Source organism: Ischnura elegans, chromosome 11, assembly GCF_921293095.1.
Source record: "Ischnura elegans chromosome 11, ioIscEleg1.1, whole genome shotgun sequence".
Lineage (NCBI taxonomy): Eukaryota > Metazoa > Arthropoda > Insecta > Odonata > Coenagrionidae > Ischnura > Ischnura elegans.
Genome location: NC_060256.1, coordinates 56,969,675 through 57,546,390, shown reverse-complemented (window position 1 = coordinate 57,546,390; position 576,716 = coordinate 56,969,675). Strand labels below are relative to the sequence as shown.

Sequence of the window (576,716 nt, the reverse complement as noted above, 5' to 3'; positions counted from 1 at the left end):
TGAATGTTGAAGGAGGGATTTTCGGCTCACAGTGATATCAAGTAGAGTTGCATATGTTACAAACGGTCTTCACATTATGGTTAATTCAAATACATGTCCGGGACGATGATTTCCTTAAAAAAATGTGTTTCACTTCTTTCCTTCGAAGTGTATTCGTCCTGGAAAGCGGTATTTATTGTTCACAACATGTAGACGGGTTTTTCAATGCCGCAAGGAGTATATCTTACCTTGCATATGATTTTCTTCAAATTCGTTCTTGGACTCGTAAAATACTTTCTCAATTTTTGGATTCTTACTTTCCTCCTGTGAAAAATAGCTTATTCTATTAATTGATAATAATTAATGGTCACTCACTTGATTTTAGGTGATAGTGTTAGGACAAGTGGATTGCTCTTTGGTTTATTTTCTTGATTCAATGGTGTAGTAAAATTGCTTTTATAAATTCTTGAAATGTTCTTGAAATTCGTGAAGAGCAGTGTGACATAAACTTCTTTAAAATATGCTAGATTTGGAGGCACGTAAAGAATTAAATAAGTATTATATATGGATAATATCTTGCAGGTATTGAATTTATGTGCAATATGAAAATAACTTACCTAGTTAAAGGAGTTTGCGGAGTTCTCATTTTTAACTAGATGAATTAATGATTGTCCGAATATGGTATTGTCCTGTGAAAAGTGATTAACTATACTATTTTGTAAAGGTATAAAAAGTACCTCTTACTTGAATCTGAGTGTTGAGGGAGTGGACGATATGCTTTCACAGTACTGAAATGCCGAGTTTGAGGGTAAATGTTTAATTTGGGTGGATTTTTTAGTTTGCTTTTTTTCTGGAATTACATTTTTAATACAGCTTTTCAGTAAGTTGTGTCTGGAAGAATGATGAACTGGATGAATATTTTTTACCGTGAAGACAGACTATCCAAATCAAATAAGGATAATATTGTCTTTGCCCAGTTCCTGTAAAATGATATTTTTATAATTCAGACACTGCTATTGTGATGGTTTAAAATATTAAAATGGGTGCAGGTGCAGGGGTCATGCGGACACTACATTTATTTGAGACTGGAATACTTTTTGCTTACTTCTCATGAATGTTGTAGGAGGAATTTTCGGCTCACAGTGATATCAAGTAGAGTTGCATATGTTACAAATGGTCTTCACATTATGGTTAATTCAAATACATGTCCGGGACGATGATTTCCTTAAAAAAATGTGTTTCACTTCTTTCCTTCGATGTGTATTCGTCCTGGAAAGAGGTATTTATTGTTCACAACATGTAGACGGGATTTTTCAATGCCGCAAGGTGTATATCTTACCTTGCATATGATTTTCTTCAAATTCGTTCTTGGACTCGTAAAATACTTTCTCAATTTTTGGATTCTTACTTTCCTCCTGTGAAAAATAGCTTATTCTATTATATGAGAATAATTAATGGTTACTCACTTGATTTTAGGTGACAGTGTTAGGATAAGTGGCTTGCTCTTTGGTTTATTTTCTTGATTCAATGGTGTAGTAAAATTCTTTTATAAATTCTTGAAATTTTCTTGAAATTCGTGAAGAGCAGTGTGACATAAACTTCTTTAAAATATCCTAGATTTGGAGGCACGTAAAGCATTAAATAAGTATTATACATGGATAATATCTTGCAGGTATTGAATTTATGTGCAATATGAAAATAACTTACCTAGTTGAAGGAGTTTGCGAAGTTCTCATTTTTAACTAGATGAATTAATGATTGTCCGAGTATGGAATTGTCCTGTGAAAAGTGATTAACTATACTATTTTGTGAAGGTTGAAAAAATACCACTTACTTGAATCTGAGTGTTGAGGGAGTGGACGATATGCTTTCACAGTACTGAAATGCCGAGTTTGAGGGTAAATGTTTAATTTGGGTGGATTTTTTAGTTTGCTTTTTTTCTGGAATTACATTTTTAATACAGCTTTTCAGTAAGTTGTGTCTGGAAGAATGATGAACTGGATGAATATTTTTTACCGTGAAGACAGACTATCCAAATCAAATAAGGATAATATTGTCTTTGCCCAGTTCCTGTAAAATGATATTTTTATGATTCAGACAGTGCTATTGTGATGGTTTAAAATATTAAAATGGGTGCAGGTGCAGGGGTCATGCGGACACTACATTTATTTGAGACTGGAATACTTTTTGCTTACTTCTCATGAATGTTGAACGAGGGATTTTCGGCTCACAGTGACATCAAGTAGAGTTGCATATCTTACAAACGGTCTTCACATTATGGTTTATTCAAATACATGTCCGGGACGATGATTTCCTTAAAAAAATGTGTTTCACTTCTTTCCTTCGATGTGTATTCGTCCTGGAAAGAGGTATTTATTGTTCACAACATGTAGACGGGATTTTTCAATGCCGCAAGGAGTATATCTTACCTTGCATATGATTTTCTTCAAATTCGTTCTTGGACTCGTAAAATACTTTCTCAATTTTTGGATTCTTACTTTCCTCCTGTGAAAAATAGCTTATTCTATTATATGAGAATAATTAATGGTTACTCACTTGATTTTAGGTGACAGTGTTAGGATAAGTGGCTTGCTCTTTGGTTTATTTTCTTGATTCAATGGTGTAGTAAAATTGCTTTTATAGATCCTTGAAATGTTCTTGAAATTCGTGAAGAGCAGTGTGACATAAATTTCTTTAAAATATCCTAGATTTGGAGGCACGTAAAGCATTAAATAAGTATTATACATGGATAATATCTTGCAGGTATTGAATTTATGTGCAATATGAAAATAACTTACCTAGTTGAAGGAGTTTGCGGAGTTCTCATTTTTAACTAGATGAATTAATGATTGTCCGAGTATGGTATTGTCCTGTGAAAAGTGATTAACTATACTATTTTGTAAAGGTATAAAAAATACCTCTTACTTGAATCTGAGTGTTGAGGGAGTGGACGATATGCTTTCACAGTACTGAAATGCCGAGTTTGAGGGTAAATGTTTAATTTGGGTGGATTTTTTAGTTTGCTTTTTTTCTGGATTACATTTTTAATACGGCTTTTCAGTTAGTTGTGTCTGGAAGAATGATGAACTGGATGAATATTTTTTACCGTGAAGACAGACTATCCAAATCAAATAAGGATAATATTGTCTTTGCCCGGTTCCTGTAAAATGATATTTTTATAATTCAGACACTGCTATTGTGATGGTTTAAAATATTAAAATGGGTGCAGGTGCAGGGGTCATGCGGACACTACATTTATTTGAGACTGGAATACTTTTTGCTAACTTCTCATGAATGTTGAACGAGGGATTTTCGGCTCACAGTGACATCAAGTAGAGTTGCATATGTTACAAACGGTCTTCACATTATGGTTAATTCAAATACATGTCCGGGACGATGATTTCCTTAAAAAAATGTTTTTCACTTCTTTCCTTCGATGTGTATTCGTCCTGGAAAGAGGTATTTATTGTTCACAACATGTAGACGGGATTTTTCAATGCCGCAAGGAGTATATCTTACCTTGCATATGATTTTCTTCAAATTCGTTCTTGGACTCGTAAAATACTTTCTCAATTTTTGGATTCTTACTTTCCTCCTGTGAAAAATAGCTTATTCTATTATATGAGAATAATTAATGGTTACTCACTTGATTTTAGGTGACAGTGTTAGGATAAGTGGCTTGCTCTTTGGTTTATTTTCTTGATTCAATGGTGTAGTAAAATTGCTTTTATAAATTCTTGAAATTTTCTTGAAATTCGTGAAGAGCAGTGTGACATAAACTTCTTTAAAATATTCTAGATTTAGAGGCACGTAAAGCATTAAATAAGTATTATACATGGATAATATCTTGCAGGTATTGAATTTATGTGCAATATGAAAATAACTTACCTAGTTGAAGGAGTTTGCGGAGTTCTCATTTTTAACTAGATGAATTAATGATTGTCCGAGTATGGTATTGCCCTGTGAAAAGTGATTAACTATACTATTTTGTAAAGGTTGAAAAAATAGAATTACTTGAATCTGAGTGTTGAGGGAGTGGACGATATGCTTTCACAGTACTGAAATGCCGAGTTTGAGGGTAAATGTTTAATTTGGGTGGATTTTTTAGTTTGCTTTTTTTCTGGAGTTACATTTTTAATACGGCTTTTCAGTAAGTTGTGTCTGGAAGAATGGTGAACTGGATGAATATTTTTTACCGTGAAGACAGACTATCCAAATCAAATAAGGATAATATTGTCTTTGCCCAGTTCCTGTAAAATGATATTTTTATAATTCAGACACTGCTATTGTGATGGTTTAAAATATTAAAATGGGTGCAGGTGCAGGGGTCATGCGGACACTACATTTATTTGAGACTGGAATACTTTTTGCTTACTTCTCATGAATGTTGAAAGAGGAATTTTCGGCTCACAGTGATATCAAGTAGAGTTGCATATGTTACAAATGGTCTTCACATTATGGTTAATTCAAATACATGTCCGGGACGATGATTTCCTTAAAAAAATGTGTTTCACTTCTTTCCTTCGAAGTGTATTCGTCCTGGAAAGCGGTATTTATTGTTCACAACATGTAGACGGGTTTTTCAATGCCGCAAGGAGTATATCTTACCTTGCATATGATTTTCTTCAAATTCGTTCTTGGACTCGTAAAATACTTTCTCAATTTTTGGATTCTTACTTTCCTCCTGTGAAAAATAGCTTATTCTATTAATTGATAATAATTAATGGTCACTCACTTGATTTTAGGTGATAGTGTTAGGACAAGTGGATTGCTCTTTGGTTTATTTTCTTGATTCAATGGTGTAGTAAAATTGCTTTTATAAATTCTTGAAATGTTCTTGAAATTCGTGAAGAGCAGTGTGACATAAACTTCTTTAAAATATCCTAGATTTGGAGGCACGTAAAGCATTAAATAAGTATTATACATGGATAATATCTTGCAGGTATTGAATTTATGTGCAAAATGAAAATAACTTACCTAGTTGAAGGAGTTTGCGGTGTTCTCATTTTTAACTAGATGAATTAATGATTGTCCGAGTATGGTATTGTCCTGTGAAAAGTGATTAACTATACTATTTTGTAAAGGTTGAAAAAATCGCACTTACTTGAATCTGAGTGTTGAGGGAGTGGACGATATGCTTTCACAGTACTGAAATGCCGAGTTTGAGGGTAAATGTTTAATTTGGGTGGATTTTTTAGTTTGCTTCTTTTCTGGAATTACATTTTTAATACGGCTTTTCAGTTAGTTGTGTCTGGAAGAATGATGAACTGGATGAATATTTTTTACCGTGAAGACAGACTATCCAAATCAAATAAGGATAATATTGTCTTTGCCCGGTTCCTGTAAAATGATATTTTTATAATTCAGACAGTGCTATTGTGATGGTTTAAAATATTAAAATGGGTGCAGGTGCAGTGGTCATGCGGATCTTCATTTATTTGAGACTGGAATACTTTTTGCTTACTTCTCATGAATGTTGAAGGAGGGATTTTCGGCTCACAGTGACATCAAGTAGAGTTGCATATGTTACAAATGGTCTTCACATTATGGTTAATTCAAATACATGTCCGGGACGATGATTTCCTTAAAAAAATGTGTTTCACTTCTTTCCTTCGAAGTGTATTCGTCCTGGAAAGAGGTATTTATTGTTCACAACATGTAGACGGGTTTTTCAATGCCGCAAGGAGTATATCTTACCTTGCATATGATTTTCTTCAAATTCGTTCTTGGACTCGTAAAATACTTTCTCAATTTTTGGATTCTTACTTTCCTCCTGTGAAAAATAGCTTATTCTATTAATTGATAATAATTAATGGTCACTCACTTGATTTTAGGTGATAGTGTTAGGACAAGTGGATTGCTCTTTGGTTTATTATCTTGATTCAATGGTGTAGTAAAATTGCTTTTATAAATTCTTGAAATGTTCTTGAAATTCGTGAAGAGCAGTGTGACATAAACTTCTTTAAAATATCCTAGATTTGGAGGCACGTAAAGCATTAAATAAGTATTATACATGGATAATATCTTGCAGGTATTGAATTTATGTGCAAAATGAAAATAACTTACCTAGTTGAAGGAGTTTGCGGAGTTCTCATTTTTAACTAGATGAATTAATGATTGTCCGAGTATGGTATTGTCCTGTGAAAAGTGATTAACTATACTATTTTGTAAAGGTTGAAAAAATCGCACTTACTTGAATCTGAGTGTTGAGGGAGTGGACGATATGCTTTCACAGTACTGAAATGCCGAGTTTGAGGGTAAATGTTTAATTTGGGTGGATTTTTTAGTTTGCTTCTTTTCTGGAATTACATTTTTAATACGGCTTTTCAGTTAGTTGTGTCTGGAAGAATGATGAACTGGATGAATATTTTTTACCGTGAAGACAGACTATCCAAATCAAATAAGGATAATATTGTCTTTGCCCGGTTCCTGTAAAATGATATTTTTATAATTCATACAGTGCTATTGTGATGGTTTAAAATATTAAAATGGGTGCAGGTGCAGTGGTCATGCGGATCTTCATTTATTTGAGACTGGAATACTTTTTGCTTACTTCTCATGAATGTTGAAGGAGGGATTTTCGGCTCACAGTGACATCAAGTAGAGTTGCATATGTTACAAATGGTCTTCACATTATGGTTAATTCAAATACATGTCCGGGACGATGATTTCCTTAAAAAAATGTGTTTCACTTCTTTCCTTCGAAGTGTATTCGTCCTGGAAAGAGGTATTTATTGTTCACAACATGTAGACGGGATTTTTCAATGCCGCAAGGAGTATATCTTACCTTGCATATGATTTTCTTCAAATTGGTTCTTGGACTCGTAAAATACTTTCTCAATTTTTGGATTCTTACTTTCCTCCTGTGAAAAATAGCTTATTCTATTAATTGATAATAATTAATGGTCACTCACTTGATTTTAGGTGATAGTGTTAGGACATGTGGATTGCTCTTTGGTTTATTTTCTTGATTCAATGGTGTAGTAAAATTGCTTTTATAAATTCTTGAAATGTTCTTGAAATTCGTGAAGAGCAGTGTGACATAAACTTCTTTAAAATATCCTAGATTTGGAGGCACGTAAAGCATTAAATAAGTATTATACATGGATAATATCTTGCAGGTATTGAATTTATGTGCAAAATGAAAATAACTTACCTAGTTGAAGGAGTTTGCGGAGTTCTCATTTTTAACTAGATGAATTAATGATTGTCCGAGTATGGTATTGTCCTGTGAAAAGTGATTAACTATACTATTTTGTAAAGGTTGAAAAAATCGCACTTACTTGAATCTGAGTGTTGAGGGAGTGGACGATATGCTTTCACAGTACTGAAATGCCGAGTTTGAGGGTAAATGTTTAATTTGGGTGGATTTTTTAGTTTGCTTTTTTTCTGGAATTACATTTTTAATACGGCTTTTCAGTTAGTTGTGTCTGGAAGAATGATGAACTGGATGAATATTTTTTACCGTGAAGACAGACTATCCAAATCAAATAAGGATAATATTGTCTTTGCCCGGTTCCTGTAAAATGATATTTTTATAATTCAGACAGTGCTATTGTGATGGTTTAAAATATTAAAATGGGTGCAGGTGCAGTGGTCATGCGGATCTTCATTTATTTGAGACTGGAATACTTTTTGCTTACTTCTCATGAATGTTGAAGGAGGGATTTTCGGCTCACAGTGACATCAAGTAGAGTTGCATATGTTACAAATGGTCTTCACATTATGGTTAATTCAAATACATGTCCGGGACGATGATTTCCTTAAAAAAATGTGTTTCACTTCTTTCCTTCGAAGTGTATTCGTCCTGGAAAGAGGTAGTTATTGTTCACAACATGTAGACGGGATTTTTCAATGCCGCAAGGAGTATATCTTACCTTGCATATGATTTTCTTCAAATTGGTTCTTGGACTCGTAAAATACTTTCTCAATTTTTGGATTCTTACTTTCCTCCTGTGAAAAATAGCTTATTCTATTAATTGATAATAATTAATGGTCACTCACTTGATTTTAGGTGATAGTGTTAGGACAAGTGGATTGCTCTTTGGTTTATTTTCTTGATTCAATGGTGTAGTAAAATTGCTTTTATAAATTCTTTAAAAGGTTCTTGTAATTCGTGAAGAGCAGTGTGACACAAACTTCTTTAATATATGCTAGATTTGGAGGCACGTAAAGAATTAAATAAGTATTATACATGGATAATATCTTGCAGGTATTGAATTTATGTGCAATATGAAAATAACTTACCTATTTGAAGGAGTTTGCGGAGTTCTCATTTTTAACTAGATGAATTAATGATTGTCCGAGTATGGTATTGTCCTGTGAAAAGTGATTAACTATACTATTTTGTAAAGGTTGAAAAAATACCACTTACTTGAATCTGAGTGTTGAGGTAGTGGACGATATGCTTTCACAGTACTGAAATGCCGAGTTTAAGGGTAAATGTTTAATTTGGGTGGATTTTTTAGTTTGGTTTTTTTTCTGGAATTACATTTTTAATACGGCTTTTCAGTTAGTTGTGTCTGGAAGAATGATGAACTGGATGAATATTTTTTACCGTGAAGACAGACTATCCAAATCAAATAAGGATAATATTGTCTTTGCCCGGTTCCTGTAAAATGATATTTTTATAATTCAGGCAGTGCCAGTGTGTTGGTTTATAATATTAAAATGGGTGCAGGTGCAGGGGTCATGCGGACACTACATTTATTTAAGACTGGAATACTTTTTGCTTAATTCTCATGAATGTTGAAGGAGGGATTTTCGGCTCACAGTGACATCAAGTAGAGTTGCATATGTTACAAATGGTCTTCACATTATGGTTAATTCAAATACATGTCCGGGACGATGATTTCCTTAAAAAAATGTGTTTCACTTCTTTCCTTGGAAGTGTATTCGTCCTGGAAAGAGGTATTTATTGTTCACAACATGTAGACGGGATTTTTCAATGCCGCAAGGAGTATATCTTACCTTGCATATGATTTTCTTCAAATTCGTTCTTGGACTCGTAAAATACTTTCTCAATTTTTGGATTCTTACTTTCCTCCTGTGAAAAATAGCTTATTCTATTAATTGATAATAATTAATGGTCACTCACTTGATTTTAGGTGATAGTGTTAGGACAAGTGGATTGCTCTTTGGTTTATTTTCTTGATTCAATGGTGTAGTAAAATTGGTTTTATAAATTCTTGAAATGTTCTTGAAATTCGTGAAGAGCAGTGTGACATAAACTTCTTTAAAATAAGCTAGATTTGGAGGCACGTAAAGAATTAAATAAGTATTATATATGGATAATATCTTGCAGGTATTGAATTTATGTGCAATATGAAAATAACTTACCTAGATAAAGGAGTTTGCGGAGTTCTCATTTTTAACTAGATGAATTAATGATTGTCCGAATATGGTATTGTCCTGTGAAAAGTGATTAACTATACTATTTTGTAAAGGTATAAAAAATACCTCTTACTTGAATCTGAGTGTTGAGGGAGTGGACGATATGCTTTCACAGTACTGAAATGCCGAGTTTGAGGGTAAATGTTTAATTTGGGTGGATTTTTTAGTTTGGTTTTTTTCTGGATTACATTTTTAATACGGCTTTTCAGTTAGTTGTGTCTGGAAGAATGATGAACTGGATGAATATTTTTTACCGTGAAGACAGACTATCCAAATCAAATAAGGATAATATTGTCTTTGCCCGGTTCCTGTAAAATGATATTTTTATGATTCAGACAGTGCTATTGTGATGGTTTAAAATATTAAAATGGGTGCAGGTGCAGTGGTCATGCGGATCTTCATTTATTTGAGACTGGAATACTTTTTGCTTACTTCTCATGAATGTTGAAGGAGGGATTTTCGGCTCACAGTGACATCAAGTAGAGTTGCATATGTTACAAATGGTCTTCACATTATGGTTAATTCAAATACATGTCCGGGACGATGATTTCCTTAAAAAAATGTGTTTCACTTCTTTCCTTCGAAGTGTATTCGTCCTGGAAAGCGGTATTTATTGTTCACAACATGTAGACGGGTTTTTCAATGCCGCAAGGAGTATATCTTACCTTGCATATGATTTTCTTCAAATTCGTTCTTGGACTCGTAAAATACTTTCTCAATTTTTGGATTCTTACTTTCCTCCTGTGAAAAATAGCTTATTCTATTAATTGATAATAATTAATGGTCACTCACTTGATTTTAAGTGATAGTGTTAGGACAAGTGGATTGCTCTTTGGTTTATTTTCTTGATTCAATGGTGTAGTAAAATTGCTTTTATAAATTCTTGAAATGTTCTTGAAATTCGTGAAGAGCAGTGTGACATAAACTTCTTTAAAATATCCTAGATTTGGAGGCACGTAAAGCATTAAATAAGTATTATACATGGATAATATCTTGCAGGTATTGAATTTATGTGCAAAATGAAAATAACTTACCTAGTTGAAGGAGTTTGCGGAGTTCTCATTTTTAACTAGATGAATTAATGATTGTCCGAGTATGGTATTGTCCTGTGAAAAGTGATTAACTATACTATTTTGTAAAGGTTGAAAAAATCGCACTTACTTGAATCTGAGTGTTGAGGGAGTGGACGATATGCTTTCACAGTACTGAAATGCCGAGTTTGAGGGTAAATGTTTAATTTGGGTGGATTTTTTAGTTTGCTTCTTTTCTGGAATTACATTTTTAATACGGCTTTTCAGTTAGTTGTGTCTGGAAGAATGATGAACTGGATGAATATTTTTTACCGTGAAGACAGACTATCCAAATCAAATAAGGATAATATTGTCTTTGCCCGGTTCCTGTAAAATGATATTTTTATAATTCAGGCAGTGCCAGTGTGTTGGTTTATAATATTAAAATGGGTGCAGGTGCAGGGGTCATGCGGACACTACATTTATTTAAGACTGGAATACTTTTTGCTTCATTCTCATGAATGTTGAAGGAGGGATTTTCGGCTCACAGTGACATCAAGTAGAGTTGCATATGTTACAAATGGTCTTCACATTATGGTTAATTCAAATACATGTCCGGGACGATGATTTCCTTAAAAAAATGTGTTTCACTTCTTTCCTTCGAAGTGTATTCGTCCTGGAAAGAGGTATTTATTGTTCACAACATGTAGACGGGATTTTTCAATGCCGCAAGGAGTATATCTTACCTTGCATATGATTTTCTTCAAATTGGTTCTTGGACTCGTAAAATACTTTCTCAATTTTTGGATTCTTACTTTCCTCCTGTGAAAAATAGCTTATTCTATTAATTGATAATAATTAATGGTCACTCACTTGATTTTAGGTGATAGTGTTAGGACATGTGGATTGCTCTTTGGTTTATTTTCTTGATTCAATGGTGTAGTAAAATTGCTTTTATAAATTCTTGAAATGTTCTTGAAATTCGTGAAGAGCAGTGTGACATAAACTTCTTTAAAATATCCTAGATTTGGAGGCACGTAAAGCATTAAATAAGTATTATACATGGATAATATCTTGCAGGTATTGAATTTATGTGCAAAATGAAAATAACTTACCTAGTTGAAGGAGTTTGCGGAGTTCTCATTTATAACTAGATGAATTAATGATTGTCCGAGTATGGTATTGTCCTGTGAAAAGTGATTAACTATACTATTTTGTAAAGGTTGAAAAAATCGCACTTACTTGAATCTGAGTGTTGAGGGAGTGGACGATATGCTTTCACAGTACTGAAATGCCGAGTTTGAGGGTAAATGTTTAATTTGGGTGGATTTTTTAGTTTGCTTTTTTTCTGGAATTACATTTTTAATACGGCTTTTCAGTTAGTTGTGTCTGGAAGAATGATGAACTGGATGAATATTTTTTACCGTGAAGACAGACTATCCAAATCAAATAAGGATAATATTGTCTTTGCCCGGTTCCTGTAAAATGATATTTTTATAATTCAGACAGTGCTATTGTGATGGTTTAAAATATTAAAATGGGTGCAGGTGCAGTGGTCATGCGGATCTTCATTTATTTGAGACTGGAATACTTTTTGCTTACTTCTCATGAATGTTGAAGGAGGGATTTTCGGCTCACAGTGACATCAAGTAGAGTTGCATATGTTACAAATGGTCTTCACATTATGGTTAATTCAAATACATGTCCGGGACGATGATTTCCTTAAAAAAATGTGTTTCACTTCTTTCCTTCGAAGTGTATTCGTCCTGGAAAGAGGTAGTTATTGTTCACAACATGTAGACGGGATTTTTCAATGCCGCAAGGAGTATATCTTACCTTGCATATGATTTTCTTCAAATTGGTTCTTGAACTCGTAAAATACTTTCTCAATTTTTGGATTCTTACTTTCCTCCTGTGAAAAATAGCTTATTCTATTAATTGATAATAATTAATGGTCACTCACTTGATTTTAGGTGATAGTGTTAGGACAAGTGGATTGCTCTATGGTTTATTTTCTTGATTCAATGGTGTAGTAAAATTGCTTTTATAAATTCTTTAAAAGGTTCTTGTAATTCGTGAAGAGCAGTGTGACACAAACTTCTTTAATATATGCTAGATTTGGAGGCACGTAAAGAATTAAATAAGTATTATACATGGATAATATCTTGCAGGTATTGAATTTATGTGCAATATGAAAATAACTTACCTATTTGAAGGAGTTTGCGGAGTTCTCATTTTTAACTAGATGAATTAATGATTGTCCGAGTATGGTATTGTCCTGTGAAAAGTGATTAACTATACTATTTTGTAAAGGTTGAAAAAATACCACTTACTTGAATCTGAGTGTTGAGGTAGTGGACGATATGCTTTCACAGTACTGAAATGCCGAGTTTAAGGGTAAATGTTTAATTTGGGTGGATTTTTTAGTTTGGTTTTTTTTCTGGAATTACATTTTTAATACGGCTTTTCAGTTAGTTGTGTCTGGAAGAATGATGAACTGGATGAATATTTTTTACCGTGAAGACAGACTATCCAAATCAAATAAGGATAATATTGTCTTTGCCCGGTTCCTGTAAAATGATATTTTTATAATTCAGGCAGTGCCAGTGTGTTGGTTTATAATATTAAAATGGGTGCAGGTGCAGGGGTCATGCGGACACTACATTTATTTAAGACTGGAATACTTTTTGCTTAATTCTCATGAATGTTGAAGGAGGGATTTTCGGCTCACAGTGACATCAAGTAGATTTGCATATGTTACAAATGGTCTTCACATTATGGTTAATTCAAATACATGTCCGGGACGATGATTTCCTTAAAAAAATGTGTTTCACTTCTTTCCTTTGAAGTGTATTCGTCCTGGAAAGAGGTATTTATTGTTCACAACATGTAGACGGGATTTTTCAATGCCGCAAGGAGTATATCTTACCTTGCATATGATTTTCTTCAAATTCGTTCTTGGACTCGTAAAATACTTTCTCAATTTTTGGATTCTTACTTTCCTCCTGTGAAAAATAGCTTATTCTATTAATTGATAATAATTAATGGTCACTCACTTGATTTTAGGTGATAGTGTTAGGACAAGTAGATTGCTCTTTGGTTTATTTTCTTGATTCAATGGTGTAGTAAAATTGGTTTTATAAATTCTTGAAATGTTCTTGAAATTCGTGAAGAGCAGTGTGACATAAACTTCTTTAAAATATGCTAGATTTGGAGGCACGTAAAGAATTAAATAAGTATTATATATGGATAATATCTTGCAGGTATTGAATTTATGTGCAATATGAAAATAACTTACCTAGTTAAAGGAGTTTGCGGAGTTCTCATTTTTAACTAGATGAATTAATGATTGTCCGAATATGGTATTGTCCTGTGAAAAGTGATTAACTATACTATTTTGTAAAGGTATAAAAAATACCTCTTACTTGAATCTGAGTGTTGAGGGAGTGGACGATATGCTTTCACAGTACTGAAATGCCGAGTTTGAGGGTAAATTTTTAATTTGGGTGGATTTTTTAGTTTGGTTTTTTTCTGGATTACATTTTTAATACGGCTTTTCAGTTAGTTGTGTCTGGAAGAATGATGAACTGGATGAATATTTTTTACCGTGAAGACAGACTATCCAAATCAAATAAGGATAATATTGTCTTTGCCCTGTTCCTGTAAAATGATATTTTTATGATTCAGACAGTGCTATTGTGATGGTTTAAAATATTAAAATGGGTGCAGGTGCAGGGGTCATGCGGACACTACATTTATTTGAGACTGGAATACTTTTTGCTTACTTCTCATGAATGTTGAACGAGGGATTTTCGGCTCACAGTGACATCAAGTAGAGTTGCATATCTTACAAACGGTCTTCACATTATGGTTAATTCAAATACATGTCCGGGACGATGATTTCCTTAAAAAAATGTGTTTCACTTCTTTCCTTCGATGTGTATTCGTCCTGGAAAGAGGTATTTATTGTTCACAACATGTAGACGGGATTTTTCAATGCCGCAAGGAGTATATCTTACCTTGCATATGATTTTCTTCAAATTCGTTCTTGGACTCGTAAAATACTTTCTCAATTTTTGGATTCTTACTTTCCTCCTGTGAAAAATAGCTTATTCTATTATATGAGAATAATTAATGGTTACTCACTTGATTTTAGGTGACAGTGTTAGGATAAGTGGCTTGCTCTTTGGTTTATTTTCTTGATTCAATGGTGTAGTAAAATTGCTTTTATAAATTCTTGAAATTTTCTTGAAATTCGTGAAGAGCAGTGTGACATAAACTTCTTTAAAATATCCTAAATTTAGAGGCACGTAAAGCATTAAATAAGTATTATACATGGATAATATCTTGCAGGTATTGAATTTATGTGCAATATGAAAATAACTTACCAGTTGAAGGAGTTTGCGGAGTTCTCATTTTTAACTAGATGAATTAATGATTGTCCGAGTATGGTATTGTCCTGTGAAAAGTGATTAACTATACTATTTTGTAAAGGTTGAAAAAATAGCACTTACTTGAATCTGAGTGTTGAGGGAGTGGACGATATGCTTTCACAGTACTGAAATGCCGAGTTTGAGGGTAAATGTTTAATTTGGGTGGATTTTTTAGTTTGCTTTTTTTCTGGAGTTACATTTTTAATACGGCTTTTCAGTAAGTTGTGTCTGGAAGAATGATGAACTGGATGAATATTTTTTACCGTGAAGACAGACTATCCAAATCAAATAAGGATAATATTGTCTTTGCCCGGTTCCTGTAAAATGATATTTTTATAATTCAGACAGTGCTATTGTGATGGTTTAAAATATTAAATTGGGTGCAGGTGCAGTGGTCATGCGGATCTTCATTTATTTGAGACTGGAATACTTTTTGCTTACTTCTCATGAATGTTGAAGGAGGGATTTTCGGCTCACAGTGACATCAAGTAGAGTTGCATATGTTACAAATGGTCTTCACATTATGGTTAATTCAAATACATGTCCGGGACGATGATTTCCTTAAAAAAATGTGTTTCACTTCTTTCCTTCGAAGTGTATTCGTCCTGGAAAGAGGTAGTTATTGTTCACAACATGTAGACGGGATTTTTCAATGCCGCAAGGAGTATATCTTACCTTGCATATGATTTTCTTCAAATTCGTTCTTGGACTCGTAAAATACTTTCTCAATTTTTGGATTCTTACTTTCCTCCTGTGAAAAATAGCTTATTCTATTAATTGATAATAATTAATGGTCACTCACTTGATTTTAGGTGATAGTGTTAGGACAAGTGGATTGCTCTTTGGTTTATTTTCTTGATTCAATGGTGTAGTAAAATTGCTTTTATAAATTCTTTAAAAGGTTCTTGTAATTCGTGAAGAGCAGTGTGACACAAACTTCTTTAATATATGCTATATTTGGAGGTACGTAAAGAATTAAATAAGTATTATGCATGGATAATATCTTGCAGGTATTGAATTTATGTGCAATATGAAAATAACTTACCTATTTGAAGGAGTTTGCGGAGTTCTCATTTTTAACTAGATGAATTAATGATTGTCCGAGTATGGTATTGTCCTGTGAAAAGTGATTAACTATACTATTTTGTAAAGGTTGAAAAAATACCACTTACTTGAATCTGAGTGTTGAGGTAGTGGACGATAGGCTTTCACAGTACTGAAATGCCGAGTTTGAGGGTAAATGTTTAATTTGGGTGGATTTTTTAGTTTGGTTTTTTTTCTGGAATTACATTTTTAATACGGCTTTTCAGTTAGTTGTGTCTGGAAGAATGATGAACTGGATGAATATTTTTTACCGTGAAGACAGACTATCCAAATCAAATAAGGATAATATTGTCTTTGCCCGGTTCCTGTAAAATGATATTTTTATAATTCAGACAGTGCTATTGTGATGGTTTAAAATATTAAAATGGGTGCAGGTGCAGTGGTCATGCGGATCTTCATTTATTTGAGACTGGAATACTTTTTGCTTACTTCTCATGAATGTTGAAGGAGGGATTTTCGGCTCACAGTGACATCAAGTAGAGTTGCATATGTTACAAATGGTCTTCACATTATGGTTAATTCAAATACATTTCCGGGACGATGATTTCCTTAAAAAAATGTGTTTCACTTCTTTCCTTCGATGTGTATTCGTCCTGGAAAGAGGTATTTATTGTTCACAACATGTAGACGGGATTTTTCAATGCCGCAAGGAGTATATCTTACCTTGCATATGATTTTCTTCAAATTCGTTCTTGGACTCGTAAAATACTTTCTCAATTTTTGGATTCTTACTTTCCTCCTGTGAAAAATAGCTTATTCTATTAATTGATAATAATTAATGGTCACTCACTTGATTTTAGGTGATAGTGTTAGGACATGTGGATTGCTCTTTGGTTTATTTTCTTGATTGAATGGTGTAGTAAAATTGCTTTTATAAATTCTTTAAAAGGTTCTTGTAATTCGTGAAGAGCAGTGTGACACAAACTTCTTTAATATATGCTAGATTTGGAGGCACGTAAAGAATTAAATAAGTATTATGCATGGATAATATCTTGCAGGTATTGAATTTATGTGCAATATGAAAATAACTTACCTATTTGAAGGAGTTTGCGGAGTTCTCATTTTTAACTAGATGAATTAATGATTGTCCGAGTATGGTATTGTCCTGTGAAAAGTGATTAACTATACTATTTTGTAAAGGTTGAAAAAATACCACTTACTTGAATCTGAGTGTTGAGGTAGTGGACGATAGGCTTTCACAGTACTGAAATGCCGAGTTTGAGGGTAAATGTTTAATTTGGGTGGATTTTTTAGTTTGCTTCTTTTCTGGAATTACATTTTTAATACGGCTTTTCAGTTAGTTGTGTCTGGAAGAATGATGAACTGGATGAATATTTTTTACCGTGAAGACAGACTATCCAAATCAAATAAGGATAATATTGTCTTTGCCCGGTTCCTGTAAAATGATATTTTTATAATTCAGGCAGTGCCAGTGTGTTGGTTTATAATATTAAAATGGGTGCAGGTGCAGGGGTCATGCGGACACTACATTTATTTAAGACTGGAATACTTTTTGCTTAATTCTCATGAATGTTGAAGGAGGGATTTTCGGCTCACAGTGACATCAAGTAGAGTTGCATATCTTACAAACGGTCTTCACATTATGGTTAATTCAAATACATGTCCGGGACGATGATTTCCTTAAAAAAATGTGTTTCACTTCTTTCCTTCGATGTGTATTCGTCCTGGAAAGAGGTATTTATTGTTCACAACATGTAGACGGGATTTTTCAATGCCGCAAGGAGTATATCTTACCTTGCATATGATTTTCTTCAAATTCGTTCTTGGACTCGTAAAATACTTTCTCAATTTTTGGATTCTTACTTTCCTCCTGTGAAAAATAGCTTATTCTATTATATGAGAATAATTAATGGTTACTCACTTGATTTTAGGTGACAGTGTTAGGATAAGTGGCTTGCTCTTTGGTTTATTTTCTTGATTCAATGGTGTAGTAAAATTGCTTTTATAAATTCTTGAAATTTTCTTGAAATTCGTGAAGAGCAGTGTGACATAAACTTCTTTAAAATATCCTAGATTTAGAGGCACGTAAAGCATTAAATAAGTATTATACATGGATAATATCTTGCAGGTATTGAATTTATGTGCAAAATGAAAATAACTTACCTAGTTGAAGGAGTTTGCGGAGTTCTCATTTTTAACTAGATGAATTAATGATTGTCCGAGTATGGTATTGTCCTGTGAAAAGTGATTGACTATACTATTTTGTAAAGGTTGAAAAAATAGCACTTACTTGAATCTGAGTGTTGAGGGAGTGGACGATATGCTTTCACAGTACTGAAATGCCGAGTTTGAGGGTAAATGTTTAATTTGGGTGGATTTTTTAGTTTGCTTTTTTTCTGGAGTTACATTTTTAATACGGCTTTTCAGTAAGTTGTGTCTGGAAGAATGATGAACTGGATGAATATTTTTTACCGTGAAGACAGACTATCCAAATCAAATAAGGATAATATTGTCTTTGCCCTGTTCCTGTAAAATGATATTTTTATGATTCAGACAGTGCTATTGTGATGGTTTAAAATATTAAAATGGGTGCAGGTGCAGGGGTCATGCGGACACTACATTTATTTGAGACTGGAATACTTTTTGCTTACTTCTCATGAATGTTGAAGGAGGGATTTTCGGCTCACAGTGATATCAAGTAGAGTTGCATATGTTACAAATGGTCTTCACATTATGGTTAATTCAAATACATGTCCGGGACGATGATTTCCTTAAAAAAATGTGTTTCACTTCTTTCCTTCGAAGTGTATTCGTCCTGGAAAGCGGTATTTATTGTTCACAACATGTAGACGGGTTTTTCAATGCCGCAAGGAGTATATCTTACCTTGCATATGATTTTCTTCAAATTCGTTCTTGGACTCGTAAAATACTTTCTCAATTTTTGGATTCTTACTTTCCTCCTGTGAAAAATAGCTTCTTCTATTAATTGATAATAATTAATGGTCACTCACTTGATTTTAGGTGATAGTGTTAGGACAAGTGGATTGCTCTTTGGTTTATTTTCTTGATTCAATGGTGTAGTAAAATTGCTTTTATAAATTCTTGAAATGTTCTTGAAATTCGTGAAGAGCAGTGTGACATAAACTTCTTTAAAATATCCTAGATTTGGAGGCACGTAAAGCATTAAATAAGTATTATACATGGATAATATCTTGCAGGTATTGAATTTATGTGCAAAATGAAAATAACTTACCTAGTTGAAGGAGTTTGCGGAGTTCTCATTTTTAACTAGATGAATTAATGATTGTCCGAGTATGGTATTGTCCTGTGAAAAGTGAGTAACTATACTATTTTGTAAAGGTTGAAAAAATCGCACTTACTTGAATCTGAGTGTTGAGGGAGTGGACGATATGCTTTCACAGTACTGAAATGCCGAGTTTGAGGGTAAATGTTTAATTTGGGTGGATTTTTTAGTTTGCTTTTTTTCTGGAATTACATTTTTAATACGGCTTTTCAGTTAGTTGTGTCTGGAAGAATGATGAACTGGATGAATATTTTTTACCGTGAAGACAGACTATCCAAATCAAATAAGGATAATATTGTCTTTGCCCGGTTCCTGTAAAATGATATTTTTATAATTCAGACAGTGCTATTGTGATGGTTTAAAATATTAAAATGGGTGCAGGTGCAGTGGTCATGCGGATCTTCATTTATTTGAGACTGGAATACTTTTTGCTTACTTCTCATGAATGTTGAAGGAGGGATTTTCGGCTCACAGTGACATCAAGTAGAGTTGCATATGTTACAAATGGTCTTCACATTATGGTTAATTCAAATACATGTCCGGGACGATGATTTCCTTAAAAAAATGTGTTTCACTTCTTTCCTTCGAAGTTTATTCGTCCTGGAAAGAGGTAGTTATTGTTCACAACATGTAGACGGGATTTTTCAATGCCGCAAGGAGTATATCTTACCTTGCATATGATTTTCTTCAAATTGGTTCTTGGACTCGTAAAATACTTTCTCAATTTTTGGATTCTTACTTTCCTCCTGTGAAAAATAGCTTATTCTATTAATTGATAATAATTAATGGTCACTCACTTGATTTTAGGTGATAGTGTTAGGACAAGTGGATTGCTCTTTGGTTTATTTTCTTGATTCAATTGTGTAGTAAAATTGCTTTTATAAATTCTTTAAAAGGTTCTTGTAATTCGTGAAGAGCAGTGTGACACAAACTTCTTTAATATATGCTAGATTTGGAGGCACGTAAAGAATTAAATAAGTATTATGCATGGATAATATCTTGCAGGTATTGAATTTATGTGCAATATGACAATAACTTACCTATTTGAAGGAGTTTGCGGAGTTCTCATTTTTAACTAGATGAATTAATGATTGTCCGAGTATGGTATTATCCTGTGAAAAGTGATTAACTATACTATTTTGTAAAGGTTGAAAAAATCGCACTTACTTGAATCTGAGTTTTGAGGGAGTGGACGATATGCTTTCACAGTACTGAAATGCCGAGTTTGAGGGTAAATGTTTAATTTGGGTGGATTTTTTAGTTTGCTTTTTTTCTGGAATTACATTTTTAATACGGCTTTTCAGTTAGTTGTGTCTGGAAGAATGATGAACTGGATGAATATTTTTTACCGTGAAGACAGACTATCCAAATCAAATAAGGATAATATTGTCTTTGCCCGGTTCCTGTAAAATGATATTTTTATAATTCAGACAGTGCTATTGTGATGGTTTATAATATTAAAATGGGTGCAGGTGACGGGGTCATGCGGACACTACATTTATTTAAGACTGGAATACTTTTTGCTTAATTCTCATGAATGTTGAAGGAGGGATTTTCGGCTCACAGTGACATCAAGTAGAGTTGCATATGTTACAAATGGTCTTCACATTATGGTTAATTCAAATACATGTCCCGGACGATGATTTCCTTAAAAAAATGTGTTTCACTTCTTTCCTTCGAAGTGTATTCGTCCTGGAAAGAGGTATTTATTGTTCACAACATGTAGACGGGATTTTTCAATGCCGCAAGGAGTATATCTTACCTTGCATATGATTTTCTTCAAATTCGTTCTTGGACTCGTAAAATACTTTCTCAATTTTTGGATTCTTACTTTCCTCCTGTGAAAAATAGCTTATTCTATTATATGAGAATAATTAATGGTTACTCACTTGATTTTAGGTGACAGTGTTAGGATAAGTGGCTTGCTCTTTGGTTTATTTTCTTGATTCAATGGTGTAGTAAAATTGCTTTTATAAATTCTTGAAATGTTCTTGAAATTCGTGAAGAGCAGTGTGACATAAACTTCTTTAAAATACCCTAGATATGGAGGCACGTAAAGCATTAAATAAGTATTATAAATGGATAATATCTTGCAGGTATTGAATTTATGTGCAATATGAAAATAACTTACCTAGTTGAAGGAGTTTGCGGAGTTCTCATTTTTAACTCGATGAATTAATGATTGTCCGAGTATGGTATATTCCTGTGAAAAGTGATTAACTATACTATTTTGTAAAGGTTGAAAAAATAGCACTTACTTGAATCTGAGTGTTGAGGGAGTGGACGATATGCTTTCACAGTACTGAAATGCCGAGTTTGAGGGTAAATGTTTAATTTGGGTGGATTTTTTAGTTTGCTTTTTTTCTGGATTACATTTTTAATACGGCTTTTCAGTTAGTTGTGTCTGGAAGAATGATGAACTGGATGAATATTTTTTACCGTGAAGACAGACTATCCAAATCAAATAAGGATAATATTGTCTTTGCCCGGTTCCTGTAAAATGATATTTTTATAATTCAGACAGTGCTATTGTGATGGTTTAAAATATTAAAATGGGTGCAGGTGCAGTGGTCATGCGGATCTTCATTTATTTGAGACTGGAATACTTTTTGCTTACTTCTCATGAATGTTGAAGGAGGGATTTTCGGCTCACAGTGACATCAAGTAGAGTTGCATATGTTACAAATGGTCTTCACATTATGGTTAATTCAAATACATGTCCGGGACGATGATTTCCTTAAAAAAATGTGTTTCACTTCTTTCCTTCGAAGTGTATTCGTCCTGGAAAGAGGTATTTATTTTTCACAACATGTAGACGGGATTTTTCAATGCCGCAAGGAGTATATCTTACCTTGCATATGATTTTCTTCAAATTGGTTCTTGGACTCGTAAAATACTTTCTCAATTTTTGGATTCTTACTTTCCTCCTGTGAAAAATAGCTCATTCTATTAATTGATAATAATTAATGGTCACTCACTTGATTTTAGGTGATAGTGTGAGGACATGTGGATTGGTCTTTGGTTTATTTTCTTGATTCAATGGTGTAGTAAAATTGCTTTTATAAATTCTTGAAATGTTCTTGAAATTCGTGAAGAGCAGTGTGACATAAACTTCTTTAAAATATCCTAGATTTGGAGGCACGTAAAGCATTAAATAAGTATTGTACATGGATAATATCTTGCAGGTATTGAATTTATGTGCAAAATGAAAATAACTTACCTAGTTGAAGGAGTTTGCGGAGTTCTCATTTTTAACTAGATGAATTAATGATTGTCCGAGTATGGTATATTCCTGTGAAAAGTGATTAACTATACTATTTTGTAAAGGTTGAAAAAATAGCACTTACTTGAATCTGAGTGTTGAGGGAGTGGACGATATGCTTTCACAGTACTGAAATGCCGAGTTTGAGGGTAAATGTTTAATTTGGGTGGATTTTTTAGTTTGCTTTTTTTCTGGAATTACATTTTTAATACGGCTTTTCAGTTAGTTGTGTCTGGAAGAATGATGAACTGGATGAATATTTTTTACCGTGAAGACAGACTATCCAAATCAAATAAGGATAATATTGTCTTTGCCCGGTTCCTGTAAAATGATATTTTTATAATTCAGACAGTGCTATTGTGATGGTTTAAAATATTAAAATGGGTGCAGGTGCAGGGGTCATGCGGATCTTCATTTATTTGAGACTGGAATACTTTTTGCTTACTTCTCATGAATGTTGAAGGAGGGATTTTCGGCTCACAGTGACATCAAGTAGAGTTGCATATGTTACAAATGGTCTTCACATTATGGTTAATTCAAATACATGTCCGGGACGATGATTTCCTTAAAAAAATGTGTTTCACTTCTTTCCTTCGAAGTGTATTCGTCCTGGAAAGAGGTATTTATTGTTCACAACATGTAGACGGGATTTTTCAATGCCGCAAGGAGTATATCTTACCTTGCATATGATTTTCTTCAAATTGGTTCTTGGACTCGTAAAATACTTTCTCAATTTTTGGATTCTTACTTTCCTCCTGTGAAAAATAGCTTATTCTATTAATTGATAATAATTAATGGTCACTCACTTGATTTTAGGTGATAGTGTGAGGACATGTGGATTGGTCTTTGGTTTATTTTCTTGATTCAATGGTGTAGTAAAATTGCTTTTATAAATTCTTGAAATGTTCTTGAAATTCGTGAAGAGCAGTGTGACATAAACTTCTTTAAAATATCCTAGATTTGGAGGCACGTAAAGCATTAAATAAGTATTATACATGGATAATATCTTGCAGGTATTGAATTTATGTGCAAAATGAAAATAACTTACCTAGTTGAAGGAGTTTGCGGAGTTCTCATTTTTAACTAGATGAATTAATGATTGTCCGAGTATGGTATTGTCCTGTGAAAAGTGATTAACTATACTATTTTGTAAAGGTTGAAAAAATCGCACTTACTTGAATCTGAGTGTTGAGGGAGTGGACGATATGCTTTCACAGTACTGAAATGCCGAGTTTGAGGGTAAATGTATAATTTGGGTGGATTTTTTAGTTTGCTTTTTTTCTGGAATTACATTTTTAATACGGCTTTTCAGTTAGTTGTGTCTGGAAGAATGATGAACTGGATGAATATTTTTTTCCGGGAAGACAGACTATCCAAATCAAATAAGGATAATATTGTCTTTGCCCGGTTCCTGTAAAATGATATTTTTATAATTCAGACAGTGCTATTGTGATGGTTTAAAATATTAAAATGGGTGCAGGTGCAGTGGTCATGCGGATCTTCATTTATTTGAGACTGGAATACTTTTTGCTTACTTCTCATGAATGTTGAAGGAGGGATTTTCGGCTCACAGTGACATCAAGTAGAGTTGCATATGTTACAAATGGTCTTCACATTATGGTTAATTCAAATACATGTCCGGGACGATGATTTCCTTAAAAAAATGTGTTTCACTTCTTTCCTTCGAAGTGTATTCGTCCTGGAAAGAGGTATTTATTGTTCACAACATGTAGACGGGATTTTTCAATGCCGCAAGGAGTATATCTTACCTTGCATATGATTTTCTTCAAATTGGTTCTTGGACTCGTAAAATACTTTCTCAATTTTTGGATTCTTACTTTCCTCCTGTGAAAAATAGCTTATTCTATTATATGAGAATAATTAATGGTTACTCACTTGATTTTAGGTGACAGTGTTAGGATAAGTGGCTTGCTCTTTGGTTTATTTTCTTGATTCAATGGTGTAGTAAAATTGCTTTTATAAATTCTTGAAATGTTCTTGAAATTTGTGAAGAGCAGTGTGACATAAAATTCTTTAAAATACCCTAGATATGGAGGCACGTAAAGCATTAAATAAGTATTATAAATGGATAATATCTTGCAGGTATTGAATTTATGTGCAATATGAAAATAACTTACCTAGTTGAAGGAGTTTGCGGAGTTCTCATTTTTAACTCGATGAATTAATGATTGTCCGAGTATGGTATATTCCTGTGAAAAGTGATTATCTATACTATTTTGTAAAGGTTGAAAAAATAGCACTTACTTGAATCTGAGTGTTGAGGGAGTGGACGATATGCTTTCACAGTACTGAAATGCCGAGTTTGAGGGTAAATGTTTAATTTGGGTGGATTTTTTAGTTTGCTTTTTTTCTGGAATTACATTTTTAATACGGCTTTTCAGTTAGTTGTGTCTGGAAAAATGATGAACTGGATGAATATTTTTTACCGTGAAGACAGACTATCCAAATCAAATAAGGATAATATTGTCTTTGCCCGGTTCCTGTAAAATGATATTTTTATAATTCAGACAGTGCTATTGTGATGGTTTATAATATTAAAATGGGTGCAGGTGCAGGGGTCATGCGGACACTACATTTATTTAAGACTGGAATACTTTTTGCTTAATTCTCATGAATGTTGAAGGAGGGATTTTCGGCTCACAGTGACATCAAGTAGAGTTGCATATGTTACAAATGGTCTTCACATTATGGTTAATTCAAATACATGTCCGGGACGATGATTTCCTTAAAAAAATGTGTTTCACTAATTTCCTTCAAAGTGTATTCGTCCTGGAAAGAGGTATTTATTGTTCACAACATGTAGACGGGATTTTTCAATGCCGCAAGGAGTATATCTTACCTTGCATATGATTTTCTTCAAATTCGTTCTTGGACTCGTAAAATACTTTCTCAATTTTTGGATTCTTACTTTCCTCCTGTGAAAAATAGCTTATTCTATTATATGAGAATAATTAATGGTTACTCACTTGATTTTAGGTGACAGTGTTAGGATAAGTGGCTTGCTCTTTGGTTTATTTTCTTGATTCAATGGTGTAGTAAAATTGCTTTTATAAATTCTTGAAATGTTCTTGAAATTTGTGAAGAGCAGTGTGACATAAAATTCTTTAAAATACCCTAGATATGGAGGCACGTAAAGCATTAAATAAGTATTATAAATGGATAATATCTTGCAGGTATTGAATTTATGTGCAATATGAAAATAACTTACCTAGTTGAAGGAGTTTGCGGAGTTCTCATTTTTAACTCGATGAATTAATGATTGTCCGAGTATGGTATATTCCTGTGAAAAGTGATTAACTATACTATTTTGTAAAGGTTGAAAAAATAGCACTTACTTGAATCTGAGTGTTGAGGGAGTGGACGATATGCTTTCACAGTACTGAAATGCCGAGTTTGAGGGTAAATGTTTAATTTGGGTGGATTTTTTAGTTTGCTTTTTTTCTGGAGTTACATTTTTAATACGGCTTTTCAGTAAGTTGTGTCTGGAAGAATGATGAACTGGATGAATATATTTTACCGTGAAGACAGACTATCCAAATCAAATAAGGATAATATTGTCTTTGCCCGGTTCCTGTAAAATAATATTTTTATAATTCAGACAGTGCTATTGTGATGGTTTAAAATATTAAAATGGGTGCAGGTGCAGGGGTCATGCGGATCTTCATTTATTTGAGACTGGAATACTTTTTGCTTACTTCTCATGAATGTTGAAGGAGGGATTTTCGGCTCACAGTGACATCAAGTAGAGTTGCATATGTTACAAATGGTCTTCACATTATGGTTAATTCAAATACATGTCCGGAACGATGATTTCCTTAAAAAAATGTGTTTCACTTCTGTCCTTCGATGTGTATTCGTCCTGGAAAGAGGTATTTATTGTTCACAACATGTAGACGGGATATTTCAATGCCGCAAGGAGTATATCTTACCTTGCATATTATTTTCTTCAAATTCGTTCTTGGACTCGTAAAATACTTTCTCAATTTTTGGATTCTTACTTTCCTCCTGTGAAAAATAGCTTATTCTATTAATTGATAATAATTAATGGTCACTCACTTGATTTTAGGTGATAGTGTTAGGACAAGTGGATTTCTCTTTGGTTTATTTTCTTGATAAAATGGTTAGTAAAATTGCTTTTATAAATTCTTTAAAAGGTTCTTGTAATTCGTGAAGAGCAGTGTGACACAAACTTCTTTAAAATATGCTAGATTTGGAGGCACGTAAAGAATTAAATAAGTATAATACATGGATAATATCTTGCAGGTATTGAATTTATGTGCAATATGAAAATAACTTACCTATTTGAAGGAGTTTGCGGAGTTCTCATTTTTAACTAGATGAATTAATGATTGTCCGAGTATGGTATTGTCCTGTGAAAAGTAATTAACTATACTATTTTGTAAAGGTTGAAAAAATACCACTTACTTGAATCTGAGTGTTGAGGGAGTGGACGATATGCTTTCACAGTACTGAAATGCCGAGTTTGAGGGTAAATGTTTAATTTGGGTGGATTTTTTAGTTTGCTTTTTTTCTGGAATTACATTTTTAATACGGCTTTTCAGTTAGTTGTGTCTGGAAGAATGATGAACTGGATGAATATTTTTTACCGTGAAGACAGACTATCCAAATCAAATAAGGATAATATTGTCTTTGCCCGGTTCCTGTAAAATGATATTTTTATAATTCAGACAGTGCTATTGTGATGGTTTATAATATTAAAATGGGTGCAGGTGCAGGGGTCATGCGGACACTACATTTATTGAAGACTGGAATACTTTTTGCTTACTTCTCATGAATGTTGAAGGAGGGATTTTCGGCTCACAGTGACATCAACTAGAGTTGCATATGTTACAAATGGTCTTCACATTATGGTTAATTCAAATACATGTCCGGGACGATGATTTCCTTAAAAAAATGTGTTTCACTTCTTTCCTTCGAAGTGTATTCGTCCTGGAAAGAGGTATTTATTGTTCACAACATGTAGACGGGATTTTTCAAATCCGCAAGGAGTATATCTTACCTTGCATATGATTTTCTTCAAATTCGTTCTTGGACTCGTAAAATACTTTCTCAATTTTTGGATTCTTACTTTCCTCCTGTGAAAAATAGCTTATTCTATTATATGAGAATAATTAATGGTTACTCACTTGATTTAGGTGACAGTGTAAGGATAAGTGGCTTGCTCTTTGGTTTATTTTCTTGATTCAATGGTGTAGTAAAATTGCTTTAATAAATTCTTGAAATGTTCTTGAAATTCGTGAAGAGCAGTGTGACATAAACTTCTTTAAAATACCCTAGATATGGAGGCACGTAAAGCATTAAATAAGTATTATACATGGATAATATCTTGCAGGTATTGAATTTATGTGCAATATGAAAATAACTTACCTAGTTGAAGGAGTTTGCGGAGTTCTCATTTTTAACTAGATGAATTAATGATTGTCCGAGTATGGTATTATCCTGTGAAAAGTGATTAACTATACTATTTTGTAAAGGTTGAAAAAATCGCACTTACTAGAATCTGAGTGTTGAGGGAGTGGACGATATGCTTTCACAGTACTGAAATGCCGAGTTTGAGGGTAAATGTTTAATTTGGGTAGTTTTTTTAGTTTGCTTTTTTTCTGGAATTACATTTTTAATACGGCTTTTCAGTTAGTTGTGTCTGGACGAATGATGAACTGGATGAATATTTTTTACCGTGAAGACAGACTATCCAAATCAAATAAGGATAATATTGTCTTTGCCCGGTTCCTGTAAAATGATATTTTTATAATTCAGACAGTGCTATTGTGATGGTTTAAAATAATAAAATGGGTGCAGGTGCAGGGGTCATGCAGATATTCATTTATTTGAGACTGGAATACTTTTTGCTTACTTCTCATGAATGTTGAAGGAGGGATTTTCGGCTCACAGTGACATCAAGTAGAGTTGCATATGTTACAAATGGTCTTCACATTATGGTTAATTCAAATACATGTCCGGGACGATGATTTCCTTAAAAAAATGTGTTTCACTTCTTTCCTTCGAAGTGTATTCGTCCTGGAAAGAGGTATTTATTGTTCACAACATGTAGACGGGATTTTTCAAATCCGCAAGTAGTATATCTTACCTTGCATATGATTTTCTTCAAATTCGTTCTTGGACTCGTAAAATACTTTCTCAATTTTTGGATTCTTACTTTCCTCCTGTGAAAAATAGCTTATTCTATTATATGAGAATAATTAATGGTTACTCACTTGATTTTAGGTGACAGTGTAAGGATAAGTGGCTTGCTCTTTGGTTTATTTTCTTGATTCAATGGTGTAGTAAAATTGCTTTAATAAATTCTTGAAATGTTCTTGAAATTCGTGAAGAGCAGTGTGACATAAACTTCTTTAAAATACCCTAGATATGGAGGCACGTAAAGCATTAAATAAGTATTATAAATGGATAATATCTTGCAGGTATTGAATTTATGTGCAATATGAAAATAACTTACCTAGTTGAAGGAGTTTGCGGAGTTCTCATTTTTAACTAGATGAATTAATGATTGTCCGAGTATGGTATTATCCTGTGAAAAGTGATTAACTATACTATTTTGTAAAGGTTGAAAAAATCGCACTTACTTGAATCTGAGTGTTGAGGGAGTGGACGATATGCTTTCACAGTACTGAAATGCCGAGTTTGAGGGTAAATGTTTAATTTGGGTAGTTTTTTTAGTTTGCTTTTTTTCTGGAATTACATTTTTAATACGGCTTTTCAGTTAGTTGTGTCTGGACGAATGATGAACTGGATGAATATTTTTTACCGTGAAGACAGACTATCCAAATCAAATAAGGATAATATTGTCTTTGCCCGGTTCCTGTAAAATGATATTTTTATAATTCAGACAGTGCTATTGTGATGGTTTAAAATATTAAAATGGGTGCAGGTGCAGGGGTCATGCGGATATTCATTTATTTGAGACTGGAATACTTTTTGCTTACTTGTCATGAATGTTGAAGGAGGGATTTTCGGCTCACAGTGACATCAACTAGAGTTGCATATGTTACAAATGGTCTTCACATTATGGTTAATTCAAATACATGTCCGGGACGATGATTTCCTTAAAAAAATGTGTTTCACTTCTTTCCTTCGAAGTGTATTCGTCCTGGAAAGAGCTATTTATTGTTCACAACATGTAGACGGGATTTTTCAAATCCGCAAGGAGTATATCTTACCTTGCATATGATTTTCTTCAAATTCGTTCTTGGACTCCTAAAATACTTTCTCAATTTTTGGATTCTTACTTTCCTCCTGTGAAAATAGCTTATTCTATTATATGAGAATAATTAATGGTTACTCACTTGATTTTAGGTGACAGTGTAAGGATAAGTGGCTTGCTCTTTGGTTTATTTTCTTGATTCAATGGTGTAGTAAAATTGCTTTAATAAATTCTTGAAATGTTCTTGAAATTCGTGAAGAGCAGTGTGACATAAACTTCTTTAAAATACCCTAGATATGGAGGCACGTAAAGCATTAAATAAGTATTATAAATGGATAATATCTTGCAGGTATTGAATTTATGTGCAATATGAAAATAACTTACCTAGTTGAAGGAGTTTGCGGAGTTCTCATTTTTAACTAGATGAATTAATGATTGTCCGAGTATGGTATTGTCCTGTGAAAAGTGATTAACTATACTATTTTGTAAAGGTTGAAAAAATAGCACTTACTTGAATCTGAGTGTTGAGGGAGTGGACGATATGCTTTCACAGTACTGAAATGCCGAGTTTGAGGGTAAATGTTTAATTTGGGTGGATTTTTTAGTTTGCTTTTTTTCTGGAATTACATTTTTAATACGGCTTTTCAGTTAGTTGTGTCTGGAAGAATGATGAACTGGATGAATATTTTTTACCGTGAAGACAGACTATCCAAATCAAATAAGGATAATATTGTCTTTGCCCGGTTCCTGTAAAATGATATTTTTATAATTCAGACAGTGCTATTGTGATGGTTTAAAATATTAAAATGGGTGCAGGTGCAGGGGTCATGCGGATCTTCATTTATTTGAGACTGGAATACTTTTTGCTTACTTCTCATGAATGTTGAAGGAGGGATTTTCGGCTCACAGTGACATCAAGTAGAGTTGCATATGTTACAAATGGTCTTCACATTATGGTTAATTCAAATACATGTCCGGAACGATGATTTCCTTAAAAAAATGTGTTTCACTTCTGTCCTTCGATGTGTATTCGTCCTGGAAAGAGGTATTTATTGTTCACAACATGTAGACGGGATATTTCAATGCCGCAAGGAGTATATCTTACCTTGCATATGATTTTCTTCAAATTCGTTCTTGGACTCGTAAAATACTTTCTCAATTTTTGGATTCTTACTTTCCTCCTGTGAAAAATAGCTTATTCTATTAATTGATAATAATTAATGGTCACTCACTTGATTTTAGGTGATAGTGTTAGGACAAGTGGATTGCTCTTTGGTTTATTTTCTTGATTCAATGGTGTAGTAAAATTGCTTTTATAAATTCTTTAAAAGGTTCTTGTAATTCATGAAGAGCAGTGTGACACAAATTTCTTTAAAATATGCTAGATTTGGAGGCACGTAAAGAATTAAATAAGTATTATACATGGATAATATCTTGCAGGTATTGAATTTATGTGCAATATGAAAATAACTTACCTAGTTGAAGGAGTTTGCAGAGTTCTCATTTTTACCTAGATGAATTAATGATTGTCCGAGTATGGTATTGTCCTGTGAAAAGTGATTAACTAAACTATTTTGTAAAGGTTGAAAAAATAGCACTTACTTGAATCTGAGTGTTTAGGGAGTGGACGATATGCTTTCACAGTACTGAAATGCCGAGTTTGAGGGTAAATGTTTAATTTTGGTGGATTTTTTAGTTTGCTTTTTTTCTGGAATTACATTTTTAATACGACTTTTCAGTTAGTTGTGTCTGGAAGAATGATGAACTGGATGAATATTTTTTACCGTGAAGACAGACTATCCAAATCAAATAAGGATAATATTGTCTTTGCCTGGTTCCTGTAAAATGATATTTTTATAATTCAGACAGTGCTATTGTGATGGTTTATAATAATAAAAAAGGTGCAGGTGCAGGGGTCATGCGGACACTACATTTATTTAAGACTGGAATACTTTTTGCTTACTTCTCATGAATGTTGAAGGAGGGATTTTCGGCTCACAGTGACATCAAGTAGAGTTGCATATGTTACAAATGGTCTTCACATTATGGTTAATTCAAATACATGTCCGGGACGATGATTTCCTTAAAAAAATGTGTTTCACTTCTTTCCTTCGAAGTGTATTCGTCCTGGAAAGAGGTATTTATTGTTCACAACATGTAGACGGGATTTTTCAATGCCGCAAGGAGTATATCTTACCTTGCATATGATTTTCTTCAAATTCGTTCTTGGACTCGTAAAATACTTTCTCAATTTTTGGACACTTACTTTCCTCCTGTGAAAAATAGCTTATTCTATTAATTGATAATAATTAATGGTCACTCACTTGATTTTAGGTGATAGTGTTAGGACAAGTGGCTTGCTCTTTGGTTTATTTTCTTGATTCAATGGTGTAGTAAAATTGCTTTTATAAATTCTTGAAATGTTCTTTAAATTCGTGAAGAGCAGTGTGACATAAACTTCTTTAAAATACCCTAGATATGGAGGCAAGTAAAGCATTAAATAAGTATTATACATGGATAATATCTTGCAGGTATTGAATTTATGTGCAATATGAAAATAACTTACCTAGTTGAAGGAGTTTGCGGAGTTCTCATTTTTAACTAGATGAATTAATGATTGTCCGAGTATGGTATTATCCTGTGAAAAGTGATTAACTATACTATTTTGTAAAGGTTGAAAAAACCGCACTTACTTGAATATGAGTGTTGAGGGAGTGGACGATATGCTTTCACAGTACTGAAATGCCCAGTTTGAGGGTAAATGTTTAATTTGGGTAGTTTTTTTAGTTTGCTTTTTTTCTGGAATTACATTTTTAATACGGCTTTTCAGTTAGTTGAGTCTGGAAGAATGATGAAATGGATGAATATTTTTTACCGTGAAGACAGACTATCCAAATCAAATAAGGATAATATTGTCTTTGCCCGGTTCCTGTAAAATGATATTTTTATAATTCAGACAGTGCTATTGTGATGGTTTAAAATATTAAAATGGGTGCAGGTGCAGGGGTCATGCGGATCTTCATTTATTTGAGACTGGAATACTTTTTGCTTACTTCTCATGAATGTTGAAGGAGGGATTTTCGGCACACAGTGACATCAAGTAGAGTTGCATATGTTACAAATGGTCTTCACATTATGGTTAATTCAAATACATGTCCGGGACGATGATTTCCTTAAAAAAATGTGTTTCACTTCTTTCCTTCGATTTGTATTCGTCCTGGAAAGAGGTATTTATTGTTCACAACATGTAGACGGGATTTTTCAATGCCGCAAGGAGTATATCTTACCTTGGATTTGATTTTCTTCAAATTCGTTCTTGGACTCGTAAAATACTTTCTCAATTTTTGGATTCTTACTTTCCTCCTTTGAAAAATAGCTTATTCTATTAATTGATAATAATTAATGGTCACTCACTTGATTATAGGTGAAAGTGTTAGGACAAGTGGCTTGCTCTTTGGTTTATTTTCTTGATTCAATGGTGTAGTAAAATTGCTTTTATTAATTCTTTAAAAGGTTCTTGAAATTCGTGAAGAGCAGTGTTACATAAACTTCTTTAAAATATGCCAGATTTGGAGGCACGTAAAGAATTAAATAAGTATTATACATGGATAATATCTTGCAGGTATTGAATTTATGTGCAATATGAAAATAACTTACCTAGTTGAAGGAGTTTGCGGAGTTCTCATTTTTAACTAGATGAATTAATGATTGTCCGAGTATGGTATATTCCTGTGAAAAGTGATTAACTATACTATTTTGTAAAGGTTGAAAAAATAGCACTTACTTGAATCTGAGTGTTGATGGAGTGGACGATATGCTTTCACAGTACTGAAATGCCGAGTTTGAGGGTAAATGTTTAATTTGGGTGGATTTTTTAGTTTGCTTTTTTTCTGGAATTACATTTTTAATACGGCTTTTCAGTTAGTTGTGTCTGGAAGAATGATGAACTGGATGAATATTTTTTACCGTGAAGACAGACTATCCAAATCAAATAAGGATAATATTGTCTTTGCCCGGTTCCTGTAAAATGATATTTTTATAATTCAGACAGTGCTATTGTGATGGTTTAAAATATTAAAATGGGTGCAGGTGCAGGGGTCATGCGGACACTACATTTATTTGAGACTGGAATACTTTTTGCTTACTTCTCATGAATGTTGAAGGAGGGATTTTCGGCTCACAGTGACATCAAGTAGAGTTGCATATGTTACAAATGGTCTTCACATTATGGTTAATTCAAATACATGTCCGGGACGATGATTTCCTTAAAAAAATGTGTTTCACTTCTTTCCTTCGATTTGTATTCGTCCTGGAAAGAGGTATTTATTGTTCACAACATGTAGACGGGATTTTTCAATGCCGCAAGGAGTATATCTTACCTTGGATTTGATTTTCTTCAAATTCGTTCTTGGACTCGTAAAATACTTTCTCAATTTTTGGATTCTTACTTTCCTCCTGTGAAAAATAGCTTATTCTATTAATTGATAATAATTAATGGTCACTCACTTGATTATAGGTGAAAGTGTTAGGACAAGTGGCTTGCTCTTTGGTTTATTTTCTTGATTCAATGGTGTAGTAAAATTGCTTTTATAAATTCTTTAAAAGGTTCTTGAAATTCGTGAAGAGCAGTGTTACATAAACTTCTTTAAAATATGCCAGATTTGGAGGCACGTAAAGAATTAAATAAGTATTATACATGGATAATATCTTGCAGGTATTGAATTTATGTGCAATATGAAAATAACTTACCTAGTTGAAGGAGTTTGCGGAGTTCTCATTTTTAACTAGATGAATTAATGATTGTCCGAGTATGGTATATTCCTGTGAAAAGTGATTAACTATACTATTTTGTAAAGGTTGAAAAAATCGCACTTACTTGAATCTGAGTGTTGAGGGAGTGGACGATATGCTTTTACAGTACTGAAATGCCGAGTTTGAGGGTAAATTTTTAATTTGGGTAGTTTTTTTAGTTTGCTTTTTTTCTGGAATTACATTTTTAATACGGCTTTTCAGTTAGTTGTGTCTGGAAGAATGATGAACTGGATGAATATTTTTTACCGTGAAGACAGACTATCCAAATCAAATAAGGATAATATTGTCTTTGCCCGGTTCCTGTAAAATGATATTTTTATAATTCAGACAGTGCTATTGTGATGGTTTAAAATATTAAAATGGGTGCAGGTGCAGGGGTCATGCGGATCTTCATTTATTTGAGACTGGAATACTTTTTGCTTACTTCTCATGAATGTTGAAGGAGGGATTTTCGGCTCACAGTGACATCAAGTAGAGTTGCATATGTTACAAATGGTCTTCACATTATGGTTAATTCAAATACATGTCCGGGACGATGATTTCCTTAAAAAAATGTGTTTCACTTCTTTCCTTCGAAGTGTATTCGTCCTGGAAAGAGGTATTTATTGTTCACAACATGTAGACGGGATTTTTCAAATCCGCAAGTAGTATATCTTACCTTGCATATGGTTTTCTTCAAATTCGTTCTTGGACTCGTAAAATACTTTCTCAATTTTTGGATTCTTACTTTCCTCCTGTGAAAAATAGCTTATTCTATTATATGAGAATAATTAATGGTTACTCACTTGATTTTAGGTGACAGTGTAAGGATAAGTGGCTTGCTCTTTAGTTTATTTTCTTGATTCAATGGTGTAGTAAAATTGCTTTTATAAATTCTTGAAATGTTCTTGAAATTCGTGAAGAGCAGTGTGACATAAACTTCTTTAAAATATCCTAGATTTGGAGGCACGTAAAGCATTAAATAAGTATTATACATGGATAATATCTTGCAGGTATTGAATTTATGTGCAAAATGAAAATAACTTACCTAGTTGAAGGAGTTTGCGGAGTTCTCATTTTTAACTAGATGAATTAATGATTGTCGGAGTATGGTATTGTCCTGTGAAAAGTGATTAACTATACTATTTTGTAAAGGTTGAAAAAATAGCACTTACTTGAATCTGAGTGTTGATGGAGTGTTGATGGAGTGGACGATATGCTTTCACAGTACTGAAATGCCGAGTTTGAGGGTAAATGTTTAATTTGGGTGGATTTTTTAATTTGCTTTTTTTCTGGAATTACATTTTTAATACGGCTTTTCAGTTAGTTGTGTGTGGAAGAATGATGAACTTGATGAATATTTTTTACCGTGAAGACAGACTATCCAAATCAAATAAGGATAATATTGTCTTTGCCCGGTTCCTGTAAAATGATATTTTTATAATTCAGACAGTGCTATTGTGATGGTTTAAAATATTAAAATGGGTGCAGGTGCAGGGGTCATGCGGATCTTCATTTATTTGAGACTGGAATACTTTTTGCTTACTTCTCATGAATGTTGAAGGAGGGATTTTCGGCTCACAGTGACATCAAGTAGAGTTGCATATGTTACAAATGGTCTTCACATTATGGTTAATTCAAATACATGTCCGGGACGATGATTTCCTTAAAAAAATGTGTTTCACTTCTTTCCTTCGATTTGTATTCGTCCTGGAAAGAGGTATTTATTGTTCACAACATGTAGACGGGATTTTTCAATGCCGCAAGGAGTATATCTTACATGGCATATGATTTTCTTCAAATTGGTTCTTGGACTCGTAAAATACTTTCTCAATTTTTGGACTCTTACTTTCCTCCTGTGAAAAATAGCTTATTCTATTAATTGATAATAATTAATGGTCACTCACTTGATTTTAGGTGATAGTGTTAGGACAAGTGGCTTGCTCTTTGGTTTATTTTCTTGATTCAATGGTGTAGTAAAATTGCTTTTATAAATTCTTGAAATGTTCTTGAAATTCGTGAAGAGCAGTGTGACATAAACTTCTTTAAAATACCCTAGATATGGAGGCAAGTAAAGCATTAAATAAGTATTATACATGGATAATATCTTGAAGGTATTGAATTTATGTGCAATATGAAAATAACTTACCTAGTTGAAGGAGTTTTGGAGTTCTCATTTTTAACTAGATGAATTAATGATTGTCCGAGTATGGTATTATCCTGTGAAATGTGATTAACTATACTATTTTGTAAAGGTTGAAAAAATCGCACTTACTTGAATCTGAGTGTTGAGGGAGTGGACGATATGCATTCACAGTACTGAAATGCCCAGTTTGAGGGTAAATGTTTAATTTGGGTAGTTTTTTTAGTTTGCTTTTTTTCTGGAATTACATTTTTAATACGGCTTTTCAGTTAGTTGTGTCTGGAAGAATGATGAACTGGATGAATATTTTTTACCGTGAAGACAGACTATCCAAATCAAATAAGGATAATATTGTCTTTGCCCGGTTCCTGTAAAATGATATTTTTATAATTCAGACAGTGCTATTGTGATGGTTTAAAATATTAAAATGGGTGCAGGTGCAGGGGTCATGCGGATCTTCATTTATTTGAGACTGGAATACTTTTTGCTTACTTCTCATGAATGTTGAAGGAGGGATTTTCGGCTCACAGTGACATCAAGTAGAGTTGCATATGTTACAAATGGTCTTCACATTATGGTTAATTCAAATACATGTCCGGGACGATGATTTCCTTAAAAAAATGTGTTTCACTTCTTTCCTTCGATTTGTATTCGTCCTGGAAAGAGGTATTTATTGTTCACAACATGTAGACGGGATTTTTCAATGCCGCAAGGAGTATATCTTACCTTGCATATGATTTTCTTCAAATTCGTTCTTGGACTCGTAAAATACTTTCTCAATTTTTGGATTCTTACTTTCCTCCTGTGAAAAATAGCTTATTCTATTAATTGATAATAATTAATGGTCACTCACTTGATTATAGGTGAAAGTGTTAGGACAAGTGGCTTGCTCTTTGGTTTATTTTCTTGATTCAATGGTGTAGTAAAATTGCTTTTATAAATTCTTTAAAAGGTTCTTGAAATTCGTGAAGAGCAGTGTTACATAAACTTCTTTAAAATATGCCAGATTTGGAGGCACGTAAAGAATTAAATAAGTATTATACATGGATAATATCTTGCAGGTATTGAATTTATGTGCAATATGAAAATAACTTACCTAGTTGAAGGAGTTTGCGGAGTTCTCATTTTTAACTAGATGAATTAATGATTGTCCGAGTATGGTATATTCCTGTGAAAAGTGATTAACTATACTATTTTGTAAAGGTTGAAAAAATCGCACTTACTTGAATCTGAGTGTTGAGGGAGTGGACGATATGCTTTTACAGTACTGAAATGCCGAGTTTGAGGGTAAATTTTTAATTTGGGTAGTTTTTTTAGTTTGCTTTTTTTCTGGAATTACATTTTTAATACGGCTTTTCAGTTAGTTGTGTCTGGAAGAATGATGAACTGGATGAATATTTTTTACCGTGAAGACAGACTATCCAAATCAAATAAGGATAATATTGTCTTTGCCCGGTTCCTGTAAAATGATATTTTTATAATTCAGACAGTGCTATTGTGATGGTTTAAAATATTAAAATGGGTGCAGGTGCAGGGGTCATGCGGATCTTCATTTATTTGAGACTGGAATACTTTTTGCTTACTTCTCATGAATGTTGAAGGAGGGATTTTCGGCTCACAGTGACATCAAGTAGAGTTGCATATGTTACAAATGGTCTTCACATTATGGTTAATTCAAATACATGTCCGGGACGATGATTTCCTTAAAAAAATGTGTTTCACTTCTTTCCTTCGAAGTGTATTCGTCCTGGAAAGAGGTATTTATTGTTCACAACATGTAGACGGGATTTTTCAAATCCGCAAGTAGTATATCTTACCTTGCATATGATTTTCTTCAAATTCGTTCTTGGACTCGTAAAATACTTTCTCAATTTTTGGATTCTTACTTTCCTCCTGTGAAAAATAGCTTATTCTATTATATGAGAATAATTAATGGTTACTCACTTGATTTTAGGTGACAGTGTAAGGATAAGTGGCTTGCTCTTTAGTTTATTTTCTTGATTCAATGGTGTAGTAAAATTGCTTTTATAAATTCTTGAAATGTTCTTGAAATTCGTGAAGAGCAGTGTGACATAAACTTCTTTAAAATATCCTAGATTTGGAGGCACGTAAAGCATTAAATAAGTATTATACATGGATAATATCTTGCAGGTATTGAATTTATGTGCAAAATGAAAATAACTTACCTAGTTGAAGGAGTTTGCGGAGTTCTCATTTTTAACTAGATGAATTAATGATTGTCGGAGTATGGTATTGTCCTGTGAAAAGTGATTAACTATACTATTTTGTAAAGGTTGAAAAAATAGCACTTACTTGAATCTGAGTGTTGATGGAGTGTTGATGGAGTGGACGATATGCTTTCACAGTACTGAAATGCCGAGTTTGAGGGTAAATGTTTAATTTGGGTGGATTTTTTAATTTGCTTTTTTTCTGGAATTACATTTTTAATACGGCTTTTCAGTTAGTTGTGTGTGGAAGAATGATGAACTTGATGAATATTTTTTACCGTGAAGACAGACTATCCAAATCAAATAAGGATAATATTGTCTTTGCCCGGTTCCTGTAAAATGATATTTTTATAATTCAGACAGTGCTATTGTGATGGTTTAAAATATTAAAATGGGTGCAGGTGCAGGGGTCATGCGGATCTTCATTTATTTGAGACTGGAATACTTTTTGCTTACTTCTCATGAATGTTGAAGGAGGGATTTTCGGCTCACAGTGACATCAAGTAGAGTTGCATATGTTACAAATGGTCTTCACATTATGGTTAATTCAAATACATGTCCGGGACGATGATTTCCTTAAAAAAATGTGTTTCACTTCTTTCCTTCGATTTGTATTCGTCCTGGAAAGAGGTATTTATTGTTCACAACATGTAGACGGGATTTTTCAATGCCGCAAGGAGTATATCTTACATGGCATATGATTTTCTTCAAATTGGTTCTTGGACTCGTAAAATACTTTCTCAATTTTTGGACTCTTACTTTCCTCCTGTGAAAAATAGCTTATTCTATTAATTGATAATAATTAATGGTCACTCACTTGATTTTAGGTGATAGTGTTAGGACAAGTGGCTTGCTCTTTGGTTTATTTTCTTGATTCAATGGTGTAGTAAAATTGCTTTTATAAATTCTTGAAATGTTCTTGAAATTCGTGAAGAGCAGTGTGACATAAACTTCTTTAAAATACCCTAGATATGGAGGCAAGTAAAGCATTAAATAAGTATTATACATGGATAATATCTTGAAGGTATTGAATTTATGTGCAATATGAAAATAACTTACCTAGTTGAAGGAGTTTTGGAGTTCTCATTTTTAACTAGATGAATTAATGATTGTCCGAGTATGGTATTATCCTGTGAAATGTGATTAACTATACTATTTTGTAAAGGTTGAAAAAATCGCACTTACTTGAATCTGAGTGTTGAGGGAGTGGACGATATGCATTCACAGTACTGAAATGCCCAGTTTGAGGGTAAATGTTTAATTTGGGTAGTTTTTTTAGTTTGCTTTTTTTCTGGAATTACATTTTTAATACGGCTTTTCAGTTAGTTGTGTCTGGAAGAATGATGAACTGGATGAATATTTTTTACCGTGAAGACAGACTATCCAAATCAAATAAGGATAATATTGTCTTTGCCCGGTTCCTGTAAAATGATATTTTTATAATTCAGACAGTGCTATTGTGATGGTTTAAAATATTAAAATGGGTGCAGGTGCAGGGGTCATGCGGATCTTCATTTATTTGAGACTGGAATACTTTTTGCTTACTTCTCATGAATGTTGAAGGAGGGATTTTCGGCTCACAGTGACATCAAGTAGAGTTGCATATGTTACAAATGGTCTTCACATTATGGTTAATTCAAATACATGTCCGGGACGATGATTTCCTTAAAAAAATGTGTTTCACTTCTTTCCTTCGATTTGTATTCGTCCTGGAAAGAGGTATTTATTGTTCACAACATGTAGACGGGATTTTTCAATGCCGCAAGGAGTATATCTTACCTTGCATATGATTTTCTTCAAATTCGTTCTTGGACTCGTAAAATACTTTCTCAATTTTTGGATTCTTACTTTCCTCCTGTGAAAAATAGCTTATTCTATTAATTGATAATAATTAATGGTCACTCACTTGATTATAGGTGAAAGTGTTAGGACAAGTGGCTTGCTCTTTGGTTTATTTTCTTGATTCAATGGTGTAGTAAAATTGCTTTTATAAATTCTTTAAAAGGTTCTTGAAATTCGTGAAGAGCAGTGTTACATAAACTTCTTTAAAATATGCCAGATTTGGAGGAACGTAAAGAATTAAATAAGTATTATACATGGATAATATCTTGCAGGTATTGAATTTATGTGCAATATGAAAATAACTTACCTAGTTGAAGGAGTTTGCGGAGTTCTCATTTTTAACTAGATGAATTAATGATTGTCCGAGTATGGTATATTCCTGTGAAAAGTGATTAACTATACTATTTTGTAAAGGTTGAAAAAATAGCACTTACTTGAATCTGAGTGTTGATGGAGTGGACGATATGCTTTCACAGTACTGAAATGCCGAGTTTGAGGGTAAATGTTTAATTTTGGTGGATTTTTTAGTTTGCTTTTTTTCTGGAATTAAATTTTTAATACCGCTTTTCAGTTAGTTGTGTCTGGAAGAATGATGAACTGGATGAATATTTTTTACCGTGAAGACAGACTATCCAAATCAAATAAGGATAATATTGTCTTTGCCCGGTTCCTGTAAAATGATATTTTTATAATTCAGACAGTGCTATTGTGATGGTTTAAAATATTAAAATGGGTGCAGGTGCAGGGGTCATGCGGACACTACATTTATTTGAGACTGGAATACTTTTTGCTTACTTCTCATGAATGTTGAAGGAGGGATTTTCGGCTCACAGTGACATCAAGTAGAGTTGCATATGTTACAAATGGTCTTCACATTATGGTTAATTCAAATACATGTCCGGGACGATGATTTCCTTAAAAAAATGTGTTTCACTTCTTTCCTTCGAAGTGTATTCGTCCTGGAAAGAGGTATTTATTGTTCACAACATGTAGACGGGATTTTTCAATGCCGCAAGGAGTATATCTTACCTTGCATATGATTTTCTTCAAATTCGTTCTTGGACTCGTAAAATACTTTCTCAATTTTTGGATTCTTACTTTCCTCCTGTGAAAAATAGCTTATTCTATTATATGAGAATAATTAATGGTTACTCACTTGATTTTAGGTGACAGTGTTAGGATAATTGGCTTGCTCTTTGGTTTATTTTCTTGATTCAATGGTGTAGTAAAATTGCTTTTATAAATTCTTGAAATGTTCTTGAAATTCGTGAAGAGCAGTGTGACATAAACTTCTTTAAAATATCCTAGATTTGGAGGCACGTAAAGCATTAAATAAGTATTATACATGGATAATATCTTGCAGGTATTGAATTTATGTGCAAAATGAAAATAACTTACCTAGTTGAAGGAGTTTGCGGAGTTCTCATTTTTAACTAGATGAATTAATGATTGTCCGAGTATGGTATTGTCCTCTGAAAAGTGATTAACTATACTATTTTGTAAAGGTTGAAAAAATCGCACTTACTTGAATCTGAGTGTTGAAGGAGTGGACGATATGCTTTCACAGTACTGAAATGCCGAGTTTGAGGGTAAATGTTTAATTTGGGTGGATTTTTTAGTTTGCTTTTTTTCTGGAATTACATTTTTAATACGGCTTTTCAGTTAGTTGTGTCTGGAAGAATGATGAACTGGATGAATATTTTTTACCGTGAAGACAGACTATCCAAATCAAATAAGGATAATATTGTCTTTGCCCGGTTCCTGTAAAATGATATTTTTATAATTCAGACAGTGCTATTGTGATGGTTTAAAATATTAAAATGGGTGCAGGTGTAGGGGTCATGCGGATCTTCATTTATTTGAGACTGGAATACTTTTTGCTTACTTCTCATGAATGTTGAAGGAGGGATTTTCGGCTCACAGTGACATCAAGTAGAGTTGCATATGTTACAAATGGTCTTCACATTATGGTTAATTCAAATACATGTCCGGGACGATGATTTCCTTAAAAAAATGTTTTTCACTTCTTTCCTTCGATGTTTATTCGTCCTGGAAAGAGGTATTTATTGTTCACAACATGTAGACGGGATATTTCAATGCCGCAAGGAGTATATCTTACCTTGCATATGATTTTCTTCAAATTCGTTCTTGGACTCGTAAAATACTTTCTCAATTTTTGGATTCTTACTTTCCTCCTGTGAAAAATAGCTTATTCCATTAATTGATAATAATTAATGGTCACTCACTTGATTTTAGGTGATAGTGTTAGGACAAGTGGCTTGCTCTTTGGTTTATTTTCTATATTCAATGGTGTAGTAAAATTGCTTTTATAAATTCTTTAAAAGGTTCTTGAAATTCGTGAAGAGCAGTGTGACATAAACTTCTTTAAAATATGCTAGATTTGGAGGCACGTAAAGAATTAAATAAGTATTATACATGGATAATATCTTGCAGGTATTGAATTTATGTGCAATATGAAAATAACTTACCTATTTGAAGGAGTTTGCGGAGTTCTCATTTTTAACTAGATGAATTGATTGTCCGAGTATGGTATTGTCCTGTGAAAAGTGATTAACTATACTATTTTGTAAAGGTTGAAAAAATAGCACTTACTTGAATCTGAGTGTTGAGGGAGTGGACGATATGCTTTCACAGTACTGAAATGCCGAGTTTGAGGGTAAATGTTTAATTTGGGTGGATTTTTTAGTTTGCTTTTTTTCTGGAATTACATTTTTAATACGGCTTTTCAGTTAGTTGTGTCTGGAAGAATGATGAATTGGATGAATATTTTTTACCGTGAAGACAGACTATCCAAATCAAATAAGGATAATATTGTCTTTGCCCGGTTCCTGTAAAATGATATTTTTATAATTCAGACAGTGCTATTGTGATGGTTTAAAATATTAAAATGGGTGCAGGTGCAGGGGTCATGCGGATATTCATTTATTTGAGACTGGAATACTTTTTGCTTACTTCTCATGAATGTTGAAGGAGGGATTTTCGGCTCACAGTGACATCAAGTAGAGTTGCATATGTTACAAATGGTCTTCACATTATGGTTAATTCAAATACATGTCCGGGACGATGATTTCCTTAAAAAAATGTGTTTCACTTCTTTCCTTCGAAGTGTATTCGTCCTGGAAAGAGGTATTTATTGTTCACAACATGTAGACGGGATTTTTCAAATCCGCAAGGAGTATATCTTACCTTGCATATGATTTTCTTCAAATTCGTTCTTGGACTCGTAAAATACTTTCTCAATTTTTGGATTCTTACTTTCCTCCTGTGAAAAATAGCTTATTCTATTATATGAGAATAATTTATGATTACTCACTTGATTTTAGGTAACAGTGTAAGGATAAGTGGCTTGCTCTTTGGTTTATTTTCTTGATTCAATGGTGTAGTAAAATTGCTTTTATAAATTCTTGAAATGTTCTTGAAATTAGTGAAGAGCAGTGTGACATAAACTTCTTTAAAATACCCTAGATATGGAGGCACGTAAAGCATTAAATAAGTATTATAAATGGATAATATCTTGCAGGTATTGAATTTATGTGCAATATGAAAATAACTTACCTAGTTGAAGGAGTTTGCGGAGTTCTCATTTTTAACTAGATGAATTAATGATTGTCCGAGTATGGTATATTCCTGTGAAAAGTGATTAACTATACTATTTTGTAAAGGTTGAAAAAATAGCACTTACTTGAATCTGAGTGTTGAGGGAGTGGACGATATGCTTTCACAGTACTGAAATGCCGAGTTTGAGGGTAAATGTTTAATTTGGGTGGATTTTTTAGTTTGCTTTTTTTCTGGAATTACATTTTTAATACGGCTTTTCAGTTAGTTGTGTCTGGAAGAATGATGAACTGGATGAATATTTTTTACCGTGAAGACAGACTATCCAAATCAAATAAGGAAAATATTGTCTTTGCCCGGTTCCTGTAAAGTGATATTTTTATAATTCAGACAGTGCTATTGTGATGGTTTAAAATATTAAAATGGGTGCAGGTGAAGGGGTCATGCGGACACTACATTTATTTGAGACTGGAATACTTTTTGCTTACTTCTCATGAATGTTGAAGGAGGGATTTTCAGCTCACAGAAACATCAAGTAGAGTTGCATATGTTACAAATGGTCTTCACATTATGGTTAATTCAAATACATGTCTGGGGCGATGATTTCCTTAAAAAAATGTGTTTCACTTCTTTCCTTCGATGTGTATTCGTCCTGGAAAGAGGTATTTATTGTTCACAACATGTAGACGGGATTTTGCAATGCCGCAAGGAGTATATCTTACCTTGCATATTATTTTCTTCAAATTCGTTCTTGGACTCGTAAAATACTTTCTCAATTTTTGGATTCTTACTTTCCTCCTGTGAAAAATAGCTTATTCTATTATTTGAGAATAATTAATGGTTACTCACTTGATTTTAGGTGACAGTGTTAGGACAAGTGGCTTGCTCTTTGGTTTATTTTCTTGATTCAATGGTGTAGTAAAATTGCTTTTACGAATTCTTGAAATGTTCTTTAAATTTCTTGAAGAGCAGTGTGACATAAACTTCTTTAAAATACCCTAGATATGGAGGCACGTAAAGCATTAAATAAGTATTATAAATGGATAATATCTTGCAGGTATTGAATTTATGTGCAATATGAAAATAACTTACCTAGTTGAAGGAGTTTGCGGAGTTCTCATTTTTAACTAGATGAATTAATGATTGTCCGAGTATGGTATATTCCTGTGAAAAGTGATTAACTATACTATTTTGTAAAGGTTGAAAAAATAGCACTTACTTGAATCTTAGTGTTGAGGGAGTGGACGATATGCTTTCACAGTACTGAAATGCCGAGTTTGAGGGTAAATGTTTAATTTGGGTGGATTTTTTAGTTTGCTTTTTTTCTGGAATTACATTTTTGATACGGCTTTTCAGTTAGTTGTGTCTGGAAGAATGATGAACTGGATGAATATTTTTTACCGTGAAGACAGACTATCCAAATCAAATAAGGATAATATTGTCTTTGCCCGGTTCCTGTAAAATGATATTTTTATAATTCAGACAGTGCTATTGTGATGGTTTAAAATATTAAAATGGGTGCAGTTGCAGGGGTCATGCGGATCTTCATTTATTTGAGACTGGAATACTTTTTGCTTACTTCTCATGAATGTTGAAGGAGGGATTTTCGGCTCACAGTGACATCAAGTCGAGTTGCATATGTTACAAATGGTCTTCGCATTATGGTTAATTCAAATACATGTCCGGGACGATGATTTCCTTAAAAAAATGTGTTTCACTTCTTTCCTTCGAAGTGTATTCGTCCTGGAAAGAGGTATTTATTGTTCACAACATGTAGACGGGATTTTTCAATGCCGCAAGGAGTATATCTTACCTTGCATATGATTTTCTTCAAATTCGTTCTTGGACTCGTAAAATACTTTCTCAATTTTTGGATTCTTACTTTCCTCCTGTGAAAAATAGCTTATTCTATTATATGAGAATAATTAATGGTTACTCACTTGATTTTAGGTGACAGTGTTAGGATAAGTGGCTTGCTCTTTGGTTTATTTTCTTGATTCAATGGTGTAGTAAAATTGCTTTTATAAATTCTTGAAATGTTCTTGAAATTCGTGAAGAGCAGTGTGACATAAACTTCTTTAAAATATCCTAGATTTGGAGGCACGTAAAGCATTAAATAAGTATTATACATGGATAATATCTTGCAGGTATTGAATTTATGTGCAAAATGAAAATAACTTACCTAGTTGAAGGAGTTTGCGGAGTTCTCATTTTTAACTAGATGAATTAATGATTGTCCGAGTATGGTATTGTCCTCTGAAAAGTGATTAACTATACTATTTTGTAAAGGTTGAAAAAATCGCACTTACTTGAATCTGAGTGTTGAAGGAGTGGACGATATGCTTTCACAGTACTGAAATGCCGAGTTTGAGGGTAAATGTTTAATTTGGGTGGATTTTTTAGTTTGCTTTTTTTCTGGAATTACATTTTTAATACGGCTTTTCAGTTAGTTGTGTCTGGAAGAATGATGAACTGGATGAATATTTTTTACCGTGAAGACAGACTATCCAAATCAAATAAGGATAATATTGTCTTTGCCCGGTTCCTGTAAAATGATATTTTTATAATTCAGACAGTGCTATTGTGATGGTTTAAAATATTAAAATGGGTGCAGGTGTAGGGGTCATGCGGATCTTCATTTATTTGAGACTGGAATACTTTTTGCTTACTTCTCATGAATGTTGAAGGAGGGATTTTCGGCTCACAGTGACATCAAGTAGAGTTGCATATGTTACAAATGGTCTTCACATTATGGTTAATTCAAATACATGTCCGGGACGATGATTTCCTTAAAAAAATGTTTTTCACTTCTTTCCTTCGATGTTTATTCGTCCTGGAAAGAGGTATTTATTGTTCACAACATGTAGACGGGATATTTCAATGCCGCAAGGAGTATATCTTACCTTGCATATGATTTTCTTCAAATTCGTTCTTGGACTCGTAAAATACTTTCTCAATTTTTGGATTCTTACTTTCCTCCTGTGAAAAATAGCTTATTCCATTAATTGATAATAATTAATGGTCACTCACTTGATTTTAGGTGATAGTGTTAGGACAAGTGGCTTGCTCTTTGGTTTATTTTCTATATTCAATGGTGTAGTAAAATTGCTTTTATAAATTCTTTAAAAGGTTCTTGAAATTCGTGAAGAGCAGTGTGACATAAACTTCTTTAAAATATGCTAGATTTGGAGGCACGTAAAGAATTAAATAAGTATTATACATGGATAATATCTTGCAGGTATTGAATTTATGTGCAATATGAAAATAACTTACCTATTTGAAGGAGTTTGCGGAGTTCTCATTTTTAACTAGATGAATTGATTGTCCGAGTATGGTATTGTCCTGTGAAAAGTGATTAACTATACTATTTTGTAAAGGTTGAAAAAATAGCACTTACTTGAATCTGAGTGTTGAGGGAGTGGACGATATGCTTTCACAGTACTGAAATGCCGAGTTTGAGGGTAAATGTTTAATTTGGGTGGATTTTTTAGTTTGCTTTTTTTCTGGAATTACATTTTTAATACGGCTTTTCAGTTAGTTGTGTCTGGAAGAATGATGAATTGGATGAATATTTTTTACCGTGAAGACAGACTATCCAAATCAAATAAGGATAATATTGTCTTTGCCCGGTTCCTGTAAAATGATATTTTTATAATTCAGACAGTGCTATTGTGATGGTTTAAAATATTAAAATGGGTGCAGGTGCAGGGGTCATGCGGATATTCATTTATTTGAGACTGGAATACTTTTTGCTTACTTCTCATGAATGTTGAAGGAGGGATTTTCGGCTCACAGTGACATCAAGTAGAGTTGCATATGTTACAAATGGTCTTCACATTATGGTTAATTCAAATACATGTCCGGGACGATGATTTCCTTAAAAAAATGTGTTTCACTTCTTTCCTTCGAAGTGTATTCGTCCTGGAAAGAGGTATTTATTGTTCACAACATGTAGACGGGATTTTTCAAATCCGCAAGGAGTATATCTTACCTTGCATATGATTTTCTTCAAATTCGTTCTTGGACTCGTAAAATACTTTCTCAATTTTTGGATTCTTACTTTCCTCCTGTGAAAAATAGCTTATTCTATTATATGAGAATAATTTATGATTACTCACTTGATTTTAGGTAACAGTGTAAGGATAAGTGGCTTGCTCTTTGGTTTATTTTCTTGATTCAATGGTGTAGTAAAATTGCTTTTATAAATTCTTGAAATGTTCTTGAAATTAGTGAAGAGCAGTGTGACATAAACTTCTTTAAAATACCCTAGATATGGAGGCACGTAAAGCATTAAATAAGTATTATAAATGGATAATATCTTGCAGGTATTGAATTTATGTGCAATATGAAAATAACTTACCTAGTTGAAGGAGTTTGCGGAGTTCTCATTTTTAACTAGATGAATTAATGATTGTCCGAGTATGGTATATTCCTGTGAAAAGTGATTAACTATACTATTTTGTAAAGGTTGAAAAAATAGCACTTACTTGAATCTGAGTGTTGAGGGAGTGGACGATATGCTTTCACAGTACTGAAATGCCGAGTTTGAGGGTAAATGTTTAATTTGGGTGGATTTTTTAGTTTGCTTTTTTTCTGGAATTACATTTTTAATACGGCTTTTCAGTTAGTTGTGTCTGGAAGAATGATGAACTGGATGAATATTTTTTACCGTGAAGACAGACTATCCAAATCAAATAAGGAAAATATTGTCTTTGCCCGGTTCCTGTAAAGTGATATTTTTATAATTCAGACAGTGCTATTGTGATGGTTTAAAATATTAAAATGGGTGCAGGTGAAGGGGTCATGCGGACACTACATTTATTTGAGACTGGAATACTTTTTGCTTACTTCTCATGAATGTTGAAGGAGGGATTTTCAGCTCACAGAAACATCAAGTAGAGTTGCATATGTTACAAATGGTCTTCACATTATGGTTAATTCAAATACATGTCTGGGGCGATGATTTCCTTAAAAAAATGTGTTTCACTTCTTTCCTTCGATGTGTATTCGTCCTGGAAAGAGGTATTTATTGTTCACAACATGTAGACGGGATTTTGCAATGCCGCAAGGAGTATATCTTACCTTGCATATTATTTTCTTCAAATTCGTTCTTGGACTCGTAAAATACTTTCTCAATTTTTGGATTCTTACTTTCCTCCTGTGAAAAATAGCTTATTCTATTATTTGAGAATAATTAATGGTTACTCACTTGATTTTAGGTGACAGTGTTAGGACAAGTGGCTTGCTCTTTGGTTTATTTTCTTGATTCAATGGTGTAGTAAAATTGCTTTTACGAATTCTTGAAATGTTCTTTAAATTTCTTGAAGAGCAGTGTGACATAAACTTCTTTAAAATACCCTAGATATGGAGGCACGTAAAGCATTAAATAAGTATTATAAATGGATAATATCTTGCAGGTATTGAATTTATGTGCAATATGAAAATAACTTACCTAGTTGAAGGAGTTTGCGGAGTTCTCATTTTTAACTAGATGAATTAATGATTGTCCGAGTATGGTATATTCCTGTGAAAAGTGATTAACTATACTATTTTGTAAAGGTTGAAAAAATAGCACTTACTTGAATCTTAGTGTTGAGGGAGTGGACGATATGCTTTCACAGTACTGAAATGCCGAGTTTGAGGGTAAATGTTTAATTTGGGTGGATTTTTTAGTTTGCTTTTTTTCTGGAATTACATTTTTGATACGGCTTTTCAGTTAGTTGTGTCTGGAAGAATGATGAACTGGATGAATATTTTTTACCGTGAAGACAGACTATCCAAATCAAATAAGGATAATATTGTCTTTGCCCGGTTCCTGTAAAATGATATTTTTATAATTCAGACAGTGCTATTGTGATGGTTTAAAATATTAAAATGGGTGCAGTTGCAGGGGTCATGCGGATCTTCATTTATTTGAGACTGGAATACTTTTTGCTTACTTCTCATGAATGTTGAAGGAGGGATTTTCGGCTCACAGTGACATCAAGTCGAGTTGCATATGTTACAAATGGTCTTCGCATTATGGTTAATTCAAATACATGTCCGGGACGATGATTTCCTTAAAAAAATGTGTTTCACTTCTTTCCTTCGAAGTGTATTCGTCCTGGAAAGAGGTATTTATTGTTCACAACATGTAGACGGGATTTTTCAATGCCGCAAGGAGTATATCTTACCTTGCATATGATTTTCTTCAAATTCGTTCTTGGACTCGTAAAATACTTTCTCAATTTTTGGATTCTTACTTTCCTCCTGTGAAAAATAGCTTATTCTATTTATTATATGAGAAAAATTAATGGATACTCACTTGATTTTAGGTGACAGTGTTAGGATAAGTGGCTTGCTCTTTGGTTTATTTTCTTGATTCAATGGTGTAGTAAAATTGCTTTTATAAATTCTTGAAATGTTCTTGAAATTCGTGAAGAGCAGTGTGACGTAAACTTCTTTAAAATACCCTAGATATGGAGGCACGTAAAGCATTAAATAAGTATTATACATGGATAATATCTTGCAGGTATTGAATTTATGTGCAATATGAAAATAACTTACCTAGTTGAAGGAGTTTGCAGAGTTCTCATTTTTAACTAGATGAATTAATGATTGTCCGAGTATGGTATTGTCCTGTGAAAAGTGATTAACTATACTATTTTGTAAAGGTTGAAAAAATAGCACTTACTTGAATCTGAGTGTTTAGGGAGTGGACGATATGCTTTCACAGTACTGAAATGCCGAGTTTGAGGGTAAATGTTTAATTTTGGTGAATTTTTTAGTTTGCTTTTTTTCTGGAATTACATTTTTAATACGGCTTTTCAGTTAGTTGTGTCTGGAAGAATGATGAACTGGATGAATATTTTTTACCGTGAAGACAGACTATCCAAATCAAATAAGGATAATATTGTCTTTGCCCGGTTCCTGTAAAATGATATTTTTATAATTCAGACAGTGCTATTGTGATGGTTTAAAATATTAAAATGGGTGCAGTTGCAGGGGTCATGCGGACACTACATTTATTTGAGACTGGAATACTTTTTGCTTACTTCTCATGAATGTTGAAGGAGGGATTTTCGGCTCACAGTGACATCAAGTAGAGTTGCATATGTTACAAATGGTCTTCACATTATGATTAATTCAAATACATGTCCGGGACGATGATTTCCTTAAAAAAATGTGTTTCACTTTTTTCCTTCGAAGTGTATTCGTCCTGGAAAGAGGTATTTATTGTTCACAACATGTAGACGGGATTTTTCAATGCCGCAAGGAGTATATCTTACCTTGCATATGATTTTCTTCAAATTCGTTCTTGGACTCGTAAAATACTTTCTCAATTTTTGGATTCTTACTTTCCTCCTGTGAAAAATAGCTTATTCTATTATATGAGAATAATTAATGGTTACTCACTTGATTTTAGGTGACAGTGTTAGGATAAGTGGCTTGCTCTTTGGTTTATTTTCTTGATTCAATGGTGTAGTAAAATTGCTTTTATAAATTCTTGAAATGTTCTTGAAATTCGTGAAGAGCAGTGTGACATAATCTTCTTTAAAATACCCTAGATATGGAGGCACGTAAAGCATTAAATAAGTATTATACATGGATAATATCTTGCAGGTATTGAATTTATGTGCAATATGAAAATAACTTACCTAGTTGAAGGAGTTTGCGGAGTTCTCATTTTTAACTAGATGAATTAATGATTGTCCGAGTATGGTATATTCCTGTGAAAAGTGATTAACTATACTATTTTGTAAAGGTTGAAAAAATACCACTTACTTGAATCTGAGTGTTGAGGGAGTGGACGATATGCTTTCACAGTACTGAAATGCCGAGTTTGAGGGTAAATGTTTAATTAGGGTGGATTTTTTAGTTTGCTTTTTTTCTGGAATTACATTTTTAATACGGCTTTTCAGTTAGTTGTGTCTGATAGAATGATGAACTGGATGAATGTTTTTTACCGTGAAGACAGACTATCCAAATCAAATAAGGATAATATTGTCTTTGCCCGGTTCCTGTAAAATGATATTTTTATAATTCAGACAGTGCTATTGTGATGGTTTAAAATATTAAAATGGGTGCAGGTGCAGGGGTCATGCGGATCTTCATTTATTTGAGACTGGAATACTTTTTGCTTACTTCTCATGAATGTTGAAGGAGGTATTTTCGGCTCACAGTGACATCAAGTAGAGTTGCATATGTTACAAATGGTCTTCACATTATGGTTAATTCAAATACATGTCCGGGACGATGATTTCCTTAAAAAAATGTGTTTCACTTCTTTCCTTCGATGTGTATTCGTCCTGGAAAGAGGTATTTATTGTTCACAACATGTAGACGGGATTTTTCAATGCCGCCAGGAGTATATATTACCTTGCATATGATTTTCTTCAAATTCGTTCTTGGACTCGTAAAATACTTTCTCAATTTTTGGATTCTTACTTTCCTCCTGTGAAAAATAGCTTATTCTATTAATTGATAATAATTAATGGTCACTCACTTGATTTTAGGTGATAGTGTTAGGACAAGTGGCTTGCTCTTTGGTTTATTTTCTTGATTCAATGGTGTAGTAAAATTGCTTTTATAAATACTTGAAATGTTCTTGAAATTCGTGAAGAGCAGTGTGACATAAACTTCTTTAAAATATGCTAGATTTGGAGGCACGTAAAGAATTAAATAAGTATTATGCATGGATAATATCTTGCAGGTATTGAATTTATGTGCAATATGAAAATAACTTACCTAGTTGAAGGAGTTTGCAGAGTTCTCATTTTTAACTAGATGAATTAATGATTGTCCGAGTATGGTATTGTCCTGTGAAAAGTGATTAACTATACTATTTTGTAAAGGTTGAAAAAATAGCACATACTTGAATCTGAGTGTTTAGGGAGTGGACGATATGCTTTCACAGTACTGAAATGCCGAGTTTGAGGGTAAATGTTTAATTTGGGTGGATTTTTTAGTTTGCTTTTTTTCTGGAATTACATTTTTAATACGGCTTTTCAGTTAGTTGTGTCTGGAAGAATGATGAACTGGATGAATATTTTTTACCGTGAAGACAGACTATCCAAATCAAATAAGGATATAATTGCCTTTGCCCAGTTCCTGTAAAATGATATTTTTATAATTCAGACAGTGCTATTGTGATGGTTTAAAATATTAAAATGGGTGTAGGTGCAGGGGTCATGCGGATCTTCATTTATTTGAGACTGGAATACTTTTTGCTTACTTCTCATGAATGTTGAACGAGGGATTTTCGGCTCACAGTGACATCAAGTAGAGTCATATGTTACAAACGGTCTTCACATTATGGTTAATTCAAATACATGTCTGGGACGATGATTTCCTTAAAAAAATGTGTTTCACTTCTTTCCTTCGATGTGTATTCGTCCTGGAAAGAGGTATTTATTGTTCACAACATGTAGACGGGATTTTTCAATGCCGCAAGGAGTATATCTTACCTTGCATATGATTTTCTTCAAATTCGTTTTTGGACTCGTAAAATACTTTCTCAATTTTTGGATTCTTACTTTCCTCCTGTGAAAAATAGCTTATTCTATTATATGAGAATAATTAATGATTACTCACTTGATTTTAGGTAACAGTGTAAGGATAAGTGGCTTGCTCTTTGGTTTATTTTCTGGATTCAATGGTGTAGTAAAATTGCTTTTATAAATTCTTGAAATGTTCTTGAAATTCGTGAAGAGCAGTGTGACATAAACTTCTTTAAAATATGCTAGATTTGGAGGCACGTAAAGAATTAAATAAGTATTAAACATGGATAATATCTTGCAGGTATTGAATTTATGTGCAATATGAAAATAACTTACCTAGTTGAAGAAGTTTGCGGAGTTCTCATTTTTAACTAGATGAAATAATGATTGTCCGAGTATGGTATTGTCCTGTGAAAAGTGATTAACTATACTATTTTGTAAAGGTTGAAAAAATAGCACTTACTTGAATCTGAGTGTTGAGGGAGTCGACTATATGCTTTCACAGTACTGAAATGCCGAGTTTGAGGGTAAATGTTTAATTTGGGTGGATTTTTTAGTTTGCTTTTTTTCTGGAATTACATTTTTAATACGGCTTTTCAGTTAGTTGTGTGTGGAAGAATGATGAACTGGATGAATATTTTTTACCGTGAAGACAGACTTTCCAAATCAAATAAGGATAATATTGTCTTTTCCCGGTTCCTGTAAAATGATATTTTTATAATTCAGACAGTGCTATTGTGATGGTTTAAAATATTAAAATGGGTGCAGGTGCAGGGGTCATGCGGACACTACATTTATTTGAGACTGGAATACTTTTTGCTTACTTCTCATGAATGTTGAAGGAGGGATTTTCAGCTCACAGTGACATCAAGTGGAGTTGCATATGTTGCAAACGGTCTTCACATTATGGTTAATTCAAATACATGTCCGGGACGATGATTTCCTTAAAAAAATGTGTTTCACTTCTTTCCTTCGAAGTGTATTCGTCCTGGAAAGAGGTATTTATTGTTCACAACATGTAGACGGGATTTTTCAATGCCGCAAGGAGTATATCTTACCTTGCATATGATTTTCTTCAAATTCGTTCTTGGACTCGTAAAATACTTTCTCAATTTTTGGATTCTTACTTTCCTCCTGCGAAAAATAGCTTATTCTATTGTATGAGAATAATTAATGGTTACTCACTTGATTTTAGGTGACAGTGTTAGGAGAAGTGGCTTGCTCTTTGGTTTATTTTCTTGATTCAATGGTGTAGTAAAATTGCTTTTATAAATTCTTGAAATGTTCTTGAAATTCGTGAAGAGCAGTGTGACATAAACTTCTTTAAAATATGCTAGATTTGGAGGCACGTATAGAATTAAATAAGTATTAAAAATGGATAATATCTTGGTGGTATTGAATTTATGTGCAATATGAAAATAACTTACCTAGTTGAAGGAGTTTGCGGAGTTCTCATTTTTAACTAGATGAATTAATGATTGTCCGAGTATGGTATTGTCCTGTGAAAAGTGATTAACTATACTATTTTGTGAAGGTTGAAAAAATAGCACTTACTTGAATCTGAGTGTTGAGGGAGTGGACTATATGCTTTCACAGTACTGAAATGCCGAGTTTGAGGGTAAATGTTTAATTTGGGTGGATTTTTTAGTTTGCTTTTTTTCTGGAATTACATTTTTAATACGGCTTTTCAGTTAGTTGTGTCTGGAAGAAAGATGAACTGGATGAATATTTTTTACCGTGAAGACAGACTATCCAAATCAAATAAGGATAATATTGTCTTTGCCCGGTTCCTGTAAAATGATATTTTTATAATTCAGACAGCGCTATTGTGATGGTTTAAAATATTAAAATGGGTGCAGGTGAAGGGGTCATGCGGACACTACATTTATTTGAGACTGGAATACTTTTTGCTTACTTCTCATGAATGTTGAACGAAGGATTTTCGGCTCACAGTGACATCAAGTAGAGTTGCATATGTTACAAATGGTCTTCACATTATGGTTAATTCAAATACATGTCCGGGGCGATGATTTCCTTAAAAAAATGTGTTTCACTTCTTTCCTTCGATGTGTATTCGTCCTGGAAAGAGGTATTTATTGTTCACAACATGTAGAAGGGATTTTTCAATGCCGCAAGGAGTATATCTTACCTTGCATATGATTTTCTTAAAATTCGTTCTTGGACTCGTGAAATACTTTCTCAATTTTTGGATTCTTACTTTCCTCCTGTGAAAAATAGCTTATTCTATTATTTGAGAATAATTAATAGTTACTCACTTGATTTTAGGTGACAGTGTTAGGATAAGTGGCTTGCTCTTTGGTTTATTTTCTTGATTCAATGGTGTAGTAAAATTGCTTTTATAAATTCTTGAAATTTTCTTGAAATTCGTGAAGAGCAGTGTGACATAAACTTCTTTAAAATATGCTAGATTTGGAGGCACGTAAAGAATTAAATAAGTATTATGCATGGATAATATCTTGCAGGTATTGAATTTATGTGCAATATGAAAATAACTTACCTGGTTGAAGGAGTTTGCGGAGTTCTCATTTTTAACTAGATGAATTAATGATTGTCCGAGTATGGTATTGTCCTGTGAAAAGTGATTAACACTACTATTTTGTAAAGGTTTAAAAAATAGCACTTACTTGAATCTGAGTGTTGAGGGAGTGGACGATATGCTTTCACAGTACTGAAATGCCGAGTTTCTGGGTAAATGTTTGATTCGGGTGGGTTTTTTTGTTTGCTTTGTTTCTGGAATTACATTTTTAATACAGCTTTTCAGTTAGTTGTGTCTGGAAGAATGATAAACTGGATAAATATTTTTTACCGTGAAGACAGACTATCCAAATCAAATAAGGATAATATTGTCTTTGCCCGGTTCCTGTAAAGTGATATTTTTATAATTCAGACAGTGCTATTGTGATGGTTTAAAATATTAAAATGGGTTCAGGTGCAGGGGTCATGCGGACACTACATTTATTTGAGACTGGAATACTTTTTGCTTACTTCTCATGAATGTTGAAGGAGGGATTTTCGGCTCACAGTGACATCAAGTGGAGTTGCATATGTTACAAATGGTCTTCACATTATGGTTAATTCAAGTACATGTCCGGGGCGATGATTTCCTTAAAAAAATGTGTTTCACTTCTTTCCTTCGATGTGTATTCGTCCTGGAAAGAGGTATTTATTGTTCACAACATGTAGACGGGATTTTGCAATGCCGCAAGGAGTATATCTTACCTTGCATATGATTTTCTTCAAATTCGTTCTCGGACTCGTGAAATACTTTCTCAATTTTTGGATTCTTACTTTCCTCCTGTGAAAAATAGCTTATTCTATTATTTGAGAATAATTAATGGTTACTCACTTGATTTAAGGTGACAGTGTTAGGACAATTGGCTTGCTCTTTGGTTTATTTTCTTGATTCAATGGTGTAGTAAAATTGCTTTTATAAATTCTTGAAATGTTCTTGAAATTCGTGAAGAGCAGTGTGACATACACTTCTTTAAAATATCCTAGATTTAGAGGCACGTAAAGCACTAAATAAGTATTATACATGTATAATATCTTGCAGGTATTGATTTATGTGCAATATGAAAATAACTTACCTAGTTGAAGGAGTTTGCGGAGTTCTCATTTTTAACTAGATGAAATAATGATTGTCCGAGTATTGTTTTGTCCTGTGAAAAGTGATTAACTATACTATTTTGTAAAGGTTTAAAGAATAGCACTTACTTGAATCTGAGTGTTGAGATAGTGGACAATATGCTTTCACAGTACTGAAATGCCGAGTTTCAGGGTAAATGTATGATTTGGGTGGGTTTTTTTGTTTGCTTTGTTTCTGGAATTACATTTTTAATACGGCTTTTTAGTTAGTTGTGTCTGGAAGAATGATTAACTGGATGAATATTTTTTACCGTGAAGACAGACTATCCAAATCAAATAAGGATAATATTGTCTTTGCCCGGTTCCTGTAAAATGATATTTTTATAATTCAGACAGTGCTATTGTGATAGTTTAAAATATTAAAATGGGTGCTGGTGCAGGGGTCATGCGGACACTACATTTATTTGAGACTGGAATACTTTTTGCTTACTTCTCTTGAATGTTGAACGAGGGATTTTCGGCTCACAGTGACATAAAGGAGAGTTGCATATGTTACAAATGGTCTTCACATTATGGTTAATTCAAATACATGTCCGGGACGATGATTTCCTTAAAAAAATGTGTTCACTTCTTTCCTACAATGTGTATTCGTCCTGGAAAGAGGTTTTTATTGTTCACAACATGTAGACGGGATTTTTCAACGCCGCAAGGAGTATATCTCACCTTGCATATGATTTTCTTCAAATTCGTTCTTGGACTCGTAAAATACTTTCTCAATTTTTGGATTCTTACTTTCCTCCTGTGAAAAATAGCTTATTCTATTATTTGAGAATAATTAATGGTTACTCACTTGATTTAAGGTGACAGTGTTAGGACAAGTGGCTTGCTCTTTGGTTTATTTTCTTGATTCAATGGTGTAGTAAAATTGCTTTTATAAATTCTTGAAATGTTCTTGAAATTCGTGAAGAGCAGTGTGACATACACTTCTTTAAAATATCCTAGATTTAGAGGCACGTAAAGCACTAAATAAGTATTATACATGTATAATATCTTGCAGGTATTGATTTATGTGCAATATGAAAATAACTTACCTAGTTGAAGGAGTTTGCGGAGTTCTCATTTTTAACTAGATGAAATAATGATTGTCCGAGTATTGTTTTGTCCTGTGAAAAGTGATTAACTATACTATTTTGTAAAGGTTTAAAAAATAGCACTTACTTGAATCTGAGTGTTGAGGGTGTGGACTATATGCTTTCACAGTACTGAAATGCCGAGTTTGAGGGTAAATGTTTAATTTGGGTGGATTTTTTAGTTTGCTTTTTTTCTGGAATTACATTTTTAATACGGCTTTTCAGTTAGTTGTGTCTGGAAGAATGATGAACTGGATGAATATTTTTTACCGTGAAGACAGACTATCCAAATCAAATAAGGAAAATATTGTCTTTGCCCGGTTCCTGTAAAGTGATATTTTTATAATTCAGACAGTGCTATTGTGATGGTTTAAAATATTAAAATGGGTGCAGGTGAAGGGGTCATGCGGACACTACATTTATTTGAGACTGGAATACTTTTTGCTTACTTCTCATGAATGTTGAAGGAGGGATTTTCAGCTCACAGAAACATCAAGTAGAGTTGCATATGTTACAAATGGTCTTCACATTATGGTTAATTCAAATACATGTCTGGGGCGATGATTTCCTTAAAAAAATGTGTTTCACTTCTTTCCTTCGATGTGTATTCGTCCTGGAAAGAGGTATTTATTGTTCACAACATGTAGACGGGATTTTGCAATGCCGCAAGGAGTATATCTTACCTTGCATATTATTTTCTTCAAATTCGTTCTTGGACTCGTAAAATACTTTCTCAATTTTTGGATTCTTACTTTCCTCCTGTGAAAAATAGCTTATTCTATTATTTGAGAATAATTAATGGTTACTCACTTGATTTTAGGTGACAGTGTTAGGACAAGTGGCTTGCTCTTTGGTTTATTTTCTTGATTCAATGGTGTAGTAAAATTGCTTTTACGAATTCTTGAAATGTTCTTTAAATTTCTTGAAGAGCAGTGTGACATAAACTTCTTTAGAATATCCTAGATTTGGAGGCACGTAAAGCATTAAATAAGTATTATACATGGATAATATCTTGCAGGTATTGAATTTATGTTCAATATGAAAATAACTTACCTAGTTGAAGGAGTTTGCGGAGTTCTCATTTTTAACTAGATGAATTAATGATTGTCCGAGTATGGTATTGTCCTGTGAAAAGTGATTAACACTACTATTTTGTAAAGGTTTAAAAAATAGCACCTACTTGAATCTGAGTGTTGAGGGAGTGGACGATATGCTTTCACTGTACTGAAATGCCGAGTTTGAGGGTTAATATTTTATTCGGGTGGATTTTTTATTTGGTTTTTTTCTGGAATTACACTTTTAATAGGGCTTTTCAGTTAGTTGTTTCTTGAAGAATGATGAACTGGATGAATATTTTGTACCGTGAAGACAGACTATCCAAATCAAATAAGGATAATATTGTCTTTTCTTGGTTCCTGTAAAATGATACTTTAATTAATCACACAGTGCCATTGTGATGGTTTAAAACACTCATGATGGGTACAGGTAAAAGACACTACATTTATTTGAGACTGGAGTACTTTTTGCTTACTTCTCATGAATGTTGAAGGAGGGATTTTCGGCTCACAGTGACATCAAGTAGAGTTGCATATGTTACAAATGGTCTTCACATTATGATTAATTCAAATACATGTCCGGGACGATGATTTCCTTAAAAAAATGTGTTTCACTTCTTTCCTTCGAAGTGTATTCGTCCTGGAAAGAGGTATTTATTGTTCACAACATGAAGACGGGATTTTTCAAAGCCGCAAGGAGTACATATATCTTACCTTGCATATGATTTTCTTCAAATTCGTTCCTGGACTCGTAAAATACTTTCATAATTTTTGGATTCTTACTTTCCTCCTGTGAAAAACAGCTTATTCTATTATTTGAGAATAATTAATAGTTACTCACTTGAATTTAGGTGACAGTGTTATGATAAGTGGCTTGCTCTTTGGTTTATTTTCTTGATTCAATGGTGTAGTAAAATTGCTTTTATAAATTCTTGAAATGTTCTTGAAAATCGTGAAGAGCATTGTGACATAAACTTCTTTAAATAATCCTAGATTTGGAGACACTTAACATATTAATTAACTATTAAACATTGATAATATCTTGTAGGTATCGATTTTATGTGCAATATGAAAATAACTTACCTAGTTGAAGGAGTTTGCGTAGTTCTCATTTTAACTCGATGAAATAATAAATGTCCGAGAATCGTATTGTCCTGTGAAAAGTGATTAACTATACTATTTTGTAAAGGTTTAAAAAATAGCACTTACTTGAATCTGGGTGTTGAGGGAGTGGACGATATGCTTTCACAGTACTTTAATAATAACACAGTGCTATTGTGATGGTTTAAAATATTAAAATGGGTGCAGGTAAAAGACACTACATTTATTTGAGACTGGAATACTTTTGCTTACTTCTCATGAATGTTGAAAGAGGGATTTTTGGCTCACAGTGACATCAAGTAGAGTGTCATATGGTACAAGTACCCACACAGCACAAATATATCCATTGGATATCCAATGGATATCCATGTTGGTTGCCATGACATCCATTGGATATCCATAGATTTATCCAATGGATATCCAGTGGATATCCAAATGTCCTCTATCTGGATACGCCATGGATATACATTAGACATCCATTGGATATCCAGTGGATATCCATTGAGAATGCTCTGGATTTGTAGTGGATTTTCAGTGGATATCCAGTGGATATCCAAATGTTCTCTATCTGGATAGGCCATAGACATACATTAGACATCCATTGGATATCCAGTGGTTATCCATTGAGAATGCTCTGGATTTGTAGTGGATTTTCAGTGGATATCCAGTGGATATCCAAATGTTCTCTATCTGGATAGGCCATAGACATATATTAGACATCTAGTGGATACTCATCGAGGATCCTGTGGACATTCATTTGATAACCAGTGGATATCCACGATACTTAGGTATTCAATGGATATTCATTACAAATCGTCTTGAATTCTAAGGGATATACAGAGTCTAGGGAAAATCTTGGAGATCCCCAAAAATTGGCATGCTACCTACAGGATATTGAGTGGATCCACCAAATATCCACAACTACACTGTAAAATAGAAATTATACTTGAGTTAATGCCTTAAATTTTTCTTTGTTTGGCTACATAAATTTAATGCATTCTTTTGCAATGAATAAGTAAACACACCAAGCAGTGATTGAGAACCTTGTATTAATTTAACAGACTAAGATTTTGGATATCACCAGAGGTATTAATGATGGATGAAAGAGCAATAACATTCTGAAATGAAATTTATTTAACTTATGACTTTTACAATACAATGCTATTTTGTTTTAATTAGAACATGTATGAATTTCATTATTTAAACTCAATTATTATTAACATTATTATTATTATGTGCACCAGGTTCCTGGATATTCCTGAAATAAATAATAGAGCTTGTAAGTAACTAAGGTTAGTGCTCTAACAATTTAAAATTATTCCTTTACAGTAAGCTCAGAAGTATAAATCCAATGTCACGTAGCTGAAAATTGTGTTTTTGTTTCAATGAAAAGGAACTCCATAGTAGGAACAATAATGCAAAAGTCTAAATAATTTAAAGATCATCCTAGGCCACCATCATAATTAATGACAGACTAAAATAGGAATAATGATATGCTCTCTGTATAGATATTTCTGTGAGTTGTAATATTAAATAAATAAGCCAAATATTAATAATGAACATAGTAATTTCAGGACTCTACCAGAATTGTTTACCTGGCTTCATTGATGGCCCTCGCCTTTCCGTGTCGCAACCAGTTTTTCACAGAATCAATTATTACTTTGTCCGTAATTTTTTCATTAGGGAAATTACCTCTAACACCGCCTATAGCAAAGAGATAAAAGTAAATAATCATAACATCCAAAAAAAAAGGGGCAAGTACATGATAGTTAATCTTTCAAAAAGACAAGGTCCACTATGATGTGCACGTAGCACAAATTATAATAATAGTCGCTAAGCTTATTAATTTAGATGCAATCTTTTTCTAGTACTGCAAATAAAAGTTGGTCACATTTTGACTGGTAAAACTATTAAATGATGATCAAGAAGACATAATTACATAAAATCACTTCAGCGAGGTTAAGTTTTGAAAATATTTCTTTTTTCTTTCCCCCTGACCAGCTATTGTTGGCTGCAGCCTCATTGGTTAGAATTTTCTTAAGAATAAGCTCTGCGGTATTATTCTCGGTATATATCTCGGTAAGCTCTGCGAAATTATTGTCTTCGCCACAACAAACCGACCTGGTAGAAACAGAAAACAAAGAATTTCATCACACACCGAGGTAATCGATCCATTAACACATTTTCACAATAAGATGCCCGTATTTAAGATTTACCGTACCTCTTCCCGTCTCTTACATTTGTTTTGTTGTTTTTTTGCTCTTAAATTAGGGCATCGAAAACGTTATTAGAATATAAAAAATTTCGTAGCATAAAAAGCGTGGTTAGGGCCGAAAAAACGTAATTGAAACTGCATGAAAACGTTCTGATGCCACATGAAAAGGCATTTAAAGGCCTACGTCTTTAAACACGTGTTTATGGTCGAGAAAAAAATGTTTTCGGGCGGACTTAATTACTTACTGTTTCAGTACTTTTTTTTAGCTGTTTTTGAAACGCTTTCATGAGATTTTTGTGCTCTCTGGTATGTTAACGAATATGGTCAGCTATTAATAGTACGCGCACACTTACCTTTAAAAACTTCCGTCGAAATCTGGCGGAGGAGTCCAGCAAATGCGTCACACAGAATGAACTAGTGACAGCAGTTTAAAATTCACTCGCGAAAAACGAAGTGATGAATATAGTTTTGTCGCACTAGCCTCAATAACTGACACTCGCAAAGACACTAGTTTCGAAAAACGTGGTCACTCGGATGTCAAGTCAAAAGTAAAACCAGTAAAACTGCGAAAAAACGTTTCCCAGCTTTCCCCCTTTCATGACGGTCGCGGGTGTACGACGTCTTTGTTTCGGGACCCAATACTGCGGGGTTTAGGCTTTACCCTCGGAGTCCGGGAGCAACTACCCTGACCCTTCGCCTTTATTACCCCTCTTAGGGGTAAAAGGGACCGCGGTCATGCAATTGTTTATCCAGTCAGTTTTCTAAATAAATATTTGTTCTTTTCTCAATAAATATAAACTAAGAATTGAATTCTTTGTCTTTTGAGCAGCGTTTACAATTTTTAAACGAAATTTTACGATAAATATTAACTTATGTTTCGAGTTCTTTATAAACATCAACATGGAAATTGATGCTGCATTAAATGCGTTAATATTGACCTTAGAACTTCGTTTAAAATTTGACAAGGCTCAGAAGAAAACGAGGAATTCAATTCAAAGTCTGCAATTTACGTGCAAGAAACAATTGTCCATGTGCCAAACACATATAAGCAACCCATGAGTTGACCTCGAACCGATGACACTGGTAGGGTCGTAAATCCGGAGAGGAGGGAGCACATGTGCTCCGTCCTCTCCGGGGAGAAGGGAGCACATGTGCTCCCCCCTCCCGTGTGATTATCGGCGAGACACTTTTTAACGAATGTCCTCCAAAAATGCTCCGTACCAATGGCGCAGCGAGGGGGAGGTTTTGGGGGGATAAACTCCCCCCCCCCCGCGCAGAGCTCAGAGAAATTTATAAGTTTATAATTAACAATTTAGCCTCCGTGTAATAATAATATAAACAATTTAAATGGTTTCATATTGTTTTCTCACGTTGCCAATGTTACGCGATCTTATTTAATCGCGCATGCCGCAACATGCCCGTGTGGAAAATATGAACTAAATGTCATCATTTGCAGAGTAAATGACGAACTTTACGAAACTGCTGATGCCATTAAAACTTATTTTTCCACATTTTTAATCAAGAAAACATAGATTGATTTTTACGTTCATACTGTAACTACTCATTATAAATAATTATTATCCATGGGTGTCCTCTGATGAATATCCAATGGATATCCACTCTTGGATATCCATTGGATATTCATTGTTGTACTCTGATGGATATCCAGCCATGGATATCCATTGTATATACATAGGATATATCCCGTGGCGATGGATGTGTGGTGGACATTATGGATATCCAATGGATATACAGTGGATATTTTGTGCTGTGTGGGTAGTCTTCACATTTTGGTTAATTCAAAATCTGGGACGATGATTTCCTTAAAAAAATATGTTTCACTTCTTTCCTCTGATGTGTATTCGTCCTGAAAAGAGGAATTTATTGTTAAGAACATGTAGATGGGATTTTTCAAAAGCCGCTAGGAGTATATCTTACCTTGCATATGATTTTCTTCAAATTCGTTCCTGGACTCGTAAAGTACTTTTTAATTTTTGGATTCTTACTTAATTCCCGTGAAAAATAGCTAATTCTATTATTTGAGAATAATTAATGGTTACTCACTTGATTTTATGTGACAGTGTGAGGACAAGTGGCTTGCTCTTTGGTTTATTTTCTTGATTCAATGGTGTAGTAAAATTGCTTTTATAAATTCTTGTAATGTTCTTGAAATTTGTGAAGAGCAGTGTGACATAAACTTCTTTAAAAAGTCCTAGATTTGGTGACACGTAAAGCATTAAATAAGTATTATACTTGGATAATATCTTGCAGGTATTGATTTTATGAGCAATATCAAAATAACTTACCTGGTTGAAGGAGTTTGCGGAGTTCTCATTTTTAACTAGATGAAATAATGATTGTCCGAGTATCGTTTTGTCCTGTGAAAAGTGATTAACTATACTATTTTGTAAAGGTTGAAAAAATACCACTTACTTGAATCTGAGTGTTGAGGGAGTGGGCGATATGCATTCACAGTAGTGAAATGCTGTGTTTGAGGGTAAATGTTTAATTTAGGTGGATTTTTTAGTTTGCTATGTTTCTGGCATTTCATTTTTAATACGGCTTTTCAGTTAGTTATGTCTGGTAGAATAATGAACTGGATGAATATTTTTTACCGTGTAGACAGACTATCCAAATCAAATAAGGATAATATTGTCTTTGCCCGGTTCCTGTAAAATGATACTTTAATTATTCACACAGTGCTATTGTGATGGTTTAAAACACTCATGATGGGTGCAGATAAAAGACACTACATTTATTTGAGACTGGAATACTTTATGCTTACTTCTCATGAATGTTGAACGATGGAAATTCGGCTCACAGTGACAACATTTAGAGAGTCATATGGTACAAGTAGTCTTCACAATTTGGTTAATTCAAACACATGTCTGGGACGATGATTTCCTTAAAAAAATGTGTTTCACTTCTTTCCTCTGATGTGTATTCGTCCTGAAAAGAGGTATTTATTGTTCAGAACATGTAGATGGGATTTTTCAAAGCCACAAGGAGTATACCTTACCTTGCATGTGGTTTTCTTCAAATTTGTTCCTGGACTTGTTACATACTTTTTTATTTTTAGATTCTTACTTTCCTCCTGTGAAAAATTGCTTGTTCTATTATTTGAGAATAATTATAGTTACTCACTTGATTAAAGGTGTTAGTTGTGGGACAAGGGGCTTCTCTATTGTTTATTTTTTTGATTCAATGGTGTAGTAAAGTTGCTTTAACACATTCCATGCGGCCGACAAAATTTTGGGTGTTCCAGGTGACGGAATTTTTTTATTTGAATTTCCAATAGATTTCACTTTATAATGATTACCTTGATATGTAAAGTTGCCAATAACATGCGGGAAATATTTTTTTTTAAACATTTATTTCGTGACATCTTAAGATGTCGTTCGCCATGGCGAAACAATGTACGTATGCAACCGGCAATACACCAATACCCGCTAATTCTATTTTTCAAATTGCAACAAACCCCTTCCTATTCTAAAGATCATTTCAATTTTAATTGCTAACATTAAATAATAATAAGCACTGGATATAATTTTGACAGTTAAACTGCAATATTTTATGAAGTATTTGTAGCTTACTGCATATCGAACACAAAACAAATGATTTGTAACACTGCAATGGTCCGGGCAATGGTTATTGGGTTCTCTACAGCAAACTTACATTTTTTCCCGCACATTTGGCAATTCACAGTAGAGAACCTGATTGGCTAGATACTTCCAAAGTAATACTTCGAGGTAGCCTTAGCTAGGAAGCAATATAAGTCGATGAAGAAGAATACACATTTTTCTTCAATTTTTTTGATTCCAACAATTTTCTGTAAGCTTTCTCTGCATGACCAATACAATGCTTTCTTGAACGTAAACCGTTACTATCATACATTTTTAATATTTTATTTTAGTTTAAAGTAAAATACATTGTTGTAAAAATATATATAGCACTTATAATAAAAAGCATACAAAATAAAGAGTAACTTTTTCATTACACTTAAAAATTCATATTCGTTATTTCTCTGGTATCTTCCCATGATATTCAATGAAGCAGGGACGAAGACATAATCTGGGCTCATCCGGACAAACTGGACAGAAAGTGGTGACGGTCTTCCTGACTCCTTTGGTGTGACAAACGCGGCATCGCTTTTGTTTCCGTCTATCCCCCTGTCGGCAGGAAAGAAAGTGGAAAAATGAGATTCGGGGGGCTTCGGTGTGGATGGGCGTGAGGTAGGGCCTGTTTGTGCTCCTACCAGGGATCGTATTAGCCCTATGCGGAACTCGTACAGTGTTTTTTTGTGTCCACTGTATTTTTGATACAATAAGTAACTATTTATAATGATCAACTGAAAGATGTCTATTCCTAATTTCTTATACCACTTGACCGATTTATGCTCACAGGGGTAATATGCTAGCATTTGGTCGCTGTGATCAATGCCTCTCATAAATTTGTTATACATAACTATCGCCTCCGGTGTTAATTTCACTATTCCTTATCTGTTCGGGACCTCAAGCAACTGGCTCCCATACTCGAAGGTGATGACCAAAACGTCCCATTTGTCCCTCCATTTCAAGACACAGATGCCATCATGGCTCCACTGCTTTACTATTTCACCCTTCTTAATTTTTTGGGACACAATTTCCTTGGGATTCCCTGCTCTGTTTACCCGCAATGTGCCTGTGCAATATATTTCCCATCCCAGAAGTTCTCCAGACAATTGCACACTGCTGTAGTAATTATCTAAATAAACAGAATGGCCAAAAACCTCTCGGCCCTGAAGTAGTTTATGTACTACATTTCTGACGTGCCCCTGCCCTCCTACTTCCTTATCTGCAGACCCAGTGTATACCAGCATTCGAATTACTATTCCGGATGATTCCATTAACAAATAAATTTTAATGCCATATTTATGAAGTTTTCCATGCATGTGCTGTCGAAAAATCAGACGGCCTCTCCATAAAACCATTGATTCATCCAACGATAAATCTTTAGCGGGTGAATAAATGGCATGCATTCTAACTTGAAAATGATTATTCAATGGCCTGATTTTGAACAATTTGTCCTCTGGTAGAGGCTCATTTTCCGTAAGTTTTGCAGCGAAATGATGGGTTTGCAAAAAGCCAAGAAACCTACCCCGAGGCATGTACCGTGAAAAGCACATTAAATTGAATAAATCATCCTTTTTCCAATAATCCTGGATTATATTAAGCCTAATTGTTCCCATGTGGAACAATAAACCAAGGAACTTTTGCAATTCGTCTCTCGACATATGTTTCCAGTCGGCTATTCTGGCATGTGGCGATACATTTGTCGATTGGAGGGTCTCAGCCAGCCTGTTGGTTTCTGAAACAAAGAGGTCGTAAAATACCTCATTGGCTATGAGGTCAAAATAATCGCGTGGGTGAATGCCAGCTGGGGATTCCTTCAACCCGGGACAACCAGTAAATGGCATCCGTGTGATAGCAGGCTGCTAATTTTTCCACATTTCACAAAATCTATCGTTACCTGAGGGGTTCGGTGCCATGGTTTCAATGATGGAATCAGTTGCAGAAATATTGGTCCTGTCACGCTCAGAATCTCCAAGATCCTCGTCCTCGCTCTCATCTTCGCTGTCGCTGATTTAAGAATGGAAGTCTTCCGTGCTTTCCTCCCATAAATCCTCATCTTCTCCCGAAGAATCTGTCTCAGATAGTAGCCTCATCAAGTCGTCTTCGGTCAATCTCTGTGTTAGGGCTCGCGAAGGATCATTCTTTGAACATCCTAGTTATTGATTGAAAAAATTATTTAATTATTGCAAAAAATAATAATATGTTTAAAATTGAATAAATTTTCCAAACTGCACTCGCAGATATTGAAACTCGCCGGAGACAGTAGTCCTCTTTCTGCTTCAGTTTTCTTGCCATTTTCATCTTCTTCCACCTTACTCTTTCTCCTATTTCCTGCTCCTTATTATACAAATATAAATACATTATTAAGATATTTATCCTACAGAACATGAAATAATGAGTGTTGAACACTTACCAGAATTGAGCACGGTTGTGGTGGTATCTTCTGAATGGGGGATATATTTCTTCCTGTGTATTTCGAACGCCTACACTCGAAAACACAATATCTCACGGCAGCACGTATGTAAGCTGAACTCTTGAGCTGATGAGGTGCAGAATCAGAATGCCGTGTGGTAGGACAGAGCACCATTCGCGACTAACATTTGAAGGAAGCATGTGTGGAATAGTGTGTAGTAATGAAACAATGTTTCAACCTCCGGGAGTAAGCCCCGGAACAGAGAATTTTCCAGAGAATTTGTAAAATGGACTCTTCATTCGAATGGATGGAAGGAGTAAGGTGAGCGAGGTATAAGAAAAATTATATGACCTCCTGCGCAGGAAGCTCAAATTATCATGTGCTGTTAACGTTTTATAAACACCGGATCGGTAATTGTGTGCTGCATTGGAGCGGAGGAACAAGGATATGTAGCAATTTTGGAGCGAGGCAAAAAAACTCACCATGAAACTTATGACCAGGTGAAACACCTATGAGTTTCTCCCTGCCCATTGTTATATCAATACACAAATTTCACGCAATGATAACAAAGAAATAAGAAAAAAATTCATGAGGTGACGAAGGGCATGACCCAAAATATTGAAAAAATTGCGAAAAAAAAAAAAAGATAAGAGGTAGAGGATATAAAAGATATCAGAAACGGATAATACCATAGAAAAAAAGAAATCTAAATTTACTGAATTGCGTCAAAAAAAGACATTCTGGATAAAACCGAGAGCGAAAAAAAATAATGAAACGATGTACTACTGATGACATCTTATGATGTCACCCGCCACCTGTGGAAGACATTCGTGACATCTTATGATGCCACCCGCATGGAACATGTTAATAAATTCTTGAAATGTCGGGGGTAGAAGGGGCTTGCTCTTTGGTGTATTTTCTTGATTCAATGGTGTAGTGAACCAACTTCAATAAATTCCTTAAATGTCCTTTAAATTGGTGAAGAGCAGTGTCACATACACTTCTTTAATTAATCCTAGATTTGGAGACACTTAAAGCATTAAAAAGTATTATATATGGATAATATTTTGCAGGCATTGATTTTATGAGCAATATGATAATATCTTACCCAGTTGAAGGAGTTTGCGTAATTCTCATTTTTAACTGGATGAAATAATGATGGTCCGAGTATCGTATTGTCCATTGAAAAGTGAGTATCTATAATATTTTCTAAAGGTTTTAAAGAAATAGCACTTACTATAATCTGAGTGTTGAGGGAGTGGACGATATGCTTTCACAGAAATGAAATGTCATGTTTGAGGGTAAATGTTTAATTTGGGTGGATTTTTTAGTTTGCTTTGTTTCTGAAATTTAATTTTTAATACGGCTTTTCAGTTTGTTGTGTCTGGAAAATGATGAACTGGATGTATATTTTTTACCGTGAAGACAGTCTATCAAAATTAAAATAAGGATAATATTGTCTTTGCCTGGTTCCTATAAATGATATTTCAATTATTCACACAGTGCCATTATGATGGTTTGATAAATGATGGGGACAGCTCATGGATACTAAGTTTATTTGAAACTTGAATACTTTATGCTTACTTCTCATGAATGTGGAACGAGGGATTTTCGGATCACAGTGACATCCATTAGAGTTGCATATGGTGCAAATGGTCTACACATTTTGTTAAATTGAAACACATGTCCGGGACGATGATTTCCTTAAAACATGCTTTTCACTTCTTTCTTTCGATGTGAATTTCCCTGAAAAGAGGTATTTATTGTTCACAACATGTAGATGGGATTTTTCAAAGCCACAAGGAGTATATCTTACCGTGCATATGATTTTCTTCAAATTTGCTCCTGGACTCGTAAAATACTTTTTAAATTTTTGGATACTTACTTTCCTCCTGTGAAAAATGGCTTATTCTACTATTTGAGAATAATTAATGGTTACTCACTTGATTATAGGTGTTACTCTTAGGAGAAGGGGCTTGCTCTTTGGAGTATTTTCTTGATTCAATGGTGTGGTGAACTAACTTCAATAAATTCCTGAAATGTCCTTTAAATTGGTGAAGAGCAGTGTCACATACACTTCTTTAATTAATCCTAGATTTGGAGACAGGTAAAGCATTAATTTTTATTATATATGGATAATATTTTGCAGGCATTGATTTTATGAGCAATATGATAATGTCTTACCCAGTTGAAGGAGTTTCCGGAATTCTCATTTTTAACTGGATGAAATAATGATGGTCCGAGTATCGTATTGTCCATTGAAAAGTGAGTATCTATAATATTTTCTAAAGGTTTTAAAGAAATAGCACTTACTATAATCTGAGTGTTGAGGGAGTGGACGATATGCTTTCACAGAAATGAAATGTCGTGTTTGAGGGTAAATGTTTAATTTGGGTGGCTTTTTAGTTTGCTTTGTTTCTGAAATTTAATTTTTAATACGGCTGTTCAGTTAGTTGTGTCTGGAAGGAAGATGAACTGGATGCATATTTTTTACCGTGAAGACAGTCTATCGAAATTAAAATAAGGATAATATTGTCTTTGCCCGGTTCCTGTAAAATGATATTTCAATTATTCACACAGTGCCATTATGATGGTTTGATGAACAATTGATGGGGACAGCTCATAGATACTAAGTTTATTTGAAACTGGAATACTTTATGCTTACTTCTCATGCATGTTGAACGAGGTATATTCGGCCTACAGTGACATCAATTAGAGTTGCATATGGTGCAAATAGTATTCACACTTTGTTTAATTCAAACACATGTCTGGGATGATGAATTCCTTAAAAAAAATGTGTTTCTCTTCTTTTCTTTGATGTGTATTCCTCCTGAAAAGAGGTATTAATTGTTCACAACATGTAGACGGGATTTTTCAAAGCCACAAGGAGTATATCTTACCTTGCATATAATTTTCTTCAAATGGGTTCCTGGACTCGTAAATTACTTTTTCAATTTTTTGATTCTTACTTTCCTCCTGTGAAAAATAGCATATTCTATTATTTGAGAATAATTAATTGTACTCACTTGATTAAAGGTGTTAGTCATAGGACAAGGGGCTTGCTCTTTGGTTTATTTTCTTGATTCAATGGTGTGGTGAACCAACTTCAATAAATACCTGAAATGTCCTTTAAATTGGTGAAGAGCAGTGTCTCATACACTTCTTTAATTAATCCTAGATTTGGAGACACGTAAGGCATTAAAAAATATCATGTATGGATAATATTTTGCAGGCATTGATTTTATGAGCAATATGATAATATCTTACCCAGTTGAAGGAGTTTGCGGAGTTCTCATTTTTAACTGTATGAAATAATGATGGTCCTAGTATCGTATTGTCCATTGAAAAGTGAGTATCTATAATATTTTCTAAAGGTTTTAAAGAAATAGCACTTACTACAATCTGAGTGTTGAGGGAGTGGACGATATGCTTTCACAGAACTGAAATGTCGTGTTTGAGGGTAAATGTTTAATTTGGGTGGATTTTTTAGTTTGCTTTGTTTCTGAAATTTAATTTTTAATACGGATTTTCAGTTAGTTGTCTCTGGAAAATTATGAACTGGATGCATATTTTTTACCGTGAAGACAGTCTATCCAAATAAAAATAAGGATAATATTGTCTTTGCCCGGTTCCTGAAAAATATATTTCAATTATTCACACAGTGCCTTTTTGATGGTTTAATAAACTGTTAATGGGTACAGCTCAAAGATATTAAATGTATTTGATACTGGAATACTTTTTGCTTACTTCTCATGAATGTTGAAGGAGGGATTTTCGGCTCACAGTGACATCAAGTAGAGTTGCATATGTTACAAATGGTCTTCACATTATGGTTAATTCAAATACATGTCCGGGACGATGATTTCCTTAAAAAAAGGTGTTTCACTTCTTTCCTTCGATGTGTATTCGTCCTGAAAAGAGGTATTTATTGTTAACAACATGTACATGGGATTTTTCATATCCACAAGGAGTATATCTTACCTTGCATATGATTATCTTCAAATTCTGTCCTAGAATTTCAAAATTTTTTTTAAATTTTAGGATACTTACTATCCTCCTGTGAAAAATAGTTTATGCTATGATTTGAGAAATATTAATAGTTACTCACTTGATAATAGGTCTTAGTGTTATGACAAGGGGCTTGCTCCTTCGTTAATTTTTTTATTTCGATGGAGTAGTAAACTTGCTTTAAAAAATTCTTGAAATGTCCTTGAAATTCGTGAAGAGCAGTGTGACATAAACTTCTTTAAATAAGGCTAGATTTGGTGACACATAAAGCATTAAAAAGTATTATACATGGATAATATCTTGCAGGTTATGATTTTATGTGCAATATGAAAATAACTTACCTAGTTGAAGGAGTTTGTGGAGTTCTCATTTTTAACTCGATGAAATAATGAATGTCCGAGTATCGTAATGTCCTGTTAAAAGAAGAGTAACTATACTATTTTGTAAATGTTATAAAAGAAAAGCATTTACTTGAATCTGAGTGTTGCATGAGTGGACCATATCCTTTCACAGTACTGAAATGCCATGTTTGAGGATAAATGTTTAATTTGGGTGGATTTTTTAGTTTGCTTTGTTGCTGGAATTACATTTTTAATCGGACTTTTCAGTTAGTAGTGTCTGGAAGAATGATGAACTGGATGAATATTTTTTACCGTGAAGACAGACTATCCAAATCAAATAAGGATAATATTGTCTTTGCCCGGTTCCTGTAAAATGATATTTTAATTATTCAGACTGTGCCATTGTGATGGTTTCAAACACTCAAAATGGGTGCAGGTAAAAACACTGCATTTATTTGAAACTGGAATACTTTTTGCTTACTACTCATGAATGTTGATCGAGGGATTTTCGGCTCACAGTGACATCAAGTAGAGTTGCATATGGTACAAATAGTCTTCACATTTCGGTTAAATCAAACACATGTCTCGAACGATGATTTCCTTAAAAAAATGTGTTTCACTTCTTCCCTTTGATGTGTATTCGTCCTGAAAAGAGGTATTTATTGTTCTCAACATTTAAACGGGATTTTACAAAGCCACAAGGAGTATATCTTACCTTGCATATGATTTTCTTCAAATTCGTTCCTGGACACTTAAAATACTTTTTAATTTTTGGATTCTTACTTTCCTCCTGTGAAAAATAGCTTATTCTGTTATTTGAGAATAATAAAAGTTACTCACTTGATTAAAGGTGTTAGTCGTAGGACAAGGGGCTGGCTCTTTGGTTTATTTTCTTGATTCAATGGTGTAGTAAACTTGCTTTAATAAATTCTTGAAATGTCCTTGAAATTCATGAAGAGCAGTATGACATGAACTTCTTTAAAATATCCTAGATTTGGAGACACGTAAAGCATTAAATAAGTATTATACAACGATACTATCTTGCTGGTAATAATTTTATGTGCATATATGGAAATAACTTACCTTATTGAAGGAGTTTGCGGAGTTCTCATTTTTAACTTCATGTAATAATGATTGTCCGAGTATCGTTTAATCTTGTGAAAAGTGATTAACTATACTATTTTCTAAAGGTTATAAATAAATAGCACTTACTTGAATCTGAGTGTTGAGGGAGTGGACGATATGCTTTCACAGTACTGAAATGTCGTGTTTGAGGGTAAATGTTTAATTTGGGTGGATTTTTTAGTTTGCTTTGTTTCTGAAATTTAATTTTTAATACGGCTTTTCAGTTAGTTGTGTCTGGAAAATGATGAACTGGATGAATATTTTTTACCGTGAAGACAGACTATCCAAATCAAATAAGGATAATATTGTCTTTGCCCGGTTCCTGTAAAATGATACATATTTCAATTATTCACACAGTGCCATTATGATGGTTTGATAAACAATTGATGGGGATAGCTCATAGATACTAAGTTTATTTGAAACTTGAATACTTTTTGCTTACTTCTCATGAATGAGAAATGAGGGATTTTCGGCTAACAGTGACATCCATTAGAGTTGCATATGGTGCAAATGGTCTACACATTTTGTTAAATTCAAACAAATGTCCTGGACGATGAATTCCTTAAAAAAATGTGTTTCTCTTCTTTTCTTTGATGTGTATTCCTCCTGTAAAGAGGTACTTATTGTTCACAACATGTAGACGGGATTTTTCAAAGCCGCAAGAAGTATATCTTACCTTGCATATGATTTTCTTCAAATTGGTTCCTAGACTCGTAAATTACTTTCTCAATTTTTGGATTCTTACTGTCCTCCAGTGAAAAATACCTTATTCCATTATTTCAGAATAATTAATACATAGTTACTCACTTGATTAAAGGTGTTAGTCATAGGATAAGGGGATTGCTCTTTGATTTATTTTCTCGATTCAATGGTGTAGTGAACCAACTTCAATAAATACCTGTAATGTCCTTTAAATTAGTGAAGAGCAGTGTCACATACACTTCTTTAATTAATCCTAGATATGAGACACGTAAGGCATTAAAAAGTATCATATATGGATAATATTTTGCAGGAATTGATTTTATGAGCAATATGATAGTATATTACCCAGTTGAAGGAGTTTGCGGAATTCTCATTTTTAACTGGATGAAATAATGATGGTCCGAGTATCGTATTGTCCATTGAAAAGTGAGTATCTATAATATTTTCTAAAGGTTTTAAAGAAATAGCACTTACTACAATCTGAGTGTTGAGGGAGTGGACGATATGCTTTCACGGAACTGAAATGTCGTGTTTGAGGATAAATGTTTCATTTGGGTGGATTTTTTAGTTTGCTTTGTTTCTGAAATTTAATTTTTAATACAGCTTTTCAGTTTGTTGTGTCTGGAAAATGATGAACTGGATGCATATTTTTTACCGTGAAGACAGTCTATCAAAATTAAAATGAGGATAATATTGTCTTTGCCTGGTTCCTATAAATGATATTTCAATTATTCACACAGTGCCATTATGATGGTTTGATAAACAATTGATGGGGACAGCTCATAGATACTAAGTTTATTTGAAACTAATACTTTATGCTTACTTCTCATGAATGTGGAATGAGGGATTTTCGGCTCACAGTGACATCCATTAGAGTTGCATATGGTGCAAATGGTCTACACATTTTGTTAAATTGAAACACATGTCCGGGACGATGATTTCCTTAAAACATGCTTTTCACTTCTTTCTTTCGATGTGAATTTCCCTGAAAAGAGATATTTATGGTTCATAACATGTAGACAGGATTTTTCAAAGCCACAAGGAGTATATCTTACCTTGCATATGATTTTCTTCAAATTGGTTCCTGGACTCCGAAATTACTTTTTCAATTTTTGGATTCCTACTTTCCTCCTGTGAAAAATAGCTTATTCTATTATTTGAGAATAATTAATAGTACTCACTTGATTAAAGGTGTTAGTCATAGGACAAGGGGCTTGCTCTTTGGTGTATTTTCTTGATTCAATGGTGTGGTGAACCAACTTCAATAAATACCTGAAATGTCCATTAAATTGGTGAAGAGCAGTGTCACATACACTTCTTTAATTAATCCTAGATTTGGAGACACGTAAGGCATTAAAAAATATCATATATGGATAATATTTTGCAGGCATTGATTTTATGAGCAATATGATAATATCTTACCCAGTTGAAGGAGTTTGCGGAGTTCTCATTTTTAACTGGATGAAATAATGATGGTCCGAGTATCGTATTGTCCATTGAAAAGTGAGTATCTATAATATTTTCTAAAGGTTTTAAAGAAATAGCACTTACTATAATCTGAGTGTTGAGGGAGTGGACGATATGCTTTCACAGAAATGAAATGTCATGTTTGAGGGTAAATGTTTAATTTGGGTGGATTTTTTAGATTGCTTTGTTTCTGAAATTTAATTTTTAATACGGCTTTTCAGTTTGTTGTGTCTGGAAAATGATGAACTGGATGTATATTTTTTACCGTGAAGACAGTCTATCCAAATCAAAATATGGATAATATTATCTTTGCCCTGTTCCTGTAAAATGATATTTCAATTATTCACACAGTGCCTTTATGATGGTTTAATAAAGAATTGATGGGGACAGCTCAAAGATACTAAGTTTATTTGAAACTGGAATACTTAATGCTTACTTCTCATGCATGTTGAACGAGGAATTTTCGGCTCACAGTGACATCCATTTGAGTTGCATATAATACAAATACTCTTCACATTTCGGTTAATTCAAACACATGTCCGGGATGATGAATTCCTTAAAAAAATGTGTTTCTCTTCTTTTCTTTGATGTGTATTCCTCCTGAAAAGAGGTATTTATTGTACACAACATGTAGACGGGATTTTTCAAAGCCACAAGGGACATATCTTACCTTGCATATGATTTTCTTCAAATGGGTTCCTGGACTCGTAAAATACTTTTTCAATTTTTGGATTCTTTTTTTCCTCCTGGGAAAATAGCTAATTCTATTATTTGAGAATAATAATAGTTACTCACTTGATTAAAGGTGTTAGTCGTAGGACAAGGGGCTGGCTCTTTGGTTAATTTTCTTGATTCAATGGTGTAGTAAACTCGCTTTAATAAATTCTTGAAATGTCCTTGAAATTCATGAAGAGCAGTATGACATGAACTTTTTTAAAATATCCTAGATTTGGAGACACGTAAAGCATTAAATAAGTATTATACACGGATACTATCTTGCTGGTAATAAATTTTTGTGCATATATGGAAATAACTTACCTTATTGAAGGAGTTTGCGGAGTTCTCATTTTTAACTTTATGTACTAATGATTGTCCGAGTATCGTATTCTCCTGTGAAAAGTGATTAACTATACTATTTTCTAAAGGTTATAAATAAATAGCACTTACTTGAATCTGAGTGTTGAGGGAGTGGACGATATGCTTTCACAGAACTGAAATGTCGTGTTTGAGGGTAAATGTTTAATTTGGGTGGCTTTTTAGTTTGCTTTGTTTCTGAAATTTAATTTTTAATACGGCTGTTCAGTTAGTTGTGTCTGGAAGGAAGATGAACTGGATGCATATTTTTTACCGTGAAGACAGTCTATCGAAATTAAAATAAGGATAATATTGTCTTTGCCCGGTTCCTGTAAAATGATATTTCAATTATTCACACAGTGCCATTATGATGGTTTGATGAACAATTGATGGGGACAGCTCATAGATACTAAGTTTATTTGAAACTGGAATACTTTATGCTTACTTCTCATGCATGTTGAACGAGGTATATTCGGCCTACAGTGACATCAATTAGAGTTGCATATGGTGCAATTAGTATTCACACTTTGTTTAATTCAAACACATGTCTGGGATGATGAATTCCTTAAAAAAAATGTGTTTCTCTTCTTTTCTTTGATGTGTATTCCTCCTGAAAAGAGGTATTAATTGTTCACAACATGTAGACGGGATTTTTCAAAGCCACAAGGAGTATATCTTACCTTGCATATGATTTTCTTCAAATGGGTTCCTGGACTCGTAAATTACTTTTTCAATTTTTTGATTCTTACTTTCCTCCTGTGAAAAATAGCATATTCTATTATTTGAGAATAATTAATTGTACTCACATGATTAAAGGTGTTAGTCATAGGACAAGGGGCTTGCTCTTTGGTTTATTTTCTTGATTCAATGGTGTGGTGAACCAACTTCAATAAATACCTGAAATGTCCTTTAAATTGGTGAAGAGCAGTGTCTCATACACTTCTTTAATTAATCCTAGGTTTGGAGACACGTAAGGCATTAAAAAATATCATGTATGGATAATATTTTGCAGGCATTGATTTTATGAGCAATATGATAATATCTTACCCAGTTGAAGGAGTTTGCGGAGTTCTCATTTTTAACTGTATGAAATAATGATGGTCCTAGTATCGTATTGTCCATTGAAAAGTGAGTATCTATAATATTTTCTAAAGGTTTTAAAGAAATAGCACTTACTACAATCTGAGTGTTGAGGGAGTGGACGATATGCTTTCACAGAACTGAAATGTCGTGTTTGAGGGTAAATGTTTAATTTGGGTGGATTTTTTAGTTTGCTTTGTTTCTGAAATTTAATTTTTAATACGGATTTTCAGTTAGTTGTCTCTGGAAAATTATGAACTGGATGCATATTTTTTACCGTGAAGACAGTCTATCCAAATAAAAATAAGGATAATATTGTCTTTGCCCGGTTCCTGAAAAATATATTTCAATTATTCACACAGTGCCTTTTTGATGGTTTAATAAACTGTTAATGGGTACAGCTCAAAGATATTAAATGTATTTGATACTGGAATACTTTTTGCTTACTTCTCATGAATGTTGAAGGAGGGATTTTCGGCTCACAGTGACATCAAGTAGAGTTGCATATGTTACAAATGGTCTTCACATTTCGGTTAATTCAAACACATGTCCGGGATGATGAATTCCTTAAAAAAATTGTTTCTCTTCTTTTCTTTGATGTGTATTCCTCCTGAAAAGAGGTATTTATTGTACACAACATGTAGACGGGATTTTTCAAAGCCACAAGGGACATATCTTACCTTGCATATGATTTTCTTCAAATGGGTTCCTGGACTCGTGAAATACTTTTTCAATTTTTGGGTTCTTTTTTTCCTCCTGGGAAAATAGCTAATTCTATTATTTGAGAATAATAATAGTTACTCACTTGATTAAAGGTGTTAGTCGTAGGACAAGGGGCTGGCTCTTTGGTTAATTTTCTTGATTCAATGGTGTAGTAAACTCGCTTTAATAAATTCTTGAAATGTCCTTGAAATTCATGAAGAGCAGTATGACATGAACTTTTTTAAAATATCCTAGATTTGGAGACACGTAAAGCATTAAATAAGTATTATACACGGATACTATCTTGCTGGTAATAAATTTTTGTGCATATATGGAAATAACTTACCTTATTGAAGGAGTTTGCGGAGTTCTCATTTTTAACTTTATGTACTAATGATTGTCCGAGTATCGTATTCTCCTGTGAAAAGTGATTAACTATACTATTTTCTAAAGGTTATAAATAAATAGCACTTACTTGAATCTGAGTGTTGAGGGAGTGGACGATATGCTTTCACAGAACTGAAATGTCGTGTTTGAGGGTAAATGTTTAATTTGGGTGGCTTTTTAGTTTGCTTTGTTTCTGAAATTTAATTTTTAATACGGCTGTTCAGTTAGTTGTGTCTGGAAGGAAGATGAACTGGATGCATATTTTTTACCGTGAAGACAGTCTATCGAAATTAAAATAAGGATAATATTGTCTTTGCCCGGTTCCTGTAAAATGATATTTCAATTATTCACACAGTGCCATTATGATGGTTTGATGAACAATTGATGGGGACAGCTCATAGATATCAAGTTTATTTGAAACTGGAATACTTTATGCTTACTTCTCATGCATGTTGAACGAGGTATATTCGGCCTACAGTGACATCAATTAGAGTTGCATATGGTGCAAATAGTATTCACACTTTGTTTAATTCAAACACATGTCTGGGATGATGAATTCCTTAAAAAAAATGTGTTTCTCTTCTTTTCTTTGATGTGTATTCCTCCTGAAAAGAGGTATTAATTGTTCACAACATGTAGACGGGATTTTTCAAAGCCACAAGGAGTATATCTTACCTTGCATATGATTTTCTTCAAATGGGTTCCTGGACTCGTAAATTACTTTTTCAATTTTTTGATTCTTACTTTCCTCCTGTGAAAAATAGCATATTCTATTATTTGAGAATAATTAATTGTACTCACATGATTAAAGGTGTTAGTCATAGGACAAGGGGCTTGCTCTTTGGTTTATTTTCTTGATTCAATGGTGTGGTGAACCAACTTCAATAAATACCTGAAATGTCCTTTAAATTGGTGAAGAGCAGTGTCTCATACACTTCTTTAATTAATCCTAGATTTGGAGACACGTAAGGCATTAAAAAATATCATGTATGGATAATATTTTGCAGGCATTGATTTTATGAGCAATATGATAATATCTTACCCAGTTGAAGGAGTTTGCGGAGTTCTCATTTTTAACTGTATGAAATAATGATGGTCCTAGTATCGTATTGTCCATTGAAAAGTGAGTATCTATAATATTTTCTAAAGGTTTTAAAGAAATAGCACTTACTACAATCTGAGTGTTGAGGGAGTGGACGATATGCTTTCACAGAACTGAAATGTCGTGTTTGAGGGTAAATGTTTAATTTGGGTGGATTTTTTAGTTTGCTTTGTTTCTGAAATTTAATTTTTAATACGGCTTTTCAATTTGTTGTGTCTGGAAAATGATGAACTGGATGCATATTTTTTACCGTGAAGACAGTCTATCAAAATTAAAATGAGGATAATATTGTCTTTGCCTAGTTCCTGTAAAATGATATTTCAATTATTCACACAGTGCCATTATGATGGTTTGATAAACAATTGATGGGGACAGCTCATAGATACTAAGTTTATTTGAAACTAGAATACTTTATGCTTACTTCTCATGAATGTGGAACGAGGGATTTTCGGCTCACAGTGACATCCATTTGAGTTGCATATGATACAAATACTCTTCACATTTCGGTTAATTCAAACACATGTCCGGGATGATGAATTCCTTAAAAAAATTGTTTCTCTTCTTTTCTTTGATGTGTATTCCTCCTGAAAAGAGGTATTTATTGTACACAACATGTAGACGGGATTTTTCAAAGCCACAAGGGACATATCTTACCTTGCATATGATTTTCTTCAAATTGGTTCCTGGACTCGTTAATTACTTTTTCAATTTTTGGATTCCTACTTTCCTCCTGTGAAAAATAGTTTATGCTATGATTTGAGAAATATTATTAGTTACTCACTTGATAATAGGTGTTAGTGTTATGACAAGGGGCTTGCTCCTTCGTTAATTTTTTTATTTCGAAGGAGTAGTAAACTTGCTTTAAAAAATTCTTGAAATGTCCTTGAAATTCGTGAAGAGCAGTGTGACATAAACTTCTTTAAATAAGGCTAGATTTGGTGACACATAAAGCATTAAAAAGTATTATACATGGATAATATCTTGCAGGGTATGATTTTATGTGCAATATGAAAATAACTTACCTAGTTGAAGGAGTTTGTGGAGTTCTCATTTTTAACTCTATGAAATAATGAATGTCCGAGTATCGTAATGTCCTGTTAAAAGAAGAGTAACTGAACTATTTTGTAAATGTTATGAAGAAACGCATTTACTTGAATCTGAGTGTTGCATGAGTGGACCATATCCTTTCACAGTACTGAAATGCCATGTTTGAGGGTAAATGTTTAATTTGGGAGGATTTTTTAGTTTGCTTTGTTGCTGGAATTACATTTTTAATCGGCCTTTTCAGTTAGTTGTGTCTGGAAGAATGATGAACTGGATGAATATTTTTTACCGTGAAGACAGACTATCCAAATCAAATAAGGATAATATTGTCTTTGCCCGGTTCCTGTAAAATGATATTTTAATTATTCAGACTGTGCCATTGTGATGGTTTCAAACACTCAAAATGGGTTCAGGTAAAAACACTGCATTTATTTGAAACTGGAATACTTTTTGCTTACTACTCATGAATGTTGATCGAGGGATTTTCGGCTCACAGTGACATCAAGTAGAGTTGCATATGGTACAAAGGGTCTTCACATTTCGGTTAAATCAAACACATGTCTCGGACGATGATTTCCTTAAAAAAATATGTTTCACTTCTTCCCTTTGATGTGTATTCGCCCTAAAAGAGGTATTTATTGTTCTCAACATTTAAACGGGATTTTACAAAGCCACAAGGAGTATATCTTACCTTGCATATGATTTTCTTCAAATTCGTTCCTGGACACTTAAAATACTTTTTCAAATTTTTGATTCTTACTTTCCTCCTGTGAAAAATAGCTTATCCTATTATTTGAGAATAATTAATAGTTACTCACTTGATTTTAGGTGTTAGTGTTAGCACAAGTGGCTTGCTCTTTGGTTTATTTTCTTGATTCAATGGTGTAGTAAAATTGCTTTTATAAATTCTTGAAATGTTCTTGAAATTCGTGAAGGGCATTGTGACATAATTGTCTTTAAATAATCCTAGATTTGGAGACACGTAGAGCATTAAAAAATTATTATAAATGGATAATATTTTGTAGGCATTGATTTTTTGAGCAATATGATAATATCTTACCTAGCTGAAGGAGTTTGCGGAATTCTCATTTTTTACTGGATGAAATGATGAATGTCCGAGTATCGTAATGTCCTGTTAAAAGAAGAGTAACTATCCTATTTTGTAAAGGTTATAATAGAAAAGCATTTACTTGAATCTGAGTGTTGTATGAGTTGACCATATCCTTTCACAGTACTGAAATGCCGTGTTTGAGAATAAATGTTTAATTTGGGTGGATTTTTTAGTTTGCTTTGTTTCTGGAATAAATTTTAAATACGGCTTTACAGTTAGTTGTGTCTGGAAGGAAGATGAACTGGATGCGTTTTTTTTTTACCTTGAAGACAGTCTATCCAAATTAAAATAAGGATATTATTGTCTTTGCCCGGTGACTGTAAAATGATATTTCAATTTTTCACACAGTGCCATTGTGATAGTTAAATAAACTCTTGATGGGGACAGCTCAAAGATACTAAGTTTATTTGAAACTGGAATACTTAATGCTTACTTCTCATGCATGTTGAATGAGGGATTTTCGGCCTACAGTGACATCAATCAGAGTTGCATTTGGTGCAAATAGTCTTCACTTTTTGGTTAATTCAAACACATGGCGGCGATGATGAATTCCTTAAAAAAATGTGTTTCACTTCTTTCCTTAGATGTGTATTCCTCCTGAAAAGAGGTATTTATTGTTCACAACATGTAGACGGGATTTTTCAAAGCCACAAGGAGTATATATTACCTTGCATATGATTTTCTTCAAATTCGTTCCTGGACTCTTAAAATACTTTTTCAATTTTTGGATTCTTACTTTCCTTCTGTGAAAAATAGCTTATTCTATTAGTTGAGAATAATTAATAGTTACTCACTTGATTATAGGTGTTGGTCATAGGACAAGGGGATTGCTCTTAGATTTATTTTCTTGATTCAATGGTGTAGTGAACCAACTTCAATAAATACCTGAAATGTCCTTTACATTGGTGAAGAACAGTGTCACATACACTTTTTTAATTAATCCTAGATTTGGAGACATGTTAAGCATGAAAAAGTATTATATATGGATAATATTTTGCAGGCATTGATTTTTTTAGCAATGTGATAATATCTTACCTAGTTGAAGGAGTTTGCGGAATTCTCATTTTTTACTGGATGAAATTATGAATGTCGGAGTATCGTAATGTCCTGTTAAAAGAAGAGTAACTACAGTAAAACTTTGATTTTACGCAGTTGGAGGGACCGAAATATGGGCACTGTGTAAAATCAAAGTGTGTAAAATCAAGAGTTGGTGTTGAGGAGTAGTATAGTTTTCAGGATAACACTTGCTCATTATTTTTAGAAGGCTTAGTCATACGCTTTAGTATAGTTCTGATTTAAGCCAGAACCGCAACCAGAAAAAGTCTCATATGTGAGGTTTTATGGTAAAAGGGTATGGAATCCTTTTCAATCGCGTCAGATATATGTTTCCCGGATTCAATTACTCATTTGGAGGCAAGAAAATGAAGCCTAATAATCTTATTTACTCACAAGCAACACCACAGAGGGCATGTTACCTTAAGAGAAACAACGTTGCATTCCTGAACAATTTTTCCCATGGTTGAATTGCTAGCATTTCTGGCACTAAGATTACTTCTGTTACCCAGGAGAAATTTCGGAATGGTGATACTAAATGCTAGCAAAGAGGCTGATTTTCGAAAATATTCTCATTGAAAGCAGTTTTCAGGAAATCTGTTTAACCACCGGCAGACAAACAGAGATTGGAGGTTGAAGAAATGAGGTATCTGATGATAGTCATCCAAATTAACCCCATTAACAGGGAGCAAAATTTTGCTAATACAGTAGATTCCGTTTAATGGGTCCACCGGTTACTTGGGGCAGCCGCTTAATTGGAGCAGATCTTGAAGAACAGAACCCAATAGAGGAATATCCCAGAGTATACTCCGCTTAATTGGGACAGCTTGCCGCTTTATTGGGCCATGAGTCGGCGACATAGACTCTATACTCGTGACGAAATTAATTTTTTTTGTTTTCAGAATACAATTTTCTTTAAATTTCCTCCTTTGATTTACTCTTATTTTTCACAAATGTTCCTATTCTTGCCCTATTTTGAAAGCTCTTGTTGTTATACTATCCGCAAGAGCATAAGACTTTTCTTTTTTAGGGCTTAGTAAAAGACACTCATTCAGCGTCGCCTGAGCCTGTGAAAAATATTTTTAACAAAAATATTATAATTCTTTAAAATGATAATAAATTAGCTAAACTCGCTGATTTATTAATCAAATTAATATTTTAATAAACTTATGTTGCATTATAAACATTCTTTAGTCTACTTTCTATCATTTCAACGTTTGTTTATGCCCATATACAAGAGAGTTCGCCTAATTGGGGCAGCCGCCTAATTGGGGCAAAAATCACAAGTCCCGATTTGTCCCAATTAACCGGAATCTACTGTACATCACTAAGGCTTTACACCCTGTGAGCCTGGGTTCAAGTCCTGGCAGTAGCAGAAACTTATCAGAAATGGCCCTATCCCTATTTGAGGGTAATGTGGAGGGCACTTACAGTGCACCACTCTGTCCAGCAGATGGGACATTAAGTCCTGGTCCCTTTGGAGCCTATCATTACAACATACAGGGTTCCTATCCCCCAGCCCTTACTTTATGGCGCTAAAGGCCCCAGCTGTCGGTTACCTCCTTCCAAATTATAGCATACCATAGATAATACCACTCAGGACCCGGGATATTCGGAAATTTAAAATTTTCTGGTGTTTGGATCACATTTTTTAAGTGAGCCATTTAAATAACCGCCCAACTTCCGTCATGCCGCCAGTGACGAATAAAAAAATTATTAATAGTACGGAAAAATTTTCCCTCTTTATAAATTTTACGCATTAAAAAAGCATTTTCCGAAGAAATTTTAGCATTAGTAGATTGAATCTACCGGGTATAGCTTCTCTGTCGGCATTCTTCCGCGAATTCAGCGCCGGGACCGTCGACTTACAAGCCGTGTGACTCATCTTCACGTAAGATTTTGCTTCCCCATATCTGATAACAACACCGGACACTTTTTGTATTTCGATTTAATGGTGCTAAGCCATTCCTGAGTTTAAAGGGACTGCCATATCACTCACGTCTTGAATTTGACTTTAATGATTACATGACGATTGACGACGCGAGTTATTCTCCGAGGGCATTAACTCAGTTAAAAATAAACGCTTTCCACCTAGCGGAGTTAAGCTAATAGCTATAAAGTTCCGATCATGTTTCATTAAAACCCACTGGCAATGAGATACAAGTTGAGTCAGTTCTGAAAAGTGCGCCGCGCAAGCAACTTTCCCTCGCCTCCATTCGTCCCGCAGATGTGGGGTTAGCCCGCGGAATGAGACAACGCATGCTGCTTTTACCATCGTGTCGAATCACCATTGACTATCTATGTCCATACTAGAAGTACGACTCTCTTTTTTGGATCACCTTGGAAGCCAAAATTTTGGCACGGGAGGATTTTTAACGACTCATTTCGCCGTTATATTTCGCTGGGGCGACGGAAAACATAGCGTTGGCAAAATTCTACAAAACCTTCTGTTAGGGATAGATATTCAGTAGCTCATAATTTCGGATTAACGACCATCTACTGTAATTACAATAAATATGTTATAAACAGTGTCGATCAATAAGCCGAATAATAAACGAAAGGTGATAATATTAATAACTCCGGCGATCATCTGTCTTAATCAAAAGTAGTTACGCATAGGTACACGTCGATTGCCGTATGTTTTAGGTTTCGATATCCTTCTACGTCAAATTTGAACTAAGAGCGATATTCGAGTTCGTAAAGGAGCCTGAAATATTACTGAGAGGGCGCACGGGGAAGCAATTATTAGATTCGCGATGTTTTTAGTTTCACGCTCAACAGCGCTACGTCATTTCAACCGTTCCTGTATTCATTTTTGCAACTCATTGAGACGAATAAATAACCTAACTTCATATTGCCCCAGTCGGAATTTTAAAACAAGTCGAAAGACAACTGCGTAAAATCAAGATTAGCGGCCCCTTAGGGGCTGGGGTTATGCTGCGCAAAATCGAAAAACTGCGTAAAATCAAGAAAAGATGTAAAATCGAAGTTTCACCATAGCAACTCCCTATGCTTTCCGGCCGGACTTGAGTGTCGCTGCGTAAAAACGAGACTTGATGTAAAATCGAAGTGCGTAAAATCGAAGTTTTACTGTATACTATTTTGTAAAGGTTATAAAAGAAAAGTATTTACTTGAATCTGAGTGTTTTATGTGTGGACCATATCCTTCCACAGTACTGAATGCCATGTGTGAGAATAAATGTTTAATTTGGGTGGATTTTTTAGTTTGCTTTGTTTCTGGAATTACATTTTTAATACGGCTTTTCAGTTAGTTGTGTCTGGAAGAATGATTAACTGGATGCGTATTTTTTACCTTGAAGACAGTCTATCCAAATTAAAATAAGGATAATATTGTCTTTGCCCGATTACTGTAAACTGATATTTCAATCACACAGTGCCATTGTGATAGTTTAATAAACTCTTGATGGGGACAGCTCAAATGTACTAAGTTTATTTGAAACTGGAATACTTTATGCTTGCTTCTCATGAATGTTGAACGAGGAATTCTCGGCCTACAGTGACATCAATCAGAGTTGCGTATGGTGCAAATAGTTTTCACATTTTGGTTAATTCAAACACATGTCCGGGATGATGAATTCCTTAAAAAAATGTGTTTCACTTCTTTCCTTGGATGTGTATTCCTCCTGAAAAGAGGTATTTATTGTTCACAACATGTAGACGGTATTTTTCAAAGACACAAGGAGTATATCTTACCTTGCATATGATATCTTCAAATTCGTTCCTGGACTTTTAAAATACTTTTTCAATTTTTGGATTCTTACTTTCCTCCTGTGAAAAAAAGCTTATTCTATTAGTTGAGAATAATTAATAGCTACTCACTTGATTATAGGTGTTAGTCATAGGCCAGGGGCCTTGCTCTTTGATTTATTTTCTTGATTCAATGGTGTAGTGAACCAACTTCAATAAATACCTGAAATGTCCTTTAAATTGGTGAAGAGCAGTGTCACATACACTTCTTTAATTAATCCTAGATTTGGAGACACGTAGAGCATTAAAAAGTATTATAAATGGATAATATTTTGTAGGCATTGATTTTTTGAGCAATATGATAATATCTTACCTAGTTGAAGGAGTTTGCGGAATTCTCATTTTTTACTGGATTAAATGATGAATGTCCGAGTATCGTAATGTCCTGTTAAAAGAAGAGTAACTATCCTATTTTGTAAAGGTTATAAAAGAAAAGCATTTACTTGAATCTGAGTGTTGTATGAGTGGACCATATCCTTTCACAGTACTGAAATGCCGTGTTTGAGAATAAATGTTTAATTTGGGTGGATTTTTTAGTTTGCTTTGTTTATGGAATTACATTTTTAATACGGCTTTTCAGTTAGTTGTTTCTGGAAGAATGATGAACTGGATGCGTTTTTTTTTACCTTGAACACAGTCTATCCAAATTAAAATAAGGATAATATTGTCTTTGCCCGGTTCCTGTAAAATGATATTTCAATTATTCACACAGTACCATTGTGATGGTATATTAAACTCATAATTGGTAGAGCTTAATGATACGAAATTTATTTGATACTAGAATACATTATGCTTACTTTTCATGATAGTTGAGCAAGGGTTTTTCGGCTCACCGTGTCATCAATTAGAGTTCCATATGATACAAATAGTCTTCACATTTTGGTTAATTCAAACACAATTCTGGGACGATGATTTCCTTAAAAAATTGTGTTTCACTTCTTTCCTTCGATGTGTGTTCATCCTGGAAAGAGGTATTTATTGTTCACAACATGCAGAGGGGATTTTTCAATGCCGCAAGGAGTATATCTTACCTTGCATATGATTTGCTTCAAATTCGTTCTTGGACTCATAAAATACTTTCTCAAATTTTGGATTCTGACTTTCCTCCTGTGAAAAATAGCTTATTCTATTATTTGAAAATAATTAATGGTTACTCACTTGATTTTAGGTGATAGTGTTAGGACAAGTGGCTTGCTCTTTGGTTTATTTTCTTGATTCAATGGTGTGGTAAAATTGCTTTTATAAATTCTTGAAATGTTCTTGAAATTCGTGAAGAGCAGTGTGACATAAACTTCTTTAAAATATCCTAGATTTGGAGGCATGTAAAGCATTAAATAAGTATTATACATGGATAATATCTTGCAGGTATTGAATTTATGTGCAATATGAAAATAACTTTCGTAGTTAAAGGAGTTTGTGGAGTTCTCATTTTTAACTAGATGAATTAATGATTGTCCGAGTATCGTTTTGTCCTGTGAAAAGTGATTAACTATACTATTTTGTAAAGGTTTAAAAAATAGCACTTACTATAATCTGAGTGTTGAGGGAGTGGACAATATGCTTTCACAGTACTGAAATGCCGAGTTTCAGGGTAAATGTTTGATTCGGGTGGGTTTTTTAGTTTGCTTTGTTTCTGGAATTACATTTTTAATACGGCTTTTCAGTTAGTTGTGTCTGGAAGAATGATGAACTGGATAAATATTTTTTACCGTGAAGACAGACTATCCAAATCAAATAAGGATAATATTGTCTTTGCCCGGTTCCTGTGAAATGATATTTCAATTATTCACACAGTACCATTGTGATGGTAGATTAAACTCATAATCAGTAGAGCTCAAAGATACTAAATTTATTTGATACTAGAGTACATTATGCTTACTTCTCATGATAGTTGAACGAGGGTTTTTTGGCTCACAGTGACATCAATTAGAGTTGCATATGATACAAATAGTCTTCACATTTGGTTAATTCAAACACATGTCCAGTATAATTATTTCCTTTAAATATGTGTTTCACTTCTTTCCTTCGATATGTATTCCTCCTGAAAAGAGGTATTTATTGTTCACAACATGTAGACGGGATTTTTCAAAACCACAAGGAGTATATCTTACCTTGCATGTGATTTTCTTCAAATTCGTTCCTGGACTCGTAAAATACATTTTTTAATTTTTGGAACCTGACTTTCCTCCTGTAAAAAATAGCTTTTTCTTTTTTTTTTGACAATAATTAATACTTACTCACTTGATTATAGGTGTTAGTCGTACGACAAGGGGCTTGCCCTTTCGCTTATTTTCTTGATTCAATGGTGTAGTAAACTTGCTTTCAGAAATTTTGAAATGTCCCTGAAATTTGTGAAGAACAGTGTGACATAAAGTCCTTTAAATAATCCTGGATTTGGAAGCAGGTTAAGCATTTAAAAGTACTATATAAGGGTAATATCTTGGTGGTATTGATTTTATGTGCAATATGATAATATCTTACCTAGTTGAAGGAGTTTGCGGAATTCTCATTTTTAACCAGATGAAATAATGATTGTCCGAGTATCGTAGTGCCCTGTGAAAATAGAGTAACTATACTTTTTTGTAAAGGTTATAAATAAATAGCACTTACTTGAATCTGAGTGTTGAGGGAGGGGACCATATTCTTTCATAGAATTGAAATGCCGTGTTTGAGGTTAAATGTTTAATTTGGGTGGAGTTTTTAGTTTGCTTTTGTTTCTGGAATTACATTTTTAATATGGCTTTTCAGTTAGTTATGTCTGGAAGAATGATGAACTGGATGAATATTTTTTACCGTGAAGACAGACTTACCAGTTCAAATTATGATAATATTGTTTTTACCCGGTTTCTGTAAAATGATATTTTAATTATTCACACAGTGCCATTGTGATGGTTTACTAAACTCATGATGGTTACCGCTTACTGGTACTAAATTTATTTGAGACAGGAATACTTTATAGTTACTTCTCATGAATGTTGAATGAGGAAGTTTCGGCTCACAGTGACATCAATTAGAGTTGCATATTGTACAAATAGTCTTCACAATTTAGTTAAATCAAACACATGTCCGGGACGATGTTTCCCCTTAAAATAAATGTTTTTCACTTCTTTCCATCCATCTGTATTCGTCCTGAAAAGCGGTATTTATTGTTCACAACATGTAGACGGGATTTTTGAAAGCCACAAGGAGTATATCTTACCTGGCCTATGATTTTCTTCAAATTCTTTCCTGGACACATAATATACTTTCTCAATTTTTGGATTCTTACTTTCCTCCTGTGAAAAATAGCTTTTTCTATTTTAGAGATTAAATAATAGTTACTCACTTGATTATAGGTCTTAGTCAAAGGACAACGGGCTTGCTCTTTGGATTAATTTCTTGATTCAAGGGTTAAGTAAACTTCCTTGAAATGTCCTCCAAAATCGGTGAGCAGTAGTATGATATAAACTTCTTTAAATAATCCTAGATTTCAGTCAAGTTAAGCATTAAATAATATTTACATATGAATTATATAGTGTAGGTATTAATTTTATGTGTAGCAATAGTTTACGGTAATATCTTTTCTAGTTGAAGCGGTTTTCCAAATTTACATTTTTAACTCGATGAAAGAATGTTCATGTTTCCAATTATCATGTGAGCAGTAAATAGCTATACTTTTTATTAAGGTTTCATGAAATTAGCTCTTACTCTAGTCTGGATCTTTAGGAAATGGACGGTATGCTTTCTCAGTACTGAAATGCCGTGTTTCAGGGCACTTTTTTATTTTTATTGAAAATTTTATAGTGCTTGGTTTCTGGAATAGCCTTTTTAATACGGCTTTTAAGTTAGTTTTGACTTTAAGAAGAATGAATATTTCTTACTGTGAAGACAGACTATCCAAATGAAATAAGGAGAATAATTTCTTTGCCATAGTTTTGCAAAAAATATTTTAAATGTTCATACATCGCCAATGTGGGGGTGAATGGACCCTATTTTTTAAGTAAAGTGAACCTTAATCCATGTACTTTTTCATTTTAATGGGACTATTCCACCTGGAAACCTCAGCGCTATATGAATCTTAGGGGGCATTCTGGTTCATCGAAGGCCAGGAGCCGGCAACCCGGCTGACACCCGCGGCGATGTACCTTAGGACTGATCCAATGCCGAAATACAGTTTTATGAACGGGTATGCCAAACCAAAACCCCCGTTAGGAGGGCAGAGTCCGCGGGCTATTGTTTTGCCTTGAGCCAGCCCTATCGAGGGCTTGTAGAAAGTTTCCAAAAGGCGCGTTTTCCAAGGAATGACTGTAACTATGATCGCCTGAGTCCCCGTTGGTGTTTTCCCGTGCTTCTGAAGCGGGAAATGGAGGAGTCTCCGAACTCTCGACCTTCGCATGGGCATGAGAGATTAAATTACAGGTAAACAGCGGTGAATGTTCTTTCACTTTTCCAGTCAGCTTATCATTCTTGCCCTGTGAAAATTTCAATTTTCATGAGCTACACGCCATGATTTCATTGGATTCACCGGCAAAGAATCGCTTGCGACTGCGATGACCACTCACCTCTTGGCACCGTGATCGCTCAGCGATCAAAGTAGAGATAGAAAGAGAGGTATACAGTGAGGAATGTTCTTTCACATTTCCACTCAGCGTTTAAGTCTTGTCCGGTGAAAATATCAATTTTGTTGAGCTATGCGGCATGATTCTACTGGATAAACCGGCAAAGAATCGATGACGACTGCGATTCCCACTCGTCAGGCTCCTATCGCTCAGCGATCAAAGTAAGCGACTCTGGCAATCATTGTGTGAGGGAAAATGGTTACATTGAAGCACAGCGTATACAGTGTTTCGCCATCATCGCTCAACGGTCATCTGTCCTGTATAGACGTACGTACCTTAAGTTTGCCGGGGAAATCGTGAGCAATGGCCCGAAAGCGTCATCAATTCACTCGCGGCAGCAAGTTTTTTATGAAATAGAAATCTAGAAGGGAAGCGCTTCTGGTTGGTCCCAGAATAGTGCGCCAAGTCGGCGCCCAAATACAGTTGACACGAAGCGTTCGCGTGGACATACTTGGATTAATTAAGTAATAGTTTCTTTATGAGGCGAGGGAGCACTAAAATAATCCCATTATCAAGTTTTGACCGCCAATGTGTTCGACTTTTCTGTGATTGCTAACTGTTTTCAATAATTTGACAGAAGGGATACTGTAATTATTCCACTTACGGTTGATTAAGCTGGTTTTGAAACTGTTCTCTTTATCGATTTTAAGGGGCAGCAGTATTCCTTCATTGCAGGTTTAGTTCAGTGTGGAAATATTTTAATGTGGAAATACTAGTTTTCTCTTTCTTCGATTATACTCCACTGGTATTATTTATTTTGTCGATCCGTGTCGAACCAAGTGGTTGTAATCAACTCATTTCAATGTTTTTTTCTGAAAAAAATAGGCATATGTCATTTATTTATATATACTTCATTCAGTCTGAAGTGTAAACTACGTATTTCTTCATGCCTGTGCCTATTTAAATTCGAAACGGTTGGTGAAAAACAATTTGTGCCTGCTCATGGAACCTCTCTATCCAATAATCTTGACTCAAGTACAACACATAGGCATTGAATCTCGTGTTATTTCGATCGGATGATAACTTTTCAGTCTCATAATTTATTAAATTAAAAATATTTTACATATTATGTAATAATAATTGTAATTTAATGGAATTGTGCTCATATCCACCGAATAAGTGCTTTGTTTATTTACAACAGGAAAATTTCGTACCCTCGTTCTAATGAGATTATCCAAATGTTCATTTGATGAGAGTAATGTATTAACTTGGTTAATTTTTACCTAGTTTTATAACATTATCCACTGGTACGTAAAAGCAGCGGTCGGAAATTATTTTTTCTTCTTTTTCTCGAGTAAAATGCAGTTTACACTCCATGGAACACAACTCCACCCTGTGAGAATGTTTCTAATTCAGTTCTGACTCGAACATTAAAATGGGTTACCCAGCAACCTTCAATGTCATTGTTGTCTAGTAACTCTGCTGGAAGCAATGGCTTTTTCGGCTAACCGTATAGTCAAAGCGGACCTTGGTAGCTCATTACTTATGATGGCTCACTGTGCAGGTGAAGTGAACCATCAGCAAATGTCATATCCACGAAATAAATGTTCTTAGCCGTATCGTACCGTTCCAGGGTTAGCTTGTGTAACTTTTCCGTTCGGGAAAGGGTAAATCTTACGAAATTAATTTTGATTTTTTTACTCACGATCCGGGTTACATCAAATTATTAATTATGAGTAAAGCATTAGGAATAAAATTGAGATTTTAACCCCTTTCCAATCAGCAAAAAATATTGCATTGAATTTGTGGAACCAGCTTAACGTTGTTCGTCCAAGTTAATCTGCAATTAAAGCCCAACTATGAGGCACTAAAGGTCTTTAATAAATGGAAACATTCGCGGGATATTCTTGGACTGCTTAATTGTAATGATTATTGTTATTATTCAAAGGGATCTGCTGTTTAAGTGGTATTTCTATTGGCAGGAGAATTCCTACTACCACCAAAAGGTGTCCTTTTCTTTGTCTTTTTCAGCTCTTTGAGTAGATGTCTAGTGTTCGCCAATCCTTATGGTATTTTGCGAAAGAGACTTTATTTTTTTTATTTGATTTTTCTCAGTGCATAAAACCTGAGAAAGGTCATTCCTTGAATTTCAACACGTACTTTAGTATGTATTCTGAATGTATTTCAGGGAAAGAAAAAGAATTAACGGTCCATGCACATCATAAAATGAGGAGGGTTTTTGATTGTAAGTATTTGGATTCCCCGAACTCCTGTCTATAAAAATAAATGTTCATCCATCCTCTGCTAATGTTTTCGATTCATTAAATGATTTACAGTCGACATATTTTAATATTTACCTCGAAATTTTGAATTTAGGTGTAGGGCTACAATGTTTTATTGGAATAACTATCTCGAATAGATGCTTTAGCCATTACTCTTGTCGCACGATATTTCCGATTTATTCGAATACGTTTTCCGATAACGTTAGCGTCAATTACAGTAAAACTGTCTGGAGGTCAGTCGTCTGGGGGGTATAAAATGTCTCCCAGGGGTTGAGCGCCCTCCTCCGGAAATAAGAAAAATAATCATGGAAATTCTGTGGGTCCAAAAATCGCCAAACTTACCTTACGTAATTAATGGACGCCGCAGCAAAGGCAATAGTGGACTGGGAATCTGTTATGAGGAACAGAACTGTGGATATATGAGGTACAATTCTTGGAGAATGTATATTAAAGGCCAGTGGTTCTCAAAGTGAGAAATTTCAGTAAAGTGAGACTTTTCAGTAAATAGTGGTAATCTATATGCATCCTGAAGGACCGCAACCCACATAACGTCGATTTGCGCTGGGCTCTACCAATAGTGCCGCTTTCATCCACGGCAGTGGCGTACGGATCCCCCCTCCGAAATATAGAACTACTATTACTTTGCTTCATCAGAAAAGACAACAGAAGAATGAAAAATCATGAATTTACAAAATATTGCTTTCAAAAATGAAGTTTTTCGAAAATGAAAAGTGTTAAAATTAGTTTAAAACCTACTTTACACCCTGTTTTTTTTCAAAAATTTTCCCCCTGATTTTGTATCTCCCCGCCGCCGAACGAAATTCTGCTACACCACTGATACACTAAGAGGATATTAAAGTATTGTGGGCATTCTTTTCTTTTTTTGGATCAGAGTCCTGGGAATATCATCCACCCAAAACAATTCAATCCGTACCCTCTGATAACTTCATTATTCATGTTAATCCAGCCCCTTCACCTTAACTTTTATGGAGAAATGCATTGAAACGCATCAACATGCATGGACTAGTATCAGTCATATCTTAAGGCTTATTGTTAGACTGACAGATGTGTTCAATAACCTTTTTTTCGTATAGGTCAAAAAGTAAAATGTAGAAGCTAGGATTCGCTAAGCTGAATTTGGAGGGGTTTTAGGAGCGTTTTGAAAGAGCGTTGTTTCTTCGTACTTTATCGCCCACACTAATGAATCCATAAAATTAATACATAAAAAAGAAAGTTGCTCAATCCGTCCAAACCTGCCTAGAGCGGACACGGATAAGAACACCTTAGCGGCTCTTTTTGTTTCTATGTCCGAAAGAAACGTGTAAAATTGCCATCTTCACGGTGCACAATTGCAACGAAATGTGTGACGCTCAATGATTTTCACGCATAGTTACAATGCTTTAGTATGCCAGAGACAGCGTTTTAGTGTGTTTGAATCAGAGCGAGGTTGAAGGGTTTATGACTTCACTGAAAATCGCGTTTACATTTTGGTTCCGGTATTCACCCTGTAGACCACACATGAGTCCCCGAGGACTGAGTTGCTGAGCGGAGAAATTAAGTAGTTTCTAATTAAGTGTTTTATCGTTTGATTTGTTAACTGTGATTATGTACTACGATGGTAGTAATCATAAATACTGGTAAGTTAAAATAAGCCAATGTTTATCGTTTCGTAAAGAATCGCGAGGTAGGAATGTGAGGCTCAAGATTGAGCAATGACTCTAGCAAGTGGAGCAGTTCAGCAATTTGATCAACACCCTAGAGGAAAACCGATACATCAGTGAGAACATCAGGAAGAGAAACGTCAAGTATGTCTGCAAAGGATAATTTTATGAATAGGGGAGAGTTACTGAGAAGATCGTTGTATAAAAGTCAAATGAAAAAGTGAAGAAGTTAAGGGTCTGATTCGCTCCAGATTGACTTATTCTAGCGCTTTTTGGTGCAAAAAAAGCATTACTTGGACCTTTGATTGCATTTTCAATTACGATAATGATTTATAATAGAGGTCTATTTTTCACAGGGAAGAACCTCTAATTTTCTATTCGTAGGTACACATTTTTAATTATTCTTACAAGTTCTGCAATTCCATGAATTTAATGTTTAGGTCAATCAATTACATTTTCTTTGTATTCCAAATGACTAAAAAAACTAGCGCATTTCGTTTTCTGGGCCAAGAACTAAAATTGATATACGCGCGGCCATTCGTTCTCCATCTTTGAAGTCACTTTCTTTCTCCAGGCTGCACGCGGTGCATGACTTATTGAAAAAAATGATCTTGTCTCCGCGTTCATCATTCGTTTAGAACAGTGGTTCCCAACCCTTTAAGTCTAGCGGCCCATCCTTTTAATTTTTTCCATTTTCGCGACCCACCCCTACCCCACCCAGGATTACACACACACATACAAATACGTATGTATGCATATTGTACACTTAATTGGTATTAATATACATTTGGTCAATCTTATGAAATGGAAACATACTAAGTTTTAAAACTTAAGGATATGGGTAATGTAAATAAACAGTTAAATTTGGTACATTTTCAAGAGCCACGCCGCGACCCACTTAAATTCCGCCCGCGACCCTCAACCCCTGGTTGGGAAACGCGGGTTTAGAAAACAGAAAACATTGTATTTTGTCTCCGGAAACACGCAGAATTTTCGGCCGACTGTCGGTGAACTGTCGCCAGACTGTCTACGGACATGGCGAGATACAAAAGGAAACGCTGTGGAGACAGTCGGCCGACAATGTTTCCAGACAAGTCTGTACGTGTGGTAAGACGCTAAATAGGCATACGTGTACCTTTTAATTCTGGTAGGGTGTAGACACATATTACATAATAATCTCTTTAAAGCTTACACCTTCTGATGAATATAACATAATGGGTGAAATATGAAATAGAGGTTGGGAAAATTAAACACATACCTAGCAGAATGCCCATCATTCATTGCACCGTGGAGGAGGTTGCCGTAGTCCTTCATTGCTGTCCTCCCGCCAGGTCCTCAAAGGAGGTTACAAAGCCGCCTGAAGAACTCGACGCTATCCGCATATTAATGAATTCGCATTGGAGGAAAATTCTCCTGGAGAGGGAATCGAGCAACGGACCACTGCGCAGACGACTAGACCATTCGGGTTCCTGAATTCCCATAGCAATTTTACCAAGGCTCATGAAAGGCAAGGGACACGGCAGGCTTCGAAATATTACGGAATTCGAATAGCTGAGGACATTCGGGTTCATTGAAGGCATATAGGAAATTTCTAAGATGGCCAGGTAAGCAATAGCCCACCAACGCCACTCTTTCTCCCACGATAGTAGATTTTTTATGAAAGAAAAAGAGGTTTAAGTGTTTTTCATATTTGTTTTGTGATTCCAGCATTGCGAAAGCAGCTTGGAATGGTTCAAATTCGCGCCTCTTTCATTTTCGATGCTTTTTTGTTCGGGGCGGGTGTTTTGTAGTAACAAGTGTTGCTGAATAATTAATGCTCCTGCCATGATTAATCTTGTGTTAATCGATTATGCAATTACAAAGTAAGTAATTAGCGCGCGTGAAGACCACGAGAAAGACCTCCGGCCCTCCATGACGATTGGTGGAGATTTCAGGAGCATTTTCGTTGCCAAAACTAGATTAGCCTTGTCGGAATGCCAACTGAAAATTACCGAATGATCTCGATTTTCACGAATGTATTCTAATCGGGAAACGATCACATTTTGAAGGCTTCTTTCTTATCACATAAAGGATTTTAGTGGAAATTAACCTCTCAGGTAAGCATAATTATCTCTACTATTTGCTTTGTTTATATCTCATGGAAGCTTTATGCGGTAACATATAGAGGATAGCATCGAATGAGGTTCTGTTGTCTTGAAATATTATTTTAAATTTATACACTTTGGCAGCTGTTGCAATTTATTTGTATGTATTTGTTTTAAATAGGGAAACAAACCGAAACTGATCGAAATAAATGATGATGAGTTATAATTTAAGACAGAGAATAGTATAAACAGTTTAGGCATTTGTATGTTTTCACTTCGTAGTATAAATAATATGTGTATAAAAAATTTTACCTACCCTTGATGAAGCTGGATTTGTTACGTTCCTCTTCTGTGTCGAACTTCACTGAGAAACCTCCACGCGCTTCCTTCGAGGTAAGAGGTGTTGCTGGGGATTTTAATATGCGGTGCTTCCAATATCCAGTCTAATTCCCTCGGGCAGTATTTAGTTTTGTTTATTCGTGGTTAATCCAGTGACTGCAATTTACTCATTTCCAACGTTTTTTTCTGAAAACAATTAAGCATATGTCATTTATTTTCATTACTTTAAATCTGAAGTGTAAGCTACATATTTCTTCATTCCTGTTTCTAATTAAAGTGGAAACGGTTGGTGAAAAGCCGCTTTTTCCTGCACATCTACCTTTCTACACAATCATTCAGGCCTGTAATCTCTTTTCACACTGTCTTCGGATATAAATTTAACCAGACATAATTTATTAAATATATAAGAATTGTTCATAGTTTGAAATAATCATTTTGATTAGCTGAAATTGTGCTCATATCTTCTATAGAAGTGATTTGTTTATGTAATATTTTATTTACAACTGGTAAATTACGTACCCGTGTTCTAATGAGCACTATCCCGATGCGTATTTGTTCATACCATATGCAAGTATATCATTAATTATGAACTTTTTGCCCATACTTACTAATTAGTGTGTAAGTACAGTCGTTGATAGTCTATTTCTTCTCTTCCGCAATGAAAATCCTAAGTTTCGTCGCATGAAACCCAATTCCACCCAGTGAAGTTTTCATTTCGGTTTTGACGGGAAATTCAAATTAGGTTGCCCAGCAACTTCCGATGCTATTGTTGTCTAATAATATATGCTGGAAGCAATGGGTGGCTATGGGGAGGCTATCCGTACCCTTAAAGTGGACCTTGGTGCTATAAATGACTTATTGCTTATGATGCCTCATTGGCCATTGAATTTAACCATCAGCGAAATCGATACCCTCGAACACAATGTTCTTGACTATAGGGCACTTTCAAGGGTTACCCTGTGTATCTTTTCCGTTCTGGAGAGGGTAATATATTGAATTAAATTTTGATTTCGTACTCGTGGTCTGGGTTTCAACAAATATTATATCTTGATTAAATAATTTTGAATGGACTTGTTATGTCAAATACTTTTCATTCAGCAAAAAATATGTGCATTGAATTTGTGGATACAAGGTGAACGTTGTTGGTCCAGAGGTAATCTGCAAGTAAAGCCCGACTATGAAATATTATGGCGCCTTCAATAAATAGAAACATTCATGCAATTTTCTAGGGCTGCTCAGTGGTAATTTTTATAAATACTATTAAGTCATCAGGCGTTTCAGTTGGATTTGTTGGTTTTTCAGCTTTTTGAGTTGATTGATGTTGGGTTCGACAACCCTTCCGGAAATTTTCGAAGTATACCTTATTTTTTGTATGCTTTCCTTCGTTAATTAATGACACGAGCAAGGTTATCCTCTGACTTTAAACTTTAGTTAGGCACATTCGTATAAAAATAATTAACAATTCGTTCAAGATAGGGTAGTTTTGCATGCAGCGTTTGCGAATTATTCCGGCCGTCTCCCATTCCATCACCTACTAACCTCTTGATCGTACTACCGTCTTTCGTTCCTCGTATAAATCCTATTCTCTTCCACATCTCTGTCACCTATCAAGGATCTAACGATTTGATCGTTGGATTATTCTTCCTCATAGAATAATCCTCCAAGGTCGTTAGTATATTAATTGCGTATGCTTGGTTTCGCTTATAGTAGGGCCCGCCCGCCTTTGTGACGGTGCGGTATTCCTCGTCCCCTCCCTTCCTTTCCTATCCTTCCCCTGGAGGTGTCGTCGGGCTCTCATCGCGGCGATGCCTCCATTCCTTTTTCCTTCCGCTGTATTCCCCCTCTCGAGAGGCACGTGCGTATAAGTCTCTGACTTGGTTCCCGGTCCTCCAGACCGTAACCTTTGCGGGGCCCGCCCTGGGACCCCCCAGATCCATTGTCACCTATTAAGGAAAATCCACTAGGATCGGTAGAATATTATTTGCGTAAGCTTGGTTTCGTTAGTAGTAGGACCGGCCCGCCTTTGTGACGATGCGGGATTCCTCGTCCCTTCCCTCCTACGCTATCCCCTCCCTGGAGGCGTCGTCGGGCTCTAATCGCGGCGGCGCCTCCTTCCTTGTTCCTTCCCGTCCTTCCCCTTCTTGGTGAAGAGGATAAAAGCTAGCGCTTACAGTCCCTGCCCCAGGAGTGTATCCTTGCGAGCTCGCCCTGGAGTCTCGTTTCCACTGTCACCTATCAAGTAATTTTCCCTCTAGGCTAGGTGAGAGTCCCTGGGGGATAACTTCCCAAGAGAATTGGGGGTCCGGGAGGCAGCGAACAAAATTGCCATTTTATATTCTGTAAATTGGATGACCTAGGGTGGAGACTTCAGACCCTGCATGGATACGCCTGTATTTCCCCGTTCAGTACTCGCTCCATTCTAACCCTTTGCCTCCTCCATATCTTATCTAGAAGCTTTCAATCCTCGCTCAGCATAACTACTGAATCGTCATTCCTCCTCCTTTCCACTTCATCTCTTCCATTCTCCTTCAGACCCACATCTCGAACGCTTTTTGTCTCCGTTCGTAATCCTTCCTCAACGTCCACGTTTCCGCATCGGAAGGCACTACGCTCTAGATCAGACTTTACACTAGCCTGTGTGTTAATCACTACATAGCGATGCTCTTATCATCTCTTTCCTATTCATTATCGCCTCCATTCCTAACGCAATTCTTTTCCGAATGTACTTTCCGTATTTCTATGAATTTGCCATCCCAAGGGTTGAACGGCTCCACGTGAAAAGGGTGCTGCAGAGGCTGAAGAACAGCTGATTCGAAACGTGAAAGCATATACTTGGGTCTCTGCTTCCATTACCATGTTGGCTTAAAATATAACTCGTGTTCCCCCCTCTCTGCGTCACTGGTTCGCAGTATGGTAAAAACTTACTTTCGGTACTACGGCCATAAACTGATTTAAGTGTGAATGATTATTCTAAGTCCGTGGTGTGAATCAATCTCCAGTTAACAGATCACGATGTGTTTTCCTAAGGACAATTGACACATGCGCTACGCAGGTCAGTTGCGGATTGTGTCCGATCTGTCGTCGATAAATACGTCAACACTTGCAGACTTGAGATCAAATACATGTGTCTTGTGTTCGTGTTTCCCATTCTTTTGGAAAACAAAACATTGTATTTTGTCTCCAAAAAAACGCATACTAGTAGGCTGACTGTCGGCATATTGTCTGAAGACATCACATCAAGGAGGTTGTAAATATTTACCATCTCCTGGCATCACATATAAAAAAGGAAACACCGTGGAGACACTCCACTGACTTAAAAGGCTTTCGTGTAACTTTTCATTCCCTTAGAGCAGCGGTTCGCAACCGGCGACGAAACGGTTGGGAGTACGACGAATATAATCGATTGAGAGGGATTAGCAGTTTACGGGAGGAAAAAAGGTTGGGAAGCGCTGTGTAAAGGTGTAGACACGAATATCTCTAGAGAGCATACCTTCTGATAAAAAGAAAAGAATGGATGATATATCTGTTAAGAGGAAGGGAATATTAAACACATACCTGGCAGAATCTCGAGCATTTCTTTCGTCGTGGAGCAGGTACCCGTTGAGCCTTTCACCCCGTTCTCCCAACTGGTCCATAAAAGAAGAGACAAAAGCCCGCTGAAAAACTCAACGCTATCCCCATATGCATGAATTGCCGAAAGAAAAAAAATTCCCCCTTAACGGGAATCGAACCACGTGCTGCGAAGACAACTGCGCAATCCAAGTTCCTGAATACCCATATCAATTGTAACGAGATTCTTAACAGGCAAGGACGCGGTAGGCTTCGAAATATAACACAATCCGAATAGCTGGGGGCATTCAGGTTAATCGAAGGAATAAAGGAAATTTTATGACTTGGCAAAGCAAGCAAAATGCCCGCCATCGCCACCATTTCATCTGCGGCAGCAGGCTTTCTTTTATGAAGTATGAAACTAGTAAAAGTATTGTTTATATTAATTTCATGATTCCAACATTGCGGAAGCAACTGCATTATATACGCCTCGTTCAAATTAGCGCCTCTTCCATTTTCGATGCTTTTTTGTTCGGGGCGCGTGTTTTGTAGCAACAAGTGTTGCTGAATAAATAACGCGCCCGCCATGATTAATCTGTGTTCGTCGGTTACGCTATTTACAAAGTAAGTAATTACCCTGCGTGAAGACCAAAAGAAAGACCCTCTTCGATCCCATGCGATTGGTGACAATTTCAGGAGTAGTTACATTGCTAAAACTAGATTAGCTTTGTCGGAATGCTCACTCAAGAATTATCGCGTGTTCATAATTTTCATGAATGTGTAATAAAAGGGTTACGAATACATCTTGAAGATTTCTTCCACATCACCGTAAGTATTTTACAAGTAAAATCTTTCTCTTTTTAGAATAATTACCTTTCAGATTTGATCATTTATGCATCAGAGTAGCCTTATGAGATAACGTAAGTAGGATAGCATTGAGTTACGTTTTTCTGTTGTATTCAAATACTATTTTTTAATTGATACACCGTGGTAGATGTTGCAAGCGATACAGAAACCGCAAATTATATGTATCTATTTATAAATTCCAAAAGAAGCGTCGCACCGGTTCCTTAAAAAAAGATGTTTAGAGATAATTGAAGACAAAGAATAGTCAACATATTTTGGGCGTTTGAGTGTTTTCATTTCCCAGATTAATAAGTAATTTAATTTTTTCACTTACTCTTGATGAAGTTGGTAGGCAGGATTTTTAACGGTCTTCACTTCTATCGAACTTCACTGAACAACCTTCAACTCGGTGCTGGTCCGCCGTCGTAAAATATATTTATTTGCGATGTTATTATGTGGTGCTTTCGCTCTTCAATCTGATTCTCTCGGGCAGTATTTGATTTTGTTGACTCGTGTTTAATAAAGTGGCTCCATATTCAATGTTTTCTGAAAACAAATAAGCACGTATTATTTATTTACGAAGACTTCTTTCAATCTGAAGCATGAACTACATACTCTGTCATTCCTGTTCCTAATTTATTTCGAAACGGTTGCTGAAAATCAACTTGTGCTAGCTATAATTACTTTTCTACGCCATCATCTTAGCTGTAATACTACATTCAGGCCTTTAATCCTGTTTAATTTCCATCGGACAATATTTTTTTCAGTCTAGCAGTTTATTTCATCCTTAATATTTGTACATATCACGTAAAAATAACTGTGATTTCCTGCAATTGTGCTCATATCCACTTGAGACATGATTTATATATTAACTAGTTCATTTACAATAAGTAAATTTCACACCCGCGTTCTAATGAGTGCTATCCAGATGCTTATTTGATGAGTTTATATGCGTATATATCATTAATTTTGAAAAATTTACCATTACTTGCTTAAAAGTGTATTAATTTTATCGTTTTCAGTCTACTTCTTCTTTTCGTCAAAGAAAATCCGTAGTTTAGTTGCATGGAACTCTACTTCACTGTGTGAAAATGTTTTCAATTTGGTTTTTGACGCGAACTTCAATTAGGTTACCCAGCAACATTCGATGTCATTGTTGTCAAAGCCGTAAAGAGGACGTCGGTACTATTCATAGAAAATTGCGTGCTTAGCAGATTAAAGTACGTTTCTAAAGAAATTAAATCCGTGATTATCATGCACACAAACAAATCGTGCAGCTTATATCCATGAAATAAATATTATTGGTCATAATGTAAGATTTCAGGATTGACATGTGGGATTTTTTTCGCTCTTGAAAAGACAAATCTTCCGAATTTTATTTTTTATCTTACCGACGGAGCGGATTTCAGGAAATTTGGTGTCATGGAGAAATAATTTTGAAAAAAATTGAAGCACTTTTATTTCAGAAAAAAACGTTAAATGAATAATTAACGTTTTTTTCACCGCTGTAAATAATATTTTCCATTGAAATTTAAATGCGTCCCAGATTTTCTGCATTTTAGGGAAAGTTAGCAAAAAGTATGAAACCTAAATAAGTCCTTGTAATTGTATCCTATGATAGTCGTTTCAACACACAATAGGATTTGCAGCAACTGTCCCTCTTATTTGACAGATATTTACAGATACTTTTCAGTATAAAGGAAAAGTTTGCAATTTTTTGCCGGAATAATATCCTCAAATCCTAACTCTTATCGTAAGTATCCGAATCATTCAAGTAAGTAAGGAAAACCACCTCTCCTTGATACGTTAACAGTGAGTCATCGAAATTGTTTCGTCCCCATAATCTAGTGCTCGTACTAGTATTCGGATATCGAAATTGTTTCGTCCTCAGTATCGATTGCTCGTACTAGTATTCGGATATCTAAAACGTGGATTGGTCAAACGTCACCATCAATGAAATGTTAACATGCCGCGAAATAGTATATATGTCCCTCGGAGGATAGCCCGCATTTGATTACAACATACTTTTACGTAATTCTATTTTTCATGATGCTAAGATTATTTGAATAAAGACGTGGAGTTAAAAAATAAATTCGTGTTTCGTAAAGCTAAAGCCTCAAAATTGAAAAGTTTTGCGTAATTTCAAATTTTCACTCGTTAAGAGTTACCCATGACTTTGGTCTAGCATAAAGCGTACGAACAATGTGCTAACAGTCACGTCTCTCGTATTCACGCATTGAATGTAGAGTCGCTAGTGCATGACTAGTCGGTCCGAATAGCTTTGGCCAGATAGGTATCTATGATGTGTTGGTTGCGTAGCATCAGGATACCGCTTTGCTAGCCCATACCTACTTATCCACTGCAAATTCTCACTTTGAAACCTGACTGCCTCAGTTATACTTGTTCCCGAATTAATATCCCATATTGATCAATTTTTATCCTCACCACGAGATCCCTATCCACTATCGCTTTCGACCTTATGAATTTGTAATGAGGTTTAGGTGTAGTGCGTGTTGCCTACCTTCGCATTACCGATGGATTATTCTATTAATAAGACCTCATTTTATTCTCCATATAAATGTCCCGTGCCTGAAAAACGGGTGTTCAGTAGGTTTGCCAACCTTGTCCTGGTCGTATTTTTTAAGCCACTGTCAGAGTGAAGAACCTCTTATTATTACGCTGGTCGGCAACGGCGAATTTCAAAGCACTGCATGAAACAAGTGACTTAGTATGCAGTTACACGCATCGGTGCAAAGTTACATACACCAAAGGATGAAGCTCGCTGTGAAAACATGTTTCACATAGTCCAGGAATCGAATCAGAGAAATGTAATTGAAAGACTGGAAGGGATTAGACCTATTTGGGATGGAATTGAAAAAGGACGTCAAAGTTGTGAAGACGGACAGGTAGAGCTAACTAGCAAAACCCTCCATGAAAACCTACTATAACCATTAGAATACTATATTGATAATACTATTTTTACGAATTTAACCGCATTAAATTTGCTAAACCTGAAAAGAGTAAAACAGAATAAGAACAGGTGATTTGAAACATAAGAAAGTCTCCTCTGATTCCAGTTTCAATAATGATGTTGACCTAAAATAGAGCTCTTGTTTAACTGCATTGCTGAAACAAATCTTTACCATATGTACTTTTTTTAACTACAACAATTGTGTTAATTCAATGTCAAGAGTAATCTGTTACACTTTCTTTGTTTTTCAAATAACTAACTAATGCATTTTGTTTTCTGGGCCAAGAACGTAAATCAATTGAGGAGCATCCATTTGTTCTCCATCTTTGAAGTCACTTGAATCTTTTAGGCTGCAGGTTGTGTGTGGTTTATCAAAAAAATTATCTTATCTCTGTGTTTATCATTCGGTTAGAAAATAGAAAACATTGTATTTTGTCTCCAGAAACACACAGAAATCTGATTGTCAGTGAACTTTCGCCAGGCTGTCTGTATTCATCGCCAGATAGAAAAGGAAACACTGTGGAGACTGTCGGCCCATAATATTGCTGCAGACAAGTCTGTAAGTATGGACGGGGCTTAATACACCTTTAGTAACTTCTTATCCTGCTAGAGTATAGACATATATATCGTTACAGCTTACACCTTCTGAGGCAAAGGAAAAAAAGGGGGTGAAATATTTGTTATGAGGTAGGAAGTGTCAAACACATACCTGGCAGAATGCACATCAGCGTGGAGCCGGTAGCTATCTAGGCCGTTATCACTGTCCTTCCGTCAGTTCCGTAAAAGAAAAGACTAGGCCCCCTTCAAACCTCAATGCTATCCGCATATTCAATTGCCATAAGAAAAAAATTCCCTGGACTGGGAATCAAACAACTAGCCACTGTGTGGATGACTATACCATTCAGGTTCTTGAAATCCCATAGCAATTGTACCGATGCTCTTTACAGTCAAGGATGTGGCAGGCTTCAAAATATTAGGCAACCCGAAAAGCTGGGGGAAGTCAGGTTCATTGAAGGAATGTAGAAAATTTCGAAGTTGGCCAAGTAAGTGATAGGCCTACATTGCCACCCTTTCACTCACAACAGTAGGTTTTTTGTTAAATGAAATATAAAACGGGTAAAAGTGTTGCTCATATTTGTATAGTGATTCCAACATTGTGGAAGCACCTGCATCATCTACGCCAGGTTAAATTACCACCACTTCCATTTTCAATGCTTTTCTGTTCGAGGGGCCTTTTTTGTCATCAGTTACGCAATTTACAAAGTAAGTATTTACCCTGCGTGAAGACCACAAGAGAGAACTCCTACCATCCCCTTGTCCTATACTGTTGAATTTTTATGAAGTAAAAACTCTACTATCTACATACTGTGTTGTTTCCATTGGTTTTGAGATCCCAAATTTCTTTAAAATGGTTTCTTTATCTTCACCACGTTCAAATCCGCACCTCTTTCATTAGGGAAGTGCACTAGTGTTTCAAATGCACCAAACACATTTTTTAAATTAGAGTTCAGAATATCATAATGTCGTAAAACCACAGTTTAAATCCTAATCGTGAATAGTTGATTCGAGATGACCGTCTGAAATATGGAAAAATTCAAAGGCCGCGAAAACGGGTGTCCATGTTGAATATTGGCCGTGACGTCACAAGGCAGTAGCAGAAGGCAGCTTCTACACCGTTTAGTTCTACCACTATTATTGCACAGAAAAATTACAGAATTTGAGGGTATCCGTTTTTTGCTGTCATAAAATATCTTCAGATTATATATGTGGCTGCTTCTCTTTTGAGTAAACGAATTCATCATTGCGTAATATATTAATATTCATTTACGTGTCAACTTCAAGTTTGGAAAGAGTAGTACGAATAGCACATTGAATCTTTAATAAATGCATGATGGCATTTATTTTTCGCTGGGTATATTTTGGCACAATGCCGTTTATCATGCCAAAACTTTTTTTGTAAGAACCGAGTCAAACTAATAAACCTATTTCAGACGTTTGCTGCAAGACTTATTCGTTGCGTATGTATTCACGCCGGCCGGAACGTTCGCCCTTCGCTACTAGAATCATGGGATGTTAGCCTTATTTCCGGGCTGGCTGGTTGTTGCAATGGTTCGCTGTCCAGGATGGGTTCAAGAAAAGATAATCTTGGTTGGGAGAAGGAAAATTCCAACGATTTATAAATGGTATACCAAACTTTGATGTATTTATGGTTACTGAATTTTTGAATAAGGAGGACAGGTTCAACGCTCCATAGAAATGCGAGACGTTAAGGCTAACAAGGGGAGACCGCGTACCTTGCTGCATCTTTTTCAATTAGGGCGTTAGTTAGTCTGTAATTAATTAATTTTCATGCGTTACTTTTTACAAGTTATATATATAAATCCAAAATATCCACAATTTACTAATGGGTCGGTTGGGGTAGTGGTAAAGTGCACGCATCAAAGGAAAGATCCGAAGGACTGAGGATGCCATGACGTGGTTCAAGTCTAGGTCATGGCATCATTTTTTGTTGCCTTCATTGTGATCATACGGCGTCTAGTTTATCATTAATATAATAAGTTTATCATTGCAGCAATCATTGACATGAGACAATTATTTTATCGTCATTATGGCGTTTAGGTATTTTAGCAGTGTCATTACAAACGCCGAGATACGATGACTACAAGGGTTGGTTGCGCTAAAATGTTAATTTTTTCTTTGCTTATACTGACCAACTTCCACATTAAAAATGAAAACCACTCTTGCAAGAGCACATACCATTAAAGGCTCGCGGCAAGCAACAATATGCGTACAGGCATAATTAATAAGAACACAAAGCGAATATAAAATGCCATACATCTCGAACACTTGTAATTCACATTACTCCAAAGGGAGTTTACTTACTCAGTACCTACCTCAGTACCTTGTACTCAGTACCTACCAGTTTACCTCAGTAGCAGTGCTAAAAGAACCATTCTGAAATATAATTTCAACTAACAAATAGGATGAAATAAAAGTTGATAACCCTGGACCGGGCGCGCTGGCGTATAAAATACGTCAATCTTTGAAAACCAAGGATTTCGACATTGTACGTACATTCTGGGCTATAATGGTCTCGTGTATTCTTACAATGTACTTTGACTGCCTATATTGCGAGTTTTCAAAGTTCGAGGTATTGTAGCTAATTTTTTAGATCAGCAAGATGAACCCGTCACCAGTGGAGTACAAATTACGCCGCGCGACCTGCCGTACCTTTATATCTGTATCACCTATAAATGTACTAATTTCAACAAATAAAGATTAACTTTAACAAAAATCGTTTGTTATCATATATGCACATATCATGGGCAAAGTACGCATTTTGCCCGGTCGTGTAAAAAAACAGTCGCGCCATAATTCTTTATCAAACTACTTTCAGTTTATAAATTACGTAGGTCTACGCGGAAGATGCTATATTATGACTCAACACACTTTCTGATGTGACTGAGGTACCTATTAAGTAAATTATTATAATATAAATATCAATTTGATCTTACAATACCTTCAAATGATCTTCAAAATAGAATATCATCGATAGGTAAGAGTCAGGAGCAGCCTTGAACCATTTATTCCGTATAGCTTGTGCTTAAGGCACGGGAATGAATATCTTCTCCAGGCTTTTGTTTCGACGTCGAGATGAAATTTGGAACAAAAAATCATTTATAATTCTATTTTGAATTCATGTTTTCGGTACTAGACGACATTTTTAGGAAGCAAACTCCACCGATTCCCGGAAACTCTCGCCGCGCTAAAGAAGGCGACGGAATACAGCGATACTCCACTGGTGACTACTGCCTTGTGACGTCACATCTCAATCAAGATGGAGGCACTGTGTTTCAGCGCAACATGAAATTTTCCGACTTTCAAAACGTTTTAAAGTGCATACCCCAGATGCAGAAAATAAAAGTGACTATACTAATGTTTCTTTTTTAGGCTAAACTTTCAAATTCAGCAATAAAAAAAAATTAGTGCACTTCCCTATTTTCAATGCCTTTTGATCGGGGCGTCCATTTTGTAGTAACAATTGTTCCTAAATAAATTACGCACCAACTATGATCAATAATGTGACGAATACGCAATTTACAGAGTAATAATCCTGCATGAAGACCAGGAGATGGACCTCCTCCAGCCCACCGTTGTTGGTGACGACTTCTGGAGCATTTTTGTTGCCAAAACTAGATTAGCCTTGTTGGAAATCTCGCTGAAAAGTACCGTATGAACTCAATTTTCACCAAGTATACTTAGCGGGAAAAAATCACATTTTGAAGCCTTCTTTCTTATCACAGTGAGGATTTTAGTGTAAATACCTCTCTGGTAAGCATAATAATTCTAGTATTTGCTTTGTTTATACATCATGGCAGCTTTATGTGGTAACATATAGAGGATAGCATCCAATGAGGATCTGTTGTTCTGATTTTTAATTTATACACCTCAGTAGGTGTTGCATTTTATTCCTATCTATTTTTTTAAGTAGAGAAACATGCCGAAACTGTTCTTAAGAAACGAAGATTAGATATAATTAAAGACAGAGAATAGTAAAAACAGTTCAGGCATTTGTGTGTTTTCACTTCGTAGCATAAAGAATATTTTAAAGTTTTTACTTACTCTTGATGTAGCTGGTTTTGTAACTGTCCTCTTCTGTGTCGAACTTCACTGATGAACCTCCACGCGCTTCCTTCGAGGTAACACATGTTAATGGGGATATAATTATGTGGTGGCTTCCATTGTCAGTCTGATTCTCTCGGGCAGTATTGAGATTTGTTCATTGGTGGTGAATCCAGTGACTGCAATACACTAATTTCCAATGTTTTCTGTAATCAATTCAGGACATGTCAATTATTTACGTATACTTCTTTCAATCTGAAGTATAAATGAACATATTTCCTCATATCTGTGCCTAATTAAATTCGAAACCTTTGTGAATATTAACTTGTGTTAGCTCATTTACCTCTCTATACAATCATCTCAGCTCTATTCGTACTTTCAGCTCTTTAATCTATTTTCATTGGCATCGGATATAAATTTAACGGGGACAATAATATATGAAATTCATGATATTTGCACAAAATTTGTTATAATAATATCAATTTTCTGAAATTGTTCTCATATATTGCATGTAAAGTGTTGGTTTATTTAATATTTTATTTACAACGGGGAAATTACGTACCCACATCTAATGAGTGCTATGGATTTTCTTAGTAATTGATACTATATGGATTTATGTCATTAATTTTGAAATTTTTGGCAATACTTACTAACTTGTGTGTAAATACAGTCGTTTAAAGTCTGCTTCTTTTTTTCTGCGATTAAAATCCTTAGTTTTTTTGCGTAGAATATATCTACACCTAGGAATAATGTTTTCATTTCAGTTTTGACAGGAACTTCAAATTAGATTACCCAGCAACCTTCGATGTCATTGTTGTCTGGTAATTCTGCCAGAAGCAGTGGGTGACTATGCGTACTCTTAAAGTGGATGTTGGTGCTTTAAATGATTTAAGAATTATTGCCTATGATACATCATTGGCTGATGAAAAGAACCATCAGCAAAACTCATATCCTCGAACACAATGTTCTTGACCATATGGCACTTTCCAAGGGTAGTATGTTTATCTTTTCTGTTCCGGAAAGGGTAACATTTCGTAGCTTGAGAGTGTTTTCCTAATCCTTATTTTTTTATATTATCCTTTAAGGATTTCCATTATGCACAATTCACCTGTGAAAAGTCATTTTTTCTAGATTTTTGATATTTAAAAAAAATTAGAACTTACTTGATTCTGAGTGTGATGATAATGGAGACATGATTTTCACTGTTTTTCATGAATTTCCTGAAACTGTGCTTTTCAATTTTTTATAGGGTGTGTATGCATCCTGAAAAAACGGTATTCCTTGTGATCAAAAGATTGACAGGATTTTTCATTCCACACACATAATATCTTACCTTGCAGGTGTTGATTTCAGAATATTTACTTTAATTCCTGTAATGCTTTTTCCATTGCAGTTGCATAAGTTTTTCCTGTGAAAAATGACTTTTTAATTTTTATGAGAGAATTAATTATTACTTACTTAATTAAAGTTTTTAGTCTAAGGGCATTAGACATTAACCATTCAAAATATCCTTGATTGATGATTTAAATACATTTTTGTAAACTCTTGAAATGTATCATGAATCCCTGGAATAAAATTTGATTGAAATTTCATTTCATAATCCTTTTATATGAGATTAGTGAATCTTGAATGAATAGGAAATGAGGAATATAATGGATCCAACATGCAGGAATGGATTATAATATTATGAGGATAGTATTGTACTTGCTTGATAGTGTTATTCAAATCCATATTTTTATTTGGTCCTTTATGGATTGCAATTGTGCACAATTTCCCTGTGAAAAGTAAGTTATTCTTGTTTTTTTTAATTGAAAAAAAGTATCACTTACTTGATTCTGTGCTTGATGGGTATATGCATATGACTTTCAGGGTGTTTCTTGATTTTCCTGAAGCTGCGTTTTTCAATTATCGTCCTTGCTTGATAGTGTTTTCCAAATCCATATTTAAAATACAGTCCATTATGGATTGCAATTGTGCACAATTTCCCTGTATAAAGCAAATTATTCTAGTGTTTTTGTTACTAAAAAAAATGAACTCTAACTTCATTCCGAGCTTAATGAGAATATCCATATGTATGACTTTCACGGTCTTTCATGACTTTCCTGAGGCTGGGTTTTCAATTCTTTCATATGAAGTCCTGAAAAAAGGTATTACTTGTAATCAAAATATGGACAGGATTTTTCTTTCCACAGAGATTATATCTTACCTAGCGGATGTTGTTTTTCAAATTATTTTCTTTAATTCCTGTGATGCTCTCTTCGTTACAGTTCTGTAAGGTGTTCCTGTGAAAAATAACTTCATTCTGTTTTTCTTATGGAAAATTAATTATTACTTACTTATTTATTCTGTTTAGTCAATAGACAATGCAATTCACTGTTCTAAATTTCCTTGATTCATGGTTTATAATTAATTTTTATAAACTCTTGAAATATCTAGGAATTCCCTGGAATTAAATTTGATTAAAATCATTCATAATATTCTTTCATATTAGTTTAGTGAACTCTGAAATAAGGTATATAATGATTGCATCATGCAGGGATGAATTATAATACACATGTATAAAGAGGATAGAGTCATGCCTGCTTCAAAGTGTTTTCCAAATCCTTATTTTTTATATGCTCCTTTATGGTTTGCCATTGTGCACAAAACACCACTGAAAAGTAATTTATTCTATTTTTTTATTATTTAAAAAAATTAACACTTACTTGATTCTGAGCATACTTAAAGTTGACAAATAACTTTTACGGTCTTTCATGACTTTTCTGAAACTTAATTTTTCAATTCTTTCATATGAAGTGTGTCTATCCGGAAAAAAATAGGCATTCCTTGTAATCATAATATAGACACAATTTTTCACCCCACACATTTTATATCCTACCTTGCATATGTTTTTTTATCAAGTTATTTGCTTTGATTCCTGTGATGCTCTCTCCATTGGAGTTGCATAAGGTGTTTGTGTGAAAGAAACTTATTCTTTTTTTCATCTTAGAAAATTAATTATTACTTATTTAATTATTGTTTTTAGTCAATGGAAAATGGAATTTCACTGTCAAAATTTCCTTTATTCATGGCTTTTATAAATGTTTGAAAAATCTTGTTATATCTAAAAAAAATCCCTGGAAAAAATTTTGATTTAAACTTCTTTATGTTATCCTTGTATATGAGATTAGTGAATACTGAAGTGAGGAGAATAATGATTCTAACATGCAGGGATGAATTCCAATATTGGGACGACAGTATCGTACCTTCTTGATAGTATTTTCCAAATTCTTATTTTTAATAAGATCCTTTAAGGCTTGCCTGTGTGCACAATTCACCTGTGAAAGCAATTTATTCTAATATTTTGTTGTATAAAATAATTAATACTTACTTGAATCTAAATTGGAATTGGCTAATAACTTTCACGGTCTTTCATGACTTTCCTGAAACTGTGTTTTTCCATTCTTTCACATAAAGTGTTTGTATCCTGAAAAGAGGTATTCTTTGTAATCAAAATAGAGACGGGATTTTTCATTCCACACAGATTATGTCCTACCTGCAGATTTTTAAAAAATTATTTGCTTTAATTCTTCTGGTGATCTCTCCATTTGAGTTGCATAAGGTGCATAATACATTTTGAAAAATAACTTATTCTCTTTTTCTTATGAGAAAATTAGTTATTAATTATTTAATTATTGTTTTAAGTGTATGGAAATTGGACTTAAACCTTTGAAAATTTCCTTGATTCATGGTTTAAATGGATTTTTATAACCTCATGAATAATCTAGAAAATACCTGGAATAAAATTTAATTGGAACTTCTTTACATAATCCTTGTATATGAGATTAGTAAATCCTAAAATGAGGTATATAATGATTCTAACATCCAGGGATGGATTCCAATATTATTAGGATAGTATTGTAATTGCTTGATAGTGTTTTCCAAATCTATATTTTGATACATCCTTTATGTATTGCAATTTGCAACTGTGCATAATTTCCCTGTGAAAAGTAAGTTATTCTATTTTTTTGTCACTAAAAAATTAACTTACTTTATTCTGAGCTTGATGAGAATATCATATGAGTTTCATGGTCTTTCATGACTTTCCTGAAGTTGCGTTTTTCAATTCTTTCATATGAAGTCCTGAAAAAAGGTATCCCTTGTAATGAAAATACAGACAGGATTTTTCATTCCACAGAGATTATAATTTACCTAGCAGATGTTGTTTTTCAAATTATTTTCTTTAATTCTTGTAATGCATAATTTGTTCCTGTGAAGAATAACTTTATATATGTTTTTATTATGAGAAAATTTCTTAATCTATAGACAATTGACATTTACGATTCAAAATTTCCTTGAGACATGGTTTAAATATCTGGAAAAATCCTGGAATAAAATTTTAATGAAATTTCTTTAAATAATCATTGTGCATGAAATTAATATTTACCCCTTTCCAATCAGCAAAAAATGTTGCATTCAATTTGTGAAACCAGCTGAACATTGTTCGTCCTAAGTTAATCTGCAATCAACGCCCAACTACGAAGTACTAAAGGTCTTTAATAAATGGAAACATTCGGAGGATATTCATGGACTGCTTAATTTGAATGATTATTAATATTATTCAAAAAGATCTGATCTTTAAGTGGTATTTCTTGGTAGGAGAATTTCTTCTGCCACCAAAAGGTGTCCTTTTCTTTGTCTTTTACAGCTTTCTGAGTAGATGTCTTTTGCTCGCCAATCCTTCCGGTATTTCCGGAAGGGACTTTATTTTTTATTTGATTTTTCGTAGTGCATAAAACCTGAGAAAGGTCATTCCTTGAATTTCAACACGTACTTTAGTATGCATTCTGAACGTATTTCAGTGAACGAAAAAGAATTAACGGTCCGTGCACATCATAAAAAGAGGAGAATTTTTGATTGAACGTATTTGGATTCCCTGGTCTCCTGTCTTTAAATGTAAGTGTTTGTCGATCCTCTGCTAATATTTTCCATTCATTAAATGATTTTCAGTCGACTTCTTTTAATATTCCCCTCGAAATTTTGAATTTAGGTGGAGGGCTACAATGTTTTAGTGGAATAACTATCTCGAGTAGATGCCTTAGCCATTAGTCTTGTCGCATGATATGTCCGATGTAATCGTAGGATCTTCGATACCATTGACGCGATTGCAGAATTACTTTGTGGGGGTCAATCATCTGCGGGGTATGAAATATCTCCCAGCGGATTGGCCGCTCCCCCCCCCCCCCCCCCCCGGAAATAAAATAAATAATCGTGGAAATTCTTTTGGGTTCAAAAATCACCAAAATCACATCACGTAATTAATGGACAGCTAAGGCGATAGTGGACTGGGAATTTGTTATGAGGAAAAAACTATGAATAAATGAAATATAATTCCTGGAGCATGTATAGCAAAGGCCGTTGGGTCTCAAAGGGAGGCTTATTAATAAAAAATTATTTGGTACTTAAGTGGTAATACATCTACATCCTGTAAGCAAGCAACCCACAAAACATCTATCCACATTGGGTTCAACTAATATTTCCGATATCCACGGCAGTGGCTTCCGGACCCTCCGTCCGAAATACAAAAACACACTTAATTTGCTTCATCATAAAAGAAAACAAAATTTTGAAAAATCATGAATTTACAAAATATTTCTTTGATCTCTGATCCTTTTATCCTGATTACAGTTTCCATTGCGATAAGCATTTAAAATAAAGCTCTTTTTTTAAGTGGGAAGAATCTCAAATTTCTTATTCGTAGGCGCGCATTTTTAAATACGAAGGTTTTCTTATAAGTTATGCAATTGCATGAATTTAATGTTAAGGTCAATCAATTTCATTATCTTTGTTTTCCAAATTACTATAAAACAAGCGCATTTCGTTTTCTTGGCCAAGAACTAAAATTTAATAACGCGCGGCCATTCTTTCTACATCTTTGAAGGCGCTTACATCCTCCCGGCTGCAGGATGTATTTTGTTTATGGAAAAATTTATCTTGTATCCGCGTTCATCATTCGTTTAGAAAACAGAAAACTTTGTATTTTGTCTCCCGAAACACGCAGAATTTTCGGCCGACTGTCTGTGAACTGTCGCCAGGCCGTCTGTAGACATTGCCAGATACAAGAGAAAATACCGTGGAGACTGATGGCCGACTGCATTGCCGCAGACAACTCTGTATGTGTGGACGATGCCTTAAAAGGCCTTCGTGTTACTTTTTATTCTACAAGAGTGTAGACTTATATCTCTTAAAAGCATACACTTTCGCATACAAAGAACATAAGGGGTGAAATCTTTGTTAAGAAGTAAGGAAATTTAAACACATACCTAGAAGAATGTGCAGCATTCATGTCGTCGCGGAGATGGTAGCTACCTATGCCGTCATCGCCGTAATTCAGTCGGGTCCCTAATGAAAAATCTTACACCCTTTCAGAACTCAACGCTATCCGAATATTTATGAATTGCCACTAGAAAAAAATGGCCCTCTACCGGGAATCGAACCGCGGGCCACTACGCAGACGACTAGGCCATTCAGGTTCCTTAATTCCCATAGCATTTTACAGAGGCTCATAATAGGCAAGCACAAGGCTGGATTCGAAATGTTATGCTACCCGAATATCTGAGGGCATTCAGGGTAATTGAAGGAATATAGGAAATTTATAAGTTGGCCAAGTACGCAAAAGCCCACCATAGCCACCCTTTCATCCGCGAGAGCAGGTTTTTTTTATGAGGTAAGAAACTAGTAAAAGTATTGTTTATATTAGTTTTGTGATTCCAACATTTCGGAAGCAACTGCATCATATACGCCTCGTTCAAATTAGCGCCTCTTCCATTTTCGTTGCTTTATTGTTTGGGGCGCGTGTAATAATTTGTAGTAACAAGTGTTGTTGAATAAATGACGCGCCCGCCATGATTAATCTGTGTTCGTCGGTTACGCAATTTACAAAGTAAGTAATTACCAAGCGTGAAGACCACGAGAAGGTCCTCCGCCGGCCTCCCGTGGTTGGTGACGATTTCAAGAGCAGTTTCATTGCTAAAACTAGATTTGCCTTGTCGAAATGCCCACTCAAGAATTATCGTGAGAACACGGTTTTCACGAATATATGCTTAACGGGAAACGAGTGCATCTAGAGGACTTCTCTCGTATCACAGTAAGGATTCAAATGGAAATTACTAGCTCTTGTAAGCATTATCTTTTCCATTTTCTTTGTTTATACATCATGGCAGCTTTATAAGGCGATGGAAAGAGGACAGCATCTAATTAGCTTTTTCTGTATTATTCTAATTATGTACTTAATTCATACACCTCGGTCGCTGTTTCAATCAATACCGAAGTCGCAATTAACTTGTATCTATTTTGTTAATGACAGAACCACCGCGGAAGCGGTTCTTAATGAACGATGGTTAGAAATAATTTAAGACAGAGAATAAAAATAATTTTGGCGTTTTTGTGTTTTCATTTCGTATCATAAATAATATTTAAAAAATTTCACTTACTCTATATGGAGCTGGTTTTGTAACGGTCCTCTTCTGTGCCGAACTTCACTAAGAAACCTCCACGCACTTGCTTCGAGGTAAGAGATGTTAATGGGGATATTATTATGTGGTGCTTTCTCTCTTGAGTCTGATTCTCTCGGGCAGTATGTAATTTTGTTGGTTCGTGGTTAATCCAGTAACTGCAATCCTCTTATTTACAAAGTTTTTCTGAAAAAAATTAATCATTGGTATGTCATTTATTTTTATAACTTCTTTCAATCTTAAGTCTAAGCCAAACATTTCTTCGTTCCTGTTCCTAATTAAATTCGAAACGGTTGGCGAAAAACAATTTTTGCTTGCTCATGTACCTCTCGACACCATCATCATAGCCGTAATACTACATTCAGGCCTTTAATCTCTTTTCATTGACTTCGGATATTAATTTAACCAGACCATTAATTTATTAAATTTATAATATTTGCACATAACTTGTAATAATAACTTTAATTTGTTGAAATTGTGATCATATCTTCCATTGATGTGATGTGTTTATGTAATATTATATTTACAAAAGGCAAATTACGTAACCGCGTTCAGATGAGCTTTATCCAGATGCTTATTTGATGATATTATATGCAATTATGTCATTAATTTTGAAATTTTTGCCCATACTTACTAACTAGTGTGTAAGTACAGTCGTTGTTAGTCTATTTCTTATCTTCCGCTATGAAAATCCTTAGTTTCGTCGCATGAAACCCAATTCCACCCAGTGAAAATGTTTTCATTTCGGTTTTGACGGGAAATTTAAATTAGGTTACCCAGCAACTTTCGATGCCATTGTTGTCTAGTAATATCGCCGGAAGCAATGGGTGGCTATCCGTACCCTTAAAGTGGACTTTGGTGATTTAAATGACTAATTACTTATGATACCTCATTGGCCGTTGAAATTAACCATCAGCAAAATCGATACCCTCAAACACAATGTTCTTGACTATAGGACACTTTCCAGGGTTAGCATGTGTATCTTTTCCGTTCTTGAAAGGGTAATATGTTGAATTTGATTTTGATTTCGTACTCGTGGTCTGGGTTTCAACAAATATTATTTCATGATTAAATAATTTAGAATGGAGTTGTTATGTTAAATACTTTTCATTCAGCAAAAAATTGTGTATTGAATTTGTGGATACTAGGGGAACGTTGTTCGTCCAAAGGTAATCTGCAAGTAAAGCCCGACTATGAAATATTATGGGGCCTTTAATAAATGGTATTATTCATGCGATTTTCTAGGGCTGCTTAGTGGTAATTATCATTAATATTATTAAATGATCTGGTGTTTCAGTAGGATTTGTTGATTTTTCGGCTTTTTGAGTAGATGAATGGATTGATTGGGTTTTTGAGAGGAGATATGAGTGGATGGAGATGGACGGATTAGAATAGATTTTGAGTAGGTGTGTTCGCCTATTATTCTGGAATTTTTTTAAGGATACTTTATTTTTTATGATTTTCTCTATTATCAATGGCACGAGCTTGGTCATCTCGTGAATTCAAATTTAACTAAGGCACATTCGTGTGAAAAATAATTAACATTTCATTGAAGTTTTAAATAAAGGAGGATTCTGTATTGAAATTATTTGAATTCCCTAATCTCTGAGGATAGAGTAATACTTCAATACTAATATTATCAAAGGCAAAATTAGAATTCTTCCATCGAGTGGTAATATTCCTATTCATTGTAGGTTTTTCAGTCGATTTTTTTCAAAGTAATTCACTCAAAATTTTAAATTTCAGTGGATCACTACGACGTTTTTACGGAATAACACCCTCAAATAGTTAGCTGTTTCTCTTGTCGGAGGATATGTTCAATTTATTCAAACGTCCTATGATTCGTGCTCTACCGAATGGTGTATTAACAAGGACAAGGGAACTCGCTCTTAGAGCGTACCCATTTCATGACGGCATTGTGGCATCGCGGGCTGCAGAATGTACGTTGGGAAGGGGCAGCATTGCTTTCGACAAAGCTGGCATGCCTTCACAGCACCTGTATTTAGGCTGAGGGTCACTGATCCAATTATTATTATTATGAAGGGTTTCAAACAGTTTGTGCAGTTTTGCATGCAGAGTTTGCGAATTATTACGGCCGTCTCCCATTCCATCATGTACAACCCTCTTCATTTAACTACAAGGCTAACTTCCTTTCATTCGTTCCGTTTATAAATCCTATTCTCTCCCCCGTCTAAAAAGAAATCTTCCCTCTATCATGATTTTTATCATACTTTCCCGCTGTAGCGGACCCAGAATAGGGATAGTTTTGCATTATTTTTTGGTCAACTATTACGGCTGTCTACAATTCTATCACAGACTTCTCTCTTAATTTCACTACAAGGTTAATTCTCTTCCGTTCCATCTTTTATCTTCTCTTTCTCCCCCCACCAAATAAACTACCCTCTATTGCGATTTTTGACATCTTTCCCCGCTGTGGCGTATCCACGATAGGGAAGAGGGGGGCTAATTGGGTGTTACCTTTCCACTCAATATCTTTCAATTACCGTATTATATAGTGTAAATTGGATGCCACTATGGGATTTATAGCCCCTTTAGCCAGTGGGGTAGCACGGAATTTTGTTCGGGGGTGGATCCGAAACCAGGGGGTTAAATTTTTGAAAAACAGGGTTCTAAGTAGAGGGTTTTGAACTAATTTGTAACGCTTTTAATAATCGAAATAACTTCATTTTTCAAAGAAATCTTTTGTAAACTCATGATATTTGGTATTTTGTTTTCTTTTCTGAGGCAAAGAAATTGTTTTTATATTTCGGGGGGTCCGGATCCCCCACCTCGCCACTCCACTGCCTTTATCCCTTCACTAGATCCGGCTCTGCTTCCCCGCTCAGTACTCGCTCCATTCCAACCCTTTGCCTCTGCCGTATCTCATTTAGAAGCTTTCTCTCATCGCTCACCGTAACTAGAACATCGTCATTCGTCTTCCCCTCCGTCCTCTTAACTTCCTTCTCCAGACCCATATATCGAACACTTCTAGTTTCTTCTCGTCTTCTTTCCTCAACGTCCACGTTTCCGCATCGGAAAGCAAAGCGCTACGCTCAACATAAGACTTGACACTAGCTTATTATTTTAATCACTACATGACGATGCCCTAATCATCTCTTTTTCCTATTCATGATTGTCCCCATTGCTAACGAAATTCTTTTCCAGATGTCCCCCTCAGAGCAACAAGATGCCAACAGATGAAAAAGAGCACTGCACCCTGTGAAAAAGGGGGAAAAATGGGACACCTGAGAAATAGCGAAAATGTCGTAATTCAGAAATTTATAATTTATTTGCATTATGCTTTGATATATTCTACCGTGGATCTAATTATCTCGAGCAATTTTGGCAATTTTACCAAAAAAAAACCATAAAATTCCATGCAAGGACATAGTTCGAAACTGTTATTTCCCATTATGAGTCCCTTTACTGAGGCAATGTTTTTTTTTCCTCATCAGTCCACTGAGATGAAGTAAGAGAAAGTACCCTATCTGCATTTGCCTTGTGCCCTGTAATGCTGAAATTCCGAATTTTTAAAAAGTTCGGAATGGCTATGAGTAGATGTCTTAAGTAAATAATCATGGGCAGGGCACATTATGCGAAGACAGCAAGAAGCCCCATTAAATTACAATCCGGCCGTCGAGAGTTGTCCGATGACAGTTCAAAAGGAGGGGCGGAGAACCCTGCGCCTGCACGGTTTGCAGCCAATTGCTGTCCCCCAAACGCACCTCATACCCTCGCCCAGTCATACAACGTTGTCTCATGGATATGAAGCACTGAAACAAGCCTGAGCCACCAAAACAAGCCCTTTCTGAGAATCGCCAAAACAAAGGAATCTTCCTTTGGGTCCTTCACGCTCGTCGTCCCTTCTGGTTCCTTTCTTAAGGGAACCCTTTTGTTTACGTGTGGTGTGGGCGTTTCCATTTCTTACCTGGCAACCTTGCCCCCTTCTCCTTCTAGCTGTCATCGGACAACTCTCGGCGGCCGGACTGTAGTATGGGTAGAAAACCCTGATGAAAGCTACCTGACGACCGAAAAGAAGATAGGAGGATCAGGTAATGATTGCTATGGGGAGAAAGTGAGTCAGCGAGGTGAATGTATTAGACAAGGAGAATTGGAGGCAGACAGTTGGTGAGGTTTAATACCATCTAGGGTATAAATGGCCATGGGAATAAGAGTAAGTAAGAACTTGGAGGGTTGAAACCGATAGGGAACAGCTGTCTCTTACCTATCGGTCTATGCATGCCCTACATTGTGTGGTCCAGGCCAAATAAAGATTATGTACGACTCGCCTCTTTCTTTATCCCGCTTTATACCCATTTTCATGAGAATATATCATAAGCTCAAGCCAGGTTCATCTATCGACCATTAAATAAATTCTATCAAATAAGCTCACTCGTCCTGGTTACATTTTAGGTCCCTCTCTACCTGGGCTCTCATTTTGGCTATCGCTTAACGTTTTGACTTTCCTTTCCTGAAAAATATACTATAAAAAAATATTTTTTCATGAAGCATAAAAGATTTAAGTAGCAGCGTCACAAGCAATTAGCTTTTCTCAAATAACTTCCCTAGTTACTACGCTGCGTAATTTAAGGTACTCCAAGAACCGTATCTCTAAAACCTCGTCCACACTTGGAGACTGTGTATGCAGACAGTCGGCCGACTGTCTGCCTGTTGCGCAGATTTGTCTGCTGATTGTTTCTCGACCCAGTTTTTGGTATAATATGCCATTTTGATATGCGAACACACTACCCTTCCAGCGTTTGTCGATATGGTGACCTAAGAAACGTGGCTTACGCTTCTCTGTGATTTAATTTCTAAAAGCATGTGGCTTAGGAAGGGGCCTAGGAAGGGGCGATGGCACACCTGCAAATTACTTGAAGACGGTTCGCACTATGGTAAAAACTTAGTTTCGCACCTAGGATTAGAAACCGATTTCAGTGTGAATTAATTATCAGTTAACAGATCACGATGTTCCTACGGACAACTGACATTTGCGCCACGCAGGGCAGTTGTTCGTGGTACCCGGTTGGTTTGTCGACAGACTCGTCCACACAGGCAGACTTGAGTTATGAGTTACTTGTACCTTGTCTATGTGATTCCCTTTCGTTTAGAAAACAGAAAACAATATATTTTGCCTCCATAAACACGGAGAATTATCGGCCGACAGTTGGTGGACTGTCGTCTGAATGTCTGCAGATAACACCAGATACAAAATGACACCATGGAGACAGTCGGCCGGCAATGTTTCCGAAGACAAGTCGGGAAGTGTGGAGGAGGCTTAGTCGGCCTTCGTGTAACTTTATTCTGCTAGATGGTCTAAGTGCTGGACATACGTATCTCTAAAGCTATAACGTTCGAATGCAAACAACAGAATGTGTGAAATATGAGTGGAGAGGTAGGGAATATTTAACACATACCTGACAGAATGTCCAGCACTCATTCCGTAGTGGAGAAGGTGGCCCTCTTGGCCTTCATTGCCATTCTTCCGCGAAGTCTATAAACGAAGGGACAAAGCCCCCTGCAAATCTCAACGCTATTCGCACACGTATTCATGAATTGACATAAGAAAAAATTCCCCTGGACTGGGAATCGAATCACGGGCCACTGCGAGGACGACTATGTCATTTAGGTTTCCCATAGCAATTTTACTGAGGCTTATGAAAGGCAAGGACGCGGTAGGCTTCGAAATATTACGCTATATGAATAGATGGAGGCGTTCAGGTTCATTGAAGGCATATAAAAAAGTTCGAAGATGGCCAAGTGAGCAATAGTACGCCAACGCCACACTTCCACCCGCGATAATAGGTTTTTAAGAATTAAAAACTAGTAAAAGTTTTTTAAATTGGTTTTATGATACCAACATTGGGGAAGCAAACGTACATGTTCTACACTTCGTTCAAATTACCGCCTCTTGAATTTTCGATGCTTCATTGTCTCGGGCGCGTGTTTTGTAGTAACAAGTGTTGTTTAATAAATGAAGAGCCCGCCATGATTAATCTTATATTCGTGTGTTACGCAAAACATAAAGTAAGTAATTACCCTGCGTGAAGATCAAAAGAAAGACCTCCTTCGGTCCCATGCGATCGGTGACAATTTCAGGAGCAATCTCATTGCTAAAACTGGATTAGCTTTGTCGGAATGCTCACTCAAGAATTATCGTATGTTCATAATTTTCATGAATATGGACTACACGGGAAACGATATCATCTTGAAGGTTTCTTCCAAATAACTGTAAGGATTTTACTGGTAATATCTATCTCCTATTAGCATAGTTATCTTTTCTATTTTCACTGCTTATGCATCGGGGTAGCCTTAGGAGATAACTAAAGGAAAATAGATCGAATTAGGTTTCTCTGTTGTATTCAAATACTATTTTTAATTTATACACCTTGGTAGCTGTTGCAAGTGATGTAGGAACCGCAAATTAATTGTGTCTATTTTATAAATGCCAGAAGAAGCGTCGCAATGGTTCTGTGGAAACATGTTTTGAAATAATTTAAGACATCGAATAGTCAAAATATTTTGGGCGTTTGTGTGTTTTCATTTCCCAGATTAATAAGTAATTTAATTTTTTCACTTACTCTTGATGAATCTTGTAGGCTGGAGTTTTAACTGTCCTCCTCTGTGTCGAACTGCACGGAAAAACCTCCAACTTGGCGCTTTTTATTCGCCGTAAAATATTTTTTATGGGGATATTATTTTTTCCCTCTGTTTAGTCTGATTCCCTCGGGCATTATTTGGTTTTGTTGATTCGTGTTTAATCAAGGTGCTGCAATCCATTCATATTCAATGTTTTCTGAAAAACAATATTAAAAATTATTTATTTACAAGTTCTTCTTTCAATTTTCAGTGAAAACTACTTATTCATTTATTCCTGTTTCTAATTTAATTCAAAACGGTTGCTGAAAATCAACTTGTGCAAGCTCATTACGTTTCTACGCCATCATCTTGGCTGTAATACTACATTCAGGCCTCTAATCCTGTTTAATTTCCTTCGGACAATATTTTTTTCAGTCTAGTAATTTATTTCATTTATAATATTTGTACATATTACGTAAAAATAACTGTGATTTCCTGCAATTGTGCTCATATCCACTTGAGACGTGATTTATATATTAACTAGTTCATTTACAACAAGCAAATTACGTACCCGCGTTCTAATGAGTGCTATCCAGATGCTTATTTGATGAGTTTATATGCATTTATATCATTAATTTTGAAATATTTACCATGACTTGCTAACAAGTGTATTAATTTTATCGTTATGTCTATTTCTTCTTTTCGCCAAAGAAAATCCGTAGTTTAGTTGCATGGAACTCTACTTCACCTTGTGAAAATGTTTTCAATTTGGTTTTGACGCGAACTTCAATTAGGTTACCCAGCAACCTTCGATGTCATTGTTGTCAATTAAAGCCATAAAGAGGACGTCGGTACCATGCAAAGACCGTCGCACAGTGGGCTGAAATCGAAAAAAGCTGGCCAAAAATCGCTGTAGTCTTAAGTATTGCTAAATGAATAAAACTTTTTGTGAATTGGTATTGTATGGACACAATGAAACTAATTTAGGATGATTCAGTCCAAAACATTGTTTAGGAGGGCAATAAAATTTAAAAATAGGAGAAAGTTATGCGGGAACCATATTTACCCAGGGGCAAGTCGAAATTTTGATATGGGAATATCAAGGGAAATTCAGAATATCTTCCATTTTCTACTATGTTTAAGCTATTTAGTAGCTTCTCATACGGTATGTGATGATTGAAAATTACTATTGAGTCTTTTAAACCTGAAATTTTGGTAATTGAAGGGTAATAATAAAAATGAATACCTTTGACAAATATTTTTATTGCAAATTTCTCAAAACAAAGGTGTGCCGCATTAAATTCTATTCTAAGTCAGAGAATAAAGACTCCTCATATTCTAAAATATTTTTGCTATTCATCAGAAGATTTTTTTCATCTCCTCTGGTAAGTTTTTTACTTTGCGGGGAACCCCCGCAGAGCAAGAAATGGAAGGATCTGACGTAATCAGAAGCCTATGAGAAAGGTCACAGTTTGTGGCAATTCTAGAAATTTTCCTTGTGCCTTTAACGCGAATTCCATGGAAAATTCTACACTTGATTCCTATAGAGAAGTAGAACTTCTCAGCTGTATTTTTTTTCTACGTTTAGACCTCTCACTTGCACCATCGAAATGCGGTGACGGTCTTCTATGAGGAGTGCTTTCAGTTAAGCCTAAAACAATGACAAATTACGAAATAATTACAATTTACGGACTAAGTCAACAAGGAATGAAATACTCGTGCAGTTGTATAGGCGTGTAGTACATATTATCATTTATCCGTAAACATTAGCATTCACCTGAAGGAGACGACCATGGGAGATATTTTAATACAGCGTCAGGAAGTTTTTTTGGCTGTTTTAACCAAATATGATTCAACTTCAGAAATCTACAATTAACTCTGGTACACGCATCCTACTTTCGAAAGTATTGACGAAAAAACACTTTTTGAATGAAGGCCGCAAGCAAAGGTTTTAATTTCTCATCTCCTCCCAAAAAAGTTTTTAGTGTTAAAACTCCAGATTTCTTCTGCTTAATGGTCCCCCTTCTATTTGCCAACATCACACTATGTAAATCTTGGCGAGTCACTAATGCTGTATCCATAACTGGGGAACTAAACTATAAACGTCCTTTGGCACACACTTCAGCAAGGAATACTGAAGTGAGACTGAAGCTGAGCACTCGGCTAGAAATGAGCGTGCCAATCGCATAGATGGCATATTTTTGGAAAACCCAATTTGTAGAATGGAAACACTTGCACGTGTTTATAGTAAAAGAACAAATCTGGGTGCATAGGGGTAGCCGCTGAGGACAAAGGGCTTGGAGAACGCGCGAACTGTTAGGTTTTTTACCATCCGCATGCGGCCCCCGCGGAAAGACCCAGGGGTATTATCGTCAGAAGATGGCACAAATCATAAATAAAAGCAAATTACAAGTAGTTGAGTACAATGCACTCACAATTAAGGGAAAATCCAGTCTCTCAAATGGACTACGACGCATGTCATCCTAAGTTCCCGAGTGCCAATGCCGTGTATTGCGGGTCATGGGGCGCGACACCCGCCCGACATCATTTTGCTTTACCACGAAAAAATCGGAGTGGAGAAAGTTGGAGCAAGATTTTTCTTTTCCGTCTAATGATATAGACTTCATTCTAACTCTTGGCGTAAATATCTTAGGAGCGGCAAGCGGTGGTAACTACTTTTATCCTAGCATTAGGTAAAAAATTAACGAAAAACGGTGATATTTTTAACAATTCATAAAGTTAATAAATAACAATTGACTAAAACAAAAGTTTGCTCTTAATTAACTGAAAGAGTGGTACTATCAATAAATATACTAAAAAATTCCGAATTATTAAATGTATTCCATTACATGGGGAACAAACGTTGAACTTTTACGTATAAATCGCGCGCTCACGATTTCATAGATTTTTATTGATTTTTGGTGAGCTATAAAAATTAAACAAAAAATTTTGACAGAAAATTAAATTCAGTTTTATATGCCGTTGACTTTCTAAAATGATAATATAGCATTCTCGGTTCTAAATGAAAAAGTCGATATTTTGATTTTTGGCCAGCTTTTTTCGATTTCAGCCCACTGTGCGTCGGTACCGTGCTTATCAGAATTCGTACCGCTCTTATCCATGAAATAAATATAATTGATCATAACATAAGGTTTCAATTGTATTTTTTTAATTTAACTGAATGAAGATATTTCAGTAAAGTTTGTGCCATGGAGAAATAGTTTTGATTAAAATTCAAACAATAAGCATTATTCCAGAAAAAATGTTACAGTGATTTTCTGGAATCAAGGTTAATGGTGCTATTCCAAAGTTTTATCCTCAATTTATGCCTTATATCAGAGGCCTTTTTCGTGAAAGTAACGTTGATGGGATTTTCCTGGACTGGTTGTTTACAATTATTTAAACATGCTGTTTATTAAGTGAGAATTTCGAGGAAGCAGAATATCTATTGCCTTGAGAAGCCTCTCCTTTTCTTATCTGTCTTCGGTCTTTGGATTCCATTTGTGAGTAGAAGGTGGATGGTAAAAATACTTCTGGTATTTTTCGGAGGAAGCGGGTCTATTAAATGATTTTCTCAGTTTAATAATGAAAATGGAAATTATTAATGCTGTGAATTTCAGCTTTGGTAAGGTATTTACTTTGAACCTTTCCTGCATACAGAAAAAATAATGCTTCGTTCACCGCTGTTAATAGTATTTTTATTGAAGTTTTAATCAATCTCCAATTTTCTGCATCTTATAAAAAGTTAATTTGGAACCTGAAGAATTCCTTCATCTAATTATATCCTATAGTAGTCGTTTCAACACACGATATTATTTGCAACCACTGTCCCTCTAATTCGACAGATATTCACAGATATTTTTCAGTCTAAAGGCAAAGTTTGCAATATTTTCCGGAATAATATCCTCGTATCCAAACTCTTTTCGTATGCACCCGATTAATTCAATTAGGGAAAACCACCTCTCCTTGATATGTAAAAAGTGAGTTATTGAATATTGTTTCGTCCCCAGAATCTTTTGCCCGTACCAGTAAGTGGGTCGGTCCAACTTCACCATCAGTGAAATGTTAGCATGCCGCTAAATGGTATATAGTATGTTCCTCGAAAGTTAGTCCGCCTTTGATTATTTCACACTTTCAGGTAATTCTAATTTTCCTCGGGCAAGGATATTTGAATGAAGACGTGAAAGGTGTTTTAAAAAATTTCGTTTAGAAATTCGTTTGCGTAATGATATAGCCTCCACATTTAAAAATTGCGTTATTTCAAGATATCTTCACCCTATTTATTCATCCTGTATGTGAGCTAGATTTTTCATCTCCTTTCGACGAAAAAAAATCAATACATGACACACTTTCGATCCATTAAAATAATATTGAATTCAATTTATTTTACTGAGCGAAATTTACCACTCTCTTACCGTTTACTTAACTTAAAAATACTGGGTTGTATCAGTAAATCCCATTTTTTTTAAATTATTTCAAATTGAATTGAGAAGGTCTACGATACAAGGATTAGTTGTTTATTAGAAAAGGCTATTGACTTTAAGTTTTAAATTTTTTCGATATCCTTTAGGTATTGTAGTTTCCTTATTGTTATAAACATTCGCTTGAAATGCTTTTTACAAAGAGGCAATTTGACATTTTAAAACAAATCAATCAGAAGGTCAATTTAAACAGGACTTTCGATATATCATTTATGTCTACCAAGCCTTTGGAGTTTGTGCCAAAAACCCCGCAGTTTTGCTTTAGTTTAGACAAAATCAACGTTTTCGTGCCATGGTACACATATGTACCTATGGACCATAAGGAAGGGAGGCTTGGTATTATTTCACGTAGACTGATTTGTAATGACTGAATGGATAAAGAAATTGGCACCGTCTGAGCGGTGACTGCGGCTGAATGCAATGCTCCACATGGAGATGGGTTTTAATTTTTGCTTTTTCACTGTTGCGGAAAGTGGCGTCTATGATGAAGTACCTACAAAGAAATCCTCAATAATGCATAACCTATTCCCATGTTTTTTTTCATTTTTGTTCTTCCGTAAAATGCAGATCATGGGCATATAGCCCCTACACTGTCGGCTATTATCACCCCTGTTCACGCCACTTATTTTATCCATCAAAACAGGGGTGTGAACACCAGCCGTTTACAATGAAATTGAAAGCGTGAGTTGAAAATATTTTGCTGATGACTCCCACGCAATATTTAATGAAGCCCTAATTTTTTTATGTTATCATTTTTGTCAGACCCAGTAAAAAAGTGAGGTTCTAATATGATATTCTCTGTTTCGCTCTGTAAGATATTGTTCTTAATAGCGCCAGCAATCTAAACTTAGGACGTAGCTTCCGAGTCTCTGGCAGCACTCAGCCTAATTCGTGTAAAAGTAGTCTATAGGCCGTTTTACACGGTACACGGAATTGCGCAGTCTGACGTACGTGTGAAGGCGCAATCAAAATTGCGTCGTGTAAAGCGGTGAATTGCTAGAACACATGCGAGAAAGCGTGGATGCGAGACGGCAAAATAGCCCCTGTTCTAATTCCGTTCATGCATTCGCGCAATTCCACGCCATTTTAGACATTAATGCAGCTCAGGCCGTTTTACACGGTACACGGAATTGCGCAGTCTGACGTACGTGTGAAGGCGCAATCGAAATTGCGTCGTGTAAAGCGGTGAATTGCTAGAACACATGCGAGAATGCGTGGATGCGAGACGGCAAAATAGCCCCTGTTCTAATTTCGTCCATGCACTCGCGCAATTCCACGCCATTTTAGAAATTAATGCAGTTTTAACCTGCGCAATTCCGTGTACCGTGTAAAACGGCCTTTATCAATGTAGGCGAGTGAAAAAGAACAGAAGTTTCGAAACAAACTGCTGACTGAAATGAGCCAGTTCGAAAATGAACTGTTCTTCAAAACTCCCTGTTCACCACTCCCCGACGAAAAAGAACAGTTAAACTACCAAACACTTCTGAGATATTTGATGGAAGCGCCAACCCATCATTTTCGTAGAAGTTAAGAAATTACTTTATCAAACGCGTCGATTTTGTTTGATGACACATGTCATTTCATATTTTCCTGAAATAATGTTGTCGGCACGTCATATAATTGACGGATCATAGCTTATTCAAATTATCTATGGGCCGAAACGAAGAAAATTTAATAGGAAAAAAGCAGTGCTCCAAGACCTTGCAAGAGGCGTTCTTATACCTTGATCCGTAAATTTGTCTATTTGGAAAAGGTGAACGAAGGAAGCTATTTTCATTTGAATAATGCATTTGAATTCATACTGCTGATCAGAGAAAACGCATAAAATCTTGGTGATAGGTGATTGGATTCTGAACACAAGCTTAGGAAATTTTTCTTATTAATTTACATATAATAGAGAGAGGAATATATAAGTTGAAATGAGTTTTATAATGGTGAGAACATTATAACTATAAATAGGAGAAACTGAAAATGTGTTGGGCTAATGAGATACCCATCACTTAGGTCTACCATAAAGCACACAAACAATATGCTAACAGTCACGCATGTCCTATTCACGCTTTGGATGTTAAGTCGGCCCAAGTAGCTTTGGCCAATACGGTATCTATGCTCTGTTGGTTGCGTACCATCAGGATACTGCTGTACTTGGCCATTTCTACTTAATCACTGGGCAGTCTCTCTGTGAAACCTGTCTTCCTCTGTTATGCTTGCTCCCGAATTAATTACCCATATTGGTCACTTTTTCTCCTAATCGCGAGATCCATGTCCAATGTCGCCTTTGACCGTATAAATCTGTAATTAGTTTTCGGTGTATTGTGGGTTGCGTACCTTCAAAATACAGAATGGAATTCGCCATGTTTTCTTTTTCGCTGCAAAGTTTCAGTTTGAGTCCTTGCGGCATTCAAGACGGATATTCCATTCATGATACCCCATTTTATTCCTCATAGATATATCCCGCTGCTTCAATACGTGTGTTGAGCAGAGTTGCCTACCTTACCCACGGCTATTCAACCACTGTTGGTATAATGTATACATTGTACAATGGCGGTAAAAATTAAGCTAATTGGTGCCTGAATGCGTTCAGATGAGAAACTACTTGAAGACATCTGTCTTCCATAATTTTGTCCTCTTATGCTCTCATAAAACTAGAAATTTTCAATATGCATTCCCTTTACACCGCGGAAATTCTTTTATATGCTTCGCAGCATGACAATGCTTTAAATGCCCAACTAAGAATTCTTCCTTATATTCTCAGAATTATAACATCCCTCAGGTCTCACCTAGAATGGAGTTTACTCTAATGTGGAGTTCTGATAAATCAGTCAACATGCTGGGCATTTAAAATAAGTAAAGTAAAGTAGTTTTTGAAACGTGGATGTTGAGATAAATGGGCGATATTTGACCACAGGCGTTCAAGATGAGGGCGTTGATGAGAATGGAGAGGATGAAACGTTTGGAGAGCAACAGACAGCAGTGGCTCAAGCATGTGTCCTATGGGTGTGCCAGATTGTAAAATGGGTGGGCTTTCGTCGTCATAAAATCCACTTCGATTGCATTTGTTTTATTTTACGGAGTTAACATGGTCTATAAGCTCATCAAATTTAGAGAGTGGTTTTAGATATGCCTATAACTGCATTAAATTCATTTTATAAAAATGAAGTTTAATTTTGGACTTCGATTCTGAAATTTTTTCCGTCTTATTTTGATTGGCCAGAGGTCGGGCCGGAAAATTTTGGTTGGGCTCGGGCCCACTCTTAGCGCCACCACTGGCAACAGAAAAAGTGATGTGGCAGATAAAGATAGGAAACTCCTAGGTGAGATATGGAGGAAATGTGGTTTGGATGGAGGAATTACAGAGGGGGGAGTGGATGTTAAATGTTGGGTAATCGAGGGAGAAGAAAAAAGAGGATAGAATAATTGAAAGATTGGAAGGGAATAGGCCTTGTTGAGAATCGAAGAGGAAAGTCCATGTTGGGAAGGTAGGCAGAGATAACTCGTAAAACGCTCAATGTAAACCTACCATGACAATTCAAATAGGTACTTTAATAATAATAGTATGTCAAACTTATCCGAATTGAATGGGCTTTAACGTGAAAAGGCTGGTGAAGAGGTTGAAGAACTGCTGATTCAAAACGTAACAGCTTTGGCTTCTGATTCCTGTTTCAATTGCCGCGTTGATTTAAAATAGAGCTCTTGCTATACTTTATTGCTGAGACGAATCTCGAATTTACTATTCGTAAGGTCGCAATTTTGCGGGCAATTGTTTTTTAAACCAATCCATGACATTTTCTTTGTTTTTCAAATAAGCACAAAAACCTTAAAATCGATTGACGCGCGGCCATTTTCCCCATCTTTGAAGACGCTTACATTCTCAAGACTGCTGGTTGTGTGTGGTTAAACGAAACAGAGCCAAATCTTCTAATTATCGGAAGTATGAAACTTGAGGAAACTGAATGAATACGATTTTGTGGCCAGTCTTACCAAATCATAAAATTTTACTATTTTTAAATAATTAACTAACTGCGTACATTAGATAGAAAATAAGTCTAATTGTCAGTTAACCTTCATTAAGTAAACTTCTAAGATAAACCTCATTTTATTTGTGAAGTTGAAAGTAGCAGATATATGATTAGGGTGGTTTTAGCTTTTAATTATGAACACTTTTATTAAATTTAGGAAAAGCGTAGAAAAAACGGAATAGTTACATTTATCCCAGCGGACCATCACACATATCATCTCCCTAGCATTTTCGACGAAAGAGACTATGAAAAGAGTATAGAATATCGTCTTCTTCTGGTAAAAATATTATATTCTCTTTTATTTTTAACTTCACTAATCACAAAAAATCCCAGAATTTTATTTTACCGGCACTATTGCAGCTACTTGTTTGAGAGGAACGCATTAAGCATAATGCAATTTGTTTGTACCTCTTTGTCTTCGACAATCGGCTACAATTAATGGGAATTATTCATAAGGAAATGGGAAAACTTTCGGAACTTACAGCATTTGCAGTTATGCATCAGTTGGTTTGATGATGGAGACAGATAGGGGGCAGCTGTCTCTTACTTATCGGTCTATTCATGCCCACCCTTATTCTACGTCGGCCTACACTTGTGTAATCCAGGACAAATACTTATAACGTATGAGTCACCTCTCTCTCCCGTTTTATTCCTATTTTCCTGAGAATATAAAATAAGGTCAACCCAGGCCCAGCTATCGACCATTGAAAAAAATCTATCAAATAAGCTCACACGTCCTGGTTACACTTTAAGTCCCTCTCTACCTGGGATCTCATTTCGGCTATCGCCTCGCGTTTTGATTTTCCGTTCCTGATATATTTTATTTTAAAAAATGTTTTCATTAATTATGAAAGATTTTAGTAAAATCGTTACAACTCACAAGCAATTAGCCTTTCTCAAATATTTACCCAAATTATTACACAGCGAAATTTAACGTACTCAAAGAACCGTAGCTATTAAGCCGCTTCTACGCTTGGAGGCTGTGTAAGCAGACAGTCGGCCGACTGTCTGCCAGTTGCGAATATTTTTCTGCGGATTGTCTGCCGACACAGTTTTTGATACAAGTTACCGACATTTTTTGTGTCCACACTACTCAGCCAGTTTTTGTCGACAAGGTGACAGAAGAGGTCCTGGTTTCAATTTGTGGGTGCTAAATTTTCTTAAACCATGTGGCTAATATACCGAGGAAGAGGCGATGGTGAAACAGAGTTTCTTGAAGACAGTTCGCAGTATGGTAAAACATATTTTCGGAACTACGATTGAAAATCATGAATTAATTACCAGTCAACGGATCACGTGTGTGTTCCTATGGAAAACTGACATCTACGCTACGCAGGACAGTTGCGGGTTGTATCCGGTGTCTTGTCGACAGACACGTCCACACATGCAGACTTGAGATAAAATACTAGTATCTCTTTGTTTCCCATTAGTTTGAATAACAGAAAAGATTGTATTTTTTATCCAGAAACACACAGACGTGTTCGCCAACGGTAACTGTTGTGAGTGTGGACATATCTATTTATTTCTACGAGAGTGTGGACACACATCTCATTTGAGGTTACACTTTCTGAAGCAAAGAACAGAAGGGGTGAATTACGTGTTAAGAGGTAGGGAAAATTAAACACATACCTGGTAGAATGTTCAGCATTCATTTCGTCAAAGAGCACGCTGAGGCGAACAGTCGGCCGTTGAGGCGTTCCCCGCCGTTCCTCCTCCAAGTCGGTAAAAGAAATGATAAAGCCACCTACAAAACTAAGTACTATGCGAACATTTATGAATTGCCAGGAGAATAAAATCCTCTGGACCGGGAATCGAACCTCTGACCTTCGGATTTCCAGGGTTTCCGCAGACCACTACACTTCCAGGTTCCTGAATTCCCAAGGTAGTAGCCAGGGCAGGAGGCGGGGGTCCGGACCCCCCCCCCCCCGAAATGTAAAAACGCAATTATTTTCCTTAAAAAATAAAAGAAAATATTGAAAAGCTAAGAATTTACAATACATTTATTCAGCAAATGAAGTTATTTCGATAATGAAAAGTGTTGAAATTAGTTTAAAACCCTCTACTTATAAATAGTACCTTGTTTTTCAAAACATTTCACCCCTGGTTTTGGACCCCCCCGAACGAAATTCCTGGCCACGCCACTGCCAAGGCAATTGTACCGATGTTCATGGTATTAGATGCTAGGCCCTCGCAGTCTATCGGGGACGCGGTAGGCGACGGTATACTATGCTATCCGAATAGCTTGGGGCATTCAGGTTCATTAATGGCATATTGGAAATTTCTAATTTGGCCAAGTTGGCCCACCAACGCCACCATTTCACCTGCGACAGCAGTTTTTAATGAAATAAAAACTTGCTAACGTGCTGTCTATATTTTTTTTGTGATTAAAAATTTGCGAAAGCGAATGTTTCTTTATCTACGCCAGGTTGAAATTAGCGCCTCGTTCATTTTCGATGCTTTTTTGTCCGGAGCGCGTGTTTTGTAGTTACTAGTGTTGTTGAATAAATAACGCGGCCGCCATGATTAATCTTGTGTTCGTCGGTTACATAATTTACAAAGTAAGTAATTACCCTGCGTGAAGATCACGAGAAGGACCACCTCCGGCACTCCGTGATTGGTGGAAATTTCTGGAGCAGTTTCGTTGCTTAAACTAGATTAGCGGAATAACTTGTCGGAATACTCACTAAATAATTGAAGTCGTTTTTCACGAATGTATACTTAACGGGAAACGATTACATCTTGATGGCCTACTTTGCATCATTGTAAGGTTTTACTGGCGATTCCTATCACCTGTCAGCATAATTATCTTTCCCATTTTCACTGTTTATGCATCACGGAAGCCTTATAAGGTAATGTAAGGAGTATAGTATCGAATTAGGTTTTTCTGTTGTATTCAAATACTATTTTTAATTTATACACCTTGGTAGCTGTTGCAAGTGATGCAGGAACCGAAAATTATTTGTATCTATTTTTTTATATTCCAGAACAACCGTCGCAACGGCTCTTTAGAACGATGTTTTGAGATAATTTAAGACATACATTAGTCATAATACTTTGGGCGTTCGTTTGTTTTCATTTCCTAGCATAAGAAATAATTTAATTTTTTCACTTACTCTTGATGATACTGGTTGGCTGGATTTGAAACGGTCCTCTTCTGTGTCGAGCTTCGCTCAAAAACATCCATCTTGGTGCTATTCCGCCGTCGTAAAATATATTTAGTGGCAATGTTATTTTTTGTTGTTTTCTCTCTGTAATTCTAACATCCATAACCTACAATCCATTCATTTTCAATGTTTTCTGAAAAATATTAAGCATATGGTATTTATTTACGAATACTTCTTTCAATCTGAAGTACTAAACTACTTGTTCCTCAATTCCTCTTACTTATTTAATTCAAAATGGTTGCCTAAAATGAACTTGTGCAAGCTCATACACCTTTATACGCAATCATCATGGCACAGATACTGCATTTAGGTTTCGCATAATTTCCATAGGATACTAATTTTTTAAGTCTAATAATTTATTAAATTTATAATATTTGTACATATTGTGTAATATTAACTGTGATTTCTTGAAATTGTGCTCATATCCACCAAAGAGGTGATTTGTTTGTTTACGTCAGGAAAGTTACGTACCCGCGTTCTAAAGAGTGCTATCCAGATGCTTATTTGATGAGTTTATATGGATTTATGTCTTTTATTTTAAAATATTGGCTTATACTTACTAACCAGTGTGTAAATACAATGGTTGTTAGTGTATTTCTTCTTTTCCGCAATGAAAATCCTTATTTTCGTTGCATGAAACCCGCCGCCCAGTGAAAATGTTTTCATTTTGGTTTTGACGAGAAATTTTAATCAGGTTACTCAGCAACCTTCGATGCCATTGTTGTTTGGTGATTTTTCCGGAAGCAATGGGTATTCCTGCTACTCAAAGCCATAAATACGACGTTTGTGCAATGGATGCTTTAATCAGGGGAGAATTTAGGTTTTTTTTTCTCGAAATGGAAAAATAATAAAATTGAATAAATATATACCAAATGCGCGTGAGAAAATAGGGATACAAAGTTAATACCGTTAATAGTATTTCAAGAATAGAATTATTTTATTTTTTAATAAAAATATAAATAATTATTATTTATAAATTATTTTTTTTACATTCTGGATTTAGCTAACAAAAGATAATGTAGAACAGTTATTATCAATTAGTGATTACTAACAACGTTTTATTGGTGTTGCCTCCCCAACCACAAAAATATTAATTAATATTAATACCTTTTTAAAACAATATAGTACTATATTGAACCTATAAATTATTTATTTTTATTTACTATCTGAATTGAGCTACCGAAAACTAATGTAAAAAATTTATTGTGGTCACTAATATTTATTTTTGGTATTGCCCCCCTTATTATTTATATTCGTCACTGCTATGAATATAGGTGGCGTGTTTAGAAGATTATATTTCAGCAAAAATTGCATTCATAATCATTATGCTCCCGAACAAATCGTACCGCTCACATCCACGAACAAAATATTCTTGATCATATCGTAAGGTTTCAGCTAACATGTGCAACTTTTTCCATTCCTTGAAAACCCTATTGAAAATGCCCCATTGATCCCCGCAGGAAATTGAAATTCCCTGTAGTTCCCCGCGGGGATTCTTAGTTCCCCATAAAGATCTATTTTTCCTTGTAGGGAATTGAGGTTCCCTATGAGGAATTGTGATTCCCTGCAGGGAATATTGATTCCCTGTATGGTATAGTGGAATCCCTATAGGAAATTAGAATTCCCTGCATCTAAAGGCTTTATTTACAAATTTCTTTTTATTTTATCTAACTAATGGAGCTGATTTCGGTTAATGTTATGTCATGGAGAAAGGATTGAATGAATAAAATTCAGACCTTTGGCTCTTTTTTTAAAAAACAAATGTCGCGTTGAATTTCTGGAATCAAGTTGAATGTTCTTACTCATAAGTCACTCCTCAGTTAAAGGCGGTCTTTTATCATCAGCAAACATTGACGTGATTTTTTGGGACTTGTTTTCTGAAATTTAGTAAGTTATCTCCTGTTGATGAAGACAGTATTTCAAGGAAGCAGGCAGGATATTTACCATCAACACAATGTTTTCCTTTTTTTTACCGTCTTCGGCTATCTGAGTAGAAGTTGGATGCTCGTAAATACTTCCGGTATTTTAGGGAGATACCGTTTTTTATATGATTTCCTCAGAGTAATAATAACATGTTTTGGCTTTGAATTTCAACTTTGGTGATATCGCTTCTTCCCCAGAACCTATTTCTCCTACTAGTATGCAAATATCCGAACGGGTATTTGTCCAATTCGTCCAAATTCGCCCAAATATTATCACTTCATTAGCCTTTTCTAACCCACAGCTACTTTTGGGAGTATTCAAATATCAATATTTTTCATTATGAAAACTTGAAAATTTTGCACTCAATCATAAATATCGTGGTACCTAAATTATTAGTCATTATCATTAACACCACAAAATAATGCGTAGTTAAGATATTTCCTGAATAGAGCAGAACGTTAATATATTTTTGATGTTGCTTTGAAGCAACATTGGGTTAAAATGGGTTAAATCATATATATGCCTCTCGAAAGAAAGTCTGCCGTTATTCATTTCCAACTTTTACTTTATTCTGTTATTCATCGGCCAAAGAGTTTTTTTAATATATACATGTAGTTAAAAAGCTGTATTGGCATCATTCATGACATCCTGCGGTGGCACCCAGGCCAACGTTTATGAGACTATGCAACTTGGGCCCTACACTCGCTATATCTCCATCTGATGGTGAAATTAGGTTTTCTTTCAGTCAAATCTACTCTAGAGTTCGACATGGTCCCAGTAAACTAAACTGATGAGGAGAATACTAAGTAAGCACATACTCTTAACATGCATTTAAAGCTAAAAAAGTACTGAAATACTTCCTAAATTACTGTAAACGAAGTTTTTCGCATTCGCATGGATTAAGAGCACTCTTTAAACCCTTCAACTGTTTATCAAAACTTTTTTAGAGCCTTCTGACACTCTTTCTTCGTTTTGAATTGTGGCAACAAATTCATTTCGGATTCGATGAGTTTCCGGGGCTTATTTCAGGGACATGGAATGTTGGGGAAAATGTTTAGGGTCGACAAGCAGGGCCGTAGTCCGAAAAATATTTTATGCGGGGTTACTTGGTGGGGAAATACATTTCCGAGTGGGTTCATTACTTAAAGGGAAGAAAACTCAACACTTAACACTTATATCCAGGGGCGGTTTGGCCTGGACATCTGGTCGGCGATTGCCGAGGGCTCCGAACTTAGGGGTCCCCCATTACGCTCGCGTCTATCGTGAAGCGTATATGGAAGGCGTATTTAAAAAATACTCTGATTGGTTGTGCCAATTCTGATTGGTTGAACCAAAGTGTTTTTGGAATTATAAAATTCTACGTTTTCATTGGTTGCTTTACATTGTATTCATACTCATTTTAAAAAGATTAAATTAAAAAATGAATGAAATTAGGTTTTAGAAGATAATATAGAACCTGATGCTTTTTTGAAAGGGTAATTTGAAATGGTTATTTAAGGGGTATTTTAAATTTCAGTGCTGTTTCAAAAGAACAAATGAACAAAATAGGTAATAGAACCATTACGCATTATTAAATTTATAAGCTGTGAATTTCCCACTTTTCATAGTATTTTTTCTTACGACCTTGCTATTTATTATTAACTTATATCTAGTTTTTAATAGCCAAAATAGCGTCAAAATCCATTTCCGAGCATGCAATTTTCAACAATTTTCCCGAGTAAGACCTCCGAATCCTCTGGTAAGTAGGGGCTCTTCATTTGCCCTGGCCGAGGGCCGAAGCACCCCAGACCGCCCCTGACTATAAAACTTTGCATGCAACTTGATTATTTTTCATTACGATAAAAATATAGGTAGCTCAAAATATCTTTTGCGCACCCCCCCCCCCCCCCCCCCCCTTGAGTGTTTTCTGTATCCGCTACTGGTAAAGTTTCAGCCTTAATATTAAAAAATTTTGGGTAATTTAACCCTATTCACTCTTAAATTAAAAAAGAAGAACTTTGTGCTTTCACATTAATATTTATTCACGACCATGGTTTCAACGATAGACGTCATCATCAGGTGAACTCTACAGAGGTCCATCACGTCCTTTTATACCAGGCTAGGAGGGGTAGGGAGGAAGGTAATTAGGTTGAACGGATTGGTCAACAGAGAAGAGGGAGGGGGAAAAAAACTTGGTCATATGGTATGAAAGAAGTTAGGGGGAGGAGGCTCCTTTAGGGAGGGCATGGCAGATGGAGGGGGGGTGGTTCAGGTGAAATTTTCTTTCCCTATAGATTTTGCCGAGTTACTGTTCTTCTAGGGCAAAAATTTCGTGCATTTTGACGTATCTGCCACCGTTTAGCCACAAAATGCCTAATTTGAGTCCGCGCCCGCGAAGAAAATATTACAACGCCCGCGCAGCGTCGCGGATACAAGAGCTGCTAGCCGATCCCGTCCCCTCCCCGCTCGCTTCTCCCCCTCCCATGCCTCGAATGCAGCAAAATTCATCTCGCGTGTACTGCTAGGAGGGCGATTATCTTTGATAATATAAATCGGAAGATGGTAGAAGGTAAAAAACGGTGCGTAGTGAGACGACTTGTCCCTTATTTGGCGCCTTGTCGGCGTTAAACAAATCGATGTTACCAACTTTTAGAGAAGTGATGAAATATTTTTAGATCTGCGAACGCAGGAAAGGAGCCTGCGGTCTACGAAGAGGCCTCTCGAGTGGCTATAAAGGTGTGCGAACTATGGTGACGCCCTTCTCTTCTATTGTGAATGTGACTAAATGGATTTAACGGTACCACAGGAAGTACTATAACTTACGGAAAATTAGAATAGTCCAAAAGTAGGGTTTTATTGAAGTATAAAACTCAAACAATTTTAAAGGAACATTTTTAATTTTGCGATATTTTTTCGTTTAAGTGCAAGGAGGAGCATAATTTTTCCCCAATGAAGAAGTAGTTTGAAAGACAAGCTGACGAAAAGAAAGATAATGGCTGCTCGATTGAATCCTTAAGAAACTCGACAACTGAGGAAAAAAATGGAATAATCGGAGATCGATGAGTCAACATCGTCAATTCTTGTACGGGAAAATGGTACCAAAAATTTTCTTCATCAATTCATTCGAAGAAAATGAAATTAGCCGAGTTGTATCTGTACTTTCCTCATAAAATAAACATTAAGGACTATAAACTCAAATTGGAACTTCTTCGTGGGAAATGCGTCTGCCAACTGTGATAGAGGTATATGCAAGAACCAAGCAACAGCAATGATCATTCCCGCAACTTTAGCCGACGCAAAAGTCATAACTTCGTAAGATACATCAAAGCTAGTGTACCAGAATCACTTACGTACACAGAAAACGATGCTACCTACTGACAAATCGCTGTCGAGTTTACAAAATTATCCGAATATTTAGAAAATGTTCATCAGATTTAATACATGCCTATGCTCATCTTCACCAGTGGAAAGACTATTATCACTTGCTGGGTTTATCCATACCCCTGTGAGGGGAGCTCTGTCAGACAAACTTTTTGAAAATCTTGTATTCCTCAAGGGGAATAATTCATTCATAGAGGGCAACATTTGATAATTTTTATATTGAAAAATCTCAAATGTATATGTGTATGTTAGAATTTTTATGTTTATTTATGTGTATAACTTTTTAAAAGATGTCTTAGTTTCCTTACAAGTGTATTTTGTATTTTAAAAAGTATTTAAAATACTATTTTGTATTTCAAATACAGAAGTCCAAGGTATTTGGTATTTTGCATTTCAAATACTCCTCGGCCTGTATTTTGCCCAGCCCTGCCTACTGTGGATAAAAAAGAGAGGTTTCATCAAAGGGCTCCATTTTATTGGAACGAAAGACTGTTATACTCTTGTCTGATAAAAAAGGCAAGAGGACTTATCAATACAAGTTTAGAGGGGAATGTGTGGTGTTAATTGAAGAAACAGGGTCCCACTTTTGGAGGTTTGCCCCCCCCCCCCTCCCCGTCGGAGGATTAGAAAAAGTTATAAAATCTGCGATTATCGATTCCTTTCGGAGTGAAAAGTAGATACACAAAATTAAAAAAGGAGGCATCATCCCTTTGCTATAAGCATAATTCCAACATCCCTTGCAGTGTGGGCAAACTCATCTCGGGATTTCCACCGGGTTAATTTTTCTATAATGGCCAACATTTCAATCTCCGACTTGGGGCTCATCCTAAGAGATAAATTTTGTTGAATCCCGAAAAGAGTTTACCCACATCATTCGTCGGGAAAGCATTAAATCCGTATTTCATCCCTTACAGTGGTCTATTTGCTAATTGCACTATGCTGACTTGGATTTGCGACATAAACATTGGGAGGGTAATCTAGGCACCCAATTTGCGTTGATGCAAGGATGCGTTTGGCGACAAATCCGAGATTTTTTAATTGCTGGATTTTAATATCGACGTAAAGGACTACATGCTGATGATATATTGGAGAGAGACTCCGGTTCCTTCGGCTATATCTGAGATTAGCGCTATGGAAATTAAAAATCTATTTGTGAACGTTCAAATTTGAAGTTAAATATTCTTTTTATTATGCATACGGACGAGATATTCGTCAAAGAATTCACCAAAACTTTGTTGAAAGCAGCGAAAGACGAGGAATGACACTGATATAAGAAATACAGACTGGAAAGCAGATAATTGAGTAATTCTTTCGTGATTGTTCCTCACCGGACGATGCTGAAACATCAAATATTAGTAAGACTAACGAAGAACGACGCACTTGGTGGGAATTTTGGTGCATTTAGGGCGTGGAAGTGGCGAGCGGGGAGGGGACGCGAGCGGCCTTCACCCAAAATCCATTTAGACACAGCTGTCGGACAATACCGGAATAGAAATGTATATCCTAAGTTCCCACACCTTGTAGCCACTCGAGAGGCGTCTTCATAGACCGCAGGCTCCTTTTCTGCGTTCGCAGATCTAAAAATATTTCATCACTTCTCTAAAAGTTGGTAACATCGATTTGTTTAACGCCGACGAGGCGCCAAATAAGGGACAAGTCGTCTCACTACGCACAGTTTTTTACCTTCTACCATCTTCCGATTTATATTATCAAAGATAATCGCCCTCCTAGCAGTACACGCGAGATGAATTTTGCTGCATTCGAGGCATGGGAGGGGGAGAAGCGAGCGGGGAGGGGACGGGATCGGCTAGCAGCTCTTGTATCCGCGACGCTGCGCGGGCGTTGTAATATTTTCTTCGCGGGCGCGGACTCAAATTAGGCATTTTGTGGCTAAACGGTGGCAGATACTTAAAAATGCACGAAATTTTTGCCCTAGAAGAACAGTAACTCGGCAAAATCTATAGGGAAAGACCATAAAAGTTTATATTTTTCGAATTTTGACCTTCCCCCCCTAAATTGCATTTGAGCGAGGGTCAGGGGTTCACGTAGAGGTCTCAAATTTTTCAGGCCTTATTTTTGATCGGTCCCACAACTTTTTTTCATTGGGCCAGATGGATTTGAAAAAAATCGATTTTTGCGATCCGCCCTACTGTACAATCTACAGTGGCGGAAAAATCAACGCAAGGTTCATTGGCGTCTGAATATGGTCAACTAAGGAACCACTTGAAGATACTCATCTTCATAAATTTCGTCCTCTTTTGTTCTCATATATCAGGCAATTTTCAAACTACATTCCCCCAGTATCACGAAAATTCAGTTTTATGCGTTGCAGTGTGACAACGCTTAAAAACCCAATTACGAATTATTCTTCATAATCTCAGAATAATGCCATCGCCCAAGTCAGAATAGATGTTACTCTCGTGTAGACATCTGTGAACTTATCCCACAAAATGGGCCTAGAAGCTGCCAGAGGGCACAATCGCTCCAATGATGATGTGGCTAAAGTATCGTGCATGCATGAGAGAATCTACGAATCAATCTTTGTGAAAGGTGATTATATTCTGTTCACACGATTTGGAAATTTTTCTTATCTTAAAAAGCTTCGCAGAATAGGGTAATGCTAAAGTTAATTTTAATTTTGAATCGGTGAGAATCGATAGACTTTTTAAATCTAATAACTAATGGATTTACATTTTTATTGTAGACATAGAGGCTAGCAGCGAAAAGTTTATCATCACCACATGAAACTACGAAATGTCCTAGCAAACATACCTATTTTGAAGCATTTTCTCTTGAGGAAAATTTATGAAAGCGCATGACACCTATCCATATGAGTAAATCAGAGATGTTTGGCCTATAGGTTGATACGAATAATTGAAATTCTGCAGTGTTATCTACGAAAAATTACTCCCTCCTCTCTTGATAGGAATAATACGAGGATTCTAAGAGGCGGAGGACCAATCAGCTGACCGTGTCTGCGCCCCGTGTATCCGACGCGACCATGAGGTCTGAATTCGCGCTCGTAATTCACACTAAAATAGGGTATTCATGGACAGCGGTCGCTGGAACGTAAAAACAGAGTGAATTTCGGCTCGAAAGAACTCTACATTTTAGCTTAAATCCTGAAAATATGCTCTATAGTCGATTTTCAGCCTTAAATGCATGTTAAGAGTATGTGCTAACTTAGTATTCTCCTCATCGGTATAGTTTACTGGAACCATGTCGAACTCTAGAGTAGATTTGACTGGAAGAAAACCTTATTTCACCATCAGATGGAGATATAGCGAGTGTAGGGTCCAAGTTGCATGGTCTCATCAACGTTGGCCTCGGTGCCACTGTAGGATGTCATGAATGATGCCAATACAGCTTTACGGGTCATTGCAACGCTCACTCCCGAGGAGGTTTGGTGGAATGCATCCTTAAAATGCACGTTTTAACTTAAGCGACCTTTTTGCCAAACATTTTCATTTCCATCTTGTCTTCTTTACGTACGATTCATTTCGTGTTTATTCATTTTTAGCCTGATGCGACGCGGCTACTTTGGAAAATAAAGGATGAAAATGCATTAGGAATGCTTTTCGATGCACTAATTAACCTGATTAATTTGATTCTCCTTAATCTCACATTTTTTAGAGTCTATAAGTACATTATACCTACAAAGAATTGCATCATGCTTGATTTGTTATATTTTTGGAATAATTTTCCTCGAGCGAGCATTCATGGAATTCGCCGCGTGCTGGAACATTTTAGTTATTTATACTACAGTTTAGTTATTTATTTAGTTCTAGGCATCTTTTTCCGCAGATGTTCGTTTGATGGGATGGAATAAATGCTCTTGAATACCGATAGTGGAAAAAGGTATGTAATTTTCGCAATCAAAATGCACTCTCGATGACTCCGTTAAAGTAATCCTCAGGTAATTCCACTTTTATTTAATTAAATAGCAATATCATATACCCGTTTCATTTTAATTGGCAACACGATCATCCAATGACAGAAATCATCAAAAAATAGACCAAATAAATGAATGAATACTGATATGAGAAAGGCATATTGAAGTTGGTGCCGTTTTTAGAGTTCAGTGATCAAAGGGAGAGAAATTTTAAATTTTTTAGCTTACTTTTGACGAATATACGTGTCTCAGCTCCAAAAATTCATCGCGAACACGGAACCAGCTGATCATCCATCGCCATAATTGCTATCCCTTCTTTTAAGAGAGTTTTGAGCGGGCCTTTGTTTCTTTTCCGGCGCTTTACATCGTTTTTATTCATTGTAATTCTTTATTCATTCTGTGTCAGATAGAGAATGCTGACATTTTCTGTGATTTTTCCTGAAAGTATTTTTTTTAAATAGTGAACGAAATACACAATGGGCTTATTGGTCACTTTTTGAAGCAAAAAAAAACTTCAGTTGGCTTCTGGAAAATAGATTTCTCAGAATTCATCCTCTTTTTATGCCAACTTGTATTATTTTTATTAATTTATGTATTGCTTCATCATTATTTTTCGAATTGGTTGCTTAAGGTTACATTTTAACGTGCAGTAAGTTATAAACGGGAATATAAGTGCGTTAATAATAAGTGTACTTACATTCCGAGGTTTGATTCCGCAATTCCCGTATTGTTTTCTGTATTCACGCCATTAATTAAGTACATTTTAGGAAATGTATACATCGCACGGCAAACGATATGACTGGGTGAAAGTCTTCTCATATTTTCCCTAAAAAATAATACATATTTTCGCTTTATGCCGCCCAGTTACGTGCCGGAAGATTTTGGAATTTCTGTCAATGAAATTGGTAAAATTGGTTCCATAGTAACCCCGGAGGTAATTGTTGTGGAGTCCTCCCGTAAAAGCCTATGAGCCTACTGTCTCGGATTGTGTAATGAACGCTGTAAGGACACTTCAAAAAATATTGCGATATAATTTTGGATAAATGATCGTTCTTCTCCCAGCGTTATTTATTTTTTATTTAAATTTACCCCTAAAGTGACGTGTTCAGATACATTCGAGGTCCCTTTATTTGGTAAATATGAAATACTTAAATAAGGATTTTTGAAATGAAAACAGATTTTCACCTCGGTTGAAAATGCTTTGAAATTTCGTTAAGTATCTTGAGACATGCCTGAAATGTCTCTTTTTCGCACTGGGTCGGGTTAATGCAGTGCCACCTCTTCCTAGGTGGCTTTGGTTAATGCCCCCGAAGTTTCTGGACGCTTGTCTTCACGAGCGAGTTTTCCAAATATCTAGAGCTCAGATTTAAACCGTCCAGACAGAGATTATTGGAGAGCACTCGAGCCTATATTAAATACATAATAACTAAAAAAAAGGCGTAGAAACAACACTAAGTCCACTTTCATTACATAATTTTCCTGTCTCTATCCTGCGTAATTTAGATTAACCTTAAATTTTGAAGCTCATTCATAAATTTTCTTTTTCACAGTTGTGCCGAAAAAATGTCCGCGTTCGAGTGAAAACCGATTTTGTTACTCCATGAATCGGAAACGACTGATTTTTATTGCAACCAAAATTAAGCTTTTGTGAGAACCGCATGTTTGCTGAACCTTAAACCGCACGATCATACTCTCCGTCTCTTTAGAGGGACAACTTCAGCTATCTTTCCAGGGATGGTAGAAAAACATGATTGTTTCTCGCGGTCATTTTCCGCGATGGCTGGAGGGATGGGATTTCCACCGCTCGGCACGTCCCTTTATCCCTTCTTTGAAACCATATCTGGCACCTTCCTTCAGTCAATCATTTCGCTCGGCCGCTAACGGCAGTTAATGTAACGCAAGGCTTGGCTTTTGATTGAATGGCAGTTGTACAGACGTTAGCCGTCTTCAGGTTTGAAAAGGGCTTCAAGAGTGAAGTGTCTGTTGCTGGCGCCGCAGCAAGTAAACCAATGAAAAATTCCTAAGAAAATTTTATTTTTCCAAAGGAAGGGATTACTCTCGGATGTCGTATTTTAAAAGCATAGGATAAACAAATAGAAGAAAAATTATTTGCTATGGTTAAAGTCAAATCAGAAACTGCAATTGGTTCGCCGGAGTCCTTTCTATAATTGTTTTTTCCTAGTGTTTTTATTTCTACTCCGGTATTTTTCTATAATTCCTTTAATTACCAATTCGTTAGACGGCAATAAGTGATATTTTTGCGATCGCAATTTTTCTCAGTGAGGACAGAGCAGTGGTGGATACAGATGGAGGGACAAACCACAATTGTAACTTTTTTATATCATAAGATGGCATTGTATTTTACATGTGTATAATCACTTAAAATAAAATTTTCATATATTCTGCATTCATTGTGTCAATGCAATACATTTGTGTTACCCATGTGTGAAAGAAGTAGGTGTTCATAAGCAGTGGCACAGTGAGGGGGGGTTTTGGGGGATAAAACCCCGCCAGAGCTCAGAGAAATTTTTAATTTTAATCCACTTTACTTAATTTCAATAATATTACTTATAGAATATTCTACGAATTAATAAAATATCCCTCAAAAAGCCATAAAACTCACCATTTTGAACCATTTATCTTAAAATTCCGCAAGTTATTAATCTCCCACCTGCCACACACCCCGGTATTTGTTGCACCTAAACCCCCACCAGCCTTAATTCCTACCTGCGCCCCTGTTCGTAAGTAATCTAAGATATGAAAATTTAACCAAAGATTTAATGCTGTATGATGGAACAAACCTACGTATTTGTTTCAAGGTATACAAAATTTTGCATTTATTAATGTTTCAGTTATTTTCTTAATATTGTGGCACTTAAGTATTCTATGTTCTAAATTCACAAATTCTATAGGGCATTGCAATGAAATGTAGAGGTCGATGGAAATAGGTTTATCATGAAGGTAAGGAGTTATAATGTTCATTTTTTTTCAAAATTACTGCTTTATTTTATTTTGAGCTATTTAAGCACTTGATTGTGTAATATATTAATAAAATGCCCTTATTTTTCTTGATTTTCATACATATTCTGATCCAATTTACATACAATGCACGAAATATTTTTTTTCCTTGCCAGCGTATGGACAAATAAAAACTGCCAACACTTACACAGCTTACCAATCATGGGGGTTTGTAAAAGTAATTGAATACGCACGAAGTAATTGAATGTTATCAAAAATGCGTGAATTATTACATTATTTGAAAATTAGTGCATATATTTTCTCATAAATTATCGAGTATTAGCATACATTTATATTTTAATGAAGAAAGAGGAAGAGTAATTTAAAGTTGTTAGAATTGAAGACAAACTTCACTTAGAATTGACCCATTAAAAGTATAAAAAAAATATATTTATAAAGGAAGTAACATTGCAACCCTTATTAAATTTGTATTTAAACTAACTCAATGTAAATATCGAGAAGTAATCTGGCCATCGAAATTGGTTGAGTATACCTAGTCGTTTCTAAAATTTTGTGCACTAGTTTTTTTCTATGAGGGCTATAAGGTTTTCGCGTAGCGTCCGTTCTGTATCTCTCTTGACAGTGGCATAGCGAGGGTGGGGAGAGTGAGGGGAGTCCGTACACACCCCCTTTGAAATATAAAACCACAACTTACTTTGCATTACAAAAGAAAACCAAATATTGGAAAATCATGCATTTATAAAAGAATTATTTAAAAAATTAAGTTTTTTCGATTATAAGAAGTGTTAAAATTAGTTTTAAACCCTGTACTTAGTATGTACCCTGTTTTTCAAAAATTTTCACCTGGTTATGCCCCCCTACCCGGAGCAAAATTCCTGGCTATGCCACTATCTCTTGAAATTATTCTGGAATACCACTGTGCTGTTGTTGGATGTTCATAACAATTTAAATGAGATCGTAAGCTTTTCCGTTGAACGAGTTGAAGGCAATCTTCTTGGTTCCTCCACTGATTGAGATTCTCCATAGCCAACGTTTCTATGCATGACCTAGGGCGTATCCAGGATTAGTGGTGCAGCGAGGGGAGAGGGGTTTGGGCGATAAACCCCTCCCCCCCCAGAATTCAGAGAAATTAATAAGTTTAATCCATTTTACTTAATTGGATCGGTATTACGTATAGTATATATATAGTGTTAGGATTAATCAAATATCCCCCAGAAAGCCGTAAAACTCGCCATTTTGAACCATTATTCTTAAACTTTTTCTGGAGGACGGCCCCCGCAACTCCTGCTTACCCTGGCGGGTATGCAATACTCCTAAGTATTACTTGCGCTTAAAACCCCCTCCCTAGCCTTAATTCTTAGCTACGCCCCTGGGGTGCAGTATATTTCACTTTTACCCTAGTCCCTTTTCAATTCCAATGAAAATATGGTAAAAGAGGATAAAAAGTACATGGCTTCTTGCTTCCTCGGTCGGGGATTCGTATGGAATGGTATTATCGCAGACCGATGATTGGCAAAGCAGCTCAATATTTCCCTGCAATGCTGGGCTCTGTTAAGGAAGATGAGTATCAATGAATGTTCAGCCTCAAGCCGTTCGTAAAAGGAAAAACAGAGCATGTGTCACCAAAGTAAACTTTGAAACATAGAATAAAACTTTTCAGCATTTTACATACTTCATCATAGGTGGATTTAGGTCTGTGTTTAAGCATTTTTAGGGTGGAGGGGGGCACCTCTCCCCCTACAGATGCTTAAAAAATAGACAAGATTTTTAATACGGCCCCATTATTATCATTACTTCCGTTTTGTTTTGCGTTACAGAGTATGGAGATGAAGTGTGTATTTCAAACAGTAATTTTTGTATGTTGTTCTCAATCCCAATTATGAGAAGACTGTTTGCCTTTCACACCTCAGAAAAAAACCTGGATCTGCCCTTGTACTTCATCATAAAGAAGTGGGGGATTGAGAGTGCATTTCCCTTTCCATTGCATCCCTTTGACCACTCTATTTAGCCTTTCTTGGCTTTCCTTTTTATGGCATCTGTCATTGCTACTGCTATTCTAGAAAAATCAGGGACATATCTTCGATAATATCCAGCCAACCCCAAGAACCTTCTTCTTAATGTTTTGAACTTTAATGTTGGATAATTTTTCATGGCTTGAATGGTTGTTTTAAATGGTGCTGGTTTTCCTCGCCCTGATGTGTGTAGTAGGAGTAATGAAAGTGGTATAAAATTATATTGACCTTTATTTTGAACCGATAACTTCAAGTTTTTAGCTACCTACAGAGTCCAATTCATGTATGTCTAAAAATTGCAATTTATTTCCTTTTTCTTGCATTGTTCCATCATGAAATTGTCTTAGCAAACCTCAGCTCCCCTAAAAAAATGAAAAAGAGGAAGATATTATAAATACCCCAGAACTTTCATTGCTGGGGCCTCTTATAGGCATATTGACCTCACTAGTGGTGAAGTGAGTGCATTGTGGTCTGCATCTTCACTCTTATCAAGAATAGCTATTGCCATCACCTCTTGTGCTGTCCAGAAGTGTTTAATCGGTGGCCAGCCCAATTCTCAGCATCTTCAGAAGTTTATTTATTATTTCTATGGCATGAATGAGGCAACTAATCTTACATATTCAGTGAATAAATACACTGATGAGAACATTTTTATTCTGTTATTATGTCACCATTCCATAACATGAGTGTGCATCTGTAGATGTAAATCCATGCTTGAATCCAGTAAATGGCAGTAGTGGATACAGAAAAAACTCAGGGAAGGGGTGCAAAAGATATCTTGTGCTGCCTTTACTTTTATTGTAACAAAAAAATAATCAAGTCACATGAAAAGTGTGAGAAAGTTTTATTTAACAATACACATATACAATACAATGCCATCTTATGCTATAAAAAAGTTACAATTGTGGTTCTGCAATGTTCAGCGAAGTGGGTGACAAGGGTAAGAGGGGGTGGGTGCACCCCCCACATCCTCCATATGTATTTTCCATTAGTAACCCGTCAATAAAAAGTCTTAAATCCTGGCATGCATTTGCCTGGAACATCATTTAACAGAGCTTCATTTTTTTATTTAAATATGGATGAAAGGGATCCTTTGATGAATCTTCCATTTGAATTTTCAAAAGACACTTGTAATTGTATGTAGGATGCATGTTGATGGAATGAACTAGTGAATGAACTCATCGTTTGCATGAAATAAACATTCTCATTGCTGAATTCAAAATGATCCTGGAAACTATGTGACATCAAATAACTAAAGTGTATTTTTCCTCTCCTTTTTCTCAGACTGCTGTCATGGCCAAAGAAGGGAGGAGAGTGAGGAAGCACCACAGAGGTCACGGGGAGGTGTCCAAGATAAAATACTACACCTGATCATCAAGGAGACACACTACCCTAAGCCCATGAAAGTATCTGGAGAAAGTTCACAGGCTCCCTGATGGGAAATGTTTCCTCCCTTCATCCCTTTCTGGCTTTAGCAGGAGCCAATCAAGAAGAGCTGAGAGTAGGTGAGGATTTCTGCCCATGTGGTGTTGATAGGCACAGAGGCAAAGATAGGAAAGCATGGAGTGAAAGGAGCCAGCCATCCCTGGGCTGGCTCCTCCTTTCCTTGAGGAGAGGGAAGAGTCGTCATGAGGGATAGAGTCCTTAGAAGCAGTTTCTCAGTCCATTCATGATTATAGACCTGGCTGATGGGGCAGCTGAACTTGGTAATTGCATGTTTTAACTCATATATAGCCTATATTTAACCTTATATAAGACCCCAGTGCTTGCATGGAATTATTTCAGATACTGTACTTAATAGAATGGTAATGGCAATAGCCTTTACCAAACTTGGATTAGTTGAAGCCAGACCAGGCCCTTCCAGTATGCTCAACGGAATTGTATTGAAAACGGGAAAATGCGCAAAATTTGGAGAGCAATGGCCTCCTGATATGAGATGTTTCTTCACCTCATCCCCCCTGGCTTCACCAGGAGCATTCAAGAAGAGAGAAAACTAGGTAAGGAGGGAAGTCAGCCTGTTCATGGGAGACAAATGAAGACCCATGCAGTGCCGAGTGCTGCAGAGGGGTTGAAAGAAAAATGGTGTTTGAGGAGCCAGCCATCATAGGTGTTAAGGATTTTTTTGCGTGGGTTGTAATAGTGATTATGGCCAATTCCAATACATATTCCCCCCTCTGTTAATTTATTCTATTACGTGAATGACTGTAAAGCAAATAATGAATGTAACATACTATATATGTATTCTTTTGTACTATGTGCCATAATGTTAGACGTACACCTTGGATTTTGGGCAATGAATTTGGAAACATTTTATTTTAATTGGCACTAAACAACCAATGTAAAAAAAGGACATTTACATTATTATAATAGATCAATATTCTTCTGCTTCCTTGTGAAAGTTGCTGGAAATATGGCATGGCCTAGAGTCCTGAAACAGGCAACTCTTTATCGAATGAAGCCACTAGAATTATGGCAATTAAATAAAAATATTTTTTGAAAATGTATCATGTTAAGACACAGTTTCATTGAAGATTTGAGCAAATATAACAATTATGAGTGTTATATTAATGGTACTTTGACTGTGTAAAAAGTATTTATACCATTTAACTGGTTTAAACTTATTTATTTATTATGAGCATATTTAATACTAATTTTATACATTTAGTACAAAAAGGCATAGTAAATACAAAAATCTTTATAATGAAAGGTACAGTAACTTTGGTATATAAAATAAAAAAATATTCAGAAACAAACACAGACTAAAAGCTACACATAATCTCTTAAGAATGATCATTGATAATAATTCTATCAAAGTGCACCAAACAAGAATGAGTACATACATCAACAAAAAAACATAACTACAAACCAATCACATAAAGATTTTAAAGAAACATTTCTATATAATTTTTAGCACAATGTTAAGCTACTTGATGATGAGACACTTCATTGGAGTTCACTTTAGCACCACCATCTACCTCTAAACATGAAATCAGGTGTACATATGCAGTTTTAGTGAACTATAGCAACAGGTACCACCATCAATGTGTCAATGTAGATACAAGTTTTATTCTACTACTGCAGCCACAATACATCACCAAAGATGTAGTAACAACATAAGTGCAGTGAGTAATTCAAAAAGAAAACAGAAACAAATATCCTATCAGATCAAAGGCAACTGATGAATGTAGGGGGATTAAAAAGATTAAAAAAAGATGATTTACTAATTTCATTACTGCTTACTAGCTCGCTTTCGTACAAACAGTGATTTCACTGAGCAGGCACCGGTTTACCAATACCACAAACCTTCTGATAATGCTCAGGCATGGTTAAACACTTTACCAAGAAATCTCCTAAGTCATGCTTAGAAATGGCTCTTCCACCAGACACATCATGTTTCACTATGTAGTTATCGGTTGCTGGTTCATCTGGAAGGAAAACAATTAATTGAATACCTATTTAAAAATATAGCATTGATGACACATTAAAAAAATACAAGCAAGAGAAAATGGATAAATTGTATGAAAAAGTATATAGCTATTTTGTATGAAAACCTATTTAGCTCAATTATGAGCAATTCAATGTAAATGTATGTACATATTTGGATATCATTATTGATTACATCATTTTTGGTTGATAAAGTATTCTTTAAGAGATCATTTATTAACTTATTTAAGTAGTTGCTCACATACAGCATTTCTACCAATCTACAGTGATGCAGTAACAATCATGAAATTTAAACATAAGCAATCAAAACAAAGAGTACAGGCAAAAGATGGTAAAGAACAAAAATACAAGGCACGTGGAAAGGGAGGGGAAGAAGGAGGTTTATTTATTCGCTGGGGAATGGGACATGGAATGATTGAAAAATGAGTTTAAGGGCAGAAAAAAACGGATCAACATTATCTGGCAAAGAATTGAGCAAGGAGTATAGGTGGTTTTGGAGTGAGCACTTAACGAGGGATAAGGTGCAACCATCTTCCCAGGACCCTCATCAGTGGTGGTGATAAGGGCCCCTCAGACCCTGCGGCACAGGGGCCCCTGACCCTCATCGATGTACAAAAATGCTGTTATTACTTTGTTGTTGTTTTATGTGATCTTATTCCTACGTACAGCAGACTCCCGATTATCCGGCTGCGGTTTATCAAGGTTGCGTATTATCTGTGCTCGATCTCTTCACGATCTATCCGTGCAGTGATATCTTTTCACTCTTGCTCAATTTTTTCCACGATCTTTATAAAAAAAATTCGGATGCAAAATCATCGGAATTAAGGCATTAATGCTAGAATTCACCAGGTTTATTATTTCCGTTTGAATCCCCTTCGTAAAACAGAAGCGATCACGCTCTAGCTGCATTCACGGGAGCACTGTGTTCCTGTTCTCCAAGCCTCGCAGTGTGCGACTGCGCTCCTTGATCACGAATACAAGGGGTGCAACAGTTGCGCGAGACATGAGTACGTGGTGTGGTGCCTATCAGCGTAGTTTCCGACATCAAGCTGTTGTTTTGAAGCATTTGTGCACACCACTTTTCTGTATTCCTGATCACACAGCCACGGATGTGTGGTTTTCAAAACTAGGCCTTACATGGAGCATTAATGATACAAGTACAACCACGTTATTGCCGCTAAAAAGATCGTGAACTGGCGAAGAAAGCTCTCAATGAGTCCGGGAAGCACTCATAAATAACAGAATGACTGCATAAATAATAATTGTTTGTTTTACGTAAATTATGAACATTACAAGACATTTAAGTGAAAGTTTGGATTAAGCGTGTTTTCCGATTATTCGTGCCGTCTCTCCCCATCATTAGCCCGGATAATCGGGAGTGCACTGTAGTAATACTTCAGCCCTGAAGTCCCACCATGACTGGTTATGCTGAAGAACATTTGATTTTGACCATACATACACTTAGTTTAGCATTATTCAGTCACACTAAAGTTTCCTAAATAAATAATAATTTGAATTATAAAAATATGCATGACCAAGCAAAGACTCATGCCGTTCCTCACAGAATACCAAAAACGCAGTAGTGATGGTGGACATAATAATAATAGCAGATTGGCCACTTCATTCACTTCAGTAGTGCATGGTTCCCACCCAAACTGAAATATAAAATTCACGGTTTTTTCCAGGTTTTCACAGTCTAGATGTCGTCAAATTCACGGTTTTTATATAAAATATTTTAGGCAGAAATAATGATCGCGTAACGATCATCGGCCGCAGGTTAATTAAAAATTTTACAAACGCGACAGACGCCGTGAATTCAAACGCAGCAATGAAAGTGCTCTCTCTCCTGACGTCGCTAGCAAAATTCAGCTCCGGCTTAAGTTTGTGAGCGGGAAAATGGAGGGACCATGGTGCCAATGAAATTTAAAAGTGTCTGAATTTTCGCCAGGGTTAATGAACACTTTGGTTGCCAGTCTTCCGGCTTTGTTACAGGCTTGAGGTCAATGTGTCAACACGGCACACGGACCAACAATTGCACTTAGAATGTACGTGTGCAGATAATTGCGTGGACAGTGTCTGCGCATGACTGACCTTGAAACATGATCGACATTTCAATTTTTCTTTTGCTCTTTCAATCAGAGTTCTAAAATCAATTTCGAGAGATTTTTAAGGTTTTACGACAAAATTCACGGCTTTTTCCAGGTTTTTTTCACGGCGGAAGAAATTCACGGCTTATTCACGGTTTTAAGGTTTTCACGGTTGAGTGGGAACCCTGGTAGTGCCACTACGACAAAAAACACTACAGATGCAGGAAATAAGGTACATATCGAGAACGGAATCACCCAACTAAAGGCACCAATTTGCAGATGGAGAGAATAGGGTGGTTTCCTATTATTTTTTTATTGCCTAAATCGAAAGATTATTACTCCTGGAGTACGTATTTCACGCTTTTAGATTTTTAAATGACGATATCTATTTTTCGCGATTAAATGAAAAGTGAAAAATTTCAAGCGCGCGAAAACGCGACGCTTAAGTATGAATGTCGGGAAGTCTCTCCGCGTGACGTATTTCTGGTTCCCCCTCCCGCCCTGCGAGGTGACCTTGAGGCGAGGCTTAGCGCTGATACGACGCAGGCTGCTAGCGGCTAGCCTAGTACCCTGCTGACTGGTAGCGCTTGGCTTAAATAAGGATTATTAATAACTTATTAAACGAGGAAAACTTTCCGACCTTAGCCAGTTTTAATAAGTGATTGTTAAGACATGTTTCCCTGAGCTCTGCGCCTCATGCATGCATTGGTAACCTCAGACGACGTATAACTCCTATCTTCTCCTATAGAAACTAGGTCCCTGTGACGTCACGTGGAGTGGCATCGCATGGGCGCCAATCTGGCCCTTTTCAAATGAGGATAAAAATGGACCATTGCCATTCGTCTAACCCGGTATTTCTAAAACAAAATAATTTGTATATTATGAATACACTAGTGGTGGGTAACGAATCGCAATCAATGCCTTTCGTTTTCTTTGATGAAGGAAACCACCCTATTAATGCATAGCAACAAGGTGAACCTGTTGATAAGGAGCTCTAGGAGTAACACATTGATTGAACCGTGATTATTTCCGATTTGGAGGGAAAGTTATATCACGCTACAGGAGTGGGTGAAAAGTATTAAGGTTAGACAGATGATAGGGAAAAAAATAGAGGCAGTAAATATTTCATATCCCAGGCCAAGAGATAAAATAGCTGCCACAGATAAGGAGAAGCCAGAGGTTGGAGGAGATACTGAGGGGCAAGATACACTGAAGTTGAAAGAAACCGGTTATCTCCACCCCTCCTTCATTCCAAAATAAACATATCCTGCCACAGCATGAGTTGTGGATATTGGGCCAAATGTTTAAGTGATAACACTAATGTGTCTCAAAGATAGCCGTGCTACCTTTGAAATTTAATAAATTATTTGCTCTCTTCTCTGGTTTTACAATGGGCAGCAGTGAAATTTTACAAACTATATCATTCATTCAGGATGGAATTATGTTTTCATGGATAAGAAAATGCAAGAGATTTCTATTAGTTAAGTTTACCAGCAATGTGAGGAGGTAACACAGCTATCCACTGCAAATCACTGGCTTTAATGCAGTCCAACATCCTTTGATGGTCACTATTAAGCTCTTTAAAAATGGCAGGAACTTTTTCAGGCTCATAGAACAAGAAAGCTAAATATGAAAAAAACCAATAAGAACCAATATGGTCTCCAAATCCATGGAAAATGGCACACTTCAGAATATATTACCTGATAGGCATGCCGACATGTATTTTATATTCTGTTGCTTCATTTGGTTGATAATAATTTTTGTGCCTTCTGACATCATTGTGGTTGGACCTTCAACAAATATGAAAGCTATATTAATTCCGTACAATTGGCATAACCACCATCTTCTATAGTAAACAACTCTTTCGCCCATTTGCTCAATAATTTGAAGCTCATGTGATTTTTCTAGAAAGTTAACAAGGCAGAAGAGCAAATCCAGGCTTAAGTTTTGGTTGAGGCAGTCAGAGTATTTTACCTCTATCCCATCCCTGTGATGAAAATAAAAGCTATCAATATGCATAATTGAACTCGTAGGTTAAAAGAAACATTTACAATATACGGAATCACAAATCTGTTCTTCATTTGCTGGTGAGATGAAAATAATATTTATTATAAAGACTAATGTCAATTTACAAATGATTACATTAGACATAGTTACATTAGAAAAAAATTTGGACAAATTTTTTAAATGCATTTCGTGATAAAAGAAAAATATCTGTTGATTTAATTGGTCCGTTGAAATCCCTCATTATTCTAAAAATTAGTACGCGATAAAAGAAATTCATTCCTACATGCGGAAAATGAAAAAGGTAGTAGCTCTGGAGTGAACGGATGGAACCCTTAGATTAATTTAAAATAATAGATTACATTTCTTAATGACATTATTCAGCAATGAGTATAATAATATTATTACTATTTGTTTCCCACGTACAGATACAGTGTAGATATTGAGTAGTTTCAAAATATTTTTGAATTCAATACTTTTCCTAACAATTCCAGCCTTGAAGACATATTTTAGAAATTTTTTTAACTCTCTCTACGCTTAAGTTATACTCACGATGAAAAGGAAACCTAAATATAGAGCAATATTCAAGTATAGGTCTAACTAGAGTGAGGTATAGGAGTCTGTAACAAGACACATCAAGTCTCTGGAATTACAATAAATGAAGCCGAGATTTTATGGGCTTTTGTAATTTTAGCTTCAATGTGTCTGTTGAAAGTTAAATCAGAATAAAAAATGCATCCCAGTCAAGTTTCTGGCTCACTATAACACAAGATTTAGACATACATAGAGTAATCGATTAGAATATGAATCTTAGATTAGCAGGTCAGAACATTAACCCGTCAACGCCCACGGGTGCCATATGGCACCCAGTGCAGTGCTGAGCCAATACTCCTGCAATGCATTTAATATGTGAATTTTACCGTACATTTCGGTGCACATACTGAGTAGAAGATTTCCTCTATTATTCAGCTAGTTTGAATTGTGTTAAACTCATGTGTATCACATTTTTTAAAAGTGAAATATGTGTGAATTTAAAAAAACTTTGGGCGCTGACGGGTTAAATGTACTAATATTAAAAGGCATTTATTCTGCACCATTCGGAAATATTTGCCAGGCATATTTGGAGTACAAAAGCATTTGCATAAGATTCTATAGTATGAAATGACTTTATGTCATCAGCATACAAGAGTTTATAGGTTTAATTTATACTCTTCCTATGTCATTTATTACATCAAAAATAGAATTGGTCCCATATGCGACCCCTGGGGTCACCAGATACAGCTTTGAAGGAAAAAGAAGTGAATCCTTTGATGAGAACCGTTAATTCTCTGTTAGACAAGTAACTGAAAAACCAGGACAATGAATTCCTTTTTGGGCAAGGAGTTTTACATACTTAGGTCATTCCTGGTCCCGAGAACAACCACAGCAGCATCTTGTCCCTCTAATGCCTTCTTCACGTCTCCTTCGTTAAGCACATCACCCTGCACAATTTCAACTTTGGATCGAAGTCCCTCCGGCATTTTGTTCGGATCCCGAACGAAGGCTCTAACTTTCAAAGCTAAAAAGCATTTCGACAGAGCAGATTTTTAAACAATAATCGAAAGAGTGAGACACAATGTTAGGTATTTCTACTGTCACAGAGTTATGATTAACGATTCAATAAAGTGTTACGTCCAACCTCTTTTTATGGCAGCCTCAACAGCACACAACCCTGTATTGCCGGTAGAACCGAATATTACCACCGATTTCATTTCGTAGAAAATAGAATTTCTGCGGTAGACTTAAATAGATATTTATATATACGTATGCTGGTGTCGCGTTCACGAAACCAAAGTGCAAAACTTATCGCAAACGTCGAAATCTGTGCAAATAATATCAAATAGTATTTACACAAGTGATCCCTACTCACTGCGACTCGCGGTCAACAGGTTAGCATAAAAAACACTATCGTAATAGAAAAGCGCAATGGCGCTATTTTTTAAATTCACAATTGATTCCCTTTGGTGTGAGCGAGGGTAATTCTACAAGAGATTACATTCAACTAGAAGGAATCGCGTGAGAGAAATTTATTTATCATAAGTATATGTACACTGACAAGGCAAAAAATATTGCTATACCTTTACCATCACTTCTCTACATAAAATAAGAAACCCGATGGTCACTTAATCCAAATTAGAAATGTGATAACATATACTTGCTCCCCCTTGCTCTAAAATTATAAAAAATGTTATTTGCATAGTTATTAGGAGTATCATTTTAACATTCTTGTATTGTCTGCTTTCTCCTACAATCAGGTAGTAGCACTTACTCCTAGTTAAGGGCCCACATTCATACTTTGGATTTATAATAAAACCATTTATTATCATTTTCAAGGTCGAAACCCTAGATAAGATAATAAATAGAGGAATTTGGGGAAATTAGTATTAATGCACATAATAAAATGTCTGTATGAAGAATAACTGATTGATGATGGATGGGAAATGGTGAAAAGATATTATAGCATAGCTGATGATAAGTATATACGGTCGAATGGAAAGAAGTTGCTCCTTCAGTATGTTGCGGAGGAGATTCACCATTTTTGGTGGTACCTGTAGGGTATTAAATACCAACTTGCATCACAAAACTATGATAACTTATAAAAATTGTAAGATTTTAGGGGAAGTCATTGCAAAACGTATGAGATAAAAGAGATGCTACAGAATACACAGGGATAAATAAATCCATAGAAAATCATAAATACAGGGAACTTCACCAATTTCGTAAAAAAAATAGGTTTGCTTACAACTCAAAGTTTATGGACTGAAATCAATCATTATTGTATCAAAAAGTAAAATTTTGTCACAGTGCACTACTAAAGTACAGAATAAGCCAAAAATATAGTAGATTATTCGATAATATTATTTCCATGTGCCAAACTTAAAAAAAATCATAAATAATATTCAAATTTTGAATTCCCTTGGTGCTCTCAGAGCTTATCCATCAGTGATAAAGCTAATGAAATCCAAGTGGAAATTTTAGCCAATTAACCCCTATAAATAGTCTGTGAACTTGAATACGTGCCGTCTCAAAGTAAAATACTAAGCCACGCAAACTGTTGTTGTGTCCCCCCCCTTACTCAGGGGTTGGTATGGTCTTGGTGTATGGTCACACCCCTAGCTATGTCGCATGGCCCTTAAACCGGGCCTGCTTGTAGAGGATACATCGAAACAATGCCCTTATAATTACTAGGATATGTATCTCTACTCCTATATCATTTAATTAATTGTTCACCCCAGTGGCGGACACAGAAAAAACTCAAGGGGGGGGCGCAACACATCTTGAGTTGTCTTTACTTTTATCGTAATAAAAGATGATCAAGTCACAGGCAAAGTATATGAAAATTTTATTTAAAGTGATTATAAACATGTAAAAGACAATTCCATCTTGATATAAAAAAGTTACAATTGTGGTTTTGCAATGTTCGGCAATACAGGCGGACCCGCAAGGGGGGGCGCGCGCCCCCTGCGCCCCCCATCTGTATCCGCCACTGGTTCACCCACATCGGTGTTTTCATTATTGTCATAGATTAATTAATTCTCTATTTCTTTCTCCACCCTGTCATGCTTTTTCTGGGTCTTTCACTAAGACTTGGGCGCATTCAAGAGACTAGTAATGCCTGGTCTTCAAATGAGACTATACCATTAGAAGTTATGCTGGGCTGTTTTTTTTTTGTTAACATGTAGTCATCAACGTTGGCGTTTTGAAACAGTGGGCTTCCTAGCCTCCCACCAAAATGGGCCCTAGGCCTCCAATATCATAAATCCGGTCCTGCTTTCCATTCAGAAGCATAAATTGGATGATTAGGCTTAAATATTTAGATAATCTTTTATTGAAATAATTTTTGCTATTTTCAGCCTCTCAGATTACCTTCAAGCTTCCCCATTGTCCATGCCATTGTTGGAATTTTGTCAGGCACTGTAGATCAGGGTTTGGCCTGCAACCTAGAAGAAAAGCCTTCATTAGTAGTGAAAAGTAGCCCACATTCTATGAATCTTAAGATTTTGACAATGCATATGGAGTGCATTGATAAACATAATTCTGAAGACATTTAATATTAAATAAAATAAAATTATTCAATAAAAATTCAGATGTTATCATGCCACATGTGCACGATGCTCATTTTCTCCTGTGGCTTGATGTCAGGATTCAGCTGGTCACCTGCTGTAGGCGGTTTAGCAAAGTTCAATCGTATTGCTGTTTTAAATTTGGTGGGCAAATTACCGGAAACAGTACGAATTGAATGAATCTTCGGAACTGTCTCTTTTTCCATAATGTGACTTTTTAATTACGTATTGCGGCAATTAAGTATAATTTTAGAGTTAAGTACATATACTTTTTATTATCAGTATGTGAAAAGTTGTAAAAATAAATATATATTTTAAAAAAATCACCTTTTTTCGTAACAGAATCGGTCAATTGAGGTGGAAAAATGATCAGATCTTTTTCATAGATCGTTCAAAATACACATCATTAAATAACAAGAGACTGCGTGGAGCGCACGTAATAAGTGTCGCGTACGTTTCAGTTACCAATCATATTGTAACTAACTGAAGATATGGCAAATTAACCCTCATTATTCACGGTGTTGATTTGTCGAAAAATAGTATTTTTCTAGAAAGTATTATTTCCTTCAGCTTCATTTTGTCTGTAGTAGTTATCTTGGCAGCTGGTGAACTGCTGTAATGGCAGGGTACAGCGATCGGCCTCCCTATAACGAGGGAAATGAGAGCTATTGGAGCACAGAAGCGAATCAGGCATCTTACAATTTCGATGTCACTGGCGGAGAGTTTGGTCAAGAGCTTGATTTTCAACAATTTGACCATAATCAGCAAAGTGAGACTCCTTATGTCCAGCAGCCACCATTGTACGGATCCAACCCCTATCTAGACCCCTCAGCTTCGCAAGTCTACTCTGGAGAGATATTCAACCCTGCCACAGCACCCATACCGCACGAGCCATCTGGTACTCACAAAGGGTACGGTGCTACCTCAGAATTTGATGATGAGCCGCCTCTGCTAGAAGAATTGGGTATCAATCCTGACCACATCTTTCAGAAGACATTGGCAGTTCTGAATCCTCTACGCGTAACTGATGCGAAAATTTTGCAAGATACAGACTTTGCTGGGCCATTAACGTTCTGTCTTGCTTTTGGAGCTCTTCTTTTGCTCTCTGGAAAGGTGCATTTCAGTTCAATTTATGGAATTGGAGCCCTCGGTTGCGTTGGCATGTATTTACTCTTGAGCCTTATGTCAGTATCGTCAGTGAATTTTGGCGCTGTTGTGTCTGTCCTGGGATATTGCTTGTTACCGATGGTCGTTCTGTCCGCATTACATATCCTTGTGTCACTTCGGGGTGTAGCCGGTATTGTATTATCCGTCATGGCAATCGGGTGGTGTAGTTTATCAGCTTCGAAGTTATTTGTTACCGCGCTGTCAATGGAACATCAACAGACGCTTGTTGCATATCCTTGTGCCCTTTTGTATGGAGTGTTTGCTCTTCTAGCAATATTTTAAGTGCATAAACAATCTATAAACTCCATCAGAAGTGTTTGAAGCTATTGACTGTAATTAGTGTCAAGTTTAAAAATATGAAGAACTTATGTGAAATAATGTGTTGAATAATGATATTTTTATTTGAATAAATAACATTTTCATTATCTGAAGTCTCGTTTTCTTAGAGGACTTGGTACAAATTTCAGTTATATTTCACCAGGAGATATCTTAATTACTACGAATAAGCATTCCTCCTCTTGATTGTAGGCTTGTATTTTCTGTTCTTGGTATTTTAGTATTGACTCTAATCTACAAATATGAATGCGAAGCCTTATAATGGAATCAGCTACTCTTCTGAAGTTAATTGAAAAAGATGTGATAATTCATTATTGCGATATGTTCAGTAAATTACTAATTAATTTGAACATGGAACCAAAATAAAATTAAATGTAACAGATTATTTTCAATCTTGAAAATGAGTATTTTTGAAATAATATGCTAGCCATTAAGATTTAACTTCCCAGGATTCTGTGGAGAAATTGATAAATATCCCCATATTTTTGGTATCCGCTACAGTGATTTAGTAGCTAAAAGATATCCTAGTGAGCCTTCTTTAATCTTAATGCTGAGTTGCGATTTTCTCCACCCTTATTTAGAGCATATTTCCTGCCTTTTCACCTTTCTTTAGTTTATTGCTTGCTTTTCTTCGTATTCTTCAGTGATCTTCCTGTAAGAATTTGTTCCACCTCTCTTCCATTTGCCTATAAATACATAATCATCACTACCTTCCCTGTATGTGATATCATTCTAATAGTACTGCAGTCCCTACTTCGGGCACTTTCTTCTCTTTTAGTGCTGGAATCAGAACTTTGTTCACAAAATCTTCATGAATCCTACAGTTGAGGCCTTACTCTCTTTAATTCTCTGTAGGCTTGAGAATCCATTCCCTCCAATTTCTTAAGGCTGTTTTGCATAGGGCATGCATTGTGCAATCTGATGTATGTGCGAACGCACAGTCAAAATTGTGAAGCGTTGAATTGCTGGGACATGTACAAGATGGGAAAATAGCCCCTGCCCGGATTTTGAGCTTGCATTCTCGCAATTTCAAAAATGTTTTCAGTGCTAATATGCACATATGATATGCCCGTGTAAAATGGCCTTTTTAATTCATACCCCAAAGAGATCTCTCTACTTCAGCATGAGTTCTTGGTCCTAGACTATCCTCATTCACCACTCTTTCTTCATCTTAGTTCAGCCTTTCTGATCCATTCTGGCTGCCATAAAGATCCTCCAGTTCTCCCTACTTAATAAACATCCTGCCTTTATGCTCTAATTTTCGACAACCTCTACATACCCTTCAACTACCAGACAACAACTTCACCTTGGCCTACAACACTCCTACCTCTCCTTCCTTCCACAGCCTTTCCATTTCCTCACAATACCTTTTTCGTCAAGCTTCTCTAGACTTTTTTATTCTTCCCTGGATGGGGACGTTTCTATTGACTCATAGAAATACTGGATGACATTGAAGCACATTAATAAATGCAACTTCTGTGGTTAGTTTTTGTCAATACTTAACATGTATTCTCAGTTTTAGAATCATGCCACTAACCACTGAAGCATGCCATGTGCCACCAATATTGTATTGAGTGCAGGATATGTACAGGCATTGGAAACACTTTCAAAGTATTGTTAAGCATCATGTGGTGTTTACGGACATTGAGGAAACCTTTTGGGCGGCTTTAATCACAGCTTTTCCTTTAAATGAATATAATTACTGACGCAGTGAATCACTCATTTCTGCGTCATTCATGCCACTGATTTCCACTCTCAGCAATTTTACCTGATGCATTTTGTAATGGCAGCTTAATGTCCAGTTTCTATTCTAGCAATCTTTCTTGTTATGTAGCTTGATGTCAGCCAAGATTTTAAATCAACTTGAAAACTCAAATCTGTGGCATTAATGGAGGGGAGATTTAAATATTAGTAATGCTAAACAAAAGAGTGAAGTATGAGCAACTGAGAGCATTAATCCTTGGGCTGTGGGAACGTTTTTGGACGATCTGCATGGTGAGTGCGGGAAAAACGTTTTTCAACGTTTGACCCGATTTTCTTTCCACTTGCAGCCTTTCCTTGAGATTTTATTGCCATCCTTTCCGCGATTTCTTGAACTCGGCCAAACCTAAAGGCAGAGAGCACAAAGGCATCTTTTGAGGGCTGGGAGCTCCCATCACAGGGAGCACAACCCGAATTATTCCTTCTCGGAGTGAGAGCTCCCTGCTCTCCGTGGTGCATTTACGATGAAAACAATTCCAATGAATACGATGCACAAAGGTTAAGAAAAGACTTAGCTGTTTCACAAAATAAAATATATTTGCGACCGGTTTCGATACAGCGTATCATCATCTGGCAATTACAATGTATCTGGCTGTATCGAAACCGGTCGCAAATACATATATTTTATTTTGTGAAACAGCTAAGTATTTTCTTAACCTTTGTGCATCATGAAGGAGTTTCACCATGTTACGCCAACCACCATCGCATTCCAATGAATACTTTTATTTTCTAGGAATATATTTATCTTCCCGCTGTCTATTAGCTGGGTAAACTTATTTGAAAGCATTGGTCTTTCTTTTTTATACTTTTGGTGGTGGGTCTTCCGTCCCTGCGTAATTTCCAAGGACATATTATGTTCGTGGTCTGTCTTCAGGAGGTAGGCTGGGCAGTCCCGGATTATGAGGGTCCACTACCTGCTAGACACACGCCCTGGGTCGATGGCAATATGTTTTCGCCACTCATGTCCCGCACACAGTGGCAGCAAAATTTTGACGCTCCCGCAGCTTAAGGGTTAACCACAATTCAGGTACCAGAAGTAGCAGTTCATAAGTTTTGTTCTAACTAAACAAATACTTTAAAGCAGAATTATCACATGAGTTAAATGATGAAGCGTGGAGGTAATTTTCCAACGAGGGATACATGTCAGAAGTATTCTACAATGATACAGTGTGCCATAGATTGCAGTTGGCTATGATCCTACCAGTCTTCGATTGGTATGCATTCATCATAATTTTTCCTCCAAGTACATTTTGCATTCATACACTCCCTAGATAATTTAGACATGTGAGAGAAATAATAAGTCTCTGAAATTCTCCATTGTTGGCTCCAGGTACTGAGAATGATGGAATCTGGGATGCTAAGATAGAAGAGTGAGAGCAGTGGCATAACTTTGGTGGGGGGAGAGGGGTATATATCTCCCCCCAAAGCCTCAGAAAATGATAAGCAAATTTTATAGTGTATCAATGTGTTCCCTGTTGTAATGATTTGCCGCTGAATCACGTGTGAAACCAAAATTTTAAGTGCCAAAATGATGTAAAATGTGTTTCTAGGGATGTCAATTTTAAAAAATTTTCCCTTGACCCCAGTTGCTTGTGGGGGGGGGGGGGGGGTCGTCCCTCCAGGCTTCCCATCCTCCCCCAAAAGCATATTCCTAGTAATGCCCAAGGGTGATAAGATCTGGGCATTCAAAGAACCTTACTTGGAAGACATTGAATTTGAAAATGAGCACAATGAACAAAGTGCTACACAATTAATAAATGCTTACAATAAATGGGCTGCAATTAAATCCTACTCCTGAATACTGTGATGCGGGTATTGAGACCAATGTGAGATGGATAGAGGAGGAATGAGAAAGTGCATAAGGAAAGGTATTGGCTAAAGGGTATAAGGAACAAATTAACTTTGAGGCGAAAGCCTGTGGTGAAAGAAGATATGAGATCAGGGGAGGTCTAATGTTTTATAGTTTTGGTGAGGGGGGAGGAGAGGACAGTTCATTACTTTCCACGGTGCTTTGGATTATGCAGTATCTCTTGAGAATATTGAATCTGAGGTTTGATCTGCATAGACGAGAACGTAGGCAAATTTAGGGGGCGTAGGAGGCGCGTAAAAAATAGACAACATTTTTATAGGGTCATAATTATTTTCATTTTTTTCTCTGTATTACGGAGCCTCAATAATTTAATTTCATATTAAAATAAAGAGAATATTTCTTACAGCAATCGTTGTATCTTGTTTTTGATCTCAAGTATGAGATGATCGCTTGCCTGTCACACCCTTGACTCCCCCCAAAAAAATCCTGAATCCGCCTGTGGACAAGAAAGAGGCTTTTGGATGTTCATCAATTATAAACATTGTTGAGCTGGTGATATAAAAACTTTTATTGCAAAGCCATCTTAAAAATAAACAATTTTTCCAGTATCTACCTGTGGGGCATTCTCCCAACCCCTCTCTTAACCCACCACTGGATGGGATACAGGGCACTGAGTTGAAGGGAGGGATGTTGGGCAAGCACGGTCATAACCCAAGCAGCAGACAATATCCATTGGATATCTAAATAAGGTTGATATATCCAAAGCACATTGTTATTACACGATGGATATTTTGACAACGTTACATCGATATCCTATTCATAACATCCATGACGACAGTGGCGCCAACTCCATGGGGCCTGAGGGGGCCCGAGCCCCCTCAATAATTCAAGAAAATAATTAAGTCATATTATGCTTTGTGAAATCACAAAAATATATTGGTAATTTTTTTCCCATATTTGACGATAGTTACCTTTTAAAATAAATTCAACAATGTGTTAAAACAAATAATTATAAGGTTAAGCAGGTTAACTGAATCAGGTGGTGTGAATCATGACAGCTTTTCGGCGCTGCGACACACTTTGAATTTAACCTCTTCCCGGGGAAAAACCTCCGATATGGGCCACCCCAATATTTTTTATAAGTCGGCGCCCCTGCATGACGAGTTGTAAAAATAATGTTATGCAGATATCCAAGTTTTAATATCCATGATATTGAAGAATTCTTATTTATAAAATATTTTCCAAACAGTATCCATAGGTCGCATATGGTCTGTATAGAATTGAAGGGCATAAATCTTTTGAAGTAAGATCTGATGCTTTCCCAGCGAATAGATTCGGAAAAGGCTATTCAGGCTTCCAGCTGGGTGATCTATTTCCATTGGTATATGCATTCTGGTACCTAAAATTTTAGAAATGAAGCACTACTTACGATTAAAATAAAGAGGAGATTTTTTATACAAATAATAATAAATTTCATATTTTAATGTAATTACATATCAAAAGAAATAGTACCTATATTTCATACAGGAATTGTTGCATGTAGTTTTTAATTTCAAAGATGAGAAGACCGTTAGCCTTTCAGACCCTTTTGCCCTTCCCCAGAAGAATAATTCTGGATCCGACCTTGGCATTAATAGTAGTTAATAGGGATGGTCGGATCGAATACCTTGGATCCAAATATCCGCGGATATTGCCCTTCATCGGATGCATCGGATCCAAAGACATCGGATCTGGATACGAAATTTTAAATAATAGCTTCAGTGAATGCAACGCCCTTAAAGGTGGAAAGAGTTCCGATGTTATCTTCAAATGCGCCGTCGCATGCGATTCTTGTCCTACTCATGAACCGTTTTGTTTGAAAGCTCTCGCAGAGGATACATATGGAGAATTTCAGCCGTGGAAAATAAAAAAGCCAAAATACGACTGGCACATAGTGTGACTCTTCCCAAGAGATTGAACAATCATCAAGGGGATCTCAGCAACAGGAATTTGAAAATGCATTTGGATCCGAAAATATCCGATCCGAAAGATCTGGCTCTGAAAATCAAGGATCCGATCGGAATCCGGATCCGAAAAAATCCTGGATCCGTCCATCCCTAGTAGTTAAAGCTTTTTGGGCTATGTCACCTAGTCAATGTTCTGGTGGCCCCAATATTTCCAGACAGATGTTGGATGTTTTATCTAGATATTCCCTTGATAAAGAAAATAGCATCGAGCTTTTAACTACCATAATGAGAACCCACAAGAGTTTTAACTAAGAAAGAGTCTTTGACATTTCCTGGAGAATGAAATAGGTAGTATGTACTCATTAATTATGGGAAATGGAGCAGGCAGAGTTGAAGAGTAGGCATATCTAAGGGTGTTTGGGAGTTGTAAGCTTGAACATTGAATTTTAAAATATTCATAACATGCAATTACTAAGGAAATTCTAAAATGTCAATTTATGAGATATTTTCAAAATACCCAGACACCCCATTTTAAATGGGGGTTATTCCATACTCCTCAGTGATGGTGCCCTTTCAGATGCATATAGTTAAGCCCATGGTTAAGCCTATGAATATTTGAGGGCCATGTCCCATTCAAAACCACCTGAACCAATAGAATTCCCAAAATGATAATACTCACCAATATTTATCATTAAGTTAAATGGGGATGAAGATGGCATGATTATTTCATATGGAGAATAAAGTTCACAGGACTGCAAGATAGATATTGCATGGGTGACATAATGGAAGAGAGTACTATTGCATTGGGTGGAAAACTTATTATGTATGTATTTGCATTTAACCTGGAAGTATTTTAGTGCATGAAACATCTTGATGCTAGCCGGCTCTAGAGTTATGAATATTATTTTAGGAATAAAAGGGAGTAATTTGTGAAACATACCTTGCAATTTACAAAATCAAATTGATGAGTGACAGTGTGGTTGCGGACAGGTTGTCTTGAGATTTTCTGTTGTAGTGATGATTTTAAGGCTAAAAGAAAGAAATTTGGTTAAGAGGTCAACCAAAGATATATGAAAGAAGGATTCAGTGGTGCAGCGAGGGGAGGATTTTGGGGGATAAATCCCCCCCCCCCCCCAAAGCTCAGAGAAATTTTTAAGTTTAATGCATTTTACATAACTGGATTATTATTACTTACAGCATAGTTTAAGGATTAATAAAATATCCCCCTGAAAGCCGTAAAACTTACCATTTTAAACCATTTCTCTTAAACTTTTTCTGGGAGAGAGCCCCTGCAACTCCCACTTACCCTAGTGGGTATTGCATACCCTCCAGGCCACCCAGTATTAGTTGCACCTAAAACCCCATCCAGCTGCGGTGCCCCAGCAAGGATTAATAATGGATTAATGCCTGATCCGGAGAGGGGCTAGGAAGCCCCCCCCCCCTTTGGGTAACCAATTCACGCTAGATAAAATGGTCATTTTGTTCAGTTGTCGCATATATACAGGAGAAGAAACCCACCGAGACAGCCTTAAAGTGTTGTTACAGGCCTTGAAATTCTTGAAATTTTCGTTACCTTTCCAGACCCTCGCTCCTGCTGGGAGGTTACCCCCCAGTCCCCCACTAAGACCCCCTTTCCTCTATCCTGGATCCATCACTGAAATGGAAAAATGATGATTGTATCACTGTTTGCCAATCCAGTTGAGAAATGTCTAGTCATCGCACTTTAGGAAAGGTAAATGAAGCTGTCTGAGCAGTCTGCAACACCTTGAAACAGTGGGCCTCCCAGCCTCCGACCATAATGGGCCCCAGGCCATCCACATCCTAAATCCGGCACTGATAATACTTTAATATAATATAACAGGCTTCACCACTGGTCAAAAATTACTCTTCATGAGGAAAATTTACTTCTTAATTAAATGATGAGTAGAACAACTTTACCAGTGAGAAAAGATGATAATGCGTCCCTATTACGGAATGTGACAAAGTTTGGAAAAAAGAAGGAAGAGATTTTAGGCACATTTAAGCACCAAACAGTGGAGACTGATTTCTTACTGTAGCTACATTACATTTTGGTTCCACAGTAGAGGAAGTAGGTAAATGTATATTCTTACTCTATGGCTCCACGAAGCAAATGGCTGGCTTTGTGTCTAGTTACATTATGCATTTTTCTAGCCATAATGAAAACTTTATCTTAGGTAATAATTATTTATTCTGTGGGTTAAATGCACTTTGTATTCAGAAACACCAACATCCTTTACAAATGTGTGTTTGTCAGTCTTTGGTATCCCTATTCATATTTGCAAAATATCCTCACAATTTCCACAGTGGTGGATATTTGAAGAGATGAGCAAATTGCCAAAAAATGTCTCCATGCTTAGTCAAAGTTACTTTTTAAATTTGTAATCAGTGTGGTGGAGCTCTTACTTTCAATGGCCACAAAGGATGGCCACCTGGCTGAAGTCATTGCCCTGGGACCCTGAGGTCCCTGCCGATGCCACTAGGGTATGCAGAGGCTAGCACCAGGAAGGCGCTGTATCGATTGCCATCAGAATACTTGTGGTTTTAATTATTTGTCTATATTATTGTGAGGTTAATTACGGAACTATCCCAAACCTCTTCAATCAGCAACAAGTACAGTTACAGATACTAGTATAATTACAGTTACTTTTCAATTTTTTAAATAGCACATGAGGCTTATGCACCACAATTGAATGCGTTTCATTTAATTTTTATTCAAAATCTTTCATTATCTTTCATAGAGGGAAGATGGGGTGAAAGATGGTATAAATCTACAAACATAATACTTGAATGATTACATTCCCAGTTTCTAATTTCTTCTTGCTATGGACTGTGACCACAGTGCTCATTACCATAACTTGGCAAAATTATACATGCAGAGATACATACTCTCTTTGCACTCCGTGGACTTTTTGAAAAAGTGCTCTAGGTGGGTTATGAGCCAAATAGTAATTATCACTTCCGGAAAGTATGCTGAAACACTGAGTCTACGGCAGGCAAAACTACTCATCGAAGGGACAAGGTGTATGTTTAAGGAAGAGAATGTTTGTTTCTATGTTTAAGGAAGTGTCATCTATGTTTAAGGAAGAGAAACTGATTTTTTAATTTTGCCGAAAATCATTTTCTACAAGTAATTGAAAATGGTAATAATAATTATAAATTTCCTAGTATACATTTACTTGATCATAATTATGATTCTTTCACCATTAGGTTGCAGGCAGGCATAGATAGGCAGGGGTGTTGCTGTTGCCCCTGGGTGTTTATACGACAAGGAGAGACGTGTAATATGTGGGAGATGCCTACCCTCACCTAATTTCTTTAAATGTCATATTATAGAAAAGTTTTTAATCGAGTTTATTGATAAGTGTACCACTTCATCATTGCAGTGCAAAAAAATAATGGCAAGATTAGTAGTTTCAGAAACACTCTCAGAAGGCCACTTGATTCAGGGTGTAATGCAGAAATTTGGGGAAAATCTTGTGAAAAGGTATTAAAAGAAAAAAAAATATATAAAAGAGATGAAATGAGCATGTTTTCTGTAAAGATATGGTGAAAACTATTCATTTCATGGAGTAAACGAATTTTTATAATACCACCATCTATTTTAGGAGTCGTTCGAATTTTTTTTTGGCACAGCGAAAAAAGGAAAGAAATATTTATTTCACAAAAATATATAAATAAGCTCAGATAATTTAGACCTATTGATAAGTTTAAAACATAGCTTACTGTGAATAACAACTTTTAAAAACAAATAATAACTTTTAAAAATATACATGCTATATATGTTTTTAATAATTAATCTTCACCTGCTGTTTAAATAAAAGTGTGTTCATTCCAGTGACATAAAATTTAAAAAATAATAAATGAGAATATTGCAAAAATAGCATGGTGAATTGGATTTTTTTTCATTCAGTTACGCATAAAAATGTCTTGTGAAAAGTCAGCAGAGGGATAAACACTGCTAGGTACAGATTCCTATGTGTAAAAAAACGGTGAACTAAGTAAAATATATAGCATGCCTATATAGCCTGTTTCCAAACTACTGCATGAAAGAAGTAACTTCGTACGCAGTCACGAACAGGGGTGCAAATTAAATACAACGGTATAATCTCCACGATAAATTAATTTAACTTTGTAAGTGGCGTTAAGTCTCAGCATAAATATCTGACGATAAACGGCTGTAGAAAATTTTACGAAAACTTTTCAAAATACCGCTTTAAATTTGCGCAATTTCCTGACTATTTTGCGCGTTTGTTGAAGTAAGATTTTCAGATTTCTTGGCCTATTTGGCTAAGAAGTCGTCGATGTACTCGTACATTCGTCAATGTGAAAAAAAATGTTTAGTTTTATTTGCCAATGAAGTGCACGCCGTCGTTAACGAATTCTACCATATTGGACAGTGTAACTTTTAAAACCATATTACGAATACTCAAAACGATTAGGTACAAACAATTTTTAATAATCCTTGTACGAAAAGTATTAGTTTTGAACAGCGCAGTGCCGAGACTGCCTTTTATAGTAAATAATCAAAGTGCAGAATGAGGAAAGGAATATAAAACATTATAATAACATTTTTTTATTACGTACAAAATAGAATGGCTCCAACCTACGCGATAATCTGCCGCTTCATAAAGGTGTCGATGGTTAAATACTAAATACAAATAATAAATAAATACTTGGAATAGGAGAATCCAGAATATAAGAATTCAATTTTTATCCCATATCTACCACTCATATTTGAGTGGTTCTAGCCTCTACTATGATCATTCTTCGTACTTAAAATATTTTCTAGGTCAGCGGCGTAACTAGAAATATGCTTTGGGGGGATTGGGGTCTGGGGTGGTGACTCTCCCCCAGGACACGGGGGTACGGGAAAATTTACATGCTTGGAAATACATTTTACATCAATTTGGCACTTGAAATTTAACTTAAAGCAGATGCAGTTATTATGCGTCAAAACTAGACAACAGTTTAAAATATTTTTATATCGCCGAGGCTTTGGGAGGGTTCTATCCCCCTCCTCCCCCATAGTTGTGCCACTTCCCTAAGTCACTTGTGTCACATGCCTCATTAGTCGTGCTGCGTACGTGCCGCCCGAAAAATAACTCGCTAAAAACCATTTCATGCATGATCTACTCAGGCCAAAATATAAACAGCGTGACGTCTGTGGTCCGTGTTGATGTTGGAACCAACTTCAGTCATGGTTGAGTGTATAATAGGGCATATATTTACGCACATCAGAGGAGGCCCAATACCATTCCGTTGAAGCTTGATTTATGCTGCCATTTAGGGAGCATATTTATCGTCTTTCAAAAGTGCACGCAACCAGGTGATAAATGAATATTCTCAATGTTAGTAATAAAGAATGAAGGAATACCATGAAAAATTGTGAATTTGGTATATCACTAACATAAATTTGGGATAAGAGCCTAAATTACATCTTATTTTTCCGTGAAATTCGGATCCCTCAGCCGTCAGCGACGCGAGTGGGGACTCTTGAAAAATCCATTTAAATATGCGGTGGGTGAAAATACGTACAGAATATCCTCCCCACAAACGAAACCTATATCCGTTAGAATTTTTTGTGCTCCCGAAACAGAAGGAATCTTTGAAAGGAACAAGGTTTGATACAGTGGAAGTCGTGAAGCAGAGAGCGATGGAGACTATGGACATGTTCTCGTTGGCATTGACTCGTACGAAAAATATTTGTTTTGAATCGCGCAGTGTCAAGAATACCATTTTTAGCCGATTGTCAACTTGGATGATGAGGAAAGGAATCTAATAAATTATAGTTACGTCATTTTTTATAGTTTTGAATCGCGCTGGCACTTAGTAGCGGATACAGAAAAAACTGATGGGGTGCGCAAAATATATCTTGAGTTGTCTTTGCTTTTATCGTAAAAAAATGATCATGTCAAGTGCAGAGTATAAAAAATCTTATTTAAAGTGATTGTACACATGTAAAAGACAATATCGTCTTATGTTATAAAAAAGTTACAATAGTGGTTTTGTAATGTTCGGCAATACGGGCAGACCCGCAAGGGGGGGGCGCCGCCCCCCATGTGTATCGGCACTGGCAGGAGTGACTTTTTTAGTTCAGAATGTTTTCATCAATACGTGCAGTAAAGTTTTCGCACTTTTGATAGAATATTCGAATGGAAAAGTGTAGTAAAAGAGGAGGGAATTATAGGTCGTAGGGAATAAGGTGAAAGTTGTGCAGAAGAAAAATAAATAGGGTTAATCAAAAATCCTGTTTATTTTCTAGCCATACTTCCTTGTATCGCACCACGCCCGCGAACGACACTCCGAGAACGCTAGCAAAAATAAAACCAAACATCGACACGCTCGTCATAAATTAACAGTGTCAAAAATCGCGTCGATTGATTGAAATTTTAAACCAATAAAGATTATTGCAATTTGAAAGTACATGTTTCATTTTATTTTATTTATATGGTGGTAAAGTAGTTGTATATTGTAAAGTGATGGAGTATTGTTGCTCTCCAGACGATGTGAAATCGATTGCATTTAAAAAAAAAGGTTGAAGAACCCTGCTTTATTGAAACATTCGTGGCCACGTCCATGAATGCATTTGATCGGGGCGCCCGTACATCAACAACTCCTATTCCCAAGGAGCAGTACCGACCTTGAGTGATATTTCCCCTCTCCTTGCCCGCCGATTGCCCGTTCCAATGGTTCCTCCCCCGCCTACAGCCGCGGGGAACAAATATAATCGGATCGACTTGGGTGCGTAACTGCTTCCTTAATGGTTTTATGAGTCCCTCCCTCACTTCTCCGTCGGGAGCCAACGGCCGCCTAATGCCACCCGAAGAGCAGGGACATGAGGAGACTGAGGAGCGGACGCAACAGGTCTCGTAGGAGCTGCGCTCGACTGCGGAAGATGTAGAAGACGATTTGAACAGAAAACATCATTTGTGGATTCAGTACCACCAGGGGATTAACTCGACGATGGTGGGACACTTCACGAGGTATGTCTGTACACTGATGGGAACGTTCATCCGTAATTCATGGAAATAATTCGGTATGGTCAACTGTGGTGACTTTGGGCCTTTACAGGTTAACTTTTGCCCCGAGACGTAAAAATACTCATAGTTACGAATTTTTGAATTGAGTTATCGACTTAGCTCTCGCATCAGTCAAAAGGCAGCAGAACTGGCTTCACTTCGCAATTACTTTGGGTAATATTCCCATGGTATAGAAGGACTTTTGAACATTAACTGGATATATTTACATTTCTACATTGCGATACAAAATGATTTTTCCTAGCTGGAATATTTTTTTTATTTTTTATTTTTACCCGAATAAAATAAATTTACAGATTAAAATCAAGGAGCACTTGAAAACAGTAAACTAAGAGGCATTTTGTGTGGGATACCCTTGTTCCAACTCATGGTTTAGAACTAGATTTGTATACATTTGTTAGATTGGGCCAAAATCCTGGTTGTAAAAATAGTCCAGAGATTGAGAAACAACCTTAAATTGTAGGTGCATGATATCTCAATAATTTTAACCACTGTCTAGTCATTTTTTATTAATTAAAAATTATATATAAGTTTTTTCCGATTAATCATGAAAATTTGGGCCAAAGTTAACCCATTTCACATTATATGGAAGGGAAAAATTAGATAATATACTATCAACTACTTTTTAAACTAGTCATGTTCTCTCCGGAGTGTTGTTTGGTTAGAACAATAAATTAAAATTACGCCGAAATTTCAAAGAATTTATTCACCTACACAGGTGAATAAATTCTTTGAAATTAGTTCATTTTAGGTAAAACTCATTAAAGCTGCGAATAATCTGTCATTTGAAATATTTTGATATTCAAAAGACAGAACATTCGCAAATTGAATGAATGTTACATAGAAAAGAATAAGCGCCGATGAAGGTGAATAAATGCCTTGAAATGTCAGCGTGATTCCGAAGAAAGGATTTATTTTTAATGACCAGCACTCCAGAAAGAATATAACTAACTGTAAGTGAAAAATAAGTTACAACTAAAATACAGTCCTCTTCATTCAATCATTTTTTCACAAGTTTATTATAAAATAAAATTCAAATTTTACCGCCCAATTTTAATGAGTTTAAACGCCACTAGAGGTCATGTTCAGGGAGAACCGCTACTTGATTATGCATATTGTACACCGAAGTGTTAATAACAAAAAAACACGCGATATCGACGCAAGAGATTGGAGAGTTGAGGAGTAGCCGCAACTCAAACGGTAATGGGCTCGTTGACGAATTTTTCATCGATTCGATTGTGGTAAATACTGAAGAATGGTCATAGAAGCATAAAGTGACGTCAAGCAGTTAGATTACGAAAAGCGCGGGAGAAGCATAATAGCGAGTGTATCTCGTGTGCGTGCCATAAAATGTTTACCTCTCCACACTGAAATGGATCTTTCATTTTAAATCAGTCGAACTTGCTGATTCATTCCTAATTTTGCGTTTAAAATGTTTGTATGTGTACTGATAAGTTCAGGCTTAATAGTGTGAAACCTTTCCATTATGGAAATGAAAGAATAAATCTTTTTTAGGTCCACTGACTTATTTAAATAGGCACGATTCGGGTTTCATAACGTAGTCATATTATAACATAGTTATCTCATGACATAGTTACATAACGTACTCGTAATACCTAAAGATGTAAATATGTTATGAAACCAGGGTCGTGCATATAGGTAAGGGAACCTAACAAATTTTATTATTTTATTTTCCATAATTTATTTATGGGTTTATTCATTCGAAGAGTTTTCCTAGACTTTATACGTGATAACTATACTTATAAAAAAATTATAAGTAAGACATAGTCCTTAGTTTGCGTCCAATTTATTTAACTTCATCCCTCAATGTTATGATTTATTTAATAAATTTGTAAAGTAATTCTTATTAACAAAATATTTTGTATCACATTGGGAAAATTTCTGCTTATTTATTTATAGAGCCTAATTTTTTCATTTCTTCTACTCGAAATTAGTTATATTTACGTCATACTTAAGACAGTATAATCTGCAATTTCCTTAGTGATCCCTTAATTTCACTTATTTTCCACCACCGTTCTAGTACCTCTTCATCACTGTGCAACGGCTTCGCGATTCTCCACGACGATTTTCATGAAAATTTCCCTAATCCAACCATTTAGATGCAATCCTACGTCATTCTCTTCCATGAGGCGTTTCTGAATTTTGATCATCACATTTTCTTATTCACGAGTGTGGGAGGGTTGAAGTGAGGTCGAAGATCATTTAGTCAGTGTAGACTTGCGGTCACAGTGAGAACTTCGAGTAAAGTAAGAGAAAAAACATCTGCGAAGTTTTGCAACGAATCTATTAATTTTTCGGGCTTTTACCGCGTCAGTTGCGGTAGTGATGACAAAAGTTTTGGTAGCATCATGGCCAGCATCTTTAGATCGAAGATGACAGATTACAGTTTTAGCCCTTATTATATAGAGCCTTTTCCCCCCCAGTTCTTTCCTGAAACTCTCACATATTGGTTCGTATTTGTAACGTCTTCTAACTATGAGGGAAAGAGGCTTTTTAAAATAAGGGAAAATACTCTCAAATAGCATCTGGCAAATGACAACTGGAATAAAACACAATGTACAACATTTATATTAAACCCAAATTAACCTATGCACCACCATCTTAGATAGGTCATCCAATAAATAATAGAAACTTTGAAAAATAAATACAATAACGACGGAATGTTTACGTTCAATAGTCAAATTAATATGCTGGAATAATAATAACGAAAGGGCTTAGCAATGAGCAGGCATGAAATCAATCTGGGAAGTAACAATACTATAGGATATTGTCTCGAGGTTAACGAACAATATGCAAGCAGTCATAAAATGGAGTTATGCCTTATACTGAACGGATATGAATTCTTTGCGAATTTCTCACGCCAGTATTTTTACAGTTTCCGGTTTTTCCCTTATTTTAAAAAACTTAGCCTATTTTGGAATCACTCGCTAAAAAAAGTTAAAAATCATAATTTCCCTCATAAAAAATGAATGAAATTCTCGAGACTACAATGACGAAATTCTCCAATAATAAGAGGGCCCTAGGAAGCTAGGGGGCACAAGTGCAATTTTTATAATTTCGGAGATAAGTGCAGATAATGGTTGGTGTGGTACACTGTATTATAGAGGCAAAGGGTTACAAGTGAATAATGAATCTGTATGCACCTATATACTTACCAGTAATTCACTTGCATCCCTTTGCCGCAACAATATTGTGTACCATACTCAACTAACTATATTCTGCAATTATCTCGAAATAATAAAAATTGCACTTGTACCCAGTGGCGGATCCAGGATAGGGACGAAGGGGGGGCTAATTAGGAGGTAACCTCCTAGTAGTAGTGAAGTTCCGAACAAAATTACCATTCTTTCTGGTGTAAATTGGATACCCAAGGGAAGGCTATAGCCCCTTTTGCCCCCCATAATATCCTCCACTGCTGTACTCCTCTAATTTTGGGGTTCTCATATAGAGTTACATATCCAAAATATTTTCAACAACATACAACAAATTATTTATCATTCTGTTAAAAAAATTCCCCTCATTCGAGTGATTTCCTAACCTCTTCTATGAATTCATGTGAAATTCGTTTTCCTAAAGTTGTTCCAAGAGCTTAATGAATGCGACTTTTACCTCCAATAGGATAGGAGATGATAGGAAGGGAAGAAGGAATTTCAAAACAAACTCCGGTGAATGTAGTAGGGGGCATTCAATTTCATTGAAAACGTAAAAAAAATGTCAAAGTTGGCAACGAAAATCGTAAACAAGAGCCCACCGTTGTTAACCTCCCTCCCACGACCACCGGAATTCATAGATTAGACGATGATGATGATAATTGGAGGAGGCGACGTACAATTAAGGTCATTTGCGCCATATAAAAGGGTAGGGAGGGACAGGGGAGGGAAACCTGGCGTCGATATTAGCCTGGTCTTAACGAAAGGCTCCAAGGGGATCACTGCTTGACATCCCATCCGACGGTCGGAGTGCTGTCCTCGAAGTCGCATCTTACAAGGCACCCAAGGAGGGTTCGAGAACTCTAAGAAAAATCTCTGTCATCGCCGGGATTTGAACTCAGGTCCTCTCGGTGAGAGGCCAACATGAAGTCACCACACCAACCCGAACCCCTTTAAAAAATAAACTTTTCCAGTCCCAAAATTGCTTGCGCACTACCTTAAGCTTTCGAATGGATATTGTACTGCACACCCAAGTTGAGCGCTAATTTTATAAATACTCTTGAGTCATGCGGATAGAAGAAAGCAGAAACTTAAGAGAAGTCTGTTGAAAGGCTACTGCGGCTACACTTTAAGGTAGAGACAATTTGACCATGGCAAAGAAACTAGGTAGGAAGATAACAGGAGGTAATGGAAGGAAAACAACAATACGGCCGTGAAGAGTGTTTGCGAAGATGAGGTGTGGAAGAGATAAGAAATATCCTTTTCAGGGGAAAAACATGCAAGTCAGGAAGCTCATGAACAAGTGGTCGAAGTGATGCCATTACTCACAAGACAATCATCAGCGAAAGGTCGTAAATCAATGTAAATAAATATACAGGATGTTTCAGGAGGAATCCACAATACGAAGTTGGTAGGGGAGACAATTTTAAGCATTTTTTGTCCATAAACATTGAGTCTTAACTCCTTAGTTACTGAGCTATGACAAAGCAAACTTTTTTTGAGACACTTTAATATTTGAGCTAAATTAAACGAGAGCTGTGAGTGAGTATCAACAATACGATTCCGCAATCTTAGCCATTTTGTGATTAATCGTTTCAGACAACTATAAGAGCACATTTTCGTCCAACCTTAATTTTTCAATGTCCTTAAAAATCCAGAGTAATAAATGGCCGAAAAGGCTGGATATCCGTTTTCATCGTAACTCCAAAAAATGTTTGCGGTGTCAAAGGTCGGTAACCAAGGAGTTGCGACCCCATGTTTATGGACAAAAAAATGCTTAAAATTGTCTCCCCTACTAACTTCCAGGGCCGGATTTTCCGTAGGGCAAAATAGGCACGTGCCTACTGGCGTCGCAGTATAAGGTGCGCCTTCTGTTAGGCAACTGGCAATGATCTGTACTAGAAGTGCCTGGAAGGGCACCGCCGTCAGCAGACTTATTATGTGGGTTCCGTCTGCCTGCTGGTGCCCTCTTTGCTAGGGCTTTAAATGTGCTAAGTTAGGATTATAGCAGAACTTGAACTGCGATGCCATAATTTATGAATTTGCCGAAAAGAAGACAAGAAGGAAACTTTTAAGTAGTTCTCGTTGTGCTTGAGGCATGTCCCGTTGCGTCTTCATTCATATTTTTAATCTGCGATTTAATTTTTCTAGAAGATATTGCATGAAGATATGCAGTTGGCCGTATTTGTATTTTAGAGGCTTTGTTCAATTGAAAATGTAGTTCTTACCACTGCTCTTCATGCGTTTTAAAATTAGTTAATTTATATTATATTTCGTGCTGCCGCAGTTCATTCAGTTACAGCAGTTCGTAATGTTTTTATTTACTCTTCTTTTTTGTTTTATGAATTGCGGCTAGACATTATTTTTGGAAAGGGTATTCATAAAGTATTTTAGCTGCATAAAAGTTACAATTTTTCACATAGTTTTACTCCAAGCTGATTTAAAAAATTGAATTGTCTATGTTTTCTCTGCGTAAAAATTCCAGAATAAACTCATGCTGTCAGCCATATATCTGTTTATTCCTTTTTCCGAACCTTACCTCATGCGAGGGGCTATGCCTTATCATAAAATCGGGGAGGGGGGGCCTCAAGTGAGGAGGGGCGCTCAATGGAGAGGTGCCTATAGCGTAACTTTGCGTAAATCCGGCACTGCTAACCTCATAAGTATTGCAGATTCCTCCTGAAACACCCTGCATACAAGAGGGTAAAGGCGGCTGCGCAGCGCGCAATAAACAAAATCCAAGGCCCGCATGGACACTCTCAAACTCGGATATACTGAAGGAAATAAAAGTCCCATCAGAGACATGGACGTACCCTGCGGGGTGCAGGGGGGGCTATATAATCCTCTATATTATTTCTACTGTATAGATACCTTTTTCTCAACTTGTGCGCAACCAAACTCTACAAATGAGGTACCAAAATGCACAGAATTTATCAGAGAACATGCGACGGCATATTTTACTTCCTAAATATTGCTATTGTTTCCTAAAATTGGTTTTTAAAAATAATTTTTTTTTATCGATAAAAAAATAGTCGATTCCGGCAAGATTGTCCTCATCCCAAGAATACAGTTAACGCCGTCGGATCCATAATATGCTTTGGGGGGATGGAGGGGCCAGAGGGGGCGACCCACCAACTCCCCCCCCCCCCCATGCAACGAGGGGTCCGGGAAAATTTTTGAAAAATGGCATGCCGGAAAATACATTTTATCATTTTGGCACCAAAAATTTACCTTTAAGCAGATGCAGTTATTATATTTCAAAACTTGACAATATTTAAAAAAAATTTAAATTTCTCTGAGGCTTTGGGGGGAATCTATCCCCTCATCCCCCCATAGTTACGCCGCTGACCGCTGCCATTACTTTTCGAGTATCACGCTTTCAACTGATTTAATTCGGCTCCTTAAGATGGAGCATCAGTCTTGCTTAATCTGTCGTACTTTCCTCCACTTCCTAACGTTTTAAATTTACGCTATCACCTTGAGATTTTTAGGGCGAATACATAAAGTAAACTCCTATCAATAATCGCCTGTATCTTAAATAAGAAATTATTTTCCCGGTTTTTTATTCGATATGGTTAAATTTTCATATTTAAGATAAGAGAGCTCATAATTTTAAATAATTCCACACTGAAACCTCCTTTATGCATCATTACTCTTTCATGTAATTAATTGGGCAATAAACGTAAATATCGGGAGAGAGAGATAGAGTATTTACTGCGTAATAAATATAAATTGAATATCTTTACATCCTTGCATAATAATATTTCCATTATATAAGTTTATGATAATTTGGAAGAAATAAATATCTACCCATGTGTTCCCATGACTTAGAACCATTGATTTTTATTAAAATGTAATACTAGGTTAAATTGATTTTACTTCCATTTATATATTAATTTTTTCATCTTCTGGTAATATATGAATTTTCTAGGGTTAGGGATTCTTGCTAAAAATGAGTTTCCAAGTTGTCGGAATTCTAAGTTGTTGAATTAGGGTGCGTAGTATTCCTTTTTCCATTTTTGCATCATTATCATTGAATAAATTGTGCATATAAAAAAATGGCTGGACCTCAGTACAAAAATTATATCTATAATGATGTGTGCATTATGATAGAATCGTGATAACATTTCAAGATAAATATGTTCAAAGTACAGCGGCACATATTTTTGATGGCGAAAATTACACATTCTATAAATTCCATCTTGCAATACATCGGGAAATTAAGAGTGGTCGGTCAGGAGTGATGCGTTCTTTAATCATCAACGTGGACCTCAGATAAGAACATTACTATAGCGCTTCTTTAATTTGGCTTCATGTCTTCAGATATCGAGTAGAATCTCCACGTGCTGCAATTTGACGTAATATGATAGACGTGTGATAAGGTCATTAACTTCCGCGCGATGTTTTTTGAAAGACGAGAAAACAAAACGCACGCATGATAGCGAGGGATCTTTCTTTTGGTCGCGATATGAAAGTAAAAAAATGGAATCGGACTTATCTCGTAGCTCAATTGGTTAGGTAACATAATTGATTTCATAATTATATGGAGCAATAAAAGGCATGAATCATAGGCAACAGAGAGTGATGATGAACGTACGACAGAAGATTTAAATATCTCTGACTGACCGAAGAGATCAAATTCCGAATGGAGGCTAGAACAAGTTGTGAGAGATCAAGCCTCAAGTTATCTGTTAATAAATATTGGAAATGGGGCTTATGTGCGGGATGATAGATGTTATTAGTCAATAGATAAATTATAGAACAATAGAAATTTAAAGTATTTGTGACCCCCTATAATCATAATTTTGTGGTAAAAGATAAAGTTAAATAATATAATGATGTACGCATATTCTGCCGATGTGTTAGTCCCAGCTTTATTGGTTCATATTTGAATTACTGCACTACCTATTGAATGAAACACCAATTTACTTTTAGCTGCGAGATATGAAATTTAATTTTATGCCAATAAATTATTTCATTTATACATAACAATGGCGATGTAACAACGCGATGCATTTTGAAAAACTCAACTATTTGGTGCAAGTGGAAGTGAATTTCCGAGCTAAAAATTTGAGCAAGGTGTGACAGTTATTTATACTAATAATCAATTCGGTGGTAAAGGTGAGCAAATAGATACTGAAAATAACAAAAGACAGCTTTCATCAAATAATAACTCAGAGCAGAAAAATATCTGAGTAATTACTATGCGGATAGCGGTAGTAATATGATATGAATTATGAATTCATTAAAGATAACCTATTTCCGACTGAATATTTATGACATAGCGCAATAAAATGCGCTCGGGGAGAATAGTACAGCAATAAATAATAATTCTGAAGTCTAGTGCAGCTGTATCACCCATGGTACTTATATGACTCCTTATCAAGATTATCCTAAGGCATGCCTCAAGGTATACTACAACCTAGGAAATGAATTAGGAAACAATTGAAGGGAGTTAAAAATAAATAAAGGACTTCTATAGCCGTAAACGTGTTTAGAGCATCTGTAGACCTTCATCGAGTACTTAGCGGGGAGGGGATGTCGAAAACAGTGTTAGAGGGTAGAATGTTGGGTAAAAGAGGGAGAGGAAGAAAGAGAATAGGATTATTGGATAGAATGAAAAGGAAAGGTCTTATTGTGAATTGAAGAGGGAAGTCTATGAAGGGAGGGAAGACGACCAGAATACTTCTAAAATACTCTATACAAACCTACCTTGATCGGTAGAATACTTTCATAATAATTAGCCATAGGAATCTATCTTTGTGAATGAAGACAGAACCTTATCTTGGAAACATTCCGCATCTATTGATTATGGTCCCATACATTCCGCAACTGAAACCTCCTTGAGGTCCCACCTGTTACGAAAAGCGGAAATGACATGAGGCGCCACACTAACTACCACGCCGGAGAAGATATATGACCGCGATGAGAGGAAAGGTCAGTGGGTTGGGACTTAAGGGTGGCTGTAAGGAAGAGCCTTCAATCAATGAGGAAGAGGGCACGTGCGTAGTAGCTATGGAGCGTAGAAGTAGGGCGACCACGAGGTCAATATCCTATCATTTCCATGCCATGACGAATTTATACCGAGGCGACGAAATAATACGCTAGAGAAATAGCTGAAGCGCTTCATTCGGTCAGCAAAGATGTATCTTCTGTTGGTGGTTATAATCCCTTATGGGATCGTTCTCCAATTTTATTTTATACTCGAGTGTGATTGAGTTTGAATAATGAAAAGACCAGGGGCGGTCTGGGGTGCTTGGGGGCCCTCCTCACCGGGGGTCTTCTCCCGGAAAAGTTTAGGAGATTGCATACCCAGATATGGATTTTGACGCTATTCTGACCCTAAAATTTTACAAAAAATAGTAATTTCTTTAGAAAAATGCAACGAAAAGGATGAATTTCGCAGCTTACAAAATTTACTATTGTATAATGGTTGCACAATCTATTTAGTGAATTTGTTCCTTGTAACTGCACTAAAATGTAAAAACCTCTGGTAGACTTTTCGAATATCCCTTTCAAAAAAGCTTGGTCTTCTGAAAACTTTATTTAATCATCTTTTACACAGACATTTTACACTAAGTATGTTGTGAATAAAGCAAATAATGGAAACGTAGAATTTTATAATAGCAAAAAAAATTGGATCGAGTAATCTGAATCTTTTTTATTACACCTTCTACATATGCTCTACGATTGACGCGAGCTTTGTGGGGGCCCCCCAAACAAGGGGCCCTTGGCGATTACCGACCAGCCGACCTGGTCAGACCGCCTCAGGACCCGTATCAGTCCAATTTACGATACGTCGCCTATTTCTCCCGCTAGAGAAGCCTCATGAAAACCTTGATAAGAAGACGGAACAACCTTATAGGCCATATACTGAGGCACGCTGGCCTGATGATGACAATCGTCGAGGGACAAGTACAGGCAGTCCTCGACTTTCGTACAATTCGCACTTTCGTACGTTCAAAATTGACACCTTTTACTCGACTTCCGTACGCTAAATTCGGACTTTCGGACGTTGGTCTGTAATTTTTTTAAAATTCCCGCGATGTTTATTGCGCATCCCAACATTCAATTGTTTCAAATGGCAGTATCGGCAGCACGGTCTTAGATCGGCAGTATATACGAACAATACGAACGTATATAATGAAGGGAATTGTTGGTAATTGACTCTAATCTAGGTGATTTATTTGGGAGAGAGACTGCCTGCTATAGGCTTCTTTATCAAGAGAAGAAGAAAGCCTTCATTGAAGATATTTTTCAAAAGAAGTTGACTAGACATCATCGAATAGCTTTCAATAAAACTAGTAAGACCTTTCTAATTGTGTTTTTTCGTTTGAGTGCTGTTTGATTCATCTTGTAATTCATGTAAACCTTCAGCAACGATATTGCACGAAATATCACCCGAATTCCGTTTTTCTTTTGTCTTTTTTGAATAACATGCGGAATATACGCGATCACGAATGTCACCTGCCAAATGTCGAATTTTGGTGTAAAAATTAAAAGGTATCCAGAGTGCGGGTTCAACAAATACATTTTGTTATGCTTCTTGATATGTCCTTTTATTTATAGTGGACGTAATAAGTGGAATGTCAACTTAAACGCCAAGAGGAAGTTTCACTCGATAGCCAACGGAGTTCTTGTTTTTTAAACTTTTATTTGCATTTTCTGCGTATTTTCGAAAGAAATTAGATGATTTGAGAAGTTTTATTAACATATTATTAAAATTAAGTCAATTGAAATGAATTCCGTGAAAAAAAAGGTTTTAGTACGCATATTCCGCTCTTTTGGAACGTAACCCCTAATTAGTATGGAAGTCAATGGTTCGACTTCCGTACAAGTTTTCGGGAACCGATTGTGTACGAAAGTCGGGGACCGCCTGTATATGGCAAAAACGGAAAAGGCAGACCTCGAACAAAATAAGTGCTGCAGGCAAATGAAGGATGTGAAAGAAAAATACCTACGTAGGTGTGAAAAGATTAGCTTATAAGGAGAATCGGTTGGAGAGCGGCGTCAAACCAATCGTATGATTGTTGACCAGTGACGACGATGATTTGCGACCAGAAAATCGACGGTGTAAACCCTTTCGCAGATCATTTGGTGACGTCATGAACTCTTTCCGAGCGGGTCACCCCTTCTCAACTAATCCTCGACCCCGCGAATCGGGATTGCGTGGTTTTCTGTTGTTTCATTGTTGTGAGCGATTTCTTCCCGCAATGAGCAGATCGCCCTGAACGAGTTCATTACACGTCACACTAATGATGTCACCGAGTCATGCAAAGTTGAAAAGGAAACTTTCACGTTTCCCTCTCTTTGAGTTTCCGAGAAAATGGCTGAATGGGGAACCCTTCAAGCAGATTTTTGATGCTGACACCAATATTTTGGCCTGGAAACGCATCTTCTGTTTACATGATCGAAGTTCGCATAGTTAGAAAAAAATGAACGCCCACGGCTCAAACCTCTTCGTAAACTAATGCATGATCTCATACCTACTGGGAAAGCACGCTGACTTACACAGTTGCACACAATCAGATCTATCTAGCTATCACATTTCCACAGTGGTCAACACGTTCCAACACATTCTGGCCAACACATTCTCACACATTCTGGCCAACACATTCCTACACGTTTACAGAGCGTTTCAGGATAAATATGCAACACTTCAGGAGGTGGTAAAGGAGACAATTTTCAGAACTTTTTGTCCATAAATATGGGGTCACAACTCCTTAGTTACTGAGCTATGGCAACGCAAACATATTTTTGGATGCACTTTGCAGTCACCATGAAAATGGTCTTTGTAAGGTAGCCAGTATTTTCGACAATTTATTTAATACTCTGGATTTATAAGGATATTATAATTAACGTTGGAAAAAATGTGCTATTATGAAGAATTTGAGCTTTTCCCGGTGAATAGCATGGATTAAATCTTCTCGGGTTTCCAACCTGGTCAGTCATGTTGTAGTCCGACGTTTCGTTGAAAGACTTTCCCAACAACCTCAGGGCTGATCTGGCAGGGCTGGTTGTTTAGTTATCGCATCGCGTTGTATTGAGATTTATTCAATCGATTCCTCAGTACATGGTATGTCTAAATTAAATTCATTATCGTCTGTAGTGTATACACTTTCGAAGTGAGAATTTAACGCGTTAGCTTTGTCAATATTTTCGGTGACAAGTTTTTTATCTTTATCAAATAACGAATCTACGTTTGAAGATTTTCCCTGAAGCATACGACCAAAACTTATTCCTTTTATTATATCCTCTATTGTAATATTTGTGGCGTGCACGATGACACTTTAATACGTTGGCAATTTGACCCACATTTTTTAATCCAAAGATTGGTCATCTTAGAAAACGACCTTGAGGAACCCGATGATATTTTCGGATCTTTTCAACGCTCGGTATCTGTTTGTCATTTCCAATTCGGGAAGCAAAAACTTGAGCTCTCAACAGTGGAGGCAATCACTTCTCCAACGAGTTAATCTTAAGGATTTCCGGAAAAGACTGGATAGCCTAAGAAATCCGCTTCCGGTCAGAACTGGTTTTGCACCATATCTCCGTCGAAATCAGCGAACATGGTCGAGATTACATGTGAAAAGTGTATCCCTTTTGTAGTTCGTCTCCAAAGTTCAAAAAATTGTTAGTGTCACAGTTGTCCACCTACCGATGCCTAGAGCTATCATAGTACAATACTTGCTCTCTAATCCGGCACTTTACTTCTCCGGTCCTGCCAGTAATCCGGTATTTTTATACAGACACCCGCTTGATAGATGTCTGGATCGGGAAGAGGGAAGTGCTTGAAGGAAGGGAAGGCTACCAGAATGCTTCATAAGTACTCCATGGAAACTTGGAATTGTTAGAATACCTTAATAATAACCAAGCGGGTAGATCGGTAATTTTGAGTGGTCTACTTCGCCGGTTAGCCTGGTCCAACTCAGAAAATTAGGAAGTAGTGCTTACTGAGATGGGAGTCATTCACGAGCACTTGTCCCGCAGTGGAAAGGGAGGGGGGAAGTAGTTATTGTAGTTTTTCTCAACCTAGAGACTTCCATTGCGTGTACGTGCTAATGTAGTGTATAATAAAAAAATACTATATTCATGTATATATCGATGGCTAAGTTCTAACAACACGTATCTCAAAATTTGGCCGGTCTGAGTTAATACTGATAATAAACAGTGAAATTCAAGCAAAAAACAACTCTGTGTTTGCAAATATATGCTTCTTTTTCAGTATTATATATTTTTGGTTTTTAATTTCAATTAAAATTGTATACAATTAAAAAAAATTTTTTTGCCCTCATAAAAAGTTGCTATTAGCCATCGATATACAATAAAACATTGCTTCTGCCGTTTAATTCCGTCATTTTAGTGATTTCCAGTAATCCTGCGCTTTCGGTAATCCGGCAGGAAGCACTCTGGTCCGAAATCTCCCGTATTACCGAGAGACCGCAGTAAATAAAACGTGGACAGTTAAATGTATATTTATATTAGATCTTCTATGCTATCTTAGCGCTAATTACGTTACATTGGTGTATTTGCTCTTCACCATGTTGACAAGCCCTGAAGAGGAAAATTCCTAAACATTTTCATTCTGTATATTTGTCTAAAAATGCAGAATACTATGGTAATATCCATTGTACGTTGGCAGTACTGGACTTAAATTATTTGATTCTGAATTCTTGGCGCCTGTCATTGAGATCAGCCTAATCCCAACGCCGGGTTTCTCTATGCCCTTACTTCTCCACCCTTCCATAATGGCGTAAATGACTTCACCAATGGGTCACCGCCGCAAAATTGAGCAGTAGCAGTCTGACCAGGCCGAGGGCCCCGATCTTACGGGGAGGCCCACAACGCTTGCGTTTATCGTAAAGCGTATGCATATAAAAGGAGTAATAAAAAGAGGATTACTTGAACATAAGTTTTTTTGGCAATTAAAAATGTCTATGCTTTATTTAGAACATACTCAATGTAAAAGTATTACATTAAATAAATTAAAGTGTCATAAGATGAAAGAAAACCTGAATGGTTTCTTGAAAGGGTTATCCAAAAAATGTTTTTTTGTTTTTTTTATTTCAGTGCAATATCAAGGATACTGTAAATAGATAATAGAGCCATGATAAAATTTTAAATTTTATTAGCTGTGAAATTCTCACTTTTCATGGTATTTTTCTTACTAAATTGCAATTTTCATTAACTTTCATCTGGTTTTTAAGAGCCAAATAGCGTCAAAATCCATTTCCGGGCGTACAATTTCCTAAAATTTTCCGGGGCAGGACCCCCGCATTCCCCGGTTAAGAGGGCCCTATTATGAGTCCTTGCCCAGGTCTGCCAGATACCCCAGACCGCCCCTGACCATGAGCGAAGAACTGCCGAACAAGGAAATATTGAAACTCTGGAACATATTTCACAAACGACAGAATGTTTCGACGGTGCAGTTTCACTAAGTGAACGTGAATCACCAGCCACATCACTGGTGTCGTCGGAAAACAGGAAAACGACAGCATCTTGGAGCCGCGTGCACAAATTTGATAGCTTGTTTTCGTCGTAAAGATATGTGTGTCACGCAAATATTTGCTTCACAAAATCAGAGTACGAGAGGTCAGTGCTGGAATTTAGTGACGTATCTACAGAGCGAACAAAAGGACTCTCTGAGTCGCCTCCTGAAGTGGTTGACGTCACCAGTGCGATCTCAGATATAACCACCCCGAGAGAAGTATGAGCTTGCTTATGGTCGCAAAAAATAAATTACTCGGTTCATAAAATCTGACTACATAGACCAAATATTTCGTTTAGTGTAAACAGAAAGCAGCTGTTATGGTATGATTATCAACTATTCGCGCTAAAATAGGGTGGGAAAGAATGTTTTCAAGAAAGTAATCCACCTGTAGTAGTAATAGGCATACATCACAGCTAGAAAATAAGTGGTAGGTTTTTTTTTCTGCTTCAACTCCTATTTTTCATTATATATCGTTCTTCAATTCTCCATTCACCGATTCTTGAACTTGAAGGTTGCTTTGGATTTTTTAAGGCTGAGTTCACCCCGGACTAACCCTAATTTGAATTGATAGCATGTAATAGGGGCTAGGAATTCCTTTCTCCTGTTTCTTGATTAAAGCTTTCGCGGCACATGGTGATTAAAGAGAGACATAGGGGTGTATGCCACGTGATGTATCGGAAATTATACCGACGTTTCGTGACCGACTGCTGGCCACTTCTTCAAGGGAATTGTGCTGTAGTTCGGTTCAGCTGCCTTTTTATTTCAGGTAGGAGATGTGGGCGGATGGGGTGAGGAGTGAGGACTGGAGGGGAAAGATGAAGAAATGTTGTGGATGACTGGATTCCATGTATTGCTAATTCTCAATCCGGTATCTCTGTTATAGTAATTTTTGTTTTTATTTATTCTAAAGAAATTATTCTAAAGAAATTATTCTAAAGAAATTATTCTAAATATTCGGTCGTCGGGGCAATTTCCGCTGCGTCACGCGGCATGCACCCGAATTTCTCTCTTTAATCTTCCTTTCTCCAGGTTATCTAAGATTGTGTGAGATCTATCTAAGATGTTTTCTGGAGATGACCACCCAAATTTGGATCCTGGACATTTTTGATAAGCGACAAAACGACTGGATTAGTTTTCGGGTTTTACACGTTCTCATCTTGGAGACGGCGATGTTTCTCGAACTCAGCTGATGACTTCCTCATGCCAGATTAAAGATGGGCCAACGCAATACTCACGATGCCACTACGCTCGCTTCCCCTGCTAATGAAAATGATTAGTTTTTGTCAAACCACACATTTTCTATATACGCTTAGGGATGATGGTTTACTAGGATTGACATTATTTTCATTAATTTGAGTTTTTTCCTTGGCCTCAATTTTAACGATGATTTGTTTCTTGGAGTGAAACGCATAAGGTTTTTGTCTCAAGGCGGAAGGTCTTCAAGAATTAAATGTTAAATTTTTGGCCAATGTTTCGGTATATTTTGATACCTTCATCAGGGCTTTTTTGTAATGAATATTTTTGATAAAAAATCATAGATGGAATGTAGTTTCCTTCATCAAGAAAACGAAAGGCATTGATTGCGATTCGTTACCCACCATTAATGTATTCATACTACACAAATTATTTGGTTATAGAAATACCGGTTTAGACGAATGGCAATGGTCAATTTTATCCTCATTTGAAAAAGGCCAGATTGGCGCCCACTCCACTTGATGTCAGAGGGATCTAGTTCCTATACGAATAGATAGGAGTTTTACATCGTCTGAGATTACCAATGCATGCATGAGGCACAGAGCTCAGGGAAACATGTCTTAATAATCACCTATTAAAATTGGCTAAGGTCGGAAAGTTTTCTTCGTTTGATAAGGTATTAATAATCAATATTTAAGCCAAGCGTTACCAGCTAGCATGGTAGTCTGTTACCTGCTAGCATCCTGCGTCGTATCAGCGCTCAGAGCGTCGCCCCAAGGTCACCTCAGTCGCGGCAGCGGGAACCAGGGGCCGTATTCTGTAACTCCAAACCGATCGGTGCGGCACCGATTCGTCGGGTGCGACGTCACACCGACTCCCGGTAATAAGTGGTGCGATTCTGTACGAACCCGATCGGTGCGGCACCGACGTGAGGACGGGAGTTCGTCGGTAGCCGTACCGACAGCAAAAAGGTGTCGGCGCGGCCACCGACTAGTGCGTTTCATGGTGCTCATTGTGCGTTTTATTTTGTTTTTACCTCATCACCGAATAAATAATGAGGTTTACCTGCAATGTTATCTTTTTCTGCCCCTTCGAATACGCCTCTAAAATTCACTGTGTCATCATCTATATTGATTACCTTGACAGAAATATAAGATATTGGTTAATAAACATGAGGTTTGCTAACATATAATGACTTTCTCTCATTTATGTTACCACTTTCACTCGCTTGTAATAGTCTTTATTTCTCTCTATCATCATTTATTTGCTCCTTTGACATAAAAAAGATATTTTTTTTATTAAATATGAGTTTTGCCGCAATGTTTTCACTTTATCTCACTCTGAATAGGTAACTATTATTTCACTCAATCATCATTTGGCGTTTCTCTCGGCATAGAACTAAGATCTTTTTATTTAAGTATGAAGTTTGCCACAGTTTCTTTCATTTGTAACAGGCAACTATATTTCATTTTATCGCCAGCCATTGATTCACTTGACGATAAAAGAAAATATTTGTTAATAAGTATGAGGTTTGCCGCAATATTATCATTTTCTCTCACTTGGAATGCGCAACTTAAACATATGCATTTCACCCAATCACAATTTCTTTACTTCCTCGTCATTACACTTTTTTTAATTACACCCAGCTCCATATTTTTATAACAATTACCTAACTTGTTCCTCTAATATGACATTTACATTTGCTTTTGAATCCTACGTTCACGTTCCATGGTGTGTTATTTTCGTCTGCTACGGTGCCAATGGCATAACCTTCCGTTGATAACATTTAGACGGAACTTACTTAATGACAACTATATTACCAAATCATGAATAAATAGCAATATGCGGAACCAATATTTAAAATAAGTCGTAATTTCCGCAAATAAAAAGATTGAGAATGACGACAACAAACTGTGCCAATGAATCTTCACTTGTTTTTACCCTTCTTTCATTGGTGGAGACACGTTAGATGACTTCTAACTTCGGATATATTCGGATTTTCCCTGTTTGAGAAGGAGGGGAAACCGTACCGACTGGTTTGATACCGACGACCATACTGAATCGCTGAATTTGCCGCCGTCGGTATGGAAACCGTCGTCGGTACGGAATGATGTGCTGTCGGTGGGCTGGGAAGGGAAACCGACCGGTGCGGTACCGACGAAATACTGAATACGGCCCCAGAACGACGTCACGCGGAGTTTTCCCGGCATTCATACTTAGCCGTCGCGTTTTCGCGCGCTTGAAAATTTTCACTTTTAATTTAATCGCGAAAAATAGATATCGTCATTTAAAAATGTAAATGCGTTAAATACGTACTCCAGGAGTAATAATGTTTCGATTTAGGCAATAAAAAATAATAGGACACGAGAATAGGAAACCACCCTATTGTCTTGTATATATGCGTAATAAATTTAATTAAAGATTTTGTAAACCCTGCGTGTGACTTGATTGTTTTTTATTAGGATAAAAGTAACGGTAACTCAAGATATCTTTTGCGCCCACCCCCCTCGAGTTTTTCTGTATTCGCTGCTGATATAGAATTATGCTCATTCGCTAGAATTTAATGGTAATGTGCAATATATGCACGATGCAAGCGATGAAAAGTAGAATGACGACGGTGACTACCAGGTTTCAACATCGAAGTCGCATTGAAAGAAATTGGCACGCAAGAGAAAAGTAAAAATGAATTAAATCAATACGAGAATGTAAAAACATGTTTTAATTTCTAAAGAACATGATATGAGGGGACCAGTGGGATTTAAAATCAAGAGGTAGTTGTGTCAGTCATCTAAATTGTGTTCACCTTTCCACTTTTGTCTTATGAATGAAAGTTAAAATATATTTAGATTTCTCCCACTACCACCCATTAACTCAAAATCGAGCTGGCACTTGCATTAGACGTTCCACAGGAATTTAAACTTGATTATATATCCGCATGTATGTTTTTTTCAATTCACTCATTTTTAAATTTAAAAAATATATCAAGGCTTATTTAAAATTTCTGTAATTATGTATTGCACCATCTACGACAAAATATGATAATAAAAACATACCGGTACTCAAAGATGCCGCATGATGGCAAAAAATGTTTTTTACACATTACCACAATTATTGTACGAAATATTCTCTTCATTTTTATATGAAAGTTGTTAATATGGTATTAAATGATTGAAGCACCGTAGTACACAAAACAAAAGGAGCGTAATGATAGCCGTATTAAAAATCTTGACTATAGTTTAAGCTCGAACAAAATATATGGAACAAGTGAAGAAGGATTTGAAAGAGAAGAAATACGTAGGTGTGAAAAGATTAGCTGATAGGAGAACTGAGTGGAGAGCTGCGTTAAACCAATCCTAGGATTGTTGACCAGTGATGATGATAGTTTAAGCGTCTGGGGGGGGGGGGGGCATGTGCCCCCGTGCATCTCCCCTAAATCCGTCTATGTCTCCTATATACCATTGTGACTGGCTAATTAGGTAATCCTCAATCTTGACGTCATCATCCTGTGCTTACTCCTTTTTTCCAGCTTCGAGAAATAGAAGGAATAAGTGCAAATACCAGTGCTGTAGTGGGAAAAAATTTATGCGGTACTCGCCAAAAATTCCAACAGCTGAGCATGTATGATACATCCGGCCGCGAAGGTATTTTAACCGGTACGCTTAAAACGAGTTTGGATTTTAGGGGGTACGCCGCGGCGTACCGACGTACGGCGCGCCGTACCGACCCAACCACAACACTGGCAAATACGAAGATTAAGGTAACATAACGGATACTTTGTGATTAAGAACGAGTAGTAAGCTGGTGCGTTATGGTGATGCAATTCCAATTAGTAGGTGTTCCGTCTTAATTCGGGTGATTTTCCTCGAATTACTCCGCGCAAGCGACGTGGAACCTCATTATAACACTACTCAAAGCAAAAAGAACTCAAACTGAAGTAAATAAATAAAACGACAGGCATTTTTCTCACGTCCTTTTCCATGACATCAAAATTAAGGTCCAATATTCGACAGCATGCTTAATCTTTGAAAACTCTCATTTCGCACTGTTATGCACGTTTCAACGCCAGAGCGATAAGGGAGATTGCAAGATATTATTTTAGCGTACTAATTTTGACGGATTAATTTCATACATATCTTCACAAAAGTAGATATCTTCTTAGCCAATCGTTCGTCACTTGGACGATGGTTATACCGTAATCTAAAGAATGAGTAAACATCACACTGTGTAATTATACGAACTTTTCATTCACTACAATATTTTCCGGAGGGTAAGGTTTGATCGGAGTTGGCTAAGCCATTTGCTGCGGGAATTCTTCCACAATAACATGTATTCTGAAAGGCAGGGTTGAAGATATGGACGAAAATGTGCGATTATAATTGTCTGAAACGATTAATCTCAAAATGGGTGACAAGGGCGAACCCAGGATCATAACAAGGGGGGAGGGGCAAGCCGTGCTCTAGTGGGAGGCAAGCCAAGTTGTGACATTTTAGCATGGAAAAGGAGAATGAAACCAACATTTTAAGAAAATTATAACAGCGCTTTATTAGTTTATGAGATTATTTCCTTGAAAAAATAGTTTTATTTTAGTTATGTATCTTTTATTAATACAAACCATTTTTCGTGGGTTTAAAGAAAATTTGTTGAATACTTTCGTTTCGATTCAGTGCTCATTTTGCTTAAAGACTTAGCGATTTTTGCTTCTAGAGGGGTGGGGGGCAGCTGACACCCCTGCCCCTCGCTGGGTACGCCCATGATGGGTGAGATTGCGCGATCGTGTTGTTGATACTCGCTCACGGCTCTCGTTTAATTGAGCGCAAATATTTACTGTTTAATAGAATTATAATCGAACATTTTCTTTCAACCTCAATTTTTTAATGCCCTCAAAAACCCAGAGCATTAAATAAATTACGATGGCGCAATCTCAACCATTTTGAGATTTATTGTTTCAGAAAATTATAAGCGCACATTTTCCTCCAACTTTAATAATTTAATGTCCTTAAAATCCAGCGTATTAAATAAAGTGTCGAAAAGGCTTACTACCCAAGAAAAACCGTTTTCATGGTAACTGCGAAGTGCATCTAAAAACATGTTTGCGTTGCCATAGCTCAGTAACTAAGAAGTTGCGAGCCCATGGAGAAAATAATGCTTAAAATTGTCTCCTCAACCACCTTCTGAAGTATTGCAGACTCCTCCTGAAACACCCCCTTTGCTCTAATGACCTTTACCTGCCTAACCAGCGAAAAATCGATATCGATTGAAATCGAAAATCAAGTTTTAATAGTCAAAGACGGAGGGAATCGAGTTCAATTGTCAAATATCGAGGAAATCGACATCGTGCCGTCATCTTCGAGTTTCGATTCAAACTTGATTTTTCAACTTTGATCTTGAACATTGCGTTTGATCTCAGCAGCGTTACTTCCGACCAATAATAACGTCATTCCTCCCGAGTGACAGACTTATCTTTGGCCGGTAAATTGTAAAGACACGCTCTCTATCATGAAGAAATCATCTCAATTAGTTGATCTTTCTTAAAAATTTTGGCTGAATGGTTCAAAGTTGCCATCCCAAAACTAAAATGTGCGTGCATTTCGAAACTTATACTACTAGTGATTCAATCATGTATTCCAAGCAAATTTTATGTGATCTTTCTTACTGCTCAAATCTGTATTTTGAGTTTTTTCAGAAGTATACTAAACATTTTTTCGGAAGAGAACTGTTGATTTTTTCGATTAATCGATCTTTTGGTTCATATTTGATTTTTGTTGAAAAGTAGTGCTTTTAATTTCGATTAAAAATCGATTTCTCTACATATCGATTTAGACCGACGTTTTTGCATCACTGATACACAGCAATTTATAGCGACGAAAATCGACTTGGAATGGTCATTTGGTGAAAAAAAAAACATGTTTCTCTTAAAAATAGCCACCAGCAAAGAATGTAGCAATACCGATTGACCGTGAAATGTACTATTGAAAGTTTTCTGAAATTTACTTCATTTTGACCGACTTTTTTCCATCACTACAACCAGTGTAGGATCCAGGATAGGGACGAGGGGGTGGCTAATTGGGGGGTAACCTCCTAGCAGTAGTGGGGGTCCGAACAAAATTACAATTCTATACAGCGTAAATTGGAAACCAAAAGGGAAAGGGGAATATAGCCCCCTCCCCCGCCCAGCATCTTTCTGGATCTACCCCTGTATTGTAACATGCCAATAATACGCGTGTAAAATAGGCCGTAAGTTTAGAGCTAATTTTTATTTCAATTCGTTAAAGCAGGTAAATGAAAGCGCGGTTCCAGGATTTTATTCTGGGGGTGCAAAAGGGTCTGACAGGCAAACGATCTTCTCATACTTGAGATTAAAAAATGATACAACCATTGCTGTACGAAATATTCTCTTCATTGAAATATTAAAGTTAATAATATAAAAGTAAATGATTGAGGCTCCGTAATACACAAAACAAAACGAACGTAATGATAACTGCATTAAAAATTTTGTCTATTTTTTAAGCGTCTGGAGTGAGGCACGTGCACCCGTGCCCACCCTAAATCCCCCAACGGGTAAATGTATCGGAAATATAGCTAAATATTTTCTACAAAGTGGCAACCTCTAAAAATGTCGAATTTTTTTGAATTTCTATTATGAAAGTTATTAATATAAAATTAAATGATTGAGGCTCTGTAATACGCATGACAACAAAACGAACGTAATGATAACTGCATTAACAATTTTGTCTATATTTTATGCGTCTGAGGGGGGCATGTGCACCCGTGCCCCCCCCCCTAAATCCGCCTATTGGTAAATGTATCGGAAATATATCTAAATATTTTCTACTAAGTGGCAACCTCTAAAAATTTCGAATTTATCCACCTTGTTTTTCGACCCAATGAGGGGGGGGTCTCTTTAGCCCCCCACCCCAATATAACCGCCACTGACAACAACAGCGCCTGAATCCCAGTATGAATGAAGACTGAGGCTATTCCCGAAGGAGAATAGGGTAGTTTCCTTCATCAAAGAAAACGAAAGGCATTGATTGCAATTCGTTACCCACCATTAGTGTATTCATAATACACAAATTATTTGGTTTTTGAAATACCGGTTTAGACGAATGGCAAGGGTCAAATTTTATCCTCATTTGAAAAAGGCCAGATTGGCGCCCATGCGATTCCACTCCACGTGACGTCACAGGGACCTAGTTTCTACACGAGAGGATAGGAGTTATACATCGTCTGAGGTTACCAATGCATGCATGAGGCACAGAGCTCAGGGAAACATGTCTTAATAATCACCTACTAAAACTGGCTAAGGTCGGAAAGTTTTCTTCGTTTGATAAGGTATTAATAAACCTTTTTTAAGCCAAGCGCTAGCTTTCAGCAAGGTACTCAGCTACCCGCTGGCAGCCTGCGACGTATCAGCGCTAAGCCTCGCCTCAAGGTCACCTCACCGGGCGGGAGGGGGAACCAGAAATACGACGCACGGAGATATTTCCCGGCATTCATACTTGAGCGTCGCGTTTTCGCGCGCTTGAAAATTTTCACTTTTCATTTAATCGCGAAAAATAGATATTGTCATTTAAAAATCTAAAAGCGTGAAATACGTACTCCAGGAGTAATAATCTTTCGATTAAGGCAATAAAAAAATAATAGGAAACCACCCTATAGGGGAGATAAGGGAGCTCAAGCAAATACCCATCCCGCCGTCTCCTGCGACAGAACTTCAGGAGTCTTTGCGTCTCCCAGTCCCGGTCTCGTCCCGTTCCAGCGCGCTACCTCTAGGCCGCGGTCACCCTCTCCCTTTCCCACCCATCCATCCGAGTGCGTTGTATCTGCGCCCTTTTATCTGCGCCTCCCGTCTTCTCCCACAGTATCCTTCCGGTGAATGGAGCGATCGGTCGACTCCGGTCCAAGGAACAAAATCCCATTGGTTCGTGCATGGTTATCCGCGCCAACCAAATTTTGTTTGCCGGTTGGCCATTTTTGGGACTCTCATCGAGTTCATCTGACGAGGAAAGATTGTGGCTGGAATAATTCGACATATTTCTGTTCCTGATTCTCGAAGAGCAGATAATATTTCGTTCTTCCAGAGAATTAGGACTGATTGGATATAGGTACTAAACTTGGAGGATACTCATTTGATTTATCTGTTTGTCACTCTCGTTGTGCTCATTACACAAGAAAAGACTTAGTAGCTCTTCTAATGGTTGGACACACTTTCTGTTCTTCGCCTCAAGGATTTGTGAATGGTTTTTTTCATCATTAGAAGAGCGATTTCAGGCCTACACCAAACTTCGGAGATTTTTGTTTGTTGTGTTCGTCAACCAAGGGAATATTTCTGTAGTGTCTGCGAATGGTGGCGCGCAATTCGTTCCTTCCCGCAAGATACTTCCACGACTCGTCGCGCGCAGCGAAGTGCATGCATAGTCGCGCAATCAAAGTTAGCTTCACATTGGAGCTTTCTTTGAGTTCATCAGGCAAGAAACGAGAGTTATAGAGAGCTCAACCATAATTGTGAAAGTCGTTCCGAATGTTCATTTCGATAACTTATTTCCATAAGAAGTGAGAAACATTCAACGTCGTTTCTACCAACGAAAGTCTTTTGGAATTCATTACACTGGTGAGGATTGCTGTGTGTTCCTCGGATTTCTCGACAACTTTCCTCCTCATCAATAAGTGGCGGATAATTCTTTCATCACGACTTATGCGTTTACCGGACGCCTCGGAGTGAGAGAAAAAAATCCAAATACTGTGGATTGGAAGGACTGGATGGTACGCCCCGATGCTAGAAGCGGAAGGCCATCAGTATCCACGGTTTATTCCTCAGACTAGGGACACCAAAGGATGACATTTGCTGACGAGTACGTTGGTGAGTAAACTCCACAACTTGTTGCGAACAGAAATGATTTAGATCACCGGTTTCCAAACTTTTTTTTACCTCCAGTTCCCCTCCATATGTATATAACTAATATTGCACCCCCAAAAATCTAACGTGCACATTTTATTACATAATTTCACTACGGGTAGGTGACACTTTAAGCTATAAATAATTGTATAAATAGAAACTTTGTTTTAAATACCCCATTTTATGTTAATACACATTTCCTTGTTTAGGGATACATAGTTCCTGGCGTCCACCATTACCGATTATTTTCGGCGTACACCCGATTGGTTCGCGCGTACAAGGGGTACGCGTACCACCGGTTGGGAGCTACTAGATTAATAGAAAAATTACAACGATGGATGTAATACGCCATAGAAAATCAAACGACATGACCAGAATTAGAACTCGGGGCTCCGTATTTTATGTCAGGAGTGCTCACAGTTACACAACCAATCCGTTTAGTAAATTCAACACTTTTTTTATATGTCGTATTTGTTTTGAATTTAAGGTCTTCGAAGTTTTAAACGCTTGGGCCTCTTACTTGATGTGATCCGTCCTATTGAATGGTATTAGTAAGGGAATTATCGCATTGGGAATGAAGGCAGGATATAGAGAAAACAAGAGAGGGCATTGCCCCTATGTAAAGCGGAAGTCGTAGAGTACATAACCATTTAGCATTCCATTCAATGAAAGAATATGAATATTTATGAGATACGATAGAAGAAGTACCATTGCAGTTTAAGGGTGCTTTCCATTCATTTGCACCTGTAATGTAGCCAGGGAAAAATGACACGTAGATACATTTGATCTAAGGACAATAGTAAAAAATTTCCTCTTTGCTTGTGCAACTTTTCTTTGCATTCACAGAATGTGGAAAACCTTTATTATGATTTCAAATCCCACATCTTGAGACATGATGGCCTGATGAAGACAATCGTCGAAGGACAAGTGGAAGGCAAGAATGGAAAAGGAAGACCCCGAACAAAATATATGGAACAAGCAAAGAGAGATGTGAAAGAGAAGAAATACGTAGGTGTGAAAAGATTAGCTGATAGGAGAACTGAGTGGAGAGCTGCGTCCAACCAATCCTAGGATTGTTGACCAGTGATGATGACGATGATTTCAAATAAAATTGATTCTTTTAGATGGCTCTAAAATGGACAGTAGTTGTAAGTTTTAGCATTGTATTAGTAGGGACCTCGGAATCCCCGAAATTTCTCGTGATTTATTGTGAACGACAAAATGCTATACCGTGTGAACAAAAATTCATCATATGTAAGCATTTTATTGAAACTCGTCCCGTGTATAAATTCATACTTTTGAAATTGTGACGAACTTCTTCAATGGTAATGCATGAGCCAACGGGATTTGGTCACCATCGGTGCTCAAAGGGGAAGTCTGAGCTGCAAGCTTACAGTAGGCAACCCTCTTTAAGCTGCCAATAATTAGTGGACACCCCTACCTCTCCTCCAACGCATATTGAGGAGACTTTCGGTGTGGAGGAATTCTAACTAACGTTCGTACACAAAATGAATCCAACGAAGGGTTTACTTCAGTCACTCAGGAGGCGGACAAGCTTTTCCTGTCCGCTGAGAACTCCGATGCATTGACCTCTCCAGTCGGCCAGAATATTTGGAGGTTTTCGGAGTTCTCACCTCACCCCACGCGCCTAGGCGACGCGGCGTCACCCACTTTCACCTAGTTCCTTCACTGGAGTGTTATTCTCTAACCCGGCACGTTGGGAACTATTCCAAGCCTCGACAACTCTCCTGTAAACCACGCGACTATAGCCAGAGCGCAGCCCTCCTGGAGTCCATGTTTCTTCGGATATTTTCATTTCCTCCATTCAAGGTGTAACAGGCCATCCAAAACCAGTGAGTTTGGATTACTATTAAGGTATTCAGCTGGTTAAGGTATTACATTCATTTGGAACATTTTACCAATCTCACCCCCTGTTCCTCATTCACAAATTGAACTTCTTCCTTCAATTCCCTTTCCTTTCTATCAATAAATCCTATTCTCTTCCTCCCCCTTCCCCGATTACCTAACTTATCTCTTCCCGCTCACACGGTTTCCTCCCCACTTCTTGCTCGTTCCATTCAGAAACAGACTCAATCTTGTGTCATTACTCTGCCTCAAGTTGAGTTTGAATTAGAATTCGTATTTTAAAAATTAACTTCAACTAAACTCACCCAAGCTAGATCAGTTGTGGCATAATTAACAAATTAATGTCTTCACCTATACGATTTTCATTCACGGTAATAACAATTTCGTATTTATTTTTCAAGCGAATTTAGGACAACATTGTCCTCATTGTCCTCGGTCTCCTGCTTATCAAAAAATAACATTTATGAAGTACAATATCAAACAAGGAAGTATTTTCACGTGAATAGTTCATTTTTAAAACACGTGTGAGGCGATGGCGATTGACATCTTGGAACTTGGTGACTCCATTTGAGTTGGGACTCGAGTGAGATCTCGTAATATCAACGTAGCAACTGATTTGAGTTTGAGTAGGGATAAATACTTGAGTTACGTTAAAAAAATATGGCCCTCATTCTTTCCCGAACCTCCTCCACGAGTTGCCACTCCTCGCCCACCACGTCTAGCACTTCGTCGTTCCTCTTCCTACCAGTCTACTTCTCTATTCTCCTCCACACCCACAAATTCGAACGCCTCCAGTCTTTTCTTGTCCTCTCTCCTTAGCGTTCACTCTCCGTGAAGTAATACACTCCCGATGAGACTGCCATGTAGCCTTTTCTAAACACTACTATACAATGGTCTTCTCAACAGTTTTCTCCAAATCTTAAACGCCAAGCCAGGATATTCCCGAGCTAAAAATAAATTAGTGTTGTCCAATACGAGGGCATTTTTAACTTATGGTCTGAAACCTACGTAATTAATCGCTACGGATAATTACGGCATGTAAGATACTCGGATGTTGTAACTCAAGTTAAATGCCCTGGCAAATGTCCCTGAGTTACTGTCACAGGGAAATAATAAATTGGTTTCACCCGATGAGATTTTTCAGGGGACAGATTCATTTGCTATATTTAAGCTAAACTTAAGATAAGTACTAAAAAAAATTATCATGTGCGTTGATGATTATATTACTATATGTTTGCCTTGATTTCAAATTTAGCTGCATTGGCAGAATTTATCTGATAGATAATAATTGTTGATGTGATAACCTAGAAATAATTCCCAGGGTACTATCGGTTTGTATTGGTGGTGATGTTTTCATGAGTTCCTTAAATTGTAATAGTGGTCGGTTTTACTTAGTTTTTCATGTTCAACCTTTTTTATTCAAGTATTGAATAACGATTTTTTAAAGTGAAAGTAATGAAGTTTCTATCACTAATGACTTAAATCTGACTCATGGGATGCGTTGTTAACATCAAGAGCACATCTTTGAGCTATATTAGTGGTTACTTTAGTACTTTCAGGTTTTTTTATGCGCTGATAGGAGAGTTGCGTCAAACCAATCCTAGGATTGTTGACTGATGATGGTGATCAACAGCCTTGTTGATTCAAGTATTGAATCACTATTATTTAAAGTGAAAGTAATGAACTACTCATCTCTAAACCTTAGAGATGAGTAGTTCATTACTTTCAATAGACTAAACCTTTTATAGACTAAACCTTTTAGATAAATTCAAGAGCAGTGTCTTTTCTGACGAAGTTATCCATATCTTGCGGACGCCAACGTACTACGGAAGATCAGATCATATAAATAAAATAAGAGAGATAGATTGCAGAACAGACAGATTCCGAATGTCATTTTTTCCACGATCAATAAGAGATTATAACGGCAGCAATAGAGCGCGTAAATAGATTGCATGACTTGTAGTGTAGCCTACTAACCTATGTAAAACTTACTGCATGTTTCTGAATTTCTATTCTATATTCTATTTCTAACAGCATATAGTAGTATAGTTTGTTATTATACGGGACGTTTCTTGGACGGTGTGGTGTGCATGTGGGAGTCCAAATGCATGCTGCATGCTGGTGATTGATCACCCCCTGCCAAACACCCTAGAGGTGGCTCGCAGGGTAATTTGTAGATGTAGATGTAGATCTCGCATGACTTAAAATCGGTTCATGGAATGTGTTGTTTATATCAAGAGCTCGTGAAGAATTATACTGATGATTGCGTGACCCATATCACTATCGGTTTATCCAGAGCCTAAACTCAAATACAAACCATCTCTGTTCGGTCTGTCGGATACATGCTCAAGTTTTTCTGATCTAATCAGTTTTTTCTCCCGCACGAACCATCATGTTTACTCGGAAAGTGATCTTGTGTGTCGAAAAAAATCACGTGCGCCCGAGCGTGTGTTAGAGTGGCGAGTGGTTATCGTGGACATGGGCCGAGCGTGATGCTTTCGACGGATCGGCCGCGACTGATTGCAGGTGGACACTGTTGACGTTGCGGGAAAGAAAAACCGAACATTGTCCATCCGCGGTAACGAGGCGTGATCACTGATTATTCCCATTGACTGACGGCGTGTACAGAACGCGGTGTTCATTAATTGAGCCTTGCAGAAAGATACAAAACTACGACCACTCACTGGTATTGAGAAGAGATAAAAACTGGGACATTTTTTTTAATCGTTGGAAGCCGGAGTCAGTGGCGCAGCGAGGGGAGGGTTTTGGGGGATAAACACCCCCCTCCAGAGCTCAGAGAAATTTTTAAGTTTAATCCATTTCACTTAATTGGATTAATATTACTTAAGGAATAGTGTAAACATTAACAAAATATCCCTCAGAAGGCCGTAAAACTTACCATTTTGAACCATTTATCTGAAAAATTTTCTAGGGGAGGGCCCCCGCACCTCCCGCTTACCCTGGCGGGTATTGCACACCCTCAGATACCCCAGTGTTTTGCGCCTGAAACCCCCTGGCCTTAATTCCTAGCTGCGCCCCTGGCCGGAGTCCTACATAATTTGTCGCTTACTATTTTTTCAATCAATTTTTACAAATACGATGAGTTTTTTATTATCGTAGATATAATACCATAAGGCATGGAAGGGAATGATCTATGAACTCAATAATGATCTATCGTGGAATAAACATATTCGAGAAATAACCGGTCAAGCTAATCGTAAAATGGGTTTTGTTAAAAGAATATTAGGAAAGTGCGACGACAAAGCGAGAGAAATTAGCTACTTTTCCCTCGTTAGACCACATTTGGAATACGCTGCCAGTGTTTGGGACCCTCATGAAAAAGGCTTAATAACAGAGTTAGAACGCGTGCAAAGAAGAGCTGCCAGGTATGTGAAAGGTCGTTACGATAGTCTTGTTAGTGTAACTGACCTCTTAGATAAACTCGGATGGGAATCTCTGTCGGACCGTTGATTGAAAAATAGACTAAAGCTTTTAGATAAATTCAAGAGCAGTGTCTTTTCTGACGAAGTTAACCATATCTTGCGGACGCCAACGTACCTACTACGGAAGATCAGATCATATAAATAAAATAAGAGAGATAGATTGCAGAACAGACAGATTCCGAATGTCATTTTTTCCACGATCAATAAGGGATTATAACGGCAGCAATAGAACGCCTAGCTTCGTCTAGACCATAAGATTTCAGTTTTATTATTAACTTTCCGTGGGGTACTTTATCAAATGCCTTTTTGAAATCAAGAAAAATCGCGTCTACTGGAATGTTGTCTTCCCCGGAGACTAAAATATCGTGGGCGAAAAGCGCTAACTGAGTTTCGCACGATCTGCTTTTCCTGAATCCATGTTGATTTCCCATTAATAAGTTTTGCGCGTCTAGGTGTTTCATTACCGAGCTGACTACGATGTGTTCAAGGACTTTGCAAGAGATGGACGTTAAAGATATCGGCCTGTAATTAGATGGCTGTTCCTTGTCTCCACTTTTAAATATAGGCGTTACATTAGCGATTTTCCAGTCATTAGGTACTTCGTGTTGCTTGATGGATTTACTGAATATTAACTGCAAGTAGGGGGCAAGTTCTGAGGCTAGTTCTTTATATACGCGAGAAGGGATTTCGTCTGGACCAGGTGATTTATTTGGACTAAGCGATTTCAATATATTTTCTATTCCGAGCGTACTAATGTCAATAGCTGGCATCTTATGTATACAGGGATTGTCATCGGTCTCGGGTGAGTTTTCGGAAGGCTCCGTGAACACGCTCTTAAAGTAGAAATTTAATAAATTGGCTTTATCGTAACTGCTTGTCAACACATCTCCATTGTCGTTTCTCAGCGAACATACGGTAGATCGTTTACCTTGAACTTCCCTAACATATGACCAAAATGCTTTTGGGTTATCCTGTAACTGCTCTACTAGTGTTTTTCTTTTAAAATTCGTGAACGCATTCCTGAACGCTTCCTTCGTGGCAGCTTTAGTCATCCTATATTTTTTAATTATTAGCTCGCGTTCATTAGCGGATAAATCCGTGCTGACTTTTTTCATTTTAGCATGACACGCTCTCTGTCGCCTCAATGATTTTCTCACTTCCGCGTCGTACCATCTCGGTTCGCTGCCTTCTTTTACTATTTTACTAGGGATGTAGCTATTTATTCCCGAAGTTACGAGCGAAAGAAAAGCTTTCCAAGTATTCTCTACATTTAACTTTAATACTGATTCTTGAAACTCGGGGAAAGCATTTTTCATATGACTCTTAAACCCATCAAAATTAGCTCTTTTAAAAATGAAAACTTTACGCTCTTTTTTAAAGTTTACAGCGGTATTTAGAGAAAACTTTGCAGTTACTACCCTATGGTCACTTATTCCTTCGACAGTGCCAACGTTTATTACCTGATGTGGTATATTTGTTGCTAATAAATCAAGAATATTTTCTCCTCTGTTTGGTGCGGATGCTATTTGAAACAATGAATTAGATGTGAAAGTGTGTAATAAAGCCTCGCAGATCACTTTATCCCTCCCACCAGGAATGAAGCTATAAGTCTCCCAATCTATAGAAGGTACGTTGAAATCTCCACCCACAATCAAGTTTCTTTCAGGATACTTGGATGCTACGCTGTTTATTTGATTTTGAAAATCCAACATTGACGTTATATCTGAGTTAGGTGGTCTGTAATACGAACATAATAAAATAGTTTTGAATTTTGGACATTTAATTAAACACCACACAGATTCAACGCTGGTCTCAGTTACGGTTATCGCTTGGCTGACGATTGAATTCTTTACAGCTATAAAAACTCCGCCCCCAACTCGATTAATTCTATCTTTCCGATAAACAGTGAACGATTTTGGGAAGATCTCATTGTCTGAATCATCATCTGTTAGCCAACTTTCTGTTCCAAAAATGACGTTACACTTCGTACTATGAATTAAATGGTGGAATTCGGGAATCTTATTTCTTAAACTACGGCAATTAACCACAGCCACGATTAAATTTTCGGAAGTAGTAATATTGCGATTCGGGAATAATTCTGATTTGCTTTTGTCGAATAGACTATTCACAGGCTCTATACCGCTGATAAATGGAAATGCATGTCTTATTGACACACTATCAAAATGACTTGAGCCTTGACTGCGTTTGAACGTGTTGCTCGACTGACGCTTCTCGCGCTTAAATGTAATACCTGAAACGCTGATTTTTGTCTCCACTTCTCTATTCTCATTTATGGAAGAATCTTTGTCTGTGAAAAGTTTTGAACTTACCCCTTTATTTTTCAACCCACTAATATATCTACACTCTGCCCTACTCTCTACTCTAAAAAAGACCTACAGTGCTCAAATATGCTACTCGCTACACGACTAGCCGACTCGGCCGTGTAATGGACTCCCGAACGGTTCAGAGGGATCCGACACGATCGGATTGCCGGCCTAAGGTCCACGAAGGAGGCTCCGATGTCCGTGCAGAAACGACGCAGCCTCTGGTTTATGCCTTCCACTCGGCTCCAAACCAGAGAACCACGATCGATCCTCGGGACAAGACTACAAATCGAAAGCTCAATGCCGACTCCAATGGTCCCACCCACCCGCTTCACTTCGGAATTCAGATCCCGGAGGGAATCTAGAATTTCCTCAGATCCACGGAAGGTGGCATCATTGACGCCGACATGAGCCACGACCCGCAGTCTGGAGCACTTCGTGCCCCGTACCGCCGCACCAACCGCCTGCGTCACCTGAGGAACACCGCCACCAGGGATGCACCATGACATTACACGGTCGCTTACACCCTCGCGGTCTGCCCTCTCCCGTAACGGGACCATCACACGACGGACATTGCTACTCCCTAACACTATGATCCCCCCCTTCCCACTCTGACGCCCCTTCCTAGGTGCCGGTTTCGGGGTAGGAGTAGGCACGTCAGGCACCTCGGAGTTTCCATCCGACAGCAACTGGTACCTGTTCGAGACGGGGACGGGATTTGCCTCAGCATCCCCCAAACCCCGTCTTAGAGTGACACTACCACCGTCCCTCCGAGACACGACCCTCCAAAACTCAGATTTACGGGGTGACGTGACCCCGTCATCGAGAGATGGACCTCGAGGAAGGCTCTCGATCGACCAGCCGCTATTTGCAATCGGGCGAACCCGTGCAGCCCCTGTGGCACGGCGACCTTTCGAAGAACCACCCCTCGGACCATTCCCCTCAGCGGTATCAGCCACCCTTTCAAACTGGGCCCGAAGTTCCCGCACCATCGTCTCCAACGCGGTAATGCGGTCTCCGAGAGCCTCGCATTCACCGGCGTTTTCAACTCCGGCAACGGGTGACCTATTCGAAGGCATCCTATCACTATCGCAACTTTGGATTTCAGAAAAGCTTACCTGACGGGAGATACGCTTAATAGATATTTGAGAGAGTAAAACAAACCGATAAACTTACTAGCTTGTCTCTTTTTTATAGATACTTACGCTTAATAGATCTTTGAGAGAGAGTGAAACAAACCGATAAACTTACTAACTTGTCTCTTTTTAAACGTAAATAAGGGAATGTAGTTACCTGGATATGGATTAAGTCGATTAATGGGTTTAAAACTAGAAAACTATATAGTTCCAAAGAAGACTAATTAACGAAATTAAGATATAACTTAACGTGGGACAAATAGATTAACGATAATAATCAACAAGAGAGCAAAGACGAAACTAACTAGCTAAAATATAAATTCCCCGCAATATGATCCCCACGAAAGAGCAAAGCTATAAAAAGGGTGATAGACTAACAAAAATGTATAAATAAGGGTAAATAAGTAATAAAAGTACTAACAACAATATATAAATACGCGTAAATAGACTTTAAATAAATAAGTATAAATAGACTTTGGATAAATAAGTAAAAAAGAGTATATGAGTCCTTGAGATAAAAGTGTTATCAGTTGCAATGCGTTTGGTGAAAGTATATCCTAACACATGAAAAACGGTAGCAAGGCAAAAATATCAAAACCGCACTCGAAAATGCAATGGAAAATAACTGAAGAAGAAAATGGTCAACCTCCTACCCTCTAAATAGTCACTCGAGTTAACCGAAAGTGGAAGAAACGGATTAGCAAAAGGGATTGATAGCAGGGGGGGAGGTGTGCCTAGCTCTTCAAGGACGCAGGTGTTGTTTTGAGAGGGCTAGGAGTGAAGGGGTGAGTCAATGACTAACAACAAGAGGGACGGAAGAAACTACCTGTGTTTCAAGGGGAGATATGTGCTAAAATGACCACTACTGGAGAACGGAACGAGAGTTTTCAAGATCACAATGAGAGTGCTGCGCTACGAAAATTACAATAAAAATTCTAACAGTCAAAATAGACCTCTAAACAACGGTAAAACGAATAATATATGAAGAGTTTTATAACAGAAAAAAATATATTAAAACAATATGTATATATATCGTTAGCCTATAATAAGAATTAAGAGTTAGGATTACACACCTGATGTAAAAGAAAGAGGGCAACTATCACAAAATTACTTAAATAATATTAAGACACTATTCCGATAGAAAAATTAAATCTAAAGCAGCCAAATATATATTCTACTTAACGACCGTAACACCAGATTAGTAAAGGCGCAGCGACACAAATAAAGATAACGTGCAAATAACTATGCAATAAATAATACTTAAGGGAAGAGAAAAATTTGAGATATACGTAAGTTTTCTACTTATCACTACTAGCAGATACTCGATAATCACACGTCGCAGGAACCGGGATCAAACAAAATCAGGATATTCACTCACTCGCACACACCACACACAAAACCCACACCAACTAACAATTAATATTGCACCCCTATATTAAAACTAATTTAGTATAATAGCGTAGGATATTTAAATTAAGACTAATTTAAATATCCTACGCTAATAAACAAATAAGCTACGACAATATATGTCACTGCACTATATTGCACAAGCAGCAAGACCCAAGCAAGCAGCAGCAAGCGCAGGTAGCAAGAGCAGGTAGTCAGGTGGCCCTGGGGAGCGTGTGGGAGTCCAAATGCATGCTGCATGCTGGTGATTGATCACCCCCTGCAAAACACCCTAGAGGTGGCTCGCAGGGTATTATATAGATGTAGATGTAGATGAATGTTAAAAAAAGTGTTATATGGTAGAATGTTGAGTAAACGAGGGAGAGGAAGGTAAAGGATAGGATTTTTGGTTAATGTCGCTCTCGTGGGGCTACCGACGGTCAATCCCTCTAATGAGGGTTAACCCTCGACTCCGAGCGTAATCCGTCCCTTTCCCGAGGACTCGAGCTCTCGATGGACAGACCCAAAACACCGGGAGGGCCCCCACCCATCTGGGCCACGTGTAGTACATTTTGCATTTTACAATTATTTTAGTGCTATCAACAATTTATTGGCTTTATCGTCTTCTTGATCACACCAGAAATACGGGCGTTTTTTTTATCGTCTTTGGTATTATATGCAGAATGTACTACACGTGGCCCAGATGGGTGGGGGCCCTCCCGGTGTTTTGGGTCTGTCCATCGCGAGCTCGAGTCCTCGGGAAAGGGACGGATTACGCTCGGAGTCGAGGGTTAACCCTCATTAGAGGGACTGACCGTCGGTAGTCCCCACGAGAGCGACATTAACCGGATTTTATATCATCATCATCATCATTAGTCAACAATCCTAAGATTGGTTTGACGCAGCTCTCCATTTCTCTCTCCTATCCGCTAAACTTTTCATAGCTACATATTTCTTCTCTTTTACATCCTTAATAACCTGTCCTATAGAAGTCATTCGGGGCCGTCCCTTGCCCTTTTTCCCTTCCACTTGTCCTTCAACGATTGTCTTCATCAGACCATCGTGCCTCAAAATGTGGCCAACTAAGTTGTCCCTTCATCTGCTTAATGTTTTTAGGAGGCTTCTCTTTTCTCCTACTCTCCTTAGCACTTCCTGGTTACTCACACGATCAATCCATTTTATCTTCATCATTCTTCGGTAGCACCACATTTCGAATGCTTCCACTCTTGACTTCTCTGCTGCTGTCAACGTCCAAGCCTCGCTTCCATTGAGAAACATACTCCATATGTAGCATCTGATGAATTGTTTCCTTACTTCTATGCTGGTATTTTCAGCTGTAAGAAGATTCTTCTTTTTGTAGAAAGCCCTCTTCGCCTGCGCTATTCTACTGTGTATTTCTTTCTTGCTCCGTCCATCGCTGGTAAATCGGCTTCCCAGGTAAGAGAACTCGTTCACCTCTTCAAGCTTATTCTTTCCTTGGTTGATGTTTGTTTTAGCCTCCTCTCTTTTGCTGCAAACTAATATCTTAGTCTTCTTTTTGTTGATTTTCAGCTGATATCTGGCCATTGTCCTTTCCATGTTTGTCAACGTCTTCTTCAAATCCTTCTCTGTCTCGGCTATGACTGCTATGTCGTCAGCAAATCGCAGCATACTAATTTTTTCTCCGTGGATATTGACACCCGAAGCTTTCTGCTTGATTTCGTTGATGGCTTTCTCTATGTAAACATTAAAAATTAAGGGGGAAAGCGCACAACCTTGTCTCACCCCTTTTCTTATTCTCGCTTCTGCACCGTTTGGTCCACATTTGATCGCAGCTACTTGGTTTTTATACAAACTATGAATAATTCTACGATCATTGTAGAGTACCCCGATTTCATTCAAAATTCTAAGCATTGAATTCCATTCCACGTTATCAAAAGCCTTCTCTAAATCGATAAATGCTATGAAGGTTGGTTTGTTTTTCTCCATTCTCTCCTCTATGATCATCCTAAGAGCCAAAATTGCTTCCCTTGTGCCCCTGCTTTTCCTAAATCCAAATTGGTCCTCATCCAGGAATTCTTCTGCTCTTCGTTCAATTCTCCTGTTTTCTAGCTTACCGCCAGTCCTGAGTGATCTCACGTTCCATGTACCTATTCTCATAACTTTATCACAATTGACCGATGTACCCTCTCGGGTAGTCCCCGCCCGGAGATCCGAATGGGGGACTAGTTTACCTCCGGAATTTTTTACCTGAGAGAATTCCATCATGTCAGACAATTTAAAGTTGGAGTAGCTGCGCCTCCTCGGGATAATAATGTGGTGGTTTCCCCTTGCCTTCCACATCGCAGTACTACAGCCGTTAAAGTAAATGTTACCACGCCTGAAGTGCAATGAGTGTCGCTGTACTGACCATCGTGATCTCCACCTTCACTCATATGAAGAAGAGCTGCTGCCCTCTCCTCCGGGTGATGTGAGGCATAATTGTTGGCGGCCTCTCATCGCCAAGTCACGCTATCTTCACAGGTTTAGTGTATCATTTAGATGGCCTATCTCACCCAGGGATAGACCCATACCACCTCGGATAACCGCCGCTCTTTGTCCACGACTGCTTATTCGACAAGTAAACTTGCTTATATCGCAGCTAACCTCTATATCTAGAGGTTGACCCACCATCCGCAACCCGGTGGACGCACTCGGTGGCTTAAAGCTCAACCGCGAGAGGATTTTTTATATAGAATGAAATCTACATCTACAAAATACCCTGCGAGCCACCTCCAGGGTGTTTGGCAGGGGCTGACCAATCAACAACATGCAACTCATATTAGTAAGAAGTTCAGCTGTGGGAAGCAGTCATTCGGCAATAGTTACAACTTGGAGGAAAATTAAGAGGGACACACAACGCACCAACAGTATTCTTATGGCTGGATCATATTATTTTTAAGTACTCCACCGTTTAAGCCGCATTTACATGTATATATCTGTATCTACTAATTTACGCACATCCCCGCCCAATATTCCCTCCCAAATTGGACTTCTCTCCTCAATCCTCAAGGTCTCCTTCTCATCTCATCTCAAAGTCTTATTCTCTTTATCTCCCCCTCCAATACTGTTTTCGTCGCATTACTCGCTTCATCCGAACCTTCCGTGTGCTCCATAAATAATCTATTTTCCTCGCCTCGCCCACCATGTGTACTACTACGTCCTTTCACTTCCTCTCCGTTCACTTCTCCTCCATTCTCCTCCAGACCTACATATCGGTCAACACTTAATCATGTCGCGGTCTTTTACAACCTTCATAGTATCTAATTTGATTTTAGTATTATTTTTCACACGCAGTTTCCGTCCATTGTATTAACCATGGGCAGCGACAAACGCGTTCCGACTTGTAACCTGTGGATCAGCTTACGTTGTTGAGGTGGTATCATGGAATAGCTAATTGTATGACTGCGGTCGTCGTATGATCTCTAAAGTTTCCTCCCGATAACACAAGCTTTACGTGGATTATATCCTTCCCAGATATATTCCTAAAAAACAGCCCAGTTTGGATGTAATTCTGAATTATTGAGCTGAAGTTAGTTGGGTTTCCCATGATCCTATGACCGCTGTAGACATTGCGTAGGTTAGCATGATTTGAACATGATGATAACCATTATTTTTTATAATGTTTGTGCATGTGAACGCATTTCTACGGTAAAAGTTATGAAAGGCATTATAAATCTTCTAGCAGTATATCAAATTTACGGATCGTTCGCCAACATAAATTCAATATTCTCCGCCAAACTGTTGAATAATTAGGTGGATGTAAATGCAAGAGCAACGCGTTTTAGGAAGCCTATGCCATAATTTTCCTGCATGGATGGTTGAGACAGAGGACAAGGTATCTCCCTCAAGGTCACGCTCTCGTGAGGATCCCTTCAAATAGGGTGGTTTCCTATTATTTTTTTATTGCCTTAATCGAAAGATTATTACTCCTGGAGTTCGTATTTCGCGCTTTTAGATTTTTAAATGACAACATCTATTTTTCGCGATTAAATGAAAAGTGAAAAATTTCAAGCGCGCGAAAACGCGACGCTTAAGTATGAATGTCGGGAAATATCTCCGTACGTCGTATTTCTGGTTCCCCCTCCCGCCCGGTGAGGTGACCTTGAGGCGAGGCTTAGCTCTGATACGTCGCAGGATGCTAGCGGATAGCTGAGTACCTTGCTGAACGGTAGCGCTTGGCTTAAAAAAGGTTTATTAATACCTTATCAAACGAAGAAAACTTTCCGACATTAGCCAGTTTTAATAGGTGATTATTAAGACATGTTTCCCTGAGCTCTGTGCCTCATGCTTGCATTGGTAATCTCAGACGATGCATAACTCCTATCCTCTCGTGTAGAAACTAGGTCCCTGTGACGTCATGCGGAGTGGAATCGCATGGGCGCCAATCTGGCCTTTTTCAAATGAGGATAAAATTTGACCCTTGCCATTCGTCTAAACCGGTATTTCAGAAACCAAATAATTTGTGTATTATGAATACACCAATGGTGGGTAACGAATCGCAATCAATGCCTTTCGTTTTCTTTGATGAAGGAAACTACCCTATTCTCTCCCGAGTCTTCTGGTTGAGAGTTAAATCTTTCGCCGTGGGTGAGGTCCTCCCGTTTCCCCGTCTTCTCCTCCGCGTCTGAAGGATGAATCATCTACATAATACCCTGCGAGCCACCTCTAGGGTGTTTGGCAAGGGGTGATCAATCACCAGCATGCAGCATGCATTTGGACTCCCACATGCATACCACACGGTCCAAAAAACGTCCCGTATACTAACAAACTATACTACTAAATGCTGTTAGAAATAATAATTGAATTAAGAAACATGCATTAGTTTTTACATATGTTAGTAGGCTACTCTACAAGTCATGCAATCTATTTACGAGTTCTATTGCTGCCGTTATAATCTCTCATTGATCGTGGAAAAAATGACATTCGGAATCTGTCTGTTCTACAATCTATCTCTCTTATTTTATTTATATGATCTGATCTTCCGTAGTATGTTGGCGTCCGTAAGATATGGTTAACTTCGTCAGAAAAGACACTGCTCTTGAATTTATCTAAAAGGTTTAGTCTATTTTTCAATCAACGGTCCGACAGAGATTCCCATCCGAGTTTATCTAAGAGGTCAGTTACACTAACAAGACTATCGTAACGACCTTTCACAAACCTGGCAGCTCTTCTTTGCACGCGTTCTAACTCTGTTATTAAGCCTTTTTCATGAGGGTCCCAAACACTGGCAGCGTATTCCAAATGTGGTCTAACGAGGGAAAAGTAGCTAATTTCTCTCACTTTGTCGTCGCACTTTCCTAATATTCTTTTAACAAAACCCATTTACGATTAGCTTGACCGGTTATTTCTCGAATATGTTTATTCCACGATAGATCATTATTGAGTCGAACTCCTAGATATTTCACGGATTCAACAGTCTCTAATTGGGTACCCCGAATTATATAGCTACGTTGTAGGGAGTTGTTCTTCTTCCAGAAATTCATTACGACGCATTTTTTCAAATTTAATTCCAACTGCCAAGCATCGCACCAAGCTTGGATAGCAGCAAGGTCATTCGTTAGTTCATCTTTATCTTTGCTGGAACGGATTTCTCTGTAAACTACAGCGTCGTCTGCAAATAATCGTACTTTACTGTGTACTACTTCGCTGAATGTCGTTTATATAAAGAAGGAATAGGAGTGGGCCTATGACACTATCCTGAGGAACGCCAGAAGTGACTCTAACCTCATTGGAGACTGCACCGTCTAATACTACTCTTTGGACGCGGTCGCTCAAAAATTCTCTTATCCAGGAAATGACATCTTCGTCTAGACCGTAAGATTTCAGTTTTATTATTAACTTTCCGTGGGGTACTTTATCAAATGCCTTTTTGAAATCAAGAAAAATCGCGTCTACTGGAATGTTGTCTTCCCCGGAGACTAAAATATCGTGGGCGAAAAGCGCTAACTGAGTTTCGCACGATCTGCTTTTCCTGAATCCGGGGGAAGGCGGTCTTGGATCGGAGGAGAGGGGGTTGCTAAGAGGAGGAGGAGGAGGAGGAAGACGGAGTGAAAATATTTCAAGAATAGCATTTTTTTCTTATCACCTTCCTCGTCGGGCGTGTAAATTTGCGCTGAAGTCGATCGATAGAATGAGTAAACGCAGTGGAGCAGGGAAAGAGGTAGGGAGTTGATGAAATGACGATAAGAAACAATGTTATTCTTTCTCATCTCGAGAGGTCTTACTGGAATTCGCCCAATGCCGTACAGTGTGAACAATTCAATATTTTTTATGTTTGGAGAGCATAATTTCACATGTCAGCGTCTATACATCTACATAATACCCCGCGAGCCACCCCTAGGGTGTTTGGCAGGGGGTGATCAATCACCAGCATGCAGCATGCAAATGGACTCCCACATGCACACCACACGGTCCAAAAAGCGTCACGTATACTAACAAATTATACTACCTTATGCTGTTAGAAATAATTATAAAATTAAGAAACATGCATTAAGTTTTGCATAGGTTAGTAGGCTACACTACAAATCTTGCAATCTATTTATGAGTTCAAATGGAGTAGGCCTTATTGTGAATTGAAAAGAGAAATGCTTGAAGGGAGGGGAGGCGTCAAAAATTCTTCTTAAGTACCTACTCCATGCAAATATAACTTTATCGGTATAATTCTTATGATAATAATAATAATATACCACTATGCAACGCGGTCAGAGTGATTATTATTGTAATTTGCATTCGATTTACTTGGCAATTTTTTTAAGAATCGCCCTAATGAAGTCTTCTCGGTAAATCAGCCGGGTCATACCTTGGCAGCAATGTCTATCCTGACCCGGCTGATTTCCCGAGAAGACTTTACAAATTAGATTAGCCGGGAAAGTACCAAATCCTTCACGAATCACCCTGTCTAATGATTATACCACTCCATGTTTACTTACCTTACCTTAACCGAAATTTCTACTTTAACTGCATTAACAGAATTTATCTGATAGATGATGATTGTTTATGTGACATCCCTGACCCCCAAATTGAACTTCCCTCATCGATTCTAAGGAAGACTATTCTATTCCTTTTCATTCTATTTATAAATCCTATACTCTTCCTCCACATTCTCCGCTTCCCTTTCATTCCCACCTCTAAAGCAGTTTTCAACATCGTCTCCCCGCCCAGTACTATCTCCAAACCATCTGTCTCATCCGTATCTCATTTTGAATTTTACTCTATCCCCATTAATCTTCGCTGTTTCTTTTCCTCTCCGTCCACTTCCCCTTCTTTAACCTTCTCAAAACTCGCATATCAAAATTCGTCTCTGTATAAATTAGCTTCTTTTTATCATTTGGGTTTGCAACCAAAAAATACGTTTTTTTATAATGAATTTTCCGCGAAAGCTTCAATCATTTACTGAGTCATCAGTCTTTTCTCATCTTCTTTCCTCAAAATCTAAGTTTCTGCGTCGTAAAGCACTATACTCCAGATCACACTCTTAACTAGGCTGTTCTTAACTCTGTTGCATAGCGATCCTCTCTGTAGGTTTATCCTATGGATAAACGCCTCCTTCTAAAAAAAAAACGTTTTACACGAGGCACGGAATTGCGCAGGTTAGAACGGCATTAATTTATATTAATGGCGTGGAAATGCGCGAATGCGCGAACGGAATTCGAACAGGGGCTATTTTGCCATATCATATCCACGCATTCTTGCATGTGCTCTAGCAAACCATCGCTTTACACGACGCAATTTTGACTGCACCTTCGTACACACGTCATATTTTACAAGTCCATGCCCCATGAAGGCCGATTTTATAAAGTCACTTTAAAATTTCGTGGAGCATGAAAATCCGAGCAGAATACTTCTTCCAATTAAGGTCATTTTTCATTATACGTTACAATTATATTATTTGCTTCACTTCACTTTCAAATTTTCTCAAGTTAAGGTTACGGCCACATCATGTTCTAGTTAACGCTAACCAGACATTATAAAATCGTCGATAATAGATAATTTTTCGCATTTCACACATCAATATTCCAACAGTTAAATGACAAACGAATTATAATCTCTGAAAACAATAGGTAATGCAGTTGACAATTAGCAATAATGTTTAAAGCAAAGAATACCTTAAGGAAATCATTTATATGCTGCATTCGTCATGTTTTTTTTAATAAATCATCCTGAATATCTGAGGATATCAATAAAAATCTCTGCACTGAAGTCGTTTTTTATTACTTTTGAGTGGCTTATGCATTCTCATTGAGCAGTGGTATCTTTGCATCCATTGATCCGTAAACTTTGACCAAAATATAAGTATAACAAAAGCAGCTTTAGAAAATTCACATTTAATGTAAACATGGCGTTTCTCGACAAAAAATTAGCGAAAGACCTGATATTATCAACATGAGTGCATATATCAAAGGTAATTCATTATTATTAATTTAGTAATGTATTGTCACATTTAATGCATACATGGCGTTTCTCGACCAAAATTTAGTGAAAAAGACCTAATATTATCACCATGAAAGCATAATGCCAAAGTAATTTATAATTAATTTAGCAATTTATTATTACTTTGGAATAAAACGTATATATAATTTAGCTTCACAGGAGTTTTCGTACTGCACCCGCTATACCATTTTCCCGGACTGAAGGCGGCTGACCTTGAGCGTGCTCGCAATCCACTCACTCCTCTAGCCAATCACAGAAGAGCGACAGGAGAAAGTGTGCAAGAGCCCGCAGTCTCTCTCCGAACTCTGTGGAGTGCACATCGCTCTCCAGCTGGCAGTGTTGCCAAGCCGAATCTTTGGAGATCGCCGAGCGCTCGTTCTGCTGCCCCCGAAAGTACCGTTACTCCCAAGGCTGGCAACACTGGTCGACCGGATGGACGGGAGCGGAGGGGAAAAGGGAAGGGGATGGAGGGGAACGGAGAGGTGGAAGGGGCAGCGCTTCCCATTGGCTACTTTCTATTTTCCACCCAGCCGCCTTCAGTTCGGGAAAATGGTATAGTCCGTAAACATTCAGCCTTCCAATACGACTGGACTAATTGCGTTCCATTTCGCCGCTTGGTCGAAGGAGACGAGGGTATAATGTTTATTTTCGGGTCATTAGCGGGACACGAAGGTGGATGAGAGGCAGGTAAGCGAGCAGAGGGGAGGGGGTTTCTCGCGGACATCGACCTGGGAATTTCCCACGTTCCATACACATTTAAGAGAAGAAATGCCAAGTTTTATTGCATCAATGAAGCAGTGCATAATCCATGCAGTGACATTGTGCGGCCGAGTTATGTATAGAAAATATCACACGTATAATATACCCATTCCTTTATTATCTTACTTAGATATATCATAATTAACTTGCTAAAAGTGTAATATCGATCACTTTACTCTAGCATTAGTTATAAACGATTTAAGTGGTCTTCATTGACTGTCATCATATTTTATTCAGTTATTTATTGTATTTTAATATTTATGTTATAATGTTAGAAGACAGTCCATCCATCCAAAATCCATACATAAATTGTATTACTTTTATTTATAAATGTTACCTCCAACCGTTCGGTGAAGAGTTTGACAGATAGCATAATCCGTAGAGGACTGCGTGAATTTAATACCCAAATTTACCCTTAACGACAGTAAAATAAAATTTTAACAGGAAAAGATAAAATAGATTATAGGGTGGTTGCCTATTATTTTTTATTGCCTAAATCGAAAGATTATTACTCCTGGACTACGTATTTCACGCTTTTAGATTTTTAAATGACGATATCTCTTTTTCGCGATTAAATGAAAAGTGAAAATTTTCAAGCGCGCGAAAACGCGACGGCTAAGTATGAATGCCGAAAAACTCCGTGTGACGTCGCGTCGTTCTGGTTCCCGTTGCCGCAACTGAGGTGACCTTTGGGCGAGGCTCTGAGCGCTGATACGACGCAGGATGCTAGCAGGTAACAGAATACCATGCTAGCTGGTAGCTCTTGGCTTAAATAAGGATTATTAATACCTTATCAAGCGAAGAAAACTTTCCGACCTTAGCCAGTTTTAATAGGTGATTATTAAGACATGTTTCCCTGAGCTCTGTGCCTCATGCATGCATTAGTAACCTCAGACGACGTAAAACTCCTATCTACTCGTATAGAAACTAGGTCCCTGTGACGTCACGTGGAGTGGCATCGCATGGGAGCCAATCTGGCCTGTTACAAATGAGGATAAAACTGACCAATACCATTCGTCTAAACCGGTATTTCTAAAACCAAATAATTTGTTTATTATGAATACACTAATGGTGGGCAACGAATCGCAACCAATGCCTTTCGTTTTCTTTGATGAAGGAAACTACCCTATTCCTGATGGGCATTAAGAATAAAGATGGACATTCTTTTGCTATTCTCCTAATGTAATTTTCTTGTCGATTATTTTGATTTCATCTAATTGTACAATTTACATTTTATATTTCAAATTATCAATTAGCATCTTTGAAGAAAGGAATGTAGTTTGAGAATCGCTGGTCATTGATAGAGGAGAATTACTATAACTAGAACTTGAGCTATGATTATTGTGATACAATGGGATATAAGAACAAGTAAGAGGAAATATGCTGAAGGCGTACGAGTAATGATAGAGTCATAAAAAAAGCATTAGTGGTAATGTCTCATTGGAAGTAAAATTCCGGAAGTATATTTTCACAGGCACACAAGAAAACATAGGCAAGGATTTTTTCGGCCAGTCATGTAAACTTCGGGCAGACTGCGTCCAACCTAGGTACATATCTCAGATCACCATTGAGTTGAAAGAAGCATATAATTAAGGATAGGAAACGTGGTACTACCGGCCAGAGTCAGAAGTAAACTTTTAGTATTATTAAAATTAATAGTTTTGAAAACACGTACATGGTCAACCAAAATTTTTGTATTAACCCTCAAGCTGCATAAATGTTGATCGAAAAATCTCTTTTTAGGTTTTTATTGCGCTTAAAGACGTATTTGAGGGATAAACCATTTAAAGCTCGGGAAGGCATTGTGTAGGAAGTCAACTAAGCTTTAAGATAAGTAATTTGTTTCATCAGCTATTGACACACGGTGATTAGCGAACCTTGTAGGTTTGTGTTCCGTTTAATTTCACACTGCATTGACCGCGAACCATTTCATTATCCGAATATGATGCATTCTTTGCCCGTCAATGCTTTTCCATACGGTAGTTATACAATGTTTGTGATTAATTTTGAATGTTTTTTTTACTAATGAAGGGATTCTACCTGGAAGTAAATTCGCCTCATCAACGATAGTTGACGCTCTGTCGCAAGTTATTAAATTGGTAATCGTTAGCCTCACTAAAATATTTATCTCATTGATTTTACGGGTGGTAGATTTTCCCTTCCGGAATCTTAGACTGATGGCAAAGAATGACTCAGTTTTTCAAGAAGGGAAAAGGGATGAGGAAAATTTATGGGATATAGGGAAAACTGAATGTCCTGGTGCGACAGTGTCGTGTGTTACGTGTCATACCAGTTTAATCCCGTTTTGGCACATTTCCTCGATCAGGGTACTTTGAACTCTACGCTTCAGGCGCAATGCCAGGAAGTGAAACGATAGATCAAAGAAACGGGTAAATAAGAGAAGGAGATAAAGAGGGAACAAACACTAGGAACATAAAGGACTAGAAATAGGGGTTTCAGCGGAGGAAGAAGAAGCCGAAGATCGCGGGAGGATACATTGATGCCTCTGTTTAGCGAAAAAAAGTGCTAAATACGAAAGATTCCCCAACAAAATATTTCAAACGGTGTTTTTGATAAATATATAGAGAATCCAAAATGAGTTTGAGAAAACTCGCTGACATGAGAATTGAGTGGTGTACTATATCAAATCAGTATTTAGAATGTTGACTGACGATGAGTATCCAAAATTAACGGTGAGATAGATCAATTGTTATGCACCGAAACCTACCTGAAGTTGAAGCATCGGACAATTATTCATACGACCATATTCATAAGACCATATTTTGGCATGAAAAAGTAAACCGATTAAGTTTAGAAAGAATATCCATGGGGAAATGTATAAGGGAAAAAGGTTTCCAAGCAAGGGCAAAGGACTCGAGATTGGACACGAAGAACTAAATAACGAAAAGAATATGGAAAAAATAATTTTACCAATTTTTCTTTGAATCTAAGCCGCTTAAGACCACATTTTAAAATTCCTAATGCAGTCTATCATTGAAGTAAAATTTCACAAGTTTCCCACCGAGCATAATATTGGGTGATTTCTCCCAACCTTTCAACGGCTGAGTCTGTCATCGTCTTCGGGGGTAGAATCTTTACGGTCTACCCCTGAAAACGATGGCAGACTCAGCCGTTTAAAATTCCTAATGCTGGGAGAAATTACCCAATATTATAACCGGTGGGAAAGTCGAGAAAGTTTCCTTCAAACTATACGCCGTAAAATAAACTAAAATTCTACTGTGTAGCATTTATGATAATAAATATGAGCTTCGCATGAATTTCTGGGTATGTGACTCGCATATACGCAATGTTTGATACATTCAGGTACCGGTCATCAAATATCAACATTATGGATTGTAAATTACGAAGTGGTGGCTCTAAAATAACCTATAAATGAGTAATGATCGTCGATGACTTTCCTATAACCCCAGCAGGGGCGCAGCGAGGAATTAAGGACGGCCGGGGGGGGGGGGTGATAGGTGCAACTGATACCGGTGTGTATGGGGTTGTGGTATACCCACCAGGATAATCGGTAGGTGCGATATTAATAAATTGCGGAATTTTAAGATAAATGGTTGAAAATTGTGAGTTTTGCGGCTTTCTGGGGGATATTTTATTAATCCTTGCACTATTCTATTAGTAATATGAATCCAATTAAGTATAATGGATAAAACTTAAAAATTTCTCTGAGTTCTGGTTGGAGGAGCTGAGGGGGGGTTTATCCCCCAAAACCCCCCCTCGCTGCACCACTGAACCCCACCCCTCTCTAACCTATCAATTTTTATAAGAAAGAACTCATTGTTAGCGGAGGGGAATACAAAGGAATCGATCATGTTACACTTGAGAATACGATGGAGACTTAAACATGTAAGTGTCTGAATGCCAATGAAAGGTTGTGCACTACTGTGGTTTCTTTGGAGGAGGCTATCGTGTCACATTCCCAAACGGAAGACTTATCAATGTTCCTCGAACGCAGAAGGAGAAAAATATTGCTACGCTCACTTGCCAAAATCGTCCATCGACCAATAATAGAGACAATTAGCCATTTTTACTTAAAATAAAGGGTTGAAAGGGTTGAGGTTGAATATATAATGAAAAAATACTAATGAAAAATACTTATGGTGCCAAGAATCTTCCAGAGTTTTTAATTTGTTTAAATTAAAATAATTGCAACTAATATGTGACACGGATTAGAGAGAGAAATTAATTTCACGCATGACAGTGACCGCGTATTTCTTTTCATTACGTTCAAAATTTACAGCGGCTAAAAATACTGATCATTAACTTACAAGTACCTCAAGATTAGTTGTATCATTTTATCTCCTCCATTCCCCCAAAGCCAGCTATTCAATGTTCAACCTTCTTTATTTTATCAACTTTCTCTCCCAAGCTAAATATATTTTCTCATAATAAAACAAATCAAAAATATTAATTAAAAATAATACAAAATTACAACATACAGAAATCCAAGAATTAATCAGGCGTAGCAGCATAAATCAGATGAAAGTAGGCTTTAGGCAATCAAGATGAGGCTGTGTAAGATATCGGAGGCGGTGCAATTGACTAAAGTGAAAACGAACGAGAAAGTTTTCGAGATGAATGGAGAAGTAATTACTGGTAAAATAATACAAATGGTACATAACTCCTTCAAAGAGTTGTTATGGGGTAATGTATGCATGTAATCTTTGTTATGGAGAAGGATATTGGGTGGTTTTCATTTATAACGGCAAACTTTTTGCTATTTTTTTCACGAGTAACTTAAATCACCATCGATATAATAAAAGATGAGTTTCTTCCCTTACCTATCGTAACCTTCGAGTGAGCTTGCGATGCGACGGGCCATTTACGCGTTAAGGCCTGTTTACATGGTAAATTAGCCAGTACTAGTTAATGTATAATGATATGAGCGTGTGAATGAACACGAAAATGCACCAACAAATATGTTCGAATGCATGTACTGAAAATGGAATCCGTTCTAATTTGGTTCGTACATGTTCCGTTCCGGTCCACAAAAATCTTTCGTGCAAGCAGACATTAACTCGTACATGTTAATGTATCGTGTAAAAAGGCCTTTGTAGAAATGCCTTAATACTTCGAAGCTGTCAAATAAACATATTAAAATGACTACAGTACATAATGTCCAGGCACCCGTTATAGCAAAACAATGGACCAGATTCGTACCAACTCGACTCGTTTTTTCGCGAATCCCCAGGTCAAGGCAGAGGTTGCGATTATATTCGGGGACCATCCATTCATGCGATCGGCCCACTTCCCGTCTCTAGGCCAAGGGAAATAGTAAGGGAATAAGCAAGGAGCACTGATACGGATTCCTCCCCCACTTGTTTGTTTCTTTGAAGCGAATTCCTCACAAGTCCACGCGAGTACACACGTCCTTGTCTCAAGGACTTTTTGTAGACGTGGTCTTCTGCTTTTAATAGGCGTCAACCCGAACATGGTGCAGCTATAAACTTAGCTTGAGAGTATTGGAAATTAACAGTTAAAAATGTAGTTTAGAATAACTTAATAATTTGATACTGAATCCGCCCCTGAGTACTGAGTTTCAATAGTTTACGATACGCATACCGTGGCTGAGTTATCACGATTGTGCCCTTAACCCTGGTTTGCTCGTGGAAGTTAACTTATTTGCTCGACTTGTGGACAAAACCTGCGAAGTACTGCGAAATGAATTGTGCCTCAAAGTCAGTCCACACGTACGAGTTGAGCGTAATAGTCTACTGCTATAGTAGCCAACTTGGACGCGTAAACAAGGCTTTATCGTAATTATCTTGATTTTACATCACTCGCGAGATATATCACCATCAACGAGGTTAATCATATTCCGGTGTACAATTGGAGATGTCGCCCAAGCCTAAATGTGGTTACTCATGTTCATTACTAACGAATATCTTATGAAGTCATTCGTCGTACTTCAGGGTTTTTAATACGAAATTTATATTTTATTTTTAATCTACTTTTTTAATACACTTAGACAATCAAGAGATTTCTAAGAGAGTATACACAACTATGTAAAGTTCAAACGAAATTTCCATTACATTTCACGTAGAAAGCCTTGTTTTTATTTTATTTTTCTTAGAATACATGAAGAAAGGCATATTTTGAAATGTTCATAAAGATTACTTTAGATTGATCGCTAGGGGCAATCTATTTATAGAGTACCACTACTAGTCCCGGGACTTTGGAACACGGGTCAATGACCTCATGTTCTATAATTCTGGCACCTCCTGACCCACCCCCACCTCCTTCCCCTCGTCGAACCCACCCCCACCTCCTTCCTTTCGCAGGACCCACCCCCACCTCCTTCCCCTCGTCGAACCCACCCCCACCTCCTTCCTTTCGCAGGACCCACCCCCTCCTCCTTCCCCCTGACCCACCCTCACCTCCTCCCCCTCGTCGGACCCACCCCCCGTCCCTTGGCATAACTCTAACCCCTCTGGAGGAACAGGGGTTCGATGACCTGCCTTTCTAACCCTTCTTGGTACCCCAGCGACTCCTGCCTATAGGACAAAGAATAGCCTTTGCGCCATACCCTCCCACGTAGCAAAACCCAACCCTGATTTCATAATTAAAGTGTCTTCGGACATTATGGAAAGCAGTAACCTTTTCCGCTGGCCTCGTAAGTTGAAGTCTCCGAGAACCATAACCCTATTTATTACCAGAGGTTGCATGCGGGGTTTTTCTAAATAGTATAGTGGAAAGAAAGACATGGTAAATTCGATCATTTTATTTAAAAGGTTCATGAATACAAAAATATGATGAAAGAAAAATAAAATAAATGTATGTATCACATTTTCCATTCATTAATCAGAGCCTGAGGAGCACACAGCGACATAATCAGTGATGAAATCATTTCCTTCGCGAGTTGATAAGACTGCGCGAATTTCCCTTGAAAGGGCTTCCGCGTTTAAGGAGTTTGGTGGATTTCCAATCTCTGACATGTTGATTTTCACAGTGTCAACGTATTCACAAAAAGCTCTCTCGTGATTGCTATTGCTCTCACTGTGATATGAATTGAAAACAGCATCAACGTATGCACTTACAAGTCTTAGAGTGAACGAAGACCATGCGTTCCGTTCCTCCCATCGCATTCTAACACAATCAGCATAGGCCAACAGTCCATCCCAAGAGGATTTCGCCAAGTAAACACTGGTTAGTTCATTATTGTCTTTTTTGTCCTCCAAGATGATGGATTTTGTGCCGTATATGCATTTGAATTTTAAAACACAGTTCCCTATTGGGATACTATGCGGCACCGTATCACTATGAAAATATGAATTTATCAGTTTCTCATTTTTCATTAACTCACACCAGCCCAAATAGTCCAACACGACAGAGAAGCGTCCAACTTTGCTCAGCGCTATGAAGGGGTTGCACTTGTTTTTCAAGTCAATGCCGATTGTCACTCGCTTTGTATCACTGTAATTCACTTTATAACCACATTCAAGTATCCCGAGGTGTTGAGGTTTTCGAGTCAGCGGCAGCGAGGGCTCACACATGGCTTGTTCCTCCTCTTCAATCTCCGGCATGATGGACGGTTCGTAGGACGGACGTGTGTACCGGCGGCTATGGGGTGGCCGAGGCGAGTACGGGCGTGAACCCCGACGATGGGACGATCCTCTCACCCCACCTCTCCCCGGCATCCGGAAGGAACCTCTAGGTGTGTCCATGGCTGTGGGATGACTGGTGACTGTCCTTTCAGTGCTGGGCTCTTTCTGTTCTCCCCTGGTAGGGGTAAAGACGGAGGGAAAGAGGAGAAGCGGGGAGGGGAGGAAAAGATGGTCGCTTCGCACCGACGCTCGTATAGGGTGTAGATACTGTCGCGGCCCTCCCGACTTGCACGCAGAATAGAGATTTATACGTAGAGCATGAATTACACCGTCTATCGAATATTTTATCAAAGAGAATTAAAATGAGCCTATCGTTGCAGTCGTGGTCTGCGCTGAATATATTTAAAAATTTCTTCATGGAAAACCCCGTGCAACGGTAAGCTAGGAATACGGATGTGTAAAGACCACACGTTGCTGAAGTCCAGCTCTGGAGATGTACGTTGTTGTACCGCCATGACTTGCATTCCCTATTAAGAAAGGTTTTATGATCTTTGATAAGTGGAGGCAGTCCATAGCTATCAAAGTATTCCCCTTTTCCCTTTTCATCTATAAATATTCCAATCCAATGCGATCCTGACTTTCTCTGGGGGTCTGTATTCACTACCAGGGCTGAGGGATGAGTGCAGTTTTTAGGCAAGTTATCTGCTGCAAACACACCTTTGAAAAATGAACGAGTCTCACAATGTTTGTTTAGAGCGCGCGTCAGTTGAATACCGTCCATCTAGCTCACTCCTTTCGAAATGAGAAGTCCATCTCATTTCATACGTCTTTATGCACGATACATTGCACGTAGGTGATGATATAAATATGGGGCAGTAAGGATTCCATCGATGATGCTCCTTTTCTGGCAAATCCCATGCCTCCCAAGCCCCTATAGCGATACCACACACACTGCATATAGCAACGTCGCGTATTCCCGAATAGAAAAAGCCAGCATCTGCTAAACGTTTTGTACTTAAAGCAAACCTACTCGACGCCCCATTAAACGATTTAACATGAAATTCGGGAGATGAAATCCTCTTCAATCCATCTTTGCGTAGCCATTTAAGGAGGTAAACGCAATTTATCGTTGCACAGTCAAACTTTCTGCTTCGATGATTAACAGGACAGATGTTAGTGGGTAGAGTAGTTTTGAATTTTAATTTCTTAAGAGAGGGGCATCCTAAAACTTCCAAATCGAGTACTTCCCGGAGAATCAAGACTTTTTTTAGGAACTCGCACTTTTCTCGACCTTTTGAAAACACAAAAGTACACGCAGATGTATGATATTCTAGAATAAAGCGTAAATCTGTGTATTCGGTATATCCATCGTCCCAAGAGAGGCCGTGATAATGTCTTTTTAACCATAAATCCTCCTTCTCCTCTTTCTCCCTTCTCCTACTCCTCGAATAGGGGGGTTTGAATAGCCATGTTTTTGCGCTGTTACTATCAGAGGTAACGATGGATAGTTCTTTTACGACTAGCTCGCCCTCGTGTTTGAAGCACTGAATATCCACAATAGCTGCCATCTCAGAGCGGCGTCACTTCGTACTGAAAGCTAGTTAGGAGTTCGAACGCTTATAAGTCTTACCTCTCCTAGTTTCGGAACTCTCACCCCTATCCTCCTCCCCCTTCCCCTTTTCTCCCTCTTTCACACTTCCCTCCACCTTGAGGTGTTCTTCCGCTCTCTCTCTCTCTCTCTCCTCTCTCTCTCTCCTTCTCTCTCTCTCTCTCTCCTTCTCTCTCTCTCCCTACGGGCGCTAACTACTGTAATCTACTCCGACATTGCGATGCCGATCGATTTCGAGAATATTATTAAATTCTGCGTACAACAGACAGTTTATAGTCTCGGCCAAAGCGTTTTTAAATCTTACTTCCAGACGAAGGCTTCCATGCCTCTGTAGACTCCAATGAGAGGCGTTAGCCTCTAAATCAGGTGTCAGATCAAATGCGGTGAGGAAGTTACCGTCCTTATAATCTTCCCTGGGTATACCATTGCCATCGTCTTGAAAGTGAATGCCTGTGCCTGAGAAGAGCGTGTGATAAGCCGGTAGGAAAAGGCCAGATCCCGAAAAATCAGGTTGCAACGGCCTGTTTGGAATCTGTTTCCCATCAAGATACAGAGACAAGAATGTGAGGTTGAAATTCTGGAAATTAAATGGATTGGATACCATATCTCCATTGAACGCTGCGTTTGAGACAAATCCTACAATCACACGCTTTGGAAGTTGTCCCAAGAAAATGTTATCCATAGTTTTACTCTGCACATCCTTCGAAATCGTGATGGTCTTAATATCCACACGTGTGATTGGATATTTCGCTGTGGATTTTTCTAGAGCGCGACTGTGCCCTATTAACACCGACGGGCTTATTTTCACTTTACGAATGAGAAGTGCCGCGTCAAGTATTTTCACTTTAACGTTGTCGTATATTCTCGAAGCCATCATGTTAAATTCCGACTTTGACCGAACGAGTTTCAGACGCATCTCTACTCCGTTCAGAAGAAATTTTTCCTGGTTGAATAGATCGCAATGTAGATGGCCCATTAATTCTACAGAACGTCCTTCGTCAGTGTATCGACGTCTTTTAATGGCTCCTGTATTTTTACGACAATCGTCCATTAACCCTGGTGTGTCAGCGTACCAGAGCGCTTCCGTGAGATGTGAAGTCTTCGCAGCGGGCCCGTAATTGAGAATTGTTTCAATGTATGCTCGATACGGATACGTATGACTAGGGGGCGTCACCAATTTTTGATTTAGGAAAACATCCACTTGGGAGAATAGAGAATGGAGCCATAGATTTACCGGGCCGATTACAGAATCGTCCACAGCCAACTGTGTCGGTCGCTCTACTCGCGCTGTTATGGATATAAGCGTATGCGAAAGATCTAAGTACTCCTCACCATGTCCTGGTATTACGAACTCCAAAAGAGCGTCATCGGACAGGGTAGAAACGGGTTTATAGTGTATCCACTGACCATCCTCGATACTCGTTTGTGTTGGCGGCACGGAAAAAAGATCGAGTTCAGACTTTACACATTCACAGGATTGGTGGTGCAGAAAAGACATTTTAGGTAAATATGTCCTTCAAGTCTTGCTTAGAAATCTTTCTTGACAGAACCGTCGTCGTCTTCTTCCCCTTAATCTTCCTCTTCTTCTTTGAAGTAGATGTCTTACTCCCTCGGGTGGTAGTCTTCGACTGAGACTTCCTCTTACGCGTTTTCTGAATATACCCACCCCCTGTCATCCTCTGTATTTTACTCTCCGCCCTTCTCATGAGATTCTCTCCAGCCTCTAGAACGCGTTTGCGTATCACCCTTTTTACAGGCTGTGCATCGTTCGAGGCCAAGTCGCCAATGACATTCATTCCGGTTCTAAGAGCCTCGTGACCCACGGTGCGAGCACCGCTTTTCAGTAATGGCAGCACGGATCGAAAGAGCCCTCCCAGAAACTTCCCTATACCGTGACCTTTTTGATAGCTAACTCCCTGATAAACAGATCCCACCCCATTTCCAACCTGATTTAGGTAGTAACGAGTGTAAGGATCGTAGTTGTTATTCGTCTTTACCATAGCTCCCACGCTTGCGAAAGTGAAGTACTACAGCTGATGTCCCATAAAGAAATGGTATGGGATGACCCGCGTGAGTCCTTAAATCTATTTCTATCGTGTCAAACTCTCTCTTCATAATAGGAACGTAGAATGGTCTGCTGAAAACGTGGTTAACGTTGAGACCAAATTTTTTTTTCTCGGCCGCCGTACTAACTATTCGCAGGAGAGGGGCTACAGTATCGCCTATTACCTGCGGCTCGACGATGTCGCAATAAACGTATATCTGAGAGGGGTAGCCTATATCGAGGTCGGGTTTGCGCCTAGCTTTTTTCTGCTCCACAATGTCACCCCCAGGCTCGAACCCTAGTTGCAACGCCAAAATTTCAGATATGGTAACAACTGTGTCTATCGCCTCAATTGTAATAACTCCCCGTTCGTTGTAAGAAAATTTCACATCGTTAGAGCTAGAAATCTTCTTTAGATCTTCGTTAAATGTCTCAACGAGATCTACGATAGATGAGTAGTGACTCGCCGGTAGTTTTCTGTAATAAGAGTCGTTGCTACTGGCATGGTAAACGGAATATTCGCGCTGTTTACCATAAACGTTGCAAATTGTCATGGGGAAGTGAATCTCTGCGAGAGAGACCTCCCACTGCCCGTCCAAAGAGATATTTCTAGGCAGAAGACATGTAAATTTAGAGGTTGTGTTGCTCCCATGACTAGACATAGAGCTGTTACTAGGGAGCGTGAGGTAGAACTCTTCAGACATCATAACTTCTTTATCGATGACGCTGGAATCCACGAGTTGAATTTGGTGGGATATCCTCTCCACTTGACAAGCGCCTCTTTTCTGATCCCTCTCCCCCTCGTTTGAAGTACTTTATCTATTTTGAATGTCCTCGATTTAGAGAGAATAATTTTTTGTAATTCGGGTTCATAAAAAGTACCTTCGATTATTTCGCCTTCTAAATCTCTTAACTCGTAAACTGGCGGCCGCCTCTTAATAACTCTCTCAACTATAAATATTTCTTCACTCCAATTCGATTCGTATCCTTTCCGAAATGACACCTTCTCTCTACTTATTCTCACTCTGTCTCCAACTTTCAGGCGCGCTCTTACGCTCTTCTTCTTCACAGCGCCGTGGACATTATTCCACACTTGAAGAATATTATTCTCGGTAACGTCCGCTGGAGCCATCTTGATTGTAGAGTGAGTGGATTTATTGTACGCGTCTACGATCTTCTGAAGGACTTCAACGTATCTCTTGGTGTTGTACATCGTAAAATATCGCCACATCCGAGATTTAAGAGTTCTATTTAGGCGTTCAACTATCGATGATTTGGTGTCCGGATTATTAGAATGGTAATAACCAATCGAATTCTTTTTTAAAAAGTCCTGAAATGTTTTGTTTAAAAATTCGCTGCCCTTATCGGTCATGAGTTTGAGAGGTTTTCGTTTCGTTGATTTCAATATTCGATAAAAACCCTCTGTCACATTTGCGCCTGTCTTTGAGCGCAGAGGGACCGCCCATGAAAAGCGACTAAATACATCGATCACAGTGAGAATATAATTGAATCCATCGTTCTGCTTTCTTATATGCTTCATATCATTTAAATCCGCCTGCCACAGATCGTCCATATTGTCGACAATATATCTATTTCTTTGAAACTTTCGTTTTAAGGGCTTATGAAGCGTGTATGCATCTTGTTTCTGAAGCCATATTCTGACGTCTTTCCTTGACAAAGTAGGTGGTGCAGCTTTCCACAGCTTCTCTGCTCCGGAATATGACGCAGGATGCGCAGGGTCGTAATAAATATTTCGAAGTATCGAATCCACAGACTTCTTCATTTTTTAAAGCGATATGGAGTCCAGCGCTGAATGATCGTCTCCTTAGCGGAGGATGAACTCTTTGGTGAACTCTGAGTCCTCCGACGCATAAATGGCAGCCTTTCTACGTTACGTTCTCTCACCTTCGGTGTGTGGCTCTGAATGATTTGAAGCCGCGGGCGATTCCCTATATATTCCATTGGCGTGTTTATTTCCGATAATAATGACGCGAAGGAAGCGATACCGATAGGGTTTGAATTTTTCCTCTCTCTCATTATATCTCCAACTAGATCTATGATATTGGACCCTGGAATAACGCCACCATTGATGGTAACCGTTCCATCAGAGCTCCAGCTGATTTTATCTGACAACGAGATTCTGTTCACGAGAAGCTCAGCCCTTTTCCTGTATTTCAGTGGTACTGAATTAATAATTTCAGACCGTAGGGGAATGCGTCTCTCCTCTCCTGCAGCGACAGAACTTTCATCGTCCACGTTGCGTTCCTTTTCCATTATAGGTAGACCTAATGGTTTCCTTTCCTCTCCCGCAAAGTGTAGAAAACGATGGAGACATTGTTTATATAACTTCCATTTTTCACTGTCTGATTGCATGGGTGCGCGTAAAATTCTCTCCATCTCGTCATCTAGGGCCGAGAGGACTTGGCCGCTGTTGGTCATCGGAACGGTTGGGTTATTCATGCGATGCAAAGTTTCATGAGGAACAAGCACCATTTTCTTAGCGTGATCCATTACTTATAAGGCTGGAAATGACACCAGTTATAACTGGTAAGAGTAGTGGTAAAATAAAACCTCCCGATTGCACAATTAATTTCTTCTTTTTCTGCCAACAGCCTTTTCCCGTTGCGAGTTTACACAGTAAAGCTTTGTGTCTCGCTAATCGCTTTTTCTGTGCAGCAGTCAAATCCACTCTCCCTTTCAGCGTGTTATCAACAATTTCACATATGGTTCTGGTGAGCCCAGGGTCCGCCGTTTTGAGAATTGCTGCGCGTATCGAAGGTTTACAGCGTGCAATGAAGCTCAGAATATCGATGTGTTTAGCTATCCTCTGCTTCATGGTGACTAAAACATTGACCAAGTGTCTGTTTCTATTTATTACCATTCCAGCGACGAGTCGTTCGATTTCATTTCCTCGGTTGGTAGAAATAATGATGTGCATCGTCCGGAAATATTTTGGCACGAAATCGAAATGCATCGGGTGTGGATTGCTTTAAATCGATGAATAAATATCCATGAGCTTCTTGCGCTGCATCGTCATACGCGTCTTGCAAAAATCTGATGTCTCTCGGATAAATCTGCCGTGCGAGGCTCAAAATCTGACTCCTATCCCTAGGATTTTTAAAGTATACAACGTAGTGGGTATTGAGTGATATATCTCTAGCTCCCTTTCCCTGATGAAACAGATTCTGAGTCAGGTGGATAATACTTATATTTCTGTGGTGGCTTCCCCTTGAGAATAAATCTACCACGACTCTATCGCTACTTTCCATCATTAAATCGTCTAGGATCATTAATTTAGCGCCGCTTGACGGCTGAATACTCTTCATATCTGGTAGTCCTTCATGAAAAGTGACACCCAAAGGTTTTAAAGACTCGTAAGAAGGCTGCCATTCTGCATAACACCAGATTATGTCGGAAAACGACACGTCAAACATATCCTTTTGAAGTGTTATCAGCTTACTTGTAAAACAAGTCTTACCACATGAGGAAGGGCCTGCAACTAACGCGCAGAAAGGATGCTTCAGCCTTAGATCCATCTTAGAGATTAAGCAATTCTAGGTTGGGTTTACGCTTATATTGGATAACAAACCACATCACTACGCTACTTGGTCTCGACACATGCATTTGATAAAAGAAGGACTACTCTTTGTTGAATTCCCATGGTAGGAGTTCTTAAGCCCATCCACCACGTCAAGGTGATAGTCCATCGGAGGGAAAAATGATAAAATAATAGAAGAAGTATACAAATAAAAATTGAAAGTAATATTCTTAAGTAAATCGAAATTAAAATACAGAGGTATTTTTAAATAATAAAAAATAATAGAAGTATACAAATAAAAAAAAAGGGAAATAATATTCTTGATTAAACTGAATTAAAATAAAGAAATATTTTGAGAGAGAAAGATGAAGTGAAATAAAAATGTGTTATTCAAAAGAGATGCACAATTTCAGTTTAAGTAAAGAGAAGCTATTTACGAGAAATAAAGATAAATGAAAAATAAGAATGCATATTGGAGAGTGAAACTTAAAGGAAAATGAAAAGAAATAGTGAGGTTACTGATAATATAGAAAAGAATGAGAAGTTGTAGGCAGACAGCTTCAATCTCCTCTTCTTCGTTTAAACCCATAAGGAAGCGTACAAAAATCTTCGGTCCTTTTCCTCTTTGTGTAGACAACTCGGAACAGCTTTGTCTCAGTCCTCGTCGCAATGTCATGGTTCTTCAGGCGATAGATACGGTGGTTGTATGTTAATCTCCGCCCCGGAGCATCTTCAAGAACCATCTTTTTCAGCGCATCAAAGCACACATTTTGGTCGTTTGATACGTTTATAGTGATGCCTCTCACTTTGCAGACTTTTTTCTCGAAAGTTGGAGAACATTTCGAGCGCACCACATATGCATAGTTCTTTGGTCCACCAGACACAAATTCAGAGATGAAACACCCTTCTCCCAGGGGTGCGATCTCGTCAGTCATATCACCCAAATAGTCGCCAATCGGCGGTGCCCATTCCCCGGGTTTTTGTGTGTAGATGCAGCTGTCTGTGTCGTGATAAATCGTGCGTCTATTCAGATGCTCAAGATACTTGTACAGCTCGAGCCTAGCATGAGCAGTTGTGTAGCACGCCAATACAATATTACCGCTAGGTGTGGCGCTAACTGCATCGGCGGCCTCTTCCCAGTGCACATATAACATTTCATCATTTATTTCCACTGTCCGATGCACTTCGACCGTGGGACTCGATAGCATTGTGTATAACTCGTCCAATTTTTTTACTACACTTGTCTGAGCCAGGTTCTCACGCTGCCCAAACTTGCCCCAGAAACTGTTGAGCATGAGTTTTGCTAAAGATCGTTTTCCAGCGTTGAACTCCACATTCTTCTTCTCCAGACACACACCCTCTCTCTCGAGAAATAATTTTAAGTATCTCTCTTTCTCATCCTCGGAATTGCACCAACTAGGCCACCCACTAGCCTCTTGCTTAACTTTCAAAAAGTTATTTATGTAGCCCGAAAAAAGACCTCCCTCCCTCGTTTCCCTGGAATACTCTGTAATATCATCATAGTGCCAAGCTTCATGTATCTTCAGCACCTTATATCCCAGAGACACCGCCTTTTTTACCTCGTTGGTAACCCATGTCCCCATTAGCTTTCTTTCTTCTTGCGTGTGACAGCATGCCCCCTGATTTTCAACTAGCGCACATTTACGGCAAAGCGGAAAGAATAATTTTCCATTGGCCTTCATTGGCAATACTGGCAAGTAGAGGTCGGTAGGGGGAAGAACATCACAGCGCACCAATCCTTCAATCTCTTCGAGGGGAGGACAATCTTCGCCCACGTATATCACTGGATGCCCTAGAGGATATGCCTTGTACTTATTCACATAAGGATATAGTGAGCAGATGTCTATGTATTTTATTTCTTCCCCCTCCGACTCATTGGCCCGATGATAGAGTTTTATCGCGTTTGTCCGCCCTCCGTAGAAAGCGTCCCGGGGGTTTAGAGGACTTTTTTCGCACAACGGATGCTCCCTCAAGTACTCATGCAACTCGCTGTCTCTCTCTACCTCCCTATCGAACTCGCATTCCCACTTTTGGATTACCCTGTAGCCCCTTTGGGTAAAAAAATCCAATTTTCTCTCAGTCGTCTCGAACCTCGACTGCATGGTTTCTTGAGAGTTTTTATGAATGAGCTCATGTCTATTTGGAAAGCAGTTGGGGCAGCCGTGGTAAAAGCACCCGTTAAATTCGAAAATTATCTTCGAATCAGGGGTTTGCAAGTACCCGTCAACCTTCTTCCCCTCCCTTCTCACTTCTCTTCCATTTGCAGCGTGCTGTATCACTTGACCGCGACTTCGCTCCTCAGACAAAAGCCACTTAATGGCCTTTTGGGATTGAATGTCTGCCCATCTGTATCCTCTTGGAGGTATAATGGCTATCTCATTAGCTTTCAAGTATTTTTTCTTAAAAACGCACATACAAGCGCTGGCAATGGTCAGCGCCTCTCTGAAGGGATCCGTCTCGTTTAGGCTCAGAAAATCCTGCCTGAATTTTGTACAGGCTATACGAAGAATATTCACGTCTTGCACACAATACTTCACGATCTCCTCGTCCATTTTGAACGCGTAATTGCTTTCCGTCATCTCTCTGTGCCAACTTAGAAAAATTTCTGCATCCTTCCTCGTCATCTGTTCCACACCGTAGTCAGCAGGTGGCGGCATAGATCCCTCGTATCTACTATTAGCATTCTTGTTAAACAGATGCGGGAAGTATCCTTTCGCTAGGGAGCTATCCAGTCCCAGCGTCTGCGGAAGTTTTGACAAAGGCATCGGAAGAAAATTGAGCGAGTCGATGAATTTAACCCCCTCATATTCCACAGATATCAATTTGGCCCCTGTAGAAATTATCTTCGGCTGCCAGTTCATTTTCTCCACCATTGCCTTTATGATGAAGTGGCTGTCGTAACCTTTGGCGTAATGTGCCACGCAAATTATCTCCTTAAAACCCCTACTCCTCATGACCACTACGGATTTTAAAAAGTCTAGGACTGGTTCCGAGTCGCGAAATACCTCCTGTCTTTCTCCACATTGAGTGCAAGCTTGCATAGATACATCATTTATGCACTCACCACAACATTTTTGTGCGACAAGGAGGTTAGGGGTATGGAGAAATTGTCCAGTTCTTTCAGGGAGAGGTGTGTCCTGTCTACACTCTATGTCATAAAAAATAAATAGAAACTTTGTCGCTGGCTTGTTTTGTTTCACCTTTGGCAACATGTAGCATTTTCTATCAGACACATGCCTACTCTTACACGTCTGGCAATAGACTTCGTCACAAACGTGCATCGATTTCGCGTGTTCCAAACTGTACACTCTTTGACAGTTCACACAATATTTTAAGACGTCGCACGGCGCCTTTCCTCTACCCCTCCTCTCTAAATGTTGCGTGAAACATCTTACTCCATAAAAGTTTCTGTTGCACACTTCACAAGTCACATTTGGCTCGCAAATATCGCATGGCGGCGATCTCATGCACCTGGAGCACTCTGATGCACATTTATGCTCGTAGAGGTGAGAAAAGCCTACCCGACAAGGCCTGCAGTAATAATCGTAACTAAAGGCCCCTTTTAGGGACACAATATAGTTGAAATGTTTATCCCCATAAATTAAGTCGATGTGTCTCCTTGCACTCCCATCTTCTGCCGGAGTTGATGGTCCTTCGAAGAGAACTTCTTTTCCCCTACGGTCCCCAAAAACTGTTAAACTGTATGACGGAAGGTGGTCTTGGAAGGATTTGAGATGCTCTAAACCACCGCCATTATTTAAATTTACCCCTGAAACTTCACACAGCTCTTCAGCCCTCTGCGTTTGTAAGCCACCACCTCTCTTCATTGCTTTATAAATTTTGTCGGTGTCTTCATGACGTGAAATCCCCACACATATAGCCCTAGCCAAGCAGAGGTTATCCCTATTGGAAATGACAACAATTGATTTCTTCGATTCGCAAAAGTCTTGGAAAGAACAGAGGCGATTTTTTAGGCGGCTCCCTCCGACAGGCATCTCGACATAGGTAAATGTTACATGCAGTATCCCGTTTAACAGAAAAGTCTCGTTGGACTGAATAACTTTTTCGATTCTTCCACAAATCACCTCGGCACTAAACTGATCAACTCGTCGATAGGAAATGTTAATCGGTTTTCCGGGATTTTCAGAGGTGTATATGGACATTCCCGCCTTACTGTTTGGAGGGATTCCTTCGGTCAACTCACTGATTAGCGCATCTAGTGATGCTTGAAACCATGCAAAGGGATCCATACCTTCGGGAGTTGGGCGCAAAACGCAAGAAATCTCCCGCCCGTTCAAGCGGAATTTTTTCAAACAACTTCGGTTCTCGGAAAGTATAGTGAAAAATATATTTTCCGGATCACCACCACCCTCTTGTGCTCCCCGCTGAGGTTCAACAGATGATTCCGCCGGCCCGTTTTCTTCGGGAGAACAATCCGCGCTCAATTCATCCATCACGTTAGCTGTCAGAGCGTCTGATGAGCTGGGCTGTATACGCGGTCTATTTAACTCATTTGAGAGTGTGGAACTACTCCCCTGATCTTCGCGGGGGGTATTATCAGAGCTGGTGGCGCCACAGAACAATTCTCCTGTTAAAAAAGGAGGCGTTTCATGGTGAAGGGGAAGGAATGAATTTTCTAAAGACTCTAGCGCTTGGGAGTCGATATTAAAAGGAGTTTCTTCGAATCCAGGTGGAACGTGAGGAGAGAAAACATCCAATCCATGAAATTTATCCAAGTCGCTAGAGTGAGCAATATTTTCCTGTTGGTCAGAATTCTCTCTTTCAAACTCTGAAGGTGGACGAGTTGTATTTGAAGAGCTTGATGAGCTAGAGGTGGAGTTGATGTTCGGCATTGACGATGTAGAGAATCCATCGTCCGCAACCGGTAAGACAGAATCTGATGGCGGAGACACTGATTGATTAATCTCTTCTGCTGCTTGCGATTTCATCAAAAAGTCCACAAATCCACGATCAAGCGTGGGAAAAGGAGAGGCATTGCCTGGTGAAGCAGGTAACACCTGATGAGTCTCATTTTCCGTGTTTGAAAAATTAGGTGGGACGTTTAATGCCTTAGGGGCAACTGCAGTCGAAGCGGTCTGAGCTTTCTTCACATCTTGAATTATATTAATCAGATCGTCTACTCCCACTTCCTCCCCAAGCACAACCCTACGGTGCACCAAACCGTTCAAGGCACTGTTCAGAAGAGTTAAGTCTGTAAACGCTCCCGAACGATGGGCGCGAATTATTTCAGCGGCCGGCACGAATTCAAAAATTTTATCCATGATAATGATAATGATTTATTAACTCACTTCTTTTCCTGGCGATTCTGATGCGTTCCCCTCTGTAGATTCTGTTTTCAATTGGCTGCAACGTGTAGTCCCCACGAAAAGGTTGACAGCGCGGCGACTTCTCACTCTGGACCGACGTGTGATAAACTGGATAGCGAAATGTAAAGACAGTCGACACACTGACTACACCGCGACTTCTCACTCAGGATCGACGTGTGATAAGCAGGATAGCAAAGTGTATAGACAACCGACACACGTAGCACACAGCAACTCTGGCCTCTAGACGCAACCACGAGACAAACAAGCGATAGAGCTCTACTCTCAGCCCTTTTAAGGGTATGAACTGGCATACCCCCACTCAAAAAAAAAAAAAATAAATAAAAGGGGGTGAGTTTCCTTCGAAACGCATGGGAAAATACATTCACCTTGGTCTTTTCAGCATACATATTTCTCTTACTGACCATACCCTTCCAAGGGGTGAAGAACCCTTTTTACAAATCATAAGTAATTTTAGGAACACCTTAAGACACTTAAACACCTTTCACCATCCTTCCCGCGATTTATAGTTTGTCACACGAAATCTCTTTTTTCAAAATCGTTCAAGCCGTCACGGGAAAATTCTTTGGACCCTCGAAAAAGCGGCAATGCAAAAGTGGAGGGTCATCGACATAAGGCGCTAAACACAGCAGACCCTTTTCTCAACTCCCCCTTCACTCACATAACGTCGGCGCAGAACCTTACCGATCCGTGCCTGAAAGGCCACTGCAGAGCTGTTAAGAGGTGGCCGTCAAAAAATACGGAAAGGCATCCGCATTTAGACAATGCTTCCCAACTCCCTCCCTCCCTTTCTTTCACTTACGTACCTTCCCCCGCCTTTACTTCCCCCACCACTGGAAAAAGGGTTGCGAGTGGGTCTCAGTTGTCCCTTACCCGTCGGACGGAAAGCACCCATCCACGACCCACAACAGAGGCAATTATTGACATGGACGACAAGTATGAGAAAATCACTCCTGAGGAAATTGAACGAGAGGTAAGTACGTTGGCATTTTTTTTTTTTCTTACGGTCATTGTTACCAATCAATGTATTCGATTTTCAACTCCCCGAGTCCAGCACTGAAAACTTATAAATCCTTTATTTCAGATTCAAGCTGCCAACCTTTATAGCTGGGAAGATGACGATCACTCAGATTATGACGATCCACCATCCTCTATCAAGAACGGCTTTCGATGCTCTACACCCGTTACAGCAAAAAGAGAGTTTCCGGATGGCTTCTGGTCGCCGAATGGCGAGGTATTTGCGGCTGTAGGGAATACAGAGGAGATCAGCAGCACGGCGGAAACCGTAATCATCGACGCTGCAACGCATGATGATGATGATGATACAGAGGCCGAAATCCAAGACAGTCTGTTGCTTTCATTTGAACTATCAGAACCACTTTCCAGTGATTACTGTACGTGTGCCATTTGTGATAGCTGTGCCAAGAATATTGCGCGTGCTGTTGGTTCAAGTGACCATACCGTAAGAAAAATCTCAAATTGCCGCGAGTGTGAGTGTGTGACATGCAAAACATGCCTTAACGTGGCTTTTCACGAAGTAGTTTCAAACTACAGAGACATTTTACAGTGCAGAGAATAAGTGACTCTAGAACCAGGATTTTATTTAAATATTTAACTGTAAAAAATAAATAAATAAATTATAAAATGAAATCTCTACCTTTCCTTCCAATTACCTGGCTGGCGCTCACATTTCTTATCATCTGCGTGATTGCAATACCTGTATTGGTTGATATGGATCATATTAAGGTTTGTTTGGGGGTAACAGGAGGAAGTGAGGGCACGGATTTATAGAAAGAGTCTTTCGCCATTTCCAAACTAGCCGTTTGTTACATAAGAATTTCCAAGTTGTCCGAAGACACTTTAATTACGAAACTAGGGCAGGGTTTGTGACGAGGGAGGGTATGGCACAAAGAATGATGCTTTGTCCTATAGGCAGGAGTCGCTAGGGTCCCAAGAAGGGCTGGAAAGGCAGGTCATCGAACCCCTGTTCCACAGAGAGAAGGGGTAAGTGGTTACATAAGAATTTCCAAAATCTCCGAAGACACTTTAATTACGGAACTAGGGCTGGGCTTGTGACGAGGGAGGGTATGCCACAAAGAATGATGCTTTGTCCTATAGGCAGGAGTCGCTAGGGTCCCAAGAAGGGCTGGAAAGGCAGGTCATCGAACCCCTGTTCCACAGAGAGAAGGGGTAAGTGGTTACATAAGAATTTCCAAAATCTCCGAAGACACTTTAATTACGGAACTAGGGCTGGGCTTGTGACGAGGGAGGGTATGCCACAAAGAATGATGCTTTGTCCTATAGGCAGGAGTCGCTAGGGTCCCAAGAAGGGCTGGAAAGGCAGGTCATCGAACCCCTGTTCCACAGAGAGAAGGGGTAAGTGGTTACATAAGAATTTCCAAAATCTCCGAAGACACTTTAATTACGGAACTAGGGCTGGGCTTGTGACGAGGGAGGGTATGCCACAAAGAATGATGCTTTGTCCTATAGGCAGGAGTCGCTAGGGTCCCAAGAAGGGCTGGAAAGGCAGGTCATCGAACCCCTGTTCCACAGAGAGAAGGGGTAAGTGGTTACATAAGAATTTCCAAAATCTCCGAAGACACTTTAATTACGGAACTAGGGCTGGGCTTGTGACGAGGGAGCGTATGCCACAAAGAATGATGCTTTGTCCTATAGGCAGGAGTCGCTAGGGTCCCAAGAAGGGTTGGAAAGGCAGGTCATCGAACCCCTGTTCCTCCAGAGGGGTTAGGGTTATGCCAAGGGACGGGGGTGGGTCCGACGAGGGGGAGGAGGTGAGGGTGGGTCAGGGGGAAGGAGGAGGGGGTGGGTCCTGCGAAAGGAAGGAGGTGGGGGTGGGTTCGACGAGGGGAAGGAGGTGGGGGTGGGTCAGGAGGTGCCAGAATTATAGAACATGAGGTCATTGACCCGTGTTCCAAAGTCCCGGGACTAGTAGTAGTACCTCCATCGAGTTGGGTACATCTCAGGAGAATAGGAGTCTAAATTCGTCGGCAATTCTCTACGAGGCATTTTCCCAAGTTTATTATTAATACGAGATAGGGATTTTTTTCCTCGATTGAAAATAAATTTTGTGAATCTAGGTGAAACAAATGATGTCATTGTGTTATCACAGCTGTTAATTATATTAAAAAATGTATCATTATTTATTACACTATTTGGTTATATGCAAGTAAAGTATGAGCAATGAGTCGCATGTATTCAGAGAAACCTAATTTTAATTAAACCTAACTAATAATCGCCATTCATGGATGCAATCTACGTAAGCCTACTGAGTTTTAAGTGTAGCAGCGAAGAATGCTTGATTTTTTTAGTTGTAATACGTCAGTGATACTCCTAGAAACGCCAAACGGGATAAGATGAGGAAAAAGGAAAAACAACAAGAGTAGACTTTATAGCTTCCAAGTAAAAGTTTCAGTTTTTTTCTGTCAATGGAAGAGACGCCAGGAGCGGTAATCAAAACGCGTGTCATCAATGTCTACAAATGAAAATCAGATTATAAAGGATGCAAGGACTAGTGAATTATGAGATAACGCTCACAATTTCTATCGGTGCCTTATGACCCGAACGGCAGTCTCGGTTTGTGTATTCATTGAGTAAGTTCCTGATAACGGACCTCAACTTTCCTGCCTTCTTTCTTAACTCCTGTGATGACATACTGGATGACGTTGTGATAGAAACTCCTCGAAATAATGACATTCCAGGTTCCGCGTGGAACATTTTAAATGGAGGTTACATAATACTACTACAGTGAAGAATTATTATTAATTTTATGAGGCAAAAAATGTCAATTTCTTAATATTTAAGATCTGAGAGCTCAATATAATATAAAGTGGAGGCTGTTTCTATACATCCTTATACAGATATGTAAGATGATGTATGTTTGTATGTCCGCTATGCATTTCCATACGGATGCACGGATTGCAACCAAATTTAATACTTTGGTTTATCTCATGCTCTAAAAGCTTTCAGTTTTACTTCTTGTTGTGTCCAATTCGTCCTTTGCGTCGTTTGCTCATTACAGTTTGTTACGTCACATTATACAACTTCTGTGGTTGGACATCCTGCCGGGTAGGCATACCTCTTGACACGCCCAAAGGAAGTCCTTTTTTTCCATTGTGTTCTATTCCACATATGTTTACCATCATCATATCTTCTTTGTTCCTTTACCTTTAACTCCTGCCATGTGACCATGAATGCCAAGTTCCAAGTTTCCACTTTTCTGGGTTGTTCCAAATAAAAATTAACGTCAAAGATGGGTTCCTAACCGGATATTTTTTGGGCGATTTCAAGTATTAAATGTATGTTTTAATTCTGAACTAATCTCAAAGACGAAACTAGAAGGCATTTGTGTACCTAACGGGACACCATCCAGCAATTTACTCATTAATCGTTATTGGTGAAAACTCTCTAACAAAATCTCGTGGTGGCATGGTTAAAATTAGAGGCTATGTGACCGATCTACAGAAACAATAAGCATATGTAGAAAAAAATTATCCAGGGCGCAATAATAGTGATTAAAAATCTCCCAACAGCCGAGACGGACTTTTAATTTTTAAAGTCTTGAAAAATATATAACATTGAAATTATGTGTATAAACTAAATGGAATCCAATAATTCATTTATTTATCGTTTAGTTTTGTGTGTTTAAAAATAATTACTTCACTTTAACTTAAGAGACACGGCTTGTTATATCTGGAGTAGCTGAACAGAAACTACCCATTGATCTCAATATCAACACGCAAAATAGTATTTAAATATTTTGAAAGATTAAAACTTACCACATAAAACCTAGCTTAAGTAACATTAGATACGTAAAAATGAAATGGTTGACAATCAGGCTGCATCAACTACTCTAGCAATTATGTGATTTTTGAGGATAAGATGAGAAACATTAGAAGCAGACTGAGTATGGACTACTTCCCGGAGGAGGCGCGTTCTTCAGAGTACATTTTTTTACGCATTTTGGAACCTAAAATTTCACTTTTATTTTTAACAATAGATGAAATTGAACAATTTTAGACATTAAAGGACACAAAAAACAATTAAACTGATAAAACTTAAATTATTTTGATCAAATTTGAGAAAGTCGTGGCCCCTGAACCCCCTAAAACTGCTACTGATATAATGTTAGTCAATAAACAACACAGAAAGAGTCTCCAATGGCCGTAAAATTTGGCACCACTCGTTAAATTAAATAACTACTCTACCTGAATAACCCTTCTGTGGCGGTTTACGGGAGTAATGCTTCATCTTCAGGGACTGCCACAGCCGCACCGCCTGAGTGAAATATTTGCAAGGCTGTAGAGACCTCGCTAAGGTAATCTTGGGTTGTAACCTGGGAGCCTTCGTGGGGCTGATGGGGCCCCACTAAGGATGCCGGGTTATTACCACAAACACACCACCTGTGATCCTTGGCTGAGCTAATGGGACCCTGCTAAAGATGGCAAGTATTCATACAATCACACTTACAGGCCCTAAAAACATTCACTCAGACACACACAGTAAGGCACAAATTCCCGGAGAACCGCTCAAAAAGAGCGTAATCAAAAAAAGAGCAAACTAAAAGGAACGAGGGTGAGCGTCGAATGCGCGTGTTTCGAATACAAAGTGCTCCTCCTCAGTGAGCTGAAGAGAAATAATCGCTAACAATACGAGGTAGATGTGAATTAAGTCGAGCAGTAAGTTGATATGCAAAGACAAAGAATTTTTCAAAAATTTTGCAGCCGATGAAATCCTTCATAAGTAACTGTAACTGTAAGAATTGTCTTGATCTACTGAATAAAGGCCTGTTTACACGATACATTAACACGTACGAGTTTGTCCGTTTGTATGAATTGTTGTGGACCGGTACGGAACATGTACGAATGCATCAACCAAATAAGAACTGGTTCTAATTTTTGTTCATGCATTCGCACAAGTTGGGTGGTTACAAGGTGCATTTTCGTGTTCTTTAACGCGTTCATGCATTTAGACATTAAGTCGTACGAGTTTATGCACCGTGTAAATCGGCCTTTGGGGTTGGTCCAAAATATTTTTCAGTCAAATTACATGGACGCTTGAGTAATTTTTTCTTGGTGCACTGTCTCTGTTTTTCAGCAGCATGTTGACGGAAGGAGGCTACTACTGTCCTTAGCAGGCGGATCGTGACAGAAGAGCCTATTTACATGCTGGGCTATGCTTGTCAACACCATGGGGCCGATCAGGATGATGTCCCCGCAGACGACGAGCGGGAACCGGGATCTGAGCGTGGCCTACTACCACGCAAACCAGCTGGGATCGTTTCAAGACATTCACAGTGAGTATAGTACATATGACAGTGGCATTGCCAGGGGGTAGGTATGGGGGGTCCGAACCCCCAACCGAAATATAAAAACACAATTTCTTTCCTTCATAAAAGAAAACAAAATGTTTAAAAAATCATGAATTTCAAAATATTTATTTTAACAAATGCAGTTTATTCGATTATGAAAAGTGTTAAAATTAGTTTAAAACCCATTACTTGGTACCCTGTTTTTCAAAAAATTTCCCCTTGCTTTTGGACCCCCCCAAACGAAATTCCTGGCTACGCCACTGTACACAGATGCAATGTGGCCACTCACACAATAAGCCAAAATTGTATGACTTTTGCAGAATTCTCTGGCAGTTTATGTAGCATGGTTGTGATTCCACCGTAGTAGCGACGGAAAAGTCGATTTCGATTAAAATCGAACATCGATTTATAATGGGGAACGTGCACAATTTTTTTAAAGTACTGGAATAAGAAGGCCTCTACCTCTAATGTACTCGCCGAAAATTTCGCGAATCAATGATGCTTTTTAGCTGAGTTATGAGTCTTTAAAAATTGATCTTCATCGGCTGCTTGAAAACACGACGTCATCGGTGCGTGACGTCACGGAACGGTATCCACAGATGACAGACTGCGGAAGTGGATAGAAAATCGATCTGCGAGGGCTCAAATGCAAATTTGGAGACAATAATTGCAATTTTTACTTTAAATATCTTGCATTCAAGCCTCTAACACTCTTCTATCTTAGCGAAGTGAATGGTGTACCGTGCGATGACGGCAGAAGGCGTTTCAGGTCACGTGACTTCAAGCGATATTCGAGCATTTTTAATTAGCATTTATTGACGTTTGTGGAGTTCTAGGAGAGTTTTGGCTTATATATTTGGACTCGTGAGAAAATTTTCTATTCAGTGAGACTAACTAGGATGATGAACAAATTCCATGCATGTTCCCCATTGTGAAAGACCGAGGAACGCGAGATTGCACCATGTTCTTCGAGTTTTGATCCAAACTCGATTTTTCACCTTCGTTATAGACAAGGAGATTGTAATAATGACATTTACAACCTCCTTGGTTATAGGCCATTTCGTTCGATCTCAGCAGCGTCACTAACGGCATAAGATAACGTCATCCATCCTATGCGAAAGACTTTTTTCTAAGACCGGCAAAATTGGAAATGCCCGCCCCCAGTCAACAAGAATGCATCTCATTCAGTTGATATTTCTTAAAAATTTTAGGGAAGCCGACTTTTCTCAAGCTGTGATCCCAAAACGTAAATGTTGGTGCATGTGTAAATTTTTACTACTAATAATTCAAGCATGTGTCCTAAGTTGATTTTTTTCTACAACTCAAATGTGTATTTTTAATGTTTTTCGAATGAATAATAAATGTGCCTTTGTGATAACCTCTGTAAAAATAACCGTCGATTTTTTAGATTAATCAATCTTTTGGTTCAAATTTCGATTTTTGTTGATAATTCGAGCTTTTTATTTGTACTAAAAATCGACCGACATTTTTCTGTGACTACACCAGAGCAGGAAAATTTACGTGTTTCCGGAAATAATCTTTGTATGTACTAGCCTAGTATAGTAGCCTAAAAAATGAGATAAGGGATTACGTCCCATTCTTGTTCCCGAGGGGTGTAATACCTATTCTGTTTCTCTGAGTATGAGGTAAGCATTTTTTTCTTGCATTTCTAGACGCTTTCCACTCTAACCTGCTTAACAAAATGCATTTTACGTAGGGATTTTCGTTTTTTTTTATATTTTTACTCCACCTCTGCCGAAAAGAAGGTTTGTAATAGTAGCATAATATGCATTTCCGCTGCCAGTTTTAGGATAACACCTGCAATGTTTGTATTTTTGGCCAATTATTTCTCATTATTTAGTATCTTATGTGATTTTTCAGTATTTTGCCAAAATAAAATAACTTTCAGAGTGTAGCATACAGCACCTTAATCCATTTATTTAAAATAATATTTCGATAGAAAAATCGCTGATTTGGGAAAAAATGTCATTAGAAAACATATCACCCCTTTTTGTGCATTAATAAATTCACCGTACACTGAGTTTTCACAGTCATGCTGCCAATGAGAAAGTATCTTATTAATTTTATTATTCAAGTACCGACGTCTAGTTAATTTGGACAAATGTTCAAATGAATAAAAAATCCAAAAAAAATAATAGAAAAATTGACAATTCGTATTCTACAACAAACAATTAGCATGTTAACTCCAATATTACCAATATAAATGTACTTGCTGAACTATATTTTCGTAACCAGGGTGAGAATTGAAATATTGAAATAAGTTTTCGGCCAATATAATATCTTTAAAATATCTTTAAAAATCTAGAATTCTCAAAAATGCGTGTAAAACACATTTTTTCAGCAGGTTCGATCGGACAGCCACCTGTGCAAAATAATTTGCGTTGAACTCAGTTTTGGAAATATAAAAGGTATGGCATCCCTCGGGAAAAGATTTGCGACGAGAGCCCTTTTTTGAACCAAGAGAATGCTGCCATTGGTTTGGTTTGATACTCTTCCATTACAAGTGTTCCGTTATATTTTGATTCAATTCACAAATTTAGGAACCTTGACTCGAAATTCTAGAGTGGGAGTTAAAAATAAATCCCAATTTTCATCCTGGAGAGCAAGTGCGCCTCGACTTGGATAGTTGAAGGTATATCCATAGCGGTCATATGTATAATAATGGAAAGCGTCAGAAATATGGAAAATAATTCTCCGAGCGATCTTTCTGTAACGTCATTTTCCAATCTCGAATACCATAATCGAATGAATTGTATTTATCATAATTATAATAATATATAACAATGATCCCGTTAGGTAACGTACAGCTGGTGATGCTCCTTGATGAAAGGAGATTTATCCCCAGATATATGAATTATTTGAGCACTCTAAAGAAACCAATGTGTTCATTACAGCAATTGGTAAGGTTCATACTGTATTTTAGTCGGCGTCCCGTTCATTTTCCGAATATTGAATAATACGAACGCAGCATGATTTTCTTTATCCACACCTGTTTATATTTTGTGATACCTCAGAAGAAAACTGTAATTATGTCAATTCCCCGAGTAGATTAATTCGAAGTCCATATAATTTAAGGATTTAGCTTTCAGGAGCATGGTACACACTCCGAGAAACTTTCACGAAGGAAAAATCATTTACCGGTCTAAGCACTGAATCCATTGATGTGACTGCGTAACATAACATCTTTATATATCACTCATACTGATAACATAGACCAGTATTAAGTCAAATCACGTTCATAGGGAGGAAGCATAATGAAATGTAATTTTCTGCATGGCTTTCATGGCTAAAAAATGAGTGAATCCCACCTTTTTGTCACATTGTAGGTCTATGCATGTAACACTGACCAAGTTTTTAGTGGACGGCGTTGAATAAATTCATTGATATATGCTCTCAAAGACCGAAGATGATTGCTTCAACCACGATATCCTATTGTGGAGACATTCGAGCTAAGCGGATGTGTAATGCGAAGCGAGGTAAATGTTAAGTGCAACGAGAACAACAACCCGTCGACAAAGACCGTGCTAATTACCTAGAGGAACTTCTGATCTCACACAAGCCATGCGCAGGGTCGGTTCAAAAGTAAAGCAGTCTGGTGGACGAGGCTACAAGAACAGCGCTATGTGTAAAGGTAGGCCATTTTACTTAGGATTTAAATTAATCGCAAACGATGACTATTTAGATTTCGTGATTTATTTAAATATTTAAGGCGAACGCCGTAGTTTCTCTTGTTTGTCTTCATGTTATGTGCATTAGGCGATCTTTTTCCCAACACCATAAGGCAGGGATATGGGAATCGTCAGAACTATTTGTTATACATAGATAAGCAATTTTTTTCTCGGAGAAAAACGCAAATCAGATTATAATTACATTACGGTGAATGGAATGCAAACAAACGAGGAAGTGACAGGGACGGCTGAAGGCAGTACATGGCCTCCTTTAGTACAATGAAGTATTAAAGGAGGCCATGACAGTAATCATCGATAGCCACGAAATGGCAACTCTCACAATCAGAGAAGACTCCAATACCCGGCGTCAGAGGATTATGTGATTGGATGCGTTGGGTTTATACTGTGAAACTTAGGGGTCGCTGGCTCGAAAAAGTCAGCGAAACTTGGAGGGGTTATAATGCTCACCTCCAAAATTACGCATTTCAATTCCTAAAATGGATGGCAATAGTAAAATTCGGTGGTAGGGAAATAAAAGAAAAGTAAATTTTGGTAGGCGATTGCGGCAGCATCATGTCATCACCCGGAATGGCAAATGAAACGAAACGAAAATGTTTCATGTCGACCCGAAACGAAACGAGGGAACAAAAATAAGATTCCTAGGTTTAGTTTCGTTCCCGCACGAAATTAAATTCACCAAGGAGTTTAATTTCGACCCGGGACGAAACTTCACTCCCGGGAACGAAACTAAATTAATCGAAACTCCGCTGTTCATAGTTAAGTTTAGACCCCATAAATTGAATGGAGGGGGGAAAGAGGGAATAGTTTTTACCCATTACGTTGTAGGTTGTAGAGAGGTAAAAACATTGAGCTTAAAAATCGAATGACTAATCTGCGTTCACCGTACTCCTGTTAGTGGTAAAAATATGAGTGCCCCGTGCATCTAATGGCAGCTGGCTGAACCTCTACTTCATACAACCATACTTCGTGCTCGGTATGTGGGTCGAAATCAAACTGTTCGAGCGAAAGTTCGGCCCGTGCTGGGCCGTCGGGACGTATCCCGCTGCGCCCTCTAGCCTGGAAATCTTTGGCGCCCCCCGGTAGTGTCCCCCCTGCTATGGGTGTCCACCGCCCTAAGAAAGGGGTCCAGCACGGGCCTGGTTCGAAGGTAAAGCACGTAGTTCCTCCGGTGCGAAACATTATATCTGCGTTTCGTTTCACCCCAGAGTTTTAGTTTAGTGTCGAGTGTCGATCCGAATTAGTTTTGACTCCGATTACGTTTCGACTCTGAGTGTAGCTTCCCGGATTTTAATCCATTTCGTTTCGTTTCTACATTTCGCTCTCGGGAACGAAACTATTGAAATTTTACTGGTTTTGGCTTTCGTATAGTTTCGATTGTCATCTCTGTTCATCACCTTATCTGAAACTTGGAAGGACAGATCGCCTTGAGCCGTAAATATGAGACCGGTAGCCATCGAAGGGGAAAAAGTGGTTCAACCACCCTTCTCCGTAATTTTTCGAAGATAGTCTAAAGTGTGTCCCCTAAAAATGCACCATCAACCCCGCCAAATGAACCTCCTCCCTATTGCCGCTCCCCCCCCCCTCCCCCCCCCCCCGAATTTTTTTTTCTGGCTGCGCAGCATATTATACGGCGTGAAGAGAAAAGAGGACACTTAATATTACAGGAGAATTTATAATTTTCGTTAAATTATTATCTTCATTGATTCAAGTGCTGCAATTAATTGTGAAATGTGAATTCTACCTATTCTCATTGTTGATGAAGTGAAGATTTCCAAATGAGATTTCCACGATGCGATTTTTCCGTCAAAAGGAGTAAGCTATTTAGGACAAAACATTGAATATATTTTGCATTCAACTTGCAAACTCAGCGCCATAAAATACATCGTTATCCTAAGGACCCTCGGAAGTATCATGTATTTCCGCGTGGGTGGAAGACGTTGCGATTGAACGCACTGGAAAATTATAATACCTACGCTGTGATGTTCTGTATAACTACGTACTTCTTGCTTCATTGGCTTAATAGTCCAATTATTACCTTAAATAACGAGTGAAATTCCAATAAACCAAGAAGTATACAAATATATAATTAAATACGGCAAATATGATCAACGGAACCTTACTATACTTAAATGTAGAAACGTCATTCACATAATTGAAAGCAGAAATATACTTTTCTATTTTATTCGAAAAAACACCTTTAAATATAATACTTCCGAGTTTTACTGTATTTTAATTTTTTTTAACCCATCAAGGCAGAAAAAACTAATCTCAGAGATCGTGTCCTCCCAGCTCAAGCGGATGCCGAATAAACTTCACCATCTGTTTGTGCCGTTAGGATATCTCTCGGACTTTATCTAGCACTGTGAAAGAAATCAAATTAGATAAGGATAACGTTCTGACCATAACGATGAACACCAAGACGCACATTTACTATGGCAGTGCTGTGATAAACTTTAAATTCAATTCAACACCTACTTCCTGAATTTAAATTGCCCTAATGATTTTCAAGTTTTTATTTCGTTGCTCATTTTTTCTCTGCGCGAGGGTGCGAAGCAAAATTCGCTGGTCCAAACTCCAACTGACGCGAATTACGATGGGTTGAGGTCCGTGAAAGGTGTCTCAATCTGTATGTAATGTATTTTGATTTGACGGATGCTGTTCGCATTGACTACTATTTGATGTAAAGCTCAGTATTGCTTTATCAACATTACTGCGTATCTATTTTTATGAGGTCAACGCCGAGAAGTGTAACTGTGAGTCTCTACTCATCTCCTTCAGAAAGCTGAAGTTTTTTATTTAGTATAATTTTTGTTGTTATCCTTATTCTGTCTTAAATCATTCTTTGATTAATATTGAATTTGTTTTTTATTTTCTCCATTTTTGACGCTTTAGTTTTGAGGCTTTCGATTCTGTAATATGGTTTGTAATTTACTTGAATTTATCCATTTTTAGAGCTCAGAAGAATGCATGGTCCACGGCGAGTCATCACCTTTTGCCTCCTGACAGCAGTTCTACCGACCGTTCTGCTTGTCATCCCGTTGTATTTACGTCACAGTGTTTATGCAGATGTATCCTACGAAGTCACGGAGTCGGATGTTTTGGAAATAGTAGAGGGAATATCGTCCGTTTTCTGTCAGGTAAAACGATATTTTGGTGGACCTCTTTGAGGTGACAGCAGTTTTCTAATCTTTTTTCAAACCTAGTATTTTTTTCGACCACCCATTAAACTCAGATTTCCTAACATTTTGTGCCTATGCCATGTATACATATATATTTGTGTACAAAAGAACATTCAGTAAATCGAATTTTCCGTGGCCCCGCCTCTTCCTCGAGAGTGCGAATAGTTTAAACTAGTAATTTATTGGTTGAATGGTGTATTTTAATTAATGATCGATCTTCAGTTTTCACTTAAGGTTCCAGAGCCTTAATAAGTTGTATGTTTTTCTCAAGAACTCGTCTGTTATGTCTCTATTTTTTATATTAGAGTTCTTAGTCTGAGGTTCTCGGTTATGGGCACAGTTTTGAGTCATGTATTGTGCATGCATTTTATTACTGTTATATTTTCCCATTCTATTATATTTTTTAAATAGATCTTATCTTGCTTAATTAAATGAAACTGATTAGTTAAATATTAAAGTAATAAGTTAAATTGTCTATAAAAATCAATGCAAATTTAATATCTGGAAATATTAAGACATGGAGATTAATTAAGTAAATAGACACTGTCAAATTTAATATTCTAATATGTAAATATATTAATTAAACTTAATTATTCCTTGTCTGGAAAATAAATTTTGCAGTTAAATTAGGGATTAATTAAAATAATAAGTTTTTTCATAGCATCGCATAGCCGCATCAGTGGAAGATATAGCGTTGTTTGTTGTCACTCCTGCAGGAAATTGTTGAGAGTAGGGCTATGGGGTTCACTGCTTCTTCACTCAGAGACACCCCCTGTATAAGTGCCTGCAGATAATATAACCTCCTATTCTAATTAATGTTTTTAGCTTTAGCAGGCCACCTTTCTTGGAATGGACGCATCCTTCTTATAAACTCATATGATATCTATTCCTCTCTGGGTATTAGGCAACCCCTTCTACATAAAGGTGCAATGTAGTTCATGAATGACCCCAAGACACATCAAAGCTCTTAGATAATGTATGTGTATAGATGCAATAGGGCGTACCCAGGATCAAAAATAGGGGGTGGGGGGCAAGACTTGGGTGTCCAAGTAATAGGTAAGATTTAAACATGGAAAAGGTGAATGAAACCAACATTTTAAGGAAACTGTAACAGCTCTTTATTTGTTTTGAAAATTATTTGCTTGAAAAAATATTATTTCCCTTAAAAACATTTGCAATTTTTGCTTCCAGGGGGGGGCAGCTGCCCCTTCTGCCTCTCGCTGGGTATGCCCATGGATAGATGCCTTATGCTTATATGAATACTTCAATACTGCTCAGTATCCTTTGGTCACAGCTTCAACCTGGACCCATAACATGTCACGGTTGCTAATTGCCCATGGCATTCATTTTTTGCATAACTTCATATGTACTCCTCGATTCAGCCCTAAGTACAGTAGTTCATTTTCAGTAGTAGTAGATTCATCCTTCAGTTAAGGTGGATTTAATCACAGTCAACATTCTCTAGATCTCATTTTCTGCTGGTTCAAGTTTTTTTCTTTTGTCTAGTGTATCTGATCTTTTTACCTCCCCATCTTTCATGATTACTTTCATGTTGATAGATTTGATACTTTTCAATGATAGATGACATCTGCATTCACTTCCCGGAGGATGTCCACACATTCATTCTTTCAGGTCATTATCTACCCATTATAAATACAATTGTTTTAGACCTAATAGTCCATACAAATTGTGCTGCTAGAGAATTAACGCAGAAATATATTTTTGAAATGTGATTTCTGTTCATTTATTCCAATCTATGGAATTAAATTTTTACTTGTTAGTCTTTTGGCCCTTTATGCATTGATAAGCTCTAAAGAGAAATCTCATGTAGATACTGGTTGTAATACTGACGTAAATTTTTGAAGGAATTAATCTCATCCCAGCTCATATCAGAAGAGTGTCAGGTAAGGATGAAATTGTACCCGCAAACGTCCCAGAGTGGTGTTGAAGTTTGTCACATATTTACTGCCATGACCAATTAATTGATTATTTTGAGATATTATTTTTCCTCCCAAAAAGTACTCCTGATATGATTTCGTTTGGATATTAAATAATGAATTTTGTTATTTTATTTATTTTTAAAATAACATCTACAGTTATTTTTTAAATACTCTGAACTTGCATGTGTCAATATTTTCGCTTTTTAGATGTCTGTTTAGGTCTGTTACTTGTTTTAAAAATATAATCAAAACATCAGCCGGTATATGTCATTACCATCACCTTTTAACCCAAATAAGTACATATGTGGTGTCAGTAATCATTCCTACAAATTCACACTTATCTTATCAGTATATCAAGAGTTGGCTATCCGCAAGGTTTTTTTGTTTTTTTAATGTCTTTGATCTGTAAATTTTTCCAGTGCTGCTTCTTTAAACATCAATATGATTCTGACTGCTGTTATATTTATGAAAAATGTTTCTTTCAGGCACATGGTCTCAAGATGAATTCAACATTCAGTGCCTTCAAGCTGGACGGAGAGCCAAAAATTAGTGACAACAGGAAATATATTCATTTGAAGAAAAGTATGTCCCTGCCAGATGACACACTGGAATATTGGGGGTTCTATCTTCTTAAAGGCTCCAAAGTAGTTGTCACGGTTTGTTCAAGGTCAGCATAAAGTTAAGGTTCAAAGGGCTTACTTTATGGAGTATTCCCATGTTAAAACGAGGTGTTTTAACCATTTCCTGGTGATGTTACACCCACGATCTCTTCTAGGTCCAGTTTGTATGGAATTTTTGGTGCAGCAAATATTCTGTTTTGAAACAAAAATTGATTGAATGATGAATTGATTGAAAAAAGTCTCTTTGATGTAATTTTATGATGTAGTTTGATGTGATTTATATTTAATTTTTATTATTTAAATATGTAGCACTAAATTTCCACTTTTGAAAAAAGTTGAAACATTTTTTTCTTTGCTCTAGAGATGACTCATTGCTATAGTAATTGACTACTTTTCATTGTCACTTCTTGGCACATATCTAATGGCTGCAAAGTTCATATATTGCTCATTTCTCTTCCATGCTCTTTGTAGAGAATGGCTGGCCCAACAAACTGTATGATTGAATTTATGTCTTTAATTCTTAGCACTTTTTAATTTTTCACCATGAATAAAAAGGTGCTTGCATGGAGTGAGTAAAATTGCGTTAGGAGATAGGAAGTATGCAAAGGAAACATGAGCAAATACAGCGGACTCCTGATTATCTGGCTGCGGTATATCCGTGCGTCATTTTCACTCTCGCTCAATATTTTCCACAATCCTCATAAAAAAATAGAATCAGTGTGCGAACGTGCTCCGTGATTATGGATACACATCCCGCAGCAGTTGAAACCCGGGCAACTAGTGAGAGACACGACTACGTGGTGTGGTGCCTGAAAGTGTTGTTTCCGACATCACGCAGTGGTTTTGAAGCATTTGTTCAAACCATTTTTCTGTATCCATGATCACGCAGCCGTGGATGCGTGGTTTTCAAAACCAGTTCTTATATGAAGCAGTAATAATACAAGTACAACCTTGTTATTGCCGCTAAAAATACTGCGGACTGGTGAAGAAAGCTCTCAATTAGTCCGGGGACCACTCTAAAATAACAGAATAACTGCATAAATAATAATATATTTTTTGTTTTACATAAATTATGAATATTACAAGGTATATAAGTAAAAGTTTGGGTTATCCATGTTTTCCAATTATTTGTGCTGTCTCTCCCCATCGTTCACCCGGATAATCGGGAGTTTGCTGTATTTCATGAACCAACTAAGAATACATCTGAATTGAGCTAACAAAGAGAGAGGAAGATACAGGAAAATATGGCGAGTGTTAAAGTCGTGGACTGTATTGATTTGGGATATCAACACTGCATGACTGCACTGAAATATTCAGCAACATAGCTAGGTTTGCAGCCTAGTGAGCATATGGGCACTACCCTCCTCTTTCATTCCTGTCCTTTTGTAATCAATAACTAGCAGAGGTATTCTTTGTTAAATTAGCAGTTTTATATCTCGTGATCATAAAAAAAAATCATTTTTCTTAGCTGAACGGTGAGAAAAAACAGAATTGTGGCATTTAGACTAGGCCTACATTAAAACAGAGATATCTTGATTTAACTTACAAGGAATGTGCTAGTGCTTGAAGTAATGCACATTCATATGTGAACTTTATGCATTAAGTATTAATAGGCCTTATGCTGGGGGCTCTGTTAACTTCTCATTTCTAAGCCTAGGACTAAGAGATTTCTCAGAATTTTGTGGCATGACATAATGAATTTGTCCCACAAATGTAAGAGAATAAATATTACTCTACTCCGTCACATAATAACTCAATGCCTTGTAACATTATATCCACCTAAGTGGAGACCTCAAAACATCTCAAGACAAGCAAATGAATTTTTCATGCCTTTTGAGCTCAAAATCCAAAAGGACTCGAGCAGTATATTTATCTCGATATCTAGAGTAGCATTTTTTTGTCGAGCAGATAATGTTACCTATGCACCATTTCCTGAAAGCAACCGCCAACACTATTTTTATTTCGCTCGAATCTCGGAAAGTTGAAAATTTTGCAGCCCTATTGATTTTTCATTCAACAGAGAGCGCAATTGTGGTGAGAACTGATTATGCACTGCTTATAGATAATTCAATTATTTCCAATTAATGAGTTCTCGGTGTAAAGCAAATATTGATCACTATCTGCCCTGGATTTTCAAAATAAATTGTCTTCTTGCATTCATCAAGTGAAGGTGTTGTCAGTCCTTTGTGGCAGTTATACTTTATCATTGGTTATAAATTCTTTGGTGCACTCATTGGTACAAAAAAATCTTAGGTGTAAAAATGCCTTTGAAGTAAATCATTGTGAAATTAAATGATGAGTGAATGTACTTTTTGCACAGGTATGATGGAGGACGAGTTATGCTGGTAAGGGGAGAGAGGAATTTGAAGACTTGTGGCCTCCTTCAACACAACTCAAGGCAGAGGATTCAGCAGCAGGAAGGCATTGGCGGTAAGGAACAAACGGAAGAGAATAATTTTCATATGGTATTTGAAAAGAAGCAGGAGAGGAAGCCTGAGGGTAGTGTTAGGAGCCCTGAAGTTGATGGAGGCGGGAGTAGGAGAGTGTCTGGGAGGCAGAAGGCATTGCCAGAACACGAGGGAGAGACAGACCCAGCAATGGAGGAAGTAGGAATGGTTCACGTTGATGAGGGTGGGGAAGAAGGATGGGGAAAAACGGCTGGAGAGCCAGAGCTTGAGAAGAGAGTTAGACCTAGTCTTGGTGGCAATGCTGGGGCAAAGCAGAACTTGAAAAGGAAATTGAAAAAGCAGAAGATAGAGGATGACATCGACGATGATGATGATGATGACATCGATGATGATGAAGACGATGATGACATCGATGATGATGAAGACGATGATGATGAAGACGAACATGATGAAGATGATGATGATGATGAGGAAAGATCTGGTCAGGGAGACATTGAAGCCCTACACCTTGATGAGGGAATTAAGCGGCACCCCAAGCAAAAATCAGGATCATATCTAGGCAATGACAGTGAAGGAGGTGGTACAGACACATCTGGGCACCCATCTGAAGTAATTAGGCACAAGAAGAAGTTGAAGAAGCTGGGCTTGTTGAAAGAAAGGGACTTTGATGGTCTAGGGACCAAAACCCGGCGGCGGCGTTCATCCAGGTATCTTAGAGAGTCCAGAGTTGGACGCTTAGAGCGTCTGAGCAGGGATTTAGCTAAAGAGGAAGATGGTGATGGGGGGGAAAGGGCGAAGAGACGGCAGAAGAGGGAGGATGTTAGGCTAGTGGACACAGGGCTGAAGCATGGAGGAAATGCGATTGGTTACATCAAAAGAGAAAGTGCAGAAGACTCGGACTCCAGTTTTGAGCTTGGGCTAAAGGAATGCTATGGCGGACTCATTGAGCACCAACGATCATTCCAGCCCTCAGAGACATGCACAGAAGATGTTGCTAGTGATAGCATGGACATAAATGGTGGAGAGGAGTCGAAGAACAGCCTTCGCTTTGCATACGATATAGTGGAAAGTGGCTATTATTATTACATATTCTATAGTGATAATGACATTGTGACAAACACCATGCATGCCACTTTTGATATCCAGAAAGCTGTTTATGAGTATGGCAGTGAAAATGGTGGTAATAGTAGTGAGAAATGTGTAAATGCTACAGAGTGTACTTTTTCCGTGGGCTTCTTGTCTGGTGCAACTGTAATGGTGGAAATCCCTCACCGAGATGGGATAGACAGAGATGTAATGGATGAAATAGGAGGGCCTCAAGGAGCTCTCCTTATATCGAGCTGCCATCCAAGAATGTCTGTGTACATAGTTTTCCCCATTGCCGTGTTATTCCTTATTCTTGGATGTGCATTCCTCTAGTTTGATCTCATGCTGTGCATCATTCTTAATCAGTCTTCCTAGATGTGTATCTCAAAGTTGCCACCATTAGCATGTATTTTTGTGGTAATATTTTATCTGCTGTAACTTGATTTTATTGTGCTCACCTCTAAAGATAAATCTTTTCAATTAATGACTGACTATGAAAAATACTCAAGTTCTCTACAGGTTGTTTGCATGCTAATAGGTGTCGATATTATATGTGGTTCAATATATTACTTGCCAAATTTTCTTGGCAGCAATGTGTTTTTAAAAAGTTAGGTGGTCGTTAAAAATGATTTTATATATCCTTAATGACAAACTGCAGCATTAGCTGGTGTAAAGTACATAGGAGATTAGGAGTAGTAATTTATCTTGCAAGGAAAAGCATTTCAAGGAATAGACAGTTATGTGGCATCATCAAAGCTTAATGTTTTGCATGGGGTGATAATGAAAAACTATTCAACAGCTAACATACTTAACATTATATTTAAATGAAGGTTATGAGCTGTTCTCAACAATGGCCCTTGATTTTTGTCTAATACCAATCACTTAAAATAATATTATCATTAGAATTATTTAGTTATTAATCAGAGTAATTTCATTTAGTTAATATCATTTTTTTTTATTTAAATTCACGTATGTGTTTACCTAAATCTAAGACGAACCCCTATTTGGGAGACAAAATTGAAAAGGAGTCAATTAAATCCTCAATTATGTATTTCCATAAATCTTTGCTTTTACTTCATTTTCTACTCAAAGTCATGATGTATACTTGTCTTTGAAATATGGCCAACAATATTGCTTTAGATATAAATTTTTTGGGTAGTTTGCTGAACCTTTGTTGGGCGAACTAGCAGTTGTGCATTATAGATACTTGAAGTTTCTAGATAAATATATAACAAATTGACAAATAATTCATTATACTTATATTTCTGACAATTCTTAGTTGCATTTTGTACTTCTGCAAATCTTTCTGGTTTCTTGCTACAGTAGTGATATCATGTTCTAAGTGTAGCATGTTGATTTTCTTCTATTCACCTTGATTCATTGCTTATTTATTTATTTCCTCACCTTGACCACACTGAAGTGTGATGTCAATAGGCAGCATCCTTGTTGGACCACTTTGCTAATTTTTTCCCTTGTGTTACTTTGCCAGAAGGTTATTATTTATTAATGTACATAATTTCAGAGGGACTGACTGCTAGCCTTTTTATAGTTTGATTTTCAGTAAAAATGTGTTAATCTAATTGGTATTTCTTTCTAAAATTAAATTAATACATCTTGAAGCTGTATTGGGAATTTAAAACATCATTCATTAATATTGATAGGTAAGCAAAAGTGTGAATCTGAAGTACCTGCTGAAAAATAGCCATCCTACTCATTGTGATTAATCCATAATATTTTTTGTTATATTCAGCCATTCCAATATTACATGTTGTCTAAATGATGGTACATATGTTGGCTAAATGATAATAGGGAAAGACTGTATGACTAGGATTGATTGGTGTAATATATTGTCATATTAACCTGAAGAATATCTTTCCATTAATACCCCAGTGCAATTATAGCCTGAGAAGTGATATGACTGTAATAACTTATATTTAAAGATAAGATTTGCTCTACATAACCTTTAAAACAGTGATAGATGCATAAGGGGGGTCTCAAAGAGATGTCAATAAAGTGCCAAACTATATCTTTGACTTCCAGAAAAATATTTGCCGTTGAATCAAAATGTTCACCTTTGCGATACCCCTTAAATCTTCTGAATTTAACATTATAAGTATTTGAGAAGATTTATGTTTTTAAAAATTTGGGGTGGGAAACATTTTTATTGGTTCCAAAATCAAATGGATGACTAATTTTCATGGTTGTCTGGAAAATTGTTATTATTAAGTTATAGAAATGATTGTTCTAACTTTAAATATGTATCTATTTTTGGCTATAATTTTCTATCCTCAAATTCCATTTATTTTACCGATAATTCTTAAGTAAAACATTTATAGTAAATTGTCATCATGATATTTTTATTCTTCTTTAAATTTCTGTTTCTTAGCCATATTTACTGTCAATACTGAAGAAACATACTTACGTTAAAAAGAAATTCATTACTACCCTTAAAAAATTTTACCACATTATAAGTCATGAATAATTAGAATATATAACCAACCATTGATGCTTTTCTGTCAATTGTCTGTAAGAATTAGCTAACTCAGTAAATAATTGAGTTCCTCTCAGTTCTTTAGTTCTGGTTCCTCTTTCACCAAACTTAAGGCTTCAATGTGTTGGACAGTTTTCAGAATTCAAATGAGTTATTTTGGAATTACATATACCTACATTTATGAGAGTCCTCTAATCAAGTGCATTAGTTCCAAAAATCTTGAAAATATCTATTTTGAAGAGTACCCATTGACTTTCTGCTTACATATTCTAATACTAATTGATGACTAATTGTCTACATTCTTGAATACATCCCCCATTTATAATGCTCTTGAAATAACATTTAATATCATGTGATTCCATGATAGCTCATATGTTATCTATTTTATACCACCAAATGCACTTGCAGTTATGTAACAAAATATATACCTCATTCGATATAATTTTTAATAACATACTTCATTGTGGAATCTATACAATAAATGTTGTTGCAAAATATATTTTAATTGTAAATCTGAGTATACTGTATCTATTTTTGCTGTAAAAGAAAATTGTTTGGCCTTTGGAAATGTGACAAATATTTGCCTAGGTATACCTACGTTCTCTTTGTAGTTATAGCTGCACTTAGGTCTTAAAATGACAGGAAAACCCCTCATAAATAATATTGTTCCAGGAGAATTATGGCCTAGAGGGAGAGGGGTCTGTAAGTTAGAGATTACTAAACAACACATTATATTATTCATGGGAATAGAATACTGTGCCTATCCCTAGGATGTCTTATAGTATGAGTCATCCTGGAGGAGGCATTTCTCAGTATCAAGAATGAGTGTGAGAATTTTTATGTGCTCTGTGAAGATAAATTTTGGGTAATATGTATTCTAGGATAGAAGAGGAGAAAGATTTTAAGGCCTAACAATTTAATGTAATCTGTGTGCTCTCCCTTTCGAGAATAATATTCATACACTAGTAATTTGTGATTTTAAGTACAAATTAGCGTCAAATGCAAGGGTTTATGTAATGTTACATGTATATGGAGTGTATTGGAAGAAGGGATGTAAGATGTCTTAGTTTCCATGTTTGCCTACTTATTTGATTCCTTCCTCTCAGTAATGTTGGTATGGACATATAGTAATTCAAAAAAGGATTTTTTTTTCAAATGTCACAATGATCATGGAATACATAGACCTAATTCATTTACACATTCTTAATGGAAGTTTCCAAGTGAAGCTTTTGTATGTTTCATTGCAAATCTACAAGGTCTCTTTCACTATATGTCCTACATGAACATTATGGGTAATTCCGTTGTGACCGGAGCTGTGGCCTATAGTCGAGCCAGCCAGAATTATCCCTTGTCAGAGGAAAGGGGTGGAGAACATTGGCAAACACAAATGACAGTCAGCCAATTGTTTAGTACCCACACATTTGTGTTCCCATGCTATGCTGTCACTTGGATGTGAATCATTAAAAATACCAGGAAATAGCCTTTCTCTCATTGTCTCTTTTAACCCTCTGGTGAGGGCATCCACCAATAATTGCAGCTTATTTTAGTTTCTGAGCTGTCCGTTTCCTAGTGTTTTTGTTTAATGCCTGTGTCATCGGGTATTCAATTTGCAATATAAGAGTTAGTATTTCTGCGATCCACTTCAATCGTCCACCAAACATCTCTGTAATTATGTGAAATCGAAGAGTTTGACAAGTCAGAGGGATGCATTTCTCTTGCTTATTATTGATGCCAGAGGCGTAACTACAGGATGTGGGGATAGATCCCCCCCCAAAGCCTCGGAGAAGAAAAATTCAAAGCTATTGTCTAGTTTTGACATGTAGTTACTGTATCTGCTTAAAGTTAAAGATTTAGTGCCAAAATGATGTAAAATGTATTTCCAGGCATGTCATTTTTCAAAAATTTCCCATACATCCTTCCCCTCCCCCATCGCCATCCCAGGCTATCCCATCCCCCCAAAGCATAGTTACGCCACTGGTTGATGCCATCATAGAAATCACGCTAACTGTTACATTAACAGCATAAAAATAATGGGTTGATAATTGTTTGCTAGGAATTTAAAAACAATGTAAATCCCAGTACCTGTATAAGAGCTGAGTATCTCCAAATATAAACAGGACCTGTGTATGAACTAATATGATTAGAAATATGCTTTCAGAGTCATACAATGAAGAATGCATCTGGTACCATCTTAATCATCCTTTTTTCATCAGAAAATACCTCCACATTAACAACACGAATCTATTTATGTATGTGGTATAATTGCCGTGAGACTGAAGTTTGCACATCCACCCATGGATTCAGGGTCTTTCGAACCCTTTCTTTGCTGAATACTTTTGCTCTTCTCTGACTGCAGGTATTTTCATCTCTGGCAACCTTGTTCCCTGTCCCCCTTTTATCCTTTACTCTTGCCTTGGTACAACTCTTGCCTGCTCGACTGTAGGGAAGGGGGTGCAAGATGCCCCTCAAAAATCATATGGCCAACTGATGCAGAGTTTATTGCATTGTTGACATATATTTTCAGTAGTTGTGCAGCTTTTACTCTATAAATATGTTTAATATTATGTATAAATTTCGACCAGTTCTTTTTCTCGATCCTTTTCTAATCCTGGCCATAGTTTTTAGGTTCAGTTTGATGTCTTCCTCTATCTTTTTATTTGACCTTTGTGGTAGTAGTTAGTATAAGGAAGTCATTTAAAAATCATGATGCAACCACAGTTCTCTATTAATTATGAACTAAAATAGATAAATGCCATTGTAGTTGATGGTTGGATATTTTTCCATACGATTAATGCACAGATTTTTCAATATGATTTTAAGCCTTCTTCATATTCATGCTATAACAAAAGCAAACACAAAGTACTGTTACGGAAACTTTTGTAATGCAGTCAACTAGTTTCAATGGCTATAGCATCATTGTTGAGACAAACAGAAAGATCAGATACTATGTCAAGACTTACATCCCGTTAAACACTTTTGTCTAACACATGTAAAAATTTGATGTTAAAATCACACTTATGGCTGGCTGGTTTCAATGAAGTATTTAGAAAAATGTGACTTGAAGTCTTTCAATCTTACTCTCCTTTTATGTTCATCAACATAGGTTTTAAATTTACGGCCTGTTTGACTGATGAACACTTCACACTCATCACATTTCAGAGCATAGACACCACTTATTTTACTTAAAAAGTTTGTGGAACAGTACTTAGTGTATATTTTTGGTCTATCATTGAAAATACTTGAATAACTAATGAATATAACTTTGTTCCACCAAGTAACCCCGAAATCAGTTGATTTGCTTCTTCCATTGAAACTTAGTTGCACTTTGTGAATGAACCCCTGTGACATTTACTCTCCCCTCATTGGATTCAACATCCATTTCTTGTATTTATGACAGTAAACTCTATACTCTCCCTCAATTCTTAGTTTTCCTCCTCCTGTCTTTTCTAATATACATACTTCTTGTGCTTGTGGAAATCCTCATCTACCTACTGTCTACTGCGCTAAATGTTAATGCCTTCATGTTTTTTAAAGTGCTTCACTTCTCCTAGGAGTACTGTTACCATTACTAAGTTTAGCATGTACGCATGTGATATTTTTGTGTTGTCACCAGGATATTCTGTGTTACTCATCTCATTATATTTTTTTTCCTTGTAAGTTTGACTACGTGGAAATGTGTGGACAGATTGTGTGCTTATTAAATATTCACATGTTAATACAGTAGACACAGATTATCCGTGGTTATGTCAGGGAATTCCAAACAGATAATCAAAAAAGAGGAGCAATCCAATCACAAACACTATTCATTATTGTTTTTTTGTTTGGGAACCCTATCAGAAATAAATTCCAATTCTTAAATTTGACTGTATAGTGCTCTGTTTCCATTGTAACAGTTGCGAGGTAATATGGAATGTATGGATATAATACAGAACGTAATACCAGTTTTTCCTAGCTACAAACAAGGAAATGCAGTACTAAATCTGATTCAGATCAGGAACAACAGTTTCATATGTTTTTCCAAACTGGAGCTTTATCTCTTACCTGTTCCAGATCTGACTTCAGTCAGGAACTGGTATGAAATTTTGAATGGGAGAGTTGGGAGTAGTTAAGGACCTGATTGGTGGATAATCTAATGACTAATTGGCCAAATACAAATTGGATAATCAGATCTCTACTGTTCAGTATAACATCTGTAGAGCACAGATGCACAGAATAAAATGGTTATTTGGGCGAGTGGTGATGGTTCCAAACAGAGAGTCATTTTGCCAGGAGGTGATGGGGAAAATCTTTCCAATGACCATTTAGACGGGTGAATTCTGAATAGAAGTGGCCTCATTTGAGAGGTTTTACTGTAGTAGAATAGCATAAAAAAAGATTTTTAAAATTTCACCGAAAGCCTGAGATTATATAATAAATGATAAGCACAAATACAATTATATTCTTTTGTCGAAGTTGAGAATTCAGAATGTGTTGCTCAGATGATTATGGAACTTGTTATATAGTATCTGGCAGGAGTTGTGTGTATATTTTTTTAATCAAATAAGATTGGATAAAGTGAGATGATGTTGTTTATGTTATAATAATTGGTTGTTTAATCATGAACATACAGTTAGCCCATATTTTTTTATGAATCTTATTGTTAGTCTATTAGTAACTTGTATTTTGATGCAGTATTCTATAATGGTGGTAGCTTGTCAATGTGACTAATAATGATGAGATATCCTTTGGCATAAGATTTTTCACAACTGAGTTTTCCGTGGTTGGTTACCACAAATCTATTTTTATTAGGTGATGATGTATTTATTTTGACAATTTTCCTTGTATCTGCTTTTGTCTGTGATGAAAGGAATCATTGTTGCTATTAATTTAATGCTCTGTGAATTTGTTCCTTGAATATTCCTCTCTGATTTCTTATTTGCAATAAATTGTTAAGCATGACATCAGTTGTTTTATATTGTAATGAATTGACCTGTCACCTTATATCCCAAAGAATTTGGCTCCCACATCTTGCTCAGAGTTACAACAGTAATGGTGCAATCAATGGATACACCTCTAACTATCTGCGAATTAAGTGAAAAAAATTCCTCTGCAACGTTAGTAGATTTAGTTGGAGGTTCTAAGTGTTAGAAGCTTCCCAAATTCCATCCACAAACAAAATACCTGATGTATTTCTTTGGAAGTAACTGCAAGTCTGACCAGCAGTATTCCATAATAAGAGTTACTCTCGAGTGCACTTTAAGTGAAAAAATCAATACAGGAATAGACCAGACCGAGTCAAGTCAAATGGTTCTTATAATATTTTTTTGTAAGTAACTAGACTAAAAAACTGTTCAAAGGATTATGTGTTTTGATACATTAAATCATCCACTGATTGGTATATTCTTCTAAATTCAAGTAGAGGTTTAAATAGTGGATGATGAGTTATTGCCACTATAAATTATTAAAGGTTTTCTACCAGTTAAGGTACATTTTCATTTCAACATGGATTTTCACAAAGTTAAAGCCGAATCAATTGAATTCACCATTTCGCACATTACCAGGGCTTCTCCATCCTTCCAAAATGACCTTCCCTCTTCAACTCACAATAAAGCCCTTAAATTCTATTCACAACTCATATATTCTTCCTTCCCCAGTTACCTAAAATTCTTCCCCCTAACAGCTTATCACCCCCTCCTTACTACCACTCACCAGTGGGACAGACTCCATGGGGCCTAAGGGGGCCCGAGCCCCCTCAAAATTGGTTATGGGTGTGACTAAAAAATGTGTCATGCTTGTCGATTTTCCCCGGAGTGTCCAGATATCGAGATTCGAGTTATCAGGGTTCTAATGTTGATAATATGGCTCTTCTGAAATGGTTAAACAACTAAAAACTCACTGCTTATAAAATTTCCTTGGTCAAGATCCCCAGTTTGCCCCCCCCCCCCCACCCCCCCCCCCGATATTTTTTGGGATCTCATAAACACTAGGTGTTCGTCTGAATCAGCACCTGGTTCAGGGAATCTGTGAGATTTTTTTCCCTACAGTTCTTAACCTCTTCAGATTTTTCTTAACTGCAATTATTTTCTCCGACTGTCCATACACCTCATCGACTTTCTCTGACACATGTTTGCCAGAGGGTGAGTACACTTGAACCACCACAAGATTGGTGGGCCATGTCACAATTTCTATAGACAGTATCCTATGCATAACTTACCTATGTATGAACCTCTCTTTTACCCAGCCTCCTGTTAATAAGAAAGTTACTTATCATTGACTTTCTTCCCTACCACTATATTCCTGGACCCATCACTCCAGTAGTTCTCACCATCCTTCCATCTCATATCGAACATTCCCAAAACATCTCTCCTCCCTTTCCATATTTCCCTTTTAAACTTGGAATAAATAAATAAAGACCACTGTCGTATTACCTTAAGTTTCAATCTCGAATTTGGTTTAGCCTCGGGACACGAAATTGATACTTAGTACTGGCTTAAGGCCACCTACCAAAATTAGTCCTACACTATGGTGAAGGCATCTTTCTCTCTTTTTACTCTACTCCACTTCAACACCAGAAAATTACTTTGCTGCAAATTGTATGACTTTGGGTCCGTCAACGTATTTCTGTGCACTATCACAGCTCCTGATACTACTATACCTACAGAGGGATCTCGAAGGAATGTTCAGCGTCAATTATATGGAACGGTTCACTGTACATATGCAAACACAAATTTATAATACTAAAGAGTCTCAATAAAAAGGAAACTTTTTCTTGGTAACAAGCCTACGTGGGTGAAACTACTAAATAGATGGAATCCCGGTAAAGTTTTCAATTTGTTGAATAGTCGAATTCCAACGAAACTTTCACATAAACAGAGAAAATTATTTTCTTACCCGTGTTTAAGTACACTTTTACTCATGGAGTCATCCCATGAAGACCAAATAATGAATTTCGCTGAAGAAATTTTCCCCGTTGAGTTACTTTAAATGAGCGCCAAATGACTTCATTTCTCGGGAAGCTTTACTCATCTGTTTACTACGAATTGCATTATGGTTCCCATCTGTTCAGTCGATGGACTAGATTCTTCCGCGGAGAGAAGTAGATTGATAATTTTTATAAAGAGGTCAATTTTTAAAGGATTCAGTGAACTAAAATTCGAATAATTGAAATTAAAAATTGATTGGGTGTAATAGAGCTCCATTGTGCAGCAATGATAGTAGAGTTAAAATTCTATCTTCATTCGCGCTGTTGCGTATGAATACTACTTATGACGCAATAAAATTCTTTCCTTTCCATCGTACTGACTGCGAGGAACATGTCCTATTCGTCTGAACGAAGGTATTTATTTAGAAAAATTAATTGTATTTGTTGTCTAAAGTGTCGGGATTTATTGTCATAATTGGCTTATATTCGAGGAAATTGCTCTACCGGTTTGATAGGCTTCTTTGGGTGTCTCTATTGGCGTATTTAGAGTGATTGTCAAGGTTTCCGGGTCGGTTGCCTTATGCCAACATGGCGATAGCTTGCCTCTTGTCACGAGAGGTGTCTTTTGCATGTAGCAATGTGATATTACGCATTTTTTTCCGATTCGCTCACAATTATGTAGCAGAAAAATTTTATGTTTACGTAGTAGCCTGCATATCCGAGCTTGCTCTGTCACCCAGAATGCCGCCATGTGATCCACCATCCCTAGCCCTAATGAGTCCGAGGCCATGCCGTACCAGATATCCGACGACTTTCATCTCTGTTTAATGTGCTTGTTTGGCAGTCATTTTTGGATTACCCTCAATTGTTGCACAATGGTAGTGTTAACGCATTCGATTTATGCTTGTCATTCCGCTCGGTCTCTTACATTTGCAATGTAGGCGGAACGTATGCCCCAATTAGTTAAGTAGTATCTCCTTTAAGGTAACCGACGCCGCTGGCTGCACTCTTACTCTGTTAGAGGTGGAATTACTCTTAAGTCAGTTAAATTAATGATTCTAATTACGGTATTGTTTGTAATTGCAGAAACGAAGAATTTGGGGAGAAGAATGACCCAAGTGAGAAGGAGCCTCAGTATGACAGCCCTCCGGGAATGGACCCGGACGGCACCATTGTGTCTAATTGGGAGGAGGTAAGTGAAAAATGGTCAAACACTTGAGTCAACATAATGAGGTTTTGTCCGACTAACGAAATAACTTTCTATTTGTATAGGTTGTCGATAATTTCGACGATATGAACTTAAAAGAAGAGCTTCTCAGAGGTGTTTATGGTTATGGTTTCGAAAAGCCATCTGCCATTCAGCAGCGGGCAATTATGCCATGTGTGAAGGGTTTGGATGTTATAGCTCAGGCGCAATCCGGTAAGACGCACTTAATTTACACCAGGTTATTGAAGATTTTGAGGATTTTGTTTCGTTTGAGTGTTCAATTCGTTTTAATGCGTAATCTAATGAGGAAATTGAATTCTTTCTGCAGGGACGGGAAAGACGGCTACGTTTTCTATTTCAATTCTTCAACAAATAGATACTAATGTACGTGAATGTCAAGCTCTTATTCTAGCACCCACGAGAGAATTGGCAATGCAGGTTGGTTGACTTTTGTGATCTCGGCTTTTTCTTGCCTCAATTGTATAGAGAATGTGTAATTATGTGGCATATTGTGTGTGGACATTTGTAATGCTCGTTGAAAGTGGCGTTTTACGTGTTCATCCTATTTATCTCTGTGAGATGAATTAGTTGTATCTTAGAATAATTGGCTTACGGTTATTCATAGGGTTCTTGAAGTGCGCGTCGTAATGAAGCCATTTAATTCAATAGCCTACTGATTTTCGCTTTCAGATCCAGAAGGTAGTCCTTGCCCTTGGGGATTTCATGAATGCTCAGTGTCATGCTTGCATCGGAGGAACGAATGTTCGAGATGACATGCGCAAGTTGGAGATGGGTGTACATGTGGTGGTTGGGACTCCAGGTAGAGTGTACGATATGATCACTCGTCGTGCCCTTCGGCCCAATACCATCAAGATCTTTGTCCTCGACGAAGCTGATGAGATGCTGTCTCGTGGATTCAAAGACCAAATCCACGATGTCTTCCAGAAGTTGAACCAAAACGTGCAGGTATGTATTAGGGGAAGAAATGGAGAAGATTTTAGTTTGGCATGCGAGCGTTACATCTGCCGGTACTCACTTTTAATCCAATCCTTTCATTATTAGGTCATATTATTGTCTGCTACCATGCCTACTGATGTGCTTGAGGTCAGCACGCGTTTTATGAGGGATCCAGTTAAAATATTGGTCAAGAAAGAAGAATTGACCTTGGAAGGTATGCATTTATTAGGAATTTTCAATTAAATTAGTTACTTTTTGCTGTCACACGCTTTTGCTTTTGTGGTTGAATGTAGCATCTTTGGTGGTTCATTAGCATTTTCTCTTTCACCCAGGACCAGGTTATTGGTTCAAGGTGTATTATGTAGAATTTTAATCTTCTACAATCATTACCATAAATATTTTGACGAAGAATTATCAGGGTGGATACTTACTTTGGTATAATTGTCATAATCTAACTCTTTTAATGTGATAATTTCCTATGGGTGTTGTCTCTCAGTTAGCCTTAGATCACTTCACTGATGAATTTTCGTGTTGTGACACTTTTTTGTTTCTCCATATCTTGCTCCTTTTTTTAATTGCATTGCTCATGTAGGTGTTTTACTTTTCATCTGTTATGAACTTTATTTCTGTAGTAGTTACTTGTCACGGTTGTGTAAATGTACATTCGGTAGGTAGGTCTATTTTCTGGTAATCAACTTCTGCGAAGTTGGTACCACCGTTTTTTCTCGTCTTTGAAATTACTGTTACGGTATCATTTGTCGTAAGTAATATGCCAGGGGATCAGGCTGGTTGGGCAATAGGGTTGCATTTTTGCAAGGTCAAACAATTTGATAATTTAATTTAAAATGCAAGATTTATTTCACGGTGAAAATGGATAAATCTGGTAAAATGCCTATCTAAGCAGTATCTGAAGGAAATTTCACCTTTAATGAAGCGGTAAGCTTTCAATTGGTGTATATTGTGATTAAATTGTTACCAAGTTAATTTTAAGCTATGGTATCACAATTGTATTTGGAAATCTCAGGGAGTGAAATTTGATGCCTAGGAGTAAGATTGGTAGATGGCTTATATGACTTTTTCCCAGGGTTCTCATTAAAAACTTGACTTGTCACGCTAATTATGTTTGCTCTAAGTTTTCTAGGTCTGCATTCAATTCTTTCTCACTATTATTTAGTCTTTCTCATGTACAGATGTTTGTAAAGAAAAGTACTTTTTTTGGGCGTGCCATGTCTTTGAGATGAATTAGTGGTGTAGTTTGGTTAGTTCTGCGCTAAGTACCAGCAGTAAATTGAGACACTTTTGAGACATAATTTTAAGTGACTCATTGAGTATTTGTTATTAGCTTTTTTCGAAGGGTTGTTTTAAATTTGAAATTAATTTTTATATTGTTAGAATATTTTCATTCTCAACTTTTGCCCCTTTTAACACAACACATTCATTAGAATTTAGGACAGTTTTTCTTGATCATTAGGTCTTGGGTCTCATCGTGAGGCTTGCTGCCAGTCTATTTCTAAATTTTTCATTCTTATTGGCATGAATAAGTTTTCCTTATTCACAGTTATTTCAATTTGAGTCATCTTTTCTCGTGAATGGAAGAAATGAAATCGTATTGGTAATGTGTTTGCTGTTAATATGGGAAATGTGTAATAATGACTGTTCTTTACTGAGGAAATGCCTGGAGTTCTCCATTGCTTGTGCATTTCAACAAAATGTAGACTATGTGCAAGAGTAAGTTCTGTGATATGGGTATTGTAGGGCGTATAGATTGTTTATAGTTATCAATGTTATAGTAATCAAGATTAAATTTACCACTTCAAACATGGCCATATGTTTTGTCCTTCCAAGCTGTCTACTTGCCGTACCATTGGCATATGATGTGTTTTCTTATTGTGCTAAAGGATTGTCATCTTTTCCTTGAGCGTTTCAGTATTTGCTGGAAAGTATCAACTATGGTTGACATTTTGAATGAAAAGTTTTTAGTAGAAGAGTTCAATAACTACTAGTTTTAAAATTTCCCATTAGATATGAATTGAAATAAAATAATTGGTTTGTTTACCCGCCCATTTGTTTAGCCATTGTGTATTGGATTTTCTGATTGACTAACATTACAATAATGGCTTGATTTTAGGTATTAAGCAATTTTTTGTCAATGTGGAGAAAGAAGACTGGAAGTATGACACATTGTGTGACTTATACGACACCCTCAGCATCACTCAAGCAGTCATCTTCTGCAACACGAGGCGAAAGGTTGATTGGCTGACGACTAGCATGCAGGACAGGGACTTCACAGTTTCTGCTATGGTAAATTTTGGGAAAAATTTGGATAGCTGTGCTATTGGCTTTAATATATGTTATAGCATGTCATCTTCGTTGTTTTAAATTTTGATGTAATACTCAAAAATTGCTTGGAGAAACTGCATGCCATGCTTTGAAAACTCTCACATCATTTATGTGGCAATTTAGAAATTCTGAAGTGTTCATGACTGGCTCTAGGAAAAATGGCTGAATATTAAGAATTTTTTAATGGGAGAGCTAGCGCTCCAAGTGCTGCCACAAGAGATATTGGATCTTCCCCTGAATGCTGCTTATTGCGAGCCTTGTCATTTCTCTTCTTGGAGTGGTCTATTTGGCCACCATTGCCTGAGCAGTAGTGGCTGATTGGCAGAAGCTCTGTTTGTTATAGGTGGCATATGATGTGCTTACAAATCATTCAAAAGCTTTGCCATGGAGCTAAAATAGACTTATTCCATTCAGGGATGCTGAGACTATACTATGCAGCTGTCGGCTCCCCTGTTGTGCAAAAGCTTGAAGTGAATAACACACCCCCTGAATAACATTCTGTCATTATTTGTTCTGAAGTGAAAACTTTTTTATTCAAGAGTTTTATTTTCTATTCTAATTCAAGAGTTGGTGAGCCTGTTATTTCTTTTATAGGCTGTGTTATCTCTATTTATAGGCTAGGCCGCAATGTCTGGTGGGATGCATTAGTGGGTGAATCTGAAAGAATGTTTGAAATTTTTTCATCCCTGCTTAATCTCTTCCACAATGACGTAATGTGTGATTCATGTGCTATACTCATCTTGATAGTTTCTCTCTTTTTATTCTGTGGCGATCTCCTGTTATGTAATTGGTCCAAGTATGTAAGTGTAAATATACCGTATAAGCTCGTGTAAGAGGTGCACCTTTTTTCCCAGATATCGCAGCCGAAAATGGGGTGCGCCTCTTACACAAACTTCTTATCTTCCCCCCCTCCCCTTCACCGGTTGCAAGTTCAAGGGGAACTGAGTGGCCTTGGTTTTCAGCGTGAGTCAGTCATCTGAAACCCTGGGTCAAAATCAAGCGGCAGGCAGGGGAGTTTCTCCCTTAGTGACGTATTTTTAAAATGCTCCTGTTTGAATTTTTTGCAAGCATCGCGCCGTCACGTCGGTACCCCAGAGGTGAACATTGAAAAGATCGCGCGGGGTGACTCGCTCCGGAGCGCGCGCTAAATTTATTGCCGCGAGTGGGCATCCCGCGGTATTAATACTGCATATAGTAATATTGGTGTCGAAACCTGCGGTTGAAAAAATTCGAACGAGTGTGCTCACTGTTGGACTTAATGGTGGATAGAAGAAATCGGAAATGCTTATAAATGAAGAGCGCTGAAGGAGAGGTCGAGGGGAAAAGGGCTCCCTCCCCTCCGTATTTAAAGCTACGAGCGAAGGAGAAAGGGAAGAACACGTCCGATCTTGCATGTGACGTCGTTGCCTTTAAAGCGAAGGGGCGAAGGCGCAGCAATGTGATATACGCAGTTTGCGTTGCCTGAGTTTCCAGTCCGTCTCGTCTTGTTTGAATGCGCTTATGCTACGCTTGTTTCTTCCGAAATTGTGCTGTTTGGACTATGTTGAATATTAATAGCCTTGTTTTAGCTATAAATCTTTGTGTCAATCAATTAGAGCTCAAAAAACTTAAATGCTGTAAGATGTACGTCGCGTTAGGTCTAATTCTTTTTAGAACCTCGTGCGTGTCATACAATTGCTGAAAGATATCGAGATATCTTCGAGCTCAGAAGGTGACTCACGTAGCATTTGACCTCCAGAAACTCGGGGAATTGAACCTGGTAGACCGAAAAAGGTCAGTTGGTGGAATGGGGTAGGGATGAAACACGTTTCCATTGTTCCCCTGTAACTTGATATTTTCCTGTGGAGTCTCGGAAAGGATAAAAACGGCAGAGGCATTAGCTGATGGAGAGCCGAGTGTAGTTCCGTTAGGCTCCTTGCACACACACCGATTTTGGACGGCCGGTAAAATATTGGCCGATATTTTACCGGCGAAGCGATGCTTGCACACACGCCGGATTTTTACCGGTCAAACGATACGTTGCTAAGTTTTTGAGCCGGCGCCGGCGATCCACAGTGACAATAGCAGGCAGCTAAACGGCATTTTACCGGTGCCGGCGTGTGGTCGGTACGTGTGCAAGCTCCAATGCTCTCCCATTGTTCACCATTGGAATGTGGACGGCCGATATTTCACCGGCCGTCCAAAATCGGTGTGTGTGCAAGGGGCCTTAAATCTACGACGTGGTTATTATCCTACGGCGCTGAGGTTGCCCCGATTGTTGTTCAATCTCTTGGGAAAGCTCATGCCATTTGCCTGTCGTGTTTTGCCTTAAAATTTTCCACGGCTGCAATTCTATTGCAATACTCCTGCGAGAGCTTTTAAACAAAATTGTTCGTGAGTAGGACAAGCAACGTAGAGCGATGTCGTATGCAAAGAGAGGATCGGAACTCTTTCTACTCCCTCTTATGCCGCCGCAGTTATCAAAATTTCCTTTTTCAAATAGTACTGAAAGAGGACATTTCGATAACTGTCGAAATTCCAGGCATACATCTGCAACACCGCACGATAGGACAAAAAAAGTCGCAAAATTTTTTTTCTTTATAGCTTCGATCCTCAAAATAGGGGTGCGCCTCTTACACGTGTGCGCCTCTTACACAAGCTTATACGGTATTTTGCGGCGTTAAAAACATTCTTTTATGCAAGTTTGTTGAAAAAAGGTTGCTCTGTTTGAAGTTATGTGGAGGCATTTATTTGTAGGCATAATGTCAAAGAAGTTAAATTAGTTTATCATGTTGGTCACTCATATATGACACCCTATTGTGAAGGATTACCCAATTGCATCACAATTTTGACACTCAAGGCCTTGACTAAAGGTTTGCAAAGAAGTACCAGAATAAACTCATTTTGATGGCAAGGTGTGAGAATGTTGAGCTATTCAATAATTTACCAGGAAGCAAATCTTTTTGTGCAGTATTTTAGTGAAATTCCAAATCTGCTGAAGCATTGGGGGGTAACAGAAAAAAATCCCTTTTTGTCATTTGGATTGCATTCACCCCAGAGGGTTTATTACTGGCTAAGTTAAGTTTGGAAGACTTTGCTCTGGACTCCGAGGGTTAAGGGAAATTAAAAGTACACCAACCAATGCACCAATCCTCCCAATATCTGAATAATCAACACCGGTTGAGATCCCGAGTGGATGAAGGCCAGCAATGGGACATATACTTGGAAAATTCCTTTATTTGTACCAGCTTTAAATTTTTTCATGTGAAAGGGTGGGAATGTGAAAGTTATAGGGATTCCCATCTGAATCACTTTTAGTCCCTCACCCCAGTGCTTAATTTTAGTTAGTTTACTTAACCGTCTTCTGTAATGAGTAGCAGTAAAACATCTTCATTTATATCATATTTCTCGTATAGATGCGATGGTGGTTGGCGTAACATGGTGAAACTCCTTCATGATGCACAAAGGTTAAGAAACACCTAAGTCTTTTCTTAACCTTTGTGCATCTCATATAGATATCCAATCTTAAATTAATAAAATGTGGTCAGCCATCTTTAATTATATTTTTCTTAATCTTATTGTAATTGTGCAATTATTTCTGCGGCCTCTTATAAATAGAGCTCAAGGAAATAGGAGATTTCTTTGAGCTAAGGAATGTTCACTCATCAATAAGTCTAGGTCAAATGGGAGGGGGAGTGGGGAAAGTGGAAGCAGAGTGAGATGAAGGGAATCTATATTGCATGAGTCACAGCTAAGTGCTCGCCCGGGTAGACATTTTGCTGGTATTTATGGAGCAGAGTGCAAGGATATTATCCTCAAATGTATTTGATATTCCATCATGCTACCATTGTTGGTGCTCCTTTGCGAAAGGAAATGCGATCCTTTATGTAATTGTTTCTTCTTTACTTCAGCTCATGTGAAATTTATTTTCAAAATATTTTGACATTTTTTCTATTATTGATGATCATTAGAAGGCTGCTAATGGGTTCTCAGTCAGCTTGTTTGGTGTTGTGCTGTATGTACCCATTTTATATGGTTATTAATGTAATTAATTAATTAGGTTGTTCGAAGAACTATGCCTTTCTGTTGTGATGCTTGTGTGTGGCACTTGGCATAGTAGTTACAGTGAGCATTAATCCATATTCATTCACTACATGTGAAGTTTGATTTTTGTAGCTAAAAATAAATGGATAGTAATATTTATCTTGTGCATTAGCTATATATAGCTCATATTTTAGTCATAATGTCCATGATCAATAACTTAAGTTGATTTTTCATTTATTTAATTTTTTCTAATTAGCACGGTGATATGGAACAGAGGGAACGTGATCTTATTATGAGGCAATTCCGATCTGGGTCCAGCAGAGTGCTTATCACCACTGATCTACTAGCTAGGGGTATTGATGTGCAGCAGGTTTCCCTAGTCATCAATTACGACCTTCCATCTAATCGGGAAAATTACATTCACAGGTTAGTTTCAGCTTATGTAGTACTACGATTAATTTATTTTTTCCTCTTAATTGTAATATTCTGTGAATAGTATGTAAGTAGCTTGGCTCTTCAACTGGGACATTTTTCCCATTGTACAGCTTTTACTACAGCGTGAGCTCATTGGAATGAATTTTACTGCATGGTCTTGGCTATATGGAGACTTAACAGAGCCACTGTTAATTATGTATTAGCATGCTTGAAAGTTCGGGTTGGCTTGGTAATAGTTGCACTCACTATTACGAGTAATTTTCAGCCTCTAGCAGGATTAGAATCAGTACTGTTAATTGCAGTTGGAATTGAAAACAATATGAAGTTGCTACTTTTGAATCTTCTATTCAAAGTTAATCTTTTCAATTATAGTCATGAATTCCATGTTCAACTCATTAACCCGTCAACGCCCATGGATTCCATATGGCACCCAGTGCAGTGCCGAGCCAATACTCATGCAATGCATGTATAATATGTGAATTTTAGCATACATTTCGGTGCACGTACTTAGTAGAAGGTTTCCTCTATAATGATGTCAGCTTGAATAGTGTTCATTGTGTTGAAATCATATGTATCATATTTTATAAATATGAAAGATGTGCGATTAAAAAAAACTATAGGCGTTGATGGGTTAATGTATTTATCTTTTCCTGATTTTCTTCTTAATCCTTCCGTCAGTATACTCGCCTTTAATATTACAGTAAAACCTCTTTACATCATAATGGAGGGGACCAAAATTTGGGCAATTTGATGTATGGAGGTTCACTATAGAGAGGTGTTAGTGATAGGCACCATTTTTTCATATCCTTCAGAAATGAAAGGCACTACTGTCTTTTAAACCATTATATTTATGTGTTCAAACACACATGCATGCATCAGCGAACATATATTTATTATTTAATAATTACAGAAAGCGAGCGCTATCGCATGATTTTTACCATGATTCGAGAGAAAATGATGTGGTGTCTCTAAATTCAACAGTCACTTGAAATGATTGGGATAGTTGGATACCTTTTTTCTTATTTACTGTGAGGTATGCCCTCATATGGAAGAAAATGGCCAAAACTAATGATTAATGTGAAAATTACTGCATAATAAGGTATATAAGAAAAAAAAGAGTGAAACATTCATCGCTGGAAATGTCATTCCATGTACGTAATCACAGCTGCATTAATGGTCTCTTGTTGTCTTTGTACGTTTTGCGGAGGTAGTTAGGCCATCTCAGGGGTGTCTCCTTGGTGTGATGAGTGGAGGTTTTACGATATAAAGAGGTTCACTACAAAGAGGTTTGCGTATAAATTTACATGAAAATCTGACGGGACAGTAGGGGTGGTATGATGTATGGAGGTTTATGATGTAAAGAGGTTCACTACATAGAGGTTTTACTGTATTAGCATGATGTTCTGTTATATTAAATTTTCAATTTATAGTATGACTGGTTAAGCTCAATAATGTGTTTTACATTTGAAAAATGAAAAGTTAGTTTTGTCAAGTTGCAACTTTTTCGTTCCTTATGTTAATGATTGTTATCAATTTCAATTTTATTGATAGGGATCCTTTAAGTGAATATTGTTTGCTCATCTAGATGTTTAATGATGTGTGGAGTATGTATTTGTCAAATTTAGACTTTGTGTTAACGATTTCTGTTATGATTAATTAAGAAGTGAATTTTATTCTCACTAAAAATGCTTTGCTCTTCTGGGCATCAAGGGAGATGTTATGTCTAATAATGTGTATAGATTGTGTTTCACCACATAACACTTGATCCAGCAAATGCCTCCTGGTGTTCGTTGTTAGTATCATCTAAAAGCAGGGATGTCTGGAAAGATTTTCTTCTCTAAACCATTATGATAGATTTTATTTTGATATTATAGATATCATTTTAATTCTAGAACCCTATCTGGGATCATAACGACTCTTACTTAGGATGTGATAGTATTGAAGTAAATAAATGAGTGTCTTTCTCTTACCCCAATATCACATTGATTGGACTTAAAATATGTCACTGTTCAATGTTTCTGAACTTCATTCAGAAAACCAGAATCTAATGTTACTGTCTTTAAAAAAGAACCAGGACACCCAAGTTTGAGCTCTACCATCCAAACGAAGCTACAGATTTCAATGTGACAAAAAGCATACGAGAGACGAGAGAGTTCATGTGTACGTGGGATCGTACACTTTCTATAGGCCTTTGTCCCATAGTATTATTCACTCTTGTACTGCATTTTTTTTCTTCAAAAAAATGCTCTATTTTTATCATGAAATCAAGGTTCCCAATTCAAGAGTCCTAGATGTTCCTATACTTTTTATTACCATGACTTGTGGTTTTGATGTAAGGGACCAGATTTCTGTGCTGAAAACAATTTTTAAATATCAAGAAAATAAATGTTGTAGTAAACAATGAACACCAAATGTTAATTTATCTTAATTTTAATGGATTCAGCCGTACCTTATTTTACATTATATTTTTCCAATTGGTATTGTATTTGATCATTAGTATGCACTATTGCTCTCTGTAGGAATCACAAGAAAAGAGAGAATTTAGCTTCTAGTTTTTGCAATGTAGAGTACATCTGTGATAAAGTAACATGTGAAATTCAGAAATTTCTACCTGCTGTTAGCATCTATCTCAAGTTTTTAGTTTCAACTCTGTTGTTGAATTCTTCTTCATAATGTTAAAGTCATCTTTCAGCTTTTCCCTTAAGCAAATATTTAGTATTTAATGGTAAATTGGAATTGGCTTTATTTCAAATATTTATAGGATATGGTTGTAATGAACATGGCTTTCATATTTTATGGGCCAAGTTACATCTGTTGGCATTTTTATTATTTGGACAATTTATTTTTGTCATTATAAGTATGTCTATAAGCTTATCTGTTATGCTTTACAATCTGAGGTACATGAAGTGATAGAAGAAGAATGGAAGTGATGATTTCTCAATGTCATGGGATGATTCCCTTGAGTTGAATGCTGATAGTGTGATGTCCTAAGCATTGCATAATGTCATTTATCTTAATACTTATTACAAATTTTAAAATCTGTTTTGAATGAATAACAAAAACAGCATGCGGGTGGTAATAGCTTTGCTTTGAGTGCAAATCTTTGTACCTCCTCATCTAACTCTGGCATATCTTGAATACCACTCTGTCATGCAGATAACTCTTGACTTCTGCTAAAATTCAATTTTGCTGGACACCTTGTATTAAATTCTATCTAATGATGCTAAGCCTTTCCTTAATCACCAGTGACTACCTTCTCTTTGACTTCATGAATTTGACGGGTACATTTTCGCTGATGACACAATTTATTCTCTGAGAGCAGTTAGTTTTCTGGAAATTTTATTCATTGATGGTTTATCCTTTCAAATGTAATCCTTGGGGGCAGTCCATGGTTCAACGGATATTCTCCCAGTGGGATGCTTTCCCCTTTCAAAAACAGGGGCCCAATGTTTTTGTGCAGTTCACTTGAGTTGATGCTCCTTTTATCAATTCAAAGGTCACATAATGAAATACACTTTTGTATGTTCCACAAGAGTTTTTAATCCCGACCTAGGTTTCGGCAGTACACACTGTCATTATCAAGACAGTGTGTACTGCCGAAACCTAGGTCGGGATTAAAAACTCTTGTGGAACATACAAAAGTGTATTTCATTATGTTTCCTGCGAACAAGTTCCACCAAATATCGCCATCCAACCTTAAGCCAATTCAAAGGTCAATTTTCTTGGAGGAATCATTGCATAACTAAGCATGTTTTTCCCCTGACATAGTGGGTTTTCCCCCTGACATGGTGGGTTTTCCCCTCTTCAAATGGTGAGCGAGAGTATTCTTTATATGTGGAACAAGATGTAGATGTCATGAATTCCATAAAATGACACACAAATGGCTGTTAGAAGCAGTGTCGATTGAAAGATACTTATTTGCTGCCACTTTTTTAAATAAGGAGAGAAGACAACTGTCCTATGTCTATTCATTCCACAAGGGTGGGATAAGCCTGCAAAATAAGTTAATGCATGCTGATGATACTACTATATTACTATCAATTTCTAGGCATTTAGAAAGAATATTTTCTTTTTTAGATGACCTTGGATGCCAAAATGTGCATTCAGGAGGTAATTCAATTGGTCATACGGCTGTCATTTTGTTTTGGCATCACAAGGCATCAAGTTGGCAAAATTTTAGATGAATTTCTGTAAAATAGGTGTATGATGTTCAGAATTCTAGCTTAATGATCTTCTGATAAGTATATTTTGCACTCATCTTCAATGACACGATGATGTCGATTTTTCGAGTTCATGGCTACTACATCTTTACATGGCTACAATTTTACAGAATAAAAGTGAAAAAAATGTAGAGAGATTATTGAGGAATGGGTAAAAATGGAATACTTGGTAACCATCCACCATATCATTGAAAGTGGGAATCATTTGAAGTTAATTGATATTTTTATTCTCTTGATAATAATATCAATTAACTTCAATGATAATAATACTACGATTTACTGATCAAATTCGGTATGTTAATCATGTTTCATGGTCAGGCACGCACAGACTCTTAGTCTACGCATTTCTCTACAAATGAATATTCGAAGTGTAGTAATTGGTCCGTACTATATGACGACACGACCTATATTTTTCATTTTAATGGCGGAAGTCTGTTATTTTGTCTTAAGCGTTTCAATTTCAGTGATAGCTTGGGATGGACTTGTATTCGAAAAAGGACGAATCAAATAACTTTCATTTCTAATGGACCCAGAATGAACCATTTACGAAAATTATCTGATTTGTAACTCGAAGTTCGGTTCCCACACAAAATTAGGGCACATGACATATGCTTAGAAATATGAGTTTGCCATTGGAATTTTACTTAAGGAAACATTTCTACAGCAAATAGGCTTTCAATTTATGGCAATAGCTCTCAATAGACTACGCTTACCTCGTTTGGATCGTTTAAAGATCGCGGTCCCGTCGTATAATTTTCCTGCATCCATCATTTAACGAAAATGAGACGAAGTGTTTACAAAGTGTTGTTTGTGGCTAATAACGACAGACACCCCCAGGAGATTGAATTACTATAGGGAGAAGTGGAGTGCTGTGGGATAGTAACATTAGCACATTTCCCAAGATCCGCTATCCCCCTCCACTCAGTACTCGCCTCCCCCCTCTGAAGCTTTCCTCTTCTCCGAAATAAAAAAAGGTCTCAGCTCACGCAGGGATCGTATTACGAGGACCTTAGCTTCGAAAAAAATATCAGGTTACACGAGAACAATAGAAACGTGTTTCGCGCCCCCCCCCCCTTTTCTCAAAACAGAATGCTGAGTTCAAGATTCAAAGATAAAGGCACAATCTTTGCGGAAGACCACTGATGGATAAGTTGCATGGTAGATCAAAGTGACTCTTGCTATTATTATTATGAGCATATTCTTGCCATTATAGGCAAAATACGAACAAAATAATTACAGGCAATAGAGACAGAGAAACTAAAAGTTGCCATGCCAAAAAATGTCACTTTGGTGGAAATGAGAGCTTTTTTCTCTAAGTTCTGATTTTCTTAGAAATTTGTTTTTTCCCTGCTCATTTAGTAAACAATTTTTTCTCAGTAAAAACAGAAAGATTTTTTTGTGTGAGGGATAGATTCAGTGATAGTTCTGATTTCAGGACTGGGGTATTAATTCCTCTATATGATGGGTAGTATTGCCTTTTAACACTTTAAGTGATAGAGAAAATAAATTATTCTCTAATATATACAATAAGTCCTCTGCTTACAAGTATTCCACTTAAGAACTTTCAGAGATATGAGCATTCAAGAAAAGCGTACCCGAAATTTGAAATTTGGCACCTTTGAGATTGACTGGTGCAACGAGGAGGGTGGGTGCAGTCCGAACTAAGTTTTGGATAAATTCAAACTGCTGTGAAGTCAGGAACTGTTCAGCGCTTTGCCTGTCTTTCTGGTGGTCAGTGATATTTTTTTGCCTGTAGCAGTGTTGTGGGAGGAGGTAGATCAGTTATCATCGCCATCGTGAGTTAAAACAAAAGTACAATGCAGTGATGCATTTAGCAGGATAGCTACACTTGGTGCCTTGCTTAGGTTTTTTTAACTTATAAACAGTCTCGAAACGCATCTTGTTCGTATGTCCAAGACTTACTGTAATCAGTTTTATCCTGGATATGAACACGAAGTTCAGAAAATCTCCTTGAATATTGTAAATTCAATTTTTCAGTTTCACTCTTTCAGTATTGAAAATTTAATTATGGAAGTGCTAAATTAAGAAGCGAAACTTAACAATGTCATGAACTGAGCTAGAAAGACCAACTCAACACCACTTAACTATTCATAAGACTTCTATTTGTAGAAGTGTAGTAAAAAGCGTTGTTACAGCACAAATTTTTTTCTTGAACGTGTAACAGAAAGTATATTAATGAATTCATCTGTCAAATAAAGCTCAATAATTAATAAGAAATACGGCATGATTTGGTGGTCGAAGATATTTCTCCCCATTGGTTATTTAGTCAGCTTTCGTCTTAAAACATTGCACCATTTTTGGGCATTCTTCCAGACCTTTGTTGACAAAACCACTTGAATACTGCAGATTCCATTTTAGGATGTTCCCGTTGTCACAAGTAGTTTTGGCTGCTAATTGTTCATAGTTTGGTCGATGCTGCACAAATTTTATCTTTGTTCTTTTATATTGTGAACAAGGTAAATGACAAGACACCAAACCACCTCCTGATATCAGTCTTTTTAAGTCCTGCTACTTCCGCACTTTTCTATAATTTTAATTTTGGGTCTAAGGTCCAAGGATTTAGGTTTCCCGGACATGATGCACTCGTGCCAACCACCTGACACTACTACGTCCCTGAGACTTGAGTTAACTCCACTCCTTACCCACATCCCTCTGTTTGTTCCCACTCTGTTTGTGTGATTGGGTGCATCCAGGCGACGGGATGGTTGATGTTTTTCAATCTCTCTCTTCTGCTGGATGTCTAGACCCCATTAGCCTTCTGCCTTGGATCATGCCCTAAGTATTGGGTGAAGTGAGTTTTCTGCTCTGTTGTTTAGCAGAGGATTTCTGCTATCAGCACAGTAACTCTGCTTCTGCACATTTTTTATAGTTGTTTACTTGGTGATGCTGAGTCCTTGCTCGTTAACCTAAGGTTGATTGTTATTTTACCTTCTTGGTAATAACTCTGATTTTCCTACATGGCAATAGCTGACGACGTCTTGATCAAGCTACATTCCTGTGCATAAATGAAGTATCAAAATATACATCACAGGATAGCATGCAGCGACTACTTTCCTATAGCTTTCCATAAGTTGAAACTCAATGTAAGGGTGCCGATCTAACTACAGCAATTTTGTACTCTCCACTTCCATGCCTAACACGGGAAAAGATGGAGGGGGTTTTATTACAATTTAAGTTTCCATGCTTTAGAAGTAGCCTCACTCACTCCCTCTCCCACTGTCATCTTCCTCCCATTCCCCTCACTGGGATAATTGAGCTTAACACAAGAAGATCGTAAAATGGGAGTATGCAGAGTGTACTCATGGCCGTAAATCACATGAGTGCTTGGACATAACTGGCTTTAGGTGTTGTCGATCTGACACATCTTGTATTTTTAGTTAAGTAAGCTGATAATAACGCAATAGTTAATGCTTGCTTAGCTTTGCATCGCCCTCGAAAAATATCTGTCGTAATGCTGGGTGTACCCAGTGGAAGAAACTTTTTGACCTCTCTAATTCTGATTTACAGGCAGTCCTCGACTTTTGTACTATTTGCACTTTCGTACGTTCCAAATTGACACCATTTACTTGACTTTCATTCCCTAAATTAGGACTTTCGAACATTTGTCTAGAAGTAATTTTTTAGAGTCCCGCAATATTGTATTTGCGGAAAATACGAACGTGGGGAGTGTTGACTTTACTCAAGGCAATTTTTTTGTATCTGCTCAATTTCTTCATTTGTAGTGATAAAAAATGAGTGAAAAACATTAGACTGAGAAGGTAGACGTCAGTGGAAATAAGCACGGTCGTATAAACTGAACACTATCGAGCAAAAGTTGAAAATTATTACACGTGCTGAAAGTGGGGAATCATTTACTGCCATTGGACGTTCTTTGCAAATAAGCCATTCTACAGTGTGCTCCATTGGGAAGGAGAAAGACAAAATTGGAGACCATGTAAGAAATGCTGGGAACATTTCGTCGATCATTGTTAGCAGGTGGTGAGGTGTAGTGATGGAAGAGACGGAAAAAATGCTGTCAGCTTGGGTTGAAGATCAACATTTAAAAAATGTTCCTCTTAGTCTTGCAGTTATTCAAGCAAAAGCTCGCAGTTGCTGAAGCAACAATTGAGAGATGATGCTGATACACCCAAATTTCAGGCGAGCAAAGGTTGGTGCGATCGCTTCAAGAAAAGGGCGTGTTTGCATAATGCAAAATTCATTGGTGAATCTGCAAGTGCTAATAAAGAAGCAGCACTAGAATTTGTTTAAGTTTTTTTCTGAAATTGTCGAAGAAGGCTATTCTGCCCATCAAATATTTAATGTTGATGAAACCGAATTATTTTGGACGAAAATGTCTGATAGAGCATATTTGGTGAAAGAAGAAAAAGTTGCTCGCGGGCACAAGGCATCCAAGGACAGGCTCACATTTTCTCTTGGGGGCAATGAGACAGGACAGGACAATCAGGAGACATGAAGTTGACTAGGCATTTATTATAAATATTATATTGTTATAAACAGATTAAAATACAATAAATAAATAAGTGATTCTTTCCAATGGTGATTTTTCGCTTAAGTGCTCTTTAATACATGCACGATATTCACACTTGCAGCAATGATGTTGGACGAAATATCCGAATTCCGTATGTCTTTTGTCTTTATTGAAAAGATACATGATGACGAGATATGCAGCAACGAGGTGTTACCCCCAGAAGAATTTTGACGTAAAATTTTAGAGGCATCAATGAAAGTCAGGGTTCAAAATTGCATTTTGTTTTGCTTCTTGGCATGTTTTTTTTAGTCGTAGAGTAAATTATTAGTGGAATGTCAACTGAATCACCGAGAGGTAGTTTCAGCACTCAATGGATTTTTTGTTATTTTTTTAGCTTCTATTTGCACTTTTCTGTGTATTTTAAATAGAAAATACATACTGTGAGGAATTTTATTAATTTATTATTAAAGATTTATTAATGAAAATTAAATGTGTGTATAAAATGAGGATTTAGCATGCATATTTTTCTCTTCTGGAACGTAACCCCTAATTAATATGGAACTCCATGGTTCGACTTTCGTACATTCAACTTTCATTCACATTTCAGGAACGCATTGTGTACGAAAGTTGGGGATTGCCTGTATTTTACACGTTAAACTTAGGCAGTTTGGCAGTACAAAGACTAGCACTTGCTTGAACACGATTCTCCCTCTACCTGGAAGTCAATCGCTCGATGACGGCAAAAATTATGTCTCAAACCATATTGCTTAAAAAAACTCATTTCCATTAGCTCCATGCTTAATTAATGATCTAAATTATCTATTGTCATTCTGTTAAGGAGACGAGATAAATTACTTCGGTAGGCTGGCTATCTGGACCCAATGACAAGTAATACTTTTGGCCATTGCACAGCAATGGATTTCGATTAATATATAAACAGAAAAGAAGATTTGAGGCTAGCAATACTATTAATATGCGTAAAATGGTAGCAATTTCGTGTGTTCTTAGCGCAAGTTCACGTTTTATCATGAGAGTGTTTTAAGTTTTTTTATTAGGCTACACTGCGTTGCAATGTTTTCCTGAGGAACGAAATTGTGCTATATTGTAATTGTGCTACACGAGGCATGTGTGTAAACACAAAATCATGACTAAGATTGGAAAAAAGATTGACATCATTAATCTAGTGGAAAACTAAATTAGATTTCCTCTGAATTTTTTTTCCATGCCGTCACTTTGAGATAAGGGCTCTCTAACTCGTTGCTTTAATTTGGTAACGGTATGTATGCTTGCAACTTCAGTTTTCATTTCCTTTGGATGCATATGCTGGATCAGCCGTCATGGCAACATACTCTTTTGATCAAGTATCCAGAAAGCCTTCCCTTGAATCACACTTGGCTTGGTTCTTTGGATACCTGTGTATCCCTTACCTCCTGAAGAGCTTTGCCTTGCAACTTGCTTTTTATCCTATCTAACATGTCATACTTTCAATATCCCCACACAGAATATGAATAACTTCTTGGGAGAAGGAAAAGGCATACCTCTTGTTAAAGATTTCTTTGAATGTTTCATGATTTTCTATGGGTGCTCGTAGAATGAAAACTCTCCTTCCATTTACAGCTACTATGTCTATTTCTCTCCACCCAAGGGGTAGCACTTCCATGAATTCCAAATGAACCTTTCATGAGCATTTCAAAGCCCAGTAGTTGATCCACGGAATGTCATGGATGGCAGGGTTGGATAAATTTTGCTGTAGGTTTGATGCACGGTGCTCCTGCTGCTGAACGCAGTGGTTGTGAAGTATGAAATTAAATGTGTGAATGTTTGCGATTGTCTATTCAGAATGTTGAGTAATTTCTTGTCTAACATTTAACATTCTTTAGTTGTACATGTTTTCATGTTGTAAGTTGTACTTCCAAGTTCATGTTGTGTGGATATGAAGTGATGTCTGGTGAAAAAATCTGTTAGGCAAGAAAATGTAATGGATGTTCTCATCACAAGCTGATCTTGTGCCTCATAAATGAACTGAGGAAGTTTTGTTCTTCAAACTCTTCCACTTAAGCATTCACTGGACTGAGACTGAATCATTAGTCACCCACTTTACCTAAAATTATTTAGTGCCATTTATGAACCATTCAATCTTTCGGTCCTCATACCTACTAACTATGGCATTTCTGTCAGATTCGGCCAGATATATTTCACTATCATCAATGTTAATGCTATGCCAACGCTACTATTGTTAAAGAAACTGAAAGGTTTTCTGCGAGTCTATTGAATAGCAAAAGTTGTTGGTTTTACGTAAAGATGTTCATTTTAAGAGAGGAAATGTACTTCGTCATCTTCAAGTCTGACTGGAAATACTTAATGTATGATTGATTCTAACCAGTATGATGTGAGTGTAGAGGTGTGCGTTGCGTTTAATACTCTTACTTTCATGCCAAAATTAAGACCATGAATAATAATTGATTTCTTATATTTAATTCTCTCATCTCTCTATATATGAAGTCTTTCAAGTCAATGGTTACATTCCTGCAGTATTACTTCCTAGGTGCTATAGTTGCCATTAATACATGAAAGATTTCATCATTATACTTACCAAGTATTACTAATGAATGGAAGTCACTCTTGTTCCTACGTATTGAGTCAATTTTTCCTCTTTACTGCTTCAATCAGTAGTAATTTACTTAACCGTTGCAGTTAACAGGTTACATTAAGTTTTTTGATTGTGTCCATGAAAGTGTGTTCAAGAAAAGGGAGGACACATTATAACCTTATGAAGCTTGGCTGCAAAAATATTGTTCAGCTTATAAGCTATAGCAAACTATGCTGACTTATTGCTGATCCTGATTGTAAATACAGTAATTCCTCAACATATGAACATGATGCTTCAGAAACCTTGTTCATTAGTTAAAATGAAAAACCTAGGCAAAATATTGAAAAATGTAGTTATCTTGCAGCAAGCTACACTGCATTACAATTTTGTGTTAACTCATGAGTCATAAACTGATATATCTGCATGTGCGATGTGGCTGGAACTGAAAAAATTTGGTATGGGCAAAATGCTGAACATTTCCTGGCTTCACAACAGTTAAATTGTTACTTTAAAGGAATAGTAACTAGTTCCGTACTCCAGGCTCTCCCTAAAAACATTTACTTTCATTGATTTATATGCTACTAAAGGTTTGTTAGCTCCTATGTATTAGCAAGAGAAGAATAGTACATAGGGGTTGGCTGGTTCAGAAAGGAGTGGATTTTACAGCAATGGTGACTGTGAGAAGTATTCGAAAAGCAGTATCTTCGGTATTGGTGTAGCAATTGTGGTTGGTGATATGGAATTGTTTGTTGTGTATGACTTAAGTTGTATATTTGTTTCATTTCAGAATTGGAAGAGGAGGTCGTTTCGGGCGTAAGGGTGTTGCCATCAACTTCGTCACGGATGAAGATAAGCGTGCCCTTAAGGACATTGAAACATTCTACAATACCCGTATAGAAGAGATGCCAATGAATGTGGCAGATCTCATCTAATGGGTCATACCGAGGAGATTGTGGCTTCTTTTAGTGCTGTCTGTGTTGCCTCGAGCTCTTTGAATGGTGTGAGTATCGAGGTCTTTGATCGTGCGAGAGCGCCCACTTGTCCTGTGCTTGCCACAGTATTGTGGGAAGGGGGTTTAGGAGAGAATTTTTTTGTGGACTTCTGTTGTTCCCTCTTTCCCAGTGCTTCTCTTGATCAGGGTGTACAGAGGATCTTGGTACGATTCTCTTTGCTGTGAGCGCGTGTGGAGAGTGGGGATAAACTGCGGTTTACCCATTTTTTTTACTTGAAGGTGGTGTTTTGGAGACTTTGTACTGATGCCCCTGTGTGCCCGGGGTTAACGCAGAGACAGTGCTGGTTGTCACTCTCTTCCCTTCTTTATATTATTCCTGTCCCTTGTCCTGATTTCCTTTCCCTTAACCCCTTTTATTATTACATATTGTCACGTGTGACTGGTACATGTGTGGGCTTGTTTCCCTTGACTAAGCTATTCTCAAAAGGACCCATCAAGGTTTTTTTGATATTGGTCAGTTAGTGTATCAAAGTAAATAAGTCTTAAACTAATTATTATTAAAATAATTATTATTATTATTCAAATGAGAAATTGTGTGTAGCTCTATTGTCTATAAAGGGTTATATGTTTTTTGGAGTGGTTATTGATAATTTGATTTATTTTTGTGTATCATAAAACTATGTTATAGCTTAATAGGTGTATGATAAAAGTTGACTGGGGATGTAATTTAATGATTTTCCAATTATTGTGGCTTCTCTTGGTTCGCCTAATCTGGGTGAACTTCCTTGTACTTCTTATTTCTCTTGTCTGGGCTGCAGAAAGTTACTACTTTCAGCCGCTGCTCCTGACTGAGACCCCTTTGACCACAGTCGACTTCTGCAATGTCCATAATTTGTTGCCTTTATGTAGATAGAAAACCATTTAAATACATCTGCTATTGGAAATTAGACCAACTGTTTAGGTGGGAAACCACTGTTATATATTGGCCCCTTTACTTTTCATGTTGTAAACCCAGTGGTAGCCATGTGGTTACTCGAATGTTTCGTCGTGCGTGCAAAAGTAGTGTCGGCTTATGGAGGGGCTATTTCAATCAAAAGCGATGCCGCAGGCGATTTATTTTATCCCATGATTTTGTATATCCCCACATTTCGGCCCTTCTGACGACCTTCTGAATAAAGTGTTAAACTATATGGAAGTTGTTTTTGGTTATTCAAGAAGAACCTGTAATGAAGTAATATTTTTGGTGCTGATTAGGAGGTATGTTTATCCTTAGTAAATGTGTGTTCTGTATTTTCAGGGAAATCGGCTGGCCAACGTGAGGAAGAAGTGGAATTACTTTAAATTTACAATATATATTCTTTTTGGAAACTTTTAAACTGTTTTCTTTCATTAAGAAAATTGTACTAAAATTGGAATTTTGTTGATATGTCACCAAATCGATGAAATCAATGTAATTTATGTCCACCAGTAAATGGCATGACCTATTGTGTATAAGGTCATTTTCTTTGCGTATCCCTTTCCTTGTTTTTCATTATTACTTCGAAATGTTTTTATTTTATTTTTAGTTTCTACAATAATAATTTCCATGATAGAAGGATTGTTACCCAAACTTTATGGCAGACTTATCCAAATTGTTGTCTAATTTTGGATTAAATATCAGATCCATTATCCAAGTGTCTTATTAAGTTAGTGTAAATGATGGTTCGTTCGTTATATCATCTTATATCTGTTTTGACTGGGAAGGCAGGCATAAGGTGAGTGGATTAGAGGGAAAATTACGGAAGTTGTCCATTTCCAATTAAAGTTAGAATGTGGTTAATGAGTATTTCTGATCCATTTGGAATAATATATCTCAGAATGCGTCAAAGCAACATCTATGTAAATGCTTTATCTTAAGTTGAAGTCCCTTACTGAATCCACAGTGCCTTATTGAGCATGACATACTCGTCCTACTTTCTTTGCTGCAGTGGGGCCAAAGAATTAGGGGTTGAGTAGTGAGAAAGTTTAGATGGGGAAGTCAACACTTAACTAGGCCATAGAGTGTATTTTCCTCACTCTGCTCCTAATGAGGGCCCTTGTTCATTGTTTTGGCACCATGCTTACCTGTGGTTCATATTTTTCCTTAGAAACTATATATATGTGCATTTGGCAAAGTCAAGATGCTTTGTGACTTACTCTCTCGGTTCCCACTCTGCCATCTGTGGAGTCCTTAGTCAACTTCCATGCTTGCTTAAGGGTCACCCTCTCCCATGTGATTTAGCCATGTTTGCTTGCCTGCTTAGTTGTTTCGAACTGTTAGAGTGCAAATGGGTAAGCCCCAAGCCTGACTCCATTGTTTGGCTAAGACTTCACGTTTTTGGTCCCTCCTGCTCCTGGTTCGAGAGTGGGTGGCGAATGCTGCCTTCACCGGATATTTTTTTCTGTGAGATTGCAATAGGTGTTGGTTGCATCTTGATGAATCCCAGTGTCTATTAGGGTGACTGGCATGTGCTTGGTTTTGAAAGGCTTATGCCACCTATGACATTTCTACAGCATCTTTAATGTTTTTTCAGTTGGCTTTCTCTTGTATACTTGTTGAAGTGGTGCACCATGTCATGTTACCCTTGTACCCTTACCCGTTGATCAACAAAATTAATGTGGTTCATATGTTGAGGTCGGCTCTTAAGGCCAAGTAAAATGAGGATTGTTAATGAGTGCTGCCGTGGAATTGACATGTCGAGAAGCAAGTGGCAGCCATATTAGAAGGTGGTATATTTATGTACTAAGTTGAAATGAGTCATAATTTACTTACTATCAGCAGAGAATGTGCGCACCCCAGTTAATTATCATGTGATTAAATACTTATGGAGTGTTGTCTTGGTTATAAATGGCAATGCTTTTTTTCTATATTGACAAGACAGTATCATAGTTATTAATGCCAGAAGTGTCTGATGTACAAAGCATTCTGAAGCCTTCAAGGGAAATGGACATAACTCATTTTTAGTGTGATGAGCGTGAAGGAAAGTATTCCATCTACATCCCCCATTATGAATAGTTTGATGGTTATTAAACCTGTTAGTTGTCTCATATGCTCAGGCTCGATTATAAATTATTGAACTTCAATTGGGTTGGATCTGCCTGCATCTTCATTATTCTAATATTCCCTGCCTGAACGTTTTAGTGTTATTTACTTTATCAATGACTGTAGTAGTTGAGGGTAATTATGTTCTGCCAGAAATACCTGGTTGAGTAGCATGCATGACAAATGATTATGTAACAGTTGCAAGTAAGTTCGGATAATGATGGATGAAATATTTCATTAATACTCAGCATAGATTTGCATGTGGCTGGCTTGTCGGTGGTATTTTCTAATATTCTGAAAATGCACGTTTGTGAAGGCCCAAGTATTTGTTTTTCCATTTTGATGATGGAACACTACTAATGAGGAAGTCAAGGCCAGGCAATGTAGCTCAGTGGGTGACCAAACAGCCAGATGGTTTAATTGGAGGGTATTTCATACCAAACCCACTGGTAGGGGGGGGAGTAGTTTTCCCTGGTAAGTATTTTGCTTCGAGTCGGCCCTGAGCTGAGGAAATGCCGATGAATATATTCCCAAATTTTAACAGTCTAACTTAGCAACAGTTGATTACACCATTTAACCATGTGAATGACTGATAATAGGGTGCTTCCCATTCATTGACACAAGTCAACTTGCGTCGCGGTTTAAATGTTCCATTCTGTGTGTGTGGCAGACTGTTGTGACACTAGTCAACAAATGGTAACGCACAGGATTAGGAAAGTTTAAACAGTTACCGTAAGTCGACGCGTGAGTCGCATGAATGGAAAGCACCCATAGTGTGCTATGGACATACGATTGTGTCGATGGCCAATTTTTGGGAATTCCATTGCCTGGAATATTAGGAAATACTGTTGAATAATCATTTGCTTTGAAATATAATGGGAATATTTTATTAGTATTATCAACATGAATGAGTATCTTCAATAAATGAGCAGCTTTGGTTCCACATGTAGTTTAGGTGATACCATTTCCATCTTCAATGGTGATGTCCTATAAAGTTGAATTCATATAAAATGCACAATTATTAAATATATTTCAAGAGAACTGTGAAGCATACAATTTCTGGCTCATTATTTGGTGCCCGTCTGAAAGTAGTCTCACTCATTTCGATTCTAAAGGCTGAGGGGAAGGAAGGATAAGTCCGAAGTTGGCGACATTTTCCTTTGGCGAGTGATTTAATGTAAACTAATGTTTTATTTATGGTGGACATAGTTGAACTCGGGTTTGTCCATACCCAGAAATTGTGGTGCAGCCCCCCATAACTATGATATATAGAGTAGCATTTATAATTTTTTCATTATAACAAAGTTTTACTCAGTTACTCAAGAAATCTCCCTAGTGGATCGCTCCAGCTGCTTATATTCAAGTTCTTTCTTCAAAATAGCGTGAGTCGAATAGCTTAAAGAATTTGCTGCTCCTGAAATGGATCACTGTAACACCGCTCTTAATTCGAGCTTGCCAGTCCATTTCCCTCACGGCCTGACTCTTCCTATGAATGTGAGATAATCCCTAAAAAAGCATTTTTTTTTCCACAATGAAATAAGTATCCCCTTTAGATTAAAAATGTACTACGTGTGGGTATTTGAATTGGCGCTTCTTGTGTGACTGTATTAGTCAATTAAAATTTCGAGGCGTAGTGTGGTTGTGGATTAATTTACTCCTACACATGCGATCAAAGTAAATAATTTTGTTATTGTTAAACTTGTGTGGTATTTACCTAATCAGGGATTATGTTTCTTAATTTGTCTTTGAGGAAAAATGGTCCCCGCGTAGGAATACCGATATTAGAATTTCCGCCGGCGGAGGGCGCACTAGTTCTTTCAGCCATCAGTAGTGGCCGGCTGAAGTAGGTGTCACTTGCTTTGTGTGTCGCAGGGTTTGACCGTTTGAGGAACATCATGAGTTGGCAGGATTACGTCGATAAGCAGTTGCTGGCATCTAAATGTGTTACTAAGGCTGCAATCGCTGGATTAGATGGAAATGTTTGGGCGAAATCGGAAGGATTCGAAGTAAGTACAGCCTCCAAGAAGTGTTTGTGACCACCATGCTCGCTGATCACGGGAGTATTGATGTGAACTGACACTTCGCATCAGTTGTGTTGATTTTCGTGTGTTCCGCAATGCTAAGAGTATTATGTGGTGAATTTTGGGCAGTTAGCGTCGAATTATCTCCGCATATGGGCTTGGAGTAATTTTCGAACATGTTGCATTTTCATGATATGTTCGTGCTGCCTCCCCTCTCTAGATAAGGAAAAGGGTGTGGGCAGGTCGGTTACCGGGCCGATCTTATGTATTGCAGTTCGATATCTCCCGTGTTAATAAGGTTTTTTCACTGTATAGTAAACGATGGCAGATTCATTTTAATTTAATTTTCACTTAAGAGACCTATTTCTTGCCGGGTTTCGGTAACGGTCGCGATTGTTCTACCCGGTTGTGGGTAGCAAAATGGCGGCGTTGAAACGACGTGGTCGCCAATGAATCACTTCTCGTCGATGAAACATGCTTCGTCGAATTTCTCGAGTGTTTTGAGGCGTATTTTGCATCTTTTTGTGATAATTATCGCTCATACACATACCTTTTATAATTTATTCGCTACCGTTGGACTGAAGTTAGTGCTCTGCGCGGAGAAATTAGGAAAAAAGCTGTCGTAAATTATATCTTGACGTTAGTACGCGATAGAAACTATGAGCGTGATTGAAATTGTTTCTTTATTTGAAGTTGTTTCGAGAGAAACCATGAAATGCCAACAGGTTGAAAATTTCCAGGTGTTCCTCGGGTTCAAATTCGCTATTGTGATTTCATGACGCATTATTGAAGTTAGATGTAACCTGCCTCATGTTAATTTTGTATATATGAATTTTATAATCCAAGAATATAGACAGCCAGCTTCATTTTCGTATCCAATATTGTTTTCGGTTGTGTTAGGGACGGTACGCAGCATTTCCCAGTTCTGTCATGCTAGTGTTACTTATTAGGATTTTTGTATCATTAATTTACACTATGTTTTGAATTTATCCATTGGATGCCTTAGCCTGTGTATTAGTCAGATTAAAAAAATTGAGTTGGTGATCGTTCATCACTCCATTATAAGGAGTCCCTTGCCATTTGAGGTCCATTTGTGGATAAAAGGTATTGTGGTATACCGCTTTATCATTATCCATGATGAATTAAGTCAGGTCTGATTCGTGATTAAGCTGTGTATTGATCCGATAAACATTGTATTGATAGTGAATATTTATTGTCCATTAAATATTGTCATCAATGAAAAACCTTGTTTTCCCATATTTAGGGGGCTTTGGCAGTTTGTATTTCGTTTTATTGGTGTGAAGTTAATTCCAAATGAGGCCAGAGTTGGTATTCCTTAAAATTTAACCATTATAATACTTATGACTTCATGATTAGCTAGTGTAAGATTATACAATAACTGTGCTTCACTCAGTGGTAAAAGTAATGGGTAAAGCCCGAATTACTCTGGTCGTTCTTAATTTTTGGGTGGTGTTACACGGTAGTGTTACCCATCATTTACTTGCACTGACCTGTACAAAAGGAAATACCGACCAGCAAGGTATTTTTAGAGGACTTTCTAACAAATAGTATAACTTTTCACCACCCATACTACTAATTGTAATCGATCTGCTATTGTTCCAGTTAATAGAAGTTACTTAAACCGGTATATCATTCATATTAATTATGTGATGTTACATGGCATCAAATCTTAACTTAAAAATGGGATTTTTTGGCAAAAAGGATATTTTTCTATGTAGGAAAAAGTTCTGGGATTAATTTTAATGGAGCTTTTTAAATTATTTTTTTCGGATAGCGTGCAAGTTTTCTTTATAGCTATTTATAGTTCCATCGCGTCCTTCCAAGTTTTCGGTCACTTTGTTTTTAACTTTTACTTTTGATTCCTGACAGTTCTAACAGATGGTTTTGTAATTGCAGAGGAATGTTTTGTAGCCTTGCAAAGTCATGTAATTTCGTTCCTAAGATGAGAGTCATTGGTGATTAATCTCAGACCCCCCTCAGCGGCCGATTTTCGATCATTCGAGCCCCTTGTGATGGAACGTGAACACTCATCTGCTTCTAAGGAGGTCGGAAAGTCGAGGAGTGGTCGGTCGTGTCTCACCGTGGCGGCAAGGTTTTTTCCGACGGTCGGTGACTTGGCCTACATCGGGCTGTCTGAGGTCACACTGAGCTGCCCGAGGGGTCTCCGCACGACTCGGTGGATATGACGTTAAAATTGCATGTCTGCAGCGCATTTTGCTTCGTAGTGAATTCCCATCAATGCGTTTTATTCATGACTTAGAAGTAAATGTTGATGAAGTTGTTATTTCTGGTACGACTTTCCAATTTAATGGCATTAAGGTTTCGCAGTTGCAACGAGGCAATGCAAACACCGCTTTTATTGAAGCCAAGGCCCTTGGCGAATACTTCATGTGCAGGTACTGAAAGCACTCGTTACCTCTCATCTCCTATTTATCGTGCAAAGTAATGGTCTGTGTTTTAAATTTTGGAATACGCAGAACCCCAAAGTGAAGATGAGGATCTTGCATATTTAATACATTGATCCGTCTAGGCATAGATGTGAAGCTCTGGTTATACCCGAGGTTGAAACTGAGCCGTTTTATTATTTCTTTCGTGACATTAACTGAAATACGTATTTGCCCACGGTGGTTACGCTCGTACAGTTTTCTCATCGAGGTGTATAAAAAAACCGCCTTGGATTTGATTTTAATATTTAGTCAGTTGCCTTATCTAGTTCTAGGAATAGGTAGAACTGAACTGCTCTTTTTTGGTTACTCCTTCGTTGAGTTATTCCTCATTATTCACTGGGCGTATGTCGCTTGTGAATTGTTGATAGGCCGTTGTAGCTTCTTGCATTGATAGATTGCTCGATATTGTCATGGCTAGGAACAGAGGCGGATCCAGGATTTGGACAAGGATCAGGGGGGCTAAGTAGAGGGTAACCTCCCAGGATTAGTGAGGGTCCGAACAAAATTACCATTCCATCTACTGTAAATTGGATATCCAAGGGGGGGACTACAGTCCCCTTAGCCCACCAACCCCTCAATGGATCTGCCACTGGTTAGGAAGGAAGAAAACCCTGTGAAGCAAGAGGGAAATGAATTTTGATCTCTATAATATTACCAAATCAAATTTCTCCTAAGCTATCCGTTAATTTGGAATGACGTAGGGTTGCAAGTGCGGATGGGTCGCTAAACAAATTAAGTTGGCCCTACCATAGCATAGTTAAGAATTTTGTTCTTTTTGCCCGAGCCCAGTTAACCCTGCCGATGGATACGAAAAGAACCTAGTATGTATTGCGCCATAGTGTTATGCTATACACCTATCATTTATTGCAATGCCTATCCCCAAGAATGCTGCCCGGAAGGCTTCTTGCTCGATCTGCCAGACTAACATACGCGCGGTGATTTCTGTGGATCAAATCACCATTCATAATGTTGTAAACGTATCATGGGTCTTCATTATGCCTTTGAAATGTTCCACTGTTGGTCATGGCGAGTTTGAACCGTACATTTCTTGGCATAGGTTACGTTGTTAAGGATAGACCGTTGTACCCAATATTATCATCCCGAATTTCTTGCTGGAATGCGATGACCTTAAGGAATTAGCTGTGTGGCCTGCCAAGCATGTGATGGTTTAGCTCTAATTGGTGGCGGTTGAAGGCAGGTAATTGGTCAAGTATGATCGCATACTTGAGGTCACGGATAGCTACTGGTTTAAGTTGGTCTTACGATTATTCTTCTTTTTGAATGAAATGATTGTGGGCCTTAAGCTCCGTAGCCACTTTTTGTTGATGGAAACTAGGTGAAGGTCACATTTTATGTAGGCGTTCGCCGCTTTGTCGTTTTTGAGGCTAATGTTTTCACGTTACTTTGGGCGATGTTCGAATAATAATTATAATTGGAATTGATGTTACTAAGCATTCAATGTTTATTGGACGTTAAATTGAAAGTTATAGTAAAAAGTCACTTGAAAATTTCGTCCGGAAAATGAGGTATTTAGGTGTTATCATTTTTATGAGGTCTTCTTTTTGTCAAGTCGCCGTGAAGGTCTGAACAACTGCGTTTTGATTCGCAGGAAGTATTCATTCGTAAGCTAAGAATTTGAATAGGAATGAATTGGGATATTATGTCGTTATGGCATTGAAATGCGATTTTTGAAGAGAGAGAGATAGAGAATTGTGGTTGGAGCTTGCATTTACGAATGAAAGCTGTTAGAGGGAAGTAGACGAGGAATAAAACGGTTTTTTTGGTACGGTGAATATAATAATTATAGGCCTAATGGCGAGTAGGAGGAGTAACTTAGCGTATAGCGCCGGAACAAGTTCTGTCGATGAGTGAAATTGGCTTGCTCCATGTAGACTTTCGTTGATCGTTAGTGTGAGTACCCGCTTTGTCAATATTCTCCTGCATTCGACTACGTGGTGGGAAAAGGAAGAGTTATGCTGCATGTCTGTCTGGTAGGCATACACCCTCGTTTTCCCTTTCACTCTTCATGGCCGTGACGGATTCACGGTTCATTTACTGTACGTACGTCATCGTTGCAGGTTTATGAAAAGAATCGAGCGTTTCCATTTACCTCGACTTGACGGATTTACCTCGAGAACCTTTGGACTACCTCATTAGATGTTACCACTATGCTGATATATGTTATCGGTGTTCGTCTTTTGCACCGTGTCCGCAAGATTCGTAATTATTGTGATAGTGGTGCGTTTTTCTAAAAATATATAAATTTAGCTCTCCCCGGCTTTCAATATTGATACATCTTTTTCAGGTGTAAAATTAATAATGAAACTCGTTCAACTACATTGCATTTAGTTTAGAATTGTCCATATTATTTAAGTACCTACAGGTATCATACGATTTCTATTGACATGTCGGATGTTTTTGCGATTGACAAAATATTTACTCTTTGCCTCGATCCCTCAATTGCATTGTAAGCATCGTTATTCGATTTTGTGCAGATATGCCGTCAGTAATGTTGGATGTGCAGTCCTCAGTATTGCGGTGTATGAGTTCTTAAGGGCGTTTTACACGGGGCACGGAATTGCGCAGGTTAGAACTGCATTAATTTATAAAATGGCGTGGAATTGCACGGATGCATGAATGAAATTAGAACGGGCTATTTTGCTATTTCCTCTCCGCGCATTCTCGCATTTGTTCTAGCAATTCACCGCTTTACACGACGCAATTTTGACTGCGCCTTCGCACACACTTCAGATTGTGCAACGTGCCCCGCGTAAAACGGCCATTAGAGTTTTTTTTCAGATTAGTATGCATTGGCCTAATGTCGCCGAAGTAGTTTTCCTTTGCTTCCCCTCGCATGGCAGTGGGTAGCTTAGATTTTTTAGAAAAAAATGTGTCGTTTAAGTTTTGTCGAATGGGTGGATTTTTTTCTTCGTATTTATACAATAATCTTCGAGTATGTGTTATGAGTACGGGAGCGTAAGATTTCGATTCGTCAGACTAGTCTCACAAAGTAATTAGGTATTGCTGTGATTCGTGTGGAAGAATGGGTAGGTTCAGTTGGTGAGCACCGGTGGGGGAGGCTCCGTAGGTGGGAGAAGTCTTAATAGGATAGTTCTTACGAAGCAATGTATGGTTGGGTCATGTGTTGAAGATAAGCAGTTGGTCTTACAGTCGTGTATTTTAAAGGTGGCATGAAGGAAACCATTGAATGTGTAATGTTAAGATCGCCGTGGTTTTCTCCGTTCTACTTGTTGGTAATTACCTTGAATTTATGCGTTAGACCATGCAGCCTTCCCTTACTTTTCATTATTAAGTACAATGCCCTGTAGAAGAAAGAGAATTGTGGGAAAGATCCCTGCGGATAGGTCGTGCCTTAGGACTTACGCGAGAAATTACGCGAGGTTTTTGGGTAAAATGAAGCGTAAGAGCCCCGTGGAAGACCGTGGGATCAGTTTTTTTGAGCAGATAAATAAGAATGTCTGGTACTGAAGGATCTGTCTTCGAGAAGTGAGAAATTAAGGAGTGAACTATAACAAGGTTGGGATTACTGAATGAATGAATATAATGGGTTTAAAGATGCGTTTGTCGGGATACGAGAACGTGTAAACCAACATGTTCCGTGCTCGTTCTTGCGAGAAAAGCGATTTGTAAATAGTTGACCGGCATCGTTTTTATCACAGATAGCAAGTAAATGTTATAAATTACTTCGGGTTCTCCCTGTATCGCTTCAGCCGTGCTATGATACTGAATGAGAGAAGACATTCCCTCCTGCTCCCCGCCTCGTACATCTTGCTCTTATTTGGAGGCAGCGGTGCTCCGGGCGCGGCGTGGTGTAGGGGCGAAAGGAGCGGCGATGCACGTGGTGTCTGTCTGTCGGTCGCCGCCGTGTGACGCAATGACGGCGTCCAAGTGTGACCTCCCTCGTACCCCCTCCGCATCTCATTCGCGCCTTCCCCGGATTCTACTTCGCTGCGGGAGAGGCCGCGCTTTTCGTATTATACTCTTGGGATGCAGTCATGTGGTGTTTCCCGCCCGGCTCTTCGCTTTTTCTCACAATCGTCCCACGTTGTAGACTTTTTCTCACACTCCGCCGACCATTGTTGCTTTCCCTACCGTCTGAAGGTCGTTCTTGTAATAAGCTGGAGGTCGCGTATCTCCTCTTATTCCTAACGGTTCGCGTCGTAATGCTTTTTTATCCAGTTGTCGCTCGTATTGGTGCTTGGCCCTTGGTTTTAAGGCTGGGTAGTGTGCATGTGGGTAATGTTGTCCCCTCGTTTCTTTGTAGCTCCGCTTTTTTCGCAACAAAGCGGGTGGATTAAACCTTAATGTGGGTTAAAAGGATCGTCTTTATTTTAAGTAGATTACGGACCATCTGGTCCTCTATTGTGACCAGTTTATACAAACACTAGCATCCATATAGAAGTAACCTTCCTGCCCAACTTATATCGATATGATGGCTAGTGAAGAAGTTCTAAGAAAGTTATCAGACCCTCTAACCATCCAGTTAACTGGATATTAAAACATTTCTGCTTTTAATCGAAGGAAGACAACTATGCTGACTATTAACCCACAGATTCAATTCAACCCTCTCCCTAAACAAGCTCTATTTGCAAATTATTGATTCTAAGTGAAAATTATTGTAAAGTATACGATTACTATTTCTTTAATGGTGTTTGAATTTAATAATTGTGTATCCTAACGATGACTTTTTATATAACTGCTCGATTTTATATGCAGTGATCATGATGGAAGGATTTATTATGAATGGAAAACTGCCCTCATAATTTCTGTTTGATGTCTTAGGGTCTTTTTAGATGCTTTATTTTCTCAAAGTAGAACTTTGTTAGAAGCAAAATCACCAAGGTACACCTCATATACGTCACCCCGTAGTACTTATGTCACCTAACATGCGAGCTCACTAGTTGATACCACCTTACATTAATGTAAATATCAATGCAAAGGGCTCTTTTGCTTGTAAATTTCACTGGTCCTGAAGTGATCTATCTCATTTTTGAGATGGTAACATAGTAGCATAATTGGTTAAGAATATTTGACTTTGACATCTTCTTTCAAATCCAAGTTAAGATGATTTTACCTGTTTTGTCTTTTACATTCAATCCAGCTCTGTACTTGTGGTGGTTCAATGAATATCCTATTTTCCCCTGTAATCCTTGCTACTTTTTAAAGCGAAGTATTTGTCAGAAATCTTGGTTTTTCTAATCTTAATTTGTGCATGTTCAATGAATTGGACCCCCTAAGTTAATAGTTAAGCCTCTTAATTTTTGTCCTAGCCCCTTAGCTCGAGAGTAATGTTGAGTAATATTTTGATGCCACTGAAAACGGTCCAGTATTGGCTGTTTACATGGAGGGTTTATAACAAGTTAGTAATAAAGGTTAACATAAAACATCCATGCACTGAATTATGGCTTACTACCCAGGTGGAACTTGAACCCTTGACCTTTCATATGGCAGGTGAGGACTTGACCCTCCTTCCACCACTATAGACCGGTAATATGTTGGCCATTCTGTGGATATGGTACAATGGAATACTTCAACTATACATTATAATGTCATGGAAGTAATACTAGTCATATGACCTTAAGGTTTATTATTGTATCATGACTTGGTGATAAAAGTTCGAAAGGGAGTAGCAACTTTTGCAGCTGTTTTCAAGAAACAGGATCACAATTTCAATTTAGCATTATACGCATGTTTAAGAGTCTTTTTAGATTTGTGGTGTTATTATGTATCTTGAAACATGGAGATGTAGACATTTAGGTACCCTGATCTTGCTCAATTCTGTTGTTGTCATTGGCACTGATTGCAAACAACTGCATTTCTCGGACTCCTTAAGAAGTGTCTTTAAGTGTTTCCTTTTCTAGGAGAATAAAAGATGGTTAGGCTTAGATGTATAGCTTGTTATCGCTGCCCTGATATCAATGATGGTATAAGGTGACTTGCCTTTGGTGATTTAACCCTTTTAGCCCTTGTGAGCACTTCAAAGGCTATTTTCCGGAATTTGCAGAATTTCAGATTTTAAAATTTTTCAGCTATTTAAATTTATATAATATGTGCATCTAAATTTTTTCCCAATAATTACAATATATTTAAATCTTATAATCATACATAGATTATGAGGGTTTACTTAAATTATTACTGTTGAAAATGCCACAATCACGAAAAAAAGTCAAGCATGTTGGGCCGATAAATCGGCCCCTGGCAGTTTTCACTCAACCTGCGATGGCCGTTATATTGGCCAGGTGGCAGTGAAAGGGTTAAATACAGACGTTCATTCTTGTCATGTTTGTCTTTTGAATTTTGTTTTTAACCTATAATGACAATGTGTCATTTTCTCTTTTCTATTGTGTACTTGAGTTCATTTGGCATATGCTCACTTGGTATTTGTCTTGGTTTTACATCCATTCTTCTAGATAGGGTATATTTAGTTAGTGAGTTGTTAAGTAGTTTGGCACTAATCGAAATTTGCAAAATTGTTATCAGTGGACAAGTGCAATAGATAATTTTCAATGCAAGTGTTGATTGAAAGGATAAGCATTAATATTTGCTGCTCACATTTTATGTTAAGTTAATTATCAAGTATAAAAATTAGAATAAGGCTGATGAAGCTTTTGAAAAATTATTTCTATGAAAGCAATCTTTGAAGCAGTCAGCTTGTTCATGGTAAATGTTTTTGCTCGTGTAGTTGTTATTTTTTATGACTGTACCAGATATTTGTAGGATTATGTTCCTGTTCTCATTTGCATTGTTTGTGAATGTATCTCCCATTAACTGGCATCTTTTTTCCACATATAATTAATCTTACCTCAATCAACTCCTAAACCTTGCAGCTGTCACTACTTCGTTTTCACTGCTAATGAATTCTCTTCTTTAATACTCATTCATCGGCACACCTGGAAAAGGCTGGATATTACATAGAACATTTTTCATACATTACAATTTTTATAGAAGGCAAATTGATAACCTTTTTAATAAATACGTCACTGGTCTTGATACTTAAAATGTACCTCACTGCTATTGTGTTTTGAAATATCTGTGATTATTTAGTGTTCCTTTGTGGAATTTGTGATAGCGTTGAAAGCGTTCCATTGATACTTTTGAAATAATTGGTTTTCCATTGGGAAAGTTACTCCGACTGCTTACTGGTTTGTTGCTGGTGTAAAGTTTTGTCTGTATGAGTTAACTGCCCAAAACCTTCAGAATTTTTAAGTTGGTTAGTCTGCTTGCTGAATTGTGCATTTTCACTTGCTGATAGCCAACGTTAGAGATGACGTAAGTGGCATGGTCACGGTGATCATCTGCATTTCATTGTCACTTTACTTTGCTGGTCTGTAAAATTATAATGTTTGTTTGTGTCCCGTTATGTTTTGTGTCCATTGTACAAGAGGTGCAGCTGTACTGGTACTTTTTGTCTCAGTTGCCTGTATTGACAAGTGAAATTTTATTTTGCAGTTGGGGAAAGAGGAGTTGACGAAGCTAGTTCAAGGGTTTGAGAAGCAGGATCTTCTAACATCATCTGGAGTGACGTTGTCGGGCACTAGATACATTTACCTCTCTGGCACAGATCGAGTGGTGCGGGCCAAACTTGGGAAAGTTGGAGTTCACTGCATGAAAACACAACAAGGTTAGTTTCACTTGACGGTTATTTGAAATTTGGAACTTTTTGTGGGTGTCATTATTTTTGTGTAGTTAGTACTTTGGTGGTGTTAAATTTTTTGAAACTTTTATGTATACTCTCAATTTTTTTCTACATTAATGTTCTACTATCTAATATAATTATCCAAGTTTGTGTTGGTTGGCTGTTAATTTCAATTGTACCCCTATCAGCTCTTACGCAATGTTTTATAGTCATTACTAGTCAGTAAAATGTTCTACTTTGCTTGCAGCAAGTTTTGATGATGATAGCCATATCTATAATGAGAATTGGTTTAGTATCCACCTAATGATGAAAATTCAGTTTTTTTATTTATGTACCAGGAAGGTGATGAAGTATCATTTATTTGGTGTGATTGTTTGATTTTTGTGCTTAAATTTAGTGTAAAACTTGTGTTTCTAATATTCATTTATTGTGCCATGTGTTTCAGCTGTTGTGGTGTCCCTTTATGAGGATCCCATCCAGCCACAGCAGGCTGCATCTGTAGTGGAAAAGCTAGGGGATTACTTAGTTTCTTGTGGGTTTTAGAGGTAAGTTCAGTTTAGTACGATTCTGTTCTTAATAGGTAATTTTTATAATATTTGGAATAGTGCCTTCATTAGCATGTGTCTGACTGCTTTGATTTATGATCCTGGATCGTTTCCTTGCTAGTTATATCAGGGTAGTCAGTTCTTAGGGAGATTTTCCCATGAGTCAATAAGCTATAGATTCTGTGATGAGGTGTTTGAACTTGGTGTCCTCCTAAGTCTTGAGACTTGCTAGCATGAAATACATATGAAAAGAATTACTCAAGACTGTGTTTTTTCTGATGTAGATCTAATTATGATTTGTTTATCAGAAAAAGCATTTTTGGGCTTAGTTTCCTGTACCCTGCTTTTAGGAGGAAAGCTGTTTTTTACACTTTTGGATACTACCTTTGGATTACATTGCAACCATTGTTTGGCGTACCTCTGTAGTCAGTCTAGTCCTTAAAAATTTCATAAAAGAATTGCTCAACCTTGAAAGTTCTTGCCTCATTTCATTGGCCTGACATCTAGTGATCATTTGGTGTTTTTAGTTGGTTTTAAAATATAGTCTTTGCCACTGGTAGTATCTTTTCTTTGGAAATTCTTGGATTGAAACTGACTGGAATGCTCATGCATGATTGCACTTCTTTCCTCTGCTTTCATTGTTTCCTTTTTATTTTTCAATTTTTCATACTGGTTCATTAGTGGTTAATGTTATGTTTCAGCAGTGAGTTGTCTCTCCTTAATGTACATGCTGTAATATGTTCCATACACCTTAATTAGCATTGAAAGTTATTCAGATGATCACTTTGGTAGATGGAAAAATTCTTTCTGTAATCCCAGACTGAGTCTGGTTAAATATGGATGTCTCAGGACTCACTTATCTGCAAATTTGGCTGTCTTATCATCTTCAAGTCACTTGCTTCCATAGTGCATTCCATCTAGGTATACATTTTTTGTGGTGTTTACGTTGGTGTTGTTCTTTTTTCTAGGTAGTGATTTAGGGCTGTTTACCTGGTAACACAAGCAGAATCCAGGTTGAGTGGAATTTAAAAAGCATCAGAACTTCGGAGTAAAACTTCAAAAAGCAGAAAAAATGGGAGAGAGATTTTTTTTCCAATACAGCGAACAGTTAATGTGTGTGCATTATGGTTCCGGCTAATTGTTCAGTTAGAGGAGTAAAACTTGTCCAGTGAAATCTTGAACTATTTTTTTTGTTCCCTTGTGAAATCCTTTTTCGAAAACAAAAAATGCCTGCTCCACCGTCTTCACCAACTCCTCCCTTGTTTAATGCTTTTCCCCCCTCCTTCGTCCTATTTCCCGGAAAGTGCTCTGGCTTTGGTGGCGATGCTGAGCTGAATTGGGAACTGTCTGCAAGTGATGGCAGGTTGAGGATGATTAACGGGGGTCCTCCGATGAGGTGCGTGTTGGGGAGAAAGGCGTGAGGGCCAGGGTGTGGGGGCGATGTGATTGGGTCGACTCCACCACACAGGATCCAGGAAAGTGATTCTTTTGGGGTGGATGGGAGTGTGGATGACAGTGTTTGGAATTTTGTGGCACAACACCTGCCCTCCGGCTGTCCTGTGATCCTTCAAAGTTAAAAAAAAAGTTTTTCTAGTCCTTCTGCCTTGTCGTCATGCTGAAATCCATCTTGAGTGAGGCCCATTGTGGTAGTGGAGTGTGTGCTGGTTTGGTGACGAGAGTCTGCTGGAAATATCTTTGTTTGTTGTTAAATTTTCAACGACCAGTGGATGGTGGAAAAATGTGCGCTGGAGATAGTTGTGGAACTTTTTCCGTTCAGTTTTGATGGTTCACAGTGGCTCTTGGTGGCTGAATCGATTGTTTAATTATTATCAAGTCAGAAGAATTTACATGTTTTTTTGTTAAAGCTTCAAATTGTGTCAAGAGTAAATTCCAGTTCTTGTAACATGAGAGAATGCTTTTCCAAGAGACATTTTTCAGACTTCAAGGTTAACATCAAATGAAAATAAGAACACTTCCTTTTACCCTGCAATGGGGTAAGGTTATTTTCACTGGGGCAGCCGTGCATTTGTCTCTGTTGGTTGACTTGATTTTGTCATGTTGACCACCCACTTGTTTAAGATCTGGCTACCTTTTATGACCCTCCCAACACCACCTCGATCCAATGCATTTCCTCTGTGTGCTCTTCCTGGGGTCATTTGTATATTTTTTTTAATGACGGTATTCCCATTGATTCTCTGGAAAAATGTGGCAGTGGTAAACGTTCTTTTCCTCGGGTTGTAGGAATGTGATGGATCCATATTGCTAATTTAATCCTGTTTACTTGAATTGTTGTGATGTATAGTTAATTGGGAGTTTTTTTGATGGGGTGGTTGGTTTTTGGATGTAAAGGGGAATTGATGCTTGTGTTCCTACAATCCAAGATGCTTTTGCTGCCATTGCTCCTTTATCTGCATTTCTCTCTCCCTCTCCTTCTCTCTCCCCCCAACCCCCCATGACATCTCGCAAGAAAAGGCTCCTGTACGCTCCTTTGTGCCCATTGTCCCTTTTTCTTTAGCATGCACTGTGATGAATGGTGTAATTTTTTTATATGTAAATGTAAAGATTTTGCAGGAATCCTTTAAATACAGAGTGAAAAAAAGTAATGCCATTTAAGAATATATTATTATTATAATTATTATTATGGAGATATTTCCAACAATGCTCATTAAATGAAAAGGAAGTGCTATGTTAAATGCTGGTGGAATCTGGCAAATTTCTGTTTAATTATGATAAATCGTGACTCATTTGCGTGAGCCTTATATAATATATCAAGAAAAAGATGAAAACAAAATTTGCTTGCAAACCACGAAATTTAAAACAAAAAAAAAGTAGTAAAATTTTTTGTATGAAGTTTGTGGTGTAAATTTTTTGGGTTTTAGCATCCGCACGGCCTTAATTCCATTAACCAGGCTCTAGTGCGTGATTTTGGGGGAACATTAAACTATCGAGAGGCAGTTTCTAAATTTTTAACTTTCCTTTAGATTTGATCTCTTTGATATTTTTTTTTTAATTGGGAAAGTAATAGATGAAGATTAATAAAACATATATCTGTGGTTTGTGTGTGCGTTCCTAATATATCATATATATAATATATGTTTGGAGGGTAATGTTTGTTCGATTGCGTATGGAAGATTTTTGCTGTCGCCGTCAAAGTGTCCCTGAAATGGTGATTGCGTAATGCGTCTAAATTTCGCCCTACCAGTGCACATTTTTTTGATGTAGTGAGGCATTTATTTTACTTTGATTGATGGTATATTTAACAAACCCAAGCCTCAGCCCTTCATTTACTCTGCATTTGATTTCCTCTTTTCCCTTAGGGGCTCAACTTATCAGCTGATTTAGTCTTCGTACATGGCTAACTAGTATTCACTGGGAGATGAGGGTAGAAACAGCCATGCCTTTTCATAGGTATTACCATGAGAAAGACCTCAGAGAAGGGATATAACATCAAGTGTATTTATGAGGCGGCATTTGGATACATTTTTGAAGTATTTGTGATGGTTGATAGGTGACTATGAATGTGGACGTGTCTGGCGAATTTTTTTTATAAAAGCAATATAGTTGATGGGCTGGCGTAGGTTGAAATGACGTTTTTAAGTCGGTTATGTATGTATAAAGGAAAACAGCCCTAATTGTTGTCGACGTATGCTGGGCTGAAGAAGAGTTTTCGTGTGCCAATTGTACAACTTCTACAAATCAACTTTTTGAGATCAGTTTGCTGGGTTTATACGTTTTTTGTACTACTGTACTGATTTTTAGTGACTGCTGAATTCCTTGATTTTGCATGATTATTGAAAGAATGTACTGTCCCCCTTCAGGGCCCCCAATAAAAAACTCAAGAAATAAGTTGTTTGTGTCATTTGGTGCAGTGCCTGCCGAATTTCCTAGTTGAAGTGGATAAACATAGCATGAAAAGGTGCCTTGCGTAGGCTTTTCCTGCAGGATTGTTTGTGAATCTGAGATAGCACCTTGTTTGCAATCGTGAATTGCTTTATTGTAAGTGTTGTTTAGAAATAAGGGGATCGATGTGTTGTCTTGCTCCATATATTGGGTAAACGGATACATTGAATGAATTATAGTTTGAAGCCTCATGTTGGAAAGGTCAGCAGTAGGTCTTGCATTTGAAGTGTCTCATTACAGGTCCACATCCTCGTTTTGAAGGACAATTTGCTATCACCGCACGTTAATTTATTGGCTTTCCTTGTCGCTTATGTACTTTCTTAATTCCTGTCAATCGCTGTCGATATCTTACGAGTCGTACGCGGCATGGAAGGTGCATCACAGCGCCGATCCCTTCAAGGTTAAACCATAGCCTGCCGTAACTACTTCCCACAATGTTTGCCTAGATTGACCTTCGTCCAGTATTCTCGTCCATATGCGTTCCTAGTGTTCTCTTCTGCCGGTCGTTAACTAGATTTAATTTGCAGCAAAGGTCAATCCCTTTGAATGCAAATGTTGAAGAATATTTTGAATCTCGATCATCAAGGTGTCCAAGTGAATTTGAACTAATATGTATTTATATCATTCGCACGCGTCCCATGTTTTATAAGCTAGGGTATTAGTTCATAATATGTTGTCATTCTTTTCTAGTTTCGTATATGAAGAATGTAGGGGTACCTACTCCGAGTAACTTTTATTGCGTAGACCTATATATAACCCCTTCGTTTCTCCCTTTCTGCCCTAATTGTGTGTACTTCAGCGTCACTGGGTGAATTGTGGTTTAGACAAGTTTGATGCCGTAGGTTAGGTGCATAAAGGACCTTGGCGAGTAATGAGCTTGTAAATTATTTGGTTGGTGTCGATACGAAAAAGATGGAATTGATGGATGCGGTTGGTTGATGCTAATTAGAAAAGGTCGGTTGGATTTAGTTATTCTTTTTATTTTATTTAAATGCGACATTGGAAAATAGAAATCTTCGATTAAGGCCATGAGGTGTTACAGAGGAGGAGTGCCAGAGCCTATTGTATTTCGTGCGAGGATTTGGCTGTAGCTGCGGTTGGCCAGCTAAGGTAAGCAAATCTCATTGCGACCCTTGGGAGTGGCCTTTTTTTCTCAGGACTGAGGGGATCCTAAGGTCAACCGCTTTCACCCTGATTCGGACGAAATATCTAATATACGCAGTTTTTTAGAAGTTTACTTTGCTAAGGCTGTACAATGTTGGTTGGCATAGGAGAAATATACTTAAAGTATTTCGTAGTTAACAGCTTCCTAAATTAGCATAGGCTTCAGGTACCCTGAATTTGGAGTTACCCCCGGATTGGTGTATACTGGACGACCTTGTCATTGAAATCGACCATGGGGTTCGGCTGCAAGCAGCTTCACCGGTGTACCCTGATGAAGTTAAGTAAGTGCCGGGACACAAGATAATTCGGTATGTATTATGTTGGCACCATTTCTACGATTTAATTGTGAGTTTTTGTTGGGGAATACTTAAGTATCGAACGGAGGGTAGTTTCTATTGACGGCCGAAGAAGCCTCCGAGGAGGATCCATCTGCAGATACCGCAACTATTTGTTTTTTTCTAAATATATCTGTACCGAGACTCATTTGCGTGGCGCTTTTTAATCTCAATATCAAGTGCCGCGAAATGATAGGTTTAACAGCTTTTTTGGTTTTGTCATGTTTATTTTACAGTACAAGTATGAAAAAACCGCTCCACGAGCGCGTACGTATTATTTTCGTGCTATTCGTTCCTCTTTGACTTTTCGTGACTTAGAAGTCGAGAAGCAGTTCGTCCCCGTCCACACTTAAAAATGAACTGCATTCAGCATAATGACTGAGCAGTGGGTATCAGATCAAATTTCCTCTCCGTCCTAAACTAAGAGTAGGTGAATAAGATTTCCCAATAGCGTGCCGTGAGGCCAGTGAGGATACCGATCATGGTAGAATGAATTATTTAATTTATCGAATCCGCGCTGTTGCCCTTAGTAATTGCCCTTGAATTTGACTCCCGCCGGAGAGGCCCATATCTTAAAGCTGTACTGCGCTTTGCTACATAGTGTTGAAGGCTTTGTAGAAAGATGATACGCTTCCTCTAAAATTATTTCCTGCGTTTCCAATTCTTTGTGTAAGAAATATGTAATAGCCATTGTAATCTGTTCCCGGGCCTCGTTTAAAAGTAAGATTAAAGATTGCATATGCATTTTTATGGCGACCTATATCAAGAAATAACGTGGTTAATTACAGACTAATATTTGAAACATTTATTTTAGAAATTTTCAATCGACTGGATGTTTGTTGTATTGGGGCCATGTACTGAAAATTGATATCCTACTTATTTCTTCTTTCAATCCTGGTCATAGAATTCGATGCTGTCTGCAAGTGCCAAAAGGCGAGGTGAAATAATTGTGAATTAATTTACTGTTATAAACTAGTATAGACGAGCATAGGCGGATCCAGGGGGGGGGCACGGGGGCACGTGCCCCCCCCAGACCCTTAAAAATATGATAGATTTTTAATACGGTCCCATTATAATTTCGTTCGTTTTGTATAACAAGGTATCCTTGTGCCCCCCCCTGAACAAAATCCTGGATACGGCCTTGCTTGTGCCCCTCCCAGAAAGAAATCCTGGATCCGCCCCTGTAGACGAGCCAACAGAGATGGGTTTAGGTCCAGCTGGGTCCCAAGGATTAACACCATGTGTGCTGGCAGTTTCTTCTTTCGAGACGATCACCACAGTAGTCGCTCTTTCTGTTGTTCGTATCTACTTGACACTCATGAGAAATTTCCTGCATTTCCCACGTGGCGCAGGTTATCTGTTATACTTTACATTTTCCATCAAACTTAGTCATATGACATCGTAGTTTCGGGGGAAACCACCAGTATTCGGAGGAGATGGGCATCCCTACGTGTGCATCTGGTTTTGGAAGTACATAATTTAAAGCGATTCACATATCATGGCGAATAACGAGGCTATACGTACTCTCCTTATATTTTAAGGTGTGTGACTTTCCTTCGTAAATGTTTCAGTTTTGGTCCGATCGGACTCAAATTTTATGATAAAATAGTTTTTGACACGAGAAAAATTGACTGCTATTCACAACGTGAAAAGACATGCCAAGTGATACACCTTTAAAATTCCTTATTGTACTATGCATTTGTTGCTAAAGAAATTGCTTGATATGATCAGATCAGCCATGGGATTTGTGAGATTATTTCCTTGAAAAAATAGTTTTATTTTAGTTACATATATTATACTAATACATATCATTTTTCGTGGGTTTAAAGAAAATTTGTTGAATACTTTCGTTTCAATTCAGTACTGATTTTGCTTAATGACTTTTGCGAATTTTGCTTCTAGGGGGCTGGGGGGGGCAGCACCACCATGGTGTGCCATGTTTTAGAATTTGTGTAGCAGTGGTTTTTTAAAATGTTGGATGGTTGGATATAAGAAGTATTTTGTGTCTGCAATTGATTTTCTCCTACGCTTCGCAGTTACGACCGTGTTAAAATCATATTTTTGGCTTAATAATTACATTCAGGGCTCCCACTCAACCGCGAAAACCTAAAAACCGTGAAAATAACCTGGAAATAGCCGTGAATTTCGTGGTAAAACCCTTTAAAAAACCCACAAACTTGATTGTAGAATTACGATTGACAGATCAAAGGAAAAATCGATATTTCGATAATGTTTCAAGGCCGAGTCACGTGCGGGCGCTGTCCGCGCATTTATCTGCACACGTGTATTTGAAGCGCAATAGGGTAGTTTCCTTCATCAAAGAAAACGAAAAGCATTGATTGCGATTCGTTACCCACCATTAGTGTATTCAAAATGTACAAATTATTTCGTTTTAGAAATAGCGGTTTAGACGAATGGCAATGGTCCATTTTTATCCTCATTTGAAAAGGGCCAGATTGGCGCCCATGCGATGCCACTCCACGTGACGTCACAGGGACCTAGTTTCTATAGGAGAAGATAGGAGTTATACATCGTCTGAGGTTACCAATGCATGCATGAGGCGTAGAGCTCAGGGAAACATGTCTTAATAATCACTTATTAAAACTGGCTAAGGTCGGAAAGTTACCTTCATTTGATAAGGTATTAACAATCCTTATGTAAGACAAACGCTACCAGCCAGCAGGGTACTCAGCTACCCGCCAGTAGCCTGCGTCGTATCAGCGCTAAACCTCACCTCAAGGTCACCTCACAGGGGGGCAGCGGGAACCAGAAATAAGTCTCACGGAGAGATTTCCCGGCATTCATACTTACGCGTCGCGTTTTCGTGCGCTTGAAAATTTTCACTTTTCATTTAATCACGAAAAATAGATATCGTCATTTAAAAATCTAAATGCGTGAAATACGTACTCCAGGTGTATTAATTTTTCGATTTAGGCAATAAAAAAATAATAGGAAACCACCCTATTATTAGTCCGTATGCTATGACGACACATTGACCTTAAGCCTGTGATTGGAAGACCGGTAACCGGATTCTTTTTCATTTACCCTGGCGAAAAATCGGACACTTCTTCACTTCCCTGCTCCCTCCATTACACTCACAACCTTTAGCCAGACCTGAATTTGACTAAAGATAGGCGACGTCATGAGAGAGAGCACCTTCATTGCTGCGTTTGCATTCGCGGCGTCTGTCGCGTTTATTACATTTTTAGTTAGCGTGCGGCCGGTGATTGTTTCGTGATCAATATTTCTGCCCATAATTCCGTAGTCATAGACCGTGAAAACCTGGAAAAAACCGTGAAAGTTATAATTTAGTTTGAGTGGGAACTCTGACATTTTTCTCGGCAATCAATCTGAATATTTCCTGGGCAGCGAGTGATAATATTATTAAATCGAGATTGTGACCACGAGAAATTATTAAGCTAGTTTGAGAGGCAATATCAGTGCCGTCGGTATTGCATCGAGTACTGAACGTTCATTTTAATAAGCATTACTCTCTACGTTAACGTTTTTTTTTACGTATGCTCACTCTCACTCCTAGGGCCACTTATGCCCTTTTTGACATGTAGCTGTACCAACAATTTCCGTTAATCTCTTTATGTCCGTTGCTTCCTGTTCTGAAGCTCCAACCTTCGCCAAATCAAATTTTAGTTGATACCACCATCTCTTACTTGGTCTTCCTCTCGGTCTTCGTCCATCTGTTTTTGTTTTTAGATCTTCTTTCATATTACTTCCGTCTTCTTTTCTCAATATGTGGCCAAACCATTTTATTCTTCTTCCCCTAATTTCACCAATTATATCATTTCTCTTGTAGAGTTATCCGATTTCCTTATTGAATTTTCTTTTCCACCTCCCAAGTTCATGAGCGGGCCCATATATCTTGCGTAAAACCTTATTTTCGAATATTATCAATGTTTTCTCCCCTTTCTTGTTTAACATTCACATCTCTGACACAGATCAATACTGGGTAGATTATTGTTTTGTGCTTTCTTATTTTTATATTATGGGAACCGCCTATGTTTGGGTGTAGGTACCCGTTTGCTAATTTCATTCCATTTTGTATCTCAGTTTCTTCTCGGGTATCATGCGAAATAATTTCTCCCAAGTATTTAAAGAGGTCTACTCTATCGAACTTATGTCTTCGTATTTGTATGGAGCGTATTGTTTTGAGTTCTCGTAAAATGCATTTACTTAGTTTTTGAGTCATTTACTTTTAGTCCCCACCAAATTAAATATAAGGCGGCAGGGCCACATATACCTGTTTCTTTCGTGTTTAATAAATAGCATCTGCAATAGATTATCTATCCCTGTGATATGGGGTGGCGTATGGCACGAGGTGATGTTCGTATCCGATAGACGAGTTGGCGCTCCCGTCTCGCCTCGGTCGGGGAGCGTGCGTTGACCCAAGGATTCGTCGGCCAGACGTTTTAAAGGGCGAGAGAGAGACCTGCGTGGTGAGATCTTTTCTACAATATGCGGCGGTTCACTGCACCTCCGCGGGTGTGGTGGAGGAGCGGCGCTGTCGTCGCGGCTCATTTCGAAAACATTGCTGATTATCGAGTAAAAAACTTTAGTGTTTTCGTACGCGTGGGATGGGATCCAGTTCCAGGGAGTAAGATCAGGTGTGTTGGTCATGCATTTTTGTTTACAAATCCAAAGCTTAAGGTATAAGATTGTTTTTGGATACAATGGTAATGAATAAAATTACCTTGAGGCAGAACGGATTTATCAAGTATATCGGAGAAAATGGAAGGGAAATTCCATGTTGGAATATAATGAAATGCAAAAAACTTAGTAATTTCACATGAATACAGTATACTGTCCGTCCTTGGTCTCAACTCGGACGTCATCATCTGGTGCATTTGCTTCGAGTACTCTAATTATTCTTCAAAAATATCTTCGATGCAAATGTACCAAATGAGGGACGTGCCGCGTCGATACCGAGGTCGTATAATATTAAATTTATGTGGAATTTCATTGTTCTTTGTTTTTCATTATGTCAAGTCGATTCCATGGAGTCACGCCCGAAACAACGAATGAAATATAGATAAATGTAGGTAGTAAGAATGAGTAGTAACTGGGCATTGGCAGTTAGGAACGGGTGAAAATTCAGGTGAGCTTACTGTAAAATTGTTTTAGTTTAACAATGCTTGAGGTTTAGCGTGTCTTTCCGTAGTATAGTGTTCCCACGCTTCCGCCAAGATGTGCAATTTATACAGTACCGTTCTTTCGATTTCATCGTCTTCGGGGTTATAACCGTGGCAACGATAGACAGTCTCATCTAAATGTCGGTGATTTCAACTTGACATGTGCGTAGACAAAACGTTTGTCTTTACAAATTGGTGTTTTTAAATCGTACGGTTCATATTCTTTATTTTAATGTTCTCTCTATCTTGAATATAGATTTATGCATGCTTTCCTTATGCCATTGGAATTATTAACATGAAACAGTTCCACAAAGTAACGCCGGAGACCGTGTCTTACAATAAATTTTGAAGTGGGATGTATTTGTCGTAAAATATAAGGTTTTTTAAGGTGCAACCGTCTCAAAAATCCAGTTCAAGGTTTAGCATCGGCAGTTCATATGTTCATAAAATGATTTTATCGTTTTGTTGGATATTAGTTGTCACCTTCTCAGAAATGCCTTCCTCATGCGTAACACCTTATAATAAGTTACCTGATGCTCATCATACGATTATGGCAATATTCAAAGAATTTCTCCTTCATTTCCAGTGTGTGGAATCCTCTCGCTAACATTTCCCCTTTAAAATGGACTTATGTTCGTGCTCTTAACCTTTACGAAAGGTGGTTTCTGATGCGAATTTTTCATTCGTTATTCACTTTGTAGTATTTTTTAACACCATATTGACGACTGAGAAACTTTTATTTGCGGATTTTTCAGTTGAAATTTAACTCTAGGGGAAATAGGAGTATGAATTTCAGGAAGAGAGTAGCGTTACCAAAAGAGGCGTTCGTGGGTAGGGTCATGAGAGGATGGTGGTGTAAAAATAAACTGAAAGGTTAGCGAGGAGTAGGATCTGGAGAAGGAAACCTTGCGGTGCGGAAACGTGGACTCATGAGGAAAGTGGAAGGAATGGAGAATGCGAGATAGGAGTGTGTAAGGAGTTATGCAGCGAGAAAGGCATGGTGAGTGAGGAGATAAGGAAGAGAATGTGGAGGTTTTGAAAAAGCAAGATGGGATAGTGAAAACCGTGATAGAGTGAAGAATGTGGAATAGGCCTTGCGAGGAACGACATTCAGAAAATAAATGGGAGATACTATGGAGATTCACCGGATATTCAAGGAATAATATGACGGATTCCGATGATCAAGAATAGGCGACCTATGCAGTCAACATGTTATCACATGCTGGGTGGAAAGAAATGTGGCGGCGTTCTTAAAAATTGACCCCCCAGAACTATTTTTATTATGGTTTAAATGAGATAGCAAACTTATCACTCATGTTTTGCATCGCTTCTTACCATATCAGTCAAGTTCTCGGATTGTGGTGTGATTTCATTCAATAAGGATTCCTGGAATAAATTCAATGTCGATTACCTGAATACCTTGATGAATACACGAGTCTGGAACCTGGTTGGGATGTTATTCCTTATTTATTATTGAATTCATTTGGTCGTGCTCATGTAATAATTGGACCACGTAGTATTCGACCGAGTACTCATGATTTTATTTGATTGTTATTAAAATAATGATTTACGTTGATAATCATATGAGTAATCCGTTTGTATACGGATAATCATGTAATCGTTTACAAAATCGTGTAATATTTGAGTACTCCATATTCGCTCGGGTGATATTGGAAGAATTTGCTCGGTACGAAGGGAATGACGAGAGAATTCATGTAATCACGTGAGTATTCTGTGTAAATTCAGGCGGTCCTGTGTTCACGTAGGTGGTAGAATAGAACAGATTCTTATTAATCTGGGGCTTGTTACGCAACCATTAGAGTAATATCCGGTTAATAATTGGAGTAACACAAGAGTGATTACTTAGGGCACGCGGCGGCGGGCCCTTCTTCCGCCCGCCGTCTATTGCAGTCATCTTGGTGTGGCACGGAGAGGCAGCGAGGCCGAGAGCGTGGTCCTCCACTTATCGATCGCCAATGGATGATGCGCAAACCACGCGGGCACAGGGATGAGAGACCTCTCTCTCTCTACGCGTTACACGCACTTCGAACCCCCTGTCCCGCGCGTATTCAACAAAAGGGGAATGCGACGAGCGAAAGGTGGAACTGCGATTAGGATTCGCTTCCGAGGCCTGCATACACCCGCGAGTGAATCAGGCCCCGCCCTTGGGAAAGGGCTCATCACGCTTTCCCACTCGATTGCTCTTTTCCTGAAGTTGCATGTTTAAAACTTAAGTCGCATCTGTCATCAAGTAATTTTCTGAGTATTTATCATACTTTTCTCGACATTGACCTTCATCTCATGTATAAATAATTTGCATCCGAGGTAGCACCTTCTAATTTGAGATACAGCAATTTTTTTTAAAGGGTCCAATTTATAATTTGTGAAATATTCAAGATGATAGCGTTAAATTGAAGTGAGTAACCCGTTAGAAAAATTAGACCAGTCGATTGTGATATATGCGTCGTCCTAAGTTATCATTCTGAAATTTTCAGGGGATACAAGAGTAGAGAATTTGCTTGTATCTCAAATTTGAAATTTTACCTGCTAATTAGTGGATTATACTGCTCCGTGCTAGCGGCGCAAATTATCAAACTAAAGAAAGTTTATTAATACAGCAAATATGCCAGCAATCAGTCAAGAGTTACAGTACTGTCCTCTGAAATGTAATTCAAATTACCACTATTAACAGTCACCCTGTGTCAGCTTGGCTGCGTTTATTGTCCCAAGTTAAAATAAATCAATAAATTTAATAAAAATATTGCTCACTGTTTCATGGGGTGAATGGTGAACTTTGCGGTTGTATTTGGCCATTTTTTTTATTTCAAAGATTTCATTTCAAGAGTTTTTTTTATATATACCATCATTTTTTATTCAAAACTTCCATTTTTATGCTTTTAAAGCATACTTTGTTGATGTATGGAGGTATTGGAGGTAATTATGAATACGTTGCTACTAACCCGTGTGTATATGTATGTACCACGTATAAAGCTGATTTTTGGTCGTACAACACTTCTCGTGGCTGTAAATAAGTCGAAGTTGGCGCGAAAATTTATGTTACCTTTCCATTGGAGGATCCGCTCTGACTGCACAATTCTGGCTGAATACTTATCGCGTACGTTAGTGAAAGAAGTTTTGCTTTTATAAGTCATACCCAACAATATTATGTAGATAGTTTAATGAGGGTACACGTGGGAGGGACGATTCAATCCCTATGTTATTAAACTATTACTTTTCAAGTTATTTTATGATGATATTGGTAACATTTTTATTTTAATAACCCATTGATATTCCACTTTCTGTATTCAATTGCTGATAACTCGAAAAGTAGTTACGTGACGTGCTCAGATACTCGCGAATATATCGAGTGCCCCGCTCACATCGTGACCGAAGTCGTAATCGTCGGCCTTGGAAAGACACTAGTGCGGACCTTTTCAGTCACATTTAACGTTTGTATTATTTTTAGATTTAGACCAAACAGTTCGTTTATAATGGAATTATACGCTAATTACCCTCGTACTACATGAAACTACGTGGAAAACGTTGCTGTACCTATACTTTCATTCGTTGAGTCCTTTTCCATATATTCACTCTCAGCGAGCATCATCATCATTATTCAACAATCCTGAGATTGGTTTGACGTAGCTCTCCATTTCTCTCTCCTATCCGCTAATCTTTTCAATGCTACATATTTCTTCTCTTTTACATCCTTTATAACCTGTCCTATATAACTCATTCGGGGCCGTCCCTTGCCCTTTTTCCCTTCCACTAGTCCTTCAACGATTGTCTTCATCGGACCATCGTGCCTCAAAATGTGTGCAACTAAGTTGTCCCTTCTTCTGCATAAGGTTCTTAGGAGGCTTGTCTTTTCTCCCACTCTTCTTAGCACTTCCTCGTCACTCACACGGTCAATCCATTGTATCTTCATCATTCTTCGGTAGCACCACATTTCGAATGCTTCCACTCTTGACTTCTCTGCTGCTGTCAACGTCCAAGCCTCGCTTCCATAGAGAAACATACTCCATCTGTAGCATCTGATGAATTGTTTCCTTACTTCTATGATCACTGGGCTGAAAAGCGTTAGAAAATTATGAAATTTTTTTCACGGGAATGATTTTTGAGAATTCTTTCTTTCCTGCAATCATTCAGGCTTGCAGTTTTCCAACAAAGGTATTCTCGCAAAAAAACGTATAGAACTGGAAATAAAGTAGTGCACGGTTGTTTTTTTTTTTATTTTTACAAACTTCATCAGCAGTAGGAGCATGGCGTGATAAATGAAAGTGACCCCCCGCAGGTGACGGCGGAATCCACTTTCGCTTTTCGGCCAACTCTTTAACGATTTGCCCCTGCCTTGCGGCTATTCTCCCTGTGGGGCTATAATTCTCTCGTAGCCATTTGGTGTACGTTTTCAGGGACCCGTCCGTATTTCTTAATTGGTGTATACCTTATTCATAAAATTGATAGTTATATCGCACCATAAATCCGTCTTAAAGAGGAGGGGATGTAGCTCATTTTTATTTTCAAAGATCCGAGGAGGTCCTAGTAATAAATCCCTCGTGGTTTTTATATTCATGTGACAAAAGAAATGGAGATGGAATTGTAGTAAATAACTCAATTCGCGAGGAGAAATATGAGCACAATCCTCTACAATTTTTTTTAGAAAAACAGAAGAAAAAGAGGCAAGCGGTGGACATATGTTGAACGTTAAATAGGATAGAAAATTATTCATATTGAAGTACCCTTCATATTCTTCGCATTATTTTTTGGATTCTGAACATGTTTCCTCCCAGAAAGAAAATTCTTCTCTTCAAGTAATTTAATCATTGCCGTCTCAAAGTAGTCAAATCAAGTCATTCCTGGCTGAAGTGATATTTCGCACTCTCCATCCCTTTATGCAAATCATCTGACGGCACTTCTGAGGAAGTACCCTTAGCATCTTGTGGATTGAAAGAGTTCTTTTCTTGATCAGTACTTTAAAATGTAGTTCTCTTTTGTGATTATCATTCAGGCGGCAGAAAAAGATCTATTAAAACATTAGGTTTGACAAGTTTTTTGTATTTTACTTTACCATCGGGAATAAATGGATCCTAATGAACTAGAAATACAATATCAATTTTTGAATCAACTGGCGGTACTCCACTGATTGAAGTGTTTGGTTTTACGGTAGTGCTGCATCATAATGTTTTAATAATAATTTCAAAGGTGATTTTCTATGCTTGTGGTTTGAGTTATATCCACTTATCCTAAAAAGCTTTATGGAGACTAATCTTTGTAAATAATAAAATAAGTAAAATAAGTTTTAATCTAGGGTGAAGCGCTAGACAGAATGGCATAATTAAGAAATGTAAAAAAAATCACGCTTCCTGTATCTACTCGTAGTTTTGTGCTCGGTTTTCTTTTTCTATGAATGTATTTCATTTTTGAGACAAGTTAAATCGCAGAGGCGGGGATACATATGGGGGCGAGCGCCCCCCTTTCGGAGCCGCCCGAATTTCCGAACATTACAGAACCACAATTGTAACTCTTTTATATCATAGTATAGCATTGTCTTGTATGTGGGTATAATCAGTTTAATTCAAAATTTCTTAAACTTTGCATGTGAATTGATTAATTTTTTATAATGATAAAAGTAATAGTAATTCAAGATATATTTTGCGCCCCCATTGGGTATTTTCTGTATCCGTAACTGTTAAATCCTTCTGCTTCTGCCTCTTAAAAGTTACGGTAGACGCCACGGAGAGGATGAGAAGAAAAAGATGGCAACAATTTTACTATTGGTATGTCTTCTTAGCTGCTGTCTGCGGCCAAGATTTTCCGCTATCAAGAGAGAAAAATGCAGTGTGTTTACTGTTTTCCTCATTTCTTCCGAGATAATGAGAGCGTCGGCCTCCTTATCTCGTCGGAAGTGGCCAGGACCACCACGACTTCCGTTTATAGCCCTTCCGTCTGGCAATATTCCTCTCTGAAATTCTCTCATCACGAAAATGAAGTTTTAAGCATTGTTTGTGTCACAATATGACTAGAAAAAATGATTCGATCAAGATAGCATCGAATCGCAGATTTTAAGCCATACGTAGTTCTTTGATAAAGCTTTCTACATGCTCATATGATTTTGACAATCTTACATATCAACAGTGTTACGAACCGTGAAACTATTTTCCTGCGGATATTGCTGAACCCAACATACAGATACAATGCAGTCTTCATAGCAACGAAAGAGTCTTACGGATAGAGAGAAGGATTCTCACGAGTTTGTGGTACTTTTTCTCTCTAAATTCGCCAGTAAATATTTAATTGCAAACGATACGCCATCAATAGAGTAGGCACAAGCCAGGTAACAGAGTTTGCCCTTTTTTAAGTGTAGTTTTCCATACTTTATGTCCAGAAATATGATTTTATTTTGGGTCTCTTAATCACCCTGACAATCACAAATAACATTTCCATAGGTCTGCCATTTAATTTATATTAATTTCGCGCAGGAATCGTATTATTTAATTTGCAGCTTTAACTAAACTGCTTACTTACCAGTTCCCAGGTTGTGTTAATCCGTTGAGTACTCCAGATGACTCGGTGCCTTACCTGAAGAATCCACAGCGCCTTTTACGTGAGATAAAATAATTTTTTTGAGAGACATGGGTAAAAATCATAATAACTAATTAAATTATAGTTCCAAATGGCCGCTATACTGCACTGCAGCAAGAGCGCGAAGCTTGACAAAGGCCGATTCATTGGGCCGCGCAATTATTTCATCAATATGTAGGTTTTAACTACAGTTAAAATTCATTCCTTTTTCGTTATTTTATGTCTTAGTGTTCTCATATCAGTTGATAGCATATTTTGTATGGAAGGAATACTTGTGCGAGTATAATAAAAACGTGTAATATGAAATAGCAGAAAATATTATTATTTATACTTACATACTGCCTTTACATAAAATGTGCTAGCACCTTGGTCATGGTACTAAAATTGCCGTAGTATTGGTAGTATAAAAGGATGAATTTGTTTGGCTCGATAGTTTATTGTATTTAAATGACCCTGAAAATAACAAATTTGTTTAAGATAAAGCGCAGGGCTGGTACCGCATTCATAAATGATATGGTTAGGTTTAATCAGTATCCCTTGAGCTAATATTTCTGGGTATTGTGGTTTTGTTCACATTTTTTTCCACAAATCTCGTATTTCTGCAAAAAATCAGCCTTCGCCACATGGAAATTTGAAATATGAAGGAATATCTTGTCAGGAGAAGGAGAAAGTAAACAAAGAATATTTTTTGGATTTCTTTATTTATGTTACATAGTGTCTGGTTAGGGAAGAATCGAAGAAATTTTACTGAATACCAATCATTATACAAACATACACTTTCCACTAGAGCTGTACAATGCAAATACAGAATCTTATCATATACCATATGAAGTTTTTTTAATAATGATTATTTATAACATTACATCCCGGAATTTTTTTATTTCCGCTACAGTTTTCTGTTCCTAAGAGGGTTAAACTTTTCTCTGCGACCTTTCATCCTATTTTGTTCACTCGTTTCTTGTTTCCTTTTTTGCCATTGTCGGGCGACATGTTCGCCCTTCGCCACGCTATGAACATCGCCATGTTGCCGCTAAGTGACCAGGCGGCGTGGAATTTTGAAGCGTACATAATCATTGGTTGAGGAGGATTTCTAAAATATTTCTAGGGAAATTTATGGACGGGCAGAGTTGTGCTGGAGATTTATTTTTCATGCCGACAAGTTGGAAATTTTTTAAACATTAGGAACGATTATTGTTGTTCCTCGCTTAGTCGTGTTCAAAAGTACGTTCTCATAGCAAATTTCATAGCTAATAAAGTGACATTACGGAAAACGGGGTTTAGTTCCAGATCAGAAAGAAATTTTTGGAAAAAAATGATGGCATTAATTTCGCACCACTGAAAACGTAAACAAATGCAATAATAATTACTTCCATGATAGGATGCCACCAATGTATGCCTCGCACCAATATCAGAATTTTGGTTAAAATATGATTCTTGGTTGAATTTGACCTTAATTATAGCACTTTAAGTAGAGAAGTCTGAAAGGATAACCGAAAGATGTTTTCCATTTGTTGAGAGGGTAGGGATTGCACCAAAGCAGATGCCAGCACGCATAGACAACATTTAGTCGGAAATTCCTCGGGCTGTCTGACGAGTAAAAACCGCCAAGAGACCTTGCATTACTCAAAGAACATGCGTCATTGAGAATAAGCCCCCTAATTCCGCGTTTTATCTGGTCCATACATTACCCATTCCATTTTGCATTGACTCATACAACAGCCGGAGAACGTGTCGGCCTCGAAGGAAGAGCTAGCGTGATACTGAGTGCGTGACGTGCAGCATTAAAAATGCATAAACTTTCCCCATTCCCGTCTTCCTTTCACAGAATTCGTTCGAAATAACGAAAGCCGGCTTAAATTAACCCGTCGAGCTTAGTAAAAAAAGTTTATTTTAAAATTTCGCGCTATAAAATGGAAAACGAGAGGAATTGGAGGATAGATGGAGAAAAGGCTTCGCAAATAAGTTGCAAATAAATCAAAAATATAAATAACGTCTGAAAAACTATCAATACGGTTGCAGTTTTTGCCAAAAATGTTAGACTGAAAGCACAAAAGAGGAGTTAAATAGTTTAATAAGCTGTACCATGGAATTTGAATACCTCGCCCTTGGATACATCGTAAGGGCACCTATGATTCGCTAATTAAGTCTCTCATTATCAAGGTAATATTTAATGCGATGAGTTTTTTCGGACTCAATCATGGTGAATTTTGTAATGAGACAAATGCTTTCGAACTTGAGGCTGGATAACGAGGAACAAAGAACTATCGTAAGCGATAAATTTGCCATTCTTTGAACAACTACAACAACGGTTCCCACTAGACATGAATTCATTATTCATTGAACTGGGTTTAAGTTTTTAAGTGTAATAATTTCCGTGCTATGACCTATCATTTTATGGTAAGTATGGTATGTTTTGTAGAAAGTTTTTCCCATTTTTAAAAATTAATATAATACATCCTGAAACTTACCACTGCTAATTTAAAACGAGTGAATAAAATATGTAGAAACAACTAATACCTCTCCAATTCTCTGAACCAACAAACTCTCAATTTCGGAATGGGAAAATGGGTACACGAACAGAGTTTGGCCTAAAATAAATCGCGTCGAACTTGTATAATGCGCACGTTTATTTTAATTTGTTCTTATTTTGTATTTAATTTTCTTGATCGTTGTCCCGAGTCTGAGGCGCGCAATCGTATTCCGCGTGTAAGGGAACCCAGGCACCATCTCTCCTTGTCGTCCGTTGACCCTGGGCGCAGCGCTATTAAAGACGCTTCCCCTTCACGACTTGATCGATTCGAACGCGAGGTACGCGAGACAAAAGGCTGCAGCCTGGAGGAATCCTCCGGCTAAGGACTCGGGAGATGTCGGTGATGCTTTGCCACTGGAGGGTTTGATAAAGAGGGAAAACGTGTGTGGAAATTACACTCGAACGCTCACCTTTTGCAATGGGAAATAGACGCGTTCATCCTCATATCAAGGTGGCGTTTACAGGGAGCGTTGGAGGCAGAGGAGATCATTCACATCGTGTATGAGACAAATCGGAAAGTGTTCTGTCAGATCTCTTTTAAATAATTCATTCTTACCGAAAAATATTGTCGCTGTAATCGAACAATAAAGTTATAATTGTTTTATATTAATTTTATTGTTAAATTCTTAGCTTAGAAATTTCATGCGAAAGGAAGAGGGAATTTATTTTGAGAAAACTTCTATATTTTATTTGTAAGGCTGTGCTCTACTATCGTTGTTTCCTGGTTTTCCTGAATATTTTTTCCATCGAATGTAAAATCAAGTCATCATGAAGATCATCTAATGATTGCTAATTTAGAGGAACCGTTCAATTGTGAGTAAAATGGAAAATTTACCTAACAAACATGGAAGTTAGCGTTAAAAAAGAAATGCTAGCATGAGTAGATTCTCAAAGTTTTCGAAAACAGAGTTGAAAATAGAGTCATCAGATTTGCGAATTTTGCTCTTTCGTCGTTACCGACGTAAGTGAGAGCTACAAAAATAATAAAATAATCATAACCAGTCCCTTTTGGAGACAAATGTTTGTATGAGTCTCATTCAAATAAAATAATATTAAAAGCTCGCGGTCCTAATTCGAGAGTTTTCACATTTGAGACCTGAATGCCCCTAGTTTTATAAGTACAGTGGGAGAAGAGAGTGGTGCGATTATCCGGTCGCGAAAAGAGGGTTTCTCCAGGGTTACGTGCGAACGCAGACGGGGGTAAGGGGAGTAAGTGGGAGCTGGGGCAGACGGCCGTGGTGGGGGTGGCAGGTTTAGAGGGGGGGAGAAGGCGTAGAGGGGTCAATTGTAGGCGTGCAGGCCACACCCAAACGTGGAGTATGCATGCATGAACACCGTCACGAGGGTATAGGGAGCACGTTACTCTCTCCAGTCGTTCCTAGCGCGTTATTTTCACCATCCAATCTTAGGCTGCCTTGGCTGCTTCCTTTGTCTGACTCTTGATTTTGCTCAGGGTACGTGACCCGTCCCTTAGAATCCTAAAGAGTGAGCTTATTTCCAAATAATCATAAGATTGTGGCATAAAATTGCACTAATTTCCGCTCAGTTACAACATATTCCAATGTGGGCTGGAAACTCGGGTAAATGACCACAACTTTTAATTAGTTCCTTCAGACAGTCAAAAATGGTTTTAGTACGTAGGGCTAATGTCAAAGTCAATACTAAACTCCATGACGGCTGTGTGAAAAACCATGCTTGGGAGAGTGTAAAGGTTCTATAAGTGTGGAACTTTACCAGGGCGTTTTCCTGCTGTCTTGTAACCAAAAAATAATCCCACAAAATGAACTGAATATTAACGGTAGCTAATAATTTCATATTCGAGAGGAAAAAAGTTGGCTAATTCCTCAGTAATTGGTTTGGGATTGATCGTGGGCATAGAAATTGAACTCTTATCCGGTAATCTCGCATAGAGAAAAAAATGAAGTATACGCTCTCGTGTCACCAATCGTATATGAGAGAAAATGAAAGTCGAGCAAATCAGTGAAGAAAAATCGATAACTTTAGCCAAGTTCATCACTAGTAACCAGATTTGAAGCAACTCAATTACCAAATCATTTTAGTTAGAAAATTTTTATCAAGGTCACAAGGGTTATGGAAAAAAAATTCGGCATGATGTAAGTCTGTGAAGTCAAAGTCACCTTAACTTAATACGTGAAGGTCCGAAAGGTAGTAATGGCGGTGAAAGTAAAATAACGTACCATATTTTGATGATAACTACATATTGTTATCGTATTCATTTTAGGACGTAGGTGGTTCTACTGCATTTCTGAGCGGTTCTAAGGCGATCGTATTTCGCACTTTCACACCTGTGGTTCGGAGCCCGGTGAAGGTTTCAAGAATAGACCTGCTGCGTCCGGACTTTCGAATGATAGTCCGCAATGCGGGGTAGGGGGCGCCTACCGCCGCGACGCCGCCCTCTGCAACGCGGTTTCGTACGAGTTAGATCCAGGATGGCCAATTTGGCGCGGCCTTGGGGATATCCCCATGAGATCCATCACATGGCACCGCTCAGGAAAGTGCAATTGCTCTTTCGCATCATGTATAATAACCCCAAAAGTAATCGTGAGACAAATTTCTTTTGTTGAAACACAAAATCCCGAGTAAAGGACAGTCGTGTCCCTGTAATATTCGATGAAATTAGGGTCTCTTTCTTCCTGTTGATTTTCGAGGTGTTGGCCTTCGAATTTCTGAGAATCATTCTTTAGGATTAAAAATTTTGAACGTAGTTACGTGGAGATAGTGGGACAGTAAACTTTATTCTAGAGCTTATTTACGATGCATATCTTTGAGTAAAGTAAAATCTCAAGTTCAGCGATATTTAGAGAGACCACACCTAATTATTTCCACGAAAAAATAATCTCAATCGCCTGTAAGAGGCAGGTAGAATGCCGTAATAGTTTATTTTATATCCTTTTTTTTTCTTCAGCAAATCATTTGGTGATGAACAAACAAATATTCTCTCATTTTAATAAACCAAAGGATGAAGTTCACCATGAAAAAATATTTTACTTGGCCGGGATTCGAATTCCAAATTCCCAGTCAGGAGTTTGGGAGATCCGGGTTCGAATCCCGGCTAATTCAAATATTTTTTTACGGCAAATTTCATCCTTTAATGTTTTTAACTTTGCACCCGTGCGCGTGACTGCGTACAAAGTCACTTGTTTCATGCAGTGCATCTATTATCAAGCAAAAGAGGGATTCTGTTCTTTTGAGCTGTACCTACTTGACTCTTGTTGATTAAAAGACCACGATTGGCAACGAGACGAGGTGAAGGCCACATTCAGGAACGTCGTTCATTTGTAGAGACAAGAACTCTGAGCCGTAACAGGTGGATTTCATGAGGCGACGAATAAAATCTGGCGAGAGGAGAGGTGTGATTTCGGGTGAAAAATTCCTCGTTTAATATTTTAGATGAAACAAAAGGGTTGGTTAAACGCTCTCGTCGGAAAATGCACTCGCTTTTTTAGTTGAACAATAGCCAAGAAGGAGTTCCAACGCGCATTCACCTCGTATATAAATGGCCAAAAAAGAGTGGGGTGATGATGACGGTAAAATCGCAGCTTCGAAAAAGAAGGAAAGGGTGCGAGAGTCGAAAAAAATGTAAAAAGGTAAAACGCCGCCCCCTCACTGCGGTCGCCGCTCGTCTTTTGTCCGCCCGCAAACACGCGTTGGCGCGTGCTCACTTAAAAACTTCCCCTCTTGTCGTTTTCTTTTGAATGCGCTTCTCTCCCGGTGGGTTCCTCCCTCGCATCACTCGTGACGGCGCTTTTCCGCGTACGACATCGCTGTACGTCGCCCTCCCAGCCAGTGGCGAATATACTGGGGGAAAAGATGAAGGACATGGGCTATATTTTCACCTTCATATTACTCCCGTCTTTAAATGAAAACTTTATGTCAACATTTAGATTTATTCCGGAAAAATATCAGGGAATTATAATAGTGTTTTATTTCCCAATTCATCAGAATTCTAACTGCACGACTATCGATTAGTAAAAGAACATAGAGATGATAGAGTACCTTCTTTCAAGGCTAGTGGTCATTGGTGTAGCATGGCTGGTGGGGTAATTAAAAAAATTTCATTCCTCTCCAAAGATATTGAATTTGTGATTTGTAATTTATTCTGGAAAAATATCAGGGACTGATAATAGTTTTTTCTCAATTCTTCTGAAGGGTGTAGTATGCAAATTGCACGACCATAGATTTAAAAAGAACATCGAAATGATAGAACACCTTCCTTCAGGGCTCTTGAGCAATGGTGTAGCATGGCTGGTGGGGTAACTGAAAAAAATTTCATTCCTCTCTAAAGGTATTGAATATTTGCACGATAACCTCTGGAATTGAATAGACATCAAAATGATAGAATACGTTCTTTCAGGGCTGGTGTTCAATGGTGTAGCATGGTTGGCGTGTTCACTAAAACATTTAACTCCTCTTTAAAAATATTAAATGTTTGTGCGATAACTTCTGAAATATGGTAGACATTCTCCAAATGCTTTAGAAAAATGCAAAATCAAATAGGAAATTTCGGTAAAATTGAAGGCAGTAATTCAAAGGCGAGATCACAGCACTGTTTTTCGATTCTCAAGACCGAAAATACCGGCTTACAATTAGTGACAGAATGAAAACGTACTCACGAGGAAAATTTTAAAACAGCTTTAGGATTTTGGAAAAAAATTCGCATTGCCCTCTACAACATTAGATAAAATCCGAAAATAATGCACACACTGTGGCCGAAAGCACAATGTGGTATTTTTACTTAACATCTCCATCTGCAGCCGCTGTGAATTAGGAAATCGGCGGGAAAATCACCTTTGCTTGTAAGCGATGTTGGCGCCGGACGAATATCGCGGTGTTTCCCTTCGGAACACTGGAAAATAAAATGATTTCCATGCGGTAGAGTCGGGATACCTGTTGATCCTAGCGAGCATTGGCTTCGTCGGCAGTCCATTGCACCAAGGAAATGCAGGTCAATGGCCGGCTCTATGTTAGGTAAAGGTTACGAAGCACAAAATCTCCGCCCGTCACAAACTGAAAGCAAGGGGGAAAAGGTACCGTGGAATAAATTCCATAGTTTTGCAAGAGACATTTCAAATGAGCCCAATGGAGCTATGGCGACCCCAACTTCTCATTTCGTATAACCAAACGGTCATCCATCTCGTGTACACAAAACAAAACTCCGTGTTAAACTGTACTAGTAGGTAGTATTAATGCTGTAGTAATTATGTACAAAAATGTTTTATACCCAGGAATTCTAAAATAACTCCGTCTACGGTCCGTGCGACGCACTTGTTGACGGGGAAATCAATACTTCCACAAATAATTCGTACAAAACTTGTTTCTTAAGGCGCCGTTTCAGTCGATTCTGTGTCAGACGTTATAAATGGATAAAATTCAAGTACAATACAAAATTCCTAAGATATCTTAACCTTCTTAATATATTGCGAACACATTTGTGAGTTTTTCTTTCATCAAAACGCTCTTGGTTATATATAAAATTTACGGTTGTCTAAATAAATATATATATCCAGGCAAAAGCGGTTTTATTCTTAAATTTCATTTAACGCATGAGCTTCATGAAGACTTATAAACCACAGCTATATAGACACACCTCAAAAACCGTTTTATAATAAGATTGTCTACCAGCGGAAATGCCCGATTTTTTGACGTCACAAACCGTGACTCTATATCGTATCAATGTCATATCATATCAGAAAATCGAGCACTTTAGGGTGGAGTCCCACATGGATAATTTCAGCCTATGCTACAATGAAATCAAGACAGTAGATCTCTGACGATCAACTGATGCATTTTGACATTAAAGATTTTTCAAAGCATTTAAAAAGCTTTCCTTTCACTTAGAAACCATTTTAATGCTCGAGACACTTGTTTAGTTCCTAATTCATAATGTGTCACATGACAATTCTCAAACAGATTTAAGTCGAGAATTCACCAAAACGATGAAAATTTTCATTAAAATTATTGTACACCCTGTCAAATGAAGCATCGTACAGAAGGCTAGCCAAATTTTTCATTCAGGAGCGATTCCAGGGTTCCTTCCTACTTTAACGAAACTGTATGGTTTTACAATTCGTGGAGGAACCCATCAGTTCTCTAGCTCAACGAATATTCGATTGATTTGCACCATTCAATTCATTTCCCAATCTTATTTGCATAGTTAGTGTGCTAATAAATGCACTCTTTTATTTTCTTCGAGCTTCATTGACCCGTATCAAGACATTAAAACGAAATTTTCAAACCCTACGTTCACATGGCAAACCTTCTAACAGTTGATTTTAAAGGCTCCGATAATTTTTATGAGGAAAATTTTCGACTGAAAGGAGTGAGATTCTAGGCCAAGAGTACTGCTTTCAAACCACACTCACGCTCGCGAGAACTACTAGTTTTGCTGCTTCAAATTTACTTTACTTGGCGAGCAGAAAACAGGTCCAGTACAGCAAGAATCTATATGAATCGTAGTGAAAGTGAAAACTTAAGCTCATAAGAGCGTCAACACTGCAGAAAAGTCAAGTTAGAAATATGATTTAAAGTAATGGATTTGGCATGGAATAGATGAAGTAGCTTTAATTCTACATCGTATATACTTTTTTCTCTGACCTATTTGTTCCATAATAGACACACAGGGAGTATGTTAGTTTTGGAACCAGTCCACTCCACCGAATAATCGGGGAGACATATTGATTGGGCCACGTGGACATGCCACCTGGAAAATGGCATACATGGCATCGTGGCGGACTCATATAAGTGCGCAAAAGGCAAGATAAAAAAATCACTCTATAAAATGTTCTTTGCGCAAAAAACTGACAACCATTAGGATGAAAATAGTCTCGTCGTATCATCATTTCAAACATGGACCTAAAAAAATCGAATATTTTTACATGTTCACATTAGTTGAATTTCTGCTAGTTTTCGGTTCAAAAAAGCTAAACTTCTACAACTTTTTTCCACTACTTAAGCTTCATAAAATTTGTACTGGATTTTTTAAGCCGTTTCTCCTTATACACACTCGCGTCCCGGCTGGGGCCAAAGCTCATTGGTGACAAGCCATACCTCAATAATGAAACAGTTTAGACTGTTCCTAGACAAAAACGACTCATGTCACAGCCCAGTTTACGAACACAAAATTTTATTAACAAGCCCTAATATGCTTCACGGGCTCATTTTGTGAAGGGATTTTGCAATGTGCAGGCCATAGATATGATTAATTATCGATTAGATTCCGAAAAGGGGAAACATCTCACCAAATTCCTCCATTTTTATGCGACATTCTCCTAGAGTGACCACAAAGCTAAGGAAGGCAACTTATTGCTTATCGATATATTGATCGATAAATGAACGATAATTCCTTGAACCTTATGGTGAGAATTATATGCGGATAACATCGATAAATAGAATCTTTAGGTCCGAAAGCAGATAATTTTTTACTCCAGAGTCAATCGACGAGCTAACTTGAACTAAGCGCATTCAAGAGAGTTCCATAACGGACATTAAACCAGAAGAAAGGATTTATTTATACACACCGTCTAAGTTTCTAAGTTCTCAGCATTTTCATTGATGGTGACTCTCGAGTGAAACCTAAAGGTGCGCTCTGACATTATACATTGGTTACTCAAGTAAGACATAATAATGAGGGAAATCCGTCTGCAGTGTGGGCGACAGGGATACCTCATTCTACTACACATCACATTAACCATCACCGCCAAACTTTAAAAGCAACAATCACCTAAACACCATTTCGAATAAAATATTGGTTTTCTAAGTAGCATACACTCAAGACCTTGGCGCCACACACAAGAATTCATTCGGAAAATTAATCCTCTGATAATTTCTTCAACTATCAAGAGGAAGGAAAACACTCACCTTTTCTTTTCTACACCAAATAACGTATGCCAACAATCCAGACCTTTAAAATCCAAACATCAAAAACACTTCCCTCTGTGACTCTGCGAATGGCTTCAACAAACTAACATCTTTCTTGACAACAGTCTAGTCACAAAAATACGTTTTGCGTTTGAGCGAGCACGTACGCATGGTATGCGACACGTTGAAACGCAAAATAACCACCAAAACACACAATACCTTCGTACGTTCCATTTGTGACTGTGTTATTTGTCGCCGCTTCAGTCCTTGAGAAACGCGACATTACGTTTGATCTGGCCTCCGCGTGAAGTAGACTATGATCTTAATCTCTTGAAACACAAAAAGTATCTTCTTCACGTCGACTAAACACTTTCAATCCATCAACAGGAAAACGCCATCACTCACAAAAGTTACCCTAACCATCTCGGCCTCAGCCAAGTTCCTTGCACCACACTTACGTCGAAGCGTAAACGTCCCTTTGCGTTACGAACGGCGAATTTCTTTCGGCGGAAAGAGTCAAGCGGTATAACGGTACGGGTTCAGTGACGTCCTCGCAATGAACCCTGTCCCACCTTGGGACAGATGGCACTAATTTGGGGAATAAAACATACGGTGGCACAGATTCGTGCGAGGATTCTTTCCTCTCAAACATGAAGAAAACGTTCAGTATTCCTTTTCGGAGACCCTTAGGTAGGGTTCCGTTGGCTGAGACATTCCTCTCGGACGTGTTCAGCGGAAGAGCCAGCCGGTGGGGCAGCGGAGACCGTTGCGCCGGGAGGCTGATGAGTTCGGAGGCGGCGGGGAGTCGCAGAGCACTCCGGTGTGGGCACCATCTGCCCACACGGAGGGCGCGGCGAACGCTGTCCTGGGATAAGCCGTAGCGGAGTTACCAACGCCAGCAGCGGTGCCCAGAGAGCCCCGCCGCAGCCCTCCTCACTGATGCTCTAAAGAGTAGTGTCGGGAGCGCTTCCAGAAGCTCTTGAAGAAGCCGCGCTTGCCACGAGTTCCGTCTGGAGATTCACCTGGAAGGAGAAGAAAACGCGGCGTTAAAGCTTTCCCAAGCCGTGCTTTAATTTCATTTTGTAACATTTTGATTCCACAACACAATTAGAGATTCATCGCGAGGGTTGGTTGAGATAGAGCTCACTGGATGCTGAGCCACAGGCATGCGAAAATCGAACATTTAGGGTAAGAGGGGCAAGATCCTTTCCCTTGGCCACCTCGCACTACGAGAGTTTTTGTGGGGGTATCCAAAGACTTCAAAGGAGACTGGTGGCTCAAATGACAACTATCGGTAGCCTCCTCCAAATACCATACCGCACGAATGCGCTATACCGCTGACTTTTCTCCGCGAATTGCTCTGAAAGTAGTCGACGGATAGAAAACAAGTCTTCATTTTAAAGCTATAGAGTACTCTACAACAAAAAAGGTAGCAAACAAGCTCATACGCCGGATTCATGAAATATATTGCCGAAAATTTGTTGCATAATGACGGTAGAGTGGTTCGCCCAGAAATCATAGACAGGTTCTTACTAAGGGTATGGCGGTAAATGGTTGATTTGGCAACTGTTTATCTCTCGAGTATCTTAATTGCAGAAGTTCTGAACAGAAGATGATGGCTGAGCTGCTGGTGAGACAAAACAAAGAAACGCAATAAAAGCCCGGAAAACATTATCGATACGTAAAAAAGTATTTCCATTAAATGACAGCGATTTTTGTGGTCAGGGCTATCTACCCATTTTTGACTAGTGCGGCGGAATTCATCCATCCAACCATCGTAAGAAAACCTGGAAGTGTTGGATCGGTTCATCCGTACTCTGTACATTTCACCTGCCTAGTAGATAAGAGCGTCCGATTTCCGCGCAGTGCCCAAAGCTGCCTTGAGCGCGACTGTCCTTATTCCGCACATTACCCCTAACCCAACTTTCCTGACAGACAGCACCCAAACTTCGCATATTGCTGCTATGCCAACGGCAATAGGTCGTCTCTCGGGTGTTAAATGGGTACGAAGCTATACATGTGTGGTACCTGCGGGCAGAAAAAATCTTGATATAAAAAAAATTGTATAATAGCTGGTCGAGGTATATGCTAGAGATAACTGACCAAACCAAAAACCTACATTACGCGCTCCAGCTTGTTGATTAAGCCTACCTCATAAAGATCTCATACACTGGCATCGTACTCTGAAGTCTCACGAGGGAAAGTAACCCTTTTCTCTCACTTAGTCTTCGCACTTTCCCGAGAATTATTTTGACATAACGAACTACCAGCTACTGGTCCTTTGTGGAATACAGACGTCTGTATTAGTGGACCTTTTCTCGACCCTTTTTAACGGTTTTCAACATTTATTTTTTTTAACTTGAAAATTTCACTTCATCATTGTCGTAGCACTAAAATCTTTGTCTGTGAGATACAGGAAAATATAAAAAGTCTAGGTACTCTACATGCACTAAAAGTTAAATATGATAAAGAATAAATGAAGATGTACAACCTTTGAACATTTTCACTGTTTTTTTTTCTTTTCATACGACGGGTTTCGGCGCTAAGACATCATCCTCGAGTACAGCAAGAAATTTCTTATCGTTCCATTAAAGTTTCGAAGAATACACATATTTATTTCACACTTTACCTTAAAAAAGGCGGTATATATTAAATAAAGGGATTCCCTCATTGCGGTTCACCAAAAATATAAGGCAGAGTAAAACAGGTAGGGGTCGATACGCGAAAATTAAATTTGTGATTGTTGATAAGATTCAACATCTACGGCCTCGGTGAGAGCCATCATATATTCATGGTGATAAAATATGCGGAATATGGATGCGACCGTGTGGACTGGCTGATTCGTACTCCGCACATTTTACCTGTCTCAGTAGATAAGAACATCCATTTTCCGCTCAGTGCCCAAAGCTGCCTTGACCGCGACTTTCCATACTCCGCACATTACCCCTAACCCAACTTTTCTGACTGCGAGCGTCCAAACTTTCCATATTGCTGCCTTGCCAACGGCAATAGGTCGTCTCTCTATATCGTAAGTACGTATAAACTTATATACCACAGAAACAGGCTCGAGAATATACCACAAATGTAACGCCAATCTGAAGAAATATCTCAAACACATGTTTATTATGAAAAAATATTTTAAAAGCGTGTTTATTACGGAGAAACAGCTTAAGGCCCGCATACACCACCACATGACCTTGCACCTAGAAGGAGTATGGCATGCTCAGTCTCCACACCTGCTCGGAACAATTACCTATATATAGTGGTCATTTGCGGAAGTACGGATTAGCGGACCTTTTTTTCGGCCCTTTCTGACGGTCATAAAATGTGCGGAATACGGATACGACCTCGTGGATGTGCCGCGACACTTGCCAATTCCATCGGCGAATCTCGAAGGGAACACGGCGAAAGCTTGAGAAGGATGAGGAAAGGGATGGGGAAACGATGAATGTGCAAACCCGTGCGGATGAGAGTGGAGATGTAGTGGGGTTTTTGTAGAATGAGGCGAAAATCGATGCCGAAGGTCAAGGAGGTCGATTTGGGGATTCCGGGGAAGGGGGAATGAGGGCCTTAAGAGTGTAAGGTGGGGGGAGGGAAGAGAAAGAAGGAGGAGGAGGTAAAAATGCTCGAAACACGACTTTCCCCATCCTCCTCTCACCCAGATTCCCTTTACGTCATATTTCGCCTTCCCCACCTCATCCTACAACGCCACGAATAACCCATCATCTTCCAGCCTCTCGAACCACGATCCCTGCAGCGCCCTGAGGGCCGAAATGCGGACAGCGAATGCGGAGGGATACTGAAGACCTTACGAGCTTGTGCTGATGGGGAAATCTTTTTTATTTATTCTTAATTATTCCCGTTAAATAGCGTAATTGGCGTTTTAAATCGGGGTTTAGAACTTAACAAACAAACGTACACGGTACACACTTAAACGGCATCGGTGTTGCCGGGGTAATGTCCCCGTCTGCCAACCCGAAGGTCGCGGGTTCGAATCCCACCTGAGAGGATGTACTCTCATCCGGGGCATGAATGTATGTGACTGTTAAGCAAAGAAATTGCAAGAAAGGATTATATAGTCCCAAATTCGCGGCTAATAAAGATGGCGTTATTATTATTTCCTGGATAGGGGCAACCTACCCAGGCGGAATTCATACCCGCGTCCTCTTGTGTGGCATGCAAGGACTTATCCTTACTACGGCCGTTACCTAGACCGGAAAAATGTTCTAAAGCTCCCCACTGGGTAAATGGGATAATTCGCCAATTTTGACGGCTGACTCTGATGTAGGTCGCATCTAATGATTCGGCCTCAGTCGATACTTATTGTATGAGGAAAATTGAAAAATTTAGGTGTATTCTTTTTTCCGCTTTCAGTGAGGAGATTGATTTTCTTGTGTATCACAACGGCGCTCTCTTGGGTGACCTTGAGAGTATCCGAGTCAACGGGAGACACTCTTTTTAATATTAAATATTTGCTGTGGGATTTATTTATCTCTTGATTTTTAAAAAGTTTTTTGAGGAAACAAAAATAGCATCCTCAAATATAAATGGCTGCATTCCCTACATCCGAATCTTAATGCACGAAACACGGCAAACATATTGCACCTTATGCACACCTTAATTGCTGCGTCATTAAAATTTAAAGCAGTAGTATTTCAGCAAGTCTGGTCAATAGTTAGTTTTTGCTGGTTAGAAAATTTTCCTTCAGGATTAATGGAGAAAGTTGTATTAGATGTTATTAGAAAAAAAATATCGGGGAACCCGGGGCGGAACGGGGTAAGCGATTTTTAAGTGCAAAAAAAGCGGCGATAACTATAACTATTCCAATAACACTCAGTGATTCTGTGCTCCAGTGAGCTAGTTTTCGATGGTCAGGATAAAATGAATTAAAATATCTCAAGTAAATATGATTTTGTAAATTATGCCACGGTTAATGTGGCTTAAGTTAGTTGAATTGAAGTTACTTTTTAAAATACGAACTCCATCTCAAACTCAACTTGAGTTCGAGATCTGAACCACCGAGATCGAGTGAGGACTCAAGATTGAGTCTGATTTTGGAATATGAACCTGAACGCCCACACTGTGCTGCTAGGTAGCGGTTGCCTTCAGGGGGAAATTACACAGCTATTGTGGTAGCTTACCCCCCCCCCCCCTATTGCGAAGACGATACTCGGGTAATCCGCAGCCTATTCAGCTCTCCCTCGAATAACCAAGAGTTTGCTGTAGTTGATAATGATGTTAATTTCGTCTGCCGCAGATCTTCAAACGCTCCACCCGACTACAGGCGGTAGTTAATGCGGGGGAAAGAGGAGTTGACACATTATCCGTCACCGCCGCCGACGCCACCGCTAAATGCTCGCGGGTTGCCCCCGTAATAAGGGAAGGCAGCTGTTGAGACCCCGAACCCACCTAACGGCAACGACAAGGACATCTACTCAGCATTAACCCCTTAATATCCTGGGAAAGACCCTTTCACTCATTCCTGCCTTTCTATTTCACCCATTTTCTCTTTCCCCACCCCATACATCCTGAAAATCCTTCCATAATTCCATTTCTCATAACTTACTTCCATTTCGTCGTAGCTGACTCAGCGGGGGAGCCTCGGATCATTGAGACGTGAAGTACGGCCTGGATTGACGATGGGGGTGGCCGTGGAGGAAAGACACCTCAATCATGGGGAATCGTGAGGTAAGGCATCGTAATTTGCTTCCACTCGCCTTTACGACTCCTCCGCTGCCGCCGTGGTGAAAAGGGAAATTATACGTAATAAAATACTGAAAAGAATTTTTAATGATCGTTGCAGCATGAGTGTACTGCCTAAATTCATTAAATAAATTCATTTAAATTATCGCGGTGTCTTCCACGTCATAAGTAGTTAATACGTCAGTCTTTTAAATGGATATATAAAGGAAAGTAAGTTAAGACTTAAGTGAGTCAATATAACTTGACAAACAAATGAAACTTCCCTTTTCCGGTTGTAATGACGTGAAATCTAGGTATATTGTTGGAATTTTTCCAATTTTTCGTCCAAAATTCGATACACTACAATTTATAGTTCAGTGTGCTACTTTGGGAATGTATGTATGGAACTCAGTATGCTCTTATATAAATAACACCAAACTAATGGACGCAATTTGTAGTCACACTACCTAACCTAGCTATCCCGCTGACGTCTTCAGGGCTGAAAAAGTCTTTTGACCAAAAGGCTCCAGCAGGATGGAGAAACTAATTTCGCCACAAGACACCTAAACCACGAGGAATGACCGAAAGTCCGTTCTATTAAAACATAGGTTACGGAAAAAAAACGTATGTTCGACAGATATGCACTGAAAATGAGGGAGAGATGAAATTCAAGAGATAATGTTGAATTTCCTTAGAGGATTTCCTGGAACGAAAAACCTGTTGCAGCACATCAAATGATGAATAGTTGGAGTAAATTGTTGCCTTTGCAATTCACTGCGGTGAAATGTAACTCTAATAATTTTAATGGATAAATATCTATGCTGCCAAAATTTACGAATTTTATCGTCAAATAAACTGGCATCGTATTTATTGCATAGGTAAACTGTTAAAGAAACGATTATCTATTGAAGCGCCATATATTTCTACAGGAAATTTCCTCAGAAGGTAAAAGAAGGCTGAACTACTTCAAACTTGGAATTTTGAGTGCCTATTTTTGCGGTAAGTTCCAGCCGAGAATTTTCGTCACTCTCACGCGTCCAAGTGTTAGGCGCATCAGGTTTCGCGAGAAATGACCTCAAATTCCTCCCTACGAGCTGGATGCCAGCCTTCTTTGACGATAAATTACCCGTCTCACTTGGCATTAATCTACTAGCTCCGTTCGTATCTTCTCCACTTTTGCCTGGGGACATATTCCCTCCGCTAGTCCAATCTAATTTTCAGCTTCCACATTTTTTCTTCCCGACATCCTATTCTTTTCCACCCACCCAACCCTTAACGCGCCACACTCATTTCCCAGCTCTATATCTTGACGCTCTCATTTTATCTTCGCGAACGATCCTCTCGGCACTTTTTATATGCCTGAATTCATTTGCTCGTACCAACTTCTTCAAGACGTGCACCCGGTTTGATCCGGGATTCCACTGCTCTAGCCCTTGGCTGGAGTGCAACCAGACCAAAATCCCAGAATATACTGCTCTAAGAAGTCTTCTGTCCATTTCTGAGTGATATTGATATAAAAGGTAGTTGCACTATTCCATTATAATTTAATGCGTACGACGCGTTTCGGCTTACAGAGCCATCATCTGGTACAAGACACTGTGGTCTAGTTGAATACGATATTTAAATCCGCTTTGTGGAATTTAACTGACAAATCCAGGTAGAATCTGGCCTGATATGCTATGCTTACGCACTAAATTATTGTGTAAAAGTGCAAATACCATTAATTTCGTTATGTATAACTTCCACCATATCATGCCTGAATCAGTTGAACTTTTTCTGAGGGGTCTTTGAAATACGCTAACTCGGTTAGGAAAGAATGGACCCCATGGGCATATGTAGTTATCTAAGCCCACACTCTTCGGTGGAAGATCGGAAGGAATATTTTTCACGATCTGCCGAATGTTACCTTACTTCTTGACTCGCCCATTTATGACAAGAGCGGGGCTTCAGCACGCGTTGGTGAATTGATTGGGTGTATTCGGACGCGCCGGAAAGTCTATCTCAACCTCTTGTTTCCCGACATAGTAGTTGACTACCTCGCCTCATTAATTATCACTCCATCTTCCTTTTCTTCCTTCTTCCGTATACGACCACTCCCATCTCCCTACTCTACCACGCCTCGTTACACTTAATCATTTCAGCGCACTAACGTCTCCCTATTCCAAACCACTTACAAATATGTATATGCCTTTGCCGACGAAGCCTAACCCATTCACCACATCTATGCTGTGTCACGTTCGAGGACAGAAATAACCATCTCAAACTTGTAAATGTGATAGAGTTTACTACCTCTAATTTAAATACTCCACGATCGAAGTACAATGAATAGTGACAGTAAAATCTTCTCGGAATGTCATCCGGGTAATCTCATCAATCTCTATCGCTGCCGATGTTTCGATGAAATCCTTTTCCATCGTCATCAGGTCCGATTGGGCAATCGTCATCGGTCCTGTTGGCGATGGAAAAGGATTTCATCGAAACGTCGGCAGCAAGGGAGATGGAGGAAATTATCCGGATAAAATCCCGAGAAGAATTTACTGCCTCCATTCGCTGGGAAAAAGTGAAGTAATACGATGAAACGCGCTGCTCTGCAATAAGATAATATAATCATAAGTTGCCAGGGTAGAAAAACTGTGCAATTTCCATCCAAAACAATTCTCCCTGATCCCCTTGGGTTATTAATCGTTTATCTCACTGTGCCAACGTGGCTCCTCAAAATGCATAGCGCATTGAAAAAATACTCCAGCCTTTTGGCTACTCTGATGAATTTTATTCGTCCATCCTCCACACGGAATCTTTTTCAGTTTACCCTCGGCCGTAATCTTAACTTAATTACCAGTTATCATCCTCTACTTTCCGTCTCCAGATCTCTTGAGGGTACTCACTGCGTTGGCAGAAAGTGTCGCTGAGACCGTCGCAGTGTCTCCAATCATAGCGTTGGAGCTGGCTAACATACAGCTGTTACTATATTTACGTACAATTTATCAATGCCTTCAACACGAGACATTATTCATGTCTAAAAATAAGTTGATGACTAGGAGAAACCGACTCAAAAATTTTTCTTCGACATTCTCTCATGGAGCTATTGACAACGAGAAGTGAACCATCACGCGGCATTAAAACAAGTATTGAAAGTTACGATCAGGAAAATATTGGCCTTTTTTCATCAACTGAAAATTTGGGCCTAAAAGCTAGATCACGGAATTTTTAGGGATTTTTTTTACTAACACCGAGGTCATTTTTGTGAAAATAACTCGAAAATGCGTTTGTATCTTCCTATATGTAACTTCATATGCATAGATAGCTGTTTGCTTACGGTCTTCATTCTTAAATGATGGAACAATCCCTGCTTTTACTTTTCGGGTGTCGTGAAGTCCTCATTAATCTATACCCCACTTCCAGCTTCTCTCCATGGATTCCTTCCGCCGGACCTCCCAGCTCCTCTCCAACCCCTTCAGTGCCCATTCAAGGGAAAACACCCCTACTCATATCGATCCCTCCGTTCCAACCTCCGCTGCTGCCGTCTACACCCTCCCAAAACTAACAACCCCTTATCACATTCCCAAGGACACACAATTAGAAGAAGGCGCGGGCGTCCATTCATGAATTGGCCCTCTACGAAAAAATACGCAATTTACGTAAGCGAAAATAAATAATGTTCTTTCTGCGGTCGTGAGGGTTTTCGACACAGACTGTTACATTATCGCAACCAAATCCTTATTTATATTTTTTTATTACCTTTTCAGTATTCGAAATATAGAAATTAGGGCTGAGTGGTCACATTGAAGATAGTTTTACCGCCGCAATTAAATTCACTGACAAAGTATTTCTTGATTACTCCCGATAAGAGCGACACAATTATTGCAGCTTAAAGGTATATTTTTTTCAGACCACGAGCTGAGAAAAAGATGCAAGTATTTATACTAACGAGGAGCTGAAGGGTACTATTAGTAAAAACACCTGAGTAGTAACTACAACAATAATTAATTATTATTGCCTTTCCTTGTATCGCATGGCAAAATCGATGAGTCGCATCTATATATTGCCAGGCTTCCTCGGGTAATTTATATCATTATTATGTAAACTGGAACGAGATAAAGACTTGGATTTAACATTATGGTACGTTGGAGCAGTGGTGAAGCATTGTTTACGAGGATAACGTTTTGTATACTTGAGTGTCATCAATTCTAATTAGATCTAGTAATGAAATGTAAAGTTCGCTGGGGTGGTGAATAGTGTGTTTAATACCAACTCCGATGGCCCAGGTAAAAATACCGGCAGTGCCAGAGGTTTTAAAGAGGAATCCTGATCCATAGTTAGGCTCTGTGTTGAGTATTTTGTACTGTACTCCATCCGCAAGACGGGACCTTAAGGTGTGGTCCCTTGTTGCCTTTCTCCAAGAGCAGCTAATGCCGACGTGGCGTAAAGTGACCTCAACTGTCAACGGCCGCTTCCAAATATCTTACGATATTTTTTGAATTCCAAGTAATAAGCCCTCTTTGATCATATTAGGCTGGATAATGGATAAGTTCCTAAGTAACTCGCGTCGTGGCTTTCTCTGGAATAAGCGCTATAAAAAGTATTTTTCACATCTCCTATGAATAACGGTGGTAAAAATGTAAAGTAAATGACTTTGGTAATTCCAAAGTTATTGGAAGTAAGGATGAACGTAAAATGTACTTGTTGCCTTAAAATGAAACTTATTCAACTTGAAAATTTCCTGAGACAAAATATCGAACAGAGGTCTTCTGATAAACGTTGTCACTCGTCTGCAGAACAGAAAAGAGGCGCGTAATTTCTTATGTATTTGCTCACTTTGGGACCACATGCTATAAACCCTTAACCAGTGACGTGCAATTCTTGTTACGCTACCAGTGACGTGAGGTTTGAGAGACCGCAATAAAACAGAAATTCATAAAACGTTGCAAAGTCATTTTTATTGCTTAGTTTAATGATTCTATGACTTCTCAACTATTAAAAAACTTATATTGAATATTATGCATTCCCAATACGAACAAAATTATTCAGTAAAAATTGTTACTTGAAACAGGATCAAAAAACTGATATCAAAAACACTTGAGTTATTATTATCGTACTTTTTTACTAAGTACTTATATACCCACGTTATGCAACTAAAAATGCTTCCTTACAATTTATTGATAAGTATTGAATATCCACCAGCATTAAGTTTATCGGTTTTTCCAATTTAGTGACGTGAGGTCTCACAGACCACTAATAAAATTCAGTTGCAAATTTTCAGAAATAAATAATAAGAACGTTAAATTTTAAGAGTGCTATGTCCTTCTTATACAAAATTACGACGCTCACTAGGATTATAGATATTTTGATATAGCAATTTTGAAAATATTCATAATTTTAGAGACGCAGCGGTCTCTCAGACCTCACGTCACCGGTTAAGGGTTGAGCTTATCGGTGACATCAGTAATCGAATGAAAAGTCAAAAGTAGGCTAAAATAGGGCAGAAAGAGGTTTGCCTGTGCATCCAAACACGTCCTTTACGGAGACCTCTGAGGCAGTCTCCTTCCACGCGTGAAGTCACCCCATCCGTCTTCGGCTTGGAGGTGGCCGAAGACGAGAGGCACACGTCAGTGTGTCAATTATCGATCTGCCGAAACGTGAAAAAAATAATGAAAACTGCGGACTCGCCCCCTTAGCCGCGTAAACGAGAAGCAAAAAGAGGGATCTTCTCCTCTCTTGTGGTCTCACACTCCACGTTGCCCGCGAGAGAAAAAAGTAGGGGGAGATGGAGAGAAGGAAAAAAACGGATAAAAACAGGTGACTGACGACCGTCGTTTCCTAATCGATGTTCTTCTTTCGCCTCGTCTAGTGCGTGCCGCATTCGAATGTGCGATGGGTGTATCTACTCGAACATCTCTATTGCCAGGAGCCTTCACTATCCTCCATCTAACCCATATCTCGTCACTGAATTGCGCTTTGAGTTAGGAAGGCGTTTCGTTATAATAGTATGAGTTTCCAAGTGAGGCTGCGGTAATACCCTCTTGATTTTTGAATCTACACCAGTCTCGTGGCTATAAAATTTTTAAGCATGCGAAATTTTGTTTTTCACCAATTCGATAAATTTATTTATGGAAAATGATCATGAATATGCTCGAAAACTGGCAAATACTGTTTCAAATCCCCAATAGATACAAAATTTCATCGAGTCTAAAAATTTCAATTGTATTACCGGAGATAATGAAAGGTGATGACTAACAAATTAACCAGCCGTTAGCCTTGTTGATACATTATAAGTCGTATGACAATTCTCGCAATCGCATCTATTGAATCCACAGACTGCGGCTGTATTATCGAACTCCTGTATCCTTGTACCGAACTATTCGTCAAATATCTCTAACTAAATATTTTATCGAAAAAAGTCATCGATATAACGTCCAAATCTTAAGTAAGCGATGGTTTACTTAGTTGCCTGCGCGCTATCGTATTAACAAGTGAACTATTACATGTTACAGCGCCATTAACTCTCGCCTCGAATACACTGAACAAGAATGCAGGAAGGAGACAAGAGAATGCTGCAAATGGCTCCTTAAAACTTGGCAAATGAAGGTCGTCAGTCGTCAACACAAGGGAGTTGGTAGACCAAAAGACTGGGAAACCTTGGGTGCCACACCACTCGCGCATTGCAAAGTTTGCGGACCCCGCTGTCGCGAACTGTGGGCGAGCGCAGCTGTTACGTAGTTTGTATCCCGTGGGTGTGAGAAAAAATGAACGAATAAGATCTTCTGAAACATTTGTCTGCAAAATTCATCAAGGGTATCTTACCCTTGTCAGTACCGAACTAAAGCTAAAAATGTAAATATGTATTCATTACACTGAATTTTATCCAAGTATATTTTTCAACTTAGAGCCCGCATAGCATTTCTCCATTTCAGCTATACCTTCCCAAATATCTAATGGAAGAAGAAACAACTAATTGTAAGTAATTTCCACCCTATGGTTCAAAACCTAACAGTATAACTTTGAATCTAGCCAAATTTTTTATGTCACTCCTGAACTCATATTATTATTTGAATCTTGAATCACATCGACAAGAGAGTGTCAGTTAGATATTGTGTAAAATTACGAGAATCTGGGAATTACCTTGGCATTTCTTCTTCCATGAAATATACTTGCATTGTCTTTTAAAATACGACAAGAACATAGAGAGGAGTATCTAATTATAAAAGGTAGGCTTCCACGGTTAAAGCTATTAATTGCACTCACTCGGATTTCGTGATAAAGCCGCGTCGAGTTGTCACTGTTCGCGTCGTTCACATACCTGGCCGACGTTTCGGAGGCATGCAGAACTACATCTTCTGGGCCCACCAGCTAACAACTAAGTTGATCCAGTTTATCGCTTGGAGAGCCCAGAAGATGGGGTGCTGCATCGCCTCTGAAACGTCGGCCGGGTTTGTGAACGAGGTGAACAGTGTCGATTCGACGCGGCCTCACCCCGAAGACCGAGTCAGTTCAATTAAGAACATATATCATTCATGGCGTCCCTTGTAATGGTGGTGTAATAACGCCACTATTACAAGAAGTAAGATCATCTACCAGCCGCACTTCGTAGCACCATAGGGTGCCACACCAAGCTTCGCTCGCACGGGCGTAATTTACGACCACTCGCGGTGAACTTTGAAACTCGGTTTATACGGCGGGAGAGTTTATTAAGATGCACGAGGATGAAAGAGAGAGGGTTATGAGGGGCGGTTTCAGGGGTTTCGGCGGGCGGAATGGAGTGGGTAGGGGAAAGGAGAATCGATTTAACTTTCACTGCAGTGAAAGAGGTGGGGAGTTGGGAGGGGTAGGGTGTCCTCGCGTCGGGATTGGCGCGGAGGCTTAAAGCAATACCTTTATCCTCAGTTTAAATTGTTTTATTTTATTTTTGGAATTAGTTGAATGAACGTTTATTTTCTCTCTATATACACTAGCTTTTAACCTAGGGTATATGATTTTGGTCCCTGAAGGCGATGGCAGAGGTAGCTATCGAAACGTCGGACTACAAGAAACTAAACTGGTGGAAACCCCAGGAAGATTTCACCATTATTCTAGGATATTTTACAATTTAGAACCCGCACAACTTCTCTCGATTTCATCTATACTTGGCCGATTAATTAATGGAAAAAGAAACAACGAAGTAATTTTCCGCCTGCTGATTCAAAACTTAACATTATCTGACTCATACTCATCATCAGGTGGACATTTTATTTATATCAGTAATTTTACTGGGTATTATACTCAACGTCTTGTACATAGGTCAGTTGACACATGAACTCGAAGCCAAAGACTACTACTGCTGAGATATGGTTACATTAAGTATTCCAATTCCATCGGGAATCCAATTCCCGATTTTTCTCCATGCACACTGAATTTTATCCGCCGGCACTCACAACTGCATCACGCCGTATGCTCTAAATACAATCGTTTATCTTCCAAATTTTAACCATTGTCAGGTGAGAACCCGCATTATTCATTTAATATGTACTTGGTAGTTTCTAATAGCGTTTAGAAGTCAAGTTGTGGTTGTCGGTGACGAATTTGCTCGCCGCCGAACGCCGCAAAAATTCCCGGCGGGATCGAATTCTACAGTCGGCGCACAGGTTTTCCCCAGAACAAACCACAGGCGTGTAAATTTAGCGAATTCGTGGTAAAAGAGTCAGTTCTCTTCCCTACTCCGTCAAGATATTTGTTTCGGTGTTTCGGATCTTTATTTGGAATTTGAACCGGGTACACTACCTATAATTATCACGCTAAGACCTCTCCCACTAGACCTCCATACCCTTTTACAAATAGACGTGTTTAATATAGTGTATTGTAGACCCTAGGCCCTTTTACAAATAGACGTGTTTAATATAGTGTATTAAATAATAACAATATGGAATTTACATTTGGTATTATAGTTTTCTTTTCCTCTCAATTTCCCATTAGCCACTATTTTCACAGTTACGTAGAGGGCTCGTTTGCCAAATTTTAAATTCTCCATTATGTTAGAGATTGAAGAATAAGGAAACCTGATATATTCGTATTTCGATTAATCGCCGACTTCTGGAGTAATGTGCGGGGAAATATCGACAGCCTTAAAATTTTTCTTAGATAAGTTGATGACTTTACGCTCTCTTGCCGAGCGGGTCTCCGCCTCTGAGATACTCCTCTCATACTCGAATCGCTCCTCGCTCAGTTCGTTGTTATTTACAATCTTTATGCACTCTATTGTGAGCGATTCATTCTATCGAAGAGCGGTTCTCCCTGAACGAGTCAATGAACCGCAACTACAATGATATCATCATCTCATGCACGGTGGGCGGCAGCTGTCGTAATTTTTCACTTCAACCTTACTACGCGCACTTAAGCTGCGCGGTTCATCAAAAACTGCTACGGGCGTAAAGACAGCGTTACGCGAATGTTACGTTATGTTAAACGAATTGGGCTCGTAGCCGCTGGAGACTGGGAGGCTGCGCGCTAGACTTGAATTGCTTGAACAATTGAGAATTGACATCTTTAAGAGCGACACGAAGAACATAATATTAGAGCCCCACTATAAGTATTTCCAGGTCCGACGGAAGCGATAAATTAAGAGATATTTTGCCGAGCGGATAGATATGGGAATTCTTTTTTCCCCCGAACCATAAAGGACTTCAATAAATGCTATTCATAATTTCCTCAGAGCACTTCCTTTTTATTTGTAAACGGCTGGTGTCCTAACACCCCCTGCCACACGTCTTTTAGGCGGCTTGTGGGGTATTACGTAGATTACGTAGTATGAGAGAATGGCCAAATAAACATTTTTTGTTTTAACTAATATTTCCTCACCATCTACCTTATTATTAAATGAATGGCGATTTCGGGTCTAATGTTACGTCCTCATTCTTGGTCTTTGGATCCTTCAACTCTGTATATCGATGGCTAACTTCTAACTAGACGTATCTTAAGTTTGGCCAGTTTGAGACAGGTATCTTAAACAAAGTGTAATAACATAAAAAAAACAAAATACAACAAAAAAACAACTCTTTGTTTGCAAATTAATGCTTCTTTTTCATTTTTATGAACTTTTGGTTTTCTAAATTCAGTGTACAAATTAAAAAAATTAATCGTTCTTTTGCTCTCCTGAAAAGTTGTTATTTTTGAGATGCGTGTAGTTAGAACTTAGCCATCGATATGAGAGCTGAAGAGATTTCACACTTCGTTGCTGACGAAGATGCTCGCCGCAGTGACACACATTAACCCGGCCGTGCCTCGAGAGAGTAGAGCGGAGTGTCGGTTAACCTGCTAACACCCCTTAGTCACCGGAGCGGTAAGTCTGCAAGGGAGCCATGCCATTCCCTTCTGTCGTGTTCACTCTTTTTTTATTTCAAGTGCAAGCGGGGTGCCTCGGGGCAGGTGGCACGGGAGGATAGCAATATCGGCGGAAAATAAAACGGCCTCCCTCGTGCGTGGACATGGGGTGTGGTTCTTGGACAAGGGGTGTGGTTCGCGAGAGGCGGCAGGCGGTTGTCGGCTGATTCGTGTCTCCATAGTGACCGGGGATAGACCTTCTTTCAGTGCGCTAGACTCAGGGGAAATGGGCCTCTCATGGGGGTAATATCCCGTTTTGGACAGTCAAGCGGTATTTGTTATCCAAAACTTCGCAGCCCATATTCAATATAAGGGAGGATGATTAAGATGACGTAGCACTCGCGATTGACCGGTCTTTTGAGTTGGTGGATTTCCGGCTGAGTTAAGTCCTCACCTGCCAAACAAAATGTCGCGGGTTTGAGTCCCGCCGGGGAAGGTTGTTCCTATCCAGATCATAGTTGTTCATGCATGTATAATTGTTAAATTTGTTGAAAACCCCGATATAAAAGGCCAATATGCGTTGTTTTCGGTGGTATGGCATTAAGTAAATAAATTAAGAAATAAAATGCTCCTTAAGAACGCAAATTATCATTTTGAAAATTTTAGGGAGCGTAGGGGAACCATTTCCAAATCTGCCTGAACCTCAAATTTCAAAATTTTACCTCAGTGTTTTCTTAACGTAATTTTCCCTTGGCAAATGATGACAATGTTCCACTGTAAACAGCCGGTAAATTTCATTATGTTTGAGCAAGCTTTGAACGAGAAATTCCTCGCGAAAAAAGGCAAAACACGACCGTTCAAGAGGGAGTGATTGATTCGTCCTCTCGAGAGGATTTTACTAAAGCTAATTCCAATATATTAACAAAACTTGATAATGTTTCTAAATTTGAAAATACTGAGAGCATTCTTGATTGCTTCCCTAGCGGTAATTACTCGAAACTTTCGCACCTTGATGTACACTATTGTTTAGGGAAAGTGTTCAACCGAATTATTTTGTCACTGACTTCGATTATTTTAGAAAAATATTCTTAGATTTTTCTTCCATAGAATACCTTGCAGTAGACGTAATCAGAACCTTTTGGATTAGGTGAGGATGATGCAATATAAATTAGGACTTTTAAAAGTTAATTAATGCATGAATAATTTCCCATCAAAAATACCTACTGATAGAAAAGTATATTTTTAATTTTACATTCAAGTTTCTGAATTAAAATTTAAAATTCCATAAAATAAAAGCATAATTTGTTTCACTATAAAACTTTCTTGCTTATCCAGTTTTTCACAGATTCGGACTACAGTACTATTTTAAACAATAGCATCCTATTATCGCGAGGCAAAGTGTATTCGTTGCTGTTTTTCTAAGAGGGTGGTATTTTTTAATTCAATGGATCGGGCTCCCCCCTCTCCACTTTCTTCTGCCCCACTTATCTTTCAGGCCCGTCGCCTTAAGCGAGCCGTCTGCTACGACACCCACGCCTCCACCTCCCCTGTTCTCTCCACATCATCATGCCTCCTCCCACACCGCCTGGAACATCCCCATCATCGATTCGCCCTTCTCTTCCTAGCCAACCTTCTCCCTCGTCCCTTCCTCACGGCCCTCCCACATGTGAGGTTTCTATCGCGGCCTCCGAGTCCGCATCAAGTTGTGGCCAAGATGACGATTGGGGGTGCAGTATGGCATGGTATGTAAGTACGAGGAGGAGGTGACCGACAGCTAAGGTCACGTACTATTCGATACCTCCACTGCACAAACGCTCAACAATCGCTCACCGAATCAAATCCGCTCATCTAGTGGTCTAACAATACGAATACGCTCGGCTGACAGTAGCCAGAACACAAACGAACACCTCCAAATCTTCAAGCTTCGGAGGCGAGCGTTTGTGGAAAAACTTACCCAACAAATTGAGTGGCGCTTATGCTCTTCGAAGAAGTTTGACTTTCTTTATTGTTGTTGGTTATTCAAGGCCAAAAGACTGAAAGAAAGAGGAACTACGAAGTGCTGGACTGGGGAGGAAGCTTCTAGATGAGATACGGAGGAGACAGAAGGTATGGATGGTAAAAGTAGGTGAGGAAAAAGTTGAGCAGGTAGAGCAATGCAAATATTTTGGTAGCACATCAGAGGAAAACGGATACATCAGGAAGAACATTATGTTAGCAAAGGAGGCGTTCATGAACAGGAAGGAGCTTATGAGAGGATTTTAATGCGAGATATTAAAGAGGTTTGTAAAGTCTGATCTGGAGTGTAGCGCTTTACGGTGCGGAAACAAGGACATTTGCGTAGGAAGACGAGAGAGGACTGAAAGCGTTTGAGATATGGTTGTGGAGAAAAATGGAGAAGGTGAAGTGGACTGAGAGGAGAAGGAACGACGAAATGCCGGACATGGTGAGTGAGGAGAGGCATCTTCTAGATGAGATACGGAGGAGACAGAAGGTATGGATGGAGCGAGTACTTAGCGGGGAGGGGATGTTGAAAACAATGTTAGAGGGTAGAATGTTAGGATAACGAGAGAAAGGAAGAGAATAGGATTATTAGATAGACTGAAAGGGAATAGGCCTTCTAATGAATTGAGGAGGGTAGTCGTTATTTTATCTCGGAAAGATAAAAATCAATCCTTGCAAGTAACTTCCTTAAAAAGTGTCTGAGAAGTATTCCAATTTTAGATGCATGTCGTAATGAAAGCAGTTATCAGTCTATTTGTCTTCATACCTATTGGCTATTGATACCATCGGAGATTGTCTCTTTCACAACTCCGACTCTTGTACGGAAAATTAATTTATAAAAAATTAATGAATTATACTGCTTACTTTTCAAGGTCCAATTTCTTCATCACTTCCCATAACTCATCGCTCCACTTGTAGGGATTGCTTCGTTCGAGGATTGCTTTTTTGGCCAGATTTCCCGATATTGGAGACTCTCCAATGTAGATTTCCCTGACGTCTTTTGTCAGATTTAGCGGTTTTAGGAACAGATTTATCGCTCCCCGAAGCAGGTCTTTCTTTCAATTCCATGCTTCCTAAATTTAATTATCACATACCACACTTGGACTTAGTCTCACTCACTCTACTATCACTACCTTGGACCACAAAGGGAATTAATCACGCAGGAAGCTACGGGTGCAGGATTGGCAAAGACTCAACGGCGTCGAGGTGTAACATACCCAAATAACGGTAGGTTTCGGAAAAATATGTCAGGAGAGTTAAATTGGACAAACGTATTTGGGTAAGATTAACAGAAAACAGTACATTTATATAAAAATTTACCTCAGGCCAGTGAAGTTAAGAGTCAATAATATTTTTCTTCTCCAGTTGGACATGAAGTTGGAAAAGAAGAATATTGTCTTCAACATTTTGGATTTACCTAACTCGAAATTCATTGAATCGTAAACCATTTATCAGTGTTGCCTCTGAATGTGCTTCGAACAAATGAAGTGATTTTAATTTATCCTTGATGATGGGTGTCGAACGTATGATGTCGGATAGTTATGAAAATATGATTTAAAAATTCAAATTTTGAAAAATATTGATAAAACTCATATTTTGAAATTTGGAAGGCTATCGCACCTCATTGTATTTTAAAGATAGAATATTTTCGTAAAGTTAAATCGTTGAAAATTAGTCCGAAAAGTTCATCATAAAACCTAATTGCTTCATTACTTGAAGTATACGGATGAGATTCATCGACTACTTGTCACCATTAAATCATCCACTGCAAAAACATTTCACAACAGACTTCACAAGATGAATGATTTGACTTTTTTCAAGCAATAGCTCACTAAGATGATGCAAACCACATAAATACTACTCATTAATTCAAGGGGACCTTTTCCTTCACAAAATCTTAAGAAGGCAGCAACAAAGTTGAAGCTTTCATCCAAGATCTTGTGTTTAAAGCTACTGCTCTCGTCGCTTGTCGTTTCATGAGGGGCCCGCACTTCATTTTAAATGATCTTCCACAGTTTCGCAGATCGAGTTTTTTTTTTAACTTTTTGTGCCACTGACTTCGTGTTACCCTCGTCGCATAATTTATAATCCACGAACACGCTCCTTTCTCTTGAAGAACAGGAACTGATTAAGGCTTCGGTTTCTTACTGCTACGTTAAATGTAGCTCTGGCACGGAAAGGTCAATGAATTGTCGCGGAGCTCATTTCAACCTTCAGGGGACAGATGTAGAACGTTTCGAATAGTTAATCGCGGGTGCTGGGGGGATTAAGAGGAGTGGTTGCCTCGCTTCCCCACGTATTTTCTGGAAAAATTGAAAAGTTTAATGGTAACCTTTAACCCTTCACTGCATTCTGTATCTAGTATGATACACTACACTCATTGCCGGTTATTTCTTAAAGGGTACAATTCTTCCTCTCTAAAGCATGGTTTATATCTAACATATGATGTTACATGTGATATGCTAGATATGTTACATCTCGTCGTTACTCTACGTGGTTCTCGAAGCAGTCAGTAGGTGTCAAAGGTGATCAGCTTCTAATTATGTTGAAGGAAGTTAACTCCCCTCATGAGAGACTGGTAAGAGGATTTACAGGAGTGATATCTATATATGCAACTAGTAAAGGTACAGGCGCCGATGAGAAGTTTTCAATGAGTATGTGAAATGAAAACCTTTTGTGGAAAATTGCCAAATCTGTGATACATATCCAAATAATTTAAAAGTTGTCTATAACCATAATATTTCCGAAAAAATTAACAGAAAAAGTTATTAAAATTTAGTAATTGAAGCTTTTCTGGATGTACTTTATAAAGAAAAAATATTTTGGCACGTATTTATAAATTAATGCAGTTAAGGGTGAAGGTAGCTCTGCAATGAAATTTATTATTACCATCTTGACAAACAATATTTAAAAATAAATGGTCAAAATCTAAAAGTCACTTGTCTCCGCATATCAGACCTCAAACGGTATTGCATGCCATCAAGGCGCTGGGGAAGGTAATTAACCCTTATATATTCGGCGTCCAATATATTAACACACATTTTCAGCCAAATCATGGATCTCAATGACAAAATCTGGTTAACTCAAGGATTATATATTGTAGAAATTGTATGTTTAAAAGAACTCTTGATTTTTTTTAAATATTGGTAAAATTAAAGATTCATCTTTAAATTACGCCTTTGTCAGAAACAAATATCAAAAATATAATTTTTCCTCTGCCTAAAGTGTCAGGTCTGATAGAGTTTATCGTCCCCCCCCCAAAAAGCGACCTTAATCCGAACCTTCGTGGAATTTAACCGCATCCTAGCCAAAATATTTACTTTATTCCTATAAAATAACAACCCTATATCGAAATAAAAACTTTATCATTTCTTTTGTAAAGTTATTGAGGGTCTTCTCAAATAATTTAGATAATTTCCTGGCCGAAGTATTTTCCTCAACACCTTAACAAAATAAATACGAAAAATGAAGAGATCATTAAAACCAAAAAAATGTAAAATTGTGAGAAAATCATGAGTCCAAAATTCCGTGACACGAGCTTCGGTACAATTGTCATGGGAATTAAGGAACCTGGATATCGTAGTGTTATGAAAGGCATAGGTCCGCGGTTCAAATCCCGGTCCAGGGGAATTTTTTCTCGTGGCAATTCATTACGTCACCGCCATTCACGCGGCAGCTTTCGAAGTATTACATTGTAAAAGTGGTCAGGAACGTGTAAATAGATATTTAAATCCCACGAAGATGAATACCTAAAATGAAAATCACGTCACGTTTCGCCAACTTAAATTGTAGTGAATGGGGTCGTTTTCAATAAATCAGTGGAACAATAAGTGGTCAGTAAGTAAGTCAGTGGTCAGAGAGGATGTAAAAGAGAAGAAAACACGACACTATGAAAAGGCTAGCGGATAGGGGAGAGGGATGGAGAGGTGTCGAACTAATCCTAAGATTGATGATGATGAAGATACAAAAATCCTTTGCCACGCACAACGTGACTGGGACCGCGTAATTAAGGAAGCAATAGAGATGCGCCTCAATCCCAAAAACTTCAATCGGGACACCGGTTTTCATCTTAGCAATACATGGAGACCTGTAATCAGCTGCATGAAAAACATAAGGGTTAAACGTGAAGAATTTCAAAAGACCTACAGCCAATCGGACGACACCTAAGCCGCATTGTTGTCCTCGGTAAACGGTCGATCCAATTCAGTGTGAAATTGGACTTCCATAAGTTACATTTCTTGCGGAATTCGTCCATTTCTAACCATGTTTATGCAGTGGATGGTATTAACATAAAGGCAACAGACGAAGTGAAATACCTGGGAGTTACGATAACCTCGAACCTCATGTGGGGAACACATAAAGAATATTTGCAGCATAGCGCTGAAGAAATTAGGATTCGTCAAGCGTATTGTGGGAAGATTTTCGGATGAGAAAGTGAAAGAAAGGTGCTATTTCGCTCTCGTCCGACCGCACCTTGAATATGCAGCGAGCGTATGGGATCCCGTGCAGAAAGACTTAATCCGCGAACTGAATAAAATACAAAGGAAGGCTGCGCGTTTCGTCAAAAACTGTTACGGGCGTACAGACAGCGTTACCCAGATGTTAAGCGAATTAGGCTGGGAGCCATTGGAGACTCGGAGGCTGCGCGCTAGGCTTATTGTTAGATTGCTTGAACAATTGAGAATGGATATCTTTAAGAGCGACACAGAGAACATAATATTAGAGCCACACTATATTTCCAGGTCCGATAGAAGCGATAAATTAAGAGAGATATTTTGCCGAACGGATAGATATGGGAATTCGTTTTTCCCCCGAACCATAAAGGACTTTAATAAACGCTAGTACCAACCTCGTTAGAGTACTTCATTTTTTTTTTAAGCTGTAAACGGCTGGTGTCCTAACACCCCCTGCCACACGCCTTTTAGGCGGCTTGCGGGGTATTATATAGATGTAGATGTAAGTAACACAGCCTTGAGGATGGGAGACAAGTCGTCTCCCGAAACGCCGGCTTGTATAAAAGCATTAACCTGGCTTTAAACCCGAGAAATATTCGTCACAAGATCATATTGCCTTTCGCCAACTAAGTGCGAGTGAAGGGGGCCGTTTTCAGTAAGTCAGTGGAACCACATAACACGGCCGAGAACTGAACCAAGTGTAAAGCAGGGGGCGTGGTGAAATATTTCCCGCGGCCTCGCCTCCGTGCTCCTCCGCCTTTTCTTTCGTTCTCTTCGCTCTCTCTTTCACGGCAGAGACCTCACGCCCTCCCTCGCCGCCTTTTTCCCCCCTCTCCTCTATGCAACCTTCCCAAACTCCCTCGTCTTATTGATTTCGCCCTCTTCTTACGGCTCTCTATACTCCCTGCATTCCCCATTTCCTCTCACTTCCCAAGGCGACAATTTCTCCCTTCCAAAGGCTCCTTCCCAACCGATCCTCAATCCATCTACATCTACACCTTTACATCTACATCTACATTTTACCCCGCAAGCCGCCTCAATAGGCGTGTGACGGGGGTGTTAGGATACCAGCCGTTTACACAAAGAAAGGAAAAGTTTTGACGAAATTACGCCTAGAATTAAAAAAAGTCATTTATTGTTCGGGGAAAAACGAATTCCCATACCTATCCGTTTGGCAAAATATCTGTCTTAATTTATTGCTTGTATCGGACCTTGAAATATGTATAGTGAGGTTCTAATATAATGTTCTCCGAGTCACTCTCTATGGAGCTCCATACGCAAGAAAAGGACCCAGTGGATAATATTATTGAAAAGCATTCTACCGATGTACATAGAGTATTTAATAAGTATTTGGATGTTTCGCCTCCCTTCATTTACTTCCCTCTTCAATTTATAATGAGGCCTAGTCCCTTTCATTATATATAAAAATCCTAGTATATTCCTTCCTCTCCCTCGTTTACCCAATATTCTATATCTAATTGTTTTCAACATTCCCTCCCCGCTAAGTACTCGCACCATCCATACCATCTATCTCCTACGTATCTCATCTAAAAGCTGTCTCTCTTCACCCACCATGTCCAGCAATCCTCGTTCATCCTCCTTTCCGTTCACTTGCTCCATTCTTCTCAACATGCCGAACTCCTCCAATCTTCTCGCGCCCTCCTTACGAAGTGTCCACGTTTCCGCAAAGCGCTACACTCCAAAGCAGACTCTTCACTAACCTTTTCTTTAAACACTCGCATTGCAATCCTCCCATAAGCTCCTTCCTGTTAATGAACGCCTCCTTTGCTAACGCAATTCCATTCCTGATGTCCTTACTGCTGTATCCGTTTTCATCTCATGCGCTGACCGCTCTACTTGCTCAAAATTCCCCCCCCCCCTACTTTTATCTTGAGTCACACATTCCTAGCTCCGGATGCTTTACAAAACCGCATAACATTGGTCTTCTTGTAATTAATTCTCATGTCATACTCCTTGCAGTGCTTGTCTAATACATCCACTATAGTAATTAATTATTTAATATGAATGCTGTAGGGAATAGTGTTCAAGTATTTAATTGTTAGCAAAACTTTGATTAAAACACGCGATAATTACACAGAATGCGTTGATAGACGGCTTCGGTCGAGGTAAGAACACTATTTCTCGATAGTATTAGTAAAAAAGTGATGAATCCAGCTTAAACTCGACCGTATCCGTAATTAATGTCGTTATATATAAGGAAAAATACACGATGCAATACGTCAAACAATTTTACTCTAGCCTCGTCTAACGCCTACGATTAGCTAAATAAGTATGTTCGTACAATTAACACTCCGACGTTTATTACCACCTCTCCTGTCTTTCTATTTTACTTCAATACACGGATCGATAAATGCCACGCATAATTTGCGATTGCTTCCATCGATTTTCGGCTCTTTTTGTGTAAAAAAAGTCCCAAATTCGCCCTCATCAGTGTCGGAGAGGAATTCTTCTCCCGACCGCGAAGAAATGGAGCGCCAACCCTGATGCTCCTACGGTTGGCAGGAGGGCTATGGGTAGGATGCTCCCTTCAATTCCCCTCCGGTAAAGGGAGTTCCCTCGAAAACCCTTGGCTGTGGCGTTAAAGAGATAGGCTGAAGCGATTAAATGCCTCGAAGACTTCCTTTTTCGTGGGAAGGCGCTTAGCTCAACCAGAGAACCTCTATCGAATTAACGGAAGAAAGCCACGACCGATATCAAAGGGGCTAGGTTTCATCAAGCGTATAGGAGGAAGATTATCCGTTTATTTGGCGAGGAAACTGACTGTGAGAGCTTAATCCAATGGTACTATCACGCATCTTTGCGTAAGATGGTAGGTGGTGTTGAATCCATTTTTTTTCGGTATGGAATTTTAGGAATACTGCATTTGATATAAAACAGTCGATGACGACAAGATATGCAGTTCTCACTGTCTTCCAAGTTTAGAAATGGATGAGAAACAGGAGAAAAAACAGGTTAACTTTGATGCGTTGGCTTTTTAAATTAATACTGAAAATATGCTTTTAGGGATAAAAAATATACATTACAAAATACTATCTTGGAAAAATCTTAAATCGAAGTCTACCAATAAATAACTCTCTATTGCAGGGATTTTAATGAGGCTGGAGTGTCAAAAAGTCTATTTCCTCTCTAATATGCTATACAAAATTTGGCTAAGGGTAATGAGTGCTCGCCTTGAATTTATAAATGTAAACGAAGTTTAAAGTGCTTTTTCTCGCGATAGTTAATGAAGTTTATTTTCTAGAAATTACAAATAAAGCGTGGCTATCATTGTTCTCGTTCGTAATAGATCCTAAAAATAACTTGACTAATAACGTCTCACTAAATTGTTCCATCCGAGTTAATGCCGGCAAGTCACTCATATTATTATGTCGAGTACAGCAGTATAATGACGACGCTAACCCTTTTTTCATGCGCACGTGTCAACGATGGACAAATTTAGAGTTTTATTTTAACGCCTAAAATAAAAACCAGGGAACTGGAAATTAAATTTACAACCCTTTCTCGAGAAAGACACGAGTGTTTAATTAATTCCGATTCTCTTTCGGTGAGTGCGCTTTCATCTGCATAAAAGTAATCCGATCCGATGAAGAATCCTTCGCTGATATCCGCTGAAGAAAATAAAAATCTCGCTACAGAATCTTGCATACACTAAAATGTGTTCAAAATTTCTATGACATTAGCGGAGTCAACTTATGTCTATATTTTTTTTAAGTTTGAAGCTCTCCAATTAGCAACCGATTGCAATATCTGGGGACTTAAGACATGATAACCTTGAAAAATCATGAGAAAACTTAATCAGGTCAGGTCCCCAGGATTATTACTATTGGAGGATACATATCGCTGAATAAAGCCTCATACTGCCTTTACATTTCCCAATGGTATTTATTTCCTCAGTTCTGCGAACCTCTATCATCTCATCCGTAAAAGTTGTTCTTTGATTTACCCATACCAGTGAACCTCCTCTAGCCCTGATTAATGTATCGCCTCATTGGTGCATTAAAAATAAGAGAAACGTCAGTGTAAACCTTCGTGCGATCAAATGGAAATTACTGTATATTAAGTAGATCCCTTCTTGCTACCAAGAATAAAATGTGATTCGCCACAAGACAATGTTTTTTCCTTGGCTGATTGTGAGATTGTCTACAGATTTCGCGCCGGGTGCTTTAACCCCACGACAGCAGTACAATAGAGGCCTCAAACTTATCTACAAGACAGAGACTGAAAGTAGACAAATTAACTCGACCTAATAAAATGTTTTTAACCATGAAACGCTTTCATCTATAATAACACTCCTGGGAATCATTTGAGAGAGTTTCTCTCAAATCATTCGCAAAATATAGTACCCATGAGGACCATAAAGTTCGAAGCTTAAGCCTAAGATTTTAGGGTAACTGCCTTGAAATGGGAATAAATCCATGTTGCCTCCCGAGAGATTTCTACTCAATGGAAATTACGGATCGAAATTACGCTCATTGTATGCCGGTGAGAACCAGTAAAGATGCAATTCATCTCAAGACAATTTAACTTTTTGGTGTTTACTGGCACTCAAGAACATGGAAAAAATGACGGCTCGCTCTTACTTGTAGCACTAGTTGTTTCGAGTTTATGTGCATTACGATGTAGAATTACAAAGAAAAATTTGGGTATGATTGATTTGATGAGATGCTTAGGACGTATTGTTACGCAAAAATGTACCTGAAAACGTTCGTAAAAACAGCTCTGTAAATACAATAGAGCTTCTTTATTGCATTACTGATGTCTATTCCGATTATTCATTCGGCGGCTGCCGGACGGTGTAAAATAGATCACTAAAATATACATGGTATAAGTGACTCCTTGTGAATAGGGCATTTCTAATGAATATTAACCATTTGCAAGGTAAAATATCCAAAATGATGGTTCCTCTTCTTTATCATAATTATCATTAGGTCTTGATGATGTATTTGTGACGTAAGGACATGTAATATGCCTGAAGTCTCTTTATAAGAATTTTTCCCCACATTTAAAAAAACATATCCTTCATGATTGAAATCACCTACCACTTTAGAAACTTATTTTATTCGACCTGCGTAGCTTTCCCTCTTGCTGCTACATATTGAAGTTAGTTCATCCTATTGTTAGATGTAGATGCAATTTTTTTAATGATTTTTAATATTTCAAATAATTTTCACATACCCGGATAATTATATCAGTATGCTCATATTCCCGGTAGTCCAAACCGCGCCTTGTGATCATACTTCAAACGCTACGTTATTTCCTAATTCTCGGACTCATCCGCATTAACATACCGAGTGCCCACAGTAACACTTGATGAATCTCCACTGCTATCGTTTTTAATCGGCGTATAACTTCGCCCGCCATCACACCCAATCGGCAAGCTCCTTTCTCGGATGCCGTGGGGGCGTAATCACCCGCTCATTTTTTTCACGCGTGGAACATTTGGCTCGAATGAATGCGGCCATTACTGTCACCTGCCGCCATGCAAGGGATGAATCCATCGGCTTAAGTTACGTGGGGTGCGATCTGGGGCCATTTAAACACCACAATCATGGGGATATCACGAGATGATTGGATGGCGGATTTTTCAAATTGACCGTGGTTTTATTGCCTGTCTTAGGGGCCGTTAGGAGAGGAGATCCAAAATTGTCATCATAGATGCCACTTAGTGTAGGAGAGGACCATTAAGGGTATAATGTGTGATCGTGAAAATACATGAGTTACCTTTATCTACACGCCAGGCACCGAGGATACCACTGTTTAGCATCCCGTATGACAGACGGAGTATTGGATATTTTGCCGTAACAGGACAACAATGTTTTCCTTAAGAAGTTATAGCAAAGCAGCTTGCGGTAAACCTCTGCGGAGTCATTGAATGTGAAGGTGTGTCAAAGTGTTCTCGATGCATGAAAAACTGGTTTTAAGAACCAAAAGAGCATCACCCCGCGCGTATGTTTTCAAACATTCGCCCCTGATCGGGCAATGGATGTGCAATATTTTGAATCCGTTTAAGAAATAAGGTTAACATATTTTGATGGCCACATGGACTTCATAACCAGCATTAAAATGAACTCCTGGGGCAGATATTGATAAAATTTTAATACATCGGAGGAGGAAAAGGTTCAGAGTACCTTTACCGATGAAATGAGCAGATTTGAATAAGGTTTTATATGAGTATTTTTATAAATTTTTTTAAGGTAGGCAGAAATCCGTTGGTATATTGAATACATTATTTTGAAATCTTAGAGGCAATCATGACTCACATGGAGTATTAATGTAAATAGAGATTTTTACAAGAAATTAACTCTGTATTCAGCTAAAAAAACCGCTTTCTACGTTGTACAAAGTATTTGAAGAAAAAAGGTGATCTCTTTAAAGATATTACTGCCAAATAATGAGCCTATTCCATAGTTACACATACTTTTTGGTTCAGTTTCGACTTTGCATGATAATTTCTGTTTCCTAATCACGCACCATACAAGATGCTATTTATTACCACGGATGCATATGGTGACATCATCAGCAGCGAAACATCAGTATCTCACAGCGAATCACAAAAGGCTATTCAAGAATGGTTTGCTTGCAGTTGCACGACCTGTGAAAGGAGGGAACGGGGCTGATGATACTTATCACATATAAATTAGCCATCGAGATAAACTGCTTCACGATGACATCACTGCCTAAGTGTTGCGTAAGGAAGGAGCGAACATACATACACTGACCTCTGTAAACCAGCATAAGTGCCACAGCTTTGTCCTTCGAGTTCAACCGGCGACCCACTTTTCCTATCATTCTGTACACCAACTTGATTAAAATAAGACTTTTAAACAGAGGTAATAATCAAAATGGTAAAGGTCAAAACATTTCACTCGCGCTTATCGAGCTATTGAAACATTCACCTCGCGAAGACAAAGAAGTTGAACGAGATAAGAATTAGATGGACGCTTTCTTTGATGTAATATAATATCCTCCTCAGATAAATTTTCCAAGACTCATTAAAAGTGAATTGTTCAGTCACACGGAAGAACTTAGCGCTAATGGATAGTAATGGTCCAAGATAATAGAAAGTCGAAAGAATTCGAAACTAATGAATCATGTCGCTTCTTAATTCCTCGTTGTTTCGATATTTATCTTGATAAAATGAATTGGAAACAAGACTAACGGACCAACAACCTGTCCACCGTAGGTCTAATTGACAGATTTCATAGTTTTTTTTCGAAACGCAGAAGTGTAATATATAAACAGCGCTCATTAATGTTAGCAATAGCCGTAAACAATACTTAATTTACGGCTAGTATTTCTGGATTCACTGTGCGGGAACTCCCCAAGTTGGGAATAATAAATAAATTTTGTAAGGCGCAAAGATTGAAGTTAAACACTGGGATCCTGGTTTGAGCGCTCTGCAGCCTGATGATATTTGGCATTCAAGTAAATCCAGATCTTACCTTTTTATCAGTGGACCTAAGGACGTTTATTTTTCATTACGAACAAGTGTTGGTTTAAGTTCTGACTGGGGGATGAGTATGGAAGAAAGAACCCTATCAACGAAATTCTGAAAATCATTTAAGTCCAAAATAAGGTATTGGGTATCACAAATGTGCTGACAGTTTCAAATTTACTTTATTAATCCATTGAGTGTTCAACTGGATTATCGCATAGCGATATACTCAGGAATAATAACTGTTTATATTAATTCACGGTTCAAAGTACAAAACAATACGGGAAATACAAATACTTCACTTTAAATATTTCATTAAAAACACGGGAAAATTTCCTTGTCTCCCTAATTACAGTACTGCTTTCAATGTGTATGCAAAAATTTCAAGGTCAGATTAGTGGAATCGAGGCTGATGGATGCATTGAAACTGTCATTGACGTAATAAATGAGGAAAATTGCCGTTGTTGTGAGAAAAAATATGAGTAACTTTTCGTGTAGATTTTTTAGGATTCTTCGTGTCGCAATTCGGCAGTCTATAAAATTAAAAAAATAGAAACGTAGTTTGCTTAATAGAAAACTAATATATTCTATAACTAGAACACTCTCCAACAGTTTGAGTCCAATGCATCGTCATTTTCATTCAACTAACTTGTAAGTTACAAAACAACTTGCAAGCAGCCTAGAAAGTAAAACGGTGAGTTTTATGCATCGTATTTCTGAAATGTAATTTGTGGCACGACTGGCCTCTCATTAGGCTTTTTTTCAACACTACATAATAATTAGAATTCGTACTCACAGTTAAGCGTTGTCATGGAAGCCTATTCGAATTTTGTCAAAAGAATTTTTCGGATCATAAGATTCAATTTCCAAGAAAAATCGCTCAGAAAGTCCGCTTTTTCAGTCAATAGTCGGTAAAACACAGGAGAGACGACCTATGACAATTTAGCGTAAATTACTGCTTTGATTCACGCAGAAATTTCCGCCACGTTAACGTTTTTTGAATCCCTTTGTTCCTACGGCTTCTATTGTCAAGGGAGAGCCAGACAAAAGAGCCGCAAAGGTAATGGCACATCTTTGACCTTAGCGTACGCTGCACTGAGCTAATGGCATCAGCGCGCTGTCGTTCCCGTTTAATTGCGTTAGATACTCGATGTCTTCTCGAGGAATTCCCAGTGTCGGCGCCTGTCTCCGTGTCTTTTCTCATGGGACGCTCCCGGCATCATAGCTCTTTCATCACGAGCCCGCAAACTTCAAAACGAAGACGATTATTTACTTGCTCGGGGGCCGGAAAAGGGAAGACAATTCCTCCTTTGAGGTAAACATTATATCGCAATTCTAGAAGAGAAGCACTTCCTGAAAAATCTGGTTCTTTCCCGGCGAAAAATAGCAGTGAAGATTGCTCGGGTCTTCATGCCTCGGTGTGTACATACAAATATCAGAGCGGTCGTCCTTTCATCGTATTCTGATTGGCTGCCAGTCCCCCCTAGCCACAGTCTCTGTTGGTCTAGTTTTCGTACCGTCGGATTTGAATGGATTCTTTCACTAACTGCTCTCAACTTAAGATATTTGTATAAATACATCGAGACATCGAAGAAATGGCATTGGATTCCCGAATCCCTGAAGGCGATGTGCGAGTTTCTTGCCGAAACGTTGGAAGGAGATATGGAGGACCGTACTCGGGGCAAGACCCGAGAAATCTTCGCTGCTAGAAATACCTTTCTCCATTCTGCATTTCTCCAAATCCCTCACCAGTTCTTCACTTCCCGACCTTTGTTTTTCTACTTACTGTGCCTAACTCGTCTCAATCTCTGGTCTGTTGGTCTTCCTACAAGGATTTTTCTTTTTATCCCATGATTATGTTCCCCGTACAATAAATACATGAAAGTTATGAATTTTCAAGGCATTGGCCCGACCAGTCGTCATGTACATGTACCATAAAGAGGTCCAATGAAAGTGCCCACCGAGTAATCGATCGAAAAATATCGAAGAAGACACATTGACATGTAAAAGGATAAATAAAATGCAGAGCTAGATTAAATAATTTAAAATCAATGTACCCTCATCTACGTAAAAACAAGTAAAATAGTTTAGAAAGAATGGAAAAAGAAATGTTCTCCGAAAGAATGATGAGGGAATTTTTTTTAAATCACTAATGAGGAAAGGGCAATCAGAGGTTCAGTTGGACAGAAGACGTGACTGCAAACTTGCAGCTAAAGAACAATGAAAGAATAATGAGATAAACGTTTTACCGCTCAGGAGGAAAAGGCAGTCCGAGAATCAGTTGGATAGAAGACGTGACTACAAACTTGCCGCTAAAGAACAAAGAGAGATGGAGAAGAGGAAAAGATTGGAGACTAACTGTGGAGAAGTATCCTTTTAAGTGTTGCGCCAGATAGCATGGCCAATCCTCCGTTTTATCTGTACAGGGTGTTTAAGGAGAAATCTGCACTGAGGTGGTAGGAAAGAAAATTTTAAGAATATTACGTCCATAAACACAAGGTCGCTACTCCTTAGTTCCCGACCTCTGGCAACGCATACATTTTATTGGATACACTTTGCAGTCACCATGAAAACGGCTTTTATTGGGTATCCAGCCTTTTCGACATTTTATTCAATATTCTGGATTTTTAAGGACATTACATAATTAAGTTTCGACGAAAATGAGCGATTTTAACTGTCTGAAATAAGTAATCTCAAGCTAGGTGACAATTTAGCAATCGTATTGTCGATACTTGCTCAAAGCTCTCGTTTAATAAAGCTCAAAGACTAGCTTAGAAAGAATTTAAGCCAGCTTTTTTATATCTCATTGTCAGCCCCATGTGCGTCGGTGATTGTCAACTGCGTCACCTCGTGGTAAACTCCAAGAAAAAAAAATCAACATCAACTCCGAATAAGTTCAACAGATTCAGGCTTCAATTGGTGGAAGTTAAACATATTTAAATAAATAAAAGATCGTAGCACTTTTCCACAAAACTTCAACTCCCTTTAGGAAAGCCCAAAAGTTTTCACGTAATATTTATTTTTCTCCTGTAGAACTATGTTTATCGATCCAAGTGGTGTAGCGTCCTGTTTCTAATGAATGCCGCCTTAGCTCGAGGCAAGAGGATACTTCGTGTCCGCAGCTCGAGTGTTCCAAAGTGCACGCGTAACATGACTGGCTGGAGACAAGCGCATTCCGCGGGAGACTTCGCGATAACACGGGAGCTGATTCGACATGCAGGAGGGGGAAAATAGACATTCGTCCTACGGTGCATCACTCGCACGTGAGCCACAAACAATATTACCTAATTATCGTGAAAATGGGATGACGGTTGACGCGCTACGCACAGTCCACTAATTGCGATGGAATCCGCACGATATCGGCGCGGCATTGATTGTGACTTAGCGCTTGTAATTGTTGTTTCTCGGTTGTGTGGTCATTTCTCCTCCTCCTTTTCCTACCTCCCACCTGAGAGAGAGTTCTTATAGCAATTATTTGTGGTAGAGGTCTAAATAAGGGGGGCAGATCCCCCTCCGAAATGAGGAAAACTTTTAGCGTTAAAGCCATCTACCGCTTAGAGCTGTCGTAATAATTCCTATACGTCTACTAGTGATCACACTTTCTTAATTTTTTTTAATTCCACTGTTACTTTAAATATTATATATCATAGCGTGTTTTTATGAAAAATTATTACTTTACCTAACCTAATATAAATCTTGGGATTCTCATAACATACTACTTGTATTCGCTACTGATGTTTGATTCTTACCTTGAGTATTGGACTATTTCTAAGGATCGTCCCGAACTTTCGTACGTACAAGATGACATGGCTCACGGATATAGATACTGGATTTTCTGCTCCGTGAGCTTTTTGGGAGAGTTTAAATAGCATCAAATTTATACATCAATGGCTAAGTTCTAACAACACGTATTTCAAATTCGGCCGGTTTGAGACAGGTATCTTAAACAAAGTGTAATAACATTAAAAAAATAAAATTCAAGCAAAAAACAACTCTTGGATTGAAATGAATGCTTCTTTTTCAGTTTTATGAACTTTTGGTTATTAATTTCATTGTTCAAGTAAAAAAAAATAATCGTATTTTTTCTCTCCTGAGAATGTACTATTTTTGAGATACATGTTGTTAGAACATCGATATGGTGATTGCTGAGCCACCATATTTAGGTATCAGATATCTTTTAGAGCGACACGGAGAACATTATCTTAAAACCGCATTCTATTTTTAGCTTCATCAGAAACGGTAAATTAAAATTGTTTCTTTGCCGAACGGATGGGTGTATGTATTTTTATTTGCCGGTAAACGACTTTGATCAATCTTATTATTATTATTATTATTATTAAAATTGTTACAAGTAGGCATTTAGCCTGGTGGTAACATGTACATATGATTTAAAAAAACAATAGAAAACATTGAAAAAACAATAGAAAAATTGAAAAAAAAAACAATAGAAAACATTATACAAAGCCCTTGGTCCCTACTTCTTCAGCCGCTTTTTAAAACTATGTAAATTTTTCGGAAAGGACTCAAATAGTTCTGCTGGTAGGTCGTTCCAGTCCCTTATGGTCCTATTCAAGAATGACTTAGGCCGAGATCGGTCAGTCAAATCTATTAAATCGCGCCACAGTATTTTTTAGTGTTCTCGAACAGGTAAAAGGCTGGTGTTCCTAATACTTCCCGTCACACCCATATCGAGGCAGCTTGTGGGGTAGCATGCTGATGTATATATTTACATCTCTACTGATGGAGCGCAAGTAAAATCTTCAAATCAATCACGAAGTTAAATCAGGCACTAATTTGGAATATTCCTTCCTAAATTCTACTTCGCGAAAGAAAATGCCTTGAATCCATGCGTTATAGATTGCTGCCTCACAGAGTATTTTAAAGTTTTAATTGCAGTGAATTTGAAGCTACCTGAATTACAAAATTAAGCTTAGTTATTATGAATGAAAATGGTTACCTACTGTTTTTTTTCCTTAGTGTCTCATATGAGTATATATTGTTTTTGTTTCACGAGGGCCCAAGAGAGAATGAATGAATGAATGATGGGTGTCATATATTTATCCAAATTCCTGTACATACAATTGTCCATACTCAAAAGTGTGAGCACGAGGATATTAAATGGTGGCTCAAATGCGATCATGGACGGGATAGGACGAGTAATGAGTCTGAAAAGTATGAGTCGATACTGTAGACGGCCATTGACCCGTAAGTGACCTCACCAGACCCATGAATCTTCCTTCAGTAAACACAAGCAAGAAGCACTGGCACGAAACTCAAACGTACGGACATTTACTATGAATTGCACCCAGTTCATTGCATTCGCTCATCGACCCGAGATGCAACTTCGGAAGGACAATTAGAGCAGAGTATCGATCATTGAGACTAATCGAAATCCGAACTGGAGAAAGCAATTTTGACAAAGTTTTTAACCTGTGAAAGTCAGAGGTTTATCGCACTTTAAAATTTCAATGCGGTTTTAATAGAGAATTATGCATTTTATTTCCATGCTGACCAGTCATCGTCCGCAATGTTTTTTTTCCACGAATCCCAGTTTCATAAATACTGAAATCGCAAACAGGTGTAAAATTAAGCCATAAGTTAGTCTCATTTCTAATGCTCTTGGCCGCAACTTGTAGAATGCTAAAAAAATTGGTTATAACATATTTCATTCGTGATACCCCACACTCTTTCACTGTGATAAACTTACGCCAAGTTGAGTGAACGGGATTTAGGCAAATCTAATGCGAAGACAAAAAGGATTATCAGAGTTAGTATTGTGACGATGTCTATTAGGCAGAATATTTTTAAATAGGTAGAATCCATCACCTAAATGAAAAACATAAAATTTATGTATAGAATCAGTGGCGGATCTGTGGGGGGGAGGGCCTTAGATATCCAATTTACGATAGAAAGAAAGGTAATTTTGTTCGGCCCCCACTACTGGTGGGAGGTTACCCCCTACTTAGCCCCTCTTGTCCTGGATCCGCCACTGTGTAGAACCAATGTCAGTATTTCTTACATTTGAGCGCAATACCCTATAGACGCAAGGCTGATACAAGCCACCTAAGCTATCGGGTCATTTATTCTTCTATGCTGTCTCAAACTGGTCAACTCCATCGGTGTGGGAATGAATTTATTTCTTCGGCATCGGAGACAATAGAATGTTATTGCGATACCCTTGCCGCATTCAATGCCCGCTGAATTAAGCGACGCCCAGTAAATGCCCGGGGCACGCCAAACCGGTGCTTTCGTTTGGAAATTCCTTCCTGGAAATGCGTTTCTTTCATTGATAATATCTAATCTTCGGAAATTACCTCCTTCTCATTCTTTCTATATCGAAAGAAACGCGTAACAGGTAGGACTGGATTTAGGATTTTAGCCCCCTGCTCAAACTATGGTGCAGCTCCTCTGGGTGCTATAATTGGTTATATTTTAGGGGATCGAGGAGGACCCCCAGAAATTAAAAAAAACACCAGCGTTGAAGAAAAAAAGGAGAATATCACTACCATAAGGTCTTAGGTATTAACATAATAATCTCATTAATCACCCGTGATACTCTTCAAGTAGTAACAAAGTTAAATGAGAAAATGAATCTTGTAAAATTAATTGAAAAAAATGGTAACGAAAGATCCTAGAAAACAAGCTCAAGGCATTTTTAAAATGTTTATAATTGTGTATTCTTCTGTGGTGCGGTTCCCATGTCGATACCTCCGCGGGCGATGTAGCCTGCGCTTAAGGTGGCTATAGAGCGTTATTTAGAGACATCCAGTAGGAAAACGAAAGAAATATACATCACCAAGTTAGTATTATAGATATTCAATGCAGTTTTTACATATATACTGTACATTCTTATGGAACATTGAAATGACCCAATAAATTGAAGTATGAGTTTGCAGATCATCTTTTAAAGGAAAATAACGTGCGTAAAATGTACTTATAAAGGATTTTTTAAAAATAAGGAAACATACCGATAAAACAACTAAAAATATGTTTTTATCACATTTTTTGCTGTGTCAGGGGCCAGTTGTAAATCAAATCATGCTTTAAAGAAGACAGTTGTGTTAGATAATATCCTTTCTTGGCTTCCTCAGCTGCGATGTCAATGAGTCCCAAATTTTACTTATCTGCTCTTCCATGTAATATGGACCTCATATTTTATGGACGTAATAATTAATAAGGGCTCTCAGAGACAACCGTTTTCCGTTCCAAACACCTTAAATCCGCCCCCGGTGTCGGGTAACACAGGGAACTTACTAAAGGCAGGAAGGTGTAGGGATGCCAGCAAGGAGGAGAAATAGCTCGGGGTTATGATAAAGAGAGAGGCATGCAAGCTTGCAGAGGCTAGGTTACACTTCAGGGTGCACCCAAAATTTTTATTCCAAGGGATGCATTTATGCATTATTATTTTTTTTTTAACTATTCTTTGTCTACCTGACGCAGTGGCCGGGGGCGGAGAGGATGGTCCCGCCGCAGTCGGTGACGTCACTCCGATGCTCCCAGAAGCACCCGCGGCGCCGTCCCTCCTTCCGACCTCCTTGGTGGTGCTCCCTGCAAACAGACGTCGCAAAAAAAAGAGCTATAAGAAAGAGAGGAGTGCAGCGAGGAATGAGGGGGTTTGGCTTAGCATTCATTCTATGGGGGGATGGTTGAGGCTAGGGTTTGGATACGAAAGAGATAAGCAGCGAAGGAGGAAAGCGGCGAAGGTGAGGAGGTTGAGGATATACCGTCCCGACACCGTCTTTCTCTCCAACCGTCTACTTCTCTAACAGACTCGTGCGCCGCCGACGTCATAACATTGACGTTCAATCGGATTTTTTTCTGAATATAAAAATCATTTTTCTCACATTTCAGTGAACCGTTAAGTTCACACCAAACCTTTCATGCCGTGAAATTTAAAACAAAAATTTTTACGAAATTGTTAAAACTTTCGCGGTCCATATGTCGTCAATTTTTATCACTTGTAATTAGTGCGAAGTCTGAGTATATACTTACAAAGTACCTACGAGTCCCTGCCTGCCCCGAAAGAACAGCTCGTGGACGTCCCCGCCAACAAGTCTTGCAGTCTTAAAATCCGATTATTTTTTGACCTAGGAAGTAGGTTCACGACTGCGTGATTCGGAACAACTAATTTTCGCATAAAATGTTTCGCTTTTATAAATGAGATCCTAAGAGGTTGATATGGCAAATGAGGGTACTATTCAACCAATGAACCTTCTAGATAGAGATCTACCGATTTTCGCTTCCTTCATCACTTTGGTACGCTGGAATATGCTAAAAAAAGGTAGAAGTAATGAAGACAAATGGAAAAACGGAACCCTTCTAAATACTGTGATATCACAACCTACAGCTAGGTTTAAAACGAAATATAGGTGATATAAAGCAAATGTAAGAATGGTTTTTGCTCTATGGTCTTGTTTGGATTTTCTCTGCGTTAAGATGGTCATAATATTAAAATTATCCAGAATACATACAATTCTCTTTTAAGGGTTTGCATTTTCACATAAAAGAAACTATCAAATATTCGCAATAGAGATTAAAAGTTTCAAACAAGTAATGCGCCAAGAAAAAAGATCGATCAAGCGGGCATTGTGACTCCTCTTAAGGATTATGCACCTTTCCGTTTCCACCGATTGTAAAGCCGGCGAAATGTGCAATTAATGTTCTCCATATTACGCAGCGTAATAGCGATAGGTGATTTTCACGGTTACAATCAGTGAAGATGCACGATAATTTTATCAACGACCAAGTCAAAATTTGTCTTTCCTCATCAGCAACATTCATTCAGAATTTCAGTTAATATTTCGTATCGACGATAATCCCTAACAAATAGAGATCTACCTAAATTGATCCTAATGCCTCAGAGTAGCACGCTGGAATATGTAAAAAAGGCAGGAATCACGAAAAAATGGCGAAACGGTACCTTTCATAATACTATGTCATGGTAACCAACAGCTTCATTTTCAACGAAATATAGGTGATATTAAGTAAAAGTAAAAACAGTTTATCGCTTTAGGGTCTCGTTTGGATTTTTGCAGCGTTAATATTGCCATAATTTTAATTCAAAATAAAAACATATTCAGAATACAAATTACTCTCTTTCAAGGGGTCGCATTTTTACATATTAGAAACTACTTAGGTATAATTTTCTCTCTTGAGATTGAGATGAATGCTAAAAAAGTTTATGTAAATACCGTGTCATTTTCAAGGCGATAACGTAAGTTTGAAACAAATAATGCATAAAGAATAAATATCGATCTAGTAGGAGTGGTGCCTCCTCTTAAGACATAAATCTGAAAAACTGTAGCTGCAAAAAAGTCTTAACTATCTCCACATACGTAGCGTAAACGTGGTAGGTGATATTCACGGTCGAAATTGGTGCCAATTTCGCGATCATTTCAGACATATCAACCTAACCAAAATTTTTCTTTCCTCATCAGCAACGTTCACTCGGGTCGTCAGCAAAGATTTCGTATCGACGATAATCCCACACGAACGCATTCGTTTGTTCGCCTCGCATTTTCTCCATTGTGCACGTCTTCGAGTATACAGAAGAGCTCAACTCCGGAGCAATGGGGCGTGGAACAAAAGGCAGGCCGTTGGGAAGCGCTTACGACATCGAGGACCCGGGTTCAATCTCCGGGGCGATGAGAAGAGTCGGTTAGGTCTTTCAACTCTGGGAAGTGAAGGGAAAGGGGGGATAAACACCCACCTCATTCTCCAACCCTTCCCCCCCCCAGTAAATGCTCGACGGCCTTTTGTTTCGGCTCTTGGAAGTTCGGCACACCATCTGTCGGGAGGGAAGCCGAACTTTACGCAGTCAGACCCGATGTCGGGCCCGTTAAAAGAGACTTCTCTTGCGGACAGGATCATGTTTATTTCGCGACGGGAGAGTGTGCTTGTGTGAGGGTTTTGCTTCGGTTGAAAACAACTTGATGGACTGGCGTCATAAGTGCTTAACGTGTTACGGGGGACAGGCGCCGACGTATGGCTGATTTATGAGGGTAACACGACTGCGGGGATCTCTTTTGTCGGAGTTGAATGCGTTCTGAACCGGATAACTTAAGATTTCTATGTTCGCGAACTTATAGGAGACCATTGCCGTTGGTTTATTGGGAATATAGTAAACAAACACCCTTTGAAATTAGAAGGCTTGAAAGAGCCGCGTTGCTAAGTAAAAGTAAATTCCATTTACGATTAAGTCCGCAAGTTCTACAAATTGTTCTATTTTATAGACTAAGACATTGCACTGCCTTCCTAATCAAACTGTAACATCCAAAGTTTATCCGTTAAATATAGGCTATGGTAGGTAGGAACTTTCCGCAAAGAATTTCCGGTAATAGGATTTTGTGCTAGAGGTTTTACACATTGATAAATAGAGAGTGAGATAAGGCATACTAAAAGAAATTTGATTAGATTAGGTCGAAAATATTCGACACTACAAAACTGATATTTTATTAAATTACTACATGATTTTTTAACTCCCATCCACAAACCTCTCCTCTCCATTTGACTTGAGGCACACTTCCCGGAACAGAAGCACCTTTTGTCCTATGCCAACCCACTAATTCCCCTTCTCCGAATTAATTTTTATTCAATTTTTCTTTTAATGACGAAAGGCAATTTTTCTCCCATAGCACCCCACATCTAGCTATAACTTTCTCATATATGTTAATCCCTGTCAATCCCACCTTATCCATTCTAATACGCAACTCAAACATTTGTTGCCGCTTTTAGTCATCCTTCCCCACAATCGACATTTCATCATGTTTAAGTTTTTAATTTAAAAATATTCATGTCACTATTCCGGTCATACTCATCATAAGTTATTTATTTTGTATTACTGCGATTATGAGAGTTATAAATTCCAGCCCTTAATTTATTAATTATCCATTCTAGTTCCTTCTGTTCCCTTTATTGTGTCCTTACTTATGTGCCCCACATGATATTCTCTTGGGCTTCCTCGGAAGAATTTTCTTCCAATTATTTCCTCCGTTATATCCATCGCCTTCTTGGCATGCCATGTCCAATCATCCGGATTCTCCTCTGCATTATTGTACTACACAGTTCCATTTCTACTCCTATTCTCCGCAATATTTATTCGTTTCTCACGCCATTATGTCCATTCGATCTTATGCACCCTCTTATATCTCTATGTTCAGGCTTGTAACAATTTCTGATCAGCTTTTCCAATTGTCCATGTTCCTGATGTTTAGAGTTCTAGTCTATCTCTTAAGGCCTGTTTACGTGGTACATTAGCTCGTAAAAGTTTCGTCAAACAAATAAATGTGAAAGCGTGAGAATGAACGCCAAAATGCACCGTGTAACCACCCCACTTGTGCAATTGCGTAAACAGAAAATAGAAGCTGTTCCAATTTGATTCATGCATTCGTACACGTTCTGTTCCGGTCCACCAAAATCGTTCGTGTTAATTTATCGTGTAAACAGGCCTTTAGAGCAGAGTAGCGACCATTTATTTTTTAAATAAAGGTTGCCTTTCAATATAGGTATCCCCTCATAAAAACCATGCCGTATCTCGTAAATTTGGCATTTTTATTCATTTAAGGAATAACCGTAGACTAGCCAATGACTCACCTTTTCGGAGTCACCCGCTAGAGTATTTAAAGTATCAAATTCCACGGAGAAAATTATTCATTTCTTTTTTGATCGGCATACCTGCTGTGAACGGATACTGCAGGTGTGTGCCTCTGAAGTCCGCGGTTAAATCCGCTCCTTCCCTCTGTCACAACTCGAGAGAATCAAAGAACAAGTACGGAGGAGAGGAGAAGAACACGAAAGAGGTGTCAGAGCGAGTCGTGTCGTTCAAACCGCTTACGCGGTTGAGTGCGAGAGGGAAGTGGTACGTCAGTGGCACACAACAAGCCACGGGTATTGGTCCAGCGCCACGGAAATTGATCCGGTGGCTGCTCCTCTCCTTAGTCTTCGATCCCCCATCACTTCGCCGGGAGTTCGCTCGCTCTTCACGCGTTGCAGGGGGTGGAGTTAAGGGGAAACGATTAAGGGGTGATGAAGCGATACTGCGATGCATCGACTACAGATGTACGATATAATCCTGATGTATTTTTTGGTTTCGATGGCGGCGGGGTAAAGTCTTCGCCTATCAAATCGACTGTCGCGGGTTCGATCCTCGCCTCGGTTAGTCGCAACTCTCCAGGAAATGGGTGTTTGTGAATTTACTTATTTTTTATCGTTCAATATTTCGTGTTGTAAAATGCCTTAAATGTGCTGTTTACGGGTAGGTGAGAATAAATAAATATATCGTGGCAGAAACGTGCTTCTATATCGTTTACTCGGATTTATTGGGAGTACAAATCTCTCCAGTTTTATCGAGACGTATTACTTTTTTTAAAAATTCGATCTTCTTGAAAATTTCGCGTGGAGAGTATCCTATTCAAAATTTCCCTGTATCTCAAAATATTATACGGCTTAGATTTTGCTTCGGCGGCGCTCATTCCTTTATTTTTTAACCTTCATCAATATTGTCGAAAATGACCAGCATCATTAACCCCGACATCACATTACCATTCTTCTGCTGCATTTACCTCGTTACCTACTTGAAGAGGAAATAAGTATCCTTCTTATAATAACGATGTGATGTTGACGCAAAGTTTTAGATTCTGTATTAAATACAGTGAACAACGATGAGACTCGTGTATTATTAAGGCTTTAAGAACTCACAAAAATGGGTGTCCTGGCTTATGGGCCCTGGATACTTCCGCCCCTGTATTTCATCACATGAAAAAGTTTTATATGTGACGTACAGCGAATTGTTTGGCCAGTACTATTCTACATGCGGTAGAATTATATGATGGTAACACTAGTTTTAAGTGATTTATACATTTAAAAAAAGACAAAATACGTTTCATCGAGAGGGAACGTGGCATCCTCTTGATGGAGTGGTTGTCGAAAATTGTATGATGTAAAGCCCTACGATTTTTGTTTATATATGCTTTATTGAAATATTTAAGTTCTGATAACTTAACATGGGCCACGTAATGCCAAAATAACCATTACCCCAGCATACACATACCAGCATTACATTTATTTCTCCATTTCGGAGGAAGGTCTTATTCTCATTTAAGAAGTAAATTCACGCCAGGACTCCTGAGATTTTAAAGAATATAATTAATAAAGTTGAGATTCGTCGAAATAGAGATGTCAGGCTTTTCAAATGCCGACTCCCTTCCGTCAAGTTCTCACCAAACACGGTAACTGATACCCAATGTATTAAGCTGTAAAAATCAAGTATTAAATCGTCTAAAACATCAGTTAGGTGTAAAATCATCTTAATTAGAGAAGTAAATACGTGCTTGGACTCATCAAGTTTCCAGGGACCGACCCAAGAAGTTTATTTTCGTCGAAGTAAAGGAGTCAGCCTATTAAAAATTTTGACGGCATCGCGTCATGTCCTCACAGAATGCGGTACCTAATGTCCAATTCAGCAAGGATGATAAATGCTTGAGCCAAAATGAAGTAATTGAAAATTTAGGACATTGGAAATTTAAAAAATATGCATATTTAAAAGTTGAAGCGTCGCACAAACGAAAATTTAGGGGTTCCTACGTCAGCCCTTTACCGCATGAAGCTGTCAAAAATACCAATCAATTTCCTCCCGAGGCGTGAATGATCTACATTACCGATCAAGGGGGAAGTAAGTCTTGTAAGAATTAACTACAAGTAGTACAAGTGTTATGAGAGAAATTTTTGACAGATTAAAAATAAAATTGTTGCATTCAACACAGTTTTTACTTAAAGCCCAATCGGTTTCGACCTTTTCAGGTCATTATTTTTATTGATTGATTATATATATATTAATTGAACCTTGATAATGATCGGAAAAGGTCGAAACCGGTTGAGCTTTTAATAAATACTATGCGGAATACAACGAAATTTACCTTTTTATCTATCATTTAATCATTCCACAAATTGAAGTAGCAAATCATCGATTTCGTATTATTTTTTAAATCAAAGTTTCATTAGTTCAGACAGTGCAACTAATAGGAGGGAGAGTTGTGAGATATGTATTGCTAACCGCTAACTAACTACGGTTGATGCACGAAGTGCCGAAATAACAGGAGTTTCCCCGCCAGGGTCATTTCCGCAGAGGGCAAAGTCCTTCCAGTCGGGCTGCTAGACGTCGGCCAGTAAAAATGTCCCCGCCCAGCAGTCGGCGGCGTCGCATCCCAGCGCCATCGGATCCCCCGCGGCGTCTCTTTAAACCTTCGACCCCACACCACTCGGAGTTACCTATGTCTAGGTCGCGTCTCTGTTCGGGGGCCACATTTACATTCACAAAGAGCGATTACTCCCGGCTGCGACCGTGACAACCAAGGCCGCGTTCCTTCTTTTTACATCTTTGAATTAAAAAAATCTTAGAATAATAGCATTTCTATTTCTTCCAATTCCAACTTTTCTCGGGACATAGCATATTTCCCAGTAAAAACTTCTCGATTTTCATACACACTTGAACACAATGCATGCGTTTAAGTTCATTTCCATGTCGTAGTTACACTTCATTTGATAGGAAATGTAGGCTTTATGCGTGGCTGAATGGCCAATGACTTTTTCATGAAGATTCACGTTATGGTACATGTTGCGCCCAACTCATGCATTAACTGAACTGTATGAAGAGTATATAATTATAATCTATACATCTCCAGGCCTTCAAAGCATACAATAGAGTACAAATATATATTGAGTACATATTAAGACAAAATAAGTCTAATATAAACATATTTAGTCATATTAGATATGACTTAAGGTTAAATTGTATTTATATTAGACTTAATATGTGTATTGTGTAATGCTGGAAACTATTGGAATACGCAGTACTAACCGATGGATAGCTATTATAATTCTCATACTTACATCCCTTACAATTAGTGAGTGTACTCAATGAAATATTATTTGCAGAAGCTGAAGAAGAAATAACACCAAGTCAATAGATACTTAGAATTTCATATTTTAGTCTTTAGACAAATGACATCACTATTTTCGAAGAACATATTTTCAAAAAGTGCCGTAAAATGGAATGGAAACCAGCCTTGCGCCATCGAAATCACAACTGGCAGTGATTCTCAGGCTGTGATTCATTCTGAAAAGCATGACTCAGCATCAATCTCCTCCGACGAGCTATTCAGTTGTATATTTCTGATGGTTATCCCTTATTCCTTCTCTTAGAATAGTTTGCCAGAGGGGTTTGATATAAATTAAAGGGCATGGGATTTTTGTCATCAATGAGATAGAGACCGAGTCAACTTTTTTTAAATTTCTGTTCAGTTATAACAGAAGAATGGCGACATAACACCTCTACGTTAGAGAGGTGCAGGAAAAAATAATCTAGAGATGATCATGCAAAGATTATGGCGTCAGTCCTCAGTTAATACTTAGGAAACATAAAAAATTTCCTTAAACTTACACCTAGATGCATACCTATTAGTCCATCATCATTTTTGCGACTAGACACTTCCACTATTTATTTCTTTGCGCATTATTAAGAAATTTACTTTTACTACCTTTGGGAAATTTAGGATACTTTACCGAAATATATCCTTATCACTCTAATAGTATAACTATTCAACATACCAGAAAGCTTCAAAAGAGTTACCTCAATGACAAGCAAGCAGTGAATGCAGTGATCCGAGTTCAATGCGGTGAAATTAAGGAATTTTCTTGAAAATATCCTTCATCAATTCTCAAAAAAATACTACTTTAATTTCCATCGGATAAGAAATTCACATAAAGTTCACCTTGTACACAATTCCACCTCGTGCTGTAGTAATAAATGACAACTTCCTGCAAAGAAAATTTACAACGAACTATCACAGATATAAAATATCTCATAAGCCTTTACCATTCAAATAGAAGCCTCGAAGAAATTTTTACAGAGCAAGAATTGCAATGGCTTAAAATACCTCATCTAGAGTTCATTTTTAATTATTTTTTGCATAATTATATTCTACTTTTTTCAGCTATTCATACCTGCTTTGATGAATTGCAATGTCAAAATTTTTACCTTTAGGAAGAGAGGATATAATATTGATAGTTACTATCATTCATCATCACTGATCAATAATCCTAAAAATGGTTTGACGCAGCCCCCCACTCAATTCATCAATCAGCCAATCTTTTTAAGTCATTACAATCTATAAAGTTTTAGAGTATGTAATAATGTATACAAATAAATTAATTAAATTATCTCCTTTATCACGCTTTTTACCATACCCTTCCCACCTCACGCTCTCCATCCAGATCGTCTGACTCCTCTGTATCTCCAAATATAATAATTCAATTACCAATGTCACCTTAATCTTTCGCGAGCTTTAAACTATTCTGATTAAATTAAAAAGAGATATGGCAGTTTCTCCGAACATTTAGTTAAAAAATACGACGCGTTTCGCCGTCAGGTCATTCTCAAGTATAAACGTCCAATGCCATCTTAATATTTCGCGAGCTATAAACTATTCTGATTGAATGAAAACGAGAAATGGCAGTTTTTACACACATTTATTTAAAACGTACGACGCGCTTCGACCGTCAGGTCATTCTCGAGTACAATATCGCCTACCTTATTTACTTTCAAACTATAAAAGGGACGGCCGGAAATCCGTAAAACCACCGTCAGGCCACCACGGTACAATAAACTATGTAAAATATCAACATTTCAAAATATACTATGTCGCTATGAACATGCGTTATTTTTAGATTATGTACCAAGGTATATAAATAATGAAATAACCAACATTCTCTCCTTTATCAAAGTTTTTACCGTCCCCTCCCAAATTCGTACTCTCCTCAACCAGACCGTCTGACTCTTCTGTATCTCGAATTATAATAATTCATATGTCAACGTCATTTTGATCTTTCGCGAGCTTTAAACAATTCCCGCGCCGTCGACCATAGTTTCAAGGTCCACGGTTAAAGCGATTGCGCGATCTCTCGATTCCGCTCTTGTGGGAAGGACGATCGCAGTGCGCACTCACCAGGCGGCTACTGACTCACACTCAATTCCTTCTCTCTCTCCATCCCCCTCCACCGACCCAACTCCTTCCGCCGACACCAGGTGACGCATGCCGCCGATCGATATTCATACCCCCTTTACTCTCTCCGCCCCCGCCGCTGCACAAGCCTTGCCGACAATGACCTCTGCACATCCTACCCCCCTCCTCCCTCATAGTAGTATGCCCACCACCTCATCCTTGCCCTTCAGATAGTTTTATCACAATGTAAGGGCAACTCTCCAAAATTACAAGGTTATTCTAAATGATGGACCCATTTACAAAACTTCGTACATATTCAAGTACAACTCCAAAATGAAAAGCTTTATACCATAGTAATGATACAAACAGATGTAGTAAATTTCCACACTTACTTACTTAAGGCACACTTACTTACTTATTTAATTGTATATAATAAAATTTATCATAATGATGTATAAACATTGAAACCGGCTGAGCAAATTAAAAAGTATGGATAATTATGAGAGCTGTTTCTATCTTTGCTATTGATGAATTTTCACAAAGAGAACTGATCGACAATCAATCTGAAGCTTTATAACAATGAACAGTGTAAGTTTCAAATTTGTTGGCAAGTGGCGGGCGGTGATGGCTTCAGAAACATTTCTAATTTTTAAATAAGTATTTAAAAGTAATTAGTGTGAAAAATTATTAAATGTATTATATCAAGTTGATATCACACATTAAGAAAAAAAACTTTGAAGCTTTTTCTTTTCATTGGTGTAAAGCTTGTTCATTTTTGATGTGTACTTGAAGAAATACGGCGTTATGAAAATGAGTTCACCATTTAGAATTACCCTGCATTTTCTTCAGTCATTTTCAACAAATGGAAGTACAATAAGTGCTATTATTTCTATACAGTCAACTCCTATGAAGGTTCGTTGTCTCGGGCGTGATTTCGTGAAATCGACTGAACATATGGATGGCGATGGTGACGTGCCACGTCGAAACATCGGTCGTGCAGTATAAAATTTAAGTGGACTTAGAAAGTTTTTTACATTTCAGTATCCAATGAAGGTATTGGGATTTGTATCAGTGGTAAAATTTCAGGAATTTAACTGGCTTCTACCATTCTTTAAAACAAGATATGTTAAACTATCGTACAATCAAGTTCAAACTTTTAATCCTGATTATTCATTGAGTTCACTAACAGAGAAAGCTTGAAATAAGTATAGAAGTGAGTAGATACATATAATAGAACTATGCAAATGATATTTCATTGAGTACACTCAATAATTGTAAGGACTGTAAGTATGAGCATCATAATAGCATCGGTTAGCACTGCGTATTCCAATCGTTTCCAGCATTGAATAAATGGGGGATTCGGATAGGAAATAACTATCCAAATGCAACGTTAGGCTATCATAGACTTAACGGCTGCACGCTAAGATTATATTACTTGAGTAGCTCAGTCAAGTGTTCTGTCAGTATGAGGCAGGGGATTTCATTTTGATACCGCACCAGATGACTAAATAAGAGAAAAAATATTTTTTAAGGGCAATTATTTTAACTTCAAGAACAAAATATCCACTCATTAGAGGTTGCGTACCAGCGTAATGAAAGAGTGTATTAAAGCTACTTTTTAGGACCCTTTCTGTCATTTTCTTTGTATTTATTTGCTTATTTTCATATCTCATTCATCTCATTAAATTCGCTTCCAGGCGGGCGTGACCCGTGGCCTTAATTTAATTAATATTCCCCAAAAGACCATTACCCCAACATCGATGAGGCAGACGGGATATTAGATCGCGTCATTCTGAGGCTTCTCTGAAGAATTTTGAAGTAAAATCACCCCCTTTATTCGCCATACTTTTGCAGGAAACTGTAGATCAATTTCATTATTTACGAAAGACAAAAACAAAAAAATATATATTTGTACCTTCTTCAGCACATTTTTCATCAAAAGTTTCAAAGAAAACATGCTAAGTAAAGTGGCAAGCACTGTACATTTTGGAAAATTGTTGATACGGCATGGAAATTTTACATGACTAACGGGAGAAGATTGAAGGATAAAATTGTTTGAGTAATGGAAATGCGTTAAAAGGTTGCCAAGGCAGGAGAAGAATGATTTTTTTGCGGACGCAGGATGTTACATTAACTTAGAAAAGGGTAGTGTTTTCAGTATTCCACCATATATTATTTGAAGGAATTTTCATACGTGTAAATTTTCAAGTAATTTACATGGATTACAACAAATTAAGTAGAATTATCGTTTTAAGGAAGACGCCATTTACGCCATCGATGATACGTACGCTGTGTTAGGAATGGACACCTTATGGTACGGATGAAGATAATGCAAATTTTGGCCTTTTTATAAGCTGTGGTATTTACAAATTATCTTCAATTTAGATGGGACCTGGAATGCCTATGCCTTCGCACATAGTTCCTCCTCTTCCTAGATAGCGCGAGCATTGTACAATAAGTGCTATCCTTCAATTCCACTTCACAGAGAATCCGTTTCAAAAATGTTTCTTTCAACAAGATTTTTGTTATAAAATCAAGACTATTTGATCCGTCGCCGTCACTATCTGGGTTCGAGCCCAAGCCATCGGGATGGGAAGCTATTGCTCCTCTTACACGTCAATCCAATTCGCAACTACGTGTGAAGAATTCGTCATCCCATTGACAGGGGCCCCTCAGTGAAGACAAAGCTGGGAATGGAGTAACAAAAGTTTTTGTTTGTGTTTATCATCGTTTAGGGCTTCAAGCATTCCCAATGACCTCATTGATGTTTACTAAGAAAGGAAGCTATGAAAAGTAAATTAATGTAAACAACTGACGTCCTCGGTGATCCCTTGGGTGGCTTTAGCGACCTCTTGGGCTAGGTCAGCACTGAGAAAACGCTAAATTGTATGAAGCTATTGAAGAAAAGTGCCGAGTTTATCTATCCCTCAGAATGTTGTGGACGACATTTGATAGTTACCAGCTCGGGGTCATCAAAGATATAGCTATTCAATGAGAAATCTCGGGGAAACATTCCCTTCAAAAAGCTCTCCGGAAAGCGTGAAAGAAACGCATTGTCCCTTGTTCTCGGGAACATCATCACGGATATCGTGCAGATTTCTGGATTATGATAAAAATAATATCAGAATGGTACTCCGGGAATTGTGCTCGAAAGTCTTGAATTTACTGATATGATAAGTTACATTTTTCGTAACATTTTATCTCTCAAAATGAGGCAAGATCATGCACATTTCTAACTACCTCAACAAGGTTCAGAGTATTTACTTGTTTATTCATATTTAAGTTATATTTAGTGCCACACTAGATTAAAAATTATAATATCGCTGAGGTTTTAAAAACAGCTATTACACCTCCAACCCATCAAATACGAAGAAATATAATTGTTCTGACACGATGAAGTATTTCAGTAAGCAGACTTCACTGCGTCAGGCTTAGCCGAAGGTTGGCTGCCAATATGGAGTCCTTGGGCATTTGCCCCAATGAGATAACAACCCCTTTGATTACTTCCCATTCATGCCCCCTTTTCCTCTTCCAATCTCAAAAAATAGCCTAAAACACAGGATGGGTTTGATAGGGTGACTATGATTGCTTAGGGTCGTTTATTTTAATGGATAGTTTAATTTCTATAAATATTTACACTCACGAAGAAGAAAGTCTAAGAATTTGAATGAAGTCTATTTAAAAGAAGCTAACATTTGCCAATTATTCCATTTCCAACATTTTTTGTTTTAATTTTATAAGTTTCATTAAATTCTACTCTTTCAAAACTTACACAACTCACGCTTAACAAAATTTACTACAGCTGTAATTATAATGAAGTTGAATTTTCAATGATAGGTGTTTATTCTGGTTATTATTATCGATAGCTAAATCAAATCATCGAATAAAACAATGACTCTCACTAAAATTGTTACGTCATATTTTTACAGCTAGCTAGTGTTATCTAAATGTAATATTAGCTAGCCATAAGAAGATATCACAGAAAAACGTGGTGAGAGTCGCTAATTTCTTCGCTAACTCGATTCAGCGTAGGCTAATAATATCCCCGGTTGCTGCCCTAATATATGGAATGCTGCGGTACTGCGCAGTCGCCTTGGACGCTATTGTGTATATTCACTCCGAGGACCGCTTCCCGCGGGGGGACGTGCTCGACTCTGATCGGAATTATTCCGATTGGTTTAATTCCGAACGGTTAATTCCAATTGGTTGATATGCGATCGGAATTTTTAGTGTTTGAAATTGTTTGATTCGAAGACTAAAAACGAGAGCTCATTTTATAATGAAGCTGGGCTTTCGTTGTTGGGCGATTATTCTGGTTATTATAATCGAAAATTAAATCAAATTAGCGAAGACTTTCTACAATTTTACGTCATTTTCTTATGGCCAGCTAATTAAAGCTTGGTAAAACTAGAATCAACATTAACTAGCGATGAGAATATTAATCAAAAATATTGGTTAACTCGAGTTAGCGTCCGACTGCGTTGCTGACCAATCAAAAATCAACCGCTCGTAAAGAAAACCGATCGGTATGATTCCACTCAGTGTCAAGCGCACCCCCACTTACTTGTGTGGGTGGTATCACACGTTCGTTTCCGACTCGAGGGGGAGGAATTAGTCATAGAAGCGCTGTCGCGGCTTCGCTCTCCTCCCTCCCCGACCAGGATATTCCCTCTTCCTCCTCTCCACTTTCCCTTTCCTCCGGCGACATTCCTCGCGGTTCAGCGCATTCGGTACACACTACACCACGGGAGCGAGCGAGTGCACTGCGCAGCGCAGCGGAACAACCTCCGCGATAATGCCCTCGGATGCTGACGAGACGATGCCGGCTAATTGGGGCCGATCATGCTACAGCGGGCGTGAAGGAACCGCCGCGATCCGATACGTTCTCTAAACGTGGCCAAGCAATCGGACTCCGCTTCTATCGCGCACATATATCATTTATCTATTTCAAAAACCAATTAGAGAATAGGCGGGATGGTACAGTGACCACCATAGCTATTGGTCAAAAGAGCAAAATATCATCAGTTCATTCTTACGTTGCAATATTATTTAGTATTCCCCAAGATTGGTATACTCTAATTGAAACCCTCCTTTTTTCCCATTCCCTATAAGAATATAGATCTCCTCTGCGTAGATCTCCCTCAAATAGTCTTCCCTTGGAATTCTGTAAATCACCATAAAACTATGAATATCAGAATATTTTATAACGGGTGGGTGAAACTATGATAATATTATCCAGTAAACCTTACTCCAGTAAATGACCAAGTAGATAATATTATTTAATTATTCTACCGATTAAGGTAGGTTTCAATGGAGTAACTAAGAAGCAATATGGCAGCATCCCAATCCTACATGTATTTCCCTCTTAAATTCACAAAAAATCCTACTCTCTCGTATTCTATCTAAAAATTCTATTCTCATCCATCCTCTCCTTTGTTCACCTATCATTCTACCCTCTAATATTGTTTCGTCGATTTCCGTCAATGATTGCAAGTTATCCCTAAAATTGAAAGCTACACTTAAAATCGTATACAGAAAAGTTTGTGGTCCAGGAGAAGTAAATTACTATGAGAACTCCTTCTCGAACTGCTTTATTTGGCCTCTTTCCGGGACGTAATACTTATTTTGACCTTATGTTAGTAGTAGTAGTAGTAGAAAAGTATTCTACCGATTAGGGAAGGTTTCCATGGAGCACTTATGAAGTATTCTGGCAGCCTCCCCTTCTTCATGAACTTCCATATTCAATTCATAAAAAAGCACACACCTTTTCATTCGATCTAAAAAAAACTATTATCTTCGTTCCACTCCATCGAGTACTTAACAATCCACCCTCTAACACGTAAATCCCTTCCCCGCTGAGTACTCCCTCCATCCATATCCTCTGTCTCTTCCTCACCTCCTTTAGAAGCTGCATGTCCTCACCCACTATGTCCAGCACTTCGTCGTTCCTCCTCCTCTCCGTCCACCTTCTCCATTTTGCCCCACTAAACATGTGAATGCCAAGTCCATATATTCTTTTTTTAAGTAACTTACTTGAAAAAATATAGGCTCCGGCTTCTAAAAATACATGTTGTATATCATATTATCATTATAAAGTATTGCATATTTTTTCAAGTTGAATCATGCATTGTTTCCAAGCTATCTCGCCTGAAGTCGCGTACGCATGGATAACGCAAAATATCTCAATCCTGTATTTAGGAAATATATGTCCACATACGAGGCATATTAATAAAGTAAGGGCTGTTTGCTTATATTTAAATATTGGTGTTTCAGAGCCCAGTTATACTCCTACAGCGCCATCTACTGATTCATTGAGAGGATATCGCAGCATTTGTTTTTTTTTCAGAAATATTTTGCTCGTCCGTGCATGCAAACAACAATGTCCGCAATAATCTTCGATCCCGCCAGCTGTGAAGTGCGTTCTGTCATACGGATCTTGAATGGAAAAGGATTGTCGGCTGCTGAAATTCATCGCGAGTTATGCCTAGTTTATGGATCGACGGCTATAAGTGAAGGAAAGGTTACACAATGGTGCCGTGAAAACAACTTAAAAAAGTGGCTCAGAGGACAACGTTTCGAAACCAAAGAGGAACTCAGGAACGCCATTGTCAATAGGGTAGTTTCCTTCATCAAAGAAAACGAAAGGCATTGATTGCGATTCATTATCCACCATTAGTGTATTTATAACATAAAAATTATTTGGTTTTAGAAATCCCAGTTTAGACAAATGTTAATGGTCAGTTTTATCCTCATTTGAAAAAGGTCAGATTGGCGCGCATGCGATGCCACTCCACGTGACGTCACAGGGACCAAGATGCTATACCAGTAGTCAGGAGTTTTACATCGTCTGAGATTACCAATGCATGCGTGTGGCACAGAGCTAAGGAAATATCTCTTAATAATCAGATATTAAAATTGCCTATGGTCAGAAAGTTTCCTTCGTTTGATAGGGTGTTAATAATCGTTATTTAAGCCAAGCGCTACCTGCTAGCAGGGTACCCTGCTACCTGCCTGCATCGTAGCGGCGCTCATAGCCTCACACCAAGGTGGCCTCACACAGCAGCAGCCGGAACCAGAATGACGTCGCACGGGCTTTTCGCGGCATTCATACTTAGCCGTCGCGTTTTCGCGCGCTTGAAATTTTTCGCTTTTCGTTTAATCGCGAAAAATAGATATCGTCATTTAAAAATTTAAATGCGTGAAATACGTACTCCAGGAGTAATAATCTTTCTATTTAGACAATAAAAAAATAGGAAACCACCCTATTGATACAACTCTCAGGCGGCGAGCCTCGATGCAGAGAGGTTAAAAACCTGGTGCAGCGATAGTAAAAATGCTTAGAAGTGAACGGCTATTATGTAGAAAAGTGAAGTAGGTTTGTAGCTAACTAAAAGTGCCAATAAAATGTTTTTCATATAAGCACATTTTTTCCTGTGACCAAATGGCCCTTACTTTATCAATATGCTTCCTATATATCTTGGTGCTTCAGTAAGCAAATTTAGGTGAAGGAATAGATTACGAGAGGAATAAAATCCGCTTCAATCGATTCGATCTCCCTCCTATATCGACGCAATGAAAGTGACCTCAGGCTAGACGCCTGGAAGGGAAACAGTTATAATTTATTTCCACCACCTCCCTCTCCTTTGCATGTTCCGGATTCCTCCGTACGGGTTTTACCCCCTTCTCGTCTCCGTGCTCACGATGCACTGTTACGTGACGTCCGTTCCCTGCGACGTACTCAACGGCGAGAGACAATGGGGGTTGGGAGAACCCTTCCCGGACATCCCTCTCTTCACCCGCGCATTCAGTTTGGCAAGGGGTGAATGAGTCGCGTATGGATGTGGGTTTATTTCAGCAGGAAACGGCATTTAGTGACGTGTTTCCTGCATAATTTCCACCGCGTCAATTCTTTAATGGGTAGACCTCGGGCGGGTAACTATATTGCAGATGACCGGATTTAATTTATTGTCTATTTTCAATTTATTAAAGGAAAATATGAGAAATAAAGACAAAAGCTGGTCAAGTATTAAAACTTAATTCAACGGCACAGAAATATATTCAGTAATAAATTTAAATTTAAATTTTTATGAATATGAATAGCCTCAGACGAGTAACTATTTTGCGGATTAACTGTCGGAAAATTGCAAGTAGCAAACAAGTAACCTCAAAATGGTTTGGAACGTAGGCTTTCGCAGCGAGATTCAAAGGAAAGCCGTCGACATAAACCTCAAAATGGGTGTGATTGCGCTATCGTATTTTTTATACTAGCGCATAGCTCTCGTTTAATTAAGCATCTAAGGTTAATTGTTGAGGACAATTATCATCGAACCTTTTCCTCCAACGCTAATCATTTAATATCCTTAAAATCCAGAGAATTAAATACAATGTCAAAAAGACTGGATACCCAGGAAAAATCGTATTTACAGTAACTGGAAAGTGCATCTAACAAAACGTTTGATTCGATATAGATCAGTAACTAGGGAGTTGCGACCCCAAATTTATGGACAAAAAATGCTTAAATTTGTCTTCCCTACCACCTCCTGAAATATTGAAGATTCCTCCTGAAACACCTGTATAATAAATTAAATCCCATCTAAGCGCCTTATTTTCAACGATTATTAACTACCCCAATACTACTTCTAGAAGTTGCTTGCCTTCGCCATCTGGTCAAATAAAGAAACAAAGCGATGAAGCTAGACGAAATGTTTAATCTTTGCACTCATCTACATTATTTAGTGTAATAAGCTTATTAACAAGTATGATCTCATTGGAAATACATATATTTTATTATTGACCTCTTGTATTAATTTTTATAAGCTTGAAATATTGATGTTTAGATCCTTCCATATAAAAACATACATGCCGACACACAGTGGGCTGAATCCGAAAAAAATGGCGAAATACTCAAAATACATTTTTTCTGATAGGAAGTAGAAACTTCGCATTGATTCGCCAAGTGACTTATACTACTCCTTTCTATGAAGCTTATACATGGTGAATCTAACGTAAAATTCTGCTCTTACTTTCAACTCCACGGCCATGTGTATACATATATCCACACTATTAGAGCATAAATATTACTCTGGAAACATGATTGAATAATATGCTAGATCGACTACTCCAGGAAAAATTATAAAGGTATTGTGACAACTGGACATTGGTTTATTCCGTACGACGAACGGTGATCATATGGAGCACTTACAGTTAGTGAAACCACTTTTTTAGAGTTTTTCTTCTATATTATGAATCGTGGATCATTTAAAGATCATTACTTTAGATAAGCCTTTTTCTCCAGTCGGCGCATTAAATGTTGTTGCGGTATACGCTACAAGTTATTTTACATGAATACCAACTATAAAGAAACTACGTAGTCACCAATGTAATATTTAAATGGAGTTTTGAAATCGGTTTTCCCTTTCTCACACGTATAAACTGGAGTGACCCCATTGAAAATGGATACTAATAGTTAGATAATGTATGCTAATACGATTATTAACGGTGTATAAATATGAAAAATTCTTTCGACCCCGATATTCATTTTAAAAATGCCATGCATAAAATTTAAAATGGAGAATACGATATCGATGAGTCACCGACGACGACTTGACGCGTCGGTAGGTATGCACGCCGGAACGGGATCCAAACGGAGAGATGAATGCGTCTCGGACACGCGATGGCCGTTACGTATTCAAGATTTGAGTTTCGCTGTGCGCAACCTGTGGCACTTGCCTAACGCTCAAGAGACTCGCAATCGCAAGGCCGAAGACCAATTGGCTCCAACTTCCCCTTGATTCTAAGGGACCTATATTTAAAGGGGACGATGAACGGGGAGATCTCGGAAACTATGCCAGCAAGTTCCAAGGGGCCAATGACTCCGCGGACTCTTGGCTCTTAGGAATTGAATTTCGTCACTCTGAACTGTATTCCATCCCGAAATGCCGGAGTTATCCCATGATTCACCCATGATGTTCCCGGCTGTTAGTTTCGTGAGTTCGGGGAAGGCCTCTCCACTGTTTCCTAATCCAAAATCATCGATCCATCCTAAGCCAATCCTAACCAGAACTACCTCAAAAGCCTTGAGTTAACGGGCGTACCCAGCGAGGGGCAAGGAGGGGCAGCTGCCCCCCTGGAAGCAAACATCGCAAAAGTCTTTAAGCAAAATTAGTACTGAATTGAAAAGAAAGTATTAAGAACATTTTTTTTAAACCCACGAACAATGATATGTATTAGTATAAGATGTGTAACCAAAATAAAACTATTTTTTCAAGGAAATAATCTCATAAACTAATAAAGCGCTGATATAATTTTCTCAAAATGTTAGTTTCATTCACCTTTTCCATGCTAAAATGTAAAAACTTGGCTAGCCTCCCCCCCCTACACCATGGCTTGTCCCCCCTAGTTATGATCCTGGGTACGCCCTTGCTTGAGTAATCCTTATTTTATGGACGTGGGACATATTCTGCGACAAAACAAGTTAATTCCTCTTCTTAGGTAAGGATAAAAAGGAAAGATATCTTTGCTACAGTGGGAACTTTAAAAGAGATGCGTTCATCGCGAGATAGCAAACAGGCTGCCACTCTTGATACTGAAGCAAAGTTCCGACGGATCGCGGATTGTTTGCAAAGGATTACTTCCTTAGTACAATGAATAGAAGGATAGAAAACTAGTAAACAACGCATTATTAGGCATGGTTACCCACTGAGTAAACTGACAGAAAGTAAGTAAAAGGCAGACTCAGTGTTAGGGGAGACAAAGGAAATACTGGCATATTGTCAGTTGCTTACAGCTGATAACTTACGAGGATACGTATATATTTTTGTATTTTTGATATATTTTTCATATATTTCCTACTAGTACCACGTTTTATTTTTAACCTTAAAAATAGTTCAAATAAATAATAAGATGTTCCCAGTACGTTTCATATCCGTGGAAATTTTATTATTTCCAATGTACTCTGATAACGATTAAAGGCTAATTTTCATGGATAAAATTTTCTTGTCTTTCTCGGAAACTTCCACGCAAATTTCTGTATTTTTACATTATTTTTAGCATTTGTGGCGTCATCTACGATTTTACCTCGATTTTGGATGGTGTTCAGACCTGAGTACCACATTTTAAAACTTCATGCAATAATGAAACCGTTAAAATTTGCATTAACGAAAATCAGGGGCCCCTATTAATGAGCGATATTCGTCTGGGATGCGTTAGCTCTCTGTTTCCTTCGAATCGGCGTGGCGTGTCGTAAGAGTGTTAACAGGTTGGCCGAAAGGCGAGGCGAAGATGAAATAACTGCGTGCCCCCTCCGCGAGCCCTCTCCTCTTGCCATATTCCTCCTCTTTTTGGAGTGCGCGTGTATTTTTGGCATCGAGTGGGATAAGGCACTACGCCACGCCTGACATCCTCTTTGCCACAGCGTGCGTGCAATTAGAACGTAACCCACGCATAACTCCCAACTTGCCCTTTCCGCGGCGAAACGGAGATAATGTCATTTCCAGAGTATCTACTCATCACTTAAGCATCACATTCACGCATTAATAATTCCGGCTTTAACCCTTTGATTACTAGGTATAAATATAATATAGATCTGTCATCAAATTTTTATAGGAAACTGTCCTCAGCAGTCCTACATTCCATAGTTAGAAAAAGAAAAAAGTTATTTTTATTTATATGCTTTAGAAAAAATATATTAATAAAATTACCGTCGGTAAACTATAGCACTTCTGTGAAAAAATATCTGCTCCAGTAAGAGAAAATATGTAAATGTGTCGAACCAGTAAGTAATTAGCTGCACATAGGGGGTAAAATAAGTGGTGAATGAGATGTAATTGAACCGGAGGATGGATTATTCGCAATAGTGCCAATGTGTTGCCTGAATCCCTGATAAAGTGATAGTTTCCTTGGTGATTCGGTAAGGAATAGAAAAGAGTTAATGTTTTGGTGAACAAAGATAAGCCATATGCCGAGATAAATTTAGAAAAACAATCGGAAAATTATGTCAGGCAGATGTGAACACATTATATATGTTACGACGCGTCGTGAATGTCAATTTCCTACGTCGGAAAGAAAATTATGATACCGCGCAAAGATCTGAGCGTGGCCTACTGCCACGCCAACTAGCTGGGATCATTTTAAGATATTCAAAGTAATTAGTATACACACTGAAGGAGGCCACTTAAAAATCAAGCTAAAATTACTCGAAATTTTCAGAAAATACAACACTCTTGGTGATTAAATGAGCACGACAGTTTTTCTACTGATGCAGGAAAAGATACGGTCTTCTTAATGTATTCATAATTTCATTATTTGTTGGAGACCTTTTCCATTTAAATACAGTACATTCGGTTAATTAGGACACATTGTGACTATAATACTGTACGTAAGCATGTATAGACAGGGAGAATGTACAAAATCAGTGCATACTTGTGTTACAAAATTGCAATCCCTTTTGTAAATATTAGGCATATATCACCGATGCATGCTCCCTTTAAACGGCTTTTTATCCAAATTCACCGAATAACACCTGAGGAAATTAGTCAATTGGGTCAAACTGATTATTGACGAGTTGAATTTGAGGAAGTCCATGAATAGTGATAATTGAAACAGCAGTAGTATTTTTCCACACTTTTTTTTAGTCATCATTATCAAGAGCTGTCTCAGATGATGCGTAAGCATTGAAACCGGTCGAGAAAGAATAAAAAAGTGTGGAAAAATACTGCTGCTGCTTCAATTATCACTAGTCAATTGGGCTTTTTTCTGGAAGATTTGTACCAAGTAAGTGGCTGCCCTTTTAATATCCAGCGGCCCACTAACCGAAATGAACTACGTTTCCTCAAGAACATCAAATTACCCACTGCAGCTTCTCTTACTATTATTTCCAAACGTTGGATTTTCATATTTATTTAAGTATACCGGGACTAGCCACGGTAATAACTTTTACGGAGTCACCCGCAATGCACAAATTGTGCGAAAAATCCTCAGAGGAAAAATCATTCGCCTTGACCGGGATTCGAACCCGGATCCCTCGATTCCCGGCCGAGTGCTTTAGCCAGTTCGAATCCCGGTCAAGGCGAATGATTTTTCCTCTGTAGATTTTTCGCACGATTTGTGCATTGCGGGTGACTCCGTAAAATTTATCAACGTGGCTAGTCCCGGTATACTTAAATAAGTCTAGAGCGAACACCTCTAGTGTTCAAAGTTCGGGATTTGCTCTCCGGCTGTGGCGCCATGCACACGACCTGGACTGCTAGTCGCATAATATGCTCAGCAGTCCATACTACCTTGTCCGGTACAGTCCAAAAATTTCCACGGGAGAGAATGATGCCTCGGTAGCTTAACTGGCTAAAGCACTCGGCCGGAAAATGAGGGATTCGGGTTCGAATTCCGGTCAAGGAGAATGATTTTTCCTCTATGGATTTTTCGCAAAAGTTAGATTTTCAATAAAAATCGTCGCATGTAGAATAGATCGCAGGTAGCCTGAAGAGCTGCTGTAGAGCAAAATAATAATTCAACATAAATTATGAGGCTGTGAAGGATGAGAACTAGTACAGTAGTAAGTTAGCGGCATAATGAATTAAAGGTTGATAATAATACCGGTATCTTGTATTTATTAAATTAATTAATCGTCCTTATGATTATAAAATTCATAACACGAAGAAAATTTTAGTGTTTTTGGGAAATGAATTTTTTGAATGATGAGCTTATACGCAAATAAAACGTAAATAGCGCCAGGGTAGCATAGAAAGGTGAAATAGAGGAAAAAAAGTGGTTTGGTAGTGAGGACCGCAGGAATGCCGGGCGAGAACATGACTTCTGAACCTCTTGTCTTTCGAATTCGAATCCTCGTTTTTGGTCGGTTAGCATGGGGACGACCATAGAGGAAAATCCACTTTGCCCATCGGACTTCGGCCCCTTCCATTTCCCACGGGGCAGAGCGGGGAAGGACGACGTCATGATAGGGATGCCAGAGGGAGAATTTCGGGGCTTCTCCGCGCCCTATCTCCCCCATATCCAGAAACTCGACGTCCAACTGGACCCAGGTCCCTGCGATGGAATTTAGAAGAAAAAGGACCCACCCAGGATTTCGATTAGCAGTGCCTCCATGGTGGTGATCTTGGTCAAGGGGACTGCTTAGAGGAGGCCCAATTCCATCCTTTAGAAGGCTTATTTCTGTTGCCACTTCGGACGCATTTTGATCGGCTTTCAAAAATGTCCGCTGCGCGGCGATGAGTGCAATGCGATCTTGCGAGGAATAACATTGAAAAGTTAACACATCGTCATTTATTTAAATTTCGGTCCAGTACCCCAATTATATCTATTTATCCGCGAAACTCGGATCTCTTTGTCCGTCAGCGACGCGAGTGGCGAATTTTGTAAACCCATTCAAATGCACGGTGAGTGACAACACATTCAGAGGGTGACTTTAGGACCCTCTTTTGTAATAATTTTGATGATGATCTCGGTTGTGGCGCTTCACGTGGCTACTGCAAAATTTTATGAGTAGCACACCTAGAAACGGGGGTCGGGAAATCTACAATGGGTAGGGATTTTTCAGTTAACCATTTCTTCATGGATTTCTTGAAAATCTATAAGATAAAAGTTTTAAAATAACATTACGAGTTTCGCACTGAGCAATGGTTTTTTGGTTTATGGGATGTATAAAAAGGAAATAACATTGAGTATGAACTCTTCTCATAAGTACTTATTTTCCTTCTTTTTTAAATAAAAACAAATCATGCTTGAGAAAAAACACACTTCCATCCTATGCAAAAAAAAAGCTGATCGTGAGATATTTTAATCTGTATCATGATCGGCATCTTTGATGAGAATGTAAACTTGACCTTTATTAAATTTACGATGAATGCGTTCACAAAAAAATCTAAATAAAATCCTGAATCATTTGAGTACATGGTTTGTCTAAAGTGAAATACAGCTTAACCTCAACGTGAAATGCTCCAGTCGCTATTATGATCGGCAGTTCCATCCCAAAATCAGGCGACTGACTTAGATTCCTTTCTTTCTTTGCTGTTCGGGCGATAATTCTCTTACGCCCAGAGAGCCCTCGTCTTCCCTCCTTCCAACTTTATTGGTTTTTCGTGTTTGTCCTTCGGGCTTTCCTCCAGGGACCTACTCCCCTGTTTTCCCTTCCATTACTGCGGTCACAAATCCATTGTGTCTCTCGGCGAATCGAATCAATCTGTATCTTCTTTGCGGAGTAGTGTTCACTCCCCATCTTCTTATACTCCAAAATAATTTTCCTCATTTTGAAACACCCTTTACTTTACTTTAAAGTTCAGCCCCAAATTATAAACCACCCAAGCCAAGATCGAGGAATGGATAATTTTAGGGAAATAAAATCTATGAATGAAGAGCTAATACACGAATAAAACGTAAATAGCACTATGGTAAAAACATATTCATCGAACTATCCACATTTTATGCACTTCAATGTTTAAATTAAAGGAAACCGTCGACGAAGGGAGGAATTGCTTTCCAGTAATAAACTCAAAACGTAGATATTAGGTATACGTTTTGATTATTAATTCATGAGCGGTATCTACTCGTAGGAAAGGGATGGCAAACTCCCCCGTGCCTGAAGGAGTATGTCCGCGAGACCCAACTCCGCTTTGCCACCGGGAGTTGAATAATGAAAAAACTCAGGCACCCCTGCCGCCACAGCCTCGGCTGCACCCATGTGCATTATTAAGCGGAACATGTATATAGACCGCAACTCGAGGTTACGGGCCGGGAGTAGTGCGAGCCGTAATACTTTTCGAAAGATCGGTGGCACAGTACGGTGCTGCACAGATGTGAACGCGGGATGTGGAAACAACGTCAAGTACTGTAATGAGTCAGCTGTTCTGAGGAGTGACTCCTTGCTCCATTTTTTTTCTTCTGAAACTAAACTCCCTATTTATTCTTAACCCCATTTTATCTTATCCAAAGCTCACGTGCAAGACCGCGTCATGCAGCGGAGGAATAAGAAGGGAAATTATCGATGACTCACAGACATCTAACTATAAATACCATGACCTTAAAAACATAGTCTGAAACAATATATGTGAGATAGGAATTATAGCTGTGTTGATCACTTATCGAAAGCCAGTTAGCAAGGTATCCCAAATGATAGATATTTGACAAAATGGGACGTAATAGCGTGCAGTAATGCAGAACAACAGGCAGAGGAAGATGTAGGGAGGATCACAGGGGTCAGGAAACCCTCAAAATTTTATTTAATTTTGTATCCAAATTTGGCTATATATTTCTTCTGCATAATGCAACTTCTTAAATGTAAAAAATTGTTCAATTCCATTTGTGGTTAAGAATAAAAATGGAATTTCAGGCTCCAAAATACGTAAAATATGGTCGTTTTAATAAATTTTACACGAGAGATCGACTCTATCTCCTGGGGGTATTCTATACTCCCCGAACCCAGAGCATGACCCCCTCCCAATCTCATGGTGAATCCGCCCCTCACACCAGGAAAGAATGTTTGAAAAATGCGGAGTAAGAAAGTAAACAAGAAAATAATAATTTAAAGAGCCAATAATAACAACGGTAGAAAACAATGCTATTCTCCCTCCTATACTAGTGCTGTTATTTCTTCTGGCCCATTCCTGCAATTCATATATGAATTATGAACGCAAACTAATATATCACTTAAGATGCCGTACATTGAGCGAAATATTTGAAAAATATTTTTAATCGGATTCTATCTTCTGTTCACGCAGAGCTTTCGTATGTTCCATACCTTCGAATTTCACGGATGGCTCGTAAATTTACATTTTTTCTATTGAAAGTGTATGAGATGCTTTAGTGCAAAAATTTTTCTACTCGCAAGGGCAAATATCATAAAATTAATACTTAATTTCCATTTCAATGATATCTTTCAATGGCGTCAATCCCTCAAATTTTTACGAAAAAGGGCAATCTTTCGAAAGTTTTGTACATTTCTGAAACATTTTTTTCCAGTTAGTAAGGTTTTATAATGGCCAACGACGTAATTTAAGACTTAGGGCGTTATACCACATTTTTCTCAGCTTTCAATTTATCCAGCATCCGTAAATTTACTGCATCATATATAATGTAAAAATAATTATGAATTTTCTCGGCACGCCATGCTATTGGGTTCTCTACATTTCGAGTCACGCAAGGTCTATGCTCGGATGATAATCGGTACCGCGGATAATCCAACTACGGATAATCGGGAGTTGCCTTTACGTGCGACTAGATGCCAGAATGCTTTGGGGGTGGGAGGTACTTGCGGAGGGTTATAGGGGCGTGGCAAGGAAGATGGGGTCCGGTGGTATTTGGGGGGGAGGTTAACTGGGGCACACCCCTGGTTTTAGACTCGCAGATTCAGGTCCGAGGAAAAGAGACGCTCGGGCGCATCTGTAAATAGAAATTAGGGGAGAGAGAAGGCGAGGAAAGGGATGAGGGAGGGGAAAGAGGAGAAATAAACTATGGAAAGAGGAGGAAAGTGACAGTGGGAAAAATACCGTTTACCGCACGAGTCTCAGACGGACACGATTTTAAGAACTGTGGAATGAAAGCTGTTACACAGTCTTTCTAACGTATGGAATTGTTTCAGGCGTGACGCGGTGGAAATATGATATATGCATAATGAAATGTAAACAGACAATGGTAATGACACAACCGACCATGGTTTTGACACTCTAACCTTGAAAATGGCCTAGAGTTTCGAAACCAGTTGTGGAGTTATGTATTAAAGTATGGAAATTACCATATGCTGTTTACATATATTTTATCATCGAGAGCAATTCCACATAAAGTAAATAAAATATATGGCCGACATTTCGTCTCTGAAAGTCTTCTTTAGGGTCAAAGTTGAGTAGAGACGTAGTTCAACAATAATACGATTAATTTATTCTGAATTAAACAGTAACCGCCTTCATATCGCAATATTAACATGCTCCATAAAATTTTACCTTCCACAACCAGTTAAGTTAGGAATCCCACCAAAAAGTAATCATTTTAATATGAAAAAATGATGCACTTACCACAGTAATCATTTATATTAAACGAAACTAATAAATAATGGAATGCTGAAAAATGAAATGCATTAACACGATTCCCAAATAGTCGATCAAACTAAAAACAAATAATTCATGGATGAGAAATTGTTTTCTGCGCTCCACTACATGAATTTCCATATATATAATGAAATACCTAAAATACTCACTTCGAGTTGTAAAACGGAAATAATTTTTCCATAAGAAGTCCAGAAGAAATCAATTTTTTATATCGTAATGTAACGAAATTAACAACGCATAGTAAGTACGTATTTAATCACAGCAAATATTTGTACTGATGGGATATACTATTGTGAATATTTAAGTTTGTGCGTCAGTCTTATTTACTATCTACTCTTTTATGTTTAGTTATACCTTAAATAATCGTTCCAAAATAGAGCCAGAACTTATTAGTAGATGATAAAATATGTCTGCATAGAAAGGAGAGGCATAAAAAATCACTACTTTTTCCAAAAGGTTACATAGCTTTGTCACTTTATCGGAGTCACTATAATTTCACTTATTTAGTGAATCGATTGTTTTCCCAGAAAAATTTCTACGGTAAAATGGGCGGAAAAATACGTAGTCGCAGCAAAAATAGGAAATTCCAAGGAAATTGCATGGAAAAAGACATCCAACACGGAAGAAAACCTCATGGACCATAACGAATTGACTAATAACGCTTCTTGGCGGGCGTTCAGCAAAGTTTCTGCGAAATTTATATAACATCGTGACTAATTACGATTATATTTTTGTGAGCTTAGGGCACTGAACCTTGAGTCTTAATATGTGTCACCTCCTCGAATTTTTCACCACTTTAAAAGACAGCTTGGAAAATGGCGACAAAAAAAGAGTGGGCTATTAAAAGGCCTATCCAAATTTTAGTCGCTTTTCTTCGCGACAAATTACTGCTTCATTAGTTACACTCACTCTGAATGGACTTTAAAGCGGAACTTACAGGTTCACCTGTCGTAATATGCACAGATGTTTTCCTTTCGTGACAATCTTGTTAAGAAGTACCATTAAAAAGTTCTAAGCGGTGTTACATTTACAAGACACACTATTACATGGTTTGATAGAAAAAATTAATATAATTGTTTCTCTCTCATTCTAACGATGCCAATTGATTTAAATAGAATTTTAAAGCAATGATTCAAAAATATCTTTTACACCGAAATGACCAAATTTTTGCAAGAAAAAACATGATAATATTAATCTAGCGCCCTCCGGTTTGCAATATCATAAACACTGAGCTCTACTATCTCTGTCATCTGACCTAAATCACATCATCATCATCATCATTAGTCAACAATCCTAAGTTTGGGTTGACGCAGCTCTCCATTTCTCTCTCCTATCCGCTAATCTCTTCATAGCTACATATTTATTCTCTTTTACATCCTTTATAACCTGTCCTATATAACTCATTCGGGGCCGTCCCTTGCCCTTTTTCCCTTCCACTTGTCCTTCAACGATTGTCTTCATCAGACCATCGTGCCTCAAAATGTGGCCAACTTAGTTGGCCACCTAAATCACATGCGCTAAAAAATTGGCAATACTCGGGAACAAGGAAAAGGGGACAAAGTATAGCAAAGAGAGGACATTGATATTAAAACTATGAGAAAAGCCGCTAACGATCGCTAGTATATGGTCAGGCGATATATGAGGCTTAGAAACCAATCAAGTTACTGCTCAGAAGTCTTATCCCTTACACTCGCACATCACACAAGGCCTTGGAAAATATTATTTTAAGTTCGTTCACGCGGTATCACGATGGCCTAACTTGTTAGTAAAACATCTGCCAGATATCCGGTGTGGTAGATCTAGCGAAACCCAACGAGCTCTCGCCGCTATGAATATCCTGGTCTGGCGTAACTGAAACGCTCAGGTTGACGCAGTATGGTAACGTTTCTTGGAAGCATACGGTAAACTTCCGCACTCGCAGTTACTAAAGAAGTAGAGAACTTATGGAAATCACTGAAAACTGGGGAGTGTGGTAGCTCAGAGGAGAGAGATACTGATCGAAGGGTACCAGGTTCAAACCTAGAGTGAAGCTATCGGACACCACGAACAAAAATCCTCTTAACCTCCTTACGACGCGAGAGAAATGAGAATTTCAACCATGAAAGATGATCGAAAATTAAACTTTTTATAGAAGAAACCACGTTAATCTAATTATTAAATATTTTTGTCGCTTGAAACTTTACGTAATTGATTTTTCATGCGTGTCATGATGGATGTCTACAAAGCTACGCCTGGAGATTAACGTTTCATGCCAACTACTTTTTTTTCGCTGCTAGTCGGTTTAGTAAGAAATTAATTATCCGCAGAATAGTACAGCCGAAGAAAGCATTCCACCAAAAGAAAGACCTAAAAACAGCGTGTAATTTAAACAAAGAAATAAGGAAACAGTTTATGAGAACTTACATTTGGAGTATGCTTGTCTTCGGAAGTGAGGCATGGTCAGTGACAGTCGCGGAGAAATCTAGGGTGCCTTCGAAATATGGTGCTACAGAGGAATGATGAGTATCAAATGGATCGACCGAGTTAGTAATGAGGAAGTCCTAAGAAGAGTAGGAGAGAATAGAAGCCTCATGAAAACCTTAATAAGAAGACGGAAGGAACAACCTTATGGCCATATCTTGAGACATGATGGTCTGATGAAGGCAATCGTTGAGGGACAAGTAGATGGCAAGAATGAAAAGGGAACACTTTCAGCAAAATGTATGGAACTGGTAAAGGGGTATGTGAAAGAGAAGAAAAACGTAGGTGTAAAAAGATTAGCTGATAGGAGAATTTAGTGGAGAACTGCGTGGAACTAATGCCGTTTTACACGGGGCACGGAATTGGGCAGATTAGACCTGCATTAATTTCGAAAATGGCGTGGAATTGCGCTAATGCATGAACGAAATCAGAACAGGGGCTATTTTGCCATCTCACGTCCACAAATTCTCGCATGTGTCCTAGCAATTCATCGCTTTACGCGACGCAATTTTGACTGCGCCTTCGTACACACGTCAGATTGTGCAAGTACATGCCCCGTGTAAAACGGCCTTTAGGATTGCTGACCAGTGACGATGATGCGCGAGGGAATGGCCATCCCATGAAGCGATATTAAAATGTAGAGTATCATGAGGTGTCCTGGTTGAAAATACTCTGACCTACGATTGATCTTGACTCCCCTACAATTATCGATCCATCATCTTACATTATTGCTATGCAAGGTGCACCCTAAGATAGCAAGAACGAAACAGGAAGACCTCGAATGAAATATATGGAATAGGTAAAGAAGGATATGAAAGAGAAGAAATACGATGGTGTGAAAAGATTAGCTGATAGGAGAATTGAGTGGAGAGCTGCGTCAAAGCAATCTTAAAATTGTCGACCAGTGATGATGATGAGAAAACCGTTCTCGGCCGCCTGATGTCGTAGGGCACAAACTTCACAGCGTATTACTGCAACTGTTCGGAACCGCGAGGATTTTGTAAAATGAGGCTATTCGCCTTGGTTTGTTTCACTCACGGTCATAATTAGATCAGACTTTATCGGTCTTAATCAATGAGCCCCAACTAGAAAAAATATATATTTCATACTCAGGACAAAAAAAATGTTAGGTAAAAAAACCGTTATTAATCGTCGAGGGACAAGTAGATGGCAAGATTAGAACATGAAGACCTCGAATAAAATATATGGCACAGTTAAAGAAGGATGGGAAAGAAAAGAAATAAGTAGGCGTGAAAAGATTAGCTGATAGGAGAATTGAGTGGAAGGCTGCGTCAAATAAAACTTTGGATTATGATTTGAAGTTTTTCCCTACGAGTAATGTGGGTAAACTCTTCTCGGGATTCCTATCGGTTTAATTTATCCACAATAGCTAACGTTTAGCAGACTACTAATTGTTGTTTCATTTGTTTGTTGTTTGCAAAGTCACATCGTTGAAATAAATTTAGTTCATTATTTAGTTAGTTAATCAAATTATAAAAAAACTAAAATGTATGATGCCAGTATTTATATCTTACCTATAAGTAACTTATGAAACAATCTATTTCCTTATGTGACTTAAAAAAAATGTTCTTTAACTGTAATAACGAGCAAATTTGGTCAACTGCATCATGATTGAATAGCTCTGTGACGATGGCGTTAGTTTCGGATTTTCGTCTTCGCGAACTTTCCATCAAACGTTGGCTATAATGATTAAATTAACCCGGTGGGAATCCCGAGAAGAGTTTACCCACAATCTTTGGATTGTTGACCAGTGATGATGATGATGATGACGTGTCTGTTCTGGGGAGACTTAGGACAGGTAGTTGCTAGGATGCACGTTCGTTCCCTCTCGAGATGAGCCCCGCGGCATATGCGAAGCGAGTGGCATATCCATTGGAAAGCCACACTCTCGACGGACGGCTTCGGAAGAGCGATCTTATCTTGCGAGTGCTTCTCCCTCACTCACCGTTATCTCTTGCCGAGCGTAAACAGACGCTTAGATTGGAGGATAACCACCAAGGGCAACATTCCAAGAGCCATACGTCCCCTTCCATCGAGGAGGATATTTTGACTATTAGAAATCTATACCGTGGACGGCTGCGAAATTCACAACAAGATCGGTGCTTGACCACGCCATTCCCAACAGTAGTGCACTCCTAACTTTTCGAAGATTTCGATGAAAAGTCCCACTTTCTAAAATAAAATCATACTCCATTTTGGTTTCAATAAGTCACGTGCCCTCCGGCCTCCCGCCCAAAAACCTATCTTGTTGAAATTCTCTACATACAAAAACCTTAGGTTCAACATCTTGGTAGCTAAACTTCTGTTTATCACCCGTTTGACCTCGGTGGTGACACCCTCGTACCCTCACAAGGCTCGCGGTTGGATTTTAGGCAAATAAAAGTAGTTCCAGTGTTTTTCCAAGGCCAAAAAATCTAGGAAATGAAATTTGTCCGGAGTATGTAGACTTTTTAACTCAAAATTTTAAACGTTGAAACCCCACTGTCAAATTTTAAGTTTAAACCGATATTATAAGATTATGATATCAAAATTATGAAGTTTAAACACTTTCAACCTTGGAGAAAAGTCCGACAACTTCTGATCTGGGTTTACCTGAGGCACAACCACAAAATATAAAAGGAGAGATATTCACCTCAAATGGCGAATCCAATTCTCATAATTCATTTTTCAATACTGTAGTCTCACTCAAAATTCCACCACGCACGGAAAATATATGACACATACTTGTCTCCATTTTCTGTGAAGTCCACTATCTTTTCATATAAGAGTGGCATTCAACGCTACAACTACATTTATGAGGTACTGTACAATCCATAACCAGGGTGTGTGGCACGGGGTGAATCTAGACCAGGCATGCAGCACTCATCCTAGCCTTAATAAGAAATGCACTCGCCTGCCGGACACAGGCCAAACAGAGCAGATACTATGAGAGTGCTAAGGACTCGAACATGCTACCATGGAAATAAAAATATTAGTAATAGGACTCTACGATGGACATGACATTGAAACTAATCAATGCATAGAAAATGTATTGGCTGTAAGGATTCGATAACATCAGTTGTATATCGCGTATTCACGGAAGAAATTATGGACACTCGCTAGTCGAATAAGAGGTAAAATATAACTCATGAGAGTTTTCGTGAGTGCATGCGAGAACGCTGAAGATCGGAATTCGCGGTATGCAACATACCTTCTCCCTTCCAAGAGATATCATAAGCGGAAGAAACATGCGAGATAGTCTATACATGTCCATTAGTCGCAGAGTAAGCGCATTCTGAGCATCTGAGTTCATTTTCCCATCTGCCACGGATGGGTGAAAATATGCCAGCTCTGAGGAATCTTCACACACGGTGAGAACGGAAAAGCTTCGGGATGTATGGATAAAAGAATACAGTTCCCGTTTAGTCTGAATAATAGTTATGAATTCCACCTTAAGTGCCAAAATCCCGTACTTCATCTACATCTACATACTGCCCCGCAAGCCGCCTCATTAGGCGCGTGGCAGGGGGTGTCAGGACACTAGCCGTTTACAAATTAATAAGAAATACTCAAACGAAATTACTCATAGCATTTGTTAAAGCCCTTTATTATTCCGGGAAAAGAGTGATAAGGAAAAATAATTAAGTTAAAATTATCAGTTTCTGATGAAATTCATCAAACTTTTCAGTTTACATGGAACATTGAATACTTTGGTAAAATTTACGAAACCAGTTTGATAAATACTATAAAAATGAATGGAGCGGTTAGATAAAAACTAATACGTTGAAAAGGATAATAAACCCAACGTAGCGCGCGCATATGAAAGATTTTCAACTGCAATTCTGAATTGGTATACAAAAAACAGAAACGACAGTCAGATCGATAGATTTCGAAGAAAGATTATCAAATTCTATCAAACAAAACAATAGAGTTTGATAATTGTTACCAAACAAGTAAACACGTTCGTAAAATGAATAATCTTCTCCATGAAAGTTACCAAACTCTGATGCGCATCGAATTTATGCAGCAATTGTTACCAAACTCGTCCGTACAATGTACCAAATTATGAAATGTCGAAATGTTCGATAAAATTCATCGAAGAGAGTTCGATAAAATAAATCAAGTGCAAATTTTAAGTATATTAAACGAAACTACTTCCTATCGTAGCTGCATGAAAGTAATCAGCAAAAATTTATTTCCGTGTGCCTATACGTTCGGGAAAATATCTCTTTAAATTTATCACTTCTGTTTTATCTGGAAATGTGGTAGGGTTCCAATATGGTGTTCTCCTGGTTGTTTTCTATTTAAGATATCTATTATCAATTGCTCAAGCAATCCAAGCCTAGCGCATAGTCTCCGAGTCTCAAAAAAAAAATACTTGGTCTTCTATGGACTCCAATGCAAGCATGGGACCAAGGAAAAGGCGATTCACAAATCCATTACGAACATATAAAATATTAATGAAGATAACCATTCCGGTCATTCATCGAACTATTTAAACCATGTAGAATTTCTTAGAAAAGTCATTTGGATAAATATTGTTTTTGTGCGAGATATTGAATTTTTAAAATTGCGAAGTAAGAGGAAACATAGGAAGGAACTTAATTTTAACCCTTTGAAAGAACTAATAATCATACTTAAAGCACATTAATGGGAAAATTAGGAATATTTAAAGCTGATTTCTGTAATTTTATAAAACTTTCTTGACTGAAATAGGGTTGAAGAAAATTTCAAACCTGCATTAATGACAGCAAGGTAAACGTAAACATTCATGATACTCGGAAATTCGCCACTAATTTGGCTAATTTCAAGCATAAAAAAATTACGGCGAGTTGAATGTCACTTCCTATCCAAGTTATATAAATTATGATTTCAATCGCATCATATTTCCATGCAACATAAATTAAGTTCAGTGTTTATAGTACATATCTACATTTCAGTAAATTTGTAGCGGTATCACAGAGCCATGGTTCCGTCTCCATCAAAATTATCGCCATGGCGTTGCGTAGTCCCCATCCCTCTGAAGCCTGTCTATTAAATGCATCGGCGAAGGTGTCAAGTGTCCGCGTCCTGCGGTCAAACGCGTGACGATAACGTGTTCAAACACACACACACACATATTCAGACACGGAGTACAACCCGTTCACCAAGCGTTGACCTCGTTATAAAATCGCGAGAAGAGACCATCTACGTGCGACTTAATGGAGCCTCCAGTCGGCGCGCAAGCATTAAAACAGCTTGCAATACCTATATGAAAGGGCGAGCGTTCTGAGTCGACCTAGTTCGAGTCCCTTCAGGCACATCGTGTCTAAGATTGGAAATCCCCGCGTGATGGCTCTCGCTTTTCACGAGAAGAGAACGAAGAGGATGTCCATATATGTTGCTATCCTCGCGGTTGAAAGCGAGTTCATGGTTGAATTCTCCGGACATATGAAAAGCATTTAATTACGCGGCTGACTGATGTCATAGGCCACAAAATTCATAGCGGATTACTGCAACTGTTCCAAATCGCGAGGCTTTTGTAAAATGAGGCTAGTCACCTTGGTTTGTTTTACTCACGGCCATAGTTATGTACAAATTCTTAAGGCCGCAATCGATGAACCCCAACTGCAGGAAAAATATTTCATGCTCAGGATAAAAATCATTTGCTCAGTAAAAAACAAATGTGGGGGTTTTAAGGGATAAAGCAATCCTAAGAGATCAGAGAAATGTTTAAGGTTAATCCATTTCACTTAATGGAATTAATTTTACTTATAGAATAGTGGCAGGATGAATAAAATATCCCTCAGAAAGCCGTAAAACTCACTATTTTGAACCATTTATCTTAAAAATTTTCTGGTGGCTGGCCCCTACACCTCCCACTTACCCTCGCAGGAATTTCATTCTCTCGCAGAACCCTCGCTATTAGTTGGGCCTGAAACCCCCAAGTCTTAATTTCTGGCTGCGCCCCTGCCCCTGAGGGCGAAGAATATGTCGCCCTTTCGAAACGTCACAAACGGCTTAAAACAGACTCAGCCATTTTCTTTTATATCTAATGTTAATAATTGCATAAATTATTTTAAAACTCTCCAAATACAAGAGAAGTTTTTATTAACACGGTACAACATTTTTTGTCAATAAAGCAATCCGTAAAACCACTGCACGAGGATAAAGTTGGCATTCTTTAGAAAAAATCGAGGATTGGTCTTTTTCGCTAAATTTGTTTATAAAAATAAAAATAATTTGTTTAAAAAAATTTATGTAAATAAAAACCTTTGACCTCACATACATTGTTAACGTGAGGGCACAGGAAAGAATGCGGAGCAAGTTGTGCGCGATTTATTTAAGAATGTTTATGCGAAGTTTCAATTTCCTTGATCAAAAAAATCGTTTTTGAGGTTTTGGCCAGCTTTTTTCGATTCCAGCCCATTGTGCGGATAACCCGAGAATCCTTTCTCCAAATACTTCCTACTTCCCTCTACCCGATGGCCAAAGTCCTTCTTCTCCGATTGAATTACCCGGTGGAGATCCCGGGAGTCTTTCTGCGCCTGATAGGCCGGGAAAATCTAAGATCTTACAGGAAATCGTTGATGTGAGGAGAGGTAGATTGTGCTCCTTTGCCGGCTCAAATGATCTCAGCTGTCGACCACCTTTCCATAAGTAGACAAAATCAGAAATAAAAGAAGCTAGATAAATATTATTTCCGATTTAATTCTTTATTCAGGTAAATCTGGGGTAGCATGCCGTTAAAGGCCAATCGGGTCAACACCCAATCCGCAAATCGGCGCTGATTTCGTTTCCAACAGTGGATAGCTGATCCCATAAACTTCCACAACTGCCAATCTGAGGACGCCATTGAACTAGATGATCGTGATGGCTCTTGAAAAAAGAAATACGTCGAGCAAACCGGTTTTGATTTCGCCAAGGCCGTACGCAATTGGCGTGTGCGAATGGTTGGACCATGAATAATTGCTTCCAACACTTGTGTCGTCATCCTCCTCAGTTGTGATATGGGAACATACCTATTCCTATCCAGATGTATTCGGTCTCCATACGCCCATTCTTAAGCAGTAATCCTACAAACATTCTTTTGATCGCTATTGGTCTTAAGGTGTGACTTAAAAACCTCATGAGAGCTTTTCCTACTAATTTAAATTAAATAAGGGTTATTTACAGATAGACAGTTATTCTGGCAATTTAACTTCACACTATTGGTGTCTGAGAAGAAATCCACGCCCAAAATATCTTATTTACATCATTACGTCTTTAAGATGGCGGAAATATGATGATCCTCACAAAATAAAATAATAATTGTCTAAAATTCGTTGTTGTTGGGTGTTGGATTTTCCACTAATATTTTGCAATGCTGTATTTGAAAGTAAGCTAAAAAAGAAATTAGAGCCGTGTTGATTTTCTTTTCTACGCTCTATAAGTATATAAAAATTCTCTTTCATGGTGGAAAAATTTCCTGCCGCACTGAAACAGCCTACCGACATGTTGATTTAGTAGTGACGTCAGCAGGAAGCGTCACTGCCTTTGCCACCGTCCTCTCCGTGCTGGGAACGTTGAGATATTCACGATAATCACTGATATGAAAACAATACTGCAACTTCGACATAAACGCCCGAAATAGCCTTAATTGCTGCTATTAGAGCAGTATTCTTTAGAACGAAATGGGTGTATGGGACAGTGCGACCAGGCAATTCTTATATTTTGTTATGATTCTTAACTCTCCCTGAGTGTAATATTTTAATTATGCTCCATATTCGCTGAAGACAAGATTGGAGTGAACTTTAGGTGAAATTCTCTTCATTGAAAATAATCTCCTCATTCCAAAATTTCCGAGTTTTTAGAAAAATCGTTAACTCCGATTTACGTTTTTTCCTACAAACCAAAAACCTACCATAGGTTCCTTGACCTTAGAACTTGGAAATAAAGTGAACTGAGACCCCCGACTTTAATTTACAGCAGTTTCTTTTTCGGCTTTCTTTGATAAAAGTGGACAACCATGTTGTTACCAAAAATATATACCTACCATTGTATGGCTAACCAATGGTGGTGACCTCAAAGGTTTTCACGTATCTAGTGTAAAGACGGATGTAATTAGCACACATTGAGACAACGGAAATTGAAAGAATAATAGTGCAGGTTTATATACGGAAATAAACGGAAAGTGTCTAGCACCTTTATATTCAGTTGCAAAGTAATTTGGTGCGCAGGATGTTAAATCTTACGGAATGATTGCGCTCAGACACATTTTTACATATCTTGACCGAAAGAGGATAGCGCTATTTGTGTATTTTTGGTTTTGCTTATGGCACAGATCTTACCACTTAAAACTACATGAACAGTTGTGCTTAACGAACCTTTCCCAGTAATTCTTGATTTCGAACACGCGGGTATGGCGGGAAGCTATCACTGCGCAAAAAGACCAAAACGTTCTGCTCATTACCAGTATCTGTCTGCAGACTGCGACGATCGAAGGTTCAGCGGATGAAACTCCTTAACGTGATACGAGTTGTTTCTTCAGGCGTGACTTCATGGAATCGACTTCAAATGGGATGCAAAAAACTTTATAATTGTAAACTACAAGTACAAAATGCCTTGGTGGTGTAATGGCTATCCGGAAATCGGGAGATCCGGGTTCGAATCCCGGCTAAGTCAAATATTTTTCGTGGCGAACTTCATCCGTTGGTGTATTTATCTTATATTTCTACTCTGATGATTTACGGTGAATTACAACTTTTTTGAATTTCACTACCCTTAACTTGAATTCTCACAAATTTCTGAATGTAGACGAAGGGGTCACGTTGACATTTTCGCACAGAGTGCAGAAATGAGAGAAAGAAAATATTGCAGGTAGATAAAACGGAAATAAATTGCACCTTGAGTAGTCCCTGACCTCCTTGTATTTCTCACAGACCACGTTGCGAAGGCACAGCGTTAAAAACCGCGAGCCAACAATTACGGCCGTTTAGGTCGCTCAGCTTATGCACGGACTTGCTTACTCATATTTGGAATTCATAATCTTGAAATATTCCCGACATCGTTTCCCCGTTGCTTTGCTACACTTAAATTTGAATAAGTTTCAGTGACCGAGTCACGCTGTATAAAATTGTCTCATCAAGGAAAGGACACTAGCTTGAGTGTTAGAACGTTTTTACTTTCTTTTCAACTAGCGCACGGTACATAGTTAGGTATTTTCATCTGTTGCTCTATGCAATGCTAGATGCGGTTTCATGCATTAGCAGAAATGAACTATTCATTACACTTCATCGATTCATGCCTTAATCGTTTATCTCTATCATTTATCACCCTGGCTGTTAAAGTTCTGTGTTTCTTCAATTCAAATGCGTTTCCATCACTCGGCTCCGTCGTTAGTATATCAGCAGTATGGTCTCACCCATTCTGTCGTGACGACAGTTTTTCTGGCGTTCTACCCAACACAGAAGTCTTTAATAAATATCTAACCCTGTTAAAAACCAGAGAAGACTGATGAGGTGAATGTCAAGAATAGGATAATTGAGAATCTTAGATATCTTCGGCCTCGAATAATACGAGAAAAAGGGAGGCCATTTCACCAGGACTGTTACTAAAAATTTAAACGACCTTATCTTCACTTAGAAAACAAAAATCTATCACATAAAAATGACGAAATTGATAGAAAATTTATTCCTACTTTGAATTATTGATGAGGTGGATTTAACGTAATATTCTTTAATTTTTTTGTTGTGAAGATAAAATATAAGGCAATATCTGAAAGAGTCTTTCTAGAGTATCAGGATAAGTGAGCAGCAATAATTAACTAAGAGTTAGCGACAACTCGGGGAGCACAAAAAGTTCACCGCTCAACGTTTTTACCCTTTGCATTCAGCGGCTGGAAATTACGAATATTTACCTTGTTCTTCCGTTAGCTAAGACCTGATTACATGAAATAACCATTTTGTGAGCTAGAGAAAAGTTATGCATATGGTGTGAGCAACATTAAACGCTGAAGTAGGCAAAGGGAAAGTTGAGGCATTTATAAGTTTAAATGCCAAAACACTTTCCAAATACTGTCAAACAAATGCAAGCTGTTTCATGGGTAGAGTAACACTGGAATATTAAAGGGGGTCGGAAAAAATATGTTAAAGCTATCGCTATCGCAACGTTACCAACAAGCCAATATTTTCTCGTTATTTGAAAAATTGAAGACCCAAGAAAAAATCATAAGCTTTATCAATGATCCAGCGATTGTAGACGCAATTCTCGAAGAAGTAAAAACGGAGTGAAAAAAATAAACAACTCTATATACTCAGTATAGAACCTCGATGCATAGTATTACTTTGTTTTCAATTGGAAATAGCTTCGAGTAACTATTCTTGTATTTCAATAATTACGTATAAGTTATGGTATTTCATTTTCTTCGAGATTTTCTCCAAAGAGTAAAAATAAAGTCATCTTTTTAGAAATATTTTAAAATAAAGATAAAAATTTATATGGAAAATCAATGAGCCAGAAAAATGCAAAAAATAATATTTTTCTTTGCCTCACAAAAAATGTAATGTATTAAGATAAACTAGGTTTATTTTTGTAATGATTCTTGTAATATTAAAAAATAATAGCGCTAAAGCGGTCGCACGAAGAGAAGACCCTTCCCTTTCGATAGAAATAACGGCAAATTTCGGTCGCCGATCCAGTGATAGAATCATAGAATCCGCCATACCAAATTTCACAAACACTTCATCGTCCACCTACATACTTACTTGTAGAGCCTCGATGCCTAGGAAAATTTAAAGGCACAACACCGACAAATTGTAAAATTTCATAATATATTAAATCTCTTTCTCCCTCCCCAACACGAATAACCCACGAAATTGCACCTAAATGACGTGAGAAGTGGGGATGAGAGATATAATGGAGTGAAAGCATTTAGAGGGGAGTTTGGGCGGTTATAACCCTTTCCTCGTCCTTCCGCCTCGGAGAGAGAATGACTAATGCTCACGGAATGCCCGATATTGGGAACGTCGGTTCCACGAGATCCACTATGTTCTCCCTACCGTCCGGATATCTATCAACTCTAGTACGGAATCTCCAGCAATTCTTTGCGTAGTCGATAATACAGCAGTTCTCGGCATACATAAAAAATTCGATTTTTAATGGAACACTGGTGCTATTGTGGTGGTATTATTAGAACAATTCTCCACTAATTCGTAGAAACCTTTAAGAAAGTATCATGAATTACAAAATATATTTATCATGAATGAATTTCCATCATTTCACTTCCTATAAGTATGAGGTTATGAGCGCGGTAAGCGACACATCTCAGAGGCCGTTGTATAAAATGCTTGTTTGGAAATAAAGTGTTCCACATTCAGTAAAAAAACTAATTGTAAGTCTTTAGAATGTTTTTGAATGAAATTGAAGTTTCAGCAAACTATAAAATGGTTAACAAATTCACTTTAATAAAAAGTAAAGAGACGTCCTTGAGGAATTCATTTTTTCGACAACCGTAGAACGATTTTGTTTTACAGCCGTAGAACAATTTATTTATATTATTTAAATAATGTTCGACAATATACACTGTCATTACCAAGGTAAGCTACCTAGGTCGGTTAAGAAATAAAACAACTGCTTTATCATTATCATGATATCACTACCAAATGTTAAGTCGAGAGCAACAGCCTGGGTTCTTCTGTCGTTAATTTGTTGGCTCAACAGCCGCAGAACTGTTTGCCAGTATGCTCGGCCCAAGGAGATCTCAACCCACTTCCGGTTCCCGCGTCTTCGGCGTCGCCGTGTCGTGTTTGAAAAACATCGGCGGCCTCTATTGTCGGCGGGGAAAGTTATGTAGAAATTTTTTCACTCAAGTGTCGCATAGCTAACATCGCATGGATGACCGTCCTTAAATAGAGAGTTGGTGCCTTATGTTATTTCAATGTATTCAATGCGATAATATTATTCCGTTGATATTTACCATCGACCCTCATTATGAACGTATTTTTAAACGGCCAGCTCAATTTTCTTCCTGACATGTAGGCCAAGCAAAGTTGTATAAAATCGCTAATGGTGAAACGATTTGCGTCAGATTCAAAGGGTCACAGAACACAGAGATAAACTGGAACAAAGGAAAGATGATATAATATTAAGTTATATCAAATATAAATATTAAAATCAACGCATGCATTTGGCTCTCTAGAAATCGAACTTTCCCAGGGAGTGAAGTGTCCATTCAGGTTAATTTTGGTCAAAATTAGACAAAAATACCTCATTGGATAATTCAATTTCATTGGACCATGAATCAATCTCTAATTTTCCCCTTTGGTCAGAATGCGTTCTCTCTTCCAATCATCAATGGTGATAATATTCTTCTTCTCCCCTCTAGTGATACTGCTATTTAAACCACCTTCCTTCCATACCATTTCCTCCCCTGACAGCACATTCCAACAAGTTACTCCTAATCTTTGGCAGGAGTTTTTTATCCTTCACTAAGTTCTCAGTAATCATCATGTATTTTGTGACAAGTGGCTCGTTCACAGTTTCATGTATTTTAACATCCTATAGTTCAATAATTCTCAGTTTTTTTGTACGTATCGCAATCAGGGTGACTCATCAATCCCGAGGAGCCACATTTGGCTCGTCATCAGATTTTCCAAGAGGAATCCCGAGTTAATCTACATCCTCATCATGGGCAATTAGGTGCGCATCCACAAATAACACTAATAATAATATAGAAAGAAACACCGACGGCAACTATTTTCGATGTAACAACACTGAATATCTATTTAATGTTATAATTAGTTGCGAGTATGGAAGCAACATATGGAAGATGGCTCACCTACATTAGGGCTCGTAACAGTAGACATTCACTCTCCAAATAAATTCCTTTCTCAGCTTGACACGGTTTTATAATGTCTGGTTAGCCTTAACCTGAACACGGTGCAACGAAAACCTTAGCTGGAGAATGTTATTAAGTTACAGTAAGTAGAAGTAGTTCAAAATAACGTGTCGTTAAATTCATGATCTCCAACGCAAGGATGAGCTAACTCCAGTTATCATGTTCCGCAAAATTTTAACAAGACATTATAAAACCGGCCCTAACTTTCACTCACTCAACATTTTACCATTACCCATAAGTCATATTATTCTTTTTCACGTGTTATTTCCTAAAGAATACGCAGCCCATACGACTATTGCTAACATTATACACGGTAGTATTCAGCCGCCAAGAGAAAGGTAGACAGTCACCTACCTTTTCAGAAATACCTTACCTACATTAAATAGAAGATCCGATATCATTTTTATTGAAATATACATCCTGTAGATGTATATTTCAATATGATCATGTAGATTACACCATTACAAATAACTTCCATTTAACGCGCACCTTATATTTACTTTTACTTAACTTTCCACTGTTTATAATTTATTGTTTTACGTCTTATATTACATTTTATTAAGCATTTTGCGGTGCACTCCCACTGCTAACAATTAGATAAAGGGACGAAAAGCGGTCCCAGATTATCTAAAATAAAACAGATATATTATCGTTGCAAGTGGGCAAAAAATATAGACACTATCCTTTCTAGCCGAAGTGATTGTTAGTAGACGTAAACATTTACCTAACACATACAGGTTAAAACAGTATTAATTACGCCTGAACAAGTAGGCCGAAACAAATAGTGTTTTGTTACACTTTTCACTCATCCCGCGGATTAAGCTTTCATATTTGATCCGTTGGATTCACGACAGACCAAACAGAGTATTTACCTTCAGGCCCGGGTCGTAATTTAGGGAAGCTTTGAGATGAAACAGATACATCGCTCGTTCGGCGACAATTCCGAGAATCAGATCGATACTACCGATAGGATCATCTCTTGTTCTCACTCCTCATTCTGGGAACTGATGCGATGCGTACGAATTAAAGTGACCGAGAAAGAATTAAAGCGATGTAGTGATTAGGTCTCCGTCGCTCCAACAACCATGTGTTGCAAGGTCTTTGACTCTGGTAAAAGGTTAAAAACGGGTAAAGGAGCACAAAAATACCCGTTTTACTTCAAGAGGTTCTTTTGATCAGTTTTGCACTTGGTATATAACGTAAAATAGTTCACGAATAAAAAATAATGTAAATATAATAATAATAAACAATAATTTTTCCGAATAAAAACTTAAACCTTTCGCAGCGTAATTGCTATTTTTTGTGGTGAATGGGAAGAAAGAAAATAGGAATACAGCCTGATGGCTGACAAAGTTGCTATTAGTTACTTGAAGTAAAGTAAAGTGCCAGAAGATGCTACCCGCTAAATAAACGGGGGGACAAGATAAAGTATATCAATTCCAAGAGGTTAGAAAATAATTTAAGATATTGTAAGTAAGCGGAAAAACAGTCTTCTTATTCTCTTCGCCTAAGTATTATGCATGACGATAAATATGTCATAATGCAAACAAGAATATACGCAATTCAAGAATTTTTCTGAACAGGAATACGTACGTATACATTAATTTTAGTTTCTGATAAATTTTAGTTGTACTGCGGGCAAGATGAGCATTAAAATATCCATATCATACATTTATAAGATGTTTTTCGTTGTTTTCATGAATTGAATCCAAGATTTTTTTTGAAAAATTGAATCAAAGATTTTTTTAATATCCCCTATTTCCTTAATCCTCCTCCACTTCACAATCGCGATACGAACTGATTGTTTGCATAGGGTGACAAGTGACGATCGCGATGCTTCGTTTATGAGGGAGTGACGAATGTTTCTGGTCTCCGCTACGTCACATCCGTTCCAGACGAATGCCAGCGTAAAAAAAACATCGCTAAGAAAAAACCAATAAGAACTCGTAGTGGAGGCGGCAAGAGGACAGACGAACTGGGTGTAGATATTTTTACGGCCTGTGAAGAGTGGAGAAACGGGAAAACATTTCATAGATCGCGAAGCAGAACAACATTGCCTCGAGAAATACGACCATGGCTTTCACTTAACTTAGAATAAAATTTTTGAAAATGGTCCTCGATGTAAACTTTTGTGCGAGTAAATTTTTCACAGCGTCTTTTTAATTTTACATAATTTAAATAAATAATCCAAAAGGAAGTTTGAGAGTAAATTATATAACATTTTGACTCGAAGGTATGAATATAAACATTTATATTGATAAACTGGTTATTTAATTAGTTTCCAAGGAAAAAAACAAAATTATAAAATTAAGAATACTTTTTCGGGGGAGAATGCAAGTTAAATCAAATAAATGACAGTTCTTAACTCAACATCTAGCTATGTATAGACACAATAAACCACCTATATAAGGCTACCAAATTTTTAGATTTTTTAAATAAAATTTTTTAGAAATAGCAAAGTTTCGTCGCTATTGTTTTGGGTTATGACTTAAAATCTACGAGGCAGCCCCATTTCATATCTGAATTAATACTTGCACTGAGTCCAGCGGTGTCAAAATCTCAACATTATTGTCTGAAAAAATAAAAACACACGACGTCATGTAGGTAACCTACTGGAGCATCCAAAACAAATTAATGTAATGTAAGTCACCTAAAAAGGCAATTTGATGAGAGTTTTCCCATCAACGGGAAGTATCCATCGGCCGTTTGAAACGATAGCTTAGAAAGCAAATGGCCACATGGTGCGTATATTTGAAAGTCTCTTCCGAAAAGAGTCGATAAAGGGCCAAGCAAATGTGAAAAATCAACGCGGACGTTATTTTCAAAAGGACCGTATCAGAATTCCTCACAATTTGCTAAAAAGCTTGAAAGTATTCATTTCATGCATTTAATCAGAGATACAAATTAAATACACACGTTCGAAACCTCAAAAAACAATTTGACGATAGTTTTCCCTTCGACGGGAAGTATCCATCAACCATTTTAAACAATATCTCTATGATCTGGAATTAAATTAAAGGATTGTATGGTACGTAGATTTCAAAGTCCCATCCGCAAAAAATCGGAGATGATTGAAGCAGAATTAAAACGTTCACGCGAACGTTAAGTTCCAAAGGATCGTAGCGGAATTCCCAGCGATATTCTAAAAAGCTTGCAAGTATTCATTAAATGCATCTAATCAGCGATACAATATAAAATATATTGTTCGCAACCTCCAAAAACAATTTGATGATAGTTTTCCCTTCGACGGGTAGTATCCATCGACCATTGGAAACAATAACTCTATCAGGAAATAATAAAACTTTGCTAGTTTCACAATTGCGAGTGAATAAATTACTGCGGAACTAGCAAAGTTTTAGTCTCGATCCTGATAGTCATGACGGAGTTTTATCAAGTACTCATCAAACCATGCCAAGTAACTCTAAAATCCAGAATGAAATCGAAGGACAGGATGTACGATACGCGTTCCCGGCGAATAGAATGAATAAGCTTTTCTCGGGGTTCCGTGCGCGTAAGAAAAAATAGGAAAACGTAGAAAAACTAGTAGCGTTTGTACATGAAAATTACAAAGTAGTTTATTTTAACATATTTAACTAGTTATGTAGAAAGCATTATCATCCTGAGGATCAATTCCTCCGAAAGATGTAGTTTTTTTTCAAACAGCATCAAAGCTAAAATAAGTCTCAAGCACAATTTTAATCGATATACCCGCGCGGAGACCCGAGAAAAGTTTATTTTAAAGGACTGGATGGTTTTTATATTCGAAATTCCGATCCGAAATAAAACTGAGATGAACAAAGCCTCAATCGAACGTCCACATGAACGTTATATTCCAAAGGACCGCACTGGGAACATGTTTCGTCGAGATTTGTTACAAACTTGCAAGCATTCATTCATTGCATTTAATCAGCGATACCAAAGTACATACACATGTTCGAAACCTCAAAAAATAATTTTGTGATAGTTTTCCTTTCGACGGGAAGTATCCATCAACCATTTTACACAATAGCTCCTTGATCTAGAATGAATGTAAAAGACTGTATGGTACGTAGATTTGAAAGTCGCATCCGAAAAAAATCGGAGATGAACAAAGAAGCATTGGAACGTCCACGCGGACGTTAGGTTCTAAAGGACCACAGCAGGACGCATCGCGATTTTATAAAAAGCCAAATTAAATATGCGTGTTCGCAACCTCAAATAACAAGTTGATGATAGTTTTCCCCTCGACGGGTATTATCCATAGACCACTGGAAACAATAGCTCTAAGTTATCAGAAAAGAATAAAACGTTGCTAGTTCCAGAAATGTGAGGGAATGAATTATAGGGGGGCCCGCAAAGTTTTATTCTTCCGTTACAGTCATGAAGGAATTCCATCAAGTAACGCCTCAAACCAATGCATTTTATAACTCTCATTGTAAGATCTAGAAAAGAAAGCAAAGGACTGGATGGTACGTAGATTTGTGAATCCCATCCGAAAAAAATCGAAGATGAACAAAGCAGTATTGGATCGTATATTCCAAAGGAACGTACAGGCAACATGTTTCCTCGCGCTTCACTGAAAAATCTCGCAGGAACAACAAGCGAACGAACTGCGGAGGAGGGAGGGGAGTGGAAGGATGGCGAGGAAAATGTGCCAAGGCTGTGCGGACGGGCTTAAATATTTCAGGTGTGTCCCGAATAACGGAGCCACAAAAGGAGGCCTCGGGGCGGTCCTCTCTCAAAGACTGTCCCATCAGTACGAGGAGCGATCAGATGGACTGCAACCGTCTCCTATACCCACTAAATGCAGGAAAGAGCCGCGTTTTTCGCTTCTAGCATAGACCGTTCTTATATTACATTGAACGTTTTAGCGGTCGGGTAGAAAACTGCAGAGGTACATAAGCATTTATTGACCGTGATTCGGGGATCATTCTGCAGCCAAGGCGGAACGCAGAACAAGGACTTTTTTTAAGCAAAAAGAGGAGCAAGAAATGAGAAGAGTGTAATCCACTTCCAATGATACTATTAGGACAGACTCAGAAGGGAATTATCGATGCAATGAAAAAATTCAAAGGCCTACAGTGATTTTCTAAAACTTTCCTATTGAGGATATTCATAATGTTCAAAAATCTTATCACGTAAGATATAATTTATTTCTTACTTGCATTTACGTGGACCAGATGAATCTCGAACATGGAAAAGATATTTGAAACATGGAGTAGTTCAACCGTTCATTTGCATAGAAGTCTTCTAACATTTAACATAGACCAGAAACTATGAGCGCACTCATGTAAATGCCCCAATGAAATTCCCATAAGTGTCACAGCTTTAAAATGATATTTTTTGTATATTATAGCCTCAGTGCAATTAATCCGCCAGCTTCAGCCTTTCTGAAATCGTATCATAAAATCTCAGCAAAATAAAAACTTCCTATTATTTTCTTATTGGCGAATATAGCATAGCGTCTTCACCAATTTCCCGGCGTCAGTGTCGATTATCTAAGCGGTCAAAAGATTTCACTGATCTTGAAAGTTCTGCTCTTCGTCCTATCTTATATTGGAAAAAGAAAATTATCTCTTTCATTTTCATTTGGGTGGTAATTTATCACAACGGAATGGAAATAATAATGTGCCCCAATCACATCAACCCTGGTTTATTGATATTTTCATAAGCGCTGACCTTTTCTCGCCATCCTTTATAACCAGCATCCTAACTGCGTGCCATGCAGTTAGGAGCCCTTTTTTCCGAAGGTTTTATTTTTCCGGCTAATCCGGTGTACTCTAACCATTATCATTTCTTTATTTGTATGCTTTTCATCATTTCAAAACTGTTTTCGTAGCCTCTTTATTAATCTCTGAAGTGAAAGGTTATCCCTTACTCGGCGTATAGATTTAATCACGAGTTTCTGAGAAAGATAGTCCCATATTTTGTAAATTTGATGCCTGTTGCCTCATTCCCTCCCTCATACAATAATAATGCATTCTTCAGCATTCACAGTAAACGTGAAAAATTATTAATAAGCTCATAGTCTTTATAGTCATTACATATAAATTCTGTAATGCATTTGCTAAGTCCACAAAATCCTTTAGTTATACTGCTAGTAAATTATGATGTCAATGTAATTATCATATTCCGTTTTAAGTTTTTAATCTCTCAACTGGGAGGCGATCATAAGGGGACACACAATACCGTATCATCCGTATTCATCTAACATACATACCCTCACATGATATGAGCAAAATATGAAAAACAGCAAGGGATGAAATCGCCTGTAAGATATATGTAACCCATTAAAGTCAATCACGTCAGAGTGACGAAAGCACACCAAACCATAGAAGATAATAGCATAAAAGAGAAAATTATTTTATGAATGAATACACTACATACCATACATAGCTACATATTTTTGAAAAACGTTACATAAAGCGAAAAACACATTAACTAGCATTTCGCGGATATAATCAGTAAAAGCCTTTTAAAATCCAGCCAAAATGATTCATAACGAGAGTTGGCGCAAAAAATCCCTGCTTTTCCCGATATTAAATGCCTTAAAAATTCTTCAAATATTCATCCAGCTTTAATCGCACCCAATATCAGCCTTCTCCACTCTCATCTGCCCCTACTCGGATGGAATTCTTCCCCCGCATACCATTACTTTTCATTACGTCACCCGCTTTTGATGACCTACTCGAGTCAATTCGACCCCTTCCTTACTCGGCGAGTAGCGTTGGCTCGCTTCACGCTGCGCACACCTACAATTGACCTAAAATTCCTTCGTTTATTTTTACCTTAAACTGGCAATAAGAAATAAATTAGGCACTCGTAATTTTCTGATAACAAATTAACCAACAGCGCTCTTCGACGTCGTCTCGCTCGGAACAAAAAGTTATACAAGTAAATCCGCGAACAACCTAATCATTCATTTTTTTTTGCTACTGTTTCATTCACTTTTTTAATTTCTTCGATTCATTTATATAAAGTAAATAGGCAAAATATACTGGCAGCATTGCTGTGTGTCTACCATTTCCGCGGAAAATACTTTTCTTAAACGTAGTTCCAAAATATCACGAGTGGTCTTTAAATTAACCGTTGATGGTTCTCAGAAGGATTTTGATTCCTTCTGTATTTGAGTGAGAACGAGTTATTCCTGATTTTTGGACCCCTTTGAATGCCTTTGTCTACTATTGAGACGCACTAGTTGTAGCCGTAATATTTATAGGAAGTTTTTCCACAATGGTATGATGAATACCCAGATAAATGATACTAAGAGAACTTTTGATGGATATAAGGGGATGAGTAATGAGATTGGATTAAGTGTTGAGAGGATTGTGTAATCTATAATAAATGTGATAAAATTAAGCAGTTAGAAACTCAGTGTAGGTAAAGACTTATGTGGAGAGATTGTAAATGGGCTAGAATAAGACGGGACAAAGAAGAATCGTGTAAAGGCCGTATCACACTAGCGACTGCGGCCGGCGCTGCGGCTGCGACCGCGACTGCGACTGGCCCGTCGACCAATCAGAGCGAGGCAGTCGACGCTGCGACTGCGACTCCGAAGAATAGCCGACCGGCTATTCTTCAGAGTCGCAGTCGCAGTCAATCAGAGAGCTCCATTTCAATCTCGCGCGCTGGCGGCAGACGTGTTTGTTTGTTTTGGTTACCGTAGCGAGGGAAGTTCAAGAAGGTTATAAGATAACGCTGAGATAATTTCGGATTTTTAAAGTGAAGATGGAAGCCCAGTATATTGGATATTGCACCCGAGTACACAGGTGAATGAAAATGAAGTACGTTTTAACATATTTTAGGAACATTTTCAACAATTGCTGCTCTCTATCTATTCTTTGGGCTTTCGTAAACAAACAAGCCACAAGCAGAAACGTTCATACGTGCGCATGCGCGATCGTGGCGTCGGCCGCAATGTGTGATGGGGTGTAGTCGCAGCCGCAGCCGCAGTCGCGGTCGCAGCGGCGGTCGCAGTCGCTAGTGTGATACGGCCTTAAGACGACACGTCCTTCCTGAGGAAAGAGATACACTTAATTGGAACGAAATGTTATAAAGCCGATAGGTTTTTTATTGTTCCTCCAGTACATTTTCAAATTAAAAATCCTCTAAAGAACATTAACCAGCGATAATTATTCCAACAAATAAATATAAGATTAGTATAACAGAATGTTTTTTAGAGATGGCTACGCTCACATAGAATTAGCCTAAACTATGCTTACGTAATTATGAGAAAGTGCGAAGCAATACTGTTGGAAACGTTACGCTTGATAAAGGTAAAAAAAGGGACTGTGAAAATTTGAAGTAATATTTCAGCGCATAGCTTGGATTATCTCTGTAAAAATAATATGGAAGCACTCTTAAGCATTTTGGGTTATAAAGAGGGTCTGAAAACAAAATAGACTATTGTTTTTTAGGCATTACTTAAATTGTATAAAAACGAATGAGGTACATTGATGACGGAGATTGCTGTAGAAGTGGAAATATAGTTGGCGGTCGTCTACTCAATCCAGTCAAAGGGAGAAGATATAGCCCGTTCACAAAAGGCTTCATTGTTCACTGTCACTTTCTCCCTCACTTCGCGGTGGATACGAAGAATTGAGGTCAGCCGTGGTGAGAAGGATGATTGGGAAGGGGAAAACTTTTACTTACGCCGAGTGCGCGTGCATGAAAAACTTCTACGATACGAACACGTCGCCCGGCGATTCGCAATTTTTTTTGCGAGCTACGGACGAGATCACCTTCGCGTTCGTAAAGCAGTAAAGTCATACCCATTGCCCTCTTAACGATACCAGCCTGTGACGAGTAACTAGTTCAAGCGATTTTTTTCACGGCTGAATGTACCTAACTCAGATACCCATTTCTCAACTGAGTTGAGAGTTGGTTGGGCTGGGTTCACACAGTGGAGTGGCATCTTTACTCTTCCGATAGAGGGCATTTTAAATCTCAGTCCTATCACGGAGTTTATTGAGATTCATCTTAACGATTTTTATGAAAGTAATGCCGTTACTTTTTATTTATCGTTAGTCATTTTGAAGCAATTGACCCCTCGGAAAAAAGTTTCGCTGGTGGGGTTTTGGCGCCAATCCCTGAATTAAGACATCCCTTAGACAAAATTATTTAGTGCCTACGACCTAGTTGAACGCTACCCCGACTTAGACACGAGGGAAAATTATTATATCACTAATTTCGTTCAACTACCACAAAGAAAATGAAAGAAATATAAATAATCACGTTACTAAAATAAATTATAACATCTTTATAACTGCCAAATGCTCTACTGCGTGGATTTTTATATTAAATCAATACTGTTAACGATGACGCAAAGTGATTGTTACAGCTTCTACGTAATGGAATGATATGATCCTCAAGGTGATCTAAGTGTGCTCACCAAGGCTTAAGTTCATTTTTACAGACTAAATTCTCTGCAGTAAAAAATGCATTAATGTTTTAAAAGTTACTTTTTTATTTTTTCCTTCCACTCGTCATAATGAAAAAGGTTATTCATAAAAAAATGATGGCCACGGGCTGATTTTTGCCCCTATTCCTTACCAGGGGAACATTTAAGGAAAAAGATCTGCGAAACACAAAAGCTTTGACAAAGCATGAATTATCATGATTTTTATTTATACCTACTAATCCTCAACGAAATAAAAAATCCTAGCGTTGAGATGTCAGAAATCCATCATTTGTTTTCATTCACAAGTAGCTCTGGTTATGACACTGACCCACCTTCCAAGACTGATTGCCGCTCATAGGTCCGTGGCGAGATCTATTCTCTCCCACCAACACCGCATTCGAATCTGTAACACTGCGTGACGCCTGAAACACACGATCGTTTTACACGACACGAATATTTTAAAAGAGGATCCTCAAGTCGGCCTAAAAAAGGTGTTATAACCCACCGCGCACTCAAATGGGTTTACAAAAGTCGCCATTCTTGTAGCTGACGTACAAACACATCTGAGTTTTACGGAGAAATATTGTATAATTTGGGGTGTTAACCGAAATTTAAATAAATGACGATGCGGTCAGTGAAATTTTTAAATTTTCAATGCTATTCCTCACAATTACAAACATTAATACTGAAAAGTATTGGAAAAAAGTGGATCGCATTGCACTCATCACCGCGCAGTGGACATTAAAAGAAAATCCATAAAATGCGACCGAAATGGCAACAGAAATCAGCCTTCTACATGATGGGATTGGACCTCTTCTGTGCAGTCTCCTTGGCTACAGCGATAGCTTTTCTGGGACCAAAGAAATGATCGCTCGACCTATCATTTTTTTAATCACCCGTTTATTCCAACCATCCCGTTTTCCGTCGCTTTGCGTATTATCTGTGTCGCAACTGCCATTCAAGTCTGCCGGCCGGGCATTCTATTTGTCTGCAGGACATTGCCTGCGATAATTTTAGTGACGGAAAAAAGGACGTTACGAGTGATGGAGAAATTTATGGGTTTCCGTCCCTCAGTCATCGCCGAAAATGCTCGCTTGAAACGGTCATTATTTCCGACATCATTGGAGCGATCGCTGGAGATGTCCCTCGGAAGGCCTGGAAAAAGTGGCCGTGTGATTCAGACTTGAGCACGTGATGCTCAGACTAGCCTTGTGCTCACGCACCATATCGATGGCTAAGTTCTAACAACACATACGTCAAAATTTGGCCGGTCTGAGTTAATATTGCTAATACTGTTTATAAAAAATAAAATTGAAGCAAAAAAGAAGACTCTTAGTTTGAAAATGAATTCTTCTTTTTCAGTTTTTATGTATTTTTGGTTTTTAATTTCAATTAAAATTGCATACAATTGAAAAATAAATCGTTTTTTTGCTCTCCTGAAAAGTTTCTATTTTTGAGATACGTGTTGTCAGAACTTAGCCATCGATATCTTCTGTGATCGACTACTGTTACGAGCAAATACGAAATTACATTTATGAGGATAATGTTAGCCAATATTTCATAAACCAATTTTTTCACCAAGATTTTCATAAGAGACCCCAAGTCTCGTAAAACTTATCACACTCACAGTTATCAAAGATGTAAGTCGTGTCATATAATAGCTTTGAATTTATACGAAACAACTTTATATAAATTTAATTACCATCAAATACACTTCAGGAAGCAATTTCGCACTGTAAAATGTAATATAAAATTCCTCACCGCATTAAATAAATTTTGGGGTAATTTTGACTAAAACGGTAAGCGTCAAGGACCTAATCAGGAAGTCATATTCAAGAATCATATCCTTCATAACGATGGTAAATCAAGTCAACGAAATGTCGTTTGCATGAAGTTCTAGAATCCGACCCAAAATTTTACGAAAATTCGAACCCGAGTCCGGGTTCGAATCCCGGCGGTGGCAGAGATTTTAGTTGCGACTACACGTTCCCTACTTGAGTACCTTGTGGAGGGCACTAAGCTAATGCAGACGCCGGGTTTCTCTCCTACCTTCCCTACCTACCATTTCATCAAGGCGAAAGGCGCAAGCTGTCGGTCGCCTACTCCAAATACCTACGTAATTATTAAAGTATTTCCCGATTAAGGTAGGTTTCCATGGAGTACTTAAGAAGAATTTCGGGAGCCTCCCTTTCCATGAAGCACTTCTCTCTTCAATTCATAATATGGCCTATTCCCTTCAATTCTATTTAATATCCTATTTTCTTCCTCCCTCTTCTTCGTTTACCCGCTAACACTGTTTTCAACATCCCCTCCCCGCTTAGTATTCGCTCCATCCATAACTTCTGTCTCCTCCATATCTCATCTAAAAGCTACCTCTCCCCACCCACCATGTCCAGCACTTCGTCGCTCCTCCTCCTCTCCGTTCACTTCACCTTCTCCATTCTTCGCCACACCCACATCTCGAATGCCTCCAGTCTTATCTCGTCCTCCTTCCTAAGTATCCACGTTTCCTCGACGTAAAGCTCTACACTCCAGATCAGACTCTTCTTTAACCTTTTCTTTAAACTCTTACATAATGATCTTCTCAGAAGCTCCTTCCTGTTCATGAACGCCTCCTCCAAATACTACTTACCTAAGAACTATAAAAATTTTCGTTGAGTGTGTAATAAAAAATCTCTTCCAATTAATCAACCAACTCTTCATTATTACTGATGGATCAAAGGGAACATGGTAGGATATATGGGGATGATGTTGAGCCTCGTGTATCAGATAAGCTTTGCTTCCTTAAAGGGGATGGGCACGGTTCGGTTCCCATGGCAGCGGGCCAGCAGAGGGGGAGGTTGACTCCCGCTAAGGTGAGTCAGTCAGGTGCGCGCCGATGCGGCCCATTTGGAACAAGATGCTTCGGCAAGAGAGAGAGAGAGAGAGAGATGGACGATTACACGCAGTTATCCAAACGGCGAGCGTGCGACGAGGGAATAGGCACGCGACTCAAGTGGGAGGGGCAGAGAAGGGAGAGTGGGGCAACGTCATATAGGACGTCGGAAGTTGAGGGAACAACTGAAAAATGTAGGTGACATTGCCTCAGCGAATGTGCACCTTCATTAATTTTCCCCTTCCTAATGGTTAGCTAAAACATTGAATGGTTACAATTCGTAAACTAAAATTATAAGATATCTACGTTTCAGTTTCATCCTAGCTAAAAAGCTATTACACACCTTACATCAATTTTTTGTGAAAAATATGTTTACTCAAGGTAATGGGAGCGTTTATTTAGAACCGGAATCGCAATTCGTCATAATCATTCGGTAGATAGATGGGATAATAATAATATTAATAAATAATAATAACAGTTATGTAAATAATTTTAAGAATATAAATACTAAGAAAAATAATGATGCTGAATACGCCCCTGTTCATAAAATAGTATATTAATAAGGTATAGTACCGTAATTTACGTACCATGATTTGCAATTTTCTCAACTGCATGTTGAACAGCGTGATTTTGTCGTACGACAGATAGTAGAGCTTAATAACAGTGACCCATTAAATGTTCTGGGAAATGAAACCTAACTTCTCTTCCCCTAGGACCCTCCTCGAACTCTTGAAGGGCACAAGAGGGAGTTGGGGCATCGTGGAGACGCAAGAGCACGTTCGAAGTAAGTCCTCAGTAGGGCGGGAAGTGAAGAAGGGAAGGGGACGGAAGGATGCGGTTTTTGTTTTGCATTTAGATGAAGGAGTCTCGAGGAGGTGGGCAGGACAAGGGAAGAGGTGGGGCTTAAAATAATTAAGAAGCCACCCCATTAAGAGACTCACTTTGAACCCGATTATCTTATTTTTAAAAGGCTTTGGCGGTTTGAGAAAAATATATTTTCGTATGGAAACAAAAGAAGCACACGCCGCAGTTCCTTCACTATGTTTTTACTCACTCTTAATTTTTTACTGTCATTGGCGCCCTATTTTGGAAGTGAAGCGTACACCTAGAGTAAAATCACCTCTTGTTACATCCAAATAGCTTGTTTCGTCAAGATAGTGTGCGTTTTACGTCTACGCAAGCCCGAAGTACAGGCAGACCCTGTGTAGAATTATTTTTTAAAATTTTCACCACAATTAGGCTGGAAACCGTTAGATACGTTGAGGCTATGAAGTAGACTTAGATTTCTCCATAAAAAAATACCATATATCTTTCAGGGCGACAAGGATGACATCTTATAGACATCATATATAAAATAGGATAGATCTTTTACCGAACGGATAGGTATAGGAATAAAATACAAAAAGCTGTAGTAATTTTCCACACTTCTTTGAGGAAATAGTGTGGAAAATTACTGCAACTATTTGTGTCTTACAACAATGAATTTCCACAAGGTGAGCTCGTCAACAATCGATCTGGGGTGTAGGAATGCCTTTTTCCCTCCAAACAATAAAGGACTTAAATAACTGCTACGTCGAACTCACGCAGTCAAATATCCCACAACGCACTCCTGAATTTGTTTTTCTATTCTCTTTACGGCTGGTGTTCAAACACCTCAAGTGTATTGAGGCGGTTTGTAAGGCAGTCTGTAGATGTAGTTGAAAATCTGCCAATCGATTCCGCTAAAAATTTGAAATTGTAATAGTGAATATTGGTATCGAAATACTCCTAATGTTGCCTTTGTGGCGGTTGGTTATGGATCTAATACGTCTTTTTCAGCTCTAGCGTCTCGTAGTGTAAGTTAGGTGTATTTGATGGAAAAGTTCCTTTGTTCTGTTAAAATATAATTTGGAAAAATAATTAATACTCTAAATATCTTGAAGGAACCGCTTGTCTCTCTTTAATATCTGCGTTATCTGTTTTCGCTAACTACGAAACCATCCAATGGAAATAAAAGCAGTTTTGTTGAGGTCGATCATGCTGCTCGGATTTGTGGAATAAGAAAGTGGAATGATAATTTTATTGTCAACTATAATAAGAACTTAGGAATTTTGAGCAAAAACCTGACTTACTTTCCTAAATTCCTTTGGACGTCTTAATGCTATTCTAAATCAATCTAACAGCATTACTTGAAAGAGAGACAGAAGTTGTTTAAAAATTATCTACAAATATGTTCATTAACGATTAAAGCCGGAAGCCTCTTACTAAACGCAATAAAGAGTAATGCATATCAGTAACTGTGGCGTATTCAGTGATGGTTCTGAAAACTTCCCAGAACCGAAATGAGTAATCGATCTAGGTTGATATTTAGTTTTACAAGAAAATTTTATGGATATTTAAGTAATGGCATTTATTTGTGTTTTACAACAAAGTTTTTACAAGCATACAATAAAGAGCGTTAATCAAGATAGAAGACATATTTTATGCAACCTTATTGAGAATTTTTCTGCCTACGCTACGGTCCATGAATGTTAGGCATGTAAATGCCATTATCTGTAAACGGATCCCCCAAACTTTACCGTGACAAACATCCTACCAGGATGTGGGAAGGCAAAGGTTGGAAACAGGAACTTTCGTGTGGAAACACAAGTTCCCGGAATTGCCAAGAAACACCACCGACCTTCCCGAGTTACATAGCCCAAAAAGGAATCTCTCCTTCCCCTATTTCGTATCGACCCACATATCGGGGGATAATTGAGTTAACAACATCCGAACAAGTCATACGACCACAGTAAAGGAAAAGGTGAAACTACTACGGGAAACATCACGGATGCTATAGCGAAAGAAGAATTGATTGCAGTTTCTAGAAAAATTTCAAACTATCACCTTTTTAATTTGCTCTAATCACTGTATTTAGGATGCGAGCTTTGGACACTATATTTTTTATAAGTTAAATTTTACCTTTTATAAATTATTAAGGATGATGCATGTCTTCATGAAAAGGAAATGTAAAATATAACTATAATATACATGTGACTGCCGAAAAACTGATGAAAAACCTCCAATGACACAAGAATCATGGTACATATAAAATATCGACACGCTACCTAACTGCTTTCTGATTTATTAGTAAATTGACCCAAAATATGAGTGAAAAACGATTTAAAGTTCTTTTAACGAAAGAATGACTATTTATTGGTCGTGTGTGAAAATAAATTTTGGCTTTGAAACTTTCTACAATCGTATAAATTTAAACGATGGCTATATCGTACCGCATATCAAGGAAAGCACCCAATATTAGAATGAAATATCTTTTGAATTTGATTAAAATTTTTCAACATTTCCTTTTCCCTTAAATTGCATAAAATTTCAACTTCGGACGGGCAGTATTATGGTATTGGCTAAATAAAAATGTATTTTAATGGAAATTTGATTGATTTCAGAATTTTTAACGGTTAAGTTTTTAGAGTCAATAATTTATAGAGAGAATTGGATGTTTGAGAAGATCAATCCTACGTGGCATCGTGACGTGGATGTAACTTCGATGCATGGTCCAAAAACAGCCACCAGAGATGTAACATAATGTGGCTCTCAAGGTTCAGGAATTCGAATCTTTGACATGAGATTCCTTGGCTCTGGAGCCATCACACCGACTCGCATCTCGAAGTCCAAAACTATAGAAAGCTTCAACTGACGTCTCCCGACGCACACAGACCCATTGGAGTCATTTTTAATGTTTCCCCACTGTTTACCAACGGAATGGGCCAAAGACGAGAGGACGGATCCTTCAACTTTCTCGGTCACGCCCACGGACGTAAACGGTCTGAACAGGACCTGAATAACTCTCTCGAAGATGACTCTGACGGTGCTCACCTCTCAGAAATACGGTAAACCTACCCTTCGCACTATGGTTAATAATAGCGTGGAACAATGGTGTAACTATGGGGGAATAAGGTGGATAGATCGCCTCCCAAAGCCCCTGAGAACTTTATCGTACACTAATGTTTTTTCTGTTATGATGATTTCCCACGGAATTTCGAGTGAAACCAAAATTTCAAGTGCCAAAATGATGTGAAATGTACGTACTACCAGGCATGTCATTCTTCAAAAAATTTTCCGTTGCCTGGGGGGGGAGGGGGGAGGGAAGGGGTTACTGATCAATGTTCATAAGCAATTGGACTTTGCCATTGGTTTAAGTTTTAAAAGTCATTTAAATTGACGATAAAATTATACGGCAAAAATCTAATTTTTTGTAAAGTGTATGATAAATTTACTCGCATTCCGTCAAATACAAATACTATCAATCAAGGAACACAACATAAGTTTATCAGCCAAGTCAATTGGACCATCAGTTAATGTCCTCTTGCGGGTGACTCCGTTAAGGTACGTCGCTGGCTCTTGCGGCAATATTTCTTAGGATAAGCACTATCCGTCATTAACTCTTTAAAAAAAAGTAATTCCCCCTTTTTATGGACAAAATCCGGCATATTTGCTTCCTATTCAATTGCAAAAAAATAAAAAGAAGTAAATGCCACATTTTGAAATGACTAAAAATAATTATTTCTACTCCTAAGCCCATTTATAATTTAAAGTACCGTTTCGCCGTAACAGTAGCAGGAGTTAAAGCCAATGAGTACTCTTTTAATAATCATGCATTTACTGTTTAAGGACGTAAAACCTATTTTTACGTGGGATTTTACCCTAAGGATACATAGCATGAATCCCTTTATGTCTAAAGTAATTCTAAGCTATAGTGCAATGGTTACCTCTAATTTTATTCTAATTATGAATAGAGTACTTCCTGTTTAAAGTCATCACTCTTGCATCGCAGAGCGAATTATCAGAACAGTCAAAGGTGAGCAGTAAATAACAATTGAAGTAAACGAAATAGATTGAATGACGTAAATTAACGCGAGGTTAATAACCGTAATTAATTCGCCGACGCTTTTTTTCCACGGAGGAGGAAACAAGGCCATTAATGGCTTCCTTGGCGCGCATGGGATTTCATGGCCAAGGTCTAGTGCTGATCGATAGCATCATCCCGTTTTCCCCTGTCGGTGTTCAATGGCAGCGTTAGAGGTTAGCTTTAGTTCGCAAAGGCAATCATTAAAACGTTGTACGTGGAAATTGGGTGGTTTCCTATTATTTTTTTATTGCCTACATTGAAAGATTATTACTCCTGGAGTACGCATTTCACGCTCTTAGATTTTCGAATGACGATATCTATTTTTCGCGATTAAACGAAAAGTGAAAAATTTCAAGCGCGCGAAAACGCGACGGATAAGTAGGAATGATGGGAAAAGTCCGTGTGACGTATTTCTGGTTCCCGCAGCTGCCCTGTGAGGTGACCTTGAGGCGAGGCTTGAGCGCTGCTACGACGCAGGCTGCTAGCAGGTAGCTGAGTACCCTGCTGGCAGGTAGCGCTTGGCTTAAATATGGATTATTACTACCTTATCAAACGAAGGAAACTTTCCGACCTTTGACAATTTTAATAAGTTATTATTAAGAGATGTTTCCCTGAACTCTGTGATCCATGCATGCATTGGTAATCTCAGAATATGTAAAACTCCTATCCTCTCGTGTAGAAACTAGGTCCCTGTGACGTCACGTGGAGTGGAATCGCATGGGCGCCAATCTGGTCTTTTTCAAATGAGGTTAAAATTGACCATTGCGATTCGCCTAAACCGGTATTTCTAAAACCAAATAATTTGTATATTATGAAAACCCTAATGGTGGGTAACGAATAGCAATCAATGAATTTCGTTTTCTTTGATGAAGGAAACTACCCTATTCCTGGAGAGGAGTGTATCTGCAATGGATATTTAATCTATTAATTGATTATTAGGCGATACAAAGCTCTCCGGGTCAGATATTATCGTACAAAAATGCATATAATCCGATATACCCATCCAGAAATGCAATATTATTAGTGGAGAGTTTTTCTCTTTCGAAATGACATTTCAAACATTGGCGCGGAACGAGAAACATTGGGATAACGATTAGAAATTTCGATTCGCATGCGCAGACACTCCATTTTTTTTACGCTGGCGAAGTACTCCATCGGCGGTTCTTCTTCTCCAGGTGGGATTCATTCAGTATGTGATGTTCTCGAGGTCTTCTGTCGGAGAAGAGAACCCCACTCGGCCTCCCGTCCGGTGAAGAGTGAATCATTCCCTACCTGGAGACTCCAGCTATGGTGAGTTCTTGACTTCTAAAACACGAAATCCGTCGTTTCTAGGTTTACAACTACAATGCTTACTGCATAAGTACGCACGGAATGAAACGGTCAACGGAAAACGATACGAGGAATAAACGACAAAAATAAGCGGATGTCAATACTTTCATCCGTTTCCAAAGTCTTAATCAGTCAGTTAAGAATGTTTGATTCCAAATTACCGTCAAATTAATAGTTCGCCGTTAGTTCTTCCTCTATTCTATGGAAAGCCTCAGAATTTCTCAAATTCCGATTAAATTACAAAAAATCTAACCGATTTATTAATGTCGACTATGATTGGTTAATGCCAATGAATGACTGCACTCTAGGCCAATTTATCGGGCCAAAATTGAAGCTAGAAAAAGTTAAACTTAAATCCTAACACTCTTTATCCAAGGTAGAAACCTTTAAGTATTACTTTTAGCCGTTTATCACATCTTTAAGCCGATTATCACATCAGCGTCTTTAAAAACACAGGAGATAAAATCTGATATCGAGTCAAACAAGTGACTAACACGTACAGTGTACAAAGTGCTTTAAGGTAAAGTAGATAATTCCTTCTGCGTAATTGAGCCCTCGAACTTCTTGCCTAAGAAAACGCATGCATAGTGCACAATTCCCTTCGTTTAACGCTTAGAGTAGTTGTACCCTAAGCCCCGCGGGGCATTGCAACCCACGGAGCTGACTCGAGGGGCCCTATCTCATTTCTCATTGGTATAATTGTGTTGGGAGGGTCTGGGTCCACGATTCTTAAATCTATTTAGACACTAGGCCCTTGAGTGAAAAACTAATGAGCACCACAGTCATAGAGAATGTTTTTCGAAGATTGGTATGATGGATCGCTAGAAAAAGCTGCCTCTTCTGATGCCACGGGTTACATTAATGCCTCTTGTTAGGACTAAGCGATTTATATAGATCCAATTTTACAACGGTACCCCTATACAACCGGAAAGTCCGCACTTATTGGAGGAAATAGCGTTACTGGTGGCGTCAAATGAGGCAGCTAGCTCTGGTTAGAGCCTCTATTGAAAAAAAAAGCTTTAATTTTAACGGGTGACGGACGGGTCCTCAACGGGAATGGACAATAACGCAGCAAAATAGCCCCGCGGAATTTAATAGTCGCTCCTGATTCCTACTGGTATAGTAGGGGTGTGTAATGGGCAAGAGAACTTCAGGATTGTCAATTCGGCGAATGTGTTGTAACCCACCGCGAATTAAAATGCGTTCACGAAGTCGCCACTCGCAATGCTGATGGTGGAGTAACACGAATCTCACTGGAAAAGAAACTTCGCTTTGTCTTCGTTTCCGATCATTAGTTCACCATTTTTGTCCCTAAGGGTATTACATCTTACGCCCGTAAAGAGTTTCCTCACGATCCTACCGGCGGCCTCTACTTTTCCATGCACAAGATTGCTCTGTACGTCTTTACAGATATTTTTCATCCACGCTTCTCTAGCCTTCCTCGCTTTACGACATACCTCATTTCTCATCCTCTTGTAACTATTCTGTCCACCCCGTTTTCGCATACTTGTACTTCTTCCTTCAATGAGATATAACACTTCCTGCGTGATACACGTTTTTTACAAAAAGATTCCGGTTACCACAGCTCAGTAACTAAGGAGTGATGTCCATGGGCGTACCCAGCGGGGGGCAGGAGGGGGCAGTCTAAATAGAGAGGTAATTTTTGTTTGGACCCGCAATACTTCTAGGAGTTTACCCCATACTTAGCCCCCCCTTGTCCTATCCTGGATCCGCTACTGGGAGGAGGCAGCTGCCCGCCCTAGAAGCAAAGGTAAATTTAGTTCAAAACGAAAGTTTTGAACAAATTTTCTTTAAATCCAAAAAATTGATATTAGTTTAGAACTTGTAATTACTCGTGACATAAAAATATTTTTCGAGCAAATAATTTAAAAACATAATACAGCGCTGTTATAATTTTCTTGAAATTTCGGTTTCCTTAAACATTTCTGTGTTACAACATGAACGACCAGGGGTTGCTCCCCTCTAGTTTTGATCCTGGATACGCCCTTGGTTGCGATCCCTTGATCATGGGCAAAGGATCTTAAAATTGCCTCTCCTGCAACCCCCTGAAGCATTGCAGATTCCTCCTGAAACACCTGGTACAGCGGAAATATTCGCATGACCGTGTCTCTCCCAATTCCTCCTTCCACTGAAAATACCCTCAAACCCCATCTCGCGTGCTCTCGTGCCTTTTATTTTTAAACTTTCGAGTGGAGGAGGAAAAAGGGAGGGGAACCGTGAAAGGGGAAGGGGAAGCGAGTAAATACGCGTGGAATCTTCTCACCGGTCGCTACCCACTTTACAACGCTTCTCATACCGGGGTTCCCCTCAAAACCCATTTCCTACGAGTGATGCCATTGCTATCCAATTTGCACGGGGAGGGATTTAGGGAATGAACTAAATATGCAATATTGTGGTGAAAAATATTTAAACTTTGAAACCAGTAAGGGCATGGGACTCAAAGCTTTCATCTGCGACTATGAGGCAAGTAATCCTGGGTTAGTACGGTGCATGGGCGTACCCAGCGAGGGGCAGGAGGGAGCAGCTGCCCACCCTAGAAGCAAAAATCGCAAATGTCTTTAAGGAATATAATATTTTTTCAAGCAAAAAATTTTAAAAACTAATAAAGAGCTGTTACAGTTCTCTTAAAATGTTGGTTTCATTCACCCTTGCTTAAATTTTACCTATAACTTGAACAACCATGGCTTGCCCCCCCCCTAGTTTTGATCCTAGGTACGCTCTTGGCACGCTGTTAAATTAACCGAGCCTCAAGGCCTATTTGCACGATAAATCAACACGTAAGAGTGAATGTCTGATTGCATGAATAATTTTGGTTGACCGAAACGGAACATGTACGAAAGCATGAACCAAATTAGAACAGGTTCTTTTTTCTGTGCATGCGTTTGCTCAAGTACGATGGTTACACGGTGCATTTTCGTGTTAATTCTTGCGTTCATACATTTAGACATTAACTCGTACGTGTTAGCGTATCTTGTAACCAGACCTTAAGTCAATATCAACATCATGTGGAGAAACTTTAATCGCCCATCACTCATCCTGTTTATCGCTAATTATGGAAGCATGCCATCACTTCGGATAAAAATGCGTTTTAATTGCATGTCTGGCCGCCAGGCGAAAAAAAAACACTTCCGTGATCTTCCTTGTTCAATTTCTAAGTTTGCGGACAATCCAGAAAGAATCTAGTTTTGAAATCTATTTCTTTATCTCAGCATAATCTCCATCGAGCTTTATGTCTTCATGCCTGCGAGATTTCGATCCTATTTTTCCGAAAATTTGTCAAAAACACCTCGGAAACCGAATGTTTCGCAGAGATTATCTATCAACCCATGTTCTGTGACGATATCTCGAGTTTACATCGAAGTACGAAATTCCAAAGGATTAGGAAAGGAAAAATGAAGACTCACCACACCTGCTGAAAGAACGTTACCTCAAATAGAATATAGCATAGTTTGATTCTTTACATTGAATAACACCCCGACCGTTGTTCCCATAATTTTTTCAATACAGAATGGTTTTCCACATATATTACTCATCGACGATTAGGTGATTCAGCACATTCGTTAAGGTGATTGGTATAAAATTATCTAGTCAAACCAAATGCAGGAGTCAAAGTACGACCTAATTGAACCCACACCGATCGATTGTGCCGAATAGTTTCTTTCGCGATCGTATAAATTTCCTGAATTGAATGCGAAAAACCTATCAGGTTCACTTGAAGGAAAAAATGGAAAAAAACATTTATATTCTCGCTATGCATTATAAAAACGGAGTATTTTTTATTAATATCCGAAGTCGTTTGTCGAAGGTAAAATATTTCCCAGTGAAATCTAGCCACAGGTACACTCGGAATCTGTCAGGCGAACCAAAGCGAGCAGCCCGCGTAGAGAAGAACACATCCAGTCCCGTGGATGACGCTCCGCTGGACTCGTCATTAATTCCTCGCGGGACCGTTAGGAGGTGACGGCTCCGTAAGGCGAGGAAGGAGGGGGGAGGATGGTGTGGTCACGTGACCCTGTTCCAACAATAACCGATCGCTAACTATAAATAGAACCTGAGTCTTATTTCCAACTCTCCGAAACTCGGGAGGAGAAAAAAATAAAAGAAGTACGAAAAGGAATTGGGACGCGAGTGATGTGAAGAAAAAGCCGCATCGATGATATCTTCTTACGGGAGATGGCCTATCGTTTTTTTCTTTAAGTTTATTTCGTTCCTCCGCCTACGTAAATATCTTAAGATGTGGGAGAAATCTTTCGTCGTTTACTGCTGTGGCGCACTCTAGCATGATACGCAAGTGTTAAAGCTGTTATTTGGACGTATTAATTCCTTTCGACGGATCTTACTTTATTGTTTTCAGTTAAGTATTGCCAAGGTTCTTACTCAATTCCAGTATCGCATATTTAAAACATATACTATAATTTTGAAAATATATGGTAATACAGCGTAGACCTTCATTGACATTTCTATGCAACTGAAAAATAAATCAACACATCAAAAAAAAATAATGAAGTAAACTGTTCAAACTTGAAATACAGCCAAATTGTACACAGACTCTACTTCATTTGCTCTGAAAATTTTAAGATGATATCGTAAGTTGCAGGCGATCAATAGCGATCGGTTGAGAGTGAAGGATGATGCATCCTATTGAGCCAATTTATCGCGTATAAAAATCATTCGGGAAATAAAGTGACTATACCAGGTTGAGTACAGTTGGTTAAAATTTGATTTTACACCAATATTTCAAAAATCGAATAAATTTCCCTTTACATCTCCTCGTTTTAACACCACCAGATTTTTGTATAATCATACATACATATTTGTCAGTTAGTCAAGAACTATATTCTGACGTATAAAAGATGATGATGTTGCCCTTGAAGCTTCCTAGACCCGCAGGCAGAAGTGCATATGCCCATGAGAATTGGATGAAATAGATGAGTGAATCATAACCTTTAACATTTCTGTGCTATTTTGACTAATATTTCATATTCAGACGCATTTAAAAAACCTGAATCTTTCACAATTTAATAATGGAATAATATTTGAAATTTTTCCGAAATAGATTTTTTCAATACAAATTATGTTATTTTTTCAAAAAGGGATACTTGCAAAATATTTAAAAAAATAATGCTAAAATGAAACGGGAAATGCTTTTGAAATATGCCGTTGTAATACTGCTCAAGGCCAAGATGAATTGAGCATGGTGAACGCTACCCGACTTTCGATTTTGGGTTAGAAAATAAAGATGCCACCGTCACGGTAAGTCGCAGATGAAAATAACCAAACATCCTATGATTTCACACCTCTTATTAAACCTCCCGATAACATAAAAAATAAATTGTAATCGCATGCCGAGGGCCGCCGTCTCTGTTTGTTTTATCGCGAAACATGTAATCTTTAGTTAAAGCGGAGATGTCATCTACGTTTGCCATCTATTCCCTTTTCCGGAAAGCTCTTATTGGTTCTCGTATCTCACCTTGACTATCTCAATTCAAGAATCACATTTTCCTACCGGTTTATTCAAGTCCGATTATTAAACATCCATATTATCCATCCATATATTTTATCAGGGTTTACATTAAGAGAACTGAGCACCTCAGGATAAGAACCATCAGTATCATATTCATTAATTGAGCTGCCGCGGGGGCCTGAGGCTATTAAGATAAAGGATGCTTATTGCTCTTATCGCTAACTTATCTGATCAAATCCAGTTATGCAGGTTTATTCATAATTACAGGAGGTGGTTTTCATTTACATTTAAATCCTGTTCATAGACGATAACCTCTATTTATGTGCTGCAGAATGTAAAAAAGGATATCTCATTGTCAGAGCAAGGCGCTTTACAAGACGGAAACGTGGACACCGAGGAATGGGCTACTAATGGGAATGGGATCAATGAGTCCCAGGTTCAAAGCCTTGGGATGCACTAAAAATCGTCGAAAAGCAAAGTTGTACAGGGGAAGGAAATGCCTTTGGTGAACTCCGAAAGAAATAATGAAAGAAGGGAGGTTGGTCGGCGTATAGTTCAAATCTCTATTATTTGGGTTTTTCTAATTACATACCTCTGAATACTTGTGCAATGATTTTATCAAACCAACTCCTCCGTCATCAAGGTGAAAACCCTCGGTATGTGTGATTCATACGCCTTTGGCTGACTCTGGGGTGATTTCTATCTTCAAAACTATTCTTTGGGTAAAATCACGGAGTGAGTAAATGTTGTTTAATTGGTAGAATATTTCAAAATGTAAGTATGCCCTGCTAAAAAGATGTTTTAGTGTACTGAGGTGAGGTACTCAGCTAAAATTCATTTGATTTGTGGACGCATAGTATAGTATGATAAAATCCCCGCGATAATAGAAGCAGAGACGACCCTCGGCATGCGATTACAAAATATATTTTATGCCATCGAGAGGTTTGAAAGGAAGGGTGATATCATGGAATTATCAGACGAAGAAAAGGGTCATCAATGGCCATAACATTTGGCACTACTCGTTAAACTAACAAACAAAATACCAGAAAACCCTACCGTGGTATTTACAGAATATTACTTCCTCGCCAGAGACTATTGGTAGTAGTCTGTAGCCTGTAGTCAGTACTAATAGAACTGGTACTAGTAGTCCCTGGCGAGGAAGTAATATTCCCGTGAACTACTACAGGAGGGTTTTCTAATTTTTTATCCGTTGGTTTGACGAGTAGTGCCAAATTTTACGGCCATTGGAGACCCTTTTCTTCATCTGTTAATCTATAGAGGCCGTAGAGCTAAATTACCTTTATTTAATTCATGGAATGTTTGGATATTTTGATGTGTGACTTGCCGTGACGGTAGAATCTTTATTTTCTAAGCCAAAAGAATGGCGATTTCCTCGCCTCTGGCCAAGGGACAAATATCGCCGAATAATCCGCGGGATATTCCTTTCGTGTTTAGAGCCCCAGTGGTGAACTCACTCACCCCACTCCTTGGCAGAGTTAATTGGATTCTGAAGCGTAGGCGCCCCTCCCTTCACACAGCCCTCGCCTTAAAAGCATCGGAACGAACGATTCCCGCCTCCCTGTTGAGCCAGCCTTAACGCTCAACTTCACTCCGTCAGGGATTTGCGAGAATGACGACAGCCCAAATTCCAGGCAATAAACTGTGCGATTCATTTTTTCCCGGTCCCAAAAAATAAAAAAGATATTTATTTCCCCATCCAAAAACTACACAAAAAATAATTGAAATTAGGCACCGCTGTGGAAATGAAGTTAATAGTCAATGCTCTGCAGTAAATTTCACAAATTAGATTTGAACTAAAGTAGTCCATCATAGTAACATGTGTCCATATATCATGAATACATAATGTACTGGTAGAACTGGTACTAGTAGACCCTGGCGAGGAAGTAATATTCCCGTGCAACCATTCATTGAATCAACGTACGTAAGTTGAGGGGTGTGTAATTAATATACCAAACATAATAGAGATTTGAACTTCCACCTATACATCCCATCAAAAACCCTTCTTATTTATTATTTTTTTCGCAGCTCTTGGCAACCATTACAAAATACAATAAGTATGCTATAATAGAAAATTACTAAAAACAAAATTGATATCAAATAAAATTTGCAGAAAAATAAATTAGTAAAATCAATAAACATAATCAGAGGAACCCATGTCTTGAGAGAAATAAGTAATTTTCTCAAAATGAAAAAGTTACGCAATCCTTTCGATTGGAATAGCTTTACAACACAGAAGCACGAACACCTGTACGTCATGTTCCATGTAAGGAAATGTTGAGCAGAGGTGTTTTATGAATAACTCTCGGGCTTTCCACCGGGTAAGGCATTCCATTTATGCCAAAGTTTCGATTAGTTACTTTTCCATTGAATAAATTGTAACAATAGAAGAATAGGCAGAAATGGAGTGTCTAACCCGGTGGGAAGACAAAGTTGGTTTTTTTCAGGGCTTTTAAATTCACAGTCACCATTCGTCCGGAAAGAATAAAATCCTTCGAAGGTGTTTGGTTTCTTTTCATCAGGTTTTTTTACCATCATCATAGCCAGAAACGACGAAAGGGGCAAAAATCAATCGAGATAATTTTAACGTTACGATCACAGTGCTTCGTAAAGAGAAAGCTGCCAAAAAAATAATGAAATAAGAAGGGTTGTCGAACGGATACGTAGGTGGAAGTTCAAATCTCTATTATTTTGGGTATACTAATTACATGCCTCTCAAATCTCGTACGTTGATTCACTAAAACCGACTCCTCTATTTTCAAGGTGAACCAACATCGCAAAAGTTCCTTTGGAATGCGTCATGAACCGAATCGGGCGTCTATTGTTACAAGTTTCTCAACACCTAATTTAACGTCGCTGAGATTCTGAATGAATGTAATCGAATGCCTCAAGGAAAATGTTTGAAACACTTTGAATGATCACCATATCGAAACGCTACGTGAGGTGGCTAATTCACCGAAAAACAAAGTTATAGGGATTAGCGGGAAATACAAAAGCGCAGGAAGCCGCACGATCGCTACATTTCATGACAAAATATGAGTCGAGAGTGTCGTAATGATTCGGCGACCGTCACAGCGACAAAAAGAACGGACGCAGCATCTCTAGTCGCCAAAACAATGGGATTAAATGACGACTGTTGTGACTTCTCGGTCGAAGCCTATGAAATATCCCTTTCGATCCAAAGGCGCTCGGTCATACCAACAGCGCTGTCTCATCCCAAACACTTTTCAACCATCGGCCATACTATAAATTCAAAGAGGTTATAATAGCTCGATTACTGTTCACGGTTGCACGGTATCTCTATAAATTATAGAAAGGCACACTAAAAATCTTTTACAGATACGTTTGTGGTGGAAATTTATAATTATGAGGACTCCTTTTGGACCAGTCGTATTTTGCCTCTTTTTCAGACTTATTTCTTGTTTTGAACTTATGTTATCATGTTCAAGTTTTTTAGTACGTCAAGAGAAGACTATTGTCAACATGTGTCTGGATATGAAGTAAAAAATCATATGAAAAAACGATTAGGTTAAATTTTTAAATTTCAGAAAAGTGGTGGGAAGGGTTTCTATTAGAATATAATGACAATTTCATGACGATAGCAGAAATTTAACACAGCAATTCATCAGGAAAGAAGATCCTTCGAAGGGGAATAATGTGTCCCCTCAATGGGGTTTCTCACGGAAAATATAAGTTACATTGCATTTAGTAAATTATGAGTACTAAGTTGATGAATTATTATTTTATTCGGCGTTCATGAAGGGATAGTTAGCTGGATTCATCATAAAAATTTTAAATACTAATTACTTCAGCCTACTTACGAAAGAATTTAAGTTTAGGGGAAATTTGTGGAAGTTTGTAGTAATTTTTAGCGGTTATATACAACAATATACCTCCTCATTAATTTTGCAGAAATGTTGAAAATGCCCGCAATTCGTTCTCAAGGAAATAGGCGTTTATAAGTTGTACTCAATACGAAAAAGAGGACGAAATGTTTTCGGGTTTTCCACGGGGTGAATTGGTCGATTACTGTCGACGTTTCAACCTGTGAGTTGCTGGTAAGTCGCCTACAGTCAATAGAGTAAGTCATTTGGTGGAAGACCCGAGCGGATTTAATTGCGTAGAGACGTTGGGAAAGCACCAGATTATTAGCCCTAAGGATGAGCCCCGAGTCGGAGCTCGAAACGTTCGCTAATAGGAATTATTTAACCCGAGAAGAGTTTACGCACTCCAGATCATTCTTCACAATATGCTTTTATTTTCAAAAGTTTATATTACCCCCACAACAAAAAAATTGACCCAGAAAAGCAGCCGAAGACGCTTTTATGGCCCCGTCTGGTCACTTTATGAATGGGCAGAAAAAGAGCCTCTCATCTTCCGCGGGTCCTTGGATCACGCGCGTTCATTGAAGACACGACCCTCACTCAGTAGTAGAGGCAGAGGGCGCTTTCAGAAATACCGGCGATTTCGATTGGCTGGCCCCTTACCCGGCCGGAAGTTAGGATGTCCACCGCATGACTAAACCACGAGCCATCAGCTCTCTCTAGACTGGCCAACCCCGGATATCGCGCTGCCATCCCAGAAACACGCGCGAAAGATGGAAGATCTGGCGCCGCCGAAGATGGCCACAATGCTATCTCAAGATCGCGTATTCCCCAGCGGCTGAACATTCAGTCCTTCCTCATATCGCACGGACGGTTGCATGGATATGCCAAACGTGTATCGATTCTAATAGTGTTATTTCCCCACCGTCTGAATACAATTAAAGTAGAACCGTGGTATCGTATGTAATAAGACTATTTTTGCAATTATTCAGACTATTTGATACTATGTATTTTCCGGAATATTTGTCTTTATGGGACATGAATATATGAATGGGTGAATTGAATTAATGATCTTAAAGCAAATTTAGTAATATAACAAAAAGTTATGACAACTATGGAGCACCATGATAATGTCATTCTGGGAATGGATATTAAAATGTCAAAGACGTATCAATGAGCAAGAGTACTATAATAAAAATAATAATATTATTATTATTATCGCACGGATCTCCATGGCTGCCTGGATACGACATAGGCGTATCGATTAAGAATTTCATAGAATTGATAGTAATGAGGCTTATAGACTATTTATAAGTACGTGATATGTCTCCTACGCATGTAGAAATTCTATTCAGTAATGAACGGAAGAGTGAGGGTAGGCGAGGAACGTGGACAAGAAAATGTACTTAACAGATGAGAGGACATTGTTTACGACGCATGTTGGTCACGTGAGGAGGTTATGGAACTATGGGGAATACGTCTCTTGGGTTAAAATATGTACCCCATTTTTCCCGTTGATCACTTTTCACAGAATTACGCGACTAATGTCGTTACTACATCGTCGAGAATCCAAACGTATTCGTGCCACAGACTTAAAATACCCACTCTATGGAGGAATACTCTTCTTCCTTCACACTTTGCCAACGAAAGAAACACTATCTCTAGCAGTGGTGTGGAAGCTAAACATTTCGCGATTAGATATCCAACACGTGAAAGTTGTCCTAAGGAACTGAACGAATCGAAAACAACGCATCGTTTTCCATGATCTCATGGGCGTACCCAGCGAGGGGCAGGAGGGGGTAGCTGTCCCCCCCCCCCCCCCCCAGAAGCAAAAATCCCAAATGTCTTTAAGGAAAATAATATTTTTTCAAGCAAATGATTTTAAAAACTAATAAAGAGTTGTTACACTTTCCTTAAAATGTTGGTTTCATTCACCTTTTCCATGCTTAAATCTTACTTATAACTTTCTTACTTGAACAACCATGGCTTGCCCCCCCCCACCCCCTAGTTTTGATCCTGGGTACGCCCTTGCATGATCCCCTAACGCCAGAAATAAATAGCAATCCTGGTAACTCTTACATGACGCCAATACGAAAAAAAATAGAAAATGTCGGAATAAAAGAAAGAAATATCGGGTTCGCACTGATTTTTCCTGATTTCATCGTACACAAATGTTTACCTCGATACCGTTAAGATTCCCAATTCCAACATTAGTCAATGAAGCTACCTCAAGCCTAGAAATGACTATTGTGTTGTGTCGAATTTTCCTAAAAGGCTGTTGGGATGAGTAAGCCATACGTTAGCATTTTTTGCACACAATATTAATCCAATGAATGACTTTTATTTGCTTCGTAAATTAATGATGCGACTCATCGTCACGTTTGCTTGATAATTTTAAGTATGTACTCCACTCAGAGGATAATAGCTACTTTCACGTCGAACCAACAAGAAAAGTAACGACAATTTTCATCGAACCTTGATGCCGAAATCATGGTCGCGAAATAAATCATGTGGCAGAGAAAATACTTTTTCTTTTGGTTCAACATGAATTGCAGATGTCAAAAAGTAACGCCAAATACGAATTTATTTATAAGTGACATGAATTGATATTTTTTCCTACATGGAAAAAATAGTCTATTTTATTTTTTTAGCATGTAAAGCAAAAAACATGTCATTCCTTTTGAATTTTACATTTTCACTGTTCTTCTCCAATTTGAGGAATTTCTTGGAAAATGCTTTGAGCTTCAAATCACCAAAGGCTTAGTCGTATTACTTTCATTCCCCGAGTTTCATATTCATTTCACTGAAATCAATACACGCACATCTGAAATATTCCCTGTTTCCAAAGTTAACTTGAGACAAGACGGGGAAGTCAACGCCATTTCGTGATTAGAAGAATGGAATGCCATGTGTACACCGAATTATTTATACCCATAAACTTCATGATATGCTAATCGAGAAAATTCCACCAGTGCCTTGGGGCTGCGACTCTTTCCTGGTTTCTTTCACAATTCGGCTGAGAGACTTTGGAAAATATATTTTCGATTTTAGATAAACAACCACTACTGAAGAGGAGTAGAAATTCCATTTAGTAGGAATAGGAGCTAGAGAAGTAGGAATTCATTTAAAAAATCTTGAATTTTAAAAAGAGATACATAGACGGCCGAAAAAGGCACGACATTATTTATAATATATAAATGGTGAGAATAAAAGCTGCTGAAAATGGAAACTATACTTCAAAATCCATTACAATTTTTCACCCTAGGTAATTCATTCATACAAAACTACGCCGAGATCAAACCAGAACCACCGCATAGTACCTTAACCAATTACTGTGAAGATAGGACGGGATTTTTTATTATTAAATTAGTGTTACTTTAGAATACAATAGAAAAATCTTATTTCACAAAGTTTAATATGCCTTAAGATGACTGTTGTGGCGGCTGTAGTTGTTGACTTCGTATTTCGTGGCGAGAAAACGAAAACAGGAAAGTTGCTGATTATGGACGAGGTTGGCATCATAGATGCAAATATTTCCCAACAATTTTATTTCATATATGTGAAAAATATTCTGTATTATTTTGAACGTCACGCAGGAAACTCAAATTTTGATGGAAAACTTTGCCTTGCACTATCTTATTAAGGCTCGGTTATCGATGCATTAACCCGTCCAAGTAAATGCGAGGATTCAGGAACGATTTTGGTGGACCGGAACGGAGCACGTACGAACGGATGAACCCAATCAGAACAAGTTTTATTTTCAGTTCGTGCATTCGTGTATGTTGAGAGGCATACGGTGCAGTTTCAAGTTCACGCCATTAACACATAAACTCGAACTCGTTAATGTATCGTGTTACCAGGCCTTAATTTCCCCGTATTTTAACCGAAATCGGCTCTAAATTCCTTTAGCTCTCTTTGGGAGTTACGGGACGAGACAGAAAGTTGGTTGAAGCAACAAGAGGACGATGTTTTCGGGGCTTCGCTCGGAAGAGGAGCAAGTAGGCCAAGTTTGAGGGGTGAGATTTGGCTTGGAAGGAAAGAGAGGCAGACGAGGGGAAGGGAGACGGAGAGGCAGATAAACAAGCGCAAGAGACGGACACGAGCGAATAGGACGCAGGGTGAACGTGGGAAACGGACAGACCGAAGTGAAACGATCTCGTTGTACCACGAATGTCGCTCGCAGTGCTGTTCACATGTCGCCCGAGGATTTAAGCTCGATGATTCACATACTTCCTCGTAATACCATCTGAGCCGTCAGCCTACTAGTGCGTGGAATGTATTGAGAGGTTTTCAATCAAGCAATTGTATTTAGTGCGCAGGGGAAAAGTACAAAGTACGGGATAGAATAATGGATTAGTGGGAGATGCCGAATGGATGAATGGAGAGTGATTAGGCTTATTTGATGAGGACATTTTGCCGTATTGAACCCAAAACAATGGAATGTTCGCCCATGTGTACTGCGCAAGTAGTGATGGAAAAATCGATTTCTATTAAGATCGAAAACCGAATTTTAATGTGTGCGAAAAATCCACGGGGGAAAAAATCATTCACCTTGACCGGGATTCGAACCCGGATCCCCCGATTTCCGGTCGAGTGTTTTAGCCAGTTAAGCTTAACTTGCTAAACACTCGACCGGAAATCGAGGGATCCGGGTTCGAATCCGGGTCAAGGCGAATGATTTTTTTCCCTATGGATTTTTCGCATAATTTATGCATTGCAAGTGATACCCGTAAAAGTTATCACCGTGGCTAGTCCCGGTATACTTAGCGTAAGGAACTACGAAGAAGAAGTGAAGAGATGTGAATATCGCTTTCGATAGTTTTGTAGCCCCAGATGAAGTTTTCACTTCCTGAGATAACGACAACTAACACCACTTGCCAAACTTAAAACATCGACGCAGTAGGTACTCTTAAAACGGTCATGATACTATTTCAAACAATGCGCGAAACGCACGAAAACGATCATTGAAATGAGCTTGTGAAATTTTTCAATAATATATCAATCAGATGGCGTTGTGATTGATACCTTTCAGATTTTTTGAAGAAACTCAAGTTTAACTAAATAAGTGAAGTCCAAATGTATCGACGAAGCTGTTCCCTAACGGAAACAAAAAATTCATACACATTTATAATACCACGGCGATAATAGAAATCTAATCGTTTCCTTTCATGTTGTCCACATGAAATAATCTTTTCAGTTCCTACGAATACTTAACGGTTGATATTTTGCAGACTATTTTATATTGACATACATTGGAATCCATTTTATCCATGAAAGTTTGCGATTGCGAAGTTTAAATTTTGTTTCATTTTTCCATGATATTTTCAGAAAGTACATGGATGTTTACCGCGCCATACAATCTATTGACCGATGCCATGCCAACCATTTGCTATCTACATTCCATTCCCATTTTTTTTTTGCACGGAAAAACTCAATTGTATTACAATTCAGTATTTAAAAATCTGAAATTACTAAATATGGCCATATCTTTTAAACTATCTTCATCTCCATATGCGAGCTGTTTTCCCTTCTTATCACCCGAAATGATTTTCTCCGCCCATGGGCGTGCGTGGATTTCCACAGCTCTGCAGTTATCAACATCCTTCACCCCACTTCCTTCCTTCAGCCTCGCCCTGTCAACACAGTTTGCACAAAACCACTTCCTCCGCGCGGCAGCGACGAAATACTTCTGCATGCACCAATGCGTCGCCCGTATTTTCGACATCAAAACGTCCTGTTTCCTAAAATCATTCTCTCACTCATATCCGAACCCGAAAATATCATATTACGCAAGGTCAACCTTACCTCCGATACCAAAAAAACAAAGCTTCAGTCATTACCGTATGGCCGTCACCTGTGGCGCGTAAAATGGATTTACGAGAGAAGGGTTATATTTTTCGATGATGATACCTAATGAACGAAACACTTATATTAATTCTTTTCTCATATTCAGTTGTAATCTCTGGAATTCCCTGCCGTAATTTATAAGACTCCTCTATTCATTTTCAAAGAAAAGTTTTGTAATTATTACAACAGAGAGATGTTACGTCAATGAATTAAATCTATTTTTCTGGTAGACTATCACAAGTTATCTGTAGTTTTTTCTGATGTTTGTCTTCTTCTTGTTCGTTTCCGTATGTTTTCAAAGTTTACTTAGGGTAATTTTTACTACGGTGCATTTTTTTGCTTTTTGTTACATATAGAATAGTGCCACGTGTATTTCTATTTTTTTTTGTTTGAGCAGAAATTGTTGTACTTGTTTGTGCTTGCTCTTATGGGAAGAAGCCCGAAGAATTAACAAAATTTCGTTCATTCATACTCATGCTCCCTTTTCTGCAAGGGCTGTGTCCTGTTTTTTCCAAGCACTTCCTAGCAGTTTCAGCTAACCTTAGCGGCTTCTCCATTTAGCTAACATATTATGACATCGACTACAGCGTTAATTAGCAAATAAATCAGCTAAATTGATAGCGCAAGGTACCTAGTCTTATTTTTATCGCCATTCTTAAGCTTTGGCGAACGTAACGCACAACAGTTCTTTATCAAAGCTAGAGTTATTTTCAAGTTTAACCTAAATATTTTCGACGTATAGACGGACAGTGAACTTAAGTCCCAATGAAATTTTTCAAAATTTCAAATGGAGTTTCTCAAAAAATTCAACTTGGAAAGGAGATCAAACGACGTATTGTTAGAGAAGGGCGATCGATACGCCACCAATGTCGAGCGAATAAATGTCAATCATTAGTAGCAATTTTCATTAATGAGGCAGTAGTTTGTTCCATGATTATCAAAAACATTTCTTTTATCACAGAACTACTACGCTGGCCAAGCAAAGATTATTTTACGAATGTCATGGAACGCAAGAAGGTTGGGAGAAATGCATTTCTTAGTCTTTCCGAAGATAAGTCCACGATCGTATTAAAACTATTTGTTCTTAGGGATTTTTTTCCTGAAGAATAAATATTTTTCCATCAATCTATCTAGCTGCTCACCTACTGATTCATCTCTCTTAAAGAAGTTGCATGTGTTTTGCGAGGGTTTAAAAATATTCTCTTTCCCTTTGGGTAGATTACCCAGAAAATGTCCCTCCCATAGCCAAGGAGGAAGAGCATGAGCCAACAATGGCGTTCACTTGTGTTGCGACGCTAGATAAGCGCGGCTAGCTGCGTCGACGTGATAGGAAGAGAGCGTACCAATCAGTAAAACATGCTACATAGCCATCCTACCACAACTCACTCGTGTAAGCTCTCAAGCGTGCACCCACTCACGGGATTTCCTCCATCGGCCGCAGAGATGACAGAAAAGGAGTGGAAAAGTCAACTATGGTCTTTTAAGTCCTCAAACACAATTTAGTTATCCTCTCCAAGGCTAATATTTCCTGAAGAGATTACGGAGAGAATTGTTTCTCACGGAAAAGGCTGCATTTTAGGCGATAACGTGCTCCTGTTTTTCACCATTTGATGCAAATTAAGAGGCAATGACGCAACGAATGTTTGTAACGTTTATAGATATCACATTAAGACAGAAATATCGAAAACTATTAATCATTTTATACCGAGTAATTCGTGCAAGAGCAAGGTATCTACGGAAATGAACGCGTATCTACTTTACGTAAGGATAAGTAATGTTCGATATATGATATTGCTTGAGCTTTCACGTAGCATAGAAATTGTTCTTGCGGCTACAATTGACTTTCTCTCCAAGGGACCGGGGTTCAAGAAATCAAGAATGGGGATGGTCTAAGTGATCATAGGGATCCTTATCAATTGTTCCGTGTTATAGGTGGGGAGCTTAATGAATACGAATGGGATAGGATGCGTCTTCCATGAGCAAGCTCACTTAAAAAGGTTTATTTGCAACCATTTGCATGAGGTACGCGATTGATTCACCTAATGCACGGATAGTCTTTGCTGTAAATTTGAAATGATTGAATGCCCGAAAGAGAAATAGATGCAGCTTGAGGATGTGCGATTTTATGCCCCGAAAAAAAGAGGCCAAACTTCTCAAACTCTCTCTTACACACTATCTACCCCCTCATAGCATCAAAAACAATAAGCTCGAGTTTTGGATATCAAGGAATAGGTTTGCGGAAAATAAGAATGCATTATCGCCTTTTTGTCCAAATGTGCATGGTTTCAGACTGAATTTTAATTTTGGAAACGCATATCAATAGCAGTTATCACGGCAGTAACGTAAAGGATATCCGTTTTGTGGTTTTTCTAACGGAGCACCGATTTTACACATCCATGATTCGGAAATAGTAATGAATATACTGGAACGAAAGCTTATTGTCGTTACTTACCTAATCATTCTTTAAATAATTTTGTTTATAATTGTACGACTCTTATCAGAAATAGAAAAGCTACTGTATACATATAATAGGGATGGACGGATCCACGATTTTTTTCGGATCCGGATTCGGATCGGATCCTTGATTTTCGGAGCCGGATCTTTCGGATCGGATATTTTCGGATCCAAATGCATTTTCAAATTCCTGCTATTAAACGAAGTAATTATTCAAGTTTATTCTGGGTACATACAATCGAAGGAATGCTTTTTAGATTTTCATACACATTTTTATATTTTTATAAATTAAAAATCATTTTTATAGGCTTTCAAGTTGTTTTTTAAACATCTTTACATGCTCAGGATCTAAACTGTTACGCTTGGGTTTGGAAATGAAAACAGGAAAAATCTTCGGATAAACCACTGACCAGTGGCGTAGGACAAGAATCGCATGCGACGACACATTCGAAGAGAGAATCGGAACTCTTTCCACCCTTATGGGACGATTTGGATCCGATCCGATGAAGGGCAATATCCGCGGATATTTGGATCCGAGGTATTCGATCCGACCATCCCTAGTATTTAATCCTGAAAAAGTTAAGCGAATCCGCACTGTGGCATCGTATAGTTTCGATGTTGGTAATTTAAGTGTCCTCACGCGTAATTTTTCGAACAGTCAAAAATTTCATTCTATTAAAGCAGTAGAATAGAGAATTAGGGTGCGTCGGCGGCTAGGTCATTTTGCCTTCATTCTATTAAAGACAACTATTATAAATACGTCGGGAAGTTATTTTTATCGGCAGGCAATATTCAAGAGTTAACGGGCAATAAACAGTGTAGATTTCACCATCGAAATGTGGAAGTAGTCGAGTCGTATGATCGGGTTCGAATTTAAATAGAAAGAGGTCATAGGCTAATCCACTTATGAGGCCCTTTTACTTCCCATGTTCAAGTTAGGAAATTACATGAAAGATACCTAATAAAATACATCATCACGGTGATATATAAATATTTTAAATGAAATATGATGTTATTGGTACTAACTTTTATAGAAAATAAATAATGGTGTTCAGTGTTTTTGGAATTGTAATTTTAGGTTAGGAAAAAGAGAAAACTTTGCTTTCTACAACATAACTATCAATCGTCTCTTAGCTTCGATAGGCTGTTCAATTTTCAAGACTGCTGACTTGAAAACTTGAAAAAATCGAAACTAGCTGACGATTAAAAGTTAAGTTGTAGACAGCAAATTCTTTTATTTTTTTAACCTTAGAATGAAATTCTACAAGGCCTCAACAGTTCAGTGCATAGTGTAATTTTCAATTTCAAACGGACTTTTTGAACACGTCAGCAGGATGGCTGGAGAAATTAACGTCGCCTTTAGAAAAGACTACGCGGAGGAACGCCCGAAAGAGCCGTTACCAATATAGAGACACACCACGGAACTTCAGATAAAATATATTGTAATTTTAATTTTGCTAACAATTTGAATGTAGGCCCCTATTGATCTTGGACCCAAGCTGAAGCCTAGTAAGCCAATAGGAAAATCCGGCCCTGCGTATGATGAAGTCAACTGCACTTAATTTAAGAGTCCTCACCATTTCTAACGCATAATTTTTTCACACTTGCTTCATTCATCCCTTCAATTACCATAAATTCGGAAAAAACTAGAGATGAATCGAAAGGAAAGGATGGAATTTGTCTCTGGAACATTTTAACCCTTGATCTGACATTTTTACCACCGCTGGCTGACTGACGGCCCAGTAACCCACGTTCCCGACGCAACCCGAGAACTTGAAGGGGAAACCATACAAGGGAGCCACTTAAAAAAAATGAGCGGTTTTTAAAAGGCATCGATTGAGTAGTCGCAGCTATCGTCGCTGGGCAGTTCGATTTGTTTGGTTATCGAAACCGTTATCTTTGGAAAGACTCTCCGGAAAGCGGTTTGAATATGGAAGCGTGATTCGAGTCGCGGGATGCGGGAAGGAAACTGGCGTCAATCCATGCGGACGGCGGAGAGTCAAAGGCGGCTATATCCGGTTCCGCACCGCTTCGACAAATGGGCACAAGCGATGAGATGCGAATAAGATCGCCCGCTAAAAAAGCTCATGCTGATTACCGCAAGAGACGGAAGATGAAGCAATTGGAACGTGACATATTTAAATTCAATTTGCTCATACTCTTCTAATATTGAATCTCTCGGAAAAAATAAGAAAAATAAATATCTTTTCAGAATATCTTTCAAAAAATGTTTTGTTCATATTTAACTTATTACCTTGCCCAATATAAGAAAAAGGAACCACTGTAACAACGGTAACGCCAAAAATATGTATTGACAGCTATCAAATCTTGATAATATCTTTCATGATTTAATTTCATTTTTAATTTTTTTTTCATGCATAGCTTGCTGTATTGCTCAACATGAGAATGATACCTCTGCAATATCGTTAACGCCTGAAACAATTTTACTGTAAGTTAATTAATCTTAATGAAATTTTCATGCTTTAATCCGTTTTCAAACTTTTCTCATACTTAACTTGTTGCATTAGTCAATACGGGAAAGGAAACCCTCTGCAATAGCGTTAACGCCCAAAAATTTAGTATAAAATCACAATTAATCCTAATGCGAATTATCGTAGTTTAATTGAATGTATAGTTCGCTCTTTGTGACAATAAACTTTTGAAATATATCATATTGAATAAACTGGTTCTCTTCCGATCACCGAAGTTAACCAGTGCCGGGCCCGGATTGTACTTGGATGGGTGACCGCCTAGGAACACCGGATGCTGTTAGTATCACTTTTGTCGGCCTCGGTGACGGCGGGGATAAGTGCTCGCCTACCATACCGGAGGTCGTGGGTACGAGTCCCGCCTGGTTAGGCTGCCCCTCTAAAAGGCATGGATGTGTGTAATCTTCTATTTTTAATTGTTGAAACTCCCGATCTAAAGGCCTTATAGTGATGTTTTCGGGAGCAATTAAGATAAATTACATCAAGAAAGTAAAAATTAAATTACGTTGCGTGAACTGCTCGCAGTGGCGGTGTCATTCGAATTGATTGCCATGGAAATAATTCCCCTGAACCGAGAATCTTACCCCGGACCTATGAATTTCGGGCCGACTGTACAGACCACTACGCTATTCTGGTTCCTTCATTAGTTAGCTGTCAGCAATTAATCCCATGCGGTCTTATAAATAGGTTTCTTCGGCAGTCAAGGAATCTTCTTAACACGGTAGTCTACGGAGTGACACGGATTCCAAAGGTCCTTGGTTCGATTATTATCCGGGGGAATTTTTCCAATGGCATTTATGTGAAGTATTTTTGACGATTGGATGATGATTAGAAGTTTGCACCTAGGAAATCGGTATGCGCAGCTTTGGTGAATTTCCAATTAAGTCACCATAATTTTATTAAGTACATGTCGTCTATTGTAAAAAGGTAGGACATAACACGTTATTTCGCTTGGAGATAAAGAATCCACGAATTAATTCAGTCTTTATTGGCGGGTTTGCCAAAAACTTAGAATTTTCATGTTGTAGTGATAAAAAAACTTCCATGAAATCTGTCATAATTCAAGTGAAAAACGCACGGCATTAAAGACTCCGCACAAGAACCAACCAAGCTCTTAATGTCAAGAACAGTTAAACGGCGATTTATCAGCTTTCCGTAGTATTAAATTTACTAGATATTTTATATCGATTAGAAAAAACTCTTTTCCGACGTTAAAACGGGATCACCTTACATTATGCCACTTTCAGCAAATAAATTACTTTTCCTGTGGTCTCAATGATAAATTCAAGAATAGAGTCGATTTGAGAATTATGTAAGGCAATTAATCCATTTACGCATAGTATTTTAGGCTCCAAACAAACGAAATTTCAAAGGCAATTTTTCAAACGGTATATTTTTCCTCGATGGTGGAAAAGTTTCAGCTTCAAGTCTAATGGAAACTTTTCACCCTCGAGGTACACCTCCGTATTTTCCGTGGCTCAAATAGCTCATTTGTGATTAGTCACCGATTGGAATTGCAGAATAGTTTGGAGATTCCGTCATTGTTTAATGTATCCGTCATCATCCGTCTTAAAAATGGGACGGATTTTTTCGAAGGATATCCTTCCTGGAAGTTACCTGGATGTTTGCGTTGATATGAGAGAGAAAAAAACATATTTTCCCGGAATATATGGTGACGTCATGAATTCTCAGGTTTTGGAGTAGCTAGAGAACTGATTGTTGAAACAATGTTATCATGAGAAGAAACTTATTTTTATTGAATATAGCTTTGCGATTGAAGGATTGATTCATATGCAGCCATTTATCCTTATTCCATTCCTTGTCGTTGGCTTACCTTTGGTTCCTTTTCAATATATTTTTTGTGCACTATCAATAGATCTTACACGTTGAGCTTTTTATTCCAGAACGTTTTCATTTTTTTCTGCTATGAAAAATAAATTTTCGACTTTTTTTCGCTGCATTTATGATCAGTACCAAATTAATTAAGCAACGCGTCTAGTGAAAGTTAGCTTTTGTAAAAGTTGTAAAGGTTGTAAAAGCAGCTACAAGTCTCATGAAGATTCAAAGTTTAAAATGCATGATATCGCACCTATTGCATTCTTATTGGCACATTTTCGTGAGGAATTTATCTCGTCAGGCGCAGACATACTTAATTTATGCATATCAAATTCTTATTCAGCCCCAGCAGTAAGCTGTTCTCATCCACTGCACTTCCATTTCAAATATGCAAACGAAGATGCTAATTAATGAAAGGTAAAAAGCATTATAATTCCACATAAATTTAATACTGTTTCATATTTGTTTCAATATCAACCAACCAAACTTCAATTTAGACCTAGCTTTCGATGTGGCAGGAGATGATCTGTTCCAGATGATGACGTGTCACGTTGAAACTGAGGTCGTACAGTATTAAATGTATGTAGAATTATATTTTTTTTTAATTTAAATAATTTAATTGTATTCCATGAAGTCCCGCCCGAGAAAACGAAAAAATAATGCAACTAGTTCTTTTTATTGAGGAATCATTACATCATCAACGCGTGTTCTCGTGCTAGGAATGGAAGCACCAAAGCTTCATCTTCCACTGAATTTGCATTCCAATACGCGTTTGGTCCAAATCCTTGAGAGCTCGCACAGAGGCTGTAGGCAGAGAAAAGAACACGATGTTTTGGGAGCGTCGGTAGCTCTACAAGTCCTTGTTGCGCTTCGTTTTGAATAGGCGGCGTCTCTTGCGCATTTGAATAAAGGGCGAATTTCGGCGAACGAGGCAGAGAGAGGGAAGAAGAGCTTAAGAAGAAAGAGGTACGAAAGGAAAACATCATCCGCTTGCCTCACGCTCCCACCCCAGGGAATAAAGATACGCTAAAACAACACGGAGGCGAAACGCTGAGGTAGCCAATGGGAACGACTTCGAATGAAGAAAGCGTCTATTGTCGTGAGCCGTGCGATAGACACCCACGCCGACTCTCGGGAAAAGCCGGAGTCATCACCCGCTGGACGAGCTACTCGGAAAGTTTGGCGGTTATTATACAGGATTTTTCAGGAAGAATATCCAGTACTTCAGGCAGTGGTAGCGAAGAAATTGTGAATATAAATATTATATATTTAAAGACAATTTTATGAATTTTTTGTCCATAAACAAGGTGTCAACAGTAATACGATACGTAAGGAAACGGGAAACCACTGTATTAAAAGTACCTATAATGTAAGGACCTTCAAAAATTTGCCCTGATACTCTCATATAATGCAGAAAAGGTAAAGGTAGTGAATCTGTGAAAAATAATTGGCAGTCATCGGCTATTTAGCGCTCATAAAAGGATTTGCAAATCGTAATAATCAGCCCCAAATTACATTACTCTTAAGCCGGAATGTAGTCGTCCTTCAACATTTTTTTCTCAAAGTTTTCCTGTATATACTGTACTTCACTAAGGTTTCGAATTGACCCGCCTGTGGCTTAGTCTGGGGTGAGGTCTACCCTCTACTATCCAAACAAACCTTTAGGTTGAAAATCGGAGTGAGTGATAATTATCTCTTTTTTCTTCTTAATGGGATTTCCGGATTAGCGCATCGGAATGGATTAGCTTTTGTAGATGATGAATCACCACTGGTGTTTCCTTCCTGACTTATCCCCACCCGTCTGATCTCACTCGTTATCAGAGGTCGACGGATAATGCCCGACCTCTTCCTTGCTCCAGCGCATCATTGCCTTATCGTCAGCAGGCCTTCTCCTCTCTTTACTCAGGCTATTAATGCATCCACTTCCACACGAAAGAGCCCACATCCCTTCTTCGGGTGCCACGCCTCCGACAGCACCCAAAATAAAAACATCACTCCCACGCGCAACAGGCACCCTGACTCTCGACTTCGAGAAGTTCGACTTACCGAGCGCTGTCAGACTTGCAAGACAAGTTGATTATCCGGCAGACGGAGTTATATCTCCCCTTGATAGGCTCTCTCAGGGTGCTCATAAATCACACGAGATGATGAAGAGGGACGGTGAAAAGTCACGAAGCATCGCGGAAGGGTGTGAATTTCTTGTGATATCATTTGCATTTTTTTCGTTCAATACTTTATGAATGGTGAGCCTGGTTGCATAGCGGGTTGAGAGCTTATCCGTCATTCGAAGGGTCTCGGGTTCATACCCAAGGCTAAGTCTTCGGAAACCCCCGAAATTAAGTGTGAGGTGGCATAGGAAAAGGAGAGGCCGTTTTACACGGGGCACTCAATGGTGCAGGTTAGCACTGAAAATATGTTGAAATTGCGGGAATGTGAGCTTGGAATTATTTTGCAGGTCGTTTTACACGGGGCACGGAATTGCGCAGGTTGGAACTGCACTAATTTCTAAAATGGCGTAGGAATGCGCGAATGCATGAACGAAATTAGAACGGGCTTTTTTGCCATCTCACGTCCACGCATTCTCGCATGCGTTCTAGCAATTCACCGCTTTACACGATGCAATTTTTTGCCCCTTCGTACATATGCCAGATTGCGCAATGACGTGCCCGTGTGTAACACGGCCTTAAGATTGGTTTGACGCAGCTCTGGATTCCCCTCTCCTCTCTGCTAGCCTTTTCATAGCCACTTATTTCTTCTCTTCAACATCTTTTACAACCTGTCCTATGTAACTCATTCGGGGCCGTCCCTTGCCCTTTTTCCCTTTCCACCTGTCCTTCTACGATTGTTTTCATCAGGCCATCATGTCTCCTGATGTGGCCAACAAAGTTTTCCCATCTGCTGCTTAAGGTTTTCATAAGACATCTGTTTTCTCCTACTCTTCATAGCACTTCCTCTTTACTTACTGGGTCGATCCATTTTATCTTCATCATTCATTCTGTAGTAACAAATTTCGAATGCTTCCACTTCTGATTTCTCTACTGCTGTCAACGTCCAATCCTCGCTTCTATAGTGAAACATACTCCATACGTAGCATCTGATGAATTGCGAACGTTTGAAATTTATACACCTCTGGTTTGTACGTGTTGATGTGATATGGTAGAAGCGATCACTGGATTTGGGAAATAAAGTACGGAACCGATAGATTTAACATGTCTTTTTTTCCGCGTGCAATAAGGGACCTGCGATAGTTTAGCTCTAGGATAGCTTGACTCGGAATAGGTAAAAATAGGCTCTCCATTTATGGTTAATTACTATAGGTAACTGTAAATACTAGCAATGTATCTGCATGCATTTGTTAAACTCATGCATGAATCAGTTACTACGTTAAACTTTCGTTTTCTATTACTAACAAATAGTTCTATTTAGATGATAGCATGTTCGTAGCAATTTACTTCGCTATCAAAATGCAATGATCAGCGCTAGCTCGCGAGTGTTGATCTAGGAATTCTAAAGTGAAGATGAAGAGAAGGCTGCGTATCATTGCGGATTCTAAGCGGACTGACGTGACCGTTGAGAGAAGCGATTCCTCAGCCATTTCCCGCCCTCCTTTAAGCCGGGGATGGGTGTGAGGAATGCGATAAGGCCGTCAATGCAAGGAAGGAAGCGAGAAGCCGCAAAGTGAGTCATCTTGGGGTGATTATTTCTCCATGCTCCCTCTTTGATTGGCGCCTCTGGTGAGTGAGCAGCTTTCTAGAGATAGCGCTGCGCCAAAGCCAGTGGGGGCACGGGTTGGAAACATTATTCCAGCGGACGTTTCACCCAAAGACGAAATAAATTTCGATTTCTTGAAGATTTCTGTTTATGAATGGAAAATTGTCCTCCTGTAAAAGTACTTCATCGACTGCAATTCAAAATCCATTGACTTTCTGAGTCATATTTTCCATTAAATTCATTAGACACTCAGAAAGAACGTGTAAAGGGACTTCTGCTAATGTAGAACTTCACTTTTTTCCGGCAAATGGTGGCAGAATTTCATGGAATAGTCGGCAGCGGTCGAGATTGAGGCGATTACCCGGATGAAATCCCGTGAAGAATTTACGGACTCCTGCTCAGTTTTCGAGACGAACCATTCCCTTAGGGCTATCATCTTTAAAATTTCCCGGGTATATCGAGCATTGGCGGATTTAGGGGGGGGGGGGTTACAGGTGTCATGGTCCCCCAAATTTTACCAAAACATTTTAATTCTTATTTTGTTATTGACGTATCGCAACTGAGAATTTCATATTTATCTATGACTTGAAACTCTTAAGAACACTATTTCGACAATATTTAGAACGTAATTACTATATTAGAAGATATATATGATTGACTTGACCGAAAAGATAGCCGAAAATTATCTAGACAGACCTACTTAATTCTGAGACAAACTCCTCCAAACTCCTAACTAGAGTTAAACTTGTGGGCTCAGTTTGTGGCAGTCAATTGCACCTGAAAAAATAGACTTGGTACTATTCCACAATAATTTTATAATATTGCCTAATAAAATCACTACGGGATACTTCGAAGTCTATTTTGCCAAGCGCCTAAATATTGTTTATGAGCCAAGTAAGTTGAAATTTAACAGAGATGAACCCATTCTAAGTAAGCATCCTAATATTAAACCTAACATTTGTGCAGAGAAGGCTTCCGCGTCGTACAAAGGAAGTACAATATGCGTGAATGTCTGGCGTTGCGGGGGAACAAAATTGAGGCAACGATTCTACACTCAGTTGCGTAACGTTAGTGCTGTAATCTTAATCTCCAAAGAGCATCATCACGGCCGAAAGATAAAATTTCGAGTGCTAGGTAATCTGTTGATCGAATCTCCGATAAAATCTCTTTAGATTTGATAATTTTTCTCGTGGGTCTCTCTCCCCGTCGACGAAGGTTGTGCAGTGGAAAGGTCATGGTCGGGCGTCTCCGAGAGGAGGACAATGGGCCATCGCCTTTTTATGAGCTCACCATTTCCTGCGACATCCATCTGTCGAGAGGCGCCCGTAAATGCACGCCCCCTGTTCATTCACAATACTAAGTAGCTGTCGTATTCGCAGTGCCATTACCGGATGGACTTCGAGAGAATGGAAGCGAGTATGCTAGTTCACAATAAGTAGAGATTTGTCATCGGTACGTCAGCCGGAGTGATGACTGCGTAGCCGTCGTTAAGCGCATATTTGAGCAGAAATTAGAGTTTCCGGTAGGTATTACTTGTGATCGCTTCTCAGAAGAATCATCTTAAAAAAAAATATCTTCTCGGTCTTTCTTGTGAAATGTCTTTATTAGCAAGGTCATATTTCAAAGGAATCTTATTCCCTTGAAAAGCCGACCAACATCGGTCGGGAAACGTTGGGGCCACCGTCACATTGATGCCGCGACATAGCCCAAAATTTTTTCAACTACTACGACTACCACCCGCGTAAATTTTTACGAAGAAAGTCTTTAGGATTCTCGTAGGAATGGAGTCTATATTCGATGAGTACCTAGTTTTGGTGGGAAATTATGTGAAAATACCCATTGCATTAGGTATTCCACAGATACTTTAGTATTTTATCTTCCATTATCATTAATTATTTGTCTTCCATTGATGGGTGTCTTCGTTTATCCGGCACCGTCATTGGTCATAGTTTGTAGTTGAAGGATACCGTTGACAATGATAATCATAGTCAAACTAGGAACAATCGACAAGTTTTAAAAACTAGGTATTTACTAGATCTTTCCACTATATTGGCATTGTCAATCAAACTACTTAGCATTCAAACACCGATTTATCCACGGCCTTTTTTCATTATCCCTTATTAATGTGACTTAATATCAGGGATGGCAAGTGAAACGAAAACGAAAATTCTTCATGGTGAAGCAAAAACACAGTACTATTCCACAAAATTTATTTAAGCTGTCTACTAGTTTCAACGTTTACACCGTCATTATCAAGACTCTTGATAATGACGGTGTAAACGTTGAAGCTAGTAGACAGCTTAAATAAATTTTGTGGAATAGTACTGTGTTTTTGCTTCACCATGAATATTTCATCGTTCCACCAAGTAACGCCCAAATCAGTTGAAAACGAAAATGTTTCGTTTCGATCCGGAGGGAAACGAAAATACGGCGCCTGGGTTTAGTTTCGTTCCCGCACGAAATTTAAATCACCAAGAAGTTCAGTTTCGACCCGGGACGAAAATTTACTCCCAGAAACGAAATTAAATTAAACGAAACTCTTCCACCACTGGTTACGTTTCGATCCCAGAAGATGAGTGGAGGTGGTAAAGAGGGAATAGTTTCGATCCATTGCGTGCGAATACGTGTACAGAGGTTTAAACATTGAGCTTAAAAATCGAATAGCCAGTTTGCGTTCACGGTTCTCCTGTTTGTGGTAAAAATATGAGTGCAACTAATGGCGGTAGGCCGAAGCTCTACTTCATTCAACCATACCTCGTACTAGGTATGTGGGTCGAAACTAAACTGTTCGAGGGTGAAGCACGTGGTCCCTCCGGCGCGATACATAATCTGTGTTACGTTTCGTCCCTGAGTTTAGCTCCCCGGGTTTAATTCTTTTTCGTTTCGTTTCTACATTTCGCTACCGGGAACGAAACTATTGAAATTTTACTGGTTTTGACTTTCGTTTAGTTTCGATTGGCATCTTTGCTTCATACATTAAGGGCCGTATTCTTAGTCGACCCTGTAGGGCCAACCGACCCTGGATACGTCATCAGCCCCTACATAAACCGATCTCGCCCTACATACGCCACATCGAGCCCTACATATGGCCGTTTTTGGAACTAAACAGGCCCTACTTGATGTAGGGTAGCTGAACCAGTCCTACACCCTACAAAAACAATATGCTCGGTCATAAATTTTCGGTCGTCTTCTCTTAGTTTCATAGTTAGTTCCATTACACCACCAGAGTGTAAAACTGGCGCTGCGCCATCATCTACGTCATCTCAGAGAACTTGACGACGGAATAACCCCCCACCACTTATGTAGGGTCGACTGAGAAACGCATGTAGGGGCCTTGTGTTATGTAGGGACGGATATGTAGGGTCCACTAAGAATACGGCCCTAATTATTATGATGCATTTTCGGCGATAATTCTGTCAGATATTAGGTTATTACCTAAAAATACAATCATTCCATCCTATTACGAGTTTCCATTACATAATGTTGCGCCTAGAAAAGAGATTGCAAGCTCCAATAAGAGCCAAATAATGCATAGCACTATGTACTTGGAATGACATAAAATTTCATTAGAGATCCTTCGTATCCACCGTGGCCGACTGAAAATAACGCGGCTGTCTAAATTCTTTCAAAAGCTTTCCAATGAGCCGTATGAGAGAAGGGCTTCTGAGGAGGCAAGAAAAACGTGACGACGCGCACGTCAAAATTTCTTTCGAAGGGAAGTTAGTCCAGGCGTTGAGTGGAGGTGGGGATGAGCAAACTCTATCGGTACTTTGATAGCTGAGGTAAAATCCTTATCATTGGGTAAATGTTGAGGAGACACAAAGGAAATCCCTATAAGTCAAGAAAACATATTTATGATTATTCTACCGATTAGGACGATTGTATATATTGATAATTTGAGTTTTTTTCCTTAGAATCAGCGTTCCGGCTTGTAGGGAAAAATTTACATTTAAAATTCTACAAGACGTATGCTTCAAGACACTGAATCAACGTTTATTGATTATAACCATTTTTTCAATGAAATGTTTTTGAAACTATCGAAAAATTAATTAAATAAACTTAAAATCGAAATTTCAATTAAATTTTCACATTGCCGGCCTCGGTGGAGGCGGGGTAAAGTCCTCGCTTCCCAAGCAAGAGGTCGCGGGCTCGAGTCCCCCCTGGGTAGGGTGCCCCTATCCAGGGCATGGATGTTCGTGAACGTGTATTTGCTAAAAGTTGTTGAAAAACTCCGATATAAAGACCATCATGAGCTGTTTTCGGGGATATGAAAATAAATAAAAAAATAAGAAGTATACACAATCGTCATGAAGATTTCTGATTAAAAAATGATGTTTTCCAGGGAAAACAAATATTTTGAAATACAATGCAACAAACATTGATTATTTAGTAAGTCCTGGTTACATGATACTTTCCCGCGTACGAGTTAATGTTTAAATGTACGAACGCGGGAATAAACACGAGAATGCACCGTGTAACCACCCAACTTGTGCGAACGCATGAACAGAAAATAGGACCTGTCCTAATTTTGTACTTGCATTCGTAAATGTTCCGCTACGGTCCACCAAAATCGTTCATGCTTTCTCACATATTAACTCTTACGTGTTAACGCATCGTGTAAGCAGTCCTGTAGAAATAAAATAATATTTGACGAAGAACATATTTTTCTTGGAGATGTTATAATGAATTTTGGAAATAACTTGAATAGGCACAAGTTAGACTTTTGTGCTCAATAAGTTATTGGGAAATCATATTTTGGAGCAAAAATGTGATCTTCACCATAACATCGCATTTCGTAGAAGTGTATTCGGCATATATTCCGTTCGCCTCCGAGGCACGCTCAACCACTGACGTCACCCTCGCCTAACGTCGAACAACAGCTCGAGGAAGCCAAATGTCGAGAGGCGAAAGCTCGTTCGCACTGTAAGTGCTCACCTGTGCATGCGTCCAATGCTTCGGATGAGCGCTACCTATGAGCCTGCAACCTTGGCGACTCTCGCAAGTGGGTTAGCGCGGACGCCGGATTTATCTCGGGCTTTCTTCAATCTCTGACCACTCTCCCCTTCAAACAACCCACTTACTCGCGGCTGTGGTAAAAGGGGTCGACCCCACCTGCTGCTTGCGCTGGGGAAAACCTCCTCCGAACAACAATCGTCGCCCGCGGGGTGAAAAAATATGTATTCAAACCGAAACGCAATGCGAGACACATACTAGCTGTGCCTCAGAGTAACCATAAAAACAAGAACATTTAAACATGTTTCGAAGCAATCGACATACAAAAGTTTTTGAAAGTCGATTTTCTCGTTTATGTGTTGTGTTTCAGCATTTTATTATACTAAGAATCACGTTGTAAAAGATAAAGGTTCCAGCGTAATTCGGTGGAAATCTTTGATATTTAACGTAATGAAAGCACTTGTCTATCTCCGCACCGATGTGCCGAGATATGGGTTGGTAGAAATAAATTAGTATGGAAATGGATAAGTACTTTCAATATGTCAAATATCGTTCTAAAAATAAACGTGTAGCAGATTCATTCATTAATCAGTTTAAACGACTAAAAACGATCAAAGCTAAAATTAAGAAAAATTAATCACTTGAATTACTCACTGTCACAGCCATTTAAGGGGTGGATGTTTAATGGATGCGTATGAGACACTCACCTGAAATGAGATAGAAATATTTCATATGAAAAAACAAACAATTAATATTCGACACAGTGTATCACACAGGAAATACGAGTGAAATACAAGAAAGATGTAATACGAAGAAAATCATCAACTCCTTAACCACTTCGAACAAGTCAGTGATTGTAAATATACTCTGAACAGGGGATAATACAACCGCTTTGTCCTAATTTACCTCACTGATATCTTTCTAATGCGGCATCAAGAACCGAGTAGTGTGAATAGACCAATAGGAAGTGGCGTGATCAATTTCCTTATATCATTTCTCGAGAAAGAGCTCAGACCTATATTGTTGGAGAAAAATTTAGATGACATAATTTATACTGTCATAAAGTATCCACATGATGTCATCGCATAGGTATATGGCGCATTTATATATCGTATCGTATGTGACTTCAACATATTAACCTTGTTCTCCACGTATCAAATTCCAAACATGCGCGGTGGAAAGAAGAAGCTTACAAGAAAGTTGAAGAGATGTCCCAGGGCACGGGGCAAGTACATTCTGGTAACGAGGGTCGAAGAGGTGTATACTATGCAAGGCCAATGAATTGCATGGGCCTTGAATGGTGTGAGAAGTACCAGACACATTGTGGAATTTGTTGAGTGGAGAGTAAAAAAAAAAGTACGAAAGAACTCGGAGAAGGGGGGCAAATCCATATGACTGAGAGAAAAATCATGCATTACGTTAGTTGGTGGAGGAAAAAAAAACTGACGAATAAAGCTTGAAGCGTGGATGAATTTTTGCGCTGACCGCTTTGAGAGAATGAGGTGTACAAACGTGATGTAAAATGTACAAAAATGATTGATTAGCTACAAAATCTTAAGCTGTAGTACAATATTCTCTAAATGCAGTGTTGCTAGGTAAATAAATGCTGAGTAACAATAACTGAGTTAAATTAGAAGGAAGCTGAAAATGTGGCCAAATCACTATAGTTTCATTAAAACAGAACTGCGGTCGTTCACAGATATTGATTATGCGAGAGTTAAAATTATTAGCTGTAATTAATTATTGAAGTGTTCACATTCTTAGTACACTTGTTATGCTTGTTAACATTAAAAATTGCCACTGGAAAAGTAAAACTACCACCACCACCAAGTATTACCACCAATTTTTACATGAAAAAAGTCTTTTAGTAACGGGGAAAGTCATGAATACGTAGAAGGAAATAGATTTCCTCACAAGTTTGTAAATTAAAATTTGCTAACAATTTTTCGCACAAACTTGGTTTCAATACTTTTTATATCGTATCTTTAGGTTCAATAAAAAAGTAATGAAACCAGTCTAGTGGTGAAATTAAATTATTTGTGAAAAATTGCCGGTAACTTTTAATTTACCAATACGTTAGAATCCCAGTAGAGTACGCCTGAAACAAAATTTCCATTATTACGTTCCTTACTCCGGGGAAGGTGATAGTGATACCTAAAATTTAGTCGGGTGTTTTTTGATTGCAAGCAATTATTTCAACATGTAAAAATTCCACTCCATTAGGCTTGAATCTTCGGATTTTATACGTTGTTTTTGGCGTACTTTACTGGGATACTAAATTATTGGTACATTAAGCGGTATAATTATATAATCGTGGAATATTGCAAGTATTTATATCAATAAATAAACCTGAAACAACTCTCTAGAAAGCATGCTGGCGTTGTTGCACCTAGGGGAAGAAAGGGTCCCGGGTTTTTTTTAGATGAGTGCATCAGCCTGAGAGCAGGGTGCCATATGGGCGTGGATGTGCGCACGAGAAAGGATCGCCACCCCATTCCACTCCTTAGCTTCCGTTCACGTGTCGCGTCAGTCAGCCTCACAGCCACATGGCGGCGGGGGGAAAGTCAATAGTCTCCGTGAGAATTCACCGTGCCACTCGAGAGAGAGCATCGTTTGTCCCCATTCTATGTCCATCCTCGTCTCAGACACGGAAGTCCCCAAAATACATCTACATCTACATCTACAAATTACCCTGCGAGCCACCTCTAGGGTGTTTGGCAGGGGGTGATCAATCACCAGCATGCAGCATGCATTTGGACTCCCACATGCACACCACACCGTCCAAGAAACGTCCCGTATAATAACAAACTATACTACTATATGCTGTTAGAAATAGAATATAGAATAGAAATTCAGAAACATGCAGTAAGTTTTACATAGGTTAGTAGGCTACACTACAAGTCATGCAATCTATCTACGCGTTCTATTGCTGCCGTTATAATCTCTTATTGATCGTGGAAAAAATGACATTCGGAATCTGTCTGTTCTGCAATCTATCTCTCTTATTTTATTTATATGATCTGATCTTCCGTAGTACGTTGGCGTCCGCAAGATATGGTTAACTTCGTCAGAAAAGACACTGCTCTTGAATTTATCTAAAAGGTTTAGTCTATTTTTCAATCTACGGTCCGACAGAGATTCCCATCCGAGTTTATGTAAGAGGTCAGTTACACTAACAAGACTATCGTAACGACCTTTCACATACCTGGCAGCTCTTCTTTGGACGCGTTCTAACTCTGTTATTAAGCCTTTTTCATGAGGGTCCCAAACACTGGCAGCGTATTCCAAATGTGGTCTAACGAGGGAAAAGTAGCTAATTTCTCTCACTTTGTCGTCGCACTTTCCTAATATTCTTTTAACAAAACCCATTTTACGATTAGCTTGACCGGTTATTTCTCGAATATGTTTATTCCACGATAGATCATTATTGAGTCTAACCCCTAGATATTTCACAGATTCAACTGCCTTTAACTGCGCGCCCCGAATGACATAGTTACGCTGTAGGGAGTTATTCTTCTTCCAGAAATTCATTACGACGCATTTTTCCAAATTTAATTCTAACTGCCAAGCATCGCACCAAGCTTGGATAGCAGCAAGGTCATTCGTTAGTTCATCTATATCTTTGCTGGAACGAATTTCTCTGTAAACTACAGCGTCGTCTGCAAATAATCGTAACTTACTCTGCACTACTTCGCCAATGTCGTTTATATAAAGAAGGAATAGGAGTGGGCCAATGACACTACCCTGAGGAACGCCAGAAGTCACTCTAACCTCATTGGAGACTGCACCGTCTAATACTACTCTTTGGACGCGGTCGCTCAAAAATTCTCTAATCCAGGAAATGACATCTTCGTCTAGACCATAAGATTTCAGTTTTAATATTAACTTTCCGTGGGGTACTTTATCAAATGCCTTTTTGAAATCAAGAAAAATCGCGTCTACTGGAATGTTGTTTTCCCCGGAGACTAAAATATCGTGGGCGAAAAGCGCTAACTGAGTTTCGCACGATCTGCTTTTCCTGAATCCATGTTGATTTCCCATTAATAAGTTTTGCGCGTCTAGGTGTTTCATTACCGAGCTGACTACGATGTGTTCAAGGACTTTGCAAGAGATGGACGTTAAAGATATCGGCCTGTAATTAGATGGCTGTTCCTTGTCTCCACTTTTAAATATAGGCGTTACATTAGCGATTTTCCAGTCATTAGGTACTTCGTGTTGCTTGATGGATTTACTGAATATTAACTGCAAGTAGGGGGCAAGTTCTGAGGCTAGTTCTTTATATACGCGAGAAGGGATTTCGTCTGGACCAGGTGATTTATTTGGACTAAGCGATTTCAATATATTTTCTATTCCGAGCGTACTAATGTCAATAGCTGGCATCTTATGAATACAGGGATTGTCATCGGTCTCGGGTGAGTTTTCGGAAGGCTCCGTGAACACGCTCTTAAAGTAGGAATTTAATAAATTGGCTTTATCGTAACTGCTTGTCAACACATCTCCATTGTCGTTTCTCAGCGAACATACGGTAGATCGTTTACCTTGAACTTCCCTAACATATGACCAAAATGCTTTTGGGTTATCCTGTAACTGCTCTACTAGTGTTTTTCTTTTAAAATTCGTGAACGCATTCCTGAACGCTTCCTTCGTGGCGGCTTTAGTCATCCTATATTTTTTAATTATTAGCTCTCGTTCATTAGCGGATAAATCCGTGCTGACCTTTTTCATTTTAGCATGACACGCTCTCTGTCGCCTCAATGATTTTCTCACTTCCGCGTCGTACCATCTCGGTTCGCTGCCTTCTTTTACTATTTTACTAGGGATGTAGCTATTTATTCCCGAAGTTACGAGCGAAAGAAAAGCTTCCCAAGTATTCTCTACATTTAACTTTAATACTGATTCTTGAAACTCGGGGAAAGCATTTTTCATATGACTCTTAAACCCATCAAAATTAGCTCTTTTAAAAATGAAAACTTTACGCTCTTTTTTAAAGTTTACAGCGGTATTTAGAGAAAACTTTGCAGTTACTACCCTATGGTCACTTATTCCTTCGACAGTGCCAACGTTTATTACCTGATGTGGTATATTTGTCGCTAATAAATCAAGAATATTTTCTCCTCTGTTCGGTGCGGATGCTATTTGAAACAATGAATTAGATGTGAAAGTGTGTAATAAAGCCTCGCAGATCACTTTATCCCTCCCACCAGGAATGAAGCTATAAGTCTCCCAATCTATAGAAGGTACGTTGAAATCTCCACCCACAATCAAGTTTCTTTCAGGATACTTGGATGCTACGCTGTTTATTTGATTTTGAAAATCCAACATTGACGTTATATCTGAGTTAGGTGGTCTGTAATACGAACATAATAAAATAGTTTTGAATTTTGGACATTTAATTAAACACCACACAGATTCAACGCTGGTCTCAGTTACGGTTATCGCTTGGCTGACGATTGAATTCTTTGCAGCTATAAAAACTCCGCCCCCAACTCGATTAATTCTATCTTTCCGATAAACAGTGAACGATTTTGGGAAGATCTCATTGTCTGAATCATCATCTGTTAGCCAACTTTCTGTTCCAAAAATGACGTTACACTTCGTACTATGAATTAAATGGTGGAATTCGGGAATCTTATTTCTTAAACTACGGCAATTAACCACAGCCACGATTAAAACTTCGGAACTAGTATTATTGCGATTCGGGAATAATTCTGATTTGCTTTCGTCGAATAGACTATTCACAGGCTCTATACCGCTGATAAATGGAAATGCATATCTTATTGACACACTATCAAAATGACTTGAGCCTTGACTGCCTTTGAACGTGTTGCTCGACTGACGCTTCTCGTGCTTAAATGTAATACCTGAAACGCTGATTTTTCTCTCTACTTCTCTATTCTCATTTCTGGAAGAATCTTTGTCTGTGAAAAGTTTTGAACTTACCCCTTTATTTTTCAACCCACTAATATATCTACACTCTGCCCTACTCTCTACTCTAAAAAAGACCTACAGTGCTCAAATATGCTACTCGCTACACGACTAGCCGACTCGGCCGTGTAATGGACTCCCGAACGGTTCAGAGGGATCCTACACGATCGGATTGCCGGCCTAAGGTCCACGAAGGAGGCTCCGATGTCCGTGCAGAAACGACGCAGCCTCTGGTTTATGCCTTCCACTCGGCTCCAAACCAGAGAACCACGATCGATCCTCGGGACAAGACTACAAATCGAAAGCTCAATGCCGACTCCAATGGTCCCACCCACCCGCTTCACTTCGGAATTCAGATCCCGGAGGGAATCTAGAATTTCCTCAGATCCACGGAAGGTGGCATCATTGACGCCGACATGAGCCACGACCCGCAGTCTGGAGCACTTCGTGCCCCGTACCGCCGCACCAACCGCCTGCGTCACCTGAGGAACACCGCCACCAGGGATGCACCATGACGTTACACGGTCGCTTACACCCTCGCGGTCTGCCCTCTCCCGTAACGGGACCATCACACGACGGACATTGCTACTCCCTAACACTATGATCCCCCCCTTCCCACTCTGACGCCCCTTCCTAGGTGCCGGTTTCGGGGTAGGAGTAGGCACGTCAGGCACCTCGGAGTTTCCATCCGACAGCAACTGGTACCTGTTCGAGACGGGGACGGGATTTGCCTCAGCATCCCCCAAACCCCGTCTTAGAGTGACACTACCACCGTCCCTCCGAGACACGACCCTCCAAAACTCAGATTTACGGGGTGACGTGACCCCGTCATCGAGAGATGGACCTCGAGGAAGGCTCTCGATCGACCAGCCGCTATTTGCAATCGGGCGAACCCGTGCAGCCCCTGTGGCACGGCGACCTTTCGAAGAACCACCCCTCGGACCATTCCCCTCAGCGGTATCAGCCACCCTTTCAAACTGGGCCCGAAGTTCCCGCACCATCGTCTCCAACGCGGTAATGCGGTCTCCGAGAGCCTCGCATTCACCGGCGTTTTCAACTCCGGCAACGGGTGACCTATTCGAAGGCATCCTATCACTATCGCAACTTTGGATTTCAGAAAAGCTTACCTGACGGGAGATACGCTTAATAGATATTTGAGAGAGTAAAACAAACCGATAAACTTACTAGCTTGTCTCTTTTTAATAGATATTTACGCTTAATAGATATTTGAGAGAGAGTAAAACAAACCGATAAACTTACTAACTTGTCTCTTTTTAAACGTAAATAAGGGAATGTAGTTACCTGGATATGGATTAAGTCGATTAATGGGTTTAAAACTAGAAAACTATATAGTTCCAAAGAAGACTAATTAACGAAATTAAGATATAACTTAACGTGGGACAAATAGATTAACGATAATAATCAACAAGAGAGCAAAGACGAAACTAACTAGCTAAAATATAAATTCCCCGCAATATGATCCCCACGAAAGAGCAAAGCTATAAAAAGGGTGATAGACTAACAAAAATGTATAAATAAGGGTAAATAAGTAATAAAAGTACTAACAAAAATATATAAATACGCGTAAATAGACTTTAAATAAATAAGTATAAATAGACTTTGGATAAATAAGTAAAAAAGAGTATATGAGTCCTTGAGATAAAAGTGTGATCAGTTGCAATGCGTTTGGTGAAAGTATATCCTAACACATGAAAAACGCTAACAAGGCAAAAATATCAAAACCGCACTCGAAAATGCAATGGAAAATAACTGAAGAAGAAAAAGGTCAACCTCCTACCCTCTAAATAGTCACTCGAGTTAACCGAAAGTGGAAGAAACGGATTAGCAAAAGGGATTGATAGCAGGGGGGAGGTGTGCCTAGCTCTTCAAGGACGCAGGTGTTGTTTTGAGAGGGCTAGGAGTGAAGGGGTGAGTCAATGACTAACAACAAGAGGGACGGAAGAAACTACCTGTGTTTCAAGGGGAGATATGTGCTAAAATGACCACTACTGGAGAACGGAACGAGAGTTTTCAAGATCACAATGAGAGTGCTGCGCTACGAAAATTACAATAAAAATCCTAACAGTCAAAATAGACCTCAAAACAACGGTAAAACAAATAATATATGAAGAGCTTTATAACAGAAAAAAATATATTAAAACAATATGTATATATATATCGTTAGCCTATAATAAGAATTAAGAGTTAGGATTACACACCTGATGTAAAAGAAAGAGGGCAACTATCACAAAATTACTTAAATAATATTAAGACACTATTCCGATAGAAAAATTAAATCTAAAGCAGCCAAATATATATTCTACTTAACGACCGTATCACCAGATTAGTAAAGGCGCAGCGACACAAATAAAGATAACGTGCAAATAACTATGCAATAAATAATACTAAAGGGAAGAGAAAAATTTGAGATATACGTAAGTTTTCTACTTATCACTACTAGCAGATACTCGATAATCACACGTCGCAGGAACCGGGATCAAACAAAATCAGGATATTCACTCACTCGCACACACCACACACAAAACCCACACCAACTAACAATTAATATTGCACCCCTATATTAAAACTAAGACTAATTTAAATATCCTACGCTAATAAACAAATAAGCTACGACAATATATGTCACTGCACTATTATGCACAAGCAGCAAGACCCAAGCAAGCAGCAGCAAGCGCAGGTAGCAAGAGCAGGTAGTCAGGTGGCCCTGGGGAGCGCGCAAGGGATGCGTCCGTTCCGGTCAGGAGCTGGAGGCAGAATGAAAAAATAAATACACACAAATCAATGTGGAAGTAGAAATTATTCCAGAGTACCGCACCTGATCAGGTTTCGATCAACAATGTCACTCAATCATTCACACGCACCGTTTTCATTAGTTACCCTCGGTTCCAGGCCGTGTATTTGACGTACATTTACGTTTAAGTATACAGAAAATTTTGGAATGGCATTTGCTATGCGATATTTAGCACGTGCTAGTATGGATATTGGACCCGATGGGTACTAGAAATAAACCTTGTGTTACCCAACGACCTAAAGGTGTTTGCCTCGGTTTTCTGTCTTTATTATTCGTGTAAGTGTGTGGTAGATTTTTATTTATTAGTCTCAATTCACGATTCGATTCTAACGGTACCTTCACCGTGTTCTCGTGGGAATCTATGTAGTCTTATTTTGCGTATGACATCATGTATTCTTGCATCTGATGCACTACAGAACGTTTCATGCAATAATGATCATCACAATGACATTAGGATAGTATTTATGACAGAAGCGAGTTCAATTCATGATGATTTTCTCCCAGTAAACAACTATCCGGTTCATTAATATGCAAGACAAGTAACTCGTGGTGATACATCGCGGGAGTACTAAGGGAAATAGTACTTGAATGCGCCATAATATCAGATATGAAATTCCAACCACTTCATCCAAAATATTTAATATTAATACAAGAATATATACTGCAGAAAGGAGTGGATCTTCGTTCATTATCACACAAAGAAGACTTAAGTAAATGTCCGTATGGGTTTTCATTTGACTGAACTTGGTTTCAGCATGTTAAATACCACTATAAAGACAATATATTGATTTGGCTTTATGATTACCGTTGTAATAGCGATGGCCATCACTATTGATGGTGTGGTGGAGCAGTGATACCCTAAAATTAGGTAGTTCTCACAAAAAGTCTGTAGAAATTGAACAGAAGTTTTTTTTGTGCTATAATCAGCATCCTACATTTTCTCAATCTAACCTTTTCACAAGCCGTCATTCAAATATCCGATATACGTTAAATCCGAAAATAAAATCTAAAAAAATTTGTTGACAGTGATCTATTTAGTTTTGATGGCACTTTTTTCTTTAAATTAAATCTCTCTTCCGATGACTTGTTATCCTCTGACTTTAACTTCCTGAGAGACATAAAATCCACTGTCAAAAAAGGAAGAGAGAGATAGAGTAAAGTATTTTCTCTGATTTCGAATAATTTGCCTGCGAGCCAATTCAAATCAGGGATAAGTAAACTGTCTCAAAAATAAGATTAGAAGGCACATTTGAAAGCCTTAACTTACAATTTATCTCACGAGTTAACTGATTAACAGCCCCGCTCAAATTAGCTGAGAGACAAAAGTGTTCGTTCGCCAAGTTGAGCGAAATAATAGTTTGAGAAAGACTAAAAAATGAAACATAGAGAAACGGCTGTGAGTTTTACGGAGCTCGCATGCAAGGGAAACCACACAAGAGCGCGTAAACCGAGAAGGTGAACTCTCACGGCATGAAATTATTAGCAGAAAAAATAACCTACGGGATTCTATGAATTCAATGCGTTGTTGCTTGTGCTTTACGTAGGATCTATTAAATGCAGCCAAAATTATTATTTCCCTAAAAATTAGGACTCACATCGAAGATGGGAGCTCTGAATTGGCTCCTATTTATCACCTTACGTATAGCAGGAAAGTTTTCTCGGGTTTCGCACCGGGTCAGGTCCTCCACTTCTCCTTCTAACGTTTCGACGGACAACTCGCCCATCATAATCAGGGATTCAATTGGATTCTTGGATTCCTGAATCCCTGATGGGATTAAGGGATTTCTGGAATCCCTGAGGGACTTGGATTCCTGAATCCCTGATGCCGATGGGCGAGTTGTCCGTCGAAACGTTGGAAGGAGAAAGGGAGGACCTGACCCGGTGCGAAACCCGAGAAAACTTCACTGCAATTGTTCGCCGGGAAAAAATCAAAAACTATATCACCTCAAGTATACCTTGTCCCCATAAAAATGTCTGCATAAATTCCGATTTTTTCTTCCGTTTCCCGTCACTGCCCAACCACGTCGAAACCTACAATTTATACGATTATGCGATATTGATGTTAAGGAACGCAGATGTAATATTTCATTTTTGTCTAATTTTAAACATGATTCGATTCAAAAGGTAGCTTCGCCATTTTCCAATGGGACTCTACGTAGTCAAATTTTGCGTTTGATATATTACTTTCAAGAAAAAAATAATTTGAGTATAATGACCCATAAGAAATTACGCAAAATAATTTTTAAAACTAGTCCTAGAGCAATAATTATACACCTATAACCAGTAATATCACTGAATACAACGCGTCTGAAACTTTACCCTCAAAAATTAATGCTTCGTACGAAATTTCTCGAGCCATAAGGAACATAATCAGATCTGAAGCGATTCGCATTTGTTTTCGCACGCATAGAGAAGGCGCCAATGGAGCGCGAACCAATATAACGCTTGATTTGGTTCACGGTCAACCGTAATGACACTGGATTCGCGTATCGCCACAGCGAGCGCAGCGCAAATGACTCGATTTGACCTTCTGAGCGACGGAGAAACTGATTCTGCTAGGGAAACCTTGGCGGTGTGGGTTTGTGCGGACGTGAAGCGACTACCGCGCTGGGATGCCAGAGGAGGAGATCATACGCTCTCATCCGGAGGTGGCGAGAAAAGTAATCGTCTCAAAAGTGCATGCACATCCATATCTCTCGAAGCAGTCATAGGAATTGCATTATGGATATTCCACCGAAACACGAAGTAAATTTCATTTTCGTAAGAAATCCTATGTATGCGTTTTTCCTTGTGCTCCACTTAGCGTAGTAGCCTATGGAAATTTTATTTAAAAAATTAATTCTGTGGCCATAATATTTGCTAATCTATAATGGCATATTTCAAGGGCGTACCCAGGATCAAAATTAAGGGGGGGCAAGCCATGATTTTTCAAGTTATAGCTAAGATTTAAGCATGGAAAAAGTGAATGAGACCAACATTTTTAGAAAATTGTAACAGCTCTTTATTCGTTTTTAAAAATATTTGCTTGAAAAATATTATTTTCCTCAAAGACATTTGATATTTTTGCTTTTAGCCCTCCTGCCCCTCCCTGGGTACGACTAAGGCATATTTTTTTTAAATTGCATCAAAATATCAGCTAATTCGCTTTCCAATACTTTCATCTCGATTATAGCTTGATAGTTACGAGGGAATGTAAGAATTCGAAGAAATATTAATAATGTCACTAGCTTTAGGATAAGATTAGATTTCAGCATACGTCTGATATAGCATTCAAAAGAATTACAGTATTCCTTTTAGTCTACTCGTCTTTTGAAAGTAATTGCCACTAAATAATGGGAATTATACAGGTATGCATCTTCTGTTCAACTAAGTCCTCGTCTTCGGCAATATCGGAAGTGAACATGGAACATCTCTTTAGGAACTGAGTTGTCGGTGATAAACTTTTACATGTGAGCTAATACTAGCCCATTTTTCGTGCACATTTCCCCAAATGCGAGATCATCATGCCATCATGATAATAATTGGTCGGCCTCGGTGGCGGCGAGGATAAGTCCTCACCCATCATACTAAAGGTCTTTGGTTCGAGTCCCACCTGTATTGATTGCTCCTGTGGTGTAGTTTGTTAATTGTTGTGGAACCCGATTTAAAGGCCTCAGTGAGCTGTTTTTAGTTATTATTATTATTAGATATTATTAAAGTATTCTTCCGATTAAGATTGATAGTTACGAGGGAATGTAAGAATTAGAAGAAATATTAATAATGTCACTAGCTTTAATTCCCATGGAGTGCTTCGGAGGCATTCTGCCAGCATCCCATTTCTTCGATTCACAGGAAGGCATTATCCCTTTCATTCTATCTTAATGTCCAATGCAATTCCTTCCTCTCCCTCGTTTACCCAACATTCTACCCTCTAACAATGTTTTCGGCATACCCTCCCCACTGACAATGAGTACCAGTAGCAGATACAGAAAAAACTCGGGGAGGGGGGGCGCAAAAGATATCTTGAGTTACCTTTACTTTTATCCTAATAAAAATAATGAAGTCGCATGCAGAGTTTAAGAAAATTTTAATTAAATTCGTTAAGCACATATACAAGAAAATGCCATCTTATGACATAAAAAAAGTTATAATTGTGGTTCTGCAATGTTTGACAACACAGATGGGGGGCGCCCACTGCGCCCCCCTATCTGTATCCGCCACTGCTGAGTACTCGCTCCATCCATGCCTTTTGTCTCATTTTTTCGGTTATAGAGATAAATAAAAATCTATCACATATAGGGCGAACACGGAAGGTTAACTTCCACTACCCATCAAGTTAAATATCGATACCAGCACGAACTAAATATCGCATCGAGTTCACGGCTGGAAGATCGTAAGGGGAGTAGGGAGGATGCGGTGACTGTTGGTGAGTCAGGTCCTTTTTGCCGTCGCATGCCCACCGACCTCTTCTTGCCTGTTGCCGCGTGAACGAGCATTCCAGGGGATTACGCAACCTGGCGGCCGGTTTCGTAACGAGAGCGCTCTTGAGGTGGGCGAGGGAGGCCGGCAGCGGAGGCGATGCACTACCTGCATCCGAGAATGGGAAGAGATCGGCCGGCGAAAACTGCTAGGACCGAGAAACGAAGTGTATGTCATTTTCATCGCAATTTCAAAATGGGCTCCAAGAATTTGTCCCAATTAGTCACCTGACGGACAGAAGGAATACGCTTTCCGAGCCGCAAATTCTGGAAATTGCATTTGAAAGTCCTCATTTTTTAGTTGGTTCTAGAGAAAGCGATTTTATAAGTACACGAAATATCTTGATTAATATGAATATTGATAATTTAACATATGATATATTCATATTAATATGTCGCTAAAATATACGTTCCGTTTTTGAAAACTCATATAACGTTAGTTATATAGTTTTTAAAAATTTAGTTATATAGTGTTTATTTGATGGCAATGTGTTATTTAAATAATATTAATAACTTTCACCACATATTGCCACATACCATACATGATATAATATCCTATGTATGCAACGAATCATGTTAAAAATATCCCCAAAACCCCAACGGTTGTCTCAAATCGATGAATGCTTTATGCTGTTTTGATATTTACGGTTTCAGCCCCTTTTCTCGTCTTTTCATTTATTATTTAAAAAATATATGAGAATTTTCTATGTCCAACAAATAATATGTCGACATTTGCACGATAACCGCATTAAACTAACTTAAGTTTGATCCATATGTTCATCGACTCCATCGCAGCACACTCACGCTAGCCATTCTTCATGCTCATAACCTAAGTACGTGCCATCTATGCAAATTCTCTTACCACAGTGACGTAGGCCCTTCCCACGACGCCCCACTCAATTTTTACGTCTATTTTCTTCAGAAAAATGAAAAACTACTGGAGATATAAATTATGCTGTGGGAAATGCTAAATTTGACTATGATTCTCGCCCAAAAATTTATCTATTTTCCTCGTTATAGATGAAAACTTGTGATGTAATCATATTTGGCGAAACTCTGCTGAGTGGCCTGCTGAAACATTTCATTTTGGTATATTCCTGGAGAATTTCGCAAAATTTCTATTTTCTTGCTGTATTTTCTTTCTTTCTTTAGCAACTCATATTTCCCCGCCAAGAAAAACCCTTTGTGCACATAACTGTCATCACTACAAAAAATGTAGGCCATGAATTTAAACTTTACAAAGATAAAACCTTCCAAAGGATCTCGAAAAAACAAGGAAACCAATGCCGTAATGTTTAAGGGTATAAGTACTCTCGCTTTTAAACAGACTAGAATTTGGTTGATTGCGATGGCAAAATATGCAACTGCAGAGACACGTGCCCTTGCGGGGTACGTATTGAGATTTTTGTGTACTTCATAATCGTTTTAAACAATCGGTTAGCAGTATGACCTTTAATTTTTGGTAAATCGGCTAAAAACATTAGTCCTACCAGTTCAGATGCTACGATTTAGGAGACTAGAGCGATGAAAGCGAAAATACCCATAAATAGTTTAGTTGTATACTCTCGCATAGCGCATATAAAAGCGCATTCACGGGAAAGAGACGGTGTATGGCTAAGGGGTGCATACAAGTATCCATCCCTATTGAGTCCGGGGAATCCCTATTGAGTCGATACTGAAACTACATTATAAGTTCACATTTTAGGAGAGTAGAACACGTTTAAAACAAGATAACGTTATGTAATTCGTTTTTATTGTCATTGTTACCGGTATTTCAATGTAGGGCCATTAGGACCCTCAATAATGAAACGAGCTACTACATGGGCACATTAGCCATTTCCAATTCTTTTTTTAACTGAAGAATTACCCTTACTCAAACTATTTTTTTGCGTTGAATCCAGAATTTTCCGAACCACCCAGGAACACCTCATTTATCCAACCATTACAAATGAAACAATACACTGCGTGTGCATAATATTATTATCAAATACTGTTCTTTATCATGAAATTGTTGGTCTAAACCTCAGTTTTTAGGATAAAAAATCAAGAATGTTCATAACACTTGAATCTTTCTGTTTGTTCACCCCTTTTTATAAACCTAGATAAGCCACTACCCCTCTCCCACGATGCATAACGCCCTGAAGACTTTAACCCCTTCACGTGACAATAGCGGGCGAAACCGTCGCACCTTGGCAACGCGGGATGCTGTCGCATGGTCGCGACGATACCACGCGCCCACGACGAAAAACCGGGCAGATATGGGAAAGGGCAAAAAATAAATATGAAGGAGATGAAAAAATATTTTTTTCAAAAATTCCCCGCCCATTTATGTTTTCAACCCTTTCCCCTCTTCCACTTCCCCTACTATCCCCACCCTTCTTCCTTCCCCTCCGCCACAGAGGGACCGCGCGCGCAAAGGTAGTGTCACGCGTGCCTGACAGAGGGCAGCACCATACGGACGTCCCCATTTTCAATACCATTTTTGAACCTCCCGTGGTGTGTAACGCTCCCCCGTGTAGCGGGTTCGGTGACCGGCCGCGTGGCGGCGACGCCTGCGGGGCGGAACGGGATCCGCGATACGTAGAAATGAAGGAGACAGAGCAAGGGATGGGGAGATAGAAACGGGTCCACGGGCGGCGCGGCGGACCTACAGCAGGAGGCGGGGAGTTTCGAAAATATTTAAGCTGTCGTCTGCAGGGTAGGAGGATGTGCATTCCTCCGAAATATACCATTTCCTCGGCTCGGAAACTTGGGACGAATTTGTTTTTCTGGTCTAAAGGGTAGGAGGATGTAAATTCCTCCGAAAGATAGGATTTCCTAGGTTCGGAAACTTGGGACGAATTTTTAATATCTAGTCTGAAGTGTAGGAGCATGTGCATTCCTTCGAAAGAAATCATTTCCTCGGCTTGGAAACTTGGGACAAAGTTGTTTATCTGGTCTGAAGAGTAGGAAGATGTGCAATGTGCATTCCTCTGAAAGATACGACTTCCTAGGCTTGGAAACTGGGGACGAATGTGCTTATCAGGTCTGAAGGGTAGGAGAATAAGCATTCCTCCGAAAGATACAATTTCCATGACTCCGAAACTTGCGACGAATTGCGAATATCAGGTCCGAAATTTTGGAACCTCTCCACAAATCATTTGTCTTCCTGCTTAGGTGATGTACATCATTGGCGTAGTGAGGGGGGTGTACAGGGGGTCCGGGCTCACCCCGAAATAGCAAGGCATATAAAAAAATTAATGAAGCATGGAGCAGGAGGAACTCTAATAATAATAAATTATGATACCGTTGAAAAAAAAAAGTTTTTCATAGTGTTTAAATAATAAAACACATCAAATTAAATAATAAAGAAAATATTGAAAAATCAGCAATTTACAAAAGATTTATTTCAAAAATGAAGTATTTTCAAGTATGAAAAGCGTTTAAATTTGTTTATTCAGTACCCTTTATTTAAAAAAGTTTCCCCCGAATCCCCCCGTACGATATTTCTGGCTACGCCACTGATGTGTATGCCTCCTTTAGTCATCAGGTGCACAGCACATCAACTTGGTATGGTGATGCTTAACTATTCTCCGCTAAAGGAAGGCTTATAAATAATATAAACTGCGGTGTCGTCTTAACAAGGCCATCAATGTTCCTACTTCTAATGGAATCGCGCTGCACGGCACCGAAACTTAAGAGTGATGGTGTTTCATCCAGTATCCTATCCAGGTATTTAGATATTATGCGACGTTTCGGTCTTCGTGATGAGATGTAGCAATGGAGGAATCGAGCTGCACGGTACATTACCTCGGAATACTTGTATTAAACCAGTGCGCTGTTCAGGAATGCCGGTAAATAATCATCAGTCGTCAAATTATTAAAACTTTCTCGGTTCATGCTTGTCAAAGTTAATGGATTTTGGGGATAACTCGCTTCAAGACTAAAATTGCCCACGTTTCCTCACCTATGTCGAAGACTTCATCTGGCCAAATGTGCATTTTAAAGTTTTGATGCGGGTTACCTCCAAAATTCATTAACATTGACAATCATCCGTCGTCTCGTCTGGGCGGTGACAGCATTACTCTAAAGTAAACACATTTAAACGGCGAAGGAACTTGGGGCGATAGTTATCAGCTCTTACTCTATTCCAAGAGATCTTATTAATTTGTCATCGCGATCCTTGCAGCATGCGGGCGCACATGATTTTGGTGGATGAAACTTATTCGGCGCCTATACTTGGAATGAATCTGGGGAGGGTATGTAGGAATCATGAGCGTACCCAGCGAGGGGTAGGCGTGGGCAGCTGCCCCCCCAGAAGAAAAAATCGCAAGTCTTTAAGGAAAATCGGCACTAGACTGAAACGAAAGAGTTCGCCTAATTTTTTTTAAACCCACGAAAAATTATATTAGTATAAGCATAGAATAAGTATATTCATAGCATAAGCATAAACATGGATTAAGCATAGAGTAAGTAGTAAACATCATATATTTACTCTATTGTGTAAGACATGTAGGTAACTAAGCTACTTTTTTCTCAAGCAAATAATTTTTAAAACTAATAAAGCGCTGTTATTGTTTTCTTAAAATGTTGGTTTCATTCACCTTTTCCATGTGTAAATGTTACAACTTAAACAACCATGGCTAAACCCCCCCACCCAGTTTTGATCCTGGGTATGCCCTTGGTAGGAATGGTTTAACATTAATTCCGATACATAGCCAATGAAAAACCAAGTAATAAAGAGAATAACTTTGTCCTAATCGGGACCTATCTCGAGCGATTCAATCTCATATTCCCGAATCTCTCTGCCTTTTTCGATTAAGTAATTTTGGTGACAAAACACAGGCTTTCACGTCGACCAAGGAAGCTATTCGTCATTAACATTGCTTTTTATTTACATTCTAAAAAAGTTCACAAACTATATATAAAAAGGGTGAACCATTTTTCATAGAATTGTAAAAACGTGTTGCACGCATGGTAATGTGGTTAGTGTTAATTATAGAGATTATGAAAAAATTTACATTTTTAAGTAATCTAAAGAGGAAATTTTCCAATTACAATCCATGTGAATAGGAATATTCCTACTCCTTTGTATCGCTAACGGCAGAAACCATAGTAGTATGCAAGCAAGGCATATTTAAAATTAAAACGTGATGAAAAAAATTTAGTTTTTGAGTAATTAAACTTCACTCAAATCGAATCTTAAGGATAGTAGGATCATGTATGAATAGATACATTTCCGGGTTTCCAAAACTTAGATTTCAAATCTGTCATCATTGGAGCGCCTCTTTTCTCTTAAGTTCGCGAGTGAGAATTAAGTAGAGTTCCAAGTGGAAGATAGTGAAAAAATTGTTGGAATATTTTTCATAGAAACGCGAATTTCTACAAAAATAAATATTTTTTAACATAACGTGTAGAAAAAATCATTAGAGAAATAAAAAAACTGTTTACTTATGATTCCGGATGTCTATCCTTCATAGTTACTCGGGTAAGCTCCTAAAATTTAAAAAAATAATACCCGGGAATTTATGACTTACGAAAATTATAGGCCGTAACGGACTGACCCTTAAATAAAGCGGCGAAACGTGAAGAGATGCTTATAGCTGGGTGGGATATTTTCAGATGGGCGGATATCATTAGAAAATTATGTTATTAATAAACATGTTGAAAAGCCCCATGGCAGACCATTTATGGTTTATTCGCAGTCCTTTGGTGATCAATGTATGACCTAGACCATAAAAATACCACATCGTACTAAAACTAGTAAAGCTATAAATACCATCGTTTTTGTAATTCCTCACTCAAACAGGGCATGTATAACTTCCGGGTAAATACCTGTTTATCAGTACATTAGTCACTAAGTATTTTCCAGACACTCATCAAAGCTCGGCCGATGACTATATTTGAATGTGGCGCGGTCCAGGATGCTGGAGTAATATAGCTATTTATATAAACGCCAAGGAATTAAAACAATTACCATGAAAATAGCATTTAATTTCAAATTCACAATCATTATTTATTATTATGATAACAGATTTAAAGGAAATCTATTATTGCTGATTTCAGAGGAAAATATTTAGGCTAAAATCACGCAAATAAGAATCGCAGGAAACAACCGATTGAAAAAAATCACATTCCCTGTCTATCCATCCGATAAAATAATCCCAATACTCCATTTAGAGGGCAAGTAATAGGGTAGTTTCCTTCATCAAAGAAAACAAAAGGCATTGATGGCGATTCGTTACCCACCATTAGTGTATTCATAATACACAAATTATTTGGTTTTTGAAATACCGGTTTAGACGAATGGCAAGGGTCAAATTCTATCCTCATTTGAAAAAGGCCAGATTGGCGCCCATGCGATTCCACTCCACGTGACGTCACAGGGACCTAGTTTCTACACGAGAGGATAGGAGTTATGCATCGTCAGAGGCTACCAATGCATGCATGAGGCACAGAGCTCAGGGAAACATGTCTTAATAATCACCTATTAAAACTGGCTAAGGTCGGAAAGTTTTCTTCGCTTGATAAGGTAATAACAAACCTTTTTTAAGCCATGCGCTACCAGACAGGAAGGTACTCAGCTACCCGTTAGCATCCTGCGTCCTATCAGCGGTCAGAGCCTCGATCAAGGTCACCTACCAGGCGGGAGGGGGAACCAGAAATGCGTCGCACGGACTTTTTCCCTTCATTCCTACTTACGCGTCGCGTTTTCGCGCGCTTGAAATTTTTCACTTTTCATTTGATCGCGAAAAATAGATATCGTCATTTAAAAATCTAAAAACGTGAAATACGTACTCCAGGAGTAATAATCTTTCGATTTAGGCAATAAAAATATAATAGGAAACCACCCTATTGCCACATGTATACTTTCCAGGTAAATACACATTTATCAGTGCATTAGCCACTAGGTATTATTTCCGAACTCATCAAAGCTCGGCCGATGAGCGTATTTGAACGTATTTGAGCGCGGTCCCGGATGCTGGAGTGACTCGCTCCTGTTCCGCGCGCCTACCCTCCACACAATCTCTCGCCGAACGATCTCGAAAGAACACGTAAGGCACGGAGACTCATGCGAGCCCCACACTCCAGAATGCAACGTCATTCACTCCTTCCGGCCACGGAAAAGCGGGAAAAAGAGTGAATAGGCTGGCTGGATCCACTGCACACGCTGTATTACGAGCGAATACAGAGTTCTAACAGAGATTTTACACGAAATACACTTGGGGCCACTTTAAACTCCGTAGCAACGCGCTTAGTTTTTCTTTGGGGGTAAACTGTAGGACTAGATAGTTTTAAAACATTTTTGTTAATTAACAACAAAATGTGCCTTCTAAAAATACGCAAAAGTCATTATATTGATCTACATTAATGTCTGCAACTTATTGCGGATTATGAATGTTGTAGACGTTGTAGTTTTTCTAAGGTTGATTTACAAAGTTCATGAAATTGACAAAACGGCTAATTTTACGGTGCGCGGAGTCAATTATTGCATTGACGTGTTTCTCCTAAAAGAAAAAATCAGAATTTAGAATAAAATATAATTGAAAGTGACGTATTATTCATTATTATAGCATTCAGAGGCGGATCCAGAAGAGGGACAAGGGTGGGGGGCTAAGTTGGGATTAATCTACGATCAGTAGTGGGGGTTCGAAAAAAATTACAATTCTATCTGGTGTAAATTGGATACCCAAGGGGAGGGGGGCTATAGCCCCCTTAGCCCCCCCACAAATCCGCCGCTGATAGCATTCACTGAAGCCCAGATATAAATTTGCAAACTACAGCGGAACATCATTTTGACGCCTACTTAGGTAGCTTGAACAATTAAGAATAGATATCTGTCAGAAAGACATGAAGAACGAACGCTAACGTAGTAGCGCACCATACTGGGTATTTCAGGAGGAATCTGTAATGCTTCAGGATGTGGTAGGGGAGACAATTTTTAGTATTTTTTTCCATAAACATTGTTCCGCAAGTAATTACTCGCTGAGCAATGGCTACGCAAACATTTTTTGGATGCACTCTGCACTGGTGGTACCTGCAGAGTCTGCAGGTACCACGAAAACGATTTTTCTTGGGTACACAGCCTTTTAGACATTTTATTTAATACTCTGGATTTTTAAGGACATTGAACAATTAACGTTGGACGAAAATGTGCGACTGTTACTCTCTGAAACAATCTCAAAATGAGTGAGATTGTGCAACCTTTTTTTTATACTCGCTCAAAGCTGTCGTTTACTTAAGCACAAAGATTAATTGTTTCAGACAATTATAATCGTGAATCTTAATTCGTGTTTCGTGTAAACCTGCGAATAAACAAATCTATGGTTGAATACCACTGCATAGATGATTTGTGACTTTAATGAATTCATTCAACGTATCCTGAGAAACATAAGCTGGAACTACTTAATTGGGATTTATCATACGATATTTTGTTCACTAGTTTCTACACATACACACCCTTACCTTTGTGCCCAGACGAATGTTCAGTCGATTTGTGCCCTAAGGTATTACAAAACTAATTCCTGAAAACTAAACGTGTGATCAAGCTCCGAAGTAGTCCTTCGTGGAAACCTTTTAAATACCTAAACATATCTAACCTCCTCCAAGAAAGACTCGAATATTTTACATCACCACGTGTCAGTGCGGCGGTATTTGAGCGCGTTATCAATTAGTTCCCAAAGGTGCCGCGAGACGTCATCGCGGACAGAAAATTCTCCGTAGAGTGGAGGACTCTTCGGTTCGATATATTCATAGCGGGTGATGAGGGTAAGGGAGGGAATCCGAGGGATAAGGAACGCAGGGAAGGGATGGGGGGAAATTAAGAGTGGGGGACCCTTAAGAGTGGCTTGGATTAAGGGGGTGGGGATGGAGGCGGTCGGCGCTGTGTCCTCGCCGCTGTCGGTATGAATGACGCCCCTATCACGATGAATGAACCGGCGCGCGCGCGGACATACGGGTGCGCTCGTGCGATGAGCGACTTTGGCCAGCGACTTTCCGCCGCTACCATCAATCAACAAACTCCAAGGTCGACGATTTGTCGATATATCGTAGGCACAAGTCGATCGTCTACGGTCGTAGGATATGAAGTAAAGATACTTAGCACTTTTCCACATGATTATTAATTTTAAAAAAGAGTCAATATGTTTAATTGTACTTCAGTATCATCAGAACTAATATAAAAGTTAATCATACCAGAACAAATAGTCAAGCAAGGAGGGTGGGGGTGAAAGGATATTGCCGTATTCCTGGGTTAGTTAGCCATCGCCCATCGTCATCAGGGATTTGATTCCCGGATCCCTGATGACGATGGGCGAGTTGTTCATCGAAACGTTGGAGGACCTGACCCGAAGCGAAACCCGAGAAAACTTTACTCCAATTGTTCGCCGGAAAAAAAGCAAAAATTAGACCTTTTTACACTTAGTATGTAGTAAATAACGCAACTACTGCAAAGGTATTATTTTTTTATTTCAAAAAACTTTGGTTCAAGTCATCAGTCTTATTTGCTACACCTTTCACATATTACGCTTCACGTTAAACGCGAACGCTGTGGGAGGGCCCTAAGATCGGGGCCCTCGGCGATCGCCGACCAGCCGACCTGACCAGACCACCCCTGGCATTAATCCTTATGAGGAGATTGTGGGCCGTGACTTTGAGCAACTTGGTGACGTAGCAGCAGCGAAAGCGGGGGCTGATTAACCGGAAAGAGGACACGTGTGGCATATTGCCCGAGGCAGAGCGGATGCGATTCCCGCTGGAATGGTCCGCATGGATAGTAGATAACATCATGCGAATACAAAACGCCAGAGTCCACCAGCAAAATTAAAAAAAATTGGAACACTTTCAAGGGAGGATCCAGGATTTTTTTCTGGGGGGAGGGGGGCGCAAGGGTCTGACAGACAAACGGTCCACTCACATTTGAGATTAAATAACATACAACAATTGCTGTACGAATTATTCTTTTTATTTTAATATGGGAGTTATCAATACGAAATTAAATACTTGAGACTCCAAGGAACGCAAAACAAAACGAATATAATGGTAATCGTATTAAAAATGTTGTCTATTTTTTAAGCGTCTGGTGGTGGGGGAGCACGTGCCCCCGTGCCCCTCCCCTTAATCCACCTATGAACACTTAGTATGAAAAAAATAAGCTTAGTTTTTCCGCAGAATTTTTTATTAAATCACGACCATGTTTACGATAGTTAACGGTATCTTCTGGTCTGGAATTGCTTTATTAAATCACGACCAACCTTTCGGAGGTTAACGTCACCAGAAGAAACTATCGTTACCATGGTCATGATTTAAATAAATCTGAGGAAAAATGAAGTTTAAGTTATTCAATCAAAATTTTCAGCAAATTCCACTAAGTATAGTCGAAAACCACAACTTAAAATTGGAATAAAATTATTTCCAAAATGTGTAAATTTTTTCCACGATCCTAAATATAATTCTCACAAACTTACCTAGCGAATGGTTACGGAGTATTTATTACCTTATATTAATAAAACTTTTGCGGTTCATGCTCGTTAATAATAATGGCTTTTGAGATGACCCGCGTAAAGACTTTAAGATGGCCAAAGTGTCCTTTCCCATGCCGGAAACCTCAATGACTTGCTCTGTCATTAGCCTTGATGAGGTCTCCGGTATCAGACAGGAAACGTTGACCATTTTAAAGTCTTTGACGCGGGTTATCCTAAAAGCCTAGTACCTATTTGCTATCTATAACCAATTTGTGAACGAAATTAAATCTTAAATCAATTCAGCTTCTAATGAATTCAAATGTAAAATTACTACATCTTGAAATGTTAACGTATGGTCTTGCTGTTTGGTTACTCTCTGTGGTAGATTGCTAGAAATTATCTAAAAATCTAATCTCACGGAATAAAAACTGAATATGAACTACGTCCCTGCTGCAGATGTTTGAGAGAGAAAACTGCACAGACAAGCTGGTACTCTGAGATCTGATTGCGAGGAATTCACACCTCTTTCATCATTGACAGACAGACAATGCCTTTATTTTCACTCTATTAATTCCACAGTAGACAGCTCAAGCACAACTCTCCTGGGTTGGAAGGAACCAAGGTAGGATAAGGGAAGAAGCGAGGAATGAATCGTACGTAAGCCCTAGCGAGTCACTCGATGAGCGAGCGATACGGCGTTGGTCGCGGTTATTTTCCGTGCATTACTCAGTCGGCGTAATATCCGAGGGCGGGGGAGGGAGGGGGGCTCGACAGGGGAAGGGAGATGTAAGGCCGCGGGCAACCAGCCCAGTGCGTCATGCATTCCTCGAAGTTTCCGAGTCGCTCATTTTCCTTCCTCCTCATTCCAAGCTCTTCCGCTGTGGACGAATCGCTCGAGCCAAATCTCGGAACTGCGGGAACACACTTGACTTATGTATCTCTGACTAGAGTATACATCTACATCTACATAATACCCTGCGAGCCACCTCTAGGGTGTTTGGCAGGGGGTGATCAATCACAAGCATGCATTTGGACTCCCATATGCACACCACACCGTCCAAAAAACGTCCCGTATAATAACAAACTATACTACTATATGCTGTTAGAAATAATAATAAAATTAAGAAACATGCATTAAGTTTTACATAGGTTAGTTGGCTACACCACAAGTCATGCAATCTATTTACGAGTTCTATCGCTGCCGTTATAATCTCTTACTGATTGTGGAAGAAATGACATTCTGAATCTGTCTGTTCTACATTCTATCTGTCTTATTTTATATATATGATCTGATCTTCCGTAGTATGTTGGCGTCCGTAAGATATGGTTAACTTCGTCAGAAAGGACACTGCTTTTGAATTTATCTAAAAGGTTTAGTCTATTTTTCAATCTACGGTCCGACAGAGATTCCCATCCGAGTTTATCTAAGAGGTCAGTTACATCAGAGGTCAGTTACGTATAGTGAGGATACAGACGATCATCCGGCCTACAAATATGGACACCGCTGATTAGGTGATCCTGAAACCTTCTCACCAACTAATACGCTGCCATGGCAATCTTACATTAAAATTCACTAACTCATTATTAACTTTGTGGTATTCTATTATAAGTTTTCTTGGACATTTCATCATTACTTAAACCACTACTTTTTTACATAACGCGACCCGGGTTTCGATGAGTTATCATCATCTTCAGGCGTAAATTATGACGTATATTTATCTTATTACTGTTACCTAACGAAGGAAGAGATGATTTTTAAAACGTTTTAAAATTATTGGTTATGGAAGCCATGAAAGATTTTTAAAGTTACATTTGGGTTTTATTTAAAATAAAATTTGACTTATTACTGCCCCGTGATACCAACAATATAAATAAATAAAATATATTTTTCTATGTATTTAATAGGTAAGGTTCGTTGATTTTTTTAAGGAAACATCTACATCTATATTTTACGCGTAATATATTCCCTAGAACACGGTCTGTCCGTCCATTATTTTTTTATTGGGCGTAAGTTTGCTCAGACTGCTGCCGCATTTTCCATCAGACTGCATGTTAAAACTGCATATAGTATTTATAATACAATATATGCGAAGTAAGTTTTTCTCGTTTTCATACATGGATATGGCGAAATATACACGTGCGCTAAATTTCAAGAATGCGTGTAAATCATCAGAAAAATGCTTCACCCACTTTAACATAGCATAATCCATAAAGCACGCTGATCTTAGATGCCGAAATATAATGGATAAATACCTTAAAATAATTTATACTTGTTTTTGTTGAATTTTCTCGAGGAAAGTTAGATGAAAAATAATGTCTATGCGTCTCAAGATGAGGCAAACAGGACACACCTCTCTTACCGGTATGGGGAATTTAAAATGAATATGAAGCAAACTATGAAACGAGGAAAATAATTCCTCTGAGGAGGATAATTAACCCCTATTATCTCGATAAAAAAAACATGTTAGATAGCACAATAAAGTGGCCGTCTTGTCTTGAAAACAAGATTGATTCCTCTTCATGCTAACAATTGAGAAAAGTTTTGAAAAAAAAACTCTTAAAGAAATCTATCGCCGTGATTTTTTTTTAAATTTTGGAAGACAACTATGTATTAACAAGGCCACATCGAGAGCAAACCTCACTTCTGGCAGTAAACGAATAGGTGTTATCTTAATCATGTTGAATTTCTTATCTCAAACGATTAAAATATCTTATCCGTCGGACTCTCCCAAAAAACTATCATCCAATCCTGCAATGATTTATGTGACAAAAAATAAGATAAAAATTATCAGGATCTCCGATCGAACACTTGTTGGAGATAACTCGTTCGGAATTGTCAAGAGTACATATTTGGTTACACTGAAAATGAGACCTGGTAATATACTAAAATAAATTCACCACTTCCGGCATAAGAGGAAGTCGGGTGAGGGATTTCAGTTACTTTTGGTGCATTGACTAATTTCAAAAGTCACCACATCCTCACAAGTAATTACAAAGCATCTAAGGTAAGCACGTAAAATTTAAATATAACAGACGCACGTCATTCATTACAGACTAAGGCATACCAGAAGGGTTCACTGGGATGTTAAATACTCCCAGAACCAAAATGAGTGAATGATCTACATCTAAGTAGAGGGTCTCGTTAAATTTATTATTAACATTGTACTTATCCTATAGTAAATAATTAATTTTATAACGTATACGATATATTTTTATAAATAAACATCTATAAAAGAACTTTGGATCATGATAGGAAAAGACTTTCCAAAATCATCCCAGAGTATTTTTCTGGCTATAGTAATATGTTGAAAGGTGTAATGCAGAATTCCACGTAGTGCCATTCCGATGTTATGTGATTTTTTGAGTTAAACCTGCGCCAGCAAAAGCCTGCAATACGAGGCTTTCCTTCAAGCACGATCTTGTGAAACGGTCTTGCTCCACGCGATGCGCTAAAGAAAAAATATGTAATTTATTTCCGTGTAAAGACTCGATGGAAACAGTCACGGAAGACAAACTCAGCGGAGCGGGGGAGTGAGAGGGTTGGCCCGTGGTGTAAAGCGATGCAATGGAGATCCCTCGTGACGAGGCGTGACAAATCAATAGATGGCGCAATATTTACGCAGCTGGAATTAAATTGTCTGTGCGAGAGAGATATCGAATTTTGGGCTGGAAAAGCCGACGCCTATCCCACTCCCACGACCGTAAACGCGGGCAAATAATAGCGTTCCAAAGGCGGTTGTCTAAAAGTGAATTACAAGGCGGGAGACACGCTCGCGATGAGTCGACGCGGTGGATGAACCGCGGTGTGAAGAGGCGGTCGTCACTTCAAAAGGCCCGCTCCACACTATATACTGTATATTCTTTTCAAATATCTTAGCGAATGGCCCAGTCGTGCAAGCTCGGAATGTTTCGAGCGGCGTCGCGGTAGGAGGTACCTGCGGCACTAAGGAAGTGGGATGGGGAGAGAGGTACGCGAGCGTTGCCTCGTTTTCTCAAAAGTATATGCCAGTGCATCGAAAAGACCAAGGAGACAGCATAGAGGAGGACCATTTTCCATCCCATAGAATTGTGATTTCTGTAGCCTTTATCCATTTTAGTCCATTAATGTCCGCGGGGCGGTGATGAGTGCAATGCGATTCACTTTTTTTCCAATAATTTGCAGTATGACCTTTGAAATGCGAGGAATATAATTGACTTATATGAATTTGATAGATTACATCATCATGCATGTGCATTTCGGTTAAAACCACTAATTATGCCTTATTTCCTTGTGAAATTCGGATCACTTTGACCGTCAGCGACTTTTGTAAACCTATTTTAAATTCGCGGTGGTTGACAACACATTTAGAGGCCGACGCAAGGATGCTCTTTTGTAATTTTCGTGGAAAAGACTGTGACAAAAATCCTCTTCCCACTTGGCAACACAGCTAATATATTCACGAGGCGTACACCACGGAGGTCTGCAAGCGACTGAATTTCCCGGAGGCTAGGCTCCGCCTATTGCTGTTTGGTTGGTTTTTAGGCAGTCATGTGCCCTCAGCCCACACCCCTAAACATATAGGGCCTACCTCTCAGTCGGAAAGATATTTGAATGAACTCTAGCGAAGGATGAAACACAGTCGAGGGTGTGCGGGAAGAAAAGGCTTGAAGTTGCTGGTGGGATTTAGTATTGAGGAGGTCGATCCGAGGAACGATATACATGTGAAGAAAATCTCAAAATATGCTCCTCCACATACTACAACGCATTCCATATCAATAGCCGTGTGGCGGTTGGTGTCAGGTCTCCAGCCGATCAGCAGTTAGTGAGTGCCAAGAAGAAGAATTAAAATCGATGCGCACGTTATGATTTGAAGTCCTTAATTCGGATCGACCTAGCATTTTCTATAGCTATTGAAATGATTGTAATAGATTTAGAAAAGCGTCGGCAAGAATGGAAAAGGAAGACCGCGAATGAAGTATATACAAAAATGAGGGAGAGAAGAAATACGTAGGTATGAAAAGATTAGCCAATAGGAGAATTGAGTGGAAAATAGTGAACCAATCTTTGGATTCTTGGCCAGTAATAATGATGTATTTCAATTTTGCAAAATGTGCAGGGTTGCTTTAAAATGGGGGCTTGATTATGAAATAAGTATTCAAGACACGGTTCAATGCAATAAAGATGAATGAGATATACGAGAAGCATTTATTTCTTTAAAAAATAATGCGGGAGAAAAATGAATTCCCGCACCAATCCGTTCGGAAAATATATCTCTCTTAATTTATCGTTTCTGTCTGTCTGGAAATGTAGTGGGTGTTATAATATGATGTATTATTTCGATTTGTAGAAGTAGTTTTTTCATGTATAGTGCCGACATAGCATACTAAATTTGATTGATAAAATGAGCAGTGAGTGGACTGTTGGGATTCATGCACTGTACTGAAGAGAAGTGGAGTGTGATGATTCGGTGAGGTTTATTGGACTGGCCTCAAAAAACAAACGGTTATTCTGGCCTAGGTTCTCATGAGGATGAGGTTCCTAATCCGAGTTAGATCTTTTCGGGAAGGAAGAGAGGGTAACTTAAGGAGAGGGATTGGGTTGTAGGGAGGAAGGGAGGATAGGGAAAAAGATTATTCCCCCGATGGAGACAGAGGCTTTTCGGTGCAGAACGCCGTGAAGGTTAACGCACAGGGAACTCACGGACCCACGGAAAGCAGACGAGACTCCCTTACCACCACACACACAAAGGAAGTTGGCCCACAGCAACAGCTTTATATGAGGATATCAAAACTTGCCCAGTAATATTTACCTAATTGTTTCTAATACTATTTACCCATGTATTTCAGTGACAAATCTATTAGCTACGATATCCAAAATTGTCAGACAGGAAATACGACTATGAAGAGAGATAGAAAAAAGTCCAAACATTCACTAAAGCAACAATTTCATACTGTAAATATTAACGGAGAGCAAATATTAAGAAAAATTTCCTTCACGCATTATTTCGTTACCTGAATCTCTTGAATATTTAAAGTGAAACAGCACATTATATATGCACAGTAATAAATTTTAAATTCAACAGGTTTAAAAAGTGCAGTGTATACAAAAAATATTTTAACAGTCAGAATATATTTCAATCGTGGATGTAATTGCTTAAAAATTTAATTTTCCTCTATCTTGTTACTTAAAATTAAATTTAAAGTTAGAGCACTTATAAATATGGTTAGATCGGTGTGCTGTCCGGTCAACATTCATTAAACTCCAGGCGTAGGATTACTTATCGGAAATATTAGAGAATGTATATAGGCGTAACTTTCAAAATCTTCACAAAGGGACAGTGCTATGGTGTTTATATCTTCTGTGCCCTTACTATTCATGAAATTCCCCTAACAACCCTAAAACCCCGACTCACTCTTCGGACGACCGGATCTCGAACTTGGCTTTTCTTCCTAGTTTCAAAGCCGAGATCTAATTTTCGCTTAAAGAACTGTTTCCTTCATCCCTGACGAAAGGAAAACAATGAGATACAATATTTTTATCATTGTCAATTATGTGTGGCTTGTTCACGTGTCGGTAAACCATCCGCTTTATTTTTTCTTGCGCCTGATAACAAAAACAAATTTTGTGCATCAGAAGGTGCTTGACTCAAGAGAATAGACTCGAATGTGTACATAAATTGACTAAATAAAATTTCTTTCTGAAAAGTCATTGTAATACTAATTATTGTAGTTTGATTGAATTTTTTCCTTAAATTATTATAACAAGTCAAATACGATTAAATCCGTACAGCCGTTATTGATTTATTAGTGGTGCAACAAAAATGTTCATTCTTTTTTAGCAGAACGAAGTTTGCCGGTTCAGGTAGTTAATTATAAATATCAGGTTATTTTAAGATATTACACGTTCAGAGTTTCACTAATTAACCATTGTTTCACTTTTCTTTTTACTTGCCCCAAAGAATTTAAAGTTACTGTTTAAAATTACACCAAAAGACACGAAAATATTTCGTTACACACGAGACACCATCCGGAAATTCCTCGGTGGGCTCACTTCACGAGACAGAAAAAAAAGAGGAGAAATAATATAAATTGTGGAGAAGGGGAACCTACTACCCTCTCAACAAGGAGCTGAGTGGGTCGGGGCGGCGAAAGTATAATGGGTCTATTTTCGTTAACTAGAGCAGGGGGGAGGAGAGGAGGGGAAATGAAAAGGCGGGAGAGAGAGAGCATTGGGTGGCTGGAAAAAGCATGGGTGGCTGAGGCGAGGGGAGTCAGCAGCTGTGCCGCGACATGTCGCGTGCCTCGCCAGCCCACGCGCGCGGACTCTTCGCGCAATCTCCACGCGAATGAAAATTTTGTAGTCCAGCCCACACATCAATCCCGGAAAAGCGCGATATTGCTGTATTTAAGTTCGTGCCGTAAAATACTAGTTCATTTTCAGTGGGAAATCGTGGGAGCCCTAAGAACAAATGCGAATATTTCTGGCAAGAATGCTTGGATGTAGAATACCTGAAAACCATTGGTCTCGCTGTTACAAATTTGCTTATTTACCCAAGTAAATGCTATGATTAGATGGATTATATACAAGGTGTTTCAAGAGGAGCCTGTAATACTTCAGGATGTCGTAGAGGAGAAAAATTTCAACATTTTTTCTCCATAAACAAAGGGTTGCAAACTACTTAGTCATTGAGATTTGGCAACGCAAACATTTTTCTAAAAGCACTTTGCTGTAAGCATGAAAACAGTTTTATTGGGTATCCAGCGTTTTCGAATTCTTATTTTATACCCTGGATTTTTAAGTACATTAAATCGTTTAGGTTTGACGAAAATGAGTGATTATTATTGTCTGAAACAATTAACCTTTGAGCTTAATGGAACGAGAGCTTTGAGCGAGTATCAAACATACGATTGCGTAATCTCATCCATTTTGTGATTAATTGCTTCAAGCAATTATAATCGCACATTTTCGGCCCACCTGAAAGCAGGGCCGCCCTTAGGGCGGGGCGACCGGGGCGACCGGGGGGGGGGGGCCGCATTCGTGAAAAAAATTAAAATATACGATAGTTTTGAAAACGCAATTTCAACTATTACTGTATTGTTAAGTCCGTGCTAAACAAAAATAATATTATGAAAGAGAAATAATCATGCAGTAATTTTTATTGCGCAATTGCGTTTGTCAGTGCAGTACTGTGTATTACACTATTTTGAACTCAACTGCGTGATGGTTATCATAACGGCGTAATTACGAAGTCTGAATTTGGGAGGGGAACACATACTTAGCCAGAGAGTGGTAGGGATTCAAAATGCTCGAGTTTGTTGATGGGGTATAGAGTTTAATATTTTAAGTAAAGGGCCCCGCACTGAAGGTTCGCCCCTAGCCCCGCACCTGCTAGGGCCGGCCCTGCCTGAAAGTAGTAGTGGTAGTAATTCTTATCCTCACTTTCCATAGCCAATCCTTTTTCCTTAAGCTAAGGAAATTAGCGAAGTCTCGGAGCTTTTAGGCAAGAATTGGTCAACCACATGGCGGCTTAAATGTCCTGTAACTCCTGCGGTTCATCCGTGATGATCGAATATGAGATATTTGACTTAAAACTGGCCACAACTCGAGGGGTTGAATTTCATTCCTGCGCTTAGCTGGAGTGTGAAAATAAAAATGAGCCGAAATCGAGTAGATCGAATTCGCATACCTTTCCAGAAAAACCGCAAACTTAATGAGGTCTAGAGAGTTTATCATCAGCAAGAGATCAACGAGAGAGAGAAATTTCTTTTTCCAATTTATGTAGTTTTTTTAATAGATTTCTTTTGGCCGGCTTACGATTTAGGGGAGAAAAGTAAGGGACATTCAGTTGGGAAAATCATCGGCTTATCCGAGATTTAATTTTGGGACTCTGCAGTCAAGCGCCCATGACCAATAAACCATTAAAACCTAGGACAACCACACATAGGTTCTGTGGGGTTTACAGAGCCTTTATAAATGAGCTGTGTTGGAAGAAAATAGGTCAAAGGCTGGACACACTGCTACGTCGAAAGGAACAATCACAAAATTTAAAATTTAGTTCAAGGAGCAGAAAAAGGATATTTTCAAAAAAATTCTTATCGGCATAGAGGAATAAAGGAGGTAAACGACCTAACTGAAGAGATTTTTAGGATCTGAAATACTAAAATTTTTAAGAGTGAGTGTTCCTCGATACGTTGTCGATGTCATTGAGATTTATTAGGTAGAGTTGAAAATTGGGTTATTTGGTTCAAATGCAGGTTGTGTGGCAATCAAGTTAATGTGTTTTTTTGCATCCTATGTATATTTTCTGTTCCTTGACTTTGCTCTTAGGTAGGTAGGCAGGCTTTTCATTAATTCATTTCAAATATTATGTTACCACCAGGGAATAGTTTACTAGTAGGAATATGTAATAAATAAATAAAGTTTCCTCGCTCCCGTCCCTTGCAATAAAAATTAGGCTACTATATCCGCAGGAATTATGATACCACGAACCCCATAATCGCTTTCTTCATATGCCTAGTTTCCTTAACTTAAGCTGTTTTCTCGCTCTATATTTATCTGTATCACGTGGCTATTTTCCCGTCGATTTCCAGTTATAATCCCAGGGATAGCTTAAATGATTACTTAGAAATGGCCTTTAATACTATTCTTGAGACGTAATAGTTCTAAAAGACAGATGATTCAATTTTCTCATATTATTGAAAACTTTTTTTCCGTCTCCGTTGCTATAATTTTGTAAATCATAAAATAAAATTTAAAAGCTGAAGAAACTAACCTTTTGATTGAAATTATGAGAATAGCGACGTTGAGAATCAGCGCGTGACTGATGAGATTATACCTTGTGCCGCACAGTGGTTCAAAATCGGAAAAAGCTGGTCGAAAGTCATTTTTTCAACTTTTTTGGAGGAATTTTTGAAGGTACTATTCGTATTCTACACTATGTGATCTATGATACTGGCTAGTACTACGGCTATTTTGTGGCTCATTGTAATTTGTATAAATGGTCAAATATGAGTCATCCGGGATAAAAACGCCTGACGCGTAAAATCACTCATTTTTACAGAAGTTCACATCCATTTAAAGAAGGTTTCAGACAATTTATGAACTTTAAAAAAATACAGAGCATAAATTGGTACCTTCGTGTACAACTACTGGTGATTTCTTTTATTTCCATAGTTTTATAGTTGGAAATAAAAATGTTTAAACTTTATGCTATTTTTACTTGAACTTTTAAATAAAAATAGCAAAATCGTTTTGGGCACCTCCGAGCCCCCCGGAAATTTTGACGCGAATTGAAAGTATATAGTCTATAGATTCTATATCAAAAGAAAAATCTTGCTACTATTTGCTACTTTGGCCTCAAGATGGTTTTATGTTGAACGGTGCAATGCGCTGCGGCGACAGCCGCCAGGCCGACCGGGCGGCGCGCCGCCCGGTGGCGCTATTGCTAGCACGAGAAGTTTTCCGAGGAAAGGTGCCAGGTTTCTTTCATGTTATAGTGCTACTTGGTTTGCAATTCGGGATCTATTTATAATAGATTTTTCATTCCTTTAGTGCGTTTAGGGCTTTCCAGTAGCCCCAGCGTATGATAAATAGTGAGGCTCGACATTCATCAGAAATAATCTTTAGAACAGCAATAGTGACGAATATTATCGAACTTATGTCCTGTGCAACATATGTTTCAAGAATTTATGGATTTTTAACTTTCACAATATCCAGAATACCCTTTCGTCGTCACCCGTTGGGAAAGTGGACTCTTCAAATGTATTTAATAGGACGTTAATTCACTGGAAGCCGCCGCACAGTCGATAATGATTATTATTGCCAAAAAAAGGGTGGCGCCCGGCCGCAGTTTTATTGCTCTTCAACGACGTTTACCTGATCTCATCTTTGTCCTTTAAGTTTGCTAAAGTGGAAGCTAAAATGATTAAACTGTGCTAGGAATATATTTCTCTCTGACTACCCTCAATGTTGCCGCATACCATCTACCAATATGGAATGGTCAACTAAGGAGGAATTCAGATACGGAAGGGACCCAAGGCCGAAAAAAATAAAACCACCGAAGGAACGTAGGCGTGAAAAAAACCCTAACCCTAAGAGTCAAACGTCGTAAATAAGATATCAGATCCTGGCAGGTCTTCGAGGTTCCGAGAACCAATGAGTGGCAATGCCTGGACTGTCCATGCCTTCTCTATCATTGCCACGATGAAAGAGAAAGGAAACGATTAGCCAGAAAAGCATATGATAATGATACACAGAGAAAAGCATTCAGCGTCCCCCACACAGAACGCACAATCGCTAAGAAAGTACATAAATCGGGGCGTGAGTGGAATAATATCTTCCATGAGCGTCCGTCAGACGCTGCTCTTAGAGCATCCTGGCATCAGCTGGAAAAATATTCGAAAAATACGAGCATACAAACAAAGGCAATTAAGAAGCACAGAAAGAAAGCAGGCAGATATGTCTCGCCCGCGCACGGTCGAGGCATGGACTCAGAGGACTCCGACGGTGCATCGCATTCGCTGAGAGAAGGACCACGGGCATTTAAAGTCACGCCTAAGGCGTTAACAACACATTTGCTATAGTCACAGATTCAAGAGTAAGGACAAAGTTTGAGTGTGTGCGAGTTATTTTGAGATATCCTTCGTGAATTTTTCGCTTTGAGTAATATTGAGTTCAGTCGGAAATTAGTCGAACTACGTGATCGATGGAAGGGATAAAAGGGACGAACATAAATATCCTTACTTATGTGATATCCCATAGCCTTAGTCACAATATTCAGTAATTTAATTAAACTGGAAAAAATATTAAGAGAAAAAGTTAGAATGCCTAAATGTTTGCTTTCAATCCTTTTACTTACCTCACCAAACAACTTGAAGGTCACTGATGCGAATTTCATCTACGCCTTGAGGTCATTGACCATATTGTATTATATTTTGAATTGCTAAGCAAATTCATTAAAAAAATGAAAGTATCGTAGATTATGCATAAAAAATTTAACTTAGGCTGAACAGATAAAAATTGTATACGAAGACAAATTACCGTCGCTTTAAAAACGGTCAACTTCAATTGTTCATATAATTTATAAATAATATTAAATTTAACAAATAACAGTCACAGATCTGAAAAAATACCTCGATTTATTTTATGCGTATCAATCTACACCTAGAATGAATAATTGAATAAAATATCTATTTTTAATATTTAATTGTTTAAATAATAAGCCATTTAAAAACAATAATATCAAAGATACAACAAAAACAACTTCAAATTCGTATTTAGCGGACAAAATTCTTATAAATAGCTTCTTCATAATACAACAGTGACTACGAATAAAAGCGGTAATAATTTCGACCACCTTTTTTCGATTTTGAACCACTGTGTGCCGTCACTATCTCGGTCCCTGAAACCCAGAGCCTGAACATCTAAGTGACCCCTAACACTCCATGCTCTGTGGTATAAATTGTTTTCGAAGCTTTTTGGCCGGCAGCTAATAGTTGAGTCAAGCCAAGGGGACTACATCAAAGGAGGCCCAAGTGCGTGGTGGTTAAGTGTTATATCTGGTATCGTTTCGCGCGCATTGTCCTCGGTGGCGCCTCGCGGTATCTCGTTCAGTGTAACTTACGGCATTGACCGTAGGGGAAGTGGTCTTTTTTAGTTGAAAATCGTATCGCATGCGTTGAATATGTTTATTTTATACGATTGCAATTAGTTTGTAACGATGTAATTAGTTTATACGATTTATTGGCTCAGTTGTGTATTTCCTCCTGGAAAGTGGATACCGAGGACTGGTAGCGCCGCGAATTGCGATTTTGAAATATGACTTATATGCGCGCGGAGCGACAATTCACTTGATTTTTTCCCCCAGCAGAAAAGTATGGCGCATAAAAAAATACCTCTTTTTTTGGAGTTTAAAGAGAAGCAAAAGCATCAGCCGGATAAACCATTCGAGGCCTCTTTTCAAGGAAGTATTTGGTATTCATTTTTAAGCATTGTTTATATCAAGTTCATTGTTGCCGTAGTTAAATAGGTATAGAGTAGGCGTTAACAAAATATCACAAATAATACATAATGTAATCATACATACATATGAGGGGCTGCGAAGTCAAGGGGTACAAGTGATTTTTTCTCAACAGAGTTAGGTAAAGTTAATTGTTAGAAGAAATACACAAAAACTTGGTTGCCAAGGGATGCAAGTGATTCTCTGTTCTGTGCTGACATCGCGAAGAAAATCGAATGCGCTACTAACAATCTATCTTCTATCTATCACTACTAAAAAATCTCAATCTTGTAAGTATCTAATTTATCTCGTTTGTCTTCTATACCTAATTTCTGTGTCCAACTCTGTTTAGAAAAAAGAAATCACTTTTACCCCTTGGCTTCTCACCTACTCATATAATGTAATAATATTCGTGGGCCTAGGGGAATAGATGTGGCCATATACAACCTCGTCACCTGCCAACTAATCCTCCCCACGAACCAACCGTCAAGGAAGGAGTGGGGGAGTGCGGCAGACCACCGGTCGGTCGAAAAGCTGGCCACCTCAGACTGACCGCCGGCGTCTGCCCTTCCGCGGCCCACTAATTAGTCACCCTCGGCTGATCTGAAGCCGACCCCACTTCCCCTACAGCCCGGGTGCGACCGCGGGGGGAGAATTGGAGGGGGGACCGATAGAGCACGAGACACGAACACCTTTCTTCCCCCCCCATCCCCCTTCGTGAGCACAAAAAGTTTCCCCCGATATCATGTAACACGTATGATACGCTACACTTCAGTTAGAGTACAGTGGTTTAGATCGAGCCGATTCATCGCGCATATTTCAAATTGCATTATTATCATTTAATTTTTTTTCATTATTGCCAGCCTCGGTGGCGGCAGGGTATAGTCCTCGCCTGCCAAACAAGAGGCCGCGGCTTCGAGTCCCGTCTGGATACTTTGCCCGTACCCAGGGCATGGCTATCAGGGCATCGTTTGTGCACGTGTTAATTTTATTTTTTTTGAAAAACCACGCTATTATTATTAAACTATTCTCCCGATAAAGGTAGGTTTCCATGGAGTACTTAGAAGAATTCTGGGAGCCTCCCTTTCCATAAACCACATGCATCTGCAATTCACAATAAAGACCTTTCCCTTTCATTCTATCAAAAAAAATCCTATTTTCTTCCGTCCTCTCCCTCGTTTACCTATCATTCTACCTTCTAAAACTGTTTTAAAGATCCCCTCCCCGCTAAGTACTCGCTCCATCCATACCTTATGCCTCCTCAGTACTTCATCTAAAAGCTACCTCTCCTCACCCACCATAAAAGGTTTATATTCCGCACGGTATGTATATTCAAGATCTCATTCAATATTTTTTCTGGCAGAAAATTTTTCTGTTTGCAATATTTCCTGTAAACCGCTGAAGAAACTTTTGCACAAAAATTTTCTCAGAAGTTTTTTCCCTATAGAGAAATTAGTCTTTTGAAAAAACAAGGATAACTTGACATGGGCATTTTTTCCTTTCGATAACTTTATCCCCGATAAAAAAATATTTCCTACTAGGTAAATTAATTTACAATGGGTAATTTATTTGCAATAAGCCTAGAAAATTTTCCTAAGCTATTTAAAATTCATATATGCTATTTTGGGGTCGCACTTACCCCACCTTACCTTACGAACATTTAAATCCACAAAACGGAATTCAGATAGATCCAATACTAAAAAATTCGGAAAAAATGCTTGAAGTTTTCCAAATTGTTCACATCTTAATTTCATCGTTTTTAGTCATAGTGATTTACTTCACGATTCATAGAAAATTTAATAGACGTTTCCCAGAAATACCGCGTCATTTTCGAGAAGCGGTGGACGCGATACAGAGTAGAGACGCTCTTTTCCGAATCGTTGAAAACCGAGCCAGATGGGATGTCGAGTCCATCTAGCGGTAAGAGGGAGAACTAAGAGAAATAAACACGCAAGCTCAAATTACTGAGTGCGAACTGTTTCCGAGTTAAATGTGCCGGTAAGGGAGAACGAGGTGTTTGTCACGTTCTACGCTTTATGAACATCCTAATCTTACGCCATCTGCAATTATCACCCAATCTGTTCAATTCCAGAATCTCATTTACGCTACGAATACTCCATACATGGGACGCATGATGTATATGTATAAATGGACTTATGCATTCGCCATACAAGATCCAACTATCTGTTAGAATATATTTCGTATAACGGCTGAGTTAGCCTCTGTATGAAGCCATCACTTTTCCGGAACGTGGTCACACATTGGATTTAAATTTATCATTCTCCATTTTTTCACGCAGCCAGAGTTTGGCATTGGGCATCATTTACATGCTGATTTTGCGGGAATGAAGAATCTAATAAATAATCGGCAATTTGCTTATTATTTTTTTAATTTACGAATAGGGCTATTTCAACAAATATTTGCTCATTTTTAGAAAAATTAAAACGATTTCGCACTTATTACAAGACGAGCGATCAAAATTGCTTAATAATTGGATCCCAAGTGGCATGGCGACTTAAAGCTGATACATGGTTTTGATCCGAATCCCCAGAGGAGTGGTCCAAGTTTTTCCCGAAATTATGGTTAACACATGCTTTGTACAACTACACGAAATTGTTACAGCAAAATATTAAAGTTAAAATAAATCAAACCCTCACCAACGCACGCAGATGGAAGCTGTCTTATTATAGTAATATTTTTATATCACAATAACGTAACGATCAAAACCACCCGTAAGAGCTTACAAGAGGGTAATCTATGCGCATAAAGTAGAATCATGGCATCATTTGAGAATATTCACTCTGCGCTTTACTCCGAGTTATTCTGAACAACTTAATGAAATTTTCACCTTTTACAAAGTGGTGCATCTAGATTGTAAAGCCTACTCTAAATCATGCGTGAAAGCATAAGTGATCGTAAGAAATTACAGCTTTCGCAGATTGACGTTTGAAGTCGCTTACAAATGAAATACAAACACGTAAATCACCTCAGTTTTCTATACAAAATATATAATTACATGATCCATCTTCCGATATGGGTTCGATTAGCAGATATTTCATTTTGTTAAGAGGTGAAATAATCGCTTCCTTCATGAAAATTTTTCAATTCACCTCAGTTTCAATAAATACACCTCAAAAAATTCACCTCAGTTTTCTATACAAAATATATAATTACATGATCCATCTTCCGATATGGGTTCGATTAGCAGATATTTCATTTTGTTAAGAGGTGAAATAATCGCTTCCTTCATGAAAATATAAAATACGAAACTCAGATCATATAAATAGATGCGTTTTTAATATTTTTTTCTGCTTGGCAAGACAAAATGCCTCCAAGTATACCTTGGTAGTGGGATTCCTGATTTTTCTCTTACCTCTCGAAATACGCTGGTAGTAACTTGATCCCTGTTTATACATTCGGAACGTATGAAGAGATCAGTTCGAGGACACTCGGCTAAGAAACAATCGTATTTTCCCTCAGACCTTTCGTAATCTCTCTCAAGAGTAACATACGCGAGCAAACTTTTATAGTGGATAGTGGTGGTGTAATTTATCTGATGGGCAAAGGAATCAGATTGCTCCGGAGAGATAAAGAAAAGAGAAGATTAAAAAAAGTCAATGCTGCTCCACTCCTGCTATCACCGGCCATGTATAGGGGGTAAAACTATACCACCGAGACCCGATACAACACGATTAACCGCCCGGCGATGCTCGTGAAGCCGTTTGAGGATGGGAAAAACGGGAATTGAGCTTCTTGTGTCGGCGATGCTTCCTCACTGCGAGATCAAATTTACTTTGCAATCGTATCCGCAGCATCTGAAATTATCTAATTGTTATGGTAGAAACGATCGCAAAGATAATATAATCGGAATAAACTGCAGAGCCGATAGATATATAAGATGTTGTTTTTTCCACGCATAACAAGGGACCATAATAACTACGATAGTTTATATCTAGAATAGCTAGACTCCGACTAAGTAAAATAGGCTCTCCATATACAGATAACAATTAACTATAGTTGTAAATAGTAGCTGACTACTTGTAATTATAGCATTTTTGGCATGCTATAACTCATTCATGAATCAGTTACCACGCTAACTTTTCGTTTTGTAATACTAACTAATAGTTGTAGCGGCATAGCATAACAGTAGCATGTTCGAGTCCTTCACACTCTCCTAGTTTCCGGTCTGACCGCATCTCGCTGTCCTATGTGCTTGGCCTGTGTCCCTCGAGCGGGCGCGTGTATGATTAAGGCTAGGATGAGTGCTGTATGCCTGGTGTGGAATCACCCCGTGCCACACACCTTAGTGCTGGCTTGCACGGTACCTCGTAGGTGTAGATGAGCCGTAGGGTAACTTGACTGATAGGAAATGCCACTTCGAAATTTATACCATAGCGTCAATCGTTGTAATTATGATTACCATTAGCGACACTTCACTGGTCAAACTAATATTTAGAATGGGGGATCGGGGCACATTTTTAATGATTTGAGCTTTTGAATTCTTTTATATTTTCTCAAGCGTTTTAAACGAAGAGTACGCCACCACATATTGCAATTACATGCATACATTTTCCTCTATTAATTTTTTATTGGCGACTGAACATTAATGTCAGAAGCTATGAAAAGATGAATGAGTAATTGCTGATTCTACCTTTACGTAGTATTGAGATACGTAGCTAATGAGTTTAAATGGGGTGGAACATATGGGATAAGGCAGGGCAGAAGAGATAAAAATCCGATTGCTGAGAAAAATAATTTTTACTTTGTAACGACTGCTTCTTTTTCCTCCACTTTCTTAGTCTCAAAGACATCAGCAATTTTATCTGTTTTGCTTGCGATGCGAAGGACAAACTACGAGAAAAGTTGGCACCTACTGATTTTTTCCACAGCGCAGTCGCTGAATCAGTGCATACTTTGTGGTTTTATTTTGGAAGGACCTGCTTTTACTTTGGATGTATCAACTAGTTAGAATTTGCCGATCTTGGTGGTATCGGAGTAAATTCCTCGCCTGCCGAATCGAGGGTCGCGGGTTCGAGTCCCACCAGGGTATGTAGCCTCTATCCAGGACATAGGTGTTTGCGATCACTCATAGTTCTATTTTGAATTGGCCCTGTAGTTAGACGGCCACGGGTGTACTGTTTTTGGCGGTAATGGATATATGTAAATAAAAAGTTAATTCGTAACGAGTATCAAATATTGATTTCGTTGGAGTGGAAGGAATAAAAACTCGGCTTTTTCTACATGGTGATATATTCTGTCCGACCATGGTTTTAATACGGCGTAACATTTTCAAGCTCCAATGAATATGTAATATTAATCTGTGAAAAACCTTGAAAATGTTATGTTGTAACGAAACCATGGTCGGACAAAATAAATGACTATGAGGAAAAAGCGAAGTTTTTATTCCTTCAACTCCAATGATAGAGGATTTCCATCAAGTCACGCCTGCTATAATTACTCAAATATTGATTTTTTCCCAAAGTTATTAAGGTTAAGTAAGGTATTATATATGGTGCTAAGAAGCGTGCGAATAGAAAAAAAGTAAAATAGTCACACCGTCTGTTTTTGCGTCCTACCTTTAATCAAATGAGAATAGCGAAGATCGCTAAACTTTTAAGAAAGCTCGGTTGAGGGAAAAGAAATGAGAATTTCTGTTACCTCCCATACCATCGCTTATCTCAATAACGGTCCATCGCTACACCTGTTATTTAAGGCAGACACTTGAGTCCAATTAGTCACGATGGTTAGTCATCGTGTTTTTTTAACTCTGAATTACAACTGGCAGGAAACGGTACTTACGTATCAAGAATTCTTAGCATCATAAACTTAACGTCTTTATTGGGAAGAAAATTAAAAGAGAGGGCATTAAATCCAGTACGATTAATCGTGATTATCTCCTACACGATAGGCTAATACTTTAAAAGAAATTAAAAGGGACGTTCTTCATGGTTCAATGTAGGATAAGTCTAAAGAATTTTATTGAGAATTCTTCAAAAACTCACTGAATGAAATAAATTTCCCCTTCGTCAAAAAATTTAGCACTGATAAATATCGAAAATCAAGAGATTGGAATGATGTTTAGAATGAGAAATGGAAAATGGAGGCTACCAATTTTTTGCTACACGTTAATTTCAGTACGATTGATCGTGATTATTTTAGTTAGACTCACAAGAAACGTGAGAATGCTAGAGGAAATAAACTCCATCAAAATAGTAGACTCGGTAAACTAAGGTGCAGTTGGGTAGAAGTTTGGAAAAAGTCTAAAGTGTATGCTTAACAAGTCGCACATCGTTTCGCTGGATTACTAAATTAAATTCACTGACCATGCGAGACAGATGAGGAATGCATAAGTTGAAAGTAAGCATGATGACGTAGGCGATTCCGACGATACAAGCTAGACGCGGTCAAGAGACCACTATTGGTGTCATGGAAACGGTGAGGCCGTCCGAAGTGCTCATCATCTGTCGCCCATGGCAGAGATTCTTTACGCTCGACACAAACATCAATTCCTTGGCTACATCGGCACAATACTTGTCGTTCTATAAAACAAAGAGGGTGACACTGCAACGTCACGCTTGTTTAGCGCCACTTAGCCTACAAGTCCCGTTTACAACAACTTAACCAGTAATACTTGACTTTTTATAGCCCAGACCAAGTGAAATATTCCAGCAATCACAGTTCAGACTGCGCATCGGTCATGAAATCGATTTTGTTTGACTTCACGATAGTTGTTAAGACTGTCAATAGACAGTCGCACCTTTCTTCACACAAAAAAGTCAAAGAAAGTAGATATTTGCTGAAATATTGGCTAGGCAAATTCAAATTAGCTTGAGGACACTTTCAAGTTCCAACTCCCAAAGTCCCGCCAAGTAAGTTGAAATGTGAATGAGGATTTAGTTGCGGGTATGATATTTGGCGTAAAATTTGAGTACATTTTCTTTACGCTTTTTTGAACAATGAAAACGCCATATTTGGCGATACATTTGTAATAAGGACACTCATCACCTTCCGAATTCGATGAAGCTACCTTTCTGAAGTTGATATGTATATACATATAACCAAACAGTATAATTACGCATATACAGTAAAACCTCAACTAATCAAACCCAGGTTAATTGAAACAGTGCAAATAGGTATGCTACAACTCGCGCGTATGAACTAGGGAGGAATAGAAAAATGTGAAGCCTTCATCTCAAGTCATATACATACATGTACAAAGAACAATTGTATTAATCAGTCGATTTGCTTGAGTACGTGATAATAAACGTATGCTTAGCCTACGTATTTTGTTTGTAATTTATTTTTCGTATTAACTCATGAGAGTTGGTGATTTTAGGGAGGACAAAGGTTAGATAAAATGCATTAAACAGAAACCATACTTCCCCATTAATTTAATTGACCTGGGTTTCGCTGAATTTAAAATAATACGCTAATATTGGATACTTCCTTCTGCTACGAATTCCTTCAACTCCACTTTCGTCAGATAACAGTTGGTGAGATACGCGGGCATTAAGTTAAAATTGGGATGCAATTTAAGATACTGATGACCCTTTCATAATATTTTGCGCTTGATCTCATCGACCCAAAAACTCTATTTCGATATTATTGTTCATCCCAGCTCTTTATCTTATTCTGGTTATTGGACCAATTGGTCGTCGTGAGATTTTTTTGGGGTAATAAAATGAATAAGACATCCTTTTGCATTATTAACTTTGATTGCAGATCTGAGGAGGAGGTTATTGCCGCGGCGAATAATGAGGCCACCTGATTCATGCTCAAGCGCCTTCTGGGCCTCGAGCTGCGGTTGCCGCTTCATTAACGATATTTGCATTCACCCGGGCGAGACGGTTCAAGCTTTGTTCATAACAGCTTAACTTGACTCAAATTGGCTTAAATATGGAACTGAAAACCTGAAAAGGACGCCTGCTGGTTCAAAATAGTTAAAAACGGCTTAACTTTAACGAGTGTGGTCCTTGGTTTAAAAAAAAGCTCAATTTTCTCTTGAAGTAACGTTGCAGCAAGACAAATACTTGTTGTTATTATTATTATTGAAATAGTTAAAAGTGGACATATTTCCACGCGATAACAGAAAAGAAGCAATCAAAAGATAAAAAAGACACTTAATTCCCGATAAATTCCTTAACCTTTTTTTAATTTTTTTGTGCCCTTTGTGACCAGCACTTATATTATATCTTATATTGGTGATCAGTTTTCTCCCTCGAAGAGTTTTGTGGCTATTTAATTCCCAAGCTCTGCCCATGCTATTTCCCCGCAGACTATGCTATACATCCCATATAGTCTTCTCATTTTCCTTCTATGTTCTGAGGTCTCACATCCAAGTGCAATAAGAATTTCGGGATCTTTCTCACATTTTACATATTTCCTTAGCACATATCCAGCCGCTACACTGCAGCTATACGTTGCTAAAAGGGGTCTCGCAAGGAAAGTTTAATGATAGTGCCGGAGAAAGTGATGTGGACGGAGAGGAGGAGGAATGACGAAGTGCTGGACATGGCGGGTGAGGATGGGCAGCTTCTAGATGAGATACGGAGGGGACAGAAGGTGTGGATGGAGCGAGTAGGTAGCAGGGAGGGGATGTTGGAAACGGTGTTGTAGGGTAGAATGTTTGGTAAACAAGGGAAGGAAGAGAATAGGATTTTTGGATAGAATGAAATAGAGTAGGCCTCATTTTGAAAAGAAGAGTGAAGTCCATAAAGACTGCCAGAATATTTTGTAAATACTCCATGGAAATCTACCTCAATCGGTAGAATACTTTAATAATAATGTGTTTTCTGATCACTGTTACTCTCACACTTTTCTTTTTTTTCTCTTTTACTTTGGAACACTTGAGGTGAAACAAACAAAGCGTGTGGAATAAACAATATGATCAACTTATTTAATTAGCCACGAGCAAATTCCACAAAGCTAGCTCGCATACAATTGATGAAGTGCAGTGTTTTGAGTGAGCATTCGCGAACTGTGCATGGGCGCACGGAGTACTCTTTTTATTTATTTTCTCTATGACTTTGGTGTACCTGAGGTGTGCCAAATAATGTGAGTGGATTAGACAAAGTGACCAACTTTTTTTTAACAAAAAGTTTAAGTAGCCGCACGGTCAGCTGGCATACAATAAATTGAAAAATTGCAGTGTTTTGATCTAGCATTTGCGAGCTGTGGATGGGTGAAGGGAGGACTCTTCTTTGGAACCCCTGAGGTGTACCAAATAAAGTGTGATAAATAGACAAATTGATCAACTTATTTAATTAACCACGAGCAAATCCAGAAAGCCAGCTCGCACACAATTGAAGAAGTGCAGTGTTGTGATGGAGCACTTGTGATCTGTGGATGGGTGAAGGGAGGAGGGGTCGAGTGAGCATTGAGGGGAGGGGAACGGAGGAAAGGGTGAGGGTAAGAGGGGGAAAGAAGTGTGGTTCCCGTTCCACTGGCCCACTTATCAATGCTGCCCTCAGCTGTTCCTTTTATGGGGATCACTCGCGTATCCGAGTATATATCCAACCGTCTCTATTTAAGGACTGACTTTGTTGGTAACCTCTCCTTCGCAGTCCCGGCGTTCCTATCTCCTTAAACAGTCGAGAGAGCAATGGCAAGGTGCAGTCCGAACAGTGATATTGTACGAAGAGATGAATGGGGACAAGTGTCTTTTTTTGCATCAACCTGTATGTATTAGGGGGTGGGTCACAGCTTAGTACAGTATACCGGCGTGCTTCTAGCCTTTAGCAAGATGCACCCGTCTTTAAGTTCGCGACTTTCTTGGATTCTCTGGCCCCATTCCGCCAATTGTCGTTAAGAGGATGCATCACCGCCATTCGACCTCTCGTACTTTGTTTTTTTTTTCGTAAAGAATTACTTGTGACGTTGAATGAATGTTATCAACTTGTGAAACTTTCAGGGTGTATTGAGTAGGTACAATTTTATTAACATCCACATTTGCCTGAATCTCAATTTTTAATTTTTGCATGAGAAAAAATACTGGGGCGAAGTTGAAGAAATGGAATTTAATGAGTAATGATACTTCCTGGGTATATTTCTTACATAGCTGTCTCCACCTACAAATTCACCTATTTTTTTACTTTCTGTCGCAAACATACTGTTCAAGAAGCCTTCTCCAGTCTTCGAAATACGATAGATTCTTAAATTTAATTTTAATTTCTCACTCTGCGTCATAAAAATATTGATATAATTTATTATTTTTTCCATTTTTTTGCCTACTTACCGTCACTAAACACGTGAAAGATTCTACATTATACGCTATACAGTAAAGCATAGATGGTTCTGATTTGTTCTTGGAATAAATATGAAGATCGTTGAAGCCTGGAAAGATTTATTGCTACAATTGACAGAACAGGTATTCAAATGGTAACGTAATTACTGAAATAAATACTTGCAATTATACAACGGTTATAACATTTAAGATGATGTAGTATGAGGATTATGTAGTAGCATTGAAACCTACATCGTAATAAATTTTATAATCGTGCAAAATTGCAAGTAGGTATTTATTTCAATATGGAAAAATCCACTCCATCACGCTTGAATCATCAGATTTTATATTTATGTTAATTTCCATCACACCATAGAGTGCCGAGGTGAAAGTTTCCCAAACGCCAAAATTTACCCACGACTCTGACAAAAGCGGCCCAAGCTAGGGATTAATTAGGTGAGGTGATTTTGGCGATTATTGGACCTCCACTCCCCTTTGGTTAGATATCGTGAGATTTCGCTCGACCCCTCCCTCTAATCTCACGTGAAATTGTTCAAATTGCGTATTTTCAGTGGAAATACGTTAATCTATACATCATTGCGTTGGATTTGTTATTGATTGTCTGATATATTTATTTATGATTAGTTAAGACAAGTAGTAAAGATTCCTAAAATCATAATTTAACACTGTTTCTTATAGAAAAAAATACGTGATACTTGCCAGAACCTCTTCCCCTCGTGAGATTGGATGAGATTCGACTTGGCCCAGTATTTTCCATGAGGTTTCGTTTTCATATTCATATTTGACTCAAAGGGAAAGATCCACTCTATACACTCTGAAAAATTGGAATCGGTGAAGTCTGTTTCACACTAGTCATTCGTCGTAAAAATCGAACGCAAGCGATGCGTCCGTTTAAAATGTGGTGAAATGACACAAAGCTCTGGGTATTATTTTTTATATTGCACAAAATGGGTGAATCTGGATTTAACTAACGTAAGAAGACTCGTTCGTGCGTTACGGACATTTAAAATAAGGCTTCCAATGATCAGTGATAAGAATCCAGTGTTTCGAGTTGCGAATTTACCCCACTAAACGCCTCACGTAATTAATGGATACCCTCTTAGCTGTCAAAAAGATGTTTCCATTTGATAGCTGTCGAGGTGCAGATGCACCGTGTGTCTGGGTGGAGTTTCACGCGACGACTCAGATCAGGTGGCATACAGGTCACGTCCGTCAGATAGTATTATGGTCGAATATGGGCATGGAAATGAGGACGTAGAGAGAATTGCATCAGCCAAAGAGAAGTGAAAAAATTGAAAACCGTGACTCTAGAAGGGAGAACGTGAAGGAAAGGTTATTCGCGGCATCCAAGATAGGGCGTGATTAAGAAATTTCGCCTTCCCGGAAAGAGAATGATGCGGCTCTTTTGGAAACTTGAAGATGGGGAAAAAATAAAAATGTATGACATCATGCTAGGATGCGATCTTCCTCTCTACCTGCATCTGTATCGCTCGTGACACCGTCCCGACCACCAGAGGGGTGCTAGAGTTCGGGAGAGTTTCCTGGTGGTGTCGCATATGCAGGTTGTAGGAAAATTGCGTCACGAAATTTTAATCATGGATACCTGATGCTAGTAGGAACCAAAATTGCTGATGACGTTTAGGTCGATAACGCACCATTTATAAACTACAGAAACTTTGAGCCAAGCGATTCGATTGGCCGCGAGTTTGTTCTGTCGCCGGATGCCTTTGATACATCGTGGTCTCTGGCAGGCAAAGCTATCCAAGTCATGATTTGTCCATAGCATCCGGCAATAGGACAAACTCGCGGCCAGTCGTAGCACTTGGCTCAAAGTTTCTGTAGTTAAATAATGGTGAGTTTTCCACCAAAACATCATTGGTAATTTTGGTTGCGACTGGCATCGGCTATGTAGAAATTTCCTCCCCCATAGGATTTTTTTCTTCTCGGTAGAAACAGTAAATCATGGTTTCGCTAGTAGTGGGCCCTGGTCGCTCTCATAGCGGCAAGGGCATTAACCAATCCCTCTCTTCCAAACCTATCCCTTCCTTGGAGGTGTCGTCGCGCTCTCATCGCGGCGATGCCTCATATTCTTTTTCCTTCCTCAGTCTTTCCCCTCTTGAGATGGCGCAGGCGTAGAAGTCTCTGACTTGGTTCCCGGTCCTCGAGAGTGTACCCCTTGCGGGCTCGCCCTGGGTTTCCGATTCCACTGGCATCGGCTTTCCAGAGTTAATATTTCGCGGCACACTTTTTCTCCACCATGTATAACCGCATAAAACGCTAAACGGCACAAATGAACGATTACCGACCCCTGCTGTAATAAAAAACGGAAAGGACTAGATTGGACTCACCCTTCCTGATCAGCAAACTGGTCACTCTCCTGAGGGCCTCCCTCGGCGACCGATGGAAGAACTTGGGGGTGAGGTTGGGAGGCAGCGTAAGGGGCTTCCTGGCTCCCGGCCCTGGCCCGCAGATACCCGTGAGGGCGGCCGCTCCGCCTCCGACCACGGCCCTCGCGGGCCCGTAGCCGTGGAGGTCCCAGGCCGTGCTGCCCGGCGCTGGGGCCGACGTCAGGCGGTCGAGGTGTTCGGTGGACGCGGGGCGCGGCCTGTTGTGGGCCGGGTGCTGGTGCTGCGAGGACGAGGATGAGGAGGCTTGTTGGGCACCGTGGTGCCGGTGCCTCGGATACCAGCCCCTTCCCGGGCCGAGGCCTCCGGGGAATGGCGAAGATGAAGCGTTAGACGAAGTGGAGGACACTGCGGTACCGCATAGGCTGTAGCCAGAGACGTGTCCGGACCCAGGGCCTATGAAAGGAGAAAGACAGAACGGATACAGTCATTGATGGGCATAGGTTTTCAGTTGCTTGAGTTCTAACAAAGAAAAAACTATGTATTTATCCACCAATTTATTCTCGCGGTACAACAAGTTTCGACGCAGTCATCATCAGGTACATGAAGGATGACGCCGCTGCGTCGAAACAAGTAGTACCGCGAGAATAAATTGGTGAATAAATACAGTTTTTTCTTTTCATTTTTTAGAATGAACTTCCACAAAGTTGAACCTGAGACAATAGAGATTATGCTTGAGTTCATTGGTACAAGAAAAAAGGCCACTTATGAGCAGCATAATTCTTCGTAGAAGCTTTCAAAATAGCCAGAAAAGTGTACGAACCCAGGACCAATGAAACGAGGGAGACACGAGGATGCAGTAATTGATGGTAATGGCGGATCCAGAGAGAGGCGAGAGAAGGGCGATGAAATCTACACTAAATAAAATGGTAATTTTGTTCGGACCCCCACTACTGCAGGGAGATTACCCTCTATGTTCCCCGTTTAGTCCCCCCTAGTCCCTATCCTGGATCCACCACTGATTGAATGGCTTAGGTTTTCATTTGATTGAGTTCATTGGTACAAGGAAAAAGGTTATTTATGGGCGTTTTCTTTGTAGAAGCTTCCACGGTTTATGATTCATTAACCCTTGGGCTGAGGGAGTTCAAGATTTTAGCTGCAAGCCAGTGCAGAGATGACCGCCAGTGCAGGAGGTACCTCCTGCCGCAAGGGCTGGTATGTTTGAATTGAACCCCTTAGCGATCCTTATGGCAAGGGAATGTGCCCAAGTGCAAGATATCCAGGTTGAAATAAAATTTTTGTGTAAATACCACAGTCAGCATGCAAAACATATAAAACGTTCCCACACTTAGAGTTAAAATACACTTAGGGTTAGAATAGACTCTTCAGGTGGGACCACATAACCAGGTTGTCTGGACGTTTTGGAACCCCTACTGGTTCAATCTTCTTTTAAGAATGGTGTGAATATCCATGTACAATTAGGTACACCAAGGATGAAATCCAGTGTGAAAAAATCATTTGGCTTAGTGAGGATTCAAACCTGGACCCATGTCTCTCCATGTCTGATCAGTATTTTTATAAAGGTCCACCCAAAATAGTATGAACTGAAATGGAAAGACCTAGCCCATCAAAGATCATTCATTGTATAAAATATACAATTTTTCTCCCTTTCCACTAACTCCTGACTAAAAAGAAACCGATTTCACAGAATTTGACAATAACTTCTTTTTAATGCTGCATAGAAAGTTGGTATCATAGTTGTAGCTTGCACCCTCCAGCAAATGCAATAGTTAACTCTAGGTGATAGGGTAAATCCATTTTGGTTACTTATTATGACAAAATAACCCTCCTCCTCCCCAGACATATAATGGTACGATATGCCATAGAAAAAAGTTTTTATTTCACTTCCCAGGTCATTAGAAGAGAAGTGAGGAGGAATGTTTTAAACTTTTGCCATGAGTGGTAATATGAGGTTGTTGGATAAGATCCAGATGAGTAAAGAAGCTTGGATTTCACATATAGTTCCAATGAAAGGCAGATTTTTCAGTAAAGCCAACATTTTTGAATGTTAGTTACCCACATGTAGCTTTTTTTCCTTTTCATAAACATATCAAAACTTAATATCAGAGTTATAAATAAAGCTAATGCCAATAATTCAAACATTTGGCTAAAAATATAAATTAACTCACACATATGTTAAGCATAATAAACAATTTGGGAATATTTCTGTGGAGAATGCAATTACTATATTACATATTGGAAACAATCTTTCATCATTGTCACCATTGATTGACAATCAAAAAGCCTGATTTTGATACAGCCCTCTAATTAATGATGTTACATATCACCGTATCTATTAATATTTACGTATTTCTTTTTTTATATCCTTAACTACTAGATACAAAAATCTCATATGAGGCCTTTCCGTGCTGCTTTACTGATTAATTAGTAATCTCTGATAAATGGAAAATGAAATGAAAATTGAATAAAGCTCTATTACAGAAACCAAATAGTATTTCTCTGCGTCTATCCATTTCCCTGCGACTCACTCAGTCTGTTGAAAACATGGACTCAAGATTTACAGTAAAATTTGGGGGGATGATATCTAATGTACGATAGTTAGCTGCTACTTTTTTGTTACCTGGCATGTTATTGGTTCTAAATACAATCCAAATCATTAATTAAACAATCACCCACTTTACTAACAGATTATATTTGCAGAGAATATATGGTTGAGTCAGAGGAAAAATCAATTCCTATGCCTATATGATAAACTAAGTAATTCTCTTATCTCGCCCTTACCATTTGACCTGGGAACATGTATAGGCATTGTCGGTGGGGTAGCCAGGAATTTTGTCGGGGGAGGGGGAATCCTTAATCAGGTGGAAAATTTTTTAAGAACAGGGTCCTACGGAGAGGGTTTTAAACTAATTGAGCCACTTTTCCCTTTGAAAAAACTTCATTCGTCAAAGAAATCTTTTGTTTAGTAAAGATTTTTCAATATTTTGTTTTCTTTTGTGAAGCAAAAGTTATTGCTTTTTTATATTTCGAGAGGTGACGGGGGTTCTGGACCCTCCTGGACCTCCCCTTCCAAATATACCAACATGAAATCCATTGAGTCACAAAGAAACAGAATTGCACTTAGTTGCTTCACCAGTCTTAATCTAGTGCAAAAACTCTGAATCCCGCGTAGCTCCCACCCAATTGCAATCATGAAGAGGGTATTTTTCTGACCTCATATTATGAAAAGAGCTAATTTGAGATAAATGATTATTTATATTGCTCAAGAAATTTAGTTTCCGCCCACACTTCCATAGAATACTCAATATTGCAACAAATTTGAAGTAGAACCAGATGTTTGCATACATAAAACCATATTTGATAAAAATAAACACAACATACATCATAGCCTCATGAGAATAAACTCATAAAGATCATAAACCCAAGAAGCATTCTTGTATAAAAATAATTTTTACAAATGAAAAATATCTTAAAGGAAAAACATCTTATAAGGGATTAGGAAAGTTGCACAGGAGCAAATAACTAATTATACCTTAAATTTAATTCAGTAAAAAACTATACTTGATACCTATATTGTATAAACTTCATTGCAGTGATAGATAGTATTAAATATGTATTGAGGCTATGAATGATGATCCGTGAATAGGTAGCCCAACTGGATTGAACACCTAATCCTAAATTTTTCTCTTGTCACTTTTACCCAGGGGGTCCATTGTTATTCTAAAAGCTAAACATTCCTTATTACCATGCATTTGATTAGAAATTATTTATAATGTGATTGCACACCCCATACCAGTGAAACTCTTTAAACATTGATATAACTGTGGTGACTGACTGCATCAGGAATGATTCATTTTTTAACTTAACGAGAATGTCTTAATTTTGGTCGTTACTAAGGATGTGAAAGAGAAGAAATACTTCCCATTGAAAAGCCTTGCAGATAGGAAAGCAGAATGGAGATATACATCAAACTAATCTTTGGATTGTTAACTTATGATGATTTTGAAAATAATACAGAATTTGCTCGACAGCCAGATCTCGTGGGATCAATACTTTTTCCAACCATATTTTAACTATTCATGGATTTTTTCCAGTCAAACTAAGGACTTCGACACACATGCTGTGGCTATGGCAGGGGATGAGGCATGCCATCAACTGAATCTTCTTACATTTGCATTACATATAGACAGTGGGGTAACCAGGAATTTTTTATGGGGGGTCCAAGACTACAGGGGAAAATTTTTGAAAAACAGGGTACTAAGTATACAGATAGATAGATATTTTATTTGCTCTAAGATCGTCCTTTGGAGAATATGTACTGAGAACTTAGTCTGAGAAAATCTTGTGGGATTTTCAATGGGACATTGAACATTGTTATTAATTGTTGATAACAGTGAGTAGGGGGTTTTTAATTAAAGTTAATAGTTTCCATAAGCGGAAAAACTTCATTTTTCTAATAAATTGCTGTAAATTCATGATTTTTCAATATTTTTTTCTTTTTGGGAAGCAAAGTGATTGTGTTTTTATATTTTGGGGTCAGGGGGGGGGGGAGAGGGGGGGGGGTTCTGACCTCCCAACCTCCCCCCTTGCTAGGCCACTGTATATAGACGTCATAGTTCTTCATATTTCTCACTCTGTATCAGTCTCTGAGACACAACATATAAGTAGATAGTACACTTCAGCTGGTGATACAGTTTAACTCTTTCCACAGAAAAAAAAGGTAAAACATAAGGATGAGTCGATTCCACTTTTTTTCTATTTGAATTACAATTCTGTTTCCATCGATTCTTATTCATACTAACAGGTGGCATATTGATATGTCAGTAGCATTGCTGTCATTAAAATTTTAGAATTGACGGGAAGCAAAGGCAATTAAGTGGCCCAAAAAGTATATTAATTAAAAATACCAAATTCACGTTAGATAATATATCCTCAGCTTTAATAAAATACTAAACATTTTAACGGTTTCAAACATGAATTGTTAACTTAATAATGTACATTGCACAATGGCCCTTATACCCCAAGCTTATAGTCTATTTTCAAAATATTTATCTTCTTGGAATTGATGGAATCAGAATCAACTTAGGCAATCAAATCTTGATTCCAATTCTGTGCCCTAGAATCGGTGGAATCAAGAATTGACATCTGGAATCCGGGGTGAACTAGAATGCTTTGGGGCCTCCTCCTGGGGGCCATGATGTTGATCTTCTTACCTCACCTATTTGGGGGCACTACCCCAGACCATTTTTGAAAATTGCATTCCCGAAAATGGATTTTGTCTTGATTTTGATGGATTTGAGCACCGAGACGGAGCTTGAAACGTTGGCTGTTATAAAAGAATTAACTTGGTGGGTATCCCGAGAATAGTTTACCCACATAATTTGCTGTGAAAGCATTGAATCATATTATGCATTGTAATGATGAAAATAATCCGTACCAATTTATCGCCTATTGATCGCGAGTTAATAATAAGCAAATATAAACTCAGTCTGGGTCATCAGGGAGTCATTGAATCTGGTAAAATCTCTCACAAATGATGTCTCAAGTCCCATCCATCAAGGGAAAAAAGGTGTTTTGTTTAGCACTCCTACCGACAGCACTGCCTCTCTGTGGTGGTAAGCAATAAGCAAATGCAAAGTGCCATCCAAAGAGAATTTGTTGTACTGGAGTCAACGCCTCAGAGATAAAATGGGTTTAAAAGGAGGACGTACTTATTGGTGTTCAATTAAGAAACAAATAGTTGCACATGTTAAAAACTAATTTATACAGCTATGTAATTAATATTATAAATTTATTTTTGTGAATTGTACATCTTTTTATGAATTACCTGTATTTGGTTTGCAGGAATCATCAAGGGAGAATTCAAAAACCAGCCTCCACATATTTCCATCAGCATCTAATGTGACTATCAAAGGGCATTTAATAATGAAGTCTACCAGCATTGGATATCTAAGATGGTAAGCTAGGTCCTTAGCCTCTCAAGGAACCCACATCATCCCTATGTAATAATGTGTATCTTTCAACTGGTGGCATAATTAGAAAGAGGATATGACTGCCCTCACCTGGGACCAAACTACAAAATATGTACCAAGAATTTGGTGAGAGAATTCCCTGCCCAAAGCTTTCCTGGTTATAGGCATAATAGTATACGTGTCCCTTCTCTTCTCCCCTGACAGCTTATTCTGGATCCTTCCCTGGTTGTTAGCAGTGGTCAGGATAAAAAATTTGTAATGTATGTACTCAAAACAAGTTAAGGAAGGATTTGGCTCAATGATGAGAACTTGATTATCCTACGTGGCTCCATCATATCGCATCCAGGAGACCAATGAATATAAAAAAAGAGCCCTTGAAACAAACTGTCTGACTATAGATTTATTTATAGGTTTAGTTGTGGGCTTATGCATACTACTGTAAAACTACGGCAATGGGAGACAACAAAATATCATAGCCACCATGTATCCCATCTCTAAAAATAATTTAACTGGGTTTGTAACATCCAAAAGTCTCAAAACAGCTGTAATAAATCAAAGGTAACCAACGTAGTGATCCTCATAGGCATTCAGGTAGTATGTTAGGTACCTTGTTTTGAAGAAGCCATATAATTTTTGAATTTGGACAATCTTCCTTATGAAAGAAAAAACTATGGAAAATTCCAAACTTAAATTCGCCCACCACCAGAGGTTTTATTACTTTATATTCTTGTTGGCATATTCTTAAGATGTCCTTTGATGATTCCAGCAAGATTAAGTGTATCCAGAAATATTTTAGTGGAGGGGTAACTAGAGGAGAATTCATTATACTACATCTTAGAATAGTAGTATTTAAGTATTAATAGTAGAATCAAGTGGAATTTATTATTCATAACAAAATGTGGCATTGAGCCAACAAAGGCCATAAATTATCTCAGAGTGGGGTTCACCAAAGACAGTGGATTCGGGGGTCCCAGGGCGGGCCCCGCGAGGATACAACTCGAGGACCGGGAACCAAGTCTGAGACTTATATGCCCGTGCCTCTCGAGAGGGGGAGGACAGAAAGGAAAAAGGAAAGGAGGCGCCGCCGCGATGAGAGCCCGACGACGCCTCCAGGGGAAGGACGGGGAAGGAAGGGAGAGGACGAGGAATCCTGCACCGTCACAAGGCGGGCAGGTCCTACCATCAGCAAAACCAAGCATACGCAATTAATATACTAACGATCTTGGAGGAGTATTCTATGAGGAAGAATAATCCAACGATCAAATCGTTAGATAGTTCACCAAAGATAATGCACCGGTACTTTGGGGCAGGGTTGCAGGATGATTCAGAACCCCTTACCCCCCAAAGTAGTCTGGCTAATGTTAGTTGAAAGGGCTAAAACTTTGATTTGCAACCACAAAAGGGAATGGAGTGTGCCAGTTTTTCTGCTTTAATATAGAGGTAAATCCACCTCAAAACGATGGCGCTGTGCTTATGTCTTATTCTCGATGTGGATTAGGATTAGTGTCCCTGATTCTAGTGGCCATATTGGTATCAGCGGTAAACCGATTACTAAGCTTCAGAAAAACACTGGTCTCGGCTCATTTTCTGCAGCAGAAATCACGCTTTGGCACCTTTGTCAAGCCCATGGCTTAATATACAATTTTGTTATAATTTATATTCCATGAGCAGGGCATTTCACTTCATTGCAGCATTATGTAAGCTATTCTTTCTTGCCCAGGGCTGAAATTCTAACTCTAGCATATTTTGCGACTGACTGCATTTGCTATCAAGATGGCATTACAATATGGACACACCTTGAGAGCAAGATTGGTTCTCTGTCCACTGGTAACTAAATGAGAATTAAAACATAGAATAGCCTAAAAGGGATTTGAATAGAGTTAGTATATAAGGGATGTGGCCAGGGATCTTCCGATATTATGGCCAGGCCGATCAGTAGGGGCTATCCCAGCCAGGTGCACAGCTTGGAATTAAGGCTAGGGGGGGTTTTAGAAGCAACTACTACGGGTATGGAAAACCAGAGGTGCGGGTGCCCATCCCCAGATAATTTTTAATATATATGGTTCAAAATGGTGAATTTTATGACTTTCTGAGGGATATTTTATTAATCCTTTCACTATTCTTTAACACGTTCCCTGCTGTGGAATTTTAGACGAATTCGTCCATTACGCCGACATGCAGCTCCATTTTCTTTTGTTTTTATACTTGGATCCTTTGTATTTGAGTTTTTGTGTGCACCCGTCTATGTACGCCACGTCAGTCACGTTACATATGCGTCGCCAAAGTAGCTGTGACCGACGGCTTGCTATGAGCGGCCCAAAGAAAGGCTCATTCTTTGGTCATAATGACCAAAGGGGCTTGGAGATGAAGTACATGTTTCGGTCATCATGACCGAAGCAGCTCTGAACGTGTTAAGTAATATTTACATAATAAAGTAAAATGGATTAAATTGTAAATTTTCTCTGAGTTCTGGGTGGGGTTTAATCCCCCAAGCCCCCCTGTCATTGATCCCATACTATCATGGTTATGCTTGGAGCTCAATCATGTGGACTTGATTATCCTACATGGCTGCCTGTGACAGCATCCAGGAGACCAATGAATTGCAAACTGATTATGTATAACTTCCACTTTTAGCTTTAGTTGTGGGTTCATGCCAAGTATTTTGTAAAAATATGGTAGTAAGAGACAACGAAATATCTTAACCGACATTTACCCCATTTCTTTAAAAATGATTTAACTGGGTCCTTAACATGATTTACAAATGATTTAACTGGGTGCAAGAGTCTCAACCCAAAGCAAAAACTGTAGTAACTCAAAGGTAACCAACATAGTGATACTCATAAGCATTAAGATAGCATATTAAACATCATTCTAACTGTTATGTAGGCCAGGAGCCAGATATGTTCAGCAATACAGAGCCTTATTGTTACAAATAGATTAGGCCATTCATTTGGAAGCAGGTTTCAGTACGGGGAGTTTGATACCAAACCATGTAAGCCCAGAATTATGCTGTCACTCCTATATGACCACTCCTCACCTCATCCTCATACCACAACCCTCTCATGTGAAGGTGACCAAATACCAATTACATAGTTATAAAACCATTAAAAATACGACAAAATCAATATTTCCCTGTAATGTAAAAGTGGACTGTAGCACTCACCGGCCGTCATGGCACCACTGGGGTGTCGCATGTTGCATGCCTCCCCGTTGGACTCGCCTCTCCTCTGGTACATGTGTCCTCGGCGTGGCACGTCTGCCGCAGGAGCCCCCCTCCTGGGGCTGAACACAGGGGTCTCTGGCAGAGAGGCATTTGGGGGTGTCGGCAGCTGAGGTCTGGGGGGTGGAAGGTGTGCAGGAGCATGGGGTGGGGGAGAAGGCACTGGGCTGAGGGGACGGTCGCCGTCGTCCCGCCGTCGCCTCCTCCCAGAAGCACACTGAAGCTCCGTGGGAAGGGTCCGGCGCTCTCCCGGCATCTGCAAAGAGCAAAGGCGTGTGTGACATCAAGCAAGAGACTTGAATGCATGCATTCAAAAGTAACGCCAAAAATCATCATTGAAATACCGGAATAGACCAACTTAACCCTTACAGCGCCAGTGGGGTGATTCATCGGTCCAGGGAATATGTGCGAAGAATGCTAAGGGTTGATCTATCGGCCACATTTTTTTACCCTCACGTCATTTATTTTTTTGTTTCATGTAGCTTTGGTGACTATTTTTAGTATCTGTCATGCTTTAACATACCCGTAAGTTTTGGGAGCAAATAAAAAAATATAGTTTCTGAAATGGCTTATTAGGTTTCATCAAAATTTTTAAGCGCAAAACCTGAAAAATTCGCCAATAAAAGCACTGGCATTCTTCAGCATACCAGGCAAAATAGGCTGATACAAAAAGGGTTAAGGGTGATGGCGATATTTGGTGGAACTGAGAGACTGGAAACATAATCACAGATACACTAATATTGTATGTTCCACAAAAAATTTAATACTGTGACCCAAGTTTTGACCTGCAAGAATACAATAAAGGTGTAAACCTTTGAAAATGACACATGTTTAGTGTCAACACCTGGTTCAGACTATTAAAAAAATTGTGAAACACACTATATTAGTTATCTGTGATTATGTTTACTGGAATAGACTCGAGCATTGCAATAGAAATACAGTATCCAAAACTCTGGAAAACCAAAAACACCACCAATTAGTAAGGAATAAATTGCCTTTGTTGTTGCATTGTGTGCTCTTGTAATTATAGAAAGTCGGTGCGATTTTTTTCAGTGTATTTATTTATAATAATATCATGGTCTTATTAGACATAGACCGTTGAGTAAGGGAAAAAACAAGCCTCTCCCATCAAGTTGTGAAGTCGACTTTCCCTTGTGTGGCTGCATTTTTAATCTTTATTTCTATTGTGAAAACTACAACATTTTTGGATTTTTGAAGAGTAGATTTTTTTTCTACTCCATTTATCCACAATTCACTAAGGAAAAAGGCATTTAAAAAATTTTTTTATGTTACTGATTCTTTTACATAGATGATATTAATAGCATAGTCTGGCTGTGATATAACCTTATTCCTATGAACCAGAACGGCATTGTTTAAATTTAAAGAAGGCTGGTGATGTGATTTTTCTATCAACCTACTTAAAAATTATGTATTAAACCGATTTTGTTTATTTTCCTACATTTAGGAAAGAAAGATTTTTAATCAACTCAAAGGCAGACTTAAATTCTAAAATAATGGGAAAACAAACAATATTCGCTCTGGAAAATTTATGGAAAAACATAGATATATATTTTTCTTCAAATGCTATTGGACACCTAGATAGGAAACCTGAATGCTTGTTATATGCGTTTTGAAATAGACTTAATAATTGTTATTAATAAATGAAATTGGGTTTAAACATACATTTAGGGTTAAAAATATTCAAGCAATATATCAGGTAAAATGTCATCAAAGTGCATGTCACTCTAAGTTTTTATATGAATGGAAAACGAAATAAACATAAGATGCTAGGCAGTGTGGAGTTAAACACGAAATTAAAATTCACTGGACTCTGCAAAAACATTGATCATTCCAGTGAACACTTTAAACAAAGAAATGAACTGGAAACATAACAAAAAGTAAATCTAAGACCATTTCTTTAAAGGAGACCAAGAAAGTACTGAGGTAAATGAAAGGACACGAGATCAAAACAAACATGCAGAGGAGAAGGAATATCCTTTGGATTGGAATAAACAGAGTGCTAAATCAAACCAATCCTACGAAATCCGTAGATATTCGGATCTCAACACAAACGAAGGAATGTTGGGTAGGAGGCATCCGCCAATTTTTATGAATGAATTGAGTTTTCTCGGATCTCTTCCGCGGACTTTCATCCCTGATGACGACGTTTCGCTGACATTCAGTCAGCTTCTTCAAGTCCGAAGTGACCCGGAAAACTCGATTCATTTAATAAAGGAATGATAGACAACACTGGGAACAAACCTCTCCATTGGCCCTTCTGCCGTTGGAACCACCGTTGGTCCTCCTCTGTCCCCTGGGGAAGCCTCCGTCCATGGACCGCGACTTGAGGCTGGCCTCCCTCGGTCTGTGGAAGGCCATGGAGTGTGGGGGCGGCGGGGGCGGCTGGGGGCTGTCGGGAGGCGGGCTCGGGGGCAGGGGTCCGTCCGGGGGGGCGATGCGTGGTGAACGTCGGAAGAGGAAGGTGTCGTAAACCTCGCAGTATTCGTCGACGGGCGATGGGGGCAGCGGCGGGAAGGACGAGGCGGAGGCCGAGGGCGCGATGGGCAAGTGCCGCGTCTCCTCCACGGCGGGCATCGTGCTGCTTCTCTGCAGCGGCAGCCGGGACGGTCCGTCTCCGCCCTCGAAGCACCCGAACTCGTCTTCGAGCAGCAGTCCGTTGACGGGCGAGTCCTGCCCGTTCACCGATGCCTGCGAACCACGCAATGTGCTCCATCAGCAAAACTTCTTCGTAACACACTATGACATTGTGCTTACCAGATTTTTAAGCCGTAAAGTTGAGTAGATTTTACATTATGGATCGGATCACAGTTTTTACAACCAATAGGGTAGTTACTTCATCATAGAAAACGAAAGGCATTGATTGCGATTCGTTACCCATCATTAGCGCATTCATAATATACAAATTATTTGGTATTAGAAATACCGGTTTAGACGAATGGCAATGGTCAATTTTAACTGCATTTGAAAAAGGCCAGATTGGCGCCCAGGCGATGCCACTCCACGTGACGTCACTGGGACCTAGTTTCTACACGAGAGGATAGGAGTTATACATCGCCTGAGATTACCAATGCATGCATGAGGCACAGAGCTCAGGGAAACATGTCTTAATAATAACTTATTAAAACTGGCTAAGGTCGGAAAGTTTTCTTCGTTTGATAAGGTATTAATAATCCTTATTTAAGCCAAGCGCTGCCAGCTAGCAGGGTACTCTGCTACCTGCTAGCATCCTGCGTCGTATCAGCGCTCAAAGCCTCGCCCCAAGGTCACCTCACTTGCGGCAGCGGGAACCAGAGTAACGTCACACGGAGTTTTCCCGGCATTCATACTTAGCCGTCGCGTTTTCGCGAGCTTGAAAATTTTCACTTTTCATTTATCCGCGAAAAATAGATATCGTCATTTAAAAATCTAAATGCGTGAAATACGTACTCCAGGAGTAATAATCTTTCGATTTAGGCAATAAAAAAATAATGGGAAACCACCCTATTAAACCGTTTCCGTAGGGATCTAGTTGTGTTAAAAAATTAAATGGTTTAAAGTCGCCTGAGGTGAGCACGACACTGATCGGAATAATTTCGATCGGTTTTCATCACAAGCGCCTGATTCAGGGGCGGATTCAGCATCAAAGTTGGGTGGAAGGTGTCATGATTTGGGTTCGGGGAGTATATGGAATACCCCCCTACAGAGAAGGACGTTTTTACTGCAGGGAGTGCTTCACTTCACGATAAATACAACTGAATCGTCTCTCACGTTTGGGACATTTAGCCATAAGTTTGCATATACACTCCCTTTACTCTTTTAAATGGATAAAAAACTATTATACTAATAAACTTAAAATTATTTGATAATATTTTGGGGGGGGCATGAACCCTATAAAACCCCACCTAAATTCGCTCCTAGTCTTATTCCAAATTGTTGGCAACGCGTTGGAATTATTAACTGTGATTTTTTTAAATCTGACTACTGTCATGTTAAGATCATCTCGTATTCGGAAAGTAACATCTCGAACACAAGAAATTCTAAACTCGACATCGACCGTTCGAAATGAAAACTTATGGAATCTCGATGGATGGCATGTGGATGGAATCTTGATGAGATTCAAGAATTGCATGACTCTCCCCCACCTATCTCGCCCCTCTGCTATGACAATACGTTTAAGATATTTTAATACGACATGAGATTATTTGGTGAAGTCACACGCGGGTGACACGATTTTGGCTGGAGAGAGTTGCAAAATATTTTTCTTCCCCGATTGGCAACGTGGAATTTGGTGAACCGCATCCCAGGGGGATGGATTGAGTTGTGTGGGTGGGCGATTCTGTTACTTAGGGTCCGACCACAGATGTCTCTCCTTTTGTTATTGAGGTATTCCTGAAAGTCTTTGAATTGCGCCGTTTAGTTTCAAATGTTCTCCTGTAACTGTGCTAGCGGACGCTATGTGTCTTAAAAATCGCGTAGTTGGAAGGTTCGGTAGCACTATACTACGTGATTCACAGTCGAACAGTCATTAATTTGGAACCCAGACTAGAATTAGAGAAAAAAGCTCAACCAACCTCTGTTTTAATAATAACTAGCAGATCACCCGGCGTTGATCGGAAGGATAATATCCAGAGAAGTGGGAAACTTGGAACTTGGATTACATGATCATATAGGCCATTCTGTAGTTAGGAAAAAAAATTTAGGCGGTACTCACCACAAATTGCCAACAGCTGAACATGTATTATACATCCGGCCGCGATTGAAATGTCAAACTCCAACTCTTATATTAGTTCCAAGTTGTGCCACGAGATAACTCTGAACAAGTAAATAATTATTTCTGATTTTTCTTTCTGAAATTCATTGGACAATTTACAGTACCTAGGGCTATTTTTTTACATAAGTAAAAAGGTATTTTAATCGGTACGCTTATGACGAGTTTGCATTGTAGGGGGTGCGCCGTACCGGCCCAACTACAGCACTGCATATAGGTATTTAATGTTTCATCTTCGAGCGTGTCAATAGGTGTGCCTACCCGACATGATGTCAAATCGCAGAAGTTGTGTTCACGTGACGTAACAAACGGTAATGAGATAACGAAGCAAAAGACGCGTCGAACGCAACCAAAAGTAGCACTTCGGGGTTTGGAAGAATGAGATGCACCAATGCATGAACTTCCGTCGCAATCCGTGCAGCCGTAAGGAAACGCATAGCGGACAAACAAACAGACATCCTCTATGTATAGATAAGTCCTTTCAACAAGGGCAGCGCTCAGGAGATAATTTTGAATGAGCTAATCGGAACGTAAGCCTCGGGCTTGGTTGGTGGCTGATTTCAACTACTCACATTAAACAAGTATGTCGTCAGGTAGCGTTCCGAGAAAAATAGGCGGATATTACTAACGTAAGTAATCTTTTAAAATAATTTTCTGCTCCGAACTCAGTCGCTGGCTATGAGCTAGCGGAAAACTGCTCAAAAGTTTCCTTGGTGATAAAAAAATTGAAAGCGAAAGATGTACCTACGATGTATTATGCTGAAGAGACAGATAAGCTGGTTTCCTCGATGGCACATTTTTAAAAAGTCTGCTATGCATTCCGGTGAAGACTCCCGCGTCAGCAGAATCGAAATGAGTCAACTCAGTGTTCATGCAAATGAGCCTGGGGTGAATGAAACATTGTGGTGTCACTCTCTCTTATCACTGGATAGTGTGACCTTGAACGTGGAGCATTACTGGCACAGATTTTCTCGGAAATGTTCACTAAGTTATTGCTAAAGAGCGAATTGCACGGCTTTTTACTGAAAAAAAATTATTGAATAAAATAGAACCGCATAGAAATTGCTTGAGATGACATTGAGAACGCTTCGCTAATAAACGACGAATGACAGTTGAATTTGATCCGTAAAATATGTCAATCTACTGGTAAAATTTCGCTTGTATTATTATTGATAGATATTACTAACCCCATTATTAATGGATTCTTTCGAGGTAATTTGAGCTTTCCTCGACTATTAGCTACACGAAGTCGAGTCAGTACTTTTTTTCGTTGGCATGGAAATGCTCGAGTTTTCACCTCTATACAGTGTGTTTCAGGAGGAATCTGCAATACTTCAGGAGGTGGAAGGCGAGATAATTTTTAGCATTTTTGTCCATCAGCATGGGGTCTCAACTCCATTCCTACTGAGCTATGGCAACGCAAGCATTATTTTGGATGAACTTTGCAATTACCATGAAAACGGTTTTTCTTGGGTATCTGTCATTTCTGTCGGATAGTATGTTTTTGTTGTTGAGTGATCGTGTAATCGTGAACGGAAATAAAGTTCATGAGTGAAGATTATTATCGCCGTCTCTTTTTTATGTTTGCTTTCGGTAGATAATGCCAACGGTAACATGCCGTCTACAAAGATAATGTTCTCTAAGTCGCTCTGAAAGATACATGTTCGTCAGGCAACCTCATTCTAGCAGTTGCGAGTGTTAAGCAGCTCCGAGCCTAATCAAGGGCGTACCCAGGGTAAAAACTAGAGGGGGGCAAGTCCTTCAAGTTGTAACGCATAAAAGGTTAAGGAAACCAAAATAAAAAATATACATAATGGCACTTTATTAGTTTTTAAAATTATCTGCTCGAATTTTTAAATTTTAATTACGTGTTTTATACTGATATCACTTTTCTTGGATATAAGTAAAATTTCCTTAAAAAATTCGTATTGATCTAAATTTACTTTTGCTTCTGTTACTCCCCGCTGCCCCCCGCTGGGTACGCCCATGCAGGGGCTCAGCTAGAGATTAAGGCTAGGGGGGATTTCAGGCGCATGGGGGGCCTAGGGGTTTGGCATACCCGCCAGGGTAAGCGGGAGGTGCGGGGGCCCTCCGCCAGAAAAAATAAGATAAATGGGTCAAAATGGCTTTACGGCCTTCTGAGGGATATTTTATTACTCCTCACACTATTAAGTAATATTAATCCAAATAATTAAAATAGATATAACTAATAAATTTCTCTGCGCTCTATGGGTGGGGGTTTCCCCCAAAACCCCTCCCTCGCCGCGCCACTGCGCCCATGAGTCTAATACACTTAAAGGTTGCCTCACCTGTTCTTTGGTCTCCACCTCCCTCTCCCGTCCGTCCCTCTCTCCCTTCTCCTCTTCCGCTTTGCTCTCCTCCGCCTTCTCCCCGGCAACTTCTCCCACGTCCACCCTCTTCTTCTCCGCCGCCTCCACGTTTCCGACCTCGTGCTTCGCGGCCACCTCCTTGATGGCCAGCTCTTTCACCGGCTCTTCCTCCACGACCAATTCCACCCGCTTCTCCACCACGTCCACACTCTCGGCTCTCGTCTCCAGGGCCTTCGTCTCCTCCAACTTCTCCTCCACTATCTCCTCCTCCTTCGCCTCCACTCCTTTCGGCTCCTTCACTGGCACCTCCACCGCTCCTTCCGGCTATAATAAATGCGAAAGATATTTCAGATATTTGAAATCGAAAATTTTATACTTATACGATGAACATTTTAACGATGCATGATATCTATAATATTGATGATTGAGGCGTAACTTTGTGAAAGCGATTCATTATGAAGAATAAAAAAGAAACTTATGCTTTCTCATGAAATATTTATTCACACATTTACACGAACATGGTTTCAACGTAAAACGTCATCATCAGATCCTACGATGATGACGTCTTACGTTGAAACCATGGTCGTGTAAATGTGTGAATAAATATTGCATGTGAATGTGTGAATAAATATTTCATTCTTCGTATGTATAATAGATATGTTGTATCCATTGTTCTCAGTTTATGATTGTACTTCCTATTTTTATTCTTGTATTTTTATAATCTGAAGAGTCCTATATCAAGTGGTAGGTACATGTAGCAACATCAAATAAAACATTATTATTATTATGAAATTTGCGTCCTAATAAATCGCGCTACACGAAATAATCATAGCACTATGTAGGCAGGCGTGCTAGGATAATTCCATAGTTAAGTCAGTTCAAGGATATGAAGAAAAATACTTTGCACTTTCCCACATAAATATTTATTTTAAAAGGAGTCAATCTGTTTCACTGAACTGCAGCATCGTCAGGACTCACAGTTATTTTTGAAAATAAATATTACGGTGTAAAAATGCAAAGTCTTTTACTTCATATCCTAAAATCGATTTCCATGAAGTATCAGCCTCCTCCAATCATGTTATCAAATTAATTCTAGTTTAACCGCTCTGGGATGCTTAGCCAAAATTTGGCGACGCTACAGCTACGGATAAATAACTATGAATGAAAAAGCAATTGCCGACGCTTTAAAGACGCGTTTACATGCTTTAATAAAATAAGGGAGGAAAATACGTATTATTTCATTCCAGTGGCGTAACTATGGGGGGGGATGAGGGGATAGATTAGATCCCCCCCAAAGCCTCAGAAAAGTAAAAAATATTTAAAACTATTGACTAGTTTTGACATATAAATACTTCATCCGCTGGAGGTTCAATTTTTAGAGCCAAAATGCTGTAAAATGTATTTCCTGGGATGTAATATTTCAAAAGTTTTACCAGATTTCTCCTGGGAGAGGGGGGGGGGGGAGGGATCGCTACCCCAGGCCATCTCATCCTCCAAGACATATTCCTAGTTACACCACTGTCTCATTTATTTCGGCAGATATGCTACTACTCTTTATTTCGGTAGTTAAATCACATATAAGTATCGATATTAAGGAACATTAGCGAGGAAAAATTACTATCTTTCTCTTCAATGCTCAGAAGAATAAGGAACCTATTAAATAATATGTTACCCAAGAGAAGATAGCCAAAAATTCAAGTCCACAAAATAATTTCTGAGGACCACAATGGTACCGAAAAGTTAAGAAAACTCCAAATTAACAAGGAAAAAAAGCTCCCGCAGGTATATGAGTGAACAAGATTGAAAATGGCGGCGTGTTTGTAACCGAAATTGTCATTGTTTCCGTTAATGTACAAAAAACACCTGTAACCACTCTGAAACTAGTGTGATTGCCTATGCCTGCACGAATGCCCTGTGGGTCTCATATCCTCGTATTTATCCACACATACCTATTGATCGAATATGTATTATCTTTAGAGATATTCACTTAAAATAATTATATGATAAGACAATGAGCTATAGCAAAAAGTTATAAAAATTTGGCCCACAAAAGTATAAAAAGCAATAGTTGGGCAACGAGTAAAAATGAAAGAGACGTCGGCTCACCTCCTTTTCCACTTCCACCTTAACCTCCGCATCTGCTAGATCCTTATCGTCGTACACTTCGCATATCTCGTCGAAGGGCACTCCGATAGCAATCGCGGGAAGCGACAGGACCCTCGGCAGTGGACGCGGTGGCGGCTGCGGCGCTGGGTTCTTCCTCGGTACTGGCGGCAGCGGGGCTTGGGACTTGGTCGGAACCTTCTTCTCGACCACCGCCGAGCTCTCCTTGGACTGGACGGCAATAGGGGTGGACGAGGCCTCTGGGGGCCCTGGCTCCTCGGTGAGCTCCTCCGCGGCCCTTGGCGTGGTGGGAAGGACCTCTGGGGCCTTTTCCCTTGGCGTGGCGGGAAGGACTTCTGGTGCCTTTTCCTTTGGCGAAGACGGAGGCGGCTCCATGAGGTCCGCCTCCGTGAGGCTGTTGGGAGGTGCCGGCGGGACGGAGGAAGCGTCGAACGACGTCGTACGGCTTCCGGAATCGACCGATGTCGTCCTCGGAGGGGTCTCCGGAGGGACTGCCCCCGGAGAAGCCGCCGGAGACTTGGGGGTGGCCGATGGGGACTGGGCGGTGACGGTCCTCGGAGGCGGTGCCGGGGGAAGCTTGCCCTGTGTGTTTCTCCGCTCCGGAGTTCGGTCGTGTGGCGTGTTGGGTCGCGAGTTCTTCCTGAGTTCGGGGAGCTCGGCCGGTCTGTTCCCGGCCGGGTCCGCGGCGATCGTCGGGGGCGTGCAGACCCTCTGCTCCCCGGTCATGACCGTGGACGAACCCGAATCGGTGATCTTGACGACTACCTGGTGGGGCTCTATGGAGGCGGTCAGGGTCGTCTCCGTGGGGGACTTGGGTTGTGAACCCGAGAGGTAGACCACGTTCTTCATGGGGGAGGACCTCTCAGGGGTCCTCGGAGATTTGGGGGACCGACAAGACACATCCAGTATTGGGATGCGGGAGTTTTCCAGCACCGGAATCCTCGAGCCGTGGAAGTACCTAGGTGGCTTCGAGGTCGGCGCCTTCTCGGGGGTCTTGCTGGCTGGACTCTTCGGGGCTTTCTTTTCGTCGCTCTCGGGGGAGCTGTTGAGTGAACAGTCCGGGGAGGAAGCGGCTTCTTGGCGCTTCGGGCTGTGCACTGAGTTTTCCGCCGTCTTCGGTACTTTAGTCGCGTCCTCATCCTCCTTCTGGCTGTCTCCCTTGCTGATTCCAGCCCTTCCTCTCCGCTTTCTGATGACGTAGGTCCCCTTAGGACCCGCCCTGCTTTCCTGTGCGGTAGCTAGAGGCATCTCGACGTCCGCCAACATCGCCATGTCAGCGGCGTTGGCCATCTCGTCCAATTCGGCGGCGGCCTCGCCTCCACCTTCGAGTCCGCTGCCAGAGTATTCTTCTTCATTGGATGAGACATGGAGACCCACGGAGGCAGAGCTGGCTGACCGTCGGCCGCGCCACGAACCGCTACGCTCGTCTACCGAGCGGGGCTCTGAACCTGGAATAAAGAAATATAATGAAATAAATATTGTAGAAGGGAAGGGAAGACGAAGCACCACCTAATTATCCCGAAGATTCTTCATCATTACGAGTTGAAAGCTCCATAATTTATAGTTATACTCCAGAAGATAGATGTAGATATTTATTGCATTATCATTTTATGATGATCAACACCTCGGAATATAGACCTGAGAATTATGTGCCAACGTTTCGATATATTTCTTATATATTCTCCAGGGCTATGAGTGATAATGAATTGATACATGAAGGCATGAAAGATTGTTTTTATACAATTTTGCGCATAATTCTCAGACCTATTCTCCGAGACGTTAATCATTAAGTAATAGAGGTCAAGAAAAAGAAAGAAATCGAGTTATAATTTTATACCGAGCAGTCCTCAAAGAGCCTGCTAATTTATTGCATTGAAAGTTTATGATAAAGGAAGTACATAACAATTACACATTCAATACACAGGAAAAAAAGCTATGAACATTACTCATTCATGGAAGAAAAGAATGAAGGATAAGTAGTGAGACTAACCATGATGAAAGAAACTATGGTGAAGGGAGTTCGTCCGTGAGATAGAGGATGTTACTTTCCGTGGTATTCCTTGATAGCATCCCTGCATCGTTGATACAAGCTGCCACAGTACGGACACCACTCATATCAATAAGTTTACGTTTAAAAAGGTGACGGTGATTTAAAATTCTCGGTGGGCCAAATTTTTTACACTGTATACAACTGATGTATGGACCATGGGATGCTCTTATACTCAATAAATTTTTCAATTATTGGATTTTTCAATTTTATCGACAGGAGGCCAAACTCGCGCGAAAGAAGTCGAAAATAAAAACAAATAAATATTTACACCCTGTTGCTAGGGATAGCATTACGCTGTAAAATCCTATTCATGTGCAAGAACATTGATATTATATGGACTTGCTGCTCAGATATTTATTACTTCAGTCCGTGGGTTGTGAAATACAAGAAGAATCGCAATTTTAGCAAGACTTGAAGCCTTAAAGGTTGTAACTTATACAAAGAAAACCAGATATGAAGGCACCATTTCGTTGAAAGATTTATATTACTATAAGCCTCACCTAGGTGGTTCAGATCTCAAACTCAAGTTGAGTGTAAGAGTTCGAATTTAAAGTAATTTAGAAAATGATTTCAACTCGACTCGCTTGAGCTAGATTAACTGTGGTAACATTTACAAAATAATGCATTCACTTGAAGCATTTTCATTCATGGTCTCCTGGTCATAAAAAAATAGCATTGCTGGTGTACAATATCATACATGGAAGTATTTTTATCAGAGATGTTTCATTTTAAAAACATGAGGTAATGGTGGCGGGCATCTTGGAATTTGGCGTCAAAATTAGAGGTGGAAATCTAGTGAGATCTCGTAATACCAACGTGAGAAGTGAGTGGAGTAAGAGTCGGGATCAAGACAAGAAGCATTATGGAAGACGGCCCACTGTATTGCATTACTGGGTTTGGTTTACTGCTGCCCTAGATTTGTTCCTTCATGAATGAATGAACCCCATTTAGAGGCCACTAAGAAATCATTCGCACAGCCATCATTTACAGGATCATGTAAGTAAAAACAGAACATGTTCTAATTGTCATTGAATGATCATGTGCATGACGGTTCATTCGCAATTTTTTCCATTAAGGCCGCTTTACACGGGGTACGTCATTGCGCAGGTTAGCACTGAAAACATGTTGAAATGGCGAGAATGCGAGCTTGGAATTAGAACATTTGCCTTCTCGCATCTATGCATTCTCGCATGCGTTCTAACAATTCACCGCTTTTCACGACGCAATTTGATTGTGCCTTCATACATGCGTCCGATTGCGCAAAGATGTGCCCCGTGTTAAACGCCCTTTGCACACGATTTACTAACGATACACATGATTTAATTTGGATGATTATTCAGCATGATCATTCACCGTGTATCGCGACCTTTCGAGGAGACTTACTCGCTAGTGACCGATCGGACGATGAGGACCTCCTGGATCGTGAGCTTCGTCCGCGCACCACTTTGGTGCTTCCGGGCGCCATGCCGGCCACATCGCTGCTCCCGCACGCCCTCTCCTCCTCGCCGCCCTCTTCCTCCACGCCATCCTCCTCGCCCTCCTCCTCCGCCAAGGCGTCCAGCTCCTCCAGAGACACCTCCCACGCCACACTCCTCCGCTTCACACCGCCGTCCTCGCTTCCCGGGGGAGAAGTCGAGGATGTCGCCGAGTAAGAGGGTGATGGCGGAGGCCTGTACGTAAAAAGGATAGTAACATAAATGAGAAGATGTGCAGTAGAGGTAGAATAGGTTTTCAGGAATCCTTCGACGCAATATAAATTGACATTTGTAATTCTTACATTTTTGGCTTGATATTTATAGGGTGCATGTGCATATAAAACTATTTTTTAGCATTGTTGCATACAATTTTTACTTATGTTTACTATTTATTGCTTGTTGATCCAGCTTTTTACTTTTTTATTCCTAAAGTTACTGGACACATGGTGAATGATCGCAAGTTTTCCCAGCGTATTGTATTGTACAAGGTTACTCGGGATTTCCACCGGGTCAGGTTCTTCATTACACGCGACGTTTTGATGAGCGAGTCCTCCATTGTCATCAGGGCATGATGACGATGGACTATTTATTGCTTGCTGATCCAGCTTTTTATTTTTGTTATTTCTAAAGCTACTGGACGTATGAAGAATGATCGCAGGCTTTCCCGGCGTATTGTATCGTAGAAGGTTACTCGGGATTTACAACGGGTCAGGTTCGATCGACCATGGTTATCAGGTTACGATGACGATGGATAACCCGTCCATAAAAACGTTGGCTGTGATGGAGAACCTGATCCGGTGGAAATTCCGAGTGACCTTCCACGTTACTGGACACACATTGCATAATTCCGCATAAATTGTACGGAAATATTAAAATGTATACATACGATATACAATTTATGTGCTATCACAAAGTTTTTTTAATTTCATTATTTCTAATCGCTTCAATGAAGTCACGCCCGCGGCAACCAATTAATAATGGTCATTCTTACCATACGTTCTGCGCAAAACGCCCCCTAAAAGTCCGTCGAGCTTACCTGGGTGCCGCGGCTGCTTCGGCCGCCTCGAGCGAGTCGTCTGAGAACTCCTCGTCCTCCGGCCCTGGCGACTTCCTGAGCTCTGGTGCGTCCGCAGGAGCACCGTCCTCGTCGTTCAAGAACAGCGCCATCTGCTGCGGCTCGGGTGCCGTCGTGAGGTGCAGCCGGACCTCGTCTCGGCGCCGCACCACGCGGTGCCTCTCGCCCGCGCCCGGCAGCGTCCTTGGAGGCAGGGGGGCAGGGGGGACGGGGCGGGACTCGAGGGGGAGGCTGCCGAATCTCAGGGGGGGCAGGGGCGGCGGGGGTTTGCCCTCTGCCTGCTGCCGTCGCTGCTTCTTGACCTCCGCGGCTAGGGCGACCGCTGCCGGCACCGCCGGCTGCTGCTGGACGTTCCAGCCGTAAGGCCTCTGGTGCCTGGTCTGCGGCTGCAATTTGGTTGTAGACAATGAGAGGAATTGGAGGCGTTATGAAAAGGTGCATCAAAGAGTGGTTTAAGTTTTGGAGTCGCAAAAATATACAGTAAAACTCGCTGTACCACAGAACAATGTAGACGTCCAAGATTATTTTTTCAGAGGTTTCAGCAGATTTCGCTGACTCTACTAATTCGAAAATGAATCCATGACTTGTTTCCAGGCATTGTTTCCATTGTGACATGAATCCAGGCTTTGTTTCAGTCTAGCTGTATGACTAATATATCCATTTATTTAAATCATTTTTCACGAACAGCCGTGACGCCAATTCAAAGTGAAAAGTATAGTAAAACATAAAATGAGATAAAATACAAGAGCAATATAAAAACTAACAAAGAATAAACCAGGGGAGAGAGGAAACATTCAGTTAAATGAGGGATGGGAAAAATGCGGTGAATTTGTTGCATGATAAGTAAAAAGGATTGATGTATTGAGGGAGTGAGTTGAAAAGGGAGGTGAGGCGTTATAAAGGTGAGCGGTTAGTGAGATCCTGGGAATGGTCAGATGTATTAGGGAGAGCGAGCGGGGGGATGGTGTTGGTATTGTAAAATGCAACAGAGAAAGAAGTTCTTGGCAATCAGAAGTCGAGTTTATGGCATTATGAAGTAATTTTAAATCAGTTTCAATTCTGAAGTTCTTTAGGCTAGTCAAGGAGAGAGAAGGCATCACAGCATCAGAGGGCATGTTGCGTAGATATAGAACTCTATGTCTGACTATTTTGGCAAAAAAGGATGTAATCAAGGGATTTTAGATTAGTCTGGGCTGGCATGGACCAAATTGGGGAACAATGAAAGTATATTTTCCAAGTGTGTGAACAAAATTGGCTCACTTATCTTCGTCGAAAGTAATTTCATGATTTTCTGTTTTATAGGTCAGTGGATACTGGATACCATGAAGTTGTGGTAAAAGCTACGTACCAGAGTTGTCTGCGTAGCTGTGGTGACCAGGCACCCGCCAAGCAGTTCCGGGTCCAGTTCGGCCATCCCTGGCCTGTGAGACCCGACTGGTGGGCCCAAACTACCCCATCCGCATGCTATCCGGCCCCGGCCACTACCTCTTTGCCGACCGGAACCAGCTCCAGGAGAAACCCTGCGAAGAGAAAGGGAAAAATTCTCGGGTTAGGTGAATTTCATGAAGTCGTTTCTACGGCACGTATTTTTCGTTTGAACTTATACAGGCCTACAATAAAATAATGGATTTTAGATTAGTCTAACCTGACAAGGACCAAATTGGGGAACAATAAAATTGTATTTTCCATGTGTATAAACAAAAATGGCTAACTTATCGTCGTCGAAAGTAATTTCATGACTTAAAATGGTTTTGAACATGAGGTATATGAAAGCAGAATTACTAACACTTTATGCTATTTTTCGAATTCGTCGTCTCATACAGTTTTTTTCCACAAAATTAATATGTTTCACTATGTGCGCACTTAGTCGCTCGATAAGAGAGAAACCGGACATCGACATTAGCTTACTCCAAACGAAGGGCGCCCTGGGGACCACGATTTAACGTCCCATCCGACGGACTGAGTGCTGCACTTTAAGTGCCCTCCTCAAGACAATCAAGCATGGATCGGGCAGCCTCTGAAAAATCTCTGCCACCCTATCTCTTCTATCTTCCAAAGAATTACTGAAACCGCACTATAACTTTATATACATTTAAAGTACTTTTGAAGAGAATTATTTCGGGACGGAAATGTCATATGTAAATATAGAGTCGTTTCCGGCTTAATCTGGCGGGCTTTTAGGCTAAACTATGTATTTTTTACAATAATTTAAATTGAAAGGGAAAATAATTCAATAGCAAATTAATGAAAAAGAAGATAATTCTTTTTATTTTCTTATTTTCTTATTGTAAAAATATTGTGACAACCATTTATGCCTTTATGGATCAAAATCATGAACTCATATTCATTTACAGCCCTATGAAGTTGTAGAAATATATCAAAACTTTGACAAACATTCGCATTTAAAATTCTTCAAGACCTACACTCCGAGATACAGAATCAACATTAAACATAAGAGGTCAAGAGAAGCACGGGCGCAGCTAGAAATTAAGGCTAGGGGGGGTTTTATGGTAACTAATACTTACGGGTGTTGGGGTATTGCATACCCACCAGGGTACGCAGGAATCGCGGGAGCCCTCCTCCAGAAAAATTTTAACAATAATGGTTCGCAATGGCGAGTTTTACGGCTTACTGAGGGATATTTGATAAATCCTAACACTATTCTATAATTAATGCTGATCCAAATAAGTAAAATTGATTAAACTTAAGGGGGGGTTTATCCCTCAAAATCCCCCCCTCGCTGCGCTACTGAAGAGAAGGAAAGAAACTCATTTTATAAAAAAATAGTTACAAAACAATCTGCAGATAAAATATCTGTGCACACCTGGGCAGTAGTGTCGAGATGATTCGCTCAGCCTCCTCCGGCGGGGGCGGGAAATCCTCGTCTTCCGCGCTGACACCCGTGTGAGCCACCGCGGCAACAGCCGCCGCTGGGGGCAGCGGGGGCAGGGGTGGAGACCTGGGGGCAACGTTGGCTGAAGAGGCCACGCTGCACACGGCCGCCGGCAGGGGCGGGATCGGGGGCGGAGTGTCGTCCTTGGGAGGCGCCCCCTGGCCCTTGCTACTGGCCCTGCCGCCACCCCTGCGGCCTGCCTCCCCGTCCTCGCGGACCGCCTCCACGGCCTCCGCATTCTCCCGCGGGGGCGGAGGCGGTGGCCTATGGGCGAAAAATAGGAATTATGGTCAGAGGGTTTAAAGGCCTGTTTGCACTGTACATTATCTCGTATAAGTTAATGTCTAAATGTAGGAACACGAGAATGAACGCCTCTAGTCTCTTCTTGTCCTATTCCCTTAACGTCCGAGTCTCATCACCGTAAAATTAATTTTAAAAAATGATGCACGTTTGCGGACTTCATGCATCAATAAGCTTCATTGTTGAAATTCAAAGCCCTTGATAAATTTATTGATCCCCCACAAGCCGAAATAGGTATCCAGTATTGTCATTTATATTGTTAATTGGTATGTGATGTGTTATCTCGCATTCCGGCTGCCACCTTCCTAAATGGTGAAAACAATTTAATTCTAAGCCATCGAGGAAGAAATTTAAGGCCATTGCATTAAGTAGGTTCAATTCATATTAGATGGGAATGTAGGAAGTCTCCATTTCTTGAAAAGGTTTCAGCAACTCTTTCCACTTTGTTAATTTTTAAAAATAATTTATTTTCTTCGACACTTTTACCCCCTAAGACCCCTAAATCAATTCATCGTTCTTAAGGTGTGTTTACACGGCACATAAGCTCGTACAAGTTAATGTCTAAATGTAGGAACACGAGAATGAACGCCAAAATGCATCGTGGAACCACCCAACTTGTGCGAATGCATGCACAGAAAAGAACCTGTTTTTATTTGATTCATGCATTCGAACATGTTCCGTTCCACCAAAATCGTCCATGCAATCAGACATTGACACGTACGTGTTAATGTATCGTGTAAACAGGCCTTTACAGGTGAAAATTAGGTCGTTCACTTAGACTCGGATTCGCATTTAATTAAAAGCATTGTGATGAATGGGGAAGAAAAGTTACGCCTAAAACATAATATTCCTTATTCAGCCATTTACTCATGAGTGTAAAATAAATTAACCCTTTGCGTACGGATCACGATAATCTTCGCTTTTCCACAGCCATGCGTTAGGGATGGATAGAGACAATTCTCAGTCTACGATATTACTGGTCTATGATAATGTCAGCCATCCCATAGGAAGGAATTTTTATCTATGGCCGTTAAAAGTCGAAAGACATGACTTGGATCATGAAAAACCATTTCAAAAGGTTGATCTTTCTTAAAAAAATTAGTGAAGTCGAATGGTTCCAAGCGGTGATCCCGTAACTTTAATGTGAGTGTTTTTTTTTTTTTTTTTTTTTTTTTTTAAGTTTTTACAACTAATAATTCAAGCATGCATGCATTAAATCAAGAATTCAATTCATTCATTTCCCGATATAAAAATAATTGAGAAAAGAAGGAAGGAAAACGTCTTTCCAAGGGGAATTCATAAACGAGTCCCAATTTCACCTCGTAGAAAGTTGATTTCTGATACCGCTAAGTAGATTTTTTTCTACTATTCAAATAAGTGTTTTTGTTAGTAAGTATTAAGTTAGTAAGAGTGTTTTGAGGGAGAATAACAAACACTATTTTATACAAACGTTTTAAGAACCGTCAATTTTTTCGATATATCGATCTTTTGACTCAAATTTCGATTTTTTTAAAAGTAGAGCTTTTCACTTCAATTAAACATCGATAGCTCAATAAATCGATTTCGACCGATATTTTTAAGACGTAAGTGCACTTTAAAAGCGAAAATCCCCCAGGGGAACAAACTATTTGCATCGATCGGTATTAACCACGGACATCCCGAATTCGAATCACATGTTCTACCTCTTCGTTCAGGTACACCACTAGCAAGACCGATGGTAATTTCTGAAATAGTACCTATGCTGCTTCGGGACTTCTTCGGGACTGCTTCGGCGCTATGCGTATGAGCATGCGTGACATTGCATGTTTGGTAGCATAAACCAACTTCTCTTCTAAAGCAAAAATAAATTACCGCCGACGAAGAAGACGCCTTGGTAGTACAAGTGCTTATTCAAAAATAAGCATTCGGAAAGCTACAGGATTGAAATTTATCTAATAATTATTTTGCTCTTTTCGGAAAATGCTGCGTCGGAGCAAATTTCGCTTCTCCTGCGGATTGCACTATCATGAGAAAGAGATGTAATAAGTAATAAGGCTACCAGAAGCGGGAGCGAAATGTCAGGTGAAAATGACTAAGACACGGCGTTTCCCGAAATAAAAAAAAATAATAATGCGAAAAGAAGCCACGAAAACGTCTTACCAAGGGGAGTTCATAAAGGAGTCCCAATTACACCCCATAGAAGGTTGATTTCTGTTGCCACTTCGGTCACTTTTTAATTGTTTTTCAAAAATATCCACAGCGCAGCGATAATTACAGAACGATCCACTTTTTTTTTCAATATTTTGCAGTATAGTATATGCAATTGTGAGGAATAGCACTCAAAAGTTATGAATATGATGGATCAAATCATCGGGATATAATTTTTGACTAAAAGCCGTGGCTTATTTAACCGTGAAATTTGGATCGCTTTGCCCGTCAGCGACGCAAGTGGAGACATAAGTAAATCCGTTTCATTGCACTAGGGGTGACAAGCATCCAGAGGTCGACTTGAGGGACCTTTTTTGTATTATTGATGCTTCTTACTATTGGGCTGGTATGTCACTGTTCTCACACTTCTTACACTTAAAATGTCAGTCTTTCCTCGTACTATTAATGACGGCAACGATGTCATGATTAATATAATTACTGGTGTAACTCGCTAGGTCGACTCATTGGATGTTTTTATTTTTTATATCGTTCAAATGCTGCATTGAAATGCTATAGGAATTACAAACAATTGGCAATTTTTGCCTTTTCATGACCGTGCATGTATTTGTTTTTGCATGCGTAATATTTCAAGACCATGTGGTGTGGATGTGGCAGTCTTCTTGCATTGCCTTGCATGCAGCATGTTGGTGATTGATCACCCCCTGCCAAACACCCTTGAGGTGGCTCGCAGGGTATTATGTAGAACTTCGTGTCTTATCTAACTCCATTTTTGTTTATTTCATTTAACTATTTATTTAATTTCGATCGTTATTTGTTTTTTTAATGGTATTAATTTATATGCATATTTTGCTAAATTTATGTTTTAGATTTTTTATTGTTCGTTTAAAAGAAAGTTGCTATGTGATTTTGATAAAAAGAAGGGGTTGTTAAAAAGAAAGTTTCAGAGAGAAGACGTTTAATAAAGAGGAGCAATGACAAATTGAGATTTCTAGGAAGTTTATATTATTTGAGGGATCCCGACGTCACAGTATGTATGTACCTCTGTGCCATTCTCCTTCCGTTCATGCTCATGTATCCGTCGTCTTCCGATTGGTGGCTTCTGTCCTCTTCCTCCTCCTCCTCTTCCTCGTCTTCGGGCGTACTCCCGCCCCCGACCACCACCACGCTGCTGCCCCCGGCCGCCGCCGCCGACGGCAGTCTGTTGGCCACACCTCCGCCCCCTCCGCCCCCCGCAGCTGCCGGCACCTCAGCCCCCGCCGCCGCTTTGGCGGCCTGAGGGACCACCCCTGGCGCCACCCCCGGCGCCCCCTCTATGTTCCCGTTCTCTAGGTCGTCGAATTCCGACAGCACGCGGTCCAGAAGTTCGAGAGATCGCTGAACCTCGTCACCGCCCCTGCAAAGACACACCAGAAATTCTTTTGAGTTCTAGCTTTCCCTCTGAAGAAATTGTCATTAAAGCCCCTTTTACAACTGCTCCACTTATTGTAGAGTACTTTGTAATGTAGCAATGATGTATATTATTACGATTTCAGTAAATTTATCCCATTATAATTCATAAAATTCAACTAATTGTGGCGTGTAAAGGCCTTTTTACACAGTACACGGAACACGGAATTGCGCAATCTGACGTGCGTGCGAAGGAGCAATAAAAATTGCGTCGTGTTAAGCGGGGAATTGCTAGAACACATGCGAGAATGCGTGGATGCGAGACGGCAAAATAGCCCCTGTTCTAATTTCGTTCATGCATTCGCGCAATTCCACGCCATTTTAGAAATTAATGCAGCTCTAACCTGCGCAATTCCGTGCCCCTTGTAAAACGGCCTTAAGACATCGCATTCTCTACATGGTGTGACCCAGACTTATTATTGCCATATTTATTTCATCTATTCTAGAATAGTCATTGTCATTTACTCTGAAACCTTTTAAAGTAGCCCAGATAAATGAGATGATTTCAGTCAATTTCTCCAGTTATAATTCACAAAATGCATCTGTGACATTAAGACGTCTTATCCTCAACATGGTATTAGAGATTAACAGGAAGGAAAGTCTACACGAGAGAAAGAAAAATGTCAGGTGGCAGCTTGTAAGATTTCAAATTTTATCTATGCATTGGTAGAAATCAGTTTCTTTATGTTAAGTTGGATAATTTAAGTTCCAATAAACTTTTTAATGAGTATATTACACTTCATAATCCAATTGAGATGAAATTTAAGAAATTAACCACTGGTTACCAATAGATTCATGGGCGTGCCCAGCGAGGGGCAGTTACATTTTCCTTAAAATATTGATTTCATTCACCTTTTCCATGCTTAAATATTACCTACTACTTGAAGAACCATGGATTGCCCCCTAGTTTTGATCCCGGGTAAGCCCTTGAATAGATTAGCTTTAGAGGATGTTTGGTAGCACTTAAGCCTATTTAAATCAATCTGTAAATCAGGCCATCGCCGTAGTTTAGATATCGTTACATACGCTAATCTTCAGTTTCTGCATTGCTGAAATGGTTAATTGCAGGCATTATTTATATTAATTATTTCAAAATAACATGGCTTTTATCCAATCGCTCTTCCTCTTCGGTGTTTGAATTTCCTCCCTGAAAGACGGCGAGGAACTGGCGGAGAGCATACGATGAGAATATCTTCTCGCAGAGACCATCTCTGCCATCTAGCGGCAACAGTGACAACTACTGGACTCTCACACCAAAACCGGGAAACCCCAAATCAAATCAGAGCTGAGGCCAAAACGCAGAGGAGTAAGATTTGATATAAATAATGAAATATCCTTTCATTATATGGGGTCAAAACTAAAAATTATTCACGCTTTAAGTCTAAAAAAGCAAAGGAAAAACGATTGAGAAATAAGAGGTTTTGCAGGTGTTAGTGTCTGGCAGTTTAATCTAATTGTAAGTAATTATCAATCTGTAGCGATTTGCGCACAATAGTGGTGATAAAATAAAACATATGCATTGGCATCTCTATTTCATGGAGTGCAAACAAGTACAATTTTCCTCTCATGATTGGTTAAATTTTAAGACCGATTTCAATGAACTGTATCATCTTCCTCTGCGGCACTTGATCGAATTAGAAATGAAATGAGCGTGTAGAGGACATTTGCCATTATATTATTTGAAAACGTAACAAGTTCCTCCATTAACCGTGAGGTTATTTTTTCTATTTTATGAGATGAATCCTGGAATGAATATGCGCCCTTTATTAACCAAACGGTGATAAAATTCAGTAATTCAGTAAAATTTCGGTATTAAATTCAACAGAGAAATCATCAAATGAGGTTATACCCTTGAACGAATTGTCGAGAAAGCGAAAGTAAGTCAAGATGAATTCTTGTCAGTAATGCATTCGCGCGCCCCAGTTCGCGGAATAGTATGGTCGTAGGTGATTTGGTTGGTGTTCACAAAAGAAGAAAGATTTTATCAGAATGAATGCAGTTACATTCTTAATGGGATGAATAGTTTCTGAAAAGTTAAATTTTTTACAATGCTCATGATTTACCTTTGATACCGAAGTCTAATCCATCTATGATATCGCAGTAGAACGGTATAGGAGTACAGTTAAGTTAACACGGGTCTTAAACGTTTATTTACAAGTATTATAATGGAAAGAAAATGATTATTCGTGTGGATTTGTTTTCTAATCACTGAGTAAAACTGATTTTTTAGAGAAATAATATATGCAACATTATACATTGCAGAGTTAAAAAACTTAAGTTGGGAAGTTTTTCTTGATAGAATTGACGAATTGACGAGAGTGGCGAATTCACGTCTCCTTTGGTTAAAAGTATGCGAGTTATTCGATGAGAAATGGAAGTTGTTCGATGGATGGATGCTAATCGAATTTTTCCAGCCAGAATTCATAGTTTGAATGGTTTTATCCCTTAGGGAATGAGATGGTACTCAAACTAGTGCAAAAGCTCTTTTCCAGCCAAGAAATTTTCGGTTAGATTAGCTTGCTCTGGCTTTCTGGTACCTCAGGACACTTAAATTACATTTTGGGAAATCATAAGCGGTCAAATTTTACTTATTCCATTTTATTCGGAGAAAATTATAAATGTTTTCAAAGACTCCAGAAAATCAAGATAGAAGGCAAGTTGACAGGAAAGATGGCGCAAAGATTTTATGAATCATACACCGCCAGTTAGTCATTTAATGGATTTTTTTCGTCAGTTCGAAATAATTCTACTTTTTGAGGGAAAAATGTCGTTAGAATTAATTGTATTAATAAATTTCCCATAGCTCTCAGAATATTATTACATTACATATGTCGCTTGGGCACAAATTTTGTAAACTCAAATGCCCACGTTTTAAAATTGTTTAGCTGGCTACACGTCATCCATCTTCCCAGTTGTTCAACTCTTCTTTCTTTACCCCTGCCCAAGGTGAACCAAGAACAAGGCGTAGGGCCATCAAGTGGTCCAACGACTTCTCCAGCAATGGGATTCACATATTTCGCTGCAGACGGAACCGTCTTCCTTCCACGTGGTGGGGAAGGGGAGGTCGAAATTCAGAGAAAGTCGATTGCGACCCAGGAAGACAGACGCAATGCGTTCTCCATGCCTCCACGTGAGAGAGATTACCGACCGGCATGCGGGGTGAAGCGTCTGGGACCGACCAAACGCCGTCCGACGAAACAGGAATTGCTTATGCACCAGCGGGGGAGGAACGTGGCGCCGTGCGCAACTGCCATCTACACACCGTCATGTGAAACTCTAAGGGAGGCAGAAGTTCGTTGTCCCGCCGGCGCGTTTAGAACTCGAATTTACGAATCAATCGACGATGTCCTGCAAGTTCTCCAGGTCTCATTTCTCAGAAGTTATTCATATGCATGGAGGAAAAAGACCAGATTTAAGGAAAACTGGAAGCGAACTACGTTAACAAAAGAGGAGTTTATGAATTATTATTAAAATATTCTACCGATTAAGGAAGGCTTGCATGGAGTATTTAAGAAGTATTCTGGCTGCCTCCCCTCGCTTCAGTGATTTCTTCTTCAATTAATAATAAGTCCTACTCCCTTTGATTCTATCTAAAAATCCTATTCTTTTCCTTTCTCTCCCTCGATTACCAAGTATTCTACCCTCTAACCATATTTTTCAACTTCTACTACCCGCTACGTAATCGCTATAGAAAAGAGTTAATCTAGTAATTAAGAAAGAAGAATCGTTACGTGGGAACGTTTAAAGAAGGCTAGTGAAGATTCTGATTTGCAGTATGGAGCTTTACGGTGCGTAAACTTGCAGCACTGAGGAAAGAGGACGAGAAAAGGCAGGAGGCTTTCGAGATGTAGATATGGGAAAGAATGGAGAAGAACCTCCCCCCCCCCCCCCTGATACTCAGTAAGAATATAAAAATCCTCCTATACTTCCCCCATCCACTCAACCTAAAAAACGAAAATGGGTTTCGATCAAATAATATGTAAATAAATTGTCTTTTGTGGAAAATATTGATATTTTATTAAAATGCAAAATGAAAAAAAGAGACTGAACGGTTTATTTACCACATTGCTCGATTTTCCTCTTTCATTTGGGAAACTTAAGGCCTTCATTAAAAAGGGTATTTCGGGAGGAATATGTAATACCTCAGGAGGTGTAGCGGAGACTTTTTTTGGGGGAGACTCAGGAGAGGAACATATCATATGGGGTTCCAACTCCTTAGTTACAGAGTTGTGGCAACGCAATCGTTTTTTGTAGAGGAAACACTGGAGCGATCGCCATTTTATATGAAATCATATCCACTGCCTAAACAAATGGTCATACCACTCTGCTAATAGCACTAAATGAAACACAATAGACTCCAAAAATATTATAAGTACCTAAAATATGTAAATACAACTTATTTGTTATCAATATTCTTGTAAAAAGACGAAAGAAATGGCAGAGGAGACATTTATTTTCTTAATACCTACGCACCTGACTTGTCTCTGCACTGGTGGTCTTAATTAAAGTGTGGTGTGCTTGGTGATGCAGGAAGTTCCAAGTGTAGCCATTAGATTGCATACATATATATAATGGCTACATTTGCGATTTGGGAAGCGGAGCGATTTAGGCAACTCTCCCCTATAAATGTAGAATGTCTGAAAATCATTGGTCTTTTTTTAGAAATTTACTTATTTAAACAAATAATTTATAAGATTATACAAGGGCGTTTAAGGATAAATTTTCAATATTTCAGGGGGTGGGTTTATCTTTGAGCTATATTAAACGCGAGCTTTGAGCGAGTAACCACAATACGATTGCGCAATCTCATCATCCATTTTGACAATAATCATTTCAGAAAATTATAATAGCACATTTTCGTCCAGCCTGAATTATTTAATGTACTTAAAATTCTAGAGTATTAAGTAAAATATTTAATAGCCTGGATATCCAAGAAAAACAGTTTTCATGGTAAATGTACATTGCATCAAAAAAATGTTTCCATTTCCAGAGCTCAGTAAATAAGGAGTTGAGACCCCATGTTTATGGACAAATAATGCTTTAAATTGTCTCCCCTACCACCTCTTAAAGTATTGCATATTCATCGTGAAATATCCTCTACGCATCTACTACTGTACATCTACATCGTACCCCGCCAGCCGTCTATATATATGTGTAGCCGAAGGTGTTGGAACACCGCCCATTTACCTTTAAATACTTAATTTTATAAGTATTCTGCCGGTTAAGGTAGGTTTACATGGATGATTTTGCAGATTACCCCATCCTGTTTCCCATCCTAACACGGACTTCTCTCTTTTCCCAAGAAAGTTAACTCCTTTTCATGTATGAAATCGGTTCAGGCTTGACGTGATGGAAATGCGATACATCCATGATAAAATATAAGCAACAAATGGTTATATACAGACATTTTCATACAGAAGACAATAATATGCGCACATTTCCGTCCACCCTTAATTATTTAATGTCCTTAAAAATCCAGAATATTAAATAAAATGTCGAATAGGTTGAATAACAAATGAAAACCGTTTCCATGGTAATTGAAAATTGTGTCCAAAAATGTTTGCGTTGCCATAGGTGAGTAACCAACGAGTTGCGACCTCATGTTTATGGATAAAATAATGATAAAATAGCTACCTCCTGAAGTATTGCAGATTCCTCCTGATACACCCAGTATAGTCCTAAAAATTCCCTTCATTTATAAAAAGACAAGACTATTAATAAAAAGAGACTCGTGATTATAAACTCATGTGAGGGACGTCCATTTGTCCTCTGCGTGTGGGTGAAGGTTGTGACGCAAATGGCCCATGGGAATGAAGACACCCATTTGTATGTCTTGCATGGACGGTGCATACGTCCGCTCACATTAGCAACTCCTTGTTGCGCTTAATATGCGCTAAGTGTCGTATTTATGAGTCAGTGCGCGGCACGTGCGTGGGAGGTGGCCAAGTGAACCCTTCATTGCGACAGCTGGCGGAAGGATGGACGATTTCACGGTCTCGCATCTTAACACTCCCGTCTGCATCTTTGAGAAAGTATTGTGCTATAAGAATCACGCGAAACATTCTATTGAGGAGGTTGTTAGCGTGACCCCGTGCCTTCTCCATCTCAATTCTTATTCAAAGAAAGTTTAAGAGAAAAGACGTGTAGTGAATAGGGGCAATTGCAAATTGAGATTTCAAGGAATTTTAATTATTTGAGGGATTCTGACGTCACATTAGCTAATTTAACTGGAAACATTCCTTCCTCTTGATCGTTTTTTGTGGCATGATTACTCGCTTTTATCTTATAAAAAATCATCTTGAAATTTTCATGGTGTATATAACAGATCCTGTTCAAAATTTCCCTGTTCCTCAAATTTGATAAATTTTACTTCAGTATTTTATTAGGTAAACATTTTTTATATTCGAGAAACTAGCAAATTTCGATAAACGTCTAGTCAATATACTCGTCAAATTGCAAAATAATTTGGTCAGTTTTCTAGGAATGAAACTTCACCAAAAAAGACAAAATGCGACTGGTCAGGAGAAGGGTATGCGCCCTTTCAATAGAATGCATAGCTCGCTCTCAACGTATGATCTTTTATTAGTAACACATTAATCTCGCGAATCTTGTGCTATCATTTAGAAATTTTCATCATGCAATAAAATATACTCATTCCAATGTTTTCAGGCATGTTAAATTTCAAAATTTTACCTTACTACTTCCCACGTGTAAAATTTTTCAATTTGAAATAGGGTTAAATGCTGAAAACATCTACTTATCATCATCCTACACTACAGATCGTATAAGTTATTTACCCAACTTTGCAACCAATCTTTATGTTCACATGGGTATAAAATCCCATTTTCAGAAAAACGGTTGCTACATTGGTTAGATTTCTCTCTGAATGCTAAAATATCTCCTGTATTACCTGAATGTGGACCGCAGCGTTTCACCTCAGTTTCTCGCACTACTGAAGAGCTAAAGCATATTTATTTTGAATTCTCGCAAGGAATCCTCTGGATATCCAACGTACACATCCGGAATGACTCACTGGCGAGTCACTATGCGAGCGTGGCCGATTGATTCTCCGAGCGTTTCTTGAATCACACTTCAGTGCCTCGCAAAGTGATTAGTCCTGCCAACAACATCTCACCCGTTGCTGTTCTAGTTGCGCCTTCTATTGGCACGCTTCGAAATCGAATTTCCGATCTCCATTCCAAAGATTCCATCCATTCTCTTTATATTACAGTACTTTGTAGTCATTACCAAAACCACACCCTAAAAAGTAAGGTGGCAGTCGAAATGCTATTGATTTCCCAGACATATATGTATATTCCAACTTGTGAATTACTTAAAGTAATCGACAGTTATATATATTAAAAACAGTGTTACAGGGGAAAATGCTGGGTAAATGAAGGAGAGCAAGGAAGAGAATAGGATTGTTTCAGATAGAATGAAAGGGATTAGGCCTTATTATGAATTAAGAGGGACGCCCATGAAGGGAGGGTAGTCTGCCAGAATATATCTAAAATATTTCATGAAAACCTACCTGAATCGGTAGGTTACCCTAATCATAATAATAAAATTAAAAACTTAACGATCGTGATTGATTTTAAAGTTTTGATGGGCGTCAACAAGTGGTTTGCAAGCTAGTCGTTACAAAATTCTTCAAACATCAATTAAATCAACGTATAATTAAATTTTCTGAAATTCGATGCACGTTTATAAACTCTTAACTACTTCAGGCAATCGACTTATATATGACTCATCACAGGAAGTTGAACAATGCGATTTCCGAGATAGAGTGAGCGATTTCAAGTGAGCTGTCAAGAAGGCCTTGAAAGTTTTGTGGCATTACTTTCCGGCTACTTTCTCCCCACGCTTGATCTCATCATGAGTCAATCGAACAGATCACGGAAAGGGAAACTAAGACCTACTAGTAAGACAATTTTCTCTTTCTGCTACCATAAATCCAAATGCTTATAATGGTATGGACCCCACTACCTATTCTAAGTTTCGTTTTTTTCACACTTGAAATAAAACCTCTTATAACCATTATAATATTGCCTTATTGAAGCAATGATTTAAAGTTTTTTTTAAGTTTACACTGTGAAATGGGACCAAAAATTCAATGCTAATAATGTGCACTGCATCCAACTAAATGTTTGAACCAACAAATTTTAATGTAGCATTCGATTTGGCATGTTATCTACAAACCATTAAGAGCTTGGATGTATGCATGATATTTTACTTCTTTATCTAGATAATAGGGATCATAATTCCTTACGCTTTCCCTAAAAGAATTATGACTCAAAATAATGCGAAATTTGTTATCACGGACTAGTTTACATATATCATCCCTGGAGTAATGAAGCTCTCGTTGGTAAAGAAATAAATGATGACACGCAATTTACGAGTTTTACATACATCGGATTTTTTAGCACTGGAATTCTTACGACGAATTTTCGTCAGCGACGGTGGTTCAATGTGCGCAGAGAGAGCCACTCGCTGCCACCTATCGGCAATCGTTTGCACTATCTAAAGACTGAGTCGGCGAAAGGCCTTCAATATCATCGTGAGTCCTTCGAAGAATCCACCTCAAATTCTGAGGTTGATTCACGAGTACGGAGAAACGATAAGACTGCTTGCGTTCTGCTGTTCCAAATAAGCTTTTTTTAAGGAATTTTCGGAGAGGTTGACTAAGCCTCCCTCAATTTGCCGGGTCATTACTGAAAACAAAAACGACTAAATGTCGCGCCGTACGTTTTATTCTCTTCAAAATATTGTTTTTTTTTTGTGGAAAAAGCATCATTAAGATTAATTAGTCAGTTTATTTTTGAGACAGTGTAATTCAAAGGACAGGGTGTGTTGGAATTATTCAAGATTGTTTATTCCAGCATTGAATATACCGATTGCCCAATATTATCTATTTGGTGAGGCCTAGGTTACCCTCCGAAATTAATCTCAATCGCTTTAATCATCATCGTCGTCCATAAATCCAGAGATTATTTAGACTATGCTCACAAAGAAAAAATTCAAATCTTGAGAATTTTTTAACATTGTTAACTAAATGAAGGTTTAATTATAATAGTTTTCCATGGTTGCACTACATGAGGCACCCGAAAACTTATAACGACAATATGCGTTGTCTGGCGAACCCTAATGATACTTGCTTATTGTGAAATGAAAGCAGAAACATTGCAATTGCGCATATGATAAGCAGATGATAATTTAGCCGATACCTGGAACATCACAAAATGTTTTGAGGCATGCAATGTTGCAAATTTCTTTTCACAAAAGTATTAATGTTCTTAATGCACAAAAATGGATTCCGTTGAGAAAAAAGAATGTATCTCCATTATAAAAACGTAACTTCTAATTAAGTGTGAGGAGAATTTAGTAGGTATTCATACTTATCCACAAGTTTTGCAGCTACATGGAGATAAGGATGGGATTTTTGAATTGCTAAATTTCGGTATGGATTTTTAAACTATTTTCCCGTCGGCATTGTACTCAATTCCTAGTTCACTAATAGATATTAGGAAATAATAGGATTCTACGCTTGGTTCCTCGAGGAAGGCCTAGAGATAAGTGCTTGGAGCAGGCAAAGGACACAAGAAAAAAGAATATAATGGAGCTGTAAGAACTAGCTCGGGAAAAGGAGGAATTCAAGGCTGTAGTACAACAATCTTAGGATTGTAGTGGTGCAGTACTATGAATAAACGCTTTGTTCAGCAAGGCTCCTGCATTATAACCGATGGCGCTTAAGTTGGTCCGTGAGTTAGAGTCGAAGGTCCCGTTCCAGCCTCATCAAGACCTTTGATGCATCCAAAACTCAACCGTCGACAACGCCCAGGAGTAAATCACTTAATAGAGTCGACGCCCATTTGAGCAATCAGCACCCACCAAGGAAACATCTTCCTGCGTCCCTAGTTCGATAAACCTCCGTACCTTCAATGAATGTGTTTCTCTTTCCACTTAGGGCGATCAATGAATGAATTACAGTCTCTACATTCAACGTATAAAATTATTTCATGCTAGACTTGGTGGAAATGCGATATAACCATGATAAAATACAGATGAAATACAGGTAAACTACAAATGGTAATTTCCAACTTTAATATAAAACTCCACTGATGACCATGGTTCCGATATTCTATGCCATTATCAAGGTTAAGCTGTTCCACCACTTACTTCCCTCACGCCATTTCCATGTACCCCCTCCTGCTACCTTGCCTCTGAGTATAAATGAGAAATACACGTGTGAGTGCTCGTTGTATCACCTTGAAAATGAAATAGAATGTCGAAACCATCGTCGGTATTGCAGTTATATCTTAATGTGAGGAGATCATCACTTTAAGTTTGTATTTTATCATGGATCAACATTCAAGAATAACACTACCACAATGTGTTACAAATCCTAAAAGCTGCATCAAAATAAAAAATGGCTTTAACATGCATCGTTGCCTTTTGGCCTCTCATACTTCGTCTTTTTGGTGACGTACCGATAACAAGTTCAAAAGTTTAACCTTGAAATTTTTAGGATATTTAGGGTAGACCTTTGTTAACATTTTCCTGTACATCCAATAAGAAAAATATGCATCTGAGTTCATTTCGAGGTGAAATTTTCAAATTAATTGCACAGCAAAATGTTGATAAGGGTCTCCTTACATCAGAGTACCCTAGAAATTTCAAGACAATATCTTAAGTTTTAAACTAGTAACAGGATCTTATTTCCAAGTAAACTACTTAGCAGTATTTCTCGTATTCCTTGTATTCTATGGGATGCGGGAGAAAAATCAATAAATACCGAGTATTGGACGAGGAATTGGGTGAAATAGCAGGAATAAGTACCTAAGGAATAATGATGGATATTAATGAATTCCAATGGAATAGAGAAATACTATATCAGTTTACCTCGGGTAATTTTGGCATTTAAAGTTTGATGTATTTCTTATACGTAGGCAAATATTTAAAAAATAAATTTCGCGAAGAGTCTATAACCTAGGTCTACCTCTTTCACTAGAAGCTATCAAAAAGTGGGAACAAAAATGATATTGAAAAATACTGTTACCGTTTACCTCGGGTAATAATGGCTTTATAACTTTGATGTGTATCATATATATCGGCAAATAATTTCACAAAAAGTCGTCCTTGTGAATCGTGAAGTCGCTGGCTTATCCCCTCAACCTAATCTAATATGAATAATACCTCAACCTAATATGTATCGTATAAAAATGGACTTTTAGGGCTTTTTCAAAAATATGTTTGTACTTAGTATTTTAAGTTTTAAGTTTTGGTTTTTGTATATTCTTGTGTGTGATGAAACCAATCGACCAAGTTGGTACTTCGTATTTTATATTTTTGTCTTTATATATTTTCTGATTTTATGTTACCACCCACCTTTATGGTCGACTTGTAACAATTTTTGATGTATTAATCAAATACCCACGAAGTGGGGATACAGACCACAAACATGATTTCATTCTTCATGAAAAAATCATTTCCCGAGTCAGAAGTGCTATACGAGAGAGTGCAAGTGGTATCGTACGTTTCACGGCAGAAAGCAGGGCGAGAAATCTCGTTTCCCTTGTTTCACTTTCGACTAGTTTCTCTACGCGAGGTTGCAGAAGTTCGAAAAATTCCGTGGTTATTCGACCCAACCCTGTTTGACCCAGACTTCGCAAACGAACTTGTGCTTCATCTCGTTTCACCTCGCACACTCAGCCCTTTTCGTCTTCATCTGTTTCCCTCTCTCCTCGAGACCCGAAGGAAAAATGTTTTCGTCCGCCCCGCTCAGATCCGAACTCAGCCTCAACTCCTTCAAAAACCCACAAAAGCCCTTGTCAGAGGCGGTCCATATCTCTTCCCTTTATCTCCTCTGATTTTGACCCCGTACGAACCGTTTTCGCCACCACACTTTTATTTTTCTATCCCAACCTACTCATTCCATCATTCTTTTAATCCCCTCACTTTCGTCTGTTCCTACCTCGCATGCGTTTGGCAAGTAATTTTACAAGCGAAATTGAAGAGTGAATATTAAAAAAATAATTTTATTCATAGAAGATTCATACCCTATGTTTTCGGGTAGTTAATATCCCACGATCCGATTATATATTATGGTATCCTGAGTATTCCACTTAACCCAATGGTTTATTTATTAGGATTAATAGGATTATATAATATATAGTAATGATTACGAAATTCATAAATAGTAAATAACAACTTTGGAAACAATAGATATTTAGACGAAAGTTAGTAATCAGAGGGCCAGGTGTTGTAACTGTGAGTTAAACTGTTGCGCGAATCTAAGGCAGGGGGAGTGACAGGCTTAGGGTGTTGCTTATTTTTTATTTTTTCTCGGATTTTTGATTTCTACCTCTTAAAAAATGCTATTAGATACAGAATGGATATCCTACAAATTTCAGCTCAATTGTTTAACATTTAGAGATCGCTCAAAGAGCTTAAATGCAATAACATTAAATTTCCCCGATTTTTTTGAAGTAACATCATTTTCAGGGGTAACGTACGATTTTGCAGACCTTCAGGAACAAAATTCGCTCCATTTTAACGTCCGCTCAACAGTTTTCCAGGAATACAATACTTTTCCGTGAGCTACGGCAGCGCGTCACACCCCTGACGGCGAGCTGGTCGCTCGCAGGCCGCAAAATCGTGCGTTACCCCTGAAAATGATGTTACTTCAAAAAATCGGGGAAATTTAATGTTATTGCATTTATGCTCTTTGAGCGACCTCTAAATGTTAAACAATTGAGCTGAAATTTTTAGGATATGCATTCTGCACCTCTTAGCATATTTTAAGAGGTAGAAATCAAAAATCCGAGAAAAAATAAAAAAATAAGCAACACCCTAGACAGGCTGTTGAAAAGGGATGATGGTAAAATAAGGATCGTTGGAAATTGATTGACGGTATTTGACTTAAGATTGATACAAAATATTATTGGTGTTACAGGGGGTTGTGTGGGCTGGAATGTAGTGTGAAAAAAGGAAATGAGATACGAACGCAAGTAAGGTATATGAAATAGTAAATCTTTGATGGTTCTACCGTAGTATTTTCGGGATCTGAGGTAACGCATTTTCCTTCCGGTCGCTTTTTCCAAAGCGACCGGAGACCCAACGGATTCTTGAATTTCCCTGCGTGATTCAATAGAATAGGCTGCAGGGGCGAGCCATTCCAAACCACCTGGACCGCAACGGTCAGCGTTTAACCGCGTCCACTACTCACCCACGATGGAAAAACCACGCCTCTTTGCTTTTAAAGGGAACCACCCCCGTTACCCAAGAAGCCATAACTCAACCGGCAAACAATCAAAATAACGGTTGCCTAGCAACCCTATCCCTCCTTTCTCTGGGATTCCTTCAAGTAGGGAGATAACATGGACCAGAGGGAATCTACGTTTGAGCACTTTATCTCCTCGAATTCAAAAGGAAAAATGTTTTAAAAGGCAAAGGTAGGAAGTATATTTTTGTTTGCTGCATAATGTAACACGAAAGTTACATAGAAGACTTTATATCAAATTAAACATTAACATAAGAGGAGATAGCAAATTCACAGTGGAAAATATTAAGTTCAAGTGAAGATGGTAAAAATTTTCATTAAGTGCGGTCGTTTAAGTAAAAACTGAATGGCGTATTTCTGAAGTCCTCATTTTTGTGACGATGGCATGTCACCGCTAGATGCTATTGTTTGGGGTTAAATCCTATAAAAATGCAAATTGTAAAATAAAGTAAAATAAATAGCTTAAATAAATTTTAGGCCGTATAAAAATCACTGCACCAAGGCCTTACTAATATTTTGGTACACAACTGCAGGCTGGATAAGAGCAAGTGGGTAGGAAAAAATAGGATTTATGGATATTATGAAAGGGACGAAGACCCTATGAAGAAAAAACCTTGACCTTCACCCAAACGCTATTTTGTTGTCTATTTTATGTGACCGACCTTCATTTGTTCACCCAAATTGTGTCCCCCTTCCACTCCTTTCACGCCACTACACTCCCCTCCATTGGCTCAGGTTATTTACAAGCGAGTGTCTGTTTCATCACCTTGACAATGGCATAGAGTGTCGAAACCATGATCGGAGGAGGAGTAATATGTTAAAGTGAGGAAATTACCATTTTTTGTTTATATTTTCTCATGGATATATCGCATTTCAATAACGTCAAGCCTGCAACGATTTCATGCATGAAAGGGAGTTAGCTTTCTAGTGAAAAGAGAGAAGTCCGTGTTAGGATGGGAGACAGGATGGGGTAATCTGCAAAATGATCCATGTAAATCTACCTTAATCGGTAGAATAATTATTAAACTAAGCATCTAAAGGTAAGTGGGCGGTGTTCCAACAACTGCCGTCTATACACGTCTACCTTCACGTCTATTGAGACGGCGGGGAGGGGTAGGATGTATATGTACAGTAGGTAGATGTATACAGGATATTTCACGAGGAATATGCAGTACTTTAAGAGGCGGTGGCGGAGACAATTTAAGAATTTTTTGTCGATAAACATGGGGTAGCACTCCTTAGTTACTGAGCTTGAGCTATGGAAACGCAGACAGTTTTTGGATGCACTTTGCATTTACGATGAAAACGGTTTTTCTTGGGTATCCAGCCTATTCGATATTTTATTTAACACACTGATTTTTTAAGGACATTGAATAATTAAGGGTAGACGAAAATGTTCGTATATTACTGTATGATCTAATTAATCTTAGAGCTGAATAAAAGAGAGCTTTGTGCGAGTATCAACGGTACCATTGCTCCACCTCCCCATTTTGAGAGTTTCAGGCAATTATTATTGCACATTTTCGTCCAAACTTAACTATTTAATGCCCTTAAAAGTCAAGAGTATTTAATAAAATGCCGAAAAGGCTGGATACCTAAGAAAAACTGTTTCCATTGCGACTGAAAATTGAGTCCAAAAAACATTTACGTTGCCATAGCTCAATAACTAAGGAGTTGCGACCCCAAGTTTAAAGGACAAAAAATGCTCAGAAATTTCTTACCTACCACCTCCTGTAGTATTGCAGATTCCTTCTGAAAACCCAGTATATAAAGACAGAAGAGTATGTTCAGCTATTTTTATGAAAATGGCATTTACTTCGGTAATCAGAGGAGGAATCACCGTAAGCGATATGATTATTAAGACTACTACCTGCAATGTTTCAAGTTCATCCCATGGCTACCGTAATCAAAAGTTGAATATTTTTTTCCATCATCCCTGCATCATCGCCTATTAAGGTAAACTCGAATCGCTTTTTCGCAAACCAAATTCGGAGCGGGTAGCGTTCAGATTGGGAAGGTGGGCTCAGGAGGTTTGAGAAGGAAAGGCGAGAGAACGGGTTGGGATGTTTGGGAATTCGACAGGCGGACGGAAAGGTGTGGTGAAAGGAGGGCTTTATAAGAGTCGCCGGGGCAAAAAGAGGAGAAAGGCACGCGGATTGATTCAGGGGATTGAACCCTTGATCTTTCGGATGCGGGTCACGATGCTTCGCCGGTCGAGGAACTCTTGGGAAGGGGGGAGAGGTTGGTTTGGGGTGGGAAGAGAAGATTGGTAGACATTCTCGCCATAGGGAGGGCAAAGTAAGGGAAGGAAAATTTATATTTGAGAATAAAGGCGAAGACAGGTAAACTTGAAGTGCTCCGAGAGATCGCTTCTTCAAGCGACCGTTCCTCCCACAAATACAGGTATCCCTCACACTAACGCATACAGAAAAAAACTCAAGGGATATTTTGAGCTACCTATACTTTAATCGTAACGAAAAATAATCAAGTTAAATGCAACGTTTAACCCTTTAAAACCCAATGTTGCTTCTAAGCAACATCAAAAATGTTTAAACTTTCAGCTCTATTCAGGAAATATCTAAACTACCCATTATTTTGTAGTGTAAATTTTATTGATGGAATAGTTAGCTGCCACGATAATTATCATTGAGTGTAAAATTTTCAAGTTTTCAAAATGAAAAATCTTGAAATTTGTTTTCTCTCAGAATCATTTCTGGGTTAGAAAGGGTCAAAATAGTTTTATTTAAACTAATTGTACGAATATACAAGACAATGCTATCTTATGATACAAAAAAGTTACAATTGTGGATCTGCATTGTCGATCAATGCGGTCTGCTCCGCAAGGGGGGGGGGGGGGGGGGGCAGACCGAGCTTTACAGGAATTCGATTAATACAAAAGATTTGAGATTTTCCCGCTGGATGATATAGAGAAATTCTGAAAACTAAAATAATAAACTTTGTAAGGCCCAATAATATATTTAAAAAGTGCGATACGAGTTTCACAACGTTGTTGCATCAACGCTGGTTTCATAATATTGTCACATCTTCATGTAAGATTCATCATTACTCCTGAAAATGTAACAGTGTATTGAAATCGTGGACGTGCTTTAAAAAAAATATATTTGTGAAATTAAATTAGTTAAATATATTAATAACTTTTTGAAGTTATTTCTCATATTTTCCACAATGGAAAGGTGTCACACAGTTGAGCCTGAAGTTATCAGTTTTATGCAGACATTTTTCTCTATCTATGGCTGTCAAACATGTGAATGACTCCATTTCCAACGTTTCGGCAGCTTACTTTTCCATCGTCTTCAGGGATTCTGAGACTCTTCACTTCTTAAGGCAGTTATAGAGTGAACCGCGGAAACATTGGAGATGGAGACGTTCACCCGTTAGATAACCCGAGAAGAATATCCGTGTCTTCGGTCCAGCGCATGCACCTCACGCGGTTCGTTCATGTTTTTCACTCATTTAAGCGATTCCTTCCCTTCATTAGCGGTTCTTTCTGAATGATTTAATGACCTGAAAATGTACTGTAATCTAAAATTGTGCATATCCTATAAAAGGGCAGCGGCTTACGTGATTTTTTTAATTTTAAAATTATGAGAGAATGGCAATAAAAGATGTTTTAGTCCAAAATTATTTCGACCATTCATTTCTCGAATTGTCAACAATTAAAAAGAACAAACTTTGTATTTATTCACCAATTTATTTTCGTGGTCCAGCTAGTTTCGACGAAGCGGCGTCATCCTGAGGTACCAGAGGATGACGCCGCTGCGTTGAAACTAGTTGTGCCACGAAAATAAATTGGTGGATAAATACAAAGTTTGCTCTTTTTAATTGTTGACATGAACTTCAACAAAGTTGAGCCTGAGAATATAGATATAATCGAATTGTCGTAAAGAATTGCAACAGCAAATACCGCCATCGGTGGCGGCAGTGTACAGCTCTAGCCTGCCAATCTGAAGGTCGCGGGTGCGATTACCGTCTGGATCGTTTGCCCCTATCCAGAGCGTGGATGTCCTTGTACGTTTAATTTTTAACCCTTAGAGTGCGGGAACGTTCTTATACATTTTGCACGCTGGCTGTGGCATTTACTCAAAATTTTATTGCTACCTGGATATCTTACACTTGGGCACTTTCCCTCACCATAAGGATCGCTAAAGAGCTTAATTCTACGAGACCAGCCCACGAGACATGGGGAGGGGGGGGGCTTCTGCACAGAGGGATTTTTCTGCACTCTCCAGCAGCTAAAACCGGAACTCCCGCAGCCTAAGGGTTAAATTTTATTAAAACCCCAATGTGAATGCCAAATTGCGCTGTTTTTGGCACAGCAGAAATAAATAAAACAAAAGAAATAAAATTTCGGGATCCACTGAACGACCCCACCAAAAAAAGAGTCCGCAATGTCCCCGATTCCCTTTGTCTGAGCGAGCCGCGGGCCTCAGACAGTGGCACGACTACATGGGGACCGAGGGGGTTCGAGCCCCCTAAAAAATTAGTTATGGGCGTGAGAAAAAATGTGTCAGGCTTTTTGATTTTCCCCGGAGTATTCAGACATCGAGATTTGAGTTATCAGGGTTCTAATGTTGATCATATGACTCTTCTAAAATGCTTAAAAAACTTAAAACTCACTACTTATAAAACTTCCCGGGGCAAGATCCCCCCAATATATTTTGTAAGTCGGCATACCTAGTCTCAGACCTATGCTCCACTAGATCACAGAAGCACAATGAAGATAAAAAGACGCACGTCTCAACGATCGGACATATTTGCACGTCGAGACGTTTTCCGAGAAAAGCCCACGACCCGGTCGCCTCGTTGAGAGGTAAGACTGGGAATAGACCGGGTATTCCTCTAGAGGGTTGGTCCGCTTGATGGTACGGACACGTATCGACGGGGCCGACAATCTTCAGAGGCGGGGGTGGGATGAAATGCCTCCCCTCCAGCCCAGCAAACCACTCGTCCAATCCTACCCCGACCGTAACTCCCTCGCAAGACTCCCCATTTCCAGTTTGCTGCACCGCGAAACCCGGATGGCGGGTCGGGAACAGCTTCCAAGGCGTGCCATCTTAATCTTGACGTTTCGAGAGATCCCGGGAAATATATCGAGGAGACGTGCGCTCCAAGGGGAACTCAAGAGGCTGATTCAAGCGGACAAGGGCGATGATGGAAAAACCAGGGCCTCCACTTCACACGGAAGAAAAAAAAGCCACCAGTCGTAGTAAAGGTTATGCGAAAAAAGCGCAAATATAGATAGACAGTATAGGGTTGCCAGGAAATGAATACTGGGATCTGCTTGGAGGCTAGTCATCACGCATCATGGTAACATCAAAGCGCGTTTAAAGACAGTAACACATCTACAAAAACTGGGCTAGACCTTCTGTCGAGACGAAAAGCAAGACAATAACGTGAATGAAAAAAACAGATAATATTGACGAAGCTGACTCATGCTGATTTAAATGGCCGATGATGAAAAAACCAGGTCCTCCACTTCACACGGAGGAAATAAGGCCAACAGCGGTTGTAAAAGAGGGCTATGTCGATGAGCGCTTGCTAGCCTTCTTCATCAGCCAGGGTCCCTGGAGGATATTTTTTGTGAGTTTACTTCGATACGAGTTCGATCACAGTTACCACCCGAATAGATTTTACAACAATTTTTCATTTTCCAAACTTATATTTATGCAATACCGCGCAAGAGATTTCAGACTGCAGAGCACGCAAACTGTAGGAAAGGCGTAAGATACTTCCTCTCGACTGAAGATCCAATTTCAGGACCAACAGGTACGTATGCTACTAGTTCTTGATCATTTAAATATTGCCCAAAAATGTAGTTGTAAATATATGATAAGTTTATGAGCGAATATTTTATGCCGCAGTATTTTTACAGTCTAAAAAGAGGGCTCTGAAAACCAAAATAAACCCTCTACTGCACTATTGGTAGTGGACTACATGGGTTGGTACAGTCCCCGCGAAAGCTTACGGCGTTACGCAGATGGCGATTTTGAGATAAGAAGAGTCTGTTCCAAAAATCGGCTGTCGCAGGTGGCTGGGCAGCACTTGCGAAAATAATTTTTTTGGTTTTCAATGCCAACTATGGCACGACACATGTCAGATGATTCCAATGAATCTAACTGCTCCAAGCCATTCGCCGCAGTCGTATACGGAGGTGAAGTCACTTCCTTGACAGATATCGGCGAGGGAGAGCGAGGAAGATTCAATTAAATGATTGGGAAATTCTTGACGTGTTAAACTGTGAAATAAGACTCGGAAAGCCATTTATATATGTGCAATTATGCTTTCAATGCGCTTACTTTCCTTTTACTCCACACATTTTACGTCCCCTAACGTACGCATCAGGAGGACGTAAGCCTTCGAGAGGACTGTTGTCATCACCGTAATCGAATTAAATTGTTCAATTTCTGCGTTTTCAGGCGCATCACATGACCATCCCCGGAGTTAATGATAATATGTCCTCCAGCCAATGCGATGTGCCGCAATGAAACGTCTCTAACCAACAAGTGTTCTAAGGACCACTGACAGCTTCCGGGAATCACCAAAACTTTGCCAGCAATCCTCCCGTTGTCAAGAACGCACAGCTGCCGGCAAGGGCAATGCATGCTCATTTATGGTGAGTACACTCTACAATTCCGATAACATGAGAACGGCGAGGAATCTGATTTCCGTTCAACTTCAAAAAGCTGCAAGCACAAAAATGTGCAGCCATCATTTCGTTGAGGGCTCTTCTCTGAATTTACTGGTGACCCCTGCACCATTTACCCGCTTCAAATCATCGCTTTGCCTTTTTTTCGTGAAAAGGGCAACCAATCCATTTGAACTCCTCACATCGAAGAGGAATGGAATGGCTTTTTTCGATTGTAACGGTAAAGAGGATGATTGCGTGACCAACAACGAATCCATATTGTAAGACATAAAATTTCGTTAACTCCACGATTCAAACTAATTCTAATGAGAGTATTAAGGTAATCCAAGGGGTAATTTATTGCTTTCCATACAAAAAAATATTTGTTAATAATTCAATCTATGAGTGACGCGAATCCAATCAAATTCAAAGTGAATTTTCTGAGGAGCTATTCCATACTCTTTGATCGTATCCTATTTATTTACTGTATGAAATAATTACGCCAAATATGAGTGAAATATGCGGAGTATTATGTATCTATTTGTCTCCCTTGGTATATTCATATGCACCATGAAAGTTGTCTAGATTTTCCAAGCACCTATTTGGTTTTTGGGTGTGCTTGGTATGATGTAAGGACTCAGACGGAAAATTTTGACTCCAAAGTTAAATCAATTCACAACATTTGCAAATGCCACTTTAAAAATAACGTCGTCAATGTATCGCAAATACTTATTTTCAGAAAACGTTTTTATTTAAAATTATAACTTATGAGTAGACGTTTTGTACACTCGACACTTCAAGCGCACAAAATATTTTGGAAAAACCTGAATCAATTTCGTGTAGTTATTTTCCAGTTTTTTTGCGAATTCTATCAAAGAAGCGCACAGTCTGAAATCGGAAGCGGAGAAATGCTTCATAGTGGATGCCTCAATATATTCGTAAACGGATTCCTAAAACCCATAAATGGACTTGAGGAAACAACGTACAGCTTACAAAAACTACCGTCACTACATCTGTTAGGGGATAATGTAACTTCAGTGCCAAAAAAGATAACCGGAGTATGATAAATCAAGCGTATTTCCCGTGAAGGAAACCGTGCATGAGCAAAAAAATACTAGTACCGCCGGACTATTTACGTGGATATTCCGAGCGACATTTAATGCAACCACACTATCTTTTCTCTGGTAACACGAGATTTAAGACTGCTCACTGAATTGCATAAAACGGAATGGACAGCAGCGCCACACAAATCGACGGCGAACCTCACAGTTAGTATTAATTAGGAATGAATCGATTCTACTTTTTATCCATCCCGATTCCGATTCCAACGATTCTTATTCATAATAACATGTGGGATATTGATTTATCAGCAGCATTGCTGTCATTAAAATTTAGGAATTGAATGGAAGAAAATAACAAAGACGATTAAGTGGCCCAAATAGTAGGTACGTTAATTAAAAATAGCGAATTAGTATTATAGCAATATATCCTCAGTTTTAGTAAAATAATAAACGCTTTAATTGTTTTGGACATAAATTGTTAACTTAATAATGCACAGTGCACAATGGCTCGGCTATGTGGAGGCCTTAGTCCCCAAGCTTTTAGTCTATTTTCTATAAATTTATCCTCCTGGAATCGGAATCGACGTTAAGCGATCAATTCTCGGATCTGATTACGTGCCAGAAAATCAGTGGAATCGAGAATGTACGTTTGGAATCGACTCAAACCTAGTATAAACAGACCTCAAAGCGTTCACGAGTTTACCTGTGAGATTCCCCTTCGAATTATTAGAAGTAATCCAAACATTTACAAACACTCACATTACATTTTTCAGATCGACACTAATTAGAACCATTCGGCTCCACTAAATTTTTTAAGAAAGATCAACTGATTGAGATGATCATGGGCGTGCCATTCCAATTTTACCGACCTTATATAAAAGTCTTTCACTCGGGAAGGATGATATTATTATAGTCCGCTAGTTTCGCTACTGAGATCAAATGAACTGGTCAAGTTCAAAAATCGAGTTTGGATCGAAACTCGAATATCATGACTCGATCACGATTTCCTCGATCTCTGGCCTTTAAAGTTCGATTTTCGGTTTTAATCGAAATAAATTTATCCATAACTATTCATGCGCGTAAGGCTGAAATCGCTTTCCACTCCTCACTGGTAGCATTACTGTGAGCCTTTACTGTGAGCGTGGAGCCGCGCGGCGAACTCATGAACTTTCTCGGCGTCTATTTGCTTTCATTAGAAGCGCCAAGTTCGGAAGTTGGCCGTGTGAGGCATCCCCATGCTTCTTGGAGTTGACTCCGGTTCGCGGTGGAAGTTAGGGCGAAAATTTTGCCCCCGGCGGCGGCGTAGCGTACGAGTTAACCATAAAGACGTTAAAACAATGAACAAAGAGGAAAAGGGAAGGGGGGACCTTGAGAAAAAGTTGGTTTGAAAGACAGAAGAACCCCTCAGCGGCGACTGAGTTCAAAGACAAGATAGGATCCTCTTGAATGGAGTTTCCACAGCTTTGATGTCTTCAAGTATGGAAAGTGATGGAGAAATACCAATAGCGGTGATATTTAAGAAAGGAAAAGTATACAAAAAGCAATTTAAAAATAGATAGCCAAAACGATATATCCAAGTGATTACATTACCTGTCAGCTTGTTAGCTCTACAGTTCAAAATTTTTTATAATGAATTACAATGTTTTTCAGAAATAAATAAAATCATATTTAAATGTGAAAAAGAGACTAGTTCCCAATGTTGGGTGTAGTATCTCCTTTTACGCTGGCGAAGTAGGTAGCTATAGAGGGAATAAAAAACATTAAATGGGAGTATAACAGCTGAAACATTTAATAGTTAATGACTGCCGATAAATATCACCGTAAACATCAAAACTAATTCCATATAAAAGAAGCTTTTAAGTACCAGAAACTTTTTCGAGTGCTGCAGAAAGTAACTGAGAATGTATTTTTTATACCTTCCTATTTACATAACTCCGCAAGCCGCCTCCATAGAGGAGTACAGGCAAGTTTCGGATATGTATGTAGATACATAGATTACTACTGTACATAGATTAGTAATAGTATATAGATTACTACTGATTGCTAGACGAAAGCCCGATAGACTAGCGGGAAAAAAGAATTCCTGCGCCAGTTTGTACAGCAAAAAATCTCCCTAATTTTGTCGTTTATTTCGGCCCTGGAATTACAGTGGAATTCTAAGACTAAATTCTCCGTGCCGCTCAGAAAGGTTCAGTTATTAATTCCTGATGCAATCTATGTCTAGCACGTAGCCTATGAGTATCTACAAGATACAAAACTAACTCGCACAAGAGCTGGGTAACGCTCTATGCTAGCTACAAGCATTTTGGCGAATGGCACCGCTTTGTTTCGTATTTTATTAATTTCGCGGAATAAGTTTTTCTATTTTGCAGGAAGAAGTCAAGATATAATTTTTCCATGTTTATGGTCCAATTTTATGTTTATAGACAAGGGAAATAGCAAAATTCATATTCCTCACTCTTTATCTATTTTCTGCCGTTCGTACTCCAACGTGATATATAATGTGTATGTGACTAAGAAATGGGTTTTCAGGAGAAGGCTATTATGCATAAAGAATTATATTCACCAAAGAGTTCCCGTTGCGCGACCCTCAAATTTTACTCAAGGTTATGGCCGTTCTGACGCGTAACGAGACACTTTTACTGCAGAACCATAAAAGGCAACTTATATTAAGATTTCCTCCTCGTTCCGAAAATGAACGCTATATCCATCAGCCAGGAAGACAGCTTTCCCACCCTCTCTCCCCAAAAGCCCGGTATCTTTCTGGGAGTCTGGCTCCAATAGCAATATTCTACTTCCCTTTCCACCTAATATTTTCGTCTCGAAACCTCCATCAGATCTTTAGCATTGGGCATATAAGTCTGTTCCTGCAGACTTTTCGAAAAAAGCGAGTCTGGGGGGAATGAATGACCAACAATCGGTATGGCAGAAAAGGAAGATATCATCCGAAGGGAAGAGGTCAATAAATCCTTGCCTGATTTATGGCCAGCGCGAGTCAAAAAAGAGAGGAAAAAAAAGAATGAATCTTCTGCGGCGACGAAACGTCTTTTGTTTGCGAGACGAGGGGTGGTATGCGCGTCCGAGGATTCAGACGGCGGGCGAATTTCGGCAGTGTTTTTGTTTTGTAGTTTTCGTTTCAGTTTCTTTTTCGGATCAACTCTCTCGATGCACTTCACATGCAATGGAATGTTTGTTTCTTGTTCGAGAATCTCCGACGGTTGTTCCCCGCCATTACGTGCCTCTATTCCATGCATTGCGTGCGTGATTTTGAGTGCAATTATCATGCCGAGTTGAAACTTATTTCGGTGGACGGCGGACGGTTCGACATAAGATCCCAGCATTCGGAATCGATTGATATTTCAGCACCATTTTCATCATGTTTATAACATTTTCCCACGCGTGTATAACAAATTCTAGGGAGATTTCACTTAATGGAACCACATAGTGATATTTGGAAATAATTTCACTGAGTAGGTAATGTAAACATTTTTTCACTGTTCGTGATGTTTCACACAAAAATTTTCTTATTTGATTTGATTGATCTCCGCTATAGTTATGTTAAAAATTACGTGTATAATTGCAATGTGATATTATGTAATTAAAAAATTGTCTGGCCAAGCGTTAACCTCAAAAAAATCAAACATTAGAAAATTATTAGAACTCATGCAGGAGGTACTTAGAAGGTAAAGGGTGTGAATAAAGGTAATTCTAATCGAAAATGGTATGCTGTAAACCGGGATAGATATTTAGTGAGCAGGGACGGGAAAGGAGGGAAATAGGATTTGTGGATAGAATGAAAGGGAAATGGTCTTGTTAGAAAATTAGGAGGGAAGTTTAGGAGGAAAAAGGGATGGCGGCAAGCGTAACTTGGTGAAACTACTTTTTTAGTGAAATTATAACTATTGCTGTGAAGTTTCACAGATTTTAAACTACCGACCCCAGGTTTTAATGTTCCACAGTCGGTACCGGATCTTGAAAATTACATTGTAATAGTTGAAACTCAAAACTTCGAGTGAGTTTTCAAGGATAGATTTTGCGTCCGAAAGGTGTCCGCTGACAGATGGGATTTGGATATTTTATGCAATGTATTCGTTCCGTACGAACCAAGGGGCGTCGGCTGATTTTCTCAGCATTTTATTCTGCAGGACGAAGTGACGGTTGAGAATTTTGAAGGAAGTCGCCGCCCGTAGGTATTTATGAGCCAGGAGGGAAGGCTGGAGAGAAACCTAGCGTCGGAATTAGCGTATTCCTAACGAAAGGGGCCAAGGTGGCCATGACTTAATGTCCCGTCTGACGGTGGGAGTGCTACACTGGAAATGCCCTCTACAAACAACTCAAATAGCGATCGTATAGCCTCTGTATAATTTCTGCCACAGCCGGGATTTGAACCCAGGCCATCTGGGTGGGAAGGCAGCAATCTACTGTCAGCGTCAAATTGATATGCCGCTGTAATTTGCAAATTTATACCTGGGCTTGTGCGCATGCTAAAATAATAAATAATACGTTATTTTAAAGAAAATTTTATTCTTAATTCCGATGTATTTTTTGTTTTATGGAAAAATTAAAAATGTAGACACACCAGTGAAATAATTGACTCCGCACACCGTAAAATTAGCCATTTTGTCAACTTCATGGAGTTCGTAACTCAACCTAGTAGTCAGCAAACCAACCCAATCCCTAACCCGTACGTGACGCATCTTTGAACGAATTAATGCGCATGATACAAGCAGCTCCAAATGTAATTCCAAAATTATAGTTTTGGAGTAAAACTAAGGTAGAATGGACGAAGGCTGGAACGTGGCTATCTGAATTGCAGCAAAGAAATTCAACCGTATGAAGATGTGAGAATGTATAAATGCATAAAGAAAGTTGGACGATTTTCATGGGCGACAGAATAAGGATACCATGTGAGTCCGAAGTTCAGAGGCGCCATCGGAATTTCAGATGTATGGCGAAGTGTGGGTCTGAGATGGAAAACTTCGACGGGAAAAGTTATAGTGAATCTGAAGGACATAAGGAAGGTTTGAAAGCGAGCAAAAGGGGAGTCTGAGAGATTCCGAATGTGAGCATATGAAATTCAAGTATCGAAAGACTAGCTAAGTTCTCCAACATACCGTTCAGGACCTTATTTGTCGAATCATTGATTGATGCATGCCCAAGGTAAAGGTATTTAATAGCGCTTAAGACGGCTATGCAGTAACCTAAAGGCAAAACCAACGCTTAAATCCCAACTCAACTTCAACAGAACCAACAAGATGAATTGCAATTTTCCATTTACACTGCAAATTATTTTTTGCACACATTATGGAACAGTTCCAATTTATTAAACGACCGCGGTAACTTAGAATTACTATGGAAAAATTATAAAGCAGGGAGTAATCTGTCAACTGATTGAGAAAAATCAATAACTCATTTTTAACGACGAAGTGGTATTCCATTTAAGGATTTCTTGGATGTATAACTTTTACTTATATAATTTCTTTTTTAAATAAAGCGACCCGAGTTTCACTGAATAATCACCATCATCAGGTCTAAATTATTATCAAAGTTACGCCTGATAATGATCATCCATCAAAATCCAGGGCGCTTTATTTAAAAAAAATAAGTGGTATAAGTAAGTCATTCATCCTAGAAACCCTGAAGGGGTTGTAAATTAATTACGTGAGGTGATTTTGGCGATTTTTGGACTGGGTGAGATACCGAAAGATTTAGCTCGAACATCTTCCCCGTTCATCTAATCTCAAGCAAGACCGTTCAAATAATTTATCTAATATATTTGTAAAATGAGCGTGCCTTTAGTCATAAAATTCTTCAGAGTAAACCTCCGTTTACTCTGAAACATTTTATGTTATTTTATTACTCTGAAACTGTTTTAGAGCATAGATGTTGGCTGAATTTAAGACAATTTTTGGACCCCCTGGATGAGATACCGAAAGATTTGGCTCGAACATCTCCCCCGTTCCTCTAATCTCAAGTGAGACCGTTCAAAATGCGAATTGTTTCATTGAAATTAAATAATTTGAAGCCATGTCACAATAAAATGTCACAAATGTGGACCCACCGTTTGGATGGCCGGTAGCTAAACAATTGAATAGCTACTGTGCTGCTATGTGGCGTTCACGTAACAGCGACGAATATTATTTTGTAGAAATAAGTCATATTTTCATAGAGATACATGTTTTACTCAGTTTTCTCGCAATTTTACGCTATTTATTACGAAAAATTTACGTGATACTTGCCAGGTTCCCTCTTCCCCCCACGTGAGATTGGATGAAATTCGGCTGGACCCCTCCCCCCCCCCCCCAAAACGCCTCACGTAATTAATAGATGCCTCCTAATTTGATATAGGAGTAGGTAATTTAAAAAAATACTTTTTTCGGTGTATTAATCCTTTACAGATTTACAACTATCGTCCTACCCAGTGGCGGATCCACGATAGGGACAAGGGGGTAAACAGTCAACAGTAGTGGGGGTCCGAACAAAATTACCATTCCATCTAGTGTAAATTGGATAACCGAGGGAGGGATAGGTACCCTTGAGTGCCAGTTCAGTAACTTTTTTTCACATCACTTAGTGCTTGAATAGATTGAAATTATTGCTTTGCAGATTTAAGCTAATGATTCAGATTTACACTGAAGTATACCGTACTATATAAAGTTTGAGATTATATTTTGAGGTTTAAAATAGAAATGCCTCATGAAAAAGAAAATAAATAAGACCTCAATATTACCATTATTATTTTTATTTAAATTTATTGATAGCCCCTCTAGCTCCTTTCTGGATCTTCCACTGAATTATAACATACCAAAAGCGTGTAAAATGGACACTATGTTCAGAGCTAATTTGTATTTCAATTCGTTTGATCACGTAAATATATCGGAAAATATATCTAAATAATTTTGTACAGTGTCATCCTCCAAAAATGTCGATTTTAGTTAGTGTGTGTTTCGACCCAAAGGGGGGCCTATAGGCCCCTTGGTTCCTTCCACAGATTCGCCACTGGTCCTACCACCCCTTATTAGACACCCATGGATGCGACTAGTGACGTAGTATGCAGATGATTGGCTATTCCCATACATCGTTGATCTCCCCCGTATACCGCCACCCTTGAATATTCCCGATCTAAATATTCCGCTCCCTCAACCCGTGACGTTCGAGCTTTTTCCTTCCATTTTTCTGGATCGCGCTATATGCTTCGATGCATGCGGCATCGCATGCGGAAAATAAAAAAAGAAAAACTTCCTTTCCACCCGTGTATTTCGCCCTTCAAACGCTACCACGTTGATCATGGACCCTTTTTGAAACCACACCCCTTTTGAACCCTATACCGATGTTTGCTCCGATCAGAAGTGGAGCATAAATCTTCGGGCCTTTATTCCGCGGGGACGGACGAGAGAAGATGTCACTGGACGTAGGAGTTTCCCGGAAATATTTCCATTGATGCTCCATGGAAATATACAGGAATAAGTTCTAAAAATTGGTGAGTGATCCATGGTCAAAGGGTTAAATGATGGCTACAAATCAAGCGCTAACATTTATGATCACGCCTAACCCGTATTAAAAACTTACTTTCCGACAGTAAGATCAAAGTCAATCAAGTTCGAATCTCAATTCAACAAGCGATTGACACGTAGATTATCATATGTTGGTCAAAATCACTGAATTCGGGTATATTTACCTTAGTACTACTACGCCGTTTTGCGAAAATAAATTTCTATGCTCCGTTTGTAATTAACTAATATCTTTGTAAAATGAGCGTGCCTTTAGTCATAAAATTCGGAGGTTTATTATGAAGCATTTTATGTTATTTTATTACTCTGAAACTGTTTTAGAGCATAGATGTTGGCTGAATTTAAGACAATGAAAGTTAATACCAGAAAAAGGATTTTTTTAACCATTTCCTATTAATTAATAAATTTTAGTGTTTGAAGAAAGGTAAAGTAACTTTTCACAAGCACTCCGCATCAGAAATTGTGGGAAACTTTATTTTATAATTTAGGAATAATATATTTTCATTCATTTAGACCATAAGTGTCAATGGTTTGTTGAGTTATGGCGGCATGGACTCCGTGTCATCGAATTCACTCGATTTAGAGAGCATGTCAGATGAAGACAGTCGTCGAGGGACAAGTAGACGGCTGAAATGGGAAAGGAAGACCTTAAATGAAATATATGAAACAGGTGAAGAAAGATGAGAAAGAGAAGAAATGCGTGGGTGAGAAAAGATTAGCTGGTAGGAGAATGGATTGGAGAGCTGCGTCAAACCAATCTAAGGATTGCTGACCAATGATGACGACTCTAAAATTCGTCTATACCGGGGGTCGTACGTCTATACTAAACATGCAACGAAGTTAAGCGGATTGAATTTCAGAGTTATATGGAAAATTCCTAAAAGAGTTTGGATTATGAGGTCAAAATGAGAATTAAAATTGATCCAAGTAGCTGCTGAGAGACCAACAAGGGCGACAGTAGCGTCAATGCCATGTGCAATTCGAGTTATTTCCTTTGACATCGTTACATATATTCTGCACGGAGCACTTCAATTTCATTTGTTCCACCTCATGAATATGAGAGAGATGAAGAGAGGATCATTACGCACGAGTTTTGAGAGAAGGCTAGTGATGAGCCTACTCTGGAGAGTAAATAAACTGGGTTTTTTATATAAAATAATGTTATGAACCTTTTTTAACCAAAACAACTATGCCTAAATCTAAGCGGATGGATTAGGCTGCGACGAGTTTGCCCATTTCTTTCGACTCCAAACTTCAGTCCTGTAAGGTTCACCATGCGTGGTATACTCCCAGAACTTAACGCATACTTCACTATTTTACAAATCCAGCAATTTGTGAAGTCTAAACCCCATTTGCTTCCAGCATTTCACCCTAGCGTTTTTCCTGCTGAGCAAATTGGTATCAACTTGAGGCATTTACATTCACAATAGTGAGTCGAGAACTCAAAAGCCTGGCATCCTCGTTAAAGCATATTCGTACAAGTCGTTCTTTCGCGAATCAATATCAGATTTTTCGTACGGGACTTCCTCAAAACCAACAATGAAAGGAACGGAAGATGAAAGGTCTGCCCTAATTGCCTTCGCATTCTCAAATGCCAGTAGTATCATTGCATTTGGAAAACAGCGTATCCAAATTTGGAGAAGATGTTAAAGTGACTTATCGAGAAAAGATTTTACGTATGTTGAACGCACACGCTTCCTTGAAGCAACACCACAAATAAATTAAATTTATAATATTTTCGGACCAAGAAGCACCTAAGAAATTATTTAAGAAGATGGCTTGCAATGCACACGTGATATTCAACACTTATTAGCAATTCATTAATAATAACCATATGGCGTTCAAGACTCGAGATAACTTTGGGACTAGGCCCACTACGTATGGACGTTTCTGATTACATACACGATCGATGGTAATTTTAATATCACACAAGAAAAACTCGTGATATTTTTCCAACGCTCGCTCAATAGTAAGCAATAAAGACAAAACGCAAATTGGTAACAACACAATGCCATTGTAATGACCATACCTCAGCCTATCAACCGGAATATTATCATGTTATTTCAACAAGAGGCACAAGAGCTGAGAGGTTCCCCTTGATTTCACGATCTTAATTTAACGAAATGAAAGAAATGATTAACGAGTGATTATACAGAATTAATCCAGAAAATATTTGAACATTAAATTATTGGAAAATGCGAAACGGTAGGGTGTAAACAGACGGTTGGAGTACACCACACTAAGTAAAAATTAATGCTGGAGATGAAGAGGAATTTTCACCTGCAGCAATCTTCCTTATTAATAATATATTCATTCTCATGGTGGATTAATTATTAACTGATTATTAATTTATGGTGTCGGTTTAAATTTTTAGCATCTTCATATATAGTGGATTTCTTCGATTAAATACTAAATATATATGAGTCAAACTATATATTTTAATTTTTTATCATCTGTGATATTATTAATGTTATACTGTGACATTTAATTTCACTATCCTTTGGGGTTTGCATTGTTAGCCCTGAGGATGGTGAATACGTTTGCAGTAAAGTTGGCAATACTCTTACATTAGAGTTCGAATAATGAAAAAACTTCCATAAGGATACATTGAGTTTTTTTCTTTATCCTGACCTCAACTTTTTGACTTACTGTTGATTTGTGTCCTGAAGTGTAGATCTTTAAGAATTAAAAGCAAAATGTTTGGCCAACGTTTCAGAAAATTTTAAACTTTCATCAGGGGTATTTTACAATGAATATGATTTGTTAAAAAATCAGATTAATTGCAAAAAAGTCTTGATTTTGGAATAAAAATACAATAAAATGTTTGCCAAAAATTTTGCATTTAACTCTTAAAGACTCCGAGACACTTACCAACGTGTAACATTTAATTTTACAATCCTGTGGAGTTTACATTGTTAGCCCAGAGAATGGAGACTAGATTTTCCGAAAAAATAGCAATACTCGCACAATAAAGTTCGACTGATGACCAAACCTCCTGAACGATATATTTAACTTATCTTACCGAATGATAGTATAAAATGAAATTAGTATTCTTCGTTATATTTCTTCCGTCGAATCATGAAGACACCTGACTCCTCTGCTCCCGCACATTCTCGACATAAATCCATTCAAGCCCATCTGTCTCCTTGCCATGTTCCCCTCCACACATATATCCGTTCTCCCCCATACATCGACGTTCCGCCGCTGGAATACCTTTGTTTGATAACGAGCCGCTCTTCCCCAACCCCTCTTTACGGACTAACGTTCCATCCCCTGCTTGCTCTTTGAAAGCTAGAATTGAGCGCCGGTCGATGTGCGGTCGGTATCGTCAAGGGTAAAGCAGAGATTTGGTGGCAGGAAGATGGGTTGCTGAAGAAGATAACGAAGGGAAGGGAAGAGAGAAATTGAAAAATAATGCGTAAAATTCGTGACAACATGCACTTAAAAAGTTAAAGCGCGTTTACACTGTGTAACATGTTACCTATAACGTGTTTTACGAAAAAGTTACAAATCTGTGTCACAAGTTATATTGCGTAACAAAACAAAAATTCGTGTAATATAACAAGTTTTTGGCTTTCCGCAAGAAGTGGGAAAATGTGTAACATGTTACAAAAAAGAGGTGAGGCGCATGGTGGTGATAGCCAGTTGATGGGTGGGCTACGACTGAATCTGTAACATATTATTTATGCATTTTTGGCTTCGCTGGACTCTTGTTATAAAACCAATTTTATATAAAACAAATGTTACAAGTAACTTGCTACAGATAACACGTTTATATTTATGTTACACAGTGTGAACGCACCTTTACAGTATCATCTAAAAATAAATGTGTAATTGTCCATCCAATAAATTATTTGCTTTGTTAGCCTCTTTTTCCCATCTCTTAAATTATGTAACTATCGACTCTCAGTTACTTGGTAAGGCGACAACCGTTTTTATGGGTGGAAATCGTCACACGATTCCGATATTCAAATAGGTTCACGTACTGCATCATATTTTTCCATTAAATGCACTTATTCCCCTATTCTCTCCTCAGCTTTTGCCCATCAGTGTTTCTATCTTCAAATTAATGCACCTAGGGATTCATTGCAACCACATACTTGTATTTTCTTTTCGTAAATTGGGGTTGTTCTCTATGTAACGAGATCGGTATCAATGAGATCGGTACACCATTATTACTTTCGATTGAGCGATCTAATAAACGAATCAAACTAAAATATTAAAGGAAGACTTAAGTAAATGTGTCACTTGGGCAATGAGGAATCGTTATCATTCGTCAACTGTGTCGACTTTATACTCACGAAACTCAACTCTCTACTCATATTAACTTTTCTTTGATGTCAACAAATGTAATTTTTAAGCCCTAGATGACTTTTTTTGCATAACTTATTAACGAATTTACGCCTTCATGACGAATATAATATTTTTAAAGTGAAAACTTGCACGCAGTCGTGAAGTTCGATTAAAAATATAAGTAATTCTTCAGGTTCTTAAAGTACGAATTGACTTTCAATTTGAAATTGCATTCTTTTACGGTTCCAGAGTATGCTGCAATAATGCCGACACATGAAAGATAAGTCGTTTGACTGTTAATGATTTGGTGTAGATGGCGTGAACAGCAAAGTAATCAAATGCATCAATGACTAGGATATGCATGAGACTCACGTGAAAGTGAATCCAAGTGCGTAATAGAGAGTCGGAGGGAGACGGAACAGCCTTGCATAAATCGATCAATTCCGCGGCTTTTACTTCCGATTCAAAAATGAAAAAAAAACTGAAAATGTAAATCAAATCAGAGACGAGGAACGCGAAGATAATGGCGGATCGCGAAGTTGGGGAGGAGGAGCGAAGTGGGGAATAGTTTTTTTTATTTCATGGAGATGCGATCGCACACGAGACAAATTCCGAAAATTAAAGGGTAATTCGCGCTGGGATTGGAAGAGGAAGCCAAGCAGATGGATTTATGGCCGAACAGGATAATTGAAATGCATGCATAAGAGGAGGTGTGGGAGTCGAAGAGAGAAAGAGAGAGATAGAGAGAGAGGGCTGAAAGCGGAACGTTTGAATTGTGGAGTGAGATGGGAGAGAAATAAGGATGACGATGCGAATAAGAGGGAAAGAATAGGAACACCGTGGAGTAGGAAAAATACTACTATGCTCCACTTCTTTCATGTAAACAGAAGATGTGTTGCTAGGGCAAAATATTGGTCTCAGCCTCAGAAGAAATATATACACGATGGCTGCAAGGTAACCATAGGCGGATTTAGGGGGGCACGTGTCCCCCAAGAAGCTTAAATAGACGAAATTTTTAATAAATATTATGCAAATTTTAGCATAATAATAAATAAAAAGCATAAAACTCAGCCCAAGTCTAACGGTAGTGGTATCATGTATGAAAATGATTTACCCCGTTTGTATTCGGCTGCCAAACTTTGGCCGGGAAACAGGGGTCCGTATTAATCCGACCGGGCCACGTTCAGAAATTTCGCACACGATTCCTAAAGATATCGCTCCAGGTGGCAGGCGCGAATCAGCTTTCACGAAAACCACTCTGTTGTTAATGGAATATTCACGTTTCGATCCACTAACACCCAGCAACTCCAGCGAATGTGGGCCAAAATAAGTGACAGGGAGGTAATGGATTAGGCATGCAGCGGAAGGGAAATGAGGAATGGATTTGAAGGGTTGGTTTAAATGGGCAGAGGTACGCACATTTACAGAAATGAGGTCCGCTTAAGAAGGAAGCACTTAGAGAGCGCGATGAATAGCAATGAAGGGGAAATTCAAGGAAATGTTGTAAGTATGGAAACAATGGGGCTCGAAAGATAGAAGAGGGCATGCGAGCTTAACATACACTATCAATGTAGTGAAAGAATTAGTCATATTAGCTACCCACAAAAATACAGGGTGTTTGTGGAGGAATCTGCAATACTTTAGGTGTTAGGGGAGACGATTTTAAGCATGTTTTGTACATAAACATGGGGTTGCAACTCCTTAGTTACTGAACTATGGCAACGCAAAAAATATTTTGGATGCACTTTTCAGTTACCATGAAAACGGTTTTTCTTGGGTATCCAGCCTTTTCGATATTTCATATAATACTCTGGATTATTAAGGACATTAAATATTTATGGTTGGACGAAAATGTGCA

General features: G+C 38.2%; 7 protein-coding genes and 4 long non-coding RNA genes across 18 annotated transcripts; 6 read left to right on the top strand and 5 right to left on the bottom strand.

Annotated features, from left to right (window-relative positions):
- Positions 1-12,859: 12,859 nt before the first annotated feature.
- Positions 12,860-16,671, bottom strand: LOC124168439. Of its 2 annotated transcripts, none has more exons than XR_006866932.1 (3): positions 16,583-16,671; positions 14,168-14,331; positions 12,860-12,952 (listed from the first exon to the last, which is right to left on the bottom strand). It is a non-coding gene; the product is annotated as an uncharacterized LOC124168439 (long non-coding RNA). The 2 variants fall into 2 exon arrangements; XR_006866931.1 differs by lacking the exon at positions 16,583-16,671 and adding an exon at positions 14,402-14,620.
- Positions 16,672-30,606: 13,935 nt separating this feature from the next.
- LOC124167556 lies at positions 30,607-31,897 on the bottom strand. The gene is made up of 2 exons (XR_006866716.1): positions 31,848-31,897; positions 30,607-30,685 (listed from the first exon to the last, which is right to left on the bottom strand). It is a non-coding gene; the product is annotated as an uncharacterized LOC124167556 (long non-coding RNA).
- A 29,687-nt stretch (positions 31,898-61,584) lies between these two features.
- Positions 61,585-63,579, bottom strand: LOC124168066. 3 transcript variants are annotated; one of them, XR_006866829.1, is made up of 3 exons: positions 63,170-63,579; positions 62,197-62,305; positions 61,585-61,859 (listed from the first exon to the last, which is right to left on the bottom strand). It is a non-coding gene; the product is annotated as an uncharacterized LOC124168066 (long non-coding RNA). The 3 variants fall into 3 exon arrangements; XR_006866827.1 differs by lacking the exon at positions 63,170-63,579 and adding an exon at positions 62,541-63,153; XR_006866828.1 differs by lacking the exon at positions 63,170-63,579 and having other exon boundaries at positions 62,197-62,395.
- Positions 63,580-102,841: 39,262 nt separating this feature from the next.
- Positions 102,842-112,279, top strand: LOC124168029. 2 transcript variants are annotated; one of them, XR_006866819.1, is made up of 3 exons: positions 102,842-103,085; positions 106,556-106,633; positions 111,462-112,279. It is a non-coding gene; the product is annotated as an uncharacterized LOC124168029 (long non-coding RNA). The 2 variants fall into 2 exon arrangements; XR_006866818.1 differs by having other exon boundaries at positions 106,517-106,633.
- Positions 112,280-153,201: 40,922 nt separating this feature from the next.
- Positions 153,202-160,076, bottom strand: LOC124168153 (flavin reductase (NADPH)). Its single transcript, XM_046546277.1, has 5 exons — positions 159,813-160,076; positions 159,528-159,692; positions 157,831-157,920; positions 157,622-157,753; positions 153,202-154,024 (listed from the first exon to the last, which is right to left on the bottom strand). Exons 1-5 carry the CDS (start codon positions 159,883-159,885, stop codon positions 153,867-153,869), a joined length of 618 nt encoding a protein of 205 aa, XP_046402233.1. The 5' UTR covers positions 159,886-160,076; the 3' UTR covers positions 153,202-153,866.
- Positions 160,077-162,659: 2,583 nt separating this feature from the next.
- On the top strand, positions 162,660-163,835 carry LOC124168187 (protein YIPF5). The gene has a single exon (XM_046546318.1). The coding sequence runs from the start codon at positions 162,856-162,858 to the stop codon at positions 163,684-163,686; it is 831 nt and encodes a 276-aa protein (XP_046402274.1). The 5' UTR covers positions 162,660-162,855; the 3' UTR covers positions 163,687-163,835.
- Positions 163,836-176,132: 12,297 nt separating this feature from the next.
- LOC124168517 lies at positions 176,133-263,951 on the top strand. Of its 3 annotated transcripts, none has more exons than XM_046546843.1 (5): positions 176,133-176,261; positions 246,671-246,866; positions 253,544-253,728; positions 256,196-256,377; positions 258,651-263,951. In XM_046546843.1, exons 2-5 carry the CDS (start codon positions 246,746-246,748, stop codon positions 260,155-260,157), a joined length of 1,995 nt encoding a protein of 664 aa, XP_046402799.1. In that variant the 5' UTR covers positions 176,133-176,261; positions 246,671-246,745; the 3' UTR covers positions 260,158-263,951. The 3 variants fall into 3 exon arrangements, with proteins under 3 accessions (XP_046402799.1, XP_046402798.1, XP_046402800.1); XM_046546842.1 differs by having other exon boundaries at positions 246,668-246,866; XM_046546844.1 differs by lacking the exons at positions 176,133-176,261; positions 246,671-246,866 and adding an exon at positions 253,026-253,344.
- LOC124168518 lies at positions 240,930-242,137 on the top strand. The gene is made up of 2 exons (XM_046546845.1): positions 240,930-241,526; positions 241,638-242,137. Exons 1-2 carry the CDS (start codon positions 241,479-241,481, stop codon positions 242,130-242,132), a joined length of 543 nt encoding a protein of 180 aa, XP_046402801.1. The 5' UTR covers positions 240,930-241,478; the 3' UTR covers positions 242,133-242,137.
- Positions 263,952-269,523: 5,572 nt separating the features above from the next.
- LOC124168511 (eukaryotic initiation factor 4A-I) lies at positions 269,524-291,941 on the top strand. 2 transcript variants are annotated; one of them, XR_006866954.1, is made up of 10 exons: positions 269,524-269,630; positions 270,303-270,408; positions 270,489-270,636; positions 270,752-270,861; positions 271,114-271,389; positions 271,486-271,594; positions 273,509-273,681; positions 278,000-278,169; positions 290,265-290,475; positions 291,727-291,941. XR_006866954.1 is itself a non-coding variant. In XM_046546835.1 (9 exons), the coding sequence occupies exons 1-9, from the start codon at positions 269,608-269,610 to the stop codon at positions 290,407-290,409; spliced, it is 1,260 nt and encodes a 419-aa protein (XP_046402791.1). In that variant the 5' UTR covers positions 269,524-269,607; the 3' UTR covers positions 290,410-291,619. The 2 variants fall into 2 exon arrangements, 1 of the variants encoding a protein (XP_046402791.1); XM_046546835.1 differs by lacking the exon at positions 291,727-291,941 and having other exon boundaries at positions 290,265-291,619.
- A 3,344-nt stretch (positions 291,942-295,285) lies between these two features.
- Positions 295,286-310,027, top strand: LOC124168489 (profilin). Its single transcript, XM_046546794.1, has 4 exons — positions 295,286-295,496; positions 305,450-305,621; positions 306,082-306,181; positions 307,150-310,027. The coding sequence occupies exons 1-3, from the start codon at positions 295,386-295,388 to the stop codon at positions 306,177-306,179; spliced, it is 381 nt and encodes a 126-aa protein (XP_046402750.1). The 5' UTR covers positions 295,286-295,385; the 3' UTR covers positions 306,180-306,181; positions 307,150-310,027.
- Positions 310,028-323,988: 13,961 nt separating this feature from the next.
- Positions 323,989-546,134, bottom strand: LOC124167637 (titin). The gene is made up of 13 exons (XM_046545616.1): positions 546,130-546,134; positions 541,662-542,015; positions 538,106-538,447; positions 536,630-536,801; positions 535,243-535,667; positions 534,115-534,401; positions 530,664-532,129; positions 528,537-528,881; positions 523,722-524,168; positions 521,403-521,715; positions 512,250-512,702; positions 371,029-371,145; positions 323,989-334,736 (listed from the first exon to the last, which is right to left on the bottom strand). Exons 1-13 carry the CDS (start codon positions 546,132-546,134, stop codon positions 334,648-334,650), a joined length of 4,815 nt encoding a protein of 1,604 aa, XP_046401572.1. The 3' UTR covers positions 323,989-334,647.
- Positions 546,135-576,716: the final 30,582 nt, after the last annotated feature.

Coding starts and splice junctions, on each gene's coding strand:
- LOC124168153 (XM_046546277.1), bottom strand. CDS start 159,885: ATGAAATCGGTGGTAATATTCGGTTCTACCGGCAATACAGGGTTGTGT. Junction 157,754..157,830: donor CATGTCGGCATGCCTATCAG/GTAATATATTCT, acceptor TTTCATATTTAG/CTTTCTTGTTCTATGAGCCT. Junction 154,025..157,621: donor GTTACCTCCTCACATTGCTG/GTAAACTTAACT, acceptor TTTTCCTTCCAG/ATGAACCAGCAACCGATAAC.
- LOC124168187 (XM_046546318.1), top strand. CDS start 162,856: ATGGCAGGGTACAGCGATCGGCCTCCCTATAACGAGGGAAATGAGAGC.
- LOC124168518 (XM_046546845.1), top strand. CDS start 241,479: ATGGACGACAAGTATGAGAAAATCACTCCTGAGGAAATTGAACGAGAG. Junction 241,527..241,637: donor CTGAGGAAATTGAACGAGAG/GTAAGTACGTTG, acceptor CCTTTATTTCAG/ATTCAAGCTGCCAACCTTTA.
- LOC124168517 (XM_046546843.1), top strand. CDS start 246,746: ATGCTTGTCAACACCATGGGGCCGATCAGGATGATGTCCCCGCAGACG. Junction 246,867..253,543: donor ATCGTTTCAAGACATTCACA/GTGAGTATAGTA, acceptor ATCCATTTTTAG/AGCTCAGAAGAATGCATGGT. Junction 253,729..256,195: donor TATCGTCCGTTTTCTGTCAG/GTAAAACGATAT, acceptor TGTTTCTTTCAG/GCACATGGTCTCAAGATGAA.
- LOC124168511 (XM_046546835.1), top strand. CDS start 269,608: ATGTCCTATTCGTCTGAACGAAG. Junction 271,390..271,485: donor AGTTGAACCAAAACGTGCAG/GTATGTATTAGG, acceptor TTTCATTATTAG/GTCATATTATTGTCTGCTAC. Junction 273,682..277,999: donor ACTTCACAGTTTCTGCTATG/GTAAATTTTGGG, acceptor TTTTCTAATTAG/CACGGTGATATGGAACAGAG.
- LOC124168489 (XM_046546794.1), top strand. CDS start 295,386: ATGAGTTGGCAGGATTACGTCGATAAGCAGTTGCTGGCATCTAAATGT. Junction 295,497..305,449: donor CGAAATCGGAAGGATTCGAA/GTAAGTACAGCC, acceptor TTTATTTTGCAG/TTGGGGAAAGAGGAGTTGAC. Junction 305,622..306,081: donor CTGCATGAAAACACAACAAG/GTTAGTTTCACT, acceptor CATGTGTTTCAG/CTGTTGTGGTGTCCCTTTAT.
- LOC124167637 (XM_046545616.1), bottom strand. Junction 532,130..534,114: donor GTCCGATCGGTCACTAGCGA/GTAAGTCTCCTC, acceptor TCTTTATTCCAG/GTTCAGAGCCCCGCTCGGTA. Junction 528,882..530,663: donor AGGTGGAAGTGGAAAAGGAG/GTGAGCCGACGT, acceptor CATTTATTATAG/CCGGAAGGAGCGGTGGAGGT.